Genomic DNA, 561,427 nt, shown 5'->3' on the forward strand with positions numbered 1-561,427 from the left:
ACAAGGGAAGGGGGTGGCTGGCTATGCACAGAGAGAGCAGCACTTGGTCAGCTGGTCCTTTAGGATTGCTTTGCACCCTGCTGATGGCATGAAACAGCCTAAGAAGGCTGGGGGAGAATCCTCGCAGCATGCAGCTGTAGGAAGGAGAGTGTCAGCTCCTAGAATGACCCTCTAGGGGGCAAGGCAGCCAGATGGTGAACAGAGAAATCCTGAGGCTGTTCTACTTTATGCCAGGGACAGGCCTTTGCTCCTCTCAGTTCCCTGCATCAAGGCCGTCCTACCCAGACCAGAGAATGCAGGCTTTTCTCTGGATTATGGGGCCCACACAGAAGCCTACGGCAGCTTGGAAGAGAAAGCCCTGGATAACACCCATCTCTGTCTAGCGCTGTGGGCAGGGGCAGGACATGCCCCTCTTTCCATGCCAAGGCAGAATAAATGACCTTCGTGTGGAGAGAGAGCAGGTCAGTGGAATTCCATTTGTCATTTCCCCACCACCTCTGGCAAAGAGCCACAGCGCAAACCCAGCCTCTAAGTGGCCCCTGAGCCAATCCCAGTCTGTCCCGTCTCCCTGAATAGACTCAGGAGGGTGGGGACATATTAACTATAGAGCTGTGCAAATACTGGCAGGGATCTTAACCCTTCTTGTGCTGTGCTTTGCGCAAGTCTCATGCAGCAACCTCCTCTTTCTCCAGACCTGGTGTGGCACTGCTTGAAGCTCTTGAGAAATGACCTCTGCCATTTCCTTCACCCTCTCCCTCTCATCCCCACCCCCATGAGCGCTGACTGCCTGGAGCCAGATCTGAAAGAATATCCCCTTCCTCAGCAGTGTTGCCAGCTCTCCCAGTATTTGGGGTTTGTTTTCAAGCCCCAGCTCCTGGAGGCATGTGATTGGGTGTTACTGTTCAAAACAGAAAGTTTCTAGGCTTTGTAGTTGCAAAGAAAAACTTTAAACCATGACCTAGGTGTGACCCTAATTGAGCAGAAAACGACCCCACCATGCATTATTTGTCATTCGTGATGTTTGATCTCTTGGGATTGGCAAACCTGAGCCCTTGATTTATAGGAATCGTCAGAGCAGGATCTGAATCTAAACTAAGTGACTGTCAGTCGGCTTCATAATGGCTCAAGACTCCCAGCTCCCACCGTCGACTTACAGGGGTCTGCGCATGGACCCTCCTTCAGGCCTACTCCTCCCACTCTTTCTTCTGGGAACATTGGAACTGCCAGAGGAGGCAACCAAACGCAGTCTCTTGTTTCTCAAGGAGCATCACCACCAGCACCAGTTTCTTTAGACCAAGATGTGAAACCCCATCAAGTGGCAATTAGGCAATAGAAAGTCCAAGAGTTAAGGGTTGGTTTATTTCCTGAAGCAGGGGCATTTAAATCCCTTCACACATTGTATCTGATGCAGCTGCAGAGACATGGACCTAAGGAGCTGCTTCTTTGTACTGTTGTTGCTCAATATTAATAAATAAAGCTAAGAGCAATAGCACAAGCAGAAAAGTCCATGCGACACAAATCAAAGGAATAACAATGAGTACATATAAAATGAGTACCCTAAAACGAACCATATCTGCTCTTTCTGGAGCACCATCATCCAGTGCTCCTAATGTGCTGTGCAAACCCTAACCAGTTAGTCCCTCACTACTTACCAGTCTCATCATCACCATTTTATAGATGGGGAAACTGAGGCACAAAAAGGTTACAGGACTTGTCCAAGGACACAACTCTCAGTCCTGTGCTAGAAAAAAAGATTGGAATTAAGGAAAGAATGAGATGAGCCATGAAGATTATGTGATTTGTCTAAGAGCAATACCAGAGCTAGGAAAAGAACCCAGAGCTATGTCTACACTCACGGCTTCTTGCACCAGAAATATGCAAATGAGGCTAAGCGTGGAATATCGTCGGGCCTCATTTGCATTCCTAATGAGCCGCCATTTTTGCAGAAGAGGTTCTTGCACCAGAAGGAGCTGTCTACACTGCCCCTACTTGTGCAACAAAAACCCTCTTGCGCAATGGTAGATAAATGTCTATCAGGGATGGTCTAGACCAGTGGTCCCCAACGCAGTGCCTGCGGGCGCCATGGCGCCCGCCGGGGCATTTTTAGGCGCCCGCCGACAACCCGGGCTGGCCCCGCCCCCGGCGCACTGGAGGTGCCGGCCCCAGGCGCGCGACACTCACCGGCGCCTGGTGCGCAGCGCTCGGGCGGCCCCAGCCCCGGGGCACATGCGGGCACGCGGCGCCGGTGCCGGCCCCAGGCACGCAGCTCGGGCAGCAGCGCCAGCCCCGGGCCCACGGCACAAGGGGCTCGGGCGGCCCCGGCCCTGGCGTGCCCCAGGACGCGCGGCCCCGCCCCCGGGCGCCCGGCACGGCCCCGCCCCCGGCGCGAGTGTGGCCCCGCCCCCGGGCGCCCGGGAGCCCGTAAAGGTTGGGGACCACTGGTCTAGACAGTATTTGGCCCCGCCATGAGGGCAGGGGACTGGACTCGATGACCTCTCGAGGTCCCTTCCAGTCCTAGTATTCTATGATTCTGTGAATGCCGTTACACCAATTACTTTTCAGGAAGAACGGCATTGTGCAAGAGGGTTTTTGTTGCACAAAAAGGGGCAGTGTAGACAGCTCCTTCTGGTACAAAAGCCTTTTCTGCAAAAATGGTGGCTCATTACATATGCTTTGATCTTAACTATCTTGAGCAGTTTAGTACCATCTGCAAATTTTGCACCTCACTGTTTACCTCTTTCTCTAGATCATTTATAAATAAGTTGAATAGGATTGGTCCCCGTATGGACCCTTGGGGGACTCCACTAGTTATCTCTCTCCACTCTGAAAACTTACCATTTATTCCTATCCTTTGTTTTCTGTCTTTTAACCAACTGATAACTATCAGTTCATGAAAGGACCTTCCCTCTTATCCCATGACAACTTACTTTCTGGTTCTAGATGATCTTTTGTTTCAAAAATAAACTAACCGCGGTCAGAATAAGTGAACAAATAAATACAGCTGAAATCAAAACAAAACATTCCCAATATTTCATTCAATTCAAACTTTTCTTCCCCCCCCCCCCCCCCCCGACTTCCAGTTCATGAAAAGATTTCAACTTTTCATACTAAATCAGGCTGGGAAAATATTTTGATCTTTAAAAAAAAAAATTGTGGCATACGAAACTATTTTCCACCCATACATCAGATTCACTCTTTTGTTTCAATTGGGTAAGATAGCCCTCTCCACTTCCTGTCTTAAACAGCTGCTGTGCATGCTGGTAGCTGCTTTGTTTCACCCAGGAAGTTGTGAACATAAAAATCTGTAGTACAGGGTTACTCAATGTAGTACAGGGGCCACAATGATACTCACAGCACATGCCGAGGGCCACAGCTTAAGAGTGATTGTGTATCTACTAGGTCAGGCCAGAGGGCTCCTGCAGAGTGGGAGAAAGGCAGCCCAACCATGGGGAAAGACCTGCTAAATAGGGGTAGAGGACAGCAGGGTAATTAGAAGCAGCTGGGAGGGAGCTGGCTCAGGCAGATTGGGGCCAGCTGACTCCACTGCTGGCTTGCTGAAGGCCTTTAAAAGCCTCCACAGCTAGAAGGTGGGGGAGAGTGAGAGGACAGGAAGAGAGAGGTGTAGGAGAGACTGAGGGCAAAAGTTGAGTGTGAGTCATACTAGCTTCAGTGCAGAAACAGCAGGGGAGAGAGTCCTAGGGAGTCCCTGCCACAGACACCCACTGCAAGTCCCAAACCCTGGGGAAAAGGGTGAGAGACTGGCCCAAGCAGTGGCATGGGTAAGAGGGACCCTTGCCACAATATATGCACACACATATATGCAAATAGCTTCTTTCACACTGATGGGCATGAATACAAAGCACTTCCCACAATGCTCTGGGGCTCCCAGCACCTCCTTCCTGGGGGCTAGAAACGCCAACACCCTGTAGCCACCTGTTCACCTAGCCCATCTGCTTGTGTCTTTCAATGCTCACCCCACCTGGGAGATGCCTCACCATTGTGGAGCGTGTTCCCATTGGAGGCCATGTTCAAAGGATCCCACCCGCGCACAGTTGCCAGGTGGCCGGTATTGACCCAGACAGTCTGGTATTTTTACCTCCTGTCCGATTAAAAAAAAAAATTCAGAAAATACTGGACACTGGTTCTGCAGGGGAGCTGTCTGGCCCAGAACAGAGAGACAAGATGGCAGACTACAGCCTCTTAGGGCATAAAAGCCTCAAAGGCATTTCTTAAAGGGGCCATACTGTTTTTTAAATTTTTTTTACTTAACCCTTGGGGTCTTTCCCTCCCCTCCCCAACTTTGGTCTCCTCCCTTTTTTCCCCTCAACAGAACTTTTCCCCCCATTTTTTGGGGGGCGGTGGTGGTATTTTTGGTTAAACCATTTGGCAACCCTACACCCATGGGCCGCATGTTGAGCCTCGCGTAAACTCAAACTGCACTGCAGGCCACAAACAAATGGGCCGTGGGCCACATGTTGAGTGCCCTGCTGTAGTACTTGATCATAGGCATCAAGGAATTAACAGGACACTGCCAGTATCAACTCCAGCACTCACCAACAGAACTAAAATTCCTTATTACTCCCCTCCCCTGTCAGATGCTACAATAACAGATTGAAACAATACAACTTAGTACTGAGATAAAGGTACAACACTTCCTATTTGTAGAAGTGCTGTCTATACTAATCACCGCAGACCTTAGTGCTTTGGGATCCTTGGGATGAAAGTGACAGAATTGGGACTCACTATGTATGTCTGTAGATGCAGAGCTCTGGTTTGAGAACACTGTCAAATGTTCCAGAGCTTATGTATCACGGTGAATGGTGCAATCCAAGTCAGGAGAAGGTAGCAGGAAACAGGTTACTGTTTAATTAGGAAACATACAAACATACAAACCCTAAGTTCCCAACTGTGTTAATTTCACCCATTGTGTGTCCTGTGCCTCTAGTCACATGGCCAACTCCTCAAACCTTCTTTCCCTCTTTAAGCTCTGGGAGCTTGGATAAGTTGAGCCAAGTCTGTTTCCTGGGCAATGAGAGGTTGCCGAATTCTAACCTTGACCTCCTGCAGGAATGAGACAGCAGTGTCAATACCTCCCCTGTCTAGTGTGCCTGGCCTCAGAAGATCTCAGAGGAGCACTGCTGAATTACATTTCATAACACAAGTGTGTTGGGTCATCCTCTTTGTGCAGTAAATGCAACTGAGGTGCTGAGCTGTTAAAGTGCTTGCCCAAGATGACGGTCACACAGGAAATCAGTAGCTGAGCCAAGACTGGAACTGATAGCTGTTTGTTAACCACTAAAGCATGCTTCCTCAATCAACACCGCACACAGAACCACAAGAGTGGTGGTGATGGCATCAGCAGTGGGAAAAGGAAGTTCAGAATGACATGGCAATTTAATGTTAGCACATTCTAGTGCCTAGATGTTAGGACTGGACACTAGAATCCTGACTTCTTGTCCTGATTCCTTTTGCATTCTATGCCTCAGTTTCCCCACCTGTATAGTAGAGATGCCTCCTACCTAGACAGGCAGGGTGCTGTAAGCATTAATTGCTCAGTGTTTGTAAATTGCTGCATTGTTCTAGTGGCCCTGACTCTGAAAGCACTTTACAAATGGAACCAGGCAGAAAAACCCTTCATAGGAATCACTTGGGACCTGAGCATCTGCCACTCCCATTGACTTGTCTCTTCCCAGCCCATCTGTTTGCTTTACTCACCTTCTCTGCCTTGTCTTAAGCCAAGACTGCATGCTCTCTGGGGCAGAGATGGTCTGTGTGACCCTGCAGCATCCAGCACAAGGGGGCCCTGCTCTTGCTTGGAATTTGTAAATGCTTCTGAAGTACAAAGCGCCATGAGTCAGGCACAAAATCAGTGGCTGCTTCCAAAAAAGTTGGCCATGGTGTAAGAAACCCCTTTGGTATCGAACTTTGGGGAGGAGCAAAGCTCAGCTGGCATGTTCTTGTGTTAGGGCCAGAGTGAGCCCTTTGGTTAGTGCCAGGCACAGTTCTTGGCCTTTGCCCATGGTAAGGGGCAAGGATGAGTCCAAGGCACACACCTGTAGCTTAGACCACAGGGAACCCCACCCTCACCCACCCAGCTTACCACTAGGCTGAGCGCCTTCATGGCACCTTGCCCACTGGCTAGATCTCAGCACATTTCCAGCCTCAGAGTGTGGTCTTTCCCTCCTCACAACCCACTGCCTCTCCAAGGCTCCAGCGCCTTTCTAGAGGGTATTTTAGATCACACTAGAAGGGAGAGCTGAGCCTGCAGGAGCTTGGCTGAGCTACGGAGGCACACAAAAGCCATGCTGGTCTTTGTCCCAACCCCTTCCAGCACTACATTAACAAATAGCGAATCAACTGCTGGGATCTTTGGACTCCAGTGGCCTGAGCTGAGCAAAGTTTGCTAGTCGTGGTTCAGTGTGACAAAACTGCTACCTCTGACATGGGGTGAAGACAGCAGCTGCCACACAAATGCCTGGCTGAGTGATAAACAGCAGCACAATCACACCAGAGATAAATCACATGACTCACTGTACACATGGGCATCTGGACAGGTGGCAGGACAAAGGGCAGCCACCCCAAGCAGAGGGAGGTCACAGTGACAGGTGGGCTCTGAAGTGAGTTCCCAGCAACTCTCAGCTGCCTGTCCCCAGCCTCCTTGGTCTAGCCCTGAGCCAGTCCAAGCCATGTAAACATAAACACATTCCCTACTGCAGTGTCAGCATTGCATCTTCTCACTCCGAGCCAGACCCACTCGGAACGGAGCTTCATGCCTCCAGTCGTCGGGCTGGGGGCTTCCGACTGGATGTCAGGTACCACAGGACGGGTGCCCTAGAAGTGTAGAGACTGTCTCCCTGTGCAACCCCTGGCACAATAAAGCCCAAATTTAGCCTAGTCCTGCAGACGCTACCACTCACGATCAGCAACAAGCATCCCAGCCCCTTCAGTCTAGGCAAGAGATGCTGCAGGGCTGTCAGCTGTCAGCACTAGGGGGTTGACGACAGGACAGGTGCTGGGAAAAAAGCCTGCAGCTGGAGGAGAAAAATGGGGAGACAGGAACACATGGCTCAAGGCGTAACATTCCCAGAGACACAATCTGAAAGAGAAGGCACTTGGAATCTATCCCAGCAATGTGGGAAGGGGCACAGTTGTGTGTATATGACAAAGTTCTTAACAGCAGGATGTCTGGTCAGCCTAAACAACACCTGCCATGCCCAGCACCAGCCCATCCCAATGTGGGCCCAGCACAACCCCAGGCTTTCACTGGTCCATACACACAGGCCCCAGACCCACATGTGCACCCATCTATGTAATTGCACATACACACATGCAGACAAAAGGATCCAAAGAGCCTTTTTACCTCAAGTCCTCCGCCTTCGATGGCAGTAGTGGCCTGTGTGACATAGGGTTGCCAGATGGTTTCAGACAAACTTGACATGACATCCTAATCTACATTAAATCTGAGTTAGAAAACACCGCACAGTTCTATTTTCTCAGTTCTAGTCTCTCAATTTGTTTCCCGAACAGAAAGCTCAAATACTGGACTGTCCAGTTCAAACCCAGACACCTGGCAACTCTAGTGTGACATAAGCAGCATGCGGGCTTTTCTCCAGGCACACCAGAGTCTCTGGGACCCCTGGAGCAGCAGGATGGCTAAGTGCATTCACTTTTGGGACCCATACTGTTCAATATCTTCATCAATGACGAAGATATTAGGATAGAGAGTACGCTTATTAAGTTTGCAGATGATACCAAAATGGGTGGGGTTGCAACTTCTTTGGAGGATAGGGACATAATTCAAAATGACCTTAGCAAGATAGGGTATGTCTACACTACCCCGCTAGTTCGAACTAGCGGGGTAATGTATGCATACCGCACTTGCTAATGAAGCCCGGGATTTGAATTTCCCGGGCTTCATTAGCATAAGCGGGGAGCCGCCATTTTTAAATCCCCGCTGCTTCGAACCCCGTGCAGCGCGGCTACACGGGGCTCGAACTAGGTAGTTCGGACTAGGGTGCCTATTCCGAACTACCAGTACACCTCGTTTCACGAGGAGTAACGGTAGTTCGGAATAGGAACCTAGTCCGAACTACCTAGTTCGAGCCCCGTGTAGCCGCGCTGCACGGGGTTCGAAGCAGCGGGGATTTAAAAATGGCGGCTCCCCGCTTATGCTAATGAAGCCCGGGAAATTCAAATCCCGGGCTTCATTAGCAAGTGCGGTATGCATACATTACCCCGCTAGTTCGAACTAGCGGGGTAGTGTAGACATACCCTTAGAGAAATGGTCAGAGGTAAACAGGATGAAGTTTAATAAAGAGAAATGCAAAGTGCTCCACTTAGGAAGGAACAATCAGTTCCATACATACAAGATGGGAAGCGACTGTCTAGGAAGGAACATGGTGGAAAGGCATCTAGGGGTCATAGTGGACCACAAGTTGAATATGAGTCAGTGTGATGCTGCTGCAAAAAAAGCAAATATGATTCTAGGTTGTATCAACAGGTGTGTTGTAAGCAAAACTCGTGAAGTCATTCTGCCGCTCTACTCTGCACTAGTTAGGCCTCAGCTGGAGTACTGTGTCCAGTTCTGGGCGCCACATTTCAAGAAAGATGTGGAGAAATTGGAAAGGGTACAGAGAAGAGCGACAAGAATGATTAAAGGTCTAGAGAACATGACCTATGAAGCCAGGCTTCATGAACTGGGCTTGTTTAGTTTGGAAAAAAGAAGATTAAGGGGGGACATGATAGCGGTTTTCAAATATCTAAAAGGGTGTCACAAGGAGGAAGGAGAAAATTTGTTCCTCTTGGTTTCTGAGGACAGGACAAGGAGTAATGGGCTTAAAGTGCAGCAGGGGTGGTTTAGATTGGACATTAGGAAAAAATTCCTAACTGTCAGGGTGGTCAAATATTGGAATAAATTGCCAAGGGAGGTGGTGGAATGTCCCTCTCTGGAGATATTTAACAACAGGTTAGATAGACATCTGTCAGGGATGGTGTAGATGGCGCTTGGTCCTGCCTTGAGGGCGGGGGGCTGGACTTGATGACCTCTCGAGGTCCCTTCCAGTCCTATGATTCTATGATCTATGACTTGCTGCTGGCTGTAGGATCTGAGGGAGATCCCAGTGCACCCTGGACAGATCTCAGCCTGAGCTAGTGAAAGGGTTTTGTTTGTTCTGGTACCTGGATGCCTCGCCGGGTGATCCAGGTGATTTCATTCAAGCATATTTACTCTTGGTTCCTCAGCCACAGGAATGATGCTGATAAACCCTTGCTATGTTTGGAGACTATAACCTACATGACCTACTCTGCACACTAGTGGAAAGGGGTGCCACTCCTAACACCTATATTGATTCCTTCTGGCCAAAAGTTTGGCTGTGGCTCTAAAGCTCACATATTCCTCCTTGAGCACCTGAGTCCCTTTCTTTTCCTTCTCTAATAGAGCCTAAGTCCTCCCATATGCCTTCAGCTTCCTTCCTATCCCTCAGATACATTCCAACACTTCCCAGCACACAGGTATCAACAGGCTCAGAGCTTTCCTTCCTTTCCATGCCACCCACTCCTACTTTTGATGAGCTCTCTGCAGGGCATAGTTCCTCTGGCAGGCTCCCAGGGGTCCCAGAATTCAAGTTGTGTGCACACCTATGTGCATTGCACAATCACGTGGCCGCTAGATATGGGAACCTCACCTGAAAGTTGGCTTGAAGGAATGGGGTGGGGGCATGAGTGAGGGAGTTTTATGCTGAGAAGGGCCTGAGAGGTTCCAGGGAAAGCCAGAGGCTTACTGATCAAATCAAGGGAAGTGTCAGAGCCCCATGGGAAAATCAGAGAGAAGAGAGTCTCTCTTCAGACTCATCTGAACATTGTAAACACTTCAGGTTTTCCTTGATTCAGTTCAGCATCTGAGCAGATGTTTGAGCTGGTTATGGTTCCTGAATCAAGGCAGACAGGTGGACGGACGGACGGACGGACACACATAGTACCAGCAAAGAAAGATGGCAATATTTACACGCAGGTTTGAGCTCACTGCGGCCTAGGCAATCACATCCAAACCCACAGGGCAACATTTCCACCTGAAGTCATGTGAACACATCTGCCTGGAGACCAGCACTTCAAGATCAAAGAACACTAGAACTGGAAGTGACCTTAAGAGGTAATTAAGTCTAGTCTCCTGCCCTCACGGCAGAACCAAGCACCGTCTAGATCATTCCTGATAGATGCCTGTCTAACCTACTCTTAAGTATCTCCAGTGATAGAGATTCCATAACCCCTTAAGCAATTTATTCCAGTGTTTAACCACTTGACAGTTGTGAAGTTTTTCCTAAGTCCAACCTAAACCTCCTTGCTGCAAAAGCCCATTGCTTCTTATCCTACCACCAGAAGTTAAGGAGAATAATTTTTTCCTTAGAACATAAGAACGGCCATTCTGAGTCAGACCAAGGGTCCATCTAGCCCAGTACCCTGTCTTCCAACAGTAGCCAATGCCAGGTGCCCCAGAAGGAGTGACCAGAACAGGGAATCATGTGATCCCTCTCCTGTCACCCATTTTCAGCCTGTAACAGAGGCTAGGGACACCATTCCTACCTATCCTGGCTAATAGCCACTGATGAACCTAACCTCCATGAATGTATCTACCGTAATTTCGCAAATATAATCCGCACCCGAATATATTCCACACTCGAATATACCCCGCAGTTTTTTCTATTTGAGTAAAAAAAAATCTTGTATACCCCGCGCACAAATATAACCCGTGGGGTATATAAGACTTTTCTGTGTCGGGCCTATATTTGCTGGGGGTATATTTAAGGTGCGGGGGTGGGGGATTAGCCACTCACCGCCCCAGGTTCCAGCGCAGCCTCCAGCCTCCGGGCTGGGGAGCACTCATCCCACAGGTTCCTCCGCAGCCGCAGGAAGGGACGGGGGAGCAGGACCCACCAGCCTTCAGGCGGGGGAGCACTCACCGTCCAGTTCTTGTGCAGCCACAGGAAGGGGCATGGGGATGAGCACTCCCCCACCCCTTCCTGTGGCTGCGCAGGAACCGGGGGGTGAGCGCTCCCCCACCCAGAAGCTGGCAGCTGCACAGCCACAGGAAGAGGCGATGGAGAGCTCACCACCTGGTGAGTAAAAATAATTCTGTATACCCCACACCTGAGTATACCCTGTGGTGGGGGGTACGGAGTTTGTAAAAACAAATATAATCCGCGGGTTATATTCGCTAAAACATGGTAGTTCTTTTTCCAATCCTGCTGAAGTCCTGGTCTTCACAATTCCTCTGGCAAGGAGTTCCACAGGTTCACTGTGCATTATATGAATTAAAACTTTTTTGCTTGTTTTAAATCTGCTACCTATTAATTTCATTTGGTGACTCCTAGTTCTTAGGTTATGGGAAAAAGTCAATCACTTTTCCTTATTAGTTTTCTCCACACCTGTCATGATTTTATAGGCCACTATTATATCCCACCTCAGTCTCCTCTTTTCTAAGCTGAAAAGTTCCACTCGTTTTAATCTCTCTTCATCTGGCACCTGTTCCAAACCCTTAATCATTTTTGTTGCCCTTTTCTGAACATTTTCCAATGCCAAATGTTTCTTGTAATGCCCTTGAACAGAAGATGAATGGAAATGAGGTTAAACTCAGGTATACCTACCAAAGGCTCCCACTGCTCGGGCTCTACAAGACAGTCAGCATAAAGACAGGTTTCAGGCAGTGTTGCCTAGTGAGTAAAGCATTTGCCTGGACATCAGAAGATGTTGGTTTCATTCTGGGTGACCTTGAGCAACTCCTTTTAGCTCAGGAGCTCCTTTTTTCCATCTGTAAAATGGCACTACAGAGATCTTACAAAGGGGCTCACACTACGTGCTCTATAAAGAGCTAGGCATTAGTATTATTACAGTACTACATCCATTTTCACTTCCTTCTGAAAGAAGCTGACATTTCCTGGATTGCTAAATAGAACCCAGCATCATCCTGTGATGTCCTGGGTAGTTGAAGCTCTATCATTCATGGTCGTCAGAGTGGTGTGTTCAGAATGAGGAAGTGGCCGGAGCATTTCAGAGCAGAGAATAAAGAATTTGAAGTAGTGTATGTTCAGAACGCTTCCATTCCTGCCTTGTCTTTCCTTCCCTTGCCACCTCCCCAAAGAAGAATCCCACTGGTGTATGACGATCACATTGATTTCTGTGCTAAATGCTTCTTTCTAGGCTGCACTCCAGTCAAAAGGAAAATTGCAAGTGAAACTAATCAGACTTCTTGTGGAAACTATCCACATACACTGGTACAACATTCCAGCCAGGTCTTGCAACTAGCAGAAATTCTATCAGCCAATAGAACAACTGTGAGTGACAAGAGCACCGTCAAGTAGAAATTCTGTGTTTGCAAAGCTAAAAGAGGACAAGATGAACCCCCAGGAGCCACCTGCTAAACCCTGACAGGTGCTTGGAGCATGGAATGTGAGGGACTGGTTGCAGAGCAGTAATGCCTGTGGATGTGACAGAGTCACATCCTGTCCCTCTCCCAGAAATGGGGCTCCAAATTCCTGTATGCAATCTGTCTGCAGCCTTACAGGGAAGGAAAGAAGAAATCAGCTGTCATGGGTATTTTAGGGGAAATATCCGTACATGAGTTAATGCTTAAAATCCTTAGTTTATGGCATTGAGATTCCTCCTGGATGAGGGGATGAATTGCACCCTCAGCATGTTTGCAGATGACACTAAGCTAGGGGGAGAGGTAGATACGCTGGAGAGCAGGGATAGAGTCCAGAGTAACTTAGACAAATTGGAGGATTGGGCCACAAGAAATCTGACGAGGTTCAGCAAGGACAAGTGTAGAGTCCTGCACTTGGGACAGAAGAATCCCAAGCATTGTTACAGGCTGGGGACCAACTGGCTAAGTAGCAGTTCTGTAGAAAAGGACCTGGGGATTACAGTGGCTGAGAAGCTGGACATGAGTCAACAGTGTGTCCTTGTAGCCAAGAAGGTTAATGGCATATTAGGTTGCATTAAGAGGAGCATTGCCAGCAGATCCAGAAATGTCATTATTCCTCTTTACTCAGCTCTGGTGAGGCCACATCTGGAGTATTGTGTCCAGTTCTGGGCCCCCAATTACAGGAAGGATGTGGATGCACTGGAGAGGGTCCAGCGGAGGGCAACCAAAATGATGAGGGGGTTGGAGCATATGACTTACGAGAAGAGGCTGAAGGAGTTGGGTCTGTTTAGTCTGCAGAAGAGAAGAATGAGGGGGGATTTGGTAGCAGCCTTCAACATCCTGAAGGGGGGTTCCAAAGAGGCTGGAGAGAGGCTATTCACAGTAGTGACAGATGGCAGAACAAGGAGCAATGGTCTCAAGTTGCAGTGGGAGACGTGCAGGTTGGATATTAGAAAAAACTATTTCACTAGGGCTGTGCCTAGACTGCATCCCTTTTCCGTAAAAGGGATGCAAATTAGACACATTGCAATTGCAAATGAAGCGGGGATTTAAATCCCCCCCGCTTCATTAGCATAAAAATGTCTGCCGCTTTTTTCTGGCTCGGAGCTTTGCCGGAAAAAACCACCAGTCTAGACGCGGATCTTTCAGAAAATAAAGCCTATTCCGAAAGATCCCTTATTCCTCTTAAAATGAGGGATAAGGCTCGGCTTGACAAAGCCCTAGGTGGGTTGATTGGGATTGGTCTTGCCTTGGGTAGGGAGCTGGATTTGATGGCCTTCTAAGATCTCTTCCAGCTCTATGGCAGCTCTATGGTTCTATGATTCTTCTGATTACAAAAGAAAGCCGTGTGTTTGTAGTCGATACCTAACTCTAGTATGCAGCCGACTGGTGGCTATAAAAGGGGACTGCAAAGGGTCTCCAGTCAGCAGGTGGGGCACCTCTGACTCTCTAGGGTGCTCACAAGTCTGTGGGGCATGCTTCGGCCTCGCTGCTGGCCAAGCGACAGCCCCATATGGCCAAGCCCAGGATCAGGGCGCTTGGCAGTGGGGGGAACACAGACAGTTTAAGGTAACCATTTAAGACACGGCCCCGGGCCAGCGCAGCGAGAAATGGGGGGGAGCAGTAGTTTAAAGCTCCGGCTGGGTTCAAGCTGGGCAAGGGTTGGGTCTCCTCACTCCGGGAGAGACGACAAGCACAGGGGGTTTTGACCTACAGGGGGAACCTGCCACCCAACGGAAGGACTGTGGGGGCGGGGGAAACACAGGACCACCCACTCCCACTGTGTCCCAGAGCCCTGATAGTGGCAGCCTTGCAGCCACTTGGTTGGCAGGGATCCAGGGGCATTACACTCCAACGAGGTCGAGGGTCAGCAGGGATCCTGACCACAACATGCTGCCCACCCGACCTCAATGTCTTCAGCTGGCCCGAGGTCGGCTATCCCTGGGCTGCATTCCAATCCCCCCTGCAGGCCTACCAAACTCCAGCGCTGCTCCAGCGGGGAGGAAGGCTTTGGGCAACAAAGGGACTGGCAGGGTGTCCATGGACTCTGGCTCAGGCAGGGGTTCCAGTGGGTTGGCCCAATCATCGGTGCCCAGCAAGGGTCCCAGAGGGGTCAGCGTGGGTTCAGGTTGCAGCCAGTGTCTCAGCAGTCCCAGCCAGGGCTGGTAGGGGTCCTGGCATCCCAATCCAGTCCTCTGGCCAGGGCAGCATGGCCAAGCCCTTCACTGTGGGAGCCAGGGCCAGGCCTCTGCTCAGGTCAGCTGCTTGGCTCTGTCTGAGGTGTGTCTCTTATAGTACTAGATACGCCCTCTGGCTTCCTGTGGGCGGGGCTAAGTTCGGCTGGGTCCGCCCACCAAGGTGTCTTAGAGCAGTGGTCCCCAACCTTTTTGTGGCCAATACCACATTCAAGTTTTCAGAAGAGTGTGGTAGGTGCCAACAAAAAAAGGCGTCAAATATGAAATTGAAGGCTATTTTCATATTAAATGTGAATTGGATAAATTTGATAGAAACTTAATTTTATTGGATAATTTTTATTTTAATTATATTGTAATTCATTTTAAACAAAATTCTGCATTAATAAAAAGGGGGGATGTCCAAATGTTGAGTAAAAAAAGCACCCCCCCAAAAAAAATCATGGCACCTTTAAATTTCACACTCCCTTCCACATGGCAGGGGAAGAATGTCCCAAGTGGCTTTCCAGCTGAGAAACTGAAAATACCAGACATTTTACTGGGAGGAGGGGGGTCAGGCCAGGGGTTTGGATTGTGCCCCAGGGCAGGGGATTGGGGTGCAGGGTCTGGGAGGAGAGTTCTGTGGGTGAAGATATCGGAGTGGGAATAGCTGGGGGGCTGGACATTTACCAGCAAGACGCGCTGCTCTCCTGTTTCTCCCACAGGACCTGCCTGGCCATGTGCTTGGGGATTGGTAGGTTCCCGCAGCTGCCATTGTTCAGGTCCGGCCAATGGGCTTGTGCGGGGGGGCAGAAGCGGCCATGAAGGACCCTCTCCTGCCGGCTCGCAGCTCCTGCACCACAAAGGGCCCCACCACGGCTGTTTTGCGTGTGGGGAAGGAGGGGGGCTGTTGCTGCCTCACAGCTGGACCAGACCAGCGTGGGGTTTGCTCTGGCTATTGAAGCGCCTGTGCGGCCTGCCTGCTGCGGTAGGGGCGGGGCTCAAGCCTCCAAAACGCCGCGTCGGGCTCCCTCGCAGGCCCCAGGCTGCCGACCCTGCTCTAAGCAGGGGAGAATGTGAGTAGTTTTAAAACGTCAGGGTGGGCACACATAAATGCCCCTGCGGGTGCCATGGCGCCCGTGGGCACCGTGTTGGGGACCACAGTCTTAGAGAGTGCTTTCTTTTCTGAGTCAATGGGCAGCCATGTTGCTGTCCTAGGCTCATTACAGGGACCAGAAGCCAAAACGCCAAGGATTCTATTCCTAGCTTCCGGGAGGAGGTCTAGAGTCTGGTGGGGTATGTCTACACTACCACCCTAGTTCGAAGTAGGGTGGTAATGTAGGCAACCGGAGTTGCAAATGAAGCCCGGGATTTGAATTTCCCAGGCTTCATTTGCATATTGCCGGGCGCCGCCATTTTTAAATATCCGCTAGTGCTGACTCCGTGCCGCGCAGCTACATGCGGCACGGACTAGGAAATGAGGAGTAACGGTAGTTCGGATTAGGATGCCTAGTCCGAACTACCTAGTTCGTGCTGCGTGTAGCCGCGCGGCACGGAGTCTGCACTAGTGGACATTTAAAAATGGCAGCGCCCAGCAATATGCAAATGAAGCCCGGGAAATTCAAATCCCGGGCTTCATTTGCAACTCCGGTTGCCTACATTACCATCCTAGTTCGAACTAGGGTGGTAGTATAAACATACCCGTGGTTAGTAAGGGGTAGGCAGATATGCTTACATTCTATTCCTGACTCTGCCATGCTGATACCATATGAAAGCCTGGTTTTACTCACCAGCAAAAAGGGAATAATCTATGCCAAACTCCCATAGACAGAAGAGGGGGCAGCTGTTAGGGCTGAGGTTTGCAGAACACTTGGATAGATCAACGGCTCTCACCCTAGGCACTTTTCAAGAACCACCAATGTGGCATTAACATGATTCTGGGATGCATTAGCAGGTGTGTTGTGAGCAAGACACGAGAAGTCATTCTTCCGCTCTACTCTGCGCTGATTAGGCCTCAGTTGAAGTATTGTGTCCAGTTCTGGGCACCGAATTTCAAGAAAGATGTGGAGAAATTGGAGAAGGTCCAGAGAAGAGCAACAAGAATGATTAAAGGTCTAGAGTACATGACCTATGAAGGAAGACTGACAGAATTGGGCTTGTTTAGTTTGGAAAAGAGAAGATTGAGAGGGAACATGATACCTGAAAACCGCTATCTAAAAGGGTGTTGCAAGGAGGAGAGAGAAAAATTGTTCTTCCTGGCCTATGAGGATAGAACAAGAAGCAAGGGGCTTAAACTGCAGCAAGGGAGGTTTAGGTTGGACGTTAGGAAAAAGTTCCTAACTGTCAGGGTAGTCAAATACTGGAATAAATTGCCCAGGGAGGTTGTGGAATGCCCATCTCTGGAAATATTTAAGAGTAGGTTAGATAAATGTCTATCAGGGATGGTCAGACAGTACTGGGTCCTGCCATGAAGGCAGGGGACCTCTCGAGGTCCCTTCCAGTCCTAGTGATAGAAATGTAGCCATGTTAGTCTGGGGTAGCTGAAGCAAAATGCAGGACAATGTAGCACTTTAAAGACTAACAAGATGGTTTATTAGATGATGAGCTTTCGTGGGCCAGACCCACTTCCTCAGATCAAATAGACCTATTTGATCTGAGGAAGTGGGTCTGGCCCACGAAAGCTCATCATCTAATAAACCATCTTGTTAGTCTTTAAAGTGCTACATTGTCCTGCATTTTGCTTCCAGTCCTAGTATTCCATGATTCTAGGCACTAGGGTCAGAAAAGAGAATTGTATTATTCCACATGCACTGTTTAGCACAGTGATGGGCAATAGTAGTTTTGATGGGAGGGTCACTCCAAGATGTTAGTAAGTGCTCAAGGGCTACACTTTTCTGTGGAGGAGGTGTGGGGTCTGGGATGGACGTTGGGTGCAGAAGGGAGCTTGGGGTAAGAGACTGGGTGCAGGAGAGGGTGCGGGGTCTGGGATGGACGTTGGGTGCAGAAGGGAGCTTGGGGTAAGAGACTGGGTGCAGGAGAGGGTGCTGGGTCTGGGATGGAGGCTGGGTGCAGAAGGGAGCTTGGGGTAAGAGACTGGGCTGTAGGAGAGGACTGTACCCTGGGGGAGAAGTGTAAGAAGGGATTCAGGGTCTGGGAGGGAGCTGTAACCTAGGAGAGAGTGCAGAGGGTTTGGATGGGTGACCTGGGACAGGAGGTGGGGCTGGGGTGCCAGAGGCAGTCTGTGGCTGGTAGGCATTTACCTAGGCCGCTTCTAGCCAGCAGCTCTGCAGGACTCTGAGGCAGGCTCTCCGCCTGGCGCAGCCCCAGGCAGCTCAAAATGGCTAAGAGCTCCCTGTGGCTCTCTGCACTGGGTGGAAGGGTGGGCTTCACATGCTGACCCTGCCCCCAGCAAAATATCTTAGCTCCCATTGGCTGGTTTATGCAAAGCCTCCCCTCCCCCAGGACCTGGCGTAGAGAGCCATAGGCAGCAACTGGCCACTTAAAGCAGCTTGGGGCTTCTCTGTGCCTGAGTGTCCCACTGAGGCAGCCTGTGGGCCAGATCCACTGGCTTGGCTGGCTGAATCCAGTCTGTTCCTGGTCTAGCAAGTCTTGTTTAACCCATTACAGGCAGTCCCCGAGTTGCGCAGATCCGACTTATGTCGGATCCGCAGTTACGAATGGGGTTTGCTCCACGTCTCCCTGGTCTGCTGGAGACCAGCAGACCAGGGAGACAGGGAGCAAAGCCTCTGAGGATGCCGGCAGCGGGACAACCGCGGCGCGTCTGGGCTGTCCCGCTGTCAGCGTGCTCCGCGGCAGACACCTGCAGGGGAGGGACCAGCACCAGAGGAGAGAGGCAGGGCAGGTCTGTAGAGAGAGGTATTAGGAGAGGGGATGAGGAGAGGTAGCTCACATGATCAGAGTGGGGCTACTGGAGGAGTGGACACAGGAGGGGAGAGAAGGGCTGGTGGAGGGGGGCAGGTCCCAGGAAGGCTGAGGGCAGTGAGAAGGGCAGGAGTCAGGACAGCAGAGGTGAGTGAGGGGTTGGGGGAGGGGTGGGCAGCAGGCACCAGGGGAGCTGATGGAGCAAGGGGAGGAGACAGGGCAGCAGAGGGGAAAGGTCGAGGTTTATAAGATACTTATTAATAACGTGGATGCCACAGTGGTGCATCCAAACAAGTCACACACTCAGTTTTGGTGCATAACACAAAATTTACTGTGCTCATGGAAGGAAACTCTTAGAGGGGACACTTCCCCCAGCCTCTCCACCCCCCCAAGTTAATATTACACACATTGGGTTAATGCAATTGCAGGATAGTTGCATGGGGGGGGCAGGTTTGGTGAGGGCCAAACTAATCCCTATTGGTAAGAGGATGGTGGGAGAGTCCTTGGGGGGGGGCTCATATGACAGCTTTTATTTCTGGTCATGTGTCCATATTGCCCCAAAAGTATTACCTCCAGAGGCGTGGCTAATGGGGGTCAGGGGTGTGGCTAATGGGGGTTAAAGAGTACAGTTTTAAAAAATTCTTTGGGTGTACACCCTAATGAAATGTGCTGCGCGCGCCTATGTTGCATGTGCTGCGTACTGCTGCACGACATGCAGCTTGGACTGCCTGAGTGACGCTTCCTCCCTCTCTCCTCCCCCACCACCCGGGGCACCTGGCTCCCCCACCCTTGCGAGTGAGAAGCGCAACACTCACCAAAGGAACCCTCACCGGCCTCGGATGAAGCCTAGGAGACTTCCTGGCTGCTGGGCACTGGCTCCAGGTGCAGGGTGATAGTGCTGCTGCAGTTGTCACCCTCATCGTCAGACCCAGAGGGCAGGTCACCTGCCTCTTCTGCGTCAGGTGACCTGGTCACTGCAGGGCGCAGGCTGGTGTCCACTGTCACCGAGGGTCCTGGGACTGCTGTCTCACCAAAAATGGCGTGGAGGTGGTAGTAGTGGGGGCAGATGTTGGCTCCTGCCCCCTTGCTCTCGGTGGCCTGGACATAGCCCAGGCGCAGCTCCTGTTCAAGGGTCCAGGCCGGATGTCCCTGGTCCGAGAGCACCTGAGCCATGTGGCTGAAAATATCCATGTTGCGGCAATGGACCTGGGGGTTGTGGAGGGCTTCCTCCTCAGCCCACAGATCCAAAACGGCCTCCACCTCAGCCCGGGACCAGCAAGGGCCACATCGCTTGGTGCCCCTCCAGGCCTGCTGGGAACCCTGGGGCGGCTGCTGGGAGGAGGGTGCAGGCTCTCAGGGTACCTCTGGAGCAGACATCTGGGCTCCTGGGTGCAGTAGGGCAGAACTGCGTGCTGGAGCTGCTGGCTGAGCTGCTGCTGCCACGCAACGTCTGCAGGCTGTGTGTGGCTTGAAGGGTAGATCTGGCAACCAGGAAGTAAAGAGCTGTGAGTGTGGGTACAGAGTGTCCAAGCAGCCACTTGGGTTTTTTCCTGGGAGGCCAGTTCTTGCGCAAAAACTCTTGGCTGCCTCTTGTGCAAGAAGGCTTCTTCTTGATATGGAGCATCAGAGCTCTCGCGCAAGAAGCCCTGTTTTCTGATGCTGTGCTGTAAATTTACTTGCGCAAGAACGCGCGTGCTGTGTAGACACTCGGCACATATTTGTGCAAGAACAGCCATTCTTGCGCAAGAAGCCTGCAATGCGGACGTAGCCTACACGTTTTCTTGGCCAAAAATATACAAATTAAGGACTCAGTTGCATGAATTGTGATCTCATTTGCATATTTTCTGCTGATCCATTTTTGCACTAGGGTTTTTGAGGCATAAGGATCTTGAGGCATAAGGATCTTGCAGAAAAAGGGTTTTTTGCACAAAAAGAAAACATCTACACTGCTTGTTTTTGTGCAAAAATCCCAGCACAAAAATGGATCAGCACAAAATATGCAAATAAGATTGTGACACAAGATCTGACAAAGGCTTTCTGGAAATCTAAGTATACTATGTCCACTGGATCCCCTTTGTCCACAAGCTTATTGACCCCTCAAAGTACTCTAGGGCTATGTGCACACTACAAGTTTTCTTGGCAAAAAACTTATGCAAAAAATGTGTTCACTTTTTTCATTGTATTCCTTTGGTATATATGGTCATGCCAATTCTCTTCCAGAATATGATCTGAGGAAGTGGGTCTGGCCCACAAAGCTCATCACCTATTAAACCATCTTGTTAGTCTTTAAAGTGCTACATAGTTTTTCCTTTTGATTACTAAGATTTACTTTCCTTCTGGATGTATCCAAACTTTCACTTCCACAGCCTGCAACAGTGGTTAGATAAAGGAGTCATTGTTTTCATGTGCATTCTATGTCAGAAAGAAACTTCCCCATCTCCAGTAAAAGAAAGTTTGGAAGTTTTCAGAAGTGCCCCCCTCCCATGCATTTGCATTACGGAGTGCAATGAGCAAGAGAGGCTGCATCATTCCCTGACTGCCTGCTCTGTGTATTCCCGCAGGGCTTTTCCAAGCGGCACGGGCCTGGGCAACCGCCCCTCCGCTGCAGGTCCCAGTCCTGCCCCTGCTCGGGGATTACAGGGGGTCTGGTGCAGCAGCAGGAGAGGTCACCCAGCAGCCTGCATGCCCGCTGCATCCCACTTCTCCGCGGCGAAGGGAAGCGGAAAGCCCAGGGCCCTGCTTCTCACCGCTGAGAAGCCGCGCGCAGTGGGCTGGGAGAGGAGCAGGCAGCCGAGCCGGTTGCGCGGTGAGTGCGGGGAAGGGAGGCGACCGCTAGCCCCAGCTTATGCCCTGGGTCCCGGCCATATGGTTGGGGCAGCCGCCGCAGGGCAGGGCAGGGGCAGGGGCAGGGGCAGGGGCAGCCGCCCTGCCTCCCCTCCCCGGGCCGGCTCGGGTTGGAAGACGGGACACGGGCCCAGATGGCCCAGCTTAGCCGTTCTCGGGCCACGCGGCTGCGGATCCCGAGGGACGGATTCTCCTTTCACGCGCTGCAAACCGGGAGCCACCGCACTGACTTGGCTGGAGCGAGCGAACGGAAGGTCGGTCCCTGGGAAGCGGTGCACGTGGCCAGCAGAGCAGGCCCTGCGCTCTGCCAGGCCGCGCTGGCTGACAGTTCCCACGCCCAGCGCCTGCCTGAGGCTGGCGGGGGCGTCGAGCCTATTTCGTGCCGCCTCTGGGATTGGCTGGGCCTAGGGGGCTGGGCAGGCGGGTGTGTCCATTGAAGGGGAAGGGACATAGGGAGAGAAATTAAACCCAACTCCCCGATAGAAACTGGCCATTCATCCCTCGCTGCCGCCTCGCTCCGGCGCCCCCCTGGCCATTCATTCCCTCGCTGCCGCCTCGCTCCGGCGCCCCCTGGCCATTCATTCCCTCGCTGCCGCCTCGCTCCGGCGCCCCCTGGCCATTCATTCCCTCGCTGCCGCCTCGCGGGCCACACCCGGGCTGGACGTTTGTTCGCTGGCTGTGCCCGGCGCCCTCTCGCCCTCTGCGACTGCGGCGGGAAGTGCTGGCTGGAGCATGGCCAAAGGCGAGGGGGCGGAAAGCGCCTCGTCCACCGGCCTGCTGCAGCCCGGGCTCCTGAAGCAGGACGAGCTGCGGCGCCCCAAGGTGAAGCCAGCGGCTGCGGGGCCCAGGAGCGGGTGGAGCGGGAGGCAGGAATTCCTGGGGCGGGGAGGTATAAAACTTCCTCTGCGAGAGGGAAAGCCCCAGCGGCGGGCGGATCTGGGCTGGGGGGGAAGCCGGCCCGGCAGGAGGATGTGGCTGGACGTGCCGGTGTGTGTCCTCCCCCCGCACGGCGGGGAGGATCGGGGCCGGGCGTGTCTGGCTGGCTGGAGCGTGGGGATTGGGCGCGCCGCTTGCTCTAGCCCAAGTTCATTGATCAGACTTGTGGGCAAACTTTTCTTAAAGGAGCCGCGTCCTTTTTTCCCGCCTTTCGGCCATCGCCGAGTCCGAGCGCGGTCTCCTGGGCTGCGGGTCCTGTGGGAGATAGGAGGCTGGTCTGAAAAGGAGAGTCGCCTGGAGAAACCCTCTCATGGGTAGACGGGCTTCAAAGTGCTGCTTGGAAGGGAAGCTTCCTCAGGTCACGGCCCGGCCCGGCCCGGCCCGGCAGAGCCCCTTTGGGTTGGGGGCGGGGATCGGGGCTGTGCTGGGCTTTGAGGCTCTGTTAGCCCTTGCTCTGGGCTTTGTTTACATTGAGTTTCAGACTCTGGATACGCTCTCTGGAGGGGGCAGTGGAGGGGCGAGGCGTAGCATTTTTAGCCTCTGGATGCACAAGGTAATGATCTCATGGGCTCTTAGAACTAGGCGTGATCCTTTGTACAGCCTGGTAAGAGTGTTAGAGGTGCTGTGACGCCAGGCTGCTCCTGACAAGGGTAAGCAGCACTTAAGCACTTTATATCCAGCATAGTATCCTCAAAGAGCTCTGCAAACATGAGCTAATCCTTGCAACACCTCTGTGAAATAGGTAAATACCCTCTTCTTGATATCAAAGGAGAAACTGAGGCATGGCACAACTTGCCCAAGACCACACAGTGACTCACCATCCCAGCTGCTGTAGCACTTGAGCTCCTGTTGCTCCCTTGCCTGCGTAGTCCTATGGCCATTATTCTGCCTATCTGGTATTGCCTATCCCCCAGCATTGTCCTTTGTGTCCCCAGGAATGGGTCCAACCAAAATTGGCCGGTATTGTCTGATTATTGACTTGTATTCTGTGTCTGTCTGTCTCAGACTGTTGTCCCTTGACTTGTACTTGGATTTTAAGTCAGGATTGTCTCTTTTCTGTGTTTGTATAGCACCTGGTGCAACAGGGTCCTGGTTCATTAATAAGCTGTCTGATAACACTATTAATAATAATGATTTTCACCCAACTATACTGCTGGGATACTGCCACAGTCTGTGTTGTGTGTCTGTGGTGTACAACCTCCTTCCCAAGGAAATTATCAATACATCTTTCACTCCTTTGCAATTCCGCTTGCCTGTTTGCCATCAAGGCTCCCTGTTTTAACTGAACCCCAATTCCCCAGGGCTTTCTCTCTCCTCTCTATATGTTTAGATGCAGCTGTAGCTCTAATTTGGTGATGGTATCAGTTTGCAGAATTAATTTGACAGCCTGCCTATCTAAGACTGCCCTAGTAGCTTTCTGGTTTTTTTTGCACCCCCTCCTCTGGGGAGCCCTTGTGTCTTGGTTAAGACCCTTCATTTGAGAAGGCACACAGACCAAGGGAGCAGGCTCCCTGGTGTGATTTTCCTGAGTTTGAGGCTTTTCTAGGGAAAGTGAGGAATTGCACATATATCATCTGTAGAGCCCTGCATGGATCCAGAACAAAGATCCACAGATAACTGCATCCATGAGTATGGATACCTGCAGGTATAAAGTGAGTATCCATGGATTTGCAGGGCTCTCTAATCATCTGCCTCTTTTGCCTGAAGATCACTGCAGGATCAGAGATTCTGCCAGGCATGAGATGCAGATGGAAACTACTCTGGCTTATTCTGTGTGGTGTCCAACCCAGCCCCCTGTTAGCTGTAAATCTGGATGCACCAAGCCTGCATTCTTGCTTAAACAATCTGTTAAATACAGTACAGCCTTTGGGAGTATGAGTAACAAGGAAAGTTATTTGGATGCTGCCTGTATGTCACTGGAATTCCAAGTCCTCTATGTAAAGTGAGGGATCTGACTACTTGAGGTGGATTCTGGATTGCCCTCCTCCAAGATGCTCATACACCCACACAGTGAAGAGTATAGGATGGCAATAGGCCTGTCCGGCTGATTATTCTACTGCAGGTGCCATCTTAAAAGCCACAGAGAGAAGGCTGTAGAAACTTGCTCTCTGTGCTCCCCTTTCTTGGCATGCTCCATCATAATGCTGCTAGTCAGCTGTGGAAGGCAGTATGGTGCAGTGGGGATAACAGGACCCTGAAAGTTAAAAGAGCAGAGTTTGGAAGCATGGTACATTGTGTCCTGGATACAGAGACACAAATTCATTGTGTCCTCCACTGAAATCAAAACTTTGGGGGCTGTTAAGTGAACAACAAGAGATGAGTCCGGTGAGCTCCCTATCTGTAGCGGAGGCTGGGGGCCTGTTTGTGTTCTCTATTGTGGCCTTAGGTTGCAATTGGAAGTGGGGGAATGACTGAGGGAGGAGAGGAAGCTCCCTGAATTTGATGGCTATAGATCTGACACTTAAGACCAGAGTGACTAAACTACTGCCTTTTGTTCTTTTTGCAGAAGGAAAATAAAGAGAAGCTGTCTGTGTGCAGCAAACTGTGCTATGCGGTTGGTGGTGCTCCCTACCAGATCACTGGCAGTGCTCTTGGCTTTTTCCTGCAGATCTATCTGTTGGATGTGGCACAGGTAATTCTTTCAGCCACGCTTGCCTGCCTGGGGCTGAGTAGTTAGGATAAGGGGGCTCCAGGAACGCCTCTGCATCATGCAGTCATGAGATTATCTTGATCCATGTACTTATAGAATCTTAGAATAATAGGACTGGAAGGGACCTCGAGAGGTCATCGAGTCCAGCCCCCCGCCCTCAAGGCAGGACCAAGCTCCACCTACACCATCCCTGACAGATGTCTATCTAACCTGTTCTTAAATATCTCCAGAGAGGGAGATTCCACCACCTCCCTTGGCAATTTATTCCAATATTTGACCACCCTGACAGTTAGGAATTTTTTCCTAATGTCCAATCTAAACCTCCCCTGCTGCACTTTAAGCCCATTACTCCTTGTCCTGTCCTCAGAAACCAAGAGGAACAAATTTTCGCCTTCCTCCTTGTGACACCCTTTTAGATATTTGAAAACCGCTATCATGTCCCCCCTTAATCTTCTTTTTTCCAAACTAAACAAGCCCAGTTCATGAAGCCTGGCTTCATAGGTCATGTTCTCTAGACCTTTAATCATTCTTGTCGCTCTTCTCTGTACCCTTTCCAATTTCTCCACATCTTTCTTGAAATGTGGTGCCCAGAACTGGACACAGTACTCCAGCTGAGGCCTAACTAGTGCAGAGTAGAGCGGCAGAATGACTTCACGAGTTTTGCTTACAACACACCTGTTGATACATAGCTGTTGGGATCCAGTCCTCTTATGTAGCTATTTTTAGTCTGTCTTGATCTAGGGATGAGGAAAAATGTGGGGCTTAAAGCTCATGTAGTCTGTCAGCAGAAGCAATGGATAGAGATTGGGGGGGGTCAGAGGAGAGACTGTATCCCTGATGGATTTTTCTACTTGCCCAGAAGTAGGGATGTAAACGACTAGTTGACTGCCTGATAAACATATGCTTATCAGGTAGTCGAGTAGTCACTCAACTAGTTGCCTCTCCTCTCCCCTCTGCCCCCCCCCCCCCCCAAAAAAAACCTTGCTGCCTCTATCAGAGAGAGGCAGCAAGAGACAGGAGCAGGAACTAGTTCCCCCAGCACCGTCTCTGAGGAGGGCAAGGGAGGCAGAGGGATCCCTACTGCAGCTCTTGTACATTCAAAAGGAGGCGTGCAGCAGGATAGCGAGTGCCTCCCATTTTGACTAATGGAGTCGTTGATGGAAATTCTATCGATTAGCTGATTAATCGAAATTTAACATCCCTACCCAGCAGACCAACTTCCCTGTGTGGAACAGCTGCCATATGAGGAGAGATTTATAAAACTGAGACTTCTCAGCTTGGAAAAGAGATGACTAAGTGGGTGGGGGGGGGGGGGAGGAAATATGATAGAGGTCTATAAAATCATGCCTGGTGTGGAGAAAGTAAATTAAGAAAAAAGTTATCTACTCCTCCCATAACAAAAGGAGGGGGGAAGGGTTACCAAATGAAATTAATAGGCAGCAGGTATAAAAGAAAAGGAAGTATTTCCCCTTACAACACAGTTACCCTGTGGAACTTCTTGCCAAAGGATGCTGTAAAGAGCCCCTTCCCACAACAGTATCTTTCCTTGTTGCATAAAGGAGTCTTAGGATGACTCTTACAAGTCCTAGATGAGCCCTGGTTACCCTGCCAGACAGTGTCGTGTCCTGTTCAGATGGGCTTTTAGTGGCGAGGACTGCTGGAAACTAAATAAAGGGACTCTTCACACATGGGTGCCTAAAGTGAACCGCAATACAGGACTATGTAGCACTTTAAAGACTAACAAGATGGTTTATTAGGTGATGAGCTTTCATGGGCCAGACCCACTTCCTCAGATCAAATAGTGGAAGAAAATAGTCACAACATTTGATCTGAGGAAGTGGGTCTGGCCCACGAAAGCTCATCATCTAATAAACCATCTTGTTAGTCTTTAAAGTGCTACATAGTCCTGTATTTTGCTTCTGCTACACCAGACTAACGCGGCTACATTTCTATCACTAAAGTGAACCATAGCACCCTCATTTCACACCAAGACTGAAGCAGCTGAGGACTGGGGGAGGTCCGTGTTGCAGAGAAATGAAGGCTCACTGAATGCAATCAAGGGTTCAGTGCCCTTGGAAAATGTGACCTGAATTCAGGTGCTAGCATATGGATTTAGGTGTCTAACTTAAAGCATTCAAGTAAAAAATTTTGCTCCAAGTTTGTAAAATACTGCCTCCAGGTAAAAAGGAAGCATGGATCAGATTGGAGTGATTTATTCAGAGTGCTTAGAGCTGGGTTTATACTAGCTACCACTGCAAAATACTGTCTCCTGTGATTTTATTTCCAGTTTTACAACCTCTGTACTGTGTGACCTTGTGCAGTGCTGTGCCTTGGTTTGGCCACCTGTAAAATCGGATACTGACCCATCATTCTGGGTTTTGAGATCTCTAATGACCTCTATTATATGCATGTAAAGTAGGAGTTCTGGGTGTAAGTGCTCTTCTGCTCCTGGTGCTGCTGGGGGCCTAGGGCTGGGATTGGTACCTGCAGAGAGTTGTGTTCTTTCCTACTGATCTTGTGATGGAGGGTGTGGCTGGGGAAGGGAGCTGTTGCTGGCCGTACTTGTGGCATGTTCCAGAAATAGCTAGGAGGGAAAAAAATCTCCAAATGGGATTGCAAGAAGACCTGGGAAGCAGACTTGAGCTACTGTGGGATGCTGCAGGTGTTGGGTTGGTGTGGGCCGCTAAGAAACTGCCAAGAGTTTAATGTGGAAAAGAAGGCAGGAGGGCTGAAATCCTACTTCCAACTGCAGGCTGCCTCTCCCAATACCCAGAGTAGCCATCTCTGGGGGGAGAAGGAAGCAGATAGTCCTGTTGTCTCTGAACTGCCCTGGAATGTGTGGAGGAGAGGCACATGTGCCCCAGCTCCATTTCCTAATGCTAAAGGTCTAGGCTAAAATCTTGAGAGAGAGCATTCAGCTGGGGGAAGGGGATTGGACAGCCTCAGGGTCATGGGGTGTCTCTCGCCATCTCCTGTCCAGGGCTATACAAATGAATCCTGTCTCCTCTTCCTGTAACAGCTGGACCCTTTCTATGCCTCCATCATCCTCTTTGTGGGTCGAGCATGGGATGCTATCACTGACCCCATGGTGGGTTTCTTCATCAGTAAAACCCCTTGGAGCCGCCTTGGACGCCTGATGCCCTGGTAAGGGAAGCTTGTTGGAACTGGGAATTTTTTGTCATGGCCTGAACTTGGGGTTCAGCAAGGACTATCCTGGAGCTCCTCAGAGGTAAAAGCAGCAAGGGACTTTCTGAATTGGCTTTAGGCTCCTGGGGGCCTCCTAGAGAGTGAGACTTGTCTTGGTTACCCTGTATGTGACTCTTGCTCTCCCCTGGAGGTCTCAGAGAAGGGTGGATGTTTTCCATGTGTTGCAGAGGGAACTTGCCCAAAGTTGCACAACGAGTCCAAGCTGGTACTAGATACATTCCATTCACCGTATGGAACAGACGCTTGGCCGTCAGCTGAGACTTAGTAATCTGGATGGCTGGGATGAGAACAAGCCCTGGAGACCAGCCAGGAAATTCTATTACCTGGTCCTTTCATAGTCTCCTGATGGGGGAGAAGGAAACCTTTCTGTGTGGGAATCGGTGAACCAAGCAATGGGTAGTTACAGGGGCCTTTCCCAGCATCGCTGCTAGTTCAGCCCCTGGGCTGGAGGTGCCTGGCTAGTTCTCAACCCACATGGGGCTGAGCATGAAACTCCTTGGAGAGGTGCAAGGACAAGGACTCGGCTGTAGCAAGGAAGGGCAAGTGGGGTGCTGGCCCTGGGTGCATCCTAATCAGGGGTACAAAGACACAGTAAGTAAAAATAATAAGCTGCAAAAGTAAAGAGCATGACATGTGCTAACCTAAGGAGAGGAAGCACATAATTCATGTTTTGCCTCAGGCACAAAAATACGTAGTTAAGGCACTGCAAAGACTGGCAGCAGTGCCAAGCTCTGTAGCCTTGCATGATAAGAGGCATTTCTGGTGGTGGCCATATGCAAGCGGGGAGTTCTGTGATAGATCTGCAGGGTGGCTTTTTTCCCAACCTTCCAGATCTGTTGTCACGGAGGCTGCCTGTTCTCCTGGAAGGGGTAGCCTGCATGCTCAGCTGGGTCTCGACATTAGCTCCTTGCTTATTTGTGTACTGGGGTAGTGCCCGGAGGTGACCCAGGACTCCATTTTGCCAGGTGCTGTATGAACATTGAGGCCAATGGGGCAGACAGGAATGGGCCTAGGAGGCAGATGGAGTTTTGTGAAGTAGGATTGCAGAGGGGAGGGAATAAGGCATGAGTATGTAGACTGGCATCTGAATTAGATGGAAGACCATTCCATGTTCCTTTGTCATCCTGCTGGGACCTGTTGCCCTGGGGGTGGGAAAAGGGCAAAATTCCTCTGTCTGACTTGTGTATTGAGACAGAGAGACTCTCTAGTTGGTGAGAAGTGTAAATGGCCCCTGCCCCTGACAGTTTCTCTTATCTCCACCTGCCTTGGTGGGAGGCCTTTTTCCCCAAAGGGAGTAGCTTTGTAGGTTTCCCATTGCTCATGGCTGTTCGCTTTGCTAAGACCCATGTGTCTCATTCACACAGTATCTGAAAATCCATGGATGCTGCGGCTCCCAGTGCTGAATTGGCACTGGCCGTAGTGGGGGAGTCCCTGGGAAAATGTTTACTCAAGGACTGGTGGGTCGATCTTGCAGGCAGGCTGTGTTCTGTACTTCATTTTGGGTCCCCTTCTTCTGAGGAGCTTTTAGCTTTATATTCTTCCGCAGGGAGCTGGTTTGGCTTGGACGGATGGAGTTGGGGAGGAGTCAGTATATAAAGCAAAAGGTGGATGGAAAGTATATGTTCAAGCCAACTTCACTCTCACCCCGAACACAATGGGCTTCATTTTCCTCTACTTATACTTGTGTAAATCCATAGTCGCTCCACTGAAAGCAATGACTGAAGGTGATGTGAAAGGCTGCCCACTAGGCCCTCCTGTCCCAATGAGCAGAACTGTAGAGCTTTGCTCAGGTGCATGCGTTGCTGGGTGGTAAGGACCATATGAGCTTTGATGCTCTGTCCAGGCTGCTTTCCTGGAAAATCTGCCCCATGTTGGGAATGAAGCAGCTGTGCTGCTGGAAGGGGAGAGCCTTCTGTCTGCGGCGCAACATGTGGCATTGCAGTGTTATCCACACTCCCCATCTGGGGAAGGGGTGGGCATGCAATCGAGTCTGAGCACTGGTTACTTCTGCAGCCAGGGTTGGTGGGTTGCAGAAAGTCATGGGATTTACAGCTGATCGTGGGGGAGGGGGAACAGAAAGCAACTGGAGACAGGGCCTGAGTTGTCAGTTGCAATCCACGTGTTCTTTCTTAGCCATGTTCCCACTTGGCTCCTCTCTGAATTCCCCTTTGCAGAGTAGAGCTCTAGCGGGGCGGCCGACCCGCGGCTCTTTTCCCCCAAAAGTGCAGCTTGCAAAGCTGCTCCTGCGCTCACCGGGGCGGCGATTCAAAATGGCGCCCAAGATGGCAGCCATCGACAGGAGCCTGATATGGCCAGAAAGCCTAAGCTTGTTTCTTAAATGGGCCGCCTCCTATTTTAAACAATTCTGAGGGGCTTTCTTCCTCCTCCCGCCCCCTGCGCCCCGTGACAATTCTGGTGCAGCTCTTAGCATTTTTTTCTGCCACTGTTTCTGCTCTCTTTGTTAAATGGGTTGGCCACCCCTGCTGCAAGCACTTGCACAGACGAGCACCATCCCAGAGAGGCAGGATGTGATGTGGTGTGGACAAGGGCCTAGGTTAAGAGGACTGTGCGCATGGGGAGCAGATGAAGCACTGTTCCCCTGTAGGAGCACAGGTTCAATTCAGCTGCACAGTGCAATGTAGCTCATTGGTCTCTGCTGAATGAGCTGGTTTCTATTTCTAGCAGGCAGGTGTCTGCTCACAGAAAACAGCAGAGAAATTAGAACCAAGTCTAGGGGGTTGATCTCCACCTGCTGCCTCTGTTAGCCTGCAGTGTTCAGAGGGTTGGCCTGCATGGCTAAAGAGCTAATGTCCCTCTCCAGGGCAGTGGATGGAGCACCCTGCAGCATTGCTGTAATGCCAAGTGGGGAGGGAGGAATTAACAGGACTGATCCTTTCCCCACAGTTGGCAAGTGTATCCCCCTGCTCCCTGGGGTTCCTAGAGTAGTTGTAATGAAAACACACACTGTTCTAGTTTTGCTGCTCTAAACCAGGCTTCTCACACAGACAAAAAAATAGTCGTCCCATCTCTTTCCCTCCTCCCTGGGTGTATGTGGAGGAATTTGGTGCTAGCAAGCACCAAGCAGCCATCCAGGTGTGTTCCAAAGCACAGCTAACAGCAGGCTGCTCTTTAATTGCTCCATATTTGAACTTAGTTATCCTGTGTGCTATGGTCTTGTGCTGGTAAGGCTGGGCTTGGGGAGAATGGGCGTGGGGGACTTGAATATTCACATTCCATTGAACAGTACCTGTATCCTTAGAATTCTACTGAGCCTTAGTCTGGGGAATCCTGCCTCATTGTTACCGTAGGGAAGCAGGTGTCGAGTAGCTGCGTGGTGGCTTCTATTCGTGGCTTTTACACTTATTTGCTCTGTGTCACTGAGCAAGTAGCAGGGTGCCTGATTGTGCCACCTTTTGGTGATCCTCGATAGCTAGAACTATGGACACAATCCCATTGGCTTTAACAGGATGCTGTGTGCACGGGCAAGGAGGTACTGCTGGGGCCCTGTGTCAGTCTTCCTCCCTGTATCTGTAAAGTAGGAATGATGGTTAATTTTTCATCTGTATAACCCTGAGATCTCTGCTGGGTCAGTTTGAATGACTTGCTTTAATGAGCTCTGATCGCCTGTCAACATCCTCTTATCACCTGCTGCTTAAACAAGGCAGATCTACCCAGGAATGTATTGCCAGCTACTCTGAATCTCACTCACCTGTAACTTAACGAGTAAGAGCCACTTGGTGGGTGTAATTCCACTGAGTGTGGTGACAAGGGGCAGTGCTTGTCGCCTGAATCCAGGATAAAATTGTAATTTTGATCCCTTAAGCTTGGATCCATATCCTCCCTGTGCCCCCAAATTCATTCTGGTGGCCCATGTAAATTTCCTTCTTGTTCCCAAAAGGTTGCCCAACAGCTGTGCCCAGCCAGTGATTGCTCACTCTGATCTTCCCCTGCCCAGATCTCACTTCCTCAGGGTGACTCTTGGGATGGGCTCTCAGCACCCCATTTGTTTGAGAGGGTCTCCTTGCAGATCACGTTTTCAGCTGACTTCGGCTCTGCCTCGTCCCCAGAGGATAGTCAAGGGACTGAATCTGCTCAAGCAGAGGAAATAGTTAAACATTAAGGGAGGGGGGGTGTGCCACTTACAGAAGAACATGCCATCCTCAGTGGGCCAATGGGAAGACAGACTAGATCTCACGGGGCTGCATGTCCTGTTTCAGATGTCTCTGCTAATTGCCACACTCCTGCTCAAGGGTTACTAGAAGTCAGCCTCCAGACTGGGTGCAGCCTGTGAGTGGTGGCTGGGGGCGGGAGGAAGGCTGAGCTGCTCTCCTGACTTTAGTTACACAAGCCACACACATGGCTCTACTCCCAGACACCCAAGAAGAGGAGAGATCTGCTCAGCAGGCATCCGAAATGTACCCTTGTTTGTAACCTTGTAGCACTCCCTTGCAGTACCGCATAGGGGGCCCCTCCACAGTGGGAATGTGTTTCCTCCTGTAGCTTTGGATCTGCGTAAAAGTTTATGGAAACTGAATGACTCAATGTGTGACTGATGCAATGGGAGGGAAGAGGAACAGCTGAAGGGTTCTGTGCTTTCCACTGCTTCCTGGCCTCGTCATCACACTGGCCTGCTCCCTCCCACCACCTGGAAATGACCCATTCAGGGAAAAATGTGTGTGTCGGGCCATGTATTTTTCCCTTCTCTTGTTCCCCCCACGTGGCTGCTATACAATGTGTTTGGGTGCCGTGTTTCTCTCTCACCCCAGGCATTTAAATTTAACTCCATGCCTTGCCATCTCAATCAGGAGAGGAAAGAGACCACTTACCAAATCCTGACCCTCTCTGACTCCTCGTGGATTGTAAAGGAGGCAGCGACTGTCAATCCGTTTGTACAAAACCTAACCCAGAGTCCAAGTCTGATTAGAGTCTCTAGGTCTTTCCATAGGCATGTGTTAGGCTCCATTTCCCCATGGGATTGATTTAGTCCTAGCTGCAACACTTGGGGGAAGAAGGTTGCTTTACTTTTTGAAAGAAGAAATTGCGTCTTTCCCCTGTTATTGGGTGGAAAATGGGAAGCAGGTCCAGATACCAAATTCCTGCTGCAAGCACTGTGAGACACTGTCTCCTGCATTTTTTTATTCTTACCTTTGCCACCTCTGTACTGTGTAACCTTGTGCCAATGCTGTGCCTCTGTTTGCCCAGCTGTAAAATGGGACAATACTGACCCATCACTCTGGATCTTGATATCTCTAATGACCTCTATTATTGTATGCATATAAAGTAGGAGTACTGGGTGTAGGGGCTCTTCTATTCCTGGTGCTGCTGGAGGGTCAGGGGCTGGGATTTGAACCTATAGAGCTGCATTGTTTCTTACTGATATTGTGAAAATATTAACTGGCTCCAGGCAAGAAGGGAGGCTCAGCTTGAGGCCCACTGTCCCAGGCTGAAACCCTCAGACTTCGGCTTCAACGTGGGGCCCTAGCAACTAACACTGGCCCTGGTGACCCCATTAATATAGGGTTGTGATGCACTTTGGGATCCCAAACTTCCGTGTTAGTCTCTCATCTGTGGGTCTTGCTGGTGGTGCATTCACCAGGATGTCCTCCCTCTCAACATGTCCTCCCAAGGCCTTAGCCTTGCTAAAGCCTGAACTCCAACAGGCCCCTGTGCACTGTCTGTCCCTCCCCCTCCCTCCCCCCCAACCACATTTGCCCTTCTCAGCTGGAGAATCTCCTCTGCTCTCTGGGTAGGCCTACCTCCCTTTAATCAGTTACCAGTTAATACGAGCACCTTTGCAAAAGCTGGATGCTCCCTAGGGACAGCAACGTGTGGCTCAGCCAAGCGAAAAGGACACTCTCCCCCTCCCCTGCGACTGTGTGGTAGCTGATGGTGGGTGCCCAGCCTCCAAGCTGCTGCAGCATCCCCAGGTAGGGCCAGTCTGCAGGGTAGAGGGGAGGATTTGGGCTCTTGTTCTGGCCAGTGGTGAGTGAACCAGCTCCCTGGGACTCTGATGGCAGCTCCTGTAGGGTCTTGCTCCCAGAGTTAGATCAGGCTTTCTGCTTTCCAATCCACATTTCTCTGACCCTTCCACATCTCTCCCCACTTTCATCCTGTCCAAATGACAGAGCCAGCTCTTCTCTCGGGGCTGAAGATCAGCTCTTCCTTTGCTAACCGATGGCTCTCTGCTTGGGGAAAGGGGCAGTCCCCTTATGCTGGAGATTTGGTTGGTGTAAAATGCTTTGGAACCCTTGAAGCTCTGCACTGCTAAGGCTTTGTCAGTGGGGCCATGGCTCCAGTGCTGGGGGAGAGCTCTCTCAGCACTGTAGGAAAAACACCTCCACAAGGGGGGTCGTTCCCAGTGTTGGGAGCCTGTCTACACTGACAAGTGGTTGTGCTGAAGCTGCCTGTGTTAAGGTGGGTTGGAAATGCCAACTCAAAACTTTACTAATCGAGCAGTCGATGCAATTTGCACCAACTATTCGATTAGTCGATAAGGGCACTTCTGTTTTGAAATGTAGCAACAGTCCCAGAGCTGCTACACTTCAAAGGTGAAAGTGCTGCAGGGAGCTCGGGGCAGCAGGGGACTCAGTTAGTCGCCTGCTGGCCCCGTGTTCCTAGTGGAGTTTCAAAATGGCAGCACCACATGGAGCATGGGGTCAGAGGGAGTCCCCAGCTGACCCCGGGCTCCATGTGGCACTGCTGCGTTGAAGCACCCCCTTCTCTGCCCCTTTCTGATAGGCAGCAAGGGGGGAAGTGACGTGTCAACGAGTGGGTCGACTGTCCAATGAACATTTGCTCATCAGATAGTTGACTAGTTGTTCACATCCTTAAGTTGTGTGATTCCCCCCCCCCCCCCTTCCTCCGAGCATGAAAGTTTCAGCACAGTCACTTGTCCATGTAGATAAGCCAGGCTAGGGATGTGATGCCTGATCTGGTTTCTTCACCCCCAGAGAAGAACCATTGAGTTGCCATCCCCTGTTCACCCAGCAGCCTTTCACTGCTCCGGTCAGTGAATTTGGTCTCCGAGATCAAAGCCTTTCTCCATAACCCTTAGTCAGCGCTTTCTCTCTTTTTCAGACTTCCATCTCCAGCAAGCTGGAGTTCTGAACTTCATTGTGATTAAATAGCCCCTTTGGGGAGGGGTCATGGGGATGGAGATCAGGATTGCAGCCAGAGTTTGGAGAGAGCTGAGGGAAAGACTCACGAGAAATCCCTTAGGTTCCTTTGAAAAGCTTTAGGTGCCCAGACCCCTTTGAATTCCAGTGACTGTCACATGCCAGGAAGGGGAATCTGAGAGGTTGGATTTGCTGCCATATGAAGGTGTCATGGGTCCAAACCTCTTCCCACAGGGCTCATGTGGCGTGGCAGTGGGCAACGTCTGCCTTCATGTTAACTGAGGTAGTGAGCTAGAGGCAAGAGGAAAGATTCAGAGGGTATGATCAGTCAGGCTGGGGCACCCCATTGGAAGCTCCCTGTTCTCACTCTTCCGGAGTCACTGTTGATTAGATCAGCTCATAAGAATCTTCTGCATGTCTAAGGACCAACCCGCATGAAATAGAGCAGTGGTCCAGCTCGACCATCTTGTCTCCAGTGGTGGCCTATGCAGGGTACTTCAGAAGCCTGATGTGATGCTTCTAGTTAAACGATATGTTGTCCAAGGGCTGGAATTGCAACTTGGCTCAGCTCATATCCTGCATCTTGAGGAGCAAGGCCCTTGTATTATCCCAGCTGCTCGAAGTACTGGGAGCTTATCGCTGTTCATGTTGACTTTTTTCCTCTTGCTCTCATTCCTCCAAAGGATCATCATCTCCACTCCATTTGCTGTGATCTCCTACTTCCTGGTATGGTTTGTGCCAGACACTTCAAGTGGCCAGGTGATGTGGCATCTTCTCTTTTACTGCATGTTCCAGACGCTTGTGACGGTGAGTCCCTTGCCACACCCACCTGGGCTCCTTGGGAGGGAAAAGGACAACCTCTTCTCAGCTTCATCAGGCAGTTGAGAAAAAGGCTTGGCATAAGCCATCCTGACAGGTGTAAGAGGCTGAGAATTTGCAAAGGCTGTCCTGGGACCACCAAAGTCATCTGGGTTTCCCACAGTCCTGATTGTACAACTCAGTCGTGCCTCTGGCCATAGGTATTTTTGACTGATCTGCTGTTGGGACTGGAGAGGTGAGACCAGTCATGGCTCCTCTCCGCCCCTCCAGCAGTGTAGGGGACTCCGAAAGGTCGGCCTTGAGTGGGGTGGAGCATTGCAGATGGGAGCCAGGATTCCTGTTTGTTCTGGTATATAGTCTTGTGCCTGGATGAAGCTTTCTTTCCACAAAAGAATCTTCCAACCCATTCAATCTATGCCTGCTCTCAGCATCTTGCTCTGGTCCGTAGCATGAATTCCCAGGACCTCCTTCAACATGTCTGCACCAAAGGGTTAACTTTCTCTCTCTCTTGCAGTGCTTCCATGTTCCCTATTCAGCACTCACTATGTTCATCAGCAGGGAGCAGAGTGAACGGGATTCTGCCACTGCCTATCGTAAGTGCCCTTCCCTTCTCCCTTACAACTACAGTCTGTGCTTCCCTCCCCCCCCTCCACACACACACACACACACACACACACACACACACACACACACACACACACACACACACACACACACACACACACACAGAGCTTGGTTGCAGGCTCAGAAGTACATGTGCTCCTGGCATTTCATTTCTGGTCACTGGTAGGCAGCAGGCTTCACCATTGAGTATCCTGCACACGTAATGGACAGGTGTGTGTGTGGGGGGGTGTCTCTTGCTGCTCCCACAAGACGTATGTGAATCATACACCGACGTTACTGGCAGGGAGCATATTTGCACATGGGCTCCTCCTTGCCTATGTGCATGTTCTGAATGGCTTCCAAAACTCCTTGCACTTCACTTACACTGCAGCCACCAGATCCCTCTTATTAGACTATAAGGAAGGGCCTTTGGTGCTTCTCATGTGAAGTCCACATCTAACCTGTGGCATGAGTCTGTCTGGACACGAGTGGTTGGGGGACACTGCCTGCTGAGAGTTTGTCCATTGGAGAGCATAGTGGGTAGAGACTTGAATCTTGGGTTCTGTTCCCAGCCTTCATGCTGAGCTGTTGTGTGATCCAGGGCAAATCCCTTCACCTCTCCATGCCTGTTTTTTTTCCCCCCCAGAGTTGCTTCCTCCCATATACTCGGAGAGCTGTAGAAGCAATTACAGTTACGCGCGGAGCTCTTGTGGCTGGCAGGATGGGTGCCGTGTGCCACTTGAGGGTTTAAAGTTAGGGGTGTGTACAGCATGAAGCTTGCCTCTGGAGCAGCAGACATTAGGATCCACTCTCCTTATTCTGTTGGCCCAGGGCATTGACGTGGACAACCCAGTTACGACCAGTGTGTCTCCTCTGCTCAGGTATGACCGTGGAGGTGCTGGGCACAGTGCTGGGAACGGCCATCCAGGGGCAGATCGTGGGTAAGGCGGGTACTCCCTGCATTCAGGACTCCCACTTCTTTGACATCACTAACTCCTCGGTGGCCATGGCGGCGGTGAACGTAACCCGTGACACCGGCTCCCTCACGGACACGGTATGTCTGTGGCACCCTGGCCACTCACCCGCACTCTGCTCTTTCATCGCAGCCTCTCCCTGCTGACTCAGCTGGTCTCTGGAGGCAGGAAATAATGTGAAAGCTGAGTCTCTTGGTCTCTCTGTCCTGTCTCCAGAGAGATCCCTGCATAATGAGAATGGAGCTGCTGTGGCGCTAAGGCACTGGTGATGCGTGAGGAGGGTCGAGGAGCCTGTGGGGGGGTCCCTCCCCCCAACACTGTGGGTGGGAGGAACAAGGAGCCAGAGCTATGCCTGCTATGGGCCCTCACACTCACCAGCAGCGGAGAGGAGGGGGTGGAAATGGAGCCATGTGACTCTGCTCCTTGGCTCCCAGCTGCATCAGTTGCGGGAGGGCAGGAACATCCCTCACATTCAGCAGCAGGAGATGGAGTGAGGCAGCTGGGGGAGCAGGCTGGGGCAGGGTTGCTGCACTTCCCCTGCTGCTTCCAGTGAGCATGGGGGGTGGCTGACCCCAGTCGTTCCCTCCCCCATGCTAGTCTCCTGGGCCATGTTGCTTGGAGGAAGGGGTGGGGCAGGACCTAGGGCAGAAGAGGTGTTGTCCTGGCCCTCTGCCACTGGCGTAGGGAGGTCACATAGCCAGTGCACTGCCACCACCCATGTCCTTCTTTAATGGCTGCCCCTAAGCGAAGAGACTTAGGGGTACTGATCTCCATGCAGCAGGTATAGGGGAGAGTCTCATGGGTACTGCCCACTCCAGTCTTAGTGAGAGCTCCGTCCGGTGCCTGCGTGACCCTGGCTGCACCATTGGCTAGTGCTCCCCAAGAAAGGCTGATAGAAGGATCCTGGGGGAGCAGCCTCACTAACTGGCTCTGCATCTGTCTTGTGCAGAGAAACGCGTACATGATTGCAGCCGGCGTCATCGGTGGGATCTACATACTCTGTGCGCTCGTCCTGTCGCTGGGCGTGCAGGAGAAGCGAGGTGAGCGCTAGATGTTCAATATCGATTTAACTAAAGTCGATTCACCCCATGATTTCTTATCGGTCAGTCGACTATTCTATAGTCCCTGGGCAGCCCCTGGTGGTAGGCGGGTGGGTGGGGGGGAGGAGATCTGAGCTCCTGGACACGGCACGAGCTGGAACTGAGCCAGGCAGCCTGCCCACCTGGTTCCTGATATACTTGAAATGCAGAGCCATAGCAGGGGTAGGTCCAGGACGCAGTGCAAGCCGGGACTGAGCTGGGCTGCTGGCCAGCCTGCTAAACAATGCACTGGCAAGGGGTGGGGGGAAAATGCATGCAGTCTGTATCCTTAACCTATAAGCTATTGCTTCTCAGTTAATCGATTACACTAATACAGCCCTAGTGAGCGCGGGAGGTGGTGTCCCTTAACGTCATATTTGCAGTGTCCAGAAGAGCTTTCTAAGCAACTGGCCAGCTTGAACCTGAGTATGGGCCATCTCACCTGTTTGAACAGCATTATACCAGTGTCTCCACCTGACTCTCCCCTAATAATATGGGCGGGAAGGACCAGGGAAGGGGAAATTGCACAAGGTGGGAATTCCTATTAAAAGCTGTCCTCACCTGCTGTAGGTGAAGCTGCCTCCAAAGCAACACCCTGGCTTCAGCCAGCCAGGAGCAGATGACCATGTTTTCTGCCAATCTCTTTAAATGGGCCCCATTGTGAACCATGTCCTTTGGACTGTAGTAATTCACCAGCCTCTCCCCTGGCAAGCCCTCTCCCTCTCTGCTATAAGTGAACACACCCCAGGCTGGCTCCCAACCCTGCTCTTGAGTAGTTCAGATCTGGGAAGGAAAAACTTCTAGCTTAGCATGAAGCGGGGACTGTGGCAGCCCTGCAGCACCAGCATGAAACCAAAACGTTCCAGTATAAAGCATGGAGACTAGGGTGCTTGTAACACACCAGGTGTGGACACAACTCCATTTGGGGTGGGGGGGGGTGCTCCTTTCTGGAGGGGGATGCAAAGCAAATGCAAAGAATCCTATTCTGGGCTCAGTGGGTTCCTGCTTTATTTACCCTTCCTCCTCCCTCCCCCGATTCAGTGCATGAATCCCAACTCTCCCTGGGAGTCGAAGCACTTACTGCTCCTGCACCTTTCCTCCTGGCATCTTCATCAGCCCGTGCTATTGACTCCAGCTTATCAGCCAAAACTAGGGAGGGACGGAGTTCAGGTGAATGTAAAGCAGGAAGGTGGGGGTGGGGAACAAGCACACCGCGTCAGACCATTTCTTGTGTAAACCTCGTGGGAAGGGCTGTGTCTGACAAGACCTCCTCTCTCGCTGGGCAGTCTGAGGGGACCATATCGCTGCAGGAAGCTCCTGGGAACTTGTCTTCCCTGCTGTTTACCCATGTCCATCTTGCAGCCTGGCTTTGTCTGACCATCTAGCCCCCCAGATGCTGGTGGAAATTGGATTATTCCATGGCTGCAATAACAGTGTGAAGTGGGATTTTGTTTGAGCACAGCTGGGTTTTATCCACTCGGGCAGTGCTCTGCTGATGCTGGGAGAAGAGATCTAGATGACAGGAAGTTTAGACTTTTCTCCCAGCACTGCCACTGGCTTTCTGTGTTGTCTTGAGCAAGTCACTTAACTGGTCGGTGCCTGAGTTTCCCATCTCTAAAATGAGACTCATGGGGACTTGGCTCACAAGAATGTTCCAGGAAGCTGGGAGAAGTCCATTATCTGAGACTGGTTAATACTGAGTCCCAATGGTGCATTTTTTTTTAAACCCAGTGTACTGCAGTAATGCCCCCCAGCCACCCCTGCTTGTCTCTTGCAGCATTGTTATGCCAGGGTGTCTTTTTCTCTTGCGGTCTAATCACCTGCTGATCATGCTCTGCTCCCCAGATGCTGTGGCGCTCCAGCTGGATAAGCCCATCTCTTTCTTCCAGGGGCTGAAGTTGGTGATGAAACATGGTGCCTACGTTAAGCTGATTGTTGGCTTCCTCTTCACCTCGCTAGCCTTCATGGTAAGAAAACGGCCTTGGGCAGGAACAGTGTGGCTTGGAGCCCGCCATCAAGGGGGAGGAAATGCATAACTGGCTGAGGACTACCAGCTGTAGGAAACTGTAGAAGAGCAAAGGGGGCTGAGGGAGTCAACTACTAGAAACCTGCCCTGAGGCAGATAACATCAAGGCTTGTGGAATCTCCTGCAGCAGTCAAGATGGGCTATGTGCCCTAGCTGGAAATCATGTCTCTCTCCATGCTTCCAGTAAATGTGGATTGTGCCTATTCACTCTTTTCCTCTGCTTTAGGGACCCTCCCAATCCAAATGCCACCATCCTTTTGCCTTAGCTATCTTCCCTGTCCTCCTGGCAGCAATTGCTGGTGCCCTGCCACCCGCTTCCATCTTGTGACCTTGGCCTAAACCCATCTTTGGCCCTGTTGCTCGACTCCCCTGGGTCTTGTTTACAGATGTGTCGGGACAGTCTCTGCCCTGAGAGAATTCCTGAGAATTTGAGGGCGGGGGGTTAGAATCTTAGCCCTATTGGAGGGGGTATCTCCCTCATTATTCTCAAGGCCTGACTGCAGCAGCAAGCTGCGTTCATAGAGTCCCCAGCCTCAGTGTGTCTATGCACTGGATCCAGCTAGAGCTCTCTGCATTTTTCCTGTGGGGTAGGCCTGGGGTCTCCAGGGAATCCAGTTTCTCGGTATGGGGAGCAAGGGCATTCAATGTATTTTCCTCGGGAAATGTGAATCTTCCCATTCAGCTCTGTGATCTTCCCGTGTCTGTTTCCTTCTCCAGCTGCTGGAAGGGAACTTTGCCTTGTTTTGTACCTACACCCTGGGATTTCGCAATGAGTTCCAGAACATCCTCCTGGCCATTATGGTACATATCGTGTGTGTGTGTGTGTGTGTGTCACCCTTCCCATCCCCAACCCTGTCTTCCTGGCCAGCTCTTTGAGGTAGAGAGTTTGTCTGAACAGTGCCTAGCTCAATGGGACCCTGATCTCTTTGGGTCCTGAAACAGTACAGTAATAAACCTGAATAGGAATTGCTGTCCCCTTCACCTGGCCATCTCCTTCCTCACCATGGTGGCTCAAGGCTACTGGTCACTGGGGGTGGAGACTTGACTATGGAGCTAAAGCAAAGAGGGAACCCCAGGTGAGAAGCAGGAAGGTGGAGGGAGATCCTGGCTGGAAGTGCCTGGCATGTGGGGGGGAAGGTGTTTGGAGATGGCCTCAGGATGGGGGAAGGGGAATGAGTTTCTTAACCTGGTTCCTGGCAACCACATGGCCAGCTGGCAAGAGCAGCAAGTCCTTTGTTTGCATTTGAAGCTGACCATGAAAGGGGGAAGAAGAAAGGCCGCCTGGGCCCTTTGTCCAAACCCTGCCATTTTATTTATTTTTTCTTTCCATGAGGGGGTGGGGGGAGAAAGAGCCCTGGGTATTTGAGTGCAGGGAGATGCTGAATGGAGGGAAGAGAGGGGATTGTCTGGGAACCCTTTGGATAATGGAGAATGAGGGGGCCAGGGGAACATTGTACCGTGAAATGCTTTGTCCTGCCAGAAAGGCAGTGAAAGAAAGAAAATCCGCCCCTGGCTCTAGGGAAACATAAGGGCTCAAAAGCGATGGAGGCAGGAGACCAATCCCAGAGCTGAATGTGCCTGCCCTGCATCCATGAAGCCAGTGGCCTGGTGCCTGCTCCACCCAGGGCCCCTCTTGCACAGGGTGTTTGTCACATGTCTGGCTGCAGCATGTTGGGTCTCTTGCTCTGTTCTAGGGGCCATTTTGCTTCCGAGCCATCTGGCAAAGTGGTCACCAATGTTCCCCCGGCCTGGTCCAGAACAGACTCTTCCAGCGCTTGCTGAGCCCATGGGGCTTTGCAAGGCTGCTTCTGGAGAGAGTCTAAGGCGTCTGCAATGAGGTCCTTGGAGCTTGGGCCATCTGGTGTACATGAAAGAACCAAGGGGGCTCCAAACACAGGCAAAAGCCCAAATCCATCCCTCGCGCATCCTGGCCTGACCTCAGTCTGACACCCCTAACCAGTGCCACTTCTCCTATGCTGGAGGTTGATACTTGGCATGTCTGGTGGACAAGGCTTCTGTAGAGACTGGCTGGCCCAAGACCCAGCTCTTTTTTTTCGCTCTCATTTGTAGCTCTCTGCCACCTTGACCGTCCCCCTCTGGCAATGGTTCCTCATGCACTTTGGGAAGAAAACTGCCGTGTATCTTGGGATCTCGGTGAGTAGGCCTCCTGGGGTTCTTGCACGGGGTAGAGAATGGTTTGTCGCTCTGTGCCTCCTAGGGAATCCTAACAAGTGGAAGCAGAGAAAGACCAGAGCAGGGGATATAAACCATATGCCTCCAGGCAGCCGATCCAGAAGGGGGAAGGAGTGAGGCTGTCCCATCCATAGGATGGTTTGGGGTGGCCACCCCAGGTTCTGTGCTTTGGGGGGAGCCCTACAGTGGCCACCTCACTGTCCTATGGGAAAGAGGATTACAGGGGGCCTGGCGTGGGGCTGCAGCAGGGGACACTTCTTCCCCCCCACTTCATACTTGCTGCAGTGGCAGAAGCCGGAGCAGCTTGGCAGCCTGCTGCACTGTGCTCTGCCCCACCACCCCCTCTCGGCCTGCTGTGCTTAGCTTCTCCGCAGCCCCAGGAAGCAGAGCGCCCTGTTCCTGCCACTGTGGAGAAGTGGTGTGCAGCAGGCCTGGAGAGAACAGGAGGGTGGGGCACAGCAAAGCCAGCTGCCAGGCCACTCTGACTCCCGCCATTGTGGTGAGTGGGGTTAGGGAGTCAGAGTGGCCTGGCAGCTGGCTTTGCTGTGCCCCACCCTCCTGTTCTCTCCAGGCCTGCTGCATACCACTTCTCCACAGATGGTGTGCGACCCCCCCCCCCCCCACTGCCATCCTGCACCAGGCCCCCCATCCATGTTCCCTTTCATTTTTTTTCCATCCGTGGGTGGAATAAATGTTGGCACATGCCTCAGTGCACCACCATGCTATTGGCTGTGGGCCCTCTGCTAATCAGATGGGCTGCACTTGAATCTCTCCTGGGCAGCTGCCTAAGCGCTTAGCTTACAAGGAGAACAGACCTCCCCATTCCCAAGTAATCTGGCTCATGTTGCTCAGCGGAGGGGAAAAGGGCACTGCAGGGGAGGGAAGGGGTACAATGGAGAGTGGGGAAGGATAGAGAGGGAGTGGGGGCCTTGGATCCCATGCCTGGGGTAATGGTGTGGGGGTTGCCCCACACTGTGCCCTCTTAGGGAGAGCCCTGGCAGCAAAGGGGAGGAAGAAGGGGTACTTCTAATTATACACTGCCTGGTGGGTGAGGTGAAACCTGTTCTTTCCTGCCTCCATAGTCCGCAATTCCCTTCCTCATCATGGTCGTTGTCTTGGAGCGTAACCTGATTGTCACCTACGTTGTGGCCGTTGCAGCTGGGATCAGTGTTGCTGCTGCTTTCTTCTTACCATGGTGAGTGGGAGGCCTCCGACTACCACAGAACTGCAACCCCAGTTCTCTGTCACCGTCAGATGGGGAGGCACGTGCTGAAGCACAGCAGTGACATGTAGCAGTGACGTCTGGCTGACATCTCTACTGGTGGGGTCCGACCCAGGATGTGGGGGGGTTTGCCTAAGGCGTCAAGCCCCTCTTGTCGGCATGTAGGGCACTGGGCCTTTTCAAGAAGCAGGTGACCACACAGTCTGTGGCCCATTCCTCTGCCTCTGCCTCAGGAGAATTCTGCACTGTTCTTGGAGGGGGATTTGTCTAACCTGGGGATGAGGAGACTCCTGGAAAGGGAAGCGTGAGTATCCCTGAAGACTTGAGGATCTTGTAGCTTCTTGCTGAGGCTCACACGCTATCTTCTCTTGACTCAGGTCCATGCTGCCGGATGTCATAGATGACTTCAACCTGCAGCACCCAGACTCCCGTGGCCATGAAGCTATTTTCTTCTCCTTTTACGTCTTCTTCACCAAGTTTGCCTCTGGGGTGTCTCTGGGGATCTCCACACTCAGCTTAGAGTGAGTCTGCATGCTGAGCCTGGAGGCAGGGGACTCATTAGGAGACCTGGTATCTGGGCCAAAGAAGAAAAGCCTCTCACTCTCTGTAGTCTGGAGTGTCTGTTTTCAGCCACCAAGCCATGGAGGAAATGGGGATTAGCCATTCAGTGCCCGTGGAACTGCCTTCAGTGCCAGCGCAGCTCCCTGGCAGCTCCTGTGCTAGGAGGGAGGCTCATTCCAAGTTGACTGTCCATAGACACTAGGAGAAATCTTAGGAACTGGCCCATCTCTTGGGAGCCAGTGTGATAGTGAATTGAGGTGCTAGCTCTTAAGGTCATTCCTCTCCTTGGGACTTATATGGCCCAGAAGACCTCTGAGTTTTTGACTTCTCCTCCCGAAACCCCTGTGAAGCCTGTCTGTGCTGCTTGTTCAAGAGGTAGACTCTGCCCTGCTAAGTGACTTGCTCCAAGTCTCATGGGATGTCTGTGTCGGAGTGGGGAGCTGAACCTAAGTCACAGGCTGATCCCTGCTGGGCTGGCGGTCCTCCATTGCTTTGTCAGAGGACTGAACGGACAGCAAAGCTGGAAGCTTCAAGACCTTGACAGCTGTTTGGATCCATGGTTGGAGGAGCTGATGCTCCTTGTTAGATGGAGGAAGGGTGATGTGATGCTAAAGCAGCGCATGCTGGCCCAGCAGAAATTCCCTGGGAATCCTGAGCTGTCTTGTGGCCGTTTTCTCCCCTCCCCCCGTGCCCCCGCCCCTCAATGTACTTCTGCAGAGCTAGGGCTGGTGCAGATAGAGGAGGCTGGTAATCACTTCGCCTACATTTCTCTTGCTTGACAGTTCCTCTTGCCTTAGCTTTGCAGGGTACAAAACCCGGGGCTGCTCCCAGCCCAGGTTGGTGCACTTCACTCTGAAGATGCTGGTATCGGCAGCCCCTGTGGGGCTGATCCTGCTGGGCCTGCTCCTGTTCAAGCTCTACCCCATTGACGAGGACAAGCGGAGGAAAAACAAGAAGGCCCTGCAGGATTTAAGGTAAGAGCTAGCTCTGTGCTGCGGAGGAAGGGCTGTACTCATCCTGTTGGGCAGGTTCCAGCAGAAGATGATCGAGAAGGACCAAGATTCTCACTGGAGTCCTGACCCTAACTCAACAAACTGAAAATCGAATCACTCCCGTGCGGCGCTGCAGTTGCAGTTAGCTGCTGTCAGCCCTAAAGCACCACCTGCCTCGTGAAAGGGGCGGCTGCAAGACCCTACCGTGCTGCTCAGTGGCACCACCCAGCAGGTGGCATCCTAGGGCTGCGGCATCATAAGATGCCAGACAGGTAGCGTGAGGCTAACGGTGGAGCAGGGCACCCCCGGCCACGGTGCAGCTGCAGTATGTTGCTATGGGATGGTGAAGCACTGCAATAAATATAAATACTAGGGATGAAAGCAACTAGTCGACTACCTGAAAAGCCTAAGCAGGGGTGGGGGTGGGAAGAGATGAATGTAGAAGCCGGTTCCCCTCAGCACCACCTCCATGGTGTGTTTGTTGGGGAGGAGGCAGAGGCGCTCATGCCAGGTCCCAGACCTACCCCTGCTGCAGCTCCAGTGGCTCTTACTACAATTAAACTGCAGAGGCGCAGCAGTCCAGGACCCAGTGTGAGCTGGGACAGCTCAGTCCTGGCTCGCACTGGGTCTGGGACCTACCCCTGCTGCGGCTCTGCAGTTTAAATATAGTATGAGCTGAACTGCCTGCACCCCTGGCTCCTAGTAAGTTTAAACTGCAGAGCTGCAGTAGGACCTCTTATCAACTCATTGTGTAGCTGATACAACTTGTATCGACTATGTGATTAGTCAGTTACCCGCTTCTTAATAAATACTCGAAGTGTGGGCATTGCCTGTTTCTGCCACACCCACACAGTGCTGCATTTGCTGACTTGATGGAGCTTGACAGAATGAAAAGCTCTTGGGCTCAGGGAAAAGAAGTCTTTCCCTAGAACATCTTTGATTCACCTTGCTCTAAGACAATGGGGACCAAAAGCTGTTGAGCATTTCTTAATAGAGCATTTCTGTTGAGCTCTGACATGGGTGAGCAGGTCTCCATCCAGCTTCTGATGGAGGGAAAAGCGTCTACCTAGCAGAAACTGACTGTTGCCCTGCTGGTCATCTGGGCAGAGAGACTAGGGGCTGGACAGGGAATGTACAGTAGCTCTGTTCTGGCATTGGTCACTCCAGATCCCTGAGACATTGGCAGCACGTGGGGAACCTGGCCCCATTGTGCCCATCCTGCAGCTAAAGGAGAGTTCCATTTCTTATCACTGCCCCTCTCTTCCCCATGCGGGCTGGCCGGCCCTTGCTTTAAAGCCCAGAATGCTCTCTGAATTGAGATACTGGCTAGAGGGAAGAGGGTCAATCCTGCCTGATGCTCTCTAACCCAACCCTTCCCTTCCCTTCCCAGGGGGGAGGAAAACAGCAGCACCTCGGACTTGGACTCCACAGAGTTCGCCAGCATCGTGTGACACCGGCTCCCTTCCATCCACAGTTTAGACACTGGGCGGCTTCTGCAACTGGATGGGATTGCTACTGGGCAACTCTGTTACCCAGGACCCCTGGAGGTGCTGGTGATGTGCTAGGTGGGGCCGTGTGGTGAATGTTACATGGGATCTGTGGGTAGTTGTCTTGTGCCTTCCATGGGATCCATAGTGTTCTGGTAGCATACATTCCACGGGATCTACTCAGTGCTATACTAATGTGCCTCTATCGAACAACACCAGCCTGGCCCTGGCAGTGCTGTGTGCAGAGCACAGTAGCCGGGCTAGGAAGCTATTGCTCATAACATGCAAGAGACTTGTGCATACTGTCTGCCTCTCACGCCAATTTGCCTGGTCCTGCAGACTCTAAATACAGCACAGACCCTTGGAGTACTGTCTCTGGATCACTCGTGGACCCATGTGGTGCTGGTAGTGTACATTACACTGTCAATGTGAATAAGCTGAAGGGTAATGCACCTGTATTGTCTGTAAAAGGCGGACACTAACGTAGAAAGAGATGTGAGGGTTTTTATAAAGTCTAATTAACTTAATGATGTTGTAAATAAAACCCTATTTGTATATGTATGGAAACCAAAGGAGAACTATTAATATTAATTTCCATAACGGTTGGGCAATGGCCCTCGGAGTGGTACAGTGGGGTTTTTTCCTCTCCCTCTAGGGGCTGTCATCCTTGCAAGAATAAAAGGGCCAAGCTAGCTGAGCATCTGAGCAGGCCGGCCCTACTTCACCATGCAGGACACCTGTCGGCAGCCTTTCTGTCTAGATGGAAGGCTGACTTCAGGGCAGAAATGACTGGACTGGAGGAAGGCCCAGTTCCCTCCCCCTGGAACTGGAATTCTTTAGCTTCCCAGCTCCACAGCCATGAGTTCCTGTCCTCCCTCAAGTCAGCCGAGTAGGATTGACTCCTCTCACAGATCCAAGGCACTGGAATGCCTTAATCCCTGGCACTTTGAATGTGCTGCACAGGCACTTAACCCTCTGCTTCCTCTCTACTCAATGCCCACGCAGAAGGAACCTAACAAAGCTCCCATTCTTTTCTTCTAAAAATCAGTTGGGCTGGGGGAGAGAAATGAATAAAACAATTAGTTGCAGAGATTCTTAACATGGGCCTGGAAAAGGGAGAGGTGGCTGGGGACCCAAAAAAAAGCCAAGGCCACTTTTCTGTGGTACTTAATATGTAGCCAGGCAAAGGCTGTGTAAAGATTGTAATCCTTGCTAGAACCCCCAACAACAGGTGAGATGTATGCACCCTTGGTTTGGAGAGGGGAAAGTAATGGGCCAGGGAGGGGGTCCCTACCTCTCCCACAGCCATGTGGCAGGATCTGAACGAACACCAATACAGCTGGTCTTGATAAGGAAGCAGGGAAAAGCTGGGTAAAGTTCAGTCAAGGGTAACAAATGTGATGCAGCAGCTAATACGGGGGGGCAGGAGACAGTATTTAGCAGGGGGGCTAATGCCTGCAGTGCAAGTGGGAATGGACACCACAGAGGGAGGCTGAATTTCTTGCTACTCCATAACCAGGGCATGCTGCAAGAGTTCTTTAGGGCAGGGATGGTGTTGGCTTTATATAAAGGGCTGTGCATGTTTCTGGCACTGAATGAATTGTGCGCAGATGGCAAAAAATGGCAGAGTGACTTCTGGGGGATCTGAGTGGTAGGAAGGGGTAAATGACTCCTGCAGTCAAATATAGAACAAAGTAAAGCGCTGTGGAGAGGGGTGGGTTTACAAATAGAAAAGGGATTATTTTCAGTAGGAATGCTCGACAGGCTCTGTGTAGGCCAAGAATGCAGGCAAGTGAAAACGAACCATGGAGCTAAATGAAGCAGGGGCTTTTCTGTCAAGGGGCAGTGACAAGGCCATGCCTCTGGACACAGAGGGGCTGATCAGATGACATCCACTGAGGGTCTGGGGCTGAGTAAGGTAACAGCTGAGGCAGCACTGTGTACAATTCCAGATCCAGGCTGGGTGGCAGTGCTGGGGAACTGCCTTGTTTTGCAGCCAGAGGATGAGAAGCGCCTTATGGCTACTAACTGAAACTGGACTTTACAATTCATTAGAAGAGAGCTTTTTGTGAGTGACAAGCGGAGCTGGAGATGCGTCTGCTCTGAGGGCAAGGGGGGGGGGATGTCAGAAAGGGCTGGGCTGTGAGGGACTCAGGAGACAGACCATTAGGCCCTACTGAATGACTGTGAGCAATAGCTATCAAAGGCAGCCTTAGAAATGGCCTTGGGGCCTGGAAGAACAATGCTGACCAAGGCAGCCAGGCAATTCTCTGGCTTGGAGTTTATCTTCAGGGGCTGGGAGGACCCCTGAGCTCTTGGCCCTCCCCAGGCATGGATGAGGTAGGATTTGCTCCCAGTCCCAGGCTGTCCCTGTAACAAGTGGCTGTTTTCTCACTCCACTCTGAACCTAGGGGAAAGCACAGATTCCTTTGCACCCCTACTTTGTAGTTCTCATGCTTCTCTTGGCCCAGGGAGTTATTCGCTGCACTAAGATGTCAAACAAAAGCTTTTCCCCCTCCTCAGCACTTCCCCTCATGCACACTCCACCCAGTTTCCTTACTTACATTCTTCCAACACCTGCCAGCCAAGCCATGGCTCCCAGGGTAAAAGAACAAGCATTCAACTATGCCTGAGTTTACATCCAATGTACTGTTAAGAAAGCCTAGTGTGGCTGTATCTGCTTAACCCACCTCTGGGGGTCTCACGTGGCACATAACAGGTGCAATGTTCCCTCTAATTTTTTTTCATTCATGTGTAGAATAATTTTATGGGCACTGAGCATGTGTGGATGTGCACCACTAGTAGAAACACTGCCAGCTATGGATGCTCTGCTAATCAGCCAGGCCGCACCGGGATCTCTCCTGGGTGGCTGCCCAAGGCATAGCTTACAGGGAGCAATGCAGAGGTGGTGCCTCAAAACACCAGTGGGGCAATAAAAGAATTAATCTGAAATTCTTCTTCCTTAAAAGCAATAGGCTGACAGGGTTCATGGTAACAGGCATTTCCCTGCCCAAGCCTCTGTGTGCCACCCTAGAGTGGCTGGGATGGGCAGAGAGAGCACGAGCAGGATGTTTGGAGAGGGGGGACAAATAAATATAGTGGCACTCTGGGACTGGCCCTAGAGAGCCCTTTCCTTTATCTCAAGTGTGAAGCCAGCGAGATGTTTGTTCTCTTTACTCATGTGTAATGTATTAATGGAGGAACCCAAAGCACCACAGCTAGGCTGTACATTCTTTCCTCAACCACTCCAGCACTTCTTTGCACTAAATTAGTTAGGGATCACTTCACCCAGCACTGACTTGCAACCATATCTGGGGTGGTTTTCATAGACCGTGACTGATGGAAAGACATCAAAACCAGTGGTGGGCAACTTGTGGCGCACTGCAGCCCACTCACCCCTATATCTTCCCCTTCCCCACACACCTTTCATGTACTGGTGCCCGGCAATTCCTCCTCCTCCTTTCTCCCAGCATTTTTGGAGGGCCATGAATCTGCTAATTCGTGCTCATCATCCCACTCCTCCCCCCTGCTTCCAGCTGATTTGTGCTATTCCAGCTCTGGACTGAAAGGGGAGAAGCGGCGGTGGAGTGTGAATCAGCAGATTCATGGTGCTCCAAAATTGCTGACAGTGGGAAGAATAGGAAGTGCGGGACTCCTGTACCCCAGTGCACGAGAGGTTTGGAAGAAGGTGGGAGAGAGCAGGTGCACGGGCTGCAAGTTGCCCACCACTGGGTTTCAATCTTGTGGCCCGCTGAGTCAAAGGAGGGTCACTCAAGGGGCCTACTCACTATTCTTGGTTGGCCACTGTGATCAAGGCTCAGGTCTATAATCCAGTTGTCAGCCCTAAGCTCCTCTATGAATATAAAAGCTCTGTGACCTACTGACAGCATCTCACAATTCTGGAAAGGTACAACCACAGATGCCCTGGGAAGACCACCTGCCTATCACCAACATCTCCCTGAAACCAGTGTCACCAGCATGGAAGCAATGATCTTTCCACATCGACTCCACTGAGTGGACATTCTGAGCTTCTCACCTCCCAAAACAAGCCCTCTATTCTCAGCTCCAGCAGAGTCAGAGATCCCGTGGTAGTCAGAGAAAATGCTACAAACACCCACTGAAAGCATATTGCAAGAAAACTGATGTGGATCTCAAAAACAGGAAGGAGCAAGCCACCAGACAACTTCAGTGGTACCACAAGGTCCATCACGCATGGTGGCCTGCTTCAAGGAGAATGCCTTGTGGAAAAGAGAGAGAAGGAAAGAACTTTCTCCCAGCAGCCAATTGCCCTACTGGAAAATACCTGTACCTACTGCAAGCACATCTGTGGTTCCAGGATTGGACTCCTGAGTCATCCTAGGACCTATATGTAAATCCATGATAGAGACTATTCTAAACCGAGGGCTTGCCAATGCTAACAATAGTACACAGCTTTGCCTTGAGCCTTCCAAAATCATGAGCCTGGCTTCAAAATCATGAGATTTAAAAAAAAAATCTCATCCAGTTTTTTTTTTTAAATCAGTTTGGGATCCTTTTTCTTTACTTTCTTGTTTCTGAGCCTTTAGAGTCATAGTCAGGCCATGGTTTCAAGCTGCTATCTGCAACAATGAGGTTTAGAAACTTCTTTAAATGAAAGCTGAGCTGCACACAATTGCCTGCCTCTGGGAATGTTAAGAAAAGCACTAAATACCATGAGAACTGGCAACACGGACAAGACGTGAAGGCTGGAGGTGAAGACGACTCTATCTAGTTGAATCTGCAAAGGGGAATGAGATTACAAAAGGGGACAGACAAGAAGTTGAAGCTTGAATAATTATCAAATGGGGAAATGAATTGGAATAGGCCCCCTATGGACACTTGTTTTGGAGTAAGCATGTCTGTCTTATTCATTTAAATTGGTGATTTTCCCCTCTTGCCCCTTCCCCTCTCCACATGGGAGACTAGCCTGTTGGCCCCTCCCCTTCTGCCTGAGGCCCTGCCCCTGGCAAACCAGAACCTGAAAAAGTCCCCCCACACCAGGCCAAGGTGCCAGCCCGATGCCAGTTGAACCTCGCTGGCCACCTGCTGACTTGCCATGTCCCTCCTCACTCTCCCACCCAAGAAGAGGGACGCAGTGGCTGTGTCTAAACTGGCAAGTTTTTCTGGAAAATCAGCCGCTTTTCCGGAAAAACTTGCCAGCTGTCTACACTGGCCGCTTGAATTTCTGCAAATGCACTGACTTCCTACTGTCTGAAATCAGTGCTTCTTGCAGAAATACTATTCTGCTCCCGTTCGGGCAAAAGTCCCTTTTGCACAAAGCTTTTGCGCAAAAGGGCCCGTGTAGACAGCTCAGTTTTGTTTTCCGCAAAAAAGCCCCGATCACGAAAAATGGCGATCGGGGCTTTTTTGCAGAAAAGCGCGTCTAGATTGGCACGGATGCTTTTCCGCAAAAAGTGCTTTTGCGGAAAAGCATCCGTGCCAATCTAGATGCTCTGTTCCGAAAATGCTTTTAACGGAAAACTTTTCTGTTAAAAGCATTTCCGGAAAATCATGCCAATCTAGACGTAGCCAGTGAGTAGCAGGGACTTCCAGAGGGAGGGAGGGTGGAGCAGCAGAGCCACCGTGGCCTAGGACTCCTGGGCTTTTGTGACAGATAGGGTTGCCAGGTTTTCTACCAGACAGTATGGTTTTTGGGCTCTCTGCTCAGTAAAAAAAAATCCAGAAAATACCAGACATGTGCAATGTCCGGTATTTCCTGGTTTTCTGGCTGGGCGCCAGACGGAAGCCTGGTGGGGATGGGGGGAGTGACTGGGAGGTGGGGTGCAACTGGAGCTGGGAGTCCTGGTTGCGTGTGAGGAGATGGGGCAGCACGGTCCATGCTCCTGCGCACTGGTCAAGTGCGTGGTGGAACCACAGCCAGACTGACTCGCGCAGGATGGAATTGCCCTAGGATCTGCACAGCCCGGGTGAGTTCTGCTCCCCGCCAGCTGATTCGCTCCCTTGCCTCCTCTGCCAGCTTCACGTCCCGCTGGCTGGTTCCTCCTCCAGATCTTCCCCGGCCAGTCCCTCCCCCCCCCCCCACCGCTAGCTCTGTGTACTGCTGGCCAGTTCCTGCTCAAGCCAGCCCCACTGCACCCCCCCACCAGCCCTGCTTCTGGCAGCCAGTTCTTCCCTCCTGAGCTCCCCCAGCCAGCTCCGCCCCCGCTGGCCACTCCCTCCCGATATCCCTCAGCCAACCCCATTCTGCCCGACCAGCCCTGCTTCCCGTCGGTCCCCACATCTCCCCCAGCCAGCCCTATTGCCCCCCCCCCCCGTTAGCTCTGTTTCCCAGCCCCCCCTTCCTGGCCAGCACCATTCCCCTCCTGGCTGGTCCTTCCTCCTTCTCCCCCCATGAAGCGTATCCGTTTTTGTTTGTTTGTTTATGACTACCTGGTAACCCTAGCAGTGATTCTATCCCTGTGATTACCACAGAGATTTAAACTGAGAAGCAACTTGCCTCCCCTTCCTTGATCCCCCCCCCCCCGAGCACCTCTTTTTGTGCAAGAAACCCCTGCAGAGCGTCCACACATGCCTTTTTGCACAAGAGTTGTAGCGCATAAAGGAGTCATTCCTTGTGGGGAGATGAATAACTCTACTGGAAAAAGCCCCCTGTCCTGTCGATTTACTGTTTGGGTTTTTTGCGCAAAAACGCACTCGAGGTGTGGATGCTCCGCCTGTTTTTGCGCAAAAACTGCATTAAACTGTTCAACACTCCTTTGACTGCTTTCTGCACAAGTGTCCATCTCAGCTATCCTCCAAAGATTTCCCAGTTGCTTGGTTGGATGAGTCTAGACAGATACCAAAACCTCCACCAGCATCTCGCAGGCAGAGAAGCAATTCAAATAAGAGTTAAAAAAAATACAACCAACAACCAATCAAGTTCCAGAGAGCAAAAGCTTCAGTTAAAAAATGACTAGTTCACCTATTAAAGAATTGTACCATCTGCTGGAGATGTGGGAAATGGCATCTGTAACTGCACAGAGGGTGTATGTGTAGAGCCCTGTGTGGATACAAAATTTTGCCTCTATATAAAACCCTGATGCGCTCACATCTTGAATAAAAAAAGATATATTGGCATTGGCAAAGGGTCAGAAAAAGGCAACAAACATGATGAGGGGTTTAATCTCCCATATGAAGAGAGATTAAAAATACTTGATCTTTTCACCTTAGAAAAGAGGTGACTAAAGGGGGATATGAGAGAGGTCTATGAAATCATGACCAGTGTGGAAAAAGTGAATAAGGAAAAGTTAACTATTTATTCCCACAATATAAGAACTAGGGGGTCACCAAATGAAATGAATAGGTAGTAGGTTTAAAACAAAGAAAAGGAAGTTTTTCTTCAGTCGGTGCACAATCAATCTCTAGAACTGCTTGCCAGAGGATGTGGTGAAGGCTAGGACTTTAGGGCTGTGTCTAGACTGGCCAGTTTTTCCAGAAAATCAGCCACTTTTCCGGAAAAACTTGCCAGCTGTCTACATTGGCCGCTTGAATTTCCACAAAAGCACTGACGATCTCATGTAAGATTGTCAGTGTTCTTGCAGAAATACTATGCTGCTCCCATTCGGGCAAAAGTCCTTTTGCACAAAACTTTTGCGCAAAAGGGCCAGTGTAGACAGCCCAGATTTGTTTTCTGCAAAAAAGCCCCGATGGCAAAAATGGCGATCGGGGCTTTTTTGCAGAAAAGCGCATCTAGATTGGCACGGACGCTTTTCCGCAAAAAGTGCTTTTGCGGAAAAGTGTCCGTGCCAATCTAGACGCTCTGTTCCGAAAATGATTTTAACGGAAAACTTTTCTGTTAAAAGCATTTCCGGAAAATCATGCCAGCCTAGCAGGGTTCAAAAAAGAGCTAGATAGATTCATGGAGGTTAGGTCCATCAATGGCTATTAGCCAGGATGGGTAGTAGTGATGTTCCTAGCCTCTGTTTGTCTGGAAATGGGTGACAGGAGAGGGATCACGTGATGATTACCTTTTGCGTTCCCTCCCTCTGGGGCATCTGGTTTTGGCCACTGTTGGCAGACAGGGTACTGGGCTAGATGGATCTTTGGTCTGACTCAGTCTGGCTGTTCTTATGTTCACCTTTCCTACCCATCCTGGCTAATAGCTATTGATGGACCTAACCTCCCTGAATGTATCTAGTTCTTTCTTGAACCCTATTAAAGTCCTGGTCTTCACAACTCCTCTGGTAAGGAGTTCCACAGGCTGACCTATGCACTGCATGAAGAAAAACTTCCCTTTGTTTGTTTTAAACCTGCTACCTGTTAAATTGGCAAGACAAGGAAATCTGCACCTGCACCGCCCACACTCCATAGGTCCTGTTGGTTTAGCTGTAGACTTCAGGACTGTCAATCTGAGTGAGTTAAAAATATCAGAGCAGAACTCCAGCAAGGAGTTACCTTTTCCCCCCTGACATGCTAAAATGATACCGAAATGAAGAGTGGCCATGATGTCAGATGTAGCTGCATGTCATGGCTTAGACTGTACATGTGCCTAATGTGATGGAGCAGAGTGGAATATGAACTGCTGTCCCACTGAGATCTGGATTGAGTCCCTCACCAATGTTCCCTATAAGCTAAGCATTTGGACAACCACCTAGGCGAGATTCAAATGCTGTCTAGCTGATTAGAAGAGCACCCACCACTGGCAGCATGTGCTTCTACATCCACATATGCCTCAGTGAACATAGAAAAATTTATTCTGCACATGGATGGAAAAACATTAAAAGGAACATTGGTCCCTCTGCCAACCCATTTCATATGGCCACCAAAGGGAAACAGGTCTCTACTGAGCTGGGCTGGATTTAAACTGGCAATGTAGAAAGTCTCTGATCCTCATGTTCACACCCCAGCATTGTCAGCTCAGGTCTGAAATACATCACTAGATGTCAGTATAATCACATTAACAGGACACACATATTAGTGCCAATACCTTGATTTAATTCCTAGTAACAAAACAAATCTAATCCCCCTTGTCCCCTCCCCTCACTAGAGTCCTGGAGGCCAAGCACAGAATTACAGTCCAATTTAGGCAGCTCCTTTACAGTTTCCACTCTGCTAGGAGGCTACTGCGCTAGACATTACCATCTATGGTAACAAAGAGCAGAGGACAGGAAGCAGTGGTAAAGTCAGCAGATCTCACTGGGTTTTCTCCTTTCCCCCCTCCCATCAACGTGTTCCAGTGGTGTTGTAGATGCTGGAAATTCTCCCCTCACCCTCCAGAGGCTTAAAAAGTAGCTCCATCTCCCCTTCCAAAGCCTATAGTCTAAGACTTGAAGAAGAACCTGGGAATGTATTGCAGAAGGGCAATGCTCAGACAGTAATATGCAAGGGATGAATAGGGCAAAGTCTCCTGCTTTAAGCAGAGGCTGGCAGTATAGACTCCTGGATTCGATTCCTATGTGATTTCACAGGAACTCTGTGACTCAGTTTCCCATCTAGGAAGCAGGGATAACAATATTTATCCTCCCTTGGAGCGCCTCAGCTGACAGGTGCTCTATAAGTGCCAAGCCTGATTAATTGCAAAGGTGCCACTAGCACGCATAACACTTTACAGCTACAAGAACAAAGGAGACTGGCATATATTTCAGAGCTATGGGACATTAGGTGTAAGGCAGTGCATTCCAAAGGCCCAAAAGATTTGCTTTCCAGAAGTATAATTATGAGCAAGCAACAAAGACATTTCTGGTAGGGAAGATTTAGCTGCACTCAGAGAAGAGGAATGATCCCCTAGGACAAGCAAACTCCCCCCCCCCCCCCCATTATTCTGGGAGAGCAGAGGAGTATGAGGGTAACACATGTAGTTATATCTGTTTAGTTGCCATACGAGCTGCTTTCCCATTCTCTAGCCCCCCCCTCAAAGCCCATCTCTGGGGGGGCCCATTCTACAGCCGCCTCAGATCAGACCCCGCCCCCTGGACTCCTTCTCCTGCCTGCAGCAGTGCTGCTAAGCCATCCCGCCAACCACGCCCCATCTCATTGTCCAATCCCGAGCCGCCTTCCCGGAGAGGGGCGGAGCTTTCCTCTGTCCCACCCCATGCGTAGTGTGGGTGAGGCCGGAGGCCGGAAGTGGCGGCGCGGGGGTTGCTGGGCGCTGTCTGCAGGCGGAAGCGGAGGGAGCCGCGCGCGGAGGTGAGGGGAGAGGCCGGGCTGGGGTACCCCGCCCGGACAGAGGTGCTGGGACTGGGGCCTCCGGCGGGAAAGCGCGGGGCACCCGGATCGACGGGCCCCTAGAGAGCGGCCGCGCGGGGGGCAAGCTGCCTACAGCCTGGGGCTCTCCTGGCGCCTCGCCCTGGAGCAGGGTTCCGGGGGGGCAGGCCGCCTGAGGGGGGAGAAAGGTGTATGGGGATGAAAGTGGGGGCCTCGCAGGTGTATGGCGGGAAGTGTACCTGGGGGAGCGGAGTCCTTCCCCCCCCTTGAGTGAGGAGGGTGGGGGTGGGATGGGAGCAGAGTCCTCCACAGGTGCATGGCGGGAAGTGTACCTGGGGGAGCGGAGTCCTTCCCCCCCCCCCGCCTTGAGTGAGGAGGGTGGGGGTGGGATGGGAGCAGAGTCCCCCACAGGTGCATGGCGGGAAGTGTACCTGGGGGAGTGGAGTCCTTCCCCCCCCCCCTTGAGTGAGGAGGGTGGGGGTGGGATGGGAGCAGAGTCCCCCACAGGTGCATGGCGGGAAGTGTACCTGGGGGAGTGGAGTCCTTCCCCCCCCCCCTTGAGTGAGGAGGGTGGGGGTGGGATGGGAGCAGAGTCCTCCACAGGTGTATGGCGGGAAGTGTACCTGGGGGAGCGGAGTCCTTCCCCCCCCCCCGCCTTGAGTGAGGAGGGTGGGGGTGGGATGGGAGCAGAGTCCTCCACAGGTGCATGGCGGGAAGTGTACCTGGGGGAGTGGAGTCCTTCACACACACCCCTTGAGTGAGGAGGGTGGGGGTGGGATGGGAGCAGAGTCCCCCACAGGTGTATGGCGGGAAGTGTACCTGGGGGAGCGGAGTCCTTCACCCCCCCCCTTGAGTGAGGAGGGTGGGGGTGGGATGGGAGCAGAGTCCCCCACAGGTGTATGGCGGGAGTGCAGGGGCATGCATGGGAATGGGAGTGGAGTCGTCCCCCCGGGCCTGTGAGGAGAGTGGGGGGCATGTGCGGGGATAGGAGTGGGGTCCCTCCCAGTACTTTCTGCCCTAAATCAAATAGTTGGCTCTAAGGTGCTTTTCTGAGTAGATTCCTTTAGCCACATGTTAAAATCAATTACATTTCAGTGAGAATATCATTTTAGGGGAACTACTTCTGTTTAGTTGTCATATGAGCTGCTTTCTCTGCCTAAAGGGATTTGCATGGAAGTGAAAGGGAAGGGGTGTGTGTGAGAGAGATCTGCTACTCTAGATATAAAACAAAGTTAAACAGGGTCACTTAACTATTCAATAAGCCATAAATATTAATGTGCACTTCTCTTGCTGTGGTCAGTTTAATGATGACTGTTAGTTACAGCTGTCATCCATTATGTCAGGAAAAGAGGTTTGGGCTTTTCTGACAACTTCCTGCCTCAACAGTTGGCTGTAAGCAACACTTCTGTTGTCAACAAAATAAACTCTGAGTTTAATCGGAAGAATACATGTTTGTGACTGTTACAGAAATAATTAGATCCAAATACTTTCCAGGGGAGTAAATGTTAAATTCATGTGTATTCATAAAGCATTTGGCAATCCTCACATAGGCTTAGTATACCAGTGTAAGTGTGTGGCACTCTAACAGAGTAGGTCTGTTTTCCTCCATATAGCACCATTCTGTGGATTGAAGTATGAGCAAATGCAGATAATGGTGAAAATCTATGGTGAAAACCTTGTGTGAAACACAACTCAATCTAGAAACTCTACCCCCTGGGCTTGGTTTTACTTCAGTTTTTCTGATTGCTAATTCTTCACTGTTGACCTATAGTCATTAACACGAAAAGCTGGGCATGTCAAATGCCTATTCACCTTTCTGCAGAGGTGTAGTGTGATGTGACATATTAGAAGGTGAACCAGAGGTGCAGACTAAAGAGACTGGCATCTCCTGAATAGGGATGTAGTAGGGTAGTCGTTTAACCGATAAGCAAAAGGTTATATGTTAATGCTATAGCCTACACGAATTCCTCTCTCCCCCTCTCCCTGCCTCTGGGACTATAGAATAGTCGACTGACCGATAAAATGTCATGAGGTTACTCGACTATTCAGTTAACCGATATTTAACATCCCTACTCCTGAATGGGTTAGGGATGTTCACTATCAGTTAATTGACTAGTTGAGTAACCTCATGAATTCTTGTAGATTAGTCGACTATTCTATTGCCCCCGGGGGCAGGGCCAGCAGCCAGTGTGCTCTGTATCAGAGGCAAAAGTGTGTAGTGGCAGAAGCCCCTGTCTAGGGTGGGGTCTGAGCCCTGGACCCAGCACAAGCCAGAACTGAGCCAGGCTGCCTACCTGGCCAGCTCCTAGTACACTTTAAATGCAGAGCTGCAGCAGGGGTAGATCCCGACCTGTTGCAAGCCAGGACTGAGCCGGCTGCTGGCCAGCCTTCTAAAAAATGTAATGGCAAGGGGAGGAAATGAATGTTATCTGTAACATTAACCTATAAGCTTTCGCTTACTGTTAATCGACTACACTAATACATCCCTAAAATGAGTCATTCGGACATAAGTGGTGAACTTGATCACTGTATCTGATTTTCAACTACAGTACTGCATATACAGTATCTTTTAATGCTGCTGTACCGAAAGAATTTTCCTTTAATAAGGGTAGGACAGCTATTTCAAACCATTGGTACCTCTTTACATGTCACCTTGATGTTCTCTTTCTCTTGTTCTCTGTACTGCTATTTTCTCCTCACTCTTCCATTTCACAGTGAAATTGATATCAAGGTTTAACTTTCCTGATCAAAATGCAACTGATCCTCCGGTCTTCACTGTGCTGGTCCACTGTCATGCAAAACTGGAGTGGCAGCTCTTCTGTGCCAAACTACGGGATTTGTCATGTCAATTTCTGGTACCATGCTAGAGTTACCAACACCTGAATTAGACATGCATAACAGTTGTAGAAAGTTAACCTCAGGAAAGCACTCTGTCCTGTTGTGACAAAAGTTAACCTCCTCTTGGGGAGAAAAGTTAAAGTGGATCTTTGTGTGATTTTGAGGACTCTAAAATACTTCTCTGCCTCTAAAGAGCCCATTGTGACCATGGTCTATCAACTTTAGACCAAACTATCTATATTAAAGGAAGCATATTCCATTCTCTAGTCCTGAATCCATGATGACTTAGTACTGTGTCAAACTAGTTTAAATTTTGAGTTTCCAAATTATTTGTAGGATAGGTGTATGTTACATACTCAGATTTTAAAAAGAGGGAATCTGTGCTGGACTATTCAACCTGATAGGAAGTGTAGCAGGGTATTTGATAAGTGCAAATCTTGTGTTGCAAGTAATTCTAGAGAAAAAAGAATACTTCAGAGTCATGTCACTCAATTAACAAAAAATTTTGCTAGCAAGCTTTTTATCCAGGTAAAGTTCTAGTGATTTCAGTTGAAGTTGTTATATAGGAGTGCTTAATAGGATCCAACTAGGTGGTTGATGTTTTTTCTCTCATGTTTGACAGAATATCAATTATGGGATAACTTTCTAAATCAGAAATAAGAGTCCTGAGGTATTGGCATTAAATATCTTCATTTCAGGGTCAATGTAAAAAAGTATTTAGACAGGAGACTACAGAACCTTGTGTCTTGGCAGCCATCGGGGGTGAGCAGTAATAATGTATTCACTGCTAGCCCTGGTAACTCCCAAGATGCATCAAACCCTTAGTCAATCATTCTGGTTACTGCCTTGCTCTCCTTCAACTGAAGCCTCACTCAGATGGTGTACTGAACTAGTTAGAAACAGATTTTTAAGCTTTTAGAAGATACAAGTCTCAGAAGTAGTATAAAACCTCTCAGGAGGTCAGCTCAGACTGTTAACTTAAAAATAAAGTCCTATATTTTCTCAGCTTAATTGTCGGTAGGATTGCAGAAATAGGAAATACTCATAATGCTGTTGGTAACAGGAGGCTCACAGCTTCTTATACTTTTCAAAGAATGAATCTGAGCAGAGGGTGCACATCTAACTCTAAGATGTGGGGGACTGTTGAGAAGTTATAAAACTAACATTATACTAAAAAATGATTAAACTAGATAAGCTATAACATTAAGGTTTCATATCTTGACCTGCTAAGCTAGAATTGCTTCACCAAACCCATACAATTGTATCAGAACTTGTTGACTCGAAGTACTGGTATTTAACTGGTTATCAGAGAAAGTGTCAATTCCTGCACAGGAGGAAGTTTTCTATTTTAGGGCGTGTCAGAATTGTTTTGTTTGGATTAATTAGCAGTTATACCTCTAAATCTGACCGTTCTATTTGTTTTTTAAGTTTGTGTTACGTATTGTTTTGAGTCTTGTACAAGGCAGATTGCTAAGTGTAGTTGGAAGACCCATGTCTACGTGAAAAGTGTGAGAGAGTGCCAGGGTGTGTGGGGTCCTGAGAAAATAATCTTAATTAAATGCTGGAGAGTAGCTTAAAACCAAAAATCTTATTTTTAGATGCTCTGGAAGTAAATTGATCTCTGAGTGAAATGCATGGGAGAGTCAACATGAGTTCTTAACTGGCCTGTTAATAGATCTGAAACTAACTAGAGTTGGTTCTTGAAGACCTCACTTGTAACTATTAACAGAAAAGCAACATTTGGAAAAACTTTCCAGGTGAACAAGACCTAAACTTAATTCTGGGATATAGCTACAATGTTAGGGTCTCCTCTGAACCTCAAAACCTTGTTTATCTGAAGAGCTAGCCCTGGTGTTTGATGTAAAATTCCAGTTCAGAAAGTCATTAAAGTTTCCGCATGCAAAGATTGTAATGGATAAAAATAATCCCTGAGATCTCAATTTACAATCCTGTTACTGATAGTGAAATCTTAATTATTTGTTTGTATCTTACTGCATTACAGACCTTCAGAGAACCAAGTTAGAATCCATAATTTATAGATTATCATTTTATTACCTTTTTTGTTTTGGCATTTCATATTATATTAGATGACAGCTCAACCAGTACACTGCTATGATCTTTTCCTGTCACTAAATTCAAGTTGGCTGGTTTGCAGGTTCTGCTTTTATCAACATCAGTAAGGTTCTGGTCTGTATGATGAGAGCTCTTAAATAGTACCCTTGAAGTTGTTTACATCTGGAGAGTAACTGTTTACATCTGGAGAAGAGAGAGTGAGCAAGAAGAATGAGCTATGCTAGGCAGTTCTGGTGAAAGATAGTTGAAGTGAAGCAGACTCTTGCCTGAGTTTGCAGCAGTTAAGTAACTTGATGGTGCCGTGGCAGCAAAATCAAAGTGGTTACTATATAAACTGGGCCCTAACGCTGAGGGTACCCATGTTTGTCTATCACAACTAGAAGATAAAATTAATTCACCACTTGTTATGTGGTGCTAAGTTTACAGAGTTGACCTCAAATACTATACATGTAGGGTGTTCCTGACACAGGCTATAAACTGCCCAAGAAAATTCTGACAGAGCAGTGGTGGGAATGAGGGAGCCCATCTCAAGTTCTGTGAGAACCTTAGTAACATCTCTCTGGCTTCAATAGCTCCCTTGGAAGGGGGGTTGTGCATTCCACTATGTACAAGCCTGAAACATGTTGAATTCCTCCGGGTTGGAAACATCCCTCCATCTGGACTCTTTCCTGTTGTTCATAATCCCTATCTGAAATGCAGACAGATTCAGGGTAACAGGTCTGATCAGATTAAAGCCCCATATGGACTACACTAAGGATCTGTGATGTAGAATAGCAGCTCTGAATGCTTGCTTTTCTGTAAACCTGAGATCTTTTTGGAAACCTGCTTCCTTAGAACATTGCTTCCCTGAGTTTGGGGAGCGGGGTGTTCATTCTTGAATTCAGGGTGGGAGGGGAGGAGTCGAGTGCTGTAGCTTCTTTGTTGTATGGAGTAGGATTCACATGTACCTGGGCATCCTAGGAAATTGTGAATCAATGACGTATGAATCATGATCAACATCACATACACGCCTCAAACATCTCTAAACTCCTTCTTGCTGTAATTTGTAGCTGTTGATCACCTTTCCGTAAAGTCAACTAAAGGGGATGCTGTTCCAAGGAGGAAACTGCTCTCTTCCTCTCTGAAGTTGTGTAAATGTGCTGGGGTGGAACGTTGCATCAGATCTCCCTCCCCCCCACCCCCCTCCTTTCTCCAGTGTTTCAGTGACTCTCTTGTTGATTCTTCATACAAATCAGATGGAAAGTGACCTTATTTTTCCTAGTGACATCAGTGTTTCTTAACTGATGCTGGATCTGGCTTGTATCCTCAATGGGACAGGGAGAAAACATTTTATAGCAGGACTTGGGAGGCTTGCAAACAAAAGTAAAATCAGTTAAAATAGAAGTCTGCTTTACGAGACAGTTCTATTATCAGCTTTTTAAATAGTCAAACAAATCCAGTTTCCCTTTTGAGCATGTTAGAGCCAGCAACAGAAGGTGAAATTCTTCCTGCTACGGTTCTGAGCCCTGGAGGCTGTCTGCAATAAAAGGAAGTTGTGTGCTCAGGCTATAATAGTGATTCATGCTTCAAAATGTCTTAATGTATGGTGATAAGATTGAAGCATATGGCTGGCTGCCCCTCCCTGCAGTCTCTTTGCATTAAGTGTTCCTAGGGTGAGTTCTGAAGCTCTCTGGTACTGAGCAAAGCAGGAGTTAATAGAAAGTTTTTATACACTTCTCCAAATGAGAAGTTTAAATGACTTACGTGCCTAAGTCACCCTTGTGCAGCACTGAGAGACTAGTTCCCTGGTATAGACACATCAGCATGTAGATAGAAAGTATTAACAAGGGACACGTTGTTTCAGAAGCAGCTTTGCATTCTTCTCTTGTGCAGCTGCTTGTCTTGGCATGTGCCAGAGCATGTCTCAGTTTGGCATGCTAATTCTGTGGGTTGAGACATTGCTGGAGTCTTGGAATTCAGGTGTGGGCATGGCCACCTCAAATGTATTTTGAGGAATCAAAACTGCCAAATCTTATCTGAAACTTTCTTTTTCTAATGAAGCTGTTATACATGTAGAAAAAGAACTGACCCTTTGATAGCAATCTTGCAAGTAGTCCGTTATGGCTCTAATCACAGCCGTGGTTTTCCTGTATTCTGTAATATTTTGTGTCAGGATCTTCTACTTCACATACTGCCATGGTACCTGAGCACCTACAACAAAATACCTGGAAGCTGTCCTTGCTAGCCTAGCATGGATAGGCTATGAATTACTATGTAATAGATATGACTTGGTCTTTATGGACTGGCCAGTGGAGCCTCAAATGGGTTCTGGCAGCTGAGCTATCAAAGGTATTATCTGAACAATGGGTAAGCATGCTACATCTAAAATGCCTAAACTGGATGATGTGACTAGTCATGCCCCAGTCTGAGCAGGAATCTTAACATTGAGAATGCTAAGAATATTGAGCATTCAGTTTATGATGTGTACAAGGAACTAATTGTGGTAGTCTGTCTCTGCAGGTGGTGAGCAATGGCAGGTATGCAAAGCCTGGTTGAGCGGTTGGAGAAGGCTGTGGAACGCTTGGAAACTGTGTCCCAAAGCCGTGATCTGTATGGAGATGGCTCTTCTGAAGGTAGGGACCCTCTACTACAAATCCCTGTAGGTGGACTGAACACACTGTCTAGCTGATGATGTTTATACTAGACACTGAAAGTACTGATACTGGAAGGCAGATCTTCTGCAGAGCATGCAAGCTGATGTTGTGTAAACCTGAATAGCTGTACTAGGAGGGGAAATTCAGTTTCACACAGATAACATGCCCACGTAGAAATACAGGGAGGGCCTGTGGTTACTGTACTGTTAAAACAAGAACTTCCTGTGGGTGCAGTACTTCCTTTGTCTCCTTATTATCAAGCTGCTTCTTTCTTAAGCAAAAGTACATTTAGAACAGCATATGTCTACAAACTTGAGGATTAGCTGTGCTCACTGCACATCCCTTCTGATTTGAACAATCCTACCCACAAAGTGCTCTGCAAAACGAATGGAAGGAAGGTGGCAGGATTTGCTGAAAATACTCCTGATTAATACTTCCATCTGGTGCCCCTTAACTGCCCACACTTCTGCTCTTTTCCTGCAGGAATAGCTCAGTTTGTGCAAGCTTTTGATGCTCTCCTGTCTGGTCCAGTAGCAGAATATATGAAGATCAGCAAAGACATTGGTGGTGATGTTCAGAAACATGTAAGGATTTAGCTTTTTTCCCCATGTTGTAAATGGGACCACTAACCTAGACTTTTAAGAGCTGACTCAGAGGTCATTGAATTTTGCTTCCTTTTCCCCACTCCCTAGAGCAAAGAGCTAATTTGGGAAGATTCAGCATAGATGTAGATCCTTGGATAACCCTCAAGGGATCTTCATCTGCCTCTTGATTGTGTATTCCCCTAAGTGGGAAGAGGTGCCCAGTTTCAGTGTTGGTAAATTCTTGCCTTGTGTATCCTGACTCAAAAGTTTCTATTGAACCGATCTCCAAGAATAAGGGTTGTAATGTACATTAAAAACAGACCAAATGGCCCAGAATCAGCTGTCTTCACAAATGAAACAATGTAAGGGAGGCCAGAATGATCTCTGTAAATGGTATACTCCTGATGTCTACATGTAGTTACATTGTTCTATCTAGCTATCCTGTATGGCCTTCATTGTCATAGTGCAGTGGTCTCCAACCTTTTTACACCCAAGATCACTTTTTAAATCTCCAAACAGGCGAAGATCTACCACCCCGCCCCTTTCTTGAAGCCCCACCCCTTTCTTGAAGCCCCACCCTCTCTATTCACCTCTTGACCGCATTTGCTATCCCCAGCCCTTACTTACACACTCTGATAAACAGTTTATTTTTAAATTATGCAATGTATAAAATTAAAATCATGTGTTTATAGTTATGAAATAAATGGTCTGTTTTTTATTCATGCTATTTAAATCTAAAATGAAGCATTTATAATTATACATTTTGTGGGGACAGAGTTTCTGTGGCTGGGGGCAGGGGAGAGGGAACAGGGTGCTGGGAGGGCAGAGGACAGGGTTCTGCAGCAGGGGACAGAGTGCCAGTGGGGACAGGAATAGGAACAGAGTTCTGTAGCTGGGAACAGGGGAGTGGGGACAGAGTTAGCGGAGTGGGGACAGTTCTGTGGCTGGAGAGTGGGGGCTGGGGAGTGGGGTGCCAGTGGAGGCAGAGTGTCCCCTGTATCTGCCTCCTCCCAGGATTCCCCTGCCCCCAGAGGGAAACCAGCGTGTGCCTGCCCTGGGGCCGACCCACCCGCGGTGCAGGGAAGCCCCCCGCGTGCCTGCTCCAGGGCCGACTGCCCCGGCGCAGGGAAACCCCACGTGTGCCTGCCCCAGGGCCGACTCAACCCTCCTGTGCGGTGCAGGGAGCCGATGCACCCTCCCGCAGTACACCCGGCAGAGCAGCTAGCTCTACTTCCGGAATTGCCGGAAATGGCGCTAAGCTGCAGGACTTCTGTGCATCCCTGGGAAGCCTACACTACCTCCATTTTCACTGGAGGTAGGTAGTGGGAGAGAAATGGGGGCGGGGCGGACAGGATGCCTCGCGATCAACTGGTCGAGGCCTCGCGATCGACCTGTTGGTGACCACAGCCATAGTGTATGACCACCTCATGATCTATTAAATATCTTCACAATGCCCTGTTAGCTAAGTTTTACAAATGGTGAACTAAAGCTGTGAGACGCTAATTGTGTTTTTCCCTACCTAAGTGACTTCCCAGGGTTACCCAGGACATGTGGGTTCAATTCTCTGCTCCATCACACCTCTCCTGAATCCCAGGTTACTACCCTGATCACTGGAGCATCCTTTTTGCTTTTTAAACAATATGAAATTGTTTTTCCCTTTCCTTATAAGGCTGAAATGGTCCATAAGGGCCTGATGATTGAGAGGGGTCTCCTGGTGACCGCATCACAATGTCAGCAGCCATCAGCGGTAAGTCTGGGGAATTCTAACCTAGGTGTCACAGGTCTTGGATAATCTGGCAGAAAATGGCAAAAGCCAAGGAATCTGGGCTCTTAAAATTGCTCCCAGAGAAACCTAGCTGAGAGAGGAGGTGACATCTGCCTTATGACTTAGCACTCTTCTGGTCTGAATAGCACGCACAAAAGGTCTAGTTCCAGAGAGTGATTCAAGACTCACTGAAACTCCTAAAAGATGTGGAGTATTTTATGGATTTGCGATAACTACCTCAGCATGTACAAAGTAGAGGTGGTTCCTTCTCACACTTGGCAACCTGTATGAAAGTCATATTTTATCTGTCACCAATATTTGATACACTTCCTACTCATTGAGCCCATTTTCTGCAACACAGAAAATGTGAAATGGCAGCTGTACTGGGATTTAAGTAGATAATACAGTGCTCGTAAATCCGCAAAGCGCTACACAGACATTCTCACCGCGGCAGCATAGGGGTGTGATTCTATATGGCGTGACACTTGAATAATGGCTAGAGTCTTATAATCTGTTTTCCTTAATAAACAAATCAACAATTCCCCCAACCTGTAGCACCTCTGACTGGGAGTGGAATCTGATCAGTCATGCACTAGTTTTCTGTTTACACCTGGATTTCTCTAGTGATAAGCATCTAAACCCCTTCTTGCAGTGTCCCAGTGGGAAAACTACCACCTCTGCTAATCCTGCTTCAGAATGTCAGGGTTTCTGTGCTGCTTCCCCTTACAATAAGTACAGAGTATAGTTCAGCTGCAGGGTTCTCTTTCTGTCTTAAATGAGACTTCCTAGAACACAGAAGTCTGTTGAATTCATAAATGGGCCTTCTATGTAGATCTGATACAAATCAGCCTTGTTTAAAGTGGCTAATTCCTAGATAGCTTTTTGTAAAAGACATCTTGTAGGCCACAAGGCAATTCTGTCCCTTGTTTAAAATGCCAGATGCCTGAACTCTGCAGCTTTTTTACCCAAGCATACCCTTACCCCAGGGGTAGGTAAGAGGCTTCCAGCAGACCAGATCTGGCCCGTCAAGCCACTGGATCCGGCCCACAGCCGCCTTGCCGGAACCTGTAGGCAGAGATCAATTCATGTTTTAAAAAGCCAGCTCCGGATTGCTGGGGAGGAGGATGGAGACTTCTCATGCTGTTCTTGACCTCTCTTCTCCCCCTGCCCCAGAAAAATTTATTAGCTCCCATTGGCCAATCTCTCAGTTTCTGGCCAATAGAAGCTGAGAATTTTTGCTGGGATCAGGGCAGTGTAGGAAGCCTTCTCCCTTCCTGCGCCCAGAGCAGAGCTATGTGGAGCAGTGAGCAGCCTGCAGCAGACAGTCTGCCTCAGGTTTCTTCTTGTAAGCGCCTTCCAGCCAGAGCCTGCCTCTGGCACCCCAGCCCCTCCCTTCCCCAATCCTCTTCTCCCTTTCCCCTTTCACATATACAAACCCTCTGCCCCTTCTGCACCCATACCCCCCCTTCCAGATCTGGCACCCCAATCTCCTACCCCAAATCACAATTCCCTTCTTCCCTAGGTCACATCCCAGTCCCCTGCCCTAGGTCACAACTGCCTCCTTCTCCCAGACCACATTCTTCCTCCTGTACCCCAGTCCCTTCCTGGAGTGTCCCCCACCATCAAAAATTATTGCCCACCCCTGCCTTACCCAATCAGAGCTCTAGATCAGACTTTCCTAGACTGGAGCTGGCTGGTGGTCCCAGAGAGCTGGCTGTCCTCTTCTCCTTCTACAGCTGGGCAGATAGGAAAGAATAATGAAGAGATGAACTTAAAGACACAACACTCTTTGCACTTTGCTTTAAAAATAGCTTCCTCTATTATGCTCCATATCTATCACTGCTGACTGGGAGGTGTGTGATTCCATATGGAAAGGAGGAGGTCCATGAGACCATCTCTGGTTTGGTTCAAGCTATTAAAGTGTGTCCTGTAATAGAGTAGACCAACTAAATGACCCGCGAAAGCTGCTGCTGAGCAGCTCATTTCCAATGTCCGATTATCTCAATAAACATTACAAAGCAAGATCTCTTGGATATTGAAGTATTTAAAAAAAAATAAGGGTTTGAATTGAATTCACAAAAGTAATTTGATGGGGTGAGAGTCTCAAACTTCGAATTAAGTTTAGATAGTGAAGTGTCTTGGTTTGTAATGAACTTGTGACACAAACAATTACAGCATTGTTACTGGAGGAGCTGGGCTAGGGATCTAACTGAAACTTTGGCAATTCAAATCTTGAATGAAAGCTGTAGCTTAGAGGGATTCCAGTCGGCACAATACTAAGAACAGCTGTCTTCCACTTCTTTGCTACCTATTCCTTTCTGTGTTGCAGAATAACTTCTCCACACTCCTAAAACCCATTTCGGAACAAATCCAGGTGGTGCAGCACTTCCGGGAGAAAAATCGTGGCAGCAAACTGTTCAATCACCTATCGGCTGTCAGTGAGAGCATCCCGGCACTGGGCTGGGTGGCTATGGTAAGGACTACAGTGGATCTTTGGGGGAGGCAGGGTTTGCTGCTGCAACAGCCCTTCATTCTAATATGTTGTGTTCTCTCTAGGCCCCAAAGCCTGGCCCCTATGTGAAGGAAATGACGGATGCAGCCATGTTTTACACCAACCGGGTCCTCAAGGAATATAAGGATGTGTAGGTTCAGCTTGCTCTGCAAAGCGGGAGGGTGCAAACAGCTGAATACTGACATTTTTGTTTCTGATGTAATTATGGGGGTACATGTTAGCCATCTAGCGTAGAATCCTGAAGGATTAAGATAATAAAATATCTTGGTTTCAGAAATCGGCATCTACTGTGCCGGGCTGGAATGGCACCTCACTAATGCATTGTTTAACCTGCCTGCTTCAGCCAAGTTGCCTAAAATTAAACAATACCTAACACTTACATAAAAGTTTTGCATCAGTAGACCACAGAGTGTTTCACAGTCTCTAATGTCAGTCTCTAATGTGAGGTATTGCTGTGTTCCCCATGGAACAGATGGGGAACTGAGACTCACCCAAGGTCACATGTGGCGTGTGTAGCAGAGCAGTGAATTGAAGCTCTGCCTCCAAAGTCCTAGTTAGTGCCATGTCCCCTCAGTTGGCGTCTAGAATGTGGAACTTGAATGGCTGTGAACAAAGCCCTAATGCAAGCGGAACATAGCTACCATATCCCTGAAGACTTGCCTGTCAAACTCAATACCACTTCTTTCTTTTAGCAGTGTCAAGGTTTATTTAAAGCACCTCTACTTCAGAAACTGCTAAATTTCCATAAATATGTTGATTTTGGATTTGTTACTGAGCAAATCACTGGTAGCAAGTACATTGACATTGATCATGTACCCACTCAGTCCAGGAACCCTTTGGCTTTTCCCCCTGGCCTACGTATAGGGGGCTGGCTTTCTGACTCAAACACCCCACTGCCTAATTTCTCACAAGTAGGCTTTAGTGCTGGGAATTGTTGCTTTTTGCTCTCTCCTTGCACTGATGTTGCTACTCAGCTCCAAATAAACTCCTCTGAAAACTAGGGGTGGGGAAATTTGAGGGTCCAATTTCAGCCACATGGTTTCAGATCTCTGAGATACTAACAAGCACTACTTACCTTGTATTGATCTTGTACCTCTTAGAGATAAGAAGCATGTGGACTGGGTGAAAGCTTATCTGAGTATCTGGGCGGAGCTGCAGGCATACATCAAAGAGTATCACACCACTGGACTGACCTGGAGCAAAACAGTAAGTGCTGACTGTATGTTGTCAATCAATAGTTTTGACCTAGGGAAACTGGTATTATAGGACTGTCACAGGAAGTAGTGGTCGCACAAGTTTAACTCCCTCTTGGGCATCTCTTACAGGGTCCTATAGCAAAAGAGATGGGTGCACCTACAGTACATTCAACTGGTGCTGCTCCTCCTCCACCTGGACCTCCTCCGCCTCCTGCTCCAGTCCCCACACACACTGGTACAGATGACTCTGCTTCCCGCTCAGCGCTATTTGCCCAGATCAATCAGGGAGAAGGCATTACTTGTGGTGAGCAAACTGGGCAACTGAAGGCTGATGGGTGGTGGGGAGATGAAGGGGAGCCATTTGGCTAGTAGGTTATGGAAGGAAAATATTGTAGGTTGTCTCTGCATGGGGTTCTGGGTCACTACCTGCAGACCCTAAAAAGTGATCTCTTCAATGCAGGAAGAGTTTTCTTACCTAACAGCATCCCCTGGATGAATGGGCAGGGACTGCTCAGAACATGAGATCCACAAAAGAACAAGGTTAAGATTTTGTAGTTTAAAAACTAGCGGGGAGGAGGGGAAGGAAGCTCTTCCATGTGCAAACCTGCACACAAATTACCATTTGCATGTTCAGTGACCCAGTGAAATGTGGGTAAAACAAAGCTCACGAAAATTTGGTCCTAGATTTGCATCTTCCCTAGAGAGCATGGAACAGCTGGAGAATTCTCGTTCTAGTTCTAAACAGAACACTTTAAATCTGGCTCTGGAGCTCATATAATTAAATGCTGAACATTTCCCCCAGGTTTCTTTTTTCATAGAATCATAGAACTCTAGAACTGGAAGGGACCTCCAGAGGTCATCGAGTCCAGTCCCCTGCCCTCACAGCAGGACCCAGTACCGTCTAGATCAGAGGTTGGCAAAAGGGCCTCCGCAGGCCAGATCTGACCTGCCAAGCGGGTGGATCCGGCCAGTGGAGGCCCTGCTGCTCCTCTGCCACCAGGCCAATTAGGGCCTTGGGGGTAGGGGACCGCGCAAAGCCTTCTCCTGCCCTGCCAGGAGCACATGGTGCTATGAAGCACCACGCAGTGCTCGCAGGGAAGGGGCGGAGTTGAGAAGGCTTCGTGCAATCCCCCACCCCCAGGCTGTAATTGGCCAGTGGGTGGGGGAGCACGTGACAAAAACCCATTTTGTCAGTTGCATCTGTGGATTTTTTTTCCACAAAAGCGTATGTCCACATACACTTGAACCTCTTTAATCCAGGAAGCCTGGGAAACTTGCTATGCTGGATTGTGGAATTTTTCAGACCATAGAGGATATGAGGGTGCATCAGGGGGTTGGAGGTGAGGCACTTGCGTGGCACCCTACTCCTGGGGCACATGGCTCTGTGCCTCCCCGCTGCTATGGGAGCGGTGGGGAAAATCTTCCAGAGAAGCATGTAGCTGTGCTGCTGTTCCCCCTCCTCCTCGGGGAACAGGGAGAGGATGGAAGCAGCAGTGTGTGGAACTACTTCCTCCTTCACTTGCCAGGGTCTGTACCACCGGTGTCCCTCATCTGGGACATCTGGAGTACGGAGGTGTCAGTGTAAATCTGTTAGTCTTGTTGTTTTTTGTGGATACAGACCAACCCAGCTCCCCCTCAGATAATTACCACATTTTCTTGTAGGCTTGAAACATGTCTCAGATGATATGAAGACGCACAAAAATCCAGGGCTAAAGAATCAAAGTGGCTCTGTCCGAACAGGACCCAAACCTTTCATTGTTCCTAAACCAGCCTGTGCTGCTAGCTCACCAAAAATATCATCCCCAAAGAAGGAACCACCGATGCTAGAGCTGGAGGGCAAGAAGTGGAGAGTGGTGAGTGTCCATGTGCCAGCAAGAGTGATGGGAAATCAATAGCTGAGAAGGGTCTGCAAACATCTTTCATTTGAAATAGCTAGAATGTATTAACTTGAAGGAACAATCAGTCTCTGCAGCCTTTTTAATTCTTCAGAGAAGTAGAAGGGTCTTTGTTCACATGACACCTCCATAGATATTTACATCTGTAGCTCTTGAAATCAGAATAACTGGGTATTTTTCACCTTTCATCAGGAAAACCAGGAGAATGCCTCCAACCTGGTGATCCGTGACACAGAGCTGAAGCAGGTAGCATATATTTACAAGTGCATGAGCAGTACACTCCAAATCAAAGGCAAAATCAACTCTATCACAGTGGGTAAGTGCTGGGTCCCAATGGGTTGGGCTTCTGCCTGCTGGCACATCAAAGGGCTGAATCAAATTGGGGCTATGGTACAGTGAGCAATCTTTTCTCCTCTGCAGATAACTGTAAGAAGTTAGGCCTGGTGTTTGATGATGTGGTAGGCATTGTGGAGATCATAAACTGCAGGGACGTTAAAATTCAGGTAACTGCCCCCAACCTTCCTTGTGACTCTGATTGTATAGAACTCTGTCCTGCATCTTGTAGTGACACCTTTCCAGATCTGCCAGTTCACTTTTCAGGATGCAATCTGTCTACTTCTAATTAAGCATCTCCCTCCATTCAGGGGTTTTCAAACAGCCCTGTCTAAACGGGTGAAGAACAGAGAGCAAACTCCTCATACTGAGTTGGATGGATTATCCAGCTTCAGAAAGGCAATGTAATCTAGTAGGGAAAGCCAGGGGCTGAGGATAGGAGTCTGATAGAATTTCTGCCCCAACATTTGATTTGTGGTTATGGGCAAGTTGCTCAACCTTCTGTGGCACAGAGGTGTTAATTGCTTCCTTCCAGAGATATGGTAGAGTCCAGTGTAAAAGACTTAATCCCCTGAGGAAAATGCAAAACAATAAACAAATTAGTGGTTCCCTAGGAAAAGCTGATGCTACTGTAACCACGTCCTTGTTTTCCTCACTAGGTAATGGGTAAAGTGCCAACAATTTCCATCAATAAGACAGATGGCTGCCATGTGTATCTGAGCAAGAGCTCTCTAGACTGTGAGATTGTTAGTGCCAAGTCTTCAGAAATGAACGTCCTCATCCCCACAGAGAGTGGTGACTTTGTAAGTGTTTCCTCTTCATGAAAGGATTGGAGAGGGCAGCAAGAGCTGGAACGAGGTTGGGGGGGAGGGTTCAATGGCAGGAATTGGAGATTTAAGAACTATGGTGTCACATCTTGTTCCATTGTTTTACTGAGACAAACGCTAGCCCCTTCCAGGGAAGGATGTTCAGTGAAGGACCTGCCAGTTCACTCCAGAGAGCCTTTCTAATATCTGGACCTTGTTCCGTATTTTACCCTTTTAGAACATTAGAACGGCCATACTGGGTCAGACCAAAGGTCCACCTAGCCCAGTAGCCTGTCTGCTGACAGTGGCCAGCAGGGTAGATTAAATTTGCAGGATGGATTCTTGAAGCCCATCAAATGTAAGACATGGGTGCCCTCCCTTGGTCTGTCTTCTCTGAAGGCATATTCACTAACCAGCTGGCACTTGTTATGAAAACACTGTTGTTGGAAGTAACCCTCAGCCCTCCTAGTCCACAGAGGAATGAAATGTGTGATCTGTTAATTTTAGACTTGTTCAGTTTACTCTTCTAGAAAAAGTTGTTACATTTAGCAAGTCACATCTACTTGTCAAACCAGTTCTCTGTATTTGGGTTTTAAATCAAATTTTGTCCTTTTTGCTTATCCCAGAGTACATGTCTGCAGTGCTCAAAACACTATAGCAGGGCTACTCAACTTTGGAAGCCCCAGGGACCACAATGATACTCACAGCATGTGCCGAGAGCTGCAACTTAAGTGTGGTTGCATATACATGCACACGTATATGCAAATAGCTTATTTCACATATACATGCACACGTATATGCAAATAGCTTATTTCACATTGACAGACATGAATACAAAGCATTTCCCACAATGTTCCAGCGCTCCTGGCACCATCTCCCTGGGGGCTAGAAATGCTGACACCCTGTACCCATCTGTTGCAGCCAGCCCATCTGCTTGCATCTTTCAGTACTCACCCGCCTGGGAGACACTTCACCGTTGTGGAGCATATTCCTAGTAGAGGCCATGTTCAAAGGATCACACCCATAGGCTGCACGTTGAGCTCCGCATAAAGCCAGACTTCACTGGGTGGCCACAAAGAAACAGACTGCATATGGCCCATGGGCGATGTGTTGAGTAGCCCTGCACTATAGAGGAATACGGAACAGGGGAGCGGAGTAACTTCTTAGCGGAAGACAAATTATCTTTTGTCCGCCACTAGGTTTGTCAGGCTAGGCAGAACGGGAATAGTCTCTGGTCTTTCATATAAATCAGACTTTTCATTATACATTTCTTTCACCCTCCAGAGCGAGTTCCCTGTCCCTGAACAGTTCAAGTCCCTGTGGAATGGGCAGAAGCTGGTTACCAGCGTGACGGAAATTGCTGGCTAAGCAGAATGGCATTGCAGCTTGTGCCTCTCCTTGCCCTAGCTGTGGGACAAATCTGCTTTCAGATGATTCTCTTAGATTTCCTGTACCTTTCTGCTCTCAAACTGCTTCTGTCTTCTACCTGAGACACAGCTACCTGCCTTCACTGAAATACCTCGGGCTGGGATTTGGTGTAGGGTGGCGGGTCAGTTGATCTTCTGCAGGAAGGTGCATCATCCCCCTCTTGTCAAATCTAACTGCACCATCAATCACGTCTGACTTCTGGTGAACTTCAGAGCCAGGTTTGGTGGCTGGCGTTCAGATCGTTACATTGGTTTGTTTTGTGTTCTCTTCAGACAAATTGCTCATGTGAGAAAGGAACGCTGCCCCTCTTTGAATCCAAATAAGGGTGTCCTCCCAATGTGGTAAGTTGAGCTGGCAGGTGTGTTTCAGGAAGGAACTGGGAGCTGCTACTAACTCCAGCTATGTGTACTAATCAGTGGCATTACAAGATGCAGAGAATGGCTTTGCTGGACCAAAGGCTGTGGATTGGCCATGTAGCAATTCCACCTTGACTTTCCCATTCAACATTCCTATTTGCTCTATGTAATTCTCTTTGTGCCATGGTGGGAAGATTTGCAGTAAACAGGTGCCACAGAAGATTGCATTGGAGTAAATGATCCATTCTGCAGTCTGTCCAGGTAGCAGCTGAAGTGTCCACTTCCCTATGAGCCCTTCTCCACAAGGGATCTTTACCCAAAGGGTTCCTTCTAAGCCGCTGAACTCTCAAGTTCAGTCTTCCATGACAGTTCTTGTGAACCTGTCTCCTTGCTAGCAAGGGATGCTTTTTATTCATTCCAAATTCAGTATTTGTTTTGTAAACAAGAGTTCAACTAAATCAGGTCCGTTCATCCTTGCTCATGTTTAGTTGCTATAGAATGTGAAACTATTCTCAGCCTCTTCTCCTTCCCTTATTGCTTGGCTCTTTACTCGGCTGGAGGCATGCCATCTCTGTTCCAGGGCCTACACTGACCCATCAAGGGAGCTGCACGTGCTTGATCTTTGAGTTTCCCTGCCTCTGGTGGCACAAGCATATCTGACTGCATTTCCTCTATACATTGTGAGTGATTTTTTTTTCTCTAGGATGAAACTCGCAAAATATGCAATTTTTTTTAAATTTTGAGACTGTCTGTAACTTGTACTCATCTTCTCCTGAGGCTTGTGGAAAAAACCTTTATGTACTTAAAATTATACAGAAGGTAGAATAAAGTTCATGCCAACCTGCTCATTTCACTAGCCCTTGTTTGCTGTTCAGAGGAGAAAGTACAGCTAGGAGGCTTTTTATGGCTAATAACATGCTTCAGGTCATTGGGAATGCAAATTGCCCCCACACACCTGCTCAATGAGCTCTCTGCCAGTGGACAGATCAGAATTGTGTGTGGGTGCAAAGCTTATTGCAGAACCACAGACTACATGGAAGGCACTGCATCTCCTAGCGCTACTTTCCTTTTTTCAAGTTGATGCTGCTAGTTCCCTTGCTGAGGAAGGGAACAGTCACTGCTATGCCAGTAAGAGGCTAACCCTTAGTTCATTAGACATATATAAAACATTCTTTATTAAAGAGTATCAACATCAAACCAGCAGAATAGTAGTTAGTCAACCAACAACTGTTATAAAAACTCTTAATCACTGAAACATAATCCCATGAGCTGGCACCTCTAGCTACCCCAGTAGTAACCAGGTCTTCTCCCCTATCTCTAATCACAGAACTTTAAACTGGAAGGGACCTTGAGAGGTCATTGAGTCCAGTCCCCTGCCCTCATGGCAGGACTCAGCACCATCTTAAGTGGTGGTCCTCCTCACTCTATGGGCTGTATCTAAATTAGTTATGTCTGTTACTATTAAATCCCTGGTTAGAGGGACAGCACATGTGGTTAGAACAGGGGTGAACAATAACTTTTGCAGGGGGGCTACTTCCCACATTTCAGAAGTGGTTGTGGGCCAGCCCAGAAGGGGTAGGGCCTGGGTTAGAAGGGGGCTGTTCCCTCTAGGAGTGGTCCACCCTGGTGAGGGGAGGTGACTTTGTGTGCTCTGCTGGCCCTGATTAATATAGGGGTGGGGAAGCATGTGAAGTCTTTGCCCCTCACCCTGTCAGGGGCATATGGTGCTGTAGAGATCCACCAGCCATTTCAAACAGCTGACTGTTCTCTCTAGGTGCCACACAACCCTAGCAGTGGGAGGAGACTGTGTGCTCCCTCTGCCCACAGGCCAGTCTGTGCAATTCTTCACCCTTAGGCCCTGTCTTTTTCCCCTGCCCTGCCAGAGGTAGGGTGTGCAGTGCCTAAAGGGAACCACCAGCCATTTTGAACAGCTGGTGATTCCCTCTGGTGCTGCATACCCCTGGCAGGAGGAGACGCTGCCCACTCTTCCATCCCCAGGTCTTGATTGGCCTAGGGTCCGCAGCAGGGCACCCACAGGCTGGATTCAGACCATGAACCCTATCTTGCCCCCCCCCCCCCCCATTATAACGTAGCTCTAATAAAGCTGAGACTATCCAGTCCCAAGTGGCTCAGCTATTAAACTACATCTAGCATGTGACTGGTGCAATTACATTAGTATGGTTTTCAAACAAGATAATGTAACGGCACAGCCTAGTCTGGGTTGGGCTATATACTACATCAGAGAAGCATGTAACATTTAATGTAATCCATGCTACTTCTAATGCACTATATGTTCACAGCCAGCAGACTAGGATGCCCTTATACTTGTTTAGCTCAGATATCATGCTGCAGCAGGCTTCTATGCAGGGCATGCTGTTCCCCGTTAAATGGCAGCTTAGCTTGTTATCTACATCAATTGGATCCAAGTTGGAACTTGATAGGTGACCTCCCCCCCCCCCCCCCCCCCCCCCCGGCCTTGTTTCAGGAGCTTGGTCTGATAGAAGTCACTTCCTCTTGTCAGGCTGCTGACACATCAGCTTCAATGTAGGAAGGGGAGGATGTTTGTATAGAACCACTCTTCAGAAAAGCGAAGATGATCTCCTTCCACAGACAGGAATACCAGCTTTCCTGCCTTGTCCATCTGCTGCAGCCCCAGCTGATCCTAAGAGACAAGGAGACCATCATGTGAACAGGATATGTAATCCAAAGCTCGTTGGTCCCAGTGAGTTTCATGAGACTTAAGTGGTGGTGTTTCACAGTATTGTAGCCATCCTGATCCCAGGACATTGGAGAGACTAGGGGGATGAAGTAATAGCTCTTATTCAACCAACTTCTGGTGAAAGAGGCAAGTTTTTGCGCTACACGCAGACCTGAAGAGCTCTGTGTAGCCCAAAAGCTTGTCTTTCACCAGCAGAATTTGGTCCAATAAAAGATGTTTCTTCATCCACCTTTTCTCTCTTATGAGGACTTAGGTTCAGAATGAGACCCTCACACCAGTTTAACTACATGCTCAGTGACACTGAAAGCTATTTAAATATTGGTTCAATGTAGCTAGAGTGACTCCCTTTTAACATTTGGAGGAAAGGATTAAGTGATACAAAATACACCAGTAACTGCAAATAAAACTCGTGCCCTCCTGTGCTTGACCCTTTCATTCTCATAATACCACACTGTCTAAAACTAGTATAGATCAGCCCGTGCCTTCAATTAGCTCAGGGGTGGACAGGTCACTCCAAGATTTTGGTAAGCAATCGAAGACCACATTTTTCTACGGAGAGGGTGCAGAGTCTGGGATGGAGGTTGGGGTAGGGGGAGAGGTGTGGGGTCTGAGGGAATTAGGGTTAAGGAAGGCATACAGGAGAAGATTCTGGCCTGGGGAAGGACTATAGGAGAGGATGCAGGGTCTGGGAGGGAATTGGGAACCAGGGCAGAGGGTTTGGGTGGTGACCTGGGACAGGAGGGGTAGGGAGCCAGAGGCAGGCTCTGGCCAGGAAGTGCTTACCTAGGCAGGTCCTGGCCAGTAGCCCAGCAGGACTCCCAGGCAGGCTCCCTGCCTGCTGCAGCCCCAAACAGCTGTCTCCTCCCTCCATGTACCTCTCTCCATGGGGAGCCAGGCCTAAACCAGCCCCTGGGAGCTGAGAGATCGTGCTGGGGCCAGCACAGACACAGTAGAGGGACCCACGGAGCATCCAGCCACTGTGAGCATGCTGTTCCCTTCCTGAGGGTCTGGCGGGGCAGGCTATGTATGTCTTGCCCATCTCTGCATTAGGAACCACTCTCTATTTTCTTTCTTCTGGACATCAGTTATTTACAAAAGTTCCCCTGGCACCTTTCTGAAATTCAAGTTTTATTCCCCTCCCTCCCTGCCCCCATCACCAACAGAAAGCACTTCATCATTGCCAGGCAGGGAGCCTTTTGCTATATTATTCAGTAGAACAGACAAATATTTTGAGAATAAGTGGATCAGTTAGCACAGCCCTTGGAGTTCAGGCTGTATGAAAACAGCCCTGCTAGGAAATGCATCTGCTCCTGTGATAAGTATCAGCTTTCAAAATCTAATTTTAAAAATAGGGAACTATAAAATGCAATGAAAGCTGGACTAGGGCAGGTCTTTTCCTGAAAACCACATGCTAGGCTGAGACTGCAATACCATGGTTTATCAAGAGCTCTCTCAACATTCCCTGTGTCTGGTGGTGAAGACCATGGGCTAGGTTCATGGATTGCTGCCAGGAAAGGTTCGTTCATTTCCCCTGCTTAAAAAGAAACACACACCTAAAGGGAGAGGCAACTCAACTGGCCAATGTGTGCATGAGGCTGGAACAAGTTGGAAGTTTGTGCCACTTTTAGGGTATGTTTATGCTACTGGCAGCAATTCATCCTGTGGGGGTTGATTTATAAAGTCTAATACAGACTCTATAAATCGACCACTGATCACTCTTGCCTCGACTCTGGTACTCCACCAAAACAAATGCAAGGGGAGTTGCAAAGAGAATGTCATCCATTAACACACTGCACTGAAGACACTTTGGTAAGTAGGTCTAAGTATAGCAACCCCAGCTACATTATTCTTGTAGCTGAAGTTATATAACTTAGATCAATATAACCGTCACGTAGACTAGCCCTCAGAGATTTTAATTTCAGTGGCCTTACTCCTGATTTAGAGCACTGTCAGCACGATTAGCATTAAGTCCACTGCATACATTGGTGGCCTGGCAGTAATGTACTTTTGGCTAAGTTATCTCCGGCTGAGAGTAAAAAAAGAGAGGCAGCGTTAGGATGCTGGTCTGTAATTCATGAGACCCAAGTTTCATTCCTTGCTCTACCACAGACTCCTATGCAACCCTGAGATATTTAGGCTCCTCAGTTCCCTATCTGTTCAATGGGGATAATAGTTGATGGGAAGCTAACCACATCTTTCTTGGAATTAATCAACAGATCAAGCCTTGTCCTTATATAATCCAAATACAAACTGATCTCTTTAATGAGAAAGAGGACGAATCTAAATAGTGGAATTTTGAATCTCCAAGATTCCTGGAGACAGTTTAAGCTATTGACAGGGGAGACATAGAGTTACTGAGTCTCTGGGAATTAAAGGTTAATCTTTAAAAAATTATCAATTGATGAAACCTCCAGGAATGCATCCAATCTAATTTGGCAACCCTAAGGAGACAGATTCTTCCACAGAAGATCCAGCTAGTTACCTCTGTGTAGAGTGAGGTCTGCTGTAGTGGGATGGTCTCCTTGGCTTGCCCACTTCTGTAAAATCCAAACCACTAGAGAAGAAAAAGAAGGAGACGAGAGAGCTGGGCAGACTGTTCTTCTCACTGAGGAAGAGAGCATGCTTTGGCTTGGAGTTCCTCCCCCACTTGAATCTACCAATTACCTCTTCAGATTGAATAAACCCAAGAGAACCCTGCTATCAACAGACAGGGTGGAAACTTTAATATGCAAACAACCCTCGGTTTCCTAAACCAGTTAGTGCCAATGCTGTCCTTACCTAGTGCCTCAGACGACTGCAGCTCTTCAGAGTATGAAATGCTCATCCTTAGGCTTACACTGCCAATGCAGTCACATTGTCTGAGGCCTACATGAACACTCTTCTCAGAGTCATGGTTGGGTGAAGTTAAAGATACTAGATCCAGACTCACTACAACCCTCACCTGTGCTTAACCTGATCCAAGAGGCTGCTAGTACAAGGCAGCCTTAATCCAGATCATGAGGTATTTGAGCAGCTCTCCTCAGACCATAGCTATCCAAGGCACTTATCGCCAATCAGGCTGTCTGGTCTCCACCGAGTGGTTCCAACAGCTCTGGATCAGTACTGGGACTTTTTGGTGCAATGATCCTGTTTGAAGAAATTCTCCCCCTGAGGATAATCCTCTATGGCCAACTCCCAAGTTTGGCACATCCTGAATGGGCAAAGACCATATTCCCTTCCCTTTGCTAGTGGTCTTGCCTGATTTGTTTGTGAAACTGGCTGAATCTACATGTGTGGATTCAGTTTTGGTCTATGCTTAGATTTACAGCATCCTGGATTTGTATTCAAAGTTGGGCACTAGTCAGAACTAGACAAAGGCATTAGGAAATGAAAGCTCTCTGCCTAAGTCTCGCCTGCCTTATCCCAAGCATGTGAGGACTTCCTCACCTCTGAGGCTGGAGGATCTACCATGGTGTCATTGAGAAATTTCACCATCACAAACTTTTTCAAAGCCATCAGGTTTTTCTTGTAGGTCGCATTAATGCCCTGGAAAAAGAAATGTTGGAACAAGAAGAAGGAGAGCTTTGTTAGAAATAGGGCAATCTGGAGTCTCACTGAGATGGGGGCTGCTGCAAATATTGTCAAACAGGTGTCACACTTGTTACACACTAGGGATGTGAACAACTAGTCGACTATCCAATAAGCAAATGCTTATTGGATAGTTGACACACAAGTTAACTAGCTCCCTCTCCCTTGCTGTCTCTATCAGAAAGCAGCAGCAAGAGGGCGGGGAGGGAGGGGGATAGAGGAGGAGGTACTTCAAAGTGGTAGTGCCATGTAGAGCCAAGTGCCAGGCTCCATGCAGCACTGCCGCTTTGAAACGCCACATGAAGCCCGGGGTCTGCCACTTTGAAACACCATGTGCAGCACAGGACCAGCTGAGTCCCCAGCTGACCCTGGGCTCCATATGCAGTGCTGCAAGGAGCACAGGGCTAGCAGGGTCCGCCATTGGCCTCATGCTCCCTGGGGTTGTTGCTACACTTCAAAGGGGGAGGCGCCCTTATCGATTAATCGAAGGCAGAGGCAGCAACACATGGTGACAAGAAGCTGGTGCGCAATAGGAGCTGGTTTTTAAACTGGTTCCCCTTGTGGAGTAGCTCCTACCTGGCACCCTACACTGCTGCCAGCCCCGCGCCTGGGACTATAGAATAGTCGACTAACCAAAAAGAATTCATGAGGTTACTCGGCTATTTGATTAACCAATATTTAACATCCCTACCAGGAACCCACACATTGTAACCCTAGCACTGATACCAATTTCCTATGATTAAATTGCTTATCCCCATTTTACAGATGGGGAACATTTCCCCCTCTCCCTCACGTTGGGTTTGTGAGGATTAACTGGTTACTTCAAGGTGCTTTGACAAGGGAAAGCTATACAAATCTTGATTCTTATTGCACAGGAGACAGTCACCAATCTGCTGCCATGCTGGGGAGAAGCTATTTTTCTACAGCCACATGCAAAAATATCTGCAACAGCACTGGGAACTGTACAAGGCATACTAGGGTGCTCTGCCATGGCCACTCCTACCTCACAACAGAAAGACCCACTAAAACAATTAAACATGAAAGATGCCAGCCATGAAAATAAAGAGAAGAAAATCTCAGCCATTCCAATGTTGGACAGCACTGTTCTCCTTAATGCCTTATTAACATGCCAGGCTGAGTGCGATAAGCATAGCATCGGCCTTTACCTTCTCCTGATTAATGTCAGCCAGGAAGATGCTGTTTTTCCGGTACTCCTCCTCCTTCAGGGGGTCATGCCAGTATTCTGCCTGCACCAGGCTGTAGGGGAGAGAGAATGAAGCTCGCACTGGAAACACACGAGCCAAAGGGGACATCTTGCTTCTGCCTTTGCAGTCCGCACAGGCCCTGCCAAACATACTCACCGTTCCTGAACCACCTTCGTGTAGACTCCAAGGTCCAGCATCTTTCGGATCCAATCACAGATGCGGGAACTCTCCCCAGGACAGCGTGGAAAGCCGTACACACCTAGGGCAGAAAGATAAGCTTCTCCATTCCATGAAAGCACTGAAAGCCACACAATTGCAACCACAAATGAAAAACCTCCTCCTCTTGGCCCAACAACTGGAATTATTCCAAGGAATCCAGTGGTCTTTTAGGTGGAGAGAGAACTGATGATCTTTAGTGGACCAGCAGAGGGCATCATTATGGAGAAGAAGGTCATACACATAAATGGAAATGCCTCCTGGCTCGTTAGTCCCCAAAGCTGCACTATTGTTCCCAACAGCATATTGCTACAATTGTGCATAGTGCATTAAACAGATTCATGCAATGGAGTATCCAGGGAGAGGTGCCCTTGGGAGATTACTCCTGTCTTGAATTTTTCACAGACAGATGTTTCCCCTGGCATTTAACCATTGTCCTGTCATTTCATCCTCTTATCATTCATTTTATCTCCTTGAACCAGTCTGAATAACTCTCCTCCCTCTGGGTAGTTTAATACTTTAAATGCTCATAACTTCAGCTCTCTATCAGCCAATCACATTGTGGCCAATCTGAGTAAGTTTCGTTTTGTGGAAGCTCCTACATCAGATCAGTCTATTGCTCTCTGCAGTCCTGTATATGCTCCAACAAAAGGCAATCGCTGATTCTTCTAATCTAGGTAAAAGGCATCTATTTGGCTAATTGGATAGTCACATACATTGGGAGGATTCCTCCCTGCCCCCTGAAGAACATTTGTCAGTATCTATTTTAACTTGGAACCACTTCAACTGGATCTATCAGCGAACCTACCCAACATCAACCCAGAACACAAGCACTCAATGATCAAATCCTATTAAGATTCAAGCAAAAGCATCAAATTTATTTCAAATTAAAGTCAGTCAAAAAGCAGCTTTCAGTGTGGGGGGAGGGAGGGACGGCTTTTGGAGCAAGGGAAGACAGTTTGTTTTATCCCTCCAGCAGCTCCCACTCCATTGGAAGCAGGGATGACTCTTAGAATCATAGAATATTAGAAATGGAAGGGACCTCGAGAGGTCAAGTCCAGTCCCCAGCCTTCATGGCAGGACCAAGCACCATCCAGATCATGCCTGATAGATGTTTGTCTAACCAGTTCTTAAATATTTCAAGTTATGGAGATTCCACACTGTGATGGGGGATCCAACCCCTGCACTCACAGCAGCCCGGACCTGGCGGGCTGCAGCGCGGAGCTGGGAGCGGCGTGTGATTTAAAACCCGCACGCGCGGCAGCCCAGGGCCGGCGGGCTGTGGTGTGAAGGCAGGAGCGGCGCCCGAGTGGGAGGGCGTCCGTGGCTAGTCAGCGCAGAGACCCCTGGCCGTGAACCGGGCGGGGGCATGCCGAGGAGGATGGATAAGAGGAGGAGAGCAGGGGCTGGTGTTGCTCTCAAACCCCCACAGACCGACGCCGGAGCGACAAACCTGGGAGAGCGAAGACGGAAGGTCGGTCTGGAACAAGGATCAGAAGTAGCCCCCGCGGCGCAGACCGGGGACTAGGGCGGAGCCCTTCACCGGGGACCGGAAGCTGGAGCAGAGACCTGACCCGGAAGAGACCGGCCTGGAACCAGGGGTGTAGGCCCCGAAGAGCCTACGGGTTTGGACCGCGGGAGTGACTAGCAAGTGCACAGAAGCCGGGGAGGGGGTTTGGGGTAAAGTTCGAACGGTCGAGCACCCCACCCCACAGGACCCGGTTACACACATGCACACACCCTAAGCAATTTATTCCAATGCTTAACCACCCTAACAATTAGGAAATTTTTCCTAATCATAGAATCATAAAACACTGGAAGGGACCTTGAGAGGTCATAAGAGTCCAGTTCCCTGCCCTCATGGCAGGACCCAGTACCTAGACCATCCCTGATAGAGGTCTATCTAACCTGCTCTTAAATATCTCCAGAGGTGGAGATTCCACAACCTCCCTAGGCAACTTATTCCAGTGTTTAACCATCCTGACAGTTAGGAAGTTTTTCCTAATGTCCAACCTAAATCTCCTTAGCTGCAATTTAAGCCTATCGTTTCTCGTCCTATCTTAGACATTAAGGAGAATAATTTTTCTCACTCCAAAAGCTGCTATTATGTCTCCTCTCAATCTTTTCTTGGAGGACTCTAGAAATGAAAGAGGGAGTTACCTTGGTGCTGCCCTCCAATGGAAATCAAATTGAACATCGGAGGAGAAGGACATCTCTGTGCCACTGCCCTCCTGGGGAAAAGAGACAGGGTTAGCATCCCACATCCTACACAATTGCTAGTCTATTTGTACAGAGCACTTTAAGCAACCATACTCAAGCTCTGCCTCTGACCAGCTTTAGATTAGTTACTTAGCATAACTGCCTAAGTCCCATCAATGGGATGAACACTTTTGAAAATGTTACCGTTAATCACTCTGTGCCTCAGTTTCCCCATCTGAAGAAATCTTATCTGTGTTATAAGGGTGTGGTGAGGGCTAATTTACAATTGTAATGTGCTCATAAAACTTGTAAAAATACAGCATTTTAAAACAAATGTAACCATGAAACCCAGAGTACACTTAATTACACTTTCTTTTGAACCCCACAGCAGGCGTGGGAGGGAGATTCCCACCTGAACTACTATAACCTAAAACATTTGTCTAAAATAAATCCAACTGTAAACTTACAGGAATTGGCCTCCCTGGGAGAATCCCACAGAATTGTAGCCGCCTTGCAAGTGAGGGTCCCTCGCAAGCTGGTCACAAACCAGTGCCACTTGTTGGTTCACATTCATGAAGTAACTGTTCTCCATATCCTGGGAAATAAACAAGAGGAACAGATAAGCAAATTATCTTTACTGTGGGTTCATTTTAATGTTGTTGTTCAAAGGATTTTTAAGATTTCTCCATTGGGAAAGACGCCATAGGCCTTAAATTCCTGGCAGGAGTTTACAGGTAGGACCCTACCAAATTCACAACCACGAAAAATGTCATGGACCGTCCAATCTGGGCTCCTCCGTGAAATCTGATTTGTGTGTACTTCTACCCTATCCTATACAGATTTCATGGGTAGAGTATACAGCATTTCTCAAACTGGGGGGTTCTGTGGTGGGAGGGGTTATTGTATAGGGATTGCTACCCTTACTTCTATATTGCTGCCTGGCTGGGGGGCTAGGGAATGGTGGCTGCTGGCCAAGTCCCCAGTTCTGAAGGCAGCAGTGCAGAAGTAAGGTGGAAATATCATCCTGCCCCCAACAATATCCTCACAATCCCTGCCCACTGACTCCTTTTGGGTCGTGGCCTCTACAGTTAAAACACCATGCAATCAAACAATTTGGTATCTGAAATCAAAATTTACTATTTTTAAAATCCTAGGAGTGTGAAATTGGTAGGATCCTAGTTAAAGGCAGGGATCTGAAAGGTCAACTGGTAAGCATCACCCTTAATGGATAATGGTTATGGTTCCAAATCAACAGTTAACCCGTGGGGGCTGGAGCAGCTACCCTGTCTGCAGCGGACAGGGGCTGCTCCTGCCTAGTAGGGCTAGGAGCATCCCCTTTTATCGGTTAACTGGTTAAATAATTAAATGGGATTTTACATCCCTAGTTATAGGTAGACCCCAGTTTTATGAGACTCTTTGTGATCTCCCAGCCCAACAGTAAGTTGTCATAGACACCCTGATGTTATAAAAGTTTGAATTCCCACCAAACCTGGTTATCTGTACCCTCTATGAATCCAGGTAACAAGACATGTCCCCCATTCTTGTGACTGCTCTTACTTGAACTGCACTCTAATGCACTGCTAGTAAGGTAAGCCTCTGGGCACTCTCATCACAATCAACAATACACGAGTCAGGCTATATCTTTCTTATACTAGTAAAATACAATATAAAATGAGTAAATAAAATGTGCTTAGCATAATAAATAGGAATAGACTAGGGATGTAAGCAACTAATCGACTATCCGATAAGCACAAGCTTATCAGACAGTCAACACACTAGTCACCTCCCTCTCCCCCCTTGCTGCTTCTATCAGAAAGAGGCAGGACGGGGGGGAAGGGGCTGGCTTAAAAGCTGGTTCCCCCCAGCTTCGTGGGAAGTAGTAGGGGTGCAGCGGTGGCGTTCCACCTTTGAAATGTACAAGAGTTCCCGCTGGGGCTCTTGTACATTTCAATGGCGAAATGCTGCATGGCACTTCCACCTTTGAAACGTAGCAACAGCAGGGTGGGCTCTTGCTACATTTCGGAACCGCCCTTATCGACTAATCAAATAGTCAGTGGAAATGCCATCAACTATTCAATTACTTGATTAATCTAATTTTAACATCCCTAGAGGAGACAAGTATCCCCCTTCAAAAACATGGTATCTCCTCACCCAGCTAATATCTTTAGATGTTTCTACATGCTGATCAGAATTTGCATAAAAATCACATTTGAATCAGGGATTTATCATATCCCTGGTTTTCTTCCACATGTGATTAACAAGCAGTCAGTTTCTTCAAGACAAAGTTGTTTGATAAAGTAATGATACAATAATGAAAGCTCTGCCTGTATCTTTATGGATCTATGTCAAAAGCAGGGACTGCAAATTATTTACAGCACCTTTAAGAGTCTGTGCAGAATCTGATCACTAATCAGTAAATACTCAATGGAAGCAGAAGCTTCATACAGGATAGCAGCAACTTTACCTGTAACAAGTTTTTTCCAATCTGTAGTGACAGAACATATATTCCTGGTATTTTATTTTCCACTATTTTTTTAATGTATCCCATGCTTTCAGGGTTACAGCAACTGTCTCCTGCAAAAAGAATGAGGAAAATTCCCATCAAATATCATAAAACCATCACACGCTCGAAGGATGAGGTGCTGAAAACAAAACTTACACACCCAGGAAAGCAACATGTGAGGGTTTTTTCCAAATGTCCATGCAGCAAATATTTGTGCCTCAAGCACAAAGCCTGTAAAGGGACCACCTGAATGTACTTCTTGGTTCCATACTATGATGAACTCCTTTCACCCTCTTGCTGATAAGTTCATGACACTGATTTAGACTATCAAAATACTAAAGACAGCATGAACACTGAAATTCTTACCCAGCCTTCCATGCCTTTCGCTTATTCTCATCCTTATGGAAATCCTTTGCTACAGTTCTTTACATTTTGATTGAATAATCACGTTAATACAAAACCGTAAGTCTACAGACAATACTATAGAGTTCAGGACCCTGATTCCACAGGAATAACTTATTTGTGATATCTTTGGCCCAGACACTTCCTAGTCTAGTGGTTCAAGCTTATGACTGGAAGCTGGGACTTTTACATTTTAATTGATTTGTGTCAGAATTGTAAGTGTAAGTAAAGCTTTTTTAGATTTTTTTTTATTCATTAAGCAACTGAGGAGGGTCAGACAATTAGTTATTGACACTGAAATTCAAAAAATTAAAAGCTTTATAACCATTAAAACAAACTGTCAACATTACATTTCAAAATATACCAGATAAACATTCTTTTCTTACTTTGATTTTGCCTATCTGTAAATTGTAGTCATTGTCCATGGACATTTTTTCATCAATTTGTACGTAACCGTGAAATCAGCATCTATGGATGCATGCCAATAAAAATCTAATTTTTTCGAACCTTATTGGTATTCATGCTCTTACACTGTCTTCCTCAAATGCCTGGAGCGAGGCTTTCTGTGCCCAAATCACCCAGGCTGTAAACAAGGATAATATCTTGAAAACATTACTAATATTATTAGACTGAACTAACCCTAACATTGCTTATCTCAGGTAAGAAGAAAAAATGCAGGCAACATGATCATATGGAGAGGGCACTGGACAGAGAGTCCAGACTTCCCAGTTCTACCTGGGACCTGACTGGGTAATGTTGGACAAGCTACATCTCTGTGCTTCTGTTTCAGGGATAATGATTTTTTTAATGATCTAGCAAAGTGTTTATTTAAAATGTCATCAGTGCTACAAAACACAGCCATGTTAAAATTGGTTTTGCGATGTAGCTGTAGACAAAAAGAAAGCAAGTGACAACATTATTGAATCATAATCACAACCACGTTTAAACACAATTCATAATGTACACAGGGCCTAAAATAGAAAAGAACGGTGTAGGGAACTCTCCCAAAGGGTGCTGGGCAGCAGAGTAGATTAAGTCTTTAGAAGCCAACTTGATCCCACATTCCCAGTCCAACCTCACTTCCTTCCACCTCTCATTTCACAAGGAAAGGGTGTGTCCCCGCACTATGGTTTCACTCTCTCGGCACGTAAATGATAATCACGTGGAATGTGGCCGAAAGCTCCAAGGGCAGGGAGCACTGCTTCTTGTTCAAGCCTCTCCCGTGCGCACGCGGCTAAGAGACTCCTTTCACCCTCCCGCGGCCCGTCAGTACAAGCAGGCTCTGCACACGGGCTGGGATTCGGGAAGTGAGAGCTCCAGCAGCGCAGCGGTAGGAGCCCCGCGGGTAGACTGCGCCGGATGCTCCTGCAGGGAGGCTGCTCCCCCCAGCTGCCCCCTTGCAGCCCTGGCTGACAGCACCAGCCCGCCCCCTGCAAGCCTGGCGGGAGGCAGCCCCGCCCGCAGGAGCCCCGCGCTCACCCATCCCGTGCCAGAGCACCAGGGGCACCGGGCCCGCGCGGCGCCCCGAGCAGCGCAGCAGGCAGGCGAGCAGCGCCACCGGCAGCAGCAGCCTCCGCGCCGCCATCTTGCATTGTCACATGACCCGCCGGGAGCGGGCGGGGCAGTTGGGAGGAGGCTGGTTGGGAGGGGCGCTCCAGCCCGGGGGGGATGATGGAGCCATGGGACGTAGGGGTTGTGGGGTCACAGGGTTGATAGGGCACTAGGGGCCAGGGGCAATAGAGCTATGGGAAGTGAGGGGTGCAGAAAGGACCAGGGGTGGTGGAGGAAAGTGGGGATGATGGAGCCATGGGAAGTAGGGGTTGTGGGGTCAGTGTTGATAGGGCACTAGGGGCCAGGGGCAATAGAGCTATGGGAAGTGAGGGGTGCAGAAAGGACCAGGGGTGGTGGAGGAAAGTGGGGATGATGGAGCCATGGGAAGTAGGGGTTGTGGGGTCACAGTGTTGATAGGGCACTAGGGGCCAGGGGCAATAGAGCTATGGGAAGTGAGGGGTGCAGAAAGGACCAGGGGTGGTGGAGGAAAGTGGGGATGATGGAGCCATGGGAAGTAGGGGTTGTAGGGTCACAGGGTTGATAGGGCACTAGGGGCCAGGGGCAATAGAGCTATGGGAAGTGAGGGGTGCAGAAAGGACCAGGGGTGGTGGAGGAAAGTGGGGATGATGGAGCCATGGGAAGTAGGGGTTGTAGGGTCACAGTGTTGATAGGGCACTAGGGGCCAGAGGCAATAGAGCTATGGGAAGTGAGGGGTGCAGAAAGGACCAGGGGTGGTGGAGGAAAGTGGGGATGATGGAGCCATGGGAAGTAGGGGTTGTAGGGTCACAGGGTTGATAGGGCACTAGGGGCCAGGGGCAATAGAGCTATGGGAAGTGAGGGGTGCAGAAAGGACCAGGGGTGGTGGAGGAAAGTGGGGATGATGGAGCCATGGGAAGTAGGGGTTGTAGGGTCACAGGGTTGATAGGGCACTAGGGGCCAGGGGCAATAGAGCTATGGGAAGTGAGGGGTGCAGAAAGGACCAGGGGTGGTGGAGGAAAGTGGGGATGATGGAGCCATGGGAAGTAGGGGTTGTGGGGTCAGTGTTGATAGGGCACTAGGGGCCAGAGGCAATAGAGCTATGGGAAGTGAGGGGTGCAGAAAGGACCAGGGGTGGTGGAGGAAAGTGGGGATGATGGAGCCATGGGAAGTAGGGGTTGTAGGGTCACAGGGTTGATAGGGCACTAGGGGCCAGGGGCAATAGAGCTATGGGAAGTGAGGGGTGCAGAAAGGACCAGGGGTGGTGGAGGAAAGTGGGGATGATGGAGCCATGGGAAGTAGGGGTTGTGGGGTCACAGTGTTGATAGGGCACTAGGGGCCAGGGGCAATAGAGCTATGGGAAGTGAGGGGTGCAGAAAGGACCAGGGGTGGTGGAGGAAAGTGGGGATGATGGAGCCATGGGAAGTAGGGGTTGTAGGGTCACAGGGTTGATAGGGCACTAGGGGCCAGGGGCAATAGAGCTATGGGAAGTGAGGGGTGCAGAAAGGACCAGGGGTGGTGGAGGAAAGTGGGGATGATGGAGCCATGGGAAGTAGGGGTTGTGGGGTCACAGTGTTGATAGGGCACTAGGGGCCAGAGGCAATAGAGCTATGGGAAGTGAGGGGTGCAGAAAGGACCAGGGGTGGTGGAGGAAAGTGGGGATGATGGAGCCATGGGAAGTAGGGGTTGTGGGGTCACAGTGTTGATAGGGCACTAGGGGCCAGAGGCAATAGAGCTATGGGAAGTGAGGGGTGCAGAAAGGACCAGGGGTGGTGGAGGAAAGTGGGGATGATGGAGCCATGGGAAGTAGGGGTTGTGGGGTCAGTGTTGATAGGGCACTAGGTGCCAGAGGCAATAGAGCTATGGGAAGTGAGGGGTGCAGAAAGGACCAGGGGTGGTGGAGGAAAGTGGGGATGATGGAGCCATGGGAAGTAGGGGTTGTGGGGTCACAGGGTTGATAGGGCACTAGGGGCCAGGGGCAATAGAGCTATGGGAAGTGAGGGGTGCAGAAAGGACCAGGGGTGGTGGAGGAAAGTGGGGATGATGGAGCCATGGGAAGTAGGGGTTGTGGGGTCAGTGTTGATAGGGCACTAGGGGCCAGGGGCAATAGAGCTATGGGAAGTGAGGGGTGCAGAAAGGACCAGGGGTGGTGGAGGAAAGTGGGGATGATGGAGCCATGGGAAGTAGGGGTTGTGGGGTCAGTGTTGATAGGGCACTAGGGGCCAGAGGCAATAGAGCTATGGGAAGTGAGGGGTGCAGAAAGGACCAGGGGTGGTGGAGGAAAGTGGGGATGATGGAGCCATGGGAAGTAGGCGTTGTGGGGTCAGTGTTGATAGGGCACTAGGGGCCAGGGGCAATAGAGCTATGGGAAGTGAGGGGTGCAGAAAGGACCAGGGGTGGTGGAGGAAAGTGGGGATGATGGAGCCATGGGAAGTAGGGGTTGTAGGGTCACAGTGTTGATAGGGCACTAGGTGCCAGAGGCAATAGAGCTATGGGAAGTGAGGGGTGCAGAAAGGACCAGGGGTGGTGGAGGAAAGTGGGGATGATGGAGCCATGGGAAGTAGGGGTTGTAGGGTCACAGGGTTGATAGGGCACTAGGTGCCAGAGGCAATAGAGCTATGGGAAGTGAGGGGTGCAGAAAGGACCAGGGGTGGTGGAGGAAAGTGGGGATGATGGAGCCATGGGAAGTAGGGGTTGTAGGGTCACAGTGTTGATAGGGCACTAGGTGCCAGAGGCAATAGAGCTATGGGAAGTGAGGGGTGCAGAAAGGACCAGGGGTGGTGGAGGAAAGTGGGGATGATGGAGCCATGGGAAGTAGGGGTTGTAGGGTCACAGGGTTGATAGGGCACTAGGGGCCAGGGGCAATAGAGCTATGGGAAGTGAGGGGTGCAGAAAGGACCAGGGGTGGTGGAGGAAAGTGGGGATGATGGAGCCATGGGAAGTAGGGGTTGTAGGGTCACAGTGTTGATAGGGCACTAGGTGCCAGAGGCAATAGAGCTATGGGAAGTGAGGGGTGCAGAAAGGACCAGGGGTGGTGGAGGAAAGTGGGGATGATGGAGCCATGGGAAGTAGGGGTTGTAGGGTCACAGGGTTGATAGGGCACTAGGGGCCAGGGGCAATAGAGCTATGGGAAGTGAGGGGTGCAGAAAGGACCAGGGGTGGTGGAGGAAAGTGGGGATGATGGAGCCATGGGAAGTAGGGGTTGTAGGGTCACAGGGTTGATAGGGCACTAGGTGCCAGAGGCAATAGAGCTATGGGAAGTGAGGGGTGCAGAAAGGACCAGGGGTGGTGGAGGAAAGTGGGGATGATGGAGCCATGGGAAGTAGGGGTTGTGGGGTCAGTGTTGATAGGGCACTAGGGGCCAGGGGCAATAGAGCTATGGGAAGTGAGGGGTGCAGAAAGGACCAGGGGTGGTGGAGGAAAGTGGGGATGATGGAGCCATGGGAAGTAGGGGTTGTAGGGTCACAGTGTTGATAGGGCACTAGGTGCCAGAGGCAATAGAGCTATGGGAAGTGAGGGGTGCAGAAAGGACCAGGGGTGGTGGAGGAAAGTGGGGATGATGAAGCCATGGGAAGTAGGGGTTGTAGGGTCACAGGGTTGATAGGGCACTAGGTGCCAGAGGCAATAGAGCTATGGGAAGTGAGGGGTGCAGAAAGGACCAGGGGTGGTGGAGGAAAGTGGGGATGATGGAGCCATGGGAAGTAGGGGTTGTAGGGTCACAGTGTTGATAGGGCACTAGGTGCCAGAGGCAATAGAGCTATGGGAAGTGAGGGGTGCAGAAAGGACCAGGGGTGGTGGAGGAAAGTGGGGATGATGGAGCCATGGGAAGTAGGGGTTGTAGGGTCACAGGGTTGATAGGGCACTAGGGGCCAGGGGCAATAGAGCTATGGGAAGTGAGGGGTGCAGAAAGGACCAGGGGTGGTGGAGGAAAGTGGGGATGATGGAGCCATGGGAAGTAGGGGTTGTAGGGTCACAGTGTTGATAGGGCACTAGGTGCCAGAGGCAATAGAGCTATGGGAAGTGAGGGGTGCAGAAAGGACCAGGGGTGGTGGAGGAAAGTGGGGATGATGGAGCCATGGGAAGTAGGGGTTGTAGGGTCACAGGGTTGATAGGGCACTAGGGGCCAGAGGCAATAGAGCTATGGGAAGTGAGGGGTGCAGAAAGGACCAGGGGTGGTGGAGGAAAGTGGGGATGATGGAGCCATGGGAAGTAGGGGTTGTGGGGTCACAGTGTTGATAGGGCACTAGGGGCCAGAGGCAATAGAGCTATGGGAAGTGAGGGGTGCAGAAAGGACCAGGGGTGGTGGAGGAAAGTGGGGATGATGGAGCCATGGGAAGTAGGGGTTGTGGGGTCACAGTGTTGATAGGGCACTAGGGGCCAGAGGCAATAGAACTATGGGAAGTGAGGGGTGCAGAAAGGACCAGGGGTGGTGGAGGAAAGTGGGGATGATGGAGCCATGGGAAGTAGGGGTTGTGGGGTCAGTGTTGATAGGGCACTAGGTGCCAGAGGCAATAGAGCTATGGGAAGTGAGGGGTGCAGAAAGGACCAGGGGTGGTGGAGGAAAGTGGGGATGATGGAGCCATGGGAAGTAGGGGTTGTGGGGTCACAGGGTTGATAGGGCACTAGGGGCCAGGGGCAATAGAGCTATGGGAAGTGAGGGGTGCAGAAAGGACCAGGGGTGGTGGAGGAAAGTGGGGATGATGGAGCCATTGGAAGAAGGGGTTGTAGGGTCACAGGGTTGATAGGGCACTAGGGGCCAGAGGCAATAGAGCTATGGGAAGTGAGGGGTGCAGAAAGGACCAGAGGTGGTGGAGGAAAGTGGGGATGATGGAGCCATGGGAAGTAGGGGTTGTAGGGTCACAGGGTTGATAGGGCACTAGGGGCCAGAGGCAATAGAGCTATGGGAAGTGAGGGGTGCAGAAAGGACCAGGGGTGGTGGAGGAAAGTGGGGATGATGGAGCCATGGGAAGTAGGGGTTGTGGGGTCACAGGGTTGATAGGGCACTAGGTGCCAGAGGCAATAGAGCTATGGGAAGTGAGGGGTGCAGAAAGGACCAGGGGTGGTGGAGGAAAGTGGGGATGATGGAGCCATGGGAAGTAGGGGTTGTAGGGTCACAGTGTTGATAGGGCACTAGGTGCCAGGGGCAATAGAGCTATGGGAAGTGAGGGGTGCAGAAAGGACCAGGGGTGGTGGAGGAAAGTGGGGATGATGGAGCCATGGGAAGTAGGGGTTGTGGGGTCAGTGTTGATAGGGCACTAGGGGCCAGGGGCAATAGAGCTATGGGAAGTGAGGGGTGCAGAAAGGACCAGGGGTGGTGGAGGAAAGTGGGGATGATGGAGCCATGGGAAGTAGGGGTTGTGGGGTCAGTGTTGATAGGGCACTAGGGGCTAGGGGCAATAGAGCTATGGGAAGTGAGGGGTGCAGAAAGGACCAGGGGTGGTGGAGGAAAGTGGGGATGATGGAGCCATGGGAAGTAGGGGTTGTGGGGTCAGTGTTGATAGGGCACTAGGGGCCAGAGGCAATAGAGCTATGGGAAGTGAGGGGTGCAGAAAGGACCAGGGGTGGTGGAGGAAAGTGGGGATGATGGAGCCATGGGAAGTAGGGGTTGTGGGGTCAGTGTTGATAGGGCACTAGGGGCCAGGGGCAATAGAGCTATGGGAAGTGAGGGGTGCAGAAAGGACCAGGGGTGGTGGAGGAAAGTGGGGATGATGGAGCCATGGGAAGTAGGGGTTGTAGGGTCACAGTGTTGATAGGGCACTAGGTGCCAGAGGCAATAGAGCTATGGGAAGTGAGGGGTGCAGAAAGGACCAGGGGTGGTGGAGGAAAGTGGGGATGATGGAGCCATGGGAAGTAGGGGTTGTAGGGTCACAGGGTTGATAGGGCACTAGGTGCCAGAGGCAATAGAGCTATGGGAAGTGAGGGGTGCAGAAAGGACCAGGGGTGGTGGAGGAAAGTGGGGATGATGGAGCCATGGGAAGTAGGGGTTGTAGGGTCACAGTGTTGATAGGGCACTAGGTGCCAGAGGCAATAGAGCTATGGGAAGTGAGGGGTGCAGAAAGGACCAGGGGTGGTGGAGGAAAGTGGGGATGATGGAGCCATGGGAAGTAGGGGTTGTAGGGTCACAGGGTTGATAGGGCACTAGGGGCCAGGGGCAATAGAGCTATGGGAAGTGAGGGGTGCAGAAAGGACCAGGGGTGGTGGAGGAAAGTGGGGATGATGGAGCCATGGGAAGTAGGGGTTGTAGGGTCACAGGGTTGATAGGGCACTAGGGGCCAGGGGCAATAGAGCTATGGGAAGTGAGGGGTGCAGAAAGGACCAGGGGTGGTGGAGGAAAGTGGGGATGATGGAGCCATGGGAAGTAGGGGTTGTAGGGTCACAGGGTTGATAGGGCACTAGGTGCCAGAGGCAATAGAGCTATGGGAAGTGAGGGGTGCAGAAAGGACCAGGGGTGGTGGAGGAAAGTGGGGATGATGGAGCCATGGGAAGTAGGGGTTGTGGGGTCAGTGTTGATAGGGCACTAGGGGCCAGGGGCAATAGAGCTATGGGAAGTGAGGGGTGCAGAAAGGACCAGGGGTGGTGGAGGAAAGTGGGGATGATGGAGCCATGGGAAGTAGGGGTTGTAGGGTCACAGTGTTGATAGGGCACTAGGTGCCAGAGGCAATAGAGCTATGGGAAGTGAGGGGTGCAGAAAGGACCAGGGGTGGTGGAGGAAAGTGGGGATGATGGAGCCATGGGAAGTAGGGGTTGTAGGGTCACAGGGTTGATAGGGCACTAGGTGCCAGAGGCAATAGAGCTATGGGAAGTGAGGGGTGCAGAAAGGACCAGGGGTGGTGGAGGAAAGTGGGGATGATGGAGCCATGGGAAGTAGGGGTTGTAGGGTCACAGTGTTGATAGGGCACTAGGGGCCAGGGGCAATAGAGCTATGGGAAGTGAGGGGTGCAGAAAGGACCAGGGGTGGTGGAGGAAAGTGGGGATGATGGAGCCATGGGAAGTAGGGGTTGTGGGGTCAGTGTTGATAGGGCACTAGGTGCCAGAGGCAATAGAGCTATGGGAAGTGAGGGGTGCAGAAAGGACCAGGGGTGGTGGAGGAAAGTGGGGATGATGGAGCCATGGGAAGTAGGGGTTGTAGGGTCACAGGGTTGATAGGGCACTAGGGGCCAGGGGCAATAGAGCTATGGGAAGTGAGGGGTGCAGAAAGGACCAGGGGTGGTGGAGGAAAGTGGGGATGATGGAGCCATGGGAAGTAGGGGTTGTAGGGTCACAGTGTTGATAGGGCACTAGGGGCCAGAGGCAATAGAGCTATGGGAAGTGAGGGGTGCAGAAAGGACCAGGGGTGGTGGAGGAAAGTGGGGATGATGGAGCCATGGGAAGTAGGGGTTGTGGGGTCAGTGTTGATAGGGCACTAGGGGCCAGAGGCAATAGAGCTATGGGAAGTGAGGGGTGCAGAAAGGACCAGGGGTGGTGGAGGAAAGTGGGGATGATGGAGCCATGGGAAGTAGGGGTTGTGGGGTCAGTGTTGATAGGGCACTAGGGGCCAGAGGCAATAGAGCTATGGGAAGTGAGGGGTGCAGAAAGGACCAGGGGTGGTGGAGGAAAGTGGGGATGATGGAGCCATGGGAAGTAGGGGTTGTGGGGTCACAGTATTGATAGGGCACTAGGGGCCAGAGGCAATAGAGCTATGGGAAGTGAGGGGTGCAGAAAGGACCAGGGGTGGTGGAGGAAAGTGGGGATGATGGAGCCATGGGAAGTAGGGGTTGTGGGGTCAGTGTTGATAGGGCACTAGGGGCCAGAGGCAATAGAGCTATGGGAAGTGAGGGGTGCAGAAAGGACCAGGGGTGGTGGAGGAAAGTGGGGATGATGGAGCCATGGGAAGTAGGGGTTGTGGGGTCACAGGGTTGATAGGGCACTAGGGGCCAGGGGCAATAGAGCTATGGGAAGTGAGGGGTGCAGAAAGGACCAGGGGTGGTGGAGGAAAGTGGGGATGATGGAGCCATGGGAAGTAGGGGTTGTAGGGTCACAGGGTTGATAGGGCACTAGGGGCCAGAGGCAATAGAGCTATGGGAAGTGAGGGGTGCAGAAAGGACCAGGGGTGGTGGAGGAAAGTGGGGATGATGGAGCCATGGGAAGTAGGGGTTGTGGGGTCACAGGGTTGATAGGGCACTAGGTGCCAGAGGCAATAGAGCTATGGGAAGTGAGGGGTGCAGAAAGGACCAGGGGTGGTGGAGGAAAGTGGGGATGATGGAGCCATGGGAAGTAGGGGTTGTAGGGTCACAGTGTTGATAGGGCACTAGGGGCCAGAGGCAATAGAGCTATGGGAAGTGAGGGGTGCAGAAAGGACCAGGGGTGGTGGAGGAAAGTGGGGATGATGGAGCCATGGGAAGTAGGGGTTGTGGGGTCAGTGTTGATAGGGCACTAGGGGCCAGGGGCAATAGAGCTATGGGAAGTGAGGGGTGCAGAAAGGACCAGGGGTGGTGGAGGAAAGTGGGGATGATGGAGCCATGGGAAGTAGGGGTTGTGGGGTCACAGTGTTGATAGGGCACTAGGGGCCAGAGGCAATAGAGCTATGGGAAGTGAGGGGTGCAGAAAGGACCAGGGGTGGTGGAGGAAAGTGGGGATGATGGAGCCATGGGAAGTAGGGGTTGTGGGGTCACAGTGTTGATAGGGCACTAGGGGCCAGAGGCAATAGAGCTATGGGAAGTGAGGGGTGCAGAAAGGACCAGGGGTGGTGGAGGAAAGTGGGGATGATGGAGCCATGGGAAGTAGGGGTTGTGGGGTCAGTGTTGATAGGGCACTAGGGGCCAGAGGCAATAGAGCTATGGGAAGTGAGGGGTGCAGAAAGGACCAGGGGTGGTGGAGGAAAGTGGGGATGATGGAGCCATGGGAAGTAGGGGTTGTGGGGTCACAGGGTTGATAGGGCACTAGGGGCCAGGGGCAATAGAGCTATGGGAAGTGAGGGGTGCAGAAAGGACCAGGGGTGGTGGAGGAAAGTGGGGATGATGGAGCCATGGGAAGTAGGGGTTGTAGGGTCACAGGGTTGATAGGGCACTAGGGGCCAGAGGCAATAGAGCTATGGGAAGTGAGGGGTGCAGAAAGGACCAGGGGTGGTGGAGGAAAGTGGGGATGATGGAGCCATGGGAAGTAGGGGTTGTAGGGTCACAGGGTTGATAGGGCACTAGGGGCCAGAGGCAATAGAGCTATGGGAAGTGAGGGGTGCAGAAAGGACCAGGGGTGGTGGAGGAAAGTGGGGATGATGGAGCCATGGGAAGTAGGGGTTCTAGGGTCACAGTGTTGATAGGGCACTAGGTGCCAGAGGCAATAGAGCTATGGGAAGTGAGGGGTGCAGAAAGGACCAGGGGTGGTGGAGGAAAGTGGGGATGATGGAGCCATGGGAAGTAGGGGTTGTGGGGTCACAGGGTTGATAGGGCACTAGGTGCCAGAGGCAATAGAGCTATGGGAAGTGAGGGGTGCAGAAAGGACCAGGGGTGGTGGAGGAAAGTGGGGATGATGGAGCCATGGGAAGTAGGGGTTGTGGGGTCACAGTGTTGATAGGGCACTAGGGGCCAGGGGCAATAGAGCTATGGGAAGTGAGGGGTGCAGAAAGGACCAGAGGTGGTGGAGGAAAGTGGGGATGATGGAGCCTTGGGAAATAGCTGTTGTGGGGTCACAGGGTTGGTAAGGAAGTGGAAGTCAGGAATGATAGAACTATGGGAGCAGGGCTGTAGAAATTGCAGGGAATCATGGGTGAGAAGAAGAGATGATAGAGCAATGGGAAGTGGGGGCTGCAGAGGTCATGGGGGATGGGACAGGGCCTGTGCTCTGTAGGGCACGTCTACACCAGGGATGGGCAAAAGGACCTCCACAGACCATATCCGGCTCACCAAGTTGGTTGATTTGGCCCGTGGAGGTCTTGCTGCTCCCCCACTCTCCAGGCCTAGGGACAGGAGAGCGCGCAGGGCTTAGAGTCAACCTTCTAGTTGACTAAGCGCCGCATGCTGGAGAGCAGGGAGCAAGAGTCTTCATGCTCTCCTAGGCCAATCAGGGCTTGGGAGTGAGGGGAAGTGTGTAAAGTCTCCTCCTGCCCCGCCCCATTCCTAAAAGGAGTGCGCGTCAAAGGGGGCAGGGTGGGAGGAAACTTCACACCCTCCCCTTGCCCCCAAGTCCTGATTGGCCCGGGGATGGGGAAGGGAGAAAGTGCACAAAGTCTCCTCCCACCCTACAAGGGACTCAGCACTTAGAGGGAACAAAATACAGGACTATGTAGCACTTTAAAGACTAACAAGATGGTTTATTAGGTGATGAGCTTTCGTGGGCCAGACCCACTTCCTCAGATCAATATGTGGAAGAAAATAGTCACAACCATATATACCAAAGGATACAATTTTAAAAAATGAACACATATGAAAAGGACAAATCACATTTCAGAACAGAGGGGGGATAGGAAGGTAAATGCCTGTGAGTTAATGATATTAGAGGTGGGGAAGGAGAGATGTCTGTTAATGGTATTAGAGGTGATAATTGGGGAAGCTATCTTTGTAATGGGTAAGGTAGTCGGGGTCTTTGTTCAGCCCCCTGTGGAGAGTGTCGAATTTTAGCATGAATGCGGGACTCATCAAATGATCCATTCCAGTCACCCATTTCCAGCTTCTGACAAACTGAAGCAAGGGACACCATTCCTGCCCATCCTGGCTAATAGCCATTTCTAGCCTCCATGAATTTATCTAGCTTTTTTTTTAACCTTTTATCGTCTTGGTCTTCAAAACGTCCTTTGGCAAGAAGTTCCCTAGGATTACTGTGTGTTTTGTGTGAAGAAATACTGCCTCTTGTTGGTTTTAAATCTGCTACCTAGTAACATCATTTAGTGACCTCCAGTTCTTGTGTTATGGAAAGGCGTAAATAATTCTTCTTTATTCACTTTCTCCACACCATTCATGATTTTATAGACCTCTATCATATCTCCCCTTAGTCGTCTCTTTTCCTAGCTGAAAAGTCCCAATCTTATTAATCTTCCTCATATGGCAGCCGTTCCATACCCCTAATAATTTTTGTTGCCCTTTTCTGAACTGTTTCTAGTATCAATATATCTCGTTTGAGAGAAGGTGACATCTGCATGTGGTATTCAAGATATGGGCGTACTGTGGATTTATATAGAGGCAATAAAATAGTCTGTCTTATTCTCTATCCTTTTCTTAACGATTTCTAACATTCTGTTTGCTTTTTTGACTGCTGTTGCATATTGATTAGAAGTTTACAGAGAACTGTCCACAATGGTTCCAAGATATCTCCCTTGAATGGCAACAGCTAATTTAGACCCATCATTTTATATGTATAGTTGGGATTATGTTTTCCAATATATGTTACTTTACATTTGTCAACATTGAATTTCATTTGCCATTTTGTTGCCCAATCACACAGTTTTGTGAGATCTTTCTGAAGTTTTTCACAGTCTGCTTTGAACTTGACAGTCTTAAGCAGTTTTGTATCATCTGCAGATTTTGCCACTTCACTGTTTACCCCTTTCTCCAGGTCATTTATAAAGAGATTAAATAGGATTGGTCCCAATATGGGCCCCTATGGGATACTGTTACCTCTCTCTATTCTGAAAACTGACCATTTATTCCTACTACCTTTTATTTCCTGTCTTTTAACCAGTTATCGGTCCATGAGAGGACCTTCCATCTTATCCCATGACATTTTGCTTAAGAGCCTTTGGTGAGTGACCTTGTCAAAGGCTTTCTGAAAATCTAAGTACACTAAATTCAGTGGATCTCTCCTGTCCACTTGCTTGTTGACCCCCTCAAAGAATTCTATTAAATTGCTGTGGCATGATTTCCCTTTACAAAAAAACATGTTAATTCTTCCTCAACAAATTATGTTCATCTGTGTGTCTGACAATTCTGTTCTTTACTATAGTTTCAAACAATTTGCCCAGTACTGAAGTTAGACGAGGAGTGGGCAAGAGGCAGCCAGCAGCCCAGATGCGGCCACCAAGCCTCTGGATCCAGCCCACGGCTGCCTCGCGGGGACCCTTAAGCATAGTGCAGCTGCCACCACTTTAAGGCTGCGTCTAGACTGGCATGATTTTGCGCAAATACTTTTAATGGAAAAGTTTTTCCTTTAAAAGTATTTGCGCAAGAGAGCGTCTACACTGGCATGGATGCTTTTGTGCAAAAGACATCTTTTGCGCAAAAGCATCCGTGCCAGTGTAGACACTCTCTTGCGCAAGAAAGCTCCGATGGCCATTTTAGCCATCGGGCTTTCTTGCGCAAGAAATTAACTTGCCTGTCTACACTGGCCCTCTTGCGCAAGAATACTTGTGCCTGAGGGCTTATCCTGAGGGGGAGCGTCAAAGTATTTGTGCAAGAACCACTGATTTTGTACAGTACAAAGTCAGTGTTCTTGCGCAAATACTCGTGGCCAGTCTAGACAGGTGGCAAGATTTTGCGCAGCCTAAATGTGGCTGCTCTATCCTGGGAGCTAGTAAAGAGGCTTTGTGCTCTGTCCTGTGCCCCACTCCTCCCCCAGCAAAATCTCTCAGCTTCCATTGGCTAGTTTCCGGCCAATAGGGACTGAGAAATTTTGCTGGGGACAGGAGCAGGCAATGAAGCCTCCTCACTACCTCCCTCCCTCCTACCAGGAGCAGAGCCATCTGGAACACCTTGATACTGCACCCTTCAGCTTCCCGCAGGACTGCTGGCTGGGAGCTGCCTAGGTAAATGCCTCCCAGACAGAGCTTGCCTCTGGCACACACACACCCTGTTCCCCTCCCCCCCAACTACCAGCTCCAGGCCATCACCTAAACCCTCTGTACTAGGGATTTAATAATGTGGTTGATTAATCAATTAACAGCTAAGGAAAAGCTTATAGGTTAATGCTATAGACTACACGCATTCCCCCCTGCCCCGTCAGTACATTTTTTAGCAGACTGGCCAGCAGCCTAGCTCAGTCCCAGCTTGCACTGCGTCCTGGACCTACTCCCGCTGCAGCTCTGCATTAAAAGTGTATTAGGAGCTAGGCAAGCAGGCAGCCCAGCTCCATTCCAGCTCATGACAGGTCCGGGAGCGCAAACCCCTGCCCCCACAGGACAGGGATTGCCTGGGGATTCTAGAATAGTCAAGTAACCGATGAGAATTCATGGATTTAATTGACTATTCAGTTAACTGATATTTAACATCCCTACTCTGTACCCCTTTCCCCCCGGTCACAACTCCCTCCTGGACCCTGCATCCCATCTTAGAACCCTTCCCCCAGACCAGAATCCTCTCCAACACTCACACCCCCTTCTGGACTTTGCATCCAAAGCTTCTGCCCCAGATCACAACCCCCTCTTTCACTCAAACTCGCTCTCAGACTCCACACCCCCTTCGACACTCCAGTTCCCTACCCCCAGAGGGAGCTTAGTGGGCATCAGAAATGGGGGGATGTGCAGGGTTCCATACAGTGACACCTGTACAAATGCTTTGGCAGCCCAAGCATGGGGCCAGCAGAGTCTCTGTTAGTCATCACAGTATGTAGCTATGACTGAATACCTGCAGGGATCAGGTCCAGTGAAGAAGGTCCCATTTTCACAGAGTCTGTTTTCACACTTAAAGGTTACTTGTAGGAGTGTATAGCAAGGAAGAGTTAGGAGAACCCATGTAGCTGTAACATGCCAGAATGACAGACAGAGACAGCCTCCCTCTGGACCTTGGGCATATCACTCAATTTATCCTCTTCTAAATCTGAGATAAGCACTATCTCACAGGGCTGTTCTGTGTCTTAGGTAATAGTGGCAAAATACTATCTCACAGGGCTGTTCTGGGTCTTAGGTAATAGTGGCAAAATACTATCTCACAGGGCTGTTCTGGGTCTTAGGTAATAGTGGCAAAATACTATCTCACAGGGCTGTTCTGGGTCTTAGGTAATAGTGGCAAAATACTGTTTCATCGGCATTGTTTTTAGCATTAGAATCCATCTGTCTCCTATTTACTAAAATTGTAAATCTGAAATATTTTTAAAGCCAGGTGTTGAGGCTACTAAGGAGTTAAATAGCATCACTAGTACTTGCCAAACTTATTGGGTCACATGGCTTGCCTCTCACGTGACTCACTTGTTGCTCCCAGACTGAATTCGTGGCATCCCTATAGGAATGAGGAGCTGTGGACTTCCTGCTCAGAAAACAAGAGATTGTATTTGAAAAACTAGTGGTGGGACCAGTGTCTGCTTCTGCTTCATCTGTGAGTTGATCATTTGGATTTTATTTCTGGAGAAGTTGCTGTTAACTCAGAAAATCAGCTCAAACCTACTTCACTTTGGGATGAGGGGGAAGCTGCCCAGATGTGGAGCTGTATGTTGGAAAATAGGTGGAATTTTAATGTGGGAGGGTTCTCTTTTTATCACAGCAATTCTATGCACCTAGCACTTCTTGCTTATCTACAGAGATCCTAACTTTCCTTGATTCAAGAACAAAAAAACCCAAAATGCGCCAATGGAAAAAAACATACTAATCTATGTTTTCCTGCCATTACAATGAAACTCTGAATTTTAAGTTTCTCTAGCCACAATATATATAGGTATGTGATGTTATCTGATTGAAATATTAGACATCTGATTAAAATGCAGCACATGGCCAGAAAGTTAGCCAGGGCCTCTCTTTGAAGACTTGTTAAGGAAGAGGGAACACATTTCAGAGAGGTAATGGTATTACTCTGCTTCAGCAAAAGCAAGGAGAAGTTCTGTGGCACTTTAAAGACTAACATTTATTTGGGTATCAGCTTTGGTGTGCATCTGAGGAAGTGGGCTACAGACCACGAAAGCTTATGCCCAAATGCCACAGGACTGCTTGTTGTTTTTAGGAAGAGGTGTAATGATAATTGGACTGTTTCATTAGATTAGAGTAGAACTTTGAAATGCAAACTTGCATTGTGAGAGTAGTAGAATGGCAGGTGTTTGCTCAGATACTCTGATGTGAACAAACAATCCATGTCTGTTACTAGACCTTTGATCTAAGATCAGAAGGGAGTGTTACCATTTATGATGAAACCTGACTGAAGTAATATTATTGTTTATATGTCTCTCTGAAGGTTGTGGTAAACTGCATGTGTACTGTTTAATGGATAAATTACATTGCACTAATTGCCAGCATGTTTGGGAGACAGAAAATTACATTAAAAGCCTGTTGTGCTCTCCCAGGCCAAGGGACAGCTGCAAAGGTATAAAGTTCCTTTGGACAGGATCCTTTTTCATCTTGTATCTGCTTGGATGCTTATGGGAAAAGCTCCAAGACATAAAGGATGAGATCCTAGGATTTCCTGATCTTCCTATAAGGGACATTGAGTTAATAGTGCTGAACTGCTCTGAAAAGATCCATCTGCAACTACAAAGTTCAACGAATCTATATAGCTGAAACCTCAAGAATTTAACTTGTTTGTATGTATCTTTTAATCAATACTCTCTTTTTTTAACGAATTGTAGTTTAGTTTAGAAGAATTGGCTCTCAGCATGTATTTCTGTGTAAGAGCTAAGTTAGCTATTGACCCAGGGGTGTGACTGGTTCTTTGGGATTGGAAGAACTTTTTCTTTTATATGAGAAAATAAGATTTTCAGTAATTGTCATCATATTTGACCTGAGTACCTGAAGGGAGGCCTCAGGGGGGTTCTTTAAGGGAACTGCATGGTTTGGACTTCTGCGTACCCAGGGCGGTAGTACAATAGCTCCCGTGTTCTGGCCTGGTACATCTAAATATTAGAATATCCATCAGCTTTGGGGGTTTGTCCACCCCATTCTGTTCACAGCTCACCCTAATTGAGTGACATCAACTTGCTCCCATGGGGACCATGGGTACAAGCTATCATTGAAAACAATGTTTTATTCATGTATTTACAATTTTGAAACTGACAGCCAGAGACCCATCTCTTCTCCTGATTATCCAAATTGTTGATGATCCAATTTGGCCCTAAGCCCTATTAGATCAGATAATCAGGGTTCCACTGTACAAGTTTCTGTATTTTCACAAAAAATAAAAACTAAAGATTCTCAGTTAAAATGCCTATTCCATGTTTTTCCATGGCAAATGGATTTCTAGGAGCCCCACTTACATCTATGCATTGCAGAGGCTACGTCTAAACTACACCTCTCTGTCGGCAGAGGGATGTAAATTAGATGTATTGAAAGTGCAAATGAAGCGAGGATTTAAATATCCCATGCTTCAGTTGCATAATGGCGGCCGCTGCTTTTTTTCGAAATGGGGGTTTTTGAAAAAACCCGGCAGTTTAGACGGGGCATTTTCGACAGAAAAACCCCGTTTCAAAAGATCCTGTACTCCTAATTTTTTGAGGAGTACAGGATCTTTCGAAACAGGGCATTTCTGTCGAAAATGCCCCGTCTAAACTGCCATTTTGGGTTGTTGTGGTTTTTTTTTTTTTTAAAGCCCCATTTCAAAAAAAAGCGGCATCCACCATTATGCCAACGAAGCACGGGAAATTCAAATTCTGGCTTCATTTGCAATATTGACGTGCTTAATTTACATCCCTTTATCTATGGCCTTAGACGTAGCCTCTGTGTCAAAGAATGTTTCAGCTGGGCAGCTGCCTCTGGAATGAATATATTTTCCAGGGCACAGAGTGAGGGTATCTTATGGGTGCAGAGAAAGGCTATTATTTCAGCAGAGAAGAGTATCCGCAATAAGGAATATCATCCAGCTGTGCGGAAAATAGGGCTCTGTATCCGTTTTGAGGCTGTGATAATCAAAGGCAAAAATAGGAAGGACCACACAAGGCAGGGCCTAGAAGTTGTTTTGTATCATTGTAAATCACATTGTTCTTAAAAGGTGTCCCATTTACATTGCATGGGTAGTGTCCATATTCCACAAGCCTGTGGAGCTCCTGTGATGGGGCTGGTTGCATTGTAGGAAGAATGGCATGAGATCAGTATTGAGGAAATGGTCTCAGGCCCTCAGTTTGCTGATGTCTAAGACGTTTCTTCTTCCAGCAATTGCTGAGACGTACCCAGGAGGAGGAAAAGGTATCCGTTTTGCTTCCAGGAAAGGATGCAACAAAGCACAGAGAACACTGAGGCAGAGGACAGCCGGGAGTTGGATCAGGAAGATGCTGCCCCTCTGCTCAACCAGGAGTTGTTCCTTAGGAAAGGTAAATCTACTTGAGGGGAACTGCTCTGAATCTGGGACTTCCTCCTCCACTCTGATATAATGGGGAGAGTAAAAACTCAGTGCCTGTGTAAGCGGGGGAATGGTCCCGCTCTTGTGGGGAACTTTCCTGGCTTCTATACACCCCGGTGAAATGAACCAGCGAAAGGATCTGAGTCCCCGCTCCCACTTCCTTTACCCCACGGCTCCCTGATCCTGAGGGCTCCCCCTCCACTCTCCTGAGTAGCAGAGCCCTTGAAACCCCAACAAGGCTGGGCCCAGGTTTCCTGGGGCTTAATCCCTGACCTTGTAGTCACTAGGGGCAGGAGTTAGGGTGTCCCCACTCCGAGGTGCTCTCTTTACACTGCAGGCCTTCTTGGCCCAGTGATCACTTCATAAGGTTCAAAGCAAATACAATTTATTAAACATCAACTGATTAAAGAGAATAGAATAAGAAACAATGAGAATGGTTAAATGAGAACACACAGCCCTGCTCTGTAGCACAGGGACATCAACACAGCAGTCTGCAGAGTGTAAGGACAGTTCACAGTCTCTTCCTTAGAAGCCCTGGATGTGCTGCAAGGGGCTGCAGGCTGGACACGCTTGCACTGGCAGTGACCACACAGCCTCAGTCTCTAAGTGGCCAGACCCCTCTCCCAGTCCAGAGCCTTTCCCCACACTTTGCAGGTCCCAGTAGCTCACCACATCCAGCTGCAGGCTGTGCTGCTTGGCCAGTTCCAGCTCCTTGTGTTGCTTCTCTGTTCCTTTTGGCTTTCTGAGCACTGCCAGTCTGCTGCTCAACACAGGGTCTGCACTGCTTGGCCTGTCTGTGTCTGGTTCTGTCGCTGCAGGACTTCTTCTTGTACTCCTCTCTCAGCTCTCTGTCTTTGCAGGACCTCTCCTGCACACAGCTTGTTTGTTCAGAGACAGAGCCAGAACAATCCCCACTTACAACCTGTCAGTCAGGCTGAGCTGGAGTGTTGACTGCTTTCCATTGTCTCTGGGGTCTGTCAGTCTCATGAACCCTTCCCCTTCTGAAGCTGGTAAACCAAAAAACTCCCACAGAGTTTTAGTAAGGGGTAACAGTCCCCTTACACCTGCCCAAGAAGCTTGCTGTAAAGTGGATTATTATGTGGGAACCCTCTCCTGAAAGAACACAGGGAGTGTGTGCTCCCTCTGAGCTGCTCCTGGGTTTCTTCCAGAGCTGGGTGTGTAAAGTAGGGAAACCAGGGTTGCCAGCGCAGTGCAGAATGGCAAAGAGGGTGGTGCAGCAGCCACACACTTGAGTGCTGCTGCTGCAGGGATTTAGACTGGTTCTCAGCACCGATCCAAAAGTAATTCTTTACTTCAACAAGAGTCCTGTCCCGGAGCTGGCAGACCTGCTGGGGGAGGGCAAAGGGGAAATTCTCTCTTACCGCGGGTGTATGTGCGTGTGTGCATGCACATGTTTCCAAGGTGCACACTTCAGAGGAGAATGGTTTGTGGTAGAAATAAGGCGATTGTTGGTGTTTCCTAAACCAAAAGGAAAAACTATGTAGCACTTTAAAGACTAACAAGATGGTTTAATAGGTGATGAGCTTTCGTGGGCCAGACCTACTTCCTCAGATCATATTCTGGAAGAGAATTGGCATGACCATATATACCAAAGGAATACAATGAAAAAAGTGAACACATTATTAAACTGACAAATCAGATTTAGTACAGAAGGTGCGGTGAGGGAGGGAATAGCTATTTGAGTCAATGAATGGCTAATCAGGGGTGATAAGTGGGAAGCTATCTTTGTAATGGTTAAGGTACCAGTAATTAGCATCTTTGTTAAGGCCCATTCGTAAAGTGTCAAATTTAAGCATGAAAGAAAGTTCTGAAGTTTCTCCCTGTAGATTCATCAAGCCAGGAGGGAAGAGGCACCTTCCAGGTTAATCTGCAGCCTCCCTGACAGTCTCCGGCTTGTTGTGATTTTACCCACACCAGGCTTCTGCTCAGCTCGATACAGTCTGGCTCTCATCCTGCACCTCTCCCTCTTCATGGTGTATGCGCTCCGGGTCAACCTCAGCATCACCATCATAGCAATGACGAATGGCACCAGCCCAGGCAGCCTGCCCAATGTCTCCATGGACGTGTGCCCCAATCACTCACACGCTCAGCCCAACGGCTCACACCGAGAATTCCCCCAAGGAGTAAGTGTAAAGGCAGGACCAGATCAGGGGTGTAAATACCGGTTTACAGTTAACCAGATAAACGATTAAAATTATATTGTTTAACCCAGGGGCGGGGAACCTCAGGCCCGGGGGCCAGATGTGGCTCCCAGCTTGCCTGGATCTGGCCCCCAAGGCTCATGGGGAGGCCTCCCCAGCACTGGGGAGCCCGTGCTGGCACTCCAGTCTCCCCACTGTGGGGCTGGAGCACACAAAATCTACTAGGCTAGGCCTCCCTAGGCTCTGGGGTGTGAGAGGAATATGGGGAGTGTCTTTCTCAGTCAGGGGGCATGTCATTGAGGGTTGGGTTGGTTGGTTTTTGTTTGTGTTTTACTTTTCACTTATGTGCAGCCCCCAACTGATTTTTCTGTGGGTCAGTGGCCCCCGACACCAAAATGGTTTCCACACTCCTGGTTTAATCGGTTAACCTTTTAACCTTTTACATCTGTAGGCCAGATCGTTTCAACAACAACGGCTCTACCTCTTGGCTTTGCACTATGGCCCAATAGCAATGAGGTGCTGTTTAGAGAGGAACTTTGGGGCTGACTGCAGAGTATCCGTTGCATGTGTGTAAACTAAGGAAATCGCTGGTCCCCTGAGTGGTGACAGGTCTGTGCGTACGAGCTACTTAACCCCTTCCTGGAGTGTCCGGGTCTGGGAGAATGGTTCTCCCTTTAGCTGGGTCTTCAAGCTGCTGCAGTGTTCCCTCAAGGGACATTCCTTGTTTTTTTTTTCTCCCCCTTTTGATGCAAGTTCTGTCTTATCCAGGCCCCCGTGTATGACTGGAGCTCTAAAACCCAGGGCATCATCCTCAGTGCCTTCTTCTATGGTTACATCGTCACCCAGCTCCTCGGCGGATACTGGTCGGGAATGTTTGGAGGGAAGATACTGCTGGGCTGTGGGCTGCTCTCGACCTCGGTTTTCACCCTTCTTATGCCACTCGCAGCCAGCCTTGGAGCGGCATACCTCATTGGGCTGCAGGCACTGCTGGGCATGGCAGAGGTAGGTAGGGCCTTCACTTCCAATCGCTTTGCTCTCAGTGGCTAGCACTTTTCTGTATGTGGCATCATGCATAGACCTGGCGTTGCAGAAGAAGTTAACAAGACAGGTCTCCGCCCCAAAGAGTTCACAAGTGAGAAACAAGGGTGAACCAAAGTGCGGGGATGGGTGGGACAAGGGTCACAGCAGTGAAAGATCATGAGATCTACTAATGCTTTCCACCATGTATTGCTCCCAGAGTGCCCTCCTCCCTGCTGTGCTCACACACATCTGTGTTTTCCTTGGCAGGGGGTGATATTTCCAGCCCAGTACACACTGTGGGCAAAATGGGCTCCGCCCTTGGAACGCAGCAGGCTCATGAATCTTGCTGACGCTGGTAAGAAAGAGTGATTCTCTTTGCCATCGAATCAACCATTCCTGGAGTTCCAGCACCGCCCCCCTGCGTGACAGAGATCCCTCCTGATTCAAGCTTCTCTTGCCCATGCTCCAGACAAACAGAGCCACTCATGAGTTAGAGAAAGGTCCAGATTCTACACCAGTGGTGGGCTATAAACTGCCTGCAGTCTGGATGCTGTTTGCCGGAGTTAGCTCTTGCAGGTCGCCACCACTGTATTTACCTGTGTCTCAGCAGGTAAGGGTGCTTGCAGCTCCTGCTGGCTGCAAATCACTGTTTGCAGCCAATGGGAGCTGTGGGAAGTGGTGTCCCCATCTGCACTGCTTCCCATAGCTCCCATGGGCCAGGAAGAGTGATCCATGGCCAATGGGAGCTGCAAGTGGCCGTAACAGTGGTTGTACAGGTAAATAAAGCAGCCATAGCCTCCCAGGAAACTGCCTCCGTCTTATTGCCCACCCCTATTCTAGACCGAAGGTCCTTCATGGATAATGTTGGCTGCATGTCCACCTCTCCTGCTCTTTCTCCCTTTCCTTTCTCCCCTCTATCTTCTCCTCCACTTTGTCTTCTCAGCTTTGGCTCGATAGGGCAGTAACAACTGTATGATGGTATGGGAAGCCTGGGTCATCTTCTATAAACACCACCTTATCATCCCCTCGCTCTGAACTCTTCATTATCTGCTCCTCAGGGTGCACTTTTGGGACCTTCACCACCTTCCCTGTGGCTGGGATCATCTGCCAGTACCTTGGGTGGCCTTACGTCTTCTACATCTTTGGTGAGTTGCTGTGGTTTCCACTGCTGAAGATTCACCGGCAAGTGAAACCACAAAAGAGTGAAATATAGGAAGGTCTTCTAGTTACCTCTGTGAGGAGTCAGGGCTCTTCATCCAGTTCCTAATGAAGAAACGTGCCCCTTTGGAGAGACCACTTTCAGAACCCCCAGTCGAAAGGGCTGAATGGCCAGAGGGACTGGACTTCCCTCCAGCTCACGCTGGACATCTGTCAGGTGGGCAGTGCAGAGGAGGCTCGCATTGCTGTTACTCCAGCTGTGTCTGCTCCATGGATGGGAGGTCTCAGGTCTGGCATGCTGGCATCTTTTGTTTTAATCTGTAAGGGAATAGACATTGATGAGGTCTGTTAGCCAGCACAGCCCCTCGATCTGCCTTGAACAGGATGTTTGGAAAGCTGCAGGAGTGTTGCACCACCTCTGTCTGTCCATCTGGCATTGCAGTGCACCCTCACTGTCCTGTTGGGGGGGTCTGTGAATGGGCAAGTAGCTCCCTGTCAGCTCGACATGGCACACACATGGAGAGGAGCAGTGCCCCACACTCAGCCACTTTCCACTTCTTCCTTCATTCTCCCACTAAGGAAAGTCAGGCAGGATCCCCAGCCTGAGTTGTTTGGTGCAAGGCAAAAATTCCTGCCCTACCACTTCATTCCTCCTTCCCCCAAGAAGGGGGACACAAACCCTTTTATACCATGGATCAGCGTTGAAGGGCCCCACCTGGTCAGACTGTCAGCATGAGTCAGCTGAACAGACCTGCCCATCCTTGAAGGCGCTAGTAACTTGCAGCAGTCTGTCACAGAGCTGTAGTGTCTTGCCTACGCATCTCTGTTGTATCTACACACCTGTGCCACCAGAAGATCTGGGACCGGAGCCATTGACGAGTCTTGTGGATAAGGGAGAAGCGGTGGACATGGCATACCTAGACGTTGTTAAGACATTTGATATGGTCTTGCATGATATTCTTATCAATACACTAGGCAAATACAACTTAGATGGGGCTACTATAAGGTGGGTGCATAACTGGCTGGATAACCGTCCTCAGAGAGTAGTTATTAATGGTTCACAGGCCTGCTGGAAGGGCAGAACAAATGGGTTCTGCAGGGATCTGTTTTGGGACCGGTTCTGTTCAATATCTTCATCAATGATTCAGCTATTGGCATAGAGAGGACGCTTATTAAGTTTGCAGATGATATCATGCTGGGAGGGGTTGCAGCTGCCCTGGAGGATAGGGTCATAATTCAAAATGATCTGGACAAATTGGAGAAATGGTCTGAGGTAAACAGGATGAAGTTTAATAAGGACAAATGCAAAGTGCTCCACTTAGGAAGGAACAATCAGTCTCACACATACAGAATGGGAAGTGACTGACTAGGAAGGAGTACGGCAGAAAAGGATCTAGGGGTCAGAGTGGACCACAAGGTAAATAGGAGTCAACAGTGTGACACTGTTGCAAAAAGCAAATGTGACTCTGGGATGCATTAACAGGAGTGTTGTGAGCAAGACATGAGAAATCAATCTTCCGCTCTACTCTGCACTGATTAGGCCTCAATTGGAGTTCTGGGCACTACATTTCAAGAAAGATGTGGAGAAATTGGAAAAGGTCCAGAGAAGAGCTACAAGAATGATTAAAGGTCTAGAGAACATGACCTATGAAGGAAGACTGAAAGAATTGGGCTTGTTTAGTTTGGAAAGGAAAAGACTGAGAGGGGACATGATAGGGTTTTCAGTTATCTAAAAGGGTGTTACAAGGTGGAGGGAGAAAAACTGTTCTCCTTGGCCTCTGAGGATAGAATGAGAAGCAATAGGATTAAGCTGCAGCAAGGGAGTTTTAGGTTGGACATTAGGAAAATCTTCCTGCCTGTCAGCGTGGTTAAATGCTGGAATAAGTCACCTGGAATAAGGGAGGTTGTGGAATCTCCATCTCTGGAGATATTTAAGAGCAGGTTAGATAGACATCTATCTGGGATGTCTACACCAGGGCTACTCAACACGTGGCCCGTGGCCTGTTTGTTTGTGACCTGCGGGTGGGAGCCAAAACAAAAAAGTTGTCAATAGAATGGTCTTCGGTTGATCTGCATTCTAGTAATTACATTCCTGGACTATCATTGCTCATTAAAAGTGCTGTCATATGGGTGGAAATCAGGTAAATGTCACATTTTTTATTAGCATCAGCAGAACTGACTTAAATGGGGCCTGCGTGTTGTGTTGTCTTGACTTAATCTTTGTATTCTGCCTGTCAGTGTGACAATCTATTTGCATATATTTGCATATATATTTGCATGTATATGCAACCACTCTTAAGTTTCGGCCCTCGGCACATGCTGAGAGTATCATTGTGGCCCCAGGGGCTTCCAAAGTTGAGTAGCCCTGGTCTAGACAGTACTGAGTTCTGCCATGAGGGCAGGGGACTGGACTCGAAGGCCTCTCGAGGTCCCTTCCAGTTCTAGTGTTCTATGATTCTGTGATTCCCCTTCTCCATAGGTGGTATTGGCTGCGTTTGGTGTGTGTTCTGGTTCCTTCTCGTCTATGAAGATCCTGCATCTCACCCTTGTATTAGTGCCAGTGAGAAGGAGCACATTGTGTCATCACTGGCCAACCAGGTACCTGGAAAGCCTTTTAACTCTGATCTAGTTGCCCCATATATCCTCCTTTGAATAGTGATTGGGACAATGGGACCTTCTCCAATGAGACTATCTTCAGAGTTCTGCTGAGTGCATTATTTATAGAGCGGTGCCATTGTAAATAAAAGAGAGGGCCCTGCCCCAAGGAGCTCACAGATTAGTTCAGACTTAGATACTGAGGACACATGAGAGAAGAGATCAATGCGAAAGGGCCAAAGACAGGGCCAGGGAGGAGATCAGCCTGCCTGTGCTTCATGAAATGGGTATTTTAAGGAGACATTTGTTGAAGCCAAGGGAGGTTGAATTAGAGGAGGCAGCTATATGTGCAGGGGCAATCTGATGGAGCCTGAAAGCCAAGTGTGAGAGGAGATAAAGCTTGGGAGAAACCTGGGGGAGCAGAGGGAGGAGTTGGAGATGGAGGGTCAGGGCTAAGTTGTGGGGGGAGCCTGAGGTGAGGGAAAGGAGCTTGGATCTGAGGCAGAGGAGGTCCAAGGAGGAGCACGATGGTGAGAGGGGAAGGTGCTGTAAGTGTGGTGTTTTGGACCGAATGCAGGAGTGAGCCATGGAGTGGGAGGCGGCACAGGTAAACTCAGAGGTGCCTGAAGCATGGGCTGAACCCTTATCTGTGGAGATGAAGAGGGAAGGCTGCATTCTCCCTAGGAAAAGCACTAGGCTTTATCTGCGGCTGGATGTGAGGGGAGTCGGAGGTGAAGGGATGAGTTGGATCATGGGACTGTGGACTGTCATGGGAGAGGAATGGGCCTCACAGGTGCATTTCCTTCAAGGGCAGCTCCCATGGACGATGCCTTCCACTCCTGGCCATGATTAAATCGCTGCCTTTATGGGCCATCGCAGTCGCCTATCTCTGCAATGACTGGCTGTTCTACATGCTGCTGACGTCAATGCCAATGTACATGAATGATGTGCTCCATTTTGACATCAGAGAGGTGAGCTGTGCTGTCGTGCAGGACCAGGCTGTCCCCTGAATGCAGGGGGATAAAAGTGCATTCTAATCAATTCTGGACAGCGTGTTAAACCCCCAGCTTCAGGACTTAGGCCAGTTTCTGACTTCCACGGGTTAGGCTGTTTCTTTCACCTTGCTCCAAAGTGGCTGGTTGGTGCTAGCCACTGGCAGAGGCAGGATGCTGGGCTGGATGAACCTCAGGCCCAAACCAGACGGGTGGTTCTTGTGGTGCTGACATTTCAACCCCCCTGAGCACATCCAGATGCTGGTGATGCTGGGTCCCTCTGACGGCTCTGAGCAAGATAACCAGTCCCTTACCCTCCACTCTACAGAATGGGCTCCTCTCTGCGCTTCCCTACATTGGGAACTGGCTGGGCACCATCATATCAGGGCTGCTGGCCGACTTCCTCCTGTCCAGGCATGTGTTCAGCACAGCAACAGTGCGGAAGCTCTTCTCGGGGCTGGGTAAGGACAGATGCCTCCTGCCCTCGGGTTCTTTCCATCAGCCTTCACACAGTCAGCCATATAATCCACATTCCCTCTTCTCCCTAGGGATGCTGCTCCCAGCCATCTCCCTGGTGGCTGTGTCCTACGTTGGCTGTGATTACCCAGCAGCTGTGGGCTTTCTAACACTCTCCATGACTATAATCAGCATGTGCGGGGCTGGGTTCAACATTAACCAGATCGACATTGCTCCCAGGTAAGACCCCCCAGACGGTGTCATCCCAGCCCTCAGCCATTTCAGCGGCCTTTTGCTTCTCCTCTCCCTGATCCTCTGCAGCTGTTGGCATCTGAAGCTGGACAGGCAAAACCAAGGCACAGAAATGCAGGCTCAGAGCCCTTACAGCAGCAGGTAAAGGCTCTTAGTGGATTTCAAGAGGACAGGCAGGGACTAAGCTGAGGAACCACTGCTAGCTAGTGGAGACTGTTACATGCATAATGACTTTATTCCAGTGGCACTTGCTGTCTTAGAAGCTGTTAGCAGGTTAAGTGCCATTGCCTGGGGGAGAAGGAATTGGAACCTAATTTTCTCCCTTGTTGCAAGTCTCTCTTTGCCTTGCTCAGGAAATTTTCCCTTCCCTTCTCCCCAGATACGCTGGGTTACTACTGGGAATCACAAGTACCTTTGGAACCGTGTCAGGAATAATCGCTCCCACCGCAGTTGGATTACTCACCAGCCAGGTAATTCAGGGTCTCTACTGATGGTCACATTGGAGGCCACCTGCATTGTGCCACAGGCGGGGAGCTGCTCTGGTCTGGCCAGGCCTGCCTGCATCGCACCACGGGTAGGGAGCTACTCCAGCTCTGCTGGGCCCGCCCATCACACCCCAGGCTCTACAGTTAAACCAGTTAACTTTTTACATGACCTTTTACATCCCTAAAATGGAGGGGGGGCAGAGAGACGGATGGAGAGTGGGTCAGTAGGGAGAGCTGGGTACCAAGGAAGATAAAGCTGCTTGAAATCAGCATGCTATGATTTCCCAAGGAATTCCCAAGCGCGCTGCAGTGCGTAGCTGAGTCAGTCACATGGAGCCTGAGGAGCGAAATCTGCAGCCAGAGAGTGAACTGGCGCTGCAAAGTCTTTAGCTGAATGAAAACCATTCCATGGCTAAATCTACCCACAAATGGGCTCAAGCCCCAGGTTCTCCCTGTGTGTTTCTAGACCATGTGGTGATAGTGGGAAAAGAGATACTAATTGCTCTTGTTTGGCACTCCCAGGACCTCTTGACTGGCTGGAGGAATGTCTTCTTCATGACAGCAGCCCTCAATCTGTTTGGCCTGCTGTTCTATGTGACCTTTGGCAGCGCAACTCTCCAGGACTGGGCGAGGGAGGACACTGCTGTCCAATGAAATGCTAAGGCATGCTGCCAGAGGAAGAATATGTAACAAGGGCAGGGGGTGAAAAACACCCCAGGGAACATAAATTAGTCAAGAAATCCCTTTTCTCATTCCAGCACTGAACACCTGAATAACACGATCCATTGGTTTGCCAGACCTAATCACCAAACTTTTGAATTCTGTGCCCTTTTCTCACATCCTTCCTCAGCAGGGCCATCCTTACCTGTATGCAGAATAGGCAGCTGTGTAGGACACCTGAAAATTTGGGGCACCACTGAGTCTTAATGTTCACCCATCCACTTCTTTCTATCCCTGTTCTGCGGCTTTGCTTTCTCCGGAGAGAGTCTAGTTAACTTAAAAGGGGAAAAAGGCTGCCAGAGCTATTAGCAGAACACCAAACCTGTGTCATTTAAGTGGTAGTGAAGCCATTTAACAGTCACTTGTCAACCCCAGGTATATACTATCATTTTCTGAATGTACTGGGTGAATCTATAGGATCTTGGTTTAAAATTTGCTTTAACAAAATTTCATTAGTGTGTTACTGAAGATTTTTTTCACATATCTAAAAAATCATTGTCGTTCCCCCTCCCCCGGCTGCCATCAGTCATAGGGACAGCAGCTTAATAGTTCTATGTAGGGCCCCCTAAATCCTAAGGACAGACCTGTTTCTCAGCATTCACTTGACCAAATGAATTTGGGAGGTAGTGTTTTCTAGTAGATAAATCAGTGGCTTGCACCTCGACCTGGGTTCCCAGCTCTGTCCTTGGCCTGCTTAGTGATCTTGGGAAGTTATTTGCCCAGATGATTGGAAAAAGGCAAATATAGTGCCCATCTTTAAAAAGGGGAAGAAAAACAATCCAGGGAACTACTCACCTGTCAGCCTCACCTCAGTCTCTGGAAAAATCATGGAGAGGATCCTCAAGGAATCCATTTAGAAGCACTTGGAAGAGAGGAAAGTGATCAGGAATAATCAACATGCATTCACCAAGGGCAACTCATTCCTGACCAACCTGATTGCCTTCTATGACAAGGTAACTGTTCTGTGGATATGGACAAGGCAATGGAAGTGATATACCTTGATTTTAGTAAGGCTTTTGTTATGGTCTCCGTAGTACTCTTGCCAGCATGTTAAGGAAGTATGGCTTGGCTAAATGGACTGTAAGGTAGATAGAAAGCTGGCTAGATTGTTGGGCTCAACAGGTAGTGATCAATGACTTGATGTCTGGCTGGTGGTCGGTATCAAGTGGAGTGCCCTATGGGTCGGTACTAGGCCCAGTTTTGTTCAATATCTTTATTAATGACTTGGATGAGGGGATGGATTGCACCCTCAGCAAGTTTGCAGATGACACTAAGCTGGGGGGAGAGGTAGATAATTGAAGGGTAGGGATAAGGTCCAGAGTGACCTAGACAAATTGGAAGTTTAGGCCAAAAGAAATCTGAGGAGGTTCAACAAGGACAAGTGCAGAGTCCTACAGTTGGGATGGAAGAATCCCAAGCATAGTTACAGGCTGGGGACCGACTGGCTAAGCAGCAGTTCAGCAGAAAAGTGGATGAGAAGCTGGATATAAGTCAACAGTGTGCCCTTGTAGCCAAGAAGGATAACCGCATATTAGGGTGCATTAGAAGGAGCATTGACAGCAGGTCTAGAGAAGTGATTATTCCCCTTTATTCAGCAATGGTGAGGTCACATCTGGAGTATTTAATCCAATTCTGCTCCCCTGCCCCCCATTACAGAAAGGATGTGAATGTATTGGATAAAGTCCCTAAATGATTAGGGACTGGAGCACTTGACTTACAAGGTGAGGCTGAGGGATTTGGGCTTATTTAGTCTACAAAAGAGAAGAATGAGGGAGGATTTGATAGCAGCTATCAACTACCTGAAGAGAAGTTCCAAAGAGGATGGAGAGAGGCTGTTGGTCTTCGAGTGGCCCTGTGGGTGCTCCACTCTAGGTGTCGGGTCCCGTCCCGGCGCCGCGGCTCGGAGACTTTTCATAGCCGTGCTCCGCCGGCTCGCGCATGCGTGGTTCAGCAGGACAGCGTTCGCTCCTTTGATCAGCCACGTGCGAGCCGGCAACCGTCAGTTCCTCTCAACCGCCTCAGGTCGCGGTCGGAGCTCCCTGATCTCTCTTTACTGATGGTTTTAGATAGTTCTCTACTGTAAATAGTTAGAGTTAGTTAAAATTTCATGTTAGTCGTGTTCCTTTTTCTTGTTTCTCTGTAAAAAAAAAAAGTTTTCTCTCAGACTTCGGTGAAAGCCGCCGCACCTAAGCTGGTGAAATTGACTACCCATACGGGGATTACACAGGCATTCCTTAACTGTGGTGACAATGCCTGGCTCAACTGGGTTCAAAAAATGCTTAAAGTGCCACGAAGCCATGCCAACGGCTGACGGCCATGACACTTGTATCAGGTGCCTGGGGGAAACTCATGTCCCTGACAAGTGCAACCATTGTAGAAAATTAACCTCAAGAGCCCGGAGGGAGCGGGAGATGAAAGTCAGAATGTTAATGTTTGACAAGGCATTGCAGCCTGATCCGATCCCTCCTGTGACCACAAAAACCTCGGGGCATAAGAGGAGAGCAGCTTCTCCGGGATCGGCTCTCTCCAAGACAGCAAAGCCATCCCCGACGTGCTCTCTCCCTGCGGCAGCCACAACGTCGGCAGGAGCTTCCAAGGTGACCCCCGGGGGATCTGGTAACTTTGCTGGGGCTGGTAGGGGAGAACCCCCACCGCCCAGAGGGAGATCAGCTTCAGTGCCGACATCAGGAGCGGCGCCGCAGCTGGCTGGCAAGTCTGCACCGGCTTCAGCAGCGCGCTCCCTGAAACTGACAGACACGCCGGTGCCACAATTGACCAGCCTCTCCGCGCCAGCTTCAGCAGCACCTAATGCATCGGTGCCTATCCTGCCTGCCCCAGCGTCGGCACCACCCCTTCCAGCACCGGCATCTGAACCAGAACGTGTGGATGCTTCAGGCGCGGCACCGTCATTAACCTCGGCACCGGACGACATACCGCAACAGCTGACTTCTCCAGCACCGCTTCACTTTCATTCGGTGCCTGGCTCCCCCATGCGTCTGGGGATGGATGGGACTTCTACACCTAGAAAGTCATTATCCAAGACCCATTATAGGGACAGGTCCCTTTCTCCACTGTTTCACCAGGAAGACATGATCGCTATTGTGCTTACGTGTCTCCTTCATGGGTTATGCACAGCCGGCATGACTATAGGGATGCAGTGTACTTAGACACACATCGGTCCCGTTCACGATCCCGTTCACCCTCCCGATTTTCGTGGTACGGGTCTGGTAGACACTCTTCATGTCGCGTCTATTATATCCATCATGGTAGTGCACGCTCCTCTCGGCACTCCTCCCCGTCGCGGTCCGAGCACTATTATGATCGCTATCATAGATCATATTATGATCGTCCCCAGCGTGACTATACTCCATCATCACGCAGGGGATCTTCCTGCGTCCGCCAATCACCGACAGCAAAATACTTACCTCACCGATCACAGCCATTACATTCACCTTCTCCGGCTAAGAGTCCAACGATCCAGCTAGACCAGTCTGAACCGGAAGAGGGACAGTTGTCTGAAACAGAAGACCCTAAGCCGGAGACTCCTCTAGCAGACTGTTCCTCGTCTTCCCCGGATGAGGCGATATGCCCGATTGACATCTCCCCACTGGATGATCTGAAACACTTTCAGGATCTCTTCAAATGAGTGGCGGGCATGCAGGAAATACAGCTGGCGGATGTTCCGGTTAAGAAACACCACCTCTTGAAAAACCTCCGTCCACAACAAAGTGCAAAGATCGCATTACCAATTGATGACGCGATAATGGAAGTGGCGGATGAGATATGGCAAACCCCAACATCGGTTACCCCTACGAGTAAAAAGGCTGACAAGAAATATTTTGTTCCGGCGAAAGGCTTGGACTTTTTATTCAATCACCCCCAACCTAACTCGTTGGTAGTAGACGCAGCTCAACGTAGGAATAAGGCGCCACAGTACAGAAATACCCTTCCAGACAAGGACAATAAAAAATTAGATATTTTTGGCAGGAAAGTCTACTCCTCAACCACGCTGTTGTTACGAATTGCAAACTACTCAGCCCATCTATCGAATCATAATTTCGATAATTATTCAAAGTTAACAGAGCTGCTGCACCATCTTCCAGACAGCAAGAAGCCACTCCTGAGAGCAATAGTTCAAGAAGGGTACGCATCATGTAGTATTGCACTACAGATTGCCATGGATGTGGCTGACACAGCAGCTCGAGCTGCTGCTACAGGTATAGCCATGAGGAGATCATCTTGGCTTTCATCAGCAGGGGCTCCAAAGGAGTTGCAAAATAAGGCTGAGGATCTACTGTTTGACAAACTTAAACTCTTTGCGGCAAACACTGATGAGGTCCTCCATTCGGGGAAAGATTCACTTACAACTCTACATACGCTTGGGATGTACACACCTTCCTTCAAATGGAGACGTTATTTCCCTTACCAACGGAGATACGATTTCAATTTTTCTAGACAACAGACACGTCCCTTCGACAACCAGCGTCCTAGACAGCGCCCTCAGCGCAAGCGGCCACAACAGAACCGTTCAGCTAATCAGTCGTCGACTAAGCAGCAAATTTGACTTGCTTGTTGAGGATGCAAGCCAACTGCCTTTAATCAACATGGAAAATCATCATCTTTTTCACCATCGTCTACGCTCATTTTATCACCAGTGGTCTGCAATCACCACGGACAGATGGGTGCTAGAAGTAGTTCGGTCCGGCCTCTCCACCCCCTTTCTCTCTATTCCCCCTACCGCTCCCCCTACCCTGTCCCTCTTCAGGGACCCCTCTCACGAGAAACTGTTGAAACAGGAAGTTCAACGCTTGCTCGCCATCGGAGCGATAGAGGGAAACAGTTCTGGGGAAAGGGGTTTTACTCCCGATATTTTCTCACACCAAAGAAGTTGGGAGGTTGGAGACCCATTCTAGACCTTCGAAAGCTAAACCGGTACCTTCGAAAGCACTGTTTCAAGATGGTAACCTTATCAACCATTATTCCGTCATTGAACAAAAAGGATTGGTTTGCAGTCCTCGACTTGCAGGACGCCTACTTCCATGTAGAGATTCACGTGGCGCACAGGTGTTTTCTTCGTTTCCAGTTGGGGAACGAGCATTACCAGTACAAGGTCCTACCATTTGGTCTAGCATGTGCTCCCAGAGTTTTCACCAAAACATTAGCGGTGGTCGCGGCCCATTTACGCAGACTGGGGGTGACAATATTTCCTTACTTAGACGATTGCCTCCTCAGGGGTACGACATATTGTGACGGCGCGTTGGGGGTCCCCCGTCTCCTGCACCCCGAAATGGCACAAACAGACTGCACCAGCCGGTGGAATAGAGGAAGTTTATTGCCTCTCCAGGATACAGCACAGCACAGATGTAATCTGGTCACAGAGCTGGGCTAGGCTGCCTCAGGCCCCCTTGAGATGGGGGAGACTGGGCCCCTAAACTCCAGCCCCTTCCCCTAGGCTCTCCTCCATGCTCTCAGACAGCCAGCAACCAACTAACTAACTTCCAGCCCTGCCCCCCAGCCAGGGCAGCATTCCACCTTCCTTTGTTCCTCTCCATGGGGGGTGTCTGGCCCCTGGTTCAACAAGTTTGGCATTACCTCTGCCTAGCGAGGTTTTCCCTGCTGGGTCTTGCTCCAGACAGCAGGGGTCACCACAGCCCAGCAAGTACCCCCACTATGTCACAGTTCTCCCCCCTCCGAGAGCGAACTGAGCAGGGTCACTCCGCTCGTGACCTAGGGAAGTTCGGGTCCTCTGCGTGGGAACCCGCCCTGGGGACATGGGTGCTCCCCTTGACTTGGGCCTGGTGAGGCCCCACATGAGCTGGCTTCCCTCTGTCCACTCGCCGCCCCGCTCCAGGGCGACTGGCACAGGCCTGTCCTCGGGGGTCACACCCACCCTTCCGCTGGCCTTGATCTCTGGCCAGGGTCTCTCGGGCCGGGGCCATGAGCCCAGCGAGCCTTCTATGGACAGCCAGGGCGGCTTCCATTCCCAGGGAGGACTTCCCCTCCCATAACTCTCTCAGCGAGCCCAGAGGCTCCTCTATCTGGGGTAGAGACCCCCAAGCCGCTTTCCTACTGTCTTGGGCCTTCCCGCCCCTCTGGCAGGAGTCACAGGACCGGCAGTACCGCTGCACGGCTGTAAAGATTCCCGGCCAATAGAAGTGCTGGAGCAGACTCAGCCGGGTGCTCCGGATCCCCCGGTGGCCCCCAACGGGGACGTCGTGGGCCAAATACAGCAGCTTGAGGCGATACTTTCGGGGGATGACCAGCTGCCGCTGGACCCTCCATGCCCTCACCTTCCTGGGGGGAAGCCATTCACAGAACAGGAGTCCACGCTCCCGCAGGAATCTCTCCTGGCCACCTCTCCCCCGGGGCTGAGCTGCACGGAGGCCAGCCTGGTCCCTCAGCCTCTGCAAGGAGGGGTCTGCCTGCACCTCAGCCTGGAATTCAGCTGCTGAGGCAGGGATCGGGACTTGTCCCCCACCTCTGCCTAGGTCCGGAGTCCCAGCCTGGCTGGACCCCGTGTCCACTGGGATGGGACCCTGAGGCTGCTGCCAGGAGTCCTTCCCTAGACCCACGTTGTCAGCCCCCCACTGGCTCTGGGTGGTGACTAGAGCCCGCTGGGATTCATGGGGCCACTCCTCTAGGTCATTCCCCATCAGCACCTCGGTGGGCAAGTGCGGGTGCACCCCCACTTCCTTGAGGCCTTCCTTCGCCCCCCATTTCAGATGCACCCTGGCTACAGGCACCTTAAACGGGGACCTGTCTATGCCCTTCAGGGTCAGCTGGGTGTGGGGTAGTATCCGCTCTGGGGCCACTATGTCGCATCGGGCCAGAGTCACCTCCGCCCCCGTGTCCCAGAAGCCTGTCACCTTCCTACCATCCACCTCCAGGGGTATGAGGCACTCGCTCCGCAGGGGCCGTCCTGCCCCCACCCGGTACACAGAGAAATCCGCCTCCTGAGAATCAGACCTCCCAGGGGAGGTGCACTGAGCATCCTTCCCCTCTCTCTGAGCTGAGGTTTGCCTGCCAGCCCCTGCCTCTGGGGCAGCCTGCCCTTCCTCCCGCCCCAGCCAGTTAACCCTGGAAAGTCCCCGGTCCTGGGACATGGTGCACTGAGCCCTCTTGTGGCCTCTTTGCCCACAGCGATGGCAAGTTAGGCTTTGGGCTGTCTCTGTCCAGGGCCTGGCTGGTTCTCTGGGGCGCAGACGACCTGTTCCTTGGGCTCGCCCCGTAGTTGACTCCCTCCGTCGCTCAGCCGAGATCCGGTCTCTGCGCGGTTCCCTTTCTCTCCGGGACTCCCGTTCACACCCGGACCGGCTCTCCGTGAACTCATCCGCCAGTTTCCCGGCCTCCTGGGGGTTCTCTGGTCTCCGGTCCTTGAGCCACAGCCTCAGTTTGGGTGGGCACACTTCATAGAACTGGTCCATCATGACCAGCTTGAGCAGCTCCTCTGCGGTCTGGGCTCCGACTCCAGACACCCACTTGCGGCAGTATTGCGCCAGGCGGGAGGCCAGGTCCACATAGGTCTCCCGTGGCCCTTTCTGTACCCCCCGGAACTTCTTCCTGTACATCTCGGGGGTCAGCCCGAACTTGTGCAGCAGGGCCTCCTTGACTCGGTTGTAATCCCCTGGCTGTAGGTCCTCCAGCTGACTGAGCACTCCGGCCGCCTCCTGGCTCAGTGCGGGGACGAGCTCCTGCAGCCAGTCAGCTGGGGGGACCCGTTGCAGTCCACAGGCCCTCTCAAAGGCACTGAGGAACCCGTCTATGTCACCCATGTCCTCCAATTGGGCCACCACGAGCCTCTCCAAGCGTCTGGCAGTCCTGGGACCCTGGGGCCCATCGGCACTTGGCGCAGCCGGTGCCCCGCCGGTTCTCCGCTCTGCCATGGCCAGCTCATGCTGTTGCTGCCTCTCTCGATCTTGGCGCTCCTTCTCTCGGTCCTGTACTTCCAATTCCCTGATCCGCAGCTGGATCTCCAGCTGCCGCAGCTCTGCTTGGCTGGCCTCTGCCCTAGATGGGCCGCAGCTTGCAGGCCTCCTGGGGGAAGCTGTCTCATCTCTCCGGTGCGTTCCAGCACTCCTCCCCCTCTCTGAGCCTGACACACTCTCAGGGGGGGTCTGGCTGCTTCCCCTGGGGACAAGATCCTGGCCCTGTGGCTGGTCGTTCTCTTCTAGCTGGGCAATCAGCTGGGCCTTGGTTGCTTTCTGCACAGGGAAGCCCCTCTCTCTGCACAGCCCCACCAGCTCTGCCTTCAAGAGTCGGGCGTAGGCCATCTGCCCGCTGGGCCCCTCGGTGCAGACTCACCAGTCTAGTGCTGCAGCGCCCCACGATTCCCAGGAACTGCTTCGTTCTATCTCCAGCACGCCTGGCTCCAGGGCTCTTGCTTCTACTGCGCCTTGTCACTCACCGCTGGGAGCTTCATCCACGGGGTGCAGTGGATCCCACCCCTGACACCAGTGTGACGGCGCGTTGGGGGTCCCCCGTCTCCTGCACCCCGAAATGGCACAAACAGACTGCACCAGCCGGTGGAATAGAGGAAGTTTATTGCCTCTCCAGGATACAGCACAGCACAGATGTAATCTGGTCACAGAGCTGGGCTAGGCTGCCTCAGGCCCCCTTGAGATGGGGGAGACTGGGCCCCTAAACTCCAGCCCCTTCCCCTAGGCTCTCCTCCATGCTCTCAGACAGCCAGCAACCAACTAACTAACTTCCAGCCCTGCCCCCCAGCCAGGGCAGTATTCCACCTTCCTTTGTTCCTCTCTATGGGGGGTGTCTGGCCCCTGGTTCAACAAGTTTGGCATTACCTCTGCCTAGCGAGGTTTTCCCTGCTGGGTCTTGCTCCAGACAGCAGGGGTCACCACAGCCCAGCAAGTACCCCCACTACGTCACACATATATGGAAACATGTCACATAGTCTGGACAGTATCCGACGAATTTGCGGCTCTGGGCCTCCTCATAAACTCAAAGAAGTCATCGTTAGTTCCCTCTCAAAACCTCATGTTCATAGGTGCACGACTCGATTCAACTGCAGCGCGAGCATATTTACCAGTGGAACGTTTTACGGCAATCAAAGAGCTGGTACACACCATGGTGCATGCTCCAACAATTCCCACACGTGTCTGTCTACAGCTGTTGGGACACATGGCTGCCGCAACCATTGTAGTGCGCAACGCAAGGTTACGTTTTTGTTGCCTCCAGCATTGGTTAGCCACGGTTTACATCCCGTCAAAGCACACTGTCCACAGGCCGGTAGTGGTGCCACAGTATGTCCGGGATTCCCTACAGTGGAAATCTTCTCACGGGCGTTCCATTTCATCGCCCACAACCCACAACACAAATTACTACAGATGCCTCCCTTACAGGTTGGGGAGCTCACATGGGCAATCTCACGGTTCAGGGACGTTGGTCGACACAAGAGATGCTACTACATATCAATGTGCTCGAGTTAAGAGCGGTACGACATGCTTGCAAACATTTCCAAGTCCACATTCAGAATACAACGACCAGGATTCTAACGGACAACATGGCGACTATGTTCTATATCAACAAACAAGGGGGTGCCCGATCCCGTTCTCTTTGCGCAGAGAGCACTCGTTTATGGAATTGGTGTATCGCCAACAACACCATTCTCACAGCATCCTACCTTCCAGGCATCGACAACTTAATAGCAGACTCTCTCAGCAGGCGTTTTCCTCACGACCACGAATGGGAGGTACGCACGGACGTGCTGACTCGTGTTTTCGCTCGATGGGGATTTCCAACAATAGATTTGTTCGCGACAGAACTCAATTCGAAATGTCCCACTTATTGTTCAAGAGCCAGAATAGGACGCCACTCCCTGGGGGATGCCTTTCTTCTCCACTGGAGGACATCGTTACTATACGCCTTTCCCCCGGTAGTGTTAATTCCCAGGGTTCTGGAAAAGATCAACATAGATGAGGCCCGGGTAATCCTCCTAGCACCGGCATGGGCTCGTCAGCCTTGGTTCTCAATGCTCCACCAGATGTCAGTGAGAGGGCCGTATCCTCTGCCTTCTCTTCCGAATCTGTTGACCCAGGGCAACGGATCCCTCAGGCACCCGAGACCCGAAGTTCTGCACCTCACCGCTTGGATGCTTGCTGGTTCACCGACTCCGAACAATCATGTTCTCAGCGAGTCAAGCAAGTGCTGATGCATAGTCGAAAAGAATCCACACGAACCACTTATGTGGCTAAGTGGTCGAAGTTCCAAGCATGGTGTATGGACAACAATGTGGACTCGCGTTTTGCAACCCTACCTTGTATATTGGAATACCTCTTGCAGCTACATGACAATGGCCTGGCTCTTGCATCTCTACGAGTGCACTTGGCAGCAATCAATGCCTTCCACCACAGGGATGGCGATTTTTCCTTGTTCGCGCACCCTACTACAAAAAGATTTCTGAAGGGGCTCTCGAATCTCCATCCCCCGCGGAGGCCTCCTCCACCCTTATGGAATTTGGATCTAGTCCTTCAAACTCTGACTCGTCCCCCCTTCGAACCCTTAGCTACAGTGTCATTGCACCTACTTACTATCAAACTGGTATTCCTCCTAGCCATTACTTCGGCTCGCAGGGTGAGATAGCAGCTTTTATGGCCTCACCGCCCTATACAGTTTTTTCGAAGGAATCGGTGACACTGAGGACCCATCCGGTGTTTATTCCAAAGGTTTCCTCTGAATTCCACATAAACGAGCCGGTGGTTTTGCCATGTTTCTTTCCGAAACCCCATACCTCAACACAAGCAGCACAGTTGCATACGCTGGATGTGAGAAGATCCTTAGCATTTTACATTGACAGAACACGGGATTTTAGGAAAACAAGACTGTTTGCTAGTATCATTAGCACGACATTCAAAAGGGCAACCACTAACTTCTCAGCGTATCTCGAAACTAATAGTTTCATGTATATCCATGTGCCATTCATTACGGGGGAAGCCTCTCCCTTCTCTTCCAAAAGCTCATTCAACTAGGGCAGTTGCTACTACTACGGCCTTCCTCAATGGAGTGTCTTTTCGTGACATTTGCAGAGCGGCAACATGGTCTTCTAATGTGACTTTTATGAAGCACTACGCTATAGTCGATCAGCTTGCTTCAGATTTTTCTGTGGCTACAGCGGTACTGAATCGTGCCGGTAGTCTTGATTCCGGAGTGCTCTGATTCTGTTCCGTGTACTGCTCCGGAGTCACCTAGAGTGGAGCACCCACGGGGCCACTCGAAGAAGAAAAGGAAGTTACTCACGCTGTGAAGTAACGATTGTTCTTCGAGATGTGCCCCGTGGGTGCTCCACGACCCGCCCTTCCTCCCCGCTCCGGAATTTTCTCTTAATTTGTCTTTCAGATGAGCGGGTGAGAGGAACTGACGGTTGCCGGCTCGTGCGCGGCTGATCAAAGGCGCGAACGCTGTCCTGCTGAACCACGCATGCACGAGCCAGCGGAGCACGGCTATGAAAAGTCTCTGCGCCGCGGCGCCGGGACGGGACCTGACACCTAGAGTGGAGCACCCACGGGGCACATCTCGAAGGACAATCATTACTTCACAGGGTGAGTAACTTCCTTTTCTCAGTGGTGACAGATGACAGAATGAAGAGCAATGGTCTCAAGTTGCAGTGGGGGAGGTCTAAGTTGAATAGTAGGAAAAGCTATTTTACTAGGAGGGTGGTGAAGCACTGGAATGGGTTACACTAGGGAGGTGGTGGAATCTCCATCCCTAAAGACTTTTAAATCCCAGCTTGACAAAGCCCTGGCTGGGATGATTTAGTTGGGGTTGATCCTGCTTTGGGCAGGGGGTTGGACTCAGTGACCTCCTGAGGTCTCTTCCAGCTCCAGGATTCTGCGTGTGTGTGTGTGTGTGTGTGTGTGTGTGTGAGTTGCTCTGTGCCTCAGTTTCCCCATCTGTAAAACGGGGATAATGAGAGAACCCATCTGTGCTTTGCGATCAGTGAATGAAAGGGACTGTGGAAGGGCTGGGTATCATTAGGCATAGTGATTATACTCCTAGTAATTGATCTACATGGGTTGCCAGAGTAAGGCTGTCTTGAGGAAGGTGAAGGCTTTGGCTTCAGGCTCTGGCCAGGTTAATAGGGAATGTACAGAAGTGAGGCATTTTAGAGTGGTACTAGCCGGAAGGGGCCATCTAGAGAATGAGATGGAATCAAGGAGCATTCATGTATTTGCCCACAAACTGGATGGTTATTTGCAATCTAGCAGACCCTGACTGAGGCCAGTGTGCTTCACTGTAATAACAGCTGCCAGGTCCTTGCTTAGCGATTATACCAACCGGCAATCTGTAATACTGGTCCAAGGGATTGTAGCCGGAAGGTCTGTCCCTTTCAGGGCTTGGAGGGAGGGGACCAGTCAGCCCTGCTATACCTGTGCAGGGTGAAAGAGGAAAGCCCAGCAACTGAGGCCTGGAATTGATTGAGCCCTGCCAAAGGCCCTTGGTTGGAGAGTGGATCAGGAACTGGGGTTAGACTGGTTGTTGCTCTTGGGAGCCCACCTATAAAGGGCGAAAGCTTCTTTTGATGTTTTTGGATGTGGCTGAGGAGGCTGAATGCTTTGGAGAGGCTTGGTGACAGGCTCAGGTCACATCTGCAACAGGAGGCAGCCACAGACCCAGGGTGCTGGAGCAATTTTTATAGCATGGGTGTTGTGATTCATAGACTCAAAATGTAAATATAATGAGATCCACTTCAAGCCAGGGGGTACCACAGCACTCCTCTACACTGCCCCCCTTGTTCCAGCACCTATCCATAGACCTTGGGGGAAGTCAAGGCAAAATGGCTCTGATATTCCATTACCTTTAAGGAGGTGATCTGCAATGGTGAGTCTTGTCCAATAGGCTCTTCCATGTTTATAGTATGAGCCTCTTTTGCTAAATGAAGCACTCCTGGATTAGCTGCCTGCATGTTGCCGTGGATAAGAAAAAACGGAATACTTGGTTAACCCTGTCCCTGGAAGGGAGAATATGTGAGGGCTTGTGTGCTTTGTCCATTCAATTTCTACTCTCAGCAGAAAACCAGTACCTTGTTTACCTGTGCCTTGTTCTGAGAACACTGCCTCATACAGAGAGTACCTGGTTTGAAGCTTAATCCTTGTTTTTTTTCCAGATTTACTTAATCCAGCACAGTTGAGCAATGGCTTGTAGCAAAAGCTGCAGTTTAAGATTCTTCAGGAAGTTTATAATTAGTTTGAAGCTTGGGTAAGTGACTAAATTTCCCTTCTTGAAAGAGCTGGTTTGGTTCTTGAAACCAAATCGGAAACTTCTGTTTGGTTGGGTTTTTTTTTTTTTTTTTTAAACTAAAGATGATGCAAAGTCTTCACTAGTCCCTCGTCACAGAGGCATGTGAATAGGTTGCTTGACTGCTCAGGGCATGAGGGAGCTTTAGATTTCTTCTTGTTTTACAATCTTTTTGCTGAAGTGCCTGTCAAATTTATTTTTAGACAGTAGTTGAGAATTCTGACTTCTAGTTCCTGTGGTTAGGGTGTGAGCCAGGGCAACAACATTCAGATGTTTGTTGATACCAGGAAGTGCTTAGAGAGATTGTCTTGGGAATGTTTTAGTCACATCAAAAGTGTAAGGGAACCCCCCACAGCCTGCCCAAAACCCACAGTGAAAGTTGCTGCGGAAGCTCTTCCAGTATTTTATTGCTCAGGATCAAGTCCCAGATAAATGAGTCCAGATCCTGGCCTAGGGTTGCCAGGTGTCTGGTATTCACCCGGACAGTCCAGTATTTTCGCCTCCTGTCTGGTAAAAAATTTCAGAAAATACCGGACACCTAAGATGTCTGGTATTTTCTGATATTTTCCCCCGGCCAGGAGGCGAAAATGTTGGGCACCTGGCAACCCTACAAACACTCAGTGCCCAGCCTCCACTCCCCTCCTCCCCTCTGAGCTCCCCGCCCCTGCCTCCAACACCCCCAGTCCCCTGACCCCAGCCCCCATGCTTACCTGGTTCTGCAAGGCTGCCAGCAAAAAGACCAAGGGGAAGCAATGACTCCCTTGGGTCTTAGTGCTCAACCACTCCCCTGTTCCTATCCCTGCACTCAATCTTAAAGGGGACATACTGTTTTATTTTAAAATTTTTTTTTGTGCAACTACTTTGGCCCTCCCCCCCCTTTTTTTCTTCAACAGAATTTTTTCACCGTGTTTTTTTTTGGGGGGGGGGGAAGGGGAGGTGTTCAGTATTTTCATTTCAACCATCTGGCAACCCTATTCTGGTCCACTGTCGGTCCTGCCAGCGCTCCAGGACGATGCGGTCCCACCAGTCGCTGCTGGTGTCCAGATGCCAGACGCGGCGGGGCACGCCGGTGCCGGGGCGCCGCCGCGGCTCCTCCACGGCCCCCAGGGCGGCCAGGCAGAGAGGCAGGGGGCTGACGTTCCCCAGGTGGTGCCAGGCAGCCTCGAGCCATTGCTGGCAGGCTTGCAGCAGCAAGTCCAGAACGTGCACCAGAAGGTGCAGGGCGAGCCGTGGCTCCATGTTGCCACCTGCGGCGGTCCCCCCCGAAGGGAAGCACCGACACAGACGGGCACGAAGACCGACACTTTGCTGTCCCTCGGCGAGGTTGGCAAGCAAGCAGGAAAAGCTGAGAACCGGCTGTCCAGGGGGGTCCCTTTAAGCACGAGCCTCAGATAGCCTCAGACAGCAGCCACACAAAGCAACTACTGACCTGATGCCCTGCCAGAACCGGTTTCAACTGCCCTTAAATGCCCCCCTGTGTCCAATCAGTGTGGACGCGCTAGTTCGAACTAGCAAAATGCTAGTTCGAACTAGTTTTTAGTTCTAGATGCGTTAGTTCGAATTAGCTTAGTTCGAATTAACTAATTCGAACTAAGTTAGTTCGAACTAGCGCTGTAGTGTAGATGTACCCTGTGTGACCTGGGCATCAGCCTGAGCATGACAGGTTTCCCTTGTGCATCACCCACTGTGCACCCACCTACCTCCCCCCCGGGTGTTACACAACCTCACTGCACTCACCTGCTGCTTCCTCTCCTGCGCCAGATGACACCTGGGAGGCCTCTGGGGTCTGGGTGACTGGCTCCAGGGTGAGGGTCGCCGTCTCCTCACTGTCCTCCTCCTCTGGCACCATGTCCCCGTCTCCAGACTGCTCTGGGTCCTGCTCGGGAGCGTCCACCACAGGGTCTGCCAATCCTGACTGGACAAAACGCCGTGGTGTGCGTGCTTCACTACTGCCACCCAGGATCTGGTCCAGCTCGCTGTAATAAGGGCAGTAGTAGGGGGCTGCACCAGAACGGGAGCTCTCCTCCGTGGCCTTGACGTACCCTTGCCGCAGCTCCTTCACTTTGGAGCGCACCTGGTCCTGGGTGCGGGGGTAGTGTCCCTTCTGGGCCAGGGCCTCTGCCATGCGGCCATAAATGTCGGCATTTCGCCGCCGGCTTTTGAGGGCTTGTAAGGCCTCCTCCTCTCCCCAGAGCTCCAGCAGGGTCTTGAGCTCTGGCCCAGACCAGGATGGTGCCCGGCGCTTGGAGCCCCTGGCTGGGTCCCCAGAAGGCTCTCTGGAAGGGCCAGGAGGGTCTTGGGGCTGGGACATGCTGCACCAAAGTAGCAGTGTGCTCTGGCTCCTTTGCTGAAACAAGTGGCTGTGAGGGTGCCTGTCCCTTTAAGAAATGGCTGCAGACAGACATGCAAGCCATGCCCCAGATTGTCCACCAGGGCTTCTTCCTGGAGGCCAATATTTTCAAAAAAATGGCCTCCTCCCGTCCACACTCACTTACTTTCGACGGATCTCCGTCGAAAAAGGCGTTCTTCCTCGTGGAATGAGGTTTACCGCCGTCGAAAGAAAAGCCGCATTCTTTCGATTTAATTTCGAAAGAACGCGGCTGCAGTCTAGACGCAGGTGAAGTTTTTTCGAAAAAAGGCTATTTTTTTCGAAAAAACCCCTGAGTCTGGACACAGCCATGGAGTTTCTCCATGAGTATATTTTGTTACCTCCCTATCTAGTCATTATGTTTGCAACAGGAATATTGTTGTAATAATAAAAGTTCTTTCTTTTCTTTTAATTAACCTGGCAGTGGTTAATGGTGTGACCTGATTTTTGTTTTAGGGGGAAGATTTCCCAAATGATCTTTCCCCTGATTTCTTTATCAACATTTGGGTGGTGGCAGCAGAAGTTTTATTCCCAAGATCTAGGTTTTTAAGATCTTGGGGGGAAGTTTTATACCAAAGCCTGGTAGATAAGGCTTTGGGATACACTTGCTGGCCCCCACTTCTGCATTTATCATGCCGGAGTGGGAAAGGAGCCATGACATGGCTGTGTAGCTGTAGCTGTGTATCTGTAGCTGCTGTGTCTAGACTGGCAAGTTTTTCTGCAAAAGCAACCGCTTTTGCAGAAAAACTTACCAGCTGTCTACACTGGCTGCTTGAATTTCCACAAGAACACTGACCTCCTACTGTAAGAAATCAGTGCTTCTTGCAGAAATACTATTCTGCTCCCATTCGGGCAAAAGTCCTTTTGCGCAAAAGCTTTTCCGCAAAAGGGCCAATGTAGACAGCTCAGATTTGTTTTGCGCAAAAAAGCCCCAATCGTGAAAATGGCGATCGGGGCTTTTTTGTGCAAAAGTGCGTCTAGATTGGCCACAGATGCTTTTGCGCAAAAGTGCTTTTGCGGAAAAGCATCGGTGCCAATCTAGATGCTCTTTTCCGCAAATACTTTTAACGGAAAACTTTTCCGTTAAAAGCATTTGCGGAAAATCATGCCAGTCTGGATGTAGCCCACTTGAGGCAGTGGGTTTTTGCCCACAGAAGCTGATGCCCAAATAAATCTGTTGGTTTTTAAGGAGCCACAGGACTGCTCCTTGTTTTTATGGCATGACCACAGCTCCATGGCCAGGAAAGGGAAAGAGCCAAACCTGAACCACGTGCTATAGCCAGGACTGGCTGTTAGGCTCAGTGTCTGAATGCAGGGTTAGCACAGAAGGGGTAAGGAGGGGCACAGTGGTATGTGGGGAATCCCAAGACTAAACCAGGCAGAGTTCAGGGCAGGTGCAGTCTATGAAACTGGGAGGCGAGGAGTAGCACCCCCGCTAATCCTCCCTGGGTTTGGCTCTGCAGACAGAGGGTCCGAGTTTTGGAGCCCAGGAAGAGGTCAGCTGGGGCCCAGGAAGGGGCCAGAGGGCGGGGGGAGGGTCCCTACCTGGTGTCCCTGCTGCAGGGAGTCGACAAGGTGTCTGGTCTAATCGATGCAATCCCTCCCTCAATGGGGCGGTGAGGGCCGGGCCTTGTGCAGCGCCGGGCCGGGCCTGGCGTTCAGATCCTCCCCCTCAGGCTCTTTAAAAGACCCGGGATCCGGGGGGCGCCTGTTTGGAAACGCATCAGGAGAACTGGACTGGAGGTGAACGTGGCTTTGTGGGGCTCTCGGGACGGGCATGGCGTGCCCTGCTCTCAGGCACCTCAACATCGTGGTGATCGGCCACGTGGACTCTGGGAAATCCACCACCACCGGGCACCTCGTCTACACGTGCGGGGGCATCGACAAGCGAACCATCGAGAAAGAGGAGGCCGAGGTGGGGAGGCCTTTCCCATTTACTTGCATCCCCTCCCCCCGAGTCCCTCTAGCCAATTACACCCCCAAAAAGGCTTTGGAGCCCTTTGGAATTGGACCCTTTCTGGGCTACAAGGTAACCCTTGGATGCTATGACATAACAATGGGGTGAGGTAATGCTGCCCACCCCACCCTAGATCAGGGATCTTTTGCCTGCCTCTGGGTTCCCTATGCCATTGCTGTGCAGTGAGTAGGCCCTGCTGGGGTAGCTGTCCCTTTCCAGGCAGGGAGAACCAGCTTCAAATATTTACACCTCCCCCCTGCATTTCACTCCCCTCGGTGGCCAGGCCTTGTCCTTGGTGTGTGTCCTTTCTCAAGTAGCTGCTTCCAAGAGTAGGGTCCCTGCTCCCTCTAACTGGTGCCTCCTCTTGCCACACAGATGGGAAAGGGCTCCTTCAAGTACGCCTGGGTGCTGGACAAGCTGAAGGCCGAGCGGGAGCGGGGGATCACCATTGACATCTCCCTGTGGAAGTTTGAGACCACCAAGTACTACATCACCATCATCGATGCCCCGGCCATAGGGACTTCATCAAGAGCATGATCACCGGCACCTCTCAGGTACGGGCTGGAGCAGTCAAGCTCCAGAAACAGTTTGATTGTACTGGGCTTGGGGTGTCTCAGGAAAGCTGTAATGTATGTTTAAAATAGCCTTGCAGTTGCATATGGCCTTAGCATTGCAGGGAATAATGTTGCCACAGAATGCATTGGGCTCTGTGTTTGGGGGTGGGGTGGGGTGCAGCTTTTAGGCTTGTATAGGGAAGGGCTGCCCCCTCTCATGAGGAAGACTGATTTTTGGGGGGAGGGGTAATATCTCTTATCTGTGGTCTGTAACATCCCTAGTAGGCCCATGGTTCCTAGTAGGAACTTGTTCTCAGGGCCTGATTCCTTCCCAGGCTGACTGTGCAGTACTCATTGTGGCAGCTGGCGTGGGAGAGTTTGAAGCTAGCATCTTGAAGAAAGGGCAGACCCTTGAGCATGCCCTGCTGGCCTACACACTGGGGGTGAAGCAGCTCATTGTTGGGGTGAACAAGATGGACTCCACGGAGCCCCCTTTCAGTGGCAAGCGCTACCAGGAGATCACCAAGGACATGGGGGCCTACATCAAGAAGATTGGCTACAACCCAGCATCTGTAGCGTTTGTGCCCATCTCTGGCTGGCATGGGGACAACATGCTGGAGGCCAGTGCCAAGATGAGTATCCGCGTGTTTCTGCATAGCCCTCTCTAGTAGAGAGATGGAGACGTCTGGGGGGATGGAGACCGCATTGGCTTGCAGATGGGAGAGTGGGTGGTTTGTGAACTCAGACAAATTCAGCTTAAAGTTGCTACTGCTCACATCCCTTGGCTCTCCCAGGGTTACAGTAAGAAATGATTTTTCGGAGGATCTGAGATTTTCAGCTGGACTGTCTGTATCACACTGCACTGAGCTAGAGTTTCACGTAAAGGTGCAGTCCTAAGTGGCGTGGTAAAGGCTGAGCTTAAAAGATCTGTTTCCTGTTCATTCCCACAAATCTCAAGACCTGAACTTGGTTAATTTAAGCTTTTTAGGGAATGGAGGGGAAGAAGCTCTAGGAACTGAATAACCTGGGACCTGCTGACAAGTTCCCCTAAGCTCTGAATTGTAACTGATCTCTGGTGATGCACCTAATTGAACCCCCTCGCCCATCCGCATGGTTCAAAGGCTGGAGCATAACCAGGAAGGGAGGTAGTATTTCTGGTACAACTCTGCTGGAAGCCCTGGATTCCATTATCCCTCCTTCCTGGCTCATCAACAAACCCCTCTGACTGCCCCTGCAGGATGTCTACAAAATCGGCGGTGAGCGAGTGCGCGGGGGATAGTGGTTCCCATCAGGGCTGGGATGATAGAACTGTCTACAAAAAGGAGCATGTAAAATGGTGGCTGCCGTTGTAAGTGCTGTAGTTCCACGTATACTGCAGCTCACATGGACTTTGCACACCTCCCTACTGAGGGTATGTCTACACTTGCACCCTTGCAGTTGTGTGCAGCGTGCTGTAGGCCCATGTGCGGCTAGCTGCAGAGGTGCACGCTATGGGTCTGTGTGCGCTTACGTGTGGCCGGCTGTGGAGCTGCACGCTATGGGTCTGTGTGTGGCTGGCTGTATTGTATTCCCCATACGATGAGGTTTACCAGTTATTTCAAGAGAAGGGTTTTCTCTCAAAATAACCGCGTCTTAATAGTGTCTGTTATTTCAAAATAGCACCATTTTGAAATAGCGCCATAACGCAAATATGCAAATGAAGTGCGGGATATTTAAATCCCGGCTTCATTTGCAATTTCGAATGTCTGCATTTGCATCCCTCTCTCGAAAGAGGGTTCAAGTGTAGACATGCCCTCAATGTCTGCTTGGGCTAGAGATGTCATCCCATCCCCTCATGGCAGCGCTGGGCTGACCTAGGTCCCCTTACTGCCCAAAAGGCTGAGCAGAAAATGCTGGCAGTCTTTGCTTGTGGCATCTCCTATTCCTTCCCTGTTCTTTTTATCAGTAACATCTTAGCTATTTAACACCAGACTCACCAGTTCTCGTCTCCCTCAGGCATCGGAACTGTCCCCGTGGGCCGTGTGGAGACTGGTTTCATGAAGGCTGGCATGGTCGTGACCTTTGCCCCCAGCAACATTACCACAGAGGTGAAATCAGTGGCAATGCACCACGAGGCTCTGGCAGAGGCACTGCCGGGTGACAACGTTGGGTTCAATGTGAAGAACGTGTCTGTGAAAGACATCCACCGTGGGAACGTGGCTGGAGACAGCAAGACCGACCCTCCCATGGAGACTGGCAGCTTCACCTCTCAGGTTAGCGATGTACTAATTTCAACTCACTTCAGTGTATCTTGCAGTGCCTGAATGTGTATACAATGCTATAAAAGCCTGAAAATATCTAATATTTTAAAATCCCTATTGCTGCCCACCTCCTTGAAGAGGGATAACTTTTTCTTTTGCAGATCATCATCCTGAACCACCCTGGCCAGATTGCCACACTGCTCACATCGCCTGCAAAGTCTCAGAGCTCAAGGAGAAGATCGACCACAGGTCTGGCAAGAAGCTGGAGGGCAATCGCAAGGCACTGAAGTCTGGAGATGCTGCCATTGTGCATATGATCCCTGACAAACCCATGTGTGTGGAGAGCTTCTCTGAGTACGCACCTCTTGGTAAGTTTGCATACTCCTATTGGTCCTAGTCAGGCTCTTGCTGAGTCTGTCTAAACATCTCTTAACATTGGACCTCCATTGGCAATCTAATGAATCATTGGATTCAGCTTTAAGAAAGTCTCCTCCATACCAGTGGAAGGTGAACTCAGGCCTCCCCCATCAGTAGCTTTAGTAATGCCTTGCAGAAGCATTTTATTAATCCACAAATTGCAGCTCCCAAACCAAACTCCCAGCCTTAACCTAGACACCGCTCCCACCATCCATGGAAGGCTTCTTAATCGATCTTTGTCTTTTAATGATGCTCTTCTCTGCAGGTCGCTTTGCTGTTCGTGACACAAGGCAGATAGTGGCCGTGGGAGTGATCAAGGCTGTCGAGAAGAAGGCTGGTGGACCTGCCAAGATCACCAGGTCAGCAGTGAAGGCCAGTAAGAAGTGATTTCTCCAAGTTCTCAATGTGCCAGCCTGGGCTCCCACAGTAGGTGTCTCTGAGCAAAGCCTCCCCCCTTCTCCCGATCACAGATCAACGTCTGGACTCGCTTAGCCAGGACTGGCTCCTGAGCAGAAAAACACACTGGAAGAGCTTCCAAAAGAAAGGAAGGAGAGGAATTGTTTTAAATGTTGGGTTGGTGGTTGCACTTGTGTGGGGTTTTCCTTGGTTTTGCTCTCTTGTGGTATGAATAAAGGATGAATTCTGCTTCAGTGATTTGGTCTCCTTCAGCTAGGAGTCTCTCTGCATTTAGAGTGTAACTTAAGGAGTAAGCGCTTCATGTCTTCAAATCAGCCTACCAACATGGTTGTAGTCAACTGGTGGCTGACGACCAACTGCCAGGGCTGCTCTAACCTACACTAGCCTGCTTGAAAGAGTCAGCACAATTCACAACCTCTTAAACATATGTTGGGAAACTAACACAGCGAGGCACAGGCTATCCAATACGTTTCTGGACTGCATTGGAGACAACTTTCTGTTTCAGAAGTTTGAAAAAGCTACCAGAGGAGAAGCTGTTCTGGATTTGGTTTTAACAAATAGGGAGGAACTAGTTGAGAACTTGAAAGTGGAAGACAGTATAGGGGACAGTGATCACGAAATAATAGAGTTCATGATCTTAAGGAAAGGTAGAAGGGAGACCAGCACAATTGAGGTAATGGATTTCAGGAAGGCAGATTTTGATAAGCTCAGAGAACTTGTAGGTAAGGTCCCATGGGAAGCAAGACTGAAGGGAAAAACAACTGAGGAGAGTTGGAAGTATTTCAAAGGGACGTTGTTAAGGGCCCAAAAGCAAACAATTCCGCTGTGTAGGAAAGATAGAAAATATGACAAAAGACCAGGTTGGCTTAACAAGGAGATCTTGCATGATCTCAAAATAAAAAAGGAGTCATAAAAAATGGAAACTAGGACAACTAACAAAGGATGAATATAGGCAAGCAACACGGGAATGCAGGGGCAAGATTAGAAAGGCAAAGGCACAAAATGAGATCAAACTAGCTACAGGCATAAAGGGAAACAAGAAGACCTTTTATAAATACATTAAAAGCAAGAGGAAGACCAAGGACAGGGTAGGCCCACTGCTTAGTGAGGAGGGAGAAGCAGTAACAGGAAACTTGGAAATGGCGGAGATGCTCAATGACTTCTTTGTTTCGGTCTTCACCGAGAAGTCTGGAGGTGTGCCTAACGTAGTGAATACAAGCAGAGAGAGGGTAAGTTTAGAAGATAGGATACACAAAGAACAAGTTAAAAATCACTTAGGAAAGTTAGATGTCAGCAAGTCACCAGGTCCTGATGAAATGCATCCCAGGATACTCAAGGAGCTGATAGAGGAGGTATCTGAGCCTTTAGCTATGATCTTTGAAAAATCATGGCAGACAGGGGAGATTCCAGAAGACTGGAAAAGGGCAAATATTGTGCCCATCTATAAAAAGGGGAATAAGAACAACCCAGGAAACTATAGACCGGTCAGTTTAACGTCTGTCCCGGGGAAGATAATGGAGCAGGTAATTAAGGAAGTCATATGCAAACACTTGGAAAGTAATAAAGTGATAGGGAATAGCCAGCATGGGTTTGTGAAGAACAAGTCATGCCAAACTAATCTGATAGCTTTCTTTGATAAGATAACGAGCCTTGTGGATAAGGGAGAAGCGGTGGATGTCATATACCTAGACTTTAGTAAGGCATTTGATACGGTCTCGCATGATATTCTTATTGATAAACTAGGCAAATATAACTTAGATAGGGCCACGATAAGGTGGATGCATAATTGGCTGGATAACCGTAGTCAGAGAGTTGTTGTTAACGGTTCTAAATCCTGCTGGAAAGGGATAGCAAGTGGAGTTCCTCAAGGGTCTGTTTTGGGACCCGTACTGTTCAATATCTTCATCAATGATGTAGATGTTGGGATAGAGAGTACGCTTATTAAGTTTGCAGATGATACCAAACTGGGTGGGGTTGCGACTTCTTTGGAGGATAGGGTCATAATTCAAAATGACCTTAGCAAGTTAGAGAAATGGTCAGAGGTAAACAGGATGAGGTTTAATAAAGAGAAATGCAAAGTGCTCCACTTAGGAAGGAACAATCAGTTCCATACATACAAGATGGGAAGCGACTGTCTAGGAAGGAACATGGCAGAAAGGGATCTAGGAGTTATAGTGGACCACAAGTTGAATATGAGTCAACAGTGTGACGCTGTTGCAAAAAAAGCAAATATGATTCTAGGTTGTATCAACAGGTGTGTTGTAAGCAAAACTCGTGAAGTCATTCTGCCGCTCTACTCTGCACTAGTTAGGCCTCAGCTGGAGTACTGTGTCCAGTTCTGGGCGCCACATTTCAAGAAAGATGTGGAGAAATTGGAAAGGGTACAGAGAAGAGCGACAAGAATGATTAAAGGTCTAGAGAACATGACCTATGAAGCCAGGCTTCATGAACTGGGCTTGTTTAGTTTGGAAAAAAGAAGATTAAGGGGGGACATGATAGCGGTTTTCAAATATCTAAAAGGGTGTCACAAGGAGGAAGGAGAAAATTTGTTCCTCTTGGTTTCTGAGGACAGGACAAGGAGTAATGGGCTTAAAGTGCAGCAGGGGAGGTTTAGATTGGACATTAGGAAAAAATTCCTAACTGTCAGGATGGTCAAATATTGGAATAAATTGCCAAGGGAGGTGGTGGAATCTCCCTCTCTGGAGATATTTAAGAACAGGTTAGATAGACATCTGTCAGGGATGGCGTAGATGAAGCTTTGTCCTGCCTTGAGGGCGGGGGGCTGGACTCGATGACCTCTTGAGGTCCCTTCCAGTCCTATTATTCTATGATTCTATGTAACAGGGAGCATGGGACTTGGACTGTAAACTCTCTGGGGCAAATAAGTTTGACACATTAGTGGGTAAAGCCCAACCAAGAATAGGAACCTATTCAATAAACAACAAGCCTGCTGTGAAGTATGGCTAAATTAACAATTCTATCACAACAGAGATGGGGTGTGTGTCAAAACTCTTCAGTGAGTGACTAAATGTGCCTCTTCAATCTCTGGGAACTGAGCTGTTCCTCCAATTTCCACAGCCTCCCAACCATTATTAAAGCCCTTAACTTTCACAGAGAAAGGAGTCATAAGTTAAATTGTGGCAGTGAATCTGCAACAGTGACCAACACAAACTCTCCTCTCCCCTTTTCAGGGAGGCAAGTGCTTATGATGTCAAAAGGAAAGAAATGTCTTATGCAGGAAAGACTGACAGTGACTTAGGTGTAGCTTACATTTCCTATCTCTGAGTGAGCTACATTAACAGGTGCTCAGGCTCCATATGTGACTGCTAATGGAGGCATGCTCAACAAAGTGAGTAGAAAATGCTGTGCTGTCTTACATAAGTTTCTAGGTATCACGGCTCTCCTTTCCTGAAAAGAATCACATGCAATTTTACAGACTTACTTATGGGGGACAGTGCTCCCCCCCTTCCAGAACAGACAGGCAATTTGCAGACACACACAACCTTGGATTTGAAAGCAAGCCAAAAGTTCTATTAGCTCAGCCTTGAACAGAAACACTGTGAAGTTTCTGGGCTTGGATTTTTTAAACAATAATTAGGTTCCTTGGAAGACACATTTAACCCTTAGGGTGCAGGTTTTACAAATTTACAATGTATAGATTTTATTTTTTTATGTGGTTAACCAATTAAGTTTTAGTAGAATTTCTTATTTTCTTTTTAATAGATTTAACAAAGTGTCTGTAGCCAAATGTTTAACTTGACTGTTTTATTGCTAAGATGATTAAAAGAGGCTGCAAGAAACAAGGAGTTATTTTTTAAAGCAGGGTTTTTTTTCCCCCTCCCTCTTAGGATTTGGAGGAACACTTTTCTTAAACTGTTAAACTTATTTTAAACTTTGTGTTTTGCTTTGGATCGGGCAAGTTTATTACAGGAGCCCGTGTTTTCAAAGGGAAGAGCTAATTCCTTTCAGTTATTTTTTATGTTTTCTCTCTATCTGTGTATGTGTTATAAAGAGGGATAGAGGGGTGATGTTGTGCCAAATTTTCCCCCTAAGTTTGGTTGATATGGGTGTGCCAACTGAGAAATTTTTTTTTCCACTTTTTGTGCATTATTTTGGCACAGAGGTGCTGCAGCAACTTTTAAGTTACCTATCTTACTGCAGGGAGGATTTTTGCTTTTTTGAGCTTTACTTTTATCCCTTAGGGCTTTCATTTTTTTTTAATTTGTTAAATGCTTACAGGTCCTTGGACCATTATGCACGTACATGTAGTACACAGGGGTGCCTTTCGGCAGAGTGGGGGGTGTTTAGACTAACCCCCACTTAAACTAACTTTACACACTCCAAAGAAAGAGTCTGCCAGGTCTAGAGTGTTAGACCTTAGCAGCTCATGAAATAAAGGGAGTTGTCACTCCCTCACATATCTGCTGAGTCTCGAGGTTCAGCTGACCCCCCCCCCCTCCTTGCGTTCAGAGCTCCCTCGTGGGAGAGCCCTGGTGCAGCTGGGATTAGCTCAAGTCTCAGACCTATGCAGCGGCATTTATTCTTTACTTATTACATTTATACTCATTTTTCACACACAATTTTTTTCTCCTTTTTCACATTTTTCCTACAGTTTCCACATTTAGATGCATCTTAATTTATTGTTTAGTTCCCATGGGTTTTTATTAAGTGACGCTGCCCTAAGACACCCGGCACTTAATATTAGACTTTATTAGGATCCTATACCAGAAAACACTTATTATAAAGGCACTGGAATTTCTGTAGACTGACCTACCCGCATTTTCTGCGCGCGCTTAATTTTGTAAGGCACCGAACTAAAAGTCCGCCTGCTTACACCTTCTGCTAGTCACTGAATCAGAATCCGCCTGCTCGCTCTGCGAGTCACCGAATCAGAATCCGCCTGCTCGCTCTGCGAGTCACCGAATCAGAATCCACCTGCTCGCTCTGCGAGTCACTGAATCAGAATCCGCCTGCTCGCTCTGCGAGTCACCGAATCAGAATCCGCCTGCTTGCTCTGTGAGTCACCGAATCAGAATCCGCCTGCTCGCTCTGTGAGTCACCGAATCAAGAATTCACCTGCTCGCACTGGTCCCCCCCCCCCTTTTGGTTGCGAGGCACTGGACTCAAGGTCCACCTGGCTCGCAGGGGTTTCCGGCACATGCCCCAGCCCAGCAGAACACCACGTCCTGGTGCCTGGAGACAGCCTGGCGGAATGGGGTACTATGGCCTGGGGTTAGCCTCAGAGGTCAGTACTACGCCCACAAATAACAGAGAGACAACAAATCTTCCCCACAGTTCCGTGTGCCGAGAGAGAGTAATGGCACCACACCAGCTTTTAGCGTCCGAACACAGAGGGTCCAGCACATGGCTGCCTCACTAGAAACACCGGTGTGCCCTTTTGGAACTGTGACACATAAGACAGGCCTAATAGACAAAGACAGACACAGACAGACAAAAATGTTAGCCGCTCCACAAAATTGAATTCCGTAGCTCCCCTTACCCCGATGGCTGGCCGTCACTCCAAATCCCAAGCCCTCACCAGGAGATTTCGTAACAGGTATTCCCTTTACCTTTTATTGAGCGCTCTGAGAGGTTTGGAAGTGGAGTGCCGGTCCGTTCATACGGGCAAGTGGCGCGTTAGGAATCTCGGTGGAGCCTCCAAATTGTCGAAGCAAAAACACGCTCCTCTGTGTTTAGGCAGCTAACAAACAGCTTTATTAATTAATAAAGCACAGCATGAGCCAAACGTGGTCACAGCAGAGCCGGGCCCAGTAAGGCTGCTAATACAATTAATCCTAGTATCTTTATACCCTTAGCCAAACAGTCTGACGTTAGGGCATCCAATTACAGACATTTTTAATTAAATTTGGAAAAACAAAGCCTTATCAACAAGATGGCAGACAGGTATGAGGGAGTACATCTCCTGTCCCAACCAGCCCAATTAACACATACCAATAGCCCATCCTGTAGGCCTCTTCTCACGGGGTGACAGAAAGTTCACTCTGGTCTACGTGCTTGAGAGAAAAGCTGAAATGGTTTCTGATATACAAGATGGTTTCTAGCTAAATATGAAAATAGCTTCTACAGCTTCTACAGGGGTATAAATAAGGGATACATGCAGGGTCCAAGTCGATATCCTGCCCATCTCTAACCAGGCCTCTCACTATCCAGGGCAGTGTGATTGCTGGCCAGGTTTCTCCTTGGATGCAGAGAGGCGTTTGCACCAGCAGTACAGTTATGCTGTGTTGCTGCAGGGCTGCATTTCTGGCCCCAGCTGTGCCTTTCTTTCACTATCAAAGATGGAAGATCTGAAGAGAACACACAGGGATATACCTCTGAGAGGAGAATGACAGGGCAGGGCATTGTAGTTGTTGGCCCTGGTATAGACCTCAGGGATGTTGCTCAGTAGCTCTTGGGAGATCTAATTTAAACTGCTTGATGGTCCGAGACCCCTGAATGGAGGTCCAGATTTACAAGTATTTGGATTCACAGTACAGGCAGTCCCCGAGTTACGCGGATCCGACTTACGTCGGATCCGCAGTTACAAACGGGGCACTTCCTCTCCCTGGTCTCGAGCAGACCAGGGAGAGGAAGCAAAGCGGCGGCGGAACGCGCGGCCAGCTGACAGCCCAGACGCGTCTGGGCTGTCAGCTGGCCGCGCGCTCCGCTCTGCTCCCCCCGGTCTGCAGACCAGGGGGAGGGGGAGCAGAGCAGAGCGGCGGAACGCGCAGCCAGCTGACAGCCCAGACGCGTCTGGGCTGTCAGCTGGCCGCGCGTTCTGCCGCTCTGCTCTGCTCTGCTCCGCTCTGCTCCGCTCTGCTCTGCTCCCCCTCCCCCTGGTCTGCAGACCAGGGGGAGGGGGAGCAGAGCGGAGCACGCGGCCAGCTGACAGCCCAGACGCTTCTGGGCTGTCAGCTGGCCGCGCGTTCCCCCGCTCTGCTGTGCTCTGTTCTGCTCCCCCTCCCCCTGATCTGCGGGGGGGGAGCAGAGCGGAGCACGCGGCCAGCTGACAGCCCAGATGCGTCTGGGCTGTCAGCTGGCCGCGCGTTCTGCCGCTCTGCTCTGCTCCGCTCTGCTCCCCCTCCCCTGGTCTGCAAACCATGGGGGGGGGGGAAGCAGAGCGGAGCACGCGGCCAGCTGACAGCTCAGACGCGTCTGGGCTGTCAGCTGGCCGCGCGTTCCGCCGCTCTGCTCTACTCTGCTCCCCCTCCCCCTGGTCTGCAGACCTGGGGGACGGGGAGCAGAGCAGAGCAAAGCCGCGGAGCCCGAGGGCAGCAGGATAGCTGTCCCGCTGCCCGCGTGTTCCGCCGCTTTGCTCCCCGTCCCCCTGGTCTGCAGAGCAAAGCAGAGCAAAGCCACGGAGCCCGAGGGCAGCAGGATAGCCATGGCGCGTCTGGGCTGTCCCGCTGCCCCCGTGCTCCGCGGCTTTGCTCCGGACGCCTGTGGTACAGCAGCTGGGGCGCTGCCGGTTGGTCCCGTAGCACCGCTCTGGGTGCCACTGGACCAACCCAGCAGCACCCCAGCTGCTCTGCCCCAGGTGTCCCCTAGTCAGCAGCTGCTGAAAATGACCAGTGGCTGACTACAGGAAGCCCCTGCCCCGGGCTTCCTGGAATCAGCCGCTGATCAGTTTCAGCAGCAGCTGACTTGGGGATGCCTGGGGTTCTTAAGTTGAATCTGTATGTAAGTCAGAACTGGCGTCCAGATTCAGCCACTGTTGAAACTGATCAGTTTCAGCAGCGGCTGAATCTGGACGCCAGTTCCGACTTACATACAGATTCAACTTAAGAACAAACCTACAGTCCCTATCTTGTACGTAACCTGGGGACTGCCTGTACTTATCCATCCTAGAGATAAGACTTTGGAATTTGGTCCTGTTCTGAACAACACCATTCATCCTCTGCAGGCCCTCCCATAGGAACCCCCAGGACATGTCAACTACAAACTTGGGCTGGGTGGCCCAGGGGAGGAAGTAGGCATAACCATGACTTTCCTATTAGAGTCCCAGGTATTTCCCAGTGGTGTGGAGAAAATAAATAAGGAAAAGTTATTTACTTGTTCCCATTACACAAGAACTAGAGATCACCACATGAAATTAATAGGGAGAAGGCTTAAAACAAACAAAAGAAAGTATTTCTTCACACAATGCACAAACTGTGGAACTCCTTTCCAGAAGATATTGTGAAGACCAGGACTTTAACAGGTTTAAAAAAAAAGAGCTAGAGAAACGGTTATTAATCAGGATGGGCAGAGGTGGTGCGGTCTTACCTTGCCCATTTTTCTGATTAGGCAAGCTCCAATGGACTCCAATATAGTCAATGGAGGCCGAAGGGATGCCTAGAGGAGTTTCCAGGATCAGCATCTGAAGCTATGAGCCTGTTTCTTATGGGCCATTATTTTTCCTTCTTTCTCACTGGATTCATTTCTGTTGATTTCTTCACTTATATGAGGCTTTAATTACCTATGCTATTATTCTGTAATAGTCTTTATAATATTGCATTTCTATAACCATAGGTATATGCTGTTCTACCTCTTTCTTATAATCTCTCTTTATTACCCTATATTGATTAGTCCTCATTATGCAGCTTTCTCTCACTTCAAAGAGGAGGCAGGCTCTGTTTATTTTAGCCTTGGCTCTGTTCCCCTTAGCTTTTGACTCTGTTAATTGGTATTCATCCATCTGCTGATCATTTATTCATTATTGTTATTAGGGGCTAGACCGAGTTCTCTCAGCCCCTCCCCAGACCCAGTCTCCCTACTGGCTCCCTAGCACCAGAGCCCTTGCGGAGGGGCGGGACTAAATCGGCCTTGTTTATCCCTTCCACGTGTTTCTCCCCATGTGTCTCCCAGGGGGCGGAGCTAAGCGCCGCAGAATCAATGATTGGTGCCAGGCATTCGGAAGGGGCGTGGTTAGGGTGGTACCCGCGCACGGGCCAGGATTAAATGGTCTGGGACGGGCAGCGTGAATAGCGTAGCTGCCCCCGGCTGTGGACTTAGGTGAGTGTTACTTGTCTGGGGTTTGTGCTTCTCTGGGATCCCGGTGCCCAGCTCCCACCCATGGGCTGTAGAGGGCAGATTTCCACCGCCCAATTTCCCTGTCCACCCCCCGCTGTGGTTCTTCTGCCATGCCAGAGGTGTGAGTCTCTTCCCAGATGTAGCAGCCAGTCTGGGCTAGGAACAGGATAATGTGGTGCGTGTGGCTGTTTCCTTCCCCTCTGGGAAGTCTGCTGTCCTGTAGCTCAGCCAGGAACCCTCCCACAATGAGCCGGGTGTGATTGGTGCCTACAGCTTTTGTGTGATCACTGGCTACCTAGCAGAGTTCCAAGGCACTGACCTTGGTCCAGAGGATGATAAAACTTCCTCCAGGAGCTGTGTCTGGGAGCTAACAAAAACCTGGTCAGTGGCCACAAACCTCTCAGCCTAGTTACCTCTGGGCTCTCCAAGCACTGCTGCTTGCTCCACCTTCCCTAGTTATTTAGAAACCTAGTCATGTGGTAAACTGTGTCCTTGCTTGCTTTGAGGCAGCTCTGGGTGGAACAGAACTTGTGCCATGAGGGCTAAGAGCCTGTCTAAACCCCTCTCTGTCACAGAACCCTCCAATCAGCACCATGGGAAAAGAGAAAATCCACATCAACATTGTGGTGATTGGCCATGTGGACTCTGGGAAATCCACCACCACTGGGCACCTCATCTACAAGTGTGGGGGCATCGACAAGCGAACCATCGAGAAGTTTGAGAAGGAGGCAGCTGAGGTCAGGACAGCGATGCTGAATAGATGGGCTCAGGTGTCCCTTGCTCTGTGGGGGTTGCTGTTGGACATGTGGCTTGAGTGTTGCCCAAGCTGTGATTTAGAGGCTTAGGATTTTTCATGATGAGTGGTGGGGGAGGGTGCCTGGAGAGCCAAGAGGCTGCTCCTGTTTTGAGGTCCATGGGTACATCTGCCACTCAAGGCCTTGCCTATATTAAAGATATTTGCATCAGCGTCACTCTGCTGATACTTTGATCCTAAGTGTCTCTCTAACCCTCCCCTCCCCACAAAGGTTCCATAAGGATCAATGGAATCACTCTCGAAGCGGGGAAGGGTTTGACACAACTTGCTGCAGTAAATGGCAGCTCTCAAACCCACTGGAATCCCCCTTGCAAACAGTACCCAAGTTAAAGGCCTCTTATGTTTCAGGTGGGGGAGCAACAAATGGGAGCTGTTCCTAGTGACTCTGTCTCCCTGCCCCAAACACTAGTGTAACTGGTGCCTCCTCTTGCCACACAGATGGGAAAGGGCTCCTTCAAATACGCCTGGGTGCTGGACAAGCTGAAGGCCGAGCGGGAGCGGGGGATCACCATTGACATCTCCCTGTGGAAGTTTGAGACCACCAAGTACTACATCACCATCATCGATGCCCCTGGCCACAGGGACTTCATCAAGAACATGATCACTGGCACCTCTCAGGTACAGGCTGGCCCTGCTTAGGATGAAGGTGGTGAAGTATCTGGAGCTAGAATTGTGGTATGCTCTTACACTGTTTCCCTTCCCCACACAGGCTGACTGTGCGGTGCTGATTGTGGCAGCTGGCGTGGGAGAGTTTGAAGCTGGCATCTCAAAGAACGGGCAGACCCGTGAGCATGCCCTGCTGGCCTACACACTGGGGGTGAAGCAGCTCATTGTTGGTGTTAACAAGATGGACTCCACGGAGCCCCCTTTCAGTGGCAAGCGCTACCAGGAGATCACCAAGGAAGTGGGGGCCTACATCAAGAAGATTGGCTACAACCCAGCATCTGTGGCGTTTGTGCCAATCTCTGGCTGGCATGGGGACAACATGCTGGAGGCCAGTGCCAAGGTGAGTAGCTGGCATGTTTGTGCCAAAATGGAATGGGCATGGGAGAGCCTAGGCAGTAGGAGAACCCTGTTTGCAGTCAGGAATTTAAGTGGAGAAGGGATAGGATCTGGGGGCTCACAGCTTTATTCTTCCAAGGTATGTTCCATATTAACTTCCAGACTCCTTTTCCCCCCTCCCCCTCACTGCTAGTCTAGAGCACAGTGGGCATGAATATAACATGGCCCTCCTGTGTCAAACCAAAGGTCCATCAAGCCCTGTGTCCGGTCTTCTGACAGTGGCCAGTGCCACGTGCTCCAGAGGGAGTGAATAGAACCGGGAAGAATCATGTGATTCCCTCCCCGGTTGGCCATTCCCAGCTCCTGACAAATGTTAGGGATAGCCATTAGTCTGGATGGTATTGATGAATTTACCAAGGATGTGGGGTGTGGTGTAGCTTTTGTTTTTGTTCTTGGGTTTTTTTTCTTGCCTTCAACATTCTCTGGCAAGGAGTTCTGCAGACTTGTCTATTGTATGATCAAATTTTTTTTTTAAACCTGTTGCCTATTCTTGACTTCTGGAAAGCAGTAAATCTCTCTCTCCTCCCCCCCCCCCCCCCCCCCCCCCCCCCGTCATGACTCTGATAGGGGTTTGATAGAAGTCTTACTCGTCAATTTTGAAGCTGAAAATTCCCAGTCTTAACTTTTTTCTTCTCATGGCTCCCATTCCCCTCACTCTTGTTGCCACCTTCTGAACATTTTCCAAAGCCAAGAGATTTTTTTTTTAGGGCAATCACATCAATGTGCATGTTCTATGGCTTGAAGTAGAAGCAATATTATATTCTGACACTTTCCTTAATGATTCTCACTCAACATTGTTGCTTTACCTTTCCCAGAAGATGCCCGGCACTCCCGGGAGATGCCTGGCTTCAGTCTTGCCTCCTATCTATTGCAGATGCCTTGGTTCAAAGGCTGGAAGATCACTAGGAAGGATGGGAATGCTGCTGGCACTACCCTCATGGAAGCTCTAGATTCCATTATCCCCCCTTCCCGCCCTGTTAACAAGCCACTCCGCCTGCCTCTGCAGGATGTCTACAAGATTGGTGGTGAGTTGGGGTGAGGGGGAAGGGAAGCTCATTGGGTGTGGTAGCACCTTCTCTAGGCTCCTGACTGACGTCACTGTCTCATGCCAGGTATTGGCACGGTCCCCGTGGGCCGTGTGGAGACTGGCTTCATGAAGGCTGGCATGGTCGTGACCTTTGCCCCCAGTAACATCACCACAGAGGTGAAGTCAGTGGAAATGCACCACGAGGCTCTGGCAGAGGCACTGCCGGGTGACAACATTGGTTTCAACGTGAAGAACGTGTCGGTGAAAGACATCCGCCGTGGGAATGTGGCTGGAGACAGCAAGAACGACCCTCCCATGGAGGCTGGCAGCTTCACCTCTCAGGTAAGGGGTGCACCAATGGGGCTTGTCTGAAAGCCCTTGGAGAACCTTGGATGGTGAGGCCACAGGAGGCTGGGCCTAGCATAAGGTACAGTCTTTCAAATTGGCATTGCTGTTTCCAGTGGTACCACGTGCCTATAATACCTCTAAGCAGAGTGGCTGGAGCAGTGTCTGCCATGGCACCTGTGTGGTAGACAGGACAAACTGGTCTCCCAGCTGCCACAAGAATAGTGGGTACCAAGCCCTTCCATTTAGGTCAAATTAGCAAGTTTGGAGCTAGACCTGCCCCCCCCCCCCCCCCCACAGTAAACTGAGAAGGGAAGCTCTTAAGTGTTTCTCCAATACACATCCTCCACTGCAGGGTTTAGCTCCAGTAGCCACACCCACCAGCTCTCCTTTCCACTCCATATGCATGTGGCCAGAATGGGCCACTGGTGCCATTAGCCCTATAGTGGGACAACACACTGTGGTTCTCCCTTGGTCGCAGGAGGCTTCTGAACAATGGCTCTTCACCTGTAGCGACTAAACAGTTGAACCAGCTAATTTTAGCTGGTTCCTTATCAACCACTTTAACCCTGCTTTCTCTCTGGTAGCCATTGCAAGTAGCAGGCTGTTCTGAGATGCCTGGAGGTGGCCTACTGTCAGCTGGTCATGGTAAGAATGGCCACTGTAGGCCAGTGGTAGGCAGCCCATCAGGGTTCTTTGTGGCCCACAAGATGCTTTGTTTCCTGTGGCCCCCACACAACTTGAACAGACTCCAAGTTTCTGTCCATATCAGTTTTTCCTGCTAGTGGTGGCTTACATGGATGTCACTTCATGCACCCTTATTAAAGTGAGGCATGTGCTGACTGTACATAGCATTGACTGAGCGGTGCACTCCCTCTGGATCCAATCAAAGTGGTGCCCCAGTTTAATGTGTGCCTAGCATTTGGGGGGGGGATATCCCAAAACTACCCTATCCTGGGAGACTGCCTTTGGTAGGGCACTCCTATGGCCCAGTGAGATGGGGGTGGGCACTTAGTCTTAATTGCTCCCTGTTGCTGTAGGCTCTTGTCTAAGCCTATCCACCTGTAGCAGTTGGATAGTACCACTTGAGGACAGGGACAAATCCTCAGTTCTTGCTACCACAGTCCCTAGGGGTAGCAATACAGACCTCTACACTCCAGGCTTATCAGCCCTGGCACCATCTAGGTTGCCCAAGCTAACCGAATCAGGCCTTCAGAAATGAAGCAGCAGGACCTGTTCCCCTTAACCACACCAGATGCTAAGGTGGCTTCTGAAGTTGAATCCCTGCAGAACTCTCCTATGGGGCTTTCCAAGAACTAATGATCAGGAGAAATATTCTCCTAACCATGTCCTGTGCAGGTCATCATCCTGAACCACCCAGGTAAGATTGCTGCCGGCTACTCCCCCGTGCTGGATTGCCACACAGCTCACATCTCCTGCAAGTTTGCAGAGCTCAAGGAGAAGATCGACCGCAGGTCTGGCAAGAAGCTTGAGGACAATCCCAAGGCACTAAAGTCTGGAGATGCTGCCATTGTGCAGATGATCCCTGGCAAGCCCATGTGTGTGGAGACCTTCTCTGAGTACCCACCTCTTGGTAAGTCTGGAATGGAGGTACAGTAGCTACTCCCCTCTGTAGTAGGGATATAACAGTATAGTCAACTAACTGATAAGCAAAAGCTTATTGGTTAATGTTATAGACTCATGCATTTCCACCTTCCCACTACTAAAAATTAACTGGCAGGGGGTGGCCAGCAGCCTGGCTCCTGCGTGGCACCCTGTACTGCTTCCTCTGATACGGTGGGGGGGGGGGGGACTCCTTGGGAGTGGGGCTGACGCGCATTGGCTGCTGGCCCTGCCCCAGGGCTGTCAACTAACCAATAAGAATTTCATGAGGTTACTCTAATACTTAACATCCCTATTCTGTGGCACTGGTCCATCTGCTTTAACCAGTTGCCAGATAGCGACTAGTCTATCTGCCCTGTGTCTAGGTTGGTCAAAGACATGCTAGCATCTAATCTACTTGAGCTTCCAAGCCGAGTCGGAACTACTAACTGGCCAGTACAAGTGCTGGCCCCTGACTGCATAGAAGGCTGGAGGGCATATGCCCTCTAAGGCAGGGCCTCGTCCCGCCTCTGACTCCGCTCTTCTGTGGCTGCAAACTCTTATGCCCTGCCCAGAGTAGCATGCCAGTGAACTGCTATTGGAAGCCTGTGCCCAAAAGAGCCTTGTGCTGCCCAGCGCGACCTGGCTAACACCTCTCCTCCGGCAGGTCGCTTTGCTGTTCGTGACATGAGACAGACGGTGGCAGTGGGTGTGATCAAGGGTGTTGAAAAGAAGGCCAGTGCTGTTGCTAAAGTCACCAAATCAGCTGTGAAGGCCAGCAAGAAATGATCAGTGAGCAGCCCCAAACCCAGCAGGCATAATCACCATCTGGACACTTGTACAGGGTGGGTCACTAAGCCGCAGTGAGGCATGCGTTGAGCCATGGATGGAATGGGTCTGCCTGACCCTTGCACTTCAACTTTTCTAACTGAATAAACTGTCCCTTTAAAAAAACAATGGCTTTGTCTGTCTAACCTCCCTCCAGGCAGGGTCAGTTGGTCCCCTCAGCTGTAGCACAAGACCTCTGCCTCCTGCTGGCTCCTAATCACAAACCAGTGCTGTGGGGGGCAGGTGGTTCCATGGGAAACTTGTTCAGACCTGGGGGGGGGGGAGAGGGCCCTCAGCCAGCAGTAGAATGGATCTTGCCCAGGAATACTGGCACTGCTGGTTCCAAGTGGCAGTTGAAAGGGGCAGTTTGGGGGGGGGGGCTGCAGCCAGGAGCCGCGTCAGACTCATGAGAGGTGAGGGGGGGGGGGGGGGGGAAGCAAAGCTGGGAAAACCAAAGTGACCCTGAGCATCTCCTGCTGTAGGGGGTGAACTGTCAAATTGTTCAGGCCACTCGTCAGAGGCTCTTCCCTCAAAGGCGAGTGGTAGCAACCTTGTGGGCTGGAAGGTGGCAAGCTGGGGTAAGGTACCTTCCGGGCTAGTCACTACCCACTCTCCATGCTGGACCCTTAACCAGGGGCCCCATAGCTGGTGGAGGATCCTGTTCTCCTCTTCCTTCTGTGCCCCAGGCCCTCCTCTGGGATCATCCCACATAATGAGGGGAGGGACTGGTCTTGGCTTGTCCAATGACAGCCTCAGCTCCTCTTGGCACAGACCTAAGTGGACTTTTTTTAATGGGGATTTGCCAACAGGGCGGAGACTGGCTTATATAAGCAGTGCTGGGCTAGCTGCTGCTGACTCCAGAGCAGAGCTACATGGTGTCTAAGGGGCACTCGCCTCCCACTGGATTTAAGGTTTAAGGGGTGACCTGACCAGCTGAAGTATCTACAAGGGGAAGGGGCTATGTAATAATGCACTAGCAGAGGCAGAAACCCAATCCCAGGGCTGGAAGCTGAATATCAACCTGGCCAAGCTACATGCTTAACAGTGAAGGCAGCAAACCATTGAGGTCATAGTGGATTCTCCATCTCTAGCAACTTTAAAATCAAAATCTGTTTTGGGGCCATTTCTGGTCTGTCCCTCTGGCTTTGAATTGACAAATCTGCATCCAGTCCAGACTGAGCAAAGCCTCACTTGAAGTAGGGGTGGTGAGCCTCCCTTAGAGAAGCAACGCTGAGGGCTAACCTATAGCTAGGCAAGCTGGCTCCCAAAGGGATAATGTGTAGGATTCTTCCTCCCAGAAGCCTACTGGCAGAAGCAGACCTTAAACTCCCTCTGTTCAATCTCCTGCCCAGAAGGGTATGGGATAAGCAAGGATCCTCCAGCATCCAAAGTGTAGCTTATGCTTGTCAATATGGATATTGGGAAGGGGGGAATATCTAGGCCCCCTGAGCTCTACGGTTCTGAGCTAACACCAGAGGCAGATGACTGTTTTGCGGGCCCCCCCTTTGCCATGGCACATGCGCAGTGGCGCCATGGCGCATGCGCGGGGCTTTTTCAAGCGCGGGGACCGGGGCGGCCGCCCCGTTCGCCCTGCCCTGTATCCGCCCCTGGCTAACACCATGGCCGAGGCACAGCCAGGTTGACGAGGCTTCTGTTGATCTAACTATCATTACTCCGGCAAACCCTTTCCTTGCTGCTCTGTGTATGCTCCTGTAGCACCTGTTGGGCGCACACAGCTTGAGGCTACCTGTAAAATGGCTAATTGGGGTTAGGACCTCCTAGGCCAGAGAAGCAAGGTGAAAACGAGGACTGGCTAGCAGGAGAGCTACTCCTCTAGGGCAAGGATGCTCACATTGGCTGTGGAGGCTTGACTAGGACCCAAACTCATGGAAAGGATCCCACTTATGCTCTCTGATTCTTTGCAATTGTCCCTTTCACAATTAAAAGGCCCCACTGGTGCTTTTCTTCCTGAAGGCAATAAAAATCAGGACAATAAACTAGTTGGGTGATGGGATTCATTAGCCGCAGAGGCCGAGGCTACGCCTACACTGCTGGCTTTTTGCACAAGAACAGTTTTGTGCAAAAACTTGCAGTGTCTACACTGCATGCATGTTCTTGCACAAGTAAATTTACAGTACAATGTTGGAAAACACGGCTTCTTCCGGAAGAGTTATTTCTCTCCCCACGAGGAATAAGCCCTCTTGTGCAAGAGCTCTTCCACAAGAAGGCAGTGTAGACAAGCAACATGAATTTCTTGTGCAAGAAACCCCTTTGCCTAAAATGGCCATCAGCACTTTCTTGCACAAGAGAGTGTCCACAGTGCCATGGATGCTCTTGCGCAAAAGCACATGGCTCTTGTGGAAGACCTTCTGCAGAAGAACTCTTGCACAAAGCAGTTCTTGCGCAAGAAGCCTGCAGCGTAGATGTAACCAGAGAGAAAAGGTGGTAGCTGAGAACTAAAAAAGGAAAATGCTCATTGCAGCTGATCTCTGAAAAAAGCAAGCCTAAACTAGGGTGGGCTGGATCCTGCCTGTATTGGCTATGAAATTCTATCCAATTGCTTCCTCTGGCTGCTAACATTTTGGTGAGGGCATAAGGGATGATGTGCCTCCCATGTGTGACTGAGTCCAACACCCAACGGGCTGCTGTCCTCAAGAGACAGAAGTAACGGGGCATGTGAGGGCTGGGATGTGCCCTCTACTCAGGAAAGGGACTGGATGAGGCTGGCTGGATCTTGGTTGCAGTAGATGAAAGGGCACTGTAGCTCCACGAGACTGCCTGGAAGTGTGGGCAGTCTGCATGATTTCTGACTGAGGGGGATAGGAACGGAAGCACTGGAGACCATGATCTTTATGGTTTATTTCTCCGCTAATTGGCCATTAGGGAAAAGAAACCTGGAACCACAATAAATTCCTGGATTCTCTTTGAACCTCACAGGGTCCAAAGGCAAGATGGCAGGCCTGTCTTTAAGTGCAAGCTCTGTGCCCCTCAGCGTCATGCCAGCCAAGAGCCATGGGGTGTGGCAGAATCCTCAGAGGAAGGGCAAAGCCAGCAGAAGCACAGAGCCAGGAGACCCTGAGGCAGCAGCAAGCCGAAGAGCCTGGTCCCCATCAGGAGCAGCAGACTCTTCAAACCTCAGGGCAAGGAAGCAGTGGAACGTAGAGGCTTTGGGCTCCCATGCTCCAGAGACCTCCCAGCAGCTCCGGAGCCCTGGCACCCACAGCAGATGGAAGGTGGAGTCAGACAAGCTCCACATGAAATCGGCAGGTCAGTGTATCTCCATTGGAGCTGGGCTGTTTGTCAGGCCATCACAATTTTCAGTCTGATGATCTCACAGCATGTGAGGTTGGAGCTAGATGACATTGTTTGTTGTCCACCCTTTCTTTCCCTCTGCTCCCTTTTGGGATTTGTGAGGGTTGGCTGTGCAACTTTGCCCTCCCCCCACCTACCCCACACATCTTCCCTTATTGGATGTGCAGGCATTTGGCTCCATAGCATCTGCACTTACTCTAACTCAGCTAAAAGTTTTCCAAGCCACTGATCCTCAGGCTTCAAGCTATAAACTGCTCACTAGCTGAGGACAGGAGGAAATTACCTGTGGGTGAGAATGAGGTGCTACTTTTCTGGAAGTGCCCACTGCCAGAAACAAGGCTCTGCTTAGAAATACCCCAACCCTCACAATATGGTAATCCCCAAATTTGTGATGGGAGGAGCATGTCCTATCACCTCAAAGCCATGGACCTTGTCATTAGAAATGTCCTGTAAGTGTGCCAGGCACTGCAATCAAAATGAAGGCAGTTATAAGCCATGCCAGCGTCACTTCTCTTCTGATTGGTCTGAATTAACAGAGATGAAGAATCTCACAGTACAAAACACACACGCCAGCCTTCCCTTAGCATCCCTGACTAGTGTTCCCTGTAAACAGCACTTGGGTGGCCACCCAGGAGAGATTCACGTGCCATCCATCGGATTAGCAGAGCACCCACAGCACTCTCAGCCAGCACAACATGTTTCTATGATGGTAAATGTCCACACATGCCTTGGTACACATAACATTTATTCTGCACATGGATGCAAAAAAATTAGAGGAAACGCTATCCCTGACCCCATTTACTCCAGCTGACCTCACAGATCTAGTCTCGTTTTACCGCTCTTTCCCTCTCCCTCTGCTCAGCCACCTCTTGCTGTCCCTTTTCGCAATCTTCCTATTGACAGCACAAAATAAGGCCCAGCTCCTTCTCCTCTTGGAGTCAGTGGTATGTGTACAGGTGGAAGGAGAAGAATGCACATACTCTAGAAGCGGTAATGGCATGGTTTGATGGAAGTTGGCTGAACTGTCAGGGATCACTCATCTCTAATGTTTCCTTTTAGGAGACCTGGGGCAGATTTATTCCCAAGATGCCTCCACTGATCTGAGTGAGAAACCAGGAACCTCAGCTGCAGTACGTACCTTTCAGGACTGGAAGAAAGACAACCTCACCCGGATTAAAGAGAGGGCAAAGTCCCTCCGCCTGAAACATCTGGATGTGGCCAATGCCGTAGATCTTCTCCATGCCTTCATCCGCCAGTTCTTCAGCTACTTGAATGAATGTCCTGAGAGACCCTACTTCCGGGACATGCGAGAATTGAGGTTGGGGAGCAGCCATGAGTTTGGAAAGGTAACCAAATAGGGAGGAGCTGGTTGATAATTTGAAAGTGGAAGGCAGTGTGGGTGAAAGTGACCATGAAATCATAGAATGCATGATTCTAAGGAATGGAAAAAAGGAGAACAGCAAAATATAGACAATGGATTTCAGGAAGGCAGATTTTAGTAAATTCAGAGAGCTGGTAGGTAAGGCCCCATGGGAAGCAAGACTAAGAGGAAAAACAAATGAAGAGAGATAGCAGTTTCTCAAAGACACATTATTAAGGGCCCAAAAGCAAACTATTCTGTAGGAAAGATAGAAAGTATGGCAAAAAACCACCTTGGCTTAACCATGATCTAAAAATCCAAAGGGAGTCATATAAAAAGTGGAAATGAGGTCAAATTACAAAGGATGAATATAAGCAAACAATGCAGGTATTCAGGGGCAAGATTAGAAAGGCAAAGGCACAAAATGAGCTCAAACTAGCTAGAGACATAAAGGGTAACAAGAAGACATTCTATAACTATATTGGAAGCAAAAGGAAGATTAAGGACGGGGTAGGCCCATTGCTCAGTAAAGAGGGAGAAACAATAACAGGAAACTTGGAAATGGCAGAGGTGCTTAATGACTTCATTGGTTTGCTCTTCACCAAGAAGTCTAATGATGAAGGAATGCCCAACATAGTGAATGCTAGTCAAAATGGGGGAGGTTTAGAAGATAAAATAAAAAAAGAACAAGTTAAAAATTACTTAGAAAAGTTAGATGTCTGCAAGTCATCAGGGCCTGATTAAATGCATCCTAGAATACTCAGGGAGCTGATAGAGGAAAGGTATCCGAGCCTTTATTGATCATCTTTGAAAAATCTTAGAAGACAGGAGAGATTCCAGAAGACTAGAAAAGGGCAAATATTGTGCCCATCTATAAAAAGGGAAATAAGAACAACCCAGGAAACTACAGACTAGTCAGTTTAATTTCTGTGCCAGGAAAGATAATAGAGCAAGAAATTAAGGAAATCATCTGCAAATATCTGGAACAAAATAAGGTGATAGGTATCAGCCAGCATGGATTTGTAAAGAACAAATCATGTTAAACCAATCTGATAGCTTTCTTTAATAGGATAATCAGTCTTGTAGATAAGGGAGAAGTGGTGGACGTGGTATACCTAGATTTTAGTAAGGCATTGATACGGTCTCCCATGACCTTCTTATAAATAAAGTAGGCAAATACAACTTAGATGGGGCTACTGTAAGATGGGTGCATGACTGGCTGGATAAGCATTTTCAGAGAGTAGTTATTAACAGTTCACAATCATGCTGGAAGGGCAGAACAAATGGGGTTCCACAGGGGTGTGTTTTTGGACCGGTTCGGTTCAATATCTTCATCGATGATTTAGATATTGACATAGAGATTATGCTTATTAAATGTGCAGATGATACCAATCTGGGAGGGGTTGCAACTGCTTTGGAGGATAGGATCATAATTCAAATGATCTGGACAAACTGGAGAAATGGTCTGAGGTACATAGGATGAAGTTAATAAGGACAAATGCAAAGTGCTCCACTTAGGAAGGAACAATCAGTCTCACACATACAGAATGGGAAGCAACTGTGTAGGAAGGAGTACGGCAGAAAGGGATCTAGGGGTCATAGTGGACCACAAGCTAAATATGAGTTAACAGTGTGACACTGTTGCAAAAAAAGCAAACATGATTCTGGGCTGCATTAATAGGAGTGTTGTGAGCAAGACATGAGAAGTCATTCTTCCGCTCTACTCTGCACTGATTAGGCTTCAGTTGGAGTATTGTGTCCAGTTCTGGGCACCACATTTTAAGAAAGATGTGGAAAAATTGGAGAAGGTCCAGAGAAGAGCAACAAGAACGATTAAAGGTCTAGAAAACATGAGCTGTGAGGAAGAACTGAAAAAATTTGGCTTGTTTAGTTGAGAAAGGAGAAGACTGAGGGGATATGATAGCGGTTTTCAGGTATCTAAAAGGGTGTTTAAAGGAGGAGGGAGAAAAATTGTTCTCCTTGGCCTCTGAGGACAGGACAAGAAGCAATGGGCTTACATTGCAGCAAGGGAGGTTTAGGTTGGACATTAGGGAAAACTTCCTACCTGTCAGGGTGGTTAAACACTGGAATAAATTGCCTAGGGTGATTATGGAATCTCCATCTCTGGAGATATTTAAGAGCAGGTTAGACAGGCATCTCTTAGGGATGATCTAGAGACGGTGCTTGGTCCTGCCGTCAGCGCAGGGGATGGCACTTGATCTCTCAAGGTCCCTTCTAAGGATGTTAAGGACTAGTTGACTATCTGATAAGCAAATGCTTATCGGATAGTCAGTCAACTAGTTCACCCCCCCCCCCCCCGTTGCTGCCTCTATCAGATAGAGGCAGCAAAGGAAGGGAGGAAGGGGTACTGCAAAGGGCAGCACCCCTTTGAATGCTGCCTCTGCGTTTCAAAGGAGCAGTGCCCAGAGCTGATCCTGGGATCAGCTGTTTGGGGCTGCCCCTTTGAAATACCGAGGTGGTGTTTCAAAGCAGCTGCACTGTCTGGAGCCCAGGGTCAACTAGGGACTTCCCAGCTGATCCTGGGTTCCACTGAAGTGCTCTGTGGAGCTGGGGATCACCCGGGCTCAGCGTGGCATTTCAAATCGGCAGTGCAACATGGAGCCCTGGTTCAGTGGGCTCTATGAGTGCTCTTACAATTTGAAATGCACAAGAGCCCCCGCTGGGAACTCTTGTACATTTCAAAGCTGGCACGCCCCATGCAGTCCAGAGTTAGCAGGATTTACCCCTAACCCCAGGCTGCATGCGTGTTCTGTATTCCTCCTTAGAAATGTACAAGAGCCCCAGTGGAGGCTCTTTTACATTGAGGAATGCGAAAGTGCCTATCAACTAGTTGAGTAGTGGATGGAAATTCCATTGACTACTTAACTAGTAAATTAACAGCAATGAAACATTGTTAGTCCCTTCCAGTTCTAGAGTTCTAGTAACCAGGAGAGGGAGTATAGGCAGTGGGAGCTGTCAGAGCCTTGTAAGGTGACAGCAGCAGGGGAAGGAGAGATAGGAGGTTGTTGGAGAGTTTGGATCAGGGAGGGAATGAAAGCAGGAAAGGGGCTGAGAAGAAGTGAGAAGGGATGAGATCTGGCAGGTGGGTGGAGGGAAAGAGAAGGGGGATTAGCCTGCAAAGAATTCAACAGCATCTCTTGGAGGTGACTTTGTCTACAGCTCTTGCATCCAAATGAGTTTGACGTGCTGCTGAGCCTGCCGATCACAGACTATGTCCACTACGCAGAGGTGGAGGGTTACAACGGACTCTTCTATACCCTGACTCTGCCGAGAAAGTCCCGCAGCTTTCCAGCCGCCTTCCTGATGGAGGATGGGCAGACTGTGTCCCCTGAGCGCATCATGGCAGAGTTCCAGGAGCATGTGGATCAGTTCATCAAAGTGTTCTACTCAGGTGAATGTCCTGTGCTGGGGCTAGCCAGATCTCCCCTTCCATCCTGACCTGTGACATCTCCTGCTCTTCCACGCCTGAGCCGTCGTAAAGCGACAGCCCATAGCTGAGACAGGGGTTAGGCTGAGACTGGCATGCTCGGTTTCTCATGTGATCTCATAAATCTCAACCCATGTCTCCAGAAGGGAAAGGCCAGAGGCCCAGGAGGAGCCCTCACGCTATACAGAACTGAGCCAGTTGGCCTCCATCTCCTGGGGAAAGCTGTGGGTTCCCCACTAGGAGTCCTGCCCTACGGAATTTGATTTAATTTCTCTGGGGGTTGGTTTCTGGTGGGTTTGGTTTCTTTGGCCAACTGACATTAGTATAAACTCAAACAAGCCCCTTGATAAATTACTGCCTCTTTCTAAGCTCTCCCACGAGTCTGTTCACTGTGTGTCTGATGTCTCAGTGCCCTTTCCTGGATGGCAGATGAGACTGGAGAGGAAAAAGCAGAATAGCCCAGCGGTACCCCTAGTGATGGTTGACAATCAAGGGGACACATTCATGTCTACTGACCTGGTCCTTGCTTTGGAGATCTCTGGCCGATGGCCCAGTTCAGACAATGAAAGGATGGATATCCAGCAGTTATTGGGGGAGCAGGAGGCACATCTGAGGAAGACACTCTATTTCATTGCCAGACAGGCCCCTGGTCAAGATAACAAAGGTCAGTCCCATCACCAGAGGTGCTGGCCACCACAGCATATTCCCCTTGGAAAGTGCTTTGGGATTGAGTTGTCTGGCTGATGCTTGGGAAAGGGTGTGGTAGTGCACAGAGCTGGGATCATGAACCCCCTTCAGGGGAAAAAATCCACCCAGCCAGTGGCACCAACAACCCCTCCTGTCTTTCATAGCATTGGCAAAGCTGCCCATGTGTGCTCTGTATCCCACTGAGGAATGCAGTGCCAATAGGGTTTCCAGATGATTTAAAAAAAATACCAGGCACACTTGATCTCAGATGGCAAGGGGAGAGGAACCGGCCTGGAGAGGAGCAGGGCTGGCTGGGAGAGGGTGGCGGGGAGAGTGGGGCTGGCCCAAGGAGATCAGCAGGGGGAAGAGGGGGAACCAGCAGGCGGGAAGCAGTGCTGGCCAAGAGGAGGTTGGGGGGAATGGGGCTGAACGGAGGAGATGGGGGGGAGACCGGCCAGCAGGAAGCAGGGCTGGCTGGGGGGGAGCTGTTTGGCAGAGAGCGGGGCTGCCCGGGGGGGGGGGGGGGAGGAGCGGGCAGGCAGGGAACTGGCCGGTGGGGAGCGGGGCTGGATTGGGCACATGCAGATCCTGGGGCGCTGCCTGTCCTGCACATGGTCCCAGCAGGGCGCATGGGCGAGTCTGGCCCTGGGGATTCCATCCCGCCCCCCTCTTCCCTACTGTGTAGTTGCTACTGCCTGGCTGGTAGACACGCTCACGCAGTGTGACTCACGCAGTGTGAGCGTGTCTACCAGTCAGGCAGTAGCAACTACGTACTGATACTCACGATAATAATAAAAACTTAATTAGAAAATACCCGACATTTCTATGTCCGGTATTTTCTCAATTTGTTTCCTGGACAGAAAACTCAAATACCAGACTGTCCAGTTCAAAACTGGACGCCTGGCAATCCTAAGTGCCGAAACAGGGCTTGTGTGTTCTGGAGACCTTGGTGGAGTCAATACATAACATGTATTGAAGGGAATTGGGTCAACCCTTGTCCCTTCAGTTCAAGTCCTGGATCTAGAGCCACTCCAGAAGGGAGCCATAGGCATTTCCAGGAGAGTGGCAGGCGTGGGAGGAGATGGGGGGCCCCTATGCTAGGAAGGGGTGGTGCAAGGAAAAGTGAAGAAGCCCAAGAATCAGAGAGGGGTGGGGTAAGTTGTTCATGAGCTTCATAGTCTGAGGGGACTTGTCAGGCAACATTGGAACCAGGAATACATTACAAAGTATCATATTTCCACATCAAGTGTCTTCTGTGCTCAGCTGAGGGCATAGGCTGACGGGGGGGCTGCTGTTATTTCAGAGATCTGGAAAATTTCTTTCTCTCATGTGGAAAAGGAGATTTTAAAAAGCCACACTCGTACTCAGAGCTGCCGGAAGTATCATGCAACCAAGTGCTGCAGGTATGTGCCTCTGGCAAATCATTGGCAAACCACCTATCTCTGCAAGTCTGGAAACCCAGGCTGGGCCAGATGTCTTTATATTCCCCATGGTCCTGCTAGAGCCAGGCCAGACTAGCATTGGTTCTATAACTTCATATTCTATTGGAAATAATTTCCTTTCTTTGTCCTGGAAATCTTGATGTGGACCTGGAACATCTTTTGTTAAAAAGTCTCAGTGTGGTAGCCATGGTAGCCTGTAACTTTAAAAACAACGAGCAGTCCTATGGCATCTTAGAGTCTAGGAAAAATGTATAGAATCATGAGCTTTCATGGGTAAAACCCACTTCCTCGGTTTATCTCATGATTCTATATATTTTTCTTAGTCTCTAAAGTGCCACAGGACTGCTCATCACCTTTTGATAAACACTTTGAAATCCTTGCATAGAAGGTGCTATGGAAATGTAAAGCATTGCTATCAGTTGGGAGTTTGTGTCACAAACACGGGGCTAGGAATCTGGACTGTGGATTCTATTCCTCACTCTGCCACTGGCTCACTGTGAGACCTTGGGCAAGTCACAGCACCTGTCTGTGCTTCAGTTTCCCTCTCTGTGAGATGGGAACGGTGATCCTAATGTGTATGATACTCATCTGGAAGGTGGAATAGAAGTACAAAGTTTTATTAATTAACATGATTATGCATTTGAGCATATTCCTTTCCCTTTAGAGTTAGGCATGTTCCATATCAAAAGTGAAATACAGTAGCTGAGACTTGAATGGTGATTTATATCAACACTCTGTCACTTGCTTCAGTTCCTCCCCTCTTCTCCATGCTGACCTTGTTTGAAGAGAGCTCACCCCTCCAAACTCGCTTACTGGACATAACACTTCCCTTTGTGAATGGCCCTGTCCATCTAGGGGGCTGCTCACTATATGCCCGGCACTAAACATTTGCAAGATTGTGTCTGCTGATTGTCAAGAGCTCCAAGGCGGGAGGCGGGTCCTTGGCCTAGATTCTGCTCTGTTACATCTGCATAAATCCAGTGCTGCTATATTTCCCGTCAGTGAATTATTCTGTGGAGCGGCATTTGTCCCCCTTTTTATGTTTTTATAGGTCAGATGCCTAGCACTCTGTGCCCCCCAGACCTTCACTTAGGTAAATTCTCACTGAGGGCACAGCCTGAATTAAAACTGAGTAAGGATCTTGGGATTTGACCCAATAATAAGAGACATCGCTAATGCCAATAATCTGGCTTTTCCATCTCTAGGCCAGAATGTCTGCAGATGTTGGAAAGGCTTTTGGGGGCCCTGAAGACAGAGCACCCCTCGGAACTGGCTCCTTTGAGGTCCTACCATGCTGAGACCTCTTTCTTTCATACACTGATGGAATGGAAGCAGGACGCAGACGGGAAGCCTCCCCGGGTTGCTCCCTGTTTTGAAAGGGTCCTGGCCAATTTCATTCAGCAAGTGGCAACTGCTCAGCTGCCCCATTTTTTCATTCCCAAATGCAACCTGTTTGGCACAAAGTTCTTTCCGCCCAGTAACTTGAAGTTCCTGCTGGCACGCTTGAGAGAGAAGCAAAAAAAGAAGCAGCCCACCACAGTGTCCCGAAAGAAGGTCATAGCCTCACCACTGCTGAATTCTGATATGAGCTGGCCTCTCATGATCACTGTAGGCCTGATGATTCTGGTATTGATTGGACTCTCCCACTTTGGGTCATAAAGATTCTGAGCATCTACATTTCCATTTGCAAGGACTAGAGGAGTCTGCTGGGAAGTTAATTGATAGTGAGAGGCAGGGGAGGCCTAAGCACTGTACAGTCGACCACATTGCAGGACCCAGATATAACACTGCTGCTCGTCAGGAATCATAAAAACACACCCTATAGCGAGGCTAAGATTAAAGCATATTTAGACCATGTAGGGATGCCAATAACTATCCCGCTAACTGGTAAGCAACTGCTTACTGGTTAATAGTCCTGGTTAACCGCAACAACCCACCCCACCATCCACATGCTCTGCATTTAAAACTCAGACCAGCAGGCTGGCTCAGTCCCAGCCTGCCGGTCTGAATTTTAAATGAAGAGCACGTATGGGAGCTGTCTGCCACCCCACACTACTGTGTCTGATAGGGAGGCAGCAGTGTGGAGTGGCAGGGAGCTCCCCAGGAGTGAAGTTGGGAGTTCACTGGCTGCCAGCCCTGCCCCCAGGGGGCACTGAGTAACTGTAACTGCTAATAAATTTAGCCTTTATAGGGTTATCAAAATAACCAATTTCTGACATCCCTAAAACTGTGTACCTGCATGTCCTTGAACTTGGCAGGGATCTGGCCTGGTTCAGGAGTTCAGTAATAACACAACTCCAACCTGTTTATGCTAAAAGCTTAAACCATGGTTTAACTGTGCTATAACACAGTCCTGCAAAATGGAAGCTTTGGATAGCTTAGCTACTCTCTAAATAAATCTGCTTGCAAATGAACTGAATATAGTTTCTGATTTGAAAATGTCTTGGCAGTAAGTAGATGCTGCCTTTTGTGTTTTGTTCTCTTGGAGTTAGGGTTCGTCTATGCTTACAGTGGGCAGCTGCTTCGCTGTGTGAAGACACCACTTAAATCAATGGGGAAGCTTCTCCTACTGGAGTAGGTACCTCCCCCCCCCATTTGAGAGACAGTAGCTGTTTTGATGGGAGAGCCTTCTCATTCGTGTAGCATTGTCTACTTGTGGATTTCAGTCAGTGTAACTGGGCTGCTCAGAGGGGTAGGTTTTCCACACTTCTGCATGACCTAGTTATACCAACACAAGTTTGTAGTGTAGACCAGGGCTTACTAGTTTACACCCCAAATTTAGTAATAGCATTTCTCCAGGTCTCTGCCAGTCCCTGTCCAGCTGCCAGCTCCATAGAACAACCAAATCTACTCCAGCCTCAACAGGAATTGAAATATGAATGTAGCTATTTATGTGCCAGCCGACACACTCTTTGGTGACTAGTTACAAAAGCTGAAAAATGTTTTAGCTGCCCTATTTTTTCCACTTCAGTAACAGAAATATTAAGAATGACTCCAGAACGGGTGTGCAATGTAAAGGGCTCTTTGTCGGATCTCGGCATGGCCCCTGGTTTTTTCTTAGCCATGCTCTGTTGTTCTCCCAGCCCAGCACCTGTGTCACTTCTCTTGATCTGTCCTGAAGGTTTTTTCTTGTAATTTTCTGAAAATGAAAAATAAAAATGGAAACAAGGGTTTGAAATGTTCCACTGTGAGTCACCTGCCTGATCTCAAGATCTAATAATGATTCTATCCTCTCCAGTAATCTAGGTGTTTGTATCACCCTATTTATTGCTACCGCACCTTAAATATACCAGCAACATTCCCTCTGTTCCTGCCCAGACTGTAGAGAGAGCAGCCTATGAGTTTGGAGAGAGTGCTGTTTAACTGAGTGCCCATCACTGTGCTTGGTATCTGGGCACCTCAGAAGCAGAGTCCTTGGAAAGCCGGCTCCTGCCCCAGCAAGACTCTGTTTTCTATACCTAAAAATGATCCACGATTTAAACTCAGTAACCCCTCCCCGCCCCCTGATTCAGAAACACAAGCCCAGCAGCGTGGGTGGCAGGACTGGTGGGTTCCTCTGTTATCCTGGGCTCCTGCCTCTCAACGAGAAGCGGCTCTGAGCTAGGGGCGGGGCAGGGCCGCACCCCGGACTGCAGGGGGCAGCAGCGGCCTCGCAGCCTGGGCGCCTCTCCTCCTGCTGTCTCTATAGGGCAGCGGGCCTGGGTTGCCGAATAAGATCCCGTTCCGGAACTCTCGCGATCTCTTCCACGCCTCCATCATGGCGGTGAGTAGCTGCGGTCCACGGAAAGGGCTGGGGGAGGCTTGTCAATCCGCCGCCATCCTCCCCTGGCTGGGGCTGGTCGGGTCCGCCGCCTGCGCGGGTGGGTAGGAGAAGGGTTGTGGATTCCCGAGGGGCCAGCATGGGGGGACGAGGAGTCTTCCCTGCTCGAGGGCCGCTCCGGAGGCCGGGTTCCTTGGATTTGGTCCCCCTTCCCCTGGCAGGCAGGAGGCTCGTGGAGCTGCGTGCAGGCCGGGGGTCCCTTCCTCGTTGTCTCGCCATGTCGGGGCGCAACCCCTTCTCTTCTGCAGGGTCAGGTGCTTGAAACTTGCCGCCCCTCTTTGCAGTGGCGACCAGGGTTTAGACACCCGCCCCCCTGCAGTGGCTACCTCACCGGTGGGGTGCCCTGCCCCAGAGTTTGGGACCCTCCATTTTTTCCCTTTCCCGGAATTGGTGCCTTCACCTGCTCTGGCAATTAGGGGTTGAACCCTCACGTTCTCTTTCCTATGGGCTCTGATTGCTCCCCATCCACACAGCAGTGGACTGAATCCTTGCCTTCCCAAGCTTTCTGAGGGGGGCAGCTCAGGACTGTCCCATACCCCGTTTTTACCCTGCAGACCTCATAAATGTTGGCCTTGTAGTTACAGGGCCAGCACCAATCTCTGTGGGGCATTTGGAAATGCACAAATAAATGGGAAGTGCTGGGCACCGGCTGGTACAGAATGCTGGCTATGCTTCCCTTGCCCCTGGATTGGAGTGTGAGAAGCACACAGTTCTGTAAGGTAGAAGAGTGTCAGGAAAGTCATGGCTAGTGCTCTAGCTCCTCTTGCACAGGGCTAGCAGCTGTGCTCTATGACACGTTGCCTCTCTAAATGATTGCACCACATCATTAAACACTTTCTGGCCCTACTCCCCTCCTGTAGCAATGTCTACTGACTGGCATCTTGTGTCTGCTGGGTTAGAGCAAGGCTCATCTCTCTCAACTGCATGTGTTTTCCCACTACAGCAAGATCAGGGTGAGAAGGAGAACCCTATGCGTGAGCTGCGCATCCGCAAACTCTGTCTTAACATCTGTGTTGGAGAAAGTGGTGACAGACTCACCCGGGCAGCCAAAGTGCTGGAGCAGCTCACCGGCCAGACTCCTGTCTTTTCAAAGGGTAAGTTGTCACTTAGTGTGAAGGGCAGCAACCCAGATCCCATGTTGTAACAGTTAGTGATGTTTTATTAGTAGTTGGAGAAGCCATTTTTGGGGCCTTTCAATGGAAAAAAAAATCCAGCTTTGTCTTCTGAGGGCATAATGATTGCTTTTATTTATATATATATATATATATATATATATATATGGAGGTATACCTATCTCATAGAACTGGAAGGGACCTTGAGAGGTCATAGAGTCCAGTCCCCTGCCCTCATGGCAGGACCAAGTACCATCCCTGACAGATTTGCCCCAGATCCCTAAATGGTTCCCTCAAGGATTGAGCTCTCAACCCTGGGTTTAGTAGGCTACTGCTCAAACCATTGAGCTATCCTTCCACCCCTTCTTAAAGCTTTAGTACCATTGATTGAAGTGCACCTTCCATAGGGTTTTTATCCCTCTAGGTCAGGGAGAGGAATGTAGGAAGGGTAGAGAAGCCTGTATTGTCTGTGCCTGTTACATGAATAAAGGCCTTAAATCTCCAATACTGGCAATCTTAGCCCTACCACAGCATAAAACTGCCCTTTCTTCCCCCTGAATGTGGTGTGTAAAGTGGTGTTGGAGATGTTTTGCTTCACTCTTACTGGTTTGTCTCCCGCAGCTCGATACACTGTCAGATCCTTTGGAATCAGGAGAAATGAAAAGATTGCTGTTCACTGCACAGTTCGTGGGGCCAAAGCAGAGGAGATTCTGGAGAAGGGGTTGAAGGTGAGAATTTTGACTGTTTTAGCTATTCATGTGGCTTGTTAAATCTTGCATGAATTTGAAGTTAGTCTAAAAATAATTTAACAGCACTTAAGTTGATGATATGGGACTTGTGTACACTGCTAACTTTTACTGCACTATAACTTTTTCACTCGGGTGTGAAAAAAACAGTCCCTCTCTTTCTCCCCTCCCCCTTCTGAACATAGCAAGTTACAGCACTGTAAAGTAGCTGTGTAAACAGGCTCCTAGCACTGGGAGTGGAGATGGTTTACTTAGAGCTTTGACCCAGTACTGGTGTCATGACCACACTGCTGCATTAAAGCATGCTGTGGCAGTGCTTTAAAGTTGGAAGTGTAGGCAATACCTTACGCTGTTTCCCTGTGGTGTTAGTTTCTCTCCCGTGTCAACTTCTAGACATACTGTCTAAGTCAATGTTTCCTAACTTTTTGGCCAATGAACCCCTTTAGAATTTCGAGGAACCCCAGCCAAAGAAAATTGGTCTAGCCAAAAAAAAAAAAAAAAGAAAAAAAAAAAAAAGCGATCACTGTTAAAGAGACAGCTGGGAATTCTGAGTTCTCGTAGAACCCTTACTTTTACTTGGCTGAACCCTGGGGTTCTACAGAGCACTATTTGGGAAACGTTGGTCTATGTGATACTGTACCAAACTGGAATTTGAAAAAATAGACTTAGAAGAAGAAATCAGTTGAGTGTATTCATCTAAAGCAGTGATGCTCAGACTGAGGCTTGGGGTGCAAGTGGCTTTTCATTGTACCTCCTGCAGCTCTTTGCAGAATGGTATGTTAAAACGTTGTGGGATTTAATTGGCTCATAGCTAAGACTAGTTAATAATCGGAATACCTTTAGTATGTAATTAACCTGTGAGAATAATATATATTTCTATGTGCATGTGCACCTATGAAATAAGTCACAGTACTATGGCTCTTGGATAATACAGATTACTAATTTGGCTCTTGAACCTCTGAGCTGTATCCTGAGATGTAATTGCAGTACTTTTAGACATACCAGAGCTAACTTACTCTAGCAATCTTGAATAGTAGTGAAGCTGCAGTAGCATGGGCTGTACAAACTCATCTGCTAGAGTACATGGTGCTACTTGGGGTTTGCTCAGATTTGTCTAGAAGTGCTGCAGTCACATCTCTCATTGCAGAGTAGACATAGCCTGAATTTAAGATAAAGTTAGTGCAGGTACTTAGCTCATGGAGAGCTCAAACCGTGCTCATGGTGCAAGGTCTCAGATGGGTCCATGGATTGTGTGTACATGCTGTCATATCTGTCAGTGTTGCCTGCATTAATAGATGCTGAAAGTTCTACTACAGACATTTAGTAACTTTTCTTACTAAAAAGTTTGTGTACGGTATCTTGTGCTAACATCCTTCCTTGCTTTCAGTGACCAGGTGTGTGTTAGGACTTTAGGCTGCATTGAGCACTTGCTGGCAGTCAAGATTCTTAGCCCCGAGTCTGCAGTCTGTGCAGACCTGTGATGCCGCCTTTGTTACTGTGACTGGCAGAGCCTCAGGATACCCAAATCTGCTAGATAAGAACCTGTCAACTCTTGCCAGAAGCGATTTGATTCCCAAGTGGATCCTGTTGCAGATCAGTGGAAAAAGCAGGCCCCTGTTTGGAAGGAAAGAGAATGTAACTGGTTGTAAATGGGTTTCAGGTGCGAGAATATGAGCTGAGGAAAAACAACTTTTCAGACACTGGGAACTTTGGCTTTGGAATCCAGGAGCACATTGATCTGGGCATTAAATACGATCCCAGTATTGGCATCTATGGGCTGGACTTCTATGTGGTATGTATGCTTCTTTTTCTTATTTCTGCCAGCTGTACCTCAGTGTTAGAGAAGGCATCCCAGAAGGATGAGGGCCCCTGGGAGAGTCCAAACTGTCTAAAGTGTCTGTATGCACAGGAAGAAGTGTGGTTTTAAACTAGATCCAGCTCTCTGCTTATAAAGAGGACACTAAACTGCTAATAAAGTGGTAGAGATGGTGTCCTTGGAGAGGAGCTGAATTTTGCTTTATCTTTGTGGCATCTTGACTCTTCCAACAACGTAGTAGAGTGACGCATTCAATGGTGCAGCTCTCCAGGCCTGGGAATCTGCAAGAATTAGGCACTCTGGCTGCTTGTATTTACTAGGCTGTGTATTTTACATTATGAAACTTGAATTCATGTCTTGGCTTTATTGTATTGCCCATGTGCAAATATAAAGATCAGTTCTGGTCTCTCAGTGGCTTTATGCACAAGGCAGAGAATAAGGCTATCACAAACATCTCCACCTTCCACTTCAAGTATGAGGTGCATGTCTTTGACCTAGCCTTCTGTGAAGATTGAAAGAATTGGGCTTGTTTAGTTGAGAAAAGTGAAGACTGAGGGGGAACATGATAGTGGTTTTCAGGCACCTAAAAGAGAGTTACAAGGAAGAGGGAGGAAAAATGGTTCTCCTTGGCCTCTGAGGATAGGACAAGAAGCAATGGGCTTAAATTGCAGCAAGGGAGGTTTAGGTTGGACATTAGGAAAAACTTCCTAGTTGTCAGGGTGGTTAAACACTGGAATAAATTGTTGAGGGAGGTTGTGGAGTCTCTATCTCTGGAGATATTTAAGAGCAGTTTAGATCGACATCTATTAGGGATGGTCTAGATCAGCGGTTCCCAACCTTTTCCAGATGGGGACCCATTTTGACAATTCAGGAAGACTTGGTGACCCAAGGCAATTGAAAAACGGGGGGAGGAGAGAGGACAGAGCCACCTGGGGTGACACTTGGCCACCCATATTTAGGTCCCGACCCATAGATTGGGAAACAGTGGTCTAGATGGTGTTTGGTTCTGCCATGAGGGCAGGGGACTGGACTTGATGACCTCTCAAGGTCCCTTTCAATTCTAGTGTTCTATGATTCTCAGTTCTAGTATTCTATGATTGTGTTTTATGATTCTCTAAGCTTAATTCATAGGGTTTAAATATCGATGTTTCTATCAAAGCAAGAAAGTTCACCGTATGCCTCTGCTGTTCAGAGTGTAGAGAAAAGACAGATGCATAATAGGTGATAGTCATGTGGCTTAATGCGTTATATTAGGAAGTAGGGATGTTAACTAACGATTAATTTACTAGTCAAGTAGTCAGTGGAGTTTCCATTGACTACTCAACTAGTCGATAGGCACTTCTGTATTCCTCCTTTGAGCTGGGGCTCGTCTATATTTCAAAGGAGGAATGCGGAACTCTGCTTGCAGCTTGGGGTCAGAGGGAAGTCCCGCTGACTCCAGGACTGCACTTGAGGGCTAGCTTTGAAATGTACAAGAGTCCCCAGAGGGGGCTCTTACTCATTTCATAGCAGAAGTGGCAGCATGGAGCTTGGGGTCAGCAGGGGACTCAGAGTCCGCTGCTGACCCCAGGCTCCATGTGGTGCTGCCTCTGCGTTTCAAAGTAGTGCTGCGTGGAGCCCTGGTACAGGCTCTGCAGTGCTGCTGCTTTGAAGTACCCCCCTCTTCCCTTCCCCTTTGCTGGCTCCATCTGATTGCAGTAGTTCCCAATCTTTTTGGCATCACGTCCCCTTTCTGATGTTTGAGAAACCCTCATGCCCTGCCCTCCCAATAAACCCCCAACAAAACTGGTTGAGCCAAAAAAAAAAGAAAGGAACTGACCGGGGCTGAAAAACAAATATAGCAGCAAAACTTGGGGTGGGACTGACTGGGGGGGAGGAGGGGGTCACCTCACGTGCCTCTCTCCCCTTCCCCCCCCGAATTTCTTCATGCCTTGCCTGCCTCCCCCCCCTTGAGGGGGGCATGCCCCCCAGTTTGGGAACCTATGTGATAGAGGAAACGAGGGGGTGGGAATTGACTAGTCAACTGAATATCCAATAAGCATTTGTTTATCACAGGGATGGGCAAAAGGGCCTCAGTGGGCTGAATCCAGCCCGCCAAGTGGGTAGATCCGGCCTGCAGAGGCCCTGCCCCTTGCCCGTCCCCAGGCAAATTAGGGCGGGGTGGGGAGCGCTGTTTCCTCTGCTCTGTCAGGAGCGCACGGTGCTTGGAAGCGCCAAACACTCCTGAGAGTGTTGAAGGGCTGGAGCAGGCTTCACACGCTTCCCCACTCCCAGGCCAGTCAGGACTTGGGGACGGAAGAGCATGTGAAATTTCCTCTCCCCAGACCCTGATTGGTCTGGGGGTGGGGAAGCGTGTGAAGTCTCCTCCCGCCCTGCCAAGAGCGCGTGGCGCCTTAAGTGCTGTGCAGGGTGGGGACAGAGCGGAGGGGAAGTGTGGAAAGTCTCCTCCTAGACAGGGACATGGGCCTCTAGGGGGAAGGAGGGGTGGGCGGGCAAAGGCGCTCCCCCACCCCCAGACCAATCATGGTCTGGTGGTGGGGAACCCAGAAGTATCCAGGCCCTGCCCCTTCTGGTGCAGCCCCGGAGCCACTTCAAAAAATTTTGAAGTGGCTCCAGGCAAAAAATGATTGCCCACCCCTGGCTTATCAGATAGTCGACTAGTCCTTAACATCCTTATCTGGAAGGCAGTTAGGCACTGCTATGAGGAATACAGCATCAGTTTCTACAGTATAGAAGAGCCAGGATGTGTGCATTTTCTTTTCTGTTTCTAAAAGTGTGATGTTCCTCTAGTATTGCCACTGCTTGGACATCAGCAGTGGCAGAATGTTCCCTTTCTGTTGCGCTCCAAATATGCTTCAGCAGCATTGGAGGGAGTGCCACTCTGGCTACATGTTCACTGGGGAAAAGCATATTGGCATGTTCAAAATACCTTTTTTCCTAGTAAAGATGACACCTGAGAGTGAGAAGGTAACTAAATCTTCAGGGCTTATGCTTTGGTCCCTCTGCTGAAGCTGTGCCAGCATAAATAGCTTATGGGGTTTCTGTCCACTAAGGACCGATCTCCTCAAGTCACTTCATGTAGGTGACTGAATACCATCAGAGTGGTAAGTTATGCTCTCTGTTGGGGTTACCTAGTACAGTTACCATTAGAGAGTCTATCCTTGAATGCCTTTTAATGCAGTCAGTAAAGCAAATGTCACTCTCCTGAAGAATCTTCACTCTTGAGAGAGATTCTTGATCTGTACATTCAGATATTAATAAGTGCTGTCCGTTACTGCAGGTTCTGGGCAGGCCGGGCTTCAGCATTGCTGACAAGAAACGCAAAACTGGCTCCATTGGAGCCAAGCACAGAATCGGAAAGGAGGAGGCCATGCGTTGGTTCCAGCAGAAGGTAAGATCCAACACCTTTTTCATGCCCATTAGGCTACTCAGCAACCTAGTTAAGAGACCTCAAATACAGCCTTTTCATTCTTGCTGACCCAGTCTATGATCTTGTAGTGAAAAATGACAAACTTACTGAACTGGAACGTGAGCGCTTATTAGCATGAGATAGTGAAGAGAGCAGAAGCATCTCTGAAGTGAAGGGTTTTCACTCCTTAACTTTCCTCATTTGATGTTGGAAACATGAAAACTAGCAAATCTGCTTATAAAGGGTTGAAATGGTGATTGTTGAGGGCTGGTCCTAGGTGCAGGTTGCACTGTGTCCTGGGGATTTGCAGAAGTAGAATACTGTTCTTCAGAAATACTTCCATTGCATATGCATTTCTACTCGTTTCTATTTCAGAACTGTTTTTCTCTACTTGCAGTCTGTGGGAGGGAGGCAGCAGCAGCAAAGTACTGAGATCCTCAGGTGCACAGCTTGTCCTCCCTCCAGCAGTAGACACATTCAAAGAAACAGCAGTTTAGATGGGCTACAGTTGGGTCAGGACCAATATGGTCCCATTTTCCAGACAGGAGGGAGCAGCTCATGTGTCTGCAGCTACCAAAGGAATTGTGTATTCAGTGATGGTGAGGAGGTTCTTGTGCAGTGAACAGTCTGTCCTGTTAGCTGCTCCGTGTAGAGGAATGATGTTCACTCCTGTCTTTAATTGTTTAAGACAATTCTACAAAACGGGGGTTGACGTTCAAATCTCACTTCCATATTGACAAGTATTTAACCCTCAACCAAGCCCTGACTTCTAATTCCCGGGGCTAAGCCCAGAGACTCATGCAATAGATGTGACCTGCAAAGGGGAAACAATTTTTTTTTCTGCTTGGGAAACATGCTGCCTTTTTACATGAGCAGTATTCTGTCTTCCTGAGGGAATGGAAATGTTATGCTTTGTGGATTTCTAGTCACTGCCTGTCTATTGTGGGGTTTGTTACTTGTGAACAAAGCTTCATATGAGTTTCAATACTCCTGCCCATTCCATTAAGACATAAACTCCCACTGCTGTTCTGGCAAAACCAGGAAGTCCTAGATATGATAATCATAAAATAGTCTAAAGACCTCTGTAGAGAAGCCTCTTGTGCTGTGTTTAGCCACCATAAAGAGGCAGAAAAGCTTCCAAATCCAGTTGTCACTGCACAGGTCACCTTTTAACTTACCATACAACATGCTGTCCTCTAACAGATTGCCCACCACTCAGTGGGAGTCAACAAATCCACCTTCCTGGTTTACAAACTGACTCACAAGCTTTGGGTGTCTCTTGGCCCTGAAGCATCTGGTCGGAGGCCGCTGACCCATGGAAAAATCAGTTGGGGGCTGCACACAAGTGAGAAGCAATGTGAAAAGCCCTTGACAGAGAGAGAGAGACACTTCTCACATTCCCCTTGCACACCAGAGCCTAGGGGATAGATTTTGTGTTCTCCAGGCCCGTGAGTGGATGGCAGGGGTAGCTGGAGTACAAACATGGGCTCCCCAATGCTGAGCCTGGGGGGCCGGATCCAAGCAAGCTGGGTGTTGAATCCAGCCCCCTGGCCCTGAAGTTCCCCACCCCTGAGCTATTTCACGGTAGAAGCAAGTTGAAGTATTCAGCAAAGTTTGTACTTTTAAAGACCACCTGTAAGCTAGTAGGCGGATTCACAGGCCAGGGCAGTCCAAATGAAACCCAAACACTGAATTCACTTTCATTTCCTTTTCTCATGACAGGTTTATTAATAAACAAGTTGCAGAAAGTGTCAATAATTGGTAATGGAGACCTTTCCTTCTTTCTGTAGCTGCAGGGGTAAAAACAATCCCTGTTTTCACCATCCCTATCCCATTAGTCCTTTTCTAGCTGTTCTGGAGAGATCTGTGCTTGAGCTTCCCTAGCCCCTGGAAGCTCTGCTGTCCACTGTCATCATTAAGAGCCATGTGGTCTTCTCTGGCTCCCTGAAGTCCTTGTATTTGCCCATTCCTTAGCATGTGTCGTGCGACTTCAGCCTCCAGTTTGAAGAGTTATTACTTGCAGAGTGGTTGATGTGCCCCAATGCCCAGTGTCTTGTTACAAACCCAGTTATTTTGAAATCTTTTTCTCAATGCCGAGAGGGGATTCCTTACCTAATTAACACGTCAAATAATTGAAAATCGACTCCCCTTATTAGCAGATCATGCACTCGTCCCATGGGCAAAACCTCCTTATATTGAAATTGTGGGAGTAAGCATTTGTAGGGTCAGCCTTCTCCAATATTCCTTCCACTGAAGCAACTGTGGGGAACCTCCAGGCCGGATCTGACTGGAGCACAAGTGCCAGCTTGCCCTGCTGCAGGGGGAGCCTCCCTTCATGGGGCTAAGACTGGAACTGAATGTGAGTAGTGAGGTTTTGTTTGGTTTTTGGCTGTGCATGGACCTTCAACTGATTTTTTTTCTGTGGATCAGAGTCCATTGACTGGAAAAATGGTTCTCCACCCCCACACGACAGCTAAGATGCAAAGAGCAGATCATGAAAAGAGACTAGTTTTCACTTGCTCAGTAGCTGTTTAACTTCCTGTTTACCTCACCAGTGCTGTGCTGTCCTGTCTGGATTGCAAACTGAAGGCTAGGCAGACAGGTATTTTTATAGTCTTTCTCTGGAATTGCATTCCTGGAAATACTTTTTTGCTCACTTAGCTTCTGTAGAAATTTTCATTTTCACAACCAAAGACTTTTGGGTCAAACTGATCGGACAAACACTAAAAAACAGAAAATACGTTGGAAAGTCAGTTTCCCTGTTCACTTTTCAGACTATAAGTTTGGATGATCAAGTCCCATCTGTGACCTGAAATAAGTGGTGATTCTAATCTCTTCCTTGGCACACCCATAGCTGGCTCTGATTTGACACTCCCTTTTCTCTCTCTTGCAGTACGATGGCATCATCCTTCCTGGCAAATGAGCAGTTCCAGTTACCAAAATGCTAATAAAATTTTCTAACATTTAACTTCCTGTTGTGCATTTTGTGGCTGGCTCCTCATACCTCTTCACCCTAAGTTGCTGGAACTTGAAGCCAATTCAAACTGGAGAGGAGAGCAGACCCCGCACTGCTGCACGCTGCATCTGCATCAGAGCTGGCAAGTCAGTGCTGTGCTCTGGGAATGGGAGTTGCTGTCCATAAGGAGTAGATGGTAGAACCAGCGTGAATGGAAAGAACTCCATTTCCAGGCTGGCCAAGAGGGGAAGCTACCCATAACATTTAAAACATAGTTCCATGGGTATAGGATAGGTAACCAGATGGAGTTTTGTGAAGCATTTTGGGGACTGAGCTGCAAGTAAAGAGAAAATCAAATTGTAGTCTCCACAATCTGATCCCAAAAAGCCTCCTAGTGTGTGCTGTTGAAGTTGGTGCCACTTGAGAGGGATTCTCCACCACTGGATGAAACCGTGAATAGTTTCTCAGCTTGCAGAGCAAATGAGATGTGGTGCATTTGCCTCTATCCAATACTAGTGGTGGTAAGCGCACAAGTGATAGAGACTAAAGGTGACTGAAGCTTGATGAACAAACAACCATAATACATTCTTAATGGGACTCTGATTAGAGAAGCTAGAACAATCCCCATCAAGTGCTTTATAACCCCTGGAAAAGTGGGTGGCTAAAAGCTTTCTCTACACTCAATCCAGAATCTGCATCCGATGCTGTAAATTACCAGCAGAGAGTGCTGACCACCCACGCAAAGGACTAGCTGGAGTTTATTTCAGCAGGACTCAAAATCCAGCATGCATCACCTTAGCTCTCCTGGTACACAGCAACTGGAATAGAACCTAACTGTTCTGCACTGTCCTGTGCCAGGCAGTCTTTTTAGATGTTCTAACAGTCCCAGATACATTTTTCTGTATGCTTGGCAATAGAACAATTACTGTCATATGGGCTTTAAAATGATGTACATAAATTTCTGTCTCTCAAAACGTTTTTCACATAAGTTTTTCTTCTTTTCAGGGTACTGGGAATATAACAGCTTCCTAGTACAGCAGTGCATGTAGCAGGCAAGTTATTCCTTGTGTTAATCTTTTATTCTATTTTAAATAGTTCCCTACAAGACACCAGTTCATACAGGTAGAGTCAAACACTCGCTGACACTTAATTTGCAGCTTCTCTGCCCAATAACAAATTATTTTCCAGCTTTAGTGCACCCTGCAGCAGTGAATAGCTCACAAATGAGGCAAACCCACTTCTCTCCAACACATTTTGACTCAGACACCTGGCCACAATTTGCTCTGTCCTACTTGTAACTAATCCATTGGCTCAATGCCTCTCAGATCATCTGGAAGGCTGCCTTTTCATGCAGCCTGAAAAGCATTCTCATCAGTGTTGTAACTAGTGAATTGGGCCAGTGCTGGCAACAGGAAAAAATGTTAAAGAAAAAAATGTGGTATGGCTTGTTTGGTTGATCAAGACACACACACAATAATTGGTTTAGCTGTTCTGTTGAAGCTGTTGAATAGGTTTATGCTTGTTTGCATGAGCTCTTACTGAAATAACACATTCTTAGGGGCAATCAACATGTGTCTTAACCGAAGTATAAGTATAAATTGCACTGAAAACCGATTGGGTGCTTTTGCCCTCTGGCAGTTAGGGTGGAGAAAGTGACCAACTGCAGTTAAATTTACTACTCTGCATGTCTGTCTTTGCTGTCCCTTCTCTAACTCACACCTCTGTCTCTGTCATTTGATACAGCAGCACTCTGGGGCTAGCCAGGGTTTAGGAGTAGAATGAAGTTCATTAAACATGGTTTCAGTCTGCCTGAAGGTCCCAGACCAAACTTACAGTGCCTAGTATAGAGACGTGTTTGCTGGGTGCCCCGCGGGTTGCATGATTGTATAGATCAAGCCCAAGACTTTGGGGCGGGTTTACACTGAAAATTTACATTAGCGTAGCATTGTGACTCGGGTGTGAAAAATATACACCTTAAGGGTGCATCTACACAGCAGGGCTTAGTTCAATTTGCATAGCTTATTTCATCCAGGTCCATCCAGCCTAGTACCCTGTCTGCTGACAGTGGTCAATGCCAGGTGTTCCAGAGGGAGTGAATTAAACAGGTAATGATCAAGTGATCTCTCTTCTGCCATCCATCTCCACCCTCTGACAAACAGTGGCTAGGGACACCATTCCTTACTCATACTGACTAATAGCTATTAATGGACTTAACCTCCATGAATTTATCTAGTTCTCTTTTAAACCCTGTTATAGTTCTAGCCTTCACAACCTCCTCAGGCAAGGAGTTCACACAGCGCATAATCAATCTGTGGAAGAACTTTTGTTTTAAATCTGCTGCCTATTAGTTTCATTTGGTGGCCCCTAGTTTTTATATTATGGGAACAAGCAAATAACTTTTCCTTATTCACTTTCTTCACACCACTCATGATTTTATATACCGCTATCATATTCCCCCTTAGTCTCTTTTCCAAGCTCAAAAGTCCCAGTCTCTTTAATCTCTCCTCATATGGGACCTGTTCCAAACCCCTAATCATTTTAGTTGCCCTTCTCTGAACCTTTTCTAATGCCAGTATTTTTTTTATTTTTTTTTTTATTTTTTGTGATGAATAGACCACATCTCTATGCAGTATTCAAGATGTGGTCATACCATGAATTTATATAAGGGCAATAAGATATTCTCCGTCTTATTCGCTATCCCTTTTTTAATGATTCCTAACATCCTGTTTGCTTTTTTGACTGCCTCTGCATGCTACGTGGATGTCTTCAGAGAACTATTCATGATGACTCCAAGAGCTCTTTCCTGATTAGTTGTAGCTAAATTAGCCCCCATCATATGCAGGGCTCGACGATTGCAGTGAAATCCACTCGCCAGTCCTGCACTGTTCATGCGCGAGACCCGCACTGTGCATGCACGAACCGCCGATGAACGGGGTGACTGGCTAAAAGGCGAGTAGATAAGCGGATTTGTCGAGCCCTGATATAGTTGGGGTTATTTTTTCCAATGTGCATTACTTTACATTTATTCACATTACGTTTCATTTGCTATTTTGTTGCCCAATTACTTAGTTTTGTGAGATCTTTTTGACGTTCTTCACAGCCTGCTTTGGTTTTAACTATCTAGAGCAGTTTAGTATCGTCTGCAAACTTTGCCACCTCACTGTTTACCCCTTTCTCCAGATCACTTATGAATATGTTGAATAGGATTGGTCCTAGGGCTGACCCTTGGGGAACACTACTACATTAGCTCTCTCCATTCTGAAAATGTTACCATTTATTCCTACCCTTTATTTCCTGTCTTTTAACAAGTTCTCAGTCCATGAAAGGATCTTCCCTCTTATCCCATGACAATTTAATTTACGTAAGAGCCTTTGGTGAGGGACCTTGTCAAAGGCTTTCTGGAAATCTAAGTACACTATATCTACTGGATCCCCCTTGTCCACATGTTTGTTTGACCCCTTCAAAGAACTCTAATAGATTAGTAAAACATGATTTCCCTTTACAGAAATCATGTTGGCTTGCCCAACAAATTATGTTCTTCTGTGTGTCTGACAATGTTATTCTTTACTATTGTTTCAACTAATTTGCCTGGTACTGACGTTAGACTTACGGGTCTGTAATTGCCAGGATCGCCTCTAGAGCCCTTTTTGAATATTGGCGTTACATTAGCTATCTTCCAGTCATTGGGTACAGAAGCTGATTTAAAGGATAGGTTATAAACCATAGTTAATTGCATGGCTTATTTCAAAATTGGGAGCGTTTACACAGCACTTATTTCAAAATAGAGCACTCTTCCTCCGACTACCCTTACTCCTCGTACAATGAGTGTTAAAACAGGAGTCAGAGTAAGAAGTCCTCCAGCTTCACAGTATTTCAACATTTTAAAATAACTGTGTAGACATGAACTAAGTTATTTTGGAATAACGTTGCTGTGTAGATGTACCTTAAGAGAGATAGTTAAGCTGACTTAATCCTCAGTGTAGGAGAATTCTGTCAACCTAGCTACTATCTCTCAGGAAGATGGATTAACTCTAGTGATGGGAAAACCTCTCCTGTCACTAGTGAGTATCTACATGAAAGTGCTGTAGCTGTGCTGCTGTAGCATTTTAAGTATAGACATAGGCTTTGCCTAGAGTTGAAATGCCAGTGGTGCAGCAGCAGCACTGCAGTGTAGATGGAACCTACGCTGATGGGACAGATTCTTTTGACAGCACAGGAATCCACTGCCCCAAGGGGCAGTAGTAGCTATGTCAACTAAAAGTATTCCGTTGACCTGCTGTCTATACCAGGAGGTAGTTCAGCTTAACAGTGTCAGTCTGGGATGTGATTTTTTTTCATACCCCTCCAAGCAATGTAGCTGGATTGATCTAATTTTTTACTTGTAGACCAACCAGTGCTTTTCATGCGTAATTGACGTGGCATAACTTTACGTTTGATTCTTGAAAGAGCAGCCTCTGAAGTCAATAGATCCTGGCCTCTGTCATTTATCGGGTAATGTATGTTACAACGATCCGCATTGTTGGACTGATGCCAGGAAATAAGCCTCAGCCTGGCTTCAGTGCTTCTGCGTGTGTCACCTTTGTTACTGGTCCAATGCTCCACTTGCCCCACAGCTCTGGTCAGAGGCTCAAAGTGCTGCAGGTCACCTCTCTCTCCAGCACAGTGCAGCCGTTTTGACCACACCCTACCCTCTCATTCCCCACGTTCCCAAACCCATTCATAATATACGGCCCCTTTCGTCTAGTGGTGCAAACACCGACTCCATTAAATTCTACTCCTGGCACTGTCTTAACCAAATGTTTCTCCTTTTACCTTTCAAGACTTTTCCATATTCTGGGTTCTCTGCTGTTGGGTTAACTGTGGGAGGAGTGGCTGAGTCCAGGTGCAGGTTGCTAGGAGGGATGTAAAATCCCAGTTAACCGCTTAACCAGGATCCTGCAGCCAGGCTGGAGCTGTGGGTGGAGGGCTCCTCTGGCCCGGCTCAGCTGCCAGTTACAGGTAAGTTCCCTAGTTGCTAGGTGGAAGGTAAAAACATTAGGCTTCCTGAGACCATAGCTTCCTCTGCATAACTTATTGAGATGGACTTGTAAAGGTTTGTGTAAGCACTTGTGCCCAATGCAGTGAAGAGGTGGGAGAGGGGGATTTGGTTTGTGTACCTATAATTACAGGTCTGTTTGCATCTGTTCTAATTAACAGGAGCCCTAGCAACTCACTTCCCTTGATACTGTTAAAGAAGATAAATACATTTAACGTGTCAAGGGTCGCAGTGTTCTTTCTTAGCCCTGTTTTTCTTCTGGCTAATGTAAAAGGATGTAACTACAGTAATTACTTGTTTAACATGTGCCCACTTAACACATTTTTGCAATAGCATGATTTTTTTGGGAACGTTTTTCGAATAACACGACCGTCCCCGAAATAACACGAAAATAATCAAGTGGTGGACTACTTTGCACAGCAGTATAAGTTGGTGAAAACAATGGTAATATGCATGAGCGAATGAATACACATGGTCACAGCGCTTCTCCGCTCACTCACGTGTTTCTTTGTGTTTTAACAAACCGCGGCGACTTGTGCTGCTAGTTATCTTGTGTTGCTAGATATCTAATGTTGACGTTGATGACCCAGCACCAACAAAAAATTGACTTTGCCGCCACCACCACCTGAAATGCAACCCCCCACCTTTTCCATGATTTTTAATGGGAAAATTGACCCCGCGTAGCATGTTTCGCTTAGCACAAACATTTTCAGAAACGCATCTATAGTGTTAAATGAGGAATTACTGTACAATAATTTTTGAGTGTCTGATCATTTTTACAATCCCTGTAATAGGAGCTCTGTGAGGGTCTGCAGTTTTTGTATATTTTGTTTGTTTTACTGAGCTCTCGTAGTGTCTATACTGCATCCAGCTTGGTGATCAAAATTCTCCTTTCCTTTCTGGTTGCTTCAGTGCCTCAGACTCTGTTTAGCAACTGTGGGTTGGTGTTAAAGTTACAGGCGTTCTTGGGCACTCCATCAAACACTTCCCTAGCGTTAAAAAAGTGCCTTGATTGAACAAGGAGAACTGAGAAGACGGTGGAAAGACTCCAACCTGAAATGGCAGGTTCCCCATGTGCTATGAAACCAGCCTTTGCTTCCCAGGGCTCTTGGTATGTTCCGATCTCAGCTGCCCTGCAATTTGAACTCTGTTCTTGGCAGGGTTTGAACTCTGTGTTTGTCCCCAGCTGAAGATGGAAAAACATCCTGCTCCTCCATTAGATGCTGACAGCTGCAGAGGCTGCTGAACTAGCCCTGGAGACCTTGTTTGGTGAATGCAGGAGGGTGATGGTGCAGCAGGACACCCCCCAGTGGCCTCGGGGAGATCCTCCTCCTCTGTCCATTCATTCAGAGCGGGCCTGTAGCTCTGCACACACTTCTGGTATTTCTTCCCACTCATTCCAGCTTCCCACTAGGTAGATATGCCCCTCAAGGATTGTTACTCTAGCTGTGCTGACCCCAGTGGGCACAGGTACTACATAGCTCCACTGGCCTGTGAGAGGATTGTAGCACTCCACGGCGATTACATCCACCTGCTCACCTTAGGGGCCCAGCTGGCTGCCCCCTAGGACGTAGGCACGATCAGCCACAGTGGCAGCGCAGTGCCAGTCCCTGAGAGTGCCAAGCCCTGCCTGGTCTCACCACACCTCTGTTCTGGGCTTGTAGCTGCACATGGTGCGTGAGTAAGAGTTGTTGATGTAGCCCCCGGTAGAATCTTGCTGTCAATGACGGCTGCTGCCATGCCAGCACGAGGGATCTCCATGCTGGCCTTGCTCTGCCAGCTGTTGGTGGAAGGGATGTAGCAGTCAGTGGATGACAGGAGCCCCTCTGCGTTGCACCCACCGATGGCATAGGGAAGGCCATTGTAGGCAGTGAGACAAGTGAGTCCTGTTGTGCAACATGCTGGCCAGCTGCAGCCAAGTGTTGAAGCGAACATCATACCTGTGGAGAGACGGAAGAGCCGTCACCTAGCCCCTGCTGTGGAGGGCTGCTCTGAACCTGCCCTGGGGACACTAGCTCTTCTTGGCAAAGAGAAGTTACTGATCTTCATGCAGCTCTCCAGCCACAGATGTTATATCACACCTGATTCTCCTCACGCTCCCTGCAGCACAAAGCCAACTGCTGCTATACAAACCTGAACACTGCTAGGCAGTACTTTGCCATTTCTGGAGGCCTTTCTCAGCTGCAGGAAAAATATCTGTGGCAGGGGCTGTCCTGTTTTTGTAGTTATGAATGGCCGGGGTCCAGCAGGCTGTGAACATGCTACTTGTCACTGAATATTCCTGTCCTAAGCCAGTCCTGAGCCTCAAAAGCTTGTAGCCGTGTCTCTTGACTTATAGGAAGCCCCTTCAAGTCCCCCCCTTAGATCTATTCTCTTCTAGATGGGTTCTCTCCTCAGTCCTGTAGTACTTGAGAGCCTGCTTGTAGGGCATGAAGTGTCCACGAGGTTGTTCTTTCTTTCATTATCTCTCTCCCAGAGGCTAGCAACTCTTGTAACTCTGTGATGGTTTTGTGATCTGGGAACAATGTCTCATAAGGATTAGACCAAGACCAACAAATTCATGTCTGGAAGGAAGGCAAAATGCTATTCATTCGCTCTGCTAGTTTTCCTTTGTAGCTTTAGGGTTCTACTCTGCAAGCCCCATCCCAATTGTGTCTTCAATTTCAATAAAATACTTGCTATTGCCAAGGTTACATGTCTCCTCTCTTAATTAAAATCCCTAAACAGTCCCATGACGTGTTTCATGAGAACTTTACGAAAGCCCAACCCCTCCACTTAGACTGTGCAACAAAGGAGAAAGACAAGCAAATTACATTACAGAGAAGGTGAGTGTCTGTCTCTCTCTCTCTCTCTCAAAAAAAAAAACAAAAAAAAAAAAACCACCTTTTCCTGTGGGGCAACAGAATGATGCCATCACACCACTCTGCGTTGCCCCACCCTCCAGCCTGAGTAGTCCCCAGGAGGGGAAGTGGCGGCCATGGCTTGGGGTTGTCCTCTAGCCCCTCCTTGGGGGGCACCCTGGGCTTCCCTTTGGCCTCTGGATCCCCTGCAGGAAGGCTAGGGGACGGCGGCAGCAGCTCCTCACTGCTCCCCAGGGCCCCAGTGCAGCGGGGAACTGCCACCTCCACCTGCGCTGGAGGCATTCGGGCTGCCCCGAAGCGGAGTCAGCAGGCAAGCTGAATCAGGTGCAGAGCCTCAGGTTTTCCTCCCCGCCCAGGAAGCCAGTGCCAGCACTCTAATCTTATGGAGGTGGGGGGATGAGGCTGGAGCACCAGGCAGGTGGGGCAGCGGTTCCCCGGTAGGTCCCGGGGCTCCGGAGTGCAGTGAGGAGTTGCTGCTGCTGCTGCTCCTGCCACCGCCACCCCTTGGCACGGCCCCAGCCCTCCTCCAGTTTCTGGGGGTGAGGGCAAGAGACCGGGGCTGCGGCCAGGGAAAGGGTTGGGGGGGGGGGGGGGGGGAGAGAAGCCAGGTTTAGTGTGGCCCTGGTGGCTGTGGGGGCCTCCCTTTTCCCCTCCCCAGCTGCCCAGGGATGGGGGCTGGTGCAGCTGTGGCCCTCCCCAGGAGCCCAGCCTGCCTCCCCCCAGAGACATAGCTTAAAAATTACTGGGGATGCTAATTCTGCCAAACTGGGAATCAGCTACATAACAGAACTGATAGTTTATAGAGAGATTTAGCTATTTAAGCAATCTCTAGCCAGAGTACAAAAGATAACTTTTAAGCGACACAAAAAAACAGAGAATGTAAATGAAAGTTGCTCCTGTATTCTGGATTTGTATCATTATCATTGTTCATGAATAAATAATGATGTTATGTATTTGTATTATGGGAGAACCTGGAGACTTCACCTGAGATCAGGGTGCTGTATACACCCAGTAAGCCACGTCCCTGGGAGCACAGAGCTTACACTCTTAAGTAGGTAAGCTGGGCAAAGGGTGAGAGGATGAGCAGTCAATGTGACATGACAGCGATGAGGAGAAATTCCAGGTCTTTTGTCACCCGCTCCAGTGTCCGCTCTGCTGGGCTACACTGCTCTGCTGAGCTAGCCCTTAGCATATCAATATTTTATTATCTGCTCTTGGAGCTATGTGTCTGTAGTAGATACTTCTGATGGGTTTAGCCCCAATTTTCCTCCTGCTCATTTAACCTTGTCAAAAATATCCTCAGTAAAAATGATGGAATATATTGCTTAGTGCATGTAATCCTTCCTATCCCTAATGGCTGGGTCTAGAGATTATAACGGGTGGAGAACCTCAGGCCTGGGGGGCTGAATTTGCCCCCCAGATTGACTGGATCTGGCCCCCAAGGCTCAGGGTTCCCCTCCAGCATCAGGGAGCCTGTACTGGCACTCCAGGCTCCCCTGCCCACCATGGGGCTAGAGCACACAAAATCCAGGCTCTGCTGTGTGAGAGGGATGTGGGAAATGTCTTTCTCCTTCTCAGGCAAGGACCACATCCATGAGTTTGTGTGCAGCCCCCGCATGATTTTCCTGTGGGTCAGCGGCCCCCGACCCAAAAAAGGTTCCCCATACCTGGGTTCTAACAGTCTCCTTCAGCTCGTGATAGGGGCCTGCATTGAGATCTCAGGTTCAAACCCATTGACGATTGTGGTAGATATGCATGCAGTCACTTTCTTGTACACTGAACACTTATTGTTTTAACTACACAATGGGGACTGTCTTGCCTGGAGGAAATTCTTGTTACCTGCATAGACTGCTGACTGCATGTTGAGCCTCGTTCCTAGTATAATTTTGATCTTCCCCCTCCTGCCACATAGAGGAACCCATCCATCACAATGACACACTGATTGAAACTTTTTGCTGGCATCTCAGCCAGCTTGCTCCAGTTTCCGTCCAGATCCCTGTAGCTCATGGGTTCCCAAACTGGGGGGGCGTGTCCCCCTGGGGGGGGCATGAAGAAATTCCGGGGGGGGGGGGTGCAAGGCGACCCAGCCCCTCCCCCCCACACACCTGTCAATCCCACCCCAAGTTTTGCTGCTAATTTTTTGGGAGGGGGACGTGAGGGTTTCTCAAAAATCAAAAAGGGGGCGTGATGCTGAAAAGTTTGGAAACCACTGCTGTAGCTGATATCCCTGCTAAGAGCTTTCTCACAGATTTTGGTTCTTCTGCACTAAAGAGCATTTTACTGGTAAGGGAGCAGATAGTAATTCATAGCCTCCACTAGCAGCCTGTGGCACTCAGGATCTTGCATCATCCGTGGAATTGGTTGAACTTGGTAGACCAAATGAGGAGCTGATATGGTGCCAAATTTAATGTTGCTCAGGAGGCTGGCAGCGTATGTGACTCGCTTTGGGTCAAACTCGAGCCATTTCATGGCCATCTGGAAGGTAATGACATCATTTGGGATCTGCAGGCCATCATCAATCAGCAGCTCGTTCAGCTGGTTAAAGGTGAGTTTCATGAACTGCTCGGTCTCAGAGAATTCCAGGAAGTTTTCCCGGATGAACTCTCAGGCTTCATCCTTGGCCCGGTTGAGGTTGTACATCTCTGAGATGTTGGTGATATACATGCAGTTCTCTACATTGATCTCCTGAATGAGGAAGTCACTGCACATGTTTAGCAAAGCATGTATCTGTAGGTGGCTGGCTGTTGAGATGATGCTGCCAGTGGTGTAGAGCAGCAGCTCTCAAACTTTTTGGGCTCATGTGTAAAAAATTTATGTGGAACCCCAGCGGTCCACTGATCGTATGTGTTGTACCTATCGATGTTTCCAGTATGTCAACCTTGCGGAGCCCAATTTGAGAAAAACTGGTGTAGAGGGAGAGATTCAGCTTCTCAGTGTAGGCATAAGTGATAATGGTGGTCAAGCCCAGAGGAGAGATGTTGTTGAGCTCCACTGGTTGCAGGTTGGGATCTCTCTTCAGCAGGCTGTCGAAATACTTGCTGCATGAAGCCATGATAAGTTTATGGACATCAAAGGATTTAGTTTTGGTGGCAATGGTGAGGTCACAGAGGAACCACTCTTGCTGCATTTGACACATCACCTCCAGGAGACTGCCTCCATGGTAGGGGTTCTTCATCTCGGTGGCAGTGCAGCAGAAGCCATTGGAGCCGTTTTCAAACAGACCGTTCAAGTGGTTGAGGTGATCAATGTCCAGCAAAGTGTCCTCCACTATCATGTGGGTCATGGAACCCTCGCCCCTGTGCACTTTGTTCTTCTTGGGACTCTTCTTCTTGGGTGCCACCTCAGCAGAGGTTGGTGCCAGATGATAATCTACAGAGAGAGGAAAAGTTAGATGACACTATAACAAGAGGTACTGTAGATGTCTTGCTATGAAAGACATACTGCTAAGCAGTGGCTATGGTACAGGAATAGACAAGGAGTGGAGCTGCTTAAAAAATTGTCAGTTTTTTCCTTTAGAAAACTGAATTTTGCTGAAATCCCCCCCCCCCCCAATCATATACATTTGGACAAAATTTTGTAATGGAAAAAATTGGGGGGAATTGAAAATGTAGGATGTGAATAGTTTTGAAAATTTGGATCATTGTTACTGTTAGAAATTAAATTAAACACTTTAACCACACTCTGGATAACAAAGGTATATTTGGAAGCCACTTTTATTCTGCATTAGTAGTAAAGAACTGGCAATCTCCAGTAGAAAAACAGAGGTGTTGGGGGACTAGGTAATAACTTAGGGTATGTCTACACAGCAAAGTTATTTCAAAATAACTTTCTTAGCGTCTACACAAGCCAACTGCTATTTCAAAATTAATTCAAAATAGTGGAGGGCTTATTTCGAAATTGGTAAACCTCATTCCATGAGGAATAGCGCCAATTTCGAAATTGCTATTTCGAAATAAGCGCTGTGTAGATGCTTATTTCGAAATAGGGGGCCTCCAGCCCTTCCACGCTTAGCCTCATTTGCATATTTGTGGGGAGAGAAAAGGCTTGTGCTGGATGCTGCAGCCCTCCTTCCCCGTCCCCAATTCATACAAGGATGCATAAAACCATACACAAAATAGACAATCACCAAGGAGGTGAAAGGGGCTGGCTGGAGACTGCCCCAGCCCTAGGGTTGCCAGATGGTTTAACCAAAAACACTGAACCCTCTCTTCCCCCCCAAAAAAAACACTTGAGGAAAAAAAAGGGGGGGGACTAAAGTTGTTAAGGAAAATAAAAAAGGGACCCTGACAATTATTAAGCAAAAACAAAATTTAAAAATACAAAAAAACCCATCATGGCCCCTTTAAGGCCTGTGAGGCATTTTTTGCTGGTGGCCATCTTGTTTTCTTACTCTGTGCCAGAATATAGCTTCTCTGCGGAACCACGTAAGTGGAGGGAAGGGGTGGGGAATGGGCCCGATTGCTGAGTGTGTTAGGGTTGTCTGGTATTTTTAGAACATAAGAACGGCTGTACTGGGTCAGACCAAAGGTCCATCTAGCCCAGTGTCCTGTCTGCCGACAGTGGCCAGTACCAGGTGCCCCAGAGAGGGTGGACCGAAGACAATGATCAAGCGACTTGTCTCCTGTCATCCCTCTCCAGCCTCTGGCAAACAGAGGCCAGGGACATCAATTCTATAATAGCCTTTTATGGACCTAACCTCCATGAAATTATCCAGCTTCTCCTTAAACTCTGTTATAGTGCTAGCCTTCACAGCTTCCTCTGGCAAGGAGTTCCACAGGTTGACTACACGCTGTGTGAAGAACTTTCTTTTATTAGTTTTAAACCTGATACCCATTAATTTCATTTGGTGTTCTCTAGTTCTTCTATTATGGGAACTAATAAATAACTTTACTTCATTCGCCCTCTCCACACCATTCATGATTTTATAGACCTCATTAATATATCCTCCCTTGGTCTCCTCTTTTCTAAACTGAAAAGTCCCAGTCGCTTTAACCTCTCCTCATATGGGACCCGTTCCAAATCCCTAATCATTTTAGTTGCCCTTTTCTGAACCCTTTCCAAGACCAAAATATCTTTTTTGAGATGGAGACCACATCTGTACACAGTATTCAAGATGTGGGCGTACAATAGATTTATACAGGGGCAGTAAGATATTCTGTGTCTTATTTTCCATCCCTTTCTTAATTTCTTATTTGCCTTTTTGACTGCCGCTGCACACTATGTGGAAGTTTTCAGAGAACTGTCCACAATAACTCCACGATCTCTTTCCTGATTTGTCATAGCCAAATTAGCCCCCATCATACTGTACGTATAGTTGGGGTTATTTTTCCCGATGTGCATTACTTTACACTTATCCACATTAAATTTCATTTGCCATTTTGTTGCCCAATCACTCAGTTTGGTGAGATCTTTTTGGAGTCCCTCACAGTCTGCTTCTGTCTTGACTATCCTAAACAGTTTGGTATCATCCGCAAACTTTACCACCTCACTGCTTACCCCTTTCTCCAGATCATTTATGAATAAGTTGAAAAGGATTGGTCCTAGGGCTGACCCTTTGGGGATAGTTACCCCTCTCCATTCTGAAAATTTACCATTTATTCCTAACCTTTGTTTCCTGTCTTTTAACCAGTTCTCGGTCCATGAAAGGACCTTCCCTCTTATCCCATGCCATGTAATTTACACAAGAGCCTTTGGTGAGGGACCTTGTCAAAGGCTTTCTGAAAATCTAAGTATACTATATCTACTGGATCCCCTTTGTCCGCATGTTTGTTAACCCCTTCAAAGAACTCTAATAGATTAGTAAGACATGATTACTAATCCCCCTTTACCTCCTGGCAGGGGAAAAAAAATCAGAAAATACCGGACATTTTAGGTGTCCAGTATTTTCTGATTATTTTACTGGATGGTATTTTTGCCTCCTGGACTGTCTGGGTCAATACCGGACACCTGGCAACCCTACCCAGCCCTGAGCTGCCCACTCTGTAGTGCCTTTTAGGGAGGGCCTGAAGCTCCCTCCCCAGCTGTGCCTGCTGCATCAGCCATGGAGAAGCGCTTCTCACCCAGCCCCAAGCTGCTGCGGTGGGGTTGTCCTCTCTCTCCGTGGCAGCCTGAACACTGACCCTCTTAACCCCAGCCCCACCCCAGAGCAATGATTTAAATGAAAAACAAAAATTAATTGAGTTAAGGACCTGAGCAATGCCAAGTAAATCTTCTAGTAAATAAATAAATGACTCTCCCCTCCCCCCATATGTTGGGGTGTTAATCTGTACTTTATCCCTGATGCAACTCCATTGACATAATTGAGTTACGCCCCAGGAATGCATTTGGCCCAAGTTACTTTTGATTATTTTGCATCTGTACATACTTTGCATTTTATTTAAATCAGAAGAACAATGAGTTTTACCATCCATGGTACCTGACCTGTCGTTCTATAATCTCCCATGGATCAGGATAGCTCTAACAAAGCATTTTGTTTTGGTGTCTGAGGGTTTATCTACATGGAGAAGTTATCCTGCTACAAGGTAGGGTGTGAATCAAAAGCACCATAGCTATTCCAGAATACGAGTGTTCACCACATCGAGTTACATCAGACCAGCTAGAGCAGTACAGTTACAGACAAGCGATGCTTGTCAATTTTCCCACATGAACAAGCCCTCATCCCAGAGTCCAAAATTCCCCTGATCTGAGAGGATATTTCTGAGTGGCATTATACTTTACATTCAAAGTGAAGCTGGGATTTTCAAAGAGCCCAGTAGCAGTGTGGGCAGTAGTTTCTACTAAATTTCAGCAAGGCTTGGGTCCTTCACTCTCCTAACTTTGAAAAATCCCAGGTTAAAAGTCTGGGTTAATGTTGCCCCAATGTCCAACTGCAAAAGGGAAGAGGAACCTTTTCTAAATGAAGTCAATTCAGAACAGGACAATTTTGCAATTTCTGGTCATATTATTACTGAGATTATTTTAAAAGGAATATTTTCCCTCCAGACTAATCCCTGGTTACATGCAGTTTGAATGGCCTGATGGGACTGAAAAGGGCACAGATAGAAATAAGGATATTTAATTTTTTTTAAGAATCAGTAATTCCTCCCTGCAAATTTTGCTACCCTAATATCTGCACCAATATTACATGCTGACTAAGAGCATTACCAAGTTAACAGCAAAGATTCACTTGTGGTTGTATAATTACCCTTTGTCCTTCGTAGGTTTTTGTTTAGATTATTTTCTTTGGTGTCTAATCAAATTGCCAGTGTCACTGTCAATTAGTATTAATATCACCAAGCACTTCCAGATAGTATAATAACGCAAAACTCTGTGATTTACAAAATAAGCACAACTTTCTTGGCAAACTTTGGAAGCCAAAATTCCAAGTTTAATTTAAATTACAATAACCTGTTTTACCCCCCTTTTTAGCCCCTTTCCCCTGTGCTATTCTTTGCTATCTATAGTCAAATTAAACATTACAAGTGACCCACACAAGAAAATATCTCTGTAAATATTGAACTTAAAAGGACAAACATTGGCTTTCCAGATCCATGGAGAGGAAGCTCTCTTTGTTTCTTACCTTGGTGATAAAATAGGTTAGTCCAGTGGGGACTGTGACCAGGGTAGAGGTTCTGCGCTCTGCATGTCAAGAGATATTGAGACCCTCAAACTTTCCAAATGCAACATCCTACCTGCCCTTCCCCCAACCCTGCTAGGCCAGCTGACAGTTCTTATCACATTAGCATTCACAGCAGCCTTCTGCTGGTGAGGCAGGGACAGCTGCCCTCAGCACAGGCCTGAGAGACCTGGAAAAGACTGGAGTCAGGAAGAGCTGTAGTCCCAGCAAAGTTCATCCTGACAGTGGCTGCCAGAATCTAGAAGTAGCAAATAAACTGCATGTGCTTCCAAAAACTTCAGATTGCTCTCTAGTCTGCCAGCTACCATTAGTGAAATGAGTGGTGGAGAATCCAAAAGCGGCCATTTGAGGACAGGGTGAGGGGGAGAGCAGCCCAGCAGTGGTGTGCCTCTGAGTGATACCATTTGATAAGTTGGCCTAAGAACCTCACCAACAGACTAGCAGGAACTAGGGCTGTAAGTGACTAGTTGACTATTCAATAAGCAAAAGCTTATCAGATAGCTGATGCACTAGTCAACTAGTTGCTCCCCCCCTGCTGCCTCCATCAGAAAGAGGCAGCGGGAGGGAGGGGGAGGAGGAGCAGCAGCTGGGGGCAGCTGGCTTAAGATGGTGCCCTCTAGCTCCATGGGAGGGGCAGGGGGCGCAGTGGTGGCATTCCACTTTTGAAATGTACAAGAGTCCCTGCTGGCCCTGGGCTTCATGCAGCATTTATCTATTCGATTAGTTGATTAATCTAATTTTAATGTCCCTAGCAGGAATGGAAGAAACAAATCTGTTAGTGTCAGGATGGTGCACAGGAACTGTGACTTTGACAATTAACATTATTAAGTATTATTGCTAATAACATCTAGGAGCCTGAGTCCTGAGCTAGGGTGCTGTTGTGTGCTGTGCAAACCCAGACCCAAAAGACAATCCCATAACCAGAGAAGTTACAAATTTAATCAAAATGGGTTTTTGGCAACTATTTAAAAATCGGCTTTTCACATGTGTTTGCACCAGCCACAATTGGATGCTTGGATGTTCAAAAGGAATCGGAAAAGAGGCTTAAATTGGTTTCCAGACTCAAACAAATTTCAGAGAACTTTATAATGTCCTTTTGAAGTCCATGCAGTTCTAGAGTGAAATTCAGCCCTGTAGCTTGGGCAGACCAAATTACCACTACAATCCTACTTAAGCCCTATTTTGAGTAGGATTTGCAGGTGTCTGGTATCGAACCGTACAGTTCAGTATTTTTGCCTCCTGTCTGGTAAAAAAAAAAATCAGAAAATATCGGACACCTAAAATTTTTTTCCTGGCCAGAAGGTGAAAATCCCAGGCTATCCAGCTCAATATGGAGGCAGCCTGGCAACCCTAGTGCTTATTGGGTTTCGCAGGGGAGCTGTCGGGCCCAGCGGAGGGAGGCAAGATGGCGGGCAGCCTGTTAGGGCCAAAAGCCTCACCACATGTTTCTTAAAGGGGCCATGCTGGTTTTTTTGCTTATCAACTCTCAGGGTCTTTTTTGTTTTGTTTCTTTGTTTTTGCTTAACAACTCTCGGAGGAGGGGTGAGTTCGGTATTTTTTCTGAAACCATCTGATAACCCTAATTTTGAGACTTCAAGCGGAACTTGTGAATACGCATTTTTCCTGGCGCTTTGCACAGGAGTGAATTCAACCCCTTTAGATGAATGAGGTAAACAATCAACAGAAAAAACAGCCCATAGATTCTTGAGAACCATTTTCCAGTCATCCAACATTTTCTTAATCATTGGATGGTAACCAGTGATGTCAGGAATAGTCATACAAAGGGGTATTTATACCATTCCTTCAATTTCATCATTTTTCTCATAACACAAGAAATAGGAGTCACCAAATGAAATTAATAGGTAGCAGGTTTAAAACAAAAGGAAGTTTTTCTTCACACAATTAACCTGTGAAACTCCCTGCCCAGAGGATATTGTAAAAGCCTGTTCTTTAACAGGGTTCAAAAAAGAGCCAGATAAATTCATAGAAGATAGGTCCATCAATGGCTTTTAGCCAAGATTAGCAGGAATGGTATCCCTAGCCTCTCTCAGAAGTTGGGAATGGGTGACAGGGGAGGGAATCGCGTAATGGTTACCTATTCTGTTCATTCCTTCTGGGGCACCTGGTATTGACCACTGTCTGAGAACAGGAAACTGGGCTAGATAGACCTTTGGTCTGACCCAGTATGACCAGTATGTTCTGATCATATTCCACAGTGTGTTACAATAACTCTGTGATGGATAGGAGGAGTGCTGGCCAGCATGCAGTGACTAAGGGGTTAAACTCAGGTAGCTAGCAAAGGTGTTGGCAGGGGGCCAAAAGAACCAATGGGGATACAGTGCTGCAATTTGAATTGGATATAGATACCTGGTCGGCTCTTCCTTTGTGTGGATACTAAGTTAAGGGCTGAAGGGAGCAGATGCAGGGACCAGAATGATCATGCCTTTAAGAAATATTGGACATGGGAGTAAACTGGACCTGGAAATACAGATCAGTATGGATCGTGTGTAGAGGGAAAAGTAGATCTAGTCGTGATCAGGGTATTTTGCTTTATTTTGGTTGTTTTGTTTGAACTTCTCTGTGTGAATTCATGTCTTCCCTCCCCCATTCACTATTTAAGAGTTGTTCCTAGAGTTTTTCTGTGTTTTAATTTGTTTTACTTAGTTGCTCTCTAACACTTAGCAATTAAATATAGTTTATCAAATATATCTTTTGTTTTGTTAATAAAAATCACTTTTTTAAGGTGGTGATTTGATTCTTGTGTCCTGGAAAGTAACAGGAGGTCTGTGGTATTTCTACCTGCCTAGACTGAGCGGTCAGCTACCAGAGATGGCAGCTTTGTATTTCACTTTTTTTTGATTCACGCTCTTTTAGGGCAAAAGAGCTTAGGGTACCCCTGGAGAAGGAATTCGTGCCCCCCCATTTCCTTTTTAGGGTAAATTGCTTGATGGTGGCAGTTTCGGTTTTGTTTTGTTTTCTCAGAGATAGTGCATCTGTGATTCTGGGGAGTTTTTGTAAAGGTATTTACAAAATAAAGGCAAGGTATTTAAGGTTTCTTGCAGGCCCCCATCTTCTGCACTTGGAGTGCCAGAGAAGGGACCGGCCCTGACAAACTCCCGACTAGTGCAATGGCATGGGCGTTGCATACACCTTTCGGTATGTTACATTGCCCAGTGTTTTGACTTCTGAGCAAAGATTTGCTCAATATATTCCTCTGATTGGATTATTATTGTGTTTTATATGGGCCTTCTAAATCTGGTGACAATCTAAGACAAAATACTGGTGGATTTAGTTGTGGTAATGCATATGAATCAGCAAAGCTGCAATGATTAGTGCTACAGCAGTGGCATGACAATGCTAGGCTAGCAGTTATTTTTTAAGTGAAAGCTTGAGATGGCTGAAAGTCAGAATGTATCAGCCTTCCCTTTCTGAATGGATTTGTTTTTGGTCTTGCTTTGTGTAACTTGGAACATCACTTGGTTGTTAAAGTCAGTGTGGGGTCATTTATAACGATATTTCAGATTATTGCTTGCAATAAAATGGAAGCTTGAAAACATAGCTTTTGACCAGTTGTATCCTTTTTTGATTTTCCATTTTCCAACTTTTCTCCCCTGTGTTTTGAGTGGAGCTAAAAATATATATATATATATTTTTAAACAATTTCATTGTACTCATTCCACCCCCATGCACTTTAAGTATTTGTATCTGTGTAAATTGCTGCTGGAGGCCTGCATGGTGCATTCCGGGACCAGGAGGCTCTCTGGACTGGTGAAAATTATTTTTGTGAGAATTTACAACTCAGTAATGTAATTAGTTTGAGTAAAATTAAATAAAATATGTTTTGTTTAAGAAATGTTACTGCCGTCTCAGACTTTTCTTTGTCCTGAATTATCTTAACAATGGAATAAGGCAGACTCTTCAAACTTTTCATATAGTTAAGATTAACTGAAATCTTGTGCACAAACTGTACTGGAAGACATTAAGTTGTAATTAAGCTCTGTATTAATGAATATCAACACCATAAGGGAAATATGAAAAAAAAAACCTAATCTAATTTACAATTTTTTTTTTTATCTGGTACCACAATTATTAAAAAAAACCCTGTAAATTGTATTGCTTATGGAATCATTATTAGGCTGAGTTATATTTGTTTGGATTCCTTAACCTAAAAGAAAGAAATACACAGTTTATTTTAAGTGTAACCCTAACTCTGAATTTCCTGAGTTTAAAAATTTTAATTTTGAGATTACAACCTATTTTTATCCTTTGATAAATCCTCTTATTCCTGGCTCCTTCTGAGCCTAGGTTTTTATCTGGGAATATAACTGGTAGACCAGATCATTAATATCTGCAATCCTAGAACAACCTGCTACCCAATAAATAGTAGATGAAGCCCATCATTGACCGGGCAAAGTTATTTTCCATAGGTTACACTTAGAGGAAAGTTCAAGAAATTAAATATATGTAACAGAATGTTATTACTGTGCTTGCAAAAGGGAAGTACAGGCAGTCCCCGGGTTACACGGATCCGACTTATGTCGGATCCGTACTTACGAACGGGGCTTTTCTCGTCCTGGAGGACGCGGGCGGCAGGACCGCCCAGACGCACCGCGGTCCCGACGCCCGCGTCCTCCGGGGCGAGAAAAGCTGCTCCGCGTCTCCCTGGTTTGCTGGGGCGGCCCCTCAGCAGACCAGTGTAACGGGGTCCCTGCCTTCTCATTAATATGCACGAGCAGTGACACTGAATAAACAATAACCACTATGAATATTTACACAGATGGTTCTAGCTTCTGCTGCACACGTCACCATGTGCTGCTGCACACAGCACGCAAGTAGCTGCACATGTCACCATGTGCTGCTGGACACAGTACACTCACCCCAGACAGTTAGAAGCTATTTATTCAGGCATCCAATCAGAGACCTTTGTTTACCCAAACAAGGTCCAATGAGTTTAAAGCTACAGCTCATAAATATTCATGGGGAGAGACTACTTAAGTTCTGGTTCACCTTTCCCGCTTATTCGCTGTTTGCTACTTCTGCAGCGTTCCACCCTATCCCCTGTCCATGTCTAATTGGTAGCTAGGTTAGTTAGAGGTTCGTCATCGAGTCTGTCCGTTAGTATAGTGCGTCGGTTCTACGCTCAAGCGGCCGGGGTATTATATTGCAACGGGAGGCGTCGTGTTAGTTTAGATAGGGATTTTATGTATCCAGTCTGGGTACAGGAGTTGCTTGTCTATTGCCGGTTCCAACTGAAGAGCGGAATCCACCTGAAGACAGTGCCAGGTAACTTACCAGCAGTGAATCCTGTGTCCAGGAGCGGAAGGCCCCGGAGGAGGACTTCACCACCTGCCTGCATCACACCCGTCCCCAGGGTCTACGAGGGATCGCCTCTCTGTTCCTGCTCGGAAGGAGCCTAAGGCTTGAGGTCGAGAGCACCGCAGAGGACATCGCTGCGAGGGATCGCCTCTTAGTCTCTCGCTAGAGGCTTTAATTAGCCAAAGGCTTGAGAGACAGGTGCATCACCGTCCATCGTCGACGACTGGAATTGTAATTATTGACTGTGTCATACCTTGTGTCTGTGGGTACTTTTCTATCCTCTTATTTCTTCCTGGGTTGGGGATATTAAGAGTGTATACCTATTTCCTTGTTGTACCTTTAAAATTTTTACAATATATGGTTTGACCCCCTTAAATTGTGTAACGTTTTTATTTCTCTGCGGCAAGTTAATCAACAAACACCTATGATAGATGAGGTTTGGTGGTATCTGCAACTTCCACTGAGGTTTAATTAATTAATTAGTAGTAATCAGATTGCAAATTTAGGCTTAAGCATCCCTCAGTGCAACACCAGGGAGACGCGGAGCAAAGCCACGGAGGACGCGGGCGGCGGGACCGCCCAGATGCACCGCGGTCCCGCCGCCCGCGTCCTCCGGGGCGAGAAAAGCTGCTCCGCATCTCCCTCGTCTGCGCTCCTCGGCGCTACTGGACCAACCTGGCAGCACCCCAGCTGCTCTGCCCCAGGCATCCCCAAGTCAGCCGCTGCTGAAACTGACCAGCGGCTGACTACAGGAAGCCCGAGGCAGAGTTGCTCTGCCCCGGGCTTCCTTGAATCAGCCGCTGATCAGTTTCAGCAACAGCTGACTTGGGGACACCTGGGGTAGAGCAGCTGGGGTGCTGCCAGGTTGGTCCCCACAGCGCCACACCTCAGCACTGTGGGGACCAACCTGGCAGCGCCCCAGCTGCTCTGTCCCAGGCGTCCAGATTCAGCCGCTGTTGAAACTGATCAGCGGCTGATTCCAGGAAGCCAGAGCAGAGCAACTCTGCCTCGGGCTTCCTGTAGTCAGCCGCTGGTCAGTTTCAGCAGCGGCTGAATCTGGACGCCAGTTCCGACTTACATACAAATTCAACTTAAGAACAAACCTACAGTCCCTATCTTGTACGTAACCCGGGGACTGCCTGTACAGTAAAAGAACAGTTTTAAATTTGTAGGATTTCAACTTCAGACATTATTTTTTTTGAATAATTACCATACATAATAAATTTGAATCAGAAACTCGTACAGCTTCTATTACTATTTCTGTAACTAATTTGAATTATTTTGTGATTTATAACAGTAAAATTTTTCTTTGCACTAAAATGACAGTTGAATAGGTGACTCAATTTTAATTTTGTTAGCAAATACTTTTTATGAACTCTAATCATAATAGTAATGACTTTTTTCGTATGAAAAACAAAACAAAAAATATTTAAACCTCTCACCCAGCATATTCTGGCATAAAAACCTCTCACCCAGCATATTCTGGCATTCAGCTAATTTAAGTGGCAGGATTGTTTATGCAAAATTTGATATCTGTAGGTAATAGTGAAGTATGACTTTATTTTGTACAAACAAATCCACAAACAAACTCTTCAAAATATATAATAGATTCTGTGTCTGAGCAGTGCTATGTATAATGACAGGATCAGACCAAATATTTTTAATTCTGTGATATTTCCTACATATCTATAATTCTGTGACTGGCACGCAATGTTATTGCTATATCTATATAATTAGGCTTAGAGAGATTAGATTTTTATCAGTAAATGTTGGTAAACATAATTTCCACCATTCTCACAAATCAATTAAAAAAATTAGATTGATAATAGTACCAATGTACAAGTAGGCAAAGTAAGAAAAATGGTGTTTGAGAGCTTAATAGAGGTTGAGTTCAAGGTCCTTACTTTGTGTATTTTGACCTGGGGTGTTAACACTTTGTGTTTGAACTTGTTGAATCGTGGTGTGGATTGTCAGGAAATACTGTCTGATATTCTCCCCTTCTGCCCAATTTACCACAGCTGTGAAAATTAAGATAAAAGCGGGAAGAAAAAGTACCAATGCTTATTTTTAAGCCTATCTGCCAAAATGATTAAGAAATTTGAATTTGGCCTGTATGTAACATAATGTAATACAGTGTTTCTCAACGTGTTCCCTGGCCCACTTTGAGAAAGCTACTAGTGGGCCTGTGCCACTTTACCTAAAAGGGTCCATAGCCATGGAGCCTCATGTCTCCCATTAGCTCCCATGCGCTGTTTCTAGCTAAGGGGAGTTATGGGAAGTGGCAGCCTAGGCCACGGTGTCATTCGGAAACATTACACAAAACTAGGGGTTGCCAACCCTCCTAGATTGGCTGGAAGTCTCCTGGAATCGGGCTCAATCTCCCAGACGTTACTGAAGCCAATCTGGGAGATTTAGCGCAGCAGGGTTATGGCAGGATCTCTACCTGCCTTAATTCTGCATGCCTCTCAGAGGAGATCGGCAAGTCTGACTTCTATGTGGAGAGACAGCCAGGGGTCTCTGCACACTGCATTGGATGAGGACTGTTGCCAGTGGGAGCTGCGAGGACAGTGGCTGCAGGCAGAGGCAATGCACAGAGCTGTCTGACTGCCTCTGAACATTGAGCTGGACCTGCCAGTTGCTTCCCAGGAGCTGCCCCAGGTGAGTGCTGCCTAACTGGAGCCTGCACCCCTCATTCCCCAATTCCTTGCCACAGACCTGAGCCCCCTCTCACAACGAAAGCTTGCACCCAGAACCCTTTGCTGTACTCCACCCCCTTTCCCTTGCTCTGAATCTAGGGTTGCCTGCCTGGATGTCATTGTCACGAATGGCATCTGGTGGGAAAGCTGACAACCCTCCTGAGTCTCCTGCCACACCCAAAGTCCCTCCCAGAGCTTGCACTCTAACTCCCTGGCCCAGGCCAGAGCCCCTCCAGCTCTCCACCCCAGAGCCCACACCTCAACTCTCTGCCCCAGACCAGTGAAATTGAGAGTGTGTGTGTGTGTGGGGGGGGGGGGGGCAAGGCTGGCCATGATTTGGGGGAGGTGGAGGAGTGGGGCAGTGGTGTTTGGCTTTGCGCCCTTAGGCTGCATGTGGGGTAACCACATGCCCAGGAATTGACAGGCGGCCCTGGGGTGCAGCAATGTGCCGGTGTCCTGGCAACCCAGCACTGACATGGGCTGGCACAGAGTCTGGAGCATGGCACCCGCCTTTACCCCCAGTAAACGCTGCTGGGTTCAAAGGGAGCCACTGAAAAAGCAATAGAAAGGGGTAGCCGAGGGGCCCATTGTGGTAGACAAGCCTCTTGCCAGCATCCAAGATGGCGATTACTCCTAAGCCCCGCAACTTCTTGCCAATACCTAAGATGGCAGCGAATCCTGTCACTACAGAAGCTTATTGCCAATATCCAAAATGGCGGCTTCCCATCGACGCGGAAGCTTCTTGCCAGCACCTAAGATGCCGACTGGCTGTTGACCAGACGTATGGTTTCCGTTTCCTGCCAGGAGCGAAGATGGCGGCGGCGGATGGCGAAGCGCCGTGTTGTCGGTGGGCGGTGAAGCCATTTCCGCCACGGAGGCCTCGCCAGCAGTAAAAATGGCGGACTCGGTGCTGGAAGTTGTGGGGAAGCTGCAGGCGAGACTCTCGGGCAGTTCGGAACCCAAGAAGGTAGCGGCGGGGCAGCGCGGGCGGGTGGCAGGCGCGGGGCAGCGAGGGCCTGGGGTCCCCCGGCGGACGTCGGGGCGGGCGGGCTCGGGGCCCCCGCGAGCTGAGGCGGACATGGGCGCCTGAGGGGCCCCGGGTGCCACTGCCAGGCAGAGGATCTGAGGTGGGGGGAGGGGCGCTCGGCTATAGGGGGCTTCTAAGGGTCACGGGGTAAATGGGGGCAGGGATCCAGGGACAGTTTCTAATCTCTTCTTTAAGGGTAGGGGGCTGGAGCGGGCCCCCCTTTCAGGGCCCCAGGGGACCAGTGGAGGGCCCCCCTTCCTGGGCCCCATGTTAGGGAGAAGGGATGTAGGGCTCAGCTCCTGAGAAGGATGATAGGGGCTGTAGGGGGACGGGTCAGGAGTAGGGATGTAAAATGCTGTTTAAAACCTTAATGGATTAAACACTAAATCTGGCCAGTAAGCATCACCGGGTAATGTGGGTGCTTCCCTTTGGATCCTAGTCAGGCTCCCTAGGCTCTAGCAGAAGGGCATCTCTAGGAGGCCAGGCTATGGAAGAGGAAGTGACTGAGAAAAGTTGAGTCCAGGGGGATCTTGCAAGTGCAGTGGTCCCACTGGGCATGGCCCTTTGGTGGGCGATTTGTTTTGAACACACAGTGGGGAAGTTGCCATGGCGCTTCTGAATATGTTTGTAATAGTTTTAAGGAGTGCCTATATCTGGGCCCTAACCAGATAAATAGGATCTGGAGCCCTGTCATGTTATAAAATAACTCTTAAACTAGGATTTCAGAATGGAGTCCAAGGAGGATCCCTGTCCCTCTGGGATGGGTTATTCTATATTTGCATGTGAGTATTATTTTTTGTCATAGATATGGAATACAGTTGTAAAAATAATAGCTCTGAGGGAACTTATTTCTGGAAAGTACAAGTGATCCTTCCCAAGTGATGCTGAGAGTTATGGTGGAAACCCCATAATTCCTTGTGTAGTATTCTGGGTGTGATCATAGTGAAAAGCAGCTGTTAACCAAACCTTTGACTGGTTGCTGCTCAGGGAAGTTTAAGGTAGCTTCATTTAGGCCATGTTGCACTTGGCTTTCTAGAGAGCCATGGGCTGAGCTTCCAATCTTAAGTTCTAATTCTGGTTCTGACTTGGACTCCTTCTCTGTTCTCAGGTAAGTTGTTTACCCTGTCTAGCTTTTGTGTCCACTACGAAAATCATAGACTAGGAAGGGACCTCAAAAGGTTATTGAGTCCAGTTCCCTGCCCTCATGGCAGGACCAAGCACTGTCTAGAAGACTCTAGATCATCCCTGACAGGTGTCTAACCTGCTCTGAAATATCTCCAGTGATAAAGATTCCATAGCCTCCCTAAGCAATTTATTCCACTGTTTAACCACCCTGACAGTTAGGAAGTTTTTCCTAATGTCCAACCTAAACCTCCCTTGCTGCAATTTAAGCCCGTTGCTTCTTGTCCTATCCTCAGAGGCCAAGATACCTGAAATTCACTATCATGTTCCTCTCCGTCTTCTCTTTTCCAAACTAAACAAGCCCAATTCCTTCAGCCTTCCCTCATAGCTCATGTTCTTTAGACCTTTAATCATTCTTGTTGCTCTTCTCTGGATCTTCTCCAATTTCTTCACATCTTTCTTGAAATGTGCTGCCCAGAACTGGACACAATACAAATACGTTAATATGTTGTTGTGGAACTGCATGCCTTTGGTTCATGTTTTCATGTTTACTGCTTCTGCAAAACCAGTGCTTGTCTACACACAGATTTTGCACTGATAGAATTAAATCTCTTTTTAAACCAATTAATGCATAAAACTGTGCAAAACAGCCTTAACTCTGAGAGAGATGAACTGTCCCTTCGTCTCCAGATGATAACTCAGATGCTCAAGGATAACTGATATTGGCAAATTAAGTTTTAACTATTTCACTGCTCATTGAAGCACGTAACAAAGGAGGGGGAGGTCTATAACCTAGAATCGTGGAATACTAGAACTGGAAAGACCTTGAGAGGTCATCAAGGCCAGTGCCATGCATTCATGGCAGGACCAAGCACTATCTAGATCATCCGTGGCAGATGTTTATCTAACCCATTCTTAAACATATCCAGTAATTCCAAAACCTTTCTTGGCAATTTATTCCAGTGCTTAACTACCCTGACAGGCAGGAAGTTTTTCCTAATATCCAACCTAAACCTCCCTTGCTGCTCTCTTCTCTGATGATAGGACAGAATAAGGAGAATAATTTTTCTCCCACCTCCTTGTAACGTTCTGTTAGGTATTTGAAGGGTCTATGAAAGTCTACACTTTCTGCTGTGAGTGACAACTCATTTTGGCACAAGACATTAGTACTTATGGCTTATCTAGGTTAGATCTCTGTGCATATACCTCAGTTAAAAAATTGCCATTTTTATGGTGCTTATTTCCTTACATTGTTTTCATCTGGAGTCAACATACACTTTTCATAGTGCTCAAAGATTCAGAATGTTGTTAACATAATCCTCAAAACATCTTTGAGACTATTATGTCTATTTTGCAAATGGGGAAACTGAGACAGTTGTCCAACTCAAGATTTCTTGGACCTTCCTCTCAAACATCTGGTTACTGGCTGGTGGCCCAGCCAATAATACGGGAATAACAATGTTTATCCACTTTTGTAAAGAGCTCTGAGTTCTACTGCTGACAAGTGCTAAGTATTAATATTATTTTTGGAGGGAATCTCAAGACTGTTGACATGGAGCACTCTGAGGGAGACCTTGGATGATATTGTCATAGGTTTTTAAACGGTCATATTTTCCAGTGCAGGTTGGTGCAAACTTTTAAAACAGAAACAATTATACTGGAGCAGTATTGTGTATTTTGTGTCACTTCAGAAGTGCTTGCTTTCTTGTATTAGTTAGTTTAAAAGGAGATTTAATTCTATCAGTGCAAAATCGGTGGGTAGACCAGCACTCACTGTTTCAGGTTTTGCAGATGCAGAAAACATAAAATGTGGTTGAAAAGAATGGGACCAGGCTATACTGAAATAATTTGGAATAAATATGCTTTATAAGCATTGCAATGGTCTAGCTGTTGAAAAAGGAGAATAAGTAGTTAAATTGAAATAAAACATTACGGTGCTTCACAGTACTACTTAATAAGTGAGTATCATTTGTATTAGGCTCAAGTTATTTTTTTTTTTTGTAAAGCTAAAAATACAAGACCTTTTTTTAAACATTCTCCAGCCATGTTTTCAACAGTAGCCTAGTGCAAGGGCATGAGACTTGGAAAGTGAAACTTTGTTTTGTACAGTAAACTTCCGATAATCTGGCACCTTTAGGACCCAGGGGGTGCCGGATTATCAGATTTGCCCGACTATCGGAAGGGGGGGCTATGAGCAGTCTGGGGTGGGGTTGGGGGGATGCCACCCCAGACCCCTCATAGCCCCCCCCTTCCGATAGTCTGGCTCTGCCCCGGGCGTCCCTGATTCAGCCGCTGCTGGTCAGTTTCAGCAGCGCCTGAATCGGGACGCCTGCAGGGTTGGTCCGGTAGTGCCGACCCTTGGCGCGGTGAGACCAACCCGACAGCACCCCAGCTGCTCTTGGGGACGCCTGGGACAGAGCAGCTGGGGTGCTGCCGGGTTGGTCCCGCAGCGCCACTCCTCGGCACTACTGGACCAACCCAGCAGCAGCCCGGCTGCTCTGCCCCAGGAGTCCCCAAGTCAGCCGCTGCTGATACTGATCAGCAGCTGACTCCAGGAAGCCGGAGGCAGAGCTGCTCTGCCCCAGGCTTCCTGGAGTCAGCCGCTGGTCAGTTTCAACAGCGGCTGAATCCAGATGCCTGGGACAGAGCAGCTGGGGCGCTGCTGGGTTGGTCTAGTAGCGCCAACCCTTGGCGCTGCGAGACCAACCCCGCAGCACCCCAGCTGCTCTGTCCCAGGTTTACCCAAGTCAGTCACTGCTGAAACTGATGAGGGGCTGATTCCAGGAAGCCTGGGGCAGAGCAGCTCTATCTCCGGCTTCCCTGAGTCAGCCGCTGGTCAGTTTTAGCAGTGGCTGAATCGGAGAAGCTGGGGCCAGAGCAGCTCCAATGGTCTGGCTGCCCGGAGCACTTCCGGGTTCCTGATGGTGCCGGACCATCAGGAGTGCCAGACCATCATATGCTGGACCATCGGAGTTTTACTGTAGTACCTAAAGACCACAGTTGTGTAAAATCACGTCTGAATACACAGTTGTGTAAAATCACACCTCCCTGCTCCAGAGGTCTTGCAGTCAAGACACAAGACCGTTTTGTGATTCATTCTTCTTGTATGGTAGTAAATAATCAAATAGTGTATATGTAATGATGAGTGAGTATTGCAGAGAACCATTTCAGCAACTGAAGGCCTGGTCTTCACTGAAAAGCTATATTGGCATAGCTACTTTGGTAAGGGTTTGAAAAAAAGCACACTTTGACCTTCATAACTATGCTGACAATAACACCCATTTGTCATGAAAGGGGGTTTCTGTCAACAGGGTTAAGAAAGTGGTGTTAGTATACCGACAGATAAATCCCTTCTGTTGGTGTAGCTTTGTCTATGCAATTGGGCTATATCAGTACAGTTTTCATAGTGTTGAAGTACCCTAAGGTGGTGTTTGTGAGTGACAGAGGTAACCAAATTTTATGTCTGATAGTGTTCATTAAAAGTTTACAACTCAGCGGGAAATCCTGAATTACAGATAACAACAACTGCATGTAACATTGAAAGCTTGGTAAAATGAAAACGAGGCATTGCCTTGATGGGCAAGATGTGATTTCATTGTGATACACTGTTTTATTTGTGCATGTTTAGAATGGTTGAAAAGTCCTAAACTCCTAACATTTGAGTTTTTTCCAAGCATGTTAAATTAACTTGATTGAAAAAATGCATACATCTTGCTCATCAAGACGGGGCCCTGAAAGCTACAAATGATCAAGGAGTGAGAGGAATTTCTGAGGGTACTACAAGGAAGTATAATTAAACCCCAACTGAGATTAAATTAGTGAGAGAATTTAGAGTAAATACAAAAGGAGAACATTTTAATAGTGGGATCTTTTAGGCATCTGAAAAAAAGACACATTGGCAGTGGAAAAGGTTCAGAAAAGGGCAACAAAAATTATTAGGGGTTTGGAACAGGTTCCATATGAAGAGAGATTAAAAAGACAGGGACTTTTCATTTTAGAAAAGAAGAGATTAAGGGGGGAGAGGATATGATAGAGGTCTATACAATCATGACTGGTGTGGAAAAAGTGAAAAAGGAAAAGTTATTTCCCATTCCCAAAACATGAGAACTAGGGGTCACCAAATGAAACTAATAGGTTGCAGGTTTAAAATAAGCAAAAGGAAGTTTTTCTTCACGCAATGCACAGTCAACTGTGCAACTCTTTGCCAGAGGAGGTTGTGAAGACCAGGACTTTAACAGGGATCAAAAAAGAACAAGATAAATTCATGGAGGTTAGGTCCATCAATGGCTATTCACCAGGATGGATAGGAATGGTGTCCCTAGCCCAGGGGCGGGCAGTAATTTTTGACTGGGGGCCACAACACTTGCGTGCTTCCCTGCCCACAGATCCTGATTGGTCTGTGGGTGGGGTAGCATGTGAAGTATTTGCCGCTCCCCTCCGAACTGCCAGCTGTTTTCAATAGCTAGCGGTTCCCTCTAGGTACCCATGCCCATGGTGGTGGGAGGAGACTTTGTTCACTTCCCCTTCTCACCCACCCCAAGGTCAATCAGGGCCTGGGGGTGGGGAGAGCATGCAAAGTCTGCCCCCGCTCTGCAAAGAAGCGTCACACTTGGAGTCACCCGCCAGCTGAGCAGCAGCTGGCGGTTGACTCTGAATGCCAAGCCCCTTGGAGGATGGGAGGAGACTTCGCATGCTCCTTCTGCCCCATGTCCTATCAGAGCTTGGGAGCGAGGAGAAATGAGCAATCTCCTCCCTCCCTGCCCCCGTCACCCCTCGTTTCTTTAGGGAAGGTGCAGGGTGGGAGGACACTTTGCTAGCTTCCCCTGATTGGTTTGGGGATGAGGGGAGTGTGAAGACCCTTGCTCCCTGCCCTCTGGCGCTTGGAGTTTGGCGTGCTCCCCCATCCCTAGGCCCTGGTTGGCATGGGGGCGGGGGAGCGGCAGAACCTCTTGGTAGGCTGGGTCCAGCCCATGGAGGCCCGTTTGCCTACACCTGCCCTATCCTCTGTTTGTCAGAGGCTGGCAATGGATGACAGGAGAGGGATCGTTTGATTCCCTGATCTGTTCACTCCCTCTGGAGCATCGGGCATTGGCCACTGTCAGAAGACAGAGTACTGGGCTAGACGGACCTTTGGCCGTTCTTCTGGATAGTCTCCCCAAGGAAGTGGTGGCCGTTCCGTTGTCTGAGACATTTGAAATTAGATGGGACATACCTAGGAAATGAACAATGAGGAATAATCCTAAATATCTAAGCAATTGTCTGACTGGTTCCAATATCTCCCCATCTACAATTTTCTGTGATTCCTTAACTAAGATTAGTGTCTTCATTGATACTGCCATTTTGCTTCTCAGCAGAAGTCCTCTCTATAGATCTTAAAGGGGGGTTGGGAACCTTTTTTTGGGTCACTGACCCACAGAAAAGTCAGTTGGGGGAGCTAGATACAAGTAAGAAGCAAAACAAACAAACCCACCCTCATTAACCTGGCTCCCAAGTGAGGAGAGGCAAAAAAAAATCCTTGCACCTCACTACCCTCAAGCTCCACCAGACTAGATTTTGTGGGACCCCCTTAGATCTCCAGGGGGGCCAAAAATGAGGGTTCATTGTGGAGATGCGAAAGGTAAACCAGTAAACATCACCCTTAAAATGTGATTCTTACCAGTTCCGGTTAACCGGTGGGGGTTGGAGCAACTCTGTGTGCTGGGAGCTGCTCCAGTCATGCAGGGCCTGCCATGGACAGGGATTGCTGCAGTGTCTGAAGCAACCTGTGTCTGTGGTGGGCCCCGCAGGCAGGTAAGAGCAGTCACTGCTTGTGTTGGGGGAACTGCTTCCTGCTTGCCCCTCCCTTAATTGGTTCACCAGTTAAACGGTATGTTTAACTCGGGGCGGACAATCATTTTGATGGGGAGCCACTTCAAGACTTTTGGAAAGTAGTTGAGGGCCACACTCTTCCATGATATTAATAGAAGAGGTGCGAGGCCTGGGATGGAAGTTGGGTGCAGAAGGGAGCTTGGAGTAAGGGAATGGGGTGCAGGAGGGAGAGGGGGGTCTGGGTGGGCATTTGGATGAAGAAGATGGCTGTGACCTGGGGCACTGGACTGGCCAACTACTCATTAGATGATTTACAGTAAGTTTAATTCGGAGAAGTGGCTGCGTGGACAAACAAAGGGCTGTGGGTGGATTCTGACCATTGAGAGCTCTTGCCTATATGGATGCAGGAAAGGACAGAGGATTTGGGTATGTGGAGTACAGGGGCAGGAGTGGAGAGCAGAGGGTTGGTCTTGGGTGCTAGAGTCAGGCTCTGGCCAGGAGACTTACCTGAGTGACTCCTGGCCAGCAGCCCAGCGTGTTTCTCAGGGAGGCAGAGAGCCTGCCCTGCCCTCACACAGGCTGCAAGGCCATCTGCATGTATGAATAACTGTAAGGGCGGGGGGGGGGGTGCTTCGTGTTCTGCCTGTTATTCAGACCGGCCAATGGGATCGTGCTGGGGGCAGGGGCAGCACCTGAAGCCTTCCCCAATCCCTTCTGGCTCACAGTTTTTTAAAGAGAAAAGGCCTGGAAGGTGCTTTTCTGAGTTGGGTGTGGGTGCAGCGAGGCGAGCAGGAAGCCTGCCTAGGGCTCCCTGCAACATCTGTGGATCAGATCCGGTGGTGTGGCAGGCTGGATTTTTGCCTAGGCGTGGTTTAACTAGTTAACCAATTAAATGAGATTTTTACATCCCTAGTTCAGTGCATGGGAGAGAGCTGGGGGTGAGAGTGCTGGGTCTGAGTGGGCGGGCAGGGCGTGCCAGGGAGAGGCCTGAGGGTGTAGCTGTGGAGTCTGGTGGGGGAAGGAGGGTGTGGGTGTGAAGATGGGGGAGGTGGGAGGGTGCAGGAGCCAGGGTCGGGGGTGGAGGGTCTGGGCAAGAGGGAGGACTCAGGAGCAAGCTGAGTTTAACCAGTTAACTAATTAAATTGAATTTTACATCCCTACTTTCAACCATGATAGTGCCTCAATTTTAGATGCTGAACACTGAGACTTTTGAAAGGGGACTGATTCTCAGAGGATGGGTGTTCGACCATGATTTTTAGAGAGTACCCTTTAAAAGATCCTAAAGTAGGCACAAACAATTTGAAAACACAGGCCCAGAGTTTTATCTCAGGCCCTTTCACAAACCTGCTGTGTATCTTTTCCCCGTGTCTAAAATAGGGATGTGAAGAACTAGTTAACTATCCAATAAGCAAATGTTTATCGGATAGTTGACAAGCTTGTTGACTAGTTGCCCCCCCCCCCCACTGCATCTATCAGAGGCAACAATGGGGAGGGGAGAATGGGGTACTTCAAAGCGGCATTGCCGCATAGATCCCAGGTCCAGACCCTGGGCACCTACGGCGGCGTTTCAAAGAGGCAGTGCTGCATGGAGCCCGGGACTCCCCATTGATCCCGGGCTCCACGCGGCGCTGCTGCTTTGAAACACTGGGAGGAGCCTTAAGGCAGGGCTCCTGCAGCATTTCAAAGTGACAGCACTGAACAGAGCCTGGAGTCAGTGGGGAGTCCCCAGCTGACCCCGGGCTCCACGTGGTGCTTTCGCCTTTAAAATGTAGTAACAGCCCTAGGGCTGTTGCTACATTTCAAAGGCAGAGATGCTCTATCAGCTAGTTGAATAGTCGATGCAAAATGCATCGATTGTTTGATTAGACAATTACCTGCAATTTAACATCCTTAGTCTAAAATGGAGATAATTTTTTCACAGAAGTGCTGAGGGCTAATCTTTACAATGCACTTTGAGATTCTGAAATTACACCAAATTGTTACTCTGATGCAGCCACAGTGCTGTTACCTTGCACACTTCCCCTCTCTTTCTGCAGCAGAATGTTATATTTCTTTGCAAATCAGTCCTCCACGTGCTCACCTTATTAGTAGCTTGGTCTGGCGTCAGATAACTGTGGTGATGAGTTGAGAGGTTTGCTGCTCAGATATTTCCCCCTCATACCATGCAACATTTTCTTCCTTTCTAATCTCAGTACTGTATGTCATTAGCATAACAAGTCTAAACACTTTGCTTGTTTTCTATGCAGCTGCTGAAAAGCCTGAAGAGACTTTCTGAGTTGCCTATCACAGTTGACATCCTTGTGGTAAGAACTAAAACAATCTTGTATTTTATGGTATCTTTCCTCGAACAGAATAACAAAATGTCTCCCTACATTGAAATTGGACCAGGATATTGGGGCTAACACTCAGTTCTTATGGGAAATCCCATGAAGCTGTAATCACATTAAATTGGAAATGAGCTGTACGTTTTAAAAAGTGATCAAACATCGCAATAGATTACTAAGGGATGTAATAAACACTTCATCACTTAGATCATGATTGGATTTCTTTCTAAAACAGATAATATAGTTCAGCCACAAGTTACTAGCCTTGATACTGGAATCCTGGGGTGGTTTCTGTGGCCAGTTGTACAAGAAGGTTACACTAAAGCAGGGGTTAGCAACCTATGGCTCGTGAACCAAATGTGGCTCATTTAGCAGCTGCAGCCCAGACAGAGGTGCAGCTGTTTCCAGGGTATGCTGTGTGGAGGGCAGCTGCTGGAGCTGAAGCTGGGCTGTGTGGCTGCTGGGTCAGGGCTGTGATACACCCCAGCCCCTGTCACCCCACACCACAATCTGGGCTCCAGCTTTGGCAGCCGTCATGCAGCCCAGCTTTAGGTCCAGCAGCTGTCCACCATGCATCCCTCCCTGGGAGCAGCCACAACGCAGCCCGGGATCCAGCTATGGCAGCCACCACAGGGCTGGTTCCCGGGGCAGACTGTGTTGGGGGCAGCTGCTGGACCTGAAGCCGGGCCGTGTGATGACTGTCAGAGCTGGAGTCCAGGCTGTGGTTTGGCTGCTCTGGGAGCTGGGGCCAGGTACACCTCAGCCCCAGACCCCGGAGCAACTGCCACATGTCCCAGCTCCAGTTCTGGCAGCTGCCCATCATACAGCCCTGGCCCCAGCTTCAACTCTTCCCCAGAACGTGTGTGGGGGGGAGGGGCATAAACCCTGCCCCCCAGGACATAGCAGGGGCTGCAGATCGCAGCATGGCAGCCCTCCCACCCCAGGACAACTTAGGGAGCTGTGAAGTATGGCCTGGCAGCCTCCCCACCTCCAAGAAATGCTGGGTTGGGTGCAGCAGCCCCTCCCAATTAGGGATTTTAACTAGCGAATAATTTACTAGTTGAGTAGTTGACAGAATTTCCATCGACTAGTCGATAGGCACTTCTACATTCTGCCTTTGAAATGTACAAGATCCCCAGCGGGGGCTCTTTTTCATTTCAAAGTTGGAATACTGTGTGGAGCCCAGGGCCAGCAGGAAGTCCCACTGACTCCGGGCTCCACACGGGCACTTCCGCTTTGAAATGTACAAGATCCCCAGGGAGCTCCTGCGCATTTCAAAGCAGAAGCACCTGCATGGAGTCAGCAGGGGACTCAGAGTCCCATGCTGGCCCCAGGCTCCATGCTGCACTTCTCTGTGCTTCCTGTGTGGCATTTCAGAGCAGCTTGACTAGTCCTTAACATCCCTACTCCCAGTCCCAGAAAACCTGGGGGATGGGAGGATCAACCAGGAACCACAGCCCAGCACGCCCCCACTCCCAGGACACACTGGAGGAGGGTCAGAAACCACTGCTCCTCTGAGGAGAAGCGGGGAGTGGGGTGGGGAAATTGCCAACCAGCCCTCCCTCAGAGGAGCTGCCAGGAGGGTCCAGAAACTGCGCGCGCGCCCTGCCCCCTGAGTAGCCCCATCTTCACTGCCACAGACAGCCCTGGTAGGTCCTCCTAGCCCCCTGCCCTTAACCTTCCACCCCCTGCCCTGATTCTTACACCCACTCTTCACTAAGCCCCACCACATTCCCAGCCCCTACCCTGCACCCCACACCTCCCAGCCCCCTCCTCTCACTCCTACAACCCCACTCCCTGCCCCAACTCTGGCACACACACCCCCACACCCTCTGCCCTGAGCCCACCCACCACACCCAAACCCCTGCCCTGACTCATGTATTATATAGCTCTTAGTTGAGCACATGTTCTGAATGTTGATGTAGTTTGGCTCTTTGGTTTGAAAAGGGCACTGACCCCTGCACTAGACTGGTAATGGCCTCAAGACCTTAAAATCCATACATAAAAATCCATATCTAAAAGTGGTCATGGTCCTTTTTCCTGTGGCATATCTGACAGAGGGCCTCCTAGCGCTGTGCTGGAATATTCCTGACTCACCACCACCAGCTGTATGCAAATCTTTCTCCATACTAAAATACTGAATGCAGGTCTGGTACAGCTCCTACTCTAAGCACTCCATTGGATTGCCCATTTCTCTGTTGGGCCATGATCTCTCATCAGCATTCTTGGAATGGCTGAGAGTTGTGTGTTATGTTCTTGCACACTGAAACCTTCTGGAAAAAATTTAAGTGAAACCTTTCTGCTTATCTTGTATTCTGGAGGGAATTTGCTTGCAAACAGAATATTTGAGTTCACGTTTGTTTGTTGCTGTTCCCCTCCCAAAGCTATCGTCAGAGCTTGGTGGCATTCCAAATCTTTTTATTTAAACCCTTTTAGTAAAAAGAATGTCATAGCAACTCTAACATGGCCTGGTATAAACTCTTGCTATAGCCGTCCATTTTCTGATGGCAAATTGGAAGCTGGTGGTACAATAGGACATTTTGCCTATATATCTGGTACATTAGGTAGCATTGAAACAGTTAAATTTAGTCTAGTTTTCTTGAGGCTGTGTTAACTTGAAGAGGGCTCTGGGTAACCAAGCGGATCTGGTAGTCTGACTTGGACAAACCTGTTTAGACAATTAAAGCTGAGAATGTTGGCTGGTTTGCAGAGAGCAGCTGAGGTCTTGTATCTTCCTTGCAGGAGACTGGTGTTGGGAAGACTGTGAATGGCTTACGGAAACACGAGCTGGTGGGAGACTTTGCCAAGAACTTAGTAGCAAGATGGAAGAAGCTGGTGCCAGTCACTCAGGAAGTGGAGCGGTAAGCTAGCCTGTCCACTTGTCTCGCTGGATAAGCTGCATTCAATATCTCAGGGGAGGAGATGCTAGATTTCTATGGCCCTGGAAGTAAGGTTAGGCTCCAAAATACTCATAACTCTAGAGTGATAACTCAGCTATGAGGTGCCTGCCTCATTGTGGGGTAAGTTTCCTGCCTATGGTAGCCACAGAGTTGCTGACTACTGCAGTTTTAGGTCTGAGTAAAGTTTGTTCAGGAAATGGTAGCATGAAGAAGAGAGTGACACTAGATACGTAGAAAATGTCTTCATGAAAGCAGGAGACAAATCTGTCGTGTGGTTCCATTTTTAGATCCAAGGAAAACCAAGACACTTCAGAGAGACTTAACCACTTATTTATTTATTACAAGCTTTAAGCAGTAAACATATTTTTAAGTTTTACAAGCCTTAAAAACATTTACTACAGTTTAAAATATTTAAGGTTTAAAATGTAAAGCAATTAATACAGCACAAAGTAACGCAAAAGCAATTAATAGAAGATTATTATAATACAGTAATTAAGCCTAATTCACCTGCACTTCACCTGTATGCTACCTATAGTACCAGGCGGGAGGTCGTGGTCCCTTCGATTCCCATGTGTTGGGACACCAAGCCTTGCTGCAGCCGGTGTGAAGGGGCCCATTACTTCTAGTGACAATGAGCACACACCCCCAGAGCATAAATGATCTGGAGAAAGGGGTAAGCAGTGAGGTGGTAAAGTTTGCAGATGATACCAAACTGTTTAGGATAGTCAAGACAGAAGCAGACTGTGAGGGACTCCAAGAAGATCTCACCAAACTGAGTGATTGGGCAACAAAATGGCAAATGAAATTTAATGTGGATAAGTGTAAAGTAATGCACATCGGGAAAAATAACCCCAACTATACGTACAGTATGATGGGGGCTAATTTGGCTACGACAAATCAGGAAAGAGATCTTGGAGTTATCGTGGACAGTTCTCCGAAAACTTCCACGCAGTGTGCAGCGGCAGTCAAAAAGGCAAATAGGATGCTAGGAATTATTACGAAAGGGATAGAAAATAAGACCCAGAACATCTTACTGCCCCTGTATAAAACTATGGTACGCCCACATCTTGAATACTGTATACAGATGTGGTCTCCTCACCTCAAAAAAGATATTTTGGCCTTGGAAAGGGTTCAGAAAAGGGCAACTAAAATGATTAGGGGTTTGGAACGGGTCCTATATGAAGAGAGGCTAAAGAGACTGGGACTTTTCAGTTTAGAAAAGAGGAGACTGAGGGGGGATATGATAGAGGTCTATAAAATCATGAGTGGTGTGGAGAGGGCTGATAAAGAAAAGTTATTTATTAGTTCCCATAATAGAAGAACTAGAGGACACCAAATGAAATTAATGGGTAGCAGGTTTAAAACTAATAAAAGGAAGTTCTTCTTCACACAGCGTGTTGTCAACCTGTGGAACTCCTTGCCAGAGGAGGCGGTGAAGGCTAGGACTATAATAGAGTTTAAAGAGAAGCTGGATAAATTCATGGAGGTTAGGTCCATAAAAGGCTATTAGCCAGGGGATAAATTGGTGTCCTTGGCCTCTGTTTGTCAGAGGCTGGAGAGGGATGGCAGGAGACAAATCGCTTGATCATTGTCTTCGGTCCACCCTCTCTGGGGTACCTGGTGCTGGCCACTGTCGGTAGACAGGATACTGGGCTAGATGGACCTTTGGTCTGACCCAGTACGGCCGTTCTTATGAGCAGGACCTGTGGGGCAAACCTGCCTCCTCCCACTGATTATCTTTTCTACACCTGTATTTATACTTGAGTTGGGCATTCTAGTATTATCTACCAATTACTTATTGCAATAAATACCTATTATGCCCATATTTGGGATACATCCTGCTCTTCAGACTACTGCCAAAAACTATATAATTGATTGACAGTTCTATGGCTGTACCTGTGATTTTTTTTCCTTACAGGCAGTCCCCGGGTTATGTACGAGATAGGGACTGTAGGTTTGTTCTTAAGTTGAATTTGTATGTAAGTCGGAACTGGTACATATTGTACCCCAGGTGTCCCCGATACAGCCGCTGCTGAAACTGACCAGCGGCTGACTACAGGAAGCCCGAGGCAGAGCTGCTTTGCCCCAGGCTTCTTGGAATCAGCTGCTGATCGGTTTCAGCAGCAGCTGACTTGGGGGCACCTGGGGTAGAGCAGCTGGGGTGCTGCTAGGTTGGTCCCCGCAGTGCCGAGGTGCGGCGCTGCGGGGACCAACTTGCCAGCGCCCCAGCTGCTCTTGGGGACGCCTGGGGCAGAGCAGCTGGGGTGCTGCTAGGTTGGTCCCACAGTGCCGCTCCTCGGCGCTACTAGACCAACCCGGCAGCACCCCAGCTGCTCTGCCCCAGGCGTCCCCAAGTCAGCTGCTGCTGAAACTGACCAGCGGCTGATTCCAGGAAGCCCGGGACAGAGCAGCTCTGCCTCAGGCTTCCTGTAGTCAGCCGCTGGTCAGTTTCAGCAGCGGCTGACTTGGGGACGCCTGGGGCAGAGCAGCTGGGGTGCTGCCGGGTTGGTCCAGTCGTGCCGCACCTCGGCGCTGTGGGACCAACCCGGCAGCCCCCCAGCTGCTCTACCCCAGGCGTCCTGATTCAGCCGCTGCTGAAACTGACCAGCGGCGAGAAAAGCCTGGTCTGCTGGGGGGGGAGGAGGGAAGGCCGCACTAGCTGCACCCCCCACCCCCCACCCCCAGCAGACCAGGCTTTTCTCGCTGCAGAGGACGGGGGTGGTGGGATCGCGGCGCGTCTCGGCGGTCCCGCCGCCTGTGTCCTCCGCGGCGCGAAAAGCCGCTCCTCGTCTCCTTGGTCTGCTAGTGTGCCCCCCCCCCCCCCCCGCGCGTCTCCCTGCAGCTAGTGGCCCCCCCCCCCCCCCCAGCAGACCAGGCTTTTCTCCCCGCGGAGGACGCGGGCGGTGGGACAGCCGAGACGCGCTGCAGTCCTGCCGCCCGCGTCCTCCGCGGCTTTGCTCCGCGTCTCCCTGGTCGTCTGGGGGAGTCCCCCAGCAGACCAGGGAGACGTGGAGCGGCTTTTCTCGCCGCGGAGGATGTGGGCGGCGGGAACGTTTCAGCGGTCTGCTGGGGAGGGGGTGCAGCTAGTTTGGGGTTCGCTCACCCCGTTCTTAAGTAGGGATCCGACATAAGTCGGATCCACGTAACCCAGGGACTGCCTGTATTAGAAATACTATGTACCAGTATCAGGTTTCTCCCAATATTCTTGGCATGGTTTCACTATACCATATACTCCCTACGCAATATTGTTTAAAGCACTCCTCACTCTCAAAGCTCCTCCCCAACCCCCCTTTGGCTTGGCCTACGTGCTTACGTGTACCAGACTTGAGTCAGGCCTGGGTGGGTTTGCTTTGTTAGAAATCCACACTTTGGGCAAAACAGCTGTAGTTAGTCCGGTCAAGGCAGGGTCGGACAATGCAGACATTATTATACTGCATTGACGAGGTTGTCAATCAAGATGGGGTTGTCCAGACTCCCCAACAAAATCCTACATCTCACTTCCTTCATTTTGTTGTAAATCTAGAGAGGAAGCTAGAGGCATCACAGAGTGGAAATCCTCTTTCTGAGATCTTCAGAAAATAGTTGTTACAAAAGTTCAGCCCTTTGATTAACACTAGCAGCTGTGTTGTAGGAACAGTGCTATGACTGTAGGGAAAAGAACTGACTGATTGAATCTACCACTTCCATGGCCTGACTCATGACTCTGTGGTACTAGAGACTGGATTGTAATGGCTGTTGTAGTGTGCTACCGTGTGCAGTTAGGAGACTGTATCCTACTATGGCTCCATATATTCCTCCTCTGTCTTGAGGCAGCTGGCTTGCATTCTCTGATTGCTGGAAAATCTTCAATCCTAGTAAGTTAGAGGGTGGAGTTTTCTGTACTGGAGACACTACCACTAAAGCCCTGAACATTGTGCAGGAAAGAATCATTAATGTTTTTACTACGGTCAACCTCCAGACACTCTTATTCTTCTGTGTTCCTGGTTCCCATCCATACTTAGGAAGTAGCTTCTTTTATTCTTCTTGATGGGTTTTCTCTAATTATCGGGTCGTCTTTGTCTCTCTTAGAAATAACATTGATTCAGAAGAACGTGACTGTGAGAGGATCAGCTCTAGGAAACGGCAACGAGAGCCTTCCCCAAAAGAGGATGAGGAAGCTGAGCAGGACTACTCAGAAGCATTCCAACCTTCCTGCAGCCAGTCACATGAGTCAAACTACAGAGAAAAGAAGGCCAAAAGGTATTCAGAGCCTGAGAGAAGCCATCAGGCCATCGGCTATGGCAGTCAGGAGGACAAGGGCTGGGGCAGAGATTCCCCAGAACATTCCTCGGATCAGGAATACTCGGACTATGGACACGCTTTGTCACCTGAGCTGAGGGAGAGCCCTCAGGAACTGTACATGGATCACTCTGCCTCTGAGGAACAAGAGGCGGAGCAGATAGTGTTTCATCGAAAAGCTAATAAAGGCTACAGCTTCCAGGACAAGCTGGTGGGAGGCCAAGAAAGGAACCCAAGCGAACCCCAAGACAAAGGAAACCTGACTCGGAGCAAAGAGTTCAAGTCCTCACACAAGGAGAAGCAGCGATTGGACACCAAGGGGGAGGTGAGGACCTCGGCCTTTAGCCCAGAAAGACTACACAAGTCCTCTTTCAAGGAGCAGGTCCGAGAGGCTCCCTCAGCAGGTAGCAGCAAGGAGAAGCTCAGGACTTTAGATAGCACCAAGAAAGAGAAGAACAGAGAAAGTGGTGTCTCCAGAAAGGAAAAGTCACAATCTCACTTGGAGGAGGCTCTGGACAACCACATTAAAAAGCAAAAACACCGGGACTCTGAAAAAGCCAAACTGGAAAAACCCAACTTGGATCGGGAGAAACGGAAGTCAGAGGGTAACTCCTCAAACAGGAACAAAGAGAAAGGACTTTCTGGCAGCTTAAAGACTGAGAGCAAATCCAAAGCCTCTGACTTGGACAAAAAATCCATGGGTTTCTCACCGAGTTTTGGGGAGGTGGAAGCAGAGGATGAATATGAACAGCCTAAAATGTCCTTTGAATCATACCTCAGCTATGACCAGCCCCAGAAAAAGAAAAAGAAAGTGGTTAAAGCCCCTGTTCCAGCTCCTGAAAGAGACAGAGGGCATGGCAAGCAAAATGGGTCTAAAGCCAGTACCAAGAGTTCCGACTCAAGCCGAAAAAACACCAGTCACAAGCAGGCAAGTGAAAAAAGGGCAGAGAAGAAGCAATCTGGGACATCCAAACCAAAAAAGGTAAGATCTCAAGAGAGTCTGAATGTGAGCAAATGGTGGCATTGTAATTGGCCCCTTCCATGGCAGGCATCATCTGTGCTACTTAGCAAAACCCTGGCAGTAATTTATATTCTCTTTGCCATCGCAGATACTGAATTTAGCATAGGGCTGGTGTTCTGTGGGGCAGTGAAACCTGATACATGGGGACGTCCCATCAGGAACACCATGGGACTGCATTCTGGAATGCCTCCTTCTAAATGCCATTTCTGCTGCTGGGTGAAAGGATTCATCCCGCGCTTGGCTTCTTACTGGCGTCCTTGAGCATAGTACTTGATAGCTTATAGTGGTTATGAGGGATTCGTGTGTTGGTAAGTGCAGGGATACTTAGGAAGCTCATGCTTGTGTCCTGTGCTGAAATTGCCCTGGGCTAGTCCACCAATAACATGGGTAGGATTATTAAAATGAAAAAATTTGCAGAAGCTGATAGGATGTATTCTTCTTCTTTGTTCAGTTTTGTGTTTCCTCTTCCTCCAGGTACCCACTGATGTGATGCCAACCTTACCTGATATCCCTTTGCCTGCGATTCAGGCCAATTATCGCCCACTTCCCTCTCTTGAGTCTATCACCTTCTCCCAGACGAAGAGGAAAAGTATGTGCTGGTCAGAGGGTGGGGCAGAATCTTTAGGACTTGAAGAGTCCTTGCCTACTTTGGGGGGGTTAGGGGCGGAGGGAGATACTAGTATGATTATCCTCCATGTGTGGAATCCAATGTGATTAGAATTAAAGCTCCCCGTGATTAAATTTGTGTAACCTCTCCCTACCCAGCCTCAGAATCAGTGCAAAGCTCAGGGGACTGGCAGCCTTATATACTATGGAGCCACTGTTCTGCCTCTGGCAAGCACCAATACCTGGTCTTCCAGCAGAAGACTTCTTCCCCCCTACCTCGCCCGTTGTACATTATGGGAAGGATAGGGGAGAGCCCATCCTGACCCTAAAGCATGATCTTTGATTATCCATCCTTTGGTGCATGATGATTAGCTTGGTTCAGCCAACCTCTGCTGTGCCTCTGAGCCTTGTGTATTGTCCGTGATTGTCTCGATAATTGCTCAGAACTTGCTCTGTGGTTCATTAAGATTCTTAGTGCTCAGGTGAAACTGTGATTCTGGTCTTGTTTCTTTCCCATATGTCATCTGATCACAGCAGTGTCCTCACCAGTTGAGGAGGGTGAGGCTGGCTTTACAGGACGCAGGCTGAATTCCAAGATGCAAGTGTATTCAGGCTCTAAATCTGCTTACCTCCCAAAGATGATGTCTCTCTATGAGCAGTGCATCAGAGTTCTCAACAACAATATTGACTGTGAGTATCACTCCTGCTTTGCTGTCCCCTGTCAGTGTGAGGAGAGTTCTGTGTTTCTACTGACTTAGCATTCCACCAGTATGGAAACCTACTAATGAGTGTCGTGCAGCGAGTTGGGGAGGGAGCACCTGGCTTTGTGCCATTTATGGCCATATCACTTAGAACAGTGGTTCTTAACCTGTGGGTAATTACCTCTTGAGGGGTAATTTGATATATTTCGGGGGTAATAAGTTTAAAATACAATGGGTGTTCAATTTTGTTCAACATAATGTGTGAAAACGAAGTACAATAAAAATGATTAATCATAATTTCCTTTTTGTGTCTTTCCATTTTAAAACGGAGGAGGGGTAATTTGGTTTATCAGTTAAGCTTAAGGGGTAACAGTGCCAAAGAGGTTAAGAACCACTGACTTAGAAGCTATGCAGGTATGGGTTATGCCAGTACTTGGATGAGAGACTTCATAAGAGCACAAGTGCTGCAGAAATTGGTAGCAGATGCTCTTGTTGTGTGACTGTACTGACCAATGCCCCAGCATATGTGTGGGGACCACTTCCCTGTGCGAAATAAGGCACAGAATTAGGATCTGATTTAGGAGGTGACAGGCCTTTGACCATATATGGTTTGATTATCCAAGGCTTTCTTTTGCAAGAATAGAGGTGTTGGGCCCAATGACTTGCTCAAATTCTGTTACCTGTAAATTTTTCTCTGTAGCTGGTGGATACAGTATATTTCCCTTCCCCTCCTGCTAGGTAATATTGCTGTGATCTTTTGCGTTTTGTGATGGCCACAGTGACCCCTGTGCATATCAGAGAGCTCTATTAAACACTTTCCCTCAGGATGAAATCTGTCAGATAAACACTGCTGGTGTCTGTCTGTCTCTTTCTGTCTTATAGCAATCTATGAAGTGGGTGGAGTTCCTTTTTCGGTGTTGGAGCCCGTATTGGAGAGATGCACCCCTGATCAACTGTATCGCATTGAGGAATGTAATCACGTATGTGTCTCCAACTCAAAGGCAGGAGCTAGGCAGGAGGGGACTGTTGATGCTTCCATGCACGGGTAATGTTCTGTCCTCTGGGAGGAGGAGAATGTTCGTGAGAAGGGTTGGACCATGGCTGAAAGGCTTTGGGAGAGGTCCTTAAGGAGTCCCCCAACTCTACATTCTGGCCATGATTTATCCCCTCCCAGTGCATCTTGCTTACCCATCAGCAGCCAGTATTTCAGGTGTGACCATGGGGTCTGGAAGGGCCACTCTCCAATTGCTCAATTGGGGCAAACTGCAAAGAAAGGGGCAGACAATCCCCAAAACTGGTGGATTATTCTAATAATTGGATTGATCATACCAGCAACAAAACAGCTTCTGCAGTACCCTACTAGTTATCTGGAAGCCAAAAATACAGCTACTTTAAAGTAATCCAGCCTTGGGTTTCCATTCAGACAGCCAAGTCAAATATGATGACAATTAAAGTCTTGTTCACCATATAATATTCTGCCAGTCTCAAGGGATTGGACATATTGCCCACCAGGTCAATGAATGTGTCATACTTTACCCAATACACGCAGCCAATTTTCATGAACTAAAATAAGATTCTTTAAAGAGTGATTATGGTTAAAAGATCATTATGCATGTGAATATGAATAATGGTCTTAGGTCAGTTTCATAATAGAGATTTCATATTCTAGATTGCTGAGTTGCAGAAAGTTATTTTAGAATCAGTTCTATTGGTTCTAAGACAACAGATAGGATTTATACAGACTGTCCCTATGGGCTCCTTTGAGGAAACAGCAGGATAATCTAAATAGGTTTCCAGCTCCACATCTTTCAACTCAAAACCTCCTCTCATAAGGTTCATGCAGACTTTAGAAGATGGGCTCAGGCCCCAGTGTTCTTTAATAGATCTCTGGCAGGCTGTGATAACCTCTTGACATCAGATAGCATAGCAGGTATTCCATGGGTGAAGAATAGGTACTATGAGTTATGGCTTTGAAATAAAACCTCCCATTTCCCATGTATACACGAGTCCATAAGAACGTAAGTAATTAGTTGCATTCATCAGTATAAGGTAATTATCCATTCAAGTAATTCATACATGGTTTACTACAAACTCCAAGAGAAATATAGACAGTTATATTATTGCACCCAAGTCTCATCTAAATGTTAGTATTTCCTTTTGATCTCTAAAGTGCTACCAGACTATTTGTAACAGTAAAAACTTAAAAAACAACAGACTAACTCGGCTACCCTTTTTGAAGATTTTAATAGAACATAGTAACAGACAGAAAGAGACATTTATCATTGATCAATTAATAAGATCACATTGTGAAGTTTCTAACAGATATAGGTAAACAGATAAATACAATTCGTATTTACTTCTAATACTTTGAGATTACAAGCTTGCATGTCAAACACGCTGGTGTCTCTAACATGACTTTGATAACCATCTACAGCAAATGGCCTGGTTCATTTCTGCACTTGTCTAGTATGTTCTTAAAGGTTCATCTGGGTCACTTCATCCTGCTGACTGCTTAACTCTTTCTGGCTCATTCACACCAGGATACCCCACACCACAGATGAGTTATTTCTGCCAGGGATTACTGTAAAAATCAACCTTGTTTATCTTCTGTCTCTTGAAATCTGTATCTCCTTCATGCTCCCTTGACTTCCAGGATCTTTGGAATTTGGCCCTGAAACCAGTTTTCCTCCTTGGCCAGGCCACCAATTGAGATCTCTCAGCATGTGGCTGGCTTTTCGGCAGTGTGCAGTTGCATTAACAGCAAGAGGTGCAGAATGCTAGCTGGAGCGTCGAGCTGCTCTGTTATGAAGCTGGAAATGTTCTGGTTTTGAACTAACTGCAGCTGGTTCTGTCCCAGGCCTTTGGCACTGGATTATCTATGAAAAATCATATTTATTGCTGTGCACTGCAGAAAGCTGCTGTTGGGAGCACCAGGCACAGCTGCTGAGTGCGTAATTAGACTGACGAAACTCCCAGCCCTGGGCTCTGAGCTGGTGTCTCAGATGTCTTTCAGTAGAACTCCTAGCCCAATAATGGGCTTTCATGTATCCTGCTTTCTTGTAAGTCGTATTGAGGCCCTGCCTCCTGTTTACATAAGAATGACCATACTGGGTCAGACCAAAGGTCCATCTAGCCCAGTGTCCTGTCTGTCGACAGTGGCCAATACCAGATGCCCCAGAGGGAGGGATCACCACAGGTAATCCTCACGTGATCCATCCCCTGTCATCCACCTCCAGAGAAACAGAGGCTAGGGACACCATTCCTACCCATCCTGGCTAATAGCCATTGATGGACCTAACTTCCACGAATCTATATATCTCTTTTTTGAACCCTGTTAAAGTTCTAACCTTCACCACATCCTCTGGCAAAGAGTTCCACAGGTTGACTGTGTGTTGAGTGAAGAAAAACTTCCTTTTGTTTGTTTTAAACCTGCTTCCTATTAATTTAATTTGTTGACTCCTAGTTCTTATATTGTGGGAATAAGTAAATAACTTTTCCTTGTTCACTTTTTCCATATCCGTCACGATATTATAGATCCCTATCATATCCCTCCCCCAAATAGTCTCCTCTTTTCTAAGCTGAAAAGTCTGTCTTTTTAATCTTTCTTCATATGGGACCCATTCCAATCCCCTTGTCATTTTTTCTTGCCCTTTTCTGAACCTTTTCCAATGCCTGTACTGTATATCTTTTTCAGAGATGAGGTGACCACATCTGTATGCAGTATTCAAGATGTGGGCGTACTGTGGTTTTATATAGAGGCAATAAGATTTTCTGTCTTACCTCTCTCTCCCTTTTTTTAATGACTCCTAACATTCTGTTTGCTTTTTTCACTGCCACGGCACACTGAGTGGATGTTTTCAGAGAACTACCCACAATAACTCCAAGATCTCTCTTGAGTAGTTGTAGCCAAATTAGTCCCCATCATATTGTATATATAGTTGGGATTATTTTTTCTAATGTGTATTACTTTACATTTATCAACATTAAATATTAAATTAAACGCTGGGAGGGGGATTGGTGGTGAACATGCGAACCACTCCTACAGCAAGGTATGCTTGCCAAATCTGTTAGTACTTGGCAACTAACTGCAGTCTAGGCAGGAGATGGATTGACTTCTGCTCATGCTAGCATGTAATGGGTACCCTCTTTCACTCAGAGGCTTCAGCGTAAATCAAGGCAGAATTGAGAGCAAAAAGAAATGCCACCTTCCTTTTGTTTTCCTTGCCCTCCAAGATAACCAGAGAGCAAAAAACATTAGCTGTTTGCTTCCCTGCAGCACACTGTGATTTCCCACACACAAGAAGGATCATGCGTATGTCCTCTGTTAAAGGCTTATGGCCTGGAACTCGCCATAAGCTAATCCCGGTACTTCTGAATCCAGCTGGGAGGAATGGTTTGCATTCATGCAGACACTCTTTCATTGAAAAGTGCCTAGCTAGTAGTATAGACCCCTCCTTTGCTGCAGCCAAATTCCCAGCTTCACTTTCTGAAAGGCAACAGGGTTTTGACACCTCACCTTTGGGCTAATGCTCTGGCCCCTTGCTGTGATCATGTGAAATAGGTAACTTCCTCATAGGGAGAGAATAGGCTTATTTACTGAGCCTTCAGTGAAATTCTGCCTTTTTCCTAGGGTTAGGGTAAATATTGGCTGAGAGTAGGGGAAGGGCAGTGTGGCACAGCTATGTAAACTGGGATGAGCTGTGTGATATAACTACTCCTCTCAAGAGGTTCCCTATCTCATTGCTTGATTCATGTGTCTGGGACATGCTGGATTTGTGAACTACTTAATAGCACTACATTTTAATGATATGTGACGAGAAGCGGGCCCCGGGGTAGCATGTGGGTTAAAGGTTTGAACTTGTGTTCTCCAGAGAGATACCAGAAAACTCTGTCTGAGGTAACTCCTGGGTCCATTTCCCCAGGTTTTAATTGAGGACACGGATCAGCTGTGGCACAATCATTGTGTCCGGGACTTCAAGAAGGAAAAGCCAGAAGAGTTTGAGTCCTGGAGGGAGATGTACCTTCGACTCCATGATGCCCGAGAACAGCGGCTGCTCATGTTAACGCAGAATATCCGCTCAGCTCATGCCAACAAACCCAAAGGTAAAGTAGGGGCTAGGTATATGGAGGCAGCCAGAAGGGAGAGGGACCAATGAATGAGATGGGGTGTGATCCTTCATGCTGGTGTGAAAAGGGATGTCCATTGAGATGGCTGGTTCAAATCTGGCCCATGTAAGGAGTTGGCTCAAATCACTGCTGGCTGAGTGAGGAGGCCATTTCAGTAACTTTGTAGGCCTCAGCTCAGCTTCCAGGGGATTTGTTCCCATAGCAAGCCAGCCCACTATCCCTCCTTGCTGGGACATCAGATGCCACAGAGACCGAACTCTTCTTTTGTTCCTAGCGCCGTCCCCCGGGTTGGGACTGAAGCCTGTTGATAGGGTACGCCAGGGTTGTGGCTACATCTGTTCTGAAATTTCCTTGCCACAGATCTATTGGTCTGGCCTCTCACTGGCAGAGGGTCAGGGAGGAAACTCTGCCCCGTGTAATGGAGTAAAAGCAGCAATGGGCAACCAAGAATAGTGAGTGAGTTTCATGAGTGAGCCTGCATCTCTCTGTGAGCCTCGTGACCTGTGGTGAGCAGCCCACGGTCCACTGGGTTCCATCAGCACACCCTCTCGCACCCCCTTCCCCGCACACTCGGGCACTGTAGCTCTGCACTTCCTACTCCTCTCCCTCCCTCCCTGCACTGTTGGAGCACCACAAATGGCCTGATTTGCACTCTGCTCCCTCCCAGAGCTTGAACAGCTGTGAACAGCTCATTTGTGGTATTCCAGCTCTGGGAGGGAGGGGGAAGAGTAGGAAGTATTGGACTCCAGTGCGTGAGAACATGTGGGGCAGACAGCGGGTCTGTGGGCCACAAGTGGCGCTCCAGTGGGCTGCATGCAGTCCACAGGCCACACAGCCACCACTGAGCAAAAGGGTGAGGATGTAGTGACTGGTGTTTCCACCAGGGAGGGTGGAGGCTTAGTGTTTTGTGACAGTTCAAAGGACTCACTTTGTGACTGAATCCTAGGGAAGGTGGTAGTGGTTTCTCTCTCTGCAGGTAGAGTGGCCAAGATGGCATTCGTCCATTCAGCAGCAAAGCCCCCTCGGGATGTGAGGAGAAGACAGGAAAAATTTGGAACTGGAGGAGCTGCTGTACTCGAGAAGATCAAGTGAGTCTTAAACCTTCCCCACCTGTCTGTCTGTTCAGGACCTATCCTTGGCGGCTTGGCAGTGGGAGAAATGCAGCAGGTTATTCCCTGAGCATAAAGAATCCCTCCTGTCTTATGAAGGCTAGAGGAAAGGGGCCAAGAAGATTGAGGATTCCCTCTTGCTGTAACGAAAGGGGAGGGACAGTTTTGCCAGTCAGTAGCAGTAGATGGCATGTGTATGTCTACAAGCCTGTGTCTCGTCTGTCAAGCTCTTGAGTTCAAGCTTCCCCAAGTTCCTAGTTGTCTTCAGGAGTAACTTAGGCCATCAGTTTTGGCAAGAGAAACTGGAAACCTGCAGCACAGGCTTGGGGTGGCAAAGAACTTCTCAGGTTCCCTCTCTCTGTGGAATATTACTTGGCAGCCATTGAACATACTGAAATCCTGTACTTTTGCAACATTACAAAGATTGAGAGATGTGATTTTTGAATACTGTGTAGCTTTGTGGACTGGAAACTTCTTACAGTTGTGGTTTAAACTTCATCACAACGTAACGCCTGTAACCTCAGGTATGAATATGACTATACTAAGAAAATTGTTAATCCATCCTATGTTACATTCACATTTTATGTGTTGAAGTGCAGCATAATAATGCAGAAATTACTCACGTACTAAAAACTATTGCAGAGGCAGGACATTGCTCCTGGTGGGAAACACTATTAGAGTGGTCACCTTCTGCAACAGGGATGCTAAATATAATGGTTCACCCCATTGTAGTAATCTTTGGAATCCAGTTGGCTTTATTAGTGAGTATAATCGCTTTGGCTTGCTGGGCGAAGAGAATTGTTCGAAGGATACAGGAAGCTGGCATGCAAAGTCATAGATAAGGCCCTTGTTAATAATACCCAGGAAGTGAGTCCAATACTCAGTTACCTGCACCAATTTCTCTATTCCTTCCACACTTTAGTGACACACACCTTTACCCAATTCCTAAGGCTCAAGGTACAACTCTGTTAATTTAAACACCCATCCTTACCCAATTCTTAGGGCTCATGGTGTAACTTCCTGCGGGTTTGCAGGATCTTTTGCCACCGAAAGAGCCTTACACAGTAATATTCTTATCCTCTATTTATTGACAATTCTCAAGCAAGCAGAATACACATGCTAAGCACACAGTGTCGTGCTCACCAATCCTGATAAAGGCAGGCAGACTTCCCTTGTTGGCCAGGCAAGGTCAGTCTTTCTGGATCTTAGCTGCTGCACATCAGTCATGTAGAGGACGTCTGGCAGCTCTGGTCTTAGGCTGTATCCAGGGCCAGCTCAAGCCATTCCTGTGCCCCTGGTGCGCTGCACACCTTACAGCTGCAGTCGGGCGTGCGGTGCCTGATTGCAGCTCTAAGGGGTGCCACGTGGCCCCCGGCCCCGGATGCGTGGCATCCCTTATAACTGCCATCAGGCGTCCCCCATAGGTTGGCGCCCTGGGCAGCTGCCCGGCTAGCTCCCCTCCACCCCCCTTAATCCAGCCCTGACTGTATCTTGGAGGTGAATTCTTCTTCCAGGTCTTCCCTCCTCCTTCTTGGTGTTCCTTTCTTCCTTTCCCCTTTTCCTTCTTCTTGATGGTCTCCAGTGTACATAGTGAAACTTGAGGCCTGCTTAGCTATACCGTAACCAGTTATCTTAGTATAATTGTACTAACCCATCATAACATATTGTAACAGAATTACCTAACCAATCATACCCCACCACTTTAGTTGATTTACACCTAGCAAAATTAATTATACAGCAGACAAAAACAGTTACAAACCAGACAGAGATCACCCAGACAAATAATAGGAAAGTGAGGACAATAATCATAAAATGTGGATTCCACAACCACAACTATTGGTAAACCGTTTCTTGCCAGACAAAATGCTGTTAACTAAGTTTTCTCTACCATTCTTAATATCTATTACTTTATTAGGTGATAGTGGGTGCTATTAGGACAAGATCTCCTCCTCACAGCCTAATGTGACACACTCACATTCCATCTAAATGGCATTAAAAGAATGTGACTCTAAGCTATACAGATAATGACTGCTGTTCTTCAGTCTGGCTGCAGAAGAAGGCTTTAGTTTAGGCCTTCCAATATGGCTACAGAAAAACCATATTGTTACAGTACATGATGCTGAGAGCAGCTTGGGCTAATGTGCGCGCCCTGGTCTGGGAGCCATTTTTAATCTTGTCTTCTCTACTGCCTGACTCTAGCTTTGGACACGTCACTTAATCTCTGTGCCTGTTTCCCTAATCTGTGAAGTGGGGCTACTGATGCCCTGTTTGTTGGGCCCTGGAGATTAATTGTTTGCAGTATAGTAAGTGCAGTTCAGCCCTGCTGCTGGGGATTTCCACCTCAGGCGTGCAGTAAGTTGTGTGGTTGGGACAGAGAAAATCAATGCAGCCCCTACCCAGGAGTGTTTGGCATTGAATTGATTCCTTCATTGGAGCTGTTTGACTATCCTCCATATTTCTCTGAATTGCAGGATAAAACCCGTCCTTTTCACACCCAGTAGGAGTTACGCCCAGGTGGATGAGGAGCAGTCCTATGATGGGCCCAGCACTAGCAGTGCCCATTCTGGTCCATCCCCAGGCAGCACCACCTCTGGCTATGACCCCAGGAGACCACCAGTGAAGAGTGAGTTATGTGGATGTCACTGCTTGCACTAGCTATTTCTAGCTGTCATTACAATGGGCACATAAAGCTACTTGAACACAGACTGCTCATATGTGGAAGAGATCAATACAGGTTTTGCAGTGAAATATTCTAGAGAGGGGTGTTCCCTTTCCAGCCCTCCTTTTAAAGGGAAGGGTGGAAAACCTGGTTCAAATTGCTTGCAAAGGTTTAGAAATAGTCTTGTGGTACAGATATTAGAGTAGGAATGGAGACTTGGGTTTGTTATCCTCTTCTGCCATATATTTGTTGGCAGTCTTGGGGAAGTCACTTAATTTTTCAGCCTCTTGTCCCCATCTGTTAATTGACAATACTGACTTGTCTCAGAGGGATCTTGCCATGGATAAATTCCCATATCTATGTGGTCAGAAAAATTTAGCAGTGGCAGATGGCATCGCTAAACCAATTAATAAAAACAGGGAGGAATTTAGTCCCAGATTTAAATGATGATGGTCATGGACTGACCCCAGCCCTGAGTATGTTCAGCTCAAAATGCAAATCCCACTTCTTCTTTTGTTAATCTTCCTTTGTTAATCTTCTGATGGAGAGGCAGGGCAAAAGTGGAGAGAGGAAACTAGTGGGGGGGGGGGGGGGAAGCCTGAGAGCACCATGGCCACTTCTAGAATTGCAGTATGAATGGTGCTTGGATACCACAGTGACCAATACATAAAGAGGGTGAATGCCTTTCAGAGGCTTGCAATGTTACCAATGGAAAGAGCTGATGGACCAGCTGAAGTTCTTGGCCAGTCAGAGCTAACCAGTGTGGTGGTTTTTGGAAAAATCTGAGTTTGGCACAGGGCAGACACTAAAGGCAGCACTAAAAGATCCTGATATTGCACAGTTAGTAGGGGGAGGATGGGTGAACCTTGGACTGTATGGCTCCTATTGAGTTCAATCCCTTTTCTACCACGTTGGGGCCCTGCTTTTCCCTGTGATGGTCAGATCATGGCATAGCCTCCCAGGAGACCGTGGAAACCTTGTTGCTTAAATTAGAGCCCTGTATGGGTACAAAATTTGTATCTGCCTCCAAACTGCAAATATGGTCCATAGTTATAAAGCAGATATCTACAGATTTGCAGGACTTCAACTTGAATAATTAAATCTAGACTGGATCTAATGTTAGGAGCCGTTCTGTACTAGTCTGGGACTGAAACAGACGATCCCAATAGGTCTTCTCTATGTAACTTCCAATTCTTTAGGCTGAGACAGTGTTGGCTTGTGCTACTTGAATGCCAGGGGGCTCATGAGAGCTGCAGTTCTTTTGTTGTTGTTGTGGCTGCTGCTGCTGCGGCGGGAGAAGGGGAGTTGTGCCACTGCTTTTAGTTCAGTTTTTTCCTTTGTTTCAGAAATCGCACCCATGATGGCAAAGACGATCAAAGCATTCAAAAACAGGTTCTCTCGAAGATAAGCTACTGGAGAGAGATGGGAATTCCCCTCGGAGGGGGAGTGGCATGGAAGGGCGGGGAAGGAAGGCACCCAAGTTGCTCACAGTCCTTGCCTTGATTGTGCTCCATGGATGCTGCAGCAGCTGAGAGAGGCTTAAAAATCTGCACAAGGATAACAGCACAGTGTTTTCCAAGCCAGCCCTCTGGTCCCTTTCTCTGCCTCCCGTCTTGCTCCCAATTTCTATCAAAAGTCCCATGTTCAGAATTATAACGCCATCATAAAATGTGAAGTCTTGGTATCTGCTGAGAATGGAAGGACTAGAGACTGATGTTGCTATTTAACCTCTTAATAAATTTAAAAAATGGTTTTAATGAATATTTCCCCCAGATATTATTTGCCACCCCCAAAGCCCAGTCCTGGTAGAAGGACCCTGCTTCTTTCCTCGTGACTTGAGTTGGAGCCATTTCCCTCAATGTGGATGCTGTTACAATGGGAGACTCTTCCTTGATTTCATGCCCACTACATGTTAAGTCCCATCTGGAACCTCTGGGACAAGGTAATACTGGAGGCCAATCTTCTTACCAGCCCTTCAGCAAGCTGGGTTGGGCCTGAGACAACATTCTCCAGTTGTGTATGTTAATGAATCCCAGCTCTCAACTTCTCTGATCTCCTCTTTATACAGTTTCTTAAACTGCTGTTTGGGAATGCTGAGAGCTGTTGAGGATCCTTCTCCCTGCTCTGTTCTCTTCCCCTTCGCTTTACTGGAAAAACACAAGTATTCTTTGGGTGAAAAATCACTGCTGAAACTGAAATTTTAATCACTCTCATGGGTTTTAGATTGGTCTCACTCTGTAAGCCAGAACAATTTTAACAAAACCAATGAAGGAATTGGTTTTATTTTTTTTAGCAGAAGGAAGCAGCTGTGTCTTGTTTCCCATGTGCCATACAGCATTGGAAAGGATTTTCTGAGTTTTAAAGCTGACACTTTATCCCACCCTTTCCCTGTAAATTATTGCTGGAAAAAACAAAAGCTTTAGTGTGTTGTTTTTAGTTTGTCAAACCACTTTATGAGGAAAATGAATCACATCTTATGTTGGTGCAAACACTGCAGTACGAATTCAAAACACACAATGTCTGAGGAAAAATCCCAGCTGCGGAAGGGAGGGATGAGGTTTTACCTTTGAGTGAGCAGCCTCTGTTGAGCTTGACAGAAAAGTAATGAGGACTTGGGAGCAAAATGCCATCATGAAGGTGGCCATGTGTAAGGATGTTGGCAATGTGACTTCAGTTAAATGAGCAGAGTTTCACTATGGCTGTAGCTGCTTCTGGCAGTTTTAAGGTGAAGGGCACTATTAGGGAGTCACTGTCAGTTATAAAATCCATATTATGGCTGGTAGTTCAGCACAAGCACTGAATCTGTCTTGGCAGATGTGAAAGCAAGTTTACCTGTAACACTATTAGCATAGATTTGACTGGGTTAGAGCCGGTACTGCTGTGAGGTAACCTGTTCTGCTCTTGATGGCTCAAGCCTATCTGATCTCTTCTATAAGAAGATCTGGAAATTACTCATTTGAATTGCTCCTAAATGAAATTGACTCCATAGGACATTCTGCCTTCTTTCCTCTAAGGAGAGCAGCTCTTGGTGGTAGCTGCTCAACAGCATTGCTGTTGTTTTCTTGTCTGGAAAATCCTGAACAAATGGAGTTGGCTGTGTATGCTGACCTGAAAACTTTGCTGTAAAGTGCTTACCACAGAGGGCTTGGGATGTCAACCCCTTCTCCCCCCTCCCCCCCCCGCCTACTTTTACACTTTGGGTGGTTCTTAGGCATTTTGAACCTCCAGGAAGTCCCAATTTTTATTTGCAATTTTGAAGATCTTGGAAGAGTTTTCTCAGAATTTTGTGTGTGGTAAATTTGTTAGTCCCAGACGCTTCAATGATGTTACCGTGCAGCATTTCAGTGTGTGTTGTGCTGTAAAATAATGCCTTTTGCTCTTGCATTTTGCTGTATTTAATTTGCTGTATTTTTAATTAGGTAACAATATATAATCTTCTGCCAACTGTTGTGCTACCATTTATTTCTGCTTTTGACTTGGGCTGTGGGAAAAGGGACGACTCATCTGCATCTGGGCCATGTTTAAAGAACCTTGGGTAAATCCTGAGAACCCTCTCAGGCACCATTAAATTGCTACCTAGCATTATTTGGTTAGATATCCACATCTGGACTGTGGATACTACTACTTTTAGCTGTGCAGTGGGTATATATCCCATTAAAACCTATTCTCTCGCTGCAGACCCTGTCATCTGTCAGTATTTTAGCCTAGTTTGGTGGATTTGTGGCAAAAGATACAAATATGGTTGCCTCTAATCCCATAACATTTCAGTCCACTTGCTCAATGAGCAAATCCTTTGTATGAGACCAACACTCATCCCTCTTCTACAAGGTGCTCTTTCTTTTTTCAGTCAGACACTAAATCTCCCAGGCTGAAAGAATCTGAATGCCTTTTACTGAGGGGGAGGAATAATTTTAGTAAGACCCAAACTAAGACAGCTGTTGAGTAAAATTGCTTGCTTAGTTTCCAATCTCTTCCAGCATTTGTTAAACTTGTGCAATTTTCTGTGCTATGTGCAAAGAAACCATCTAAAATCCATCCCCCCTTGAGTGCTTTCGCTGGGTTGGGATGAGTGACATGGGCAGGAGGGAGAGTTATGCTGATTAGCATTTGTACTTTAGTCCCCAACTATGTATATACAATTTTCTATGTTACTTTTTTGTGGTAACTATGGAGATTAATATTTTAATTAGATAAGTTATATGAAAAGAAGAAAATCATGTCTCAATAAAAGCCAAAACACTGGACAGTGTCTGTCTGTTCCTTTCTGGCTCTGGGTAATAAATGAGCATAGTGAAATAGCAAACTAGGAAGTATGATTGCATGGTACTGCTGATGAGCTGAATTTACCTTTTTAATCTGACAGCCCCATTTCCAGTTTAATTTTCAGAAGTCTCCTGTTATCTAGAGGCTATAATCCATGGATGGAAAGAAGGGTGAAATCCTAGGCTCACAACAGGATCTAAGCAGTTGTCTGTCATGTTTCCTTTCCTCCCTATCTGCCCCAGTCTGAACCAAGAACTATGAATTGATATTAAAAATACCTTTTAAAGCAGTATAAGAAAATGGCCTCTCCATGTTTATAGCTGAACGTGGCCACTCCATTTGAAAGCTAGGTAACTGAAGTTTGAGGATGGAAGGACCTGTCTGGCTACCGCACTCCAGAGAGCTGCCGGTTAATCCCTTGGCTGAGTTGTAACCCATTCTTATTAACTCACAAGGGTTAGGGTTAGGGTTTTTCTGGAAAATCAGCTGCTTTTCCCGGAAAAACTTGCCAGCTGTTTACACTGGCCGCTTGAATTTCCGGAAAAGCACTGACGATCTCATGTAAGATCATCAGTGCTTTTCCGAAAATACTATGCTGCTCCCGTTCGGGCAAAAGTCTTTTTCTGAAAGACTTTTGCGCAAAAGGGCCAGTGTAGACAGCTCAGATTTGTTTTCCGAAAAAAAAGCCCCGATTGCAAAAATGGCGATCGGGACTTTTTTGCAGAAAAGCGAGTCTAGATTGGCACGGACGCTTTTCCGCAAAAAGTGTTTTTGTGGAAAAGTGTCCATGCCAATCTAGACGCTCTGTTCCGAAAATGCTTTTAACGGAAAACTTTTCTGTTAAAAGCATTTCTGGAAAATCATGCCAATCTAGACGCAGCCATTAAGTTTTCATTACAGCCTAACCCTTTCCCCTATGGCTTTATTGTCTGTGACATATCCATAGAATGTATGTTGAGCTCTTAGCAGTACTCCCCTTGTCTCCCAAACTACAGCTTTATTGGTTTCCAGTCACTCTTAACTAATCACTCTGCCCTTCTCTGCATTCACACTGAGCACTTAAAACACTGTGTATGTACAACATCACAGTTCCAACACGGGCTTTAGCTAGAGCAGTCTACCCCATAGGAGTATGTCTAGCATAGTTCAAGCTCAAAGGAGACACTCTTATGGTGACACATAGTAAGTGATTTCTTGCCCAGGGAAGGGAAGTCTCAGTAGGGCAAGAGTCAGAGAGGTGCAGGTTGTGAAGAGCAGGACAAGCTATGAGAAGTGCAGGTGTAGATCTCCTGAAGCAGGATAATTTTACAGCAAGGCTGTATCTCGATTGGCCAGTTTTCCAGAAAATCAGCCACTTTTCTGGAAAAACTTGCCAGCTGTCTACAGTGGCCACTTGAATTTCTGCAAAAGCACTGACGATCTCATGTAAGAGTGTCAGTGTTCTTACGGAAATGCTGTGCTGCTGCCGTTCGGACAAAAGTCCTTTTGCGCAAAACTTTAGCGCAAAAGGGCCCGTGGAGCCGGCGCGGTGTTGTCAGGCGGAGCCAGGTGGAGCTGATGCGGTGTTGTCAGGCGGAGCCGGCGCGGTGTTGTCAGGCGGAGCCGGCGCGGTGTTGTCAGGCGGAGCCAGGCGGAGCCGGCGCGGTGTTGTCAGGCGGAGCCGGCGCGGTGTTGTCAGGCGGAGCCAGGTGGAGCCGGCGCGGTGTTGTCAGGCGGAGCTGGCGTGGTGTTGTCTTGCGCAAAAACGCCCCGATCCCGAAAATGGCGCTTTTAACGGAAAACTGTCCTGTTACAAGCACTTGTGGAAAATCCTGCCAGTGGAGACGTAGCCCCGGAGAATTGAGTCGCCCCGGCCCCGCCCCCGGCCCCGCCCCCTCTCTCCGCTCGGCCTCCGAGCAACTGCTTTGTCCGCTACCACCTGCCCCGGCTGGACCAACGACGGCAGGGGGTGGGTTTCGCGGCGCATCACGTGACGGAGGAATGCCCCTCCCCGACCCGCGCCAAGTACCGTGCGTCACGTGCGGGGGCGGGGCTATCGAGTCGCACGCGCCCCGAGCTGCGCGGCCGGGCCATGGCGCACGGGCACGGCGGGGGCGGGGGCTGCGGCTGCGGCTGCGAGGCCGAGCGCGAGGAGCCCCCCGAGCGCCGCGGCCTGGCCTGGGGCCTCTACCTGCGCATCGACCGCGAGCGGCTGCAGTGCCTCAACGAGCGGCGCGAGGGCAGCGGCGCGCGCGTCTTCCGCGCCTGGGAGGAGCGCGGGGACCGCAGCCAGGTACCGCCCTGGGGGGGAGGGCGCCGCCAGGTACCGCGTACCGCCCTGGGGGGGGGCAGCCAGGTACCGCGTACCGCCCGGGGGGGGGCAGCCAGGTACCGCCCCGGGGGGGGAGGGGGGCAGCCAGGTACCGCGTACCGCCCTGGGGGGGGGCAGCCAGGTACCGCCCCGGGGGGGAGGGCGCCGCCAGGTACCGCGTACCGCCCGGGGGGGGGCAGCCAGGTACCGCGTACCGCCCGGGGGGGGGCAGCCAGGTACCGCGTACCGCCCGGGGGGGGGCAGCCAGGTACCGCCCCGGGGGGGGAGGGGGGCAGCCAGGTACCGTGTACCGCCCTGGGGGGGGGCAGCCAGGTACCGCGTACCGCCCTGGGGGGGGGCAGCCAGGTACCGCCCCGGGGGGAGAGGGGGGCAGCTAGGTACCGCGTACCGCCCTGGGGGGGGGCAGCCAGGTACCGCCCCGGGGGGGAGGGCGCCGCCAGGTACCGCGTACCGCCCTGGGGGGGGGGGCAGCCAGGTACCGCGTACCGCCCTGGGGGGGGGGCGCAGCCAGGTACCGCCCTGGGGGGGGGGGCAGCCAGGTACCGCGTACCGCCCTGGGGGGGGGGCAGCCAGGTACCGCCCCGGGGGGGAGGGCGCCGCCAGGTACCGCGTACCGCCCGGGGGGGGGGGGGCAGGTACCGCGTACCGCCCACCGCCCCAGATACAAACGGAATGAACAGTGTCTCAGTACAAGTGTGTGTGTGTGTTGATTTTCCTAAGACTGTTTACTGGCACAACCCCACTGTGGGTGAGTGTGATTTTACTGGTTTAGAAGTCTGAGGGGTAGCCATATTAGTTTGTTTCAGCAAAAATGTTGAGGACTTTACAACAACTTAAAGCAGGGCTACTCAACAGGCGGTCTGTGGGCCACAGTGCAGTTTGGGTTTACATGGGGCTCAACACACGGCTTGTGGGTGGGACCTTTTGAACATGGCCTCCACTGGGAACATGCTCCGCAACAGCTGGGCATCTCCCAGGTGGGGTGAGCATTTAAAGATGCAAGCAGACTGGTGGCTGAACAGATGGGTACAGGGTGTTGGCATTTCTAGCCCCCAGGGAGGAGATTTCAGGAGTGCTGGGGCATTGTGTGAAAGAAGCTATTTGCATATATTTACATATATATTTGCATGTCCATGCAACCACACTTAGGTTGTGGCCCTCAGCATGTGCTATGAGTATCATTGTGGCCCCCAAGGCTTCCAAAGCTGAGTACACGTTTATTTGGGTGTAAGCTTTCCTGGGTGTTTTGTTAGGATATGTCTACACTTGCACCCTATTTCAAAATAGGGATGCAAGTGAAGGCATTGGAAATTGCAAATGAAGCTGAGGTTTAACTATTCCACGCTTCATTTGCATATTTGCATTATGGCGCTATTTTGAAATAAAATGTGCTGTGTAGAGGTGTTATTTCGAGAGCAAACTCTCTCGAAATAACGCGTTTACACAGCGCATTTTATTTCAAAATAGGGCCATAACGCAAATATGCAAATGAAGCGTGGGATATTTAAATCCCGGCTTCATTTGCGATTTCCAATGCTTTCATTTGCACCCCTATTTTGAAATAGGGTGCAAGTGCAGACATACCCTTAGTCTTTAAGTTGCCAAGGACTTGTTTTTACTGGTATAGTTTATTTTACTTGGGAAGGCTAGAATAAATTATACCAGTAAAAGGGGCAGCTCTGCCTTATAAGCTGCATCTGCACCAGGAGCACCTGGCTATATAGGTATGCTTTTGTTAGGGATGTGTAAGGTTAACTGGTAAGCATCGCCCTTAATGGATGATGCTTACTGGTTTCAGTTAACCAATGGGGGCTGGAGCAGCTCCCTGCCTGCTGGGGGCAGCTCCAGCCCCGTGGGGTCCACCATAGACAGGGGTTGCTCTAGGTGTTAACCAATTACACAGTATTTGACATTCCTAAATTCTACTGGTATAGTTTATTTTGCTCATAGAGGTGTTTTTATTATTGTGGTACAAAGTGCAGTCAAAACCAGTAGGTATTGTACATCAGCATGCTTATACCAACAAAGTGCTGCTAGTGTAGACATTCATAAGCCATAACAAAAAAGGCTTTTTGTCCCACACCTCAACAGACTTTCTAGTGCATGTTTCAGTGGGTTATTGGTTTAAATTTTTCTATTAAATATGTTAGAATGCTTACTAGTAGGCAGAGCAGCTGTATAACTGAATTATGATTTTCAGTATAAACAAAGTTCATTGGATAATGCATTGTTCAAATTCATTCATAACTCCCAACATAAAATGCAGTATATTAATATGGTTCCCAGCAAATGTTACCACAAAACTTTCAATGGAATGCAGGTATGAACTGATGCAGAAGGAAGTGCAAGGGAAGTATAATATATGGCATTACAGAATGTCTTCATTATCGGTTTCTAAAGGGTTATTTTTAATCCAGTTTTGTATCTTTTAGTTTGTCGAAAGTGATGATGATGAAGAACTTCTGTTTAATATCCCGTAAGTAACTGCTTGGTGCCATTTTATACCGTGTAATGCCCAATGGACTTAGTTTTATTTGTGACAAGTTCTTTACTCTCAGTAGTCTTCCTTGAATGTTCTTGGGAAATTAACTAGAAAACAAATTTGGGTGATGGCAGCTCTTCTTGACTGACATGTAATGAATTGTGTGATGTATAGTCAAGACTTACTGGAAGATAATGAAGGTGAAATCACTTACTCTGTTTCATGGCAGGTTTACAGGCAATGTGAAGCTAAAAGGGATAATTGTGATGGGAGAGGATGATGACACACACCCCTCAGAGATGAGACTGTAAGTGGAACTGGGCCTGGCCCCCAGAAAAGCTCATATTGGACAGATATTGTATAGAATATTTGCACAGCTGTTTCAGAACAGTATTGAAATCTCTAAGCAGTGTTTTTATGATGTTCTCAGGGATGGTCTTCCATTTGCTATGTGAAGATGAGACTGAATTCTAGAGCAACTTGTACTAAGGGTTTTTATTTTTTATGTCAGTTTTAAAAACAATACATTAGTTTTTCTTTTTCTACTGCAAAGTTCTCCTTGCCAATGACATCAGTATTTCTATCAGCATTTTACAAAAGCTAGAGCAGGCATTGGTGAATTTAAATCAGAAACCAGGAGTACCTTACTTCTAGTCCTGAGTTTAAGCCAGGCTGCCTGCTCCTATTACAGAGTAGAAGCTCCTATACTAGATTAATGCAGTTTGACCCTCTCTAGTCTGGCACTTTCAGCAGCTGATCGGTGCTGAACCACAGGACATCAATATTAGGGAAATGAAGGTTTAACTGGTGGGCAGGAGCAACTCCCTGCTTACCACAGGCAGTACGCTGCTTCAGGCCCAGAGTCAGGTCCTGGCCTTTATCAGTTACTGTAAACGATTACAGGCAGGGTCCTACCCCACTCTGGCGAGCTGGATGCCATTCCACGGTGTTGGCTCTGTATCAGAGCCAGCAGTGCAGGCAGCAGCTGGCTTCCCAGGAACAGGGCTGCAGGTGGGTGCCAGCATGTGCTGGGAGCTGGCTTAAAAGCTAGCTCCTGGTGTGCACTGGTTTCCGGGGAGCTGAGTAGTAGTGCAGGCAACAGAAGGGAGCTGTTGCCAGCTCGGAGCCAGCTTTTAAACAGGGTCCCAGAGAGTTGACTACTGCCCTGTACTGTTGCCTCTGATAGAGAGGTAGCAGTATGGCAAGGCATCCAGTGACAGCGGAAGCCATCTCCTGGCACGCACCAGCTCCCAGGATGCCATCCCCTGTGCTGCAGGTGGATTTAACCAGATAACTGCTGAAAATTCAGCAATTACAGTTACCCATTTACCTGCTTTTAACATCCCTAGCACAGTAGCCCCAGCCCCAGGTGGGGGAGCAACTCCCCTACCCCCTGCTCACCCCTATTTTACATTCCTAGTCAGTATTGTGTAGTAGCATTGCTAACACTTCCACTGCTTATTGGACTCTTAGAAGACAGTCAGGTAAATTAGAGCTGAATAACAGCACAGAACACTGAGCTGTAAAACCTTGAGACTGTGGGGAAGCTTGGCCACACACGATACGTGGACATCTGGCTAACACATCACACCAGACCTGTGGATATTGCTGGACCAGAGGGTGCCAGACTAGAGCGGTTCAACCAATATAAATGTAAGTGTTTGGTGATAAACATGATTAAGGCCCTGTGAAAATTGTGGAAGGGGGTATTATTCATCGCAGCATCAGGTAGGTGTCTGAATTTCATGGGATGTGCACGACTGCTGGGTTCCAGCATGAGCTTCTGTGACTTGTAATGAAGTACTGATCCTATTTCAGGAGACGGGTGTGGGTGGGGAGAGAGGGCCATCTCATCACTAGGTTTCGCCCATCTGTTGTAGCCTTGTCTAGAGCTGGGATTGGGGCCTAGTTTTAGTCTTGCATGGATACAAAATTTGTATCTGCATCTGATCCACAAACATGATCTGCGGATAGCTGCAGATTTGCAAGGCTCTATAGATCACACTGTGCTCTGCAGAGATCTGGGCCACTGCTGCTTCCTTCTCTGAGTTGAGGGAAGGGAAGAAGGGGAGAGTGGCACGGAACTGATAAGGCACTGGGATTAGGAGCTTTGGTAAGCCCCTTTGAAGTCAATGCAGTAATAACTACTAAAGGAGCTGAGACCAGGATTTGCCACGTGGAGCATGAGCAGGGGGAGGAGAAGGGAAAGAGAGGGTCTAGCTCATCCTTCTGCTAGGACAGCCCCTTCACCTGTTTGTGCTTCAAGCAGAGGGTCCCAGACCTAGACTTTGCAAGCTGGTGCTGCAGTGTCTCCCATAGGTCTGGTGAGGGTCCTGTGAGGCAGGCCAGGGCCCGTACTGCTGCATGTTGTCAGTGCCACACCTCCTCCTAACTGGCTGGCAGGACAGGAAGAAGTAGCAAGTCTGGCCTGGAGATGAGCTCAGGATGAGCTGAGGCTTGCCTTGGACCTGGCAGTTGTTGCGGTGTGTGTGGTGTCACAGGAGCAGCCTGATGCCATGGCTTTTCAAAGAGCTCAGACCCAGGAATGCTGTTTGTAGAGTAAACCCCCTACCGTAATTTTACAATTTCTGTGAAGTTGTGACTTATTCAGGGCCCTCATCACCACCTGGCTTTCTGCTAAAGGCAGCTTTTCCCTTCACCTTTGCTCTGTTTTTAAAGCACTGGAATCTTGATTCCTCTTGTAAATAGAATTTATAGAAATGTAGGGCTGGAAGGGACCTCAGTCATCCAGTCTCAGCCCTCTGTTCCGGGACAGGATTCTATATACCTTGACCAGCCCTGATCAGTATTTCCTGTAAGATGAGCTCTTGTGCAGCCACCCAGGAGAGATTCAGGTGCTGTGCAGCTGAGTAGCACAGCGTGCACAGCTGGTAGCATGTGTTTCTACTGGTGATGCATATCTGCACATGCCTCAGTGCACATAATCTATTCCGTACATGGATGGAAAATAATTAGAGGAAGCATTGGCCCTGACGGGCATTTGTCCATCCACTACTTAATCTTGACTGTTCCAGATCTTGACTATCCTTATAGTTAGGAAGTTTCACCTTATATTAATCTCACTGGCTGCAGATTAAACCAATTGCTACTTGTCCTAGCCTCAGTGGACATTGAGAACAATTATTTATTATGACTTCTAACAAATTTGTAGACTATCAGTCAGTCTTCATTTCTGAAGACTGAAAAAGCAGCCATGTTGAAGCTTTCCTTATAGCTCAGGTTTTCTAAACTTTCTATCATTTATGTTGTGTTTCTCTGGATTCCCTTCAGTTGTCCTCATCTTTCCTAAAGTGTGGCACCCAGAATTGCACTCAGTACTCCAGCTGAGGTCTCATCAGTACTGAGTAGAACATGAAGTCGAAGTGCTGTTGATGAATGTCTTAACTCTACCTCTCTGTTCTGTGCTTGTTTACGTGTCATGGTGTGTTGACGGTTCCTGAGATGATGCTATTTTTTTTGGCTGATCCCGTTGTGTTTTTCACAGGATAAAGCCAATTTAATAACTCAATGGTGGGAAGAGAGGCAAGATAGATAAATCAGTTAGCTGAGATGCATTTTAACCACTGTTTTTCCCCTTTCCCAGGTTCAAGAATGTTCCTCATATGTCATTTGATGATACGGCCAAAGAACCAGATCAAGTTTTCAGTCTGAATCGGGATCTAACAGGAGAACTGGAATATGCCACAAAGTACGACACAGCCTCTTCCCTTCTCTGTTGTGTACATATTAGGGATGCACAGACATTCATTTCCTGTGGAGCCAATGAGTTTGTTCTTTTAATCAAGACTGACTCACGTGCTAGTCAACTCTTACAAGATGTTAGTGGGGGAGCGCAGTTCCTTCACTCACATCATAACTTTGCATTAAATAATAGAATGCGCTTTTTAAATGTCTTTTCTGGCTCTTCTCTGCAATTGTGTTTGGAGTGAGACCTCTACCATTCCCTAAGTGGTGTAGGACAGTGTTTCTCAACCTTTTTTATGACGTACCCTTTTAAAAAAATATAAGTACGCCCCAGTACTTACAGTTTTCAGACACACAGGTTTTTTTCTACTGTTGCAGCACATTTGTTTAAACAACTTAATCATAGCTGGGCGGGTGATAACATTTTTGGGTGTAAAAAGTACAAAAATAATAACGCTGTAAAACTTAAAACAAAAATTGAGTTTTCTCCAAATTTCAGTTGTATTGATGTACCTCCAAGGATACTCGTACCACTGGTTGAGAAACACTGGTGTAGCAGACCTTTTCCCTGGGAAGGGGAGACCTTCTTGGGGTTTGCATCCCAGAGGCTCCCCAAACTGAATTCTCCATGCCTTATCTCCTCCACCACCATTTGTACCAAAAAGGACTAACGTAGACTTTTTATTGTTCTGCAATATGCCAGGGGAGTCATGAGTCCTCTTCACTCCCAGTTTTGTTGCTCCAAGGAGTGAATGGCTAAAACACCAGGTCTCCTACATGATTGCTTAGTCTTCACATCTCAACAGGCTTTCCTATACTTTCATCCTTTTTAGTGCAGGAACTGCTTTAGAAATTAGGAATTATTTCCCAATGGGCCCTGGATGACTGGTTACATACTGGACTCTGAACTCAGTCTGTTTTTTCTTCCAGAATTGCTCGTTTCTCAAATGTTTACCATCTCTCCATCCATATTTCCAAGAATTTTGGAGCTGAGACGACAAAGATCTTTTATATAGGCCTGAGGGGAGAATGGACAGAGGTGAGTAAAAGTGGAGGAGGCAGGGTGGGGATGTGAGGGGTGTCATGCACCTCCCAATGCTGTTTTTTGTGGGAGGGGCTAGCCAGCAGGGGCACTAGTCCAGAAATAGGGTCCTGGAACCTGCAAGGGAAGATCCAGCTGCCTTCACTCACTGGCAGTAGCAGGGGGAAATGCAGCAAAGTTTGTGCCTGTTTGTGCCACTCTGGAGGATAGTGCAGGACCCACACTTCCTGACAGTAGCAAAGTGATACAGTGACCAGTCTGCCTGGCTTCGCTTCCCCCAGCTGCTGCTGGTGAGTTGGACGGGAGGGAGGAGGGAGGGAAACCCTGCTGCTGGTGCCATCCCACTAGCAGCCTCATTTGGAGGAAAGGGTTTGGGGAGGACAGCAGGACCTGGATGGAGGGAGGTTGTCCCAACCCCTTCCCTGGGGGTTGGGTCAGATGGCTCTTGGCCTCTGGGTTTGGCATCAATGGAGGGTTGACTTGTAAAGCATTTCCTGAGCTGGGACAGGTGCCTGTGCCTCAGTGCCTGGCACCAAATTCAGTTTGGGCACATCGTGGGACGGGTGGGAGAGATCACTTTGGACAGAAGTGATGTGGGAAGAACACATCAGGTTTCTTTGGGTTTTTTGGTGGAGCAAATTGAGCTTCAGTGGCATGGGACTAAATACATTTACCTTGATTCAGGCTTATCGACATGAAGTGACCATCTGTAACTACGAAGCATCAGCAAACCCAGCTGACCACAAAATTGATCAGATCATGCCGGAGACCCACTTCATTTCCTAACAGTAGCTCCAGGATGCTTCCAAAAGTTCTGTTATCCGTACACTGAATTAATGTACTGACACTCAAGAGAGCAGGTTTTTGGGGCTCTGGAGAGTGTTGGAAATCACTTCTTCTTGTCTTTGCCCTGGGAAAAAGAGTGCCAATGCATGAAATCTTTTATAAAGTGAATTAAAGGCAATCATCTGTTGGGTGCTTCAGCACATTGAAGAATCTGGCCTTGAAGTAGTGGAGTGTGCCTCTTTCACAGTGGCAACCTAGTGGCCTAATCACTTTTGTTGCCAAGTGTAAATAAAGCTTATCTTCTCACTATCTATGCCCTAAGCTTCAAGAGCAATGGAATAACCACCGGCAGATCTGTTGTCCTTTAGTATTGAACAATTGCTCCTGGTGTCAAGCTTGAACCTAATGATGACTTGAGGAATTCTAAACTGAAACTTGCATCTTGAGATTGTCCCCCTGAAATGTAAATTGAGGGTAATCGAAGAGTGGGAGATGCTGCATCTGTATTGTATGATAGGGAGTGGGAGGGCTTGGCTTTGCAGAAAGTATTTAAAGTACTGTGTGTGTGTAAAGTTTTATTGTCTTGCTAAAGGGCGGGAGCCTTGACTCCTTGTTAGAAGTCAGAACTGGAGATCCAGTTTTAGGCACCTTAGAACGACTGTAACTAATTTTTCCCAATAAATCCATAGCAGCTGTACGGGTGTGATTGCCTGTGTCCCTTCCTCCTGCAGCGTGGCCGCCTGGCAGACGGGGTCAGGCCCTTGCGCGCTGTGGGTGCTCACAGCCCCGCTCTGTTACGCGCAGGGAACCGCGCTCCAGCAGCCCCGCTCCCTTCCCTCGCCGGCAGGGGGGGCCGAGCCCGTGCGCGGGGCGGGGAAGGCGGCTCCACGCAGGGGCCCGGTGGCTGCGGGCGGGCCGGGGCCGGTGCGCGAGGTTCGGGCTCCAGGCCCCGCTTCCTTCGCTCGTGGCCGCCCCGCGGGGGGGGACTTCCCGCCCCACGCCGAAGGACCAAGATGGCGCCCCCTGCGCCCCGCTTCCGGGGTTCAGTGACATGCCTGCCGTCACTTCCGGGTTACTGACCCGGGCCGGCGGAAGTTCCGGTCGGGGGAGGCAGGAGAGTGTGGGAGCCGGGGAGCGCGAGAGAGGTGCGGAGCGGGACGGGTCGGGGGGAGGGGAACGGCTTACTGCGGGGGAGTGGGGGAGGGGCTATAGCGTGTAGCGGGAGGCTGCCCTATGGGGGGGGCGGAAAAGCCCCTGGTGCCGTTCAGCTGCGCGGCTGAGGGGGCGGGGCGGGGCCGTGGGTGGGATGAGCTGCTGGAGAGGCCCCCGCCCAGGGTGTGGCCAGACAACCCCAGCATCTGCCCCGGCGGGGGGGTGGCTCCCTCGCTGGGAAGGCGGGAGAAGGGCGCTGCGGTGGGTTCTTGGATGTTGGGCGTTTGGGGAGCACAGGGTTGGGGGGTTCAAGCTCTGTGGGGTGTTGTGCTCCTGGAGATCAATAGAGGGCAGTTCAATGGACTGTGTATGATCTAGGGAGGTATTGTGTTTGCCTGTGAGCGAGGGGAGCACATGGTGCCTCAAGATAAGGTAAGTGTAGCGATATGCTATGGAGATAATATCCATGGAGAGAAGATAGTGTAAGCATGTTACTACTTCAGCTACAGGAGGGAATCGGGTGGGTCAGTGCACAGACATTGCTGGAGACAATTCAGAGAAGCATCCAAACCATAGCAAGCACCATACATGATACCACGAGTGTTGGTCATCACCCAGTACTCAATGAGGAGGCAAGGCAGAAGAGAGAGCGAAATGTGTGTCTGGATGAGATTGGAGAGGAGGGATACAATTGCTCTAGATCAGTGTTTCTGAAAGTGTACCGCAGAAACGCTTTAACTGGCCTCCCCAGTCTGTTTATATACCAGTGCCACGGCCACGGAACCTCACGGCTCCTATTGGCTCCATTTCATCCTTTGCAGCCAAGAGGAGCTGTGGGAAGCGGCATGGGCCAGGCTACCACTTCCCATGGCTCCCCTTGGCTGCAAAGGACGAAACGGAGCCGTGAGGCTCTGTGGCTGTGGCGCCGGTACATAAACAAACCGGGGAGGCCAGTTAAAGTGTTTCTGAAAGTGTTTCTGTGGTACACTTTCAGAAACACTGATCTAGATGGCTAAGGAGGCTCTCTTGTACTTCAAGTGCTCAGTCTAGGGAAGGAGGCAAAAAGGAGTCTGGTATTGATTAGGAGATCAAGAGAGAGATGAGGGGGAAATAGCTAGGAGACTCTTAAGGAGGTGTAGGGAATCCGCTGAACGGGAGCTGTATTATAGATTATCCATGCGTGAAGCACTTTTTTGGGTTTTAGCTAGGGGATGTGACAGTAATAAACCAGTGCTGGCAGGATATCCATACTGGGGCCTGTGCAGTGCAATATGTTATTAGGCCACCTGTACAGAACATTTAGGCCAAAGTCTCTTTCACAGTCCATAGTCTGCAGCTGAGTACGTCACAAGAATCCCTGCACTTTTGCTGCAATTGGCTGACTGTTCAAGAGGATCAGAGAGAGGATTTGAGGGGGATGGTCCAGGTGAGGTTTGAGATGCATCAGCAGGGATGAAAAGTAAGAGAAGTGATTAATAAGTGGTGATGTTGGCTAGTATTGCAGGTCATGACAGAGGTGTACTGGCAGAGTGCTTTGAAGAGGCCCAAGACTGGAATGGGAGATGCCTAGGGTGCATTGGCAGAGCTGCCTGAGGGAAACTTGTAGCGTGACTAACCATTTATTAGAAGTTTCAGGGTGTAGCCAAGTTAGTACAGGATAAACTTAAAAACCAATAAAGAGTCTGGTAGCACTTTATAGACTAACAAAACATGTAGAAGGTATCATGAGCTTTCGTGGGCACAGCCCACTTCTTCAGATGATCTGGGTTTAATCCCTTGCTTTCTCAGGTTATGGAAAGGTGCTGCAGAGCAAGGTACATTGTGAGGAACATTTTGTCGGTGTTTCTGAGATGGCACTTCAGGCAGCATGTTCTGTAAGGTGGGATGCCTGTGCTATGCTAAAAAGAGCACATTCAGTGGATCTATAGATGGGCATGAGCATTAGTGATTATTTTTATTGTTCAGTAGAAAGGATTGGATTAGCTAAAGAGGACTGAATTGCTTTGGATAAAGTAAGACCTGGTGCAGGTTGTTGCCACAAGGTCTGAGTGAACCTTTCCTGGCCAAATTCTATTAAGGAGAAAGTAAGTTTAAAAGTTCTGGGGCCAAATTCTCCCCAGATGTAATTCTCCTAGGCTGCGTCTAGACTGGCATGATTTTGCAGAAATACTTGTAACGGAAAAGTTTTTCTGTTAAAAGTATTTCTGCAAAAGAGCGTCTAGATTGGCACGGATGCTTTTGCGCAAAAAGTGCTTTTGCGAAAAAGCATCCGTGCCCAGTATAGACTCGCTTTTGCGCAAGAAAGCTCCGGTGGCCATTTTAGCCATCAGGCTTTCTAGCGCAAAAAATTAAGGTGCCTGTCTACACTGGCCCTCTTGCGCAAGTGGGCTTATCCCTGAGCGGGAGCATCAAAGTATTTGCACAAGAAGCACTGAATTCTTACTTTAGAACATCAGTGCTCTTGCGCAAATTCAAGCGGCCAGTCTAGATGCACCCCTAGAGTTACATGAAGGATGAATTTGGTCCATAGTTTTTTAAAGGGTAGGCTCTGACAATCTTATCTTTTTGTTTTATGTGGCGACTAAGAATGCTGCTTTTGCTTAATTAGTTGAGTGAATCAAAACTCTACACTCAGAGGCATTTCTCTGACTGCATCTACTTCCGAAAAACATACCTGCTCAATTCCAACGTTTCAGGGAATGGTCTAGGTATCAATTTTGGTAAGGATCAGAGAGCTGGAAAAGCCTGATTTGCAGACTGCCCCTTTGGTGCTGAAGGCAGGGCAGACTCACTGGTGCCCTCTGTTGCTTCCTGCACACATGACAGACAGCAAGTTACATTTCACTGGTAGTATAAGATGAGCTGTGCACCCATTCAGCTGCCCAGAGACTGGCCCCTCATCCCTGAACTCTGTCCATTTCCTGCTCTCACCAGGCACTTCAGTCCCAGCTCTAGACAGTTTTCCTCCCTGGGCCCCTCTCCCTTTGTTCTGGCAACCCCCATCTCATGGTCCCCACCCCACTTAACTAACACACAGAGTTTGGCCTAGATGAGCAATGAAGTGTGCAGCTCTCTAAGGGTACGTCTAGACTACGTGCCTCTGTCGCCAGAGGCATGTAGATTAGGCTACCAGACATAGGAAAATGAAGCAGCGATTTAAATAATCGCCGCTTCATTTAAATTTACATGGCTGCCGCGCTGAGCCGACAAACAGCTAATCAGCTGTTTGTCGGCTCAGCGCGATAGTCTGGACGCACGGGTGTCGACATCAAAGGTATTTGTCGACCACCCAGGTATGCCTCCTGGGATGAGGTTTACCTGGGTGGTCGACAAATACCTTTGATGTCGACACCCACGCGTCCAGACTATCCACATCAGCGCGGCAGCCATGTAAATTTAAATGAAGCGGCGATTATTTAAATCGCCGCTTCATTTTCCTATGTCTGGTAGCCTAATCTACATGCCTGTGGCGACAGAGGCACATAGTCTAGACGTACCCTAAATGATAACAATTAACATATTTGTTATCTGTGTTACTAATAAAACGTGATGCTTTTAGAAAGGAAAATAAAAACTATTTACAACCTTTTCAGCGTTTATACTATTTCCCCCCTGCCATTTACCCCCAAGTTGAACTTTGAAAATAGACTGGTCAGCTTCTCCTTTCATTTCTAGTCCCGCTGTCTCTCGGGTCTCATGTCAGAGCATAATATCACAATGGCTGAGTGATGGCTATTCCAAGGGTCTGTTCAAATTTAAACAAAGAGCCGTATTCATTGAAATTTCTCTAATCTTGACAAGGTCCCATTTTACATTTTCGTTAATTTACTTGTTATTGTTTTGCATAAAACACATTTGGGGGTGCCTTAACTTCTTGTTTGTATGGCTGCCTCCGCACTAACTCATCGGTCAGAATGTTGGGGGCAATGGGCTATTTTTCTGACATTTGTGACCCAACTGAAGCCATAGAGTTTTGAAAATTTTAGAAGAGTGCTTCCTCAAGGTTCCCAGCTCAGAGGTGGCTGAATATAATGGGTGTGTCTCTAAACTACCATGCCCATCTGTTAGCTCCTCACTGCCTGTGAGAGCAGAGTAGGGAGGAATGGGGTGGAGTTCTTAGCCAATCTAGGGAGTATATTTTAACTGATCCATGTGTAACCCAGAGGTACTGAGACCACAGGCAAGGGAGAATGAAGTCAGCTCTACAGCCTTACCTGAGAGCCTATTAGCTCATGCTGTAGAAGCACATGGCTTTAGCGCCTAAGGGTTTCAGGTTCAATCCCTCCTGCCAGCCACTGTGGTCTGTCAGCTTTACAAGTGGGGGCTCAACTGGGAAGGCTCAGGATGTGCTTTGTTAGGTTGGGGAAGTAGGTAACCTGCATACCTTCTGGGTGTGGTACACTGTCCCATGTAGTGACTCTGAGACCACTTCCAGAGAGAATCAGTCTGCTCTGCAGCCAGCTGGCTGTTAGCTCGTGCAGTAGGGGCTTATGTTCTACACTCCAGAAGTCCTAGGTTTGATTACCACTGTTGACGTTACATAAGCATCCATCCTAGGTTCCTATAAGGCCCCCATTTCCATAGTACCTAAGTGCCTCACATCCTCTAATGTACTCAACTAGTGACTGCTCTCTGGACGGGGACCATTAGGCTATACTGGGGAGACAGACTTGGCTCTGCTGTGGTGTCATCCACCTTTCTGGACAGTTCCTCCCCACTTGTTTCTCTGAGCATGGGAAATGCAGTAACGCATGGGTTCAGTCTCTGTCACTGCTTATGTGGCATTTGGGCTTAAGGTGCCACATCTGATGAGCTCGTTCTTTCATTATTCGATTAGAGTCTGGAAGCCTAACTGTTCACTGGTCTGCAAAACGAAACGAGTTTGGTTGATCTTGGCTTAGTTCTCCTGGAACGGGTTTCAGCTTGGGATATGAAATCCTGTTGAATTGGTTAACTGGTTAAACACAAGGTTTAACCAGTTAAGCAGTTAAAAAGAGAGAGGTGTGGGAGCTGCCCCCATTGTGGCCAGACTGGAATGGTCCCCCCGCTGCAGACAGGAACTGCTCTGGCCAGCCTGGAGCGCCCCTCCGCCTGCAGCAGGCCCCATGAAACTGGAGCAACACTCTATCCGCAGGGCCGGCCCACAACATTTTATCACCTGAGATGGAGTCCTCAAAAGACACCCCCATATGCACCAGCAGCAGACACAATTTTCTATACTCTGGGTGCTAGTTTCACCCCCCACCGTCTGGCGGCTGCCTCAGTTTGCCTCATGGTAAGGCCAGTCCTGTCTACCCGCAGCAGGCAGGGAGCTGCACCAGCCCCCACCAGTTAACCAGACACTTGTTAAGGGGGTTGCTTACAGGTTAACCTTTCACGTCCCTAATTTCTGCATTCTCAAAATCACTGGCACAGTTGGCTCTGAATGGCACTCATCTGGACAGTGTCAGCAGAAAGGGCCATGACTCTCTCCAGGCTGTAGCTAAGAGATGCTGGTGGAACAATATGAGGAAGTGTCCTGTGTCCATGCTGCACACAATATGGATGGCCGGGATTTTCAATAGCTGGCACCTTCTGCAAGCAGTGAGCCTGCTTAGTAAGGTTAAAAGTGCAAATGGTGTTAGCCTGATGGTGGCTATTAACAGATGCAAAGATTTTGAAGGTGATGTAGCTGTAATGCCAGCAGAGAGATGTTACTTGTTTTCTATCCAGCTGGGTCTGTGGGCGTAACTCTGTAACAAAGGGCTGCCTGGTTTATTAGCATAGCAAAATGTGTGTCACTGGTCTGCTGGAAAAGCTGAGAGCAGCAGGCAGAGCCTGCTTTGGAGCCCTTGCCTGTTGTGCCTTGTAGTCCTCATGGCTTCCGTGACAGCCACAGAGGCACGTGGAGCCCGAACTGGCCCTCGACTCCTGCATTGTTCCCTGTGAGATCAATGACCATGACCTTAAGGTGCAATGGAAAGGGTCAATTTTAGTGGCCTAATCAGCTGCCAAGGTAGAGAATGCTCACTGATTTCTGACACCCGCGCAGCCAGAGTTGAGCTGATGATCGGATTTTCTGTTGCAATGAAATATGATCAGATGCTTCTCCCAGAGGCCTCCTCCCTGGAGAGCCTCTCAAGGCCCTTTAGAGGATGCTGCACAGAGCCTTGCTCCAGGCAGAAATGGGGAGACGAACCCGTGCCACAAGGTGCCAGGCAGTGATCGTCAGAGGGGATTATTAAGGTTGCACTTATCAGTGAGAGGTCCTCAAGAGGGACTAGAGATGATGAAGTCTGGGACCTGTTTCCTGCCCTCACTTCTAACACTCCCCCAACTCCAAAAACCTTAATTCAGAAGTGCTGTTTGCTGCTTCCCAGCTTTGCACTTTATCTTATGTTTTTATGTGCATTCCCCTCTGTACGAGGAGGCAGGCACTTTGAAACTAGGTATTATGAGCTAGGGATGCAAAATACCACTTTACCGGTTAAATGGGGTCCTAGGCAGGGGACTAGTTGTAGCTGCCTCTGGCCCATGGAGGACTGCAGGCAGGGGTCTGTTCCTGGGCCCTGGTTAACTATTACCCAATAAGCATCACCTGGTAAAAATGATGCTTACCAGGTCACCAGTTACCTGTTCGGATCTCTATTGAGCTCTCTTGCCTTTCCTGAGCCTGGAGTTTGACTCCATATCACCCTTTCTTAGCAACCACGGTGTGATGCATTATGAGTTGTCCAGTCAGGTCAGTCTAAACCTGGAATTGGTTTGATTATGCCACTAGAGGTGAGCTTGGAGACCCATAAGTAATCTGACTACTGAGGCTGGAGCATGTTAGTCACTATGCGACCAGCGTGCATGACATTTCTCTCTGCAAGGGCACGTACGCAGGGTTTATCGGAAAGGTGATTGCAAAGTTCACTTCCTTTTTTCTGCATGTTCATTTCTTGTGAAAGCTGCGCAGTGGAGAGCTCTGGAGACCAGATCCCAGTTAGTCCAGGCAGGTGCGGTACAAGCTTCTCTTGTGTCCCACAATGTCCCTCACAGCCCTGTCCTGAAGGGAGCAGCCGTAGGGAAAGAGAATAGTGTTGGTACCATGGCTACTCCGAAGTGAATTGAGCTCTTCCACTCCTGTTCCACCCAGGCCTCAGTAGCCAGCCATCAGATGGCAGCAGCTTCTTGGCACCACTGTGCTTAGCTGGCTTTGAGCTGGGATGCTCATCTGTCAGTATCAGCCTCGTCTGAAACAAACTGCCAGCTGCTCAGACTGGAGCTGGGATTTACAGCTTGATTTTTCTCTCTTCCCCACAGGTGCCAGCTGTTGGAGTCCCTTTCAGTGTATGTGTGGTAACAATATGTCTGTCCCCCTCCTTGCTGATGCGGTGACTGTTTCAGGGGCAGAACGGGAGACTGCAGCGGTAAGGATGGGCTCTGCTGTAGCCTGGGTTGATCAGGAAATTAACTGGCTTTTTTTCTTTCCCGCTGTTGATATTAAATGCAAAGGAGGGACAGTAGCCCTCTAGCTTAGGCTCATCTTGAAATAGTGAGCTCAGAGGGGCAGCCTCTGTAAGGTTCAAGGTGTCTCCATCTCTTGAAATGAAAAACTTATGCTGCTGTTTGCATAGGACCTGCCCCAAACCAGTGTGCTCTCTTGTGCTCGCTGGGAACACGTAGCTAGCTGGCTTTAAACAGGCTCCCCACAAGCATCGGATCCACCCGCCCCCTCTGCTGCTGCCTCTGATAGAGAGGCAGTAGTGTGAAGGGGGCAGGCTGGAGCTAGTCCTAGGGGGGGTTGGCTTAAAAGCCAGTTCCCCCCCAGCACTAGCTCGGTAGTGTGTGGAGAGGGGAGGCTGCCACGAAGCAGCCTCAGTCCATGGGGCAGTGTTTCCCAATTTTATTTGGCCGAGGAACCCTTTTCAGCTTTTCAGAATTTCAAGGAACCCCTAGGTTTGTCAAGCAAAGAAAAAAAAAGAGAGAGGGACCCACCTATTCATGAAAATCACATTCCTTCCCCGAGACCCCCCCACCCACCTCCCTTCCGTGAGGCCTCATCTGCTCTGTTCCCCTCCTCTCCATCACTTGCTATCCCTAGCCCTTATACCTGTCTCAACCTAGTGAGAGTGAGGAGTGAGATGGGAATGAGGGATTTGGGGGTGGGAAGGGGTGAGAAGTACAAGCTCTGGGAGGGAATTTGGATGCAGGAGAAGGGGCTGTTGACTCAGGGAGGGGGCTCTAGGCTGGAGAGTGTTGGGTTCAGGTGAAAAGTTGGGGTGCTGAGCAAGCCAGGGCTTGTGGATGTGAGGGTGCAGGAGTTTGGACTGGATATGTGAGGGACTCAGGGCAAGGAGTTTGCGAATATGATGGGCTCAGGACACAGATTTGTGATGTGTGGATGGGGCAGGAGAGTTGTGGCAGAAGATTGAGGATGTGGGGGTGCAGGAGTGTGGGGATGTAAGAGGCTCAGGACAGGGGTTCCAGTGTATGATAGGCTCAGATTTGGGGTCAGGTGGTGCAGGAGTGTTATGATGCTACAGTGAAATGGGGGTCTGGTCCCAATTGGGGTCTTGTTGGCCTGGCTTCATTTTTAAATAAAATATTATGTCAAACTCAAAAGGTTTAGCATTGTCTTTATATGCGAGAGGGGTGAGGAACCTGTTTTGAGTCAAAGGTCACTGACCCACAGAAAAGTCAGTTGGGGCCACACAAGTGAGATGCAAAAAACAAAACAAAAACCCCCAAGCCTCACTAATGTGGTCCCAGATGTGCTGGTGGGGTAGGGGACAGAGTGCTAGTGGGTGCTGGGGCTGGGCAGAGGGTGCTGCTGGGTGGAAGGATGCTGGCTCAGGTGGCAGGGTGCTAGGGCAAGGTGCTGGGGCAGGCAGGTGGCAGGGTGCTGGGTTCAGGGACATGGTCCTACTGGGCACTAGGGTGACTGGCAGGGTGCTGGGAAAAGGAACAGGGTGCTGCTGGGTGCTAGCATGGATGGCAGGGTGCTGGGGCCAGGGCCAGGGTGGTGCTGAGTCTTGGGGTGTGAGGCAAGGTGCTGGGGCCAGGGCGGTGCGAGGGTGGATGGCAGGGTTGCCAAGGAGTGGGATAGGGATGGGGTGCAGGATCTGGGAAGGAGGTGGGGGGCGGAAGGGGACAAGGTCTGGGTGGTAGGTAGGGTGCAGAAGCAGGCTGGCTGTAGGGTGTTTGGCCCGGGGGAGAGAGCAGGAGCAAATTGGGGGTAGGGTGTCTGGCTACGAGGGAGGGTGCAAGGAGGGGACTTGGGTAGGAGTTGGACCTCCCTGATCTGGCACCCTCTGGACCTGACTGGTCCCAGATGAGGAATTTTTGGTCCAGGGGAGGTAATTTCAGGACTCCTGGTCCCCCCCCCCCTTCCCCCATCCCCACTAGGCTTCTTTGCACCTCTATCTCCTGCAACCAAACTGAGCTGCCCACCCCTGCTGGTTCCCTGCATCTCCCCCAAAACCATCCCTCACAATCCAAGGGAGTGCAGCACCAGTTCCCTGCAGCCCAGCTGAGCTACCCGTCTGTTCTGTATGCCCTCCCCCATCCACCTCAGCCCAGCTGAGCCCTGCACTGGTTCCCTGCATGCCTCCCCCACAGCACAGCTGAGCTGCCTGTCTGTTCTGTATGCCCTCCCCCATCCACCTCAGCCCAGCTGAGCCCTGCACTGGTTCCCTGCATGCCTCCCCCACAGCCCAGCTGAGCTACCCGTCTGTTCTGTATGCCCTCCCCCATCCACCTCAGCCCAGCTGAGCCCTGCACTGGTTCCCTGCAAGCATCTCCCACAGCCCAGCTGAGCTGCCCGTCTGTTCTGTATGCCCTCCCCCATCCACCTCAGCCCAGCTGAGCCCTGCACTGGTTCCCTGCATGCCTCCCCCACAGCCCAGCTGAGCTACCCGTCTGTTCTGTATGCCCTCCCCCATCCACCTCAGCCCAGCTGAGCCCTGCACTGGTTCCCTGCAAGCCTCCCCCACAGCCCAGCTGAGCTACCCGTCTGTTCTGTATGCCCTCCCCCATCCACCTCAGCCCAGCTGAGCCCTGCACTGGTTCCCTGCATGCCTCCCCCACAGCCCAGCTGAGCTACCCGTCTGTTCTGTATGCCCTCCCCCATCCACCTCAGCCCAGCTGAGCCCTGCACTGGTTCCCTGCATGCCTCCCCCACAGCCCAGCTGAGCTGCCCGTCTGTTCTGTATGCCCTCCCCCATCCACCTCAGCCCAGCTGAGCCCTGCACTGGTTCCCTGCATGCCTCCCCCACAGCCCAGCTGAGCTACCCGTCTGTTCTGTATGCCCTCCCCCATCCACCTCAGCCCAGCTGAGCCCTGCACTGGTTCCCTGCAAGCATCTCCCACAGCCCAGCTGAGCTGCCCGTCTGTTCTGTATGCCCTCCCCCATCCACCTCAGCCCAGCTGAGCCCTGCACTGGTTCCCTGCATGCCTCCCCCACAGCCCAGCTGAGCTGCCCGTCTGTTCTGTATGCCCTCCCCCATCCACCTCAGCCCAGCTGAGCCCTGCACTGGTTCCCTGCAAGCATCTCCCACAGCCCAGCTGAGCTACCCGTCTGTTCTGTATGCCCTCCCCCATCCACCTCAGCCCAGCTGAGCCCTGCACTGGTTCCCTGCATGCCTCCCCCACAGCCCAGCTGAGCTACCCGTCTGTTCTGTATGCCCTCCCCCATCCACCTCAGCCCAGCTGAGCCCTGCACTGGTTCCCTGCAAGCCTCCACCTCAGCCCAGCTGAGCTACCCGTCTGTTCTGTATGCCCTCCCCCATCCACCTCAGCCCAGCTGAGCCCTGCACTGGTTCCCTGCAAGCATCTCCCACAGCCCAGCTGAGCTGCCCGTCTGTTCTGTATGCCCTCCCCCATCCACCTCAGCCCAGCTGAGCCCTGCACTGGTTCCCTGCATGCCTCCCCCACAGCACAGCTGAGCTGCCTGTCTGTTCTGTATGCCCTCCCCCATCCACCTCAGCCCAGCTGAGCCCTGCACTGGTTCCCTGCAAGCCTCCCCCACAGCCCAGCTGAGCTACCCGTCTGTTCTGTATGCCCTCCCCCATCCACCTCAGCCCAGCTGAGCCCTGCACTGGTTCCCTGCAAGCATCTCCCACAGCCCAGCTGAGCTGCCCGTCTGTTCTGTATGCCCTCCCCCATCCACCTCAGCCCAGCTGAGCCCTGCACTGGTTCCCTGCATGCCTCCCCCACAGCACAGCTGAGCTGCCTGTCTGTTCTGTATGCCCTCCCCCATCCACCTCAGCCCAGCTGAGCCCTGCACTGGTTCCCTGCAAGCCTCCCCCACAGCCCAGCTGAGCTACCCGTCTGTTCTGTATGCCCTCCCCCATCCACCTCAGCCCAGCTGAGCCCTGCACTGGTTCCCTGCAAGCATCTCCCACAGCCCAGCTGAGCTGCCCGTCTGTTCTGTATGCCCTCCCCCATCCACCTCAGCCCAGCTGAGCCCTGCACTGGTTCCCTGCATGCCTCCCCCACAGCCCAGCTGAGCTGCCCGTCTGTTCTGTATGCCCTCCCCCATCCACCTCAGCCCAGCTGAGCCCTGCACTGGTTCCCTGCATGCCTCCCCCACAGCACAGCTGAGCCCTGTTTCCCTGCACCTCCTCCAAGCCCCGCAAAACTGCTGAGCCAAGAGCCAATTCCCTGCCCCTCCCTCCCCTTGAGTCTAGCCCCAGTTCCCAGCACCTCCCTCCTCCTGCAGCCAAACTGAGCTCTGAGCTCCACACACACACACTCCCCAGCCCAGCCCAGCCCAGCTCCCCGGACCTCCCCACTCTGCAACTCAGCTGAGCTCAGTTTCCCTGCACCTTCCCCCAAACCATGTAGACATGCTGAGCCAGTGCTGATTCCCTGCCCCTGCCTTCCTCCCTCCCCTTGGCTGTGTCTACACTGGCACGATCTTGCGCCAAAGCGGCCGCTCTTGTGCAAAAATGTGCTGCCTGTCTACACTGGCCGTGTGTTCTTGCGCAAATACACTGTTGGTCTCATGTATGAAATCAGGGCTTCTTGCGCAAGAACTACGATGCTCCCGCTCAGGAAGAAGCCCTTTTGTGCAACTATTCTTGTAGAAGAGGCCAGTGTGGAAAGGCAACATGAATTTCTTGCGCAAGAAAGCCCTATGGCTAAAATGGCCATCGGCACTTTCTTGGGCAAGAAAGCTTCCACACTGCCATAGATGCTCTTGTGCAAAAGCACAGCTTGCACATGGCAGTGTGGATGTGTTTTTGCACAAGAACGCTTGCACAAGATGTTCTTGCGCAAGAAACAACCAGTGTAGACAAAGCCTAAGAGTTTCCTCACATGAGCAAAATGAATTTGTGTTGTGCACCAGTATTGAGTTCATGTGGCTTGTTTGGATGTGCCACCCAAGTTATTAATAAATATTTTTAAACCTCTACCTTTTCCCTCTGCTGCCATGTCTCCTCCCCTTGCTCCATCAGCTCCCCTGGTGCCTCCTGCCCCCCCACTCCTCACCCTCCTTTGCTGTCCTGACTCCTGCTCTTCTTACTGTCCTCAGCCCTCCTGCAACCTACCCCCCCTCCACCAGCCCTTCTCTCCTCCCTGTGTCCACTCCTCCAGTAGCCCCACACTGATCATGTGAGCTACCCCTCCTCATCCCCTCTCCTAACACTTCCCTCTCCACACCCGCCCTGCCTCTCTCCTCTGGTGCTGGTCCCTCCCCTGCAGGTGTCTGCCCTTCTGCTTCACCCCAGAATCCCCTGGCACCTGCACCCTCCTGGTGCCTCCCCCTTCCCTCACTGCCCCGCCCCCTTTTTCCCTGATGCCCACCCCCTCACCACCCTCTGCCACCATTCCCCTCATGCCCCTGTGCCCTCACATGACTTGCTCTATCCCGGCCTTCCTCATGCCCACCCCTTCTTTCAAGCCTTCTCCCAGCACCTCCCCTCACCCATCTAGCTCCCAATGCCCTTACTCTGTCCTCTCCCAGCATCACCCTGTCCCCCTCCCACTGACACCCCCCCCTCCTGCCTTTTTCCTCATTGTCTGCACTTGGCCCCCTGGCATATGTCTCTTCTCCACCTCTGTCCCTTTGGTGCCTTCCCCTTCCCCTCCGCCTCTGCACAAGCACCTTCCTCTCCCAGCCCTTCCCCTTTCCCTCTGCACAAGCCCCTTCCCTCCCTCTCCTGTACCTTCTGCCTTCCACTGTGCGGGGCCGGAGTCTGTGCTCTGTCCCCAGACTCCGAACTCACAACTCAGCCATGTGGCGCAACACAGCGCCCAGCAGGTTTAAAATCCCGGGCCGTGATGTTACGTCACGTCCGGGTGTCTCCCCACCCACTGGTTTGAGCACGCTGTGCAGGGCAGCAGCAGCCCGCAAGGGGGAGCTCAGTGAAGGTTGCGCATGGCAGGGATAGGACCGGGACAGGGGAGAGACGCTCTGGGGCCAGAGTGGGAGGACACGCGGAGGGGGAGGGTCAGGACCTGCTCCAGCTCCAAATATTGTTGGAGCATGAGCACCACGAGCCCACACAACTCACCGCCCACGCCTCTGCTGGCTAGCCAGCTCTCTCTCTCTTTTTCAGAGGGGGCGGGGGAGCGCCGGCTCCTCGCGGAACCCCTAGGTTTGCTCCGTGGAACCCCAGGGTTCCCCGGAGCACCAATTGGGAAACACTGCCATGGGGGGTTCGATCTCCACAGACACAGGCTGCTCTGCATCCCATGGAGCAGCCTCTGTGTTTAGGAAGCTCGGACCCCCCCACAGACGGGCTGCTGCCACCCTGCCCTAGTGCCTCTGTATCAAGGCAGCAACATGGGGCAGCAGGCAGCCAGTCCATGCAGGGAGCATGGACCAGCTCTGCCTGCCACCCCACGCTTCTGCTTCTGATCCAGAGGGGGAGCAGTGCAGGGTAACGGGGCTCCCCGGAAGTGGGGCTGGGAGTGCATTGGCTGCTGGCCCCACCTCCAGGGACTATTGAATAGTCAAGTAACCGCTAAGATGTCATGAGGTTACGTGATTATTCAGTTACACGATATCTAACATTCCTATTGGAGCTGGGTTCTTAACTCCCATTTGTGCCTTCTCAACCTCCCATTCCAAGTTCCAAGGCAAACCCTTCGCCCTTGCTGGCTGCCATTAAAGAGAGCTCTCTTGCTGTCCCAAAGTCAGCAGTTTCAGTTTGGTCTTGCTATGGAATTGGAGGAATAGACCTGTCTCTGGGGGGCCAAGCCACACGCATTGCTGCAGGGCTGTCTGGCTTTAAAAATCCCAAGTGCTGAGATTTCTGCCCTCCTGAAGGAGATGGTAAATTGTTGGGGAGCATCAGCCCAGCCGTCATGGCTTGCTAGAGCCGTGTCCATGAATCAGGTGCCTGTCCCGACTGAGTGCATCATTCTGTCGGCAGAGCCATGTGATTAGCTTGAGTCATTTCTGGTTGGAGTGTTGCATGTCCTTTTGTTTGTGACAATGGCCCCACTCAGTGCCCGGCATGGCTGCTTTTTCTATCCCAGACCTGCCTCCCCACCTCTGGCTAACACCTTTGTTTTCTCCTTAACAGGTCATTTTTTTACATGGGCTCGGAGACACAGGGTGAGTATTTCTGGAGCACGGGCTCTTGTCTGGCTATAAAGTGATACTCCTGCAGTCCATGGGATTTGAAAAGTGCAGTGTTTGGGGGCAGCACAGAGCAGAGATAAGGCTGATAAGCCTGTTGGATTTATGTTATTTAAGTGTATGGAGATTGCTTCCTTGCTTGTTTGGCTGGGGCGTGGAATTGCTTGTCCCCAGATGGGGAAGGGATGATAAGAGCTTAGCTAGTTCACTGGTGCCTTGATTTTTCTGCGATGTGATCCCGTGACCTGACTGTGGGGATCTCTGGCCAACAGCTGCCTGGCTTTAGCTTTCCTATGGATGGTTTCCAGCGTTCTCACAGCAGTCAGCTCTCCTGTCAGGAGCTTTTTTTTGAAGCCTAGTAAAGTATAATCTCATTTTACATTACCCTGTGGGGGCAGGAGTAAATTCTGTGCCTAGATAGGCAAGTGCTTTATTGTTTATCATGTGAAGAGGACTTAAGGTTACTGAAGACTGCTGCATATGCAGAGCTTCTACCCCTCCCATACCACTAGTGTTACACTGCATGGCAGGTGTGCTCTAGGGCTCTCTGCTGCTTGGCTTTGTGCTGACAGAGTTGAGGGTCATGATGCTCAGGCAGAGGGATTGATGGCATGGCCAGACTCTTCAAAACCTATTGCCAGTGCGCAGAGCAGAATGGATGGGGATCCGTGCCCCGCCCCGAGGGCAGCCAGGGTACTGAGCAGTTTTTTATGTCAATGTGCAGAATGGCTTTTGTTATATGCACCATATGGAGATGGCGTATGACACGGAGTGGGATGTGCCACACATCCCCTCCACATTGGTGTGCATAACAAAATTCAATCTCCACATGGATAGTCTGTGGTGGGGGTGGGCCTGAGGAGTTTCAAGTGTGGGAGGGGACCAGTGTTCCCTGTAAGCTGAGCTCTTGGGCAGCCACCCAGGAGAGATGCAAATGCTGCCCAGCTGATTAGCAGAGCGCCCACAGCCGCCAGCGAGTATTTCTAATTGATGGTGCACATCTGCACATGCCTTGGTGCACAGTTCACATTTATTCCACTCATGGATGGAAAAAGGGAACATTGGAGGGGATTCAAGGTTGGGGGATGAGGGCTCTGGCTGGAGGTGTGGGCTCTGGGATGGGGCTGGGCTTAAAGTGTTTGGGGTGCAGGAGGGGACTCCAGGCTGAGGTCAAGGGGTTTGGAGTGTGGGAGCAGGCTCAGTCAGAAGTTTGGATTGGGCTGTGGGGTCCAGGAGGAAGCTTGCATGGTGGCAGGGACTCGGAGCTAGGGCAGGGGTTTGGGCTGCGGGGCACTTACCTAGGGCAGCTCCTGTTCAGTGTGTGGAGGGAGGGAATAGGTGGCTCTGTACTAACCCGCACTTGCCTATGGGGACAGCTTCCCAGTGCTCACAATGATGTAACTCCAGCCGGGGGAAAGGAACTGCAGTGCACTGGAGATCTCCCCCAGCAGGAAGGGCTGGCTCAGAACTCAAGGGCTTTATGGACTGCAGTCCTGGGCTGAGGGGCAGCCCCCCATTAGCCCTGAGCCTTGGGGTGCAGCCCCTAACGCCCCTTTTTTAATCTGGCCCTGCTGCTGAGGCAGGAGGAGCTCATGTCTCCCCCAGCTGCATGGGGCTTATTAGGTAGCAGCCTGGCCGCACAGCTTAGAGGAAGCCTTGGTACCCAAGTCTGGCTCTGTGGCAGTGACGTGGCTGTGATGGGTGGGGTACTAGTATACGGGAGGTACCTGGCCTCACAGTCTGTCTCCTTTCTCGCATTAGGCACAGCTGGGCTGATGCACTCTCCTCCATCCGACTCCCATACGTGAAATACATCTGCCCTCATGCGTAAGTAGAGTCGCTGCCCCTGTTGGGAGTGCAGGCGAGGGAGATTCTGAAAGGCTGCAGCGGGGGCTTTCTTACCAGGTAGTTGCTGCCCTGAATGGGATTTAGAGTTGGAGCCTGCCCCACTCTGCTGCTCCTGGCAGGGCTAAGTCTTCCTGCTCTGAGCTGGCTGGGACGGGTGGTGCCTTCGCGCAGACCTTGTTCTGCTGAGAAGGGCAGTGCTGGTGGCTGTAAAGTTGTTCCTCTTCTTTGCCCCATCATCTCCTCCCACTTCCCATCATTGCTATGGACTTTCCCCAAGAGCTCGTCTTTCCCACAGTAGTGGTGAAGCTTTCAGGGGTGCTACTGCAGGGTGGGCTGCTGAGTTGGGCGCACACCCACCATACCTTGTGGGATGGATCCAGGCAGCTGCATGCAGACAAGCTCAGGAATAGAATCTGGGACCTTGGGCTGAAAATCACAGGCCTCCCACCTGAGCTGAGGGAGATTTGGTATCGGCTCCCATCCTCTGTAGGCTGCAGTCGCTTGAGGGCAACATGCTCTCTGTACTGGAGTAAGCCTGATGGTGAATGCGGCCGAGGGCGAAGTACACACAGGCCAGTGCCGAAGGAAGGACTGGAGCAGAGCCAGTGCTTGTGAGGTGACATGCCAGAAAGGCATGTGTCCAGTGGTCCCTGTAAACTGAGAGCTTGGGCGGCCGGCCAGGAGAGACTTGTTGCCCAGCTGATGAGCAGAGCGCCCGCAGCCTTCCACGCTCAGTAGCAGGTGTTTCTATTGGCAGCAGCATCGGCACATCCCTCAGTGCACATAACAACATTTATTCCGCATATGAATGGAAACAATTAGAGGGAACACTGCCTGTGTCTCCAGCTCTCTGGTGGGGGGCAGCCAGTTAAGCCAACCTCTGCTCTGCTGGGCACTTGGGAAGGAGGAACAAGGGATTCTAAAACAGTCAAGGAAAATCTCCCTCGCTCTGCAGGCAGCTGGCTCCCATCCCCTCCAAACTCCAAGGACTGTCCCCCCGTCTCTGCTTGGAGGCAGAAAGTTGGCTTCCGGGCAGAACTGTGTAATGAGTGAGATGCTGCTGCCCAGGTCTGACTTCCCTGTCCTGTGGCAGCATTGAGCAGGCAGAAGCACAGGGAGGCCCCTTCTCTGAGCAGGCCATGGTCAGTATAAAGCAAGTAGCGCCTGCCAGGCCCTGCGCGGCCCTAGCGCAGACGCCCCAGCAGCTCCTGTTTTGCTGCCAACACAGATGTGCACTCACCAGTCCCAGTGAGCAGAGACTCTCCGGTCCTGGGCATCCTGCCCCAACGGGATGGGACTGAGCAATTGCTGCCTTGTCACCATCTCCCCAACTCGGCAGCAGCAAAACAAAGCCAAGGGTAGAGCCACTCCCCGAATGGGCTGCTAGGCAACCGCGCACAACATTGCCTGCTGCAGGAGGGATGCTGTGTCATGGGTAACCGTGCCAGTGCTAATGGGGCTGAGAGCCTGAGGCACATGGGGAGAATCGGACAGGAGAGGAGCCCAGCCCGGGCAGGGGGTACTGCATGTGGATGGGAGGGAGAACCAATTGTGCAACCCCAGCAGGGTGATTTCCCAGGGCCACCTGCATTGGGTGGTGGAGGGGGTGAGACCCTGGCAAATGTTGCCCCTCCCTGGTGAAGGCGAATGCCTCCCCCTAGGCAGTGATCCTCTAAGGCAGCGATGGGGAACCTAGACCGGCGGGACCCCGAGCCTCATGGGCTGGATCAAGGCAAGACCCTTCTGCATCCAGCCCAGGGGCTCTGCCTGGTGTGGGGAGGAAGCTGCTCTGGACCAGAGCAGCAGCGCAGAGCAGCTTTGTCTTCTATGCTGGCTTGTAGGCTCCTCCCCTTTGTTCCCATTGGCCAGAATTGATGGGGGTGGAGTCTGCAAGTCAGTGCAGTGCCACCTGTACCCCCTCCCCACTGGAGCTGCATCAGGTAGGCGACCCAGCCTCTCCCCCTCACACCCAGACCCCTCCTGCACCCTAGTCCGCTAGCCCCTCATCTTTGGCCCCACCCCAGAGCCGAGGGGAGCCTCACACCGTTTACTAGCCCTGGCCCCCAAAAGAGCTAATGTGGCCCTGGGGGGAAGCCCTGAGCTTGCCCCCTTCCCATGGGGCTGTCGTGCGAGGGGAGCCTTGGTGCTCAGAGCTGCATGAGTGAGGTGCCTCCCTTTTCTCTGATTATCACTTGGAGGGCCTTGCCCAGGAGGGGTTTTTCCTCTTGTGTGGCCCCTGACTGATTTTTCTGGAGTCAGTGACCCCGATCAAAAAAAGGTCACCCCCCGCCCCCTCCCCCACCGCTCTAAGGGAATCCAGCTAAACCCTATTCTGCCCCATGAAGGCAGGATGCTCCACAAGGGGGGGCATGACTGGCTTCCTTCACTTCCTGCTGCCTGGAAGCTTGCTGGCTAATGTGCCCTTCCCAGGCAGCCTCTCTTGGCTGGGTCCCTGGGGGGATAGGTCCAGGCTTGCCTTTCCTGGTGAGGATCGGACATAGAGCCTCACTCCACCCCCCAGGTTGCTTCTCTTGTATTTGAATCTCTCTCTCTCTCTGCAGGCCCAGGATCCCTGTAACCCTCAACATGAAGATGGTCATGCCCTCCTGGTCAGTCGATGGGACTGCTGGCGGGGGATCTGTGGGTGGGATCCTGAGCTAGTTGCAGGTGGGATCAGGGTGTCTCTCCAGCCACTCGTGGAGGAGAGGGGTAAGGTAGGAAGGGGGATAGCTGGGGTGACCCCAATGGGAGAGAGTATCTGGCCCCATCGACACTGGCTGAGCGAGGGGCTGAGCTCTCTCGTGTTCCCTCGCAGGTTTGATCTGATGGGGTTGAGTCCAGACGCGCCTGAGGACGAAGCTGGAATCAAGAAAGCAGCTGAAAACAGTAAGCGATGGGTGTGGCCGGTTGGGCTGTGGGCCTTTCCTCAGCCTCAGGCTCGCCCTGTCTACAGCCCTGTTCCACCCCAGCTCCTCATGGCCTCTGGCTCCCAGCCCGGTCTGTCCCCACTTCTGCCTTTGCCTCTGCTCCGCCTGTCTTTCCCCTTGACCATATCTCAGGCTTCCTGTGCCGGTGGCATCCACCCTTTGTGGAGAACACACCTAGGGCCGTGGCCTGTGCAGATCCTGAGCTGACCCATCTCTCTCTGGCTTCTTCCAGTTAAAGCAATTATCGAGCATGAGATCAAGAACGGCATCCCAGCCAAGCGCATCGTCCTCGGGGGCTTCTCGCAGGTAAGCGCCATTGGTACGGGCAGGGGCCAGGGACTCGGGTCCAGCCCTGCTCTCCCATGGGAGCGGCAGCATTGCCTGGCTCCGGCTCCCTGGCTGTGTGTGTGCAGTGTGGCAGCTGGGTGGTCTCCGTGGCTTCCTCTGCAGGGGGGGCCTTCCCCTGGTCCTGCCTCTCGGGAGGTTGGTGCATATGATTATAGGCTGGGGGTAGGCCCCTGACTTGCACTGGGAGGGGGGTTCTTCTCTCTGTGCCAGGCAGCTCCAGCAGCGTCTCCACTGCATGGTGCTGTGCTTGCTGTGTTCCAGGGCGGTGCCCTATCGCTATATACGGCGCTCACCTCCCAGCACCAGCTGGCTGGCATCGTGGCTCTCAGCTGCTGGCTCCCGCTGCACAAGGCCTTCCCTCAGGTACCTGCACGCTACATGTCTCTTGCCAGGGCGCCAGGGGGTTGTGAGGAGATTTGGGAGCGGGTGGTGGATTGCGGAGCAGCAAGCACCCCAATGGGCGGTGGTACTGGGGGTGATGATGTGGATAGACCCTAGCCAGGACACTACTGATTGCTGTCTGCTCCCCAGCCAGGCGCCCTGCCCTGCCTTACCCTAAGCCCTCTCCTTTGTGCTGCAGGCAGCAAGCAATGGTGTGAACAAGGATATCGCCATCCTGCAGTGTCATGGGGAGATGGACCCCATGATCCCTGTCCGCTTTGGAGCCCTCACTGCCGAGAAGCTGAAATCTGTCGTCGCCCCTAGCAAGGTTCAGTTCAGAACCTACCCTGGAGTGATGCACAGCTCCTGCCCGCAGGTCAGTCAGCAGCAGGCGCAGAGGGCTGGGGCTGGGGGCAGAGGCACTGTGCCTGATCGTGCAGGCTACCCCAGAGTCTCCGACCATGGAGCAGCTTGGGTCCACCCTGGACTGCCGTTCCCAGCATGCAGTGCCCCCTTGGGCTGCACTCAGAGGGCTTCTTGGCTCATGGTGCGTCGCAGGCTGGGGTCTGTGCTGTGGGCAGGCTCGTCGCAGGCTGGGCTGCAGTGGCCTCAGCTCACTAGCCTGGGATGAGCATGGTGCCCTTTGCGATGAGTTCTGGGCCCTGATCTTCCCTGGCCTCAGAAGGCAGGAGGGCATCTCAGCTGAGGGCCTGGGGAGGCCTAGAGTTGAATGAACCTGGGGAGCACCAGCCCCTGCTTCTGGTTTGGCTGGCGGCCCTCATTTGGGTTGGGGACTTGTGCTTGGAGCACCCGACTTCAGCACTGTCTGCAATGGGCTGTTGGAAAGCCAGACCCAGGTGCTGCCTGCACTCTACTGGCCTACCCCTGAGGGGCACTGCTCTGCGGTGCCTGTGACCGACTTGCATGGTCTGTGTGCAGGAGATGATGGCGGTGAAGGAATTCATTGAGAAGCTGCTGCCCCGGATTTAAATGGAGCCACTCGGGACTGTCACAGGGAAAGGACACAGGGTCACCACCTCTGATCTTTCCCCCTTCTCCTGTCAGCTGCAAACGGAAGCCATGGCAACCAACCTCAACTCCAGCTGTTTTCCCTTCCTTCAGTCCCACCCTCGCCTGTCTCTTCTGCACCAGGGACCCTCAGCCCAGTGGGGTGCTGCTCCCTGGGGCTCCCTGAGTTGAGTGTGGAGCTGTTTAAGGTACTGCAGAGACTGTCCAGTGTGGCCTTATTTCTTGCTCTTTCCCCTGGAGAGTTTTAAGCCCCTTGATTTTCCTGTATTACATTGGGCTGTGGGGGTGGGCTGCCAAGGCCTCTTGCCTGTTACAGTATTAGCAGAGAGTCCCACTGGGCTCCAGGGGGCTGCTGGCCCACACTCCGCTGGGCGTGAGCGCCTCAGAAAGCTGCCTAGAAGAGCCCGCAGTGGGGCGCAGCGCACATGGCCTGGCAGCAGCTGTGCAGCCCTTTGGTCTCCATGGTGGGACAGTTCATGGCAGCCGTTTGTCGAGTGTTACATTGGGATGGTACCTTAAACTCTGCCCCCCCCCCCCCCCCCCGGCAGCATCCGCCTGTGTTCTCCATACCCCCCAACACGCACACCCCAGGCAGGAAGGCAGCCACTCCGCTGTTTCTGATAATCAATGGATTCCTTCTGCTGTATCACAATCGGCGCCTGTGTGGGGCCATCTCAGCCCATGGCTGCACCTCATCTCCGCACTGTAGGACCCAGACAAATCACTGCCGTTTACCCCCGCTCCCCCAGTGTTTCCCATGAGCCCTGCCTGGGGCACGGGCCCAGTCACCAGTGTCTCTGGCTGCGCTGGCGCCTTCCTCTCACAGCAGGGTGGGTCGGGTGGGAGGGCAGAAGGCGGCTCCAGCTGATGCCCTTGTTCTGGACAAGCTAGTTGCAGGAAGGAGGCTTGGTCCTGGCCTCAGCCTCACACCAGCATTTGCTAGTGCCCAGGCCCACTCAGCTGCTCTCATCAGACCCTTTGTTCAGGCACCTGCTGTAGCACCTTGTCCTGCTCCCCAGGGGGCTGCCAGTCTGTGAGCCCCCGGGGGGGGGGGGGGAGGGGGCAGTTGCTGCTACACGCAAGTAACCCCCAGGGCTCTGCACACTTGGCCACAGGCTCGAGGCTGCTGGGCAGGGCCGCGTGTCCTTGTGAGCCAGGGGTGGCATTGCCCATGTGAAGCGTCCCCCTCAGGAGGCTGGCTCCTGCCTGCTGGCACAGGACCAGTGGACCGTGGCATCCTAGGGCTGGAGTTCCTTGGCAGGCCGCCTGCAGGGCCTTAGAAGAGCCACGGTCTGCTCTGCCCCACCCCGCCCCTTCCAGCACCATGGGCCTCTTTCCTCCTCCCTCCCCCAACTCAGCTGCAGCAGCCCCTCAGGGGCCTGGCAATCAAGCTGTAAATGTTGTTTGAAGAACCCTTTTCTGCTAAGGGCTGAGTTCCTTAGGCCACCTGCAGTTGCTGGTTCCATCAGCTGAGCCCCTCCCCCTCCACTCCATAGCTGGCAAGGCCTTTCTATGGCCAGGGTAAAATCACATTGGGGCTGCCATTGTGCTGGGGGAGGGGGGGTAGCAGGATGAGAGGCTCTTTCTGAGTGGGACAGAACCATCCCCCTCCCTGCTCTGGAGTCCTAGGGCTGGCCATGTGTGCTCTGTGGTGGGGGGAGGAGACAGGGCCGGCTGGTCACTGGGAGCATTGCTACCTTCCCCTGCAACTGACTCATCCCAGGCTAACGGGACACCCCAGGGACAAGCATGAGGCCTGGTGCCCTTGGCTGGGGTGCAGCTGCAGGCAGGCGCCAAGGGGGCCAGCACTACCCAAAGCAATAATCCTCACTTGACTCAGTCGTGGCTGCTTGCATGGGGCAGGGGTATTACGGGGCCACTAGTGCTGCTCACTGGGGGGACAGTCTGCCTGTTTCTCCGCCTTGGGTCTTTTTAAAGCTGCCATCTCCCCAGGCCAAGGCCGGGGCTAGCAGGGAGGGAAAAATGCAGCCTGGCAGCTGCACCACCTCTGTTGGACCCTGCAGTGGAATATTCCGCCTCCTGGCTGGCAGGGCCTGCCCTCCTGTTCGTTCTTTGTATAGTTTGGTTGAAAGTCCAGGGCTGTTCTCACAGCATTCCGCAGAACTGCTCTCTCCCTGTGAGCAGCAACTTCCTTGGGCTGGGGCCCCTGCTGAGGACGGGGGAAGGGGGTGGGCAGAAAGCAGCATTGATCATTCCTCAAAATGGCTTTTAGTTCGGTCTTCCTTGGCGTCTGTGTTGGGGGAGGGTTTGTGTTCCACAGCGGTGGCTGTGAGTAAAGTAAACAAACCTCGCAAGCCCTTGTGTTGGTCTCTTTAATGCACTGGTGCTGCAGCGTGGCGCTAGCTCCTCTCAACGGTAGGAGCAGTTCTGAATCATGCTAACCCCTGAGGCAATCAAATTCTCAACGCATCATTCAGTAGCATCAGTTCGGAGCAGGCGGCGTGAGAACAGCCGGGACCCTGTGGCCCACAGTAATGGGTAGAGCTGCTGTAATAAATAAAACCTTCAGTAGCTAGAAAAACAAACCCCTGCCTCAGGCAGGCTGTGGGGAATCTGACTGTAGCTACCACAGCCACTTGCTGAGGGAGCTGGCAACCTCGAGGCCCGTGGCTAGAGGCCCATCTACAGCCCCAGAGGGCTAGGTAAAGGAGTGCGACTTTCCTGTCACCGGCCCATGCTGTCCTACAAGAGTTACTGACTACACCCAGCCCAACTGCTGTAGAGCTAGCGGGGCCAGACACACCCACACAGTAACAATCTCATTTGGTCCCTAATGGCAAGGATGAGGAACTGAAGCAGGGAGCAAACTGCTCCAGTGGGACAGGCAAGGTGTAAACCTGGCCCATGGAAGACTGAACCGCCCAGGAGTGCAGCTGTTCCCAGCCTTGGGGGGCAGGATGGGCCCAGGGTTACAAAAGTGAAGCCATGGCCCAGCCCTGGAGTAGCTGCAGCAGTTGTGTCCTGCACTCATGAGGTAGTGAGTGGGCCCTTGCCCGTGACCATCTCTGAAAGGAGCAGCAGCCAAGATCCTGGGCACTGAAGGAGCAAGCTTCTTCCCATGGGAGCCCGGCGTGGCTTGGTGGGCTCTGTTCCTTCACAGCAGGATTCCACTGAATAGGCCTGGGAGGTTTAACTGCTCTATGCAGCCCACCGGCTGAGTGTGCATAAGGGCTGCTCAGCTTCCGTCCCCCAGAGTCCAGCTTTCTCCACTGCCCCCTGGCATGAGTGATGTCAGCTCCTGGGTAAAAGGTGGGAAAGTTCAGCTGCCCTGTATGATGCAGGCCAGCCAGCCCCCAGAGAGAAAGCAACTGTCGCTCCCTGGGGGACCCAGACTCGTAGGCCAGCACCAGCCTGGCTGCTCCCCGGGACCAATGCTCTAGTTGTTGCTGAAGCCAGTGGGATTCTGCACCTGCCACCGCCACAAATCTTCACCTGCAAGACAGAGGGAGAAACTCAGGTTGGGGCAGCGGCTGAGGCTAAGCCAGCCGGGGGAGGAGGGCTGGCTGTAACTCCAGGCCCAATGCAACAGGCTGGAACTAAACCGGTTAGTTCCTGAACACTCATTGGTGACTCTGCATCAATCCCTGGGTGCATCTTATCCAGCGTCCCCCAGGGGACAAGGAAGCAGCTTGGGCAAAAGCCAAAGCGGGGGAGTGTGGGGTACACACACACTGAGTGGTATACTGTCCACCCCTACCTCCCTGGGGCGAGTCACAGCAGGGGGCCAGCTGCAGCCCACAGAGAGAGCAGGCCGGGGGTAAGTCAGAATCAGCTTGGAAGGGTTGCACTCACACATCTTATCCAGCCCAAAGGCAGCTTTCCAGCCCAGCTCCTGCTCAGCCAGGCTGGGATCGGCGTAGCAGGCAGCGATGTCCCCCTCCCGCCGTGCAGTGATCTTGTACTTTACCTGAAGGGAAAGCAACACAGCGGGGTGACCCCCAGCCCAGGGACTGGGAGAGGGGACAACTTCAAGGGAAGATCGCAACTGGAAGCACAAAACACAGTCCCTTGGAGCGAACCATCCATCACCGCAGACCTCGAAGAGCAGCTCCCCCAGGCTAGAAGCAGTTGCCCTGGCTGCTGTTTTGCTAGCACCAAGGGGAGAATGATCCCTTGGGCAGAGCTAAAGAGCACAGCCTTTCAAACAGGTGCTCATGCAGGGCCAGGGGCTTGGGATTAGCACCGCACCTCTCTTCCCGACACCTTCTCCATGGCTTTGACCATTTGCAGGACAGAGTAGCCAGTGCCTGTACCCAGGTTGTAGATCTACAAGTAGAACAAAAAACCTGTCTGGTTCTCGCTCCAGGGTCTGTGCCCGAGTAGCCCCTCCCCCGGCTCCCAGCCTTCAGCTCAGCTAAAACAGTGTTTCTCAGCCAGTGATACAAGTACCCTCAGGGGTACTCGAGAAAAGTCCGGGGGGACTTCAGCACAGTGAAAGGTGGAGAAAACTGCATGTGTTTTACAGCACTATTATTTTTGTACTTTTTACGCCCAAAAATTTCATCGCCCGCCCAGCTACGATTAAGTTGTTTAAACAAGTGTGTTGCAATGGTATTAAAAAAAAATGTGTGTGTCTGAAAACTGTAGGTACAGGGGGTACTTTTTTTTTTTTTTTTTTGAAAGAGGGATACTTTATAAAAAAAAAAGGTTGAGAAACACTGAGCTAAAGCTTCAGCCACCCCTCGAACTTCCAGGTGCTCATCTTGAGACCATGGGGCCTGATTTCTGATGAGCTGAGCAGTTGCAGTGTCTGAAAGTTGGGGCCCAGCTGGCTCAAGGTGGGCTCCCAAACACCTGGGCCACATGTGAAAGCTGAGCCCTGTCAACCCCCCCCCAGATTCCTAACACTTGATTCACCAACTATCTGTCAACCAGCTTATATTTGACAGAAGATAGTTACTTCTTATTGCCCAATAGAGGGAGCAGGGCAAACTGCCTTTGCCTATATAATTACAGGGCCTGAGAGTTGGGGCCGCCCTTACAAATTGCAGGGCCTAGGGAGGGCGGGGGACACCCTACGCAACCAAGGGCCCCTTCACTGCGCAGCTTTTGCTAGGGCCTGGGGCTCTCTACCCCTCATGTAACTTCTAGTGCGGCTTAGGGGCTTCCTTGTACCGGAAGCAGAGCTGCAGAGGCTGAGAACTCCTATCCACAGCTCAGTCCCTGCTGAGCCATCATTAAAGTCAGCTGCAGCTGGCAGAGAGGAACAGGCGGAGGAAGGGAGAGAGAGCAGCCCTGGGGAGGGGCCAGGGAGGAACCAGCAGAGGAATACAAGGATACATGGCTGCGCAGGGGCACCCTAAAATTTGGTGCCCTTCAGCAGCTGCATATTTTGCCTAAGGGCAGCCCTGTTGGGGGTGTATATACTTCCCCTTTAGCAACAGCCTCTACTTTGGGATGGGGGTTCAGGTCAAAGGAGCTAGTTCAGCTGTGCCCATGATAATGTTGGAGAAGCTCAGCTCTGCTAATTCCCAACACCCCGATTAAAGCCAGTTGCTACCTTGCAGCCACAATTTTCCTTCAGTTTCTTCAAAGCAGCAATGTGACCTTTGGCTAGATCCACAACATGGATATAATCCCGGACACCTGCAGGAAACAGGAAACGATGCAAACCGTGTCAGTGATGGTGCAGCCCATCACTCATTTAACAGGCTGCATCTACCGTAACTACTCTGCTTAAGATAAGCCGGAAACACTGAGCAGCACACCTGTTCCATCGGCCGTCTTATAATCATCCCCAAACACGCTCAGGTGCTCCCGGCGCCCCACTGCTACCTGTACAAAGGAACAGGCTCGTGAGATACACAACGGCAACACGGACGGAGGCTCACACACACAGCACTGTTTACAGGCAGCCTGCCAGGAGGGGTCCTACTTGAGCAACGTAGGGCATCAGGTTGTTGGGGATTCCTTGGGGATCTTCTCCGATTCTTCCTGACTCATGGGCTCCAATGGGATTGAAATAGCGGAGGAGAACAGCATTCCAACCCTGGGAGAGAGACCGCGCCAGTCAGACACGCTGCCTAGGAAGTGCAGATAGGGCCCCGGGAATCGTAACTCCCCTCTTCCCCCACCCAACGGGCACCAGATGTGTGAGCACTGCCCGGCCCACCTAAATCTCAAAACCTGCGAGAGTTCTAGTAGGAAACAGAAGGCCCAGATTTCCTAGTCCCCAGGGAGAGCCTGGAGGTGGGAAATGGGTCACCCCATGAAGAATTCACCCTCCCGTGCAGTTTGCTCCCCACAGAAGAAGGAAGGGCCCTGGACTCTAAACTTCACAGATCCCAATTCTTGTGGGTTCCACATTAGGGGGCCAGCGAGTGTGTGCCCCTGATCTCCCCTAACTGCTTCGCCCAAGTGGAGCTGGGGTTTTGGAGGGCTTTCTGCAGCGCTGCAGGAGTGACTGATCCCCTTCCCCATGGGCTAGAGGAGATCTGTGAATGGAAGGATCCATGAGGCCTTGAATTCTGGGGAAACACTTGGGACTTAGGTGTTCCCAGTCCCCCTGGTTCAAGGGCATGCACAGGGCCGAGTGGATGCTTCTTACCTTCTCGGCCTTGCACAGATCTCGTATCATCTCCTCAATGAAGTACTTGGATTTGCCGTAGGGGTTGGTGCAGCCCCCAACCGGGTGGTTCTCATCCAGCGGGAGGTAAGCAGGGTCTCCGTACACTGTGGCTGAGCTGCTGAATACGATGTTCCTCACCCCATGTGCTTTCATTGTCTGAGAGGGGAAGGCAAGGACCAGTTCAGTGGAGCCCCAGGGAAACACCAGGAAGCAATATGCACAAGCCAGCTAGTATTAATTAGCCCGCATCTGTAATGTGTAGCCAACCTCTATGAGGCCCATGCCACCTACCACTGAAACGCAGCCACCTCTGGGGTCTAACAGGGCCCACCAATACTGCAGACATGAGGAATGTCATTGCCAGATCAAACAACTGAGGAAATGTAGGGAGGCTGAACAGAACTTCAAAGGACACTAAAGCTAACACCCCGACTCTGACCAAATGTGCTAGGGGTGCTCCCCAGAACCTCAAGGCACAGTGCCCCCTAGGGCCCCGCTGGGGTCAGGTCTCACTCAGAAGAGCCCTCTACTGGCTCACTTGCCCCTTGGTAGTGCTTAGGCTTTCCTGAGAAACCACCTTCCCAGCACCGCTGACCGCAGCAAGCCAAGGCCACAGCCTGGAGAAGAATATTAGTTTGACTGTCAACAGGGGGATGAGATCCCGAGGTTTCTCTCCAGGCAGCCAAAGAGTCTTTCCCAGCTCTCTGTTGCTCAGCCTGCAGAGTAATTTGCCTTTTTCTTCTGCTCTTCTGTATGCAGCCAATACCCCCTTGTTGTAATTCTGTAGGGGAATTAGTCTGCACGAGCCTCTACTGGGCTGACAGTCTGAGTAATGGAGGACCCAGGACTACCTCCACAGCTCGCTTTACTCCCTGGATCTTCCCTCCCCAGGATGATTTAGTACAGCACACAGAGCCCCTGGGGAGATCCCAGGGAGCTCTACCTGCATCCTCAATCCCCTTCAATGTTTAACTGGAGTTTGCCTTTTAGGAGGGAGACAAACCAAACCTATTTGTCCTCAGCCTCACGGGTCTTCTAGCCCTTTGCACTGGGGAAGTTCTGGGTTCTCCTGTGCCCTTTTGCAAGAGGTCTGCTTACCTCCAGCAGCCGAATGGTCCCCATAAGGTTCACCTTGTAATACATCAAAGGCTTCTCAACAGACTCCCCAACAGCCTTCAGCCCTGCAAAATGCACCACAGCCGAAAAATGGTGCTGCAAAGAAAGAAAAGAGGTCAAGTGCCAATGCTGGGCTGGGAAAGAACTTGGGTTAATGATACCAGCAAAAAGCCACCGGAACTGCTTGAAACCCCCCCCCCCCCCCCCCAAACAGAAACTTGGGTTTTCAACTAAACAAAATGTTTCTACAAAAAGTGTCTGCTAGCCACAGAAAAATTCAACTTTAGGTCAAACCCCCAACACCTGAAAACCTCCATAATTTGATTCAGAAATACCACCATGCTGGCTCCTACGAGTTGTGGTTTCAAGTGCCTCATGCTGCCAGACATTGTCCTCTATGGGTTATGTTTCCCCAACAGTCTACATCTCCCAAGGTGCACTGTGGCAAGTCAGCAAGAAGGGAGACTGTGGTGCATCCTGGGAGGTTCATGCACCCAGGACATCCAGCCCAGAGAACAGGGCCATGAAACATCCAAACTGCCAGGAGGCCCTGCTGTGACCGTTCCAAAGCTACATTTTTGGTTGGCATCCTACTTCTGGCTGGAACTTTGCAGTTTTTTATTTTGTTGCCAAAAATGTTGAAGTTTTCCATGAAATGGGGGAAAAAAGACCATTTCCTGACTAGCTCTATAGCCTTCCTGTGCCCTGTGGAATCGCTTGTCTTGCTGCTCCCAGTCCAGTTACACCACCCTGCATCCTTAGCACTTGCTCCAAAGAGCGCCTTGCACAGCAGGAAATGTGTATCCGCCCCTCCCCTTCCCTTCCCCAGCAGCATGGCTGCTAGCTCCTGTGCTCACCTTCTGAAAGAGGGTCTGCAGGGCCACCTCATCGAGGATATCCAACTCCTGGAAAAGAATCTTCTTGCCCACAATCTCCTGCACGCGCTGCAAGCTTTCGGGAAGAGCATCTCCCCCTGGGGAGACAGGTCATTCTGTAATGCTACCAGAGATCAGGCCTGGACCATGGGCACACAAGTGCAACGGAGAGCCATTGGGGCTCCAAGGTGACAGACAGTCTTGGGGGCAGCAGCTCTCCTTACCTCGGATGGCATTGTGGAAGTTGTCAATCACCACAGGGATGTAGCCGGCTTCCACCAGCTCCAGCACACAGTGACTGCCAATGTACCCAGCCCCACCTGTCACAAGGATCTTCTCTGCCATCCTCACCTGAGATGGGATGGAAAAACCCAATGAGTGGGGTCACAAATGGAGAGACTGGAGTTACAGGGGCACCCTGGGGTCCAGCCACTGCAGTGGTGGAAATGATTAGACAGAGCCAGCACAGGGATAGCAGAGGGTAACTCCCTAACCCAGGCAACTCAGCATCTAAATACCTCTAAAAATCTGGCCCTTAATGCTTCTCCGATGCCTTGAATCATGAGGGTTTACCTCCGATCCTCTGTAACGGCCATCCAAAGAACAGATCTTGGGGTGTCTGATATCTACTGGCAATGAGTCCTACAGGTTAATTCCACATTACATACACATTCATTCAGGTTTAACTGTGGTGCCTCACAGTTTAACTGATGATTCTCTCATTCCGATGAGGAAGGGTAAGTAGGAAGACCCGATCCACCTTCTCACACCCATTCATTTTTTAATATTCTTCCATAACATCTGCTCTTGTTTGTGCCCTCTCTCAAAACTTAAGCACTCCTAATCTTTAGTCTCTCTTTCCATGAACTGAGCATTTCCATCACCCATCCCCAGGTAGGGTCGCCAGGTGTCCGGTTTTGAACCAGACAGTCTGGTATTTGAGCTTTCTGTCCAGGAAACGAATTGAGAAAATACCAGATATAGAAATGTCGGGTATTTTCTAATTAAGTTTATTATTATCATCATCATGAGTATCAGTACGTAGTTGCGTACTACCTGGCTGGTAGACACGCTCACACACACTGAATGTGTCTACCAGCCAGTCAGTACGCAACTACGCAGTAGAGAGGAGGGGGCGGGGGCGGGGCCGGGACAGGATGGAATCCCCAGAGCCAGAGTCGCCCATGCGCCCTGCTGGGACCGTACGTGGGACGGGCAGCACCCTGGGATCTGCGTGCACCCAGGCTAGCTGGCCGGTTCCCCCTCTGCCACTCCCTCCCAGCCAGCCCTGCTCCCTGGCAGCTGGTTCCCCCCTGGCCAGCCCCGCTCCCCGCAACCTCCTCCCGGCCAGCCCTGCTTCCCACTGGCCGATTCCCCCTCCCCTCCATCTGAGACCAAATGTGTCCAGTATTTTTTTAAAACCATCTGGTAACCCTATCCCCAGGCCCCTTTTGATTTCTGTTGTAGCCTACGTGGGAAAGGGTGTGTGAGGGAGAAGGGTTAAGCAGGGCCAGATTAAAGGGGCTTTAGGGGCTGCAGGCTCAGGCCAAAGGGATCTACCTCAGCTACAGCCACTCGAGCCCCTGAGTGCTGAAATCTGCCTGGCAGGGGAGGGGAGCTCTGCACACTGCCCCGCCCTCAGCCAGGTGCAGCTGCATGTGTCATAGCTAGCAGAGCTCACCTGCAGTCTCTGCCTGCGCTGCTCCCATTGGCCAGGAGCTCCAGTCAATGGAAGCAGCAGCGGGTGGTGCCTGCAAGCTCAGGGCCACACAAAGCCACTTGTTACCCCCAAGGAGCGGCACCAGGTAAGTGCCCAATTCCCTCCCCTGCACAGTATGCCCCTCATTTTTGACCCACCTTGGATCTTAGGGGGCCCCCCTGAAGAGTTAATGCACCCAGGATTTAAGAGAGGTCAGCATCTCCAAAGCAATGCTCACTAGTTACCCCCGTGAAGAACGGATCATTTGTTTTGCAGACAGAGACCCAGAGAGGAACCAACTTCCCCTCAAGGGTCATAGCAGTCAGGGATTAGAGCTCATGGGCTCCTAGCTCACCCATCCTACACTCAGACCATAAGCCCATACTGCCTCACATGAGCACAGGGCTCACTGGGAGGTTCTTTATGCCTACCTGAGCTTAGTCACCTGCTTCACATCACATCCAGCAGCCAACAAGGGTGTCACAAAGGGAGGATTAGAACTTAAGACAAAACAGATGAGCTCTGAGAAATAAAGCTCTCTTTGCCACCAAGCAGACCCTGCTGCAAATGCAGGATTGGCCCCTGACAGACTCCAACTCCAGAAGGGGGAGAAAAGCAGCATAAGTCTAAACCCAGGTTAAGCCCACCCCAAAATGGAAAAAGTAGAAATGGTGGGACTACAGCAAGCCACCTGCATATCTAGCCAATGTAACAGGCAAGTCCAGCCCCTTTCATTGCAAAGGAGAGCCCTGCCTTACAAGAGGAGCAGGACCCAGCTGACGGTCCTCAGCCTGATCAGGAGAAGAGGCTCTTTCCTTCAGGGCAGCTGAGAAGCAGCCAGCTAGGATGGTTGAGGAAGGAGGCTACAATCAAATCACTTTCTCTCTCTCTAGTGGCGAGTAGGTTCTGCAGAGCACTCTCCAGGGCGTAGCTTATCTAAGCAGTCTTGCTTAGAGTCAGAGGTTACCTTCCACGTTTGGGAAAAGAGTCCCAGTCCTTCAGATACTCCCCACTTGGTCCCTGCAGGAAAAGAGGCTCTAGAGAGCCAGGGACGGGAAGGTTTCTGACCAGCCACGAATGACTCACTCACTCTTCTGCCCATGAATAAACATGATCCACCCTCTTCTGTCCATGAATAAACATTAGCTGCTTGAGGGCACTGTCTAGCCAAGCCAGCAAGAAATGCATGTCCAACCCTGCCTCAACACAGGCCCCTTTGAAGCACCAGGAGTTTAGTGCTAAACACCGCGAAGCCAAACTGGCACAGCCTACCCACTTAATTCCTCCTGGTCAAGGAGGCTTCTGTCCTGCTGCTCTCAAGGGAGCAGGAAAGACCTGAGCAGAAAGTGATGCAAGGGGCTCCTTCTTCAATGGACTCTCTTTCGGGCTGGACAGTGTGAGGCCTCATACAGACTGATTTAGTAAAAGCGGGCTGGGTTAAAGCCAGGACATACTGCAAGGTCTGGTCTGGCCTGGCCTTCCCCTCCCAGCAGGCCTCTAAGAGCACTGTACAATCAGCTATGACCAGAGGCCTCCTAGCAGAGGAATGTAGCTGCAGAACCTGCCCCTCATTCAGGTGTAAAGCAGCCACACTGGCAATTCCAGCTTTGCATAATACAGGTTAGATCTCTGCTGTCTGTTCTCCCTTCTAGGGCAGATTCCATTCTCCCTCTTTTCAGATAACATTTAACTACACAGATAAAGGCTCAGCACGCACCTAGGCACAATATCACCACCACCACATTCACAGATTTTGCACCAGTTCCAGGGTTACTAGTGTCACTTGCTTTATTAGGTTGGACAGTCCCTTGGTAGAAGGCTGAACATCCAATGAGAGGGCCAGCTAGTCCTCAAAGCTCTCCCCTTTGCCCTGTTCATCTTATGTGCATTTAAATACGCTTGAAGTAAATCCAGGCACCAGCCTTCAGACTATGAGCTGGAACCTGGCAGTTATTGAAATCTGGAGTTATCTGCTGCTGTGCAAAGTTCTTGTTTATTGAGAATCTCTCTAAGGGACCCACAGAAACTTAAGGCATCACTATCTGTATGCTGGGCTGGTTCAAAACAAGGACTGGAACCTTGGGGCTGACACATCTAGGACACAGAAAAAAAATCAAACTGAAGGTCTGAAATATGAGCTCAGCATCCGCTTTCAATGGGCGCGGCTGCTGGGAGGAAGGGGGTACAGCAAATCTCCAGCTGCCAGGTAAACTATTCTCCACCTACTGCAAACTGCTCCAGGAAAGAGGAAATGAATAAAAGAGTAACAAAGGAGCCTGAACACTGCAATCCGCTGCACGGAGAAGACAGGCATTTGTATAATACACTAAGGGGAAGGAATAAAAAGAAACCCCAAACTTGTAAACCAAGTCTTCAGATTGCATAACCTAAATTGACTATGCTGCCCAGGGATTAGGGATTCCCCGCTCTGTCACTGACTCACTGTGGGAATTAGACAAGTCAGCTAACTTCTCTTTCTTCTGTTCCCCCATATATTAAATGGGATAATGAATGGTACCTACCTCATGGGTGTCATGAAGCTTAACGTTAAAGTTTGTAAAGAACCTGAAGTTTAGAATGGCACGAAGGATTATTTCAGTGTGCTCCTGTCTGTTTTTCTCTCTGGCCCGACTCCCTGGCATGCTATTTGATTGTCTTCTTGGTTTACATTTTCCAGACTGTCCAAGTTCCCACATTCCAGCTGACCTCCCACTGAAGAGCTACAAGAGGCCCCTTTGCTTCCTCATGGGTGAATCTGATGGCAGTTGGCCCTGCTTACTCCTTGGGTCTAACTTCATTTTAGCCCCAGATCTAGCTGGGAGCGACAATGCCCCTATTAATATCTGGTTTCATTTCTCACAAGGTCTGGCTCCCTTGCATGCCCCCCAGTCCATAAAAGCACTGAGGAGGGTCTGAAGCATGTTCCCAGCCCATTTCCTTATGCGAAAGGCGGTTGCCCACTAAGCTTTGCTCGGAGACTGAGTGGGGAGCTACTGCTCCCCAAGGCGGGCAAGAGCCTCCCATGGCCACATCCCCCAGCTCAGGTAGGCCCAAGGGGCTTGCTGTCCAGGGGCACAGGGTCCACGTGCCAGGCAGCTGAGCTGCTCTGGGCTGGGCAGAAGGGCCAGGGCCGGAGATGTGGTGGGAATGCCCGGGACACAGGCAGGGCGGGACCAGTTTGTCCGGGAGTCTTGTCTGCCCTTCAGGGACGCCCCGAGCACAGAGCCTGCCCGGAAAGGGTCCGGTTGCCTGACACATGGGCCGTGCACCCCTGGACCCCCGTTCTCTCCCACAGGGGTGTGCGCTACGGGGGGGGGGCTTTACTGGAGCAGCCTCACCCCCGCCTCCACCCCCCCGCCAGCACCCCCCCACCTCCACCAACCCCCCCGCCAGCACCCCCCCGCCTCCACCAACCCCCCCGCCAGCACCCCCCCGCCAGCACCCCCCCACCTCCACCAACCCCCCCGCCTCCACCAACCCCCCCGCCAGCACCCCGCCCTCGCCCCCCCGCCTCCACCAACCCCCCCGCCAGCACCCCCCCTCCCCCCCCTGCCTCCACCCCGCCCCCCCCCCCGCCTCCACCAACCCCCCCCCGCCCCCCCCGCCTCCACCAACCCCCCCGCCAGCACCCCCCCGCCTCCACCAACCCCCCCGCCAGCACCCCCCACCTCCACCAACCCCCCCCCCCAGGAAGCACCCAGCCCCCGCCTCCACCCCCCCAGCCAGCACCCCCCCGCCCCCACCAGGAAGCACCCAGCCCCCCATTCTCCCCGCATCTGGCGGGGCCCCCCGCAGGGCCACTCACCGCCGCGGTCTCGGCTCGTGCTGACGCTCGCGCTCGCGGCGCGGCGCCTTTAAGATAAGAAGCCCCGCCCCGGGACGCAGTGACACGCAGCCGCTTCCCCATGGAAACCCGTCACCGCCGCCCCCCAAGGTACGGAACCGCGGCGGGCCCAAAATGAGCTAAACGCAAAGTTCTGGATCAAACCACTTCGCTCGGGGCGAGGGGAGCGGCAGGGACAGGGAGCTGCAGATTGGTTCAGCCCGCCGCTGCCTGGAGATGCGGAGAAAGAACGTAGAGCAAAGCCCCTGAGGTCACAGGGCCACACGTGGCTGCGCAGGGTGTAAGCGAACCGGGGCACAGCGGGCACGGACACTCACTTCTAAACACCATTTATTGATGTTACACAAGTCAACGTATTTACAAGGCCAGGGGTTTGCCAAAAAATGTTGGTGCCATAAAGATCATCCCTATGGAAAGTATGCAATAGACAGACACTCATGAGCTAGCACTACATGGCTCAGGCTATTTGCAATAATCTATACTTTTATGAAGCGGCATTTAATCATTCGTTCAATTCTAAGAGATCCACAAGTCTAGCTGGTATGAGAAATTCAACTTAGCTACAGAAATGATGCTATTTCTGTTTAATTTCTTCTTGCCCTGATGGTCTAGATTTTCTCTGCAATTCAATAACCATAAGGCATTTCTTCCCCCCTCTTCTATCATCATGCTGGCTCAAAGTAGTTCTCTTGATAGGATTTCCTGCTACACATTTAGTACTAAGTTCTTTTTCTCTCTCCCCTCCCATTTAATCAATCAGATTTCTGCTACTCTAATATTTCAGATAATTAAATCTGTATCTTTCCCTAGCACATCTGAAAATTATCTGAGAAAGCATCTTATGACCCATACATCCTCCATTACTGAATATTAGGAGCAAAGATCCAAAACTGGGTCCCACACCCTTTCTATTCACCCTAGTTTATAGAATGAAAGTGCTTCCTTGTATTTTTCATCACAGCTTTTGCTTGTGATGAGAGGAGAGGATTGCTCCATGCAGTTCTGAGAAGCTGGAACAAGTCCATGCTCTAAAGGGATGCACTGTAGTGTTAGTCTTATCATGATGACCTCTTGGAGGTGGTAACTGCCCTGAGCTGATGTTCTTCTGAGCTCCATGTTAACCTCAAACAAATAAAACCATGACCCCCATCAAGAAAGCTCAAAGTAGCTTCCAAGGTGCCTACAGGGTCTTCTCTCTGTGTGTAAAGAAATTCTGGGCAACCTGCAGCCTAAGGGCCACATGGGGCCCATCAGGGTTCTGCGTGTGGCCCACAAGATATTTTGTTTCCCCATTGCCTATGCGCAGGATTGCCAGATTCTGCTGGTTTCTGTCCCTGTAGTATTTTCCTAGTAGTGTTACTCAAGTGACACACACGCAAAGCAAGGGCATGTGAAGTGAGGTGTGGATTGCACACAACACTGACTGAAAGCCATGCATGTCCTCTGAAGCAAAAGTGCTGCTATGGCTCCATCGGCACCCCTTGCAAATGCTAGGTACACAAGCCCAGGTAGCAAAGCTATTCTCTCGGAGACCATCTTGGCTATGACAGTCTTGTGGCCCACTGAGATGAAGGAGGACCTCTCATGTGGCCCACTCACTAGCTTAGGTTGCCCATGGCTGGTGTAAAGACAACTGTTGCATCCATTACTCTTCCAGATGCAAGCTTCCTGAGGGCACGGTCAGAGGTCAGCTCCTCTCTCTCTTTCAAGACGTATGACATGTTCATTTAGATCTGCTGTAACGTTCTTGTTTAATTTCTCTGTACATTTTACTATATAGTCTGGGCCCAAGAAGGAATACAAGGCAGCAAATTTAAAATTGGTAGAAGGTCACATCCTCACTGATCCTTTCTTCACTGACTTGTCAGAGGAAAAACTGATCGGTGTCACAGTTTGCAGGAAGCCTGGGCCACTTTTGAACTGGTTCTTCTGTTCAGTGCTTTGCAGATAAACATACCTGCCTCCATCAGCTTCTGTAGATCCACTCCCTTTACAAGACAGAAACACAACGACCATCTGTACATGCCCCTGCTGGGAGGACTGCACAACAGCTATGCCACCATATTCCAGATGGGGAGGAGGGCAGCGTGGGAAAGTGGTATGCTCTTTTGGAACGGCTGTTGGTTACTTGGGCAACTCTGACAGCGTCAGGTGCATTACGTGGCATGCACTCAGGGAAAAGAGGGGGGAAAGAGATGCTCAAGATCAAAAGTATCATTAAAGAGGAAAGCTAAATCCAGAGGGAGTGGGCCGGGGGACGGGCACAGTGACTTTTGAAGCTGGAACAATGATCAGACCTGACCATCCTCTTTTCTTTTTGCACTCCTAAAGAGGTGGCATAGGCTCTTGTTATTTATTGCTCAGTGTGGGCTGGGTTTTCTGGCTGTTTCCTTTAAAGTAGAGCTCTGCGTGGATATAAACATATAAATCCGCAACAGCCAGGCTCAACTCCTCCAATCTGCAATCTAGATTGTACTTCTATCCGCACAATAAATCTGGAGGGAAGGGGCCAGGGAGCACAATGAGCTAGGATGGGGGAGAGTCAAGCAGGGAAGAGGCTGGACAGATCATTGCAGGGAAGGGAAAGGCGGGGGGAGGGGGCGGGGCGTGGCTGGGCAGGGCAGCACTGGGAGATTTAGGACACAACTTCTTGCATCCTTTCCTTGCTGGCAGTGCAGGGGCTGGCCCTGGCACCTGCCCCTCCATCTAGTGGTGGGTGTGGGAGAGTCTTGTGCAGGTATCCACTCCACTATCTGTGGCTATGCAGGGCTCTACTTTAAGGCTAGGTTTATGGATTTCAATTCACTCCCTTACCTTTGCTGTGACAGACCACAAAGGCCCTTTTCAGCCAGCTAAAGCCTCGCTATGTCTGTGTGACAGCCATGTGACTACAGGGAAGCCATGTCTGCCAGCCAGAGAGTCTCTAGTCCTCAGGCCCTGATTTAAACCCAGATGCCTCATTCGAGACAGCAGCGCAAGCAGGCAGCACCATGACACCTGCAAACCCACTGTACTTACAGTATGAACCCCAAGGCCATGCAGCATGTACACCACATCTTCTGTAGCTACATTTCCCGATGCTCCTTGTGCGTAGGGGCAGCCTCCAAGACCAGCAACTGAGGAATCGACCACGCTCACACCCATCTGAATACAAAACAGGCGTCTGTAAAACTGTCTGCAGCTCTGAGCCCACCAGAGCAACGGCCCTGCTCACGTTTGGGTCAGAGGCACAAGCATCCTCTGGCCTGGGAAGAGATTTAATAAAGAACTGAACTGGCATTTGGACAAAGCCCTGGTTATGCCCTTGCTCCTAGGGGTGAGCTGTGCTGGAGATGCAGCCAAATGCAGGCAACCGACAGTCCGGTCCCTAATGCAGCCCAGAGAACCAGTGTGCTCTCGTTTCACTCTTGTACCTCACACGCGAGGCCAGCCCATTCCAAGGCTGTTCAGATAGAAACTTCCTGTACTAATCTGCACATATGATTGCTCCTCCATTAACTCCCTCTCAATGCCATGAACTGCTATTAACCCCTCCCTGCTACAGCACTTACAGGTTGTTATAATTCGTGAACAGAGCTTGACTGCCCAAGTGCTTGTTTCAGGTACTGCTCTCAATGAAAATGCAAAGAATGCTGAATCCAGTTCCCACATCCCATACAAAATACAGCACAACACAGGACTCTGATACCGCTAGGTGAAAGACCCCAGTGTGAGTGTACCTCAACCACACCAAGGCACAACTAGGGGACTTGGGATAGTTCTCACCCTCCCCGGCCTGATTTTCTTGGTTTGCATATAGAATCATAGAACACTAGAACTGGAAGGGACCTCCAGAGGTCATCGAGTCCAGTCCCCTGCCCTCACAGCAGGACCAAGCACCATCTAGCTCAGGGCTGGGCAATACTTTTTAATGGGGGGAGGAGCACTCCAAGATTTTGGAAAGTGGTCAAGGGCCGCACTTCTGTGGAGAGGCATGGGGTCTGGGACAACAGGTGGAGTGTAGAAGGGAGCCTGGGGCAGAGGATTGGGGTGCAGAAGAGAGTATGGGGTCCGAGAGTTTCAGTCAAGGAGGGGATTATAATCTGGGGCAGGGGGTGAAGGGTCCAGGAGGGGTTATGGGTGCAGGAGAGGATTCTGGCCTGGAGGAAGGGTGCAGCAGGGGTCGCAGGGTCTGGGAGGGAATTGTGACTCAGGAGTAGGGGGAAGAGGGTGTAGAGGGTTTGGGTGGTGACGTGTAGCAGAGGAATGGGGTGCAGGGCCAGGGAGGGGTATGTGTGCAGGAGGGGATTCTGGCCTGGGGGAGGGATGTAGGAGGGAGTGCAGGGTCTGGGAGGGGGTTGTGACCTGGAGGAGGTTGGGGGAGGGGATACAGAGAATCTGGGTGGTAGTTGGGGGGAAGAGTAGGGGAGGGATGCCAGAAGCAGGCTCTGGCTGGGAGGCACTTACTTGAGAGGCTCCCTGCCAGCAGCTCTGCAGACTCCCTGCCTGTGAGCTGTTCTGCATATGGCTCTGCTCCAGCACAGGGAATGAGGGGGCTTAATTTGCTGCTCCTGCCTTCAGCAAAATTTCTCAGCTCCTATTGGCCGGAAACTGGCCAATGGAAGTTTGGAGATTTTGCTAGAGGGCGGGAACACCCCATGAACATTTCCCTCCCTGCCCAGTTTGCAGAGCAATTAGCAGCCTGTTCTTCAAAGTGGCTGCCCCTGCTCTGTAATAAGTAGGATTGCCAGATGGTTTACCCAAAAATACCGAACACTCCCACCGCCCCCACAAAAAACAAAACACACCACCCACCCACCCACACACAGGGGAAAAAATTCTGTGGAGGGAAAAAAAGGGGGGGAGACCAAAGCTGTTGAGAAAAAAAACCTGAGCAAAAAAATAAAAAATAAAACAGCATTAAAACAGCTTTAAGTGCCTGCAGAGTCAGAATAGGGATAGCAAGAAGGGAGAGGTTGAGCACTAAGACCCAGGGAAGACTTCAGTTCTTTAGGCTTTTTGCCAGCAGCCATTTTGTTTTCTTCATGGAGCCAGAACACAGCTTCCCTGCAGAACCAGGTAAGCAGGGAGTCTGGGGGCGCCGGGCCCAGTTGCTGAGTGTGTCATAGGGTTGCCAGGCGTCCGGTATTTTCGCCTCCTGGCTGGGGGGGCGGGGGAAGAGGAGGAAATCAGAAAATACTAGACATTTCAGAAAATACCGGACTCCTAAATTTTTTACTGGACAGGGGACAAAAATACTGGACTTTCCGGGTCAATACTAGACACCTGGCAACTCTAGTAGAAAGGGTGTTGGCAAGGGAACCACAGACTGAATCTGGCAGCTTGGCGGGCCGCCTCCGGCCAACTAGCCACCTCTTGCCCACCCCAATCTAGATCATCTTTGACAGATGTCTGTCAAACCTGTTATTCAATATCTCCAATGATGGAGATTCAACAACCTTCTTAGGCAATTTATTCCAGTGCTTAATCACTGTGACAGGTAGGAACTTTTTCCTAATGTCCAGCCTAAACCTCCCTTGCTGCAATTTAAGCCCATTGCTTCTTGTCTTATCCTCAGAGGCCAAGGAGAACAATTTTTCTTCCTCTTCCTTGTGACACCTTTTAGGTACTTGAAAGCTGCTATCATATCCCCTCTCAGTCTTATCTTTTCTAAACTAAACAAACCCAATTCTTTCAGTTTTCCCTTACAGCTCATGTTTATATACAACCTCAGCACATGAAGGGAGACAAACCCCATGAAGCAATAGATATCATTCACTGAAGCAGAGGAAAAAACTTACCTGAAGTGCTACTAAAATGTTGGCAAGAGCCTGCCCGTAAGTATCATGGCAGTGTACAGCAAGGGCCCCAATGGGTATCTCTTTCACAACAGCAGAGAGCATTTCCTTCATGCTCCCAGGGGTCCCAACGCCAATGGTGTCACCCAGAGAAATCTCGTAGCATCCCATTGAATACATCTTCTTGGATACCTGCCCCCAAAATGACATACTTAATGAGAAACAGATTTGGTATTAGGATCTCAAACCACTCTTCAAATTAAGAAATAAGCTTAAGAGGGATTATTTCTCTTTCCCTAAAAATGCAGCTGCCTCTGGGGTAGAACATGGCAATCATTAGACCACACCCAAAAACATATGCATTGTTGAGGACAAGTGATGAATAGCACTGCCAGTTAAATCTGTCTCAGCATTCTCTTCCTCACTGAGCTGGCAATTGGCAAGAACATGCCTAATTCTTGGTGAGAGATGTGGTCAACAGAATTTATTCTGCCTCATCCAAAAAGCAAACTCCTAGCAGCGTAGGGGCACTTGATTCTTGTCCCAAGTGTACAGCGGATCGGATGTACTCACTTCTGCCACTTTAGCAGGTGCAATTTTTCCTTCATAGGGACAGCCAAGAACACAAGAGACATACCTGCAGTTAAAGTGTGAGATTATCAGGGAAACTGGAGGGGAAGGGGGGCTAAGTCAGTCATGGTTCATGCTGCATTCTAAATAAACCGAAATTTCTATTAGTTTTCCAAAAGCCAAAGGGTGGAATTCTGTGGACACAGACTTTTGATAATAATCCCCTCTGCACAAAGGAACAGGCAGCCCCTACTGGGATGGGGCACTTTGCTAAACGATTCATACTTCACTCAGGGACCTTCATACAGGGAGCATTTGTACAAGAACTAAGCAATTCTGGGTCCTTTGAGAGCCCAACGTATGATTAAAACATTACGAAAACTGAAGATTAAAAGTGGTGAAATCAGCTTTCCACTGGGAAAGGGAGATTTTATTCCTCGACCTGGAGACCTATTCACATGCATTCACAGAGCACTGAGAGAACCAAATGTGAGAGACCCAATCACCTGCTGAACTCCTAGCTAGGACCTCAGGTGTTTTCACCACTGGAGAAGAAATGAAGATGACTCAATTAAGGCATTTGTTCAGTGAAAAAGGATTTGGCTTCTTTTGTTTCCCCAGTCATGCAGTCAGCACCAAAGGGGACAAGGAATGAGAAAGAAGGACTTTGAAAGCTCTGCTCAGAGCGATTCAATGATATGAAGAAAGAAAGAAAGAAAGAAAGAAAGAAAGAAAGAAAGAAAGAAAGAAAGAAAGAAAGAAAGAAAGAAAGAAAGAAAGAAAGAAAGAAAGAAAGAAAGAAAGAAAGAAAGAAAGAAAGAAAGAAAGAAAAAGTCTGATGCATTTTTCTATCCCACTTCCAGGAAATCAATGTCTCTTTCACAGCTGTGTCTAATATTGCCATTTCCTGGCTGGCTCAGGAGAACAGGAAGCAAAGTAAATAAAATGAGCATAAAAAGAGAGAATCCCACTCGTCTGCTCCTGGGAATTCAAGGTGGGTCATGAACTGCAAACGGGATGGGAGTATGGTCTGAGGCTGCACTGTTTCAGCTGCTACAGGAATGGCTCCAAACCAGTACACTCAAGTGGTCATCATTCATACTATCAAAGTGGCCAACCATATTAGCTTCCAGCCTGCCCGTGCCCCAGTAGCTTTACTTCTCAAGTATGGTCTGACAGCCTTACCACAGGGTAACAAACTGGTCTCTCTTACCCTCTGACTGGAATACTGGCCGCTCCTGCCGCATGCACCACTTCACCAAACCTCTGCAAACTCTCCTCTATGGAGCAGTTAATGTTCTTCTTCGTGAAGAGCTCAGAGGCTGCTCCAAAGACAGACACCTCTTTGGCCCCCGCTGCCACCTTCCAATGTGGAGATGGGAAAGAACAGAAGGACTCATGGCTCTTGTTAATAAAGCATTTGTGAAAGGTCTGGTCCTGCAAGGTGCTGCGCATCATCACTGGCTTCTAATCCTATGAACAGACCCCAGTTCCCACTGACTCAGCACCAAACTGTTAAGCTCAATGTTATCACTGGCTGCTCTGGACAAGTCACTGTTCCCCTTGTTATACTTCCATGACTTGCTGTGGAGCTCAGATCCCTGCCCAGCACAGCTAGAGCCATGTGGTAATGCTGCCACGCCCAGTTTTGCCAAACAAGTATGTATCAGCAGTAACCTGAACAGGATGAAATTTGTGCTGCTGTACCAGCCTGTGCCAGCAACAGATATGTGCTGAAGGGATAGAGCTACAGATCATTACTTATTCTACTGAAGTTACTGGCGTTATAGGATTTGCCATTTTAAAATTTATTCTCCCCTAGAGAGAATTTTTCACATTTTGTATAGTGTGTTCGAAAACCCCCTACATTTCTTTGTCAGCCATGCGCAGTAGACCTGTTGCAATTTCTAAAGCCTCCTGTCTTTAATGGAATTGCCTTTAATTGTCTTTAATGGAATCCCTGAGAGACCAGATTCTCATCGCAATTCATTCCACAGAAAAAACATTCTCTTTGGTTTGAGACATGTGAGCTTGTCAAGGAAATGACTGCAGACCCGTAAATCCAATAGTAAAGCCACTTCCACGGGATCAAGGGGGAGCTGAAGTTCAGCTGTGGGACAGAAAGGCTTGTTTAGACAGAAATACCACTGCTGATCACCAGAAGTGGGGGTGGGCTGGGAATGAAGAACTCATTTTTGCATTGTAAGTGGCATATTAAGTTCCCCACTAGAAAAGTTCCTCTTTAGATAAACTACACAAGCTCTTTCCAACATTGGAGTAAAGAAATCAGAAGAAAAGTTATAAAGTACAATTTCTACATATCTCCCCCTTGTATGAAGGGCTCCCATCTGGACAATGACATGCATAACGCACTAGAGTAGCCATGAGCAACTAAGGCTAGTGAGGAGGCCACAAGAGTGACCTCTTTCATCTCAGTGGGCTGCACAACTGTCGTAACCAAGATGGTCTCCCAGGATTAGGGATGTGAAATATCGGTGAATTGAATAGTGAGTAACCTCATGAAATGTTATCGGTCAGTCAACTATTCTATAGTCCCCAGGGGCGGGGCCAGCAGCCAGTGTATCAGAGGCAGCAGTGCAGGGTGCCAGGTAAGAGCTAGTGTGTGAGGGAAGCCAGTTTAAAAACCAGCTCCCCTTGCAGACCGGCTGCCTGTCGCCCTGTGCTGCTGCTTCTATGAAATAGGCAGCAGCGCTGAGTGGCAGCAGCCCCTGTCGGCGGGTGGGGGGTGTGGTGTCTGACCTCCCAGACCCGGCACGAGCCAGAACTGAGCTGGCCTGTCTTCTCACGTGGCTCTTAATATACTTGAAATGCAGAGCCGCAGCAGGGGTAGGTTCTGGACTCATCGCAAGCCAGGACTGAGTCAGGCTGCTGGCCAGCCTGCTAAAAAATGTACTGGCAGAGGGAGGGAAATGCCTGTAGTCTATAGCATTAACCTATAAGCTTTTGCTTATAACTTAATGAACTACACTACTACATCCCTACCTGGAATAGGGTCATTTGGTCGCCTATGATTGCATACTTAGAATTCGTAGGGTGTGCGGCACTTCGACTGGATGCAGAGCACAGCTCTCTCAGTCAATGTTGTGTGCAATCAGCACACATCTCACTTCACGTGCATGTCACATTAGTAACACCAGAAGGAAAAAACTAGACAGAAACCAGCAGAATCTGACAACCTTGCATTTGGGCAATAGTTAAAAAAATATCTCAGGGGCCGCAGGTTGCCCACCAAAACTCTAGAGAGCTTGACCCAAAACACAAACATATTTCTCTTACCGCTGTTTGAAATCCTTTAAGATTAGGTGTCAGTACTGGGTAGCCAACACCAGGAAATCTCTGAATTCCCTGCAAGACTTCTGTGTGATCAGCCATCTAACCAGCAAACGGAGAAAAATCTTTAGAAAATACAAACACGTTATTTATCCAGCGAGCGAAAAAAGCTCCTTTACACCACGTCTGAGACTCCCAAGAGACTAGCAAAAATCAAGAACGTAGAGAGATGGCTCTTTAAAGGCCAAACAAAATTATACTGGAAACCTTGGGGATATTTTCAAGTGGTCACTTAAAGTCATCCACTCAAAGAGGGGCTCTCTCGTGCTTTTTGTTTGTTTCCATTTGAATCTGAATTTGGCCTTCATTGGGGTTCACAGGGACGCTCTGGTCTATCCTATTATTTCACCAGTCATAACTGTCTCATTATCACCTTATGCTCCTGCACGCCACTGACACCTCTTGTCTTATACTTGGTCTCCAGCTCTTTGGGACAGGGAGTCTTTGATATGTGTGAACACAGTGTTCTGCGTAATAAGGCCTTAACCCTTGATTGGAGTTGATAGGACCTATCATGATAAATGCTATACGCGATCTAAGAGAGAATAGGCCAGTGAAGCAATGCTAAGTTATTCCAGAATCAGGAACATTTAAGACCATATTGAATGATGTTAAAGAAAACCTTAACAGTTAACTTTCTGCAGTCATATTGAAATCCAGTTTCTCATTACACAGAAACCCAAGTAATCCCAGCTACTGACCTGAGGAACCCATCTGGGAGACACAAAGCTGGTAGTCTCTATGACCGGGAGTCCTGTTTCAGACAGCATATTAATTAAGCTGATTTTCACCTGTGTAGGAACGATATTCTATAGGGAAGAAAAGAGAAACATCCCTAGATTAAAGTTACTTCACAACAAATGTAATAGCAAAATATTATACATCTGTTGAAATATTCCTTTCTCCAAAGAAACTAAGAGTGATAAAGAGATCTACTTTATTAAAGGATTTGTTCTGTTATCTATTACTAGAGGATTTACCTGACATTGCTTGGGTCCTTAACAAATAATTTTTGGTTTTCTTTATTTAAATCATTGCTCTGGGGTGGGGCTGGGAATGAGGGGTTCAGCATATAGGCTGCTCTGGGGAAACAGGACAACTCCAGCCCCCTCTCACTGCAGCAACTTGATGTCAGGTGAGAAATGCCTCTCCATGGCTGCTGGGAGGGAGACAGACAGACACACAAACAGGCAAACTCTCTCAAATATATAGGTGAAGACAGCTGTCCCTTTCTCCACCGCCCCAATGGGGTTATGCCTGTCCCAGACCCCATCTCTGGCCCACTGCTTCCCCCCCTGTGGTCCCTGGACAGTATCACTGTCCCTACTAGCAGACCCATCACTTTCCATTTTCCTGGCGATCAAACCCTGACTTTGTTTTAAGTTATGCTAAGAGGAAGCTGCATACCAAATTTCGTGGGCCTAGATCTTACCATTTAGCATGAGTTCTTGAAGAAACAGACAGACAGTGTGTCTCTCACACTCACACTAGATAACACAGTCTTTAAGAAAAATGTGATGTTTTATTCTATGAGTTCCTAAGCATTGTACAATTCAGAATCTGGATTTTTTTTTTTAACAATACTTATCGGTTTCACTCTGTTGCTAGTAAACACTTGAGCCATGGTCGTATGGAACAGCCTCAGAAGTAGAAGCCAATAACACAGATAATTAAGGGCTCAATTTTGCATGGAGCAGACTGCTCTAAATTCCCACTGAAACAAAGCCACTATGTACACAGCCAAAGCAATTGTATTTAATTATGGCTGTTAGATGTGGCTGAATGGGTTTATAATACACTGTCCTCTGCGGACAGGACCTAAAGCACAAGATAAGCAAGTCAGAAGAGCCAGGCTTGAGCCTTTGTCTAGCTAGGCAGCAATGAGTTCAGCTACAGCTGAGTTAACAGCCATTAGTAAGTGTAGTCATGGTACATGTAGGATCTCCCTTCATTTTGTGCACTGCAATTGCCTCTGGTTGAATGGCTGAAAGGCAGTCTCATTTCCTCCTTTATAGGGGACATACCCCAGCTACGCATCACCACAACAAATTGGAGCTCTCCAGCATCAGGCACAAAACACAGCTCTTTCCCAAAAGCAAACAATGGAATTTTTGCTATACCAAGCCTCTCACTCTTGCTGCAGAGATTGCACAGACTTTACCCTTCACACACTGTTCAGTGCTGAGTAGATTTTGTAACAGGTAAACAAAGCAACTGACGTAAAACAGACTATAACCCCTCTTGGCTTACCAGCCTTGCATGTGTCTCAGTTGTGTGTTCTCAGGAATGTAATTTACACTAGATATTAAACCTTAATAAAGCTTCCATTTACATACACAGGCAAACTCACTGAGGACAATGATGTTACTAAGGTGCACAATACTGTGCATGTGATTAATTCTTTGCAGGACCAGGACATCAGCAAATTATCCTCCTGCAGCAGCACACACTAAAATCCATTACAAATACTAGAGGGAATTCTAGTTCAACACAAGGTGTGATACAAATATAAGATAAGCTCACCTGTGAGTTAAATATATGATCTTCTCAAATACACAGGGGAGTTATAACAAATTAAATTAGGCTGACTGATTTAAGAGAATGACTCAAGAAATAAGGGCAAATGGATTAATCAACAAAACACATTTGGCTATTTATGTGGCAATAAACACATTGAAAGTTAAAAAAAAAGTAACAGGATTTTGGGAAGGAGTAGACAGAGAGATAAAAAAACTTCTGACTAGGAAAATCAAGTAACACAGGCAGTGCTGAAACAGCAGACTTACAAGTGTTCAAACATTAAACCAAAAAGTTATTACAACATCTTCTCTATCATAAGCCAGGCACAGAGAGCAGAGTCCCTTACTTTTTCATTCTGCAGTCCATCTCTGGGGCCAACTTCAACTATTTTCACTTGTTTAGGAAGGGAGCCAGCTGCTGTACAGCTGATCTACACAGAAGAGTGGGAAAAGACCTGTTACAAACCACACAGGACAACATTTTTTCATGTTTTTCTTAACATTAACAGTGTCTACCGTTGTTTCACGTACTAGAGAACAAAGAAAAGGCATCAGAGTACCGTTGATCCCAAACATTCAAAAAATAACGAGTCAATCCCCAAAAGCATGAGGCCTTTTAAAACAAAAAATAAATGTGGGTGTTTTGTAATTGCCTTCTGAGCCTATGGAGGGGAGGGATCTGAGTGATTGTGATAGGCCTGGGTATAGGGATATGAACAGTTAACCACTGTGAGTAGCCCCCTACGTCTCCAACCCCGGGCGGGGAGTGGAGGGACCCAGAGATGGGGGCCGGCGCTGGCAGCCCAGTGGGTGGGAAGCGGGGTCCCGTTTAACCGGTTAACTGAGATTTAGCTGATTAACACCCCTGCTTGGGCGGGGCCTGTGGCTCGAGGGGGTGCCGGGGAGGGAAGGCGGCAGAAGATCCGCACAGCAACGAAGCCCGGCCTCCCCCGCCGCCACAAGGGCCAGCCCGCCGGAGGGGGGCTCACGCGGGCCCCGCAACCCTCCGCGTGGCCCGTCCCCTGCAGGGGCCCGGCGCGGGAAGGCCGCGGCCACAGGCCTGCTGGGCGGCGCTCGAGCAGGGCCGGGCCCGGGACCCCCCCTGCCGCCCCGCCCGCGGGGCTGCCACTCACCGGGCGGAGCGAGGCCGCCAACCACGGCAGCGCCCGCTTGGCCGCCACCATCTTGGGGCGCTCATGTGACCGCGTCCCCCTTGTCATGTGACCTCGCCGCAGCCAGCTGCTGCGCACGTGACCCGAGTACCCGCCCCCCCAGTCAGCACGTGCCTGTCCCGCGCGCTCCCTCGGGGGCGGGGAGCGCGTCCTAGCAGCCCCCCAAGCACGTGTTTGACCCAGCCCCTCGCGCTCAGGTGGGGCCAGTACCGGGCGCCGGGAGGAGAGGGCGGCACCGGCCACGTGACCCCGCCCCTTCCCGTAGCTTTGCACCCGGCGATTAGCGGGCCGGACCGGCAGGGGACGTGGAGCAACCCGGCCCCAGGTCGCAGAAGGAGCCTTGCTCCGCTTCACACCCTCTGCCCCCCCAGCTCTAGCCCCTGCTCCTCCCGCCCGTGGCTTTTGCTCCCACCCAGCAAACGGCATACTCAGCTTGACCAACTCCAAGCCAAAGCAGGCCCAACTAGACCAACAACTGCAAAGCCTATAAAACAGTTGCACTGGTGTTCTTCTGCCACTCCCCACAATGCCTTCCAACATCCACAGGGCCTACCCATGCCTGTCAGAACATAGGGCATGCTTCACCGCTGCAGATACAACCCTTATATTCAAATTCATTTTTATGTCTAATTATATGGCAAAAACAAGAACATAAGCAATTGTTCAGTAAGTATGTGCTTTGACACTTCTATTTTTAGGTCTGATTTTGTGAGCAAGTTTTGTTTTGTTTTTAAATGAGACTTTGGCAGTACACAAAACAAATCAGACTCCTGAAACAGGTTCAGTGGCCTGAAATGGTTGAGATCCTTTGCTCTAAGCCATATTTACGTTTCATATGGTATCTTCTGTTGTGCAGCACATTGCTCAACACCACCACAAAAAATGTTGACTGCAAGCTGATCTAGTTAAACGCAGCCCTGTGGAACACGGGGTCGTAATTTTAACCTGGATTTTCATGAAATCGTTCCTTTTGAAACTGATCCAATATAAGTATCTAGGAAGGACTTCTACTGATTAACAAAACTGATGAGAATTATATTGGTTTTAAAACTCAGACCAATGGTACCTCTGCAAAGCTTTACATGTACAAATTACCTTCTGCCTACAGCTCTTTCCACAAGATGTGGATGTAGTTTCATTTAAGGACAAGAAATTAAAATCAGTTGAATTTATATTCATCTTAAATCCACTATATTTAATCTGCAAACAATATAAATCAACATTTACAATATGCAAATAAGTGATAACCCCTAATTCACATGAATGAAGCAGTGTTTCTTATAGACTTTTATTTTTTAAATTTACATATAAAAGTACATTGCACATAAGAACCTGAATCTGTGTAATTCCGATTAGACTTTAAATGGCATTACAGACTCACCCAAAACAGGATGTTTAATGATTGTACATACCAGAAAATAGAGTTTAAGCTATTGCATTTTTGATTAAAGACTAGTTTCAAAAAGTATTAAGCAACATGAATAATCAAGTCAGTTAATAGATGATTCAGTTTCAGAGCCCCTGAGTTGATACCCTATTTTTACAGCTATGTCTACACTTACACCCTCTTTCTAGAGAGGGATGCAAATAAAGACATTCAAAACGGCAAATGAAGCCAGGATTTAAGTATCCTGCGCTTCATTTGCATAATCACGTTATGGCGCTATTTCAAAATAACAGATGCTGTTAAGACAGTTATTTCAAGAGAAAACCCTTCTCTCAAAATAATCCTTATTCCTCATACAATGAGGTTTACCAGTTATTTCAAGAAGGGTTTTCTCTTGAAATAGCGTCTTAACAGCGTCTGTTATTTCGAAATAGCGCTATTTTGAAATAGTGCCATAACGCAATTATGCAAATGAAGTGCAGGATATTTAAATCTCTGCTTCATTTGCAATTTTGAATGTCTTCATTTGCATCCCTCTCTCGAAAGAGGATGCAAGTGTAGACATACCCATACAGATTTGGTGGAGACCTGCACTGTCCTGAACCACTTGACATTTTTTCCTGCTTTATTTTGCCTAGTTCAATGGTGCACACTTATTCACCAGTCTACTTATGATCAAGAAACATGCCTTAAACATGAAAACAGTTCCATCGCTCTAGTAGTCTTGATAACAACAGCTGTATCTTGAACATTTTGATAATTCTCATTGTCAGTCTTAGGCATTTTTAATAAATGCATAACTGCAATTTATTCACATTCTTTGTTTGCAGATTCCAGATCCTATTTCAGACAATTTTGTGACTGTCCCACACTAATTTCATTCTTCCACATGACAGAATGTGGTGTGACAGTCATGCCTATTAGGCCATAGTGCTGCAATTAAAGGTATACAAATAACATCTGCTAATACACCTGGCTACGGATCTCTCCTCACACTAGTCTGACCATACTCAGCAATCGAACATTGTTATTGCAGACCATGTCAGAATTTTCTCTCTGACATGAAATGTTCCGTGTGGGTGAGGCCTTCACTCCCACCAAGATGCAACTTATCTAGCTATTTTCTTGGCCAGAGTGGCTTAGAAAGGCATTCTCTTAGATGGGCAAGAAAAACAATTTATTAAGATTCCTTCACCTTCAGAAAATATAAAATCAAAGCAAAAAGCTCTAGGTTCCTTGGTTTTCTTCACAGGCACTATCACTCCACACCTTCTAGCTTGAGAGTCCAGCAACACTGCACTGGGAGAACAGATGGGGGTAAAAATGGCAAAGGGATCAGCAATCCTTTATCCGGGGCCTTCTCCCATTTCAGCATCTCAGAGAATCCCAACATAGTCACCTGAAAAAAAAGGAAAACACAATACACTCAACTCTTGCTTAATGCAAATACTTCCAGCCAATTCAACTAAAGTGTATTTGCAGGGTACAATGCAAGGCACATGACAATCATCTGACTGATTTTTCTTATAATGGTTTGGAAATGACACCACGTCCTCCTAGTTCCATTTGCACTGAATAGTTTAATAGATTTCTTTTTAAATTTGCTTTGCCATGTCAGAGTAGTCCTACTGCTATTTGGGATCCTCCATTCATTACACAGCAAATCAAGTCAGTTGAGGCTGCGAACTCTGGAAGAAGTGCCCTTTGCGGTACTGTGGCAAGTTTAAAAACAGTGCTGACAAGTCTTATCCAGTGTTACTTCAGGGAAAACAGTGGCTTAAAGCAGGGTGAACACACAGAAAGAGGGAATATAGTTCCTTTATGACCTCTTTGTGATAAAGACGACGACCCAAGACTAGAAGTAAGGGATAGAATCATAGAATACTAAGACTGGAAGGGACCTCGAGAGGTCATTGAGTCCAGTCCCCTGCCCTCATGGCAGAACCCAGTACTGTCTAGACCATCCCTGATAGATGTCTATATAACCTGCTCTTAAAGATTTCCAGAATGACGACTCCACAACCTCCCTAGGTAATCTATTCCAGTGTTTAACTACCCTGATAGTTAGGAACTTTTTCCTAATGTCCAACCTAAACCTCCCTCGCTGCAATTTAAGCCCATTGCTTCTTGTTCTATCTTCAGAGGCCAGGAAGAACAAGTTTTCTCCCTCCTCCTTGTGACACCCTTTTAGAAACCTGAAAACCGCTATCATGTCCCCTCCCTCTCAATCGTCTCTTTTCCAAACTAAACAAGCCCAATTCTTTCAGTCTTCCTTCATAGGTTATATTCTCTAGACCTTTATATCATTCTTGTTGCTCTTCTCTGGACCTTCTCCAATTTCTCCACATTTTTCTTGAAATGTGGTGCCCAGAACTGGACACAATACTCCAACTGAAGCCTAATCAGCACAGAGTAGAGTGGGAGAATGACTTCTAGTGTCTTGCTCACAACATACCTGTTAATACGTCCTAGAATCATGTTTGCTTTTTTTGCAACAGTGTCACACTGTTGACTCCTATTTAGCTTGTGATCCACTGTAACCCCTAGATCCCTTTCTGCCGTACTCTTTTCCATTCTGTGTGTGTGAAACTGGTTGTTCCTTCCTAAGTGGAGCACTTTGCATTTGTCCTTATTAAACTTCACACTGTTTACCTCAGACCATTTCTCCAATTTGTCCAGATCATTTTGAATTATGACCCTATGCTCCAGATTAGTCGCAGCCCCTCCCAGCTTGGTATCATCTGCAAACTTAATAAGTGTACTCTCTATGCCAATATCTAAATCATTGATGAAGATATTGAACAGAATCGGTCTCAAAACAGATCCCTGCAGAACCCCACTAGTTATACCTTTCCAGCAGGATTGTGAACCATTAATAACTACTCTCTGGGAACGGTTATCCAGCCAGTTATGCTCCCACATTATGTAGCCCCATCTATGTTGTATTTGCCAAGTTTATTGATAAGAATATCATGTGAGACCATATCAAATGCCTTACTCAAGTCTAATTATACCACATCCACTGCTTCTCCCTTATCCACAAGACTCGTTATCCTATCAAAGAAAGCTATCAGATTGGTTTGACATTTTTTTTTAAAACAAATCCATGCTGGCTGTTCCCTATCACCTTATTATCTTCCAAGTGTTTGCAGACGGATTCCTTAATTACTTGCTCCATTATCTTTCCTGGCACAGAAGTTAAACTGACTGGTCTGTAGTTTCCTGGGTTGTTTTTATTTCTCTTTCTATAAATGGGCACTATATTTGCCCTTTTCCAGTCTTCTGGTATCTCTCCTGTCTTCCATGATTTTCTAAAGATGAAAGCTAAAAGCTCAGATACCTGCTTTATCAGCTCTTTGAGCATTCTAGGATGCATTTCATCAGGCCTTGGTGACTTACAGACATCTAACTTTTCTAAGTGATTTTTAACTTGTTCTTTTTATATTTTATCTTCTAATCCTACCCCCTTCCTACTAGCATTCACTAGGTTAGGCATTCCTTTATCAGACTTCTTGATAAAGACGTAACATAGAAGGCATTAAGCATCTCTGTCATTTTCAAGTTTCCTGTTACTGTTTCTCTTTCCTCACTGAACAATGGGCCTACCCTGTCCTTGGTCTTTTCTCTTGCTTCTAATATATTTATAGAATGTCTTCTTGTTTCCCTTTATGCCTGTAGCTAGTTTGAGCTCATTTTGTGCCTTTGTCTTTCTAATCTTGCCCCTGCATTCCTGTATTGTGTGCCTATATTAATCCTTTGTAATTTGTCCTAGTTTCCATTTTTTATATGACTCCTTTTTTATTTTTAGATCATGCAAGATCTCCTGGTTGATCCAAGGCGGTCTTTTGCCATATTTTCTATCTTTCCTTCACAGCGGAATAGCTTGCTTTTGGGCCCTTAATAATGTCCCTTTGAAAAACTGCCAACTCTCTTCAGTTGTTTTTCCCCTCAGTCTCACTTTCCATAGGACCTTACCTACCAGTTCTCTGAGTTTACCAAAATCTGCCTTCCTGAAATCCATTGTCTCTAATATGCCGTTCTCCCTTCTACCTTACCCTAGAATCATAAACTATATTTTTTCATGATCACTTTCACCCAAGTTGCCTTCCACTTTCAAATTCTCAACCAGTTCCTCCCTATTTGTTAAAATCAATTCTAGAACAGCTTCCCCCCCTCCCCCAATAGCTTTTTCAACCTTCTGAAATAAAAAGTTGATAACTTATACACTTTCACCAGATATTTAACAGACCCAGGCTGGGCCATCTCAGTCTTTGTATACCAGAGAGCGACTCGAGAGATTCATTATCTATTCTTCAGATTCCTTACTTGTGTGCTTGAAGATGGAATAGGTGAAGACAGCTTCAACACTTTTTCCTCTGGCCAGGTTATAAAGATGGCATAGACAGTTGATCCTTTAGAAGTGTACCTGAGAGAATATATGATGGTATACAGAGGTGGGAAGATCACCACAAGATACAGAGGCAGACAAGCAATTGGCTTTGTCAAAAGTAAAGCTAAAGTGCCTGCCTTCCCCACAGTCAGTCAGTCTTGCCATGCTGGGAAAGCCTGCCACACAGGAGTCATCTGCTATCCTTGCACATCTCAGAACTTTGGAACCACCATTTATCCAGTCACAGGGACTGAGGAAAGCTAAATAATGTCTACATACGCTCCCTGAAAATAAAGGTCACCTTGCAACATGGCCTTAATTTAGGTTGGTGTGGTCAATAGTGTGGGTTAAGCTCTTGTGAAGCTGCATGTAGGTCTTGTTATTCTCATTGAAAACACAACTTAGGTTTTCAGCATTCTGGTCTCCTTACACACATTTTCCTCTTTGAGGAAATGCATAACATTAATGGAAGAGGTGTGAGGCCTGGGACAGAAGTTGTGTGCAGTAGGGGAGGTTGGAGTATGGGTGCAGGAGGGAGGCTGTGAACTGGGGAAGCAATCTGGGGTGCAGGGTCTGGGAGGAGGTTGTGACTAGAGATGTTAAAATGTATTCATGTAAACATATAACCACTGAAAGTTTCCACTGATACTGAGGCAGCAGTGTAGGGTGAGGGGGACACTATGAGTATGTCTAGACTACATAGCTCTGTCGCCAGAGCCATGTAGATTAGTTTACTAGACATACCTAAATGAAGCAGCAATTTAAATAATCGCCGCTTCGTTTAAATTAAAATGGCTGCCGCGCCGAGCCGACAAACAGCTGATCGGCTCAGCGTGGCAGCCATTTAAATTTAAACGAAGCGGCGATTATTTAAATTGCCGCTTCATTTAGGTATGTCTAGTAAACTAATCTACATGGCTCTGGCGACAGAGTCATGTAGTCTAGACATACCCTATGTGAAACCATGCAAATTAGTTAGGGATGTCATTGTGTAGTCAAGTACACAATTAACTGGTAAACCCAGGCTTACTGGTTAATTCTATTGACTCCATACATTCCCCTACCTTGCTGCCTCTATATCAGACACAGCAGGAGGTGGGAGCGGGAGTCAGCTTTTAAAGCCAGCTCCCCACAAGCACCGGATCTGCAGAGCCACGTGGTCCAGTCCTGTCCCGTTCCCCACCATGCCTGACAGAGGCAGCAGGACAGAGGATGAGGGGGGCAGGTGGGAGCCAGTACACACAGGATGACAGCTTTCAAGCCAGCTTTTGTGCTAGCTCTGAAACCGCCCCCCGCCTCTACTGGTGGCAGCGGCGGAGGGTGGGAGGAGGAAAAGGGAGGCTATCCGTGGTGAGCCCAAGCCAGCACAGCCTCTATCCGCAGGGAGACTGGACACCCCTGTGGACAGGGGTTGCTGCCACCCCACACTGCTACCTCTATCGGAGACAGCGGTGCAGGCTGGCAGGCGGGAGCTGATTTTTAAACCCTTGCAGACTGGCTCCTGCCTACCACCCTGCACTGATGCTTCTATTAGAGGCAGCAGTGCAGGGTACCATGGGGTTCCCTGGGAGCAGGGCTGGGAGCGCACAGACTGCCAACCCCACTCCCAGGGAATATTAAATAGTCATGCAACCGATAATATCACTTACACGCTATCTAACTCCCTAATTTTAACCAATGAGCCTAGGCTCATCAGTTGACTGTTTACACAGGTACACGTTCACATCCCTAGTTGTGACTGGGGTAAGTGTGCAGGAGTGGGGGCAGAGGGTTGAGAAGCAGGAACAGCTGGGGCACCAGGTGCAGGCTCTGGCAGGAGACACTTACCTAGGCAGCTCCTGGCCAGCAGCTCATTAGGTCCTTCAGGCAGACTCTGAGTTCCACACCGCTCAGAACAGCCAGGTGCAGGGACCATGTGCTTCTCTAAGTTCCATGAGCAGCCCTCCCTACCCCCATACATCACAAACCTGGCCCAGACAGCTCAAGTTGTGAGACTGTGCTGTGGACAGGAGCAGCACAGTGGTGCTTGCGGTGCTCAGAGGAACACTTGGCCCTTGCAGATGGTCACTTTGAGTGGCATGCAGAGATGTGAAAGGCAGGGAGCCTACTCAAGGCTTTCGCTGGGCCCCGGGCCTATTTTGCCCATCTGAGTGAAAAGTTCTACTCTGGAGAAGCAAGATGAAATCCCTCAGGTTTAGTTTAGGGATGTAAAATCCCATTTAATCAGTTTTTACCAGTTAACCAATTAGAGGGGGGCAAGGTTGGGCTGCTCCATTGACATCTCTAAATTTAGATTTTTTTTTTATTTTTTTTTAAAAAGCACATAAATAATCAGGGACTTCAGTTCTACCCTTCTCTACAGCTCCTTGTATTAAACACCCTGAAGGGGGAAAGGGAGGCAAATGCGATAAGTGCCCCCACAGCCCAGTGATTCCAGACGGCCCACTGCAACAGTGGCTGGAGCCCTAGTCTCTTTGAATTGCTGCTGAAGCCCCCACAGCACACTACGAACAGCGCTGAAGCCACCTGGGGGAAGCTAAGGTGGCTGTGAAGCCCCCCTCCCCTTCACTCCCCCACCTTGCCCAGTGCACACCCTGACCTGGGGAGGCGGTTCAGTACTCAGAGTGAATCAGTGCCTTTCTGCAGTGTTCATTTTTCTTTGGAGTCCTCAACATTTGGAGCGAGCTCAACCATTCTTGTGAGATCACAGCCTGAGACGTGGCTGTTTCAGCGTGGTCTTGTGTAAAGTAATCCTTACCATACACTGTTTGTGGTGTTCTCCATCTGTACTCGCCATGGTTTAGAAGCATAAATTGCCTCTCCGTTAACACCCAGCCATTTTCCAAGGGAAAGAAGCCTTTCTTGGAAGACTGGAACAATCACTCCCTCTTTTGTAGGGCCCACATTGAGAAGATAGTTGCCGCCAAAACTCACAGTCTGCACTAGCTCCTGTGACAAAGACAGAAAGTACCATGAATTCACTTTACTTTCACTCCTGAGAGAGACAGGCATTTGCACAAAGCTTTATTCTCTTGTTCCTGCTACTTTAGACCCCAACCTACCATACTGTCATGTTAGATATCTGGCATCTATTTGCCAAGCAAGAAGACAGAAAACTGCCTCTAATCCCCAGTAATCCCCTTATCTATATTTAAGTCCTTACTGAAATAATACTTGATTCATCCATGAGCTCATTGAGTTGCATGTTGCTTCGATAGCCCCATGACCTTCTGTCAATAGATGTGCACATCTCCCACTTGTGCTGCGGCAGGGTGCCTGGCTTGTATTTATCAGCACAGTTATAGTATCCTCCATGATGGCAGGAGCAGTTATTGCACCAACGGTCATTTACTACAACAGTATCCTAGAATGATGAGAAACAGTTTAGAGCAGAGACCATTTTGACTTAGACCAGTGATGGGCAACCTAAGCTAGTGAGTGGCCTGCATGAGTGGCCCTTCCATCTCAGTGGCTGCAAGATTGTCATAACCAAAATGGTCTCTTGGGATAGGGTAGTTTTGGTAAGTGTGCTTGTGTACTTAGAATCTGCGGGATGTGAGGATCGCACTGTAGCAGCGCTCTGACTGGATGCAGAGGGAGTGCATGGCTCTCACAGTGAGTGTTGTGTGCAATCAGCACCCACCTCACTTCACGTGCCTTTGGTTTGTGTGTGCGTCCCTTTAGTAATACAGGTAGGAAAAAAACCTGGAAGCCAGAAGAATCTGGTAATCCTTCATATGGGCAACAGTAAACAAAATGTCTCTCAGGCCACACACAGAACCCTGATGGACAGCATGTGGCTCTCAGGGGCTGCAGTTTGCCACCACTGACTTAAACACTCAATTGTTCTGCTACAGTGTTTCACAAGAACAAGTTTGTGGGGTTTGCTCTGGTTTGGTTAGTAGGCTCCCAAAAACAGGTCGATTCATTATTTTTTATTAAAAGGTCAAATACTCCTCAACAATTTATATACATTGATCATGAGAATTTGACTTAGAGAAACACAGTACCTTGACAGGACTATCATTATAAAGCCAGGCAAGGAAAGAGGTAGAGTTCCAATATGTGTCTGGTGCCTCCCAGTCACCATCTGACCAAATCAAATCTGGTTTATACCTAAGAGATAGATAAATGTTACTACAAAATTTAACACTCACTTCTGGTCCAATCCAAAGGGAAGACCTTCATAGGGAAACGTCTTTAATTCTTGCTCATGAAGTTCAATTATCTTTGCTTTCAAAAGCTTCTCTTATTGTATGACATAACCAGGTAATGTGTCAGAGTGCCAGAGGACAAAAAAAAATAAAAATAAAACCACCACCACGCACACCCATGAAGGAGATCCTAGCAGCAGCAAGGGCTGGGAATGTAGCACTAACAAAAAAGGGGAACTGCAAGTTGTCTCCGTGCAGGCATAATGGCCAGTAGATAATACTGAGGAAAAAAAGTGCTCCCATGCACAGATAAATCATGTGCTCTCATACACAGATAAATCTCCCTTTTCAGACCAACTCAAACGTATAGGGAAGTGAGATTTGCTTTGTGGTCAGGCAACAAATATATCTCCTCCCCCCGCATGCATACCTTTACCCCAAAAGACAGAAAGAAATATTCAGGATTGCTTAGACAGTTGCAGCTCTTACCTTAAAACAAGATCATAAAGCTCTGGCATTGTTTTTAAAAAGACAAAATTCTGTGTCTTGAAGCCATTTTTTTTGTCATCTAAATACAGAGGATTAAACCACTCTAATAGTGAATGGTACAGTCCATAGCGTATATTCCTTTAATATTAAACAAAGAAATGAAAGTTGGGTTAACAAAAAAGTATCAGTTTGAAAAAAGAGCTCACTGCATTTTCACTGCACTGTTGTGAAGCTTACAATATGAAATCAAAATGACAAGAACCTAGTATTATAATATTCAATTATATCCATTCACAGGTTTCAAAATACTTCCTAATGTTAGGTAAATACCACACACTCCTCCTCACATGCAAAACAGAGATTGAGTAACTTGCCTGAAGTTACACAGTGAGTTAGTAGAAGCATCAGAAATATGGCCCTGGCTGTCAAATTCTGATACCCGTGCTCTGGACCTTGCTGCCACCCTGTACACTTAACATTAAGGATGTTAAATATTGGTTACTGAGTAGTCGATTAACCTCATGAATTCTTATTGGTTATTTGACTATTCTATAATCCCTGGAGGTAGCGCTGGCAGCCAGTGCAGTCTGTATCAGAGGCAGCAGTATGGAGTGCCAGGTGGGAGCTGGTCTGCAAGGGGAGCCAGTTTAAAAAACAGCTCCCCTGGCCTGTCGCCCTGCACTACTGCCTCTGATACAGAACAGAGCTGGGCTGCCTGTCCACCTGGCTCTTAATACACTTTAAATGAAGAGCCACAGTGGGAATAAATCCTGGACCCAGCACAAGCAAGGACTGAGCCAGGCTGCTAAAAAATTTATTGGCAAGGGGGAGAGCTTTTGCTAATCGACTACACTGTTACATCCCTACTCAACATTAGGTAAAGCAATTTTACATTGTACTAGGAAACCAACAGGAGATTGGATAACAGAATTCTCTAACCCTCAGGCAATACTATTTTTTGAAAATGAATCTGAGGAACTGTCTCGGATTGAAGTGTCATTAGAGGAGGTTTTGGGACAAATAGAAAAACTTAATGTTAACAAATCTCCTGGACCAAATGGCATTCACCCAAGGGTTCTAAAAGAACTCAAATGGGAAATTACTGAACTATTATCTGTGGTTTGTAACCTATCCTTTAAATCGGCTTCTGTACCTAATGACTGGAAGGTAGCCAACGTGACACCAATATTTAAAAAGGGCTCTAGAGGCGATCCTGGCAATTACAGACTGGTAAGTCTAACTTCAGTACCGGGGAAATTAGTCGAAACAACAGTAATGAATAAAATTGTGAGGCATGTAGAAGAACATAATTTGTTGGACAAAAGTCAACGTGGTTTCTGTAAAGGGAAATCATGTCTTACTAATCTATTAGAGTTCTTTGAAGGGGTTAACAAACATGAAGACAAGGGGGATCCAGTAGATATAGTATACTTAGATTTTCAGAAAGCCTTTGACAAGGTCCCTCACCAAAGGCTCTTGTGTAAATTACATGGCCATGGGATAAGAGGGAAGGTCCTTTCTTGGATTGAGAACTGGTTAAAAGACAGAAAACAAAGGGTAGGAATAAATGGTAAATTTTCAGAATGGAGAAGAGTAACTAGTTGTGTCCCCCAAGGGTCAGACCTGGGACCAATCCTTTTCAACTTATTCATAAATGATCTGGAGAAAGGGGTAAGCAGTGAGGTGGTAAAGTTTGCGGATGATACCACACTGTTGAGGATAGTCAAGACAGAAGCAGACTGTGAGGGACTCCAAGAAGATCTCACCCACCCAAGACCTAGGACATGCTAATGGTCATCTAATTCAAGAACTGGAAGTAGTTTTTGGGTAACAAAGTTGCGACAATAAGTACAAGAGCAGTAACATACCTTTCTCTAAGAGCTTGTCCCAGTTCACCCACTAGGTCTCGATGGGGTCCTACATCCATAGAATTCCAGTTCCAGGACACAGGAGACCCCCAGTTAGTGTAGCCTTCATGATGCTTTGAAGTCAGCACCACATACCTGTGGAAATCAAGACCTCAGATCTTATCAGAAGTAAACAGAGCCTACGTGAGATACTCCACATCTGAATCAAACTGGTACTTGGAAAGCAAAGTACAGTAGACTTCCGATAATCCGCCACCTTTGGGACCTAGGTGGTGCCGGATTATTGGATATGCCAGAGTATCTGGAGGTTCTGGTACAGCTGCACAGCACCTGATCTCCCTTCCTCTCCCCTCTCCTTTCCCCTTGGCTGAAGCAAAACGCTCTTCTTCATGCTGTAACCCAATCCCCCTCCCCTCTCCTTTTCTCTTTGCTTCTCCTTCTCCGTGCTGTAACCTGCTCCTCCTCCCCCTCCCCTATCCCCTTCACTGAAGCAAAACGCTCTTCTCCATGCTGTAACCCAATCCCCCCCCCCCACCCTTATGTTCGTTCCAGCCGGCTTTTTAATCAGCTGGATGGGAGCGCTTGACATTTTGATGCCGGAGTATCAGGGGTGCCGGACTATTGGCGTTTTACTGTACACGGTAAAGGTAGTGTCAAATGCCTGACCCTCAATAAGGAGGGAGAACTTCTAAGGGCAAAAGAGTAAACCTAAATAAAAAACAGAAGTGTGTCTACGTGGCTCCTTACAACAACACTAAATCCACTTTAAAGCCACTGACTGAGTGATAAATGTCTAGTTTGCACTACAAAAGTGCTCCCATGGTTCTAGTGAGTTTAGTGGTTTTGAGGCTAATTTACAAAACCAAATCATTTCTGCTTTCTGTATGTGTGAAGAAACCACATTGCACTAAGATCTCAGAAAGTATCGTCATCTATTGGCCAAAGGAGGAAGTGACTATGATATAGTCACCTGACATCCACCTGACCATTCTTCTGGTGGAAAGCAGAAGAAAATTATTCTCTTTGGCATCTAGCTTTGATGAATACAAAGTGTAAAAGCTACGAATTTGCTCCTTTACTGAGAATGATACATCCTCAGGACGCTGTGATCAAGGGATCAGCCAGGCAGGGAAACACACTATAGGAACCAGGGCTCTGTCATATACACTGTAGATGTTCTGAATAACCAATGATCCTTAGCAACATTTTGGGTGCACAATCATCACCAGTGACCAACGTTCCCGTTAATCTTTTCCACCACCATGGCAGAAAGGGATCTAGGGGTCATAGTGGACCACAAGTTGAATATGAGTCAACAGTGTGATGCTGTTACAACCTAGAATCATATTTGCTTTTTTTGCATCAACAGGTGTGTTGTAAGCAAAACTCGTGAAGTCATTCTGCCGCTCTACTCTGCACTAGTTAGGCCTCAGCTGGAGTACTGTGTCCAGTTCTGGGCGCCACATTTCAAGAAAGATGTGGAGAAATTGGAAAGGGTACAGAGAAGAGCGACAAGAATGATTAAAGGTCTAGAGAACATGACCTATGAAGCCAGGCTTCATGAACTGGGCTTGTTTAGTTTGGAAAAAAGAAGATTAAGGGGGGACATGATAGCGGTTTTCAAATATCTAAAAGGGTGTCACAAGGAGGAAGGAGAAAATTTGTTCCTCTTGGTTTCTGAGGACAGGACAAGGAGTAATGGGCTTAAAGTGCAGCAGGGGAGGTTTAGATTGGACATTAGGAAAAAATTCCTAACTGTCAGGGTGGTCAAATATTGGAATAAATTGCCAAGGGAGGTGGTGGAATCTCCCTCTCTGGAGATATTTAAGAACAGGTTAGATAGACATCTGTCAGGGATGGTGTAGGTGGAGCTTGGTCGTGCCTTGAGGGCGGGGGGCTGGACTCGATGACCTCTTGAGGTCCCTTCCAGTCCTATTATTCTATGATTCTATGTGCAAAATAAATTTTTATGTGCACGAATGCATGTGTGGATGTGCCTCTGCAGAAGAAACACAAAGCCTGGCTGTGGGGCGCTGCTAAATTTGCATCGACTATTCGATTAGATAAGGGCACCTTGGCCTTTGAAGTGTACCAACAGTCCCACAGCGGTGACTACGCTACCCAGGCGAGGGCGCAGCGGGCAGCACGGGGCCGGGGACTCCAGCGAGGGCGCAGCGGGCAGCACGGGGCCGGGGACTCCAGCGAGGGCGCAGCGGGCAGCACGGGGCCGGGGACTCCAGCGAGGGCGCAGCGGGCAGCACGGGGCCGGGGACTCCAGCGAGGGCGCAGCGGGCAGCACGGGGCCGGGGACTCCAGCGAGGGCGCAGCGGGCAGCACGGGGCCGGGGACTCCAGCGAGGGCGCAGCGGGCAGCACGGGGCCGGGGACTCCAGCGAGGGCGCAGCGGGCAGCACGGGGCCGGGGACTCCAGCGAGGGCGCAGCGGGCAGCACGGGGCCGGGGACTCCAGCGAGGGCGCAGCGGGCAGCACGGGGCCGGGGACTCCAGCGAGGGCGCAGCGGGCAGCACGGGGCCGGGGACTCCAGCGAGGGCGCAGCGGGCAGCACGGGGCCGGGGACTCCAGCGAGGGCGCAGCGGGCAGACGGGGCCGGGGACTCCAGCGAGGGCGCAGCGGGCAGACGGGGCCGGGGACTCCAGCGAGGGCGCAGCGGGCAGCACGGGGCCGGGGACTCCAGCGAGGGCGCAGCGGGCAGCACGGGGCCGGGGACTCCAGCGAGGGCGCAGCGGGCAGACGGGGCCGGGGACTCCAGCGAGGGCGCAGCGGGCAGCACGGGGCCGGGGACTCCAGCGAGGGCGCAGCGGGCAGCACGGGGCCGGGGACTCCAGCGAGGGCGCAGCGGGCAGCACGGGGCCGGGGACTCCAGCGAGGGCGCAGCGGGCAGCACGGGGCCGGGGACTCCAGCGAGGGCGCAGCGGGCAGCACGGGGCCGGGGACTCCAGCGAGGGCGCAGCGGGCAGCACGGGGCCGGGGACTCCAGCGAGGGCGCAGCGGGCAGCACGGGGCCGGGGACTCCAGCGAGGGCGCAGCGGGCAGCACGGGGCCGGGGACTCCAGCGAGGGCGCAGCGGGCAGACGGGGCCGGGGACTCCAGCGAGGGCGCAGCGGGCAGCACGGGGCCGGGGACTCCAGCGAGGGCGCAGCGGGCAGCACGGGGCCGGGGACTCCAGCGAGGGCGCAGCGGGCAGCACGGGGCCGGGGACTCCAGCGAGGGCGCAGCGGGCAGCACGGGGCCGGGGACTCCAGCGAGGGCGCAGCGGGCAGACGGGGCCGGGGACTCCAGCGAGGGCGCAGCGGGCAGCACGGGGCCGGGGACTCCAGCGAGGGCGCAGCGGGCAGACGGGGCCGGGGACTCCAGCGAGGGCGCAGCGGGCAGCACGGGGCCGGGGACTCCAGCGAGGGCGCAGCGGGCAGACGGGGCCGGGGACTCCAGCGAGGGCGCAGCGGGCAGCACGGGGCCGGGGACTCCAGCGAGGGCGCAGCGGGCAGACGGGGCCGGGGACTCCAGCGAGGGCGCAGCGGGCAGCACGGGGCCGGGGACTCCAGCGAGGGCGCAGCGGGCAGACGGGGCCGGGGACTCCAGCGAGGGCGCAGCGGGCAGACGGGGCCGGGGACTCCAGCGAGGGCGCAGCGGGCAGACGGGGCCGGGGACTCCAGCGAGGGCGCAGCGGGCAGCACGGGGCCGGGGACTCCAGCGAGGGCGCAGCGGGCAGCACGGGGCCGGGGACTCCAGCGAGGGCGCAGCGGGCAGCACGGGGCCGGGGACTCCAGCGAGGGCGCAGCGGGCAGCACGGGGCCGGGGACTCCAGCGAGGGCGCAGCGGGCAGCACGGGGCCGGGGACTCCAGCGAGGGCGCAGCGGGCAGACGGGGCCGGGGACTCCAGCGAGGGCGCAGCGGGCAGACGGGGCCGGGGACTCCAGCGAGGGCGCAGCGGGCAGACGGGGCCGGGGACTCCAGCGAGGGCGCAGCGGGCAGACGGGGCCGGGGACTCCAGCGAGGGCGCAGCGGGCAGCACGGGGCCGGGGACTCCAGCGAGGGCGCAGCGGGCAGCACGGGGCCGGGGACTCCAGCGAGGGCGCAGCGGGCAGCACGGGGCAGGGGACTCCAGCGAGGGCGCAGCGGGCAGACGGGGCCGGGGACTCCAGCGAGGGCGCAGCGGGCAGACGGGGCCGGGGACTCCAGCGAAGGCGCAGCGGGCAGCATGGGGCCGGGGACTCCAGCGAGGGCGCAGCGGGCAGACGGGGCCGGGGACTCCAGCGAGGGCGCAGCGGGCAGACGGGGCCGGGGACTCCAGCGAGGGCGCAGCGGGCAGCACGGGGCCGGGGACTCCAGCGAGGGCGCAGCGGGCAGCACGGGGCCGGGGACTCCAGCGAGGGCGCAGCGGGCAGCACGGGGCCGGGGACTCCAGCGAGGGCGCAGCGGGCAGACGGGGCCGGGGACTCCAGCGAGGGCGCAGCGGGCAGCACGGGGCCGGGGACTCCAGCGAGGGCGCAGCGGGCAGCACGGGGCCGGGGACTCCAGCGAGGGCGCAGCGGGCAGCACGGGGCCGGGGACTCCAGCGAGGGCGCAGCGGGCAGCACGGGGCCGGGGACTCCAGCGAGGGCGCAGCGGGCAGCACGGGGCCGGGGACTCCAGCGAGGGCGCAGCGGGCAGCACGGGGCCGGGGACTCCAGCGAGGGCGCAGCGGGCAGCACGGGGCCGGGGACTCCAGCGAGGGCGCAGCGGGCAGACGGGGCCGGGGACTCCAGCGAGGGCGCAGCGGGCAGCACGGGGCCGGGGACTCCAGCGAGGGCGCAGCGGGCAGCACGGGGCCGGGGACTCCAGCGAGGGCGCAGCGGGCAGCACGGGGCCGGGGACTCCAGCGAGGGCGCAGCGGGCAGCACGGGGCCGGGGACTCCAGCGAGGGCGCAGCGGGCAGCACGGGGCCGGGGACTCCAGCGAGGGCGCAGCGGGCAGCACGGGGCCGGGGACTCCAGCGAGGGCGCAGCGGGCAGCACGGGGCCGGGGACTCCAGCGAGGGCGCAGCGGGCAGCACGGGGCCGGGGACTCCAGCGAGGGCGCAGCGGGCAGCACGGGGCCGGGGACTCCAGCGAGGGCGCAGCGGGCAGCACGGGGCCGGGGACTCCAGCGAGGGCGCAGCGGGCAGACGGGGCCGGGGACTCCAGCGAGGGCGCAGCGGGCAGACGGGGCCGGGGACTCCAGCGAGGGCGCAGCGGGCAGACGGGGCCGGGGACTCCAGCGAAGGCGCAGCGGGCAGCACGGGGCCGGGGACTCCAGCGAGGGCGCAGCGGGCAGACGGGGCCGGGGACTCCAGCGAGGGCGCAGCGGGCAGCACGGGGCCGGGGACTCCAGCGAGGGCGCAGCGGGCAGCACGGGGCCGGGGACTCCAGCGAGGGCGCAGCGGGCAGCACGGGGCCGGGGACTCCAGCGAGGGCGCAGCGGGCAGCACGGGGCCGGGGACTCCAGCGAGGGCGCAGCGGGCAGCACGGGGCCGGGGACTCCAGCGAGGGCGCAGCGGGCAGCACGGGGCCGGGGACTCCAGCGAGGGCGCAGCGGGCAGCACGGGGCCGGGGACTCCAGCGAGGGCGCAGCGGGCAGCACGGGGCCGGGGACTCCAGCGAGGGCGCAGCGGGCAGCACGGGGCCGGGGACTCCAGCGAGGGCGCAGCGGGCAGACGGGGCCGGGGACTCCAGCGAGGGCGCAGCGGGCAGACGGGGCCGGGGACTCCAGCGAGGGCGCAGCGGGCAGCACGGGGCCGGGGACTCCAGCGAGGGCGCAGCGGGCAGCACGGGGCCGGGGACTCCAGCGAGGGCGCAGCGGGCAGCACGGGGCCGGGGACTCCAGCGAGGGCGCAGCGGGCAGCACGGGGCCGGGGACTCCAGCGAGGGCGCAGCGGGCAGCACGGGGCCGGGGACTCCAGCGAGGGCGCAGCGGGCAGCACGGGGCCGGGGACTCCAGCGAGGGCGCAGCGGGCAGACGGGGCCGGGGACTCCAGCGAGGGCGCAGCGGGCAGCACGGGGCCGGGGACTCCAGCGAGGGCGCAGCGGGCAGACGGGGCCGGGGACTCCAGCGAGGGCGCAGCGGGCAGCACGGGGCCGGGGACTCCAGCGAGGGCGCAGCGGGCAGACGGGGCCGGGGACTCCAGCGAGGGCGCAGCGGGCAGCACGGGGCCGGGGACTCCAGCGAGGGCGCAGCGGGCAGACGGGGCCGGGGACTCCAGCGAGGGCGCAGCGGGCAGACGGGGCCGGGGACTCCAGCGAGGGCGCAGCGGGCAGACGGGGCCGGGGACTCCAGCGAGGGCGCAGCGGGCAGACGGGGCCGGGGACTCCAGCGAGGGCGCAGCGGGCAGACGGGGCCGGGGACTCCAGCGAGGGCGCAGCGGGCAGCACGGGGCCGGGGACTCCAGCGAGGGCGCAGCGGGCAGCACGGGGCCGGGGACTCCAGCGAGGGCGCAGCGGGCAGCACGGGGCCGGGGACTCCAGCGAGGGCGCAGCGGGCAGCACGGGGCCGGGGACTCCAGCGAGGGCGCAGCGGGCAGCACGGGGCCGGGGACTCCAGCGAGGGCGCAGCGGGCAGCACGGGGCCGGGGACTCCAGCGAGGGCGCAGCGGGCAGCACGGGGCCGGGGACTCCAGCGAGGGCGCAGCGGGCAGACGGGGCCGGGGACTCCAGCGAGGGCGCAGCGGGCAGCACGGGGCCGGGGACTCCAGCGAGGGCGCAGCGGGCAGACGGGGCCGGGGACTCCAGCGAGGGCGCAGCGGGCAGACGGGGCCGGGGACTCCAGCGAGGGCGCAGCGGGCAGACGGGGCCGGGGACTCCAGCGAAGGCGCAGCGGGCAGCACGGGGCCGGGGACTCCAGCGAGGGCGCAGCGGGCAGACGGGGCCGGGGACTCCAGCGAGGGCGCAGCGGGCAGCACGGGGCCGGGGACTCCAGCGAGGGCGCAGCGGGCAGCACGGGGCCGGGGACTCCAGCGAGGGCGCAGCGGGCAGCACGGGGCCGGGGACTCCAGCGAGGGCGCAGCGGGCAGCACGGGGCCGGGGACTCCAGCGAGGGCGCAGCGGGCAGCACGGGGCCGGGGACTCCAGCGAGGGCGCAGCGGGCAGCACGGGGCCGGGGACTCCAGCGAGGGCGCAGCGGGCAGCACGGGGCCGGGGACTCCAGCGAGGGCGCAGCGGGCAGCACGGGGCCGGGGACTCCAGCGAGGGCGCAGCGGGCAGCACGGGGCCGGGGACTCCAGCGAGGGCGCAGCGGGCAGCACGGGGCCGGGGACTCCAGCGAGGGCGCAGCGGGCAGACGGGGCCGGGACTCCAGCGAGGGCGCAGCGGGCAGACGGGGCCGGGGACTCCAGCGAGGGCGCAGCGGGCAGACGGGGCCGGGGACTCCAGCGAGGGCGCAGCGGGCAGCACGGGGCCGGGGACTCCAGCGAGGGCGCAGCGGGCAGCACGGGGCCGGGGACTCCAGCGAGGGCGCAGCGGGCAGCACGGGGCCGGGGACTCCAGCGAGGGCGCAGCGGGCAGCACGGGGCCGGGGACTCCAGCGAGGGCGCAGCGGGCAGACGGGGCCGGGGACTCCAGCGAGGGCGCAGCGGGCAGCACGGGGCCGGGACTCCAGCGAGGGCGCAGCGGGCAGCACGGGGCCGGGGACTCCAGCGAGGGCGCAGCGGGCAGCACGGGGCCGGGGACTCCAGCGAGGGCGCAGCGGGCAGACGGGGCCGGGGACTCCAGCGAGGGCGCAGCGGGCAGCACGGGGCCGGGGACTCCAGCGAGGGCGCAGCGGGCAGACGGGGCCGGGGACTCCAGCGAGGGCGCAGCGGGCAGCACGGGGCCGGGGACTCCAGCGAGGGCGCAGCGGGCAGACGGGGCCGGGGACTCCAGCGAGGGCGCAGCGGGCAGACGGGGCCGGGGACTCCAGCGAGGGCGCAGCGGGCAGCACGGGGCCGGGGACTCCAGCGAGGGCGCAGCGGGCAGCACGGGGCCGGGGACTCCAGCGAGGGCGCAGCGGGCAGCACGGGGCCGGGGACTCCAGCGAGGGCGCAGCGGGCAGCACGGGGCCGGGGACTCCAGCGAGGGCGCAGCGGGCAGCACGGGGCCGGGGACTCCAGCGAGGGCGCAGCGGGCAGACGGGGCCGGGGACTCCAGCGAGGGCGCAGCGGGCAGACGGGGCCGGGGACTCCAGCGAGGGCGCAGCGGGCAGACGGGGCCGGGGACTCCAGCGAGGGCGCAGCGGGCAGCACGGGGCCGGGGACTCCAGCGAGGGCGCAGCGGGCAGCACGGGGCCGGGGACTCCAGCGAGGGCGCAGCGGGCAGCACGGGGCCGGGGACTCCAGCGAGGGCGCAGCGGGCAGCACGGGGCAGGGGACTCCAGCGAGGGCGCAGCGGGCAGACGGGGCCGGGGACTCCAGCGAGGGCGCAGCGGGCAGACGGGGCCGGGGACTCCAGCGAAGGCGCAGCGGGCAGCATGGGGCCGGGGACTCCAGCGAGGGCGCAGCGGGCAGACGGGGCCGGGGACTCCAGCGAGGGCGCAGCGGGCAGACGGGGCCGGGGACTCCAGCGAGGGCGCAGCGGGCAGCACGGGGCCGGGGACTCCAGCGAGGGCGCAGCGGGCAGCACGGGGCCGGGGACTCCAGCGAGGGCGCAGCGGGCAGCACGGGGCCGGGGACTCCAGCGAGGGCGCAGCGGGCAGCACGGGGCCGGGGACTCCAGCGAGGGCGCAGCGGGCAGCACGGGGCCGGGGACTCCAGCGAGGGCGCAGCGGGCAGCACGGGGCCGGGGACTCCAGCGAGGGCGCAGCGGGCAGACGGGGCCGGGGACTCCAGCGAGGGCGCAGCGGGCAGACGGGGCCGGGGACTCCAGCGAGGGCGCAGCGGGCAGACGGGGCCGGGGACTCCAGCGAGGGCGCAGCGGGCAGCACGGGGCCGGGGACTCCAGCGAGGGCGCAGCGGGCAGCACGGGGCCGGGGACTCCAGCGAGGGCGCAGCGGGCAGCACGGGGCCGGGGACTCCAGCGAGGGCGCAGCGGGCAGCACGGGGCCGGGGACTCCAGCGAGGGCGCAGCGGGCAGCCCGGGGCCGGGGACTCCAGCGAGGGCGCAGCGGGCAGCACGGGGGCCGGGGACTCCAGCGAGGGCGCAGCGGGCAGACGGGGCCGGGGACTCCAGCGAGGGCGCAGCGGGCAGACGGGGCCGGGGACTCCAGCGAGGGCGCAGCGGGCAGCACGGGGCCGGGGACTCCAGCGAGGGCGCAGCGGGCAGCACGGGGCCGGGGACTCCAGCGAGGGCGCAGCGGGCAGCACGGGGCCGGGGACTCCAGCGAGGGCGCAGCGGGCAGACGGGGCCGGGGACTCCAGCGAGGGCGCAGCGGGCAGCACGGGGCCGGGGACTCCAGCGAGGGCGCAGCGGGCAGCACGGGGCCGGGGACTCCAGCGAGGGCGCAGCGGGCAGACGGGGCCGGGGACTCCAGCGAGGGCGCAGCGGGCAGACGGGGCCGGGGACTCCAGCGAGGGCGCAGCGGGCAGACGGGGCCGGGGACTCCAGCGAGGGCGCAGCGGGCAGACGGGGCCGGGGACTCCAGCGAGGGCGCAGCGGGCAGACGGGGCCGGGGACTCCAGCGAGGGCGCAGCGGGCAGACGGGGCCGGGGACTCCAGCGAGGGCGCAGCGGGCAGACGGGGCCGGGGACTCCAGCGAGGGCGCAGCGGGCAGCACGGGGCCGGGGACTCCAGCGAGGGCGCAGCGGGCAGCACGGGGCCGGGGACTCCAGCGAGGGCGCAGCGGGCAGCACGGGGCCGGGGACTCCAGCGAGGGCGCAGCGGGCAGCACGGGGCCGGGGACTCCAGCGAGGGCGCAGCGGGCAGACGGGGCCGGGGACTCCAGCGAGGGCGCAGCGGGGAGACGGGGCCGGGGACTCCAGCGAAGGCGCAGCGGGCAGCATGGGGCCGGGGACTCCAGCGAGGGCGCAGCGGGCAGACGGGGCCGGGGACTCCAGCGAGGGCGCAGCGGGCAGACGGGGCCGGGGACTCCAGCGAGGGCGCAGCGGGCAGCACGGGGCCGGGACTCCAGCGAGGGCGCAGCGGGCAGCACGGGGCCGGGGACTCCAGCGAGGGCGCAGCGGGCAGACGGGGCCGGGGACTCCAGCGAGGGCGCAGCGGGCAGCACGGGGCCGGGGACTCCAGCGAGGGCGCAGCGGGCAGCACGGGGCCGGGGACTCCAGCGAGGGCGCAGCGGGCAGCACGGGGCCGGGGACTCCAGCGAGGGCGCAGCGGGCAGCACGGGGCCGGGGACTCCAGCGAGGGCGCAGCGGGCAGCACGGGGCCGGGGACTCCAGCGAGGGCGCAGCGGGCAGCACGGGGCCGGGGACTCCAGCGAGGGCGCAGCGGGCAGCACGGGGCCGGGGACTCCAGCGAGGGCGCAGCGGGCAGCACGGGGCCGGGGACTCCAGCGAGGGCGCAGCGGGCAGCACGGGGCCGGGGACTCCAGCGAGGGCGCAGCGGGCAGCACGGGGCCGGGGACTCCAGCGAGGGCGCAGCGGGCAGCACGGGGCCGGGGACTCCAGCGAGGGCGCAGCGGGCAGCACGGGGCCGGGGACTCCAGCGAGGGCGCAGCGGGCAGCACGGGGCCGGGGACTCCAGCGAGGGCGCAGCGGGCAGCACGGGGCCGGGGACTCCAGCGAGGGCGCAGCGGGCAGCACGGGGCCGGGGACTCCAGCGAGGGCGCAGCGGGCAGCACGGGGCCGGGGACTCCAGCGAGGGCGCAGCGGGCAGCACGGGGCCGGGGACTCCAGCGAGGGCGCAGCGGGCAGCACGGGGCCGGGGACTCCAGCGAGGGCGCAGCGGGCAGCACGGGGCCGGGGACTCCAGCGAGGGCGCAGCGGGCAGCACGGGGCCGGGGACTCCAGCGAGGGCGCAGCGGGCAGCACGGGGCCGGGGACTCCAGCGAGGGCGCAGCGGGCAGCACGGGGCCGGGGACTCCAGCGAGGGCGCAGCGGGCAGCACGGGGCCGGGGACTCCAGCGAGGGCGCAGCGGGCAGCACGGGGCCGGGGACTCCAGCGAGGGCGCAGCGGGCAGCACGGGGCCGGGGACTCCAGCGAGGGCGCAGCGGGCAGCACGGGGCCGGGGACTCCAGCGAGGGCGCAGCGGGCAGCACGGGGCCGGGGACTCCAGCGAGGGCGCAGCGGGCAGCACGGGGCCGGGGACTCCAGCGAGGGCGCAGCGGGCAGCACGGGGCCGGGGACTCCAGCGAGGGCGCAGCGGGCAGCACGGGGCCGGGGACTCCAGCGAGGGCGCAGCGGGCAGCACGGGGCCGGGGACTCCAGCGAGGGCGCAGCGGGCAGCACGGGGCCGGGGACTCCAGCGAGGGCGCAGCGGGCAGCACGGGGCCGGGGACTCCAGCGAGGGCGCAGCGGACAGACGGGGCCGGGGACTCCAGCGAGGGCGCAGCGGGCAGACGGGGCCGGGGACTCCAGCGAGGGCGCAGCGGGCAGACGGGGCCGGGGACTCCAGCGAGGGCGCAGCGGGCAGCACGGGGCCGGGGACTCCAGCGAGGGCGCAGCGGGCAGCACGGGGCCGGGGACTCCAGCGAGGGCGCAGCGGGCAGCACGGGGCCGGGGACTCCAGCGAGGGCGCAGCGGGCAGCACGGGGCCGGGGACTCCAGCGAGGGCGCAGCGGGCAGCACGGGGCCGGGGACTCCAGCGAGGGCGCAGCGGGCAGACGGGGCCAGGGACTCCAGCGAGGGCGCAGCGGGCAGACGGGGCCAGGGACTCCAGCGAGGGCGCAGCGGGCAGCACGGGGGCCGGGGACTCCAGCGAGGGCGCAGCGGGCAGACGGGGCCGGGGACTCCAGCGAGGGCGCAGCGGGCAGACGGGGCCGGGGACTCCAGCGAGGGCGCAGCGGGCAGACGGGGCCGGGGACTCCAGCGAGGGCGCAGCGGGCAGCACGGGGCCGGGGACTCCAGCGAGGGCGCAGCGGGCAGCACGGGGCCGGGGACTCCAGCGAGGGCGCAGCGGGCAGCACGGGGCCGGGGACTCCAGCGAGGGCGCAGCGGGCAGACGGGGCCGGGGACTCCAGCGAGGGCGCAGCGGGCAGCACGGGGCCGGGGACTCCAGCGAGGGCGCAGCGGGCAGCATGGGGCCGGGGACTCCAGCGAGGGCGCAGCGGGCAGCATGGGGCCGGGGACTCAAGCGAGGGCGCAGCGGGCAGCATGGGGCCGGGGACTCCAGCGAGGGCGCAGCGGGCAGACGGGGCCAGGGACTCAAGCGAGGGCGCAGCGGGCAGCACGGGGCCGGGGACTCCAGCGAGGGCGCAGCGGGCAGCACGGGGCCGGGGACTCCAGCGAGGGCGCAGCGGGCAGCACGGGGCCGGGGACTCCAGCGAGGGCGCAGCGGGCAGCACGGGGCCGGGGACTCCAGCGAGGGCGCAGCGGGCAGCACGGGGCCGGGGACTCCAGCGAGGGCGCAGCGGGCAGCACGGGGCCGGGGACTCCAGCGAGGGCGCAGCGGGCAGCACGGGGCCGGGGACTCCAGCGAGGGCGCAGCGGGCAGCACGGGGCCGGGGACTCCAGCGAGGGCGCAGCGGGCAGCACGGGGCCGGGGACTCCAGCGAGGGCGCAGCGGGCAGCATGGGGCCGGGGACTCCAGCGAGGGCGCAGCGGGCAGACGGGGCCGGGGACTCCAGCGAGGGCGCAGCGGGCAGACGGGGCCGGGGACTCCAGCGAGGGCGCAGCGGGCAGCATGGGGCCAGGGACTCCAGCGAGGGCGCAGCGGGCAGCATGGGGCCAGGGACTCCAGCGAGGGCGCAGCGGGCAGCATGGGGCCGGGGACTCCAGCGAGGGCGCAGCGGGCAGCATGGGGCCGGGGACTCCAGCGAGGGCGCAGCGGGCAGACGGGGCCGGGGACTCAAGCGAGGGCGCAGCGGGCAGCACGGGGCCGGGGACTCCAGCGAGGGCGCAGCGGGCAGGACGGGGCCGGGGACTCCAGCGAGGGCGCAGCGGGCAGCACGGGGCCGGGGACTCCAGCGAGGGCGCAGCGGGCAGACGGGGCCGGGGACTCCAGCGAGGGCGCAGCGGGCAGCACGGGGCCGGGGACTCCAGCGAGGGCGCAGCGGGCAGCAGGGGGCCGGGGACTCCAGCGAGGGCGCAGCGGGCAGCAGGGGGCCGGGGACTCCAGCGAGGGCGCAGCGGGCAGCACGGGGCCGGGGACTCCAGCGAGAGCGCAGCGGGCAGCACGGGGCCGGGGACTCCAGCGAGGGCGCAGCGGGCAGCACGGGGCCGGGGACTCCAGCGAGGGCGCAGCGGGCAGCACGGGGCCGGGGACTCCAGCGAGGGCGCAGCGGGCAGCAGGGGGCCGGGGACTCCAGCGAGGGCGCAGCGGGCAGCACGGGGCCGGGGACTCCAGCGAGGGCGCAGCGGGCAGCACGGGGCCGGGGACTCCAGCGAGGGTGCAGCGGGCAGCACGGGGCCGGGGACTCCAGCGAGGGCGCAGCGGGCAGACGGGGCCGGGGACTCCAGCGAGGGCGCAGCGGGCAGCATGGGGCCGGGGACTCCAGCGAGGGCGCAGCGGGCAGCAGGGGGCCGGGGACTCCAGCGAGGGCGCAGCGGGCAGCAGGGGGCCGGGGACTCCAGCGAGGGCGCAGCGGGCAGCACGGGGCCGGGGACTCCAGCGAGGGCGCAGCGGGCAGCATGGGGCCGGGGACTCCAGCGAGGGCGCAGCGGGCAGACGGGGCCGGGGACTCCAGCGAGGGCGCAGCGGGCAGCATGGGGCCGGGGACTCCAGCGAGGGCGCAGCGGGCAGCACGGGGCCGGGGACTCCAGCGAGGGCGCAGCGGGCAGACGGGGCCAGGGACTCCAGCGAGGGCGCAGCGGGCAGCACGGGGCCGGGGACTCCAGCGAGGGCGCAGCGGGCAGCATGGGGCCGGGGACTCCAGCGAGGGCGCAGCGGGCAGCACGGGGCCGGGGACTCCAGCGAGGGCGCAGCGGGCAGCATGGGGCCGGGGACTCCAGCGAGGGCGCAGCGGGCAGACGGGGCCGGGGACTCCAGCGAGGGCGCAGCGGGCAGCATGGGGCCGGGGACTCCAGCGAGGGCGCAGCGGGCAGCACGGGGCCGGGGACTCCAGCGAGGGCGCAGCGGGCAGACGGGGCCGGGGACTCCAGCGAGGGCGCAGCGGGCAGCACGGGGCCGGGGACTCCAGCGAGGGCGCAGCGGGCAGCACGGGGCCGGGGACTCCAGCGAGGGCGCAGCGGGCAGCACGGGGCCGGGGACTCCAGCGAGGGCGCAGCGGGCAGACGGGGCCGGGGACTCCAGCGAGGGCGCAGCGGGCAGCACGGGGCCGGGGACTCCAGCGAGGGCGCAGCGGGCAGCACGGGGCCGGGGACTCCAGCGAGGGCGCAGCGGGCAGCACGGGGCCGGGGACTCCAGCGAGGGCGCAGCGGGCAGCACGGGGCCGGGGACTCCAGCGAGGGCGCAGCGGGCAGCACGGGGCCGGGGACTCCAGCGAGGGCGCAGCGGGCAGCAGGGGGCCGGGGACTCCAGCGAGGGCGCAGCGGGCAGCATGGGGCCGGGGACTCCAGCGAGGGCGCAGCGGGCAGCACGGGGCCGGGGACTCCAGCGAGGGTGCAGCGGGCAGCACGGGGCCGGGGACTCCAGCGAGGGCGCAGCGGGCAGCACGGGGCCGGGGACTCCAGCGAGGGCGCAGCGGGCAGCATGGGGCCGGGGACTCCAGCGAGGGCGCAGCGGGCAGCATGGGGCCGGGGACTCCAGCGAGGGTGCAGCGGGCAGCACGGGGCCGGGGACTCCAGCGAGGGCGCAGCGGGCAGACGGGGCCGGGGACTCCAGCGAGGGCGCAGCGGGCAGACGGGGCCGGGGACTCCAGCGAGGGCGCAGCGGGCAGACGGGGCCGGGGACTCCAGCGAGGGCGCAGCGGGCAGACGGGGCCGGGGACTCCAGCGAGGGCGCAGCGGGCAGCATGGGGCCGGGGACTCCAGCGAGGGCGCAGCGGGCAGCAGGGGGCCGGGGACTCCAGCGAGGGCGCAGCGGGCAGACGGGGCCGGGGACTCCAGCGAGGGCGCAGCGGGCAGACGGGGCCGGGGACTCCAGCGAGGGCGCAGCGGGCAGACGGGGCCGGGGACTCCAGCGAGGGCGCAGCGGGCAGCACGGGGCCGGGGACTCCAGCGAGGGCGCAGCGGGCAGCACGGGGCCGGGGACTCCAGCGAGGGCGCAGCGGGCAGCACGGGGCCGGGGACTCCAGCGAGGGCGCAGCGGGCAGACGGGGCCGGGGACTCCAGCGAGGGCGCAGCGGGCAGCATGGGGCCGGGGACTCCAGCGAGGGCGCAGCGGGCAGCAGGGGGCCGGGGACTCCAGCGAGGGCGCAGCGGGCAGCACGGGGGCCGGGGACTCCACCAGTCCTCTGCTGCTTAGAAGCGCCCCCTCGTCCTGACACGGGCTGCAAGGGGGGAGATAGTGGTCCACGGCCTCAGGACGGGAGCACGGCCAGTGACTGCCCCCCCAGCACACAGCGGGCCCCCCCCCAGCACACAGCGGCGGCCCCCCCCCCAGCACACAGCGGCGGCCCCCCCCCCAGCACAGAGCCCCCCCAGCACACAGCGGCGCCCCCCCCCCAGCACAGAGCCCCCCCCAGCACACAGCGGCGGCCCCCCCCCAGCACAGAGCCCCCCCCACTGACCTGGCGCCGGCCTGCTGGAAGAGCCAGGCCCAGTAGCGCGGCTCGAAGTCGCGGGCGGCGAAGCGCGCGGCGAAGTCGGCGTAGGTGGTGTTGGGCGGGAAGCGCTCGCGCACGAAGCGCGCGTAGTCGGGGCGGCGCTCGGCCCGCCAGCGCCACCAGAACCACTCGGAGCCGTAGGCCGGGACGGCGAACACGCCCCAGTGCACGAACACCCCCACCTTGGCCTGGTCGAACCACGCGGGCAGCGGCCTGGCGTCCAGGCTGGGCCAGTCCGGGCTGTAGCGGGCCCCGCAGGCCGCCCCGGCGCCCAGCAGCAGCAGCAGCCCGCGCGCGGCTCCCAGCAACGCCATCGCCCTCTTCCGCCCGCCGGACGGGGAGCGGCACGGGCCACGCCGAGCGCGGATCACGTGACACGCGGCGGCTCCTGTGGTAGAAAGGCGCCGTCCGCGTGACACCCCCCCCCCCCCCCCCCCCGGCCTGCAGGCTCTGGGGGGGGCAGACAGGCTCCAGGTTTTTGGAAGGCGGGGGGCTGCTTACTGGTGCGCTGGCAGGCAAGACGGTGGAGCCCCGCTCTGCTGGCCACTCTTAATGCTGCACCATGGTCACTCTCAGTATCCTATCCCTCCCCTTTCTGTCCCCCTTACTTTCCCTGTGGTGGGAAAGAGGCCCATTCCCCACACAACCTATCCCTGCCCTTGGTTTAAGTTAGGGTAAAAGGAAGCTGCATGCCAAATTTGGTGGTCCTAGCTCTTACAATTTAGGAGGCGTTCTTGAACAGACACACAAATGCACTCTAAAATACAGAGATAATAAGCATGCTGCTGCAGGTAAGTTTACATGGTGTCTGAAAGATAGAGGTCAATTATTGACAACCCAAGTATACTTTGTTAAGTTTCAAATGTTGCTCTCTCATCAGTAGCTGGTAGACCAATTTTATAATAATCCTATTAATATGCTCCATCAAAGGGGCAAATTCAGCACTGGTGTAAAATGGTACAAGTCTTTATGACCTGTCCTTGGCCAAATGCATTGGCTGGTGCTTGTTACTTTTTCCTGTGTCTAGTTAACATGTTCTTAAAAAGATACTTAAGTGATGTTTTATTTCCTGTGCACAAATATCCAGCACTTGCCTGTTTAGAGCATAAAACAGCTTAATCACATCTTGTATTTCTGGACAAAAAATTACAGCATCTAATTAAAAATAGCTTTTCAGTAATTGCAACCACAGGGCTAAATTCTTTGGTGTAGTCCTAGTAAAAATCAGTGAATTTACTCTAGGGATAAATGTGCCTCTTTAGTTTGATGAGGAAATGAAACTTACAAGTTTCCTTTGGAACCATATTTAGCTGCAAATGTTCCTAGAGAAACAATCAAATTCTTAAACACTAAGGCTGTGTCTACACTGGCGCGATCTCGCGCAAAAGCGGCCGCTCTTGCACAAAAACTTGCTGCCCGTCTACACTGGCCGCGTGTTCTTGCACAAGTAAACTGATGTTCTAATATATGAAATAAGGCTTCTTGCGCCAGAACTCTGATGCTCCCACTCAGGAATAAGCCCTTTTGAGCAACGGTTCTTGCACAAGAGGCCAGTGTAGACAGGCAACATTAATTTCTTGCACAAGAAAGCCCTATGGTTAAAATGGCCATCAGAGCTTTCTTGTGCAAGAGAGCGTCTACACTGGCATGGATGCTCTTGCGCAAAAGCATATGCCAGTGTAGATGCTCTCTTGCACAACTACTGTAACACAAGAACTCTTCTGCTAAAGAGTTTTTGCACAAGATCATGCCAGTGTAGACGTAGCCTAAGGATATCAGGTTGCCCAGTTTGTCAAAGCTATTTAGGAGCCAGTTATGGAAGTTAGGAGTCTAAATTCCTTTGAGTATCTGAGACTAAGATCCAAAAATAGGGTCCTACCAAATTCATGGCCTTGAAAAACTCATCACTGTCTTTGAAATCTGATCTCTCCCCGTGAAATTTGATCTTTTGTGTTTTTTTTTTACCCCGTCTAATACAGCAGGGGCAGGGAACCTTTTTGGGGTTGGGGGCTGCTGACAAACAGAAACATTAGCTCCTGGCCAGCTCTGATGGCAGCACTACCACCAGCATCAGCACAGAAATAAGGATAGCTGTACCCTAATCCCTCTCTACAATAACCTTGTGACTATCCCACAACAACTCTGTGAAATTTCATATAGAAAATGGCTGAAACAATGAAATGTAATATTTTTTAAATCCTGACTGTGAAATTGACTAAAATGAACTGTGAATTTATTAGGGCCCTTCCAATAAGGGCCACATCTTTCAAGATGCTCAGTTTTCACTCAGTTTAATGCAAGAGTAGGCCATGTCCAGCGTAGTAGTCAGAAGTCACTGTAGAGGTATCCTGACAGGTCTCCTGCTCCATCAATGATGGTATCTGTTTGGCTGTGCACCCGTATGCGCAATCCTGTGTGTTTTGTTGACTTTGTACAAGCAGTCAACACAGCAGACTCCCAGAGACCACATAATCAGATAAGGATCAAAGGCACCTGTCCAAGTTTATTGTCAAATGAAGTACAGTAGTAGTTGTCAGTAGACTCTACCAAACCACTACACGTATGTATCCCCTGACAATGGACTGGCTCAGTCAGTGGAAGGACTCACTGCTCCTTAGGGTGGACAAAGACAGTCCCTCCCACGCACAACTTTATATACAGGTACAAACAAGATACACAACACTCCTGACGTGTCAGGTTGCCACCCTGTGACATTCCCCAGATACCACCCATCACCCTGAACCTGGTGATTCGACCAAAATGTCCCTATCCATCATGCTGTCATTTTAGGCCTTTTCCTGAACCTGGGTCCCTGTTATCTGTGGTGAGTGTGGGTAATAAGGTCCTTTAAAACGAGGTTTGTTACAATCTTTCTGGAATGTGCTTTCAACCTGTGCCCAGTACCAATTACTATTTCACAGCTGGTGCCTTATTACCAATTAGAGTTTTGCACAATCAGCCCTGTTCGTGCCATGAGCAGGGCCCTGCCTCTTGCTCACAGCTTACCTTTATATTAGCCAAGTCTTGACCATTGTTGACCAGGCCTCAGGCCTCACACCAGGCCTGTGCTACATGGGCTTCTGTTTCAGGCAAAATAAGTTGGTCAAGGGCTGGTTGGCATAGTTGTGGTCTCCATCTGGTAAACAAAAATGGTGGGCACTGCTTCTGCTTATCCACCCACGCATGGTGTTTGAGGAGCACCATCACGGTCTATGACAGGGGTGACCAACCCATTTAAGAAAGAGAGCTGAAACAGCAGTGGAAAAAAATGCACCAGAATTGTCAAGCAAAAAAAGAAAAAAGAGGCTGCCCCTTTAAGGATTAGGCTTTTTGGCCAAATCAGGCTCCCATTGACAGCCGCCATCTTGGGCACCATTTTGAATTGCCAACCCAGTGAGCGCAGGGGAGTGGCTTTGCGAACTGCACTTTTGGGGGGCACGGCTGGTCTATGACACCTGCTATGCTCCCGCTCTAGTGTTTGTAATGGGAGAGCTGGTCCAGTCTTCCTTTCATTCTGTGTGTCTGGACCCTCAGCCTAGGTACTTAGGCCGTTAATTTCCTTGGAAATCAATGGGGTTCAGGTGTCTACAGCCCGTGTCTTTTACTTACTAAGTAGCATTCCAGACACAAGGAGGGTACAATTTGCAATTGTTTTGTAATACATCCAAATGGCTCCCTTCTCCAGGCAAGGCATTCAGTCATTAATCATTCCAGGAGCTAGAGAAAAGCAGCATTAGCTTTTCTTCCTTTTCAAAGAAACAATCCAAATCTGTCCCGTGTCTTCCCAGTCAGAGCTCAGGATTTCAGCAGATTCGTGTCTGTTCTGCACACAGTGTCTTCAGCAGGAAGGACTTCTGAGTGCTGTCTGCTTCCGGGAGGCTCTCTGAAGCTCAGCTTCTCCCTGAACCTCAAGCAGATGTTCTTCAAAGAGGAGCGCAGCTCCCTGCTTCGGAGGGCGTAGACAAGGGGATTCACCATGGAGTTCACCAGGCAGAGGGTGCTGCAGAAGGCAAACACCTTTTTGATGTCGTTATTCAGGCTGGCAAAGAGGCTGTACGTTATGACACCCAGCACTGGGGACCAGCATGTCACGACAACCACCAGGATCATCACTAATGTTTTGGCAAGTGTGACGTCCATTCTCATCTTTGCAGTTCGCCGCCCAGCCTGGCTTTGGCGTCTCTCCTTGTATACTGTGTGCTTATGAGCCTTCCACAGTACCTGCACATAGGCATACACAATACACAGCAACAGAATCATGACCAGGCAGATCCAGCTGGACAGATACTTGTAATCAACAAAGGGAAAGAGATCAGAGCAGGCTGAGTTTACCTTGCAGCAGTTCCACCCCATGAGTGGCAGGAAGGCTGCCACCATGGTAATTACCCACATCACAGCCATCGCCATCAAAGCCCTTTTCCTTGTCACAATGGCCTTGTACTCTGAGGGCCTGTGGATACAGACGTATCGGTCAAACGCCATCAGCAGCAAGCTGCCCAAAGATGCTGTGAAGGACATGTTGACTCCTCCGAGCTTCAGCAAGAAGATCTCTTTAGAGGAGTCAGTTCTATTGAAGACATGGAAATCAACAAAGCTGCAGACAAATACGATGCAGGCCAGAACATCTGCTAGGGCTAAGCTGCTGATCAAGATGTAGGAAGGCTTTTTCCTGATCTTAGGGGAAGAAAATATCAGACACATCACAGAAGAGTTTTCCAAAAAGCACAGAGCCCCCAAAATGAAGCATAGCGTGCCTAAGCCTATTTTCTGTCCACGGCTATTAAGGACCATGTAACATCCCATGGGCATGGTATTCATGCTGCAATTGGGCCCTTTTGTGCTTTCATTCATCTGGCATCTCTCCATTGTGATTATCCAGGAGCAAGGGGAGTTTAGTGAACCTGTTCCAAAAAAAAAGATACAGAGGGGAAAAAAGTTACATTTGTACCCAGCACACAAAACACCACACACAGAGACGTGAAAGTCAGAGTGTACAGAGTGTGACAGAGTGTACCAACCCTGCACTGGGCCTGCAAGGGTTAAGCCTGGCTCACCTGGCCGAAAAGGCACTGCCCCCATAGTCCTGCTGGGCATGCTCCAGCTGGAGGCTGGCTATAAAGACTGGAGGAGCAGCTCACTTTGGGCTGCTGGTAAAGGAGATGCTGCCAGTAGTCTGGAGGAAGAGCTGCAGATGGACCAAACTGAACTGTGGAGACTAGTCAGCGGGGATGGTCCGGAGACGCCCCCAGGCCAGAGGAAAGTGGAGAAGCTGCAATAGTGAGTCTGGTAGGAAGTTGCCCAGGGCAGGGAGTTAGATCCCTGAGAACTCAGCGTGTTTTGGATGGATTCCCTCCTGAGCTAGAGGGGGGCCTTCCCACCACTGACAGGGCCCTGGACTGGGAGAGGATGGGCCCAGGTCTCTTAACCCATCAGCACCCAAGGAAGAGTGCTACAACCATTGCAGTTGACTCTGGCTGCTAGGTCACGCTGCCCTATGTGAAGGGGATTGCTATTGATCCTGAAACTCTGGCTGCTAGGCCTCATTGCCCCAAGGGAAGGGAGTGTTGTTACTGACTCAGGCCACTAGGCCTCACTGCCCTGAGGGTAGGGAGAGGTCTTACTGACACTGGTTGCTATGCCTGACTGCTTCACAGAGAGGTGGTGTGGCCCTGAGCCATTGGAGTCAATACACACGTGGGGTGGAACATCCTTGGAGAGGCCTAAGAGGCCTAACACCCTACCTGAGGGGGATGGGTGTGCCCCCCCCCCCCACTCTTTTGTAAGGATTTAAAAGGATTTAAGGACTTGAGACCATAAAAAGGAAGAGAAATCCTGCTTCTCTTACTAAGGTGAGTAATTCCACTGACTTTATTGGGCTAAGCCAACGAGCCAGATTTGGTCCCAAATCAGAACGATCCTGAACTGATTTACCGCCAGCGGGCTTGCTCTGTGAGACGAGTGGATGATTTCACTCTGCGCTTACCCCTAAGCCAGTGTTTCTCAAACTGTGCTCCGGAGCCCAAAAAGTTTAAGAACTGCTGCCCTAAGCTATCCAGAAATGCCCTGCATTCCACTTGTCGCCACAAGGGGGCAGTGATAACACACTTCCAACTGACAGGTGGCTGCTAGAATGGAAAGGCTGAGAGCTCCCAGTATGCGGTCCCCTGCCTCTGAGCCTGCTGCTGGGGCTAAGCATGTGACTTAGCTTTGCAGGGCTCCCTGCGGCAATGTCGGGGGAGCACTCAGGTGCAGGGCTGGCGACAGACATTGCTGGGTCCTGGGCAGTGGGGGGGAGGGATGCTCTGGAAGGGATGGACCACAGGTGCAAAGGGTGGAAATAGGAGCAGCCTGGACTGTACTGGGCCTTCCCCAGTGAGCCTTCAGTGCTGCCCAGCCCATAATGCGTGGGGCTCTGGCTGCCACAGTAATGGCGACAGTGGCCCCTTTTAAATCACTGGGCCTCAGAGCAGCTTCCTCCTTTGCCCCCATCAGTGTCCCTGCCCCAGAGAGTTTCACCATCTTGTGACTCCCCTAAATCCATGCCACTGCTCCCCAGGTTGAAACACTCCCATCTAGACCAGGGATATTAAATATTGGTTAATTGAATAGTCATTAACCTCATGAATTCTTATTGGTTACTCGACTATTCTATGGTTCCCAGGGATGGGGTGGCAGCCAATGTGCTCCGGCCCCACTCCCGAGGAGTCCCCTGCTACTCCTCACTGCTGCCTCTGTATCAGACACAGCAGCATGTGGTACCAGGCGGGAGCTGGTCTACAAGAGGAGCCAGTTTAAAAACCTGCTCCCCTTGCAGACCGACTGCCGGTTGTCCTGTGCTGCTGCCTCCAATACAGAGGCAGCAGTGCAGGGTGGCAGCTGCCCCTGTCCAGTGCGGTGTGTGTGTCTGAACTCCTGAACACAGCACGAGCTGGAACTGAACCAGGCTGGCTGCCTGTACAGCTCCTAATACACTTTAAATACAGAGCCAAACCAGGGGTAGGTCCTAGACCCAGCACAAGCTAACCAGCCTGCTAAAAAATTTACTTGGGGGGGGGGAGGGGGAGAAGAGAAGGGGAATGCGTGTAATCTATAGCATTAACCTAGAAGCTTTGCTTATCAGTTAATTGACTATTCTATTACATCCCTAATCTGTAATAGTAGAGGAGCTGGCATATCTCCAGAGGAGCTCTGTGTAGTGTAGGGGTGCACATATCCCTGTGGGCTAGATGGTGTGAAACAGGAAACAGAGAAAGAACCCTAACTTTCCACAGCCAGATGCAGTGCCACATAGTGACCCTGATCTTAAAATGTGATCAGCAGAAGCAGACCACTGTGCCTTGGTGGATCTTGAGTGGGTGTTGGATCCTCGTTGGGAATCTGGGGTCCAGTGAGTCTCAGTAGCAGCACTTTGGAGCAGGATAGGGTTTAAGCCAGAGTGACTGAGATTTCATGGCATACTGATGTCGTGACCACCCAGTTACAGAACAGGTGTATCAGAGTAGTAAACAGCCTCTCATCTAGCCACAGCTCTTTCAATTAAGATCTTATAGATCATTGTGCCTGCTTTGGGACTCCAGGATGTGGGTTCCTGTACCAGCTGCTCCAAGAAGCAGTCATTTAAGGCACCGAGAAATTTTATCTCTGCATCCCGTCCTGAGGTGACGTGTACCCAGCCAATATGGGGATAATTGAAATCCCCCATTATTGTTGAGTTTTTTATTTTGGTAGCTTCTCTAATCTCCCGTATTATTTCAATGTCACTATCACTGTCCTGATCAAGTGGTCGATACTATTCTTATTAGAGCATGGAATTAATATCTATAGTGATTCTATGGAAGATTTTGATTAATTTAAGATTTTTATTTCATTTTATTCTACGTTATCTTTCACATACAGTGCCACTCCGCCACCCACACGGCCTGTTCTATCCTTCCGATATATTTTATATCCCGGTATGATTGTGTCCCACAAATTGTCCTCATTCCACCAGGTTTCTGTGATGCCTATTATGTCAATCTCCTCCTGTAATACGAGATACTCTAGTTCACCCATCTTATTAGTCAGACTCCTAGCATTTGTGTAGAAGCACTTTAAAAATTGCCACTGTTTATTTGTCTGCCCTTTCCTGATGAATTGGATTCCTTTATATGTGGTTGTCTGTCTGATTTGGCCCATGGTTTGTCCTCTTCCCTCCTCTCTTTCTGACTACAGCCTAAAGAATCTCTATCAATGGATTCTCCTCTAAGCGAAGTCTCCGTCCAATTTACATGCTTCTCTGCACCAATCGGCTTTCCCCCATCTTTTAGTTTAAAAACTGCTCTAGGACCTTGTTAATGTTTTGTGCCAGCAGTCTGGATCCACCCTGGTTTAGTGGAGCCCATCCTTCCTATATAGGCTCCCCCTCTCCCAAAAGTGTCCCAGTTCCTAATAAATCTAAACCCCTCTTCCCTACACCATCGTCTCATCCATGCATTGAGACTCTGAAGTTCTGCCTGCCTACCTGGCCCCGCGTGTGGAACAGGAAGCATTTCTGAGAATGCCACCATAGAGGTCCTGGATTTCAGTCTCTTCCCTAGCAACCTAAATTTGGCCTCCAGGATGTCTTTCCTACCCTTCCCTATGTCATTGGTACCTACATGTACCACAACCACCAGCTCTTCCCCAGCACTGCACATAAGTCTATCTGGATGCCTCGAGAGATCCGCAACCTTCACACCAGGCAGGCAAGTCACCATACGGTTCTCCCGGTCATCACAAACCCAGCTATCTATGTTTCTAACGATAGAATCACCCACTACTAACACCTTCCTCTTCCTAACAACTGGCGTTCCCTCCCGCTCAGAGGTATCCTCAGTGCAAAAGGATACCGCAACATCCTTTGGAAGGAGGGTCCCAACTATGGGATGGTTTTCCTCTGCTCCCATTGAATGCTCTCTTCCCCTGAGCCTTTCATCCTCCTTAAGAGCACTGGGGCTCTCAGACTGGAGGTGGGACAGTACTACAGTGTCCCAGAAAGTCTCATCAACATACTTCTCTGCCTCCCTTAGCTCCTCCAGTTCAGCCATCTTGGCCTCCAAAGCCTGAACTTGGTCTCTGAGGGTCAGGAGCTCCTTGCAACGGGTGCACACATATGCCACTCGCCCACAGGGCAGGTAATCATACATGTTAAACGACGCAATAAACAGGATAGCCCCCACTCTGCTGCTGGGCTTCTGTCTGCATTTTTTCCTATGAATAAGTTTGATTATAAACTGGGTTTTGATTTAAATGTCTGGGATATAGATTATTATAAAAGTTTTATGTTTAAAGAAGGTCAGAAGTAACTGGGTTTTGTCAACAAAACTATACCTTCGTCTACACTGCGGCTGAGTTCTGTCGACATAATGTCGACAGCATTCAGCAGTTTTGTTGACGGCTGTAAACCTCATTCTACAAGGAATAATGCCTTTTGTCGACAAAGTTCTGTCGACAGAAGGCGTTATTGCATCTACACTGTCATGTCGACAAAGCGGCTTGCTTTGTTAACAGAACTGGATGTAGTTTAGACTCTCTTTGTTGACAGAAGCCTGTACTCTAGACGTACCCATAGTGTGCCCTCTAAACTCCCCTCTCAAAACTCCCTCCTGTTTGCAGTCAGTCGCCCTGGTCACAAGCTCCCTAGTCGCTTACTAGAAGGGTTTAAAAGCTCTGGCCTGCCTGATAGCCCCTCCCTCCAGCTTCGGCTCAACCAATGAGCAGAGAGTTTGAAATTTCAAATCCTAATTAAGACTCACAGCTTCCAACTGCCAGCCTGAGCACACGGCCTTTCAAACAAACAAACAAACAGCTCAGCACTCAAAACTCCAAACAGACAAACACAAGCCCAGAACCCCCAAACACAAACACCCCCACACTCCAGACAGCCACTTACCTCAACGTGCTATACATTGCCCCCTCCTTCACCAGGAGAGCCCCTTCCTGTTTGCAGTCGCCCTGGTCGCAAGCTCCCTAGTCGCTTATTAGCAGAGTTTAAAAGCTCTGGCCTTCCTGATAGCCCTCCCTCCAGCTACGGCTGGACCAGTGAGCAGAGATTTTGAGAAAAAAAAGAAAGCAGAGACGCAGTGGGGCAAAGGCAATGCTGGTTAATGGCAAAAGCATGACTTTATAGCATTGTGGAAGTGGAAGGGATCACAAGAGGTCATAGAGTCCAGTCAATTGCCCTCATGGCAGGACCAAACACTACCTAGATCAGTGCTTCTCAACCAGTGATACGAGTACCCTTAGAGTACTTGAGAGAAGTCTGTGGGGTACGTCAACACAACTGAAAAGGAGAAAACTGAATTTGTTTTAAGTTTTACAGCGCTTTTTAAATGTTGTACTTTTTACACCCAAAAATTTCATCGCCTGCCCAGCTAGGATTACGTTGTTTAAACAAGTGTGTTACAACGGTAGAAAAAAATTGTCTGAAAACTGTAGGTACAGGGGGTACTTTTTTTGAAAAAGTGGTACTTTATAAGAAAAGGTTGAGAAATACTGGCCTAGATCATCCCTGATAGATGTCTAGCCAACCTACTCTTAAATATCTCCAGAGATGGAGATTCCACAACCCCCCTCAGCAATTTATTCCAGTGTTTAATCACTCTGTCAGTTAGGAAGTCTTTCCTAATTTCCAATCTAAACCTCCCTTGCTGCAATTTAAGCCCATTGCTTCTAGGCCTCTGAGGATAGGATGAGAACAATTTCCCCCTCCTCTTTGTAACACCCCTTGAGATGATTGAAAACTGCTATCATGTCCTCTAAGTCTTCTTTTCTAAACTAAACAATCCCAATTTTTTCAGTCTTCCCTCATAGGCCATGTTTTCCAGACATTTAATCATTTTTGTTGCCCTTCTCTGGACTTTCTCCACATCTTTCTTGAAATGTTGTGCCCAGAACCGGACACAATACTCCAACTGAGACCTAATCAGTGCAGAGTAGAGTGGAAGAATTTCTCCTCGTGTCTTGCTCACAACACTCCTGTTAACACATCCCAGAATATTTGCTTTTTTTGCAACCATGTCACACTGTTGATTCATATTTAGCCTGTGGTCCACTATGACCTCTAGATCCCTTTCTGCCATACTCCTTCCTAGACAGTCACTTCCCATTCTGTACGTGTGAAACAGATTGTTCCTTCCTAAGTGGAGCACTTTGCATTTGTCCTTATTAAACTTCATCCTGTTTACCTCAGACCATTTCTCCAGTTTGTCCAGATCATTTTGAATTATGACCCTATCCTCCAGGGCAGTTGCAACCCCTCCCGGCTTGGTATCATCTGCAAACTCAATCTGCTGGGGTCAGAGAGAGGAATCCAGTTCAGCTGGTGGCATTGTGGCAGGGAGCTGCTCACTTGTGATGTAGCTGACAAGTAGGAAGCAGAGGGCAGAAGCAGTCTGATGTCTGTGTTGAACAGGCTGTGAAAGCTGTTTGCTGGGCAGACCTCAGAGCCCTGGAGCTGCATGCAGGGGACAAACGGCCACAGTAGAGACAGGACCAATGTCTCTCCAGCTGAACATGCATCTCAAAAGGGGACAGGGAAGGAGCAAAGCACCAAACCCACTCGGGGAACAGGGGAACCACAGCAGATCAGCATGGAGTGTACCTTGGGAAAGGAAGTACTGGTACAACCAAAGTTCCTTGTTATGGCTTCCCTTTGTACCAGTGGTGACTGTGCTCACTCAGCCAGCAGATGTTACAGACGGCTTAAACGCCAGCTGCACAAACCCTCTCATATCCCCAGCTCTAGGGCAGAAGGGACTAGAAATGTGCCCGATCCCCAATGGTACTTAATCAGGATAGTGCCGCTGAGATTAATGGGGTAATACCCATTTGCAGGAGCTGGGAGCCTGGAACTTCGGGAGACTGCAATCAGGGTGTTTTGCAAATGGCCCTTGATTGAGGGTCCTTCCAGCACTGCCCTTCTAAGTCTTCCTAATGGGCCACACCAACACACTGGGTCCTGGCTGGACTTTCTTAGCCCAAGAGTAGCATGCTCTCTAAAAACAGGAAACGTGAGCGAATCCACTTCCTTTGATAATGAAGGCCTTAGGGACTTCCCTTTGTCATACTTGTGGCGAGACAGAGAAAAATGTCTTCATACTTTCCAACAGCATCTTGTATCACTTGGTGACGTGTTATCTCCATCTTTGCCCAGCGAGCATATCTCCAAGAGGAATTGAGAGAAATATTCAGGGCCTATTGTGATACTTCACTTTACAGTCACTGCTGGCTGTGAGCCAGTTCTGAGGGGAAGAAACACTGTAAACTGCCAGTGGAAAGAGCATTCTCTGGTTTGCTTGCAAGATTCTCCAACAGCAGCTGGAAGGGGGTTAGGAGATAGGGGGTTCTGAGGTTTGTCAGTGGAAAATGGAGCATTTCTCTTCCAGGTCAACACATCCAACCCATCTTGTTATGGATCCAATGCTGTTCTCTTGTTCACAGGCCAGGATGGCCATGCTTCCTGTCCCTCCAAGCTGCATACAACAATCTTCAGAAATTCAAGACCTGGGTGAATCTGCTTGGGCTTGGGACTTCAGCTCTGTAGGGCATGCCTGCTGAGGCCCTGAGCCAAGGCAGATGCCTCCTATTGGGCTGAAGCCCTGAGACTGCCTTCTCCATAGGCCAAGCGCCCTGATGTCCCCAGTCTGATAGGTAGAGAATGGGGGGCTCTGCTTGTGTAAGAGAGTCACCTGTGACTCTCACTGTGCAGTTTGGCCTCCCTGACACAGACAATCGGATCAGTGTGTCTGTCAAAGAACAATGTATTGGTGGGTTTCAGTTCTTGTGGAAAGCCGCACTGTCACAGGGGCATCTGCCATCCTGAATCGGAGCTCTGCTCATTGGCATGTCAGCTGTGGGAGGAAAATACAGGCTGCATCTTTCTCACGAGACGTTGGAAAACCCCAGCCACAAACATGCTCAGTCTTCTTTGAAAAGAGGAAATGTCCAAAGAAAATAAGCCACAGAAGAGATGAGCTGCCATTGCAACAGCTCACAGAATACCACAAAAACAAACAGGGCTGAAGTCCTTGGGTGGGAGGAGAGGGTGTGAGGCAAGGGAAATGCCACACACAGTGAAGGGGCCTGGGCAGAGGTTTCAGGTGGTTATGCCTAACTACCATGTGGTCTCCCTCAGTGACCTTTTCAGGGCGATGACTACAGCAGCCACAGGAAGCAAACAGGAGACAGAAAGGAGAGTGATGGGAAAGGACTAGAGACCGTTGTGCACAAAAACGTCAACCCTGATGGGTGACTTGCAGTTTCCATCCCCAGGTGAATTCCTCTTGCTGCGTTGACCTCGCCACTCAAGCCGGGTATGTTCAGTTGTGGAACATAGCCGGCTAGTAGGTGCCATCCACACAATTCAGTTATATATGGGGCCAGAGCCATGACCCATTAAAAGTATCAAACTGTTGACTTCAAGGGATATTGAATACGGCCTAGAGCTGCCAAGTGCAGAAGGGCTATGGCTGAGGAGAGTAACCACAGTGATTAGGGAGTTGGACAGACCCAAGTATGAGGAAAGTAAGCCAGCGAAGCATAAACATGCCAGCTGGTCATATGCACTAGACAATTGTACAGGAGACAGATCTGATCAAGAGGCATAATCAATGTCTGGGAGTGTCTGAAGCCTGTAGATACTGTGGGAGCAAAAGGCATCTCACGACACGACACTCAGTGTGTTTCCACTGCCTGGGAGGGCAGCAGGCTGTGGCGAGCTCAAGCCACCCTGGAGCCCCACTTTGTGGGACCTCCGTGCACACCCCTGCATGGCAGAGGCCAGGCCAGCTTGGGTGGGACCCAGGGAGGGGACAGAGAGTCCTTGCCATTCTGGGTGTCTGAGAACAATAGGAGTTTTGCCTGCAACTGAATTAAGGATAAAATTTGCCCTGGGTGGAGGCCCAGCACAAGGTCTATGTAACAGCTAAGTCCAGTAGGGCTTGTATGGCACTTAAGTGGTTCCTAGGACCATCACTTGACTTCTTCACAGGGGGTGGATTTCATCATGCATGGAATCTGAGCCAAGTGCTCAGGGTTTGGCTCCAAATAGTCTCAGAAGCAGGAGGATTAAAATCTGTGACATTTGGGGTATGTCTACACTAGCCTCCTAGTTTGAACTAGGGAGGCTAATGTAGGCATTTTAAGTTGCAAATGAAGCCCGGGATTTAAATATCCCGGGCTTTATTTGCATCTTCCCATCCGGGCACCATTTTTAAATCCCCCTAGTCCAAACTAACTGCCCACGGATACATGTGGCAGTCAAATGTTAACTCGAACTAAGGACTTGGTTCTAGAGAAGATAACCTGAATGAAGGGAGAACAGTAGCTTTAATAAAGGGTGAACAGTCTGGTGTAAAACAGATGCTGAGCCTCCCTAGCGGGGGTTCCTAACTGAGAGCCATGATTTCTCTGCCTCAGCGCATGTCCAGAAATATTGTACCAACACGGGGGCTCCATCTACCTCTTATTGAGATCAATGGCCAATCTCCCAGTGAGGTCCCAGGCAGCAGGCTTGAATGCCTAGTTAACCTACCACTTACCCCCTTGGAGCTCTGAGCTGCATTCGATTTCCTCATCTTGAATGCAGAACTAGAAAGGAACCAGGGATGTAGGCGAGTAATTGACGGCTCTAGATCCAGAATACTACAGAGGCTGCTTCAGCTGCCCAGCTCAGTCCTGGCTCGCATAGGGTCCGGGACCTACCCCCACTGCAGCTCTGCAGCTTACATAGAATCATACAGCTGAAAGAGACCTCAGGAGGTCATCAAGGCCAGCCCCCTACCCAATGCAGCGCAGCTCTTTCTAAAGGTTGGACCTAACTGGTCCCGGATGAGGGAGTTTGCTGGACCAGGGGGAGTATTTTTGGACCCCTGCAACTTCTCCCCCCAGCCCAGCAGCTGGCCTCCCTGCCAGCTCCCCACCCCCTGCTGACCCACTGGGCAGCCATCACTGCTGTTGCTCCACCAGGCAGCCCCACCATCAGCTCCCTGCGGATAGCCCATCACCCTGCTGGCCCCTCAAGGATCCATACTGCTGGCCCTCCACTGGGACTCTGGTCCTGCAACATCCATGCTGACCATGGATGTTACTGGCCCAGAGAATCCCGATTAAGAGAGTTTCAACCTGTATATTTAAAATGCAGAGCTGCAGCGGGGGTAGGTCCCAGACCCAATGTGAGCCAGGCTGCCATCCCTTATCCACTACTTGATTTGCCAATTAACATACCTAAAAGAAACGGTTCCTTACAGAGGAAATCATAAAAACCTAGGGGTCCAGTATAATTCTGAGGAAACATCAGTGCAGCTGAGCACTAGGACAAGAGACAGACGCAGAGCCGGCCCAAGCTACGGGCTGACCGGGCTACCACCCAGGGTGCCCCATGTAGGGGGCGCCGTGCAGGGCGGGGTCAGCACCGCACATGTGCCACACGCCCAGGGGCGGTGCCAGGGCCCGGGGCGCATGAATGTCTCGGGCCAGCCCTGGACAGACAGATGCACATAAAAGCAAATGCCCTGAGCCTGCGAAGTCTTATGCATGCTGCCCGCATTCAGCTTTAGAAAGACTCACATGCAGCAAGTTACATAAGGGTGTGTCTAGACCACATCCCTCTTTTGATGTAAATTAGACACTTCGAAATAGCAAATGAAGCCGGGATTTGTATTTCCCACGCTTCATTTGCATAATCACGTCATGATGCTTTTTCAAAAGAGCACCATGACGTGATTATGCAAACGAAGCGTGGGAAATACAAATTCCAGCTTCATTTGCAATTTCGAAGTGTCTAACTTACATCCCGCTGTCGAAAGAGGGATGTAGTCGAGACACCTTAAGTGAGGAAGTCGCTGAAGAAGCAGGGGGTGCTGTTATCTTCAGACTGAATCCAACAATTAACCCTTAGCAGCAGTCAGCATGGGCATTGCGCTACATGCAGAACATTTTGCACAATAACCAGAACAAAGTACATATTGTTCATTCAAAAGACATATACGGGCCCTCTTATTAGCTGCTGAAGGAATCTTCAGGGATGGGCAGTTTTGAAGGAAATCAGACTGACAATGGGAAAAAAAGGCAAGATATTTGCCCAGTATTTTTCTTTGCATCAAAGGTTTCTGGGAGCACAGTCATGGCTGAAACAGGCATGGGCAGGTCTCCTGGAAGATGCACTGATTCAGTAATGGCGTGTCTACACAGCAGGGCTTAACTCGAAATAAGCTACACAAATTGAGCTGTCAATTGCGTAGCTCATTTCGAAATAGCTTATTTCAAAATTGGGAGCATCTGCACAGCACTTATTTCAAAACAGAGTACTCTCCTCCAACTTCCCTTACTCTTCCTACAATGAGGGTTACAGGAGCCGGCATAAGAAGTCCTCCAGCTTGACAGTATTTTGACATTATTTCGAAATAACTGCCTGCTGTGTAGATGCCGATCAAGTCCCAAAATAGCTACCCCGCATCTACCCAAGCTGCCTGTTATTTCAAAATAACGGGTGTGCTGTTTCACCATCCCGGTAAACCTTGTTGCACAAGGGTTAAGGGATGGCTGGAAATAGCGTGTTATTTCAAAATTTGGCGCTGTGTAGATGTGTCAAATTTCAAAATCGATTTGAAATAAGATGCGTAATTTGTGTCTCTCGTTTTGCATTTAGGGTGCTGTGTAGTCGCACCCTCAAGTGTTCAATGGTGTGTGAAAAGGCACAGAGACACTGTGGGCAGGACAGTAGAGAACAGGCAAAGGGAGATGAATTGGCAAATCCTAGAGGGAAGGGGTCAGCTACAGAGGAGCAGTAATGATATGCATTACTATTCATTATAACGTACAAAGAGCTTTTCACCCGTGGATCTCAAAGCACTTTACACAGGTGGGAAAACAGCTATCCACATGCTAGATGGGGAAACTGAGGCAAGTGGCTGGCAGAGTTGGGACTGGAACTTAGGCTGGAAGTGCTGTGCAGGGTGTTATAGGATAGATAATCCGATACGAAAAGTGGTAGAAGGACTAGGTTACAAATGGAAAGGCAAGCCATATGCAAGGAAGGAGCCTGCTAGACCTACGAGGGGGAGTTTTGTCCCCCTTAGAAGTCTGAGACATCATCCCCCCCATTAGTATCTCAGTGGCTGGCTCGCTTAAGCAATTTCTTAATCATCTGTATAGGAGACTTCTCAATCACATCCTCTTTTGGACCTCTAGTATTAGAGATCTTGGACCTCTAATATTGATCTCACTAGTGTTTGGTTAGCAACTACCTCCTAACTCCTATTCCATTCAAGTTGCTAGAAAAAGAACAGCCTCTTCCCACAAATCCAGCACAGCCTTGATTACCCAAACCTCGGTACCCTAACCCCACATTATCCAAATACAAGTTACATCCTGGGACATCTATGCATTGCCCTGAAAATACCCTTCATTATGGGAAATGTTGCTGATGTGACCATGTTCAGTGTTCCTCTCGCAGTGTTCAGTGAAAGCAGCAGTTCTCAAACTTTTTGGGCTCCGGAGGCCTTTACATGCATAAAAATGTATGCGGAGCCCCAGCGGTCCACTGATCGTACGTGTTGTACCTATCGATGTTTCCAGTCTGTCAACCTCGCGGAGCCCCTGGAGATGTCTCGCGGAGCCCCGGGGCTCCACGGAGCACAGTTTAAGAAACACTGAGTTAAAATTATATTGCATATCAGAAATGCAAAATTAAGTCCACAGTACCATTGCGATGTCTCAATACAGGTGCCAAAGCTCAAACGTTTTGAAGTCAACTAAAAACGATTTCTAATATGATGACAGTTTCATTACTTATTTTACAAGAAGCCTACAGAACCCTGGGAGCTTCCTGGAAAAGAACTTTCCATCCGATTTTTATCAATGAGACAACAGATGGTCTTGCGATTGAAGAAACAGTGCAATGAGTCAAAAGGTATGGATTCTATTACTTGCTCAATGAGTGTGGGCAGGTGAGTTGCTGTACCTTTGCCCATGACTCATTTTCCATTTCAGTAGAGTGGCGCTGGGAGACTAAAATGCCAAGATATTCAGTGTTAAGGCACTAGAAGGGCAAAGTGCTAATTATAAAGCTTAATTTGGTACAGTATAAAACTGCATCATGTTTTAGTGGGGAAACTATATCTAATGCAGTCCAGCACGCACAGATCTTTCCAGTAATATCGCTGAGACAGTCTCTGTGCTGTGGATGCTGGGAAGGAGTAGTCCAGGTTGAACCTAAGGACCTGACCAGTGATGAACCACAGGAGGTCACAATAGTCTAGCAGCATTACCAACACTCCCACTGCTTACTGGGCTCTTAGACATTTAGGGGGTAAACAGCACAGAACAGCCAGGACTGGGGGCTGCAAACAAACTTTATGGGACGGTAGGAAACTTGGCCACATCCATAAGTGGACATCTAGCCAACTAAATCATGCTGGACCAGAGGGTGCTGGATTAGAGAGATTCACCCTGTAGTTGATGTACAGAAGAGGAGCTGATACATGCAGTGTACAGCAGGGTTTTGAATTACCCAGCTGGCTAGCTCCTTGCTCTTTATGGCTGAAGCTTATGGGATAACCTACTTAACACCACACTTCTCTGCTGAAGTCATCTGGAGTTTTCTTACTGACTTCTCACCCAGATTTACAGAAAAGCTCAGGTTCCATTTACACACTTAAGTGCCCAGATATATAGAAGAGTTCAGCACACTGGGTGCCAAGTATTTGAAAATTGGTCTTTAAATTAGCAAAGCATTTGGAGGCGGGGGGGTTGGCATGGGAGCATAGCTTTAACATGTGCAATCGGAAATTATCCCTGCGTTTGGGCAGTGCTTGGCACTGCGGGCTGGGACTTCCCACCACTGCAATACAAGTAATCTTACCACCAACACCTCACTGCCCTTAGTACAATTAGGAGCAAGCTTAAGATGAACCATTTGAATAAACTTCTCAGTGTCAGACACAAATCTCCCTCTAGCCCCTCTCCAAACAAGCAGATCTTATCCCACCTCTGTTGGGTCTTATGTAGCATAAGGAAGATCTCACTTCTCAGTTTGACTGAATTCCTCCCACTACCACCACCCCTCCCCGATCAGTCATAGAAAAGGCAGCATCTTGCTCCAAGCCTAGATCTGTTTAGTTTTGTATTTACTCCAGGACTCCAGAGCCAGAGAGAACATTCTGGGACCAGGTTCCCCTCCTGCATCTGCTGGTCCATCTTTCTTGGAAATAAGGCTGTTTTATGTTGTTTGGCCCTACACATACCTAGTGTGTGTCTCTTCCCTTGCCATATGACGGTCTAGGGCAGTGTTTCTTAAACTGTGTTCTGTGGTACACCGGTGTGCCGCAAGGCAGTTGGAGGTGTGCCGTGGAAACCAACAGAGTTCAAAATGGCCATCCTGAAAGGGACAGGCAACTCCCCCCCCCCCCCCCACTCAATAACTTTCCTCCTGACCCATTTTGTTTGTTTGTTTGTTTTCTCAACAAAAAGTCCTTGATGTTCCTCAGAAAAAAAATTATTGTTTGGTGTTCCTCTGTCTTAAAAAGTTTAAGAAACACTGGTCTAGTGGCACCAAGAATGAGGAAGCATCAACTTCCAGGCCACAGGAGTAGAAACACCAGGGGCAATAACATAAGCAGAATGCTCCCAAATGGTCCTGTATTCTGCAGTATGAAAAACAACCAGTTCATATGCACACACTGACTGTGGGTTGTTTGCACTGCAGTCAGAGGTATGATTGCAGCACAGACATGCACAATCTAGATTAAACCTAGCTTGGGTAAGTACTAACAGCAATGAAGTTGCAGCAACATGGACTTCAGCAAGAGCTAGCTACCTAAATAAGAATGCTGGTCTGGATTTTATAGGCCATGCTACTGCTACTTCACTGCCATTGGTGCTCACCGTATCTAGAATAAAGCTAGTGTCATGCCAACAGATGACATAGAACCTGGGACCACTACCACAGGAGCTAAAAAACACGGCTGGCTCTCAGCAAGTGCCATTAGGTGGGATAGTGCACCACACCCAGCAGCAGTGTGGGTTACACTAGCATGTGCTGCAAACATTTCCACAGGCAGTGTAGACTTACATAGGTCTCTTGCTGTTATTCACCACTAGTATTTATAGCTGGGATTTTCATAAGATCCCACCCTATTGCAGTAAAAACGTAGGGCCCTATTCTGCTGTCTTTATTCATGATGGCTACATCTAGACTGGCAGGATTTTCCGGAAATGCTTTTAATGGAAAAGTTTTCTGTTAAAAGCATTTGTGGAAAAGAGCGTCTAGATTGGCACGGATGCTTTTCCGCAAAAGCACTTTTTGTGGAAAAGCGTCCGTGGCCAATCTAGACGCGCTTTTGCGCAAAAAAGCTCCTATCGCCATTTTTGCGATCCAGGCTTTTTTGCGGAAAACAAATCTCAGCTGTCTACACTGGTCCTTTTGCGCAAAAGTTTTGAGCAAAAGAGGCTTTTGCCTGAATGGGAGCAGCATAGTATTTCCACAAAAAGCACTGATTTCTTACAGTAGGAAGTCAGTGCTTTTGCAGCAATTCAAACGGCTAGTGTAGACAGCTGGCAAGTTTTTCTGGAAAAGCAGCTGATTTTCCGGAAAAACTGGCCAGTCTAGACACAGCCTATGACTAATAGCTTATGTCTCTCTCATCTGGAAACCAATGGGATTTTTGTGGAATAAAGTGCTAATCACCATACTAGTAAGGGGCTCCAAATCTTGTCCCATTTTCAAAGGAGAGCAGAATGGTGTTGCCTGCACAAATGTAAAGTGCCTCTGCTAAGCTGTCTAAAAATACTCCCCCCCCCGCAGGTGTGCGTACAGCAAGTGACTGCGCCTGTAAGTGCCTGATTGTAAGTGCCGTTGCCCAGTGCACAGACAAATCAAGAGGTTTGAAGGCACCAGAAGAGTCTTGCTTTGCGGTATCAGACGGGATCCATAAGGGGGGCCACGCTCACTCAGCTATGCTGTCTGCGTGGGTAACCAGGGCCAAAAAGGGTGCAAGAAGACTCTCATATAGGCATAGGTTTTTAAAGTCCTTCATATTAAGAAAATGGCAGAAACTCAGTACTGAATAGCACATTCAGAATAAATCTCGTACAAAATACATGTGTAGGTACAGAACTGCAGATGGAAATTCTTCGATAAAGCGTTGCAAAGTGATGGTTCTATTATTACGCAACAGTCTATGGGTACTGAAGGATAATAAGCGTGAACCTTTGTGCAGTACTTTTTAATGCCAGAGAGCTATATGAACATATCCAGTTAGAAACTGAGCATGGCATGTGTTATATTTGACAACTCTTTAGGTTTCTGAAATAATTCATAAAAAAATAAGAGGAAAAAAAGCAACTGTAAATTTTGGCATGTGAAGACTTGCCTGTGAGGTTCTCATTAAGACAGCATTCCATATAAACATCTGTTCTCCTGCCCCCAGTGTTACCTTGCATTGCAGTGTCTCCAAAACACAGGAAAGAGCCCACCACATTCTAAGGAGAATTCTGCCCCCCACACTTCCCCACCGTACCTCTCTCAGTCTTCAGCAAAATTCTGCCAGAACTTGTGTGTATCAACACCACAGAACTTTGAGATGTGGTCTGATTTATTATGGGAATGGAGCCGGGGGGAGAGGGGTGAGCCTTGCATGAAAGATATGCCTTCTGGTTAGTGAATTAAATCTACTCACCTGCTTTTGCTTAGGGAACAGGCAGACGATGCTTTAGGGACTTCCCATTCCTCCAACTGTCAGTGTCTTCCAGCTGTGAACAGGTGACTGCTGCTCTCTCTCCTAATCTGCCTCTCCCTATTATTCTCCTGGGGAGCAGTTTGTTAGTCCCTTACCCAATCTTCTTGCTCTCTTGGTGGAAAATATGTAAGACTTTCTTCCGGCTCCACTTCCTCTCTGGGTCTTGTGCTCTGCTTTTCTGGCCATTAGAACGGCAGTGACTGATGTTTAAAACCTGTCTACATGCAGGGACTCGATTTACTTGGCAAGGGTTTTCGTCTCAGTTTTCTCCGTAAAGTGTCTGGTAGGAAAGAAAACTCAGGTTTCACTTGCTCAGACAGCTGCTGCCAATCTGATTATTTGTCCCAACAACAAAAAAATAGCCTTCTATTCCTACAGATTGTGCAATGAGCACTCACTCATTCATGTTTAGTCAGCTGGGTGAGCCTAGCATTACTAGATGGCTTAAAAAAAATACCGAACACACTTGATCTCAGATTGGGGCAGGGAGGACTGGCCGGGAGGAGGTGGGGGGTGTAGGGCTGGCTGGGGGAGAGCAGAGGGGAGGGAACCAGCCAGCGGGAAGCAGGGCTGGCCGAGAGGAGGTCGGGGAGAGCGAGGTTGGCCGGGGGGGGGGGGGGTTGATGATAGTAACTCAACTGCTCAAGATATAAGCTTCAGGAGGTAGCCAAGTTTAGTCAGTACAGGATAAACTTAAAAAACAAGTAGTCTATAAAGTTCTACCAGACCAACAAAACATGTAGATGGTATCTTGAGCTTTCATGGGCATAGCCCACTTCTTCAGATGACCAGAGTTTTGAGTTTAGGATGTGCAGACCCAAAATAAATAGGGGAGAAGGGCGGGGGTGGATGGTGGGAAACAAGGAGCAGAGGGTATGGGAATATCAAAGGGAAAAACAGGAAGGCAGAACTTTGATCCTTATCTGCTTCATTTTAACTATCCAATCTTTAGGTGCTTACTGATTGCTAGTTCTGCCTTCCTGTTTTTCCCTTTGATGTTTCCATACCCTCTGCTCCTTGTTTCCTGTCCCCTCTCTTCCTTCTCCCCCATTTATTTTGGGTCTAAACATCCTAAACTCAAAACTCCGGTCATCTGAAGTGGGCTTTGCCCACAAAAGCTCACGATACCATCCACATGTTTTGTTAGTCTATAAAGTGCTACCAGACCATTTGTTGGTTTTTAATTTTATCCTGCTTGAGAATTAAATCCAAAGCAGACTGAAGAACCACAAAATTAGATGACTGGGCAATAAAATGGCAGATGAATTTTAATGTTGATAAATACAAAGTAATGTGTATTGGAAAACATAATCCCAACTATACATATAAAATAAATGGGGACTAAATTAGCTCTACAAGAGAGATCTTGGAGTCACTGTGGATAGTTCTGAAAACATCCACTTGACATGCAGCAACAGTCAAAAAAGCAACCAATGTTAGGAATAATTGAAAAGGAACAGAGAATATCTCATTGCCGCTATATAAATCCCTGGTACCACCCACATCTTAAATATTGCGTTCAGATGTGATCGCCTCATCTTAAAGATATCTTGGCACTGGAAAAATTTCAGAAAAAGGGCAACAAAAATGATTAGTGCATGGAACAGCTGCCATATGAGGAGAGATTAATAAGACTGGGAATTTTCATCTTAGAAGAGAGGAGACTGCTAGAGGTCTATAAAAGCATGGCTGGTATGAAGAAAGTAAATAAGGAAAAGTTATTTACTTGCTCCCATAATGCAAGAACTAAGGGTCACCAAATGAAATTAATAGGTAGCCGGTTTAAAACAAACTAAGGAAGTATTTCTTACACAATGTACAGTCAACCTGTGGAACTCCTTGATACAGGACATTCTGAAGGCCAGATCTTTAAAAAGGGTCACATAAGAGCTAGATACATTAATGGAGGATAGGTCTACCAATGGCAATTAACCAGGATGGGCAGGGATGATGTTCCTAGTCTGTTTGCCAGCAGCTGGGAATGGATGAAAGAGAAAGGATCACTTGATTACCAGTTCTGTGCATTCTTTCTGGGGCACCTACCATTGGCCACTGTCAGAAGACAGGATACTTGGCTAGATGGACCTTTGGTCTGACCCAATATGGTTGTTCTTATAAAAAACAAAGGTTTTGTTCACGGTTACAAACATTCCAGAGCCATGAACAACCTCTATCCAAGGTATTCATTACTCTCGGCTTCTACTGTAGCTGGAGTCTAACCTTCTCCCTCTCTAATCCCTAAGGGTATGTCTACACTACCCCGCTAGTTCGAACTAGCAAGCCATTCCGAACTATCTAGCCCGTGCTGCGTGTAGCCGCGCGGCACAGGGTTCGAACAAGCCGGCATTTAAAAATGGCGCCGGCCAGCTTATGCAAATTAAGCCCGGGAAATTCAAATCCCGGGCTTCATTTGCACGTTCAGTATGCATACATTACCCCGCTAGTTCGAACTAGCAGGGTAGTGTAGACATACCCTAAAATAGCCTCTGCCATGGGACAGAAACCACTCTGGATGCATTATGGACCTTTCTGCAGCTGCCATCCACTGGCACAACTCCATCTCTCCCGTTACTGGCCTTGTGCTCTCCTACCAAAGAACAAGGTTCTGTTCCCTTCCATCTTCTGCTCCCCATCGCAATTACGAGCATCTTCAATTCAGCACCTTTTGGATCTAACCTCACTAGTCACTGACGGATGGATCAGTGTGCGTGTGTGGGTCCATGGCAGCCCTCTTTGCAGCTCACTTTCCTTCACACCCTTCCTCCTCTGTCATCAGGCTTGGGCTCTCTTTTCCCCATTGATTGTCTAAGATCTTTTCCTATTAAGTTCATCTTCCTCTGTCAGCAAACATCAGGGCCACATGTCTGTCTGCATGAATGGTTTGCAGCTGCCGCCACCTGCTGGAGAGTGCATGACAGCCTCTGGATACGGAAGGAGAGAACAGATCGAGAAGCAACAACAAATACAGGACCACATCCCGTTGTTCTCCGAAAGTTGGCAACCTTACCCACAACTAATTGCACAAAACCGAACATCCCTATCCTGCCCCTTCCTTTCCTTAAGGCCATTGTATCTATTGTTTTGAACCATAGAACATTCATGCCTTCAGCAAAAACTAAGAGAAAAGCACTGGTGCAATAATCTAACAAAGAGCACCTATGCCTTTTAACAGAGATTTCTGGCATCTGATGTGAAGTACAGGCAGTCCCCGGGTTACGTACAAGATAGGGACTGTAGGTTTGTTCTTAAGTTGAATCTGTATGTAAGTCGGAACTGGCGTCCAGATTCAGCCGCTGCTGAAACTGACCGCCAGTTCCGACTTACATACAGAATCAACTTAAGAACCCCAAGCGTCCCCAAGTCAGCTGCTGCTGAAACTGATCAGCAGCTGATTCCAGGAAGCCCGGGGCAGAGCAACTCTGCCTCGGGCTTCCTGTAGTCAGCGCTGGTCAGTTTCAGCAGCGGCTAAATCAGGACGCCTGGGGCAGAGCAGCTGGGGTGCTGCTGGGTTGGACCAGTAGCGCCCAGAGCGGCGCTGTGGGACCAACCGGCAGCACCCCAGCTGCTCTGCCACAGGCGTCGGGAGAAAAGCCTAGTCTGCTGGGGGGGGGGGGGCATACTAGCTGCGCCCCCCACCCCCAACCCAGCAGACCAGGAAGACACGGGCGGCAGACCGAGACGCACCGCGGTCCCGCCTCCTGGGTCCTCCGCGGCCTGGCTACCACTTTTTTCCAGCTTGGAGCTTTGCCGGAAAAAAGCACCAGTCTAGACGCGGATCTTTTGGAAAATAAAGCCTTTTCCAAAAGATCCCTTATTTTAAGAGGGAAAGTTTTCCGTTAAAAGCATTTGCGGAAAATCATGCCAGTCTAGACGTAGCCTAGTTGTGCATCTTGTGTGAGAAGGTGAATTCTTTTAAAAACTCATTCATTACCTGGAATGCACAACAATGGCACTGTTGCTTATTAGTGCCAGATGTGCATGTAGAAAATACATACATGGGCGTTGGGCATGTACAAAAGCCCCTTTCAGAGTTATATCATGGCTGTTGTAAAAAACATGTTCAACAAATGAATCCCTAACTGTTTCTCCTGACTGTTCTGGCTGTAGGCTTTTCTCATCACAGGTATTACTGGTTTGAAACAAAAAACATCTTAAGGCCCACTGCCAAGTTGGTTGTGCTTTTAGTTATTATATATGAGTTGCTACTAACATCAATATAGGTGATTAAAAGTTAATTACATTGCAAAACAGTCCACTTTTCACCATTTAGGTTCTCTGTTTTCCTGTTTTACATTTCAAATTAAAACAGACTACTCAGTTCCCTTTGTTTTTGCTCAGTTCCTCTTTCTAGCACAAGGTTTCTAGTTTAAATGTTTGGGTTGCAAACAAAGCAAGCTTATTCCCCTCCCCCACATCTTTTTCCCTCCTGCTCACCCCCCTTCCAGCACTTGGTGCATCCAAGTCAGTTTTCCAGTGTGGGTGCAGAAGTCAGGCTGAAGGGGGCAGAGTGCAGGGTTGAGGACACAGGCAGGAAGGGCAGGGGTTGAGGTGAGGATGGCACTGTGCAGAGATTAAGGGGGCACAGTGTAGGAGTTAGGGTGCAGGAAGGGAACAGGGGCTGGGGAGCCTAGGGGGGCCAGGGGAAATAAGGAAGCACCATGCCCACAAGGGCACCAACAAACAAGTTTGCCCAGGGCACCTAGGGCCAGCCCTGCCTACCTGTGCAGTCAGTACATCCTCTGCACCAGGGGGGAAATGGGAAAGAAGATGGAGAAGAACCAGTGCTCTGCCTACAGAAGCAATGCTGTGAGAATTCTCCCCAGGCCCCAGAGTACTGGAATGGTTGCAGAGCTAATAATAAACATAGTACAATGATGGCTCTTTTTTGGCTTTATATTGAGTGCTATGTTTGGAAGCTTTAGCCTGGCTAACTCTTGTCTTTAACTTTGAAACAAACGCTGAGCTCCTCTTGCACCCAGGGAATAACACCACCACATGCACACATTTTCCAGGCACATTGTAGCAAAATAGTTTCTTTGCAGATGTGTGGCTTGTTTACCACGGTCTTTTTCCATTCCCACGTGTGTCAGGATGAATGGGTGTCAGCCTGACCTAAAATGAATACAGAAAAGACAAGATGTCTTTTTAAATATCTGGCAAGAGATAGCAAGGAACAGACAACCAGTCCTTGAGTTATCCCTTGGTCCGAGTTAAAAATACGCTGTAACTATCACATAACATGTTATCTCTGAACCCAAACAGTTAGCAGGAACCTGTTTTTCAATCTGAACTATGTTGAGAACATCTGTGAATCACAGGATGAAGTGACATTTCACCCAAGGTAAACAAAATAAAGATTTTAAACACAAGGGCTGCATCTAGACTGGCATGATTTTGCGCAAATATTTTTAACGGAAAAGTTTTTCCGTTAGAAGTATTTGCACAAGATTGCGTCTATACTGGCATGTGCCTTTGCGCAAAAGCACCCATGCCAGTGTAGACGCTCTCTTGTGCGAGAAAGCTCCAATGGCCATTTTAGCCATCGGGCTTTCTTGCGCAAGAAATCAACTTGGCTGTCTACACTGGCCCTCTTGCACAAGAGGGCTTATCCCTGAGTGGGAGTGTCGGAGTATTTGCACAAGAACCACTAATTTTGTACAGTACAAAGTCAGTGTTCTTGCACAAATACTTGTGGCTAGTCTAGACAGGCAGCAAGATTTCGCGCAAAAGTGGCTGCTTTTGCGCAAAATCTTGCCAGTCTAGATGCACCCAAGTAATGGGCTGATATGCACTGGAGAAAAGTTTCTTCATGTAACTAAGCGGAGCCCAAGTAATAGTATACAGTATAGCAAGCCCTGTTTCTACAGCCTGGTGCTTCAGTATAAAGTTACTAGAAACATTTCAGCTATGAAAGGAAGCAAGACGTCCTAATGCAAAAGGGAGAAACACACATTATAATTCTTACAGAAAACCTGTGTAAGTGGCAGGCAAACATGAAACAGGGGTGTGTCATGGGACAGACTCACCACCATGGCGCCTCCAGCTGGTTGCCCTGGGAATTAGCTTGTTGACTCACTGGACGCCTCCCTCTAGCTCAGGGTTCTTAACCTGGGGTGCAAGACATGTCAGATTTTTATGACATACCTTAGGTTTAAAACTGACCTATTTCAATTGTTAATAAGGGGTGTGAACATACTTTGAGAACCAAAGGGGCGCAGGCTGCAGTAAGGTTAAGAACCACTGCTCTAGCAAGTGCCTCCTCGTGTTCTCCTTGACCACAGCATCCTCTTCAGGACACTGCCCTCTGGCAGTGCCCACTCCAGTGTCTGAGCCCCCCCTTCTTGGGGTTGGTGCTTATCCTGCTTGCACTCCAGGGTCCTCCCTGCCCCAGGGCACCCTGTTTTTCCCCCCAGCAAACACCCACTTCTCTTGGACCCACCTTGCCTCAGTGACTCACTATCAGTCATCACCTAGCCCCTGCCTCAGGGACACACTGCTGTCTAGTAACGGCCACTCCTCACTGGCAAAAAGGGGGGAGTTGCTGCCCCTGCTTACAACGGCTGCCTCTCTACAGCCCTAGTAGCCTCAGGCCTTGCTTCAGGCCCTGGAGCCTGGGAGCTTGCTTGGCCAGACCTTCCCCACCATTGCTCTCCCTCCAGGAAGCCTCCTACTTCCCTAGCAGTCAAGTCCATACTGCTTCCTCCAGAGCAGCTGTCAGGCCTCCTCTCCCTCCAGGAGTCCTTTATACAGTCCCCAGCTGGGCCCTCATTAGCGAGAACTGCCTCCCCTCTGGCTTCCCTCTCAGCCCGCACCCAGGGCTGGGGTTTGGCCCTTAAAGGCCCAGTGCAGGGCAAATGCCCTGCCACAGGAGCTGCGTCTAGACTGGCAAGTTTTTCCGCAAAAGCAGCTGCCAGCTGTCTACACTGGCTGCTTGAATTTCCGCAAGAACACTGACTTCCTACTGTCTGAAATCAGTGCTTCTTGCGGAAGTACTATGCTACTCCCGTTCGGGCAAAAGTCCTTTTGCGCAAAGCTTTTGCACAAAAGGGCCCGTGTAGACAGCTCAGCTTTGTTTTGCGCAAAAAAGCCCTGATCACGAAAATGGCGATCGGGGCTTTTCTGCAGAAAAGCGCGTCGAGATTGGCACGGCCGCTTTTCCGTAAAAAGTGCTTTTGCGGAAAAGCGTCCATGCCAATCTAGACGCTCTTTTCCGCAAATGCTTTTAACGGAAAACTTTTCAGTTAAAAGCATTTGCGGAAAATCCTGCCAGTCTAGACATAGCCGGGGTGTAAAAGAATAGCAAGTAGTTGACGACTCGCATCCTCCTTCCCGTGCTGAGGGCGAAAGGGGCTAGCTGGGGATGCGCTCCCCCCCGATTTGAATGGGAACATTGTTGGCTATTCCCCTTCATCAGGGAGTGAGGGGAAAGTGCAGTTTGCTGCATTCCTCACTGGCTAGGGAGCAGATGAACCTGGACTCACCCCACCTGGGGGGGACATGCACCCCTCCCCCGGCTGTGCCCACTGGAGCTGCAGTGGCCATAGAGAGGTGCTTCTCCCCTGGCCGCAAGCTGCTGCGGTGAGAGAGGGGCTGGGGTTCTCCTCTCTTCCCAGGGTCACCTGCACGCTGAACCGCTCATCCCAGAGCGTATAAATGAAGCATGTACATTTTCATTGTATTTAAAAAAATTGAGTTAAGGGCCTGAGCAATGCTGGGTACGTCTTCTAGTAACTTGAATATTAAAACATAATTCCTTGTCTGTTAGAACACATCAGATTATTCAACAAAATATTTTAAAGAGCCAATTACTCTACTGTCTGATTTGTATAGTCTCCACTCCAATAGTGCTTAAAGGCCCCCACTGAGAACTGAGAGGCCCAGGTGCCGTACATACACAAGTATGTGCATCATCCAGACAGAACTTGCCACTGAGGGTTTATGTCATTTGGAGACAAGATTGAATGTGACAGACAGAAATTCAGAGTTTTACTGTTGTTGATGCAGCCAAAGATGGGCCAAAAATAAGGGTAGTTTATTGGTAAAACTGTGTTATTGGCCACTCCTAAGATGCAATTTCTATCCCAAAGAGCTTCCAGGCTAACGAGACAGAGACTGGGAGAAAGGAAGAATTACTAATCCGCATTTTACAGCTGGGCAACACTGGCACAGATGGATGAGATGATGTCAAACAGGGAGTCTGTGTCAGTACGAACTTGACGGTGGTGCCTTCAAAACTGCATTAAAATTATAAACTCTCAGTTTAATTCATGGTTTTTCCCCTTGTCTTGCCTGCAGACTAGGCAGCTGTGGAGGGATGCATGTGGTCTGGGTCAAGCAGAGCCTGCGTTTAGGCAGTCACTATAGAAGATGGTGGGGATCCATTAATGAGTTCCCAGGCAAGTTAAAGTGTTCGCCAACAGGTTTTTGGGTATTGCCTTTACGGACATCTGATGTGTGTCCATTAATTCTTTCCCATGGAGCCTGTCCAGTTTGGCCAATATATATGGCAGTGGGGCATTGCTGGCACAGATCACATTAGAGGATGTGCAGTTAAATGAGCCCCTGAGGTAGTGATTGATGTTGTTGGTCCAGTGATGAAATCGCCTGTGTAGATGTGTGGGCAGAGTTGGCACTGGGGCTGATTGCAGAGGTGGATCCAGGATGATTATGATGGAGATGTGTTGCGTGGTTACTGGAAAGAATTTGTTTGAGGTTAGGTGGTTGTCTGTAAGTGAGGATTGGCCTTTCCCCCAAGGCCTCTGAGTCTACGGCTATACTACGAGCCTCTTCCGCAAGAGGAAATGCAAATGTAGCACTCATTTGCATATGTCGCGCTCTCATTTGAATTTCCTCTTCCGTTCCCTTTTGCACAAGAGATTTTTGCGCAAAAAAGCCCTGTGTTGACAGCGCCTTTTTGCACAAAAAAACCCTTTTGCGCAAGAGTTGTTCTTCCTCAAAATGAAGAATGCAAACGGGGGGGGGGGGGGGGGAGGGTTGCACAAAAAGGCACTGTCTACACAGCGCTTATTTACGCAAAAACCTCTTGTGCAAAAGGAAATGCAAATGAGCGCTGCATTTGTATTTCCTCTTGCGGAAGAGGCTTGTAGTGTAGACGTATCCTGAGAGTGAGGGATCATATTCCAGGATAGGTTGTAGATTGTTGATAGATTGTAGATTGTAGAGGTTTAAGATGTGGGGTGTAGGTTTAAGATGTGATGACAAGTGGAATTCTGCTGTTTCCTCTTTTTGGCCTGTGTTGAAGTAGTTCATGTCTGGGTACTCTTTTGGCAAAAACTTTGTGCAAAAGGACTTTTGCCCGAACGGGAGCAGCATAGTAGTTCCTCAAGAAGCACTGATTTCTTACATGAGATCGTCAGTGTTCTTGCGGAAATTCAAGCGGCCAGTGTAGACAGCTGGCAAGTTTTTCCGCAAAAGCAGCTGCTTTTTGCGGAAAAACTTGCCAGTCTAGACACCACCGAGGAGTCTAGCAGGGTGAAAAGGAAGCTGTATGCAGTGGTCAGCAGGATACAGAGGAGGAGGCCTCTGGCAGTGAAGTTTCAGTTCTTAGATCTGCTCCCAGCGAAGCTGCAATGGCCCAAGTTTCTGTTTCTGCATACCACTGACTGTCAGTCTCAGAGGGGTGCACAGGGGCCCTGGCCTGCAATGCTCCTGCAGCAGGGGGTTCCCAAGATACTAAAGCAAGGAGAGGCCTGAGGTGTTGTGGCCCAGCTGGTGTGCGGGGCTCTGCGGGGGGGCAGGAGGGGGCAGGAGGGGGCGGCCCTTGGCGTTCCAAGGGGGATGTCTGAGGGGCCAGGGAAATTGCTGGGGGCTGCCCCAGGGCCCCCCTAGAGCTCCCCTCCCCCCAACTCCGCCCCTTCCCGACATGCTCCTCTCCGAGGCGATTCAAACCTACGGCAGCGGCTCCTCCCCGCCTGCTTCCCCCCAGCAACAGGCTGGCCTGGCTCCGATTGGCCGGCGCGGGTACCTCGCGCGCTCATTGGTCGATCTGGAGGAGGGGGCGGGGCGCGGACGGGAGTCCCTCGCGCAGGAAGGCGGCCGCCATTTTGTGTGGGTGGCGAAGGCAGCGCAGCGGAGCCGCGGGCCGGGCTGCGCGCGGGGGGTGTGAGCGAGCGGGACGGACAGAAGTCGGTAAGGGGGGGGCGGGGCGTGAGCCGGGCGCCGCCGCCATGTTGTCGCTGGCGACCCGCGGCTGCGGGGTTGGAGGGGGGGCGGGTTGCGTGTGCTCCCCCCCGCCGGGGCAATGACCGGGGCGATACCGGCGGGGGGGCGCCGATGGAAACGCGCCTGGGCTGGCGGGCAGGAGGGGCCGCGCCCCGGGGCTTGCCTGGGCTGGCGGGGAGGAGGGGCCGCGCCCCGGGGCTTGCCTGGGCTGGCGGGGAGGAGGGGCCGCGCCCCGGGGCTTGCCTGGGCTGGCGGGCAGGAGGGGCCGCGCCCCGGGGCTTGCCTGGGCTGGCGGGGAGGGTCTGCGGCGGGCAGACCGGTTGCACTTGCGGGGGTGGGAACGGCGGTTGCTGTTTCAAATCTCTTCCGGCCAGCGCGTGCCCCCCCCCCAGCCGAGTTAACGTTTTTGCTTTTTGCCTTCTTAGGTCGGACTTCTCCTCTGGGGCGCCGGGGCCGAGACTCTGATGTTGGGCTCGGCTTCCTGGCTGAACGCGAATCAGCCCATGAAAACTTCCAGCCCTACACAAAGGAAGGGGTTCAACAGAAGGCAGCGCCTGCTCTTTTGGGCCTGGCAGCAGGAAGGTCTACGGGAGAGGGAGGCTGCAGCGTGTAAAAAGGAGACTGAAAGGTAAAGTGGATCATCGTGACAATAGAAGAGCGGAAATAACCTGCAAGTGCTTTGGAAATCAGTTGCTGAAATTAGATTTTAGATGCCAGCTGCATTCTCATTTTCTACTGGTTCTTAGGTCATCACCGTGGTGGTAGAGTGGGTTCTAGTAGTCTGCGATGTGCCACCACATAGTGTGGTTCTTTTCCTTTCTCCCCAATGCGAAAGCTGTATGTTTTTAAGGCAGTATATGGACTTGTTTTTCTTGATGAAGGCAAGGTTGAAAGAAGTGCATCTACCCTTAGTGCTCAAGGGATGTGATGGTTAGATTCTGCAGCTGTTGATTCCTTGCTCTTGGACTGGACCAAAAAAGCTGCCTCCTACACCCATCTTGTTCTGTAATCAGTTGTCATCTGCATAACTTTGAATGATATAGGTATCATTAAATATCTTTTAGTTTAAGGAAAAACTTTAAAAAAAAACCCCACCCAAATAGCTGTGCCCACCAAAGCTCATGATACCCATCTACATGTTTTGTTAGTCTTTAAAGTGCTACCAGACTGTTGTTTCAAGTTTTTCCTGTTACAGACTAATTCAGGTACCCCTCTGAATATGAGACTAGGATTAATGTATTGAATCTGATACAGTCTTCTAAGCAAGCCTGTATAAAAAGTGGAGGACAAGTTTGATGTGCTTCTGGTAACCTGTATTGTTAAGGAGGAACTTTTGTACTCCATACCTTTGGAGAGTCCTGAGGGCCAACTATTTGATGTCCTGGTAGATTGCAGTTAGAGTTCCCTCATGATTGAGTTGAAGCTTGTATTTCTGAGGCCTGGTTGGAATACAGTCCCTTTTGTAGCCATTGATGTCCAGATGTGTGAACTCATGCCTGCTAGAGAGTTCAGCACGGATGAGGAATGGGGGAGAAATTCTCAATTGTGGATTGATTGAACCAATTTTATGCATGCGTTTTCAACCATGAATCTTTCTTGTACTCTCTGCAGTGTTTCTTCTGCAATCTTTACCTGACTTTAGCTGTTATTCACAAATACTGATCTCTGCCAAATTGTGATCTAGTTTGAGTTGTGATGTCACGTCGCAAAAGTAGTTAGACCTTGCAGTTACAGAATTCATAAATACATTGAGACATTTGTTTTAACATTTGCAAATGGGCTAGGTATTTACAGATTCCTCTTCTTACACTTTTAATTACTGTCTGTCCAAATGAATGTCTGTCCAATCAGAGAATTACATGGTATCCATGAATTTTACCTGAAGTTTCTAGCTATCAGAATACATTTGCCTTTAATTAAACTAACAGGAGCAGAGCTTAACTTCAGTTTTTTATTTAAAACTTCAAAGCTGTATTTCCTTGAAAAATCAGTGTCTCATATGGAGCTCCCCCGACTATTGTTTTTCTCATTCACACAGGTGACATTTAAGTTGAAGATGGGTGGTGGAGAAAGGTTCAACATTCCAGTTCCCCAGACTAGAAATATTACCAAGAAGAACAAACAACTTAACAGGCAAAAGAGTAAAGATCAGAATTCTCAAATGAAGATGACTTTTATGAAGAAAGAAAGAGGATATGGATGTAGCTCATCTATTGCATGGCAGGCCATGCAAAATGGGGGCAAGAATACTGTGTGCTTCCCAAGTAATCAGAATTGGAATCCTACTTTATCAGGTCCCAACTCACTTTTCACATCTCAAACCAATCAGAACTATGCTGGAGCAAAATTTAGTGAGCCACCTTCACCAAGTGTTCTTCCTAAACCACCAAGCCACTGGGTACCCGTTTCCTTTAATCCTTCTGATAAAGAAATAATGACCTTTCAACTTAAAACATTACTGAAAGTCCAGGCTTGAGAACTTAAAAAATTGGGGAAAAAGTTACAGGGATTCAAATTTGAGAATTTTAAGTCCATAGTTCCAAAATACACAGTTTTTTAGCTGCATATAAAAGTTGTCACAATGTGTGCACTTTTGAAGATGCCCAACTTAATACATCTCAAAGTTGTATGTACTGTGTGCACTTACTGTGACCATAAACAATGTACTTGCAATATCAGTATGCAATCTAAACCACATTTGATGGTCAGTAATGGTATAAAGCATTGCTCTCAAAATCTGAACCATGACCACTTAAAACACAGAGTTTGTCACTAGAAATGTCAGTAAAAGTTTTAATGTAATAGAGCGTTCATTGGAAAAAGCAGTTCACAGAAGCACACATCCTAAATTAGTATTTTTCATAATTGTTTCAAATCAGTAAATTGTGTGAAACATGTTGAAAGATAACCAAGAATTGTACAAAATAAATCCACATCTAGCCCTTAAGATATTTTTTTTAAATTGAGTTTTTATTAGGAGTTTGTGGATCAGAGATTGACAAGACAGACAAACCTGTGACTAAAAGTGAGCTTTGCTTTTTTTTTTTTTTTTTTTTTTTTTTAAATAAAGGAAATGTATTCCCTGCAAATGATCTTGTAATGATGCAAAACAATGTCAGGCAGTTTTAACATCTTGATCACTTCAAAGATTTAGAAATGCATTTTTCTTTTGAAATTGAACAATTTGAAATGTGCCAAAGCATTTTGCACTGCCAGGTGACTGCCAAAAAGAATCTAAAACCTTTCCTTTATTGCGATTGCACTGAGCAGTTTTTAAAATGTTTTAATCAGTTTATATTTGAAAAATGTGAATGATAAAATTGCTTGGGCTAGTCTTAAATTAGATACCCTGTAGTAAGAATTTGTTTAAACTAATGTTGCTTGGGGCAAGCATGAAATGCTTACATAGGTAGGGGAAAAAAGAGCCATGTAAATAAAATGTAAAACTTTGTAGCATATGTAAATTTATGCTGGGCTTTCCTGCAGAAAGTATTTTTAGTACAAAACTGCTGAATGTAAGATGACCATGCGGAGTACATGGCCTGATTTAAAAAAAAATATTTTGTTTAAAGAAACAAAGCACACACGTGGCTGTGCCCTTGCACTTAAGTACTAGTGAACGTTCAGATTGATTTTGTTGTAAACTTTTTTAATTTAGTGCAAGAGGCTTTTAGAATTTATAACAAAAAAAAAAACACCCTACACAGATTTGTATAAGATGCACTTGTTTTGAATGTATAAAAGTGACTTTAGCTGGGTTATGAACTGTTATAGTAAAGTTTCTAAGATGTATTGATGTAAAGGTATCAGGTCTCAGACATGTTTATATAAATGTGTAAGATCTAGAGCTTTGCCTAAAAAGTATTTTAGCTGTTTTTATACAGCATTCTTGTATTTGAATACAGTAACTATTGAAACTGTAATAATGAAAGCCAGGTGTGGATGGCTTAATCTTCATTTGGTATCTAAATGTCTCAATATTGTATTTAATATCCCTCCCCTTAAAAGAACCACTGCAGTACTGTTCCATTTAAAAACAATGATATATAAAACCATACTAAGTCTTCCTTCTGAACTTTATTCCCAATATGCTGGTTGCCAGCATGTTAGTGTTTAAATAAAAGATGTTTGTAATACACCCACTACTTGATTTTATTTAGTGATGCCATTATCCACTGTCTACAAAAGCACAGAGGCTTCTGTGGTGGAAGCAAGAAACTGCATTGTGACATACTGAAAGGAAAAGATGACAATTTAACCTATAATCAGCAATAACAAAGGGGAAGTAAATAGGGTAGTAATTACAAAAGTGGCTTATATATAGCTTACTAAAGCAAAAGTGGTTCTTAAGTGCATATAGTTCTGTTTATACATTCAAAATGTGTTGGCAGCTATCACTGTTTACATGCATGTTCTCTGCAGAAGATGAATAGATGAGTTTTCTAAACTTATGTCCCTCATCTCCCCAGACTCACGAAATGTCATCCAGTGCACCCAAAGTGTCATTGCTATATATTGGAAAGCTTAAAGTGTTTATGAAGTACTACTTGTACATGTATCAATTGGAAAGCTCAAAATAAATAAATCTTCTCTCCCTAAACATGTCTGGTTCTTTTCTTAAAAGAAAATGTTGCACAAAAGCCTTTAGTGTAAGAGCATCCATGGCAGCGTAGACATTCTCTTGCACAAGAAAGCACTGATGGCCATTTTAGCCATAAGGCTTTCTTGCGCAAGAAATTCACACTACCTTCTTGTGGAAGAGCTTTTGCTATTACTTGTTTTGCTATTATTATTTGTTATTACTTAGAGGAATAACTTCCGGAAGAAGCCCTGTTTTCTGACGCTGTACTGTAAATTTACTTGCACAAGAACAAGTGTGCAGTGTAGACGCTCTGCAAGTTTTTGTGCAAGAAAGCCTGCAGTGTAGATGTAGCCTATGTGAATTTCAGCAGAGGAAGGATTCTATTGGTAAAAGATGGTATAAGTCTTAAGAGTCTGAAATAAGATTACCAAAAGAGGGAACACATCTGTGTGATTATGGATTTGAGTACTCAGCAGTAGCTAACTAGGTAGTAAAAGACTTGGATGGCAACAGCTGGCAAGATTTTTAAATCTTGGAGGAGTAAGAAGGAAGACACATTAGCTTTCATACCTGGGAGATAGGATTGATAGTGGAATTGTAAATTGAAAGAGGCAGAGAAAAACTACTGAAGCCAGGGCCTAGATACACTCATTGTTTCCTCATACTCATCTGCAGGGCTTAACAAACAGCAGCAAAAACCGCTTGCAAGCCCCATACTGCGCATGCACGCACTGAGAATGAACGGGGCACGCGGCTGAAATCTTCTCTCCATGGGCAAGTAGACTGTATAGTTTGTCGAGCCTTGCTCATCTGTGATTAGCAGTTACAGACTAAATACAAGACAAAATGTAAGCTTTTGGCTAAAACACTACCTTTGAGGGCCTGATTCATTACAGGAGGGGTCTTAAAGGTGCTATCAGAATAGCAAAAGAAATGATGTTTGTAACTTGAAGGTACAACTGAAATCAGTGGTATAGAGTTAGCCACTAAAGCCATAGGTGAGCTTAAGAAAAGATGGATTTAGTATTTCCTGGGATTATTGAACCATTTTGATTATACTTTTACTGCCTCATTAGGGACTACTTGTTCCTTAATCTGTGTATAATTCCAAAATTTACTAGTTTTTCTGCTGGCTGAAACATTTTACACGTGACAGGTTTCCACAGTAGGGCTAAGTTTAAAGTTTTCTTGCAAGGAAAGCATTCTGCAAGGGATTCAATTCTCCCCTTCACAGCTGAAGCCTGAGAACTTACTCTAGGGGATATGCCTGTCCTATAAACAGAAATTTTAAAAAGCAAATCATTTTGGAAGGTACCTTTAAAGAGAAGCAACCCTTACATTTTTTTCAAACTCAATTTCAATCAAATCCAGAATGTAAATGAACAACTATTAAAGAAAAAAAAAATTGAGATTTCAACTCAATATTGGGGTAAACTGAATATATGGAATTAGAAAAATCTAGTCCTCCGCCTCCCCCTCCCCAGGATAGGTTGTGTCCCCCTAACAGGATTCCATTGTAGGTGCTACAGAATAGTGCTTATGCTATTTTTATAAGTGCTGGTGTTGTTCCAGATTGCGAGTTGCTGCCAGCCTATGAAAGAATGTCCATTCCTAGTTTATAGAAAATCTGCATGCCTTTGACACAAGCAACTAAAAGTTTCATGCCAGCTATCATAAAGGCTATCCAAAATATTTCCATAACTTGTGCAGAAAAAGCTGCACATGATTTGACAAGTAGAAAGCTAATACAAAAAACCTATATTGAGTAACATTGATCAACACTTGTTCATAACTGCAACTTCAAAACAAAGTTTCCTCATATCTATGCATTAATCTCCCAATGGATTTGAAAGTTATACAGTACTTTAGCTCTACAAGAGATAGAATCCTAGGACTGGAAAGGACCTTGGGAAGTCATTGAATGCAGTGCCCTGCTCTCATGGCAGGACCCAGTACTGTCTAGACCAGTGTTTCTTAAACAGTGTTCCAGTGCTGTGCCATGGAGAACAAGAATTCAAAATGGCTGCCCTTAAAAGGACAGGCAACCTTTATTTTTGCTCAGTAACCCCCCCCCCCACCCCTTTTTTGCTCAGCAAAAAATCCTTGGGTGTTCCTCATTAAAAAAAGTGTTCCTCAGTCTTAAAAAGTTTAAGAAACACTGGTCTAGACCATCCCTGATATTTATCTGACGTACTTTTAAATATCTCCACAGGAAGAACAATTTTTCTCCCTCCTCCTTGTGACATCCTTTTAGATACCTGAAAAACACTATCATGTCCCCTCTCAATCTTCTCTTTTCCAAACTAAACAAGCCCAATTCTTTCAGTCTTCCTTCATAAGTAAAGTTCTGTAGACATTTAATCAAATAGGTGGAACCAAGGAAAGTCTGCCCAATGGTATTTCAAGGTAGGATGACCACCATGTGACTTATGTGGAACAGACTGTGGTCAGTTGAAGTCAGAAGGTGCTTACATTACAGTATAGCCAAAATCCTGTACATTTTCTTCAATTCCGTTATTTGGCACATTGAACATTGAAAAGGTAAGGCATAATGGTGAGGTGTACAAAGAAAACCTTAACATCTTTCCCCCACCCTACATTCTATATAAGTGTCTTCAGACAAATCTGACAGCTCTCTAGATTTTTAAAAATAGCATTGCCATATTTTTTGCATTTAGCATGTTGATTTTTAAATAGAGTATCAAGGAATGTATTCTGAGAAGCGTGCCTGACAAATGAAACATAAGTTATGTAACAGACCTAGGACTGCAGTACAACAGTCCTCTTAACATTTCCAGTTATATTAAGAGAGTTCATTTTAAACGGCTCTTTTCAAGAGCAGGAATGTCAAAATATGCATAAAACTTGTACCATCTACACTTAACATACATTATGAAAGCTAGAGTAAAAGCATTTAAAATGGTACGTAACAGAATCATCTGTCTGTTTGTGAGATGCCTGCATTTATCACCAGTTCTAGTCTGAAACCCAGCTATTTCATCCACTGCATCTTGAAGATTTTCAGTAATACGGGGACTGGACTCGATCTCTCAAGGTCCCTTCCAGTTTTAATATTCTATTATATTGGGTGCATGGACTTTTGGATTTAAACCTAGTAACATGGAATGTAAGTTCCAGTAGAACCTTCCGTTACTGCTGAAACAAACCTGTAAGTATGGATTAGAAGCAAAATAAGAATGCCTAAAGAATCTGCATTAGGATAAATTCTATTTTACCACAGAAAAGCATAGTTCCCTCCCTCCTCACCACTCCAAAGAAAAGACATATATACATAATATTGCACAAGACAGACTTATTTGTTCTGAGAGCAGTAAGAAGGTGTATGCATTGGATAAAGATGATGGTGTCTGCAGGGGCTGTGACTTGACTGGCACAAATACACAAACATTCCCTCCCAACTTGGCCATGTTCTGATAATTCCCTTTCTGAAACAGCCGATTTCAATTGAGTTGTAAATACTTTTGGTACTATGCATGACATAGCTGTTATCTCAATTTTATTTCCTCATTCATTTTTAAATGCTGGTTAGCCCACAGTAATCACCCAACATCTAGCTGAATTATCTTAAATATGACAAATAAGGAAATCTGTACATTTGTTGCACAATATTGATCCTCGAAGTCAGGGCAAAATGAAAAAAGGAATTCATGTTCCATTTTACCATTAAACTGTAAATAAGTCGTCTTACTTTACACAAGATTATAGCTTCGTTCCTAATGCTGCTCTCAAATCAAATTCTAAAGCTTCAAAAACTCCAGTGGATCAGTATTTACTTCTTTTTTTTATTTCAGCATGTTTGCTAAATTTACAGCAAGCAGAAAATAAGCTGGGTCTTTAGTTATTTTGATCAAAACATTGATGTTTTAAAGGTAGTACACAATATCTGTTAAAAAGAACATATAAAAATACCTTTTTAGAAGCCCCTATATGAAAGAAAATACAAAGTTTAATCCCACAACTTTCCTCTGCTAGAGCTGCACGCTACTGCTAGTTTTAAATAGACTTTGTTGTTTTAAAACTATACATCCAGGAAAGTCTACAAAATTAAAAGAACGTGCATATAAATGATTGCATAGCAGAACATGAACATTAACTGGAAAGAGTAAAAAAAATTAGAAATACTATCAAGTATACAAAGGTTCTAGAACCAACTTCTTATGCATTCAACCACCAGTATTTAAAAGCTGTCTGTTTCCTCAGAGGCCCTGCTGAAATTACTAAAACCAAAATCTTTAAGTAATTCTCTAAAAATGAAACTTTCACCAACATCTTAATATACTATACAGACAGCAAAGAACATGAGGTGTCTGATGCTGGCTTTTGTCTCAAATTCTACAAGTTCAATGCCAGAAGCCATTTCCTTATACCATATGTCTTGCCTTCCAGAGAAATACTTGTGAGATTACATACTGATATTATACTATTTTCATATCAATTTACTCAAGATACTGTATGTGTGATAAACAAAATAGCTAGAGATGCAGCTCTAATTCACACCCAACCTGAAAGATTTGTTCTTAAGTAATTTAAAATGAAGACTTGTAACCAAAGCACTATCCAGTCTTGGGAGGAAGGGACATAATTTAGGATTGCTTGACAAGATACATTTTTAAAGTGTAAAAGCAAGCCTTTAGTTATTCACAAAGATGGCTAGAGTTTGATATTTATGAATACACCAACTAACCACAAGAGTAATTGGCATAAAAGTTTAGTTCTTACATACTGTACACACACAACTTGAAACAATCTACTTGCATCTAACAGCAGGAAACTAAGCAATTTATGATTAATTGCTCACTAAAATTTAGAATAGATACAAAAACTGAAAAAAATGTACACACATTAACCTAATATTGTAGCTGCTCTGTCATATGCTTACATTTGACCTTTGTATTTTCAACTGTTTTTTAAACCTATCATCAACCAGGTAAAAGCAATGAAGCCCTGTCCTGACAACACTCACAACACTGTGTTATTTCCCAGGAATCCTCAAGACTGGTTCTCCCCACATACCATATGCAATGTTAGTACCATCTCTCCAGATGGTGGGGTTAACAAGAAACTTCAATACCATGTGTCTACTTGCTGTAGGTCAGCAAAAGAAAAAGGAGATTTCCTCCCTTTAAACAATGGAAATGTAATGTTGCCAGTCAATTTCACAGCATTGTACTACAGCTGCCCAGTTTTCCATTCATATTACAAACTTTTAATACTGAAGAAAAAGTTAAACTTTAGTTTAACGACTCCACACCAATTTGTACCAATTTCTCAGTGGATGTGAAATTTTTAATAGGACAATGTTGCAAATTATGGTCAAGATATCACCAATATTTTAAGCATCAAAAATGCAAATCTTTACAAAAATATACATAGAGACACCACAATCAAATCAACAGCTGCCCATGACATTTCACAAAGTAGACTCTCAGTGGCTTCTCAACACTGTAACTTTAATTATAACCATTGCCTGCTACAGGGAAAACTGACAAAAAGTTCTTTTTAGCACTGCTGCAACATCATATTCCTGATAATTTAACTGAACTGTGTGTAATGAATGATTCATGCCTAAAAACAAGATGGTTACACGGTTAGTGGCCACTGGACTTGGGACTAGTCCATGACCTTGATCTGGATTTTGACCTAGATCTAGAGTGTGATCTTGACTGAGATTTGGATCTAGCTGGTTCTTTTTTTCTTGGTTCCTTTTCATATCTTGAGCTGGATTTATACTGTGTTTTAGGATCTGTTTTAGAGGTGCCTCTAGATTTGGTGTGAGATGCAGACCTAGAACGTGATTTAGCCTTCATTTCTTTCTTGGGCTGTGACTTGGATCGTGATCTTGAATTGGACTTAGATCTTGAAAAAGATCGATTGCGGTGTTTGAACCTATCAGAATAAAGGGGAGAGAGATTTGAACATAAAAATGCTATTCTTAGACATCTAGAACATTTTAAAACCATTTTTAGCAGGAGTAATTTTTAATCTAAAATTAAGGATTATCATAATTTAGTTAATTTAAATGGTGTAAAGTTACCTATCATTGTCCGAACGGCTCCTGCTACGCCGAGGTCTTCCAGTAGGTCTACTGCTAAAAAGGTACATCAGAAAAAGTAAACGGTGACAAATACCTTTGTATTTATATAGATGATTAATAAATTTAGGGTTTTTTGAGATGTGCATTTGCTTTTAATTCTTTAATATGAAGCACAGAATTGCATTTCATTCAATATTACCATTTTGATGAAGCATGCAAGATACAGTAACTCCCACATGTAATTACAATGTGAGCATACAAAAAAAAAGTATTCAAAACTAAATAGTATGGTTTTTCTTCTCCAACTGACTGCTGTGTAGTTGAAGCCAAACACTACACTTACTTTCTAGGACTATAAGATCTTCTATAGTTGTAATCAAAAGAACGACTTCTAGACCGCCTCCTTTCATAACTCCGGCTTCTAGATCGCCTATATCGGTCATAGTCATCGTAACGAGAAGAACTGTACACATTTCTCCCTTCCTTGGCTTTCATTTGATTTGGAGCTGCAGAAGAATAGAAGTATCATTTTTGTTAAAGAGTCAAATGTAACTTTCTAATTTCTAGGGTTCTCCCTGCTCCCTCTTTGAAATTCAATTATGCAGTAGTGGTGGCATCCATGTTTTCAAAATTAATTTAATTCAAGCCAATGTGTTCTTGATGAGGACTGGAAGGGAACAGGAGAGAAATGTAAGCACTGTGGCACACCATCTTTATGTCTCACTACTGATGCTTAGAGCAGTCTTTAGGATGTCCAGCTGCCAGTCCAAACAGAGTATTGTTTGGGTATAGCAGTGCTCAAGCCAAACACCTACACTCACAAATACCAACTGGTAGCAAATAGGGATGTAAGCGACTACCTGATAAGCTGAGGGGGGAGAAGAGGAGGAGACAGAGGTGCAGCAGTCCAGGACCTGGTACAAGCTGGGACTACTCAGTCCCGGCTTGCACTGTAGCTCTGCAGAGTGCCTCACCTTATTGACTAATCATGTAGTCGATGTTAAAGACTAATCAACAATCTGATATGCTTATCAGACAGTCGAGTTAATTAGCGACTCCCCCACACTACGTGACAACATATTTATAAAATACAAACATTTCAACATTTCATTCAGACACAACAAAGCATTTCACTTTGTTTCAACATTAAAATATAACGCATGCACCGAAAGTTGTTGACGTGTGCCTGCAAACAAATCACATTTTGGATTGCAATGAAAGCACATTTTATGATGAAATAACTGTTCTAGTTAAAGTTTCTCGACCAGTTCTAATATAGTCATTCTTATGGTAAAATAACCTCTGTACTTCAAGAAATTCTAGGGCTCTTTTCTAGACGCAAAGAAAGACCAACCGTGTTTGCTATAAAGTATAAAAAATATTCTTTGCTAAAATAATGGTTGCATAATGTTGTCTCAGGACTGACTTTACTAACATTAAGGCTAAAACCACATACTGATACTATGCACAAGACAACTTACTTTTCCGATCACCCTGCGCAAACTGGATTTCTATCTGACGGCCACAAATCCACTTCCGATCCAAATTATGCAGGGCATCTTCAGCATCACGGACATCTTCAAATGTGCTAAGTGTTAAGGTACTTGGGAATCTGAGTAATTACTTCAAATTGACAGTTCTTCCTGGATTCTGTAATCATGCTACAGGGCACACTAAAAACCTGTCTCCCATTATTGTAAAGTTATAGGAGAATTTTTGGAGAGAATATTAAATACAGTGATTAATCACTAAAAGTTAAATAGTCTTGGTTGCAACTCCATAGCCTTCTTTTCTCCATACATACCCATGTATCAAAAGTATTTTTTTTAAAGAAACCATTAGTGATCTGATTCTCTAGGTTTGCCTTACCAAACAAACAGAGGGAAATTCCAACTCTTAAAATACTTAAGCAACATAAGCAGTAAAAAGTGAAAATTCTGCATTCATTACTGTATTAATGAAACTTACTCTTTCACTTACTCCTTTAAAACTAATTTTGACTTTCAGCAACTGTTACTCAAATACAGACCATCATGTTCCATTACAGAATAAAGCACAGCGTTTCACTATAAGCTACAGATTAGACATTCTCATCTTTAATCCACAAGAATGATCACTGAAATTCACTCATATTCCTCTGTCTAGCTGAGCTGAAAGAATAAATCGTCTTTATCAGTCCACATACCAACTTCATCCATCTGCTGGGTACCACACAGGTATACTACTTAATAAATAAACCAAGAATGAATACATTTCATTCAAGACCGTTACAATTTCAATTCCACCCACAACTGAAATCATACAGGTTGTCAGACTAAACCAGAATAATTTATCAAAAGTTACCGCTTACACGAGAAATAGAGAAAAAAAACCTGTTATTCTGTAGGATACATTAGGTATGACTCCTTTAATCTTGGCCACCATTCAACTTCATCTTGACCTTTAACTCTTTAAGTGCTTGTCAGAAGGACTTGTCATGAGATGTTGGTCAAAAATGACAGATGGCTTTATCTTTTACTTTGAAAAACAACCTTTTCCCCCTTTTGTAGATAAAGCGAAGCTTTGTCTCCCATTATGGCTTGTCCTTCTTCCAGCTTTTCTTTACTTTTTCTTTTCCCAAACTCTCCCTTCTCTTCAAGCCTGATCCTTAAGAGGTCTTTGGCTTGTCTACTTGCCTTAATTGTTGAACTCTACTCTAAAGGTTCTTTCATGCTTTCTCTTTGGGGTCGCCATTACTGTACAGCTTTACATTCTCTGAGGCAACAACAGAGGACAGTAAATTAGGGGACAATATGAAAGAAAGAAGTTTACCTCATTTTTTATACAATCTGCTTTTGATCAAGTGATTCCAGTTTCCATGTTTTTAAATTAACAATGAATACCAGCTACAATTTAATTTGCTAAGTACAAGAACAAATTTACTTTCAGTATCAGTTATATTAAAAAATGTGGTAGACACTTCTGAGTCACTGATAACTCATTTAAATTATATAATATCAATCTGAATGATCCATATGCAACAAAATAGCTCTTACTGGATCTTGTTTAAAAATTTGAAAAAAAAGTAGTAATTTGTGAGGAGTTACTTTGAAAAAAAAAGGAACACGCCACAAGACATTTATTAGATACAACATACAAAAACTGCTTTTTCATTGAGATTTGTTACCTCTTACACAAACTTGAATTTCAAACTTCAACACCCCTCACTAATCAGCCATCTGAAGAAAGGATATTGAACGTAAGCAAATCCTCTTGGACGCCGAGTGTAGAAATCAAGTGGAACGTACACATCTACTATAGGCCCATAACGACCAAATTCACGACGCAAGTCTTCAGACCTGAAATACCATAAATACATTTTTATATATCCTCTTACTATTTATACAAGTTGCAAACTGAAAGCTTAAAGAAACAATTAAAAAAATCTTGAATAAAAAACATGGCCAAAGCATGCTTTTAGTTCTAATTAGATGATGTACAAAAACCCCTAGTTAGTCTGTGATAAAATAAGAGCAGGTTTTTAATTTATTCTGATTAGATCATACATCAACTCTACAAGGCTTTTTTTAAGCTCCCTAAGAGTTTAGGATCTTGGAATAATTAAATGCATATGCTAGCACCTTCTCATCTGAAAATTAGTTTAAGAAAAAACTTGTCTGAGACTTATAATTCCACATTTTTGCAATACAAAAATAGCAAGTTACAACATTTGAAAAAAAAAAAGCGAATTTTTCAGATATACAAAACAACAAAACTAGTCTAAAGCAGCTATTCAAGCCACTAGGAGTTAACTGCTTCATGAGGTGATCTAACAAAAGAGCATAATCTACTGAACAGAATTTGGCGCTATTTGAAATCATCCCTCCCCCCACCATCAGCACTCATACAGATTTCATTGTAGGTTATTTTATGTGCATATAATATAAAATGGCCCTGACTGGAAAAAAGTCAATCAAAAATCTATGCTAAGTTACTGCTATTCTTCCCCAGACTGAGCAAAAGAGATGAACTCGGGATACACATCAGTCATAAGAACACAAAACAAAAGATTCCATAGGCAATCTATACAAATGACAGTTTTCAGAATGAATTACTGAAAGGGACCAAATATGTTCCACATTCTCTTCAGAATTTGTATACAATAATTTTCTTCATCAACTGTTCTGGTAATTAAATACATTTTCCTCTGAAACGAACCACAAGTATAATCACAAAGGAAAGACATGTGACTGCTCAAAAAGCACTCACATAATTTGTTTCCAATTTAGAACTATTCCTATAACTGGGAAAAATGCAATTCCTATTTCATTCCACCATTTTCTACTTCAAGGTTAACTGAATGCATAACTCTTTAGGATAGGCTGTTTTCCTGATAACAAGTGAAACAATACAACCGTAGACCTTAATCCTGCACTTCACAAAAGCCACACACGGACTTAAATAGGATTTATGGAGAAAGTAAAGATCAGAGGACGATCTTTAATACACCAACTACAGCCTCAAAAATACTTTAAAGGTAGAAAGGCCGTGTGGTAAAAGCAGCTGTTTGCCAGAGTCACAATTCCTTACGGCTCCTGCCCTCGCAGGACACACGTCACAGCGCTCTGGTATTGGACCAGGGGTACTTTTACTTTAGACAACTATGGGATTCTACCCCCGGGGCTTTTTCACCTGCGCTACCCTCGGGGCGGACGAGCTCCACGTGCCGGTGCACGCGGGCACCTGGAGCACAGCATTTGCCCCCGGGAGACTCACGCACACACCCCGCGTAATTGCAGGGCGGCCACGTGAGCCCGCGGGGTTTCCACCGCTCTCCCGCTTCTCAAGAGCTTCCCCGCCGCGCTCTGCCTCGCGGAGAACGGGAACGATGGGGAGAATGGGGAAGGAGGAAACGGCCGGAGCCTCCATTCCGCTCCCTCAGACACGCTCCCCCCCAGGAGCCGCCCGCGCGGCCTAGTGAGCGCACCGCAGCCCGCGCAGCCCTCGCGCCACGCTCCCGCCCGCAGCCGCTCCCGGATCCCCCCCTCACTTACACACACCTGGTGTCGTCGGCCACATTCCGCACGAAGAGCGAGGTGTTCGGGGGGCGCAGGTAGCGGGACATGGCGGCGGCGAGCGGAGAAGGCCCCGACGCGGCGGCGAGACGAGGAGCCAAGCGACGCTCCAGAGACACAGCGCCGCCGCTATCAACGGCCTCGCCGCCTCTCGCGAGACTGCCGGGCGCTTCCTGCGAGAGTCGCCCAGGAATGGGAGGGGGAAGAGCGAGAGAAAGAGCTGGCGCCAAACGGTCGTTCTCCCCTCCCCCACCCTACGCCGTGCCACTTCTCCGTGCGCCAAGTCCTGGGTCTGCCGCGCGCACGCGCCGAAGCCTCTCGCCGCTTCCCTTTGCCGCCAGCGCGTCAGATTCTCCCGCCTCTTTTCCCCCCCTCCCGTTCGCCTCTTACTCCGCGCATGCGCTGCCCTGTGGACACGCGCGGCAATAGTGACCTGTGGATTGGTCGCCGGCCAACCCCTTTCCCGCCCGAAGGGGGGGGGGGAGTCCGGGGGAAGGTGGCGCCTGAGGGGCAGCGTTAGCCGCGGGGCTGGCTGCTGCGGGGGGCGAACCCCCCCCCACTGGCGCTCCACGTCGCTCAAGCCGCGAAACCGCTTTTTGTACAATTGAAACCCCGTCAAGCCGGGGGGGTGGCGGCCTCGCGCCCAGACCCGCCCCTCCCCGCGGCCCCGCACTGCCAAGGTACCAGTTGGGGGTGCTCGTGCCAGCCCCCCTTGGCCTCCGGCCGCCAGCCAAAGTGCTGAGCTAACGTCTCGGCTGGTGCTGCCCGCTCGGGAGCGCTAGAAGGGGCGTGTTCTACACAGACATGTCGGGGTAGCCGAGTGAGTCAGGCACCCCCCAGCCCCCCCAACCCCCCCCCCCCCCGAGTGTCAGGCACACCCCCCAGAGTGAGTCAGTCACACCCCCCCCCCCAGAGTGTCAGGCACACCCCACCACCCCAGAGTGAGTCAGGCACACCCCACCACCCCCAGAGTGTCAGGCACACCCCACCACCCCCAGAGTGTCAGGCACACCCCACCACCCCAGAGTGAGTCAGGCACACCCCACCACCCCCAGAGTGTCAGGCACACCCCACCACCCCCAGAGTGTCAGGCACACCCCACCACCCCAGAGTGAGTCAGGCACACCCCACCACCCCCAGAGTGTCAGGCACACCCCACCACCCCAGAGTGAGTCAGTCACACCCCCCCAGAGTGTCAGGCACACCCCACCACCCCCGAGTGAGTCAGGCACACCCCACCACCCCCAGAGTGTCAGGCACACCCCCCCAGAGTGTCAGGCACACCCCACCACCCCAGAGTGAGTCAGGCACACCCCACCACCCCCAGAGTGTCAGGCACACCCCCCCAGAGTGTCAGGCACACCCCACCACCCCCGAGTGAGTCAGGCACACCCCACCACCCCCAGAGTGAGTCAGTCACACCCCCCCAGAGTGTCAGGCACACCCCACCACCCCCGAGTGAGTCAGTCACACCCCCCCAGAGTGTCAGGCACACCCCACCACCCCAGAGTGAGTCAGGCACACCCCACCACCCCCAGAGTGTCAGGCACACACCACGACCCCAGAGTGAGTCAGTCACACCCCAACACCCCAGAGTTAGTCAGGCACACACCACGACCCCAGAGTTAGTTAGACACACAACACCACCCCAGCACGTATCTGGGGCTCTCTAAAGACTAACAAAACACGCAGATGGCAGCCTGAGCGTTTGTGGCACCATCCACTTCTTCATTTGAGGGTGTGTTGGAGGTCCAGCACCAAGAATAAATAGGGAAGGGTAGGAGGGGGGAGAAGAGGACATTGGGCAGATAAGTTTCAAAAGATTAGCCCAGCCAGACTGTACCAGGAAAAACTTAAAAAGTGTGAGTCATGATTCTTAGCAGGATCAAAGAGTGATTTCAGAACTCAAGGAGAAGGTAGTTGATGACCAAAATCACATATGGAAAAGAACATGGACTTGAGGTATGAGTGAATGGCAGATAGTCAGGGCCCCTCAGGTCCATATCTGTCTTTGCTCCTGACTCAGTGGCTACGTCTACACTGGCCCCTTTTCCGGAAGGGGCATGTAAATTTCACTAGTCGTCGTAGGGAAATCCGCGGGGGATTTAAATATCCCCCGCGGCATTTAAATAAAAATGTCCGCCGCTTTTTTCCGGCTTTTAAAAAAGCCGGAAAAGAGCGTCTACACTGGCCCCGATCCTCCGGAAAAAGTGCCCTTTTCCGGAGGGTCTTATTCCTACTTCAAAGTAGGCACTTTTTCCGGAGGATCGGGGCCAGTGTAGACGCTCTTTTCCGGCTTTTTTAAAAGCCGGAAAAAAGCGGCGGACATTTTTATTTAAATGCCGCGGGGGATATTTAAATCCCCCGCGGATTTCCCTACGACGACTAGTGAAATTTACATGCCCCTTCCGGAAAAGGGGCCAGTGTAGACGTAGCCAGTAAGTGTGTGTACAGAGCAGGGCTTTACAGGAAATGAGCTACGCAAATTGAATTACGTCAATTGCGTAGCTTATTTTAAAATTGGGAGCGCCTACACAGCACTTATTTCAAAATAGATCACTCTTCCTCTGACTTCCCTTACTCCTTATACAATGAAGACCTCCAGCTTGACAGTATTTCAACATTATTGTAAAATAACTACCTGCTGTATAGACACAGACTAAGTTATTTTGAAATAATGTTGCTGTGTAGATGTACCCGAGGTGACTCCGGGCAAGTCACTTAATTTTCTGTACTTTTTTTACCCATATGTAAAATGGGGACAATTATACCACTAGCACTATCATTACTAGTGCAGTGCACAATGTGTTACTTGTGCATCGTGCATTAGACAAATAAATGAGATGTCACAGACTATTAAACCAACCTCTGTATTGGCTGAGTCTACACTGCATCACAGGTTGAAATAAGATACACAATTTGCATAGCTCAAATTGCATATCTTATTTCAATGTTATTTCAGAATAGCTTATTTTGAAATTTGGCGCTGTCTACACAGCAGGCATTTCAAAATAAATTGCTATTCTGAAATGTCCCTTATTCCTCGTGGAATGAGGTTTACAGGGATGTTGGAATAGCGAGCCTGTTATATTTCAAAATAATGGGCAAGCTTAAAAGACGTGAAATAGCTATTTCGGGATACCTTCGCTGCACTGTAGACATAGCCAATATGTGCAAAGCAAAGTAGTATACATTTTGCAACAAGTTGTAAAGCCCTACTAATTACAAATTTATTTTACAAAAGAGAATATATATTTTAGTGAGACTTGGTCAGAAAAGAACCCGAATATGTCAGATCTCTCATACAATGATATTTACAGACGGAGCACCTGATTGTTGAAACATTGTGGTTTCCTGGAAATGTACTATTAGACAACTAATTCTCTTTTATAGTGTTTCCTTATCTAACTAGCAACAGTAGCCAAGCAACTTACAAACATTAACTTTCCAAGCTGTGTTGAATGGTTTCTAGCCCCACAAAACTTTAGAAGAGCTTTAATTCCAAGTTTGTTCTGGCCAACATCTTGATTCTGTGCCAGGGATCTTGTATACATGTGCAACCCCCACTGCACTCAAGTTTTAGGTCTTGTCTCTAGGGCTACATCTGAACTACAGGCTTCTTGCACAAGAAGCCTTTTATGCTAGAGTTTTTTGCGCAAAACTTGTGCAAGAGCATGTCCAAACCTCAAAGCACATTGCAAAAGAGGTGTGCTTTTGCGCAAGAGAGCATCCACACTGCTGGATGCTCTTGCGCAAGAAAGTTCTGATGGCCATTCACAAAATGGCTGTCAGAGCACCTGTGCTTTTTTCCATAGGGGTTTCTTGCACAGGAAACCCCCCTGGAGCATCCACGCTTGCCTTCTTGTGCAATAGCTGTAGCGCTAAAAGCAGTTATGCCTCAGAAAAGGAGGTTTACCTATGGCGGAAAAAGCCCTCCGTTCTGCCGTTTAACTGCCCATTTAATTGTGCAAGTGCTTATTTGAGGTATGGACGTTCCCCAGGTTTTTGTGCAAAAACAGCTGTTTTTGTGCAAAAAACTTGTAGTGTAGACGTAACCTAGGAGGGGAATTACAAGCACAGCAAACATACTAGCATTGCAATGCTGGTAAAACTCCCCATGTGGACACACTTATCCCATTGAAGTCAATGAGGGTTTTTTCAAGTGATTCAGTTGGGAATAGAATTTGATCTTCCACAAGCATTGCCTCTGAATAAGGGCTTGTCTACACAGGGAAAATTACCAACATAGCTGATAAATTTACATCCTTATCCCAGAGTGCTTTCTTCTAATTAAGCTTTTGTCACTTTCATGCTTGTGGAAGGTCAAATTTTGTTCCCAGTCGAGTCATTTGACAAAACTTTCTTTGACTTCAGTGGGTGAAGAATAGACGCGATACTATATATAATAGAATCCACACAACTGGTGACTTATTAAGTAGAGACAGAGCCACCGTAGGGAATACACTAGGGAACAGTTTCAATGACTATGAACCAACGACCTGATGGGATGACAGCTCATAATGGCAACACGCCAATTAAATGACAACATCAAATGTGGGATAACCACAGATTTGGTGTGGGATGGAGACTAACATGTTAAAAGGGCAATGCACTTTGTAATGAGGGATCGTTGGGAGGTATAAGCACAACGGGACATTATTCTTGTCTGTGTCAGACCTGTAATTGTCATACTTCAGCCCAGAAAGAGTCAGATACCTATCTGATCTGAAAGCAAATATCCCAGCAATACTCACCACAACTGTTGCAAATTGAGATGCTTAATAATTTTCAAGATTAAAAATTTAACAAATAGGCAGCACATATAATTACTTTTGGTCTCACGGTGCCTCAGCTTTTGTTTTCTCTGCTGAACATGTACAACACTGTTTATAGCAGTGGTCTACAACCTTTTTATACCCAAGATCACTTTTTAAGTCTCAGAACAGGCAAAGATCTACTGCCCTGCCCCTTCCTTGAAGCCCTGCCTACATTACATGAGGAAATCTAATGTAAACGTACTGTGCAGATGCGCAGTTCAGAGAGGGCTCAAGAGCTACTCTTAAAGCCCCTAAGATCTACCGGTAGCTCGTGATCTACTGGTTGGTGACCACGCGTTTATAGCTTTAAAAAAAATTCTATTACTATTGTATTGACAGAGAGCAGCAATGACACCGACACAGCAGTGACAGTTGTTGGGTAGGAATCAGACATCTGATTTTTGGCAGGAGAGAGAGAGAGAGGGTGTTGGGGGTCACAAAATTTTTCTTCCTTCATAAGAGGCAGAAACATTTTTCTAATAGCTTTCATAAAGGTTCTTTATGGCAAATCATCTTTATGGAAAATCACTGTTTCACTACGTGCCCCATCTGGTAGTCCTTACTCAGGCAAAAAACTCTTGTTGAAATCTGTAAGAGGTTTGCCTGGCTCTGAATGGGAAGTAGGCCACCAGTTGTTAGTTTATGGGATGTGTCTCTATAGTCAGGGAAAATGCATTCTTATATCTATACATCAAGTGAGCGTGCAAACAAAGGACAGACCCCATTTCTTTATTTTCCAAAGCATTTTTTAAAAATAACAAGTTTCACAACTGATGGCAAATGCACTTTTAATTCTGGAATTTAAAAATGTCCAAAACAAAAATAGGTCTTCTTACTGTTTAAACTTTCTTGCTTTTTCTGATGAGTGTTGCTGAACCAACAGTCATAGTCTGCAAGAGACACAAATATGTTACTTGTTTTTAGAATAAAGGGGACCTGAATGTAGCTAACCACTTTGACGTTGCTGTAGTAGATTTATAATTGCATCTCATATAATTTGAAAATACAGTTACAGCACCTGCATATGGACAAACTCGTTGTATTCAGACTGAAACAATGGTGTTTCTGTATGGGAACCAGTTTTGAACACTTGAGAATCTAAACAGTCAAATGTTATCTTCAAGTGCATTGTTGGAATAACCTCAGTCACAAATATGTTCCCTGTACTAGAAACCCAGATAAGAACATTTGATCTGGCTTGCTGCAGATTTATTGTAAAGAAAGTAGGCTGAGACTTTTAAAGCCATCTAAGAAAACTGGGCATTTAAAATCCCCAGACAGTTCTGAAAACCTTAGCTAAAATTCTTGTAACAATGATCACACCATCTGAAACAGATCTTAAAAAGCTGTCAGGTGCAAGTTTATTTCCCTAGGAGAATGGCTGTATGCCAGCAGGAACAGTTCAGGACACATTAGAAACAGGTGAAAATGTAAATTAGCATGGCTTTATTCAGATTCCATTTTAAGACTATACAAGCATGGCACCACTTTGTGGAAAATCTTGCAAAGAACCTGCCATAAGTGGTCGAAAGCAAACAATACTAAATTTTAGTGCCTAAAATGGAATGATAATGGGAATAAATTGGTCCAATGTATCCTAGGAAGTGAAGAACAACTTCCAGTGACTGAAATGAATAGAGTGAATCTATAACTGACAGCCATAGGCATCCATGTTTAGAGGAGATTCAGTTAAGGCAGTAAATAATGCTATAAAACCTGGCTGTAGTGAACAGTGACTAACGGCATTTCTTGCTGCTTGTGATCGCCCTGGGATTATAAAGTGACATTCTTTCATTAATGTAGTGATATAATCCATGCTCATAGTAGTTATTCCTGAGCTCAACACAAGGACATTTTAAAGCAATGAATGATATCATTTTATAAGATGAGAGGCATAGAAAATCTTTCACCATTGGTAAATAAAGATCAAATAGGGAAAAAAAAATCTTACCTCCACCATTTCATTTCCTTTAATTTCCTGTTCATGGGAAAATGTTTCCGATTTGCACACAAGCTTCCCACCTATCAGATTGACTGTGCACTGTGAACATAGATTTTTAAAACATAAATATCTATAGTAGCCCAGCAAGTACAGGCAGTCTAGACCATCACTGGGAAATTCAGTTAGAATGGGTATACACAGATATGAGGGCATGTTAGTACACATACTGATATTTCATTAATCTCATTGTTAACTTCAGATTGACAGAACTAATGAGTAACTTGGTTAGTTTCCCAATGAAAACTTACCTGTTTAAACAATACAAATGAATATATAAATGCTACTCCTTGGTGAATGAATAATTTTCATGAAATACAGATATATTAGAAAGGTTTTACAGTTACTGGTATTGTCTGTAAAGCTACATGACAGTTGAAATATGCAGAATAGGAGTAAAATGTTTCCTATGGAATGTGAGACTATACAATGGGTTTTGCCACATTGGATCAAATGATTTTTTTCAGCTAGGATGGTATCCTTCTGGAAGTAGTGCTTCAGAGCTAGGATTTTCAAACTTAATAGAAAGATTGTTTCAGACTACCTTCACTTCTGTCGATAAATATATGACCCAGTTCCCCTGCCACAAATATCATTCTTGTGGAAACTATAGCAATTGCATAGATGGGAAAATTGTAGTATGAACACAAATGTGTTTTATCTTTGTAATGTGCTTTATTGGCTGGAAACTAAATGAAGAGCTAGCACCATGGCTACGTCTACACTGGCATGATTTTCCGGAAATGCTTAAAAAGGAACAGTTTTCCGTTATAAGTATTTCCGGAAAAAGCGTGTCTACATTGGCAGGATGCTTTTCCGGAAAAGCGTCCGTGCCAATGTAGACGCGCTTTTCCGCAAAAAAGCCCCGATCGTCATTTTCGCGATCGGGGCTTTTTTGCGGAAAAGAAATCTGTGCTGTCTACACTGGCCCTTTTCTGGAACAGTTTTCCGGAAAAGGACTTTTGCCTGAACGGAAGCAGCATAGTTTTTCCGGAAAAGCACTGATGATTTTACAGTAGATCATCAGTGCTTTTCTGGAAATTCAAGGGGCCAGTGTAGACAGCTAGCAAGTTATTCCGGAAAAGCGACTGATTTTCCGGAATAAGTGACCAGTGTAGACACAGCCCATGGGAATAGTCAGCTCTATTCAGACCACCAAGTAGTGGTTCCTAGACCACTGTCTGGGATCCACTTGTTTCAGGAGCAAGAGAAAAACTTCTGTAATGCTTATTTAGCCAGTTTTTCATGTACATGGGTAATAAAATTCCCCTCTGACCACTGGGTTGATCACCTTATGCACTAAGGTTGCCAAGGGTCTGGTTTTGAACTGGACAGTCCAGTATTTGAGTTTTCTGTTCGGGAAACAAATTGAGAAAGTATAAATGGGAAAATATAAATGTCCGGTATTTTCTAAATAAGATGTAATGTACAGTGTGATGTAATGTCAAGTGTGTCCGGTATTTTTGTTGAAATCATCCTATTATGCACCAAAGCAGCAGATTTTATTACCTTAATCAATATTACTTTATAACTGAACATTTTAATGAGCTGTTGTGAGACAAGAGCTGAATTAGTGCAAAGCATTCGTGTTTCCTAAAGGTTAAGGAACTCAAATTGTGCTTTGCAGCAATGATTTATCCAACTGAAAGGGTCTGGAAACAACTCCTTCTGAAGCTAGAGGGGTTTGCTCTAGAAGAGTGTAAGGCAATTGCTCCTCTTCAGTTGCTTAGTATGTTGCCTCCACAACTCTCTCACCTGCTAATGTGGCCATTTATGACACAATCTTAGATTCCCTGTGTCACTAAGCACAAAGTCATCTAGACCAGCATTTCCCAAACTATGGGCCAGGCCCGGTACCGGGCTGCGGGTCTCATCATGGCTGCTGGTAGGGGAGCAGAGCGGGGCGGGCTGGGAAGAGGTGGCGGCAGGGGGAAGGGAGAACCGGCTGCTGGGAAGATGGGTTGGGAGCAGCGGGGCTGTCCCGCGAAGGTCAGGGCAGGCGGGTGGGTGGCCGGTGGAAGCAGGGTTAGGGGTAGCAGGGCTGTCCCGTGGAGATCCAGGTGGGTGGGCGGCGGAAGCAGGGTTGGAGGCATCGGCGCTGTCCCACGGAGATGGGGGGGATGGGGCGAGCGGGCGGTGGAAGTAGGGTTGGGGGCAGTGGGACTGTCCTGTGGAGATGGGGGAGGCTGGTGGGGAACGGAAGCAAGGTTGGGGGTAGCAGGGCTGTCCTGCAGAGATGGGGGGGCAGGCGGGCAGGTGGCGGAAGCAAGGCTGGAGGCAGTGGGGCCGTCCAGCTGAAGTCGGGGAGGGCAGGCAGCGGAACCAGGGCTGGACGGGGGGCAGAGGGGCTGGCCAGGGGAGAACAGGAGGAAGAGGACGGGTGAACCAGCTGCGGGAAGCAGGGCTGGACGGGGGCAGCTGGGCTGGTGGGGGGGGTCATTGGGGGAGCAGGGCTGACCGGGGGAGATTGGTGGAAGGCGGGGGGAACTGGCTGCCAGAAGCAGAGCTGGACGGCAGCAGGGCTTGACTGGGAGATCGGGAGGAGAAGTGGGGAGAGGGAGCGGGACTGACCTGGCCACATGCAGACCCTGGCAGAGGAGTGAGTCGAGTCTGCCTGGGGATTCCATTTTGCCCCCCCCCCCACACACATACCCTCCCTCGAGTAGTTGCAAACTGCCTCGCAGGTAGACACACTCAGGCAGTGTGGTGAGCACATCTACTATCCAGGCAGTTCTCAGCTAAGATACACCTAATTATATTAAAACTTACCTGATGAGAAAATACAAGACATTTTATATGTCTGATAACTTCTCAATTTGTTTCTCAGACAAAACCCTCAGATACCAGATTGTCCGGTACAAAACCGGACACCTGGCAACCCTACCCTTCCTTGCACCCTCCCTCCTAGACAGCTACCCTACCCCCAGTCTGCTCCTGCTCCCGCCTCCTGGAGTGCCCATGCAGCGCCGGGACCCCAAGCCCTGGCCCAGGCTGGGTGGAGGATGCAGCCTAGTGAAAACTGAAAATTTATTCATTTTTCATTCTTTTTTGTAATATGTGTTTATATTTTTGGGCTGCAAAAAACAGTACTAAAAAAACCGGGTTCCAACTAAAGTAAAAAGTTTGGAAAACCCTGATCTAGCCAGCTTTCTATCCATCTTACAGTCCATTTATCCAATCCGTATTCCCTTAACTTGCTGGCAAGAATATTGTGGGTGACTGTATCAAAAGCTTTGCGAACGCTGGCACTGGGGGCTTTGGGAGGACCAGAAACAACTTATTTGAATATTCATCATTTGCTTAATGAATATGCAAATATGCAGATTAATGTTACTGGACCTCCAAAAGCTCGTGAATGGATTTACTGGTCCCTGTGTCAAAAAGTTTGGGAACCCCTGTTCTAGACAGTCTTTCTGGGCTTCTTTACTTACTATGCATGCCCCTATCAGAGTTTAAGTTTTACTTATTCTTTTACTTATCCACAGAAACAAAGATCCAATCAGAATAAACTGAAGTTTCTGAATGGGAATAAAACCCACTTGCAAAATGACACTGAAGTACTAGACTGAGGGAGCAGTTATTGTCTTGAAATACATTACCTTTAGTTTTTTGCCATCCATGGTAGTGATGTCAGCCTCTTTCCCCAGAGTAAATGAGTTTGTCACAGACTGCTTAGGTGTTTTTGATGTAACAACAAAGTTGTTTCCATTTTGCTGTATTTCAATAACAGGCTTAATGTCTTTGGCAGCTTTGATGAGGTCATCTGGTAATGCTGCAGAAAGAAACACCAGGGTTTGATCGTGCCAGTAAAAGGGGATGTGCCTGGAATGGGATTGCTTCTCATACAACCATACAGAAAAAAAGAGACAGAATCACCAGGCAGGTGTAAGAGGCTGTATGGGAGTGCCCCTCATCCGGGACTGCCCCAAACCCAAGCGTCCCACACTCCAAGTGCCCTTTAGAGAGCAGGGGTTGGGGGCTGAAGTTCTCCCCCTTCCAATTCTTATGAGTTCATTGTTGGCTGGTCCCCTTTGTCAGAGAGCGAGGGGAAGGTGCACAGTTTTGCTCCATTCCTCGGTCTGGCTGGAGAGCACAAGGGCCAGTTGAACCTGGACCTGCCTCTCCCCCACCTGTGCCTGCTGAAGCTGTAGTGACCACGGAGAGGGGCTTCTCACTTGGCCCAAAGCTGGTTGTCCTCTCTCCCCAGGGCAGCATGCATACTGAACCCCTCATCCCCAGCTGTACCCCAGAGCAATGATTTGAACGAAGCATATATATTTTCATTTTATTTTCCAAAAAACAAATATTAATTGAGCTAAGGACCCGAACAACATCGGGTAAATCTTCTAGAAGCCAATATTTACAAGCATTTTGAGGTAGTTTCACCCTAATAGTACAATACATTACTTTTTTTTAAATTGTGTGTGTGTTTTTAAGCTGTGATGAGAGACTGGACACCTTTTTCCATTCTGTTATCCTGACAGGTTTGGCCAGGAGGTTATCAAGTGCTGGCAGTTCATCTCCCCCTCTCCGCACTGCTGTGCTGCTCCTGCCCTCTGCCTTAGAGGTGCCCCTTACCCCTGGGAGTCTCCTGCTTGCTGTGCAGTGCACTGGAAGAAAAGGAGGGAGGTGTTGATGTCAGGGTGCCCCTCCTTTCACCCTGTGCCACATCTCCACAGAGCAGAGGTGGGGCAGAGATGGAGAGAGTTGGTGGCTACTTTTGGGAGTAGTGCAGGGCCAGGGTAGGGATGAGCCTGCCTTAGCTCCCTGCACTACCACCCAGAAGCCAACTGTGGTAAGCAGTGTCCAGTGGAGCCTGAATTCCAAACCCTGGCCCCAGTCCTGAACTCCCTGCCCTAGCCCTACGTCCCCCTGTACCCAAACTACCTCCCAGAGCCCGTACCATGAACCCCTTCCTGCACCTCAACTCCCTGTCCCAGGCTCAGCTCAGAACCCCTCCCACACTCCAAATCCCTTAGCCCAAGATAAGTGTTTGCATCCCTGTCTCCCACACCCCAGCCCTCTGCCCCCAGCCTGATAAATGTGCCTGAGGATGGGTGGGGCTACAGAGAAGGGGCAGGAAGGAAGTGGGGCAAGGGTATTTGAGTTTGAGGTAAATCCTGGATTGCACTTAAATTCAAAAAGTGATATCATGCTTAAAAAAGTTGGAGACCACTGTTCTAAGGATACTTAATGCAGCATTCACCTCCATTGAATTAAGACTGTTTTGCTGCACCCGAGAATGCAGACTGTGGTGATTTTTTTAATAACATTGACACCTCAGAGAACTAGATAGAGACCAGTACTCACTTCATGTAGGTTAACCAACTGCCATTAAATAATCAGTCATTACTGCCAGAGGCTGTATGTGAACTTGTAACAGTCGAGAGGCTCTGTACCCCATTACTGATTCCCTACTAAAAACAAGTAGTTCTGTGAGAGTCTAGCTATTTGTTAGAGTTTCTAAGGTGCCATAAGCCTACTCATTGTTTTTAAAGTTAAAGACTAACATGGCTACCCCTTTGAGCCCAATTCCCTACTAGTTAACCTTATAAACTAAAACAGATGAACTGATCGGTATCTACTGAAACACCTCTTCTTTCATGAGGAGACCAGTCTTGTGGTTAAGGCTGAGCAGATCTCAGATTCATCCCTGGTTTTTCCACAGATTTCTTTGTGACTTTTGGGAAAATGTTTTCACTTCGCTTGTTATCTAAAACGGGGCTAGTAATGCTTAGCTATTAAATGGGAGGTGGTTTGCAAAAAAAACCCCACTTTTGATATTCCGTGCTGGAAGGTTCCTTAAATACAAAGCATGGCCATTTTTCACAAACCCAGCAAGTTCTGGAAAAAGTAACAAGACACTTACCAAGAGCTTTCAGAAATGCTTCATAGTTCTCTTGAGCATATACTTGCCAAGTTCCATTGAAAGCCATTACAGCTGGTGCAGTTCAGTCTGGGCAGCGATGCCAGAAAGAGAATGAAGCAGCCTTCCCCTGCATTAGATGCTATTTATAGATTGAGAAATGTGGCCATCTTATGAGATGATCTGCTAATTATTAACAATGAAGTATCAATTATTAATCATGTGTTTGTTCTTAATAGAAATAACCTCTGGTTCATTTGTGGTCTGTGGAAAGGCTTACCTTGTCTGTCCCTTTTCTAGCTAGTTCATTGCTTCCAAAGTAGATTAAACTAAAGTACAAGAGGCATTCTTAATGCAGAATAAGATTATCCACATGGACAACTAATGTGGAATACCTAATCCAGGCTATTCCTTCTGTAGGCATGCCCTTATCTTATTGAAAGCTAATGGTACTTAGACACCTTAAATGCTTAAGTGTTTGTGTATAAGTAAAAAGTGTATCACTTTAAGTATAATGGCATATTTAACACAATATGACCTCATTAGTATGGATGCAATTATACCAATATAAATTTGCTTATTCTGGTACAGCATATTTTGTAAAGGAAGGGGAATAAACTATACTGGCATAAGGCACCTTTGAACAGGTATCATTGTGTCCACACTGGGAGTTATACTGATATATAAATAAAAAGAATCACATACCAAACTGACAGCAATACTGGTACATAAACTATATAGACCTGATCTAAGTCATTAATTAAAATGATAAGGCTCATAAGTCACTGAAGAACTTGAAAATTTTACCCACTTTTAAAATGTTCAGTGTATATAAAACTTTAGAGTAGCCATGTTAAATATCAGTTAATTGAATAGTCAAGTAACCTCAAGAATTCTTATTGGTTAGTTGACTATTCTATAGGCCCTGGGGACAGCAGCCAGTGTGCTCCGGCCTCACTCCCAAAGAGCCCCCTTCCACTCCTTGCTGCGGCCTCTGTATCAGAGGCAGCAGTGCAGGGTATGAGGTGGGAGCTGGTCTGCAAGGGGAGCCAGTTAAAACACAGTTCCCCTCATGGACCGGATGCCTGTCACCCTGTGCTGCTACCTCTGATAAGGAGGCAGCAGTGTGGTGTAGCAGCAGTCCCTGTCAAGGGTGGATCTGAGCTCCTGGACCTGGTAAGACCTAGAACTGAGTGGGACTGCCTGCCCGCCCATCTCCTAATACACTTTAAATGCAGTGCCACAGCTGTGGTAGGTCCCGGTCCCATTGCAAGCCAGGACTGAGCCGGACTGCTAAAAAATGTACTGGCAAGTGGGGAAGGGGGGGGAGGAATGCATGTAGTATATAGCATTAACCTATAACTGATTAACCGATAAGCAAAAGCATAATTGACTATACTATTACATCCCTACTTTAGAGAACTAGTCACTGGATGTGAAATTTTATTTCTTAGCTATTGTAATAAATCCATTGCTAGTGAAGAACTTCATGGCTCACTATGCTGCAAGTTCACACGTGGAACTTCACAGAGTCAATCAAGAGAGAATCCAGATAATTCTCTTCCAAAAAAAGAACTGGTCCCTACAATGTAAGGAAAAAAGAATGTCTCTTAGGGTATGTCTACACTACCCCGCTAGTTCGAACTAGGAGGGTAATGTAGGCATACCGCACTTGCAAATGAAGCCCGGGATTTGAATTTCCCGGGCTTCATTTGCATAAGCGGGGAGCCGCCATTTTTAAAACCCCGCTGGTTCGAACCCCGTGCAGCGGGGCTACACGGGGCTCGAACTAGGTAGTTCGGACTAGGCTTCCTATTCCGAACTACCGGTATACCTTGTTCCACGAGGTGTACCGGTAGTTCGGAATAGGAAGCCTAGTCCGAACAACCTAGTTCGAGCCCCGTGTAGCTGCGCTGCACGGGGTTCGAACCAGCGGGGTTTTAAGAATGGCGGCTCCCCACTTATGCAAATGAAGCCCGGGAAATTCAAATCCCGGGCTTCATTTGCAAGTGCGGTATGCCTACATTACCCTCCTAGTTCGAACTAGGAGGGTAGTGTAGACATACCCTTAGTTATTATCAGTACAGGCCTTTGATAATTCACAGCTGCTCAGTTCCAGTAGACAGCAGTGGGGAGCACCTGTACTAATCCATTTTTTACAGTATTTAAATGTGTTTAATGATGGTCCTATACACTCAAGTTTAAAGGGGAAATGAACTGTTCCTTGGGGACTGAAGTGGAAAAATAAATGGGTGTACTTAATTCTTGTTACTCATCACGTTCATAACCCCACATCTCCTCACTCACTCTACTCACAGCAATACTCATCCTTCCCTGATCAACCATGACTGCTGGCTTTAGAAGATGTTAGGTAATACTATATGTGGTGTGGAATTAACTTGCTTAACTCAAATCATGCCCTACAGGTGACTGACCTGTCTAAGTCAACATTTCTAATACTTCACACTAGGCAGTAATTTTTAGCTGAGTGGGAAAATTTCTCTTATAGATTTACTTTACTTTTTTGTTCAGGTGAAATGTTTAGAGACAATCCCAGACAGGGATCAGAGATTCATGTACTTCCAAACTTTAGGACTATTCAGGTCCATTACTAATTCACTACAGTTTTAATTACCATAAGAGACCTGCATTCTACTGTTGGCTACTAAACCTCAATTGGTTTTCAGAGCATACTGCCCTAAAATATTTTGTCTTTAGTCATTTAATGTTTTAAAATGAATGTTAGAGATCCAATTTATGATTTTAAAAGCTTCATACGTTTGTTAGTAAGAAATTGTAAAAGGTGTAAAAGATTTCCTGTAGCTGAGCAAACTTTTGATCCAACAATTTGGCAGCCCATCCACAGCAATAGCCATTACTTGATGCTTCACAGGAAAGGGGGAATGTAGACAAACCACATGTTGCCAACAATGCTCCTGAAGGTGGAAAATCCCTTCCAGATGCCTGCATCTGTTTGCAATGGAAAGTTTCAATTTCTGTGAGGAGTTCTCGTGCGCAAACACAAAACTCTGAATTTGGAAAAGTTCACTGATTTCGTTAAAGCTTTCACAGTGACCTGTCTTCCAGACCTTGGGAAGCTAAACATTAAACTAAAGTGCACAACAGTGGTAGGCATCTGTTGCACTCATAATTAGGCTGAAGGGATTTTTCTCTGTGTATTGAGTGTGTGGGTATTAGGGACGGAATTTACATGTATATCCATCCATAGACAGACTATGGGGTTACAATACAGCATCTCTGCAGCTGCTACTCTAGCTAGAGGTTGAAACCGAGGCTGTTTCAAGGCTGCACCTTCCCTTGTAGGTGTTTTAATTTTTCAGAGGGGGATTGCTATTTTAAAGATACATAAAATAACTAGCATTGCTCGAGTCCTTCAGGGAAGGGCTTTGGGGATGAGAGCAGGGGTGCAGGAGGCTGAGGGCCAGGAGCACGTTTTCTCTCCTCCCAAGTCCCCTCACCCACCTGGGCCCTGTTCTCTATTCCCCCTTCCCCAGCTCTCCCAGGGTCTGATTTCCTGTTCTCAAATAGTATGTCATTCTATCATTGATATTAAACATGTTTATTATGACTGATATTTAATGTGTAGGGACCAACCAAGATCACAGGCCCATTGAATTGGACCTCTACAAATACCTTGTAGAAGATGAATTCTGCTTCAACTAATATAATTAATAATACAGGGAAGTTACCTCCGATTCAGACAGTTTGTATGTCTTGCTTTCTCTCTCCTTCACACACTCAAACCTGTTTCAGAACAATCTTTTCCATGAACACTTTTAGGTATGACTCACTCCTGCATTGTCAAGTTTCACAATTTTTATTTAGCACACACCTTTTTAACAGTGCATAGAATGCAGGATAAACTACACTACGACAGGCAAACACTGTTCTTGATCAATAGTAACAGATAAAACAGTGACATAGAAAACCTCTTCTGAAAGTGTGGATAGTTTAGAAACAGTAACTGTCAAACATTTTAAAAATGAACTTCTCCATTTGTGCCTTGATCTTTATTTAAAACAGCATTCAATGTCATGTTACAAGGGTTATATCCTTCCTCTAGGTTTTTATTGTCACCTTCTATAAAAATCATATATGGTCTCAGATAAAAAAAGTCAACTGTGCTACTGATTCTTTGCATTATTATGTCAAAAAGCCCATTGTACATGCGACACAGCATTCTTCAGTTAATTTTTATGGGAGCTGAATTCTGAAACCTGAAGAAAGGTTTGAATTCTATGCACATAAGGATTCCTCTTTGTGCAGAAATTAAGTTTCAGTTTGGGGACTGGTGGGTCTGAGAATATTCAGAATGATGTAGAAGTTGCCTGGACATGCCACACATCTGCAGACCTCCAATATAAACTGGTGATTATGCCATGCGGGAAAGAGGGCTTTGCTTTATTATTTCCCATAAATAATATGGGAAATACTAAAGGAATATGTTAAAAAACATGAACTAATATTGTTATTTAATTCATTGTCATTTATCTAAATGACAAGTAACAAGTAGTCCTGTGGCACCTTAGACACTAACAAAAATATATATAGTATCATAAGCTTTCGCGGGCACCACTATAAATATTTTTGTTAGTCTGTAAGGTGCCAAGACTACTCATTATTTTTAAAGTTAAAGACTTACCCAGCTACCCATCTGACACTTTTTAAAAACTAGGTGAAAAGTGTAAAACAAAATTCCCCATGATTTTTTTTAAACCTTCGCCTTTTGAATAAAGATCCAAATTCTGCCTCCTTACTCACAGCTGACCTTTAAAATACTGGGCTGGAATTAAAAATAAACTTCCTTGCCTTTCCGGTACAAGGAAACATAAATTGCACCCTATGTCAGCCTAGTTATACAGCATTTTCACTTCAAAGGAAGGAGCTGGAGCAGCTTTACGGTAAGGCCAGAGCGAATTCCCCTCTGCGTGACCTCTGGAACGAACAATTGCATTAAATAGCTCAGTTTTCTGTTGTCCTGACCAAACAACAAGCTCTGCCCCCTCTCCAACAAGCTCTGCCCAGCTTTGCACTAGTGAAAAGGAAATAGTGATGAGTAGGGTTGCCAGCTGGTTTCAACAAAAATACCGGACACACTTGACATTACATCACAATCTACATTACATCTTATTTAAAAAATACCGGACATTTATATTTTCTCAATTTGTTTCCCAAACAGAAAGATCAAATACTGGACCGTCCAGTTCAAAACACCTGGCAACCTTAGTGATGAGTTTCCATGCCAAAAATTCTCCTCTGGAAATATTCCTGCTATTGGAACTCTGTCTCTAATCAGGGTGGAATCAGGCCTGGTAACTGATCAGTATGGTTGTGATAATTTAAACACATCCAAAAATAGCATTATTGGGCAGTTTACAGTACCTCACAGTGAATAACAGCTGTGGAGTTTAAATAGGTTTTAAATCCCATCATGTGGCAGCACACATACTCCTCTGCAAAGCCAACAGAGGCTCAGAAACACTGCCTTTCTTCCACATGGCTTAGTCTTGTAAATGTAAGTGCATCAAAGCCGTTTCAGCGAGATATTTAGGAATATGCCTAACTTTCAGCACTGTGCTGACCTGGGCTCAAACGGGTGTGTTTTAACACCACCACACACAGCATTCTCCTGTTACAGGATTTCAACACAAGGGGCTTAATACAGAAAGATAAGTTCTTGTGTACATGAACCCCTACTGCAGGGATCTCCACCCTTTTTAAGCACAAGACCATTTTTTGAATTTAAGTGCAATCCAGGATCTACCTCAAAACCAAATACCCTTGCCCCGCCTCCTTCCTGCCCCTTCTCCGAGGCCCTGCCCCAGCTCACACCATTCTCCCTCCCTTTCACCACGCAGGGACAGAGGGTTGGGGCACAGGCTCTGGTCTTAGGCTAAGGGATTTGGAGTGTGAGGGGGCTCTGAGCTGAGCCTGGGGCAGGGAGTTGGAGGGTAGGAGGGGGTTCAGGGTGCAGACTCTATATGGGAATTTGAGTCTGGGGGGGCTCAGGGCTAGCGCAGGGGCTTGTGGCATAGAAGGGGGTACATGACTGGGGAAGGGGTTCGGAACTGGCTCCAGCTGGACACTGCTTACCTCAGGTGGCTCCTGGGTGGTGGTGCAGTGGGGCTAAGGTAGACTCACCCCTGCCCTGGCCCTGCACCATTCTCAAAAGCAGCCAGCAATCTCCCTCCATCCCAAGCCCTGTTGTCCCCTTCTCCCCATTCTGTGGAGATAGAAAACAGGATGGAAGAGGGGGCACACTGACATCAGTGCCCTGCTCTGTACTGCAAGTGGGAGGCCGGGGGAAGCTCCAAGGACAGGAGAGGCACAGCTGTGGTGGGAGGGGCAGCTGAAGTACCTGCCCTTGATAGCCTCTTGGCCAAACCAATCAAGATCACCTGTCAGAGGCTCCAAGATCTGCCAGTAGATCCTGATCTACTGATTGGTGACCAGTGCCCTACTGTATCCAATGCCTAGTGCTGTCAGCTAAGAAGGGATAGGCTGTGTCTACACTGGCCACTTATTCCGGAAAAGCAGCCGCTTTTCCGGAATAACTTGCCAGCTGTCTACACTGGCCCCCTGAATTTCCGGAAAAGCACTGACGAGCTACTGTAAAATTGTCAGTGTTTTTCTGGAAAAACTATGCTGCTCCCGTTCGGGCAAAAGTCCTTTTCCGGAAAAACTGTTCCGGAAAAGGGCCAGTGTAGACAGCACAGATTTCTTTTCCGCAAAAAAGCCCCGATCACGAAAATGATGATCAGGGCTTTTTTGCGGAAAAGCGCGTCTACATTGGCACGGACGCTTTTCCGGAAAAAGTGCTTTTCCGGAAAAGCATCCTGCCAATGTAGACGCGCTTTTTCCGGAAATACTTATAACGGAAAACTGTTCCGTTTTAAGCATTTCTGGAAAAGGGTGCCAGTGTAGACGTAGCCATAGACTTTATGGAGTGTTTGTCTAATCCTTGGAGTTGCAGTGGGATTTTGAAGATATTCTGCAGATTTCTATTAGTACTTTTAAGAGGGGCATAGTGACATACTATAAATCACTTAGAAAACTTTATTTTATATGTAAATAATAAAAACAGAGATACTAGTTTGCATCTTAGGGCTGGGATTGTCAAATGAACCCAAGTGAAAAATTCCTTTGAAATTCACTGGGAGTTTGGTGCCTAATTCCTTTAGGCCTCTTTGGAAATCCCAGCCTGGATTTTTTAGTGTGTTGAAAATCACTTTTCCCACAGCTCGACTGGTTCCTCTCCATGCTTGTACACGCTGATAGTAACCTGTCCCGTTTCACAGCCATATTTGTTCTTGACAAAGATGCTGTATTTTCCTGTGTCATCACTGCAGACTCTCTCAATGGTAATTGTGACAACTATCCCCTTCACTTCCATTTTGTAACGATCTTTAAAGATGACCACCTTCTCGTTCTTGAACCAAGTGATTTCTGGGTAAGGATCACCAGATATGCAGCATGTCAAACACAGGGTCTGTTTTAAAAATATAGTAAATACAGGGTTAAGGTGGCAATTCACAGCCATTATGAACACATAATTAAGCAAAGAGAGAAATTAAAAACTGATCTCCAAAAAACTCCACAGGTTTAACTGCTCCAGGAACTCATTAGTTCTTATCGGCTCAGTCCCTGAAGCAAGCAACTTATTCACTTTTCTATTTTAGTCTCCTCATCTGTAAAATGGGAATTGTACCGCTCATTCACCTATCCCAGAAAGGAACATGAGAGGATTAAGTCCTTAACAGTTGTTAAATGCTCTGAAGGTGGAAAGCACCATATAAAGGCTATGGACTATTATTGAAGTATTGTTGGTCCCAGGATATGAGATTATTTTTCAAGTATCTAAAAGGGTGTTACAAGGAGGGGGGAGGAAAATTGTTCTTCTTAGCCTCTGAGGATAGGACAAGAAGCTGTGGGTTTAAATTGCAAGAAGGGAGGTTTAGTTTAGATATTATGAAAAAAAAATCCTAACTGTCAGGGTGGTTAAATACTGGAACAAATTGCCTAGGGAGGTCATGGAATCTCCATCACTGGAGATATTTAAGAGCAGGTTGTATAGACACCTGTCAGGGATGATTTAGGCACTGTTTGGTCCTGAGGGCAGGGCACTGTACTCGCTGACCTCTCAAGGTCCCTTCCAGTTCTATGGTTCTATGATTATCTCTTGTGTGTTTTATTCCTGTATTACTGTAGTACCTAAGAGAGGTAATCATAGACCAGAATCTTACTGTGGTACAAATACATAATAAAAAGATGGTCCCTGCCCCAAACAGTGTTAGGCATAAGACAAAAGACAACCAGTAGATACAGTAAAGAAGAAACCATGAGAGAATGATCACACAAGAGAAACTGATCTGAGCATATAAGCCTATGGACCCCTGATTCTGATACCAGCCATTTTAAAAAGATCTAACCCAGATACTGTATTTCTCTTATTCAATACCTAGGACAGCATGACCACACAATGCCATTGTGTTTGCTAGTGTGACGGCGTGTTGGGGGTTCCCCGTCTCCTGCACCCCGAGATGGCACAAACAGACTGCACCAGCCAGTGGAATAGAGGAAGTTTATTGCCTCTCCAGGATACAGCATAGCACAGATGTAGTCTGGTCACAGAACTGGGCTAGGATGCCTCAGGCCCCCTTGAGTTGGGGGGAGACTGGGCCCCTAAACTCCAGCTCCTCTCCCTAGGCTGTCTCCTCCATGCTCTCCCACAGTAACAACTAAATTCCCTTGCAGCCCTGCCCCCCAGTCCAGGGCAGCATTCACCTTCCTTTGTTCCTCTCCATGGGGGGTGTCTGGCCACTGGTTCGACAAGTTTGGCCTTATCTCTGCCTAGCGAGATTTTCCCTGCTGGGTCTTGCTCCAGACAGCAGGGGTCACCACAGCCCAGCAAGTACCCCCACTACGTCACAGTTCTCCCCCCTCCGAGAGCGAACTGAGCAGGGTCACTCCGCTCGTGACCTGGGGAAGTTCGGGCCCCTCGCTACGGGACAGCGCGTCGGCGATGATGTTGGCGCTCCCCTTGACGTGGATCACTTCCATGTCGTAGTCCTGCAGGAGCAGGCTCCACCGCAGCAGCTTGGCGTTCGTCCCTTTCATCTGGTGCAGCCAGGTCAGGGGGCAGTGGTCGGTGAACACCGTGAAACGCCGGCCAAACAGGTACGGCTGCAGCTTTTGCAGGGCCCACACCATGGCCAGGCATTCCCTCTCTACGGTCGCGTAGCTCCGCTCCCGGGGCAGCAGCTTCCTGCTCAGGTACACGATGGGGTGACGTTCCCCTTTCTCGTCCGCCTGCATCAGCACCGCCCCCAGCCCAGTGTCCGAGGCGTCAGTAAACACGATAAAGGGCTTGTCGAAGTCTGGGTTTACCAGCACTGGGGCCTTGGCCAGGGCTCCCTTCAGTGCACAGAGAGCCCTCTGGCACTGCTCCGTCCAGACCACCCTGTCGGGCCTCCCCTTCCTGCACAGCTCTGTGATCGGGGCAGCGATGGAGCTGAAGTTGGGCACAAACCTCCGGTAGTACCCCGCCATCCCAATGAAAGCCTGGACCTGCTTCTTGGTCTGGGGCACAGGCCAGTCCCGGATGGCCTCCACTTTGGCCGGCTCTGGCTTCAAGCAGCCGCTCCCCACCTTATGGCCCAGGTAGGACACTTCGGCCATTCCAACCTTGCACTTCCCAGCCTTTACGGTCAGCCCAGCCTCCCTCAGCCGATCTAGTACCTGGCTGACCTGGGCCACGTGGTCCTCCCAGGACTGGCTGAAGACGCAGATGTCATCGATGTACGCTAGGGCACAGTTCTCCATTCCCCGCAGCAGCTGGTCCACCAGGCGCTGGAAGGTGGCCGGCGCCCCTTTGAGGCCAAAGGGTAGGACCAGGAACTCATAGAGCCCCAGTGGCGTGATGAAAGCCGATTTCAGTCTGGCCTCCTGGTCTAGCGGCACCTGCCAGTAGCCCTTGGTGAGGTCCAGGGTGGTGAGATAGCGAGCTCCCCCCAGCTTGTCCAGGAGCTCGTCGGGCCTTGGCATCGGGTAGGCGTCGGACACCGTGATGGCGTTGAGCTTCCGGTAGTCCACGCAGAACCGGATCGACCCGTCCTTCTTGGGAACCAGCACCACGGGAGAGGCCCAGGGGCTGGAGGACGGCTGGATCACCCCCAGGGCCAACATGTCCTGGACCTCTCTCTCCAGGTCCTGGGCTGTTTTCCCTGTGACTCTGAATGGGGAGCAGCGCACCGGGGGGTGAGTGCCCGTCTGCACCCGGTGGATAGCCAGGTTGGTAAGACCCGGCTTGTTGGAGAACAGCTGCTGGTGGGAGCGCAGCACCTCCCGGATCTCGGCCTGCTGGGCCGGGGTGAGCTGGTCCGAGAGGGAAATTGACTCCAGCGAAGAGTCCTCTCCGGTCCCAGGGAACAGGCCCACCAGGGGATCCTCCCCCTGCTCCTCCCAGGGCTTACACACGGCCAGCACCAAGTTCTCCCTGTCCCAGTACGGCTTCATCATGTTAACATGATATACCCGCTGGCCGCGCGTCCGGCCCGTCAGCTCCACCACGTAGTTCACCTCGTTCAGCTGCTTAACCACCTTGAAGGGGCCGTCCCAGGCGGCTTGCAGCTTGTTCTTCCGCACGGGGATCAGGACCATCACCTGGTCCCCGGTAGCGTAGGCGCGGGCCCGTGCATTGCGGTCGTACCAGACCTTCTGCTTCCTCTGGGCCCTGCTCAGGTTCTCTCTGGCCAGGCCCATGAGCTCGGCAAGTCTTTCCCGGAATGTCAGGACGTATTCCACGACCGGCTCACCCTCCGGGGAGACCTTCCCCTCCCACTCGTCTTTCAATAAGTCCAGGGGGCCCCTCACTCGCCTCCCATATAACAGCTCGAACGGCAAGAACCCCGTGGACTCCTGGGGCACTTCCCTGTACGCAAACAGCAGGTGGGGTAGGTACTTGTCCCAGTCCTGCGGGTGTTTGTGCATAAAGGTCCGTAGCATCTGCTTCAGAGTCCCATTGAACCTCTCCACCAACCCGTTGGTCTGGGGGTGATACGCCGAGGCCCAGGTGTGTTGCACCCCACTCTTCTCCCACAAGCACCGGAGCAGGGCCGACATGAAGTTGGATCCCTGGTCCGTGAGAACCTCCTGGGGAAACCCCACCCTGCTGAAAATGGTCAGCAGTGCGTCTGCCACCGTGTCTGCCTCGATGGAGGGCAGGGCCACGGCCTCGGGGTAGCGGGTGGCGAAGTCCACCACCACCAGGATGTATTTCTTCCCTGTCCGGGTCGCTCTGTTGAAGGGCCCCACAATATCCATCGCCACCTTCTGGAAAGGCTCCTCTATGATGGGCAGGGGTCTCAATGCAGCTTTCTTCCTGTCTTGGGCCTTCCCCACCCGCTGGCAGGAGTCGCAGGACCGGCAGTACCGCTGGACAGCTGCAAACATCCCCGGCCAATAGAAGTTTTGGAGCAGCCTCAGCCGCGTGCGCCGGATCCCCTGGTGTCCCGAGAACGGGATGTCATGGGCCAGGTGTAGCAGCTTGCGGCGATACCTTTGGGGAACCACCAGCTGCCGCTGGAGCCCCCACTTGCCTACCGTCCCGGGGGAAAGCCATTCCCGGTACAGAAATCCCCTCTCCCACCGGAACTTCTCCTGGCAATCTCCTCCTAGGGGTTGAGCGGCACCCAGGTCAGCCCGGTCCCTCAGGGCCTGCAGGGAGGGATCCGCTCGCACCTCCGCCTGGAATTCAGCGGCTGGGGCTGGGACAGGGCCGTGGTTCCCCCCACTGCCTAGGTCCAACTCTAGGTCCGCTGGGACGGGGCCCTGGGCCCCCTGTTGGGGAACCTCCTCGAGTTCCGGGCCGCAAGCCCCTCGCTTGCTCTGGCTACGGGTGGTGACCAGCGTCCTGTGGGGTCCGTCTGGCCACTCCTCTAGGTCACTCCCCATTAGCACGTCGGTGGGCAAGTGCGGGTGCACCCCCACTTCCTTGGGGCCCTCCTTGGCCTCCCATTTCAGATGCACCCTGGCTACAGGTACCTCAAAGGGGGTGCCGCCTATGCCCCTCAGTGTCAGCTGAGTGTCGGGTAGCATACGGTCTGGGGCCACTATGTCGGGCCGGGCCAGCGTCACCTCCGCCCCCGTGTCCCAGAAACCCGTCACCTTCCTGCCATCCACCTCCAGGGGTACGAGGCAGTCCCTCCGTAGGGGCCGCCCCGCCCCCACCCGGTGCACGGATAAATCTGTCTCCCGAGGGTCAGACCTCCCAGGGGAGGTGCACTGAGCATCCTTCCCCTCTCTCTGAGCTGAGGTTTGCCTGCCAGCCCCTGCCTCTGGGGCAGCCTGCCCTTCCTCCCGCCCCAGCCAGTTAACCCTGGAACGTCCCAGGTCATGGGACCTGTTCTTGCGCCTGGTGCATTGAGCCCTCTTGTGGCCTCGTTGCCCACAGCGATGGCAAGTTAGGTTCTGTGGGCCCATTCGGGTCGGCTCTGCCCGGGCCCTGGCTGGTTTTCTGGGGTATCGACGACTGGTCCTGGTCCCTGGGGCTCGCCTCGGAGGTGTCTCTCTCCGTTGCTCCGCCGAGAACCGGTCTCTGCGCGATTCTCTTTCTCTCCGGGACTCCCGTTCACCCCCGGACCGGCTCTCCGTGAACTCATCCGCCAGTCTCCCGGCCTCCTGGGGGTTCTCTGGTCTCCGGTCCTTGAGCCACAGCCTCAGTTTGGGTGGGCACGCTTCATAGAACTGCTCCATCATGACCAGCTTGAGCAGCTTCTCTGCGGTCTGGGCTCCGACTCCCGAGACCCACTTGCGGCAGTATTGCGCCAGGCGGGAGGCCAGGTCCACATAGGTCTCCCGTGGCCCTTTCTGTACCCCCCGGAACTTCTTCCTGTACATCTCGGGGGTCAGCCCGAACTTGTGCAGCAGGGCCTCCTTGACTCGGTTGTAATCCCCTGGCTGTAGGTCCTCCAGCTGACTGAGCACTCCGGCCGCCTCCTGGTTCAGTGCGGGGATGAGCTCCTGCAGCCAGTCAGCTGGGGGGACCTGTTGCAGCCCACAGGCCCTCTCAAAGGAGCTGAGGAACCCGTCTATGTCGCCCACGTCCTTCAATTGGGCCACTGTGAGCCTCTCCAAGCGCCTGGCATCCCCGGGACTCTGGGGCCCATCCACTCTTGGCGCAGCCGGGGCCCCGCAGGTTCTCCGCTCTGCCATGGCCAGCTCATGCTGTCGCTGCCTCTCTCGGTCCTGGCGCTCCTTCTCTCGGTCCTGGCGTTCCTTCTCTCTGTCCTGTACTTCCAATTCCTTCATCCGCAGCTGGATCTCCAGCCGCCGCAGCTCCGCTGGGCTGGCCCCTGCCCTAGATGGGCTACGGCTTGCAGGCCTCCCGGGAGACGCTGTCTCATCTCTCCGGTGGGTTCCAGCGCTCCTCCCCCTCTCTGAGCCTGACACACTCTCAGGGGGGGTCTGGCTGCTTCCCCTGGGGACAAGATCCTGGCCCCGTGGCTGGTCATTCTCTTCCAGCTGGGTAATCAGCTGGGCCTTGGTTGCTTTCCGCACCGGCAAGCCTCTCTCTCTGCACAGCCCCACCAGCTCTGCCTTCAAGAGTCGGGCGTAGGCCATCTGCCCGCTGGGCCCCTCGGTGCAGACTCACCAGTCTAGTGCTGCAGCGCCCCACGATTCCCAGGAACCGCTTCGCTCTGTCTCCAGCACGCCTGGCTCCAGGGCTCTTGCTTCTACAGCGCCTTGTCGCTCACCGCTGGAAGCTTCATCCACGGGGTGCAGTGGATCCCACTTCTGACACCAGTGTGACGGCGTGTTGGGGGTTCCCCGTCTCCTGCACCCCGAGATGGCACAAACAGACTGCACCAGCCAGTGGAATAGAGGAAGTTTATTGCCTCTCCAGGATACAGCATAGCACAGATGTAGTCTGGTCACAGAACTGGGCTAGGATGCCTCAGGCCCCCTTGAGTTGGGGGGAGACTGGGCCCCTAAACTCCAGCTCCTCTCCCTAGGCTGTCTCCTCCATGCTCTCCCACAGTAACAACTAAATTCCCTTGCAGCCCTGCCCCCCAGTCCAGGGCAGCATTCACCTTCCTTTGTTCCTCTCCATGGGGGGTGTCTGGCCACTGGTTCGACAAGTTTGGCCTTATCTCTGCCTAGCGAGATTTTCCCTGCTGGGTCTTGCTCCAGACAGCAGGGGTCACCACAGCCCAGCAAGTACCCCCACTACGTCACAGCTAGGAAATGGAAAGCTACATTTTTTAACACGCTCAAATCTTTTGCCATTTAGGAGATTGACTTCATGCAGCTGAAATCATCACTACTCTGTTTGTGGCCATCAGTAATGTAAGTATATTTAACCGCTTTCAAAGCATTAAGGACTATTAAGGTGACCATAAAATTCAAGGCTGATCTAGTTTCTAGACTTTGAAGGAGTTATTCATAGGATACAGGAGCCCCTCATTAGTAAGAACTAGCTGATGTCAGAAGTTTATCAAAGATGACAGAACTAAGTTATGGAGTGGGTGGGCAAGATTTATATGATTAGTGAACAAATCTACTAAAGCTAAACCTAAACACTTCATATGAGGTTAACGTTATGAATTACCATGGATAGTCAGGCTAATAAGCTGAGCAGGTTTTGGATAGGTCTAAATAGACCCCAGAATCATGTAAGTGGAGAGCATAACTGCTCCAGATTTGTATTTATTGAGTGCATGCCAATGGTGCATCTGATACAGTGCAAACACTCCAACTGCAGTCTGGGGACAGCTCCTGCAGAGGTGTAGGTTTCCCTGCCAGGAAGCATCATTGTTTAGAAGTCACAGAATTGCAATTAGATGGAATTACATTCTCCAGCCTGTAGTTTTAAACAAAGGGCAGTGACTGCTAATTATTCTTTCTTGACACTTTCATGGCCACATTTGTGGTTATATTAAGTACAGATGGCTTCTATTAATAGCTTTCAAAACCTAGGTTAAATGTGTCTAAACAGAAGTGACGCATTTTAAGTGCTCTCAGAAACTGCTAGGATTTTTGATGGGTCCAGGCAGTTAGTGAGATTTAGATATTATGGGCTTTTCTTCTGCCACTTTCCAAGGGTAAATCAGGAATAAACTCCACTGACGCCAATGGGCCTAATTATCATTTGTGATAGGCCCTTTTACATCTTCTGGGAATGTAAAGAGACCTTAAAGTGGGCATGAATTACATTTACAGTCATTTTAAAGCCTCTTTTCTCAGCCACAGTAAAGGGGACTATTATAAAATTAGTGCAAATAACAAAAGAATCAGGCCCTATGTTTAAAGTTGTTAGTCTAAAGTACAGGTTTGAAAGGAAGACTGTGGCATGTGAAATTGCTACAATATGCCATTGTCAGCACCTGAAAACCAGGATGAGGTGTTTAAGGAGGGCAATTGAGTAAGGTGAGATGTTGATGTAACTTTTCTTATGGTTAGCATTAAAACTTTCCTTGCACAAGTGCACAAAAAATGGAACTTTGGAGTCCATCTGGATTTGTGGATTTCAAAGGGAACTCTCCCCTCCAATTTTCTCCTACAAAGGTGAGTGTGTCTGGAAAGACCACCCACCATCATATTGCTCACTGGTGTTAGCAGTGAATATCACACCAAGCTTCCAACAATGGCAACTGCTCAGGAAAGCACCATGACTGCAGCTGTGGCCACCCTTTATGTGGGGACATAGGGTAGAGGAAGGCAGCTTGTGCTCTTCCTGCCACCCATCCTTGCACATCTGTGAGATCTGGGCCATGATAGGTATACACCGTTACTTAGTATTACATAAGAACAGCCAGTCTGGGTCAGACCAACGGTCCATCCAGCCCATTATCCTGTCTGCTGACAATGGTTAATACGAGATGCCCCAGAGGGAGGGAACACAACAGGTAATCCTCAAGTGATCCCTCTCCTGTCACCCATTTCCAGAGAAACAGAGGGACATCAGTGTTACTCATCCTGGCTAATAGCCATTGATGAACCTAACCTACATGAATCTATCTAGCTCTTCTTTGAACCCTGTTAAAGTCCTATCCTTCACCACATCCTCTGGCAAGGAGTTCCAAAGGTTGACTGTGCGCTAAGTGAAGAAAAACTTCCTTTTATTTGTTTTAAACCTGCTGCCTATTAATTTCATTTGGTGACCCTTAGTTCTTATATTGTGGGAATAAGTAAATAACTTTTCCTTATTCATTTTTTCCATACCAGTCATGAATTTATAGATCTCTATCATATCCTCCTGCCCCCCAGTCTCCTCTTTTCTAAGCTGAAAAGTCCAAGTCTTTTTAATCTCTCTTTATTACCTTGTCCTCCATGATGGTAGCAACATCTGGCAGACCTTGAACAACTCTGGCACGATCTGTGAAGGAACAAATGTGACCATTCATTTTTACATGCTAGTATGGCCCTTTGATCCAGAAGACAGAACCAAGAAGAATGTGCAATATTTGTTTACTTACTCTTTTCTGCTACCATTGCTTCCCTGAAAATGAGATAAAGATAATGAGAAATTTAGTATTTATGTACCCTGAATGTTTTTAGTAGGAAACAATTTATATAAGGAACTGCCCTTCGGAAGCCAAGATGTGCAGTAAAGTGAGATGTTGGAACAAGAAAAATGTCTGAAAATTGCAGAGGCTCTCTGTGTTCCATCTGGGAGAATAATGAAGGGGATTTTGGTCAGTTTCAGGAACTAGAGAGACATGTAGAAAACACATTTTTTATTTCTGATAAACTTCAAAGGATCCAGGAGATAATGCAGCTCCTCAACTGTTTTATTTTACATGTGCTCCATCCATGATGGATCAGAGGCCCCTTCTGATTCATTGATCACTGTAAGAAAAGGCTGGTGTTGGAGTTTCAGGTTCATGGCTAGGACCTGAGTTTTAGAAATTGCTCCAGCATGAAGCCCTAAAGTCTGAAGACCTCTGTGTATCTACAGGGACCAAGAAATGCAGGCTTCCTAGTGGTATCCCAGTGTAATGAGGTGTCATTCACCTCACACAAAGAGCCCCCTTTAGCCAAGTGTCTGCACTCTCTGCTGTGGCAACCCTTCTGCAATCCAGCTCTCCTAGCCCTGTCTGAGTCTATTGAGCTCCAAGGAGAAACTGCCTCACTCTGGCCCAGTAGCTTTCCTTTTAACTGGTTTGCTGGGCCCTAATTGGTCGCATTCTTTGTGCCACTCTATCTTTCCTGGAGGACTTCTCTATGGTTAGCTGGGTGCCGTGTGGCAAGGCCACAAGCCTCCAGTAGGAGGCTTTGGGACCTGGTCCACCATGTCACACCAGTATTATGAGGCCTGGCCAAAGAGTTTGTGTGGCCCAAGGTGGCATGTTGTGGTTGGCTGCACTACATAGCTAGTTGGCTCCCAGCCAGGGCAGTGAGTGAGCAGCCAGGTGGGTGGGGGTGGGCTCGCGCTGGGCAGCGTGGGGCCCTAAAGGTGCAGGGCCCAAGGCAAACTTGCTTGCCTTGCCCTAAGGCTGGGCCTGATTATTATGTGTCAGGGTCACTTCTGCATGGGAAAGGGAACTCCATTCCCATGCCTTTCAGCATTAGGCGTGGCCCCAATCCTGCCATGACTTTTCTGTTGACACTGGTGTAGTATGATGCAGGGCCATCCCCAGAAATTGTTCCCATGTGTGACGGGGTGGCAGGGTTCGAGGGAGAAGACCCCGCTCCCCGCACTAAACCAGTGCTTTGCTTCAGCGCTGCGGGGGACAAGCGACTGTGCCGGGCTTGCTCAGAAGCCATGGCTCGTGCATGCGTCGGGATCCCCAGTGCCGTCGGACCAGGCGGGGGTAGAGAGCACAGGAGCCAGCATCTGGAAGAATGGGCACCGGCTTTGAAACGGGACGCCATGACGCAGGAGAAGAGGAGGGAGGTGAGCCAGGGAAAGGAGGTCACCGCAGGAAGAGGAAGGGGGGGGGCACTCCCGAGAAGGAAGAGGAAGCGGGACCAACGGCTGGAGCAGCGGTGGAGGCAGAGAGTCCAGCAAGAGGGAAGGAAGCAGCCCAGAACAGGGCAGAATATTGCCCACAGGCCGGTGAGTTGCGGTACGGGCCCCACAGGCCGAACAGGTGGCTATCGAACCTGTTCTTAGGGTCCTGGGCTGAGACCTGGGCTGAGGGGGGGCCCAGGTCTCCCTTCCCTCTTGAGGCACAGGTATCTGTGGACTAGCATAAAGGACTACAATGGAAGAGGAGGGGAGTTGAGCACGGAAAGACTAAGCGTGTATGGGGGCTTGTCTCCCCCCTTAAGTGGGAACCATGACAAATTGTAACACCATGGTTCACAGAGCCGATCCCTGTGCTACTGACCCCAAGCTTCTTTGGTACCAGTGCCATACTCAGCGTCCACCTCCCAGCCTGGCCAGGCCAGATGTAGTGTCGCTCCCCATCTGTGAGAGGGGACATAGACTGCTGGAAGTGATGTCAGGCCAGGTAGGCCCCCTCAGGATAACTGTGGAGATGGCCCCAAGGTAATGCTGAGGAGAAGCAGTGCTGGGCAACTCACTGCCTACTTAGGTTCAGCCCCATGATGAGCCCACTGTTGTGACAGAGGAAGTGTGGGGCCAAACCTGAGCAGCGCTGCAACACTACTCACCACTTCTTCTGTCAGTGACATGCATTGTGTGTAACGGGCACAGCTGTGGGCACCACTGGCATTCTGTGAACAGAAGCCTGCCTCTTGCTCACAGCTCCACTTGGTAGGGTTGCCAGATACCCTCACAAAAAATCCTGAACAAGCAGTGAAAAATTGGTTGAGCAAAAAAGAGACCAAACTTGCTAAGCGGGGGGAGCAGGGCTGGTGGGGAAGATCGGGGGAAACTGGCTGGAGAGAAGGGATGTGGGAGAGGGTGGGGAAGAGAACCGGTCAGTGGGAAGCAGGGCTTGCCGGGGGAGATCGGGGTGGGGAGGGGAACCGGTCGGTGGGAAGCGGGGCTGGCCCAGGCGCACACAGATCCCGGGGTGCTGCCGTCCCGTGCATGGTTCCGGTGGGGCACACAGGCAAGTCCAGCCCCTTTCAACGCTAGAGTCTAATTCACCTTCACATGTGAAAGCATTTGAGAAGAAACTCACTTTAGCCTCAGGTGTTCCGCCACTGCTTCTTCAAAAGCTGCAAGGAATAAGAGATTTTAAGAAGAAAGTGGAGTTTGAGGTTTGTTATTTAATAGATTTAATTGAACATGTGTGATAATGGGGACATTGCATTGCACAGTATTTATAACCGCCTTCAGGAACTCTGCGGTCTATTTATAGTCTGCTAAAAGACCAAGGCCCTGATGCTCCCTTGCCACAGAGAAGCCCCAGGGAGGGGAACACAATCTGAACAACTCTGAGAGGTCTCTGCTGCAGAGTGAGTCACATTCTTGTCTCCATGGGTCTGTGGGGAAGGAAATCAGTTGTGGGCCATTTCTTAGAACAGCCTACCCCTCCACCCTGCTCTCTGTGAACTCGGTGGGATAATACACACAATTGGAATACTGGTATAGAAGGGTACAGCTTGCTCAGGAAGGACAGGCCGGGGAAAAAGGGAGGAGATGTTGCCTTATATATTAAAAATGTATACACTTAGACGGAGGCGGAGATGGACATAGGAGACAGAATTGTTAAGAGTCTTTGGGTTATGTTAAAAGGGGTAAAAAACAAGGGTGATGACATAGTAAGGGCCTACTACAGACCACCTACCCAGGTAGAATAGGTAGATGGGAGATTTCAACTATCCAGACATACGTTCACAAGTTTCAAAGGGGTAGCTATGTTAGTTTGTAACTGGAAAAAACTTAAACAACGAATAGTCTTACAGTGCCTTAGTCTCTAAGGTGCTGTAAGAATATTTGTTTTTTAAGTTTATCCAGACCAGAAGGTGGATGGTGACGGGATGCCTAACATGGTAAATGTCCAGTTCTGGGCACAGCATTTCAAGAAAGATTTGTAGAAATTGGAGAAGGTCCAGAGAAGAGCATCAAGAATGATTAAAGGTTTAGAGAAAGTGAGCTATGAAGGAAGACTGAAAGAATTGAGCTTGTGTAGTTTGGAAAGGAAAAAACGGAGACGAAACTTGATAGCGGTTTTCAACTATCTAAAAGGGTGTCACAAGGAGGAGGGAGAAAAATTGTTCTCCATGGCCTCTGAGGATAAGACAAGAAGCAAGGGGCTTAAACTGCAGCTAGAGAGGTTTAGGTTGGACGTTAGGAAAAACTTCGTAACTGTCAGGGTAGTTAAACACTGGAATGAATTGAGTAGTGGATTGTTGAATCTCCATCACTGGACATATTTAAGAGTAGGTTAGACAGACACGTGTCAGGGATGGTCTAGATCAGTGTTTCTCAACCTTTTTTATAAAGTACCCCTTTTTTTTAAAAAAAAATTATAAGTATCCCCAGGACCTACAGTTTTCAGACACACAACATTTTTTTCTATCTTTGCAACACATTTGTTTAAACAACTCAATCATGGCTGGGTGGGCAATGAAATGTTTGGGTGTAAAAAATACAAAAATAATAAAATGCTGTAAAACTTTAAAAAAAATCAGTTTTCTCCAAATTTCAGTTGTGTTGACATACCATCCAGTCATCTCTTGAGTGCCCCTAAAGGTACTCGTACCACTGGTTGAGAAACTCTGGTCTGGATGGTGGTTGGTTCTGCCGTGAGGGCAGCAGACTGGACCTGATGATCTCCCGAGGTCCCTTCCACTTCTAGTATTGTATGATTCTACCCCTCCCCTGGCAGCAGTGATCCCTCAGGTTTGGAGTCTTCTGTCATTAGCTACTCTGCCCTGCTGCACAGCACTCTTCTCTGTGCACTTCCCTCCACATTTGCAGCACCCATTCCTATGGCACCTCACAGAGCTCCACCGGGGGGAAATCTTGGAAAACAATGCGTTTTGAACTCTTCCCTTTGACTGAAATGTTCTGCTCCAACTCACCTTTCCCAGACAAGTCTGTTGATAGTTTGTGCAAGTCTTTTCCATCGAATATTTCCAGGGTATATTTTCCCTTATCTGAGTCTGTAGGGTTCAATATGTGGAGCCAGATCTGGTCCACTGTAGTCCCACTTTTCAGCCTTTCACCACTTTCTAGTCGCTTCTCCCTAAGTAAACAAATTATACCATTTTATCAAATTTGAAGTAAAATACACAAGTTTTAGGATAAATTGGTCAGAACAAGCAATTGGGAGCTAGGACTTCTGGGTTCTATTTCTATAGGTCAGTCTCACTATAAGCAAGTCTCAGGGCCAGATTTTTAAAGGTACAGATCAAACTTCAGTAGTCCAGCACTCTCTGGTCCGGCAAAATCCATGGTCCGGCATGATTTTAGTTAGCCGGATGTCCACTTATTATGGTTGTGGCCAAGTTTCCTGCAGTCCCATAAAGTTTGTTTGCAGCCACCAGTCCTGGCTCTCAATGTTCTGTGCTGTTATTTAGCTCTAATTTACCCCGAGAGGTCTCTAAGAGCCCAGTAAGCAGAGAAAGTGTTTGTAATGCTGCTAGACAATATTGACCTCCCATGGTCTAGCAAATTCTCTGGTTTGGCACTAATCAGGTCCTGAGAGTGTCAGACTAGAGAGGTTCAACCTATATTTAGGTGCCTAAACATTCATAAAGGCACCTATTGAGATTTTCAAAAATCCCTGATTGCCTAAGTATAAAGTTTGGAAAATTTGTTCCTTCATGTCTAAATTTTTCCTGTCTGGGAAACGGGTCTAATAACAGCGCTTTTGTCTTTGAAGGGGTATTGTGAGTCCAAATTATCTAAAGCTGGGGAAGAACTTTGACATGCTCAGATAAAAGGATGTAGAAATGTGAAGCATCAGAGGCATTTAGTTCTTCCGAGTGGAGGAGGCAGTCATTTAGAAAAACATAAAGCACTATAGACAAAGTACTTTAAAAAAAATTCTGCCCATGTCTGTAGCTGTGCTGTCACGTAACAGTATTATCACACCATTGAAATCATCACCACCAAGTACTTGCGCCTCACAAACGAAATAGAACGTGACTGCTAACTGGAGATCTCAAAGTCGATTCAGTGGAAAGAGGCAACTGAACTTAAAATCCCTTGTCCCCATAATGCCACAATCAGAAGAATCTCGCATTGTCTTCAAGGCTCAGGCACAAAGGCCAGTAAGGTATTTAGGCCCCTAACTCCCATTGGTTTCAGTGGATGTTAGAGCCCTAAAGACTTTGAGGATCTCAGCCAATGCGCTTTAATTTCCATAGCTGATAATACAGACAGTCAGTACATATGAACCTTGCTAGGATCGTTGAAGGACATACTTGTGGTACCAGGTTGTTTTCATGCAGTCTGTGTAGTATTTCACCTCACTGTGGATTCTGATGCCTTCTTCCGTTGGTTGGACTTTCAGAGGCTTAGCAGAAAGGGCTAAGAAGAGAATTAAAAGACTGGCATTTTACTAGCTGACCAGCCAGTCTATTTTTTTTTAAAGAACCCAATGTTTCATCCTGTTTGTAGAACATGGGCAGCTAAAACCCCCTGGCGTTCTAGCACATGAAGGCCCTATATCTTCCATCCAGCAGAAATGTGCCTACTTCCTCCGGAGGTCTGGATTCCAAGTATAGGTCCCATACACACATTTGGCCATTCTCTCCAAGTCACCTTTCACTGCTGTCATTCTGCTGCAGCCACCCGTGATGGGGGTAGAGTAACACTTGTACCATGACGTGATCAAGGCTAGGGATGTGAATGACTAGTCGACTGTCTGATAAGCAAATGCTTATCAGATAGTCTACAGGCTAGTCAACTAGTTTCTTCCCCCCCTTGCTGCCTCTATTAGAAAGAGGCAGCAAGAGGGGGATGTGTAGGGATGCTTCAAAGCGGCAGCGCCACGTGGAGTCTGTGGTGCTGCTGTTTCGAATAGGTGTCCCCAGGCTACACGCAGTGTTTCAAAGTGGCAGCACTGCGTGGAGCCCGGGATGAGCTGGGGACTCCCCTGCTGATCCTGGGCTCTGTGCAGCGCTGCCACTTTGAAATGCCGCGTAGAGCCGGATGCTGGGCTCCCCATGGCATTTCAAAGTGGCAGCACTGCATGGAGCCTGGGGTCCCCAGGGTTTTGCGGAGGCGCTCTGTTGATTAATCGAATAGTCAATGCAAAATGCATCGACTATTCGATTAGTCAGTTACTCGATATTTAACATCCCTAATTGGAGCAGGGTTTAACAATGAGTTCTGAATGGAGTCGGCTCTGATTTGCATGTTCAGTTAAAGCATGTTCAGCACTAGGCCAGCTGCACCCATTGTCAGCAATGGGCACAGTCCCTACTACGTATGAGGCCAGAGAGACTTAGGTCTCAGCTCACTTTGCTGTTGGAATGTGACAGCTGCACATGTCTGGGCAGAAAGAATAGCTCAGAGCAGGAGATAAAGAGATTGTATTTCCTTCCCTTCATGGAGGGTCTGGTGTCTAAGGTGAGAGACAGGAGCAGAATATATTTAACTCTTGCTTCCTTGCTGCAGCAGTCCTGCTTCTCTTCCCCTTCCTCACTTCTCTATCTGTTTACTGACTGCCCCTCCCACTTCAATTCCCCAAAGGCTCCTAAGCCCACAGTAGATTCTAAATGCCCCCGTTCCTCATCCACTTTACTTCCACATTAGCTACCTTTACAAGACAGAGGAATGTGACTTCAGAAAAAAAGGAGTGGCATCTAGATTAGAACAAAGGACAACTCCTAAGTCCCAGTTCTAGGCCTAAGAACAGCTCTTTTTCCCACCACGGTCAAATTGTGCCTCCCTGCCTCAGTTTCACCTTGATACATAACTCTGCTAAGTATTCTTTTTACAGCATGTAGCTGATAAAAACAGACTTACCACTAATCCTGCAGAGCTCTTTGAGAATATCTTCAAACCCTACAAACACAGGAAGATGCTTCAATCAGCCATAAATACATTCACAAGCAATTTGCATTTGATTGACCAATGGCCTCTTCACATCTGTAGAACCCACTGCATACTTACAGTTGTTATTTTGTTGTGTTTTCCCCACTCATGAATTTCACTGGCTATAAAGTGTTTGCTACTGACTCTTTTATTTCTACATGTCGGATGTATCTTAGTATACTATAGGGGAGCCTGGATAACCCCATCTTGACCAGTATAATAATGTCTGCATTGTCCAGCTGTGCCTTGACTGGACTAATGATGGCTGTCTTGCCCAAAGTGCAGATTTCTAACAAAGCAAACCCAGGCCTGACTCAAGTCTGGTGCACATAAGCATGCAGGCCAGGCCAAGGGGGTAGAGCTTTGAGAGTCAGGAGTGCTTTAAACAATCATGCATAGGGAGTATGTGGTATAGTGAAACCAAGCCAAGAACATTGGGAGAAACCTGGTACTGGTACATAGTATTTCTGATAAGCAAAAATCACAGATACAGACTTAGAATTGTCAAGTATAATACAGCCTGAATAGCAGGATGCATCCCAAATATGGGCATAATAGGTATTTTATGCAAAACATAATCAATTGGTAGATATTACTAAAATGACCAAGTCAAGTATAAAAACAGGTGTAGAAAAGATAATCAGTGGGAGGGGGCAGGATTGACCCACAGGTCCCGCTTGTTGTAACTAGAAGTAATGGGCCCCTTCACACCGGCTGCAGCAGGGCTTGGTGTTCCGACACGTGGGAATCGAAGGGACCACGACCTCCCGCCTGGTCCTGAAGGTGGCATACTGGTGAAGTGTAAGTGAACTAGGCTTAATTATTGTATTATAATAATCTTCTATTAATTGCTTTTGCATTGCTTTGCGCTGTATTAATTGCTTTAGAATTTATAGTATTTAAGGTTTAAATTGTGTAGTAATTGTTTTAAGGCTTGTAAAACTTAAACAACTGTGTTAACTGCTTAAAGCTTGTAATAAATGAATAAGTGGTTAAGTCTCTCTGGCGTGTCCTGGTTTCCCTTGGATTTAAAAATCGAACCACACGACATAGACTCAGATGCTGCCTGTTTCCTTAACATTCCAATGTACGTGTGTGCAGTGATGTATCTCGTATGGGATACAGATTTACATATTAGGGTTAAATGATTATGTCAAATGACATCGCCGAGTTTAAATGCTTGGAACACTCTGTGTTTCACCTCTTCTGTCCCCTACTGCTCGAGAGAATGTATGGCATGGTCATGGTTTGAAAAATGACTGTGGGGAAAATATTGGGAGATTTTTCAAAACTGACTCTCTCTCTGAGTATCAGAAGTCACAACACTGAAAATTAAGGCAAGGAGTTGAAAATGTTCTTTTTGCATCTGACATCACTGGTACTAACAATTCTGGATCAGAACTCAGCTGATAGCTTTGTTGAGTCTGCACAATGGAAAATAGTCCCCAGTTTGCCCTTCCATCCGCTTTTGAGGATCTGCAGAATTAACAGGAGTTAAAACTTGGCGTATGTCAGTCATTCAATGAGCTATGACAGAGACACGTGCAGGGAGAAGCTAGAGGACCCAACCCATTGACTTCAGTGGTGAATAAAAAGGGGATGTTTTGTACCTGATACATTTTCTGATCCTAATCCAAATTTAAATATTTCTTATTCATGAAATTTACCACAAATATATATATATGTATATATGGTATAGCCTCCTCTACTGAAGAAGAAAAAAGAATAGAAAATTCTTGAAGTCCGTTAGAGATCTCATATTGTAGATCTTATTATTTTTCTAGCATTTATATAGTACAGTACAGGCAGTCCCCGGGTTACGTACAAGATAGGGACTGTAGGTTTGTTCTTAAGTTGAATCTGTATGTAAGTCGGAACTGGCGTCCAGATTCAGCCGCTGCTGAAACTGATCAGTTTCAACAGTGGCTGAATCTGGATGCCAGTTCTGACTTACATACAGATTCAACTTAAGAACCCCAGGCATCCCCAAGTCAGCTGCTGCTGAAACTGATCAGCGGCTGATTCCAGGAAGCCCGGGGCAGGGGCTTCCTGTAGTCAGCCACTGGTCATTTTCAGCAGCTGCTGACTAGGGGACACCTGGGGCAGAGCAGCTGGGGTGCTGCTGGGTTGGTCCAGTGGCACCCAGAGCGGCGCTACGGGACCAACCGGCAGCGCCCCAGCTGCTGTACCACAGGCGTCCGGAGCAAAGCCGCGGAACACGCGGGCAGCGGGACAGCCCAGACGCGCCGTGGCTATCCTGCTGCCCTCGGGCTCCGCGGCTTTGCTCTGCTCTGCAGACCAGGGGGAGGGGGAGCAGAGTAGAGCAGAGCGGGGGAACGCGTGGCCAGCTGACAGCCCAGACGCGTCTGGGCTGTCAGCTGGCCGCGTGCTCCGCTCTGCTCCCCCCCCCCCATGGTTTGCAGACCAGGGGGAGGGGGAGCAGAGCGAAGCAGAGCAGAGCGGCAGAACGCGTGGCCAGCTGACAGCCCAGACGCATCTGGGCTGTCAGCTGGCCGCGTGCTCCGCTCTGCTCCCCCCCCCCTGCAGACCAGGGGGAGCGGAGCAGAGCGGAGCAGAGCAGAGCGGCAGAACGCGCGGCCAGCTGACAGCCCAGACGCGTCTGGGCTGTCAGCTGGCTGCGCGTTCCGCCGCTCTGCTCTGCTCCGCTCTGCCCCCCTCCCCCTGGTCTGCAGGGGGGGGGGGAGCAGAGCGGAGCGCGCGGCCAGCTGACAGCCCAGACGCGTCTGGGCTGTCAGCTGGCCGCGCGTTCCGCTTTGCTTCCTCTCCCTGGTCTGCTCGAGACCAGGGAGAGGAAGTGCCCCGTTCGTAACTGCGGATCCGACGTAAGTCGGATCCGCGTAACTCGGGGACTGCCTGTAATGAGTACCATAGAAAACACTAAAATAGGTAGAAAGTGTCATTTTAAAGCCCCATGAAGCCTGGTCATATATATAATAAGATTGTAACATATTGTCTCATAGCATGAAATCATCCTACCTTCTTTAGTGAGATCAAGTTCAGTAGTGTCTTCTCCTCGGTCGTCAGAAACAACTGCTTTGTATATTCCTTTATCTTCCTTGGTAAGCTGGCAAAATATTTTAAAATAGAAATCTCCCAGATCACTAAAGTATGGGGTGGTTTTGGGGGTGTAATGTACTGGTGAATTTCCACTCTTCTCCTGGCCTTGGGGTGAATTTGGTGAATTGACAATAGTACTGGCTACAGCAGTGGCAAAATGCGGCCTGCGGGCCACATCCGGCTCACCAAGCCACTGGATCCATCCTGCAGGTGACCCCCACTGGGGCCCTCAGGCATAGAGCAGCCAGTCACTTCAGAGCCCACCTTGCTTCAAGTGGCTGGCTGTTTCCTGTGACCTTCTGCTCCAGGTGCCAGGGAGGGGAGGCTTCGTGTGCTGTCCCACCTCTCACCAGCAAAATCTCTCAGCTTGGAAACTGGCCAATGGGAGCTCAAAGATTTTGCTGGGCATAGGTCAGCATACAAGGCCTCCCCCCGTAGTGCGCAGAGCAGAGAGCCACAGGGAGCAGCCAGCATTTTGAGCAGCCTGGGGCTATGGCAGCCAGGGAGCCTGCCTCAGGGTCCTGCAGGGCTGCTGCTCGGGAACCGCCTAGGTAAGCACCTCCTGGTCACATGCTACCTCTGGCACCACAGCCCCTCGCTTCCCCCTCAACTCCCTGCCCTAGGACCCCACCCAAATCTGCGTACCACCACCCCAGGTCACAACTCCCTCCAAGACCCTGCACTCCCTGCTACACTCCTCCCCCAGGCCAGAATCCTCTCCTGCATCTATAATCCCTCCCGGACTCTGCACCTCAAACACCTGCTCCAGATCACCCAAACTCCCTCTCAGACCCTACATGCTCTCTTGTACCCAGTCCCCTTCCCCAGGCTCCTTTCTGCACCCAACCTCCTTCCCAGACCCTGAAGCCCCTCCATAGAAAAGTGCACTCCTTGATCACTTACCAATCTTGGAGTGGCCCCCATCAAAAATTATTGCCCACCCCTGAGCTAGAGTGAGCTAGAATGAAAGTGCCCTTTGCAAGCTTCCCCTACATGGTGCTATGCCCCAATTCCAAGCTGCAGGATTGATGTGTATTGATGGTCTTGAGCCCCACCTGAGTAGAGAGAGCCATGCACGCTGATTTATAGACTATTTTTAATGTGAACGGTTTGATTGAAATTAAGTTGAAAAACTAACACGAAGCAGGATTTATCATAGAATCATGGAATTGGAAGGAACCTCCAGAGGTCAGCGAGTCCAGTCCCCTGCACTCACGGCAGGACCAAGTACCATCTAGACCAGTGCCGTGCCACTCAAATTATTTTGGGGGTCGCAACACGAGTATATGGGGGTTGCAGTTGAAAAAAGGTTGTGCACCACTGATCTAGACCCTGCCTGACAGGTGTTTATCTAACCTGCTCTTAAATATCTCCAGAGATGGAGATTCCACAACCTCCCTAGGCAATTTATTCCAGTATTTACCCACCCTGGCAGTTAGGAAGTTTTTCCTAATGTCCAACCTAAACCTCCCTTGCTGGAATTTAAGCCCATTGCTTCTTGTCCTATCTTCAGAGATCAAGGAGAACAATTTTTCTCCCTCCTCCTTGTAACACCCTTTTAGGTATTTGAAAGCTGTTATGTCCTCTCTCAGGGTATGTCTACACTACCAGCCTAGTTCGAACTAGGGTGGTTAATGTAGGCAACCGGAGTTGCAAATGAAGCCCGGGATTTAAATATCCCAGGCTTCATTTGCATCTTACCGGGCGCTGCCATTTTTAAAGCCCTGAGTCCAATAATCCATGTTCAGTGGGGCTGACAGCCTCCTGGGGACCCCTGGGCAAAATGGGAGGGAACCTGGCTCTGGCACTTCCAGAAGGGGTGTGGCCTTGAGCAGAAGGCGCAGAGCTGGAGCATCCAGCCCTCACAGCCACCTGGAGTGTGCTCTGGTGGTAATTTAAAGAGCCCAGGGTTCCAGCTGCCACTGCTGCTGGGGTAGAGCCGTGGCTCTTTTTAAATCACTAGGCCCTGGAGCATCTTCCCCTTCCACGTCCACCCCCCATCGATGGCTCTGCCTGTGTTTGGCCAAAGCCTCTTACAGTGAGGCATCCAGGCCTGATCTGAGAGACAGAGAATCCAACACTTCTCTTGGTTCCAATGGTTAATCACTCTCACTGTTACAAATATGTGTCTTATTTTTAATTTGAATGTCTCTGTTTTTTTCTTCTAGCCCTTGTTTTTTGTTTCATGCTTTCATCCATAGTTGAAGAGTACCTAGCACACCGTGGGTGCTGCTAGAAACAAACAGTAAATGTTAACAAAAAAAATATCTTAATATCAACCCGCATTTATTGGATATCAAAGTCAGATCCGGAATGCCTCCAAGTTGCATTATATTTTTTACCTTTTTAATCCGAAGAGTTCCAGCCCCAGTCTGCGGATCAGACAGACCGTCCAAATGTTCTTTTTTATCCAAAAACCATTTAAAGTTGGTATCCTTTTTCATGTTTGTTGCCTGTTCAAAGTAAAGATTTAGCAATTAGAATATTGTTCTTTCTGAAGGCAAGGATATCTTTTGAGTTCTGAGACTTCAGCTGTCCCAGGGGATTCTCTCAGTATTACATGAAATTTTTCCCCATGTTTTCCAGGCCTGTTAGGTTTTACTGCCAAGTCTTTGCTTTCTATAAGCTGGCAAATATCAGTATCCTTAAAATGCACATCTACATTAATAAGGTGATCAGAATTTGAAAATGTGCGAGGAAGACACTGAGTTGACAAAAAAAAAACCTTACTTATATATTAGGGTTGCCAGATGATGTCCCAAGAAATACCGGACAGCTGGTATTTTTTGGTGGAGCAAAAAGAAGAAGAAAAAAAAAGGAACGTGGGATTTTTTTTTGGAAAAGTAGGACAAGATGGACAATTTTTTTCAAAGGAGGACAAAAAGAGGACATAATTATTGGGGAGGGCAAACCCCTCAAAAGGGGGGCTTGTCTGGTCACCTTAATATTAACAATAGAAGATGGATGCTACTATGCACAGTAGCAATTGGATAGTAAAATATACCTTGCAAGTCAGCAGAACTTCACACTCCTCAGTAACTTTCCACTGCAAATTCTCTATAAAATGAGGACCTACAAGCAAAACAAAACCAACCAAGTCTTGCTATTTCTTCCTGCTGGTCTGCTTTTAATATTAGACCATGCAATGGCTCCATCTACTGGTCAATCACAGCACTGCCCTCTTTGTATTAATTCTTCCATGTTCCAGTTCTAGGAAATATTTATTTTATTTGCATTAGGTCTCATAATGTTAGATGTATAATTTAAAAAAGTTCCAGAGGGCTCCAGTTCTTATAGTGACTAACAGGTTTTTTCTTAAAATGCCAATTACTCCTTTGATTCTGTGAAATTATAGATATTTTGCACAGGGAAGGGCACTGGAAAAGCCAATTCATATCTTTTCCAGTCTGCTTTCCTGATATGAACTACCTGGGAGCCCAATGAAAAGGAAAATAGACAGATGGGTTCAGAGCAGAGCCATGACGAGTACAGGATTGGAAAACCTGCCTTACAATGGTGAACTGTTAGACACTTGATCTATTTATCTTAGCAAAGAGAAAGATAAGGGGAGACTTGACTACAAACTATAAGTATCTATTTTGGAAAGAGGTATTTGATAAGGGGCTCTTGGTTCTAGCAGAGAAAGGTTTCACGCAGTTCAATATCTGGAAGTTGACGCTAGACAAATTCAGACTGGAAATAGGGTAGAAACTGTTAACAGGAGGATAATTATCCATTGGAACAATTTATTCAGGGCTGTGGTGGATTCTCCCATAAGATTGGATGTTTTTTGAAAAGAGTTGCTCCAGGGGTCATTTTGGGGAAGTTCTCTGGCTTGTGCTATGCAGGAGATCAGACTAGATGACCACAGAGGTCTCTCTGGCCTTGGAATCTACCAATCACGGAAAATAGCTTTTTTGTAATGGTGTGTAATACATTAGCCTCGAGGTAGGGGCGGGAGACTGGGGACTGTTGCTACTGCTGACAGTGAACGTTTCCAGATTCCGTTTGCCAGCAGGGGATGGAGAGGGACCTGAGCCGTGTTCCCTGGGAGCTGAGCACTGGGGCTGCTGCTTAGGAGAGATTCTAATGCCAGCCAGCTGATCAGCAAGGCACCCACAGCTCGGTTTTATGTTTCTACTGGAGATGCACATTTGTACTAGGGATGTTAAATATCGGTTAACTGAAGAGTCGATTAACCTCATGAACTCTTATTGATTACTCGACTATTCTATAGTCCCCGGGGGTGGGGCTGGTAGCCAGTGCGCTCCAGCCTCCCTCCCAAAGAGCCCCGTCATTCCTCGCCGCTGCCTCTGTGGAGTGCTAGGCGGGAGCTGGTCCACGAGGGGAGCTGGTTTAAAAACCAGCTCCCCTCATGGACTGGCTGCCTGCTGTCCCATGCTGCTGCCTCTGATGCAGAAGCAGCAGCACGGGATGGCAGCAGCCCCTGTCCAGGAAGGGGGATATGCTCCTGGACCTGGTGCAAGCTCTAATGGAACCGGGCTGCCTGCTCACCTGGCTCCTAATACACTTTAAATGAAGAGCCGCAGCAGGGATAGGTCCCGGACCCAGTGCAAGCCGGGACTGAGTTGGGCTGCTGGCCAGCCTGCTAAAAAATATACTGCCGGGTGGGGGGAGAATGTGTGTAAGCTATAGCATTAACCTATAAGCTTTTGCTTATCAGTTAATCAGCTACACTATTACATCCCTAATTCGGTGCACAATTTATTCCCCACATGATTGGAAAAGATTAGAGGAACATTGGATCTGAGCCCTCTCTGGATTGGACATTTGCTGAAACTCAGGCATGTTGGTTCAGGGGCCCTATACCAGAGCCAGTGAGTGCCTTCAACTATCCAAACTAATCAAACTTTGTTTAACAGCCAGAAACCAGTAACCTAAAATAAAAAGCTTTATCTTAGTCCAGCAAGCAATTTAAATAAGAGGATACTAAGCAGAGCAATTTACTCTTCCCTTGTTGTTGGGACACGCAGTAGAAAATCCTTGTTTCCCCTTTCACCAAGTTTTCACTAGTCCCGTCCCAGTCAGTGTCCTTGAGGCTATCTTACCCTGCATTCGCCTCCATTCTCTCCGCTTAGCAGCAGCCTCCGCCTCAACCTTATTAAAGACTGAAAGAACAAACATTGACAGATCAGGTCAATAAAAGGGCACTGAAACCACTATTATAACCCCTCTCGGTGTAAGATAGCATAGATCCCTAACCAGGAAACATGTTACTTTAAAACTCAGACAGTATATGATATCTCTTCCTGCCCCAGTTAAACTCTGTCCTTTGGTATAGAACCCTTCACAAGGTCAGCTCTATTAGCCTTTCATGCTGCCAGCAGCTCAGAGTGTAACATTTATTTTGAAGAAAATGGAGCGAATTTGCTCTAAGGGCTGATCTTTAGGCACTGGAAACTCCTATTGATTTAAATGGGAGGTTTTTTGGTTATGCCAAGAATACAGGATTGAGTTCTTGAACTTGCCACTTTTCAAGGGAGAAGTAGTAGAAATACAAATTCAGGCTTCAAGCAACTCAATTCTATTAAAAACAACTGCTAAACAGTTTAAAAATGAGAAGTGTCAAATTAAGGGGAGAATTTAGACTGGGAAGCTGCAACTTTTTGTTCATAAAGAGCCAAAATGGTTTCTGTACTCTATCTAGTGGGTCTATTTCTTCACTTTACAGCCAAATGGCCATTCACTACTTACTGCAGTTTCCTCATTTCACTCTCTCTACAGGGGTTTTGATCCCAAACTGACTGAAGTTACAAGAAAAACTTCCACTGCTTTCAGCAGGCCTCAGATGAAGCCTATTTACTGTCTCTACTTACTGTCATCTCTACTTACTGTCATCAATGAGAGACAGAGTGAACTGGTTTTTAGCTTTTCCATCTTGCACCTGGGCTGTGTACGTCCCCTTGTCATCATCACAGAAGTCCAGGATTATGAGTTCTATGAGGCCCTTTGCTCTATCAAAGTTGATCTTATGTGTCTATGTAAAACAAAGTACTGGTGGTAAATAGGTCCATTTTTCATAGGGAAATTATTCCAGCACCAAATCCTGGCCCCCTGCCTTCTGCAACGTAGAGCCTGGCTGGAACTACAGATCCTAGTTTTGCCCTGGTATATTTCTCCTTGCTACCTGTGATATGTCTGCACTGCCCATAAAAGGTGTATTTGTAGATTAGCTCACTTGGGTAAAAATAGCAGTGAAGACATGGCCTCTTGGTTCCTAGCTCAGGTCTGCAGCTCAACTGAAAGACCTTGAGTTGCTAACCTAAGTTAGAAGTGGAGTTTCTATGTCTTCATTGCTATTTTAATCCAAATTAAGAATGTGCCATTTTCTGTAGTGCAGACACACCTAGGCCTACAATGGGGTCAACAAATCCTTTCCCTCCCCATGTCCATTCCTTACTCCAGTGCAATCATGGTCCAGGAATTTGACTCTCAAATGAATTTTGTTCTTTATTAAAAAGTCCATGTAGTGGATTTGCACATCTGTACAGGGGAACCTGCTTGCGGCCGGGTGCTTCTGCAGAGAAACAGCCTAAGAGGTTTCCACTGTAACACATGATACAATAGATTCTTCCTTGTTGCTTATTAAACTGATTTGCCAGGGTACTGTGTGATCACATGGATTTTTCTGTAATGAAATAGTGCTCTTGAAAGCAGCAGCCCTGTACTGCAAATAATCACAACTCAGAGTAGTAGTGAAGGTAACGCATCCACCCATGGCCCAGGGCACTCACTAATATACCAGGAACATTTATAAACACACCCTTCATTCATCAGCCATTTTAAGTGGTTAGCTGTCTTCATTAGTTGTGGCCAACCTGTTTGCTGCAAGCCAATGTTACAGTTGCAAAGAGCCTGACATGCACTGTTTAATCATGCCTTACTGCATACACCATACAGCCGAGAAAAGATAGTGGCCATATAGGGAAAGCCTCGCAGAATTTTATTAGATGCTTTCTGTCTCTGAAGAACACATGGCAACAAAGGCTAGGAAAGGCTTTAGGGTTTGCCCATCACAAAACATCCAGGACCTTGTTATTGTGACAGTGTTAGACTAGATTTGAGCCACAGGTGAATAGCTCCACTATCCTTTTCTTCATTCTGAACCATCTAGTCCCTCAGGGTAAATACGTTTTACTATAGCATTAGTTCTGGGACGGGAGGACCAAAAGGGGTTAATTTAAACAACAATTCAGGAGCACTTTGTGACACCTGGTGCAGTTATTTTTAATCTCTCTAATATAGAAACAGGTTGCATGCATCTGCTCTGAAAAGCTAGAAGATTTATACCTAGCTAGTACAAAGGTGGGTGTCGACACCAGTCAGGCTTGCAGGGTAGGACAGAAGGGTCAGCATTAACTCCCCCTCCCACCAGCTAACCAGCAAAGATAATATTTCTTAGCACATGCTCATGCGCGGGCTGAATTACTTACAGGGGCCCGGATTCTTTGGTCAGCAAGTTCAGCAAAGCACAGTAAAATAGTAGTTCTCAAAGTGGGGTTCACAACCCTCTTGCAGGTGAGCCACAGGCTCACCCCCTTCCTTGCAACAGGGAGCCTGCGCTGGTGCTCCACCCTGTACCGCCCACCCCATCCTGCAAGTTTGACTTTGCTGGCCCGGCGGGGGGAATGGCAGTGCAGGGGTGTGCTGCTTGGAGGCTTTCCCCACTGCTCCCATTGGCCAGAATCATGGCCAATGGGAACAGCTGGGGGGCGGTGCCTGGGAGAAGGTAGAGCCAGGTAAGCCCTTCCTGCATTGATCAGGGTGGTCTGCAGGCCAGAACCAGTGCTGTAAAGTGAACTTAAAGTGGTTGGGGTTGCCCTTGGAGGAGGCCCTGTTCAAGGAGAAAGTCTGCGGGTGCACAGCTGGCAGCAGCGGCTATGCTGCCCAACAGTGTCATGTTCTGCATCGCAGCCCCCAGGGGGAGGGGAAGGGAGCAGGTTCTGCCATGCTCAGTTCTCTGCTCGAGGGATGTCACATCAGCAGCTTTAACTAATGCTGGGACGTGACAGCTGAGAATGCGGGAGCAGTGCCCGGCTCCTGTCATGCCAGAGCTCTGCTGGGGCATGGTGGGGAATCAAGCCTAGAGACTTTGCAAAGAAGCAGCGTAAAAATAGGTGATGAGAAACAACAGTCTCCTGACTCGGTGATCTCATCTGAGCCCTGGTGTCGCAGAGCCAGTCCAGCCGCTGTGAAGGCAGGTCCCGTGCATGCTGGGAGTTTAGAAGTACCACACATACCGGAGTGCTCGAAAGCTCCTTCCCATTGAAGATTAAATGCAGCTCTGCCTCTGGCGACAGTTGTTCCACCTCCAGCCACAGACGCACTTCTCCTTTGTCGAGGACATCAACGTTCCACCCGGAGATCAGCTCGATCACTGGCAGGAGAGGGGATGTGGCGGGTCAAGGTTGAGGATTTAGGATAAAATCCTGGTCCAGATGGTGTCAATGGGAATTTAGATACTGATGCCAAGGAGATCAGGATTTCATCCTTTCTGTTCATCATATTTGAATCCTTCCCTTCCCATGCTGTCAGATGTCACTTAGGACACAAACAAGGCTCCTCCATCCCTGTCTATCATGCTTTTTGCTGAAATGTCTACCGTGGCGTGTTTTCATAACTTAGCTTTTGTATAAGGCTAGGTTGTTGGCCCATCATTCAGCCTTTGGCTTGGAGGCCAGTGGATGGTTCTTCATATGAGCCCTCCCTGTTGGCCTGGGTGGCTCTATCAAGAAATCAAACTCCTGCTGGCATAGCTCCAAGGGTCACTGTCACACAAGAGTCTCCCCACAGTCCCCAGGAAAGCCTATGTATGAGGGTCCCACATGCCAGCTACTACTAGTCCAACTTACATGGGTTTCTGATTTCATGACTAATTTTCCGCAAATTGTCCAGTTCTGAAAATGCAAGGAACAGCACAGGACTTAGATCAGTAAAGCCAGACCGAATCCAACACTCATTAACAATTTATCTTGTGAACTAGGTCAAGCTAGTCTATAATTGTACAAAACAAGATAGAGCTGAAGGGATTAGAAGGAGCTGGGAAAATAAAGCCTAACTATGCGTAAATATCAATATCCAATGCTAGTGGCATCAGCTAGAGGAACAGCTTTGAAAAATTGCTGTGATGCTGTGAGCACTTTATAGACTAACAAAACATGTCGATGGTATCATGAGCTTTCATGGGCACAGCCCACTTCTTCAGATGACCAGAGTTATGAGTTTAGGATGTGCAGACCCAAAATAAATAGGAGACGGGAAGGGGAGGCGGGAGGGGAAAAAAAAGAAGAGGGGTGAGAGACAGGGAGCTAGAAGGAATCAGTAAGTATCTGAGGGTTGGGTAGTTAAAACGAATCAGATAAGAATCAAAGTCAATTGATAGTATCCTTCCTAACTTAGGAGTCTACATAAAGAGCTGTTTGCACCTTCAACGCCTGTTTTTTTCTGTAACAGACTAACTCGGCTACCCTCTGAAGCTTGTGATGCTGTGGTAACATGCAATGCCAAGGGCTAGTCTACACTAAACAATTAGCTTGGTTTATCTAGATTGGCCAGATATATAAAAAATCCGCACCCCTGAGCTGCGCTGTAAGACAACGTAAATCCCCACCTGGACAGCACTAGGTTGGCAGAAGAATTCTATCAATCTACCTGCCCCTCCCAAGGAGCTGGATAACCTAGACTACTAGGAGGGGCTCTCCCTCTGTGCGAGTAATGGCTCTGCCACCCTCGCATTTTAAGTGTGGACAAGCCCTGAGGCTACAAGAACATTTCCTCTCTCCTGCCTCATGTTAGGACACAGTTCTCACACTCCAGTCACACCGGCCAGTTAAAGGACACAAAGTCTCCTTTTCTTGCCATTGTATGGCACCACTTCATTTCCTAAAGTCTGGGAGGAGCTGTTGCCCAGCTGATTGGAACTGGCAAATTCAGCACTGGACAATTTTTTTTACCTTCCTGGGTTAAAGTGTGGCTGGCAGAGATCTCATCATCTACGTCAGTTACCTCCACAGAGTATGTCCCCAGATCCTTTTCAGATGCATTTTTCAGCATGAGCTTCGATCTTAGAAAAAAGAAAAAGAAACACAATTAGGGCCATTTGAAACAGATCCTGTTTGAGAGGAGAATGCAACAAAGTCTGTACATGTAGAGGAGCAAACCTATAGCAATTTGAGTGCCTCAGTGGGGGTAGCACAGCTAACATGTCTGACAGCCTCAGCAAAAGGACAACTCTGATTCCTCCTTTCTGTGATGCTCAAGGCCCAAGTGAGCTGCACACACACCATGGGCACTGCATTTGGAAGTCAGGACTGTGGTCCAGATTTGCTTGGGAAATAGCAGCAATAGGCCAAATTCATCCCTAGACAGGCAGAACTGAATCTAGGACCTCTGGAGCTTAGTGCATGAGCCTCTACAGCTTCAGTTAAAAGCCAGATGGCTCCCAGCTAAGGCTGTAGAGCAAACTCTTTCTCTGTAAGTGGCCTAAATGCCAGGAGAGGGGACAGTCCACCACCCCAGCAGATGTGTGGGTTACACAACATCAGCAGTGTTGTCTGGAGTCCCCAATCAAATCAGGAGTTTGGGTTCATTTTCAGATGTGTGTGTAAAAGTGCAAATGTTTATCTGAAGTGCGAGGAAGGATCTTACGTTCTCATACTGATTCTTCAACCATCTCTGAGTAGGGAGGTAGAAAACTTGGCTTTGGCTTTTCATGGCTTCCCCGGAAAACATTTTGTTCTGAACTTTTCCCCAGGTTAGTGTGTAAACAGCTCCCTGCCTCACCTTCCAAAGCTCATTTTCCCAACATGCTCTGCCCACTTACTTGTTGCCTTTATCTTCAGTTTTGACTCTGTCAGGATCTGGAGGCCCCTCATAATCCTTTGACCAGGTAAACTCTGAAGAGTCACACATATCAGGAGTTTCAAAAGCCATGTAAATGAAGCCTTCTTTGTCTACCCCGAGTTCAATTTCATTTGTTCCTGCATATGAGAAACAACATTTTGGAAACATTAGGAAAACCGTTCTAACTATAGAGATAGTCAGGCACTGGAATAGGCTTCCAAGAGAGGTTGTGGAATAAGAACATAGGAACGGCCAAACTGGATCAAACTGAAGGTCCAGCTCGTCCAGTGTCCTGGCTTCTGACAATGGCCAGGTGCTCCAGAGGGAATGAACAGGAGAGGGCAATTTTGAGTAAGATTAGAGATACCTGAGCATGGGCTTGTGTCCCTGACCATCTTGGCCAATAGCCACTGATGGATCTATCCTCCTGGAGTCTGCGTGTCCCTGGAGCTCACTGTGCGGGGCCATATCAGCAGTGACAGCAGGGAGCCCTGGGCCCTTTTGAATCACCAGGCCCTGGGGCAACTGCTCCCTTTACCCCTCCCTGTCGGTGGGCCAGGCCTGGCCTGCTCTACTATGGGCTTGTGTGTGAAATGGGGCAAGTCCCCGTGTGACTCTCCACTTCAGGGATACGTGGTGTTTCCCTACAAACAAGAATGATGAAAGGTCCAGAGAACACAAGCTAGGAGGGACGACTGAAAGAACTGGGCTTGTTTAGTTTGGAACGGAGAAGACCGAGAGGGGACATGATAGCGGCTTTCAAGTACCTAAAAGGGTGATACATGGAGGAGGCAGAAAAATGGTTCTGCTTAGCCTCTGAGGATAGGACAAGAAGCAATGGGCTTAAATTGCAGCGAGGGATGTTTAGGTTGAACATTAGGAAAAACTTCCTGTCAGCACTGGAATAAATTGCTTAGGGAGTCTGTGGCATCTCCATCAGTGGAGATATTTAAGAGCAGGTTAGACAGGCATCTATCAGGGATGAGCTAGATGGTGCTTGGTCCTGCTGTGAGGGCAGGGGACTGGACTTGATGACCTCTTGAGGTCCCTTCGAGTTCTAGTGTTCAATGATTCTATGATACTTCACAGCGTGCTGCGAGGATAAACAGGTTGTAAATTGTGAAGCGCTTGGATCCTATGGGAACAAGGGCCAGAGATGTACAGTAGATAGAATTCTCTGTTTTCCCTTCACATTTCACCCTGTGCAAATGACCAGGAGCAGCCCGAGGCCGGCTGCAGCAGCTGGCGCCCTCAGTGGAGTGGCGCAATTGGCGCCCCTGCCTGAACAGCCGTCAATGGCCATGACGTCATTATGGGGCACCCCGGCGCCCCGTAACATCATCATCGGGCGCCCGGGCCAGCGGCGCCCTAGGCAGCTGCCTAGCTCGCCTAGGCTCACGGGCCACCCCTGCAAATGACCCTACTGTCTTTTTATTGAGAGGCTCGCTCCAAGGACAGAAATTTATTCCCCCTTAACAGGCTCATACCTGCTTTGGTTTCAACCACCACAGGATCTGAGGGGATGGAAGGTGGACCAATCCCTGCTTTGTTGAATGCTCGTACTTGGAAAATGTAGCATTTCCCCGTCTCCAGGTCAGAAACCTGTGAAAACCCAATGTAACAAATTAGCACCCCACTAAGTAATAAGAAACGCTGGCCTGCTAGGCTTAATACAAACCCTCATGTGGGTGCTGGCTGTTGGCTGCTCATTTAATTGCTTCCATGCCTCTGACCCCTCCTCACAGACATCTATGTAATATCCCGTGAGTGGACCTGCTCCAGTGTACAGGGGCGCTTCCCAGTGCAGCATCAGGGTTGCATCCCGCACCTCGGTGCACCTCACGTCGTACGGGGGGCCTGTTTTGAAGCAGGGCAGACTGTCAAACAGGGACACCGGAAGAGACGATGCAGCAACGTTTAGCCTCAGATCACAGGGTTGATGGCAACGAATGAGTGGCGGGCTCAGCAGAGGGGCCTGTCTCCAGCAGGCTTTGTATGAGAGGGTTCAATGCCCTTTGTACCAACGTAACACACCGAGAGAGTTACGTAATGAGTCGGGGTTCCCCAGGCTCCGGATCCCAGCTGGCCACACGGACAAGCCTAGCAATGATCCCTAGAACATAAGAACGGCCACACGGGGTCAGACCAAAGGTCCATCCAGCCCAGTGCCCTGTCTGCCGACAGTGGCCAATGCCAGATGCTCCAGAGGGCATGAACTGAACAGGTACCGATCAAACGATCTCTCTCCTGTTATCCTCTCCACCCTCTGACAGACAGAGGCTAGGGACACCATTCCTTACCCATCCTGGCTAATAGCCAGCGCTCGCCGAGCGGCAGCGAGCCCTGCTCACCAGCCGCACGGTTCTGCGCTCTGTACATGTGCAGATCGTTCTGCGCCGGCTCTTCCGGGGTGTCATCTACTTGCCACGGGCGAGTAGATTACATTGTTTGTCGAGTTCTGCTAATAGCCATTAATGGACTTAACCTCCATGAATTTATCTAGTTCTCTTTTAAACCCTGTTATAGTCCTAGCCTTCACAACCTCCTCAGGCAAGGAGTTCCACAGATTGGCTATACGCTGTGTGAAAAAGAACTTCCTTTTATTTGTTTTAAACCTGCCACCGATTAGTTTCATTTGGTGGCCCCTAGTTCTTGAATTACAGGAACAAGTAAATAACTTTTCCTTATTCACTTTCTCCACACCAGTCATGATTTTATAGACCTCTATCATATCCCCCCTTAGTCTCCTCTTTTTCAAGCTGAAAAGTTCCAGTCTCTTTAATCTCTCCTCATATGGGACCCGTTCCAAACCTCTAACCATTTTAGTTGCCCTTCTCTGAACCTTTTCTAATGCCAGTGTATCTTTTTTGGGATGAGGAGACCACATCTGTACACAGTATTCAAGATGTGGGGGTACCATGGATTTATATAAGGGCAATAAGATATTCTCCGTCTTATTCTCTATCCCCTTTTTAATGATTCCTAACATCCTGTTTGTTTTTTTGACAGCTGCTGCACACTGCATGGACGTCTTCAGAGAACTATCCATGATGACACCAAGGGTATGTCTACACTACCACCCTAGTTCGAACTAGGGTGGTTAATGTAGGCAACCGGAGTTGCAAATGAAGCCCGGGATTTGAATTTCCCGGGCTTCATTTGCATGTTGCCGGGCGCCGCCATTTTTAAATGCCGGCTAGTTCGGACTCCGTGCCCGCGGCTACACGCGGCACGGACTAGGTAGTTCGGATTAGGCTTCCTATTGGAACGAGGAGTACAGGTAGTTCGGAATAGGAAGCCTAATCCGAACTACCTAGTCCGTGCCACGTGTAGCCGCGGGCACGGAGTCCGAACTAGGCGGCATTTAAAAATGGCGGTGCCCGGCAACATGCAAATGAAGCCCGGGAAATTCAAATCCCGGGCTTCATTTGCAACTCCGGTTGCCTACATTAACCACCCTAGTTCGAACTAGGGTGGTAGTGTAGACATACCCCAAGATCTCTTTCCTGATTAGTTGTAGCTAAATTAGCCCCCATCATATTATATGCATAGTTGGGGTTATTTTTTCCAACATGCATTACTTTACATTTATCCACATTAAATTTCATTTGCTATTTTGTTGCCCAATCACTTAGTTTTGTGAGGTCTTTTTGAAGTTCTTCACAGTCTGCTTTGGTCTTAACTATGCTGTGCAGCTTAGCGTCGTCTGCAAACTTTGCCACCTCACTGTTTACACCTTTCTCTAGATCATTTATGAATAAGTTGAATAGGATTGCTCCTAGGACTGAACCTTGGGGAACACCACTAGTTACCCTCTCCATTCTGAAAATTTACCATTTATTTCTACCCTTTGTTTCCTGTCTTTTAACCAGTTCTCAGTCCATGAAAGGATCTTCCCCCTTATTCCATGACAACTTAATTTACGTAAGAGCCTTTGGTGACAGACCTTGTCAAAGGCTTTCTGGAAATCTAAGTACACTATATCTACTGGATCCCCCTTGTCTACCTGTATGCTTGACCCCTTCAAAGAACTCTAATAGATTAGTAAGACATGATTTCCCTTTACAGAAACAATTTTGACTTTTGCCCAACAAATTATGTTCTTCTATGTGTCTGACTATTTTACTCTTTACTATCGTTTCAACTAATTTTCCCTCTTCCTTGTTATTTGTATTTCTGTAGCACTGGGGAGACCCAGGCATAGACCAGGTCACACAGTGCTAGGCACTGTACAAACAGAACAAAAAGATGATCCATGTCCACTGGGATGAGATCTCAGAGCCTAAGGGGCGAGCTTTATTTGGTAACAAGAGTCCCTGTGTCCTTTCTTAAAGTCACAGCAAACAGAGTGCCCAAAGGTAGGAGTCATGTGTAACTGCATCTCTGGGCAAGCCTGATGTCAGGACCTACGAGGTTTGTGTCTGAGTCTCGCTGGTGATGTGTGTGCTAGGGATTCCCCAATCACTGACATGGCCAGAGGATGGGTCCGAGCTGCAGAACTCTGGCCCAGATTCTAAGCCCAGCCTCCCAGAATGTGGAGAGCGTTCTGATCAGGGCTTCTGGCACTAGTATACTGATCACAATACAGCACCTGACCCAAACTTCCCCAAAGTTTGGTGTGTCTGGATCCAGGGTTCCTACTGGAACTCATCACCACGGCCAGATCTCATACAGTCATCATTTTACTTTACGGAGGGGGATAGTCAATGTTCCGGGAATTGTTTTCTAGCTGTTGCTGCTTAGGGATGTGATCAGATAGTTGGTTACCCAGAAAACATCACCCTTCACACTAGGCTGGAAGCAGCCAAGCAGCAGCAGCTCCAGCCCACCCCCATTAATCAGTTAAATGTTAAACTAAACATTTAACCAACTAACTAAGTAAATGGGATTTTACATCCCTATTGCTGCCGGGATGTCCTTACCTGGCTGTGGCATGGTCCATTCCTCGCACTTGAACAAGTCGCTGGGGTCAGAGACTTTCCCAACTCCCACCATGTTCATCGCGCAAGCACGGAACTCATAGAATTGTCCTTCCTGAAGGTTGGCAACCTTTGATGTCAGAAGCCAAGAGATTGTTAGCACCGCCTTGTACAGTGTGTTTGTAATCGGTATCTTTAAGGGTATGTTTTTGCGATGACATGGAAAGGTCTTATAAAAAGCCCCTCCCAGCCCATTAACAAAGAGCTTTTGTGGATAATTTAATGCATCAGTTACAACATCCCATGTACACATTGTATTAGGAAAGAAAAGAGCAACCTGACAATTAAGCTTACTGCTGCCCCTTTCGCCTGAGGGTACGTCTAAATTACATGGCTCCGTTGACGGAGCCATGTAGATTTGTTGTTTTGGCAAAGGCAAATGAAGCCGCGATTTAAATGAGCGGAGAAGTTGTCTGACTTAGTGCGGAGGGACACTCAAAGACAGTGGGGGGGAACCTGCCTTGCAGGGGTTGCATGCGACTCATCAGGACAATCTGATTGCAGCTCATGAGACATTTTGCTGACTTTGACCGTCTTCAGGCACTCCCCTGCAGCTCTCGCGGTTCACTGTTCCTAGCCAATGGCAGTGGCAGCCAACCCGTCTCTGTGGCCTTTCTGCCTGCAGGTCCCATTGGCTGGGAATGGTGAACCGTGGCCAGTGGAAGCCGTGGGTGGTGGTGCCTGCGGACAGTTGACATCAGCAAAGTGTCTCGTGGCCCACTGATTACCGCTTCATATACCAATGACCACCGCTCCATTTCCTCCCCCAGCAATGTGGTGTCGCATTATAGATCAGTACCTTGTGAACTCGCTGGGCAATTGGCCTGACGTTGACTTCATGCCAGTCTAGCTCAGCTGCATTGTGCTGATCCAGGAAGTAGCCCAGAATCTTACACCCTCCTTTGCGCTTTGGGGCTTTCCATCCAATAGTCATGTCGCTCTTCCCACAGCTCAGCAGGGCAAAGTCCCGTGGGGCTGACGGACAAGCTAAGTGGTGAGGACACAGGGAGGAACATAGATATTGTATGAAATAGATTTAGGATCCCGCTGGCGATCCAGAGGAAAGTTGCTGACATCGAATCAGTTAGAGCAGAGGTTTTCAAACAACGGGTTACAACCCAGCACTGGGCGGTGCAATGTCGGGCCCTGGGTCTCATTGCTGCAGGGGGATCAGGTGACCAGTGTAGCTCCCTGCCTGTCCTGGCACTGCAGGCTGTACTGTGCCCCAAAAGCAGCTGGAAGCAGGCCCAGCTACTAGGGATAATGTGTGTGTGCAGGGGTGGGGGGAGTGCACAGGGCTCTGCACACTGCCCTCTCCCCGATCACTAGCTCCACATTCCCATTGGCTGGGAACCTGCTGCTGGCTGTTTCTGGGATGCAGCACAGTCTGTGGTGCCAGGAGAGGCAGGAAACTGCCATAGCCCCCCCACTGCACCGCTGACCGGGAGCCACTGGAGGTAAGTCCCTCCTGCCCCAGCCCTGACCCCCCCAAAACAGGAGCCCCCTCCAGCACCCCAAAGCTCATCCCCAGCCCCACCCAGAGCCCACACTCTACTCAAATTATGTTGGGTTGCGGCATCAACGATTTTCTTCAGCGGGTCATGAGAAAAAAACAGTTTGAAAACCACTGAGTTAGGCTGACTTATTTGTGCCATGCACGTTCACAACTGGCTTGATTCTCATGTACATGAAGGCCGCTTTGCATGGGTTTGGCAATGCAAAGGGGCCTTCAGATGAGCCTGCCTTTCATTTAGATCAGAGCAGGGCAAAATACACCCCGAGGGCCAGATCTGGCCGGCCAAGCCACCGGCTGCAGACCATGGACCACTCTGCCGGGGCCCTCAGGCACGCAGCTTCCGGGATTGAAAGCACAGACTATGCTCTGCAGGGAGAGAGAGGCTTTGTGTGACCTCTCCATCCCCAGCCCAATCCTCAGCTCCTATTGGCTGGAAACAAACAGCCAATAGGAGCTGAGAGATTGGCCTAGGGATGGGGGCAGCACAAGCCTCTTCCTCCTCCTGGAGCCGAGAGCCACAGGTGGAGGCAGCAGCCTGCAGCTCTAAGTGATCTGGGGCAGCAGCAGGCAGGGAGCCCGGCCTGCCTTGGGGGTGTTGCAGGGCTGCTGGCACCTCCTAGCCAGAGCCAACCTCTGGCATCCCTGCCCCTCCTGTACCCCAACTCCCTCCCCCAGGTCAACCTCTAACCCCCCCTGCCCCAGGTCACAACTCCCTCCCAGATCCTGCACCCCCTTCTACACCCCTCCCCCAGGCCAGAATCCTCTCCTGCCCCCAATCCCTCTTTCAGACCCTGCACCCCATTCCCCTGCCCCAGATCACTACCCAAACCCTTTGCAGTCTGCACGTCTTTTCCCCCTTCCCTCCCAGATTTGCACCTCATCCTAGAGCCCCTCTCCCTGGCCAGAATCCTCTCCTGCACCCATACTCCTTCCTTGACCCTACACCCCAATCCCCTGACCCAGGTCCCAATCCCCTTCTTTACCCAAACTCCCTCTCAGACCTCACACTGTCTCCTGTACCCCAGGCCCTTACCCCGTGTGCCTTTCTGCACCCAACCTCCATCCTAGACCCCACACCTCCTCCACAGAAAAAGTGCGGGCCTTGACCACTTTCCAAAATTTTGGAGTGGCCCCTCACCAAAAATTATTGCCCACCGCTGATTTAGATTGTTTGTGGGGAAACTCCTGGGAGTTTTGGAGTTTTATAATTGCCAGATGCCTGCAGAGCAGGTGTGAAACACTAACCGATCAGAGAGAGAACTTCTTACAGACACTTTGCACAAGTGCAACGGAGGAGACATGCTGAAAGGCAGGCGAGAATCGAGCCCTCCCTACTCTGGGTAGCTGCTCAGGCGTTGGATCATTTGCAAGTGGCTAAGGCCAGCTGGGCATAAATAATACACTGGCAATGAAGCCAACTTTCTGGGTGTGCGGGTGTGAATGTGCAACACAATACTCACCAACAGCCGGCCTCACGAGGATGGGGTTGGACTCTGGTGAGCTGTCACTCACTCCTGCTTCATTGATAGTTTTCACACAAAATACATACTCCTTTCCAGGCTGGAGCCCGGGGACAGTAAATCTATGAGAGATCATTAATTTGCTTGCATGTTGCTGGTCAAAGTACAAGTCGAACCTCTCTAGTCTGGCACCCTCAGGACCTAACCAGTGCCAAACCAGAGAATCTGCTGTAGTAAGTTGAGGTCAGTAACGAGTCAGCAGGCCTAAATAGAGGCCTATAACATGAAAACAGCAACAGACCTGCAATCTAGTGTGCAAGACTTTGGTTCAGTAACAGGAGCCAAGAAAGAGGCCCTATTGATAAATTGTGTGATTGTGTAAGTTAGGTCGAGCATGGAAGGACACAGGGAGGCACTGGGTACAGACTGTGAGCCAAAGGGGAGTATTGGAACATCTTAATAAGAAATGTCTTGGTACAAAAACTCCCTAAAAACTAATGCACATACTGACCTAGGTTCAGGACCAGGTCGAGATTGACAGCATGAAGGATAGTAAGTGAGCCCCCCTTCCACAAGGTGAGGGGTGGTAACTAGGCAACAGAGGGTGGTAACCTGGTGCGTAAAGAAATGATGTAAGTTGTTTGTACCTGTCTATAAAAGGACACCGCAGAGGGTGCTCTCCGGCCGACCTTGGGGGGGGCGCACTAGGTGCCTGAACAGCAGGTGTCATTGTCTAAACTTACAGAGTGCACAGTAGCTTAACTTTGACTAACTGCTGTTAATATCTGTTATATGGCAATAGGCCTGCCCGGTGTTGGTACCTTGTCAACGCGGGCCATAGTGCCCAGGGGTGTCACATTGTACTGATCTCTGTTACCAACTGGTAGAGCTTCGCATTTGACAATAAACCTGCTCGATTGATTTCAAACCTTGCCTGCATCTGTCGTTTCCGGGGCCTCTCAGAGATCTCTTGTGTTGACCCAAGTGCACGGGGTCTAACGCTCTAGATAAAGGGAGTACCCATTGTTACGCACGCAGCCGAAAGTTTAACAACGGAGTAGAGGTCCTGTCAGGAGTGCGCCAGGACAACCCTGACCAGACGACGCTGACACTGACAGTCCAGACCACCGAAGGTACCGAGGTACGAAAACACAGAGGTACGACAACTGCCACATCACAGGAGTTCAATATTTTCTAGCAGCGTTACCAACACATCCACTGTATACTGAAACATTTAGGGGTGGAGCTAAATGACAGCACAGAACACTGAGACCCAGGACTATGGCTGTAAACAAACTTTATGGGACTGCGGGAAACTTGGCCACACTCGTGCTAAGTGGAACATCCGGCTCACTCAAATCACGCTGGACCACGGATATTGCAAGATCAGAGAGTGCCGGACTATAGAGGTTCAACCTGTAGAAGCAAAAAGCCCTGGGTCTGTCTACACTAGCCCCCTAGTTCGAACTAGGGAGGCTAATGGAGGCATTCGAAGTTGCAAATCAAGCCCGGGATTTAAATATTCAGCGCTTGATTTGCATCTTCCTGGCCAGTCGCCATTTTTAAAATTTACAAGTCCGGACTAACTGACCACATCTACACGTGGCAGGGACCCAGTATTTCGAATGAAAGCCCTTAATCGAACTACTTGTTATTCCTCCTGCAAGGAGGGCTTGATATGCAACTTCGAATGCCTACATTAGCCTCCCTAGTTTGAACTAGGGAGCTAGTGTAGACATACCCCCTCTGAGGGGGGAAAAACAGCATTTGAATAATTTAATCCGCGTGTTACCATTTATTTCTGTGCCTTGAGGTTATTTATCCTATAGCTTAAATGTGTTGGTTCGCACACATGATATCTACAGAACAATCAGTAACTAGGGGTCAGGTCCCAAGGGTTGCTGAGTGGCTCCTAAACACTACCAATTCCCAGTGAACTCAACGTGCTTGGTGGGCACGCGGCACTCCTCAATACCTGAACCCTACAAAAGACACTTTAGTGAAGGTCTTCTGCACCTGGGCAGACTTGGAAAGAGAGGGGGGCTTACTGGCTGTATCCTAGCTCTTCTTATTGGGTCAAAGTCTCCTTCACACCCAGGTCCCTTTACACAGCTCCGCAGAGCAGCCTTAATGTAAATGAGAATCAGGGCCCATTGAGTTTCATTCTGACAGGTATCTTTGCTCTGACGCTATCAGCGCATTTTACTCTGGGGTGACTTTGCATCTCCTAAAACTCATTCCTTGGGAAGCACTGATTTCAGGCCATAGCCAAAGGTGTATTTTGTGTGGTCTAGTGATGAGAGAACTGGACCGGGACTCAACAGACCAGGGTTTTACTCCTGACTCTGCTACTAGACGGCCGGTGCCTTTGGGCAAATCACTTCCCACATCTGTAAAATGGGCATAACAATACTCACCTTCTTTGTAAAGTGCTAAAAAGGAGCTAGGTATTATTACAGGCATTCTCCCATTTTATTAACACCAGGCCTATAACAAGAGTGATTCCCTTGAGCCCCATTCTTGTAAGATGACACATTGTTCTACTCCACAGCAAATGCCAATGGCCTGTCACTGCACAGACACTGTGGGATCTACTTACCCAGCAATGACTATGTTCTTAGATGGAAACATGTGCAACTTTGCTGCCCCCCCCCATTAACCTGCCTAAGATGTGACACTAAATAGAACTGAATAATGATTTGGTTCTAAACGCAGGCAAAGGTTTCGCATACGGGGCACGTGTGTGTGGGTAGGGAAATCTGCCCTCCATTCTTACCATAAACACAGAAAGCCAAGAGAATGCACCATATTTTCTGAATGGAGGTCAATGGCTTGAACTCACTTGTTACATGTCACGGGTTTATTGTTGACAGTCTGCCATTCGTCTGTCCCCACCTCGCGACAATATATGTAGTAGCCGAGGGGCTCCTGACTGTCCTTCAATTTATCCCAGTGCACAACCACAGACGTCTTGGTATCTCTGAAAGCTAGAACCTGGGAGGGAGGTGGGAGGGGAGCTGAAAAAGGGGATAAAACGGAACAAAAAAAAGTTTATTCTATTTCCAAATTGTAACTCGGTTCCATGGGTGACTCGGGATGTTTGATGTTTTCATGGTCAGTGCATCTTTTCCCAAAGCAGAGCACAATGGGCACGTGTCTGTCACTGGATTTATACGCCTCATTCTCCTCTCACAGCCATTGATCTCACTGGAGTTAATCCTGGTGACCTACCTACACTGGAGGAGAATCAAGCCCAATTCCCAACTGCACAGGCTATTTTGGGGCCAAAATACCCAGGCCACACTATAAGAGGGGAGTGGCCACAGACACAGAACACCACAAAGGAACTTCAGGCCACCTTTAACAGAGAGACTGGAAAGATCAGCATGAGGCCTACTGGCTTAACTTTGGCGTGACATGGGAATCGTGGGTGTGAGTCTTTGCATCCTCCTATCCTAGACATCTCTGACCTATGAGGAAATAAAAGTGTTACACAATTATCCTCCCAACCAAACATCCCTGCTGCTGCTCATTCGGCGAGCCCAGAGACTGACTCCGTCACCCATCACTGCAGAATGAGGCTGTGCCCTAAGGATGTTAAGTATGGGATAACGGACTAATCAAATAGTTGATGCATTTTGCATTGATTATTCGATTAGTCGATAGGGCGCCTCTGCCTTTGAATGGTAGCAACAGCCCTAGGATTGTTGCTACACTCCGTGGAGCCCAGCTGATCCCCGGCTCCACATGGTGCTGCCGCTTTGAAACGCCACTTGCGGCCTGGGGAAACCCTATCTGGCCCTGGGCTGGATGCAGCTTTTCAAAACGGGATCTGGCCCCAGGCTTCAAGTGGTGCTGCCACTTTGAAATACCCCCTTTTCTTCCCTCCCTCCACTTCCCTCCCCCCACTTATCTGATAGAGGCAGCAAGGGGAGGGGAAGCGACTAGTTGACTATCCTGTTGACTAGCCAACAAGCATTTGCTCATCGGATAGGTGACTAGTCCTTCACATCCCTACTGTGACCTTCCTTTTTCATACAATCACAGAACACTAGAACAGGCAGGGACCTTGAGAGGTCATCGAGTCCCGTCCCTGGCCCTCACTGCAGGACCAAGCACCATCTAGACCATCCCTGACAGGTGTCTGTCCAACCTGCTCTTCAATATCTCCGGTGATGGAGATTCCACAACCCGCTAGGCAACTTATTCCACCCTGGCAGGTAGGAAGTTTTGTGCAGCTACGTGCTCAATCTGCCTTAGAGCAAGCGTAATCCACCTGCTGGGTGTGGGTCACTGCCCCATGGAGAGGCACTTCGACCAGTTACAGAGAAAAAGAATGTGTTTGCTCTGCAGCCATAGCTGAGAGCCAGCTGGCTTTTAACTCAAGCAGCCTAGGCTCGTGCACTAAGCTCCAGGGCTCCCCGCACTGGAGACATGAGCAAGTGCCGGAAGCGTGCATGGAATGGAGTGGAGGGACTTGATCTGTTTCCTTTCTTTAATGATTTTAATTCCAGCCTCACTGGCCGGTTCGATTTACACTGTGCTAACCGACTGCGGTGCGATGACGCTTGCATTTAAGGCATTTTCCATGTTGTCAGTGTCATGCTCTTTATACTGTTACCTAATTTTGTACCAGCAGCAATGGGCTCACTGGGCAAGGATGGCTCGCTCACTCCGTACTTGTTGGCACAGCGCACTCGGAAACAGTACGGTTTTCCTTTCACAAGATCAAACAGCGCAAATCGCGGGGAATTCACGGCCGTCTCCAGATTGACGTTTTGCCAGCTGTTGCTGCCTGCCAGGGACTGACAAGGAAAAGATGGCGATTGATGGTTTAGAGAGATGAAAACCGTCTGTCCTCCTGTGTAACTGAGTATCTGTGAAATCAAGAACTCGTGTGCCTGAACTAAATATTTCTGGGGGGCAAATCTAGCCCCTACCTCGTCAGCCACAGCAGGCCCTTTGCAGCACAGCTGGTGCAGCGCGGCTGTGCAGGTGGGGGATGAAGCATGTGGGGCAGATCTGACTGGAGCATGCAAATGTCTGAGAAGAGCCAAGGCAGCTTGCTACAATGCAGTTCCTCCCATCCTCTCCACTGCTGATGGCCAGGTAAGGCCCAGTGGAGGCTACTCCTGCCATACAGTTGAAGTAGCCACCAGCATGTCACCTATGGAAGGAAGATTCCTTCCTCCCATCCCCTGGGTTGGCTCTTGTAAATGTAGTCCTAGCGACAGGGCACAGGCAGCTCCCCACACACCACCTGCTCCGGGTGTCTCATTTGGGTCTGAAGTGACCGTGCTTAGGAGAGCGCATAGCTCAGCATCCGCACCCCATTGCCTCGCTGCTGAGGCCACCCGCAGGGGCACCAGGTGTGATGTGGAAAGCTTCCCTTCAGGGAACTGCGACCCACCCACAGCTCACTGGACACAGCCAGCCACTGACACGCTGGGAGCAACATTCTGTCACTACTGACCTTGTAGGCCTCCGAGAGGTAGCCCAGAGTGAAAGGCGCAGGATGTTCCACTCCCAGTCTCCAGAGGGGCAACACTCACCCTTCCGTGGATTCGTTCCTCACCTTTTCCACATAGTAACTCAGTGGCTCCTTGCCCCGGGGATCTGGTTCATCCCAGGCAAGGACCACGTAGTCTTCTTTGATCTCACTCGCGTGAACATTGGTGGGAGGCAAAGGAATTTTAATCGTGCCTGTGGGAAGCCGGAAGTTGATACTGGTTCAGTGATTACATCGGCCAGTGTAGACATGGCCTGGGAGCCCAACACTATGGCTAATACCCAGTCAGGCATTGCAGCAGAGAGCAGAACAACCCCAACACGCCTTTAAAAATCTGGGCTGTTGTCACTTTTAAAAATGGGACTTGGGCCCTTCTGAAAATTGTATTTCATAATCCTTTGCTTCTAGCAAAAACTCTACACTACTCTGTGCTTCATCCAATCATGAGTCTAACAGTATCGAATGGCTCCCTGGTAAACTGGCCTTGGATCCTGGAATGCTTCTGTTTTCTTGGAGTGTAAGAAAACATTTTCCTGTGTATATTTCCCCTAGAGTCCTAGGAAATATCATTTTGGCATCCTTGTGCTACTGCAGGCATTCATCTATGAAAGGAGGGTTATGTTTATGTTTGAACTTACCTTCCAGTTCATCTTTGGAAACTGTAATCTTCTTTCCGTCATCATAAGGGATAGCTAGTGATTAAATAAAATCTGTATCATTCACCTGGAGAAAAAGCTACACGTTTTGTGGAAAGGCAGAGACAAGAACCCTGGGTTTGCCCATATACACACAAAGCCCATAAACTGGGGCAGTTTGGCCTTCTCTCTGCCAGCAGCTGGTTGTACCAAGAGAAGTACAACAAACTGAAAACTAATTAAACAAATATAGTAACTCACTTGAAATTGAAAAACCACCAAAGCAGAGTTCGACCCGTTTTAGGCCAAGGTTTGGTTTACCCGTTGCCACTTTTGTCTTCTCATTGCAACCACTCCAGACAGGCTGGGGTGTGCGAGCAGAGACTGAGAGTGTCTGGGTAAGGGGGTTACCCACAGAATGATCAGGGCAGACCCTCACGTGGTGCCAACTGTCCTGGTTTCATTGGCTTCCCTGGAGCGCTGAGGATTTACACCTGCTGAGGATCTGCCCACGGTCTTTTCCTACCCAGCACTACTCACAAAGTGACAACGGTGGAATAGGCCGGTCTGCCTCCAGCTTTTTCAGGCCAGACCAAGACTTCAAGGGGATTCCCTCGAGCGGAGGCATGTTTGCAGCGTAAGTGCTGCAGTGATGTCTGTGAGCCTGGGACACTTGGGGTAAGTCAAACTGCAGTCTCACAGAGCACAGAGGGGAATGATACCCTGTTGCTGATTGTGACGGCGCGTTGGGAGTCCCCCGTCTCCTGCACCCCGAAATGGCACAAACAGACTCCACCAGCCAGTGGAACTGAGGGTGGTTTATTGCTCCTCCAGGATACAGCATAGCACAGATGTAATCTGGTTACAGGAACTGGGGGCCAAGAGGCCTCAGTGCCCCCCTTGAGATAGGGGAATCCCAGCTCCCTCCCCAGTTCCTTCTCCCCTGCTTTCCAGACAGGAACTAACTCCCCCTCTTCCAGCCCTGCCCCCAGCCAGGGCAGCATCCACCTCCCTTTGTTTCTCCCCATGGGGGGTTGGTTCAACCGGTATGGTACCTTTGCATAATAAGGTTTTCCCTGCTGGGTCTTGCTCCAGACAGAAGAGGTCACCACAGCCCAGCAAGTACCCCCACTACATCACACTGATACCTACTCATCACTCTTTTTTCCTCATTGGGGTCTTTCATCGTGACTGGGTCGCTGGCCTTGGAAGGGTTACTGATGCCTGAGTGGTTGACGGCCTTCACCCGGAACTGGTACGTCTTCCCCTCCATGAGGCACAAAACAGGGCACCTGCAGGTCTTCACGGGCATTTCGTTGCATGGCTCCCACTCGTCTGTGCCCGCCTCGCGCCTGCAACGAAGCACAGACCATGCACACGGGAGTCCCCCAGTGTGGCAGTGGGCCTTCTGCAGGCTGTAACTTTTGTAAAGGGACCACTCAGTGCAGCAAATGGAGCTCAGTGCTCACAAGACTGCGGGCTGGGAACCTGCTGCTTTATTTCACTGCGTCTGCATCACAACATAATGGGGGTGGGGGGAGAAGAAAACTCCCACTGATTAAACAGGAATTGAGGAGTGGAGCAGGGGCCCATTCCAGAACAGCCTGCGTGTCCCTGCCCGGTGACACTACCAGGGCCCCTACACTACAATAGCGTCAGAATCGTACCGACCTTTCGATAAGATAACCACAGACCGGACTTGCTCCACTATCGCTGGGCGCTACCCAGGAGAGGAGCAGGCAATCTTTATTTACATCATGGCACTTCACATTGAGCGGGGAACCAGGTGCACCGGCGGTTGCTGCCGCAGCATCTAAAAGAATATAGAGCAATGCCAGTTACATTGTTTTCTCCCCGTGTTCTGAATAGTTTAGTCTCTAAATGCCGCTGTCTACAGAAAGAGGCTGCCATTTAGTGTTCAGCTTGCTGCAGATTGCAATGGACAACACACACACTGTGCTCTCTCTCTCATGGAGCGATGTATTCTTTCTTCTCCTTATCCTTCATTGGTAATGCAGTAGTGCAGGGGTGGCCAACCCATTCAATGAAGAGCCGCACCAGAATTGTTGAGCCAAAAAAAAAAAAACCCCCACAAAAAACGAAGAGCTCCCCACCAGCCAGAGTTGTTGAGCAAAAAAGGACACTGCCCCTTTAAAAACTACAGGTTAGGCTTTTTGGCCACATCAGGTTCCCGCTGCCACCAGTGAGCAGAGGGAGCCAGGGCCGTTTGTAGGGGCGCAGGGGGCAGCTTCACGTGCTGTACTTTCAGGGGTAAAGAGCCACATGCGGCTCATGAGCCACGAGTTGGCCACTCCTGCGGTAGTGCTTAGGGCACCCTGGGATGCTAGACACTGTACAAAGGGAGAATTCACAATCTGATCTACGCTCTCTCGTTTCACTGTTCTCTCTGGGAATATATAGAAAACAAACAGTCTGATCCACATGGTGAGGGAAACATTCACTTTGTAAACCTGTAGATAAATGTATTTAACACTAAGAGGAAGACATCACTCCAAACAGCCACAAGAGGAGCTTCCTATATTATACTGTGACCCTAATACATGCACAAGGATTGGAAAATATTAGCAATCCAGTTCTGAATAATTCATATTGTGAGTAATTTCTTTTCAGATTAATAACAAGGTCAGTTTTTTTAAGATACTGAGAAGACAAGAGCTGACCTACTCAGCGTATTAGAAAATAATCCAGCATTTGATCAGAGTGAAAACCATTTGTCATGCTGATAGAGCAAACAGGCTCTGCAATTAGAGGAGGACAGCTGACAAGCAACCTTGACCTTGCCTTTTAAATATGACTCATGGCAGTTCTGTAAATCTTGTTCCTGAAAGCCCATGGAGAGTGCCGCTGCCCTCTGTTTAGCCATTAAGGCCGCGGTGGGCAAATACCAGTGTGTGGCCCCGAGTCAGTCTGCCAGCGTTAGCCCCTGGCAGCCCTCGCACCACCATATTTACCTGTGCCTCCGCAGGTCCGGGCGATTGCAGGTCCCGTTGGCCGTGGATCGCTATTCCTGGCCGTGGGAGCTGGGATCGCCTGAACCTGCAGGTAAATAATTGCAGCAGTGGCCCAGCAGGGGCTAGCCCTGGGACTCTGCTGCTGTTGTATTGCCCACCCCTGCATTAAGGGTGAAGCTGGGTTCCCCCATCGGTTCTGAGATGTGACACAGACCATTTCTCGGAGGGAAGGAATTCTCCACTGCGTCAGAGTGTGGGTGGGGCCAGGCCTAGCAGTTTGGGAAGGCAGTGCCTTCGCCTGCCTCCTGTACCCACCGCCCTGCTTTAAACAGGATAGGAAACGGGGGTACCTCTAACAAACACGTAAGCAGACTGTTCGTGGTACCCATCCAGCGTAGGGACACGGACAGTGTAGAATCCCTCATCTTCCTTGTGAGCACACGACACGGTCAGAGAAGCCTCACGATCCAGACACGTCATTTGCTGGCGATCGGAATCCTTCAGAAACTCGCCTACGGGGAGATGAAAACTCAGTGAATCTCCCTCTGGACTGCCCTATTCAGAGGGGAGGGCGCTGCAGGGGACCCTGGCCTGCACCTGCACAGCTCTGCCTCCCAGCCAGCAAGGCCCAGTGCCTCCAAGAGATTCGACTTCGGTGGGAGCGACGTGCATGAATTCCTTCGAGCTGCTGGGCCCGAGTAGCTTCTGCCTAGGGGCAGTTGGAGGCATTGCCGGGGAGCGCACCGCTAAGCTCATTAGCCAATGAAGAGAAAGCTTCAGCCCCGTCTCCTGAGGCACACTCATGGGCTGGCCTCATCCGCCTTCTATTGGTTGCTTTTTGCTTGTGCTGGACGCCGACACAGGCGGTTTGGGAGTAATTCTGTTCACTCTCAGGCTACATCTACATTGTACATTCTTGCGCAAGAAGATATGTAAACGAGGTGCGGTGATGAATATTGCCACACCTTATTTGCATACCTAATGAGCCGCCATTTTGAGCCAGGGGCTTTTGCGCAAGAAGGAGCAGTCTATAATGCTCCTTCTTGTGCTAAAACCCCCTCTTGCGCAAGAGCTGTTCTACCGCTTATTTTCAGGCAGAACGGCTCTTGCGCAAAAGGGGGGTTTTGCGCCAGAAGGAGCAGCATAGGCTGCTCCTTCTTGTGCAAAAGCCCCTTGTGCAAAATGGCAGCTCATTAGGTATGCAAATGAGGCGCAGCGATATTCATCACCATGCCTCATTTGCACATCTTCTTGCGCAAGAATGCGCAGTGTAGACGTAGCCTCAGGAAATAGCAGCCATTTGCCCTCAGGGCCACTAGAAGCCACGACTCTTTGTTACAGTACTCAGCACTTTTCTCATATAAAGGAGCTCAGTAGCTTCATTTCACAAGTCAAGAAACTGAGGCATGGAGCAGGGACCGTGACTTGTCTAAGGTCTCCTAGCAAGCCAGTGGCAGAGCCAAGATTAGAGCCCCATGCTCAAGCGTGCACCAAACCAGAGTAAGTTGCCTCTATCCCCAGCTCTTGGGAGAGTTCAGATGTGGATCTGGACTCTGGCTCGGGCCCATCTCTAGATCACAGCACGGTCTGCTGAGTCTCCTTGTGAGGCCAAGGCAGTCTTCCCGTGTTACTCCCGGGACAGGTGCAGCCTCCCATAGCTTAAAAGTACAGGGGCAAATGGCGTCCTGGAAAAGCCCAGTGCTCTTGATTCTGCAGCTGACTGCTCTGTTGTGACATGTCTATCTCCTATGGGCTGCCTAGGAGGTCTGCATTTTACTTCATTCACCAGCGTCTCCTCTGGCTTCACAGGAATATAACAGCACCACTGTGCACTTTCACCATGGAGAACCAAGGTTTCTAACGACTCTTTACAAACCCAAATGTCTCGCTGCCCAGGCCACCCCACAAAGCAGGTGTCTTAGCCTTGTTTGACACATTCAGGAATGGAGGCCCAAGTCAAGTTATGGTTAGAGCAGAGCTGGGACTAGAACCCAGAAATCTTGACACCTCGTTCTCTTCTGCAAGCACTGGGCCAGGGCTTAGAGGGGAGAGCAGCCGTCTCAAAGAAAGCTGTGTCGCTAGGAATACACACCGTCTCTGAGCCAGGTGACATCGCGCTGGTGTGGCAGTAGATCAGAAGAAAAGAAGGACGAGAGAGTGAAAGGTTCCTTTTCCCTGGAGAACAGCGGTTTCAGTGAAAAGGCAAAATCTGCCTCCTGGCTGATGAGCAACCCTGCGAAACCAGAGCAGCCGTGAGGAAGGCTACAGGTTTGTCACAATGGCCACAGAAACTGGGTTAGAATCAAGGCCCCTCGACCGAGGGCTGTTGTAACCTATGTCCTTTGCAAGGTCACCCACGTGTCCTCTGCATCTCCTGAGAGGCAGATGGACCAAACCTGACTGGAGCAGCAGCCCCATGTGACAGTCACAAAGCCCAGTGCAGGCAGCTGACTTCAGGCCTTGGAACAGCAGTTGCCATTGTCACCCTCCCCCCCATCCCCTTTTGTTTTTTCCCTCCACACCTTTGCTATGAAATGTACTAAAAGTTTCCATACCAAAATCGTAGCCACTGTCACAGTAAAAACCAGGAGCCTCCTTGGTTTGTGCCATTATCGTAATAATTCCTCTAATGCCACGTGCATGGTGCTTTTCATAAACAACATGCTACAGGGAAGAGTCCCCCTGTCTGAAGGTTCCAGGGAGCCTCAGCCCGTACGTAAAAACGCAGCAACAATTTACTCACTCTTGTATATTTCTGAATCGAATCCTGACTCCTTCTCATAATATTCTGTAAAAGAAGGTGGCGGGGATGGGAGAAATAAACACATTTAACAAATTTGTGTTTCAACATTTATCTTCTTAATACTATGCAATGATATTTAACTCTTATTGAGTGTCTCACTTCTTCAAAGCTTTCAAGTACTAGCTTTCAAAACATACCTGGTGACTTTTCTCTGCAAGAACACTGTCCAGCATAGAGCCTTTTACTAGCTTAACAAACCGATAAGACTTATTTGAATCACAACCGAAATGCAGCCACCTCTGGGGCAGAGCATGGCATCTACTCAACACCTCATAGCAACACTGCACAACACCACAGGGAAGACAAGTATTCTGTTGAAAGTGCTGGGGAGATTTAGAACAGCAGAACATACTAGTCATTGGAGCTGGAATATGGTCTAAACACTGAGACTGAACTACTATACCACTGCAGAAAACGATGTAGAATCTTTGACCACAAGTGGCCTGCGCTTCAGGTTTGTGACTCGTTCCAAGGACAGCATGTGCAGAAATACAGAACATTCCACGATTATGGTCTCAGTACTGGCTCAGAGAAAAGTGTTACATGTTGAATCAGCACCTATTGTAACACCTTCGTGTTTCTTGCCGATCTGTCCCATGAAAACAAGGATCCTAGCCAAACCTTAAAAACCTGCTGGCATCACCTCACAGTCTAGTGGCTTTGAGTTTGATGCAATTTAATCATGCTTCTGAAGGAATCAAAGAATAAATACACCCAAAACAAGATGCAACTAGTGGCAATTTATTCACTCCCTCTGTCTCTCTCTTCCTCCCCAGCTAGCTAGCACATGGCAATTAAAACAGATGGAATTCAGAATTTCAAACCAGGACATGCTACTGTCTTTTCAGAAGTGATTTTCTGTTGCTGTGAAGAAAGGATTTTGTTGGGAAGGCAGCCAAACCTTTGCGTTGCTATGAGGAAATCCCACATTCCAAAGTTGCCTCTCACTTGGTTCCATCTGTCCTGGGCCACAATGGATCATGAAAGTGGCGCACTTTGTGCGTGGCAAGAGGAGTGGTGAAGGGAAAGCATTAGCCCTGCTGGTCAGGTCGAAAGGATGGCCCTAGCCATATGAAGCTGTGTGACAGTGTAACCCACACACCTGCTGGGTGTGGTGCCCGTTCCAGCGAGTGGTACAGAAACCACGCACAGAGAGAAGTGGGAGAGTGCTCCGCAGCCCCCAGACAAGCAGGGTCTGTCGGCGTTATGATGGTATTACACAGTTACGGGTGGCAGACGGCACGTGGCTGGCAATGGTGCAAGAGGGGAAATGGAGACCATTAACAGGATGTGCTAGTTCATGAAGGATGACAAAGGGCCCCTAATAACATTAATAGGCAGGGCAACTCCCCTAATCTAAAGAACCGCTTGGGCTTGGCAGTCCCAGGGCTCCCTGCAAGCTGTGCAGCTGGGCAGCCACCCAGGAGAAATTCAGATGCTGCCCAGCTGGTTAGCAGAGCACCCACAGCCACCAGCGTGTGTTTCTATGGATGGTGCACATCCACACACGCCTCAGTGCATATAACTAAATGTATTCCACACATGGAAAAAATTAAAGGAGACATTAATGCCCAGACCAAAGGCACAAGAGAATGGCTGCCTGGAGCCGGTTCAGTGGGACATAGAGAGCTTCCAGGGCGTGCAGGGTATAGGGCTTAGCTTAGGAGTCTAGGCTCAGGCTGTTCAACACAAATAGCAGAAGGAAGGGATGTGTCACCAGGATGGCATCAGGCAGCCAGGGGAGAAAGGGCAGTGCAGGCTTGCCGACCGCAAACGTAAGAAACAAATATTTGAGGTGCCAATAGCATGGAGTCCTGCTCTGACCAGACACTTCAGAAAGGAGAATTTGATCTCATACTAAGTGGGGCAAGGACAGCTGGCTCATCCACAGAGATTTCTATAATAGATTCCAAGATTCCAAGGCCAGAAGGGACTACTGTCATCAGTTAGTCTACAACTGAGGCCACAAAACCAAGGCCACAAAACTCCTCCAAAATAATTCCTAGAACAGAGCATGTAGAAAAACATCCCAGCCTGCTCTGAAAATGTCCGGTGATGGAGAATCCACCACAACCCTTGGAAAACTGTTCCAGGGACTAATTAGCCTCATTGTTTAAAATTTACATTTCATTTCCAGTCTGAATTGGTCTCTCTTCAATTTCTAGCCATTGGATAGTGCAAGACCTATCTCTGCTAGACTGAAGTGCCCATTATTAAATATTTGTTAACCATGTAGTTACCTCTAGACTGTGAGCAAGTCATCCCATAATATTCTTTTTATTAAACTAAATAGATCGAACTCCGTCAATCTAGCCCTGCAAGGCAGGGTTTCTAATCCTTTAATTATTCTCATGGCTTTTCTCTGAGTCCCCTCCCATTTTTCTGACTGTTGTTTAACATCCCCCTGAGATAGTGGGATGGAAAGAGCGATTGAACTGTGGGGTATTGAAATTTGTGTTAAAATTTTAACTTTAATTCCCCTGGGTTTTCCTGTGGGTTCCAAGGCTCCGTGGGGAAAATGATCTGGATTTTTCAGCAGTCGGTCCACAAGAACCAGCCTCAAGTAAGGTAGGGGTGAGTTGTGACTACCTTAGGGAGCAGCCCATTTTCTCTCGGTTTGGTTTCCTGCACTTTAGTATTCTGGATTTTAAGAAATAAAGTTGGTTACGTTGCCACCTTTTAGAAAGAGCCTTTCGTGTTTGTATCTGATTTCTCTGTGGGTGTGCCAGGAACATGACAAGAATCATTCACCTTGTTCTGTTGTCATGCCTGTTCTGTTGCTACAAGCAGGGTTTGAAAAAAAGAATTGGGAGAGAGGAAAGTTCTCCATGACAGCGCTCCCTCTCAGCTGTATGCTCAGACAGCTGCTCAGGAGAAATTCAAATGTCACCTAGCTGCTTAGCAGAGCACCCAGAGCCAGAAGCATCTGTTTATACTGGTGGTGCACATCAACACATGCCTTGGTGCAGAGAACATTTATTTCACACATGGACAGAAAAATTTAGAGGGAAAATTAGCCCATGATCTTTTTTGTGCATGTTATTCAAACCATACTACTTCTGCCTTTGGAAGTAGTGGGAAGTATTTGCCAGTGCTGTGTGCTACTTGTTTTCATGCCACTTTGCCTATCAGCACCAAGACACTTTAATTCCCATTGTAGAATTTATAGCCAATTCAGGGCTGTCTATCGAAGCCCGTTGGAATATGTCTAGCCCCTCATGGAAGGATCTCATTTCTGCTGTCTTGTTCCAGGATTTACTTATAGTTTTATTCTCCTGATTCTTAGAGATAGAAAGTCTGATTTTCCAAGTTGCATAGAGACACTAAAGTCAATTGGTTCTGTGAGTTCTCTCACCACCTCTGAAAACCAGGTGAACATAATAAGTCATATAAATACGGCAGTGTGGTGCTCCTTCTCCATGACAGCCTAACTTTTATTCACACGTTCTCTGCCTGGGCAGCCCAATAAATTGTTCTTTATTGTTTTCTCAGCTGCCAATATATACCACCATCCAATAAACATTGCACGCTGACGCCCATGTGGATCCACTGCTTAGCTTTCTGGAGTTCACCTTTGCTCTGTTTGGATGGTGAAACTTGCAAGAGTTTATGGAAGAAAATTATGCTGGTAGGTGAGTTTTTTATTTGCATCCCCGAGGAGAGGATGAGAAAACAAACAACATGAGACAGATGCTAGCTGCACTGCTGAATGGAAGGAGCTCCTCGACTACGCAGAGGAACCAGATATGAAACTAATCGTATAGGATAGTTGTACAAACTGGAAAGCCTTGCAAATTAGTGGCTGCCATTGTTATTATTGAACCAACTCTACTTATAACAACATTTTTAGTTCGCTAGGAATTAAAAAAAATTGTTTTCAATTTGACCCAAAACATTAATCAAAATTTTCTGCAAATCAAAAAGTTAAAAAAAATTGCTTCCAAGCTGAACAAAAAGTTTCATTTTGATTCTAAGCATTTTAAAAATTGTTTTGGTTGTTTTAATGAAAGTAAAGGAAATCTTGAAACAAAAAGTAATTTTGCATAAAAAAATGGAAACTTTTCTGATTATTTTAGGGGGGTTCGTTACCAACTCAAGTTGGTGAAACTGACAAATTTGCAGAACATTTGGGTGTTGCCAAATCTGTTTGGTTTTTTTTTTTGCCGCCTCCTTCCCAAAGCTTTGTGCATAAACCTTGGCCCAGTTCTAATAAGTGAAGATCTGTCCCTAAGGGTGTGTCTACACTGCAACCAGAGCTCAAAATGAGCTACGCAAATTGCATCGTTTATTTTGAGTTAATTTCAAAATAGCCTATTCTGAAATGTGGCGCTATCTACACAGCACTTATTTCAAAATAAATCGCCAAACGTCCCTTACTACTCAAGGGACATTGGAATGGCGAACCCATTTTGAAATAACGGGTGCACTCAAAAGATGCGAAATAGCGCTGTAGTGTAGACGAAGTGTAACTGGAGTGCGTACCTGTGTGTGTGCATGCTGAAGTCTGAATTCCATGGGGCACTATTTAACAATGGATTTTAGAGATATCATAAACAAAACATGACCCTTAAAACTCTCTGCTCCTGTGAAAACTGAGTCTACAAAGGGGATCCAGATTTTATCAATGCACAACATGCAAAGAAAAGGAATGGGGATAACATGGTCCAGAGCAGAGATTTAAAAAAAATTAGCACAAAATGAGTCAGATTTCGTTTTAAAAACCCCATTTGTCTGTGTAGCCAATCAAGCGGGCTTTGCATCTCATATTGCTGCAGCAGCTCATCTCTCTCCTACCAATAAGACCTTTGGAGCAGTCAGATTACCTCCTATGTCCCATCTCTGCTATTCTATTGCCCGTGTGGATCTCACTGGGCACGTTTAGCTATCTATAGTTCTGTAGGTCTATTCCAGTCCAGGCTTTTAAGACAGGATTGTTTTATATATAGATTAGAAATGTCAAGGTCTGAACAATGACCCCGTGAGATGCCATTGCATATTCCCCAAAGTTTGGCATGATTTCCCTTAGTAAGTAACAGCACTATGCAGCTTGCTCTTTCCCCCTATGTCTGGCCTTCTCTTGGGCAGACTCTTGCTGCATATTTGTCTTTCTAGAAAGGAATTCATAAAAAGGGCCTGTAAAACTTATCCTGAGCTCACAACAGATACAGAGAGGAGAGCTCCGGCTCATCTTCCGTTGAGACACACCCTGCAATGAGAACTGTGTGTTCTGAGGAGCAGTGCTGGAAAGAGACCCCCCTGGGTCCCAGACGGCTCTCGGCCCCGCCTTCACAAAAAGCCCTGCCCTGCTGTGCTATGAACGGTGGGGCCTGGTAGGCATGGAACGCTGGAGCGAGGCGAATCCACTCCAGGGTGAAAAAAGCAGGGCTGAGCTGTGTCCAGAAGGGTCTGAAAGATGCTGGCCGAGTAGGGTTGCCAGGTGTCCGGTATTGGCCCAGACAGTCCAGTATTTGCGGCCTCTGTCCAGTAAAAAGAACAGAAAATACCGGACATGCAAAACGTCCGGTATTTTCTGTTTGTCTCGGATGGAAGACTGGACATTCCTCCCCTGCTGCGTCTGGTGGGGGCAGGAGGCGCGAGGAGCGAGGAGCGTGGAGCATGAAGCCCTGGGATTTAAAGGCACAATGACCCTTTTTTTGGTGCAGGGTTTTTTTTTCCCCTTTTTCCCTGCCATGTTTGGTATTTTTTGGGAAACCTATGGCTGAGTCCACAAGGAGCTGAAGCAAGAGTAGCCATTTTTGAGGTGGATCCAGGCAGGCCCCAAGGGAAAGGGGCCTGACAGGCTCTGACAGAAAGACTGTGAGGGAGAGAGTCCAGTGCCCTAACTGGGAAGCTGTTTCCACAGTGACCGTGGCTGTAGGAAGCACTGAGGTCTCTGTTGTGGTCTCTGGGGGGCCCTAAGCTGGATCAGGCTGACAAGAAGTCCCCATGGCCTAGACTGACAGTGGTCTAAAGGGCTGGGGAATGAGAATGGGGCCCTGGTAGGAACTTGGGGTTTTGCACAAAAGCTCTTCCAGAAGGGGAAAGAATGGTGACCGCCATACATAGGCTGAGCTAGCTCTCTGGCTTATAAATCCTGGGTCCTATTGTAACTTGAGCCCTGCTGTTGTGATTTCTGTGTTGGCAGAACCAGGGTTGCCAGATGGTTTAACAAAAAATATCGACCACTACCTTCCCCCCCGCCCCCTCCCCCAAAACACCGGGAAAACATTCTGTAGAGAAAAAAAAGGGGGGAGACCAAAGTCGTTGAGCGAAAAAAAAAAAGGGGCCCCGTGCGCCTCACTTCCTCACTCCTCTGCCCCTGCCATATGCGGCAGGGGAAAATTGTTCCCCGCTGGGCTTCTGTCCGAGGGAAACAGGAAATACCGGATGTTTCACGTGTACAGTATTTTCTGTTTTATTTACTGGATGAGAGACCCAAATCGGACAATCTGAATGAAAACCGGACACCTGGCAGCCCTACGAATACCCGCTGGTTAAATATCTTTTAAACTCAACTCCTAACACCAGGAGAAAAGCTCTTTCAGGGAAGGGTAATTGCTGTTAGGCCAGACAAGCTGTTTGCGTGAAACTTCCAGCCCTCTGACCAACGCCATTGCACGCCCTGCTTGAATACGAGGAAATAAACCGTGAAGATGAATCAGCCATTCAGCACGTAGAAAATTATAAGACAAAGTGGGCATGGAAATAAAGTGCCAGCAACTCTGCTTTGTACATGTTATGACAGACTAGGCAGGGATAGGTTGGAGGAAATTCCAATGACTGTGAATAAGGCCCAAATGCCTGTGGGGTATTTTCATTTCAGTGGGAGACATAATATCTTTGAGGTTCTGGACCTAACATTTTGTGCATAAGAAAATCTAATCTGATATGGATTTTCATATGATTCTTTCTTAGGTTGGAGATAAATTAATCACTAAGCTTTCTGATGGGTTGGCTACGTGTCTCTAATGAGGGTTGAAACTGCTTTAGTGACATATCTTACTAAGAAAAAAACATTAATTGATGCTTTTTAAATACATTTTCAATCCAATTGTTATCCCCTCCTACTTCTCCTGCCCATTGGATAGATACCCACTGCAAACCCTTTGTGCATATGTATGTGGCTAATACAGTAATTTCTTTTAATGAAAACAAATAGAAAAGAATCCATACAATTTTTTAAAAAGGAAACTGAATTCTCAACTTACTCTGGACAAGCACGGTAGCAAATGAATAGGCCTCACCATACAGATTTTTTACTTCAACGCTGTATTCAGCAGAGTCTTCCAAGGAGCATCTGGAAGAAATTACTTGTTTTCCCTTTTAAGCTTCAGCCTTTGTTGCTCCCACTCGAGGGTTAATTCTGATCAGTGCACACCAATATGGACTGGTCTTTAATCCCAAAAGTTAAAAAGGGAAGGCTTATATTTTGCCAAGTTTGTTGGGGGGTTCTGCAATGGGAGACTATTTGATTTAATGTGGATAAATGTAAAGTAATGCACATTGGAAAAAATGACCCCAACTACACATACAATATTATGGGGGCTAATTTAGCTACAACTAATCAGGAAAGAGATCTTGGAGTCATCGTGGATAGTTCTCTGAAAACGTCCACGCAGTGTGCAGCGGCAGTCAAAAAAGCAAACAGGAAGTTAGGAATCATTAAAAAAGGGATAGAGGTCTATAAAATCATGAGTGGTGTGGAGAAAGTGAATAAGGAAAAGTTATTTACTTGTTCCCATAATATAAGAACTAGGGGCCACCAAATGAAACTAATGGGCAGCAGGTTTAAAACAAATGAAAGGAAGTTCTTCACACAGCACATAGTCAACCTGTGGAACTCCTTGCCTGAGGAAGTTGTGAAGGCTAGGACTATAACAGGGTTTAAGAGAGAACTAGATACATTCATGGAGGCAAGGGTGGCCCTTGGCTATAGGCGGACTTGGCCACCACCTAGGGTGCCACTGCCCGGGGTGCCTAATGATGCTGTCACGGGGGCACCCGCCGGTGATGTCACTCCACTGACAGCCCAGCAGGAGAAGGCGCCGATCGCGCGTTCCGCCTGGGGCGCCAGCTGCCGCAGCCAGCCTCGGGCCACTCCTGCATGGAGGTTAACTCCATAAATGGCTATTAGCCAGTCTGGGTAAGGAATGGTGTCCCTAGCCTCTGTCAGAGGGTGGAGATGGATGGCAGGAGAGAGATCGCTTGATCATTACTGGTTCAATTCACTCTCTCTGGGACACCTGCCATTGGCCACTGTCGGCAGACAGGGTACTGGGCTGGATGACCTTTGATCTGACCCAGTCTGGCTGTTCTTATGTACACATCAAGGTCAATTATATTGTTCTTTTCATATACAAGGAATTATGAACATAAGTGGAGATTTCGCCTACTAGCCAGTGTAAGGGTCTGTGCAACACATGAACCCCACTGAAGACCTGGCCTTGTATATATTACATACATCTCGTAGGCTTTGTGTTTCTGTAGAAGGGTGTCAGTCCATCCAGACGTGTACAGCACCCTAAGTACACTAGACACTAAGGTATCTCTAGTCAAGAGTGAGGAACAAATTAGAGTAAAGAGGGTCGGGGACAGATCAGGGATTTTGCATCTACCTCCATTTATACAGGTTGAAAGAAAATAAAATAAGTCTAAAGCCTCAGCGAGCGATTAGCAGTATTGGGTCAACCTCACAGCGGACAGAGTTTTAGTCCTGGTCAACTGGGGCATGACAATGGAGAACTAGAAACCAGGTGAGTTTCCAGCCTTCCTTGTTCTGTAGAACTGGCCTGGGAATCTGAGCAGAGCAGGCCCTGCGGTGAATGAAGGGGTTCAGCAGAGGCTCTGTACATTACCTATTGATGTCTAGGGTGAGCATGCCAAACTCGTTCCGCATCCTGTACTTCCCAGCTGCAGCCAGTCGGGGATCAATGCGGACTCCATTTTTATACCTAGTAGAATGTGAAAGTGAGACACTGTTCAAGAGCTAACTGGTGTATTCAACAGCTTGTTTTAAAGTACCCCCCCCACCCATCGAGGGGCGTGGACAGTTCGTTAGAGCGCCCCGATTCTCTGCCCCAACACAAGTTAGAGCAGTCTCTGGGCTGCTTTAATTTGATCCACCTGGTTCTGGTCCCATAGGGAGCGTATGCCAGCTGGGGATTGCCAGATCATATCACTCTCCCACCGCTCCTCCTGGCTGCTTCGTCCTGCCTCATGTATAGCCCCTGCTTGGGGTAATGGGGGAGGGGAGGAGGGACAGCAGCTTTTTTGGCTCCGACAGCTGCGGACATCTGTCTCCCATTGTGCTGCTGGAAAGGTACAAAAGGACCAGACTGGGGAAGCTAATTTACCCCCAATTACCTATTTGAAAGGTTGGCAGTAGGGGCGCTGTCCCCCGAGCAAAGACGTTTGAAATCAACATTTGACTGTTTCAGGCTTTTGAGGCCAGTCCATTTGACCCTCAAACTGAGCAGAGACCACAGTGCACAAGTGTGAAATGCTATCCCTGGCCTCCCTGTGGTTTCTGCTCAGCCCTTGCCGACAGCAAGATCTGTAGACAATCCCAAGAGATCTCAATGACATTTTCCACCCTATGGGTTTGTAACTAAGCAAAGCTCAGTAAACAGAAAAGAGTCATTTCATGTTTCTCAATGTGAGAGGCTGCGGCAGTTCAATCCCAAGCACGCACGGTATCCGGTGAGTCAAAAGCCTGTGTAGCGTGTCCCTGCACCTGTCTAATGCACTGGAAAAAAGTCGCATTGCTCTAAGGTGCTGGCCAATGACCAAGATTCATGAGCACAAGCTGGTGCTGGGGGGTTAGCACAAGGCCTCTTTCCAAAGCGAAGTTCTTTATGGGTACACAGGCTACACGGCTCTGACAGCAGGGCCAACACTGCAGGGCGTGAATCACAGACGTCACACACTGGAAACGTTTGTAAGGACCAGGCTGTAAGAGCAAATGTCAAGCCTGTTCATACACCTGCCTGGAGCTGGTAAAGGGACAGAGGAATGAAGCCATGTCGGCTTGGGAGGCCGCCCCCCCTCTTACAAGTCTCCTAGTTCAGTTTGCCTGTTTGCATTATGGTCATTGTGCTGGACGTGGAGTGTAAGCACTTTGGGGCAGGGACTGGTTCTGTGCTTGTGCACCACTCCGCACACTGAGGTCCTGCTCCATGCTGGGGCTCCTCCTACACTGCACATAATAAAACAGCCCCTCAGGGTGGCATCTCTGCAGTGCTCCACCCCTGCCTGGAAGAAACAGAACCCCTGGGAACAGCTGCTTTTCTGCCACCGTCATGCAGCTGTTTTGGACTGTACGTATCTGGGCTAAGTCAACAACCAGTTTGTCCTCCTGGGATAAGCCATTTGCTAATGGGCCTGAGCCAGAGGCTATGTCTAGACTGCAAGCCTCTTTCGAAAGAGAGCGTCTAGACTGCACGCGGAACTTTCGAAAGAGCAAGCCGCTTTTTCGAAAGAAAGCACCCAGTGAGTCTGGATGCTCTCTTTCGAAGAAGCCCTATTTACATTCAAGAACGCCTTCGTTCGAAAGAAGCACTTTCGAAAGAAGGCGTTCTTCCTCATGAAATAAGGTTTACCGCCGTCGAAAGAAAAGCCGCGTTCTTTCGATTTAATTTCGAAAGAACGCGGCTGCAGTCTAGACGCAGGTGAAGTTTTTTCGGAAAAAGGCTACTTTTCCTGAAAAAAACCCTGAGTCTGGACACAGCCAGAGAGTTTTGAGTCCAATACAGGTTGAACCAGCATCCTTGGACCTGACTGGTGCTGAACCAGAGAATCTGCCGAACTACAGGGGCCTAGCAGCATAACCAACACTTCCACTGCTTACTGGGCTCATGGATGCTGGGGGTGAATTAGAGCTAAACAACAGCACAGAGCACGGAGAGCCAGGACTGGTGCCTGCAAACAAACTTATGGGACTGCGGGAAACTTGGCCCCACACCCACGATAAGTGGACATCCGGTGCACTAGAATCCTGCTGGACCATGGATGTTACCGGACCAGAGAGTGCCGGACTAGAGAGGTTCAGCCTGCTCTTCCCAGAGTTTGAGGCTGGTAAATCTCCGACAAAACCCCCAAACTTTTGGGATTTATCTTGACATCTATCAAAGCTGTTAGCGAGAGATCATAAATTACTTTAAGGGACTGTAAGAGGGCTCCTCCTGGGTACCCGGATCTATTTGTGCCAGGGGTTCTTTTCCTGCTGGTCTGAGGCCGAGGAGAAAGCTTTAGGAAGCAGTCTTGGTGGGTGTTCAGTTCTAATACACAACTATGAAGGCCCCAGACCTATCCCTAGCTTTGCTCAGAGCGCCTCTCATGTACCGCGCCTTGTTTGAGTGGGAGCAGATGGTGCAGCAGCAGCATGGGAGGAAAAGGGAGGCTCTTCCTTGTATTCCAGATGAGGGAAAGGGAAGGTCTGTTTTCTGCTCCCACATGGAAATCAGCGGAGGGAATAACCAGCTGGGAAGGAGGACGAGCATCAGGCCTTTTTGCAACGTGTGGCAATTCCACAACTACCCATTTGCAGGCACCAGGGTCTGGGTAGCAGGTTTTGTTGATCATCTCCATTGCTCGCACCTTCCAGCACCTTCACAGTTAAGGCCCATGCAGAGAGGTATATAGGCATCTACCCCCGGCTTGCACATACCTGCTGCATCCTGAGCCTAAGATCACTTACATCAGCAGCAATCAGGAGTAACCCACTGACGTGCTTAGAATTCCATCCCGAAGCTGGTCTTCCTCGCACGGCTGAGCCGTGCTGTGGCTCTTACCGTTCAGACAGTTGCGCCTAACTTTAGCTCCATTGGCCCTGGGTTCCATTCCCACTGCTGACAACGCTCTGCAGTACTGGGTGAACTGTTGCTACTGAACTCGCACAACTGCTGAGACTCCATTTCCAGCAGGAGCGAGGTCTCTGATAAACGCCGTGTCAGAAAGCGCACTACTGGGATGTGTAAGGAAGGCCGCAGCGCAGGTAGACAACAGGGGCTTGCTGGCAAAGCTCCTGTTTGCTTTAGAGGTGCAGGATCTGGCCCCTTACCTCACTCTGGCCTCAGCAAAGGAGAGAGGATCTGGCCCTTCTGCCTTTACTTTGAGAAGGTGAAGTGTGAGGCCTTGTCTATACTTACGGGAAGATTCACTCTGGAGATGGATCTTCTGGGGTTTGATTTAGCAGGTCTAGTAAAGACCTGCTAAATCGAATGCTGAGGGTGCCCCCAGTACTCCACCTACTGCAGAGGGGCTTCTGCAGAAATATGATTTAAGGTACGTCGACTCCAACTACACAATTCTTGTAGCTGGAGTTGTGCATCTTAAGCCAAATTTCTCCACCACTGTGGACCCGGTCTTAGTGTTTTTTAAGGCCCAGGGGATCCTCTCCCTGGGATTCAGCCTGTCAACACCCCGCAGCCATAAACCAACAATCATCTGAATATTTGTGCCCACAGCTCTTAGCATCTAACATTTCACAATCTTCCAGGCGACCCAATGCATTCTCCACTGAGTTAAAAGGGGCTAATAACACCTGCCAAAAAGCCAGGCGGCTGCACTAGCCGCTTTACACGTGGGGACAATTGGTATGAATGAACTAAATGGAAGGATAGGAATCTCTTTGGAGTCTAGTTTACCCAGAGAGGCTGTGAGGATCAAAGAAAACCTCCACTGGATTGTGAATATTTTCCCTTGAGCTGGAGGGAGCAACCAGTTTCATAGCCCCAAAGGGTGTATCTTCTGCTTATGCCCAGAATTAATACCACAACAGGACAAGTTTCCCTGACCCCTGCCACAGAAGGGTGCACCAGCCCTGCTGCAGGCAGGTCTTTGGAACAACCCCCCAATTGTTCTCTCTCTCCATGGCCCACTGGACCCTGAGCTTCTCTGCCAAGAACGCCAGAGGGCTGGTTTCTACTCCTGCCGGTGCCAACGTTTTCGGATATTGACACCTTGTTCAGGGGCAGTCACTCATTTTGCAGCAAGTCACCGGATGGTAACAACTGTCAGCTACTGTTCCCAGCCATTTGGGCAGGGGATTGGGAGCCCCGAGCCGGAAGTGAAAGCGTTCTCTGTATTTTCCCAAACCATGCTTCCCTCCCTCCGCTTTGGAGAGCTTTGCACTCCTGTTTGCACACGTGCTTTGTAACCACCAGGTCAGCACCAGTCACCGCCCCCAACTCACTCACCAGGTGACCTGTGGTGGAGGGGAAGCCAGGATGGTACATGTGAGTTTCACCCCCATTCTCGTCCAGACAGCATGAGCTCTGAGCGGGATCCAGATCATGGGAGGCCGGCTCGAAAGCAGCTCGATGTACTCCTTCTGCCGGCGGGCCTTCTGCAGAGCCTAGGGCACGCATCGGACGGACAAAGACAGCAGGTCACATTCTAAGGGCACTGGGCATTCCGGCTATCCACCGAAATGGCCAACCCCTTTGCCACTCTGACCTCCTTGCGCAAGGTCTTCCGATTGGCCTTCACCCGCAGGAGCCTGCAGTTCCTAATGACGGCCTCCTCCAGCCTTTCCATTTCGTTCCCAAACCGAACTCGCTTCTGGCCCCGCTCCTCCAGCTCTACGGTGGTGGCTTCTCTTCTCAGCTTGGATTCCCTGCAACAGCCAAGGTTAAGAAAACAGCTGCTGTCAGGGAAACCCCTGGTAGATTTTCACTGCACACACGCAGGCCTACGTCAGGACAGGTCTGTATGCTGCACGCATCAGTGTGCACTCAGTGAGCACCAAAGGGATCTTGTTATCACGGACACTAAAAGCCAGGCAGTGCTGCTGTATAGGTTGGGCACTAGGGCAACCAGAGGTGAGGGTTAGGGTCAGGAGTCGTGTGTAGGGTAAGAACACAAGAATGGCCAGACTGGGTCAGACCAAAGGTCCATCTAGCCCAGTGTCCCGTCTGTCGACAGTGGACATGCCAGGTGCCGCAGAGGGAGTGAACAGTACATGGAATTTTCAAGTGATCCCTCCCCTGTCGCCCACTCCCAGCTTCTGACAAACAGAGGCTGGGGGCACCATTTCTACTCATCCTGGCTAATAGCCATCGATGGACCTGTCCTCCATGAATTTATCTTGGATGTCACAACATCCTCTGGCAAGGAGTTCCACAGGTTGACTATGCATCACATGAAGAAAAACTTCCTTTTGTTTGTTTTAAACCTGCTACCTATTCATTTCATTTGATGACCCCTAGTTCTTGTGTTAGGGGAAGGACCTTTCCACACAAGTCATGATTTTATAGACCTCTATCATGTCTGCCCTTAGTTGTCTCTTTTCTTAACTGAAAAGTCCCAGTGTTATTAATCTCTCCTCATATGGCTGCCATTCCATACTGTTAATCATTTGTTGCCCTTTTCTGAACTTTTTTCAATGCCAAGATATTTTTGAGACGAAGCGATCACATTTGCACACAGTATTCAAGATGTGGGTGTGCCATGGATTTATTATATAGAGGCAATAAGATATGCTCAGTCTTATTCCTTATCCCTTTCTTAATGATTCCCAACATTCTGTTTGGTTTTTTGGCTGCTGCTGCACACTGAGTAGATGTTTTCAGAGAACTATCCATAGTGGCTCCAAGATTTCTCTTTTGAGTGGTAACAGCTAATTTTACTCATTTTATACACATAGTTGGAATTACGTTTTCCAATGTGCATGACTTTACATTTATCAATGTTGAATTTAATCTGCCATTTTGCAAGCCAAATGTTTTACCCTATAGCAACCCTGCATTTCAGAATATTTCAATTTGTGGAAAAAAATCCAAAATTTTGTCCTTTTGCAAACATTGGCTGATTAACCCTGAGCATCCTTTGGGTGGCTAGTAACTCCTAAAGCTATTGTACAGTGGAGAAACTGAGGTACTGAGCAGCTGAGTAACTTCTCCAAGGCTACATCACAAACAGTTTAGGGATGGGAAACAGAGGCAGGGAGAAGTGACGTGGTCTGACGACAGGCTGTCACTTACAGAGCTGGGGTCAGACCCAAAGAGCCGTGGTTCATAAGACCTTAAAGACACTCTACCACATATGCAAACGGCCTTGCTTGGCTAAGCCTATGGCAGTAAGATTACAAGGTCTATTGTTGGTCCAAATTAGAATTACCATGACTCCGTACATGGTACACGTGAGCTGTGTCTACATTGGCACCCCTTTCCGGAAAAGGGATGCTAATGAGACCAGTCGGAATTGCAAATGCCGCGGGGGATTTAAATATCCCCCACGGCATTTACATGAACATGGCTGCCGCTTTTTTCCGGCTTGGGGTTTTGCTGGAGAAAAGCGCCAGTCTAGACGGGATCTTGCGGAAAATAAGCCCTTTTCTGGAAGATCCCTTATTCCTACTTTCAAGTAGGAATAAGGGATCTTCCGGAAAAGGCTTTATTTTCCGAAAGATCCCGTCTAGACTGGCACTTTTCTCTGGCAAAGCCCCGAGCCGGAAAAAAGCGGCAGCCATGTTCATGCAAATGCCGCGGGGGATATTTAAATCCCCCGCGGCATTTGCAATTCCGACTGGTCTCATTAGCATCCCTTTTCCGGAAAGGGGTGCCAATGTAGACACAGCCGTGGTGTAAATCTAGCCCATTACAGACACACACTATCCAGCGTCATGTCAGACCTACCATGAGAGTTCTGAGGTCAAGGCCAGGGCAGCTGCTATGGAGAATTCTGAAGCGGTGAAGGACTCTTCCTCCTCACTTCGGCGGCAGGCACAGGAAAAGAATTCAGGTCACATGGAACAGACTCAAAAAGAAAATGATCCCTGGAACTGTAAGTGCCCAGGGCCAACAGTCACATTTGCAAAAGCACCTCACTGAGGCACCTAAATCCCACTTCAAAAACTGACTTGGGCATCTAAATCCCTTTAAGGATTGGGCCTTAGAAGCTTCCTGGTGAGTCAATCAGAATTAGGCTCCTAGGTACTCAGGTGGTTTAGATGCTTTTGGAAATACTCCCCCTAGTCGACTTTGCTTGGCCCTCTTGCCGAAAGCGCGCAGACCGCCCAGAGCCACCTTACGGAAATAACGTTCAGCCGTGTCCAGCCTGGGCTGGATTTGCAGCAGTGAACAAGAGGACAAAGGGTCCCTGGCCCAGCTGCTCATCGGCGTTTAGGCCCGTAGCTCTCACTGAGGCAGGGAAATGCAAATCTGGCACCCTGCTGCCTCCAACTCAAAGCATAAGAGAGTGGAGGACCAGGCTGTAGAGTGTGTTCCGAGTTCTAACTTGAACACCAGATCTAGTGCAGTAACCCCGCGGAGAAAGGCTGACAAAGGCATTTGCACTCATTCCCCTTATTGTTTCTCCTTGGATGTTTACAGGTGAAATCTGGACCTTTACGACCTTTTCCTCCACATCGGCAGATTGTTGTAGGCTCTCTCATGGCTGAGGCTGTGCAGACAGGAGTCCGTGCAGTCGAGTCTCTCGGGAGGGCTGAGCTGCACAGCCTGGTTTATTATTGTAGAGTTGCCTATTTGGGCTGGCGTCCACACACAACGGCTTACAATGACAGGCAGGGCTTATGAGCTCTGGGACCAACAGACTGTCTTGTTATTGTACGGTTGCCCATAACATCAGCTACTCTTTCCACACAGCGTCATCTATGGATTTATTTCATCTGCCAGTCTGCGAGGGGTTGGGATGCGGGGTTCATAGACTGGCACACACTGTGTAGGGCAGGCAATGAAGACTCGCTGGCTTATGTGAAATGATGGGCCAGATTAGGCAGCACAGAGTGTAGCTGGGTGCATCGTCTGAATAACTGAACATGGCTTGCTTCTTGTTTCACGCACTGATCGCCCCTGGACTCACCACTAGCCCCTCGACTCACCTGGACCTGAACTTTGCCTTTCTCGTGGCGGACGTCATCTGCAAGTTGCGCTGTCTCTCCTCCTTCTGCTCCTCCTCGCTGCTCCGAAACAGAGTCCGAGTTTCCATGGCGAGGGCTCGCAGAAGTAGCTTCCCTGCCAGAACAGAGTTATACGCACCTTGAGCTGCCTTCCCAAGGGGCTGCCTCAGACAGACCATGACAACCCTTTACTGGCTCGTACCAATAAGCCCCACCAATGGACCAGTCTCAGATTTTTAAGGCAGCTACTGTGGCAAATGGCTGGTGCTACTGGGGTAGGTCCTTTGGTGGGGAGGGTCAGGGCGCCACCACTAGCCCCTATTCTTGGGCACTGGGCGCTCTGCTCATGCCCTAGTAGGAGAGAGAGGGGAGTGGGGAAAGGATCGGGGTCTGAGCTCCAGTCCTTCTTAATCCCTGTCGGTTTCTTAGCCTCTTCCCTCTCTGGCAGGGTTACCCTCAGTCCTTGATGCTGGGGGAGGGTCTCCATTTCTCTGGTCTTTCAGCAACACACCTCCAAACACCAGTCCTCACTCCACCAATCTGCCCGAGGCAGGGGGAGGAGGGGTATTAGGTTCCTGACAAGGCCTTAATTGGCAACAGGTGCCTCAATTAACCTGTAGCAGCCTTCCTGATCTACAGCACTGCTTCTCAAAGAGGGCCGAGGGACCGCACTGCATTGTTTACCTAAAGGCTCTGTGGCCATGGAGCCCTTCCCACAGCTCCCATTGGCTGTAAACAGTGAGCCAGAGCCAATGGGAGCTGCGCGGCCTGCTTTGAGAAACACTGGTCTACAGAGAACCACATATGAATTAGCCCAGGACGTATGTATCTCCCCTCTGATGCTGCGTCACACTACTCATTTTCAGTGCCTGAGCCTGTTTGCTTGCAAATGTGGGATTCCCATTTTAAAAACCAAAGCTAGCATGGGCCTTAGAAACAAAAACAGAGGCTTTTGTGTCAGAGGCTTAAAAAAAAAAAAAAAAGCAGGTGGGTATGGGAAGGTGGAAGAGAAGAAAGCAAAATCCAGTCACTGCTCCTTCTCCAAATCCACCCTGAACCAGCACTGTTGTTTTATAGCCTACTAGATGTACCAGACCTTTCTTCATCAGCTTTTCTTGGGTCCTCAAATACATTTTGTTTTTCTTCATTTAAATCATTGTTGGGGGTGAGGGGTTCAGTGTACAGGCTGCCTTGGAAAGAGGACAACCCCAGCCCTCTGTCACTGCAGCAGCTTCGGGCCAGGCGAGAAGCACTTCTCTATGGCTGCTGCAGCTGCAGTGGACACAGCCGGGGGAGGGGTGCATGTCCAGACAGACACACAGACAGACAAACTCTTTGAAATATATAGCAGATAAGTGTCCCTTTCTACACCCCTGCCAGCTCAAAGGGGTTAGAGCTGTCTGAGTCTCCATCTCTGCCCCTTTGCTGCCCCTTGTGGTTATTCTGCAGTATCACTGTCCCTGCTAGCAGCCTCCTCCCTTTCATTTTATGAGAAACAATCATATTCCAGGTACACCATGGCAGAAGTTCTGCAGCAATCAAAGTTAAACTTGTTCAGTCTTTTTTTAAGAAAACCCCTCTTCACTCTGTAAGCCACAGAATTTTCACTAACCCAGCCAAAGAATCTTTCCTTGCTTGTTCTCTTTGCTAGAGGCGGAAATTTGGGTGGCAAAAAATGTGACTACTGACACTAGTCCATTTCTTCCCATTGGTTGCCTAAAAAGCTAAGCTATCCTTGCTGCCATACATGCCTGGGGAATCAATGGAACCAAATTGTAAAAGGGTATCCCTCCCTCATCTACCCGCCGACAGCAACCCACTGCATGAGAGCAAACAAAAGACCTTCAGAGAGTGACTCTGATGTAACTCAGGACAGGTCTGTACGAAAGGGGCATATCGTAATTTGACCTTCAACTCCAGCTATGTTAATTATGTACCTGGAGACAATGTACCTTGATTCCAGTTTCCCCACCATCCCCACTGTGGGAAGCTGATGAGAGCAAATGGTCCCAATGGTTTCTCTTACTCCTCTGAGTTCGATTTAGTGGGTCTCTCCTAGATCCACTAAATTGAGCTCCAGAAGATGGATTGCAGCAGGGTCAATCTTACCCGAAATAAAGACATGGCTTCATACATTGGAGCAAAATCAGGCTGGGTCACATCCAAACAACAGGATTCAGTGGATGGGTAGGCAGAATCTTTGCTTGTAATAGATTTGGGGCTGAATTTTCAAGCCTAAGTCCCATGTTCCTAAATGACTTAGATCTGTAGACCCCTGAATTTGAATGATTTTCAATAAGGTCTAGGATCCTAAGTGACTTCTGAAAAGACGATTCAGCTGCTTTGGAAAATGTTACCCTTGTTAAATAATATACCTTGACTAGCCATGCAGTTAAACCTGTCACTGGTTCATTTCAAAGACAGGGTTTTTTCCCTAGCTGTTTTAGTTTAGCTTTTAGTTTATTGCACTCCTAATTCTAAAACATTATTCAGATAGGAAGATACCATTTTTACTATAGTTATGTTGCATTGGTCTAATGCTTTTAATAAGGTGTTTGAATGTAAATAATCTGCTTAAAACCCCCCAGATGAAAACTTAATTGTTATAGTGAACTTACAATATCCCAGCATGCAAAGTAAACTGTAGAATTATCATATCACTGTTACATCAGTAGAACACAAAATTTAGAAGAGACTTCTCTAGACAGCAAAAGAAAAGAAAACCCTCCCCATTTCTCAGAAAAATGCTTCTCTGGTCTTTAAAATATGTTCTGAACTAGATTTCAGCTGGAAAATGACTATAAGGCAGCAGATGTGTGTTTCCACTGCCTACACATAGATATTGTTTCACGTTTGCTTTTTTTTAGTTTAGATTTTTTTCCTTGATTGTTTTGAACTGACATTCAATGCTCTGCAACCACAGATCTGCTACAGAGACACAGAGCTATGGCAGGCTAATGATTTCCAGTCCAAATCAAAATGGTCTATTTAGAGAAAAACTACAAGTGAATGGATTCTTGCTGGAAAAACAGTCTCACAAGGAAAAGGCTGGCAGAAAACTCAGCAGCTCTTTCAGGCAGGATACATGCAAGAAGCATGAATTTTCGCCAAGTGCAATGATGGATTGCAATAGCTGATGCTGCTGTCCAAGACTTATAAGACTTTTGTAAACAGTAGCTTACTTACAGATAAGACAGATCCACCCAGAGGCGCCCCAGAGAGAGTGGCTGTCCTCAAGAAAGAATAAGGACAAAGGACCGTTTCCTCTTCTCGGCTGATGACATTAAGAATGACTGTTCCCAAAAGAATGTGTCCTATGGGTATGAGCCCACCCTGGAGTCTTAAATATAGCTTCATCGTACCATAGCATTGCAATGACAATGGGGAAAATGATCCAGGGCTTACAGTGCTCAGCTGGACATGGCACTGGCAGCTACTTGCAAAACTCTTTTCTAGTTCAGACAAATTCATGCTATTGTCAAACAGCGAGGGGAGAGGGGGAAGGTAGATCTGAAGGCATGGGAACAAGAGTTACCCATTGCCCATTTAAAACTGGCAGAATTTCAGGAAGCCTCTAAAATGAATTAGAAGGGTTTAATCTCCCCACGGGAGACACTCAGGTGTTACTGGGTAGCTGCTGAGTAACTGTGAAACTCAACGAGCAGCCCTGTGCCACCATTAGATGTATTAGCTCATGAGCTTCAAGGGTAAAACTCACTTCATCAGATGAGCTGGAGTGGAAAATACAGAATCCAGGGTATGTAGAGCAGCAAAAGAAGTTACCTGTCCATTGTAGGACTAGTGTTAATGAAGCAAATTAAGTCAACTGGGCGTGTCCCATTCACATTTGATATGGAGATGCAAATATCAGAAGTGGGGAAATTGCCTTTGTAGTGTGTTAACCAGTTAAGATCTTTGTTCAAGCCTAAATTGACAGTATTGAACTTGTAATTGACAAATTCAGCTGTCCCCCTCTGCAAGTGATCAGATTCCTTGGTAGAAGGACAGCTACTTTTAAATTCATTAGTGAATGTCCAGGGAAGATAAGTTTGCAGATACCACTAAGATGGGAGGGATTGCGAGTGCTTTGGAGGATGGGTCATAATTCAAAGTGATCTGGACAAACTGGAGAAATGGTCTGAGGTAAATAGGATGAAGTTTAATACGGACAAATGCAAAGTGCTCCACTTAGGAAGGAACAATCAGTTTCACTCAGAATGGGAAGCGACTGTCTAGGAAGGAGTACGGCAGAAAGGGATCTGGGGTCATAGTGGACCACAAGCTAAATATGAGTCAACAGTGTGACACTGTTGCAAGAAAAGTGAACATGATTCTGGGCTGCATTTACAGGAGTGTTGTGAGCAAGACACGAGAAGAAATTCTTCTGCTCTACTACTCTGAGCTGATTAGGCCCCAATTAGACTAGTGTGTCCAGTTCTGGGCACTACATTGCAAGAAAGATGTGGAGAAATTGGAGAAGGTCCAGTGAAGAGCAACAAAAATGAGTAAAAGTCTAGAGAACATGATCTATGAGGGAAGGGTGAAGGAACTGGGCTTCTTTAGATTGGAAAAGAGAAAATTGAGAGGGAACGCGATACGGTTTTCAGGGATCTAAAAGAGTGTCACAGGGAGGAGGGAAGGAAATTGTTCTCCTTGGCTTCTGAGGACAGGACAAGAAGCAATGGGCTTGAACTGCAGCAAGGGAGATTTAGGAAGTGTTTCCTAATGTCCAACCTATCTGTCAGGGGGGTTAAACACTGGAATAAGTTGCCAAGGGAGGTTGTGGAATCTCCATCACCAGAGAAATTTTAGAGCAGGTTAGACGGACGTCTCTCAGGGCTGGTCTAGACAGCGCTGGGTCCTGCCGTGAGGGCAGGGGACTGGACTCGATGACCTCTCGAGGTCCCTTCCAGACCTAGTGTTCTATGAAAATGTCCCCTACAGGGTTCTGTGTGTTGCCATCCCTGAGGTCTGATTTGTGTCTGTTTATCCTTTGTCACGGAGACTGTCCTGTGTGGCCGAGATCCATGGCCGAGGGGCATGGCCGGCACTTGATGCCACAGATCACACTAGTGGATGTGCAGTTGTATGATCCCCTGATGTTAGGACTGATGTGGTGAGGCCTGTGATGGTACTGCTTGGGGAGATGTTGGCAGGGGAGGTTTCCTGGGTGAGTGTGTCTGAGGTGTGGTGTGTGGCGGCAGGCGAGTATTTGCTGCAGGTTGGGAGGATGTCAGGCAAGGACCGGCCTGTCTCCCAAGGGCTGGGAACAGGAGGGAGCATTTTCCAGGACAGGCGGGAGGTTGTCAATGATGCTCTGGGGGTTGCAGGTGATGGTCAGTGGTGCCCTGTTATGTTCCCTGTTGGGCCTCTCTTGAAGGAGGGGACTTGTGGGTACTTGTCTGGCTCTCTCAGGCCCAAGCACTGGGGCAATTTGCAGATGCCTGGCGAGTTCTTCCACAAGCTGCCTGCAGCCGCCTGCTCTTGGCCCTTTGTGGTACCAGGGATAAGATCACGAAGGCGATTTTACTGGAACTCCTCGGCCTGCAGTGATGGCAAGGCGTAGTGCTCTCCTCTGGGCTGTCTGCCTCTGCCAGCATCCCTGGAGCTTCTCAGGAGTCTTTCCCCAGGTATCGCCTAAATCACCCGAGTCGACGCCGTCTCCACTTCACTTCCCTGCAAGCGTGGCCCTGGGAGAGATGAAACAAACAAAACACATGCCAGAGGGAAGTGCCCAACATTCTCCGGCTGCACTGGGCGCAATCTCCGGCTGCACTGGGCGCAATCTCCGGCAGCTCTGGGCGCAATCTCCGGCAGCTCTGGGCGCAATCTCCGGTTATACTGGGCGCAATCTCCGGTTATACTGGGCGTATTCTCCGGCTGCACTGGAGGGCAATCTCTGGTTATACTGGGTGCAATCTCCGGCAGCTCTGGGCGCTTTCTCCGGCTGCACTGGAGGGCAATCTCCGGGTGGCTGGCACGGGGTGTGGCTGTGTGGCAGCTCCCTGGCTGCGGCTACAGCTGAGAAGACAAGCATGAGGCCTTGCTGCAGGGTCAGACCACACCTGCCCCACTGGTCCCACGAAGACAAATGGCCCCACAACACTCATCTGTCACAGAACAACATCTGGCTGAGAGCAAGGGAGGCCTTTGTGGCAAGTCAGCTCCAGCTTTATTGCCTTCTGCCGCCTGAGCGCTCTGCTCGCCAAAGCCCAGCTAAATGTGAACGGGTCCCCTCGGTTCGGCCCAGCTGGCTGCCATTAAAGGCCTTGGGAGTGACGCTGAAACCAGGCTGGCCCTGGCCCTGGCCTTGCCCCGGCTGGAAGCAAGCAGGGACTGATCCTTGGGCCCTTCCCACGGCTGCTTTTCCGTGCCAGGGTTGGTCCCAGCTGGGGTGACGTGCCCTGTGTCAGAGCGAAAGGGAAAGCGGCATGGGGGGAGGTGCGTACAGGGGCTGGGGGGAAGGGAAGAGGATTTTACAAGTTTCCGTGAAATGAAACAGGTGTAACCGCCCCTCCCCATCCCAGGAGGATGGGTTAGAGACAAGGCACTTCCCTGGTGACACAAAAGGCGACTCACTGGACCAGCATGAATCTCCTGCTGGCTTCGTATTTCAGGGCCCAAAGGACATACGTGGTTATGGCCTGGGCGTGTGCGTGTCAACTCCCTGGGAGCTCCAGCCCCAGAGCACCTCAGCACCCACTGGAAGCCAACCCCCTCCCCTCCAGTGCCTCTCCAGTGCCAGCTGATCAGCTCCTCCGCCTGCCTCCCAGCACCACCTGCCTGACGCAAACAGCTGTTTTGCAGTGGGCAGGAGAGGGGAAGGGGACACCTCGGGGGAGGGGTGGGCAGGGAGAGAGTGGGGGTGGGTGGGGTTGGAGCAGGGGTGGGAAAAGGCAGAGCAGGGCTGGGGGGAAGGGTGGAGTGAGGACAGGGACTGGGGGGGGGGGAGGTCGAGCACAGAGGGGAAGTCAGCGCCAGGCCAGGCCAAGGAGTGATTGGAGCAGGGGACTGGGAATAAGAGCGGCCAGACAGGGTCAGACCAAAGGTCCATCCAGCCCAGTGTCCTGCCTGCCTGGCCAAGGCCAGGTGCCCCGGGAGTGAACCGAACAGGAAATCAGCTGGCCCCGCCCTGTCGCTCATTCCCAGCCCGACAGACAGAGGCCAGGGACCAAGAATCCCTCCGATAGGGCCGGCTCCAGAAAGTCTTTCCATTGACCTCAATGGGCGGGAGTCGGGCCTACGAGCATTCCAATCCGGCCCGGTCTCTTCCCTGCTGCGAGGGCTACAGCAGGGAAAGGCTGGAACCGTGGTCAGAGTGCAAGCCGAGGACTCGGGAGACCAGGAGTCCATGGCCACCTCTGCCACAAACTACGGGACCCTCGGCAAGCCACTCAGGGCCTGACCCAGAGTCGGGGGAGCCATCAGTAGGTGACATCTCAGCAGGCACCCTGCTGACTCTTTAGCCCCCTAACTAGCTTTACAAATCTGTCCCCGCCCCTCTGTGCCCCGCTGCCTGGTCAGTGGGAGGCAAGAGCACAGCCCTGCCGTCGAGGGCGGGCGAGGGTAAATACCTGCTACAGACAGCAGAGAGCTTGGGCAAGGCTGTAAAACAAAGTGTCTGGGCTGCATCTTTTAACAGCCCTCCCCTCGTGTTGCCCCTGCTGATTCTGCACCTTGGATTTTGTTTCTCAACGCCCGCCAGCATGACGGCAGGCGGCATTTCATTATTCCCAGAGTAGCATCACCCGGAATGCCGCTGACATGGGATACCCAGCAGCCGGCCAGGCACTCTGGAAACAGAAGCATACAACGCTGCCTGGGGGGAGCTGGCTTGGCAGGTCACTGCTTCCCTCAGCCTCTCCTTGGACACAACAGGCTAATGCAGCTGGCCTGTTGCAACTTCTGCAGCTGTCATTTCCCGGGGGCGGAGAGGCCTCATCTTGCTGGTACCAGATAGGACACCTGAATCCACGCAAGCGGCATTATGGAGACCCGAGTCCAGGGGTACCCACAGGCCTCAGCAAGGCGGCCACACAATAGAAATGCTTTTTACAGGCTGAGCGCCTTGGCTGCACTGGTAGACAAGCTGGCAACCGCCGCATGTAACACAGGAGCAGTTCTGGAGCCAGGCGACGGGGCTAGCTCACGGCAGGCAACGGGAGGTGCCTCTCCACTGACTAGCAGAGAGCCCCAGACATTTTCCATCAGCACAGTTCTATGACCCAGAAAAGGCTGTTTGCAGCGAAACGTCTCCCCAAAGCACATCGATTTCCATGGCATTCCACTCTGGACACGCGCCCGCCCGCCCGCCAGGATGAAGCATTTCGATAAAGCCAGAAGTTGCATTTCCACATCTATGACATTTTTCACCCCAAAAATGTCTTTGAGTAAAATCCATTGTTTTCTAGACAAGACGTAAAAAATAAATTAAAAGAAAAATCTGAGCACGGGAAGGAAGCGCTCGGGGTTTTATCCAAAGGGAAGGGTCTGACCGACCTGAAAGCAAGTTGTCCTTATTATACTTGAAAACAGTTTTTCCTGTGGGACGACAGTGACATCATCACGTCACTCGGCATCCTGCAGGAACGTGCCCCTCCCGCCCCCAGGTCTCCGCCTATGGCCCCAGCCCTTCCCAGCAGTGGAGGGAAGGCCGGGCTGGGGCAGTGCGGGCCCAGGCCCTCCCGGCGCATGGGGGGAAAGCTGGGCCCAGGAGCTGGGCCTGGCACGCGACGCTGCCCGGCCGCTGGAGTAAGTTAGGCCACGGTGGGGAGAGGGGAGGGACGAGGGGGCCGAGGGCAGAGCCGGGGTTGGCTTTGAGGGGGCTTGGGTAGGGGGAGGTGGGGGCACATGGGAGCTGCAGAGCCTTGTGGATGCTTGGGGAGGGGGGGATGGGATACGGCATTCCCAGGGGGTGCATGGGAACCGCACAGTCTTGCCCCTTGATGGTGGGGGCCGGAGCCACACCCCCCCTTTCTCCTTTCTGCCAGAGGGCGATGGCTGGGAGCTGCACTCCCCTGTCCCGAGGGAGAGAACTGGGCCAGCTTCGTCCAGCCCAACCCGCTCCGGTGGGTGGAGCGGGGAGAGCCAGGGGCCAGGGCTGCTATGCCTTGACTTGGCCCTGGCGGCTGGGGGAGAACTGGGGCTGCCGACCCCGGGGAGGGGGGTTGGCGAGTGCAGCGAGTGGGGGCACTGTCCCCCTAGTTTATAAACAAAGTCCACACCCCACCCTCTCATTTCTTGAGCTCTTTGTTTTTCAACAAGAAAAATCCTGAACTCGTGGAATTTCCCACAAAGTGGAAAAGCTGGTTCCTGCCCATCTCGACTGAGAAACGCCTAAAACCGCGTCCGTAAGGCTGGCCTGGCCCATCAGGTGACCCGACACTGTTCTATCTGCCCCAGCTGCCGGGGCGGTAACTGCTGCTTTTCTTCCCACTCAGCTAGACCGTCCTGGGGTGAAGGGTGTGCGTCCGGGGGGGACCTTTGCTTGCACAGCTAGCGAGAGAAACACTCAGCCCATCTCTGGTTTGCCTCGCTGCTCCCCTTTGCAGGTAACCAGCACCCTCCGAGCTCCCCCTCCCCTGGATCCTCCCTCAGGAAGGCAAACAACATTTCACACGCACCCACCGTGGGCTGTGCCCGTCATCAGCCAATGGGGCCGCTTGGCAGGGGGGGCAGCTTTAACCACGGTTCCATTCCAGTAGCGACGTAGGCACCTGAAAACTCCTGGGTTTTTGCAGGCGATAACTGAGAAATCAACGGACAGGAGCAGTGTTCCTAATTCATATATAAAAATGTAACCTCCCAGTTAAAGCCATATTTTGAGTTTAGTTGTACATTTAGAAACACCACCAGGAAAATATTTCCAATCCCAAATCTTGAAGTGTCAGTTCTGGAGCCTCCACATCAGTTTGATTCTTTGTACACATAAGAACATAAGAACGGCCGTACTGGGTCAGACCAAAGGTCCATCTAGCCCAGTATCCTGTCTGCCGACAGTGGCCAGCACCAGGTGCCCCAGAGAGGGTGGATCGAAGACAATGATCAAGCGATTTGTCTCCTGCCATCCCTCTCCAGCCTCTGACAAACAGAGGCCAAGGACACCATTTTATCCCCTGGCTAATAGCCTTTTATGGACCTAACCTCCATGAAATTATCTAGCTTCTCTTTAAACTCTATTATAGTCCTAGCCTTCACCGCCTCCTCTGGCAAGGAGTTCCACAGGTTGACTACACTACTAGCTTTAGTAGAGATAAATAAAATCTGCTTTAAAATCTGCTTAGCCCTGCAATCGCTATTTTTAAATGCCTTATGGCCCACCAGGAAAGAGGCGAATGAGAGTGTGAATTTTCTCTAGGAATGTTTAAAAGTAAATAAATTACCGAGCGACAACCACACTCCAGATTGGCAGGAGGTGCCTAGTGTGTTGCCCGACGGATGTGAGAGTATAAACATCATCTCCATGGCAGTCACCGAAGGGATTCGAGTTTGAGACTCGGCCACCCTCCGAAACGTTAAGCACAGGAGACAGGGGCCAAGATGACTTACCGGGTGGAGAGGAGGATGTCCAGCACAGCAGACTCAGCTAGAAGACGGCAGGCCGTGTAGGGCAGCGTTTGTATGTTCTGCACATGTAAATACCAGCAGCGCCTTAAAACGTGTGCTGGGGAAAGTCCTAGAAGTAACAAGGGCAATTGCCACCCTGCTGAGGAATCCACCTGTGCGTGTAACCGTCTGGAAGGGCCCTGCCGGTGTAGGCCCAGGAAAGACGCTCACAGGCAGCGTGAATGCAGGAAGAGATGGCCAGCCTGGGGTATCGCTCCACCTCCAGCTTCTGTGGGACTGGCACACGGGAGTTTTCAGTGCAACTGAGGCCACGTTGGTGGGGCGAACGCGAGTTTGCTTCTTGGCAGCAGGGAAAGGCCCCCGGGGCCGTTCTTTAGCTCTTGCAGCGCAGCGCGGCCACCCCAAAGCTGGGCTAACCCCAACGTGCCTGGGGCTGGGGCTGCCAGGTGTCCGGCATCGACCCCGTCAGTCCGCTATTCCTCCGGTCCGGCACAAACATTCAGCAAGTCCCGGACCCCGGAAATGTCCGGTCAAATCCCGGGCTGTCCGGCTCACTACGGAGCCAGCCTGGCAACCACAGTGCTTCCGCAGGGGAGTCCGGCCGGAGCAGGGAGGCAAGATGGCGGGTGGTCACATGGCAGCCCGTTAGGGCCCAAAAGCCTCTCCACGTGGCTCTTGTTCTTAAAGGGGCCACAGTGGATTCTCAGGGTCCTTTTTTTTTTTTCTTATTTTTTCTGAAACCATCTAGCAACCCTACCTGAGGCAGCAGCCCCCTCCCCGGCCTGAGCAGCCCTGCATCTGTCTACTGGGGCCACAAGGGGCTGGCTCGCCCGCCTCTGGGACAGCGCAGCCTGTGAGGAGGAGGCCCAGCGGGATGAAGGCTGCAGCAATCACCGGGGCTTTCTTCCCCAGCCACCCCGCCCTGAGCCTGCCTGGCTCAGTGGGTTCAAACAGGTGTTGCCGAAGCTCCCAGCCCTGCTGCTGGCTCTGCCATGTACAGCTCTGCATGCCTGGTGGCAGAGCCGAGAGCAGCCAGCCCGGGCTGGGTAGGCGTGGGGGGAGAAGAGCAAACTGGCTTTTCAATAGGGGGCAGAGAGGAAGAGCAGCAGCAGTAGCTTTTGGCAGGCTAGTGAGGGGAAGGGAAAGCCAAGAAGCAGGCCGGGCCATAGGGCAAAGCGAGCAAGGCGATTGCCTTGGGCCCTCGCCTTCAGGGCCCCGCGCTGCGCACAGGGCTGGGCCGCTCACGAGGGCCGTGCACTTTGCAGGGCGTCACGGCGAATTCCCCAGCCCAGAGCTGGCCGCACACACGAGCCGCATTAGCCGGGCCTGGCCAGCTGCCCGCGAAGCTCGGGGGATCAGACCAGCCCGTGGGCCCGCGCCCGTCCAGCAGGGGAATTAGTTCAAGTCCCAGCAGCTGCTGGGAAGCGGCACAGCCGGCCGGTGGCACGTCCCGCCTACGGCTCTGATCCGGCCCCTCCACCTGTGGGAAGCTTCCCAGGCTGCTGCTCCCTTCGCTAGGCTGCAGAGCAGGCCCTGCCCTGCCGTTCCCTTTCTCTGGGGCTCCTGACCCCGCTTGCCCGTCTCCAGGCCCCTGCAAGCGTCACCTCGCTGAGAAAGAAAACGCCACTGGAGCTGGGGCCCCGCACTGCTGAGAACCCACCATCCACCGGCGGGGCCCGGGGCCCTGCTCTCAGCTGCCTGCCTTGGGCCCCGCAAACCCGGCCGGGCTCCGGGCCCCGCTCCCCGCATCCTGCCTTGGGCCCCGCAAACCCGGCCGGGCTCAGGGCCCCGCTCCCCACGTCCTGCCTTGGGCCCCGCAAACCCGGCCGGGCTCCGGGCCCCGCTCCCCGCATCCTGCCTTGGGCCCCGCAAACCCGGCCGGGCTCAGGGCCCCGCTCCCCACGTCCTGCCTTGGGCCCCGCAAACCCGGCCAGGCTCCGGGCCCCGCTCCCCGCATCCTGCCTTGGGCCCCACAAACCCGGCCAGGCTCCGGGCCCCGCTCCCCACGTCCTGCCTTGGGCCCCGCAAACCCGGCCAGGCTCCGGGCCCCGCTCCCCGCATCCTGCCTTGGGCCCCGCAAACCCGGCCGGGCTCAGGGCCCCGCTCCCCGCATCCTGCCTTGGGCCCCGCAAACCCGGCCGGGCTCAGGGCCCCGCTCCCCACGTCCTGCCTTGGGCCCCGCAAACCCGGCCGGGCTCAGGGCCCCGCTCCCCACGTCCTGCCTTGGGCCCCGCAAACCCGGCCAGGCTCCGGGCCCCGCTCCCCACGTCCTGCCTTGGGCCCCGCAAACCCGGCCAAGCTCAGGACCCCGCTCCCCACATCCTGCCTTGGGCCCCACAAACCCGGCCGGGCTCAGGGCCCCGCTCCCCACGTCCTGCCTTGGGCCCCACAAACCCGGCCAGGCTCAGGGCCCCGCTCCCCACGTCCTGCCTTGGGCCCCGCAAACCCGGCCAGGCTCCGGGCCCCGCTCCCCACGTCCTGCCTTGGGCCCCGCAAACCCGGCCAGGCTCAGGGCCCCGCTCCCCGCATCCTGCCTTGGGCCCCGCAAACCCGGCCAGGCTCCTGGCCCCGCTCCCCACGTCCTGCCTTGGGCCCCGCAAACCCTGCCAGGCTCCGGGCTCCGCTCCCCACGTCCTGCCTTGGGCCCCACAAACCCGGCCGGGCTCCGGGCCCCGCTCCCCACATCCTGCCTTGGGCCCCGCAAACCCGGCCGGGCTCAGGGCCCCACTCCCCACGTCCTGCCTTGGGCCCCGCAAACCCGGCCGGGCTCCGGGCCCCGCTCCCCACGTCCTGCCTTGGGCCCCGCAAACCCGGCCGGGCTCAGGGCCCCGCTCCCCACGTCCTGCCTTGGGCCCCGCAAACCCGGCCGGGCTCAGGGCCCCGCTCCCCACGTCCTGCCTTGGGCCCCACAAACCCGGCCAGGCTCAGGGCCCCGCTCCCCACGTCCTGCCTTGGGCCCCGCAAACCCGGCCGGGCTCAGGGCCCCGCTCCCCACATCCTGCCTTGGGCCCCGCAAACCCGGCCAGGCTCCGGGCCCCGCTCCCCGCATCCTGCCTTGGGCCCCGCAAACCCTGCCAGGCTCCGGGCCCCGCTCCCCATGCCCTGCCTTGGGCCCCACAAACCCGGCCAGGCTCCGGGCCCCGCTCCCCACGTCCTGCCTTGGGCCCCGCAAACCCTGCCAGGCTCCGGGCCCCGCTCCCCGCATCCTGCCTTGGGCCCCGCAAACCCGGCCGGGCCCCGCTCCCCGCATCCTGCCTTGGGCCCCGCAAACCCGGCCAGGCTCCGGGCCCCGCTCCCCACGTCCTGCCTTGGGCCCCGCAAACCCGGCCAGGCTCAGGGCCCCGCTCCCCACGTCCTGCCTTGGGCCCCACAAACCCGGCCAGGCTCAGGGCCCCGCTCCCCGCATCCTGCCTTGGGCCCCGCAAACCCGGCCAGGCTCCGGGCCCCGCTCCCCGCATCCTGCCTTGGGCCCCGCAAACCCGGCCAGGCTCCGGGCCCCGCTCCCCACGCCCTGCCTTGGGCCCCGCAAACCCGGCCAGGCTCAGGGCCCCGCTCCCCACGTCCTGCCTTGGGCCCCGCAAACCCGGCCAGGCCTGCCAGGACACAGGCTGGCTGCTCACCTCTGCTCTGCGCTCGCTGCTGCACCTGTTCTTGACAAGATGGAGCCAGAATCTCCGGGGCTCAGATCCGAACTCAGCTGCTCCTGATTTCAGCCAGGTGCTTTGGTGCATTTCTCTCACTCCAGGGAACGAAGCAAAGGGGGGTGAGCAAAGAAAACTTCCCTTGTTCCCTCACGCCTGGCTAGAGAGGGGAGCCAAGAGCCAGGAAATTTGGGGGGGAGAAGGGCTGCAACCCCCAGCCCGTCCTAAATGGCAGCCATGATGTTAGCTCCACCCCACGCACAACAGCTTGGCTGTGGGACAAATCATGCAGTCTTTCCTCAGGCAAAGTGCCCTTGAATTCAGCGCCACGTGTGGCAGAGCTGGCTGTGGGAAGCTCTGCGATTTGCCCTGTCCCCTGGAAATGGGAGCATCCTGGGGTTTGTGCTGCTGCTGGGCGCCCGTTCCCAGGTGCTCAGAGCATCAGGCTGCAGCGCCACACGAAGGCAAGTGGAACGTAACCTTTGACCTCCCTCTGGGCTGGTAAAACATCAGACTCCCCCAGGGCCTGGACTCGTCCATCTCCCCACATTCCCCCAGGGCTTTGCTTACTGCACAGAATCTCCCATTTCCCCAGTGACTTTCCCGCCAGACCGGTTCCAAATTACAGGCTGAGGCTGCTCAGCCCCGTTCCAAAGGAATCACTCGGGCTGGGTGCTTTGGACACTGTCCCGCGGGGCGGGTGTAATTGCAGGTTCACATTCTAGCTGCAGGATGCCTCCTATCTTCCCTCTCCAGGAATCCCCCTCTCCCGCCATGACCCCAGCTGTGGTAGGGGGGCTGAGCAGGGGTGGACTAGGGTTTTGTGGGGCCCGGGGCCAGCGCAAGCAGTGGCCCCTCCCCACCCCTTCTGCCTGCTATCCCCCACCCCCACTCTGCTTCTGCCAGGGAAATGGGGTCAGGGAGGAGGGTCGTGCCAGGGGGCAGGGGAGGAGCTTGCTGGAGCTCTGAGCCTGGAGCCCCTCTCCCATTGGCGCCAAGTCCGTTCCACCCATGGCCCTGCCCCCATTCTGCACTTTCCCCTGCGGTCTGCCCATCCTGAGACCGCGTATCCTTCCCGGGCCATGGCAGAAGAAGTAATTTCTGGGTGTCCCAGATCTGCCACTGCCCCCCAGCCCATGGCAGCGTAAGGTTCGGGGCCAGCCTCCCCAGCCTGTTGCGTGCTACCCTCGATTGGCACTCAGCCCTTGCTCAGGAAAACCCAGCCCCTGGCTCCAGCGAGTCGCAACGGAGCTCACGCCCAGGACTTGGCCAGGGCCCCTGCTCGACTCCCTCGACAGCCAAAGGGGGAGTTTCCTTGCCCTGCTGGCACTGCCCAGGGCCTGCCACTTTCATTTGATGGCCTGTGTCTGAGCCATACATTCACTTGCCGGAGGAGCCACAGCTGTGCTACAAAGCAAACATTCCAGTCCGGGGAGCGGTCTGGGGCACTCGATGGCAGCGCGAGTCGCTGATACTTTTACGGACAGGCCGCTTGCTCATTGGCCATCGCTGCTCAGCTCAAGATAGAATCACTGGCAACTGCTGTGATGGGAACCAGACCCACCACCTCCCCTCACCCAGCCCCGGACCGGTTCCCCCTGCCTCAGAGAGCAGCCCCGCCTCTGCGCCCGACTCCTGTTTGCTGAAGCCTGTCACGCTTTGGGCAGTGCACTTTGCACAGCAAGCATTAGCCACCGGAGCAACTCCTGAATGTTACTGATCCCTGACGTCTCTCTCCTGGGGCTGTGCCCAGGCCAGACTCAATAGCTGGGGCGTCTCCTCCCTTCTCCCTGGCAACATGGCTCTGCCTAGTCCTCACCACCAGGAAGCTGGCACCAGAACAGCGAGAAAGAGATGTTTAGCAGTAGCAGCCGGCGCCAAAGAAAGGGGCAAATTCAGAGGAGTGGCCTGGGAGTAGGCATAATGGATCTCATACCAGGCGCACACACCATTAGGCACCCGTGTACTTCCTGATGGCTCTTTGTACTGCCCATCACCACTAAGACCAGGTTAACTTGCACAGACAGCTGCGCTTGGAGAATGTGGAGGAGTCAGAACATCTGGATACCCCCTTCCCAATGCACAGCCGAAAAAGGCCTTCACTGGCACCGCGCATGACGACCTGAGACGCAGTCTGTCTGAGGGGCAGCGTTCTCCCTGTGCCAGCTGGGGACGCAGGGTGTAGAGATGCCCCTGTAACATTGGAGCCTGAGTTGTGGTGGTGCCTCAGCTGCCTGACTTGTGTTCATCATGCATCTCCAGCACATGAGAGTCACTGCAGGGCAGGGGGCACAGCCGGACCCCACAGCTCTTTGCCTCCTCCTGCCCTTCAATGGCTGCTTGCACGGCCAGTACAGAACGTTTCCTACCATTGCCAGTCGCTCAGGGAAGCCAATAAAGGGCCAGAGAATGGGATGCCGCACTTGAACATTGACAGAGTCTCGGCTCTCACTCCACCCCGGTAGATGGTAGCATGGGAGCCTCTAGCTGGCTCCACATTCCCCATTGCGTCACGCCCGAGCCTCCTTCACAAACCTTCCTTACAAGTCTTAGGACTAGAAATATTTGTACAGTGCGAGGCCACAAGGCTGCACATGGAGAATCACAGAGCACTAGACCGGAAGGGACCTCGAGAGCCCATCGAGTCCAGTCCCCTGCCCTCCCGGCAGGACCAGCACCTGTAGAGTGTTACCTGTAGCTGCCTTGGGGAGTGACTAACACCTGGGTTAGGAGGCCATGGTACCGTACCAGAGACTCACGTAATCCATGCGAATACATAACCTTGTGCTTGAATCTAGAGCAAAAGATCCCAACCCACTGTATAAATACACAGGCCAGTGTTTGAAGACTGACTCAGATCTTATCTCAGGCTAACTCTTATGACTCCCATTGGAGTTTAGCATGAACAAGGAAAGTGCAAAAATTGCAGGGCCAGTAGGAACTAGCCCTAAAACGCACAGAACCTGCTGCCCATGGTGTGCGGGGAAGCAGCTAGCCCACCTGCCCAGTGTACTGCCTCTCAGTGGGGAGAGAAAGACATTTCAGTTATGGAACCAGGGCAAATCCCTAAAGACTCCAAAAAGAGTGAAGGGCCCTTGGAGCCCCACTCAACGCAGGCAGGATCATAGCACCTGCTAAAGGCACGGATGAAGGTTCACTGCCTGGGACATGCACACAGGGATGAGTTAGCTCTGTGCTGATTTGAGCCAGAGGTTGCAGAGTGTTTGCATCTGAGGCTCAGAGTATTAACCCTGCCTCCGCAGCAGTGTGTGTGATGGGAGAGGCCTTGGCTGGCTGTGAAAACAGATGTTCCATTCAGTCGCTACAGGGATGAAAAATTAACTCGGGGGTAGCAATATCAGTCCCACCAGCACCAGCTGTTAAATATGTTCCTGCAGGCCATTGCCCCGCACTGCGAAAAGGAACCCCAGGAGGAAAAAACCTCTGACGGAGAAAATAATGCGGCCATGATAAAGAGCTTGGGTTGGCCTGGGCGTGAACGAATCCAATGAGCTTTTTTCAAATAAATGAATAAATACATAAATAAATATTCACCTCACAGCATCAACAGAAACACCCACAGGAAGCCAGTGAAATGGCAGCTATTCCCTTCACTGCAATTTCGTGTCATCTCTTTATTTAGTTGCTCTTAGTCAGCCCTCATTTCTGACAGCTGGAAAAGGAGGCCTTAGGCGTTCCTCCTACAAAGACAGGGCAGGAGCAGGAGGTGTCAGGTAATCAGTGGATGTTCCAGAGCATCTTGGCCAAAAGCCAAAGAAAAAGGGTGCACTTTGAACTAGCCCTTGTGTTCCCCGTGACAATGCAAACGGACTCTCCTGTCCATCAGCTTGGATTCAGAACCGCCGCAGATTCCACCTGACAGGAGACCCACAAACAAATGAAGAGACTTCAGGTCCAGCCTCCAGTTTCCACCCTTTAAACAAAATCTGCCACTCAAGTTTAAAATGCCGTCAACATCTGGGCAACGGGCGGGCACGAGAGTCTCTGGGTGCAAGATTTGTTTCTAGAGGTGACTCCGAGGAAGTTCTGATCCAGATGAAGTCTAGAGCAGAGATTCTGGGCTGAGGCTCTCTCTCTAGTTTTAAAATAGGCCAACTCATCACTGTGACAGTGCCCAAGAAGTGACGAGCTAGGTATTATTAAAGTGCAAAGAGCAGCTTTCCTGGGAGCAGTGCCGTTACTAAACGCGCCCAGGCTCATGAAACACACAGCCAGACTAACACTCGTACGCATGTGGCTTGGTACCTCAGCCAGCCACCCGGTTTAGTTCAGGGAGCATGCCTGCCCCGTAGGGCACTGCTTAATGGGAGCAAGGTTGGCAGCATCTGGCCCACAGAGATGCTGTATTAACACATCAGCGTGTTTTCATCCTGTCCATGCTCCCACTGCAGCTTTAACTCCAAGTCTCTGAACAAGAGAGTGAAAAGCTTGTCACTGTCCTGGTCGGGGCCAGAGGCCTGGGGTGCAAAGGGGTTTTGTTCTAGGCAGGCTGGCTCCCTTGCTGCCAGCAGCACGTCTGTCGCTTGAAAGTCCAGAGGCTGCCATCCAGGCAGGGACAGCGCGTCTGGTAACGTCAGCTGGCCTGTGCTGTGGTCCCCGGGGCGGCTGTCCCAGGTGCAGACGGATTTCAGCAAGGGGGAGGATGAGGACGGAGTCCTGCCCTCGGAGACAGAGTTTGTGTCTGCTGTCACGGAGCAGTGCAATGGCAGCAGGCCTGCCATCTGTCCTTGGTAGTTTCCTCCGTCTGGCTGCAGAGACAAGGACTGGAGCTGGGGCTGCTTGGCTTCCCCATAGTCTGTCTGGAGCATCAGCGGCAGTGCTTGCTCCAGGGAGAACACAGATCCTCTCACCTCAGGATCGTGGCCTTCCCATAATTCTCTCGCAGCCAGGCTAGGCCTCTGCGCCTTGTAGTTCTCCTCACAGAACCTCTCCTCTGCAGGCTGGGTTTTGAGTTGGCCGCTCACGACGTCCTGCAGCGTCGGGTCTGGCTGAGAACTGATGCACATTGAGCTTTCGACGCACACTCCGTACGTCAAGGCCAGAGGCTTGTTCTTCAGTGCGCAGGGTGGATTTTCCTGGGTTCTCTGGGGCGTGTACACTGAAGGAAAACCATCCGCTCGGCTGCCTGGCTGAACGACGGGCAGAAACACCTGCTGCTGATAGCCAGTTTTTGACAAAGGGATTATAGGTGGCGGCATATCCGGGACGAACGGAACAGGTTTGGCTAAATCCTGCATGGGGCTTATGCCATGCTCCACGGTTAGCATGAGGGGCTGGAAGGCTGAAATCCCTCGCAAGTCCTGGCATGGGAGACAGACAAAGGTTAGCCGGTACCAAGGAAGCTGTGAATTTTCAATGGTTGTTTATATTACTGCAGAACCCCTTTGGGAAAGTGTGCACCAGCGCTTGTGCTCTGATTCACTGAGCAACCCATCTGGGACCCCGGGTCTTCCCGTGTTCCTTCAAAGAAGGAAACACCCCCCATCAGGCACCAGACCAGTGATGCAACCCTGTGTCCAAGGGAACAAACTCCTTGTCCCCCGGTGCACGGACTGCCCTTTGCTTAGCCCACCGAGCCAGAGACATGGGAACTGGGAGCTTCCGCACCCCTGGGGTCCTGGCCTAGCACCCGGGCTCCTGGCTGCAAGGGCTCAGCTGGGGTGGGGGTGGACAGAGGTGAGGGGGCTCAGCGCTCCATGCTAGTGAGCAACAGTCCCCACACTGTGACTAGCCCCTGAGGTGGAGGGATGGGCGTGTACGGCCCGGTTCACAGTAGCGACTGTGGATGCCTCTGCTTTTGGGTGCCAACCGGATGCGCCTTAACGGGGCTGATTTTCAGCAAGTGCTGAGCGTTCTGCATCTAAAGAGCAATTCCCTCCAGGCTGTTGCTCCCAAGAAGGGGGGCCCAGAATCATTAGTCACCGTGGAAAATTATTCTGTGCAGCCTAAATCCAAGTGTTGCTTTTGGGCTTCCCAGCTTTGAAACCTGCCAGCAGATGCCCTGAGAGCCAGCCCCCCTCCGAGGGAGTAAACCAGCTTCCTGAACCTGTCAAAGAGTCTTCCGACCTGCCATCACTTGTGCCCACTCTGAAACTTGCCATCAGGGCTGGCAGGGGCAGATGACCGTTTTGCGGGGCCCCGGTCAGCATAATTCCGTGGGGCCCCCCCTTTGCCCTGGCTGGGAAGTGGGGGTGGGTGGAGGCTTGGTGCTGGGCCCCTGGAAGGGGCAAGGCCGGGGCAACCAGCCCCCCCCCCATCCCTGAGCACTGCTCACAATGGGCCGCGTGAGGCCCTGGGGGCTGTTTAAAAGGCCCAGAGCCCGGAGCCCTTTTAATTGTCTGAGCCTCAGGGCATCGGCCTTCTGCGCCCTGCCCGTCGGCGGCCCTGCTCCCCATGAAGATCTTTCCTGAGCTATACAACTATCAGCCACAGCCAGTCACACTAGGTTTCTACCTTGGGCTGGCTACGTCTTGCAACAGGAACAGTGGCCGCGAGGGGTGTGTGTTGTGCAGGGAGGCTAAGAAGGGAGAGACCAGCATGACACATCGAGAACACATGCACTCGCTGAGTCGAACAGGGGAGAGGCAGACCGGCCTCTCTCCGGATCAAGACGAAAGGGGTAAAACAACAGGGGTGATGTCACAGGGGTGTAGCCCGCCAAGTAAGGAGAGGAGGTGGATGAGGCATTTCTAGGACAACAGAACTATCCAAAACACAAGATCTGGGCAAAACTACCCTGACATCTGTTGGAAAAGTAATATGGCAAAACACAACATTTCTCAGAAGTTCTTGGACTGTAACGGGGAAAACATTTTGTTTGGGGAAAAAGAAGGAAGTAACCAGGAGGTCAGCTATGCTAGACTTGATTTGAACCAACAGGGAGAATTGGTTGAGAATCTGACCATCGTGAAAGGAGAGATTTCACGACTAAGGAGAGGAACGAGAGCAGCAAAACAAGGACAACGGACTCCAAAGCAAACTGCAAACAATATCTCAAGGGAAAAGGGAGTTCAGGAGAGCTGGCAGTTTCTCAAGGAGACCAAGTGAGAGACAGAACTACCGGCTATCCTGACGAAAAGGGGAAAATGGGAAGAATAGTAAAAGGCCAATAGGACTCCTGTAGGAGAGCTTTAATGGCTTGAACATCAAAAAGGAATCCTATTCCCCACAACAAAGAAAAGACAAACTTTCTAAACTGCTCCACAGCACAGGCTACAATAGCAACTACCTCAACCCACTGGATAATATTGTTAACCTCTCCAGCTACAAACTCAACCCAGCAGAAGGGTCTGTTTTATCTCGGCGGCTTTCTTTCTGCCCCACCTCCCCCACTAACTGGATTCAATTTTGTGGTGACCTTGAGGCTTTTATTCACTGCCTCCGCCTACGAGAATATTTCCAAACCACCAATGAACATCAGTCTGACCAACCAGATCCCCCCTATCAACACCAAAGGAAAAACAATTCTATATGGACCCCCCCCCCCGATGGTCAGAATTACAGGCAGTCCCTGGGTTACGTACAAACGTACAAGATAGGGACTGTAGGTTTGTTCTTAAGTTGAATCTGTATGTAAGTCGGAACTGGCGTCCAGATTCAGCCGCTGTTGAAACTGACCAGCAGCTGACTTCAGGAAGCCCGAGGCAGAGCTGCTCAGTTTCAACAGCGGCTGAATCTGGACGCCTGGGACAGAGCAGCTGGGGCGCTGCCAGGTAGGTCCCTGCAGCGCCGCACCTCCGCGCTGCAGGGACCAACCCGGCAGCATCCCAGCTGCTCTACCCCAGGTGTTCCCAAGTCAGCCGTTGCTGAAACTGATCAGCAGCTGATTCCAGGAAGCGGCTGAATCTGGACGCCAGGGAGACGCGGAGCGGCTTTTCTCGCCTCAGAGGACGCGGGCGGCAGGACCGAGAAAAAAGCCTGGTCTGCTGGGGAGGGGGGGGCGCACTAGCTTCCTCCCTCCCCCAGCAGACCAGGGAGACGCGGGCGGCGGGACCACCGAGACGCGCTGCGGTCCTGCCGCCCGCATCCTCCGCAGCTTTGCTCCGCGGCGAGAAAAGCCCCGTTCGTATGTAGGGATCCGACGTAAGTCGGATCCACGTAACTCGGGGACTGCCTGTACAATCTGGATTTCTATATACAGTGCTTCCGCAACAATGCACAGACTGACATTATTCACAAACAACAAGCGACACACAATCTCAGCCATGCTGAAAACTATGCCATCCAGAGTCTCAAAAACAACCCGGACATTATAATCAAACCAACTGACAAAGGGGGTGCTGTGATCATTATGAATATGTCCGACTATGACCAGGAGGCAACTAGACAACTCTCCAACACTACATTTTACAAACCTCTCTCCTCTGATCCCACTTCAGAATACCAAAAGAAACTACACTGTTTCCTTAAAAAACTCCCTGTCTCTACTCGGGACCAAATTCACACAGAGACACCTTCTGAACCCCGACCAGGATTGTTCTATCTGCTTCCTAAAATCCATAAACCTGGACACCCAGGTATCGGCACGCTCACTACTGAATTATCCAGCTATGTAGACTCTCTTCTCAAACCCTATGCAACCAACACTCCCAGCTATCTCCGAGATACTACTGACTTCCTGAGAAAACTACAAAAGATCGATAACGCCATCCTTGCTACCATGGATGTAGAAGCTCAATACACCAACAGCCCACATGAAGATGGATTACAAGCAATTAGAAACGCTATCCCAGAGGACACCACTGCCAATCTGGTAGCAGACCTATGTAACTTTGTTCTCACCCACAATTATTTCCAATTTGGGGACAACTTATACCTCCAGATCAGCAGCACAGCCATGGGTACCTGCATGGCCCCACAGTACGCTCACATCTTTATGGCTGACTTAGAACAACATTTCCTCAGATCCTGTCCCCTTTTACACCCCTTCTCTACTTAAGCTACATCGATGACATCTTTATGATCTGGACCCATGGCCAAGAAACACTGGATGCATTCCACAGAGACTTTAACAATCTACACTCCACCATCAATCTCAGCCTGGACCATTCTACACGAGAGATCCATTTCCTGGACACCACAGTACAAATCACCAATGGTAAATTAGACACCACTCTCTACAGAAAACCCACTGATTCCTACAGTTACCTACATGCCTCCAGCTCCCATCCAGAACACACCATACGATCCATCATCTATAGCCAAGCCCTTAGATACAACCGCATCAGCTCTAATCCCACTGACAGAGACCAGAAACTTCAGGATCTCTACCAAGCATTTATAAACCTCAACTACCCACCCGGAGAAATAAAAAAACAGATTGAAAGAGCCAGACGAATACCCAGAAACCATCTACTTCAAGACAGACCCAAGAAAACCAATAATAGAACACCACTTGTCATCACCTACAGCCCCCAACTTAAACCCGTCTAACGCATTATCAATAAACTACAACCTATACTGGAACAGAATACTACCCTCTGAGAGGCTCTGGGAGACAGACCCATAGTCTCCTATAGACAACCACCTAACCTCAAGATGATTCTTACCTACAACTTTAGGACATACCACACTAATACCAACCTTGGAACTTTCCCTTGCAACAAACCCTGGTGCCAACTTTGTCCACATATTTACTCTGCTGACACCATTATTGGATCTAACCATGCCAGTTACAAGATCAAGAACACATATTCCTGTTCATCCAGAAATATAATTTATGCCATCATGTGCCTAAAGTGTCTGTCTGCCATGTACATTGGACAAACTTCTCAGACACTTCGCCAAAGAATCAATGCCCACAAAACAGGCATCAGATTCTCTCACAGAGAGAAAGCTCTTGCTTGCCATTTCAGCCAGACTGACCATTCTCTCAATTACCTTAAAACATGCATATTGCTTCAGAGCGATTTTAACTCCAGACTTCAAAGAGAAGCTTCAGAATTGTCATTCATGCTTAAATTTGACATGTATGGGTCTCAACAAAGATGCTAATTATCTCACCCGTTACAAAGATAGCTTCCCCAATTATCACCCCTAATGTCATTACCTCACAGACACTATCCTCCCCCTTACCCCTCCTCTGTTCTTAAACCTGATTCGTCATTTTTATATGTGTTCACTTTTTTTTGATTGTATCACTTTGGTATATATGGTCGTGCCAATTTTCTTCCACGTATTGATCTGAGGAAGTGGGTCTGGCCCACGAAAGCTCATCACCTAATAAACCATCTTGTTAGTCTTTAAACATAAGAACGGCTGTACTGGGTCAGACCAAAGGTCCATCTAGCCCAGTAGCCTGTCTGCCGACAGTGGCCAGCACCAGGTGCCCCAGAGAGGGTGGATCGAAGACAATGATCAAGCCATTTGTCTCCTGCCATCCCTCTCCAGCCTCTGACAAACAGAGGCCAAGGACACCATTTTATCCCCTGGCTAATAGCCTTTTATGGACCTAACCTCCATGAAATTATCTAGCTTCTCTTTAAACTCTATTATAGTCCTAGCCTTCACCGCCTCCTCTGGCGAGGAGTTCCACAGGTTGACTACACGCTGTGTGAAAAGGAACTTTCTTTTATTAGTTTTAAACCTGCTCCCCATTAATTTCATTTGGTGTCCTCTAGTTCTTCTGTTTAGGGAACTAATAAATAACTTTTATTTATCTGCCCTCTCCACACCACTCATGATTTTATAGACCTCTATCATATCCCCCCTCCGTCTCCTCTTTTCTAAACTGAAAAGTCCCAGTCGCTTTAACCTCTCCTCATATGGGGCCCGTTCCAAACCCCTCATCATTTTAGTTGCCCTTTTCTGAACCCTTTCCAAGGCCAAAAGTGCTACATAGTCCTGTCTTTTGTTTCAGCCAGACCAGACTAACACGGCTGCATCTCTATCACTATGGAAACAGGTAGGACTCACTAAGGAGGAATGACGAAAGAACAGCACAAGCATGAGGGACAGAATCAGAACAGCTACAACACAAAATGAGTTCTAGCGCGATCTAGCAATAGGGAGAGGTTCTTGAAGTCGGTTAGGCACAAGAGAAAGAGGAAGGAAAGCACAGATCCTCAGGTTAGCAGGAAAGGAGAGCTAATCAATGACATCGAAAAGGCTGAGGTGATTAATGCCCAGGGCTTGACAAACTATAGAATCTACTCGCCCGTGATGAGTAGATTTCAGCCGCGTGCCCCGTTCACTGGCAGCGTGCGCGTGCACAATGCGGGTCTTGCGCATGCGCAGTGTGGGGCTGGCGAGCGGGTTTTGCCGCCATTTGTCAAGCCCTGTTAATGCCTGTTTTGCTTCGTGCTTTACTCTAACGTTAGTGGGGCCCAGATGCTCAACACAATTAACACCAATAAGGAAAAAGGAACACAAGCCAAACTAGGTAAAGAACAGGTTAAATATATTTAGATAGGGAAGATGTATTCAAGTCAATACAGTCTAATAAAATCCATCCTTGGGTACTTAGGAACATGTTGAAGCAAGGAATCTTATAACTGCTAGCAGTGATCTCTGCAACTCCTGGAGGGGGATGAGGTCCCCGAGGGATGGAGAAGGGGCAAACACAGCACCTCTCTTTAAAAAGGGGAACAAAGAGGATCAGGAGAATTATAGACCAGTAAGCCTAACGTCAGTGTCTGGAAAGATACTGGAACAAAGATCAGTCAATCAATGTGTAAGCCCCTAAGTCAGGGGTGGGGAATCTTTTTTGGGTTGGGGGCCACTGAGCCACAGAAAAAAAAAAAAATCAGTCAGGAATCACAAGTGAGCAGCCAAAAAGACCCCTCCAAAAAACAAACCCTGACTGACGTGGCCCCTGACTGAGAAGGAAAAAGGCCCTCCCCCCATTCCCCTTGCACATCAGAGCCTAGGGGCCTGGACTAGTAGGCTCCGTCTACACTGCAAGTTTTTGCGGCAGAAAATGTGCTAATGAGGGACTCGTTAGCATGAGTTGCGATGTCATTAGCATATTTTCTGCTGATTCTTTTTGTGCAAGGGGCTTTTGTGCAAAAAGACGCAGTGTAGCCGCTTCCGTTTTGCACAAAACCCCCCTTTGGCCGGAGAGTCATAAGAATCTTGCACAAAAGCGGCTACACTGCTTCTTTTTGTGCAAAAACCCCTCGCGTGAAAAGAATCGGCAGAAAATATTCTAATGACATCGTGACTCATGCTAACGAGTCCCTCGTTAGCATATTTTCTGCCGCAAAAACTTGCAGTGTAGACAAAGCCGTAGAGTTTGTGTGTTCCAGCCCCACAGAGAGATGGCGAGAGGCAGACCTGAGTTTCAGGGGCTGGATCCAGGCAACCTGGGGGCTGCATCTGAACCCCGGGCCTTAGGTTCCCCACCCCTGCCCCTTATCTGCCCCAAAGATAAGGAATAGCCAGTGTGCATTTCGTAAGAGCAAACCATGCCAAACAGATCTAGTTTCCTTCTGCGTAAGGGTTACTGGCCTAGCAGGTGGGGGAAGCAGTAGATATGATTTACCCTGATTTTAGAAAGGCTTTTGACATACTCCACATGACAGTCTCATAAGCAAACGAGGGAGCGGTGGACTAGAGGAAATTACTGTACAGTAGAAGCACAGCGAGTTGGAAGATGGGACTCGAAGTAGTTATCAGTGATGCACTGTCAAACCGGGACAGCGGGAAGTGTCAGTCCTGAGTCCGGTACCATTCAATGTTTTCATTAATAACTTGGATAACAGAGCGCGAAGTAGCACACTGAGCACAGGCGCTGACTTCCCCTCTAGCTGGGGGGCTCTTGACCCTTCCCTCCCTTTCCCCAAACCCTGCCCTGCTCCATTCCAGCCCTTCCCCCAAGCCCTTCCTCCACTCCATCCCTGACCCCCCACCTCTTCCCTGCCTCCTCCCCCAGCAAAGGTTACTGCCCGGCTGGGATTAGACAAGGAGCAGGGAGGGGAGCTCCAGGTCTACCTGGTCCTGCCTCGCGCACTGGGGGTTGGACTTGCCGTCTCTAGGCCTCTGCACGCCTCTGACCCGACGGAGAACCCGTTTCCGAGGGCACTTACCAAAGCCTTGGGCCAGGCGGCGCGCGGCGTGGTGTACTTATAGCTCACGTACCCGGCTGTCACAAGCAGCAGCCCCACAGCACACGTGACTCCGCCCAGGCAGTAGAGGAGCCAGCTGTTGTCTGTTCCGTGGGGGAAAACAGGCAGTTGAGTCCCACCGAGTCCCTGGGCCTTCTAATCCAGCCTCCCGCTTCACGGTGCCATGGAGCACAACAGCTGTTCTCTACCAGGCTCCCTGCTGCTGCTTGACCCCACCGCTCATTCCTGCCCGCTGCTAGGGGCCCCAGACCTGTGGACCTCCCAGTGCAATGGCCAGCGCTGTACACCCCGCCTGGGGAAGAGGGGAGCAGAGGCACAACATGCTGCTGGTCTGTGCTCCCTGCAGCAGTCGGTCGCTCTCAGGCCTGTCCACAGAATGGCCCCATCTCTTCCCAGACTGCCACGTGGACACAGCCCCTCCCCAGGGCAGCAGGGAGGCCAAGCTCCCCTAACGGGCAGTGGTCCCGCCCGTGCTCTGCACCAAGGCTCCCCCCAAGCCAGCAGCGTGGAGCTGGGCTGGGGCCCAGGGGCTCCTTTGGGCCAGTGGGGCTTGGGGAAGTCGAGCCAGCTGGCATGGCTGGGGCAGGCTTGCTAGGGCTCCTCTGGCCACGTGGGGTTAAGGGTGCTCAGGGCTCTGGTGGGTGGGGAGTGGGATCTTAAGGAGAAGGGGCAGAGCCCTGAAGGGGAGGGCCTCACACGCTGCCTGCGCCCCTCCCATGTCCAGGGACAAGGGCCTCTCCTGGAGCCATGCAGCTGTAGCAGCCTCACCCGGTAACGTTCTCACTTGGAAGACGCACGGCTTGCTTCTTTTCTCTAAGTGCTTGAGATACAGAGTCCCGTTATATTCAGTGTCCGGGGTCAGGTTGGAAACTTCAAATTCTTTGTTGTGCTCGTTGCTTTCCCACTGCTCAAAGCAAAGCAAAGCAAAGCAGGGGTGTGTATTTTACAGAGGTTAAATTATTGAGTCACTTCAACTCCAATTTAAAAAATCTCAACAAAACCACCTGCATTTCCAAATGAAATCCTCACCTGACTCTTACTACTAACCACCAGGATTAGCAAAACATCTGATTTGCTGCCACAATTAGGTTGTTTGTTTTTTGTAGTTCACTTCCCTGGGACAATGAAAAATAGTAGAGCTGGTCGGATTGTTTTCAGTGCAACAGATTTCCATCCCAAAAAGGAAATTTCCCCACAAAAATCACATTGATTTTGATTAAATTTTGTTTAGGAAAAAAAAAACTGAGGAAAAACTTTCAAAAAAGAGTCAAAAGAGCCTATTTTAAGAGTTTTTGAACAAAGAGTTTTGAGTTTTCATTTTTCAAAACGTCTCATTTTGAAATTTACATATAAAAAGAGCTAAAATTGAATCTATTGACCCCAAATGAAAGTTTTATAAATGATCTTGAAACCGTGGGGATTTTCAGTCCCTATTCAGGAGAGAAAAAAATTCAAAATCTTGATTTTTTTTTTTCATGGAACAGACCGAAAAATCAATTTTCCAACCAGCCCTGCCAGACAGTTCATGTTCCCACTTGAGTCTGATCAGTTTCTAGTCAGTTGAGGAATTGGTGGTCTCTGAAAATCAAAGATGCTGAAAATTTCATTGTTCTTCAGAAATTCCATTCCGCATTAACTCACGTCACTCCTGCATGTTACTCAGACAAACAAGCCAACAGCCAGTGGATCCGTGGGAGCGCGTTACCTCTCGGTGTGACCTTTGGCTGAAGAGCACCATGTGGTAACTGATGGCTCCAATCCGGCTGTAGATGTCCTCCACAGTGAGCAGTCTGCCATCCTCATCTCTCACAGGCGTGTAGAGGGGCTGGATGGAAAACCTGATGGACGTGACTTTAGGAAAGCACTTCACCTCCAGCTTTCCAATCGTAGCTAGAAGACAGAGTGGATGGCAGTTGATAAATGACCAGAGCACATGTTTAGTGACTATCATTAGTGCTTCCCATCTTGTCCTGTGCCCCTCAGCCCAGAGTTATTAAACATTTATGGCATCAGTCATTCCTTATCGCAAGATGGGAAGGAGTTACTGTGACTGATGAATTCTCAAATCAACTGAAGGGCAAGCAGCAAAAGAAATCAGACAAGGTTACAGGTGGAGGCAAAGCATTGATCAGCTGTGAGCTGAAAGGTCCCACCTGCAGCTTGTCAATCAAATCGCTTCAAAAAATCAAACCCTAGAGAATGGCGGCAGGATACAGTATAATCCCACCTTGATATGCTCTCCAAAGAAAGATGAATTTCTAGTAGTTGCAGATGCTACATGGGACTTTCGTAGCGTGTTTCATGCAAGGATCTCAAAGGGGTTTGGAAACACTGAGGCCTAGTCTACACCTAAAAGCTAGGAGGACCTAGCTACCTCACTCAGGCTGTGTCTAGACTACACCTCTCTGTCGACAAAGAGATTTAGATTAGGCACGTCAAAATTGCTAATGAAGCAGGGATTTAAATATCCTGCACTTCATTAGCATAAATATGGCCGCCACTTTTTTTCTAAATGGAGCTTTTTCAAAAAAAACGGCAGTCTAGATGGGGATCTTTCACAAAATAAACCTTTTTTCGAAAGATCTTGTATTCCTCAAGAAATGAGATTTACAGGATCTTTCAAAAGAGGGTTGTATTTTTGAAAGATCAATGTCTAGACTGCTAGGGGTTTTTTTCGAAAAAGCTCCATTTCGAAAAAAAGTGGTGGCCATGTTTATGCTAATGAAGCACGGGATATTTAAATCCCTGCTTCATTAGCAATTTTTACGTGCCTAATCTACATCTCTCTGTTGACAGAGAGGTGTAGTCTAGACACAGCCCGAGTGAAGTAAAAAATTCACATCACTGAGACACATAGTTAAGCTGACCTAAACCTGGTATAGGCACACCCAAGTTGATGGAAGCACTACTGGGGAATCTGAAGTTTAGCTATACCCTAAGTCTCACAATGCCCCTGGGAAGTAGGCATGGTGAATATTAGCTCCATTTCCCAGAGAGGGACAAGTGAGGCAGAGACAGGCTAAGGGACTTGCCCAAGTCCACACTATCAATATGTGGCAGAGAAGACATGGCGGACAGGTTATGTTAAGTACCCATCAGGCTGGCAGCTTGTCCTAAATATCCACTGCTCCATATCTCACAGCTGCTGTGACTTGGTCCCTGGCTGCTCACAGGCACCCATCACATCCCAGTTAGCGTCCAGCTGGGTCCTGAGCCCACATCCCTAGAGCTCACCAGCACCCTGATCTGGGCATCTGGCTTTCCAGGAGAGTCAGGACTCAGGAGCCTCCTCCACCTCCAACCCACGCTGGACACAAACACCAGCCAGCCCCTTTCTGTCTGACATCGGTCTCCTTTGGGCCCACAAGCCCCTTCCCACACGGGCTTTGTCCTGCAACGCTGAAGCCAGCTGACATGTTGCAATGGACATCAGCATGAACAGGCCTCAGGAGCCAGGGGTGCAGTGTGAACAGCCGTGGCCCTTACTGTCTTCTCGGGGGTCGAATCTCTCTGAGGGGACCCAGTCGGAAGAGCAGCAGTTCCAGGCGACGGCCCTCACTCTGGCGTAGTAGCGGTCGGTGAAGCTCTGCGTCTCCCGCGTGAGGTTACAGAAGGGCTGCGTGATGTTCTGGCACTCCCTTTTCTCCTGCCAGTGTTTGTCGCCGTACCTGAGAGAAGACAACAACCGCGCTCAGTCTGCCCTAGAGAATCACTGTGGAACCCTAGGACCCTAGAACTGGAAGGTGCCTCAAGAGGTCGTTGAGTCCAGTCCCCTGCCCTCATGGCAGGACCCAGCACCAAATTCTAGCTCATCCCTGCCTGGTGTCTGTCCAACCTGCTCTTAAACATCTCCAGAGATGGAGATCCCACAACCGCCCTAGGCAACTGATTCCAGTGTGTAACCACCCGGACAGCCAGGTAGGAAGTTTTTCCCAATCACAGAACACTAGAACCAGAAGGGACCTTGAGAAGTCATCAAGTCCAGTCCCCTGCCCTCCCGGCAGGACCAAGCACCGTCTATATTATCCCTGACAGATGTTCTTCTGCTCTACTCTGCGCTGGTCAGGCCTCAGTTGGAGGATTGTGGCCAGTTCTGGGCGCCACATTTCAAGAAAGATGTGGAGAAATTGGAGAAGGTTCAGAGAAGAGCAACACAAATGATTAAAGATCTAGAGAACATGAGCTGTGGGGGAAGACTGAAGGAATTGGGCTTTAGTTTGGAAAAGAGAAGACTGAGAGGGGACATGACAGCAGTTACAGGGAGGAGGGGGGGAAATTGTCCTCCTTGGTCTCTGATGATAGGACAAGAAGCAATGGGCTTGAACTCCAACCTAAACCTCCCTTGCCACAGTTTAAGCCCATTGCTTCTCCACCCTGCCCCCGCCTAAATATTGGAGAGCTGCACTAGCAAAGTACGAACATCCATGTCACTATTTTCTGCTTCTCGCAGGCTGGATCTCAGAGCATTTTACACACGAGTGAATTAAGTCTCTGAATGCTTTTGTGCAGTGTCATTTCACACACACACACACACACACATACTTTCCCCTTCTGTAAACTGAGGCACAAACACAGGAAGTGACTTAGCAGACAATCCTGGAACAGAACCCAGGTCTTACAGCTCCCACACTCAAAATGGTCTCTAACCTTCTCCAAAGGGAGCAATATGCAGATGTGAGACATACAATTACTGGGAGGTTTTAAGATGCTTTTCGTTCAGACACAGATAAGAATTTCTTCAGAGGGCAGGTAACTTTTTGGTTTGCCTCTTTAAGAGAAAGGGGCCTGATAACAGGAACCAAAGTATCAGCCTCACAAAGGAGACGGTAAGAACACCCAGCTCATACTCCCTTGCTCTTGGCAAAGGCCTTGGACAGATGGAAGGTACCATTGGCAGAGCCCAGTGTCTCTCCTTTATTTAGATGCCGAATGAGGCTGAGCCCCTCTCCCCCCGGCCCCCCCAGCTGCCAGGCACTGAACTCTGGGAACCCACCCTTGTTAGGCTCCTAGATATGGATTTCGCTGCTTGCCTGTAAAGCCCTCACATGGAACGTTTTGCCCCTGGCTGCGCCAGGAAACCCCACTTCTGCTCTGAGCTGTGGCAGGTTTGTGTGGAGCACGCGCCCTCCCTGCCTTTTCGGGAATGCATGGCTGTCTCTGCAGGCAGGCAGCCGGGACCTCCCATGGAGCCTTCCATTCCACAGCCAGCCTCACTGTCTGTGGGCATCCTGCCTCGGGACCCACACGAGCAGCAGAGCCAGCTCCTGCCAATGGCAGTTTTTATCTCCGCTGGAAGAGGCTCTTGGCTTAGATTGTTTCTCCTTCTTCCAGTGAACTGCAAAGAGAAGCCGGGCCTGGGCCCCCGGCGCTGCTGGGCCTGGCGCTGCTGGGCCCGGCGGTGCGGGGCCCCCGGCGCTGCTGGGCCCGGCAGTGCGGGGCCCCCGGCGCCAGGGAGTGAAACCTCTCCTTGAGCCCCTGGCACCTCTTTCATTTCAAATTAAGCCCCGGGGCTCTTCTCCAGCACAAATCACGCACAGCCGGAAGCTCCCTGTAGCTTGGCTACACAACAGAGCCCAGGAGTTTGGGATCCACCTTTGCCAGGCGCCCTTGTGGCTCTTCCTGCAGCCTCCGTCTCGGGAGGCAGGCCAGGGTGTGAGCCGTGGCGGAGCAGCTGTAGGGCGCAGAGCCTGGAAGTTGTGTGTCTGCACATGGGTGGTGACGTGAAACACAGGAACTCAGCACAACAGGCATTCCGGCCCCGCCCTGCCCCACAGCCGGGAGGTTGTTTGTGGTGTGGCCTACGCGGAAGGCAGCTATATCAGGGGCTGACACATGGCCCCACACTTTGCATTTGCTCAAAGCAGGGCTTCCGACCAGCGAGGGTGTCTGGCCAATGCCCTCCCTAGGAAAGCCAGTCACATCTCCCATGCCCTCCCCAGCATGATGCAGCATGATGTAATTAACACACATCTGGAAGCCTAATGCATGATGAGCCAATGACGTAGCCTGTCTGGGTCTTGATCAGAGGAAGTGCCGCTGACTGGTAAATGCATGGGGGGAGGAGCTGAGAACCAGGGTGCCCAAGTTCGCTTCCCTGCTCTGCCTCATGAGCTGCTCCGTTTGCCAGCTGGGAACCGGGCCAAAGCCCAGGCAAGCGACGGAGACTCCCACGGAGTTCAGTGATCAAGCCATGGGGGCCAAGGCTCTACAGAAGATTTGTTCAATGGAGGGAGGCTAGGTCCCCCTGGACATGATGCTGCAGCGACCATCCCACTGTGGCTCAGGGAAAGAGCAGGGTTGCAGAACTGGGTCAGCACTGATCCCACTTGGGACCTGAACTCTGGGCTAGGCTTGCCAGATGCTTTCACCAAAAATGCCGAACATGGAAAAAAAGAAAAAAAAAAAAAAAAAAAAAAGGTCACTGCACCTTTAAGAATCCCACGCTCCTTGCTTCCCCACGCCAGACAAGGCAGAGGAAGATTGTCCCCGCCAGCCTTTCGTCCAAGAGAAACAGAAAATACCGGACATGTACAATTTTCTGTTATTTTTTACTGTACTGTGGCCATAAAAACAGACGCGCGAGTGGGTGTGAGTGGGACGCGCGAATGGGACATGAGAGTGGGTGTGAGTGGGACACGCGAGTGGGACGCACGAGTGGGTGTGAGTGGGACGTGGGACACGCAAGTGGGTGCGAGTGGGACGCGCAAGTGGGACATGGGAGTGGGTGTGAGTGGGACGCGCGAGTGGGTGTGAGTGGGACGCGCGAGTGGGACGCGGGGGTGGGTGTGAGTGGGACGCGCGAGTGGGTGTGAGTGGGACGCGCGAGTGGGACGCGCGAGTGGCCGCCTTCATCCCAGGGGCTGTGAGATTGTCGGAACCAAGAGGGTCTCCCGGGACGGGGGCTTTGCTCCCTGCACTTGCATAGCTGGAACCCGTGGAGGTGCCGACTGACCTGTAGCAGCGCTGGGACCGCACTCCGTCCCAGCCAGTGCTGTGCAATCAGCTCCCCCCGGCTCTCCGTGCATGGCACGTTAGTAACACCGTCAGGAAAAAATCCTACGTGGGCAGAAGCCAGCGGATCTGGCAGCCTGAGCATGGGCAACGGTGACAAAACGTCTGGCGGGCCCCACACAGAACCTCCATGGCCTGCAGCCGCAGGTGGCCCGTGTCTGCCTTAGACCCAGTTCCAAGCCGAGCCCTTTCCCCAGCCTCCGGCAGCCCAGCCTGGTTCTCTGTGAAACCCACCAGCCCAGAGCCACGTCCAGCAGGGGCTGGGAGACGGCAGGGCCACGTACCGTTTGTACTGGACGTCGTACACTGTGCCCGGGGGAGCCTCTGCCCCCATTTCCCACTGGAAGATGTTCTCAAAGTTGACTGAAGAAAATGCTGCATGTTTCAGAAGCGGCGACCTCTCTGCGAGCAAACACCCTAGAGGAACGGGGGAGTGAGCATGAAAAGGCACCTTCCACGTCATCACCACGGGGTTCCCCGCCTCCACACAACACTCGCTGGCTGTGGGGTGCTAGCGATCCCATGGCGGGGGGAGCAAGGCTTGGGACGGTCCCCGGGAGAGGCTGTGGCCCTGGCGTTTGGATCTGGAGCGAACTTTGGCCGGGGCAGGGGCCAATACTGCGGGGGACAGCCTGCCATGCTGCAGCAGAGCAGTTACAAGGCCTGAGCTGGACCCACCAAGCATTCAGCAAGAATGGTGGGGAGTAACCGCGGCAACCAGGCCTCTAGGCCATCTTTGTAGTCCTGGAGACCTCAGGACGTCCAGGCCTCTGGCTGGCTCCCTGAAGGCTGCTCCAAAGGGGATTTGGGCAATCCCATATCAGCCGGATATGAAGGCCCCTAGATGCTATTGCAACCAATATAATAGGTGCCGCTCTACTGGCTTGATACCACCTGATTGGGGGGGTCCTGCACAGGCTAAAATGAACCTGCCTTTAGGACAGCTGTTCGCTGGCAGGAGTGCACAAAGCTGCTCCCACAGGCTGGAGGGTCTCAATAGAAGAGCGGCCAGACGGGGTCAGACCAAAGGCCTGTCTAGCCCAGTGTCCTGTCTGCCGACTGGCCAGTGCCAGACGCCCCATCCCAGCTGTCATGGCTGGCAAAGGCTCGCTCCCATGGGGCTGCTGGGTGCATGTGTGCTGCTGCAGGCTCTCTGGAGCTTAGTGTATGAGCCTCTACCGCAGGGGTGGGGAACCTCAGGCCTGGGGCTGGATGCAGCCCCTCGGCTTGCCTGGATCCAGCCCCCAAGACTCAGCCCCCCCCCGGCACTGGGGAGCCCGTGCTGGTGCTGCCCCCCGGGGGCTGGCATGAGGGGAGTGTGGGGAGGGTCTCTCTCCTTCCCAGTCGGGGCCACAGTGAGGGGTCAGTGCTCCCCCCCCCATCGACTGCATGAACTAAAAGCCAGGAGGCTCGGCTGAGGCAGACTCATTCTTTGCCCTGTCAGTGGTCTGGGCGCCACGAGGCGGGCCACGCCGCAGCCAGCAGGTGCGCGGGTTACACGTCCGTGAGCAGAGCACGGATCCCCAGAGACAGCGCCCTGCGGCTCCCCCGTAGCTGCCCACCAGGGCTTGTGCAGCAGCCGGACGGGTCCAACGAGCTGCTGGTCGGTGGCTGGGTGCAGTGCCTGGAGGGGACGCCGGAGCCCTTCGCAGGGTTTCGTTTCCAGCGGGTACATGTCAGGGACAATTCACCCCCCCGGCCCTGCCCCCCGGCCCTGTGCTGTGCTACCCCTACCAGCCCCCAGCCGAGCCTGCGCCAGCGAGTGCAATGACCTCTCGCGCTGCCAGGCTCGGCGGGCTGGGTTCAGGGCGACTGCTCCGAGCAGCGCCTGGAGGCGGACTCCGGCCTGGGCGTGTCAGGGGGAAGCCAGGAAACGGCTTGATGGCGCAGCAGGACACCGAGGTGAGCCCCGGACCCGGGCTCCGTCCTGCTCCCTTCAGAGCATTTACTCTAAGGCTTTCCGAGACTTAGCCCTGTGCCTGCTGGTCCGGAGGGCAGCCGAGGGGCCTGTGGGGTGCGTAAGAGGCCGCGTTTACGCCGCATGCCCCTGCTGTCCCCCGGGGCTGGGCCCCCACATTTCCAGCAGTCGCTAGGGGCAGCCAAAGTGACGAGGAACCGGACTGACAGCGGGTGATGAGGAAGCGGGGGCGGCCAGACTCTGCGCTGACAGATGGCCCCGTTCGGCCCCATGTTAGCACGAGCGGTTCGGGGCAGGGCTGCCTCTGGCTCTGTCTGCGGAGGGGCCCCACGTCCCTGGCAACACGCACCGTGGTAGCACAGCCCGGGGGGAGGGCAAGACGTGGGGAAAGGCTTCCCTAGGTTCATGGAACCAGGCCCAAGGGCTGACCCTGCGCCCACCCAGCCAGCCACCGACTCCTCCAGCCTAGGACAGGTGCTGCCTCGCCATCCCCCCTGCCCCACTGTCCCAGAGCGCCGGGATGTGGCTCTGAGTCTGACTCTGCTCACGGGGCAATGGAGGAGATGGCCGGCTCCGTGCTACCTCTGCCAGCCCCCCCAAGCCCACTTGCTCAGGTGCAGCCTGGGAGAGGCTCTGCAGGGCTTGGGGGAGCAGGGGAGAGAAGGGGCAGGAGCCCGGCCATGCTCCATGGCACCAGAGAGCCTGCTGGATTCCTGCACGGACACTGGAGCGACTTGACCCAGCTGGGAGCAGCCGGAGGCACCTGTGTCCCCCTCTGTGGAGAGTCCTTACCAGGGGACCCAGAGCCCTGGGAGAAAGGGGCTTTTCATGTGGACAGCTCCATCTGCCACAGATTCAGGATCCGTGGAGCTGAGAGGCCTGAACCTCTCCACACCCGTCCCCCAGCCCTGCCTGTCTGCTGCTGAAGGGGTGACATGACCCTCAGTCGCTAAGCTCAGCTCTGCCTGGAGTATTTGCGGACAGCGACCGTCCTCAGCTCTAGGGCTCCCTCCCCAAGCAATGATCCAACCCCTAGGGTCCCTCTACCTCCCACTCCCGCCCGTTTTCCCTCCCCCCATTCCCACAACCTGCTAGCTGCTAGAAGGCCTGCTTCAAAGCCCATGGAGGCCAATGGGAGCCTACGGCAAGCGCTAGTCCTCTCCTGACCCTCTGTACAGCACCGTGCTCTCCTACAGCGCTAGAACAACCACCAGCACTGGAGCAACATCGGCAGAAGCGAACTCTCTAGAGCTCGTTCCAGGCTCGTAACAGCCACCTGCCCAGCCCCTGCTCCAGTAACCCCCCCCCCCCCCGAAGACCCCAGTCAAAGGAACGGAAAGCCCGTACTTACCCAGCAGGGAACAGGCAGCCCAAAAGATCAGAGGCCCCTTCATGAAGAACTCTGTGAGCTGGGAGGCGGAGATGGGGTTTTCTGAAGTCCAGGTGAGTCACCTCTGCAGGGAATGCGTTTCCTGCCTTTGGGAGTGTGAGCACCACTCCTCCAGATCCGGAGTGGAGCTACCGGCCTGTCTTCGCTCCCATCAGCGCAGATGAAGTGGCGTGTGCAAGGGGAACTGGAGTCCATGCACACTTGGCACCGTTCAAAGGTGCACAAGGAGTGAAAAGTTCCCTGCTTTCTGAACTGGCGCCAGGACCTGTTTTCTGATAAGGAACTGCCTGCCTGAAAACCCTGGCTGGTATTTCCCTTCCTCCGGCCGGCTTTTCTGGTTGGGTGGCTTTGTCTCTGCTGCTTTAAAAGGCAGAACTAGTGTTGGTGCATGTGCCTGGTTATGTAAACTCTCAAAACAATGCACCTAATTACACTGAAAACACCTGGGGCTGCTTCCTTGACTCCAAAGACACTCACATGGGCAACTTTAAGCCTGTTGCATTTGCTGTGCATTAGAGTCGACGGGCTGATGTGTAGCACCATCTTCTATGGGGTGGAATCTGAATTGGCCACCTGTGTGTCAAAGCCTTTATATCATTCATTATGGAGATTTTCCTGTAGCTCAAGCAGTAGAGGCCCAGAGTTTTGGAACAGGAGGAGCTGAGCTGTATCCCCTGCTACAGCTGTGAAGTTTCAAGGGGATGGTTTGAGAACATGATTTTGGTAACTAATTGACCATTCATTATCAGTGGGAAATAGGTCAATGGAGGGATGATAGGAGTTACTATAGAGAACTTTCTGGGTGTCTGGCTGGTGAGTCTTGCCCACATGCTCAGGGTTTAGCTGATGGCCATATTTGGGGTCGGGAAGGAATTTTCCTCCAGGGTAGATTGGCAGAGGCCCTGGAGGTTTTTCGCCTTCCTCTGTAGCATGGGGCACGGATCACAGCTGGAGGATTCTCTGCATCTTGGGGCCTTCAAAGTATTTGAAGGCTTCAATATCTGAGACATAGGTGAGAGGATTATTCTAAGAGGGGTGGGCGAGATTCTGTGGCCTGCACTGTGCAGGGGGTCAGACTAGATGATCATAATGGTCCCTTCTGACCTTAAAGTCTATGAGTCTGAGTCTAAGTGACCAGGATAGCTAGCCCACAAACAACCATCCTACTGTTGCTATGGCTGCCTGCAGCAGAATGTTCCCCCAGTCCCCAAAAATCAGGAGTTTGGTCCCTCAAAGAATCATGAGATTTAAGCTCTGTTCAGGGCTCTTGTTCTTTGCCTTCAGAACGTTGAGCCTTTAGGGCAGTGGTCCCCAACCTTTTGGGGCTGCCGGGCACCCGGGGGTGGGGCCTTTCACGCACCCGGTGCCGGCACCACCCATGCACTGCACTCACGGGGCTGGCGCCACTCCTGTGCCGCACGCCCAGGGGTGGAGCTGCCCGTATGCCATGCGCCCGGGGCTGGCGCCGCTCCTGTGCTGCGTGTCCAAGGGAGGGCCGCCCATACGCCGGGCACCCAAGGCCGGAACAGCCCATGTGCTGCATGCCCGGGGCTGGCGCCGCCCTGTGCCGTGTGCCCTGGGGCTGGCGCCGCCCTGTGCCGTGTGCCCTGGGGCTGGCGCCGCCCTGTGCCGTGTGCCCTGGGGCTGGCGCCGCTCCTGTGCTGCGTGTCCAAGGGAGGGCCGCCCATACGCCGGGCACCCAAGGCCGGAACAGCCCATGTGCTGCATGCCCGGGGCTGGCGCCGCCCTGTGCCGTGTGCCCTGGGGCTGGCGCCGCCCTGTGCCATGTGCCCTGGGGCTGGCGCCGCCCTGTGCCGTGTGCCCTGGGGCTGGCGCCGCCCTGTGCCGTGTGCCCTGGGGCTGGCGCCGCCCTGTGCCGTGTGCCCTGGGGCGGGGAAGCCCATACTCTGCGGGGCCGGCACAGCCCATGTGCTGCATGCCCGGGGCTGGCGCCGCCCTGTGCCGTGTGCCCTGGGGCTGGCGCCGCCCTGTGCCATGTGCCCTGGGGCTGGCGCCGCCCTGTGCCGTGTGCCCTGGGGCGGGGAAGCCCATACTCCGCGGGGCCGGCACAGCCCATGTGCCGCACACCTGGGGGCAGGGCAACCCATGTGCTGCATGCCCGGGCTGGCGCCGCCCTGTGCCGTGCACCCGGGCCGGGGCCAGCCCTGATCCGTCGGTGGGCGCACAGAAATGGACCGGCGGGCGCCATGTGCTTTAGGGTACCCGCCAGTCACAATTTCAGGCTTTTCTCTGCAATCACAAGGGACAGCGGCCTCTTTGAACAAGGCTGAGATCCCCCACCAGCCAGGTGTCAGGAGACTGTGAGAGAGCCACAAGAACTGGCTCTGACGCCCACTCTCTGTGTGGCTGGGACGGGCTCCCAGGCACAGCCACAGAGTGTGTGGAAACCCCCAAATCCCTGCAAGCGCTAAGCCAGAGCTCCCTGGCCAGGGGTGCAGAGCTATTGCTCAGTGTCCTACCACTCACAACAGGGTGAAGTCCTGGGTCTCGGTGCAGCATAGGCCTGCCCTGCCCTCCTCTGTAAGTCCAGATTCCACCCAGAGCAAAAGAGCTGGTCCCTGACCTCCGGCTGCTAACAGCACCACGGCTTTCCACGCAGAGCGCGCCCGCAGCACGTAACAGGCCTGTGCTAAGAACGGGGGCAGGGTGCCCCCCATTCAGGAGTGGGACGGTTGTATTCTTTAAAGCCAATTTAAAACCCCTAATGACATGGTTTCCCCTTTAATTTCTCCTTGGAGTTAGGGTAAGTGCAAAGCGTTTCCTCCCCCGAGCACAAACCATCCCAAATGAGCCCATGCCCACTGCAACCTTCTAACATTAACTGCATGCACAGTAATAAAGCCACATACACCATCATCTGGTATGACGTCCTATACGGTATGAGGAAAATACCGCACCTGCTGCCTCCCCCACGCCTGGCCTCCAGCAGCAGGAAGACAGAAGCCCCACTGAGTGCTCCAAGTGTGCCACAGAGTCACAGAAAAGCGGGTGTATGCATCCCTGGCACGCTGCAGGAGCCAGTCAGTTAATCAGGCCAAACCCACCTATCAATTAGCACAGCTTGGGCTCAGTCGCACAGCCCTGTGCATCCAGGAGCTCTAGTAGGTGACGCCTGTAAGCCAGTCCCGTCTCTGCCGGCCTCCTTAGGTACAGCCCTGTGTTGCTAGCTGATTGCTGCCACTCATGGCGACCTATGTCAGGACCCCGGCGTGCGTGCTGCCCCGGGTTCAGAGCCTGCGTCCCGCGCCGCGAGGCACTTGAGAACACCGTCTGACGGCCTCGCTTATCCCGCTCCGTTCTCAGAGGGGTGGAGCCCGCCTCTTGGAATCGGTTCCTCTGGAGTCGTTGGGACTGAGCCGGAAGCGCAGAAGTGGGTTTGGAGTCCAGCCCACTAGGCTACACTGCCGCATCGTCTGCAGCGCGGGCCTGACTGGAGGCTAAAGGCCAAGTCACAGCAGCGCTGCTAACGCTTGCCAGGGGATCACGGGGGCTGGGTGTAGGAAGGACCCGGAGAGCTCTGTGGCGCTTGGAAGTCAGCGTTAGCAGCACAAGTCAGTCCAACAAGAGGCACGTTACCTTGGGGGTGGGGGGAACTATGGATGGCACTCCAAGAATTCAGAAAGTGGCCGAGGGCTGCACTCCTCTGTGATGTTAATGGAGGGGGTGCGGGGTCTGGGAGGGAGGCTGGGTGCAGAAGGGAGCTCGGGGTAAGGGACTGGGGTGCAGGAGGAGGTGCGGGGTCGGGGGGGAGGCTTGGTGCAGAAGGGAGCTCGGGGTAAGGGACTGAAGTGCAGGAGGGGGTGCAGGGTCTGGGAGGGAGGCTGGGTGCAGAAGGGAGCTCGGGGTAAGGGACTGAAGTGCAGGAGGGGGTGCAGGGTCTGGGAGGGAGGCTGGGTGCAGAAGGGAGCTCGGGGTAAGGGACTGGGGTGCAGGAGGTGGTGCGGGGTCTGGGAGGGAGGCTGGGTGCAGAAGGGAGCTCGGGGTAAGGGACTGGGGTGCAGGAGGAGGTGTGGGGTCTGGGAGGGAGGCTGGGTACAGAAGGGAGCTCGGGGTAAGGGACTGGGGTGCAGGAGGGGGTGCGGGGTCTGGGAGGGAGGCTGGGTACAGAAGGGAGCTCGGGGTAAGGGACTGGGGTGCAGGAGGGGGTGCGGGGTCTGGGAGGGAGGCTGGGTGCAGAAGGGAGCTCGGGGTAAGGGACTGGGGTGCAGGAGGGGGTGCGGGGTCTGGGAGGGAGGCTGGGTACAGAAGGGAGCTCGGGGTAAGGGACTGGGGTGCAGGAGGAGGTGCGGGGTCTGGGAGGGAGGCTGGGTGCAGAAGGGAGCTCGGGGTAAGGGACTGGGGTGCAGGAGGAGGTGCGGGGTCTGGGAGGGAGGCTGGGTGCAGAAGGGAGCTCGGGGTAAGGGACTGGGGTGCAGGAGGGGGTGCGGGGTCTGGGAGGGAGGCTGGGTGCAGAAGGGAGCTCGGGGTAAGGGACTGGGGTGCAGGAGGGGGTGCGGGGTCTGGGAGGGAGGCTGGGTGCAGAAGGGAGCTCGGGGTAAGGGACTGGGGTGCAGGAGGGGGTGCGGGGTCTGGGAGGGAGGCTGGGTGCAGAAGGGAGCTCGGGGTAAGGGACTGGGGTGCAGGAGGAGGTGCGGGGTCTGGGAGGGAGGCTGGGTACAGAAGGGAGCTCGGGGTAAGGGACTGGGGTGCAGGAGGGGGTGCGGGGTCTGGGAGGGAGGCTGGGTGCAGAAGGGAGCTCGGGGTAAGGGACTGGGGTGCAGGAGGAGGTGTGGGGTCTGGGAGGGAGGCTGGGTGCAGAAGGGAGCTCGGGGTAAGGGACTGGGGTGCAGAGGGTTGGATTATAACCTGGGGCAGAGGGTTGGGGTTCAGGGTCTGGGAAGGGGCCTAGGGGTGGGGAGCAGAGGATTGGAGGAGGGAGGGGCTGGGGTGCCAGAACAGGCTCTGGCAAGGAGATGCTTACTAGTGATGCAATGGTGCAGTCGATGAACTGACAAGCAAAAGCTGATAGGTTAATACCACAGACCACACGCATTCCCCTCCCCCTGCCAGTCCAGTTTTTAGCAGGCTTGTGCCGGGTCCAGGACTACCCCCCGCCATGGCTCTGCTTGGTAAGTGTATTGGGAGCCAGGTGGGCAGGTAGACCGGCTCAGTTCTGGCTCACACCGAGTCTGGGAGCTCTGCCTTTGCTCCCAGAGAGGGGCTGCTGCCTCCCCTCCCCCCGCTGCTGCCTTTGTGTCAGAGGCAACAAAATGGGGCGGCAGGCAGCTGGTCTGTGAGGGGAGCTGGTTTTTAAACTGGCTCCTCTCTTGGACCAGCTCCAGGCTGGCACCCCACACTACTGCCTCTGACACCGAGGCAACCGCGCAGAGTGGCAGGGTGCTCCTCAGGAGAGGGGTGGAGCACACTGGCTGCCGGCCCCACCCCCGGGGACTATAGACCCGTCGAGTAACCGATAAGAATTCATGAGCTTAATCGACTACTCAATTAACCGATATTTCACATCCCTCATGCTTACCTGGGCGATTCCCAGCCAGCAGCTTCTCTGGCTTTCATGTTCCAGCAGGCCGCTCAGAGCAGCCGGTTGCTGGGCCATTTTCTCAGTGAACAGCTTGAGCCCGAGGGGAGGGGTACTTTCAAACAGGCAGCTCCCATTGTCTGGAAACAGGCCAATGGGAGCTGCAAGATTGTACTGGGGGCAGGGGCTGTGAGAGAACCCTCTCCAGCCTCCCCCAGGCTTGCAGCTATTCATAGACAAACAGGGTCCCACAGGCGGCTGTTCTGAGCACTGTGTGGGGGCGGAGTGGTCAGGGACCCTGGCTGAGGCTCCCCATGGACCGGAGCCAGGGCCGGCCCCCAGCATTTTGGCACCTGAGGCGGGGAGCTCAAATGACGCCCCCAATCCCCCTCGCTTGGGCCAAAAGTTTGAAAGGTCTCAATTCTGCCTCCTTCCTGTTCTACTCCTCTCATGGAACTGCTCTGCTCCCTACCTCAGTAAAGGAGAACTAGCAACTTCAAATGCCTTGTTCAAAAATTGTTAGTAACACTTCACTTTCAAACTTTGCCTGAACAGCAAATGTAACTAGTGTGCTGTGCACGTAGAGCAGAGAGAATCCATCTGCACCAGCAGCAGACACGATCGTCTACACTCTGGGTCCTAGTGACGCCCCCCCCCCCCGAGTCTGGGACCTGAGGCGGCCGCCTGAGGCCAGCCCTGACCGGAGCCAATGGTTTGATGGGCCGGATCTGGCCAGGGGGCTGTATTTTGCCCGTCCCTGTGTCACAGTGGCAGTCCCAGCATCCAAACTGTTCTGAGCCACTGCCCTCTGGTGGCAGGATAGACAGGGAGCATGTGTCTCCACTTCCAGGGGAGCGTTGTGTGACTCACAGCGGGGACTGCAAGCCAGGCGCTTGGGTGGCCGCTCAGGAGAGATTCCAGTGCTGCCCAGCTGATTAGCAGGGTGCCCACAGCGAGGTTTGTGTTTAAACGGAAAAACTTTTCCATTAAAAGTATTTGCGCAAAATCATGCCAGTGTAGATGCAGCCTCAAATTTCTTACAGGTGCTGTCATACCGCATACCCCCCCCCCCCCCCGCCTTGAGCCCCCCCAGCGGGAGGGTTGTGGTAGGACAGTCCCTGTCAGGAGTTTAAGATCCCCCCCCCTGCCCTGAGCCCCCCCAGCGGGTGGGTTGTGGTAGGACAGTCCCTGTCAGGAGTTTAAGATCCCCCCCCCTGCCCTGAGCCCCCCCAGCGGGTGGGTTGTGGTAGGACAGTCCCTGTCAGGAGTTTAAGATCCCCCCCCCTGCCCTGAGCCCCCCCAGCGGGTGGGTTGTGGTAGGACAGTCCCTGTCAGGAGTTTAAGATCCCCCCCCCCTCCCCGAGTCCCCCCCAGCGGGTGGGTTGTGGTAGGACAGTCCCTGTCAGCAGTTTAAGATCCCCCCCCACCCTGAGCCCCCCCAGCGGGTGGGTTGTGGTAGGACAGTCCCTGTCAGGAGTTTAAGATCCCCCCCTGCCCTGAGCCCCCCCAGCGGGTGGGTTGTGGTAGGACAGTCCCTGTCAGGAGTTTAAGATCCCCCCCCACCCATGGCACTTTGGCTCTTCACTCAGAGAGGGGTAGGCAGCAAGGGGGATCCCACCAGCCCCAGCAGAGAGGTAGAGGAATTGCCTGAAATGCCCCTCGGCTGGGGCGATGGAAGAGCTGCCGGGGATTCCAGTCTGGAGGGAACCCGGGCTCTCTCGGGGAGCGGGGGCAGCCCTGTGTGGCGGTGGGACACCCGCCCCCCCACGAGGCGGCTCCGGTTCCCAGCAGCCTTGAGCCACTCACTTGGCACCCACAGGGGCATTTTTATCTGCACCAAAACAAACACAAGCCCCCGGCTCCCGCTGCTGCCCTGGGGCTTTGTCCTCTGCTCCCAGGCGAAGGGCCGAGGCTGCGGGTCCCTGTGGGGGGCCAGCAAGGGCAGCAGGTGCCCGCGCCCAGCCGGGGAAGGGGAGTGGCCGGCCTGGCCGAGGTCCACGCCCGCTTGGAACCCGCCACGTCGCCAGCGTGTGGCTGGGTCTTCGCCGAGCCAGGCCAGCCCCAGGTCTGCGCCCCGTCAGGTCCGTGGCATGTAACGCATGTGCTGATAGCCCCGGCACTGCCACGCTGGGTCCCTCGCCGGCCACAAGCCCCCACCTTTCCCCCAGGCCTCAGCTCCGCCAGTCTCGCTTAGTGCCGCGCTCAGGGGCGGCGGGTCCCTCTCCGCGCCCCCGGCCAGGCTCTCGCTGTCACTCGCGACGCCCTCGTCCAGGGCCAGCTTCACAGTCTGAAAGCGAACAAGCTGCTCCTCCAGGGGGAAGCCGTCGGCGGCCTCGCTGACTCCCCTCGCGACACATACGCTGGGGTCAGGGTGCAGGTGCCGCTGAGGGTCGGTCTTACGGGGACCTCTCCTCGGCACACCCCACTCCTCGGCGGGAGACCCCCCCTTCAGTCCCTCCGCCAACACAGACACCTGCAGGAAGGGGTCTTCTTGGCCCGTGTCTGCCTCCCAGCCTTGCCACTCGCCTCCACAAGTAACCGGACATGGGGCTTCCGAGAGAGAGAATTCCCCCACGGAGGAGCTCTCGGAAAAGGAGGAGGATTTCTCGCTGTCTGGGAAGCCAGAGGCGTCCTCCTCGGCCGGTCCCCCTCTCCAAACAAGCCGAGAGAACCCTAACCCGGCTAGGTCCGGCACAGGCCCTCCCGCGAGGTGGGAGCCGCTCAGTTCTGAGCCTGAGTGGGACCCTTCCTGACTCATGCTGGCTCCGGAGCAGTTGGGGGCTCTCCTCAGGAATAAAGGCATTTCAGTGTAGGGTCTGAAACCGCCGCTGTCGTCGTCCTCTTCCTCCGAAAGTGAGAGGAGAGACGCTGTCAGGGACGTGTCGTTCCTCGCCACCGGGGACGTGTCGTTCCTCGCCACCGGGGACGCGTCGTTCCTCGCCACCGGGGACGCGTCGTTCCTCGCCACCGGGGATGCGTTGTTCCTCGCCACTAGGGACGTGTCGTTCCTCGCCGTCCGGGATGCGTCGCTCCTCCATCTCCCTGCCGATGCGGGCTGCACCACGCAGATGAAGAGGTCTCTCTCGATGAGCTCCTCAAGGACCGTCCCAGGAGCCTGGAAACGGGAGAAATCCTGGCAGGAAGGGAAATGAGATTGGCCAGTTAAAAGGGGGTTTCAGTGTGACGGACACTTTGTCAAGTTGCTGCTGTGGACATGGGAAGGGCCAGGGAGCCTGGCGAATGGCTCGTTGTGGGACTGTCCAGCACCAAGCACAGCAGGGCCAGTCCCAGTGGATGTCCGTGGAGCTCCATGGATTTATGCCAGTGGCAGAGCTGGCCCCCTGGGTGTCTGCAGAGCACCCAGCAGGAGACCCCGACTCTGATCGGGGCCCTTCAGAACAAGAGGGCGGTTGCCCCAGGTCAGAGCAAAGGTTCATCTAGCCCGGCCTTCCAGTGCCAGGCGCTTCGGAGGGAATGAACGGGACAAGTAACCAAGTGATTCATCCCTTCCTCCCCAGTCCCAGCTTCTGACACGCAGCGGCCAGGGACACCATCCCTGCCTAACAGCCACTGAGGGACCTGTCCTCATGAATTTATGTAGCTCTTTCTTTGGACGCTATTACAGACCTGGCCTTCACAACACCCCCTGGCAAGGAGTTCCACAGGTTTACTGCGCTCTGTGTGAAGAAAAACTTCCTTTTGTTTGTTATAAACCTGCTACCCATTAATTTCATCTGGTGACCCCTAGCTCTTGTGTTATGAGAAGTAGTAAAAAAAATGGCCTTATTTATTTTCTCCACACTGGTCATGATTTTGTACCCTCCCTTACTCATCTTTTCCAAGTAGAAAATTCCCAGTCATATTAATCTCTCCTCATATGGCAGCCGTTCCAAACCCTTAATCACTTTTATTGCCCTTTTCTGAACCTTTTCCAATGCCAAGAGACCTGTTTTGAGATAAGGTGCCTACATGCAGTACAGGAGGCACCTGACTTACAACGGCCCGAGATACGACCCCCCTACTTACGGCTGGGGGGCATCCGGAACCGATTGCATGGCAAGTTGGGGGCAGCCTGTATTCAAGACGTGGGCGCACCATAGGTTTATATAGAGGCAGCATGAAATTCTCGATCTTACTGTCTCTCCCTTTCCTAAGCCTTGTGTTCTACAACCACACAGACACCCTGAAGCATGGGATTTGCAGGAACATGGCAGCTTCCAGGATCGGGCCCACTAATTCCGTTTTTCCATACCAAAGCTTGAGGCCTCTTTGCTTTCTTGGCAGCTTGTTTACACAGCCGTAGGACGGAGGCAGCGACAGTGCAGAAGAAGAGCAGGATGAGCAATGGGACAGCCATGGTGATAAGGAACTCCCAGCCCTTGGCTGCAAGAGAAAAGGCCAAGTCGTGGTTCTGTGCGGTGCGCGTGGTTTACAAAGACGACCAGCCTCTAGCAGGTGACTATTGTCCCCCAGTCCCAAACCTCAGTGTCCTCATTTGATATGAGCCTAGACAAGGGCAGGGACTTGGCCAGCAGCTCAGTGACCAAGCCAGGACGAGAACTCAGACCCTCTCCAGAGCAGGTCAAAAAGATTTGTTGCTCATAATGAAACCAAAATCATTCCGATCTAAGTTCTCCAGGGACAATTTACATTTTCAGGGGAAATTCACATACCGGCTGAAGCTCTAAAATCAGCTCAGGTCCCCAGAGTGCAGGACCAGAGAGGTCCGTCCTACACTTAAAGTTCTGGTCTGACAAGCCAAGTTATTTTTAGCTCCAATATTTCGGTTTACAGCCAAAATCTTTCAGGTGTCAGGCGTCCTGGCTTTTGATGAAAAATCGCACAAAAAGGAGACACGTTTTGCACGGAGGAGGCTGGTTTTGCCACACCCGATTCTCCTTCAAAACCCACTTGGGGTGAGAACATTCCCCCCAGCCCTGGTCCCTTCCCACTGCCCCCTCGCCCGCCCCTCTCCCTCCACTGGGCTGTACCTCTGGGCGTTAGGAGCATGCACAGTGGCCTGGAGAACTGGCTGTGTTTTAGCTGGATGGCTTGATAGGAGGCCCTGGCACTCAGGCAGTAGTTGCCACTCAGCGCCAGAGTGCTGATTGTGACGTTCTCCCACTTCATTCGGTCGTGGAACGGCACCTGCTGAGACACAACCAGGCAGAGGCTGGGAGACTCGTGGGGCCCTCTGGCCAGACTCTGGAAAGACCTTCATGATGTGTCTCCCCACAGCGTCCGGAGAGCTGTGATGGGCCATGTGCGGTCCATGGGGGCTCTGTGTGAGGCCCACGAGATATTTTGTTGCCGTGGCCCACATGCATGGTTGCCAGAGCCCCCTGGTTTACATCCGCGCAGGCGGCTTCCTACCGGTGCTACCAATGTGACGGGCAGGAAAAGCCAGGGCAGGCGAGGCACGGTGCGTGCAGATTGCACACAGCACTGAGAGCCGCGCGCTCCCTCCGCAGCCAGTCACAGTGCTGCCACGGTGCCACGGGCACCACACAGACGCTACGTGCGCACGCAGAGCGAGCAAAGCCACCTGTGCCGGGAGTCTGGCTTGGATCCCACAGTCTTGCCGCCGCTGAGACGGGGGCCACTCACTAGCCAGCTTGCCCCGCACTGGTGTAGAGGAGACATTAGACGAGACCCACCCATCGCCCACAGACACTTGGCCTGGCGCTGGGATTGCTCTCGTGACTATTTCGGTCCTTGAGGCCTTGCTGCATGGGCGGTTCACTTGCACACAGCTGGTGCACGTGAGGCCCCACGCTCCTTATCAGCTTGTCTCACCGTGGGGACTTTCTACGGACCCCCCGGGGGGTCGCTTCACTGCAGGACTCTGCATCCTGGCACTTCTGTCTGTGCTGGGGATGTGAGTGACTAGTCGACTAGCCAATGAGCAAATGCTTATCGGATAGTCAACAGGCCAGGTGACTGGTCACTTCCCCGCCCCTGGCTGCCTCTATCAGAGAGAGGCAACAAGGAGGGAATGGGGGTGCTTCAAAGTGGCAGGGCCATGTGGAGTCTGGGGCCAGACCCTGGGCTCCACATGGTGCTGCCACTTTGAAACACCGTGTGTAGCCCAGCTGGCCCCATGCTCCCCGTGGTGTTTCAAAGCGGCAGTGCTGTATGGAGCCCAGGGTCAGCTGGGGAGACCCCAGCAACAGCTGCCACACATCGAAGGCAGAGGCACTTTTCTCGACGAATCAAATAGTCAATGCAAATTTAACATCCCTGCCCCGGGCATTGTGGGACAGGCCGGGAAAGGGACTGGAGTCCTGGGTCTGGGGTCAAACAACCATTCCCAGTTCCCAGAACCCTGCTCCAACCCTCTCCCCTCCCCAGGACGCTGGGGACAGTGGGACCAAGATCCAAGCGTTGCCTCTCCAGCACGTGGCTACGCCTAGTGCGGTGGAGCCAGGCCTGGGACTGACCTTGTCTCCAGTTCCAGCTTTCCAGAAGTCCAGGTCGTACTTCAGCCCGATAAAAACGCTCTTGACGCAGGAGGCCAGGGGGAAAGTAGCGCTCACGTTGATTGTCGTTTCTGCCACGCTCACTGCCAGCGCCGGCGGAGCCAGGTGCACTGTATTCGCGAGCGACATGTTAGAGCAGCACTTTCCCATATGCCACCAAAAGCCAGCCCCCGACACAGCCCTCTGGGCACGCTGGACTTGCCAAGCTTGGCTCCTTCTCAGGGGGACACACGGAGGCCAAGGCCAGAGTTTTAAGGCTCTGGTTTGGGGATAGCCCCTTGGTCTGCAGCAGCCACTCTCGCAGTGAGCAGGTTGGATAAGGAAGGACAGAGCTGCCTAGCAGAGACTCCCCACTGGGCGCTCGCCTTCCCTCCTCAGTCTGCATAGGGAACACGGGAGTCGTGGGGGTTGGTCTCTCCAGGTTTTCGTGCTGTGCCCATCACCGTCACACCTGGGCTCCTTACGGAATCCAGAGAGCGGGAGGGAGAGCAGAGCGGAACTCCCTATCCCCCCAGGGGCGCGGGAGCAACACCCAAACGTTCTCTCTGCAAAGACCTTCCAGCCGTGGCACAGACAAGCAGCAACGTACCATCCAAATGATATTCCAAGGAGTTCGACTCCACCCAGGGGGACTGGCGCCCTGCCGCCAGGGCCTTGACGCGGGTGCTGAATTTATTGTACGGGTCTGGCCCACACGTCAGGTTGCAGGTGACGTGGGAAATATTTTTGCAGTGCCGGACCTGTTTCCAGTTGCTTTGGTGATACAGGCTGAAAGAAGAAACAAAGACCAACCCAGGGTAGAACAGGCGGCGCTTTGCACATCTAGTGCCAAACAGGTCCGTGGGCTTCCCGCTGACACTCCCCCGGTTGCCTGCTCCCAGAGACTGGCTCTGGCAAGGGGACATTGTGTAGCCAAATTCGAATGATTTAAATGGCCCCCAAGATTTACACTCTGCTTTGGGGCTAAAGAATCAATGGAAGGGTTGCCCAGTGGTGAGGGTGTGAGCCTGGAACTCAGGCAACATGGGTCTAACTCCTGTTCTGCCACAGACTTGCTGTGTGGCCTTGGGAAAGTCACCTCGTGTTGGGAGGGTGTAGGTAACCCGACAGTGAAAAGGGGGCTGTACGGGGAAAGCACCAGGGAAATTCTCCCGCAGCAGGGAAGTTACTGCAGCTTTTCCCCATGGCTTCCTCCCTGCCAGAGCCTCTGCCCGCTCCGGCCACAGGGAGATCGCAGGACGCCACATCGCTGGACTCAGCTGTGTGAAAGACGTGGGAGGCCCAGCTCGGACCCGCAGAGCCCTGTAGGACGCGCACCCCGAGATTCTGGAGCGTCTCTGCACTCTGGGGCTAAGCAGGGCTCCTCCGCCTACACCGCTACTGACGCCTGTGCTGGGGGCCGGGCCGGTTCTGTACTCGACACGGTCCCATCAATGTAGACACATCTCTGGGTCTGTGCCTCAGTTCCCTACCCGGTAGGACGAGGTCAACAGCAGTGCCTGTCCCAAGGAGCAGGGCATCAGACAGTACAGCAGCGGGGCCATGCAAGTACTTGGGGCAGCAGGATGAGACTCAGTCTCTTCCCTAAAATGCCAAGATTTTCCAAAAGTGTCTCTCAGATCGGGCCCCTGGAAGGGGTCTCACCCCGGGGTCTTCAGTTTACTTCTGGAACTCCTCGCCTGTGCTCCCTAGGCCCGCTCGGCGGCCAGTGGAAAGCTTCCGACTGGCACCCCCCAGGCTGCGCCCCAGGGTCGGCAGGTCCCTCCGCCGTGGGCTGGGCAAAGGAGCACGCGCCTGCTGGAGGGGAGGCCCCGGCTGAGGGCAGGGGGGTGGAGGGCCAGAGGGAGGGAGGCTGGAAGCAGAGCGCTCGAAGGAGAGAGATTGCACTTGGCGGATGAGAACAGGATTCTCCACTCCACTGCTCCAGCCTCACCCCACTGGGGACTGGCAGCAGGTGGGTGGAGGGTGAGCCGGAGCGGGGGAGGTGAGAGAGGGAGGCAGAGTGGGAAGGGGAGATGAAGGAGCTGGAATCGGCCGTGGTAAGAGACCGGAAAGTAGGGGGACCACGGGGGCACTCGGCTCAGCGGGGGAGAAGGGGGTTTAGCAGCCTGGCTGTGTGGGGCGCGGGGGAGGCCCACAGAGCAAACGGCCCTGCTGGCTTTGAACCACACTCCAAGCTCCCTCAGGCTCTGCCAAGGCTGCCCCAGAGCGGAGCAGTTTGTGGGCTGCTCTGTCCGGCGTGAAAAGCTGCTCACAGACCCGCCACACACAGGTCCCCGCGACCCACCGCCCTGGGGCACAAGCCCCCGGCGCTCTCGTCACCGTCCCTCGCGGACACCCACGTTTGGTAGCGCACAGAGTACAGCACGTCCGGCGGGGACCCCTCCCCAGGGAGCCACGTCACAGCCACGCCAAAGTCCTTCGACAGCAGCTTCACGTTGCGCGGGGGGGGCAGCGGCACGCCGGGCTGTCCCAGAGCCACGGAGCCTGGGAAGGCAGGAAACAGGAAAGAAAAGCTGTTGGAACGCTGTCGCCTCCGTACTGAGAACAGCACATGGGTGGGTCACAGAACCATAGAGCTGGAAGAGACCTCAGGGGGCCATGAAGCTCAGCCCCCTGCCCTTCGAGTTCATAGAATCCTAGGGCTGGAAGAGACCTCAGGGGGCCATGAAGCTCAGCCCCCTGCCCTTCGAGTTCATAGAATCCCAGGGCTGGAAGAGACCTCAGGAGTCATCGAGTCCAGCCCCCTGCCCAAGGCAGGACCAACCCAACTCAATCAACCCGGCCAGGGCTTTGTCAAGCTGAGAGTTAGAAACCTCTAGGGATGGAGATTCCACCCCCTCCCTAGGGAACCCAGCCCAGTGCTTCCCCACCCTCCCAGGGAAATAGTTTTTCCTAATATCAACCTAGACCTCCCCCACTGTAACTCCCCCATTGCTCCTTGTTCTGCATCTGTCACCACTGAGACCAGCCTCTCTCCAGCCTCTTTGGAACCCCCCTTCAGGAAGTTGAAGGCTGCTGTCAAATCCCCCCTCACTCTTCGCTTCTGCAGACTAAACAGACCCAAGTCCCTCAGCCTCTCCTCATAAGTCATATGCTCCAGCCCCTAATCATTTTGGTTGCCTCCGCTGGACCCTCTCCAATGCGTCCACATCCTTTCTGTAGTGGGGGGCCCAGAACTGGACACAATGCTCCAGATGTGGCCTCACCAGAGCCGAATAAAGGGGAATAATGACATCTCTGGATCTGCTGGCAACGCTCCTCCTAATGCCTCTAATACGGCATTCGCCTTCTTGGCTACAAGGGCGCCCCGTTGACTCATGTCCAGCTTCTCAGCCACTGGAATTCCCAGCTCCTTTGCAGTTCTAGGATTTTTCTCTCTGATCTACTGCTCTGATGGGCTTGATTCACCTTGTGCAAGGCTGTGTGTGTGTGTTTGTGTGATTGTGCACGTGCACAGGGCACAGGATGTGTGTGTGTATATGTGTGATTGGGTGTGCGTGCACAGGGCAGCACAAGGTGTGTGTGTGTGTGTGTGTGTGTGCATGTGTGTGCGTGCACAGGGCAGCACAAGGTGTGTGTGTGTGTGTGTGTGCATGTGTGTGTGTGCACAGGGCAGCACAAGGTGTGTGTGTGTGCATGTGTGTGTGTGCACAGGGCAGCACAAGGTGTGTGTGTGTGTGTGCATGTGCGTGTGCACAGGGCAGCACAAGGTGTGCGTGTGCACAGGGCAGCACAAGGCGTGGGGGTGTGCATGTGTGTGCGTGCACAGGGCAGCACAAGGTGTGTGTGCGCGTGTGTGATGTGTTGATTTGATTTTGCCCATTTTCCTGCCCCCTCAGGCTTTCTGTCAAGTGCAAGAGCCAGCTCAGGGTGCCAGAGTCCAGGCGAAATGCGGGTGCAGGCTGCAACACAAACCATCTCGGGGTTCAGGTTCAGCTCCGGAGAGAGGACTGGGTCACTTTTTAGTTCAGCCTGAGGCAGGCCCCGGCCCTGCCAGTACCACACACCAGGCCCCTGGCGCTTTCAGAACCACTTCCTGGCTATTCCTGCTCCTCCACCAATGTGCTTCTCGGTGGAAGTCCCATCGGAGCTGGGCTGTGATGTCGACTCCTGGCAGCTCTGCGTGAGCAAGCAACCAAACCCTGCAGCAGCTGGGACGAGCTGCCCGAGTACGATCCCGACCCACCCCCTGGCTACCTACCCGGGCAGAGCTGGCGTGGGGAGGCCTCCGGGAACAGGGAATCGCACCCCCCTTCCAAAAACAGGCACGTCGGAGAGAAAACCCTTCACTGGACTTTCACTCACCCCCAGACCCTCCTGTTCGCACTGCCAACCTGGCCCGCAGGCTTGAGTGCTTTGGCAAAGGCAAAGCCAAGAGCATTGGCTGTGCGCGGACGGGGCCCTTAGCACCGGAGAGAGCCATTCCTTACCTAGGAGCTGCTGGAAGGAGCAGAGAGCCACCAGCACTGCCCGGCTCCCTGCAGACATGCTGAAACTGCCACTTCCTGATTCCATGGAATCACTTTCATTAGTCAGTTTCCTGTAATCCGTGGGTTGCAGGTCAGCCCCAGGGGCATACGCCGGCTACGCCCTGCAAGAGACGCCGCCTCCCACACCAGCTGCAGTCGCCAGGCTGGGCTGTCCTTTGGACACTGACACCGACACCTGCGTGTGGGCACGGAGCTCCCTGCAGAATCAATAAATAGTTCTGTGGTTTAATCATGACTGGGGTTACCTGCTACCGACTGGGGAGCCTTCCCAAACACTCGTCTTGCAAACAGCCCTGCCCTCTGGTGTCGGGAGCATTGCGGGGACCAGGCACTGTGACTTACTGAGTCGAACCAGGCAGCTGAATAAAAGAGCCCATGGCCAGAAAGGGTTAACGCGCCCACTGGCGGGCCCGGGGTCGGGGAGATGCTGCATGGGAAGTGGGCAGTTCCGCTTGGCTGGAGCAGAACTTTGCCACCCAAACTTACATTGTTGGCAGGTGCTGGCCCAAGTCCTGTGTTTCTGTTGGTGGTGCACATTCATACATACCTCTGTGCACATAAAAATTATTCCACACTTGGATGGAAATATGAGAGGGAACATTGTTTAGCAGTACTGCCAGCTAGGCCACAAACTCCTCTCACATAAAGAATCAAAACGCTCCCACATGCAGTAAATTCTTAGCCTACATCAGGGCAACTCAACTTCTGAAGCCCCGGGGGCCACAACTTAAGTGTGGTTGCATATACATGTAAATAAATATGCAAATATATGCAAATAGCTTCAGTCACACAATATCCCAGCGCTCCCAGCACTCCTCCCTGGGGGCTAGAAACACCGACTCCCTGAACCCGTCTGTTCCAGCCAGCCCGTCCGCTCATGGGTGGAGCATGTTCCCTGTGGGGGCCGTGTTCAAAGGACCCCACCTGGGGGCCCGTGTTGAGTAGCCCTGGCCCACATGCGCCTCCCAGATCTAAGGGGAAGCGAATCTGGTTCTGCACCTGGGTCTAGGTCTCCCACACAAAGGCCGTTGTGAGGTGGACACACGTCCCCTGAGGCCCGGACGGAGGCCGTCCACTCACTTCACGCGGACTGGGGATGGCTGTCAGAGGGTAACAACCTTCAGCTGCTACCAGTGTCCGGCCTGCACCATTCTCCCAAGTCCAGACCTGGTTCTTCTAACCCTGCAGCTCTCTAGTCGCTATCTGATGTGAATATCAGATATTCGGGAACGGCGCTATTGCCATTAGCAGTCGTCTGAACCCTCCCCTCCTCCGGTGCTTGATCCTGGTCTCCCGGTGCCCGAACGTGGGACCGTGCAGTCCTGCGGCGATGTCCCCCCCATGCCCCGGGGAGCTCTGAGCCGCGGCAGCGCCGTGCGCAGCAGCATCCCTGCCCTGGGACGCGTTTGCCTTTCTAAAATCTCCTTTCCTGGAAGGAAACCTGCCCCACGAGTTCATTTCCATGGGAAACCCCAGACGTAAAACACCCTCAGCCCCTGGAGACGTGCCCCTCTCAGTACGGGGACCATATTTCTGAACCAAAAGTAGGGACCCCTCACCCCTTAGCCCCCCCCCCCCCACCTGGCACAGGAAGTCCCAGCCCGGGAAGGTATTTCTGGGGTCAAGATGAACACATGAGCAGAAGTACAGGGTGTCATGTGACCCCTCTCAGGCCTCCTTCCACCATCCTCTACCTTTAGGGATGGATTTGGGCCCCATACACACCCCCATGCAACTACACTGTAATTGCAGTAACCCAGGGTCCCATGACAGTGCAGGGCTACGGGTCTACCCTCGATTCAAGATGAGATCCAGGATCTAAGATCTGTTACTTTGCAGTGTAGATGCAGCCCCATTTGACTCAGAGCCTGGGAATCATCCAGAACTATCCCACAATTTCATGGGACAACTTCCATAGTCCACTTAGTGGATGTTGCCTACTGGTTCCGGTTAACTGGTAAAGAGAGAGGGCTGGAGCAGCTCCCCATCTACTTCAGGAAGGGGGCTGCTCCAGGATCACAGAGGGCCTGCTGCAGACAGGGTGCACTCATCCAGATCAGCCCGTCTCTGGGGAACTGCTTCATAATTGCTTGTCATGGTTCAGTATTGTCCTTCTGGCTTGTGGAAATGGAGGACTCTTGATAATTTTGCAGTAATTTCACCAAATGCAGTTGCCGTCCATCTCATTGGGATGTAAAACCCCAGTCATCAGTTACCGGTTACTGTGAGGTCCTCACTCTGCGTTTGTAAGCAACAAGCAGCCAGAGGCAGTTTTATTACGAGCTGTAGCAAGGGAAAAACTGGTTCGGACGGGGGGGAAGCCCCCTCCCTCCGAGGCAGATCTTCGAATACAAGCAATTCTGAAGCAGTTTCTATACTGTCTATTAAATATAATAACAATAACAATTCGTCTCCTTCCCATTACAAACACCAATGACTAACAGTTATTTAGTTCCAGCCAGATGCTCCTTATCTCAAGGTCCCTGCCAGAGTCAGCGTTCGATCCTTATCTCTGTATAGAGGCGAGAGGCAAAGGCAGCGTCTAATTACAGATCTCGCGTTGTCAGGCCACAGACTTAGCCTGACTCTTGCTCTCTTGTTAACAAGACCAAGATAGCTGCTCACAAATTCCCTTATTTCCTTTTCCTGCCTCCAAACTCCCCCCTTTTGTGCTTACAGCACAACTACCTTTCTAAACCTTTATTTTCATTAAACATTACATAACTAGTACAAACATAAAAGCTATTTCTATTACTACATCTTTTACAACAACAATCAAATATGAAACCTTTAATAAGCAAAAGCAATATAATCATTACTATCCCCAATATACTTCTATGATGGGGCTGTTCTATAATTTTAGTAACATAACACATCATATCATAATTAGTAACCAAATTAGGGAGGGCAGGTACATGCTGATGGTACCTGTCCATAAGCACGGAGTCCAGATGAAAGGGAGAAACCCAAACCACTCCCACAAGTTTCTCCTTGGCAATATACAATACTTCGCTTCTTTCACCACGGTCAGTTCTGAACGTCCTTTTGTAGTCAGGAATCTTTGGGCTTTGGCGGTGTCAGAGGAGCGGACTTTTCCTCTTTTTTTTCTTGAAACAGTCGTGGTTCAGCATCATGCAGGGGAGAGGCTACCAGCACATCACCCTGTAATATTTTGGTTCTTCTGGTGTCCAGCAGGTGGGAAAGCAGGACCAGAAGAGAGAGGCTTATCAGCAATCGGGGTAGGATCATTTCGAGATGGAGGGATCTTTTTGCAGCGAGAAGCATTGGCCAACAATCAGTTCTTGGCACTTCACAGCGGTGTTGGTGGCTAGCAAAACTTGGTAAAGGTCTTTCTAGAGCAGTCTTTTGCTGATGGACATATGAGTCTCTATTCTCTGAGCTAAAAGCCAGCTAGCTCCTTTGGAACCAAGGTTATTTCCTAGGAATAAAGCAAATTGTAAAAACAATCCCGTGCGGTTGTTTGGTACCAGCCTTATCAAAGTGAGGCCCTTTGGAATGTGGTTGCCAGGGGAACCAGGGTCACAGTAACTGTTGAACTGTTTTACTTCCCAAGCTGGCCTAATACTTTCAGGTTTGAGTTTGTCAGTTCTCAGCAAGATACCATGGATTGCCTCAGTTTACTCCTATAGTTCCTTTCTCTTGACTTTGGGGTTCTCCTTAACCCACCAGGTTAAATACAATTTAAGGGGTTTTAATTTACTCTGGAAGTACGAGTACAGCACCAGCACTGTTATAAATGTTATAATCGAAACTTCCCACATAATTTGACAAACACTATTCAACTCCATCTTTAAGATATTTCATCGCCTTACTGGCGCTGCCCATGATTATAGGTTTGACCTCTACTGCCTGGTTGAGTGCTGCAGAGGTAGGTGTTTGGCATGGTCCACAGTGTTTCCCTATCTGTGTGTACCTCAGACGGCCAGCCCCGATATGTCTTTGGGCATTGGCCACCAACTCCTCGATCTTTGCCTGCAGGGCCAGTAAACCCTCCTCTTGGTACTTACTTCCGCCGTGCCACTCAGGATCTCATGTTAGGTTACTCATCACTGCCGAAGTGCGATAGAGCCGCATTCCATCAATGGTCAGGATCATCCGGCGAGGGGCTGTTATACACACAGACGGATATGTAGAGGGGCAGGATGGAGTGATCTGTCTGGGTAGTCAAACACCAGTAGGTACCGTTTATTTGGACCAGCTCGATGTTTTTGTTTCTCTGAGACAACCACATCAAACCTAGGCAGATTCGTCATGATGTTAAATGGGCAGGTACATAAAATTTCCTTATCAAAGTGGGTGCAACAATCCCTGGGTATAGGGAGGCTCCCACACCTTCAGAATAAGTGATGCTCTCGACTCTATCTATATGCTCCTGCTTTGGTACAGGCAGGGAGGTTACCATGCTGATCTGATCTGAGTGAGGAATCCCAAGAGGGGCCAAAAACAAAAGGTTATACTATGGACTGACCAGGTGGGTCTTTGGGTCCTCATGGATTCTCTACTTCCCCACTCCCATGGGTAGGCACGGGGAAGATGGGGACTCACCACCATAAGGGCTGGGTGGTCAAAGCTATCCTATTCTTCAATACTGGCCTTCTAATGTCTTTAATTTAGTTCCATTAATTAACAATCCAATTAATCTCTGGTCCAAATATCTGGTTAGGTTTAGTGAAATGGACTCAGAGCTGGACAGATCCTTCAAACTATTCAGGATCAATCGGTTGGCTTGGCTGGTGTCTAGGCCTTTACGGGCACTGGATATTACTGCATCTACCAGCCTGGATTCTGGGCTATGACATAAGTGCTGCTGACAGAGTTTCCAGGCCCAAACCAATCTGCGATGGTATCTGCTAAGCCCCTTCGTTGCCTAATCAGGCACTTGCCAATTTGATTAGCCAGTCTGGCACACAGCTGGTCTATACCAGTGTGGAACATCACCAGGGTAAGGACCAGTGACAGGTGTCCTGGTTCTGAGACGGGTCTGTTCAGGGCATGATGCACAATTGGGAGGCTCTATTTTGTCCTTAAGGACCTGGTTAATAATACCCAAATGAGGTCAAGTTAGCAATGGCCATTGTTTAACAAATGACAGCCGTGCCTCAGGGGTTACCTTTGTCTGGGCTTTAAGTGGTAAGCCCCAGTGGGAGTCAGTAGGTCCAACTTCAGTGGCCTGATGTCAGTGTTGAGCTTCTTTCCCACAAGAAAGAAGGAGGAGACCATGTCACTAACCCTCACCACCACTGCTGGAGATCATAGCGCCCATGGAGATCAATGGGCTGCGTTATTTCATATCTATAACGCTACTGAGAAATGTATGTCAGTTCCAGGATGGCAATGCCTATATTATGTAAATAATAGCTACTAATAATTGTCAAATGAGATCACTTCCCAAGATGCTTACAAAGCGCCTTATCCTATTTAATTGTAAGCTAGGATCGGGCCCAAAGCAATCTGTTGATATTACCCAAGAAGATCCAGATAATATTTAGTCATCCTTCAAAACTATAAGGGTATGTCTACACTAGCCCACTAGTTCGAACTAGCGGGGTAATGTAGGCATACCGCACTTGTAAATGAAGCCCAGGATTTGAATTTCCCGGGCTTCATTTGCATAAGCGGGGAGCCGCCATTTTTAAAACCCCACTGGTTCGAACCTCGTGCAGCGCGGCTACACGGGGCTCGAACTAGGTAGTTCGGACTAGGCTTCCTATTCCGAACTACCGGTACACCTCGTTCCTATTCCGAACTACCTAGTTCGAGCCCCGTGTAGCCGCGCTGCACGGGGTTCGAACCAGCGGGGTTTTAAAAATGGCGGCTCCCCGCTTATGCAAATGAAGCCCGGGAAATTCAAATCCTGGGCTTCATTTGCAAGTGCGGTATGCCTACATTACCCTGCTAGTTTGAACTAGGAGGGTAGAGTAGACATACCCTAAGGGGCTAATCAGTCAAAGCCCCACTGCCTGGTAAAGGCGATCTTTGAAGAAGTTTGGAGAAACTTGGAATTTACTTCTGACAACAGTGATCTCTCTCACTGGACATGGGGGCTTTAGTACAGATTTCACTTCGTGTCAGAATAACTCTCTGTGGGCTCTTCTGGAGGAACAGAGAGCCTGGGGAGGTCTCTCAGGGGAGAAGTCAAGGATACCTCTATTTCAGTGACTCTCAACCTTGTTGAGCCAGCAGGGTCCACAGGCCAATGCAAACTTTTCCATGGACCACCAGTTGCTAATGGAAACTCACCGTTAATTACATCATTTCACCTGAGCCATTTTTCTAGTGCTGAAGCTAGAGAAAATGGTTCAATTTAAATTATTAAACAGACTGAGCATTTTAACTCTTAATCAAACTTCATTTTAAGTAAAATAAAATATTAATTTATGTCAAATACAAAAAGGTTTCAGTATTTTCTTTATCAGCTTCAGAGGGGTAGCCAGGTTAATCTGTACAGCACGCTTTTTTGTGGAAAAGCGTCCATGCCAATCTAGACGAGGTTTTGTGCAAGAAAGCCCCGATCACCATTTTCGCGATCGGGCCTTTTTTGCGCAAAACAAATCTGAGCTGTCTACACTGGCCCTTTTGCGCAAAAGGACTTTTGCCCAAACGGGAGCAGCATAGTATTTCCGCAAGAAGCACTGATTTCTTACATGAGATCATCAGTGTTCTTGCAGAAATTCAAGTGGCCAATGTAGACAGCTGGCAAGTTTTTCCACAAAAGCAGCTGCTTTTTGTGGAAAAACTTGCCAGTCTTGACACAGCCGTAGATGGGATCATGAGCTTTCGTGGGCACAGCCCACAGCTCCAGTCATCCGAAGAAGTGGGCTGTGCCCATGAAAGCTCCTGATCCCATCAACATGGTTTGTTAGTCTATAAAGTGCTACCAGACCATTGGTTGGTTTTTAAGGTTAGATATCGGTAGCAGGCGTGGGGAACATTTTTTGGGTCAGGGGCCATTGATCCACAGAAAAATCAGTTGGGGACCACAGAAGTGAGAAACAAAAGAACTCCTAAAAAACCCAACCCTCACCAAGGTGACCCCCAACTGAGACACCTCATTTCTCCAGCCCTGGGCCTCCCCTCCTGTGTTCTGCCCCCCTGCCCTGACCCCCAACCCTCCCCGCCCTTCCTCCTGCCCCCCACCCCGCCCTGAGCCCCTCGCACCCCCCCGGCCCTTCCTCCTGCTCCCCCACCCCATCCTGAGCCCCTCACCCCCCCACCCTTCCTCCTGCCCCCCACCCACCCCTCTGCCCTGAACCCCTCACACACACAACCCATCCCCCTGACCTGACTCCTGCACCCTCCCACACCCCATCCCTCTGCCATGAGCGCCCCCACACACACACCCAGGCTGTGCCTACATTGGCAAGATTTTGCACAAAATCTTGCCACCTGTCTACACTGGCCGTGAGTATTTGTGCAAGAACACTGACGTTCTACTGTATGAAATCAGTGGTTCTGGTGCCAATATTCTGACGCTCCCACTCAGGGATAAGTCCTCTGGCGCAAGAGGCCAGTGTAGACAAGTAACATCAATTTCTTGCGCAAGAAAGCCCGATGGCTAAAATGGCCGTTGGAGCTTTCTTGCGCAAGAGAGCGTCCACACTGGCACGGATGCTCTTGCGTAAAGGCACTCGCTCGTATAGACGCTCTCTTGTGCAAATACTTTAAACGGAAAAACTTTTCCATTAAAAGTATTTGCGCAAAATCATGCCAGTGTAGATGCAGCCTCAAATTTCTTACAGGTGCTGTCATACCACATCCCCCCCCCCCCCGCCTTGAGCCCCCCCAGCGGGTGGGTTGTGGTAGGACAGTCCCTGTCAGGAGTTTAAGATCCCCCCCCGTCCTGAGCCCCCCCAGCGGGTGGGTTGTGGTAGGACAGTCCCTGTCAGGAGTTTAAGATCCCCCCCCCCCCATGGCACTTTGGCTCTTCACTCAGAGAGGGGTAGGCAGCAAGGGGGATCCCACCAGCCCCAGCAGAGAGGTAGAGGAATTGCCTGAAATGCCCCTCGGCTGGGGCGATGGAAGAGCTGCCGGGGATTCCAGTCTGGAGGGAACCCGGGCTCTCTCGGGGAGCGGGGGCAGCCCTGTGTGGCGGTGGGACACCCGCCCCCCCACGAGGCGGCTCCGGTTCCCAGCAGCCTTGAGCCACTCACTTGGCACCCACAGGGGCATTTTTATCTGCACCAAAACAAACACAAGCCCCCGGCTCCCGCTGCTGCCCTGGGGCTTTGTCCTCTGCTCCCAGGCGAAGGGCCGAGGCTGCGGGTCCCTGTGGGGGGCCAGCAAGGGCAGCAGGTGCCCGCGCCCAGCCGGGGAAGGGGAGTGGCCGGCCTGGCCGAGGTCCACGCCCGCTTGGAACCCGCCACGTCGCCAGCGTGTGGCTGGGTCTTCGCCGAGCCAGGCCAGCCCCAGGTCTGCGCCCCGTCAGGTCCGTGGCATGTAACGCATGTGCTGATAGCCCCGGCACTGCCACGCTGGGTCCCTCGCCGGCCACAAGCCCCCACCTTTCCCCCAGGCCTCAGCTCCGCCAGTCTCGCTTAGTGCCGCGCTCAGGGGCGGCGGGTCCCTCTCCGCGCCCCCGGCCAGGCTCTCGCTGTCACTCGCGACGCCCTCGTCCAGGGCCAGCTTCACAGTCTGAAAGCACCAAGCACAGAAGGGCCAGTCCCAGTGGATGTCCGTGGAGCTCCATGGATTTATGCCAGTGGCAGAGCTGGCCCCCTGGGTGTCTGCAGAGCACCCAGCAGGAGACCCCGACTCTGATCGGGGCCCTTCAGAACAAGAGGGCGGTTGCCCCAGGTCAGAGCAAAGGTTCATCTAGCCCGGCCTTCCAGTGCCAGGCGCTTCGGAGGGAATGAACGGGACAAGTAACCAAGTGATTCATCCCTTCCTCCCCAGTCCCAGCTTCTGACACGCAGCGGCCAGGGACACCATCCCTGCCTAACAGCCACTGAGGGACCTGTCCTCATGAATTTATGCAGCTCTTTCTTTGGACGCTATTACAGACCTGGCCTTCACAACACCCCCTGGCAAGGAGTTCCACAGGTTGGCTGTGCTCTGTCAAAAACAGGCATGTTGGAGAGAAAATCCCTGCAGACATGCTGAAGCTGCCACTTCCTGATTTCCATGGAATCACTTTCATCAGTCAGTTTCCTGTAATCTGTGGGTTGCAGGTCAGCCCCAGGGGCATACGCCAGCTACGCCCTGCAAGAGATGCTGTCTCCCCCACCAGCTGCAGTCCCCAGGCTGGACTGTCTTTTGGACACCGATACTGACACCTGCATGTGGGCAGGGAGCTTCCAGCAGAATCAATAACAGTTTAATCATCATATATATAGTAGCCCAATGTCTGTGACTCTGGAACACTGAAACGCTGCCTGTTGCCTCCCGCTGTGGCGCTTGGCTGACTTCTGCGTCACTCAGCTGGGCTTCTGCGCCGGAGCAAGCAGTGCAAGCGGCTGTTTGGGGTCCGCACTCCCCATGCAGCACGGGGGAACTGCATGGGGAGCGTAGGGCCCAACCGGCCGCTTGCTCCTGCACGGCGGCCCAGCTGAGCAGTGCAGAACTCAGCCGAGTGCCATGGCAGGAGATGAAGGGGAGTGGGGCTGGTAATGTACATACTTAGGGGGCGGGGCCTGGACAAGCGTGCATCCCTGACGGAGACAGAGGAGAGCGGAGAGAGAGTGAGAGGCAGGAAGAAGAGGAGAAGAGAAAGGGAGAGTGAGAGGCAGAAGGCGGAGGAGAGCTGAGGGGGGGAGGCAGTAGGAGGAGGAGAGAGAGAGACACGGAGTGAGAGACGGGAGGCTCAGGAGAAAAGACCGATGTGGAGGAGAGATCTGAAAATCCCATCTTATGCCGGGCTAGTTGGCTTAGTTAGTGATAGAGAGGTAGCCGTGTTCGTTTTTCCTTTTGTTTTAATCATTACTGGGGTTACCTGCTACCGACTGGGGAGCCTTCCCAAACACTCGTCTTGCAAGCAGCCCTGCCCTCTGGTGTCGGGAGCATTGCTGGGGCCAGGCACTGTGACTTACCGAGTTGAACCAGGCAGCTGAATAAAAGTGCCCATGGCTAGAAAGGACGGGCCCAGGGTCAGGAAGATGCTGCATGGGAAGTGGGCGGTTCCCCTCGGCTAGAGCAGAACTTTGCCGCCCAAACTTGCATTGTTGGCAGGTGCTGGCCCAGGGCCTGCGATGGGAACGGACAATCCCTGGCTGTTCCCGGAGCTGCCAGTCCCACACAGAAGGGAACGGGAGCAGCACTTGCCAGGAATTCAGGGTGCAGTCGCATTCTTAGAATCCTAGGGCTGGAAGAAACCTCAGACGGCCATCAAGTCCAGCCCCCTCCCAAGGCAGGAGCAACCCCAACTAAATCCACCCAGCCAGGCCTAATGCCTCTGCTGAGGTTGCGGTAAACTGCAGGTTGGGGCGGGCAGTTGGCCCAAGGCCGTTCGCCAGGGTTAGCCCCTCGGCCCGCCAGTGCTCTATTTACCTGCATCTCCGCAGTGCGGCTGCTTGCAGCTCCTGCTGGCCATGGATCGCCGTTCCTGGCCAATGGGAGCTGCTGGAAGCAGCGTGGGCCGGAACACTGCGTCCTGCGGCTCCCATTGCCTGGGAACGGTGATCCATGGCCAGCGGGAGCCGCAAGCAGCTGCACCTGGAGGTGCGCAGGTAAATAGAGCGCCAGGGCTCTCCAGGGGTACTCGCGTCCGGCGCGAGGCTGCTTGGTGCCCACCCCCGCTGTAAGATGGAGGAGAGGCCCCTGAGCACTGCACGAGAGGGGGAAAGGTCTCCTGGCTGGCCAGGGGTTGGAACACTGGACCCTCGCAGTAACGACCTGCTGCTACCACTGGGCTGCGTAACGGATCCAGTACCTCGCGCCACGTGCCAGGATGCTTGGGAGACAGAAGGTCACATCAAAAGCCTATTAGGCTTTCCCAGGCCAAGAGGCAGCTGCCAAGGTCTACAGGCCCTTTGGACAGGACCCTTAGGTCTCCTAGCTGCTTGGATGCTCCTGGGGAAAGCTCCAGCCACGGAGAAGTGAGATCCCAGGAACTCCTTTAACGGGCACTGACTTAGGGTCTCAGACCTGCCTGAGGTTTCATACAGCACCTAGCCACAAGGGCTGAGGTCCCAGTCATTGGCTGGACTCACCCTGCATGTGCATTTTGGACGATTACCAAGCATTACAATCTAAAAGCTTTTCACACCTACCAGATCACCCTCTAGCATGCAACGGAACCCCAAGCAGTGGCCTCGCGGCTGTAGACTGAGCGCTTTCTTGTTAATTTTTAGATTAGTTCATAAAAATTGGCCAGAAGTATGACTTTGGGATAGGACCTGAAACATTTAGGCTATGTCTACACTGGCGGGTTCTTGTGCAAAAACTCTTGCACAAGAACACGTCCACACTGCCATGTGTTTTGCGCAAGAGCTCCCATGGCAGTGTGGACGCTCTCTTGCGCAAGAAAGCTCCGATGGCCATTTTAGCCATAGGGCTTTCTTGCGCAAGAAGCCCCTGCTGTGCGTCCACATTTCCCTCTTGCACAAGAGCTCCTGTGCAAGAGGGCTTACACCTGTTAGAAAAGAGCACAGATCTTGCACAAGAAGCCCTCTCTGCTGACGCCGTACTGGAAATCTTCTTGCACGAGAGCAGGCCGGCAGTGTGGACGCTCTGCGGAAGAACGGCCGTTCTTGTGCAAGAACCCATCAGTGTAGACATAGCCTTACAGGCCTGGCAGGCACCATGTCCGGCCCTGTGGGACTGGTAGAACTTTATTAGACCTGCATGTCGAGATGGAAGTAGGAGGCTGGGTAATCTCAGGGAACTGTGTTGTTTGGGCTTCTGATTGACCACTAAGTAACCCAGAAGCTGTTTTGTGCTGGCTTGGGGACTATAAATATTGGAAGAACCAGCAGCTTTGGGGACTGGCCATCCCCTTTCTTGCAATGCACCCTAATAGCATCACTTCAGCTGACTCTTCTGAGACCCTATGTATCACACACGGATTTTAGGGGCAGAAGAGATTATGTAAGAAAGTCAGAACAGCCAGACTGGGTCAGACCAACGGTCCATCCAGCCCGGTACCCTGTCTGCCAACAGTGGCCAATGCCCGGTGCCCTAGAGGGAGGGGACACAACGGGGAATCCTCATGTGATCCCTCCCCTGTCACCCAGGTCCAAGTCTTTTTAATCTCTCCTCACATGGGACCCGTTCCAAACCCCTCAGCATTTTCATTGCCCTGAACCTTTTCCAATGCCAAGAGATCTTTGTAGAGATGAGGTGACCACATCTGTGTGCAGTATTCAAGATGTGGGCGTCCCATGGGTTTACATACCAGCAATAAGAGATTTTCTGTCTTATTCTCTCTCCCTTTTGTAATGATTCCTAACATTCTATTTGCTTTTCTGACTGCTACTGCACTGAGGGATGTTTTCAGAGAACTCTCCACAGTGACTCCAAGATCTCTCTCTCGAGCATTTGTAGCCAGATTAGTCCCCATCATATTTGTGGAAACCATTTCATATTTAGCTAGAAGCCATTTTGCATAACAGAAGCCATTTAAGTCTCTTGCTTCTGCACGTACGCTAGAGAGTGAACTCTCCTTCACCAATGTGAGAAAGGCCAGAAAGATGAGCTATTGGAATGCATTAATGGAGCTGTTTGGACTTGGAGCTCTCACTCCCTAATACCTGCCTCTTCTTGCTGATGATAGCTTTCTCTTCCGAGTTTAATTGATGATTTCTGTAATTGGATGCCCTGACGTCCGACTTGTTTGCTTAGGGATATAAAGATACTAGGACTGATTTGTATTATCAGCCTGACTGGACCCGGCTCTGCTGGGGTCACGTTTGGCTCACTTTGTGCCTTATAGATCAATAAAGCTGGTTGTTAGCTGCCTAAAGTCTTTTGCTTCGACATATTGTACGTATAGTTGGGGTTATTTTTTCCAATGTTCATTACTTTCCATTGATCGACATTAAATTTCATTTGCTATTTTGTTGCCCAATCACTTAGTTTGGTGAGATCTTATTGTAGCTCTTCATGGTCTGTTTTGGTCTTTACTATCTTGAGCAGTTTGGTATCATCTGCAAATTTTGCCACCTCACTGTTTACCCCTTTCTCTAGATCAGGGCTACTCAACTTTGGAAGCTCCGGGGGCCACAATGATACTCACAGCACATGCCGAGGGCCGCAACTTAAGTGTGGTTGCGTGTACATGCAAATGGCTTATTTCACACTGATGGGTATGAACAGGGCTTGACAAACCACGGCGAGAGCTACTCGCCAGCCCCATAACGCGCATGTGCCAGACTGGCACTGCGCATGCATGCAGCACCAGTGAATGGGGCGCATGGAGCGACCGGCTGAAATCTGCTCGCCACAGGTGAGTAGAATCAGCGGTTTGTCAAGCCCTGGGCATGAATATAAAGATTAAGGCAAAACTACACAACACACAAGCCCTATTTAAGTCAGTTCTGCTGATATTAATAAAATGCAACATTTACCCAATTTGCACCCATATGACAGCACTTGTAATCATAGAATCATAGAATAATAGGACTGGAAGGGACCTCGAGAGGTCATCGAGTCCAGCCCCCCGCCCTCAAGGCAGGACCAAGCTCCGTCTACACCATCCCTGACAGATGTCTATCTAACCTGTTGTTAAATATCTCCAGAGAGGGACATTCCACCACCTCCCTTGGCAATTTATTCCAATATTTGACCACCCTGACAGTTAGGAATTTTTTCCTAATGTCCAAACTAAACCTCCCCTGCTGCACTTTAAGCCCATTACTCCTTGTCCTGTCCTCAGAAACCAAGAGGAACAAATTTTCTCCTTCCTCCTTGTGACACCCTTTTAGATATTTGAAAACCGCTATCATGTCCCCCCTTAATCTTCTTTTTTCCAAACTAAACAAGCCCAGTTCATGAAGCCTGGCTTCATAGGTCATGTTCTCTAAACCTTTAATCATTCTTGTCGCTTTTCTCTGTACCCTTTCCAATTTCTCCACATCTTTCTTGAAATGAGCAATGACAGTCCAGGAAAGTAACTACTAAAACACATCTCAACAAAAGACCATTATATTGATTACTTTTTTGTTTTGGCTCCCACCCACAAGCCACAAACAAATGAACCACGGGCCACATGCAGCCCACAGGTTATGTGTTGAGTAGCTCTGCTCTAGATCATTTCTAAATAAGTTTAATAGGACTGGTCCTAGGACAGACCCTTGGGGGACCCCACTAGTTACCTCTCTCCACTCAGAAACTGACCATTTATTCCTATCCTTTGTTTCCTATCTTTTAACCAGTTCTCAGTCCATGAAAGGACCTGACAATTTTATTTTTTACTATAGTTTCAACTAATTTGCCTGGCACTGTCGGTAGATTTACCAGTCTGCAATTGCCAGGATCACCTCTAGAATCCTTTTTAAATATTGATGTCACATTAGCTATCTTCCAGTCATTAGGTACAGAAGCTTATTTAAAGGATAGGTTACAAATCATAATTAATAGTTCCGCAATTTCCCATTTGAGTTCTTTCAGAACTCTTGGGTGAATGCCTTTTGGTCCCAGTGACTTGTAACCGTTAAGTTTATCAATTTGTTCCAAAATCTCCTCTAATGACACTCCAATCTGGGACAATTCCTCAGATTTGTCACCTAAAAAGAATGGCTCAGGTTTGGGAATCTCTCCACTATCCTCAGCTGTGAAGACTGAAGCAAAGAATTAATTTAGCTTCTCCACAATGACTTTATCATTGTTGAGAGCTCCTTTAGCATCTTGATTGTCCAAGGGCCCCACTGGTTGTTTAGCCGGCTTCCTGCTTCTGATGTACTTAAAAAACATTTTACTATTACTTTGAGTTTTTGGCTAGCTGATCTTCAAACTCCTTTTTTACTTTTCTTATTGTATTTTTAGACTTAACTAGACAAAGTTTATGCGCCTTTCTATTTTCCTCACTAGGATTTGACTTCCACTTTTTAAAAGATATCTTTTTATCTGTCTCTGCTTCTTTTACCTGGTTATTAAGCTACGGTGGCACTTTTTTGGCTCTCTTAGTGTGTTTTTTTAATTTGGGGGTATACATTTAAGTTGGGCCTCTATTATGGTGTCTTTGAAAAGTTTCCATGCAGCTTACAGAGATTTTACTTTTGTCACTGTACCTTTTAATTTCTATTTAACTAACTTCCTCATTGTTGAGTAATTCCCCTTTCTGAAATTAAATGCCACAATGTTGGGCTGCTGAGGTGTTTTTCCCACCATACGGATGTTAAATTTTATAACATTATGGTCACTATTTCCAAGCAGTCCAGTTACACTTACCTCTTGAACCAGATCCTGCGCTCCACTTAGGACTAAATCAAGAATAGCCTCTCCCCTTGTGGGTTCCAGAACCAGCTGCTCCAAGATGCAGTCATTTAAGGTTTCAAGAAATTTTCTCTCTGCATCCCATCCTGAGGTGACATGTACCCAGTCGATATGGGGATAGTTGAAATCCCCCACTATTACTGAGTTTTTTTATTTTGATAGCCTCTCTAATCTCCCTTAGCATTTCATAGTCACTATCACTGTCCTGATCAGGTGGTCGATAATATATCCCTACTGCTATATTCTTATTATAATAAGAATTATTATATAATTATATAATACAATTATTGGAGCATGGAATTACTATCCAGAGAGATTCTATGGAACATATTGGCTCATTTAAGATTTTTGTTTCATTTGATTCTACATTTTCTTTCACGTATAGTGCCACTCCCCCACCAGCACGACCTGTTCTGTCCTTCCGATATATTTTGTACCCTGGTATGACTGCGTCCCATTGATTGTCCTCATTCCACCAAATTTCCATGATGCCTATTATATCAGTACCCTCTTTTAAAACTAGACACTCTAGCTCACCCATTTTACTATTTAGACTTCTAGCATTTGTGTATAAGCACTTCAAAAATGTGTCACTATTTACCTGTCTGCCATTTCCTGATGTGTTTGATTCTTCTTCATTTGATTGTGTCTCATCTGATCTGACCCATATTTCCATCCTCTCCTCCTGACTAGAACACAGAGCATCTCTATTAATAGACCCTCCCCTAAGAGATTAGAATTACTAGCCAATGTCCAGTGCAGGCCAAAGGTTTTCAGACAATCATTTCTGTATTGAGCCTATATCTTGGGGCTGAGCATGTTTTTAAGAAGGCATTATTACGCCCATTTCACAGATGGAGAAACTGAATCAGAGATGTGGAAAGCGACCTGCCAATGTCACACAGTGAGCTAGTGGCAGAGTCGGGACTAGACTCCACCTCTCCTGATGCCCACCTGGTTCTACTGCACTCTGCTTCCCCTTCCACCTAATTATAGCACCTAGATCTCCCTTAGTGCTGTTCACCAGGAGATCTCAAAGTGCTTTACAAAGGAGATCAGGGTCATTATTGCCATTTTGGGGATGGAGAAACTGAGGCACAAAGCAGTGTCACCCAGCAGACCACTCCAGAGTCGCTACTCCAGGTGTGTGAAGCTGATGGGAGAAAGGTTGGAGCCTCCGCGGAAGGGAAGAAGCTTTGCCTGCCAAGCTCTGCCTGGAGGACGGTTCCCTGGCTGCCTGCCTGTGTCGTGTCAGGGAACCATCCTTTGCAGTGGGGATGTAAGTGCCCGATGAGCAAGAGCTTATCAGATAGTGACTAGTTCCTCAGCTAGTTGCTTCCCCCCACTTGCTGTCTCTGTCAGAGGCAGTGGGGGAACGGGGGACGGGACAGGAGCTTAAAGCCGGTTCCCCCCAGGACCATCTCTGTGCGGGCAGGGGATTAGCAGGGACCAGGCGCAAGCCAGGAATCAGCTGATTCCCGGCTCGCACCCAGTCCCAGAAGCTGTGCATCTGCTTTTTAAATGAATGAAGGGCCAACATTTAAAAATCAGAAGCGCGGGGGGGGGGGGGGGAGGGGGGAGATACCCGGCATTTGCTGGGACAGCTGATTCCTGGCTCGCGCAGGGTCCCCCTCCCCCCGCTGCACGCCGGCCTTTTAAATGCACAAAGAGCCAACAGGCTCTTAATAGGTTTTAAAGGAAGAGCCGCAGCAGGGTTAGCTCCCCGCCAGGAGCCAACCCCGCAGCAGCTCCTCCGCTTATCGACCAATCAGCTAGCAGATGGAAAATCCATCGACTAGTCGATTAAACTAAATTGAACACCCCTACTCTGCAGGAGACACAAAGCCGGGGCACGAGCACACACGGCCAGTGTTTGTTTCTGTCCTTGCTGGGGGACATCCCCTCAGCCCTTCCTGGGACACATTCCTGCCCTCCACTCATGAGACGCTCAAGTCTGGGCACCACAACCCTTCACCAGGCCTCAGAGCTCGGGGAGGGCACCACTCTGGCAGGCGGGCGGGGTGGGTCTGCCAGGCTCTCCTGTGCTAGCGAGCAAGACAGTCCAGGAGAAGAAGGCACCCCAGGAGCAGTGTTCCCTGTAAGATTGACACGGGCAGCCACCCAGGAGAGAGTCAGATGCTGCCCATCTGATTAGCAGAGTGCTCACAACTGGCAGCCCATGTTTCTACTGGTGGTGCACATCCACACATGCCTTGGTGCACAGAACAAAATGAGAGGGAACATTGCACAAGAGGTGTGAGCAGTGCACAGAAAGTCAGTGAATGCACCTGTGTGGGCCGGGGCTGGCAGCAGGCATGTGCCTGGAATGACAGGGGTATTGGCTGCTAGGTGAGCTTTATCCCTGGGCTCCAGGCATCTGTCATGGCTCAGGGTTCCAACGGGTTAATCCCCCATCCCTGGCAGGGGCCAGTGCCCAAAGAGGGCGGCTCGGCGGGGGAGGGTAGAGGACGTTTCCAGGCCTGGAAGGGGTCGCACAGGTAGGTGAGTAGCAATTAGGACTCTTCCCCCTCCGTGCAGCAGAGTGGGAAGCAGCAGCCAAGGTCAATCTCTCCCTTCAGCTCTTCCTAAGAGCCCGGGATAGGTCGTTGTAAAGAGAACGAGCAAGTCAGAGTTCACAGCCCCCGCATGGCCCTGCAGAGCATCAGGAGGAACCCTGGCCCGGGAAAGTCTGCGACCAAACTCCCTTTGACTTCACCAAGGCCGAGGTCTCACCCCCCAAACGAACACAACGCAGCAAAGACACAAGCTAACACCACCAGGGGGCGCTGCCTGGCACACAACCCCACCGGATTGCTGAGCTGGGACTTGAAAGGTGCTTTCCCTCCGCCTCCCGTGGCCTCCAGGGCCCTTCTGGGGAGCGTCAGAGGGGCCCACTAACTTTGGCCATCCACCACGAGGCCTTGCAGCTGAATGCAGCATGCTCGGAGCGACAGGTCGCAGCAGGGCGCGAGCCGGAATCCCGAACCGCCCGTGAAATGCCCAGTCACCCGTGATCTCACTGCGGGCGCCGAGCCCCTGGAAACGCGCCACGCTAACAGCCCCCGGTACGGAGGGGGAGCCAGGCCCTCACTGACGCCCTTGTTCACCAGGGCCTGTGCCGGTTTTCCGGGGGCATGCAAGGCAGACCAGTCCCCCTGGGGCTCTGCAGAGGCTGGGGCGTGTCATCCGCGACGCTATCAGGGAGATCAGTCCCCGGGCGCTAATGGAGCAAACAGATTTACATCCCTGGGCCGTAGCAGACGGAGGATCCGTTCCCAGGAGACTGGCTGGGATGCGCCCATCCTGCAGCTGGCCAGAATTCCTTCCCAGGCCCAGGCTCCTGCCAGGAGGAAAGTCTCCCCGGAGGCAGGCGTGGTCCGTGGGTCCTTCGCCGTCCTGTGGGAAGAGCTCCAGGCCTGGGAAAAGCTGGCAGCCGGGGCCTCCAGGGATGGATATGCACGGGGAGAAACGCCCCCAGCCAGGCAGCTGTGCTGAGCCCGTCCCAGCACCGCAGAGCCTTTGAAGCCGTCCCTCCAGCTCATGAAAAACGTAAACAGCAGCAAATGGTCCAGCAGCCCCTTAGAGCCGGCGGGAAGGGCAGACGGGAGTGCGAGCGTTGCAGGCACAGCCACCTCTGCGATGCCAGGCGAGCCAACGGGCGGTCCTTGGCCCGGGAAGAGACTGACGCAGATCAGGTCCCCAGGAGCACGTGGGACAGACTTGAACACCCAGCTCCGTCCCGACTTCACTTGGGTCCCCCTGCCGGGCCCCCCCACGGAGCCGCGCCAGGCCCAGGGCTCCCGGTACCCCGCTGCACGTCTGGGCGGGAGGCATCTGTGTGGCCTCAAAACACCATGCCCCAAAGGGGGGCCCCGAGGCGGGAGGGCCGACGTGCTATCGGAGAGGCCTACGCAGGGCCGCCCTACCAATGCTGTGCTCAGCACTGACACCCTATGGGGGAGCAGCCACTCCATGGGCTGGGTGCGGGAGCAGGAGCTCTCCCCCACCAGACACCCTGGCCACAAATGGTCTGGCTGGGCAGGAGGGTGGCAGCGGCGGGCGGGGGCCTCAGCTGGCAGCCTCAGGACAGCAAGCGGGAGGCGTGGGCGGAGGGGCAGGGGGCCGCCGCACACTTTGAAGGGGAAACCGCCGCTTCTCTCCAGCCACGCAGCCTCCCCCTGGAGCGTGGGTGCAGGTCGGGGGGGCTGCAGAGTGCACCATGAAACGTGGGGCAGTTCGGTGCCCCAAGGCCGCGCTGCCCTGTGCAGCCGAGGGCTTTGCGCTCTGGCAGGGCGGCCCTGGGCATCAGGCGGGGAGGGCAAAAGCCACTCAGCCGGCCCCCCCAGCGCTTTGATCCGGCCCGCGTGGCTGCTCCAGGCCCCTGCCCCAGCGCGCTGCTGGGAGCCGGGGACGCCCGAGCCCTTTCAGCTGCTTCTACTGAAAGGGCTGGCACCCTCCCCTCGCCTGCCAGGCGACGGCCCCAGGGAGCACACGCAGTGGGAAGGGCTCCCGAGTCCCCGGCTCCCAGCCCCATTCATGGTGAAAATTCGTTTCTTTCCTACCAAGCGCCCGGCCCGTGCAGGCAGCTCCAGGGACTAGCCACCAGGCGAGACAGGCTCAGCCGCTCACTGCTTCCTGGGAGGGGAAGGGGTACAGCGTCGGTAGCGGGCCAAACGCACAGCAATGAAACGTCACTGAGACCCCCGGGGGTGGCAAGATTCACCTAAAGTCACAGTAAGAGAAAGGCAGCTTGGCCCAGTGGCTAGGCCATCAGACTGCAAGTCAAAGAACTGGATTCTGGTCCTGGCTTTGCCACTGACTCACTTGGCGACCTTGAGCAAGTCACTTCATTTCTCTATGCCTGTGTCCCCCATCTTTTCTCCATGTTGTCTATTAAAGTTCTCAAGAACATTCTGTTATGTTGCTCATGCATCATCTAGCATAACGGGGTCCTGATGCCTGTCAGGGACGCGAAGCGTAACACCAACAGACCGTGGTCATCTGTGGGCAGAACCGAACCTGGGACTTCCAGAGCTTAGCGCATGAGCCTCTACCGCCCTGGTGTCCAACACAGTAGCCCCTCGTGACTGTTTGCGTGTGGCTAGTTTGCTATAGAACTGGTTGGACGCCACGGCTCTACTACATGAGTTAGGGCTGTAGAACAGGTGAAGTCTTCTCAGTGTCAGTGGTGTCTGCCCCACGCGCCACCCCAGACGGTATGTGGGCTGCCTGTGCACTAATGCAGTGGCTCTCGGCCTTCCCAGACTCCTGTGCTCCTTTCAGGAGTCTGGTTTGTCTTAGGTTTCACCTCACTTAAACCTATTTGCTTACAAGACACAGACGTGCAAAAGCGACGGATAAATCGCTTGCTTTCTCATTTGCACGGTCAAGCGCTAAACCAACCGGAACAGAAGTGCTACTTACAGTCCAGCATGCGGTACAGAGCGGCGTGCACAAGTCACGGTCTGGACAAAGTGGGAGTTTGCACTCTCGTCCCTGGGGCTTTCTATGGAGCCTGCTGGAAAGCCAGGCAAGTCTCTAGATGGACCCCCGGCAGATGGCAGTGCACCACCTGGATACACATATCCGCTGCTGGGCTAGCAAAATGCAGGCAGTTACAGGCCTGTATGCAGGGGGTGCAAAAGCACCCGCTTGATCCCCCGAGTAAGCATGCTCTGGCCGGCTGGGGGAAGCCTGGGCCCAATTTCCCCACTAACTTGGGAGCTAGGGTTGCCAGGTGTCCAGTATTGACCCGGACAGTCCAGTATTTTTGCCTCCTGTCCAGTAAAAAAAAATCAGAACATACCAGACACCTAAAATGTCCGGTATTTTCTGATTTTTTTTCCCCTGCCAAGAGGCAAAAATACCAGACACCTGGCAACCCTACGACACACTCAGCAACCGGGCCCAGCCCCTCCCACACTCCCCTCCGTTTACCTGGTTCTGCAGGGAAGCTATCTTCTGGCACTGGAGGAAGAAAACAAGATGGCCACCAGCAAAAAAATCCCCAAAGGCCTTAAAGGGGCCATGCTGGGTGTTTTGGGATTTTTAGATTTTTTTGTTTTGTTTTGCTCTGCTCAATAACTTTGGTCTCCCCCCCTTTTTTTTCTCAACAGTGTTTTTTTGGGGGGGGTGGTATTTTTTGTTAAATCATCTGGCAGCCCTATTGGGGGCCATGGAGGGTACATTCACACCTTTGTAGTTCACATTTACACCCCCCCTGAAATTCCTGCGTATGCCCTGAGTTGATTCCAACAGAAACACGCCCTGCTCAGCTCCAGCTATCAGTCTCAGAGCACCCTGCACGGCTCCCCCTGGGAGACAGGCCCCACCACACCCCGTCTGTGCTCTGCCCTGCCAGCCACCTTTCCCAGCATGCTGGCCTGATGGCGGCTCTGCACACCTGGGAGAGGCAGTGCCTGTTGGGTTCTGACGCTTGTAGGCCTGACTCTGCTGCCTGGTAAGTGGGGTGGGTCCCTGTGTGTTTTCTGTCTCCTCTCCGCCTGGCCGCCCAGCCCGGGGGGACAGCACGAGTGGGGCTCAGCAGCTGACACGACCCACTTCAGTGTCTAGCCAGAGAACACTTGTTGACGCCCCCCCCCTGTGACAGGCTTGGCTCTGGGGGGTGAACTGGGCACCCCCCCTTTGGGGTCTGCGGGGCTGCCCTGTGGGCCCAGCTTTGGGGATTTACTAAGAGCAAACGGTACGTGCGAGTGTTCGCCAGCCCTCCGCTCCGCCTGGGCCGTCGGCTGCGCTAGCCGTGGGGACACCTGGCGCGGAGGGAGGCAGCCGAAGCCGGGAGGCCGCGTTCCCAGGGGGCTGGTGGTGGTTTTGCTTGCAGCTGTCTGTGCCCAAGCCTTTCCCACGGGCACTCTGGACACGCAGTTGCTGGCCAGGCCCAGCTGTCACCAATCCAGAGACTGCCTGAAAAATGACGAGATTTTAAAGAATTGCCTTCTGGATTCTCTCTGTGCCTTCCGCTTCTGCACCGTGAGGGGGCACCGCGGCCCTGCTCTCCGGCTTTGCTCTGAATCAGGAGGCTAGAAACTGTCTTTTGAAATGACACCGAAATTAGAGGCGGCTGATAGGGATCTCCTACTAGGGGTGTGACTGGTTAGCACCACCCTTACCAGTTCTGGTTAACCCACAGGGGTTACAGCAGCCCCCCGCCCGGTGCGAGCAGAGGGTCGCTCCAGCCCAGAGGGGCCAATTGTGGGGGGAGGGATGCTCTAGCCCCCATTTAAGCGTTTAACCGGTTAACTGATTTTCCATCCCTAGCTCCTATCCCACGTGGCTAAAGTGCAGGATGAGCAGCCCAGAAGATTGTTTTGAAGAGAAAGGGCATGGGCTAGTGGTTAGCGCACAAAGCCGGGAGTCAGGTCTGCAAGCGGTCCCCCTTGCTCTGCTACTGTCTGCCGTCACTGCCTCACTTTGTGCCTCAGTTTCCCCACCTGTCCAATGGCTCTCCCCCCTTCTTTTAGGGGTGCACCGTGAATCCATGTTTGTAAAGCAGGAGGACAAGCTGTGACCTTGGAGAGAGAGAACTTGCAATGTTTTCTTTAACACGGATAAACCGGGTGTGCTTGGGGGCTGCCGAGCCCTGATCTAGCCAAGGGCTTTCGTCACATCAAGCCAGCGCTGTTCGTTGCTGTTAATTAGTATTTCCACAGCATCCAGAAGCCCAAATTGATTATTGTTATTATTGCACCTGGGCGTGCCAGGCCCGTGTGCTCGGTGCTGTACGCACACGGACCCAAAGGAAGACCCTGCCCCCAAGAGCTCTCAGCCTCACCAGACAAGATCACACCGGGGAAAGGGGACGTCGTTCGCGTTTTCTGCATGGTGCTTTGCTGCAGGAAATCTGTGGTAGAGCTGGGAATCCGGCCCGGTCCCTGAGACGCCCATCCAGGACTCTAGCCGGAATCCCAGCCCTGCCTTGGGCGGGGCTGAGCAACCTGTGCTCCGCGGCACGCTCGCGCCCAGTTAGAAAGACATGTGGCAGCTCTGCCTCCCGTGATGCACCTCTAATAGCGGGGTCTGCGGGGTGAGACCAAATCTGGCGTCTCACCCGCCCAGCGGTGGAGACAGTCAAGTGCCCGACCCCACTAGGAACGAAGAGAGGCTTCCTCTCTCAGCCCTGCCTCTCACGAGCCTGGTGCATTTCTAGCTTCTCCAAGGGGAGCTGAGAGGAAAATTCACAAGTCATTTTTTGTGATGACTTGTGCAATCAAAACCGAAGTTGGATCTCCGTGTCCTGAATCCTGGGAGGGAGCAAAGGCAGAGCGGTGGCAGGCTACACCCATTAGTACGTCCTCATCTTCTGCAAGATTGCAGTGGTGTGACACTAGAGTGACCTGCTGAAATCCAACAGGCCTAGGAGAGAAACGGCTGTGCGGGAGGGAGCAGGCATGTCCTTTGCTGAGAGATCAGTCAGGAAAAACGCTTCGGAGCAGTGTTCCTTTTCAGTGGGTGCTTGGGTGCAATTCAGATGCCGCCCCACTGATTAGCAGAATGCTCATTGCCAGCAGCAGGTGTTTATACAGGTGGTGCACACCTGTGCGTGCTTTGCTGCCTATACAAAATTTATTCCGCACATGGATGGAAAAAAATAGAGGGAACGCTGCTTTGAAGACCCAATTCCTGGCCCAGGCCAGAGGGGGCTCTGTGCAATGAACTCCCTTCCTCCAGCATCGTGGGCAGGGACTTACCCCTGTGCAAAATGAATCAATCATTAGCCTTTGTCTGGTCCACACTACAGACCAGTGTTGCAAAACCCACCACCCTGAGTGTAGACAATGCTATGTTGGCCTGAGAGCCTCTTCCACTGGCAGAGCCACCACCCCTGGGGGAAGGCTCTTTAGGCCCCAGGGAGCTCGTGTGGCTTGGAGCATCTTCATTAACGCGGCACAGGGTGCAGCTGCACTGACGCCGTATTTGAAATGTAGCCTTAGCAGTGGTGTGAAAATGACTGGACAGTCTCCACGTGGAGACTCGAGTCCCTAGTGGTTAGTGGGCTTTGAAATGTGCCCCAGCCCCACCCTCCAAGGAAGCCATAGAATCATCACGGAATCACAGAACACTGGAACCGGAAGGGACTTCGAGAGTCGAGTCCAGTCCCTTGCTCTCACGGCAGGACCCAGCACTGTCCGGACTATCCCTGGCAGGTGTCTGTCTAACCTGCTTTTCAATATCTCCAGAGATGGAGATTCCACAACCCCCCTAGGCGCTTATCCCAGTGTTTCACCCCCCTGACAATTAGAAAGTTTTTCCTAATGTCCAACCTAAACCTCCCTTGCTGCAGTTTAAGCCCCTTGCTTCTTGTCCAATCCTCAGAGGCCAAGGAGAACAATTTTCTGCCTCCTCCTTGCGACACCCTTTTAAATACCTGAAAACCACTATCATGTCCCTTCTCAGTCTTCTCTTTTCTAAACTAAACAAGCCCAATTCTGTCAGTCTCCCCTCATAGCTCATGTTTTCTAGACCTTTGATCATTTTTGTTGCTCTTCTCTGGACCTTCTTCAGTTTCTCCACATCTTTCTTGAAATGTGGTGCCCAGAACTGGACACAATACTCCAACTGAGGCCTAACCATCGCAGAGTAGAGCGGAAGAATGACTTCTCGTGTCTTGCTCACAACACTCCTGTTAATGCAGCCCAGAATCATATTTGCTTTTTTTGCAACAGCATCACACTGTTTACTCATAATCAGCTTGTGGTCCACTATGACCCCTAGATCCCTTTCAGCAGTACTCCTTCCTAGACAGTCGCTTCCCATTCTGTATGTGTGAGACTGATTGTTCCTTCCTAAATAGAGCACTTTGCATTTGTCCTTATTAAACTTCATCCTATTTACTTCAGACCATTTCTCCAGTTTGTCCAGATCATTCTAAATTATGACCCTATCCTACAAAGCAGTTGCAACCCCTCCCAGGTTAGTATCATCTGCAAACTTAATAAGCGTCCTCTCTATGCCGATATCTAAATTGTTGATGAAGATATTGAACAGAACCGGTCCCAAAACAGATCCCTGCAGAACCCCACTTGTTATACCTTTCCAGCAGGATTGTGAACCGTTAATAACTACTCTCTGAGTACGGTTATCCAGCCAGTTATGCACCCACCTTCTAGTAGCCCCATCTTAGTTGTAGTTACCTAGTTTATTAATAAGAATATCATGCGAGATCGTATCAAAAGCCTTACTAAAGTCTAGGTATACCACGTCCACCACTTCTCCCTTAGCCACAAAACTCGTTATCCTATCAAAGAAAGCTATCCGACTGGTTTGACATGATTTGTTATTTACAAATCCATGCTGGCTGTTCCCTATCACCTTATTATCTTCCAAGTGCTTGCAAGTCACATTACTCCTTGGTGCCTCAGTTTCCCCTCTGGTAGAGTGGGCAGAGCCAGCTGAAATGTTGCACCCGGAAAACATTTTTGAATGAAAATTGGCTTTTTTTGGTCAAAATGGAAATGATTGTGGAAAATAGAATGCTTTTTAAAAAATTCCCATTTTTCAGTGTTTGTTTTTTTCTTTCCGCCTTTAATTTTTCCATTGTTGCCATGGGCAAAAAGGGAGGGTGAGAAATCCCTCTAAATGTCTTGTCATAGATTTTCTTCAAGTAACAAATGTATAACTTTTTCCATAAAAATTTACCATTTTCAAAGAATCTCTAAACAAAGAGTTAATGCTTCGCTATCACCTAGAGATTTAATAAGAATGACGATAATTAATGAATCCTAATTATAGCCTTTTTCATCAGTACAGCTCAGTATCATGAGGAAACTGAGGCACAGAGCAGTGACATGATTTGCCCAGGGTCACTCAACAGGTCAGTGGCAGAGCCGTGCCTCCAGACTCCCAGTGCAGAGTTGTCTGTTGCATGCTGATGTGCTCGGCTCTGGACAAGATGCAGAAACATGGTCTGTTCCGAGGAGTGCTTTGAACTGGGACAGCGCTGTGTGAGCGCAGGTGTGACTGCTTCCTCTCGTTACTGTGAACTAGGCCTTGCACAACGACCAGGATGAGGCAGTTCTCAGAAGCCCATTACCTGCTTCTAATTACTCCCCAATTTACTTGCTCCTAATTACTCCCCACTTCATTAGGCAGAAAGGAGGCTGCCCCTGCGTTTGGGGATGCGTGGGCATCGGTTAATTTCTGCCCCGTTTGTTGTGCTGGCTCCAAGCAGACATCCAGGCCAGCCCCAGAGCTGCAGGGGGAGAATGCGTTCCCCTTTGCGTTGTCTCGCTGTTGGGTGCAATCCTCTCCCCGGCGTAAATCCAGGCACTTGGGGCTTTCTGTGGGCACGGAGGGGGGAGCAGAAGATCCCGGCTCTCAAGCTGAGGAGGGGAGCTGCATGGCGCTCCATGCCAGCTGTTGCTGCGACTGCAGCCGGTGGCCAAGCAAGCTGCTGCTCCCCTCTGTGGCCTGCAGTAAGGGCCAGCCCCTTAGCCCCATCTGAAGAGGGGTAGGAGCCATTGCACCCTGTAGTTAGGGATCCCTTTCCCTGCCTTCAGCTAACAGCCGGCATGTCCATGTGGAATCTGGCCTTGCACCAGCTCAGGCCTTAGGCCAGCAATACATAGGCTTGCCAGATGCTTCCACCAAAAATCCAGAACATAGCAAAAAAAAAAAAAAACCCCCACAATTTTGATGAGCAAAAAAACCTGGGAGACCAAACTTGGAAACAAGGAAACAAAAATTGCTGAGCCAAAAAAAAAAAAAAAAGTTACTGCACCTTTAAGAATCCCCACGCTCCTCACTTCCCCCCAGACATGGCAGGGGAAGATTGTCCTCGCAGGCCTTCCGTCCGAGAGAAACAGAAAATGCTGGTATTTTCCAGTGTTTTTTTTTTACCGGACAGGGCCAGAAAAAATGGACTGGCTGGGCGAAAACCAGACACCTGGCAACCCTAGGATATACCTGCTGCTGTCTCTGCTCCCCTTCATGGCGCTACCTTGAGCCCTGCGGGAATCTTCTGTGTTCTGGGAGTGCAGGGGCTGCATATTTTGGCTCTTCAGCCGTCCTTTCTCGGATGTAATTTTGCAAGGTTGCATTGTCCCCTGCAGGGGAGGCCTTTTCCAGAGCTGCTTTTTTGTGTTCATGGAGCACGTGATTTACTGAATCACAGCCCAGGAGAGAAGGGGATGTTGCAATCTGAGCAAAGCATATTGGGTCCAATTGTTAAACCTGCTTAAAATCCATTGGAGTCCAAGACCCATTTTCAAAGGCACTTGGGAGGCTAACTCTGATTGAACATCGCATTGTATTTTAGCCCCTAAGCCCAGTTTTGAAAATAGGTCTCAGGATCCTAAGTTTCTTGGACAGTTTTAAAAATTTGACCCAACACCAGAATTTTCAGCCAATTCCCTGCGTCTAGTTACAACATCCCGGATGTAGTTTGCATCAAATGTAGATAAAATCTGACTGTTGTGGCACGTCAGAGTCCCGGAAGAGGCATAAAGCATTGCTGTGAGACACTGAATGACACCTAGCGCTGGATGAACATTAACCTCTTATTGCATTTGGGGAAACAGCCACACACCAGCTCAGTGGTTTGAGCAAAGTTGTACAGTGCATTGGTGGCAGCGGTAGGATTCAAACCCGGACACTCGCTCGAGTGCCCTGTTAAAGTCTCCCAGAGGGAGCTGTGTTAGTCTGTAATTTTAAAGTCGAGCAGTTCTGTAACACCTAGGGTGTTACACCTAGGGTATGTCTACATACCTAGTTCGAACTAGGGAGGCTAATGTAGGCATTCGAAGTTGCAAATGAAGTCCAGGATTTAAATATCCCGGGCTTCATTTGCATCTTCCCGGGTGCCGCCATTTTTAAATCCCCCTTAGTCTGAACTCCGTGCCCGCGGCACCACATGGCACGGAGTAGGTAGTTCGAATTAGGATCTCTAATTCGAACTACCGTTACTCCTCGTGGAACGAGGTGCTACAGGACTACTCGCTGTTCATATTGAGCCATGTTACCCCTGTAAGTAGATTCCTCCTGTTAGTCGCACCACTTACAGCACAACCCTCGCTCAGTCCGACAGTGAAATATGTATCTGCCAGCCTTTGGCTCTTATGATTAGGAATCAGAATCAAGGCTCATGAACACAGCTTAGAGAATGTTTCTGTCTGACATCATCTCTGTTCCACGTTAAATTGGTCTTGTTGCACAATAAGCATTTTCCCTTGAGTAGAGGGCGAGGTGATGGTTAAAAACCACCTACGGCTTAAATCCCCTTTCAGACCACCACAGCCCAACCCTCTGGTTTTCTCTGATGCATTACGGCTGACAGCAGTAATTTTTAATGACAGATAACAGAATTCACCTTAGGCAAAAGACAACAAGGGTGGAAATTTCCTGTGGGAAAGAACTTTAAAAAAACCCTTTTAACTTTTTTCTTGGTTTCTGTTAGGGGCCTGAAGCTTGGCAGGTTTCATAGACTTTTTTAAAAGCCAGAATGCCACTGAGTTCTGGCCCCCTTGCTGAAATCTTTCCCTTGCTTGGGATTTAAGAATTCAGATCAGCACCTTCTAGCAGATGCCCAGCATTGGCAGAATCAGGCCTTGGAAGCCTGAACAACTGGGCACACCTTTGGCGGGAGACTGCTGGATCTGCATGGGAGGAGAGACAGAGCCTGTGTTTGTTGCAATCACTTGCAAGACCGCACCTCTGGGTGAAACACAGGCTTTTGCCTTGCGACTGATACTGTGAGTTAAACTGGGGTTGCACAACAGCAGCCTGTGATCTCAGCCGGGAAGATAGCATCTGTTCTGAGTTACAGCCAAGTTTTTCCATGTCTCGGTGAAAGACTTTTTTGCAAAGGGGGGAAAAGCAAGAGCAGGATCTACACACCAATGTATCAATACTGGAGCCAGATCCCATCATGATGACTCAGTCTTGACTGGGGCAGAACTCCCCTTGAATTAAAGAGGGTTTTCTTGTCCTTATCCCGTGGATCTGTGAAGTGGCCCGGAAGAGGTAGGGGAGGAGGAGGGTTACAACAGCTGGCGATCACGAGATTGGTTTGTGGCTCTAGCCACGCACTTTGTCGGCTCATATTCCAAAATCTTCACTAGAAAACCCCAGTGGAGTTTGCAATGGACCCGCTTGTATCATCCACATCCCTCCGGCCCTTTGAAGCAAGGAAGTGACGAGATCGTAGCTGCTCACTGGGCGGAATCATGGCCGTGCTGAGGCCAGTGGGAACCTTGGGGTTGGGCTCAGTGGGCAGAGGGAAGCCTAAGGCACCAAGTGGGCTCTGGCTGCAGGGTGACAGATCACAAGGTAGATGCTCCTCATTGGGTTAGGACCTGGGCTCTAGACCCAGCAACGGGGGCAGGGTCGAGGAATCTGGTGCCAGATCCAGCCAAATCGTCTGCACTGCTTTTTTTTAGCCCCATCGCCCAAGCTTGCAAGCCGGAGCCAGTTCAGCCAGGCCCTGAGACATTGTACTTTGCTGCGTAGACATAACCAGCAAGGCCAAGACTTGAATCTGTTTTTATAAAAAGTGCATATTTTAATGCAACCCGGTAACCTTAACTCTGACCCAGTCAATGCTGGTCTTATCAATTATGTTTGGGAGCTTGATTACAGAATCTACCATTTTTTGTCTTTTAAGGGATACTGCTAAATGGAAGAAAAAATGATGGTTCATCATAAAACTACATTTGTGATATTATTTGCAAGTGACTACAGTTATAAAAACCTCCACAAAAATATTCACGTGTGATTTGTTAATGAATGAATATTTTGGTGGAGTTTTTATCACTGGGGTCTCTTAAAAAATATCACAAGGGTCATTTAATGGGAAACATATAATATTACTGGTTTATAGCAAACTTCTATATGACATATAGACTTGCATTTGTGACTTGTGGTTATGGGAATATTATTAATGCTAACATAATGACATATTAATATAATTAATAATAATATTCTGTGGTAGAACATAGGAACCCCAGGGATAGCCAAAGGCCCCCAACATGCTAGGAGAACACAAAGATGATACCAGCCCCAAAGAGCTGGCAATGTGAGGTTTGGTCTGCACTAGGAAGGAAGGTCAGTCTAGGTAGGTCTGAAGGAAGGTTACTGTGCTGCTCGTGTGTGAGAAGTCCACATCCAGTAGACGCTGTTAGGTTGGTGGGACCGTGGGAGAAGGCTTCCCTGTCTGTATTATGGAGCTAACGAATGTGACCTCCTCTGTAAAGTGTATTTGAGACCTACCGATGAAAAATGCTAGCTCAAAGCTAGCCAGGGTAGTCCAATTTTTGTTTTATATTGTGTGGTTTTATATTTCTCATGAGAAGGTTTTAGCATTTGCATTTTGAGATTCCAGATGAAGAAACAGGGCGCTTTTTCCCTGTCAGTGACTGTAGTGTTGTTGTGTTGTGATGAAATAGCTATTACGTGATACTTGATAAGAATCCTGTGTTTTAAGGTGACAGGTGGGAGGCTGATGCTATAGTTAGTAATTCATTTCCTTGCAATATGGAATGACAGGACAGATGCTCACAGTGCTGTCACTATGCAACTGTGAAGCACGTTCCCTGCCAGTGTAATTTGCCTTAGCACCGTTGAAGTCGGCAGAGCTATGTTGATTTATATTATCTGAGAACCTCGTCCCTGATGTGCTTTTCACAATTTTTTTAATGAATGTTCTAAGTTGCTTGCTTATGTCAGTATTGCCTGGCTTTTGTATTGCGCAGACAATGAAGATATCATTTTAAAATGTTCAGTAAATAGGACGGGCAGAGCTGGGTCACCATCTTACTAAGGTAAACGAGTCCTTCCCACCTTCAGCTGATGCCAGCTCCCGACCTGGGGAGAGGGGCAGGGGCCTTGCTCTGCGGCTAGACTGCCACGTGAATCTCGAAACGTCCACGAAATGTCCTGCAGGGGCAAGAGCCTTTTAACGCTGCCAGCGCCCAGGGGGTGAAAGGAGCCTCGCAGTCCCCTTCTTAGCGTAAGGCTTCCTCTGTCTTCGGAGCAGGCACGTTGCTGTTTGAGAGCCGGGTTCTGGGGCATTCTCAGGTTTGTTTCATGGGATTGTCTCCCTTGCCGGGTTTTCAGGGTAGTTCGGCCTGAGCTTGCCCCACGACGCTCTTCAGAGAAGAGACAGAGTGAAAGGGCCACGCCACGGGGGAGCACGGCGTGCGCCTCCTCGGGAGCAGGCAGCGGCTGAACCAACACAGTGGCCGCTCCCAGGAATTCAGTAGACAAGGCGCCGACAATGGTAGTTACACAACTGCGTATGTCTCCTGCTTTGGCATTTATCTGCCCTCCCTTGCCACTGGGCCTGAGCTGCGCGCTGGTTTAATGGAGTCACTTCCCTGCTGTACAGGTGGGAGGCGAGTGGCACAGAGGCCGTGGCTCTGCCTACCCCGGAAATGCGGCGGAAACTGGACTGCAGAGAGACGAGCCTGCTCCTCTCGGGCAGCAGATCCGGCTCCCTCTCAGGCGGGGCTAGGTCTGCCTGGGGCCTGGCGCTGGCTTCACCGAGTCGCTCCCCCCGGCTGCACGTTGCGGAGTCGGTCTCGAGTTCGGTGCCACAGCGCCGTGGTGCAGACAAGGGGTCTCTCCGGTGCAAGCAGCAGTAACTAGGTCAATGGAAAAATGCTGCTGCGGTCCTATGGTTGGCTTACCCGCGGTGGGCATGGATTCCCCAGCCCTGTGCTGCAGAGGGAGGCTGATCTACGTTTTAGCCTGCACCAGGCTTGCCCCAGGAAAGCTGTTGTGGGCCAGGCGCTTGACCCTGGATCTCTGGAGACCTGCGATGGTCGGGTACCAATGGACCATCCAGCTGGGAGGGGAGGGTGCCTTGCACCTTGCCAGGGTCAGGGACCAGCTCGGGACGCCCTCCGTGTGCAGGTCATTATGGGCCAGCCCCTGATTTAAAGGCCAGGTTGAGCCAGAACTATGAGCCACGCCGGGGAGGCCTGGGTCTCACGCGTGGTGCTGGCGGGGGAGAGGTTTCCACAATGACAGGTGAATGTGGTTTGATCGGCTGTAATCCGGCCTGGCTGTGGGCCCGACTCGCAGCCACAACGCAAGAGAGACAATCCCACCCGCCCCAATGCGCTCCGAGGAGGGCTGGGGCCGTCCGAGCGGGCCCGGCAGAGCGGAGGCAGAGGGGGAGCCTAAGGGAAGTCTGCCGAGCGCGGCTCCCATCTGGCATTAATCCCTTTGCACCTGAGCACCGCCTGCGCGGGGGCAAGTGTCACAGGAGAGGGGATCCTCTGCTGCCCCTTTGCCGGCACTTGTGTCTGGCTGGGGTAGAGGTGCTAGTGCAGCCCCTCAGGGTCCAGGCAGGGTTGGCTCAGCCTTTCCTCCTGTCAAGCTCAGGAAAGTGACTTCCCTGCCGCAATGCACTGTGTGCTGGGGGTCTTCTGAGACCTTATTAAAATGAGCTTCTGCCTTGACTCACTCTTTCCACAAGGCGGATGGGGTAAAGGAGGCAGTGTGAGGCAAAATGACTTGCCCAAGGTCACCCAGTGAGTCAGTAGCAGAGCTGAGAGTCCCTACAGCCGGGCCCACTGTCTTGACTATTGACCCCACTTCTCCCAGGGTGGGAATAGAAGCCAGGAGTCTTGCTTCTCAGATGTCTGCTCTGAATGGGCTTTAGAAGTTATTCCCCTCCGACTTTCCCCCGTGCTGTTCAGAGCAGGGCCATGGTGCTGGGGGTTAACTGCAGCGCCACTGCCATTGCAAAACAGCAATGCACCAACTTTGACAGTGCCCAGGGCAGGGAATAAATACGAGAAGGCTTTGCTCATCTGTGGAGCTGAACTTACCTCTTCAGTCACAAATGAATTCAGTCTCCCTGGCTCCAGGTTATGATTCCCACTAAAGCACAGTGCTGCTTGCTTTCTCATTGGGCAATCAACTTGTGCCTCCTGCCTCAGTTTCCCCCTCTGTGAGATGTGGGTGATGGCCATGACTTCCTCGGTAAAGTGCTTTGAAGCCTATGGGGGGAAAGAGCAGGGAATTATGGCAAACCTCCAACCTCAAAAATACTGGCAGCAAGGGAAAGCCGGTGGTTACAATTCACAGCCTTGGCCACTGGGCCATTTGTGAGTCAGCTTGGTTCTTTCAAATTATAAAACTCTTTGGTTGCCTCTCCCCGCTGGGCAATGAGGGGACGTCCAGAGGGTGCCCACAACTCCGCTCCTGCTGATCGCTGGCTAGTAAGACATGGGGATGAGTGTGGTGTATTTGCTCTTCCTTGACCTTATTTCCAGTCCATCCAGTTAGTTGTAAGAGCAGCTGTTCAGGGCCTGGAGGTAGGACCGAGGGCAGGGATGTTTTGAAAGAGCCTGCAGGAAGCCAGAGATAGATGTGAAAGCACTTTACAAAGGGAGGTCAGTATTCTTCCCATTTTGCAGATGGAGAAGCTGAGGAACAGAGCAATGAATATCTCCTAGCAGGCCTGGGGCAGGGAAGGATTCCCTGAGTGCTGGTCCAGAGCTCCATCAGCCAGGCTGGGAACTCGACTCCTCTCGGCCCTTTGAGAACCACAGGTGACGTTTCCAGACGGTGAAGGAGCACAGAAGCCACCAAGAATGTATTTGCACCATGACCTTTTTTTGCCCAGTTCCAGAGAACTTTGCCCCTTGTCTTTGTGGTTTCCTTGGGTGTCTGCTTAGACAACCTGGTCAGAGATGGGTCAGAGCCCAAACCCAAATCCCCAGCTACCGCTCCCTGCTCTTGGGTGGGGCCTGGAATCTAAAGCCAGGTCCAAAGCTGAGTTATTCAGCCGGCCCTTCCGTACGACACGGATCCGGTTCCAGATCCCTTAAAACGCGGGACCTGAACCTCCTCTGGCGTCCCGTTAGCCCCCCACTGTGGCGCGGTGACCAGTTACTCCTGACTGGACTCAGCAGGCCAGGCTGATGGCTCGTCTGCTCCAATATCTTTCTGCCATCAGAGACCAATTCTTGGCATTTCTGGGGAAGGAAAACTCCTTCAGAGCGCAGGCAGCTCTTGAGCAAGGCCGTGGCGGGCCAGAAATTTCTTCCTCGTCCCTGGGGCCCATCCGCTCGTGCCCTGAGGCAGGACTTTCATGGCCCCTGTTTGTCAGCTCACGGAGCCGCAAATGTTCTTTGTGGCCATAAAACTTTCCAGCCCATTTTAAAAGCCAGCCACGTTGTTTGCCTTTGTGACACTCCCCAGCCTGTGAATTCCCCAGCTCGGGCATGTGCTGGGCAGGCAGGTGTCCCCTTCTCTGAGCACTGCAAGCGCGGCCCTTTAATTTAACTCCCGGCCCCTTGGCCCCCTCTGGCCTGGCCCCGCATGGTGCAGAGACCCGGTGCGCTCCCTGGCTAGCGGGAGTCAGGCTGTGCCCCTCCCTGTCCCCCGCCCCCCCCCCGCGCTCCCTGGCTAGCGGGAGTCAGGCTGTGCCCCTCTCTGTCCCCCCCCCCCCGCGCTCCCTGGCTAGCGGGAGTCAGGCTGTGCCCCTCTCTGTCCCCCCCCCCCCCCGCCCCCCCCCCCGCTCCCTGGCTCATGGGAGTCAGGCTGTGCCCCTCTCTGTCCCCCCCCCGCCCCCGCGCTCCCTGGCTCATGGGAGTCAGGCTGTGCCCCTCTCTGTCCCCCCCCCCCCACGCTCCCTGGCTCATGGGAGTCAGGCTGTGCCCCTCTCTGTCCCCCCCCCCCCCGCTCCCTGGCTCATGGGAGTCAGGCTGTGCCCCTCTCTGTCCCCCCCCCACGCTCCCTGGCTCATGGGAGTCAGGCTGTGCCCCTCTCTGTCCGTCCCCCCCCCCCCCCGCGCTCCCTGGCTAGCGGGAGTCAGGCTGTGCCCCCCCCCGGGTCCCTGGCTGGCGGGAGTCAGGCTCTGCCCCCCCCGGGTCCCTGGCTGGCGGGAGTCAGGCTCTGCCCCCCCCCCGGGTCCCTGGCTGGCGGGAGTCAGGCTCTGCCCCCCCCCGGGTCCCTGGCTGGCGGGAGTCAGGCTCTGCCCCCCCCCCCGGGTCCCTGGCTGGCGGGAGTCAGGCTCTGCCCCCCGGGTCCCTGGCTGGCGGGAGTCAGGCTCTGCCCCCCGGGTCCCTGGCTGGCGGGAGTCAGGCTCTGCCCCCCCCCCCGGGTCCCTGGCTGGCGGGAGTCAGGCTCTGCCCCCCCCCTCCCGGGTCCCTGGCTGGCGGGAGTCAGGCTCTGCCCCCCGGGTCCCTGGCTGGCGGGAGTCAGGCTCTGCCCCCCCCTCTGCCGCCCGGGTCCCTGGCTGGCGGGAGTCAGGCTCTGCCCCCCCCCCCGGGTCCCTGGCTGGCGGGAGTCAGGCTCTGCCCCCCGGGTCTCTGGCTGGCGGGAGTCAGGCTGTGCCCCCCCCCGGGTCCCTGGCTGGCGGGAGTCAGGCTCTGCCCCCCGGGTCCCTGGTTGGCGGGAGTCAGGCTCTGCCCCCCGGGTCCCTGGCTGGCGGGAGTCAGGCTCTGCCCCTCCCTCCGCCCCCCGGGTCCCTGGCTGGCATTCTAGAGGCAGAGGCGTTCTTAGCAGGTGGCGGGGCATGCTGCCGAGAAGGGGGAGCCCAGCCCATTGCAAGCCCTGCATCTGGCCCTCCGGGGGGGGGGGGCAATGTGGGTCTAGTGCTTTACTATTCCCCCATGCCCATGCACACACCCGGTGCATTGCCAGAGAGGGAGGTGGCTGGGGCGGCCGGTGGCAAAGCCGTGCCAGGAGAACAGCCACTCCGTCCTCACCAGGCCCCACTCGAGCCGCACTGGCCGCACTCGAGTCCTCCTCCGACTCTTCTGCACCCCCTCGCCCTGAGCCCGGGGAAGCGCCCTGTCTCGGACCTTCGTTGGGTTGGGGCCTCAGTCCCTCTCCCGCGTGGCCGGCCCCGAGCGAGCCCAAATCAGGAGTCAGGCCCCCAAAGCCCCCAAGGCCGGCTTAAAAGCCATGAGATTCCCAAGTCTCCCCCCCCCCACCTCCGCCGTGCTTTTAGAAAACCCAGAAAACCCAGCAACACTTAATGTGGGTTTCTCTTTTTATTTCGTCTTTTGCCATTTGGTCCCTCATGCTCTTGGGTGCCCCTGGGTTTCCCTACAGCCACGAGGGCTAACGCTCCCCCCCCCATCTACCTGCCACGTCCCAGCAAGTACCACGAGGTCAGCCGCTCTCAGGCGTGGGAGATGGGAGCTGCCGTCCATGTAGGCCAGCACGGGGTTCCCAGAAGCGACACAGGGAGGTGCCCGTTGCCTCGCCGTGGGCGTGTTTATGGCGCAACCTGCCCCAGCGGAAGGGGACGTGGGGAGCAGAACGGCATCTAGTGACTGGCCCCACCTGCCTCTGCCCCTTGCACTGGGGGGACTGCAGGCCGGAGCCGACCTGAGAGGTGGAGCTGCCACGTTGCTCCCTCCCTGATGATTGCGGCTTCTGTGCCACAGAGGTGGCTCCCGAGGAGACGAGATCCCCAGGGACAGTGGCACCGAGGCAGCCAGGCAGCCGCTTTGCCTTCCCCTAGCGCACAGGGAGAGGCCGGCCTGGTGCCTGGCCAGCAGCCAGTGCCCCCCCCACACTTTTATTTCTCTGCTCTGTCCCCCAGCCCTCCCCGTGCAGGGGCCGTAGTTTGCCCGCCCGGGGGCAGCAGGCCATGCACGCCTCGCTCTGGGCTCTGAGTGGGGCCAGCTGGTTACCTGGGCCGGCTCTTGCACCCCGCGCAGGGTTGCACCCAGGGTCAGATCTCAGGCCAAGAAGGCTCTGTTGGCAGGGGGATCGGAGGGTTGGCCGGGAGCACAGCGGGGGGTCTTCTGCCGTGGCAGGGAGCCGGCCCCACATGCTGCTGGTGTTGGGGGGCTGGAACCTGGGGAAGACCAGGGCCAGGAGGAAGCGACACCAGAAAGCTGGAGCGAACCAGAACCAAACTGGCCTGGAAGGGACGTTTGTTACTTGGACGCCACGTGTCTGGATGCAGCAGTTTCTCAGGGCCTGGCTGCGGCTGAAGCCTGAACCATCAGGGCCTAGGGTTGCCAGGTGTCTGGTATTGGCCACTGTCCAGTAAAAACCCAGAAAATACCGGACATGTAAAAGGCCGCTCAGGACATTCTTCCCCTGCCGCGTCTGGTGGGGGTGGGGGGAAACGGGGGGATTTAAAGGCGCAGTGACTATTTTTTTCTCCGTTTGGTTTTTGGGGTTTTTTTGCTCAACAACTTTGGCCTTTTTTGCTCAACCGATTCTTTTTTTTTCCCGCCATGTTGGGTATTTTTTAAGCATGTGGCAGCCCTATCAGGGCCAGGCCCTCAGCGGGATGTAGACTCTGGCCTTCTGACTTTGCCACCGGACGCTCAGATAGAAATATCCTTGGGCTTCCTTAGGAATGTCACCGGGGCTGCAGGTGGGACTGGGCCTTATTTATGCCAGTTGAGGAACGAACTCAGAACTTGTGAGTAAATCTCCCCCAGGAGAGAGACAGCTCAGGTCAGGTAACTCTGCCGTTCACAACCCGCATTCACATGATCAGATGGGGAAAGGAGGAAGTTTAATAACAAAGGGTGTAGCTCCCTGCCCTACATACAATCTCTGAGATCAGCAGATGCATTTCGACCCTGAGGTGCTGGAGCACTTAATCGAAGGAGCCATGGAGATGCTGGTGGCAAAAAGGGTTGATGTTTATTGCTCCCTCGCCTCCTCCTCCGTTCTTACCCTGGGGGCACTTGAGATCAAGGGGAAAAGTTTTCGAGGGTTTCTGTGCCACCAGCCTGCCCTCGTCGTCTTCGCTGGGCCCCAGATTCTTCTGTCGCCGCTTTGCTGGGGCTCCCCCTTTTCTTACTCGCGTCCATTCGTCTTTCGAGTCGCTCTCCAGCCCCACCAGCCTGCATCTGCGCTTCCCGCGTTCGCATCCATCCACAATCCCTCCGGGCCAGCTTGCTCCTCCCCACTCAGGCCTTCGTCCAGTCCTGCCCCGGACAGCCAAGTGCTCTCTCCCCCGCTTCCTTGCTCATTCCCGGGCAGTGCCAGGCTGGTGCTCCCTGCTGTTCTGGGCCCCCTGCTTGTGCCTTTCAGGCGTGATGCCTCTCTGAGGCTGATGTTCTTTGCTTGACTCGTCCTTCCCATTTCAAAGCCCTGTGCTCACTGGCAGCCCTATAGCAACAACCCTTCCATGTTCCCTTTGAGCTTGGGGAAGCCTCTCGGACCCAAAAGTTCATCTCGGCTGCCCCGCTGGTGGAGCAGGCTAGGACCATGCCAAGTATGAAATGAACCAAAGCCGCCTGCTGCACCAAAGACTCCTTCCCAATGTTACTCGAGTTTCTCTGCGATGGTGCAGCTAGCTGAGGGGTGAGACCACTCGCTGGGAGGCTCCTGGGACCAGTGGATTTTCAGAAGGGCCCATCAGTTTCAGATGCTGAGATTTACTCAAGAGGCACCTACGTGCTGGGAAAGCCTCTGAAAGAGCCGCACCGCAGCTTGGAGCGGGCCAGTTCATTCAACCCTGCTTCGTGCTTCTCCCTCTTGCGCGCTATTCATTCTTTTAATACACAGCGTGAGAACGGCAGACCCCTGCCCTCTCCCCTTTGGTTTCTTGGAACAAAACCAGATTTCTTTTTAGCTTTCTGGCTTTTCGCCACCAGTCCGCTAACCAGCGGTTTCCCAGTAGCCCATTTAATGCTGGTGACTAAGGAATTGTTAGTCTTCTGTTTTCCTTGCACATCTCTGGGACAAAGAGCAGTTGGCCCCATTTTGTATATTTTCCTTGAGGTTAGTGCAGGGCTAAAAAAAAGATCTGCTGGTTTTCCCAGGAAGATTGCAATGGGTGCATCTTTAAAAGAACAACAAAACAAACCAGCATTCGCCATCACTGCGCCTTCGAAACCCTGCAAAACCACACACATTGGGCAGCTGTGCGCACAATTTGGCCAGTAGGTGCACAGCCACCTGGTTTGCATGCACAGACAGAGATTTGCATGAGCAAATAAGGTGTGACGTAGTGGGGGTACCTGGCTGGTACAGTCTGTTTGTGCCATTTCGGGGTGCAGGAGACGGGGAACCCCCAACGCGCCGTCACACTGGTGTCAGGAGTGGGATGCACTGCACCCCGTGGATGGAGCTTCCAGCGGTGAGCGACAAGGCGCAGTAGAAGCAAGAGCCCTGGAGCCAGGCGTGCTGGAGACAGAGCGAAGCGGTTCCTGGGAATCGTGGGGCGCTGCAGCACTAGACTGGTGAGTCTGCACCAAGGGGCCCAGCGGGCAGATGGCCTACGCCCGACTCTTGAAGGCAGAGCTGGTGGGGCTGTGCAGAGAGAGGGGCTTGCCTGTGCGGAAAGCAACCAAGGCCCAGCTGATTACCCAGCTGGAAGAGAATGACCAGCCACGGGGCCAGGATCTTGTCCCCAGGGGAAGCAGCCAGACCCCACCTGAGAGTGTGTCAGGCTCAGAGAGGGGGAGGAGCGCTGGAACCCAACGGAGAGATGAGACAGCGTCTCCCGGGAGGCCTGCAAGCCGTAGCCCATCTAGGGCAGGGGCCAGCCCAGCGGAGCTGCGGCGCCTGGAGATCCAGCTGCGGATCAGGGAATTGGAAGTAGAGGACCGAGAGAAGGAGCGCCAGGACCGAGAGAGGGAGCGCCAAGATCGAGAGAGGCAGCGGCAGCATGAGCTGGCCATGGCAGAGCGGAGAACCGGCGGGGCACCGGCTGCGCCAAGTGCGGATGGGCCCCAGGGTCCCAGGACTGCCAGACGCTTGGAGAGGCTCATGGTGGCCCAATTGAAGGACATGGGTGACATAGACGGGTTCCTCAGTGCCTTTGAGAGGGCCTGTGGACTGCAACGGGTTCCCCCAGCTGACTGGCTGCAGGAGCTCATCCCCGCACTGAACCAGGGGGCGGCCGGAGTGCTCAGTCAGCTGGAGGACCTACAGCCAGGGGATTACAACCGAGTCAAGGAGGCCCTGCTGCACAAGTTCGGGCTGACCCCCGAGATGTACAGGAAGAAGTTCCGGGGGGTACAGAAAGGGCCACGGGAGACCTATGTGGACCTGGCCTCCCGCCTGGCGCAATACTGCCGCAAGTGGGTGTCTGGAGTCGGAGCCCAGACCACAGAGGAGCTGCTCAAGCTGGTCATGATGGAGCAGTTCTATGAAGCGTGCCCACCCAAACTGAGGCTGTGGCTCAAGGACCGGAGACCAGAGAACCCCCAGGAGGCCGGGAGACTGGCGGATGAGTTCACGGAGAGCCGGTCCGGGTGTGAACGGGAGTCCCGGAGAGAGAGGGAACCGCGCAGAGACTGGATCTCGGCTGAGCGACGGAGGGAGTCAACTACGGGGCGAGACCAAGGAACAGGTCGTCTGCGCCCCAGAGAACCAGCCAGGGCCTGGACAGAGACAGCCCAAAGCCTAACTTGCCATCGCTGTGGGCAAAAAGGCCACAAGAGGGCTCAGTGCACCAGGTCCCAGGACCGGGGACTTTCCAGGGTTAACTGGCTGGGGCGGGAGGAAGGGCAGGCTGCCCCAGGGGCAGGGGCTGGCAGGCAAACCTCAGCTCAGAGAGAGGGGAAGGATGCTCAGTGCACCTCCCCTGGGAGGTCTGATTCTCAGGAGGCGGATTTCTCCGTGTACCGGGTGGGGGCAGGACGGCCCCTGCGGAGCGAGTGCCTCATACCCCTGGAGGTGGATGGTAGGAAGGTGACGGGCTTCTGGGACACGGGGGCGGAGGTGACTCTGGCCCGATCCGACATAGTGGCCCCGGAGCGGATACTAACCCACGCGCAGCTGACCCTGAAGGGCATAGACGGGTCCCCGTTTAAGGTGCCTGTAGCCAGGGTGCATCTGAAATGGGGGGCAAAGAAAGGCCTCAAGGAAGTGGGGGTGCACCCGCACTTGCCCACCGAGGTGCTGATGGGGAATGACCTAGAGGAGTGGCCCCATGAATCCCAGCGGGCTCTAGTCACTACCCGGAGCCAGAGCCAGCGGGGGGCTGACAACGTGGGTCCAGGGAAGGACTCCTGGCAGCGTCCTCAGGGTCCCATCCCAGTGGACACGGGGTCCAGCCAGGCTGGGACTCCGGACCTAGGCAGAGGTGGGGGACAGGTCCCGATCCCTGCCTCAGCAGCTGAATTCCAGGCTGAGGTGCAGGCAGACCCCTCCTTGCAGAGGCTGCGGGACCAGGCTGGCCTCCGTGCAGCTCAGCCCCAGGGGAGAGGTGGCCAGGAGAGATTCCTGCGGGAGCGTGGGCTCCTGTTCCGTGAGTGGCTCCCCCCCAGGAAGGCGAGGGCATGGGGGGTCCAGCGGCAGCTGGTCGTCCCCCGAAAGTATCGCCTCGAGCTGCTGTATTTGGCCCACGACGTCCCCGTTGGGGGCCACCGGGGGATCCGGAGCACCCGGCTGAGGCTGCTCCAGCACTTCTATTGGCCGGGAATCTTTACAGCCGTGCAGCGGTACTGCCGGTCCTGTGACTCCTGCCAGAGGGGCGGGAAGGCCCAAGACAGGAGGAAAGCGGCTTGGGGGTCTCTACCCCAGATAGAGGACCCTCTGGGTTTGCTGAGAGAGTTATGGGAGGGGAAGTCCTCCCTGGATGGAGCATCGGGGGTGGAAGCCGCCCTGGCTGTCCAGAGAAGGCTCGCTGGGCTCATGGCCCCAGCCCGAGAGACCCTGGCCAGAGATCAAGGCCAGCGGAAGGGTGGGTGTGACCCCCGAGGACAGGCCTGGGCCAGTCACCCTGGAGCGGGGCGGCGAGTGGACAGAGGGAAGCCAGCTCATGTGGGGCCTCACCACGGCCAGCCCGAGTCAAGGGGAGCACCCATGTCCCCAGGGCGGGTTCCCACGCAGAGGACCCGAACTTCCCTAGGTCACGAGCGGAGTGACCCTGCTCAGTTCGCTCTCGGAGGGGGGAGAACTGTGACGTAGTGGGGGTACCTGGCTGGTACAGTCTGTTTGTGCCATTTCGGGGTGCAGGAGACGGGGAACCCCCAACGCGCCGTCACATAAGGATTCTTAGACTTTTGTAAAAACCTTTCTTTCAGATTGTTGGGTCTAATTCTCCTGGCACTTTCACCAGATGTAAATTAAGATTCGCTCCAGGAAAAGTCAGTGGAGTTACACCAGAGTGAAACTGGTTGGAGCAAGAAAAGAATCAGGTTTGCTGGCTGGGTAGTGGTTGCCAGGAGGAAAATCAACATGTGACATGCTGTGGTAGTTGACTCTATAGCACATTTAGGAATGGGAGTAAAGTCAACATCAGCATGGGCGGCCTTTCGATTCATTTCCCTTTGGTGGCCCCCATTGTGCCCGTGTGGTGGGCTGGCGCAGGGAATTCGAGGCTGAGCTTGGAGTAACGATGCTTCCTTGCCTGCAGCGCTAGAGAGGAAATTAATTATTCTTGTTAAATCAATCTAGGTAATTGCATCTTTTGCACAAACCCTAATTGCATTGGTGTGGTCAGAATGAGCTGCACGTCCTGACACCATTATTAACAGTTGCAATATTGACCCGCCCACCCGGTAGCATGTTTGTTTTCCTGCGGTTGTGTCTTGCAGACGAAAGGGAGAAGGTGTGCAATGAACTCGCAACCCTCCTGCTGCCTTTTCAATCCAGTTCTCATGAAATGGACCCAGGGGCCAGATCCTCAAGCTGCCGGAAATGAGTTTAGCTCCACGGAAGTCAACAGAGCAGGCCCCCCGCTAATGTAAATCCATTGACTAACCAGGAATTGGATTCAGTAATTAGGTGGGTCCCAGGGAATGGGAGTGACTCCCAAAGCCAGGCCTTACACAACAGTTCATCTCCACGGCCAGGCGGGGCAGGAAGGGAGGCCGGCGGTTCTCCAGAGGCCCAGGACTGTGGCTGCTGTGGCCTGCACACGCCCTGTAGGCAGAGCGAGGGAACAGCCAACGGCAGCCGCGCACGCGTGTGACTGAGGCCTGGTCTTCACTAGCAAATTAGGTCACTCTAACGACATTGCTCAGGGGTGTGAAAAATCCACACCCCGAGCATCACTGTGGAGCCGGCTCCGGCCTCGGGTCCTTCCATCAATCCAGCTCTCTGGGAGGTGGGTTCCTGCGCCGCCGGCAGACCCCTCCTGCCTGCATCTATGCTGACGTGCCGCACGGGCGCAGCTTGTGCCCCATGGCACTGGGTGTGGGCAGCCCCTGAGGTGAAGCCAGGGATATTCCTCCAGGCCCAACAGCAGAATCCAGCCTCTAGGGCTGACTGAAAATTTTCCATCTCCTCTTTTTCGGGCTGGGGGGGGACCAGAATGAAAATGGCTGCAGGACGTGGCTACTTCACTTGGACGATGGCTCTGTGTGCGGGTTTCTGGCTGGAAAAGCAGCAATCCCCAAGCCAGAACGTTTGAAAGTCTTCAGCAGTTTGGGGCCAAAAAGATTCTGGGTTTAGAATCCCAGGCGTGCTAAGGTCCAGCCCCCTGCCCAAGGCAGGACCAACCCCATCTGAATCATTGCAGGCAGGGCTTTGTCAAGCCTCTGGGGAACCCGTCCCCGCGCTTCCCCACCCTCCTAGGGAAATCGGTTTTCCTAACATGCAGCCTAGGCCTCCCCCACTGCAACTTGAGCCCATTGCTCCTTGTTCTGCCACCTGCCCCCCCCATCCTCTTTGGACCCCCCGCAGGGAGTCTGGCTTTTCTGGGTGAAATCTCGAAACATTCTGAGGGAGCCCGCGTCTCTCCTCCCGTTCCCCAGCCAGTCCTGCCGGGGGGGCCAGCGCTGCAGACGGCCTCCCGGCGGGGCCAGTCCTACCACAGTAGCCACATTCTCTGTGGATGCGCCGGGTCCCAGCCAGAAGATGGCAGATCCCGGATGGGAGTGGGGAAAGCTCAGCGTTGAGCGTGGGTGGCGGGTTCCTGGCTCGGTCTGATCAGCTCTCCCGAGCGGCGCAGATGGGAAGGGGCAGTGAACATGGTGCCCCCGGCCTCGAGCGAGATGCCCTGCCAGGGCGCGATGTGCCAGCGACAGAGCCCAGCCCCTAATCCCCAGGCTGGACAGTGCCGCGCCCACGCCTGCGCCCGCCGCTATGAACGCGGCCCGGGGGCTGAGCCCGATCTCGGCCCAGCCCAGTGGGGGGGCGAACACGTGAAAACGGGAGGTGGAGATGCAGACTCCAGACCACACAGAGCACGATGGGGAACCTCCTTTCCCAGCCCTCTCACAGCTCCACCGGGCCAGCCCAGCAAAGCAGCCACCTTCCCCAGGCCCCACGGCCCTGCTGCAGGGTGGAGCTAGTGGGACGAGCCGAGTGCTGCTGTCGTGCACCTGGGGAGCGTCCAAGAGAAATGCTGCCAGCGCGCTAGAGCCGAGGCCATGGGGGGGGGTCGTCTGGGCTCAGTTTCCACGTACGTGACAGGCTGTTACAAGCAGGGGTGCACGTGGGGGGGCACGAGGGATCCGTGCATCCCTACACCATGTGGGCAGGAGGGGCAAGGAGCTGGTGGGGTCAGAGTCCCTGGGCATCTAGAGAAACTGGGGGGGAGGGACTGGCATTCGCAGGCAGGGGTCCGGCCCCTCCACACTCAGCGGGGCAGCGGGGGAACGTGGCCCCAGCTTGCTCTGTTCTGGCTCTGGGGGAAGGGCAGGACCCCCCGCCCTGCGCTCACCGATGGGAAGTGGAGCAATGTGGTCCCGAGAGCACAGCTGGGGCCGTGTCCCCGCCGCTGCTGCCAGCTCCTGGCCCCGCTAGTCCCCCGGCCCGCAGCAGCTGGGGAAGGGATGGGGCGCAGCAGGGCCTGTGGCGGAGAGGGGCTGTCCCGGGTGGGTCATGTGGCCCCTCACAGCCTCCTCCGCCAGGCACCCCTGCTCACAAGGAGGAGGGAGGAAAGCTGTTCCCCTCGGCCTCCGAGGACAGGACAAGGCGCAACGGGCTCCAGCTGCAGCAGGGGAGGCTTAGGGTGAACTTTAGGAAAAACTCCCTGCCTGTCCGGGTGGTCAGACGCTGGACTGCCTTGCCCAGGGCGGCGGCGCGTCTCCATCGCTGGGGATAGTTGGACAGACGCCTGCCAGGGATGCTCTAGGCGGGGCTGGGTCCTGCCGTGGGACGGGAGCTGACGGCCTCGCCGGGCCCTGCCGGTCCTAGAGCCTGTGATGAGCAGCGAGAGGCTGTCGAGAGCTCAGCCCAAATTAATGCGAATCTCACGGGTGGGGCGGCAGTGCCAGGCCGGACTGCACGGGTGCCCAAAGGGGGCGATGTGCCATGTGGCGCCACAGCTGCCACTGTATCATCTGCAGCCCAGTCAAGCCTCCCCTTCGGGGTCTTGCTGTAGCTGGCCACAAGGCAGCCGGCTTTGGGGTGTCGTGGGCTACGGGGCACGGGGGTCAATGCAGGTCGGGGGTCTCCCGCCCGGAGATCTGACTGGGGTCTATACTGTGCCGATGGCAGCTTTGACCTAGGCCTGCCATGAGTTCAGGGGACTGGCAGCTCGCAGGCTCCTGCATGCCCAGAGCAAACCGCACACAAGCCATTTCAATGGCAATTAAGGAACGGATCCAGTTTCAAGGGCAGGACAAAGAAATTGCAGCGAGAGCTGCCTGGGTCATCCGACTGCTCTGCCCGGGATCGACAGACCCTGCCGTGCCGCTTGGTCCAATACGCTCCCAATTCTGGCCATCGGGCCGAATCCCGGTGGGACTAATGAGCGAAATCTCGAGCCATTGCCGCGCATTTGTGGCCAGCACCTGTTCACGGACTAGTCAGCAGGGGAGGTTTGCTCTCGGCGGCGCTTGGAGTTTTACATTTTTGACTAAGTGTGATAATAGTGCACTTTGTCCGTGTTGGACAAAACCTCCGCGGGGTCTGTGATTGGCCTGGCCCCCCTCCTGCCTGCCTCTTTTATGATTTCATCCACAGACCTCCCGTAAGGGTGAAATGACCTCACATTAGTGCTAATTTGGGGCTAACTTCCCCATTCAGCATGGGACAAAGCATTCACAAGTCTCATAAAGCAACAAGGACCACACACAATCTCAGCCTGGACATCTGCAAAACTCCTCCCAGCGCTTCCCAGCGCCTCAAAGGGGTCCCTCGTGGGGTGAGCTGGGGGGAATATTGTCCTGGTGCTTTTGTTTTCCTGCCCCATGATGGTTCAAAAAGATTGGGGGACATTTCTTGCATATTTTTTTTATATCTTAGAAATTTCTGGTGCATCATGTTGGATCATCCCGTGTTGCTCGGCTGGCAGAATCAGTAACCGCAAGTGTGAGAAGTTAAGGAAATGTTGGCTCTTTTAGAGCTTTGCTGCGGACAGTATGTTGGGTGTTTGAGTTAAATATGTGTTAGCAAGCCATGTTTCCGTAACACTCGCTACCATTCCGAATTGTCTGGGCTTCATTTCTTTCATACTTGTGATTTCATTATCCTACCGGGTCTTCAGGTAGCCATATGTTTTGCTAAGGAAAACAGGGCAGAAAAGAAATCTGTACATTTAAAAAAATCCAAGCAGAAGTTTTCTTTAATTAAACTTCCAAACTGTTCAGGCCTTCACGCCTTTGAACAAAGAGTGGGGAAGTGGGGCGTAAACTCGTGTTTCCCCCTTTTCAGGTCACTGGAGGGTAGCTCTGTTGTGCTGGATGCCGAACAGCGGAGTCACTGCTCTCAAGCCACCTGTGCGGTTCTGACTGACGGTTCCTCCTTGGAGATGGTGATTTGTCTCCGGCCCACACTGCTGTTCTTTCCCTCTCACGGTGGAGAGGATTGGCACCAGAGAGGTAAAGTGAGGCGGCCGGGCTCACTCGCAGCACTGAAGCTAACACAGCCCGGCTCCCATCATGTCCAGCTCCCAGAGTGAATAGTTCTGTGGGAACCTCGCTTTGGTGTTTTCCCCTGTTTGGGCTGGGGCGGGCCGAGGGATGGGCCAGGGAATACAGCCTCTTCAGCATCTGCAGGGCTCTTTTGGGACAGCTGGGTAGAGCCTGGCTTGAGAGAGGCAGGATGATCCAGTATCTGGCTGGCCAGCCCAGGACTTGGCAACCTGTCTCTGTCCCAGGCGTCCCTTGGGAGGCTGGGAATAGAACCTCAGTTCCCAGAGCCCCTCTGTCCGTTGTGGGAAGAGAATGTCCCAATTCCCTGGTTCGCTGTGAGGAATTCAGGTCCTAGGGCTAGGGAGCCATCCGGACCTTCACCCGGCAACTGGGGAGTCTCTGCTACCTGAGTCTCGCCTGCCACTGGAAGATCTGACGTCTTAGAGGAGCCCTGGGTTTTATTTACGATACTAGGCAGATTCAGCAGATCCCTGCTGTTGGCGACCGTCACTGCGGCTGGGCTCCCCTCCGCGATTGGCCCGGCTCCAGGCTCTGGTCTCCTGCCTTGGCGTGTGCTACCTATTGCAGCAGGAACGATGAAAAGGGGACACGGACCTGTGCTTTGTCCAAGTGAATGTTCCTTCTGACAGACGGGCGGGTCGGAACACCAACGTCTCCCTGTCGCCAAGCGCCTGACCGAAGTGGGTGACGGGGGAGCGATCCCGTGAGGCTCACCTGCTGTGTTCCCTCCCCCTGGGGGCAGACAGGACACTGGGCTGTGCTCAGACCCAGCCTGGCTGCTCTTCTGGTCTCATGAAGCCCGTCCTGCGCGCCGCCGTGTCACATAGAGAGCGATGCTCCGGCGCCGGGCACCGGGGGCTAGTGGCTGCTGGGCAGTTTGGGGCGTGTTAATGACGCTAATGTGGTGGGACGTGGTTTTCGTTAACGTTTCCTAGGGAGTCTGGAATTGTTTTCTTCATCTGTTTTTGCACCACCCAAGGCGTGTGGCTGCGTGTACGTCTGTCTGTACAGACACGGGTCCTGCTCCGTGGAGAACTAGCCCCCCATGCCGGCCCCGGTGGGCCTGCGTTGTTTCCGATGGAGTGGAACCCAAATGGGCAGCAGGTAGGACCCCCCTCCCTTCCCCCCGTGCACAGAGGAAAGAGGGCAGAATTGGCCCCAACCTTGTTACCTTCTCTCAGCCTGGACCCAATGTGACCTCCTGTGGGATTCTCTGGGCAGGCCAGTGATTGCTCCGTTAATCTCATCTGCATCACTCAGAGGGAACTGGCAGGCCAGCCCCTAAGGCAAGATCCCCCCACCCCCTTGTGTAACCTGCCCTTTCGCTGAGCCAAGCCAGCGACAGAACCTGAGACGGGGAGGGGGAGTTTGTGTCCCATGAGCCTCTGTCTTTTATTCAGAGCAGCGCTGTGCAAAATAAATTAAACTCCCCATGACTAGTCTTTCTATCAGCATCTGGCATCTTCTCTCAGCCTGCCCCTCCCCCTGCCTTCCATCTCTGCTGATCCCTGAGGCTGCTGCTTCCAGGGGTTAGAGCCAGGCAAAACTTTTCACTTTAAGTCTAAACTTTTTTTTCCCTTCTTTGGTGAAAAATACAGATTTGGCAACAACAAAATGTTTCCCAACTGTGTGCAGTACTCATTTGACTGCATTTTTTTGTTGTTGTTTAGGAAAAAACTTTTTAAAAAACCCTCTGGAAAAATGTCAGTTTTGATATTGTCAAAAGATTTATTTTTTGTTTTTTGAAACATTTGTTTTATACTGTCTTTTAATTTTATTTTAAAAAATTGAGCACTTTTCAGGGTCGTTCAATGCTGAAATGAAACATTCTGATTCTGTTAAAATGAAACATTTTATTTGACTGGCAACTATTTTTTAAACTCTTTGATTTGCTGAAAATTTAAAAAAATGTTGGCTTTGATCCAAGTTGAAACACTTCGTTTCAAATTTTGAATCTGAGCAAAAACAACTCATGTTTCCCCAGCTCTAGCTCTCGTGGATCTGATTTGACTCCATTTGCTACATCTATCTATCTAACAACTTCATGGCAGTGATTTTCTCTTCCTGCCTTTAAGGTCATGGGCTCTCCTATAACACTGCATAAATAATGGGCATAAGGAATCGTGAGCGCCTTTGGGAGCTCAAAGGAAAAGGTCATTGTGCTGTCAAGGTTTATATATCCGTAAGGACTGTGTGAAACTGGGTTTCTTTTATTTATGAAGCTTTGTCTACCACTGAGATGTTAGCTACCGGGGCAGGTTCACCCTTCTGGAATAGACATGGTTTACTCTGATGCAGTGCTGACTGTGTTGGTGCCCTTTGATTTAGTTTCACACCAAAGTAAAACTGCACTGCTACAAGCCACGGCTATGCCAGAGGTTTGCATCGGTAGCGGACAACTCACTGTAGAAAAGTTCTTATAACACTTCCATAGGATTATTTTCATTACGGGATCACATGGTGCTGCCCTCCGTGTTAATACGTACCAAGAGATACTATCTGCCCCAAAAAGCTTACAACTGAAATACACACGATGGACAAAGGAAGAGGGGTAAACTGAGGCACAGAGCGGGGTGTAACTTGGCTCCTGCTTGCCTCTCTCCCAGCTGTGTTCATTAGGCACGTGACCGTACCATAGGAACGGATGCTGCTGTAGTTGTAGATTTGCCGCACTCCTGTTCATACACATATTACACAGCAGCTCGGTTTCCTGGGCTTTTTCCCGAGGGGAGCATGTGCCACTAACTGTCACTAACCGACCTGTCGCTGCTACACGAGGTGTGTGGGTCAAGAGGACAGGCTGCGTCTCCCGAGAAGAAAAGCAAAGCCCACTGCCGGTCTTGATGTAACACAGCATGTTTGCACACCGAAAGCAGCCACCTGTTTTGTGATCACGCCCATGTTGTCCTGAATCAAGCACTTTCCACAGCAGGAGGGAAAGTCTCCACGCCCCTGGGGCCAGCGGGTAGCATTCTGTAACTGCCACCTGAGATGTTTTAGTGCCTCGTGCTGCCCAGCCTTTGCAAACAGGCTCCTTCGGCGGGCGAGCAGGGATCTCGCGCTGAACCGCCTAGAACTTCCGCTCCAGCCGCCAGTGCTGAGAAGTCAGCGTTCGGGCCCTCCAGAGGCTGTTGACCAGCAAGGCTTGTCTGTCGGGATTGCGTGCTGTGAGGAAAGCTAGGCCGTGAACGGTGCGGGCGTCATCTCGAGAAGGGAGAACTGAGAAGAGCGAGGGTTGCCAGATGGTTTCAACAACGCTTGACACGACATCCCCTCTGACTTAGAAAACAACAGACAGTCCTATTGTCTCAGTTCCATTTTCTCACTTTGTTTCCCGAACACAAAGCTCAAATACTGGACTGTCCAGTTCAAACCCAGACCCCTGGCGGCCCTAAGAAGAGGGTCAGTGTAGTGAGCAAGGCCTAGCTCCTCAGTGGTATTAGGCACCTGACCTGAAGCTATGGGATCAATTGTTTTTCTTTGTTTAGCGGGTTGGTATTTGGTTTGACAGTAACGGTCCCTAATACGCCCGTGCTGCCAGGCACACGGCGTAGCGGCATCGCCGAAACGTTCCATTGCATGGTGGCAACGTTCCGCAGCTACCCCTCCAACTTGCGCACGGGAGGCCAGGAGCGGGGAAGCTCTGGGGCCCGTTTTCCAAGCCCCGAGCCGCCTTGTTTGGGTGGGAAGGGAG

The 561,427-nt window shown here is 50.7% G+C and overlaps 20 protein-coding genes and 2 pseudogenes across 50 annotated transcripts; 11 read left to right on the forward strand and 11 right to left on the reverse strand.

Annotated features, from left to right (window-relative positions):
- The first annotated feature begins 21,131 nt into the window (after positions 1-21,131).
- MFSD2A (MFSD2 lysolipid transporter A, lysophospholipid) lies at positions 21,132-47,737 on the forward strand. 7 transcript variants are annotated; one of them, XM_075908901.2, is made up of 14 exons: positions 21,132-21,274; positions 24,755-24,880; positions 27,918-28,042; positions 35,904-36,027; positions 36,554-36,632; positions 37,524-37,696; positions 38,566-38,656; positions 40,541-40,662; positions 41,439-41,522; positions 42,792-42,875; positions 43,997-44,109; positions 44,514-44,657; positions 45,495-45,671; positions 47,080-47,737. In XM_075908901.2, exons 3-14 carry the CDS (start codon positions 27,984-27,986, stop codon positions 47,138-47,140), a joined length of 1,311 nt encoding a protein of 436 aa, XP_075765016.2. In that variant the 5' UTR covers positions 21,132-21,274; positions 24,755-24,880; positions 27,918-27,983; the 3' UTR covers positions 47,141-47,737. The 7 variants fall into 7 exon arrangements, with proteins under 7 accessions (XP_075765016.2, XP_075765012.2, XP_075765014.2 ...); XM_075908897.2 differs by lacking the exon at positions 21,132-21,274 and adding an exon at positions 21,788-22,134; XM_075908899.2 differs by lacking the exon at positions 21,132-21,274 and adding an exon at positions 22,224-22,299.
- A 9,448-nt stretch (positions 47,738-57,185) lies between these two features.
- On the forward strand, positions 57,186-76,604 carry CAP1 (cyclase associated actin cytoskeleton regulatory protein 1). Its single transcript, XM_075908946.2, has 13 exons — positions 57,186-57,319; positions 64,748-64,860; positions 65,365-65,465; positions 67,135-67,212; positions 69,560-69,703; positions 69,787-69,872; positions 70,843-70,948; positions 71,068-71,242; positions 72,601-72,791; positions 73,026-73,149; positions 73,254-73,336; positions 73,826-73,969; positions 75,257-76,604. Exons 2-13 carry the CDS (start codon positions 64,758-64,760, stop codon positions 75,338-75,340), a joined length of 1,419 nt encoding a protein of 472 aa, XP_075765061.1. The 5' UTR covers positions 57,186-57,319; positions 64,748-64,757; the 3' UTR covers positions 75,341-76,604.
- A 299-nt stretch (positions 76,605-76,903) lies between these two features.
- PPT1 (palmitoyl-protein thioesterase 1) lies at positions 76,904-90,201 on the reverse strand. The gene is made up of 9 exons (XM_075908947.2): positions 90,047-90,201; positions 88,127-88,236; positions 86,130-86,257; positions 85,624-85,694; positions 83,404-83,506; positions 83,209-83,299; positions 81,902-82,000; positions 80,958-81,029; positions 76,904-78,418 (listed from the first exon to the last, which is right to left on the reverse strand). The coding sequence occupies exons 1-9, from the start codon at positions 90,150-90,152 to the stop codon at positions 78,296-78,298; spliced, it is 903 nt and encodes a 300-aa protein (XP_075765062.1). The 5' UTR covers positions 90,153-90,201; the 3' UTR covers positions 76,904-78,295.
- Positions 90,202-104,150: 13,949 nt separating this feature from the next.
- On the forward strand, positions 104,151-140,759 carry LOC102450378 (sodium-dependent phosphate transport protein 3-like). Of its 9 annotated transcripts, XM_075908679.2 has the most exons (14): positions 104,160-104,307; positions 105,263-105,499; positions 107,061-107,218; positions 109,095-109,391; positions 110,178-110,411; positions 110,697-110,784; positions 111,488-111,574; positions 114,067-114,185; positions 114,992-115,153; positions 115,503-115,635; positions 115,723-115,870; positions 116,262-116,352; positions 116,890-119,419; positions 140,478-140,758. In XM_075908679.2, the coding sequence occupies exons 3-13, from the start codon at positions 107,177-107,179 to the stop codon at positions 117,019-117,021; spliced, it is 1,533 nt and encodes a 510-aa protein (XP_075764794.1). In that variant the 5' UTR covers positions 104,160-104,307; positions 105,263-105,499; positions 107,061-107,176; the 3' UTR covers positions 117,022-119,419; positions 140,478-140,758. The 9 variants fall into 9 exon arrangements, with proteins under 9 accessions (XP_014424898.1, XP_006114848.3, XP_025036325.1 ...); XM_014569412.4 differs by lacking the exon at positions 105,263-105,499 and having other exon boundaries at positions 104,151-104,307; positions 140,478-140,757; XM_006114786.5 differs by lacking the exon at positions 105,263-105,499 and having other exon boundaries at positions 104,151-104,307; positions 109,186-109,391; positions 140,478-140,690.
- LOC102462207 (elongation factor 1-alpha, somatic form-like) lies at positions 135,039-138,524 on the forward strand (annotated as a pseudogene). The gene is made up of 6 exons (XR_016347912.1): positions 135,039-135,217; positions 135,553-135,852; positions 136,326-136,473; positions 137,213-137,469; positions 137,619-137,825; positions 138,140-138,524. The product of XR_016347912.1 is annotated as an elongation factor 1-alpha, somatic form-like (transcript).
- Positions 140,760-147,144: 6,385 nt separating the features above from the next.
- On the forward strand, positions 147,145-153,110 carry LOC102462452 (elongation factor 1-alpha, oocyte form). Its single transcript, XM_006130495.5, has 8 exons — positions 147,145-147,285; positions 147,879-148,040; positions 148,556-148,735; positions 148,827-149,123; positions 150,054-150,204; positions 150,292-150,548; positions 151,911-152,145; positions 152,821-153,110. Exons 2-8 carry the CDS (start codon positions 147,897-147,899, stop codon positions 152,940-152,942), a joined length of 1,386 nt encoding a protein of 461 aa, XP_006130557.1. The 5' UTR covers positions 147,145-147,285; positions 147,879-147,896; the 3' UTR covers positions 152,943-153,110.
- A 198-nt stretch (positions 153,111-153,308) lies between these two features.
- LOC112546990 (cyclic GMP-AMP synthase-like) lies at positions 153,309-166,734 on the forward strand. 3 transcript variants are annotated; one of them, XM_075908676.2, is made up of 7 exons: positions 153,309-153,394; positions 155,919-156,248; positions 157,353-157,639; positions 160,834-161,065; positions 161,511-161,765; positions 163,092-163,191; positions 164,436-166,734. In XM_075908676.2, the coding sequence occupies exons 1-7, from the start codon at positions 153,388-153,390 to the stop codon at positions 164,887-164,889; spliced, it is 1,665 nt and encodes a 554-aa protein (XP_075764791.1). In that variant the 5' UTR covers positions 153,309-153,387; the 3' UTR covers positions 164,890-166,734. The 3 variants fall into 3 exon arrangements, with proteins under 3 accessions (XP_075764791.1, XP_075764792.1, XP_089629673.1); XM_089773547.1 differs by lacking the exon at positions 153,309-153,394 and adding an exon at positions 153,411-153,559; XM_075908677.2 differs by lacking the exon at positions 161,511-161,765.
- A 119-nt stretch (positions 166,735-166,853) lies between these two features.
- Positions 166,854-198,097, forward strand: RPL11 (ribosomal protein L11). Of its 2 annotated transcripts, none has more exons than XM_075908682.1 (6): positions 166,854-166,993; positions 167,994-168,144; positions 168,784-168,890; positions 170,569-170,700; positions 174,005-174,115; positions 197,915-198,097. In XM_075908682.1, exons 1-6 carry the CDS (start codon positions 166,988-166,990, stop codon positions 198,080-198,082), a joined length of 675 nt encoding a protein of 224 aa, XP_075764797.1. In that variant the 5' UTR covers positions 166,854-166,987; the 3' UTR covers positions 198,083-198,097. The 2 variants fall into 2 exon arrangements, with proteins under 2 accessions (XP_075764797.1, XP_006130555.1); XM_006130493.4 differs by lacking the exon at positions 197,915-198,097 and adding an exon at positions 177,027-177,101.
- LOC102443685 (kelch-like protein 31) lies at positions 182,448-192,650 on the reverse strand (annotated as a pseudogene). Its single transcript, XR_016347915.1, has 4 exons — positions 192,544-192,650; positions 187,890-188,354; positions 186,825-187,771; positions 182,448-184,064 (listed from the first exon to the last, which is right to left on the reverse strand). The product of XR_016347915.1 is annotated as a kelch-like protein 31 (transcript).
- A 3,311-nt stretch (positions 198,098-201,408) lies between the features above and the next one.
- On the forward strand, positions 201,409-233,536 carry ELOA (elongin A). 3 transcript variants are annotated; one of them, XM_089773429.1, is made up of 11 exons: positions 201,409-201,579; positions 210,816-210,872; positions 213,636-213,754; positions 217,862-219,053; positions 219,567-219,681; positions 220,236-220,388; positions 221,282-221,379; positions 225,322-225,502; positions 226,485-226,614; positions 229,107-229,258; positions 230,641-233,536. In XM_089773429.1, exons 1-11 carry the CDS (start codon positions 201,508-201,510, stop codon positions 230,700-230,702), a joined length of 2,331 nt encoding a protein of 776 aa, XP_089629555.1. In that variant the 5' UTR covers positions 201,409-201,507; the 3' UTR covers positions 230,703-233,536. The 3 variants fall into 3 exon arrangements, with proteins under 3 accessions (XP_089629555.1, XP_089629554.1, XP_075765232.1); XM_089773428.1 differs by having other exon boundaries at positions 201,410-201,579; positions 220,233-220,388; XM_075909117.2 differs by having other exon boundaries at positions 201,412-201,579; positions 220,233-220,388; positions 226,503-226,614.
- A 2,031-nt stretch (positions 233,537-235,567) lies between these two features.
- On the forward strand, positions 235,568-244,580 carry PITHD1 (PITH domain containing 1). 2 transcript variants are annotated; one of them, XM_089773430.1, is made up of 7 exons: positions 235,568-235,829; positions 236,181-236,213; positions 238,301-238,344; positions 238,580-238,657; positions 241,955-242,059; positions 242,986-243,094; positions 243,782-244,580. In XM_089773430.1, exons 1-7 carry the CDS (start codon positions 235,629-235,631, stop codon positions 243,881-243,883), a joined length of 672 nt encoding a protein of 223 aa, XP_089629556.1. In that variant the 5' UTR covers positions 235,568-235,628; the 3' UTR covers positions 243,884-244,580. The 2 variants fall into 2 exon arrangements, with proteins under 2 accessions (XP_089629556.1, XP_089629557.1); XM_089773431.1 differs by lacking the exon at positions 236,181-236,213 and having other exon boundaries at positions 235,571-235,829.
- Positions 244,581-244,762: 182 nt separating this feature from the next.
- On the forward strand, positions 244,763-268,440 carry LYPLA2 (lysophospholipase 2). 3 transcript variants are annotated; one of them, XM_075909123.2, is made up of 10 exons: positions 244,763-245,028; positions 252,323-252,429; positions 259,537-259,568; positions 261,354-261,419; positions 264,002-264,049; positions 264,256-264,326; positions 264,600-264,673; positions 264,977-265,078; positions 265,296-265,472; positions 266,036-268,440. In XM_075909123.2, the coding sequence occupies exons 1-10, from the start codon at positions 244,935-244,937 to the stop codon at positions 266,084-266,086; spliced, it is 822 nt and encodes a 273-aa protein (XP_075765238.1). In that variant the 5' UTR covers positions 244,763-244,934; the 3' UTR covers positions 266,087-268,440. The 3 variants fall into 3 exon arrangements, with proteins under 3 accessions (XP_075765238.1, XP_006130552.1, XP_075765239.1); XM_006130490.5 differs by lacking the exon at positions 244,763-245,028 and adding an exon at positions 245,342-245,467; XM_075909124.2 differs by lacking the exon at positions 244,763-245,028 and adding an exon at positions 251,993-252,015.
- A 2-nt stretch (positions 268,441-268,442) lies between these two features.
- On the reverse strand, positions 268,443-280,458 carry GALE (UDP-galactose-4-epimerase). Of its 3 annotated transcripts, none has more exons than XM_075909120.2 (11): positions 280,210-280,458; positions 274,930-275,056; positions 274,688-274,803; positions 273,813-273,926; positions 272,694-272,870; positions 272,022-272,135; positions 271,855-271,921; positions 271,647-271,732; positions 270,335-270,412; positions 269,939-270,053; positions 268,443-269,578 (listed from the first exon to the last, which is right to left on the reverse strand). In XM_075909120.2, the coding sequence occupies exons 1-11, from the start codon at positions 280,309-280,311 to the stop codon at positions 269,523-269,525; spliced, it is 1,152 nt and encodes a 383-aa protein (XP_075765235.2). In that variant the 5' UTR covers positions 280,312-280,458; the 3' UTR covers positions 268,443-269,522. The 3 variants fall into 3 exon arrangements, with proteins under 3 accessions (XP_075765235.2, XP_025044172.1, XP_075765236.1); XM_025188387.3 differs by lacking the exon at positions 280,210-280,458 and adding an exon at positions 278,927-279,736; XM_075909121.2 differs by lacking the exons at positions 270,335-270,412; positions 280,210-280,458 and adding an exon at positions 278,927-279,738.
- A 103-nt stretch (positions 280,459-280,561) lies between these two features.
- HMGCL (3-hydroxy-3-methylglutaryl-CoA lyase) lies at positions 280,562-293,753 on the reverse strand. Its single transcript, XM_006130485.5, has 9 exons — positions 293,599-293,753; positions 292,813-292,896; positions 290,648-290,755; positions 289,893-289,988; positions 287,809-287,957; positions 286,599-286,662; positions 286,029-286,217; positions 283,267-283,392; positions 280,562-282,236 (listed from the first exon to the last, which is right to left on the reverse strand). The coding sequence occupies exons 1-9, from the start codon at positions 293,683-293,685 to the stop codon at positions 282,135-282,137; spliced, it is 1,005 nt and encodes a 334-aa protein (XP_006130547.1). The 5' UTR covers positions 293,686-293,753; the 3' UTR covers positions 280,562-282,134.
- Positions 293,754-294,906: 1,153 nt separating this feature from the next.
- On the reverse strand, positions 294,907-322,007 carry FUCA1 (alpha-L-fucosidase 1). The gene is made up of 8 exons (XM_075909119.2): positions 321,610-322,007; positions 305,926-306,060; positions 304,058-304,195; positions 303,425-303,530; positions 302,578-302,778; positions 302,173-302,363; positions 299,351-299,450; positions 294,907-296,423 (listed from the first exon to the last, which is right to left on the reverse strand). Exons 1-8 carry the CDS (start codon positions 321,957-321,959, stop codon positions 296,283-296,285), a joined length of 1,362 nt encoding a protein of 453 aa, XP_075765234.1. The 5' UTR covers positions 321,960-322,007; the 3' UTR covers positions 294,907-296,282.
- A 1,289-nt stretch (positions 322,008-323,296) lies between these two features.
- On the reverse strand, positions 323,297-343,859 carry CNR2 (cannabinoid receptor 2). The gene is given in 3 exon segments (XM_006130499.5): positions 323,297-325,536; positions 325,538-326,546; positions 343,341-343,859. Coding segments are annotated over 2 exon segments (1,062 nt in total). The 5' UTR covers positions 326,512-326,546; positions 343,341-343,859; the 3' UTR covers positions 323,297-325,448.
- A 9,544-nt stretch (positions 343,860-353,403) lies between these two features.
- Positions 353,404-356,641, forward strand: PNRC2 (proline rich nuclear receptor coactivator 2). Its single transcript, XM_075909006.2, has 3 exons — positions 353,404-353,549; positions 354,008-354,210; positions 355,621-356,641. Exon 3 carries the CDS (start codon positions 355,639-355,641, stop codon positions 356,056-356,058), a length of 420 nt encoding a protein of 139 aa, XP_075765121.1. The 5' UTR covers positions 353,404-353,549; positions 354,008-354,210; positions 355,621-355,638; the 3' UTR covers positions 356,059-356,641.
- A 5,297-nt stretch (positions 356,642-361,938) lies between these two features.
- SRSF10 (serine and arginine rich splicing factor 10) lies at positions 361,939-369,611 on the reverse strand. 4 transcript variants are annotated; one of them, XM_075909005.2, is made up of 6 exons: positions 369,259-369,611; positions 367,451-367,557; positions 365,701-365,802; positions 364,563-364,725; positions 364,220-364,270; positions 361,939-364,071 (listed from the first exon to the last, which is right to left on the reverse strand). In XM_075909005.2, the coding sequence occupies exons 1-6, from the start codon at positions 369,321-369,323 to the stop codon at positions 363,774-363,776; spliced, it is 786 nt and encodes a 261-aa protein (XP_075765120.1). In that variant the 5' UTR covers positions 369,324-369,611; the 3' UTR covers positions 361,939-363,773. The 4 variants fall into 4 exon arrangements, with proteins under 4 accessions (XP_075765120.1, XP_075765117.1, XP_075765118.1 ...); XM_075909002.2 differs by having other exon boundaries at positions 369,253-369,610; XM_075909003.2 differs by having other exon boundaries at positions 364,220-364,273; positions 369,259-369,605.
- Positions 369,612-374,803: 5,192 nt separating this feature from the next.
- Positions 374,804-382,115, reverse strand: LOC102459501 (fatty acid-binding protein, liver-like). Its single transcript, XM_006130481.5, has 4 exons — positions 381,959-382,115; positions 379,689-379,861; positions 376,042-376,131; positions 374,804-374,980 (listed from the first exon to the last, which is right to left on the reverse strand). Exons 1-4 carry the CDS (start codon positions 382,023-382,025, stop codon positions 374,930-374,932), a joined length of 381 nt encoding a protein of 126 aa, XP_006130543.1. The 5' UTR covers positions 382,026-382,115; the 3' UTR covers positions 374,804-374,929.
- Positions 382,116-386,532: 4,417 nt separating this feature from the next.
- On the reverse strand, positions 386,533-459,890 carry MYOM3 (myomesin 3). The gene is made up of 37 exons (XM_006130480.5): positions 459,744-459,890; positions 456,540-456,672; positions 455,335-455,409; positions 453,155-453,314; positions 452,896-453,053; positions 448,555-448,650; positions 446,908-446,996; positions 439,640-439,684; positions 438,989-439,129; positions 437,247-437,408; positions 435,596-435,737; positions 435,077-435,276; positions 433,928-433,981; positions 433,356-433,483; positions 432,402-432,585; positions 430,623-430,797; positions 427,781-427,902; positions 425,604-425,791; positions 424,748-424,874; positions 421,504-421,682; positions 421,313-421,427; positions 419,806-419,962; positions 418,937-419,046; positions 417,836-417,880; positions 417,224-417,360; positions 414,816-414,960; positions 414,032-414,091; positions 411,967-412,034; positions 411,305-411,415; positions 408,882-408,969; positions 405,816-405,854; positions 404,267-404,372; positions 402,920-403,083; positions 401,071-401,107; positions 398,452-398,474; positions 398,296-398,351; positions 386,533-389,465 (listed from the first exon to the last, which is right to left on the reverse strand). The coding sequence occupies exons 2-37, from the start codon at positions 456,644-456,646 to the stop codon at positions 389,202-389,204; spliced, it is 4,257 nt and encodes a 1,418-aa protein (XP_006130542.3). The 5' UTR covers positions 456,647-456,672; positions 459,744-459,890; the 3' UTR covers positions 386,533-389,201.
- A 14,494-nt stretch (positions 459,891-474,384) lies between these two features.
- Positions 474,385-495,175, reverse strand: IL22RA1 (interleukin 22 receptor subunit alpha 1). The gene is made up of 7 exons (XM_075908739.2): positions 494,130-495,175; positions 491,145-491,277; positions 487,336-487,517; positions 485,555-485,739; positions 484,618-484,753; positions 483,811-483,932; positions 474,385-476,085 (listed from the first exon to the last, which is right to left on the reverse strand). The coding sequence occupies exons 1-7, from the start codon at positions 494,170-494,172 to the stop codon at positions 475,132-475,134; spliced, it is 1,755 nt and encodes a 584-aa protein (XP_075764854.2). The 5' UTR covers positions 494,173-495,175; the 3' UTR covers positions 474,385-475,131.
- A 6,335-nt stretch (positions 495,176-501,510) lies between these two features.
- Positions 501,511-510,844, reverse strand: IFNLR1 (interferon lambda receptor 1). 2 transcript variants are annotated; one of them, XM_075908822.2, is made up of 7 exons: positions 510,617-510,844; positions 508,526-508,670; positions 506,773-506,951; positions 506,145-506,293; positions 504,696-504,855; positions 503,957-504,087; positions 501,511-502,837 (listed from the first exon to the last, which is right to left on the reverse strand). In XM_075908822.2, exons 1-7 carry the CDS (start codon positions 510,699-510,701, stop codon positions 501,782-501,784), a joined length of 1,905 nt encoding a protein of 634 aa, XP_075764937.1. In that variant the 5' UTR covers positions 510,702-510,844; the 3' UTR covers positions 501,511-501,781. The 2 variants fall into 2 exon arrangements, with proteins under 2 accessions (XP_075764937.1, XP_025044155.2); XM_025188370.3 differs by having other exon boundaries at positions 504,696-504,852; positions 510,617-510,843.
- Between the last annotated feature and the right edge of the window lie 50,583 nt (positions 510,845-561,427).

This window comes from Pelodiscus sinensis, chromosome 26, assembly GCF_052426305.1.
Source record: "Pelodiscus sinensis isolate ZL-2025 chromosome 26, ASM5242630v1, whole genome shotgun sequence".
Lineage (NCBI taxonomy): Eukaryota > Metazoa > Chordata > Testudines > Trionychidae > Pelodiscus > Pelodiscus sinensis.

Bases quoted from the DNA above. Each gene is read 5' to 3' on its own strand.
- MFSD2A (XM_075908897.2), top strand. From the start codon at position 22,045: ATGGCCAAAGGCGAGGGGGCGGAAAGCGCCTCGTCCACCGGCCTGCTG. The intron at 22,135-24,754 runs GTGAAGCCAGCG...TTCTTTTTGCAG, and splicing joins ACGAGCTGCGGCGCCCCAAG to AAGGAAAATAAAGAGAAGCT. The intron at 45,672-47,079 runs GTAAGAGCTAGC...TTCCCTTCCCAG, and splicing joins AAGGCCCTGCAGGATTTAAG to GGGGGAGGAAAACAGCAGCA.
- CAP1 (XM_075908946.2), top strand. From the start codon at position 64,758: ATGGCAGGTATGCAAAGCCTGGTTGAGCGGTTGGAGAAGGCTGTGGAA. The intron at 72,792-73,025 runs GTGAGTGTCCAT...ACCTTTCATCAG, and splicing joins AGGGCAAGAAGTGGAGAGTG to GAAAACCAGGAGAATGCCTC. The intron at 73,970-75,256 runs GTAAGTGTTTCC...TTCACCCTCCAG, and splicing joins CCACAGAGAGTGGTGACTTT to AGCGAGTTCCCTGTCCCTGA.
- PPT1 (XM_075908947.2), bottom strand. From the start codon at position 90,152: ATGGCGGCGCGGAGGCTGCTGCTGCCGGTGGCGCTGCTCGCCTGCCTG. The intron at 86,258-88,126 runs GTAAAGTTGCTG...TTTATTTCCCAG, and splicing joins TTGGAAAAAACTTGTTACAG to GATATGGAGAACAGTTACTT. The intron at 85,695-86,129 runs GTAAGTTTACAG...TCTTTTCCCCAG, and splicing joins TCCCAGGGAGGCCAATTCCT to GAGGGCAGTGGCACAGAGAT.
- LOC102450378 (XM_089773502.1), top strand. From the start codon at position 107,119: ATGCAACAAAGCACAGAGAACACTGAGGCAGAGGACAGCCGGGAGTTG. The intron at 111,575-114,066 runs GTGAGTTGCTGT...CCTTCTCCATAG, and splicing joins TTACGTCTTCTACATCTTTG to GTGGTATTGGCTGCGTTTGG. The intron at 115,871-116,261 runs GTAAGACCCCCC...CCTTCTCCCCAG, and splicing joins CAGATCGACATTGCTCCCAG to ATACGCTGGGTTACTACTGG.
- LOC102462452 (XM_006130495.5), top strand. From the start codon at position 147,897: ATGGGAAAAGAGAAAATCCACATCAACATTGTGGTGATTGGCCATGTG. The intron at 148,736-148,826 runs GTACAGGCTGGC...TTCCCCACACAG, and splicing joins TGATCACTGGCACCTCTCAG to GCTGACTGTGCGGTGCTGAT. The intron at 152,146-152,820 runs GTAAGTCTGGAA...CTCCTCCGGCAG, and splicing joins CTCTGAGTACCCACCTCTTG to GTCGCTTTGCTGTTCGTGAC.
- LOC112546990 (XM_075908676.2), top strand. The intron at 161,066-161,510 runs GTGAATGTCCTG...CTGATGTCTCAG, and splicing joins CATCAAAGTGTTCTACTCAG to TGCCCTTTCCTGGATGGCAG. The intron at 163,192-164,435 runs GTATGTGCCTCT...TTCCATCTCTAG, and splicing joins CATGCAACCAAGTGCTGCAG to GCCAGAATGTCTGCAGATGT.
- RPL11 (XM_075908682.1), top strand. The intron at 168,145-168,783 runs GTAAGTTGTCAC...TGTCTCCCGCAG, and splicing joins GACTCCTGTCTTTTCAAAGG to CTCGATACACTGTCAGATCC. The intron at 168,891-170,568 runs GTGAGAATTTTG...AATGGGTTTCAG, and splicing joins TTCTGGAGAAGGGGTTGAAG to GTGCGAGAATATGAGCTGAG.
- ELOA (XM_089773428.1), top strand. From the start codon at position 201,508: ATGGCGGACTCGGTGCTGGAAGTTGTGGGGAAGCTGCAGGCGAGACTC. The intron at 213,755-217,861 runs GTAAGCTAGCCT...TGTCTCTCTTAG, and splicing joins GTCACTCAGGAAGTGGAGCG to AAATAACATTGATTCAGAAG. The intron at 225,503-226,484 runs GTAAAGTAGGGG...GGAAGGTGGTAG, and splicing joins TCATGCCAACAAACCCAAAG to TGGTTTCTCTCTCTGCAGGT.
- PITHD1 (XM_089773430.1), top strand. From the start codon at position 235,629: ATGGCGCACGGGCACGGCGGGGGCGGGGGCTGCGGCTGCGGCTGCGAG. The intron at 236,214-238,300 runs GTACCGCCCCGG...TGTATCTTTTAG, and splicing joins CCCTGGGGGGGGGCAGCCAG to TTTGTCGAAAGTGATGATGA. The intron at 243,095-243,781 runs GTGAGTAAAAGT...ACCTTGATTCAG, and splicing joins TGAGGGGAGAATGGACAGAG to GCTTATCGACATGAAGTGAC.
- LYPLA2 (XM_075909123.2), top strand. From the start codon at position 244,935: ATGCCTGCCGTCACTTCCGGGTTACTGACCCGGGCCGGCGGAAGTTCC. The intron at 245,029-252,322 runs GTGCGGAGCGGG...TCTTCCCCACAG, and splicing joins AGCCGGGGAGCGCGAGAGAG to GTGCCAGCTGTTGGAGTCCC. The intron at 265,473-266,035 runs GTCAGTCAGCAG...GTCTGTGTGCAG, and splicing joins TGCACAGCTCCTGCCCGCAG to GAGATGATGGCGGTGAAGGA.
- GALE (XM_025188387.3), bottom strand. From the start codon at position 279,100: ATGTGGGAACTTGGACAGTCTGGAAAATGTAAACCAAGAAGACAATCA. The intron at 275,057-278,926 runs GTAGGTACCATT...ATCCCATCTCAG, and splicing joins AGCTTCATGACACCCATGAG to GTGAGGATGGCAGAGAAGAT. The intron at 271,733-271,854 runs GTGTGCTGCTCA...TGTTTCCTGCAG, and splicing joins TAAGACGGCCGATGGAACAG to GTGTCCGGGATTATATCCAT.
- HMGCL (XM_006130485.5), bottom strand. From the start codon at position 293,685: ATGACAAGGGGGACGCGGTCACATGAGCGCCCCAAGATGGTGGCGGCC. The intron at 289,989-290,647 runs GTCAGTAGCTGG...TTTGCTGGTTAG, and splicing joins CTCCCAGATGGGTTCCTCAG to ATGGCTGATCACACAGAAGT. The intron at 286,663-287,808 runs GTAAGAGAGACC...CTTTAACTGCAG, and splicing joins GCCAGTATTCCAGTCAGAGG to GTATGTCTCTTGTGTTCTTG.
- FUCA1 (XM_075909119.2), bottom strand. From the start codon at position 321,959: ATGGCGTTGCTGGGAGCCGCGCGCGGGCTGCTGCTGCTGCTGGGCGCC. The intron at 306,061-321,609 runs GTCAGTGGGGGG...TGATTTCCACAG, and splicing joins TTCCAGCAGGCCGGCGCCAG to GTATGTGGTGCTGACTTCAA. The intron at 303,531-304,057 runs GTAAGAGCTGCA...TCTATCTCTTAG, and splicing joins CTTTATGATCTTGTTTTAAG to GTATAAACCAGATTTGATTT.
- PNRC2 (XM_075909006.2), top strand. From the start codon at position 355,639: ATGGGTGGTGGAGAAAGGTTCAACATTCCAGTTCCCCAGACTAGAAAT.
- SRSF10 (XM_075909001.2), bottom strand. From the start codon at position 369,323: ATGTCCCGCTACCTGCGCCCCCCGAACACCTCGCTCTTCGTGCGGAAT. The intron at 367,558-369,252 runs GTAAGTGAGGGG...ATGGTATTTCAG, and splicing joins GCCGACGACACCAGGTGTGT to GTCTGAAGACTTGCGTCGTG. The intron at 364,274-364,562 runs GTAAGTGTAGTG...GTACCTTTTTAG, and splicing joins AGATCTTATAGTCCTAGAAA to CAGTAGACCTACTGGAAGAC.
- LOC102459501 (XM_006130481.5), bottom strand. From the start codon at position 382,025: ATGGCTTTCAATGGAACTTGGCAAGTATATGCTCAAGAGAACTATGAA. The intron at 379,862-381,958 runs GTAAGTGTCTTG...TTCTTTCTGCAG, and splicing joins AGCATTTCTGAAAGCTCTTG to CATTACCAGATGACCTCATC. The intron at 376,132-379,688 runs GTAATGTATTTC...CTATGTTCACAG, and splicing joins TGGATGGCAAAAAACTAAAG to TGCACAGTCAATCTGATAGG.
- MYOM3 (XM_006130480.5), bottom strand. From the start codon at position 456,646: ATGGAAACTCGGACTCTGTTTCGGAGCAGCGAGGAGGAGCAGAAGGAG. The intron at 439,685-446,907 runs GTAAGTTGAGAA...CTTCTTTTACAG, and splicing joins TGCTACCGTGCTTGTCCAGA to AATATTATGAGAAGGAGTCA. The intron at 439,130-439,639 runs GTGAGTAAATTG...CTGGTTTCGCAG, and splicing joins CGATTCAGAAATATACAAGA to GGTTGCTCATCAGCCAGGAG.
- IL22RA1 (XM_075908739.2), bottom strand. From the start codon at position 494,172: ATGAAGGGGCCTCTGATCTTTTGGGCTGCCTGTTCCCTGCTGG. The intron at 487,518-491,144 runs GTACGTGGCCCT...GTCTTCTCTCAG, and splicing joins TACGACGTCCAGTACAAACG to GTACGGCGACAAACACTGGC. The intron at 485,740-487,335 runs GTAAGGGCCACG...TCTGTCTTCTAG, and splicing joins ATTCGACCCCCGAGAAGACA to CTACGATTGGAAAGCTGGAG.
- IFNLR1 (XM_075908822.2), bottom strand. From the start codon at position 510,701: ATGGAATCAGGAAGTGGCAGTTTCAGCATGTCTGCAGGGAGCCGGGCA. The intron at 506,294-506,772 runs GTACGTTGCTGC...TCGCGAATACAG, and splicing joins CTTGGAATATCATTTGGATG to TGCACCTGGCTCCGCCGGCG. The intron at 504,088-504,695 runs GTACAGCCCAGT...TTTCTCTTGCAG, and splicing joins CATGCTCCTAACGCCCAGAG to CCAAGGGCTGGGAGTTCCTT.